Source organism: Canis lupus, chromosome 9 (assembly GCF_011100685.1).
Source record: "Canis lupus familiaris isolate Mischka breed German Shepherd chromosome 9, alternate assembly UU_Cfam_GSD_1.0, whole genome shotgun sequence".
NCBI lineage: Eukaryota > Metazoa > Chordata > Mammalia > Carnivora > Canidae > Canis > Canis lupus.
In genome coordinates, this window is record NC_049230.1 from 45981348 (window position 1) to 46556588 (window position 575241).

Below are 575241 nucleotides of genomic sequence, written 5' to 3' on the forward strand. Positions count from 1 at the left end.
CCAGGCAATGTTGCAGTCAGCCTGCAGTGGGAGGACCTGGTTTTTAATCCATGCAAGTATGGCATATGGTGGCCGTTGGTGGAGCCGAGGCACTATGGTGTCCTGTCCCTCTCGTCATGACCTGTCCTCTTTCCGGGAGGAAGCAGCCAGCTTTAGGCAGGATGACTCCTGTTCCTCACAACACAGCCGGTCTTTCTCAGGCCTGCTGATGGTTTGGACACATTCTAGGCTCTGAAGATGGTCATCAGGCTGCACTAGCTGCTTTGGCTAAGGCCTCAACCATTTTTATGGAAGCTCTTTCTTGTCTGACCTTGCTTATCAAGCACTGACTAGGAAATTACAGTCCTCAGCACAATTCTGGATTGACGAATTGAGGGTTAGAAGCGGTAATCTTTCAGCCCAGTACCCAGTCTCACACCCACTACTCTCTGCATCACCTCCGTTCACAACGTCTCAGCCCTGTGAAGAACACAGGTCACAGTGTCGCCCTGACACACCTCGACACAGCTGTACGGGTCCGGTGGTCACCAGTTTTCAGTGACCACGTGATGAAACCAGCAAACCTACAGGGGTGTTGGGGGGAGGGCTGCTCCCCAAAGGGAGGATATTTAGCAGATTTCTCTACCAAAAATCAGATCACCAGTAGAGGAACCTCAGAAATTGGCTCTACTGTTAGGCTTTTAAGAGATGAGATCCCTAAGGATGGCCAAAATAGATTCAGGCCCACAGTTCTTGGAATTCTCTTGGATCTGGTTTACCTCGAAAGGCTGTTCGTGTTGTTTTATTTCTCATCTTTCACTTCAAGATCAATGTTTATTTTGCAGATACCATGACATCAGCATTAAGCAATTAGGAAAAAATCTAATCATTTTGTCTTCATTTTAAATGGTTCTTGGAGTTCCTCCAATCTCATTGTGAAAGAGGCAAGGAAAAAAAGGGTAATCTGATTTCTGTCCATATTTTCAGTGTTTTATGCTTTCCATGAAGCCTTGCTAATCTCTGGTGTGCTGTTCCTTTCTAAACTGCATGGTCAAAATTTTCCCCCTCCCCCACTTTTTTTGCCCCCCAGAGTGGCCTGTCTTGGAAAAGTATAAATACTATTGATCGTGGTATTTAATACACTAATGAAACCCATGGTTATTGACTACATAATTAATATACTGTCTAAAAGTGAAGTTTGGCAGCCCAGTGTATAAAGGTTTATATTGACTTGTGTTTCTTTGGCAATATGCCTTCTAAGGTTATTTATAGAAAACGAAACAGGTTGTTGAGACTCTTTTTCACTTGTTAGAAGGCCACCACTCCACTAGTAAATTGATTGTTTCCTTATCTCAATTTCTACCCCACTCCCCACCCCCACCACCACCACCATAAAATGTGTTTTGTTAGCTCTTAGTCTCATAATCCACTCTTGGTAGTGTTCTGGCTTTTATAAACACTTGGAAATAATCAGCTTTTCTCAAAAAGGATAGACTTTAGATGTTTTATTTTTGTTGAAAAAACCTCAACTAAGTATATTTGTTATTAAGCTGGTAAGTATTGTTAATGTCTGTTGAAAAGGAAAGAACTAGGGTCTCTTTGGACCATTGATTATTACTTAAGTAATCCATGTTTTTGTGGAAAAATAACCTACAGATAAAAAATTATCCATAATTCCACAAACCACTTGTAGAGCTGACTTTTCTGTGCATATATATGCATATAAATGTAGTTTTAATTGAAATAGGATCATAGGGGATCCCTGGGTGGCGCAGCGGTTTAGCGCCTGCCTTTGGCCCAGGGCGCGATCCTGGAGACCCGGGATCAAATCCCACATCCGGCTCCCAGTGCATGGAGCCTGCTTCTCCCTCTGCCTATGTCTCTGCCTCTCTCTCTCTCTCTCTCTCTGTGACTATCATAAATAAAAATTTAAAAAAAAAAAAATACGGGATCCCTGGGTGGCGCAGCGGTTTGGCGCCTGCCTCTGACCCAGGGCGCGATCCTGGAGACCCGGGATCGAATCCCACGTCGGGCTCCCAGTGCATGGAGCCTGCTTCTCCCTCTGCCTGTGTCTCTGCCTCTCTCTCTCTCTCTCTCTCTCTGTGTGACTATCATAAATAAATTAAAAAAATTTTAAAAAAGGATTATACTATGCACACTTCTGTAAAATTTTCTTATGGACATTTTTCTATTTCAGTAAAAATAGATGTGCATAATTTTAATTGGTATATGGTGATACGGATGTATAGGTTTATTGAGCTAATTCACTTGCTGGTTAACTCCAGGTTTTTTTTAATTTTATTTTTGTTGGGATCCCTGGGTGGCGCAGCGGTTTGGCGCCTGCCTTTGGCCCAGGGCGCGATCCTGGAGACCCGGGATCGAATCCCACATCGGGCTCCCGGTGCATGGAGCCTGCTTCTCCCTCTGCCTATGTCTCTGCCTCTCTCTCTCTCACTGTGTGCCTATCATAAATAAATAAATAAATTAAAAAAAAAAAAAAAAAGAGCATGGCAAAACTGAAAGGCTGTAACACTGGCCAGGAAGTTGGTTCCAAGTCTTAAGTACTCAAGTTACTGGCAAATCCCAAACTCTTAGGGCAGGCCCCATGCAAGAGTCCGGAATCTGGCAATTTAAAATGTAAATCTCCTTCCATCACAGCAGTCAGATATTACTTAGAAGGAATGTCGTCCCCTTTGGTGCCATCTTCCTCTCATGGCATCTACACAGCTTCATCTGCAGTGACCCAGAATTGTTGGCCACTACCTGATGGTGCACTCGCTATTCTACGTGGATTAGATGGCCCTGATCTAAAGAAAGACTCCAATTTGCGAATGTCAAATCACTCAATTCTTTGTGAAATCTTTCCTAAGACTCCAGTCTCCAGCAATCTCTTCGTTTACTGATTTTTTTTTTTAAATCTCAAGTTATCGCTATATCCAACGTGGGGCTTGAACACAGCCCTGAGAGATCAAGAGTAGCACACTCTCTCAACTGAGCCAGCTAGGCGCCCATTCATTTACTGAATTTTAATTTGACTTGTGATATTACTACTTTGCCCCAAGCCTTGCTCCAGATAGATCACAGTTCTTGGGGACAAGGTATCTTGATTTCAAATCACGTATAAGGAGGGTAGAATGGGCAATCAAAGAAGACAAGTGTTATATACATTTTTAAGATTTTATTTCACACACACACACACACACACAAAGGCAGAGACACAGGCAGAGGGAGAAGCAGGCTCCATGCAGGGAGCCTGACGTGGGACTCCATCCCGGGTCTCCAGGATCACACCCTGGGCCAAAGGCGGCGCTAAACCACTGAGCCACTGGGGCTGCCCCACATACTCTTCTTGACAACAAAGCCACCATCACAAATATAATTAAAAGCTTTAATAATCATTAACTAATAGCTTTGGATGGAGAATCACTGGCACATACTGATTTATGAAACAAGTCCAATGTATTCTCGAGGCCATTTCTGCCACACTAGCAGAAAACTGGAGGATCTCCGCCTCTTCAGAGTTGCTGTCCCATCCCCATCCATGTGGTAGGTAGGGTAGAGCCACCTATGGCTTCGGAGACTTCCTTTCTCCCTCTCCTTCCTACATTCATCTACCTGCTTTTGCTCCAGAGGATTCTAGGACCTGCTCAAATCACCTGCCAGCCTTGGATGGCACACACGGTTAGAGGAGTTATCACTGGACTAAGGTACAAAGTCATCAGAAAAGCTAACACAGCAAGAAAAAAAGGCAGACCTTTTCACAGTGCCACAAAGGGTAAGTGTTCCTGCCCATCAAAAGCTGAGTTTATAAAAAAAAAAAAAAAAAAGCTGAGTTTATGATAACAATTAGAAAGTATGTGTAACTCTAAAATAAAGACAATGTTACATGCCAATTATATCTTAACAAAAATAAAATTAAACTTTTTTTTTTTAATTTTTATTTATGATAGTCACACAGAGATAGAAAGAGAGAGGCAGAGGGAGAAGCAGGCTCCATGCACCGGGAGCCCGATGTGGGATTCGATCCCGGGTCTCCAGGATCGCGCCCTGGGCCAAAGGCAGGCACTAAACCACTGCGCCACCCAGGGATCCCTGCCATGCTCTTAAAGCTTGTCCCCTTGCACTCCCTACCTCTTAGCTGTTGATAAATCCCTGAAATGTATAAGGAAATGTATAATTTTCAAGAAAGCAGTCTTCTTTTCTTCAGCCTTGACTATAGACCACGTGGAAAAACTTCATCCCACCCACCCTGTGAGAAATACTTATATCCAATTCAGAAGTAATCATGTAAACTTTTTATTTTTTTTAAGATTTTATTTATTCATGAGAGACACACAGAGAGAAAAAGAGAGAGGCAGAGACAGAGGCAGAGGGAAAACAGGCTCTATGCAGGGAACCTGATGTGGGACTCGATCCCAGGACTGCAGGATCATGACCCCTGTGGAGTCAGATGCTCAACCACTGAGCACCCATGTAAACTTTTAATAGTTGTGAGCCATTCTTCTAAAACTGTACCTGCTCCCTAGGGTATCACCCAGTTGGTAATTGGAAGTTTGTGCTGTCATTAAAAATGACGGCTGCCTCAGATAACATGCTTGGTGCTTGTAAAATGTAGATAACTCAGCCTATATATAACTCGTGTGGTGCAGCTTCCTTTCGGTGGTTAGGTTGCTCAGAGGCCAGTGCCTGGTCAAGCAGGGGAGCTCGCGGCAGGGAGCAGTAGCTTTGTGCTCATGAATGCCCTGCCCGGAAACGAAGTCAGAACAACCAGGACTTTTTAAAAAGAAGCCCCAATTGGACTCTCATCTCTCCTCTCACAGTTGACACTGCTGTTCATGTTGAAGTTTATTTATATCTTCAGTCAGCCATGGTGCAGAGGTCATTTCTGTTGGCCTAAAATTTTAGAGGCTTATATGTTTGCCTAGGAAAGCTGATCTCCCCAGCACTTAGGCTTGCAATTCAAAGCCTGTCTTTTGTAGAAGCTGTTCCGTCTCCATAGCACCCCTTCTCCCACCACCAAAGCCACAATTTCCTTCTCCACTGTTTATTTAAAATTTGAATAGCTTTAGAAGGTACATCCCTGTAAATGAGCTCTCCTCCCCGAAATGGGTTCTCTCCAGGCAGCAAACCTTCCACAAAGGAGCCACTAATTAAGCAGAAAACTGTTTGTCTTGCTTAGCCACATTCTATGAATCCAGCAGTCAATTTAGAAGATGGCAACATCTTTCTTTATAGCAATGATTTTAATAATATTCCTGTCTTTCTGCCTGTGGTTGGAGGGTGGGGGTGGGGGTTTTGTCCCTGTTTTTGTCTTGCTCTCCATCTTTAAGAGGCAGACCCATAGTCCACGGACATGGACATAGTCCATTTCATTCTTATGAAAATCTTTATTAAAGTTACTCTTTCAGGATCAAACCCACGCCAAGCCTTCCTGGTTGGATTGCAGTGCGGTGATTTGCAGTAGAGGCACGCACAGGCTTTCAGGGAAGATGCCTGTCAGTCAGATGGGTCTTGGGTGGGGAGAGGCCAGAGCTGCTCTGCCCTCGGCCTGAGGGAGAATCGAAGGTGTTAGCAGGCCTCCCCACCCGCACGGCTCAGCCGGTGCCGCCCGTGCCTTCTAATGGAATCTTTAGCTCCTGGAGCCACCAAGTCTCATTTTGTGTGTGATTAAATCTCGGGTGGCTAGGAAAAGCAGAGCCCTCTTAATTGGAGAGCAACATTCTTGCATAGTAGTTGTGTTCTGTTCAGGCATCATTGTCACAGCAAATTACCAGTTAGGCTAAATATTGAGCTGGTAGTTCTCAGAGCTTCAATTATTCCCCCACCTCCTCCTCCCCTCCCCATCACCTGCTATCCTGCACTTGTAACTTGATCTTCTGCCAAGTGGTAGCTTTTAAGTGAGGCTTAGAGAAGATACACTTTACAGCGGGAGCAATAAATCTGGCTTGGGGCAAGTGATAGGATGCTGAGAACATCTGAATGAGGGGCGCAATTTTTGCTTGGCGTGCGGGGGTGTGCTGGGTCATCTTATGGGCCTTCCAACTCCAGCTATAAAACTCCTAGGTCAGTCGGTATATCTAGCATGGGTGTCTCTAACATGAAAACCCTACCATTGAGTTGCCACCAGAAATGCAAAGGAAATAGAAGACACGGTCCTTTCTCTCTAAATTTTAATCCATGATGGGAAGGCCCATAAAATGGAGGCACACTTTTTTATAAACAAGCAAAATAACACTGAGCAGACTTGAGTCTACGGTGGTGGAGAGGAGAAGAGAGTCTGGTAGAGGCGAGCTGTCATTGTAAAGGTGAGGACACCGGACTGGCAGGGAGAAGAGAGGTACACTTCCAGGTAAAGGACTGGCAGTCTGCAGAGCCACGGGAGGAGGGGAAGGTGAACCTGGCACAGGTGAGATGCTAATGAAATGAGTTTGGTTCGAGTGGTAGACTTCTGTAGAGAAATAATAAACGAAACTGCTGAACATCAAAGTGCACCTTGATTTTCTTGGAGCTTAAGGCGTAAGCCCTGTGGAATGCAGGTCTCAGCGAGTGTCCTTTGTCTTTAATTGACCTTCCCGTTGCTTCTAGAGCTGGGGTTCTGGCGAGCCAGGTCCAGGGAAGGATTGCTCCAGTGCAGCCTGCTCTGCTTAGCCAACTAAAGAGCTGAGGAAATCCTGCAGGGGATGTTATTGGAGTGTTGTACACTCAATTCCTCACAAGCTTCATGCTGGGCTGCTCATTTTCTCTGGACAAAGATAGACTGGCTCCCTCTCTTGTTGATGGAATGAAAATTCTCTCTTGCATTGTGGCTCATGTGATAACTTTGGTGGCGGTGGTGTGGGGATAATGAAAAGTCTCTTAATGGCTCTAGTTAAACCCGGTAATATCACTCTATCAACCTTCAGCCGGCTGTGGGAATCTAACCCAGATTCGTATTCCTAAATGTCTAAAATCTGCCACTGGCATCTTCAAAGTGCTAACAGGGAGCTGGCCGTCACTCATCTGTTTCCTGGAGCATATGTATAAGCCAGCGCTCATTGCTTGACTTTAGAATTGTGCCTCTTCCAATTCCAGCTCCCCGGCCCAAGGTCAGTCTCCTTGGATAAACTTGGGAAGTCGAAGTTATTTCGGCTACAGCACCCGCCCTCGGCAGTCTCTTAGCCGGCATGCTGGTTTTCATGCCCCCAGTCAATGGAAGAGAGCTCATTTTATTCTGGAAAATGGGTAGATGAATTTGCTTCAGGATCTGCCCAGGTCTAATGAATCCAGTGTGTAAGCAGGGCTTGCTCTGTGTCCGAGGCGTGTGCGCAGGTGTGTGTGCACGTGCGCGTGACCTGTGAACGCGAATGCCCTCGGCTACAACTAGACAGGTTGGCAGTGGCTGCTGTTGGTTCACGTTGGCCCACTTCACTCCTGCTCGCAGCAGAGTTGGTGCATGTGGCCACCTTCCAACCCACTCGCCTTCCTGGAGACGTCCTCCTGTTCACCCCCAGATGGAGAAGTAGCCAGGTCCAATGTCAAGGCAACTTTTTGGTGCCAGTTCGGAAGCGGAGGCCACAGGCCGAGGTGGAGGAAGGGGAAATGGAGAAAAGGCCTAGGTGGGGCAGAGGTCATTTTAACCTAAATTCAATAATGGGAATGACAATTAGGAACAGCGAGGAGGGCAGTGATTGGGCAGCCGGAACTACAAGACCATGACGAAGGGCTCTCCCGGGAACGGGGCTCAGCCTCCCCTCCTGGAAGTCCAGGCAGGGGTCCCTCCACCCACCAGGGGCGGGAGGCAGGGCCTGGGGCTGCCGGATTTAGCCTGGAAGTTAAAATCGCTGGAGCAGTTTATAGAAACAGCGGAGTGAGCTGTGGCGCACAATCAGTCCGGGCTCCACAGACGACAGCATAAATGTTTCAAATGTGCTCAGGGTAATTAGTTTTGAATTACCATGTGCATATTTTAGACATTTAAATGATCATCCCAGGTTTTCGAAAACAGTGTCACGCGAATTCGCGTGGCTCCCCTCCCCCTCCCCGCGACCCCAGGCTGCCCGGGCCGGAGCGGGCGGGGGCGGGGGGGGGAGGGGGGGCTGCGCTCTAAGCCCCCCAAGCCCCCCCCCCCCCGCCCCCCAGATCGCATAACCGGGTTTGGGCCGCAGCCTGGGGTCGCGGCTCCGCCCGCTCCCCCGGGACTCTCCTCCCTCCGAGCCTACGTTGTCTGTGCCAGTTTTTCAAAAACGATTCGTTCAGCTTTTAAGTTTTCCATTGAGCATGAAAAGGCAATTCCATCTGGGTTGAGGCTTTGTGTTTTGGTTGTTGGGGTTGTGGTCGTCGTTGTTGTTTTTCCCCCCCGTCTTCATTTTATTTTACGAAGACCCGGACAGCGGGCCGACTTGAAAGATTTGTAAGAACCACATGTGCTATTTTAAGCCTGCGACCATGTCCACCAGTCCATTCAGAGCAAATTGCCTTCCAGCAACTTCGGTGTCCCCGATGTTTGGCCCAGAACGTCAAGAGCAGTTTCTAAAATGCCTAAATCAGTACAGAGTAGCAAAGGGCCAGGTTTTCACGCCACAGCCCTGGAGCCTCCCTCCTCCTACAGGCATTGTTAGAGGGGGCTCCTCCGCACGGTACAGAGGTTCCCTCGAGGCCCTTTGGGCCCTGCGAGGAGAGGTTTAAGTCCGCCCTCCTAACTTCATGGACCTGAATGTAGGGCAGCGGCTCCGGAGCGCCGCCCTGCATCCTTTGCTCCCTGTGCAACGTTGTTTCTCCAGCAGGGGGAGCTGAGAGAATAGAAACTATGAGCCAGTGCCTAGGACCTTTGAGTGGGAGCTATCTCTGCTGAGATCCTGATTGAATGAAAATTGTTCATTATGCAAACTGTCTGGTTCAACACACAGAGGCAGCCCCCAGGCAGAAACCCCAAGTAGTTGCTTTTTCTCTCCCCAGATTAAAACATATGAATTGCTTTGATGTAATCTTATAACAAAGCCTAATAGAAATTTTATTTCTTCTGAAGTTGCCTGTCATTTCTTGTTGCCCCCCTTCTTCTGTCCTATTAATACCCTTATAGTCAGAAATCTGCGGCTGAGTTTAGACTGTGTTTGAGGATGAGAGCAGTATGCTTTTCTTGGTATGGCCCAGGTTATTTAAATACGTTTACTACACCACTTGCAATATGTTTAATCTCTTGGTTTTCCCCCCCTCCCCAACACACACAGTACTATTTATCATTTTAATGGAATGCTACAGAATATCACATTATGCAATGTGTTTAAATTGATAAATTGTATTAGAAAAAATATTGGATAGGATGTTTTAATGGTAAGTGGGTTTTTGTAGAAATATTTTCTCATTAGCAGATCAGCTGCTTGCAGGGTCGAAATTGTAAGGATTTGGGAATAAGCTATATTTATGACCTATTTGACTAATTAAAATTAAAGCATAATTTTAGCATGAAGTTCCTGCAAGACTTTGCAGAGAGGGTGGAGGAAGAAACTTGCCCAAATCCAGTTACTTTTAAATGTCAGTTGCCATAACAACTTCACATGAGCCATATTTTTACTTGAAAATTCCTTTTAGGATTCAGTTGCTATAATAATTTGCCTCAGCTCTTTTTAGGAGGCATATTTTCCTATTTTCCTTTTGTGATCATTTCAAGGCTTTCATTACTGGAACAAAAATGACCATGTAAAACTCAACTCTTCCTTTTTCCATGTATCTGAGCAGAGTGGCCCCCCAAAATAGAAGTGTGGGCTACAGCGAGTTCTTCTGCAGGAAAGGCTCTCCTAGGCCACCAGGTAAAGGGGCCCAGTGCTTAGGGTTCCTTTGCTGCAGGAGTCAGTGCCCTTCTTGGTGGAAATAATTAAGTCAACAGCATTTTTTAAGTGTGACTATTTACCTTTCCTGGGTCCTGGGGATTTGCATGAGGCAAAGACCAGTCTGACCCTCTCAAGAAGGTATGGGTCCACTCGTATATTCTGAAAGCCTGTTGGCTGCTGTCAGCTTGTTCAGTGAAAACACTGGCATTTGATGACTAAGTGAAGCAATCCCTAAAGTATTTACTTAGAGGCAAAGTGGTAGCAGAGTAAAGTTCAGTGGCCTTTCTTTCACTGTTCAGCTGTTAACCTTAATTCATTAGACAATATGACCTCAGAAAAGCACCTGCATCTAAGATCTCTTCTGGCCACAGACACACTGGAGGGGACTCATTGCTGCCAGCCTTCGAGATCTCTCATGGTTGAGGGCAACCTCATGGTCCCAAGGGAAAGGTCTTACAAGTGGGCAGAACACTGGATTTCAAAAGACTTACAGTGCCATCTCCTTGAAGGAGCTTGCCACTCATCTCCCTTATCCCTGGTGGATGCTGCGATCAGGTCTGTGACTTGACCCTGCCCTAGCTTCTGTGACCACTGCTTCTCTTCCTGGGTCTTGCCTTGGATCTTCTTTTCTCTCTCATCTCCTCCCACCCCAACTTTTCGGTGGGATCCCAAATTGTCATATCTTTTCTGGGACTCTGAAGCTTGCAAGGGGACCATGCAACTCCTGCAAAGAGGATAGTAGAGAAAGAGGTGCCCTGGTTACCAGCCTGCCTTCCTCTGGGGTTCCCCGCCCCAGGCAGACTCCTGGTGTCCCCTACCTTTGCAGTGAGGGTAACATCTACCCCCGACCCCGCCTCATAGGGCAGAAGTGACAATCAAATGCAATGGTCTGTGGGAAAGTGAAAGCATAAAACATTCCATAAAGGTAAAAAAAAAAAAAAAAAAAAAAACCATTCCATAAAGGTATAATAATAATTAAGATTTTATTTATTTATTCATGAGAGACACACAGAGAGAGAGAGAGAGGCAGAGACACAGGCAGAGGGAGAAGCAGGTTCCACACAGGGATTCCGACGTGGGACTCGATCCAGGGACCCCAGGATCACGCCCTGGGCTGAAGGTGGCACTAAACTGCCGAGCCACCCAGGCTGCCTGGTACAATAATATTTATTATTATATTTTCTCTTCTGTGTGACCCAGTCTTTGGAGTTATGGAGCTCATACTCTAGAAAAGTCAGCTGGGCTGGCAATATAAGCTGCTCTTTTCAAACCTCGGTGATGCGCCTCTGCAAGATACTTTGGTGAAGTTTTGCATCTGTTTGGGGATGTTCAACATTTTGATTGTTCTGTACACGTCTGCTAAAATGTAATACTTGACATTTCTCGAGCACCAGTTGTGCTTTAAAAAAAAATGGCTGCTTTTTTTTTTTCTATGTTCAGGGAAATTGAAATAAAACATTGTTGCTTGGTTTAGATGGGAAATTGGAGTTTCTGCTTCATCCTAACCCTCCTTGGAGGACTTTCATCCTTTCCTCTATCTTCCAGCCCCCAGGCAGAGGAAGTGGACTGTTCCTTCATGCTGGAGGGCAAGCAGCAGGCAGGTGGTGGGGAGGGCTCTGTGGTCAGACAGATCTGGGTTCAAACCCCATATCTTCTCCTTACCTGACCTCAGAACTCATTCCTTGCATACAAAGCACAGTTGATAATAATGCATGCCTTTCAGGCCTGTCATGAGGATTAAAGTAATATACATAAACACCTAACGGACAATGGTTTAAATTCAAATCCTGCAGTGCTGGTTGCTACCCATGCTTGTGGAAGCACTGAAATTCCTCTGGTCTATCTGGCCCAGCTGCCAATGACCTGTGACCTCTAGGGAGATATTTTCATCCCCTCAACTGATTAGAATGAAGCAGCTTCCAAGAGCCCGGTGGTGACCTTCATCTCTAGAGTTCCTGAAGGCAAATCTGGGACAGTGGGTGTGGATGGCATTATAGGTAGGTCAGTTTTGACTCAACTGAAGGAAACGTTTTCTAATTATTAGAGCCGACCAATGGCATAATAGGTCACTTTAGAATATAATGAGCTTCCACTTCTTTTCAATTAAAAGGCTGGTAAACATTTGCAAAGCCCCTGTAGGAGAGGAGCCCTGTGCTTGGCCCTTGCAACACAGAGCTTCAGGTGAGGACAGTTGGTGAACAGGTGCATCCTGGCTACAGTGTTTGGTCCAACACTTTCCTTCTGGTTCCCTGGGATGCCTTGTGGACAAGATGCTCTGCTGTGGCCTGCCATCTTAGAAGCTGCCTCAGAGACAAGGTTTTCAGGGCTGAGTGGCACTCTGAGATGGGGAAATGGTTTTGAGAAGAGAGGCCTGAAAAAAAAGGGGAAAAAAAATGTAGCCTGGTTTGAGGAAAGGCTCAGACTCCCAGTGGCTTTGTTACAGAAGCATAATCACAGGGGCAGGCATTGGGTCCAGTAGGAGATGGACTAGTCCTAAAGAGAAGACTCTGTCCCAGGAGCAGTTGTCTAGATGGCTTTGCCTGTCATAGTGGGTCAAATGGCAGCTCCCCAAAAGATATGTCTAAAGGAACCTGTGAATGGGACCTTATTGGAAAAAGGGTCTTTGCAGATGTAATGTGTTAAGCGTCTCTAGGTGAGATGATCCTGAATGCGAGTGGACCTGAAATCCAGTGACAAGTGTCCTTAGAAGAGGAGACAAGACACTCAGAGGAGGTGATGTGAAGACAGAGACTGGAGCTATGCCTCTACAAGCCAAGGAACGCCGAGGATTGCCAAGAGCCACCAGAAACTGAGAGGCGTGGAACTGACACGACCTCTGAGCCTCCAGAAGGAAGCGAAGCTATTGACACCTTGATTTCAGACTTCTGACCTCCAGGCTGGACAGAATAAATTGCTGTTGTTTTTAACCAAGCAAGTTTGTGCTTGTGTGTTCGGCAGCCTTAGGAAACTTGTACAGCGATTGCTCTGCCATCTTGAGTTCTCTCCCGCCCTTTCAGCTGGGACTGTGAGGAGAGCCATGGGGTCACTCATTTCCATTGCATTCTGTGACCAACTGTGATCCCTCTTTGCCGGGGCTGTGCTGTTAGGCTCCTTAGCTCAGTACCACCCCTTATCTCCCCCCAAATGTCTCCTGGCATCTGCTTTCTTCCACAGTCAGGTACAATGCTGTTGTATTCTTAATGGCTGGGGTTTTATTGCTTAATGATGTCTGAGCCACAGCATGAAGGAACACGGGGCCATTAGCACAAGGCCTATGCCCCATGCAAAAAAGGCACATTGCCAACCGGAAGAACATTTTTTGAAAAATCACCTAAAAAAAAAAAAAAAAAAGGAGCACTGAGCATGCCATAAACAGCTCTCAGCTGCAGTCTGCCAGCCATAAATGTAATCTGTTCTGACCTGTACACAGCTGTTTCCCCCTCTTTTTCTTCAGCATCTTATTCTGAACTGGCAGCAGCCAAGTGCCCATTGTCATTGGCAGTGAGTTTTCATGTTGAAAGACACTTTAATGAGAAGAGTTGGCACCACATCCTGCACCTTGGTGGGTATTGTTCCCTCAGCAAAGTTTTTAGCTAACGAGTTTGGGATTTTTGATCTCCAAAGCACTAGGGAGATAGGCTGGAAAGCCTGGCAGTGACATTCTTTTGGAGATGAGCGTGAGAGCCAGTGGGTTTTCTAGGAGCCGCAGATCTGCCAGCAAGGGGTCTGGAGGCTGACCCCGCAGGAGGGGTGGGAATGCTGGGCCCCTCCAGCCCACCCACAGCAAGCCCCCACCCTGGCTCCTGCCTTCTCCCAGAGAGAATACCAGAACTGCTGGGTATGCTTCTCTGAGCTAGGATGGCCCATCCTGCTTTTCTAGAAGACACGTTTCTTCTATGTGCAGCCCAGGATTAGCATGGAAATAGAGACATCATTCTTTAGGGGACCTCTGGTGACATCTCCTTCACATATCAGTATTGGGGAATCAGTCCCTGGGCTGTGCTCTGAGGAGAGAAGATACATTTATCCTGTCTCCTGGCAGGTGGTGCCCAAGGAGCTCTCGCCTTGGACCCTGTCGCTACAGAATGTCAAACATTCTGGTCCTTGTGGATTCTCCCAGCCAGGCCCGGATGTCTGAGGAGTAGTGGCCTTTCTAATTCTCGGAACAAATATAAACCCTTCAAACCTTTTGCTCTTCTTCTTTTTCCCTTCCTTTTAATATTCTTTTCTGCCTGTGTGAAAGCACCAAGCACTCAATGCTGCTAAAAATGAAGGGAGCTGTCAAAAGTCAGAAGGGGAGGCAAAAATCAAAGTCACCCCCAGCGGCAACAGCTGAAAGGCCCGCCGTGACCCGTCCCCTCTCCTCAGCGGGACAGAGTACCTGCCGCAGTGGGGCTGCCGCCAGTCTGTGGCCCTGTGCGGTGGTGAGGGGCATGGGCACCAGGGCACTCTCCAAATGATGCAGCATTTAAACCGCTTTCATGCACGCACCTCTGCTCCGCTTCTTAATCATCAGCAGTGTTTGACTTCCAAGGAAGACTCTCTTGCCCACGGAACCCATTCCTCCCTCCTCCCGGGCACCTGCCGTGGCCTCACGCAGACAGTAGGGTGGCACATGTTGTGGCAGCGGATTGTGATCTGGGGGGCAAGGGTGGTGATCCCCAGAATGGGAGAGATGCTGGGAGAGAGGAGGTCTTTTCCCCCTGGAAGGCGACTCGTGTGATGGAGTTGTCAGCGGATGGCAGAGGGAAGGGCGCTGGAGGGAGAGGCAGGAAGCTGCAGCACGAAGTGTAAATATGATGATTGTTGTCTCTTTTGCGGGAAGTAAATAAATCAGCTCCATGTAGATCCGAGAGGTGGCTGCTGATGCTGTGTATTTACACGGCATCCCAAGCCTGGCCCCTTCCAAGCGCTTCCGACGGTGATTCATGACGCGGGCCGGCGCCCACGGAGGGCGGAGGGGGCAGAGTTATTATCCTTCCTCCGAAGCGGGGGGCCGAGAGGCTAAGAGGCGGTGTGCTGGGAGTGGAAGACTGTAGTCCCAGCAGCGCGTCGCGTGTCTCCGCCACTAGATCATGCTCCACTTAGAAGCAAGTAATTGTCAGGTAACCTATTTTTCGGGGGCTAATTTCAGCATATGAGGACTTTGTCTCCTCCGTATACTTCTTTGCCTGAAAAATGTATGAGTTTATGGAGCAGGAGAGGACAACGGTAACCATGAGCCAAAGCTTGTCTGGGGAACCGAGGGTTTGAGCCAGCGGCAGGAGGATCTGACCCGGCCCGCCCGGCCCCCAGCCCCGCCTAAATGGACTCCCTTGGGCACACGGATGAGCACTTGGAAGGGGGAAATGGGTTGTGTATGGGGAATCGTGAGGCTTATAGCCTGAGGCTTCATGAAAATGTGGATCTGAAATTATTTTCTCATTAGGGATATGTTGCCCAAGTGTCACGAGGAAGGGAGACAGAAGGAGAAGTAGCCAGATGCTTGGGTCCTGGGTTCTGCTCAGTAGCCAGGCTGAGGCAGTGGGACAGCAGCTGGGGTTTGCAAATGGGCGGGAAGGGCAGGAGTTTTTGTCACCCCAGCCAGGAGCTCACCCTTGACTGTAGGATAGGGAAGTCAGGAAGCAAGGAAAGGATGAGATTCAGGCCCAGGAGGGGCAGCGCCTGGGAATAAAGCCTCTGCAATTCTGCTGCCCTGCGCCGGGCTGTCCAGGACTCTGTCCCCAGCCCAGCAGCTCTCTGGGGCGCCTGAGAATGGGAGGTGAGAGTAGACAGTGGCTGGCGGAGCTCTGTCATGTGCGTTACCAAGGAGCAGCCGAACAGAGGAAACTGCCTGCCAGGTCCCCAAAGGCCAATTTCCTCCAGCACCAGCAAGAGTGCAGAGCCGGCACCAAGTCCCCCGCGTCAGGGTGACTGTGGCCCGGCGTCTGCAAACCAGCGCCTCTGGGCACCTGAAGGAAAACAGATCCGGGCATGCCTGCCTGGGCATCACTTCCACCCCTTGTGTGTCCAGGATGGGGAGAGGAAGCTGAAGCAAGCCCTGTCCCTGTTTACTTGGCCCAAAGCAGCAGGGCCCAGACGGATCCCAGCTATATCGGGCAGGCCCCGTGGGGATGTAATAATATGCGTTTAGCACGGGTACTTGCCACCGTGAGAGCTATCTGCCGTGCAACTGCTCCCCCCTTCCCACTCCTCCACTTTATTCTCTCCCTTCTCCTCCCCCCCCCCATCTTCTCTCTTTTTTTTCTCACTTGGCCTCTCTGCTGAATTCTGCATTGACATCAGCGCTTCCAAAAACAACAACAAAGGAAAGTAGGTCACTGAGAGTTCCAGGTCAGAGCTGCACCCTGGTGTCAGCTGAGTCAGGGGTACGGCCGTCTCACTGATGGAGGAGGGACACCCCAAACTCTGTGCTGCTGATGGAGTTGGTTTGCCCTGTACCCTCAGGTGGAAGGGTAGGTGTGTGCACCAGTACTGTGTGTTTGCACACTGGCTCAGGGATGGGGCAAGGGGGAGGGGTGTACCTGTACTAAGGGCAACATTCCTCACATTCACTCTGTCCTGGTCCAGTGTTGGGATTCAAGAGAACCGGGGTACACATACCTGGTCTTGTGAGTGGGAGGCCAGCATGCAAAGACACACATGTATTGCCACACATGTACGTGCACAGGCCTGACAGCTCTGCCTTCTCTGCCCTGCTCCTTGGGGTCTTCACACATAATATTTCCTCTGCTCTCTATGGTCATGGAACTCCCAGTTCTACTTGAAAGATTACCCAACACGCTAATTGGGACTCCTGCTATGATTAAAAAGAAATTTCAGATTAGAGCCACCACATCATAGAGCTCAGGAAGAAAACAGCTCTTTATAAACCCAGCAGGAGCAGACTTTAAGGTGTTTTTGTTTTTGTTTTTTTCTAACTTTGAAGGAAACTGCTTCTTGCTATTGTTTTACCCACCAACAAGTCAAGTGCAAATAGCCATCAGGTACGGTCTGAACCATCAAGAGAGGGGCACTTGTGAAGAGATAAAATTGCCCCTGCCCCCCTTTAATACAACTGTAAGAGAGTTATCTCTATCAGCCTAGATCCTACCTCAGCCAGCACCTCTGGTCTCCTGACTTAGGAGATGACTCCTTTCATTCTGGGTCAGCCTTTGCCCAGGATAAAGCTCTTATGAACAACTGAGGGTGAGGAGCACATTTCAATCAAACTCCCTAAAGTGATTAGCTCTGGAGGTCCCCAGAGGTGGCTGGGGGAATAGGGGGATTAAGCTGTGGTCAGGCAGGAACAGAGGGGAGGACTGGACTTCTGAATGATTTCACTTGTAGGGCTGAGCTCATCACACTGATACTTTTAGATCTCATTAGCTTGGGTGGGGGCAGGCCACACTGTACCAGGCCCCCTGGGCATCTTGCCTTTTAAAGCACCACTTCTTGTTTCAAGTGGGAAAAAGTCCTCCCAAATCCTTTCTTGACCATTAGCCCCAGCTTCCAGCCCCCAGTTAAGATTTTAAAACTTTTTTTAAAGATGTATTTATTTTGAGAGAGAGAAAGAGAGAGAGCACACCAGCAGGGGAGGGGCAGAGGGACAAGAGACTCCCTGCTCAGCAGGGAGTCCCCCACGGGGCTCAATCCCAGATCCCCAAGATCATGACCTGAGCATAAATCAGAAGCTCAGCCAACTGAGCCACCCAGACATCCCAAGATTTTAAAACTTTAAAGTTGAACCCAACCCTCCTTTTAAGGTTCCTCCTTTAGGGGACCATTTGGCTTTATGTAAATAAGTGTCTCCTTAATATTGCCTCATTAAAAGACCCAAGAAAAGAACATCGATGTTTGCTGATGGAAAAGTATGACTGTCTTTAAGGATAATTGGTTAATTATTGCAGATAATCGCAGACAATGGAGAGGCAGGTAATAAAGAGAAACGGGGCTGTTGAGGGGGGGTGCTCTGGCACAGGTCAGCAGGCCCCGGGGCCTGAGTGGGGCAAGGCTAGGGCCAGAGGGTGTATGGCAAGGACTGCACTGCCCAACTCCTCCAAAACCACCATTGGCAGAAAGGATCCCCCAAAGCAGTGAAAGTGCAGAAAGAATCTGGGGGGCCTATCTGGGGTGGCCAGTGTTTATCTGGCCAACTGGAGACCTTAAGGAGCATAGGCTGCACCAGCACCGTTAGTCTTTTTAGGACACCCCCTCCCTCTCCCAACCAAAAACAGGGACATAGTTTCAGAATAAAGGATTATATTTAGATTGCATAAATTTGGCTTAATGAAAAGCTTGCTACATTAATATTTCATTGCAAATCGGTAGAATAGCAATCCCAGGCTCCCCTGGTCTTAGAACTAGCGTTTGCAAACGGCCACTCCTGAGGGGTTAGCTTCTGACGAGGGCCACAGCTTTTTGGAATAATGAGGAAGCTGCTCCTGTCTTCTCACCGCCTCTCCCTTGTGTGAGAGAGTGGGGAAGTAGTATGGGCAAAGCCAAATGAGTTGAAAGGACAAACTGGTCAAGAAAGTCTATTTCCACCACAGCCTCTGTGGCTTTTCCTGCCCTGGTTGCCCTAACAGCCAGTGACGTCATCCCAAAGGCAGAGCGCCACCTGTGGGAGAGTGTGGGAGCTGCAGCGACGTGGAGGGTTCCCTGAAGGTTTGCTTAGGGCGCATCTGCACCCCAGGTCTGTGACCTTTCCAAGGGTCTGATGGGAAGGTCTCTCTAGAAACCCTCACATACTCAGAAGGACTTGCATCAAATTCCAAGAGGTTTATGGACACACTCCGCCCTCATCCCCCCAACCCCGGCGTGGACTCTGGTTAAGCACCCTGAATCTGGCTAAACATTTCTCATCTTTCATTTCTCAGTCCAATGATATATTGATAGTCAAACTTGTAATATTTCAATCAGAAATATCCAAGCAAAAAAAAAAAAAAAAAGAAATATCCAAGCAAAAATGTGACCATTCACATCTTTGTCTCTATCAGTAGCTTTATTTTTTCCTTATCAATGTTGTTTAAATATAAGAAAACTCTACCTAAATAGGTAAACATCATTAGCCAAAAATAAATTTAGACTGGGAAAGGCAAAATAACATGATGTTATGCAAGAAGTGACCATTGGGGAAAACTGAGTGAAGATATATGGAACATCCCCGTACTTTTTTTTTTTTTTGGGGGGGGGGGTAGAATAATTTCCGAATAAAAAGTTTTAAATTTTATTTATTTATTTATTAATGAGAGACAGAGAGAGAGGCAGTGACACAAGCACAGGAAGAAGTAGGATGTGGGACTGGATCCCAGGACTCCAGGATCACGCCCTGATCAGAAGGCTGATGCTCAACCGCTGAGTCACCCAGGAGTCCCATAAAAAGTTTTTTAAAAATGGAAAAAAATGGGATGCCTGGGTGGCTCAGCAGCTGAGCAGCTGCCTTTGGCTCAGGTCATGATCCCAGGGTCCTGGGATGGAGTTCCCAATAGGGCTCCTGGCAGGGAGCCTGCTTCTCTCTCTGCCTGTGTCTCTGCCTCTCTCTGTGTCTCTCATGAATAAATAAATAAAATCTTCTTTTAAAAAATTGAAAAGAGGGATCCCTGGGTGGCGCAGCGGTTGGGCGCCTGCCTTTGGCCCAGGGCGCGATCCTGGAGACCCGGGATCGAATCCCACGTCGGGCTCCCGGTGCATGGAGCCTGCTTCTCCCTCTGCCTGTGTCTCTGCCTCTCTCTCTTTCTCTCTCTGTGACTATCATAAATAAATAAAAATTAAAAAATAAATAAATAAAAATAAATAAAAATAAAAAATTGAAAAGAGTTGGGGTGCTTGGGTGGCTCAGTCGAGAGAACATGCCACTCTTGATTTCAGGGTTGTCAGTTCAAGTCTCCTGTTGGGTGCATAGCCTACTAAAAGAAAAAGAAAAAGAGTTCTACTAAGATAAATTGTAAAAAGTTATAATATAACCTAGGATAAATTAATGTGTGAACCAGTGGTTGTCTGTTCATTTTTAAACCAATTTGCTACTAGCCAACTTAAAATTGGATACAAAATGTTTTTTTTTTTAATTTTTATTTATTCATTCATGAGAAACACACAGAGAGAGGCAGATAATCGCAGAAGGAGGCAAGGCAGAAGGAGAAGTAGGCTCCTTGCAGGGAGCCCGATGTGGGACTCAATCCCAGGACTCCAGGATCATGCCCTGAGCCAAAGGCAGATGCTCAACTGCTGAGCCAGCCAGGTGTCTCTGGATACAAAATTTAAAAATTCATGAAAAGGGCAGCCCTGGTAGCACAGTGGTTTAGAGCCGCCTACAGCCTGGGGTGTGATCCTGGAGACCCGGGATTGAGTCCCACGTCGGGCTCCCTGCCTGGAGCCTGCTTCTCCCTCTGCCTGTGTCTCTGCCTCTCTCTGTGTGTGTGTCTCTCATGAATAAATAAATAAAATCTTTTTTAAAAAATTAAAAAAAGGGGGCAGCCCCGGTGGCGCAGCGGTTTAGCGCCGCCTGCAGCCCAGGGCGTGATCCTGGAGACCCTGGATCGAGTCCCACGTCAGGCTCCCTGCATGGAGCCTGCTTCTCCCTCTGCCTGTGTCTCTGCCTCTCTCTCTCTCTCTCTCTCTCTCTCTCTCTCTGCATCTCTATGAATAAATAAATAAAATTTAAAAAAAATTTAAAAAAATAAAAATTCATGAAAATATTCCAAATAAGTAAAGCAGACATATTTGACTGAAAATTACTATGATGATTTTAAGTTAATTTTCCAAATGAACAAAAACAATGACAAGAAAACACAAATTCCCAGAACAGGCTCAAGGTTCAAAAAAAACTCTGAATCGAGCCTGAAAATCAATGATCAAAAATGCTTGGAGCACAAAGAGTTGTCAAAAATGCAGTCACTTGAGGGAGACGGCCAGGAAGTTACCCGCTTTATGTTTATACATAGGAACCCCCATGTGGGATGATTGTCAGCTTCTAGTAGCCCTTAGCCCACTGTCTTCCTTTCTCATGGTGGGAAGAAATCTCCTCAAAGCACCTTCAGAGGGAAGGACTGTGGGGCCAGGTCTTCTTTCTCTGCTCTCTTGGAGTCCACTGCACTGTTTTTTTTTTTAAGATTTATTTATTCATGAGAGACACAGAGAGAGAGAGGCAGAGACACAGGCAGAGGGAGAAGCAGGCTCCATGCAGGGAGCTCGACGTGGGATTCGATCCCGGGTCTCCAGGATCACGCCCTGGGCCAAAGGCAGGCGCTAAACCGCTGCGCCACCCAGGAATCCCAGTCCACTGCACTTTATGTGGGGTCCTTTCAGAAACAGGGACCCAGCTGTAGCTGTCAAGAAGCTGTTGAGGGTGCCTGGCTGGCTCAGTCAGTGGAGCATGGGAATCTTGATCTCGGGGTTGTGAGTTCAAGCCTGATGCTGGGTGTCGAGATTACTTAAAAATAAAATTGAAAGGAAGAAAGAAGGAAAGAAAGAAAGAAGGGAAGGAAGGAAGGAAGGAAGGCAGGCAAGAGAACTGTTGAAACCACGCTGGCCATCATGGCAGTTTCCTGCCACTGCCCCTTGCTCCTGGAAAAGAAGGCAGAGAGCAAGGGCTCTGCAAGCCGCTTTACACCCCAGGATGGTGACCCAATGACCTAGTTTGGAAAACTTTAAGGGGTCGGGAGCAGAGAACTGCTTGGAAAAAGTTCTGACTTCCTCTCTAGGGCTTTTGCAAATCCATTCTTTGAGCCTGAAGTTCCTGGGGGTGGGAAGCAAGTGGTGGTCCCCCAGGGTGATCCCACTCTTCGCCATGGATCCTGTGGGGTGGGGTCTTCCACTCAGGAGACGGCAGCACAGGGCTGAGCTGGGGAAGAGCCTCTACCTTGGACTTGGAAGCACAGGTTTAAATAAGCAGGAGGCTCATTTCTACATCTATAAAATGGGGATTACAATCAAATCTCCTCAGAGGTGACACTTCCCAGTTAGTTATGAGGCTGTGTCTCCCAAAGGGCTTAAACAAATCAGAAATACTACCCAAGTCCCTGGACTTAGGATGGAGAGTGGACGAGGAGGAAACCTCTGCAAGAAGATAGAGCTGAGGCCCGGCTGGAGCCATGTCAGCAGCTGAAGTGGGTCCGCTACTGAGGAAGGTGGGTCTCTGAGTGCAAAGGCCCAGGGGGAGTGGGCCAGAGGAGGCAGCTGCTGACCTGGCCCTGGGAAGGCTGCTGCAGGACAAGAGAGAGGAGCTAGTAACCCAGGGCTGGGCATGCGTCGCCTGTGAGGCCAGGAAGGCCATTCTGGGGACAGGCGGGGGCAGAGACAGGAAGGTCAACCGGACAGATCTGGGATTGGGGGGCAGCTTGGAGGCATGGAGTTCACAGCAGCTGTGCCTACAGCAATTCCTAGCAGAATGACAGTCCCCACCCATCTCCCCTCCAGGGGCATGGAGCCGAGAGCAAAGTGGGGCTCACCTGGGGTGGGTGTGAGCCCCTTCCCATGAACTCAGGTCACAGCTGACAGGGACACAGGTGAGGAGGCGAGCTTGCAGCAGCTTCTGGAAAGAGGGCTGGTGTGGAAATTCAGAAAAGCCTGTATCTTAGGCTTGCAAAGTGCCAGACACTCTGTGGCACTTTAAATGCCACAGATAAAAAGTGAGAGACTCTCCAGGTGGCAGGCGAGAGGAGGGGTCAGGGACCTGGGGCTCCAGGTTTTATAAAGAATAAAAACACCTTGGAGACCCCTATGACCCTGAGTGTGGGGGGAGAATGTCAATGTGGCCTAGCTGGCCTGGAGCCTTGAGCTGAGACACATGCTGGACGGCACAGAATCTGGAGATTAAAGGCTAGCGGCCTCTTCAGAACCTCCGTGGTGCTGGGAGCAGGGCAAATCCTGTTAGGGTCAAGGCTCAGTGGGAAATGCGGAGGCTCAGGACTCAGACCACAATCTGCCCCTCATCATGCACCTGCCAGTGTCCCTGGTGGATGGTCATTAGCGTGTGGGGACAATAGGCTGGCCCTCTGCCCCTCTCCTGACCACCCCTCTTGGAATCAAATAAAAGGGCTGCTATCGGCTAGCAGGTAGGCCCCTTGTAGACGGGCACTCTTGTTCCATGGCATTCCAGGGTCCAGTGGGGCCTTGCACATGCTTGGTGATCAGATCCGTGGACAGCGTGAATGTCCCATGCTCAGTTACATGAGGGACAGTGACAGGATGTGGTGGCTGAGTGATGTAATGTGTGCCTGCAGGTGCAAAATGCCCCTTTCCCTATTGCACCCTCCTGTCTGTCTGCCAGTCTGTCTGCTTCTTTGCCGGCCTCTGACTCTTTGGTGACCTGACAGCCCCCATAGGGCTCTGCTTCCTAGCTCTTGGTGACACTGCAGGTGCGCAGTCTTTGGGGTCTCACTCGGACTTCACCTTTCCTTGCCCACTCAGTGCCCTCCTGGCCCCAGCCCTGCCGTGAGTCCCTTGTGGAGTCATCCTGCAGGCCTCTCCTCATGAAGGAAGTCTTCCTTAGAGATCGTCCCTCACCTCTCTCTCTGGCTGGAGTGGTGAGCAGCCACCTGGATGCTCCGCATCTCGATTCCAGCCAGCTGCACTCGGAGGGCATCACCGTGTAAACTATGACTGTTCCTGTACCTGGGCAGTGGAGGGCTCGTGACCAGGAACCGGCTGGTTGCCAGGGAGGCCTCCTCCCTGCTTAGGCCCCCAAGCACTTGCATTTCCTTCTTCCTTAGAGCCTGCCTCCTGGGGAAATGGTACTTACGGAGATTGAAGAGTTCCATACCTCTCTCACCTGCTCTCTCTTTCCTGAGGCCCTGAGAGGGAGCAGCAGAAGCTGTGGCTGGCAGGGGCCCCCTGAGACGCCCAGGTGAAAGAGGAGGGGTGGCGTGGAGACTTAACCAATTTGGAAAGCACTGTGACCCAAGCACATTTTGCAGCAGTATGTCAGATTCGGCCTTTCAGGCATGCCATTAGTGTGCACGCTGCCACACAGAAATCAGCGTCGCAAAAGGCACAGCCTTCCCCACCCTGCCGGTGCTTAGGAACTAACAGCTCTAATGAGAAATGAGAGCTGAAAGGAGGGAGATGGGGGGCAGGCACATCAGTGCGGGCTGGTGCTGAGTCTTGGAGGAGGCTGACCCACTTCTTTTGGAGGTAAGCGGCCTTGTGGACCAGCCCACTGAAATGTCATTTGAATTAACCACTGCTCCCTGCACGGCGGGGGTGGGGGGAGGTGGGGGTGAGTGGGGGGGTGGGCTCCTTTGTCTCCTCTCCCTTTGTCACTGTGGGAGGGAGGCCTGTCACTGGGGCACCCTTAGTAGTTACTCACTTTGCTTTTCCCTGGGGCATGCCTGGTCCCTTCACCTGGGGGACATTTCAAGCCCCCCCCCCCCAGTCCAGCGGCCCCCTTGAACAAGACAGGTAAGGGACAGTCTAAGGGAGAAGGTGTGGGTGGCCACTCCTTGCACTGAGCCTCCCTTTTTTTTCCTGCCTCTGATGGTGCGGTGAGTTCTTTAGCCAACAATAGATGTTTATATCTATTTTTTTTTAGAGCTTGTATTTATTAACAGCCTGCAAAAGGGGAGACCGCGAGATTTATTCCAAAAGCGCAGTGAGTTAAAAGGGACAATTAGGGGAGCAGAGAGAGAGATGGAGCATGGAGCTGTAAAGTATATTTTAATGCACAATCAAAGGGTTCTTGAGATATTTTCCAAGTTGACAGAAGGGATAAGAAAATTGGCCCATTACACGATGATCGTGGGGAATTGGTGACACAGGGTGGAGTAAGGCTGACATACGAAACTCCTACTTGAGGACGGTGAATCCAGAGAGCCAGACTGGGAGAAGACGAGCCAGAACATGACCATGGCCCAGGTCAGCAGGCTCAACCACACGTGTTGGCCTGGCCCCCAGCGAAATGGGACACACAGCTCAGTCAATCAAGGAGTGTGCACAGGGAAAGGCTGGCACCTCTGGGTCGGTGTGGAGTAGGGCCCCGAGGAGCTGGGTCCCAGAGACAAGTCCTGGCCAGGGACTGGGCGGGGGTGGGGGTGGGGTGGGGGGACAGCCTGGGGAGTTGGTGAGACTATGAGGGAAGATTTGCTGCCGGCTCCAGGGAGCCCTCCCAGCAAATGCATTCTCGCTGACCCTGGGCCCTGAATCTTGTCCTCCAAGAAGCTTTCCTGACCCCCTCCCCCCCCCCCAGGCTCTCTGAAACTTGCCAACAGGCCTTCTGGAACTGCATTTGCCATGGTGGCAGAGTGCTGGGTGATTAGTTAGGTGACAAGTAAACATTTGCTAAATGGGATTCTTGGCTCCCTGGTAATGAACAGCCCCTAGCAGGAGAGAAGAGGGGGAGATACTGTCTGGAGGGTTCTAGGGATTGCTGGTGGTCGGCCAAAGTGGGCACAGGTAGAGGTGGCCATGCCTGGAAGCAAAGGAGGGGCTGAGGGCTGAGCCCTGCATAGATGGTAAAGGAGGGAGCATGGGATACAAAACAGCTATGGGATACTTTCTGGGCTTGGAAGCAGCAGGTGTCTGGGAATGGGACTGTGGCCCAGGCAGATTTCCAGAGAGCACTCCAGCTTGCTGGCACGAGGGAAGAGGATCTGGCTGAGCCGAGGAGGCAAGTTAGGATGATGAAACCCACTGTTGAGGAACATTGGCAAGCATGCCACGAGTGAGGGACACGTGCTTGGAGAGATGCTGGGGGTGTCGGGTAGGGAAGAGGACCACAGAAGGGGCCAAACCTCCACTGCAGAATCAGAATCCAAGTCCCTGAGTAGGGTTCCCCCCAAACTTCCCCTTTCCAGGCTCACCTCCCACGCCTCCCCCACACAGGGTTCCCAGTCCTCAACTCACAGCTCTCTGCTGATACCCCAAGCCAGCATGGTGCTGCTGTAACCCTCCAGCCTTCTGCCTCAAATACTCCCCACACTCTGCTTTGGCTACCTCCTCATCTTGCTAGAGCCAATGGGTGTCACCTCCTTCTGGAAGTCCTCCTGGACCATCCTTACCCCAGCTGACTTTCTCATGGGCAGCACTAACATACGTATTTCCATATCTAGGCCCTGCATTCCTTATAGGAGAGTCACATTTTGCCACTTTTATGTCCCCAGAGCCTGGGCCAATGGCTGGCACCTATACGCTTTTGATCAGTACTTGTTGAATGAAGGATAAGGAGCCAACTGAGCTCTGAGGTCAAGGGAAGAGCCTCTGTGGAGAGCTGCTGAGCCGCCCAGCCCCTCCCACAGACCCTCTCCCCAAGAGAAGACAGCTGGGGGCAGGGGGTAAGGAGAGAAGAGGAGATGGCTGTTTTTCAGGGAGCAGGGAAAGTATTGAGTGAAAATGGCAGAGGGACTGGCCCCATCAGGAACAAAGGAAGGGTGGCCTCAGCCCCTGGGAGGAGGACAGGATTCCCAGGGGCAAGAACCCACATCTCCCAGCCCTGAACCACCAGGAGGGACCTATGTCTGGTGAACAGAGAGGTCTAGCCACTGGCTCAGTCAACTTGCTCTGGTGCTTTGGGCAATGGTGTCATCATACCTGCGTAGCATGTGAGCTGCTGAGTGACAAGTGATGTCATCCACAATAGAGCTGCTTTCATTGCCTCTACCCCTTAGAGGAGAAAGCTGCTAAAAATACACCTGGCTGCCTGAGCCCCTCTGCCTTGCCTCTAATACCAGTCGGCAACCAGAGACTGTGCTGCACTTGATAGATGCAGATCATTTGTAAAACATTAGCATTTCTCATACTGACATTTCACTTTCATATTACAGGATCTAAATCTTCTAAAAAATTTTAATAAAGTGCTTGGACTCTTGATTTTCCCACTGAGGACTTTGCTGTCTAAAGTTGGAAATGAGGGATCCCTAGGTGGCACAGCGGTTTGGCACCTGCCTTTGGCCCAGGGCGCGATCCTGGAGACCCGGGATCGAATCCCACGTCGGGCTACCGGTGCATGGAGCCTGCTTCTCCCTCTGCCTGTGTCTCTGCCTCTCTCTCTCTCTCTGTGTGACTATCATAAATAAATAAAAATTAAAAAAAAAAAAGTTGGTGGGATCCCTGGGTGGCGCAGCGGTTTGGCGCCTGCCTTTGGCCCAGGGCGCGATCCTGGAGACCCGGGATCGAATCCCACGTCGGGCTACCGGTGCATGGAGCCTGCTTCTCCCTCTGCCTGTGTCTCTGCCTCTCTCTCTCTCTCTGTGTGACTATCATAAATAAATAAAAATTAAAAAAAAAAAGTTGGAAATGAAATCAACAACAGAACATCTTCGGGTTCTAAGGGACAGCTGGGCCCTGGCACCAGCCCCTGGAGAGCACACTGCCCTCCGTGCACATCATTTAGCGCATTTCAAGCCTTGTACCGAGGAGGATTGTTCCATCACGCCTGAAAACACAGCCCTCCCTCTCTATCTGGAGAAGGGACTTCGTTCTCTGAAACAAGAGAGGCAGGTGTAGCCTCCAGACCCTATTTGCTGCCATCCGGGGTGCAGGGGGTCCTTGGCCTCCTGGAAACCCTCTCTGGGTCCCAGGAACTGGCAGCTCCTTTCCAGCCACTCCTGAGCCCTCGAAGATTCGACAGCTCTGCTGCTGCGGCTGAGGCTCTTGGGAACAGGCCAGGAAGGATCCAGGACCAGCCCACTCCAGGAAGAGCCACAGAGATTGGGCCGACCCAGCACAGCCAGAGTTGTGGGAAGTGAGTCATGTTCTATGAGGGTGAGGGAAGAACCATGGAGCAGAGAACGTGTTTGTGTGTGTGTGTGTGTGTGTGTTCGCATGCGCGTGCACACATGCATCCCGTGAGTCAGTGTGCCCCTGCCCCATATGGCTCCTCCTGCCAACAAACGTGCTGTGCCCGGCCAGCCTCACCCACCCCCACAAAAGCCTGGGATCTGCCACCACTTCGGGAATGCAGGGTTAGGAAATGAGAAACAGAGTTCTTGTCCAAGAGAAATTTTTTTATTATTACTTTTCTTTCTTAATTGGATTCGGTGTTTCTTGCTCCTCACACACATCCTCTCTGGTGGGAAATTCAGGTTTGTGCAAAGCTCAGAGGAGATGGTGCCTGCTGGGGCACTGGCCAGCAGCATGGCCAACCTTGACCGGGGTCACTGTCCCCTATCTGGGCTTGCCTGCTCCATTTCCTGCATGTTCCCACTCCTGACCCCTGAGTGTGGCCCACCCCTTCTGCCTCTGCCTGTCCCTGGGCATCTGCAGAAGGGCCAGGCGGGATGGGGCCTTCGTAATGCAGAAGTGCCTGAGATGGTTCTCGAAATGCCCTCTTTGTCCCCCTTCTGCTAAGGCCACCTGATGCTTTCCCTCCTGCCGCCTACACAGGATCCTTGCTGGGATGGCCATCAAAGAGCCTCAAGGAAAAATTCAGCAGTTGAGCCATGCTGGAGGCCTGGGCTCATGCCCGGAGTCTCCCAGGCCTGTCCAGACCGTTGCTGGCAAAACGCTAGGCTGATGACACTGCCCAGCCTGTTGGGCTAACACTGTGGATGCTACCTGCCCGTCGACAAAAAAGACCCTAAGCCCCTCTTTTCCCTTCTCCATCCAGTCCGTCCCCAGGGCCTGGCTCCCTGATGTCCAATGAGCTGCTTCTGGCTTCTCACCTTGACGATAACACCTACAGTGAGGGTGACAGGGTGCTCTGGGGTGGCAGCCAGACTTGTGTTGCGTATAAAAACAAGGTGATGCTCTAAACATATAAGAAGATTGGTCCCCTGAAGTGATTCTTGCTGCCTCCCCTTCTTCTCCATGGCTCTTCCCACTCACCCTTTGCCCTAGGCCCTGGCAAGCCCAGGTTACATGGGGACTATTGTTGCCAAGTTGAGATTCTAGACAAAAATCCTCTTTTCTTGCTAGAAATCACCAATACAATCCTTAGTTCAACAGATAATAGTTTTCCGCATAGTTTATAAACATGAGAAGACATACAGTTTGGTAGGAGAGTGGGGCAGGAGACCTGTGCATTTGTGTGTATATATATGTAGAGAGTGTGTATATATATATATAAGTGGACATAGTTATAAAACTGCACCTCCTGTGAGAAACTCACTGCACTTGATGCAGTTCTAAATTTCAGCCTCTGATGCTCTTTCCTTTGGTAATTGGTTCTTGGAGCCCAGCAGCTGGGCCTAGGTCAGGGTTGCCTGAGACATCAGGAATGAGAGGCGTTATCCCCAAGGAAGGGACTAAGGGTTGGATTCAGGGCAGGTTGACTATGTGGCCTCAGGCAAGAGCGAAAATGCCACCTGCCCCTGTGCTCCCAGATGGCTGGTCTACCCAGCCTCTTGGGTGAGCCTCGTCTGTTCTCTGAGTCCTGCTTCCTCCGGGAATGGCGGGGAGCCCTTCAGACCCCTCCAACGACCGGGATTCCACAGAGCCCAGCTCCTGCGGGGCACTGTCCCATTGTTGCTAATGAAGGATTCCTTTTGCGTGCTTTAACCACCTTGCTGGATGGATGCTGTCCATGGGCATTCAGCAGGGCCTGGCTGGGACAGCTGGGTTGTGATGTACTAATCCCTTCCCACTCAGAGCTGTACACTTTGGGTTTATAATCCACTGGGCAGGGCCCAGAGAGCAGCCGAAGGCTATACCAGCCTTTGCCTGAAACCCAGCAGATCCTCCGCTTGTTAAAAAAAAGAAAAGAGATTCTGTTCCTTGGTGGATACGTGGCAGTGCTGGCTGCTGGCGCCCCAGGTCCTCAGCGGAGAGTGACCACCAGCCCCAGTATCCAGGCCAGGAGGGAGGCTCCCAGGGAACTGCCCGAGGAAGCCTGCTGCACCCCGCTGGGGGCACGGATGGGGGTCCTGCGGGCACACTTGCCCCTCCTCTTGGGCCGCATGGTGGGCATGATGTCAAAGCTGAACTTGTGCTGGTAGTCGGGTGCGTAGTCCTGCAACTCGGAGGCCTGCTTCCCGGTGCCCGCCTTGGACACCTGGTTGCGGTTCCTGTGGCTGGTGCAGTTCTTGCCCGGCTTCCTGTAGCCCGGGCGGGAGCCGGGCAGATGGCCGTGTGCGTGGCCCCTGTCCCTGGCAGGGCCGCGGGCCGGGTAGTGCTCCTTCCGGGCAGCCCTGTCGGTGGTGGTGAGCGTGTGAGACTTGATCTGGTGCGGGGATGCCGGCCCCGTGCAGTTCCGGAAGTCGTCGGCCCTCAGCAGCTTCAGGTCCTGGCCCTGGCGAGCGTCGGGGGACGCACAGGGGACGGCAGAGCTGGAGCCGCGGAATCTGCGCAGCCATTCCCACAGGGAGCGCGCCCGGCAGCCGCAGTCCCACGCGTTCCCGTTGAGGCGGAGGAACTCCAGGGCCCCCAGGGGCGCCAGACAGTCGCCCTGCAGCTCAGAGAGGCTGTTGTTGAAGAGAAAGAGAGTGGTCAGCCTGCGGAGGTCGTGGAAAGCCTTAGGGTGCACCCACTGCAGCTGGTTCTCGTGCAGCAGCAGCCGGTCCAGGTTCACCAGTCCCCGGAACGTGTCCTGGCCCAAGCTCCACAGCTTGTTACCGTGGAGAAACAGGTGGCTGAGGTTGACCAGGTCCACAAAGATGTCGTCCTGGAGGTACTCGATGTGGTTGTCCTGCAGGTAGAGGTACTGCAGGCTGTGCAGTCCGCTGAAGATGCCCGCCGGCAGGGCGCTGAGCCCACACTTATAGAGGTAGAGGGCGTGCAGCTTCACAAGGCCCTGGAAGGTCTCTGGCGCCAGCGTCCGCAGCTGCCGGTTGTCGCCCAGGTCCAGCTCCTCCAGGTGCACGAAGCCCTCGAAGGTGTTGGGGTCGATGAAGGTGATGTTGTTGGAGTAGATCCACAGGGTGACCATAGCGGGGCTGAAGTGGCCCTGCTGGAGGAGGGTGATGCGATTGTTCTGCAGGAAGATGCGCTCGCTGTCCTCCGGGATGCCCTCGGGGATGGCGGCGAAGTTGTGCGCCTGGCAGCTGACGGTCATGGGGGCCGGGTAGCACACGCAGTCCCGCGGGCAGCCGCCACCCAGGGGCAGCTCCCCCGCTAGCAGCAGCAGCAACAGTTCCACACAGCACCCTGGCGGGGAGAGAGAGCACAGCCAGGTCAGGGTGGGCCGGGGTTGGGGGTGGGGGGCGGGAGGCGGGGACGGACGGACGGACCGACTGACGGACCCACGGGAAGCGGGGCTGGTGGGCGCGCCCCCAGCCTTAGGCCAGGCTCTGTCCCGGGCTGTGCCTAACTCAGTGGTCTGGGATCGGAGGCCCCTGGGGGAGGCTCCTGCTGGGGGGAAGGCAGGAGCCAGGCCCAAGGCGGGCCCCCCCGAGTGAGATCGCACTCTGGCGCCCCACCCCTGCCGAGGGTTCTAGCCCCCGCCGCCCCCGCTACTGCGAGGAGAGCTCCGGGCGCGCTCGGGGCGCCCGCGCGGTACCCTCAGCCCCGCCCCGAAAGCCTAGCCCCGCCCCCTGGCTCTCTCCCGGGAGCTGGAGTGGGGCTCACAACCCAGGGCCGGGGCAGCCAGCGTCTGGTTCCCGTCCCAGCTCTGTCACTTGCTCTCATAACAGCACACGATCACAGAGTGATTCAGACTCCGGGTCTAACAAAGTAAATATATGGAGGCCTGGAGAGTCTTTTTATTTATTCTAACAAAGCACGCATGCAAGGGACGCCTGGGTGGCTCAGTGGTTGGGCGTCAGTCTTCGGCTCAGGTCGTTATCCTGGGGTCCCCAGATGAAGTCCCGTCGGGCTTCCCGCAGGGAGCCTGCTTTTCCCTTTGCCTGTATCTCTGCCTCTCTCTCTGTCTCTCATGAATGAATAAATAAAATCTTAAAAAAAAAAAAAAAAAAGGGACGCCTGGGTGGCTCAGCGGTTAAGCGTCTGTCTGCCTTTGGCTCAGGGTGTGATCCTGGTCTCGGGATCGAGTCCTACATCGGGCTCCCTGCGAGGAGCCTGCTTCTCCCTCTGCCTGTGTCTCTGCCCCTCTCTGTGTATCTCTCATGAATAAATAAATAAAATCTTTTTTTTTTTTTTAAGAAAAACTCATGCAAGACACCGAAGTTCATCTCAAAAGATGTCTCATTATGGTGCCTCCTGTGACAGCTCACAGTGTGCCTCAGTTTCCTGGTTTCTAAATAGTACTAGTTGTCCCTTGCGGTGCTGTGAGGATGTGTGAAGGGGACACGCATGTGTGGAGGACTGGGGGAGACACCCGGGCTGCCTGGCTTTGGGGCCCCCAAGGCGCCACCAGAGTGAGGTTGCCCCCATCGGGTCCACCTTCTGGCCCCTCTCCTCTCCCCACCTCACTCCCAGGCTGTGTGCTCCCAGGCTGTGGTTGTAAACCAGGCCCTGCCTCCCGACTAGCCGACTGTCCAGAGCATTTCCTCGGTAGCTTCCCTCTAATTGGGCATTAATTAGGCATTCGTTAATGGATCCTTAAAATAATTTATTTTCGGATGTGTCCAGCCTGTGGTCGGATAATAGCCCCGTGCTCATTATCGGAGCAGCCTCATTAAGGAGGATCATCATTACCTGCCTTTTCCCAGGGTCGCAGCCGCCCCGGGCTGCCCGGCAGGCGCGCCGGCGAGTGAGGACAGGCTCCAGGCGGGTAGACTCCCACCCTGCAGGGCCAGGCAGCCATCTCCTCCGGGCCCAGGTTGGCCTCTTGCCCGTCCCTTCCAGCTTGGTCAGCCAGGCCTCTCCGGGGAGGCTGGGGCAGGAGGCAGCTCAGTGGATTCCTGCTGTCAGCTTGGCCCAAGCGCGTAGGAAGAACCAACACTCCCCACCACTCCGACCGGCCGGCTCCCAGCCTCCCAGCCTCCCCCCAACCCCAGGCCAGGCTCCCAGGCCTGCTGCCGCCCTAGCCTCCTGGCCAGTCTGGGGCAGGCCTAGCCACCACTGCCACCCCGTCATTCTTGGCAGAAACAGCATCGTAAATAAGTGACAGTTCCCAGCTGTTGGGAGTTATGGGCTCCCAGAGAGTGGCAGCTGCTTCCCGTCCCCCTGTAATCACCCGGCTTCCACCAAACGTTTCCAACATAAAAATCATCGCATATAATTTCGTTTTTGCATAATTGGGTTCAGTTGTGATTTCAGAGCAATTATGACCTCGGTGGCGGTGGCGGTGGCAATGCAGCTGTGAGGACCCTTTCTGGGAAGGGCCACACTTTATGTGGTTCCTGCAGTCTCAGTCACCACTACCACTGGACAGCCTGCAGGCTAAGCCTGAGGCTGGTGCCTCCTCAGTTTCCCTCTCTGTAACACGGGTAGGAGATGGTTGCTTTGCCAGTGTGCCCCATGTGGAGGCTGGGGTCTGACCTCCAGGCCCTCGCTGCCCACCTCAGTTTGGTAGGGGGTCCCAGCTGTGCAGGGGGAAGCAAGAGCGTGAGGGGCCAGGAGCCTGGACCCCAAGCCCCAGCTGACTGTCAGGGAGCCTGCGAGATGCCTTGAGCCTCCAAGGCCTGGGTTAGGAGGAGGGAGCAACACATGCTGGCTTCCACAGAGACTGATACCCCCTTTCCTCTCAGCTGGCACCCCTTACCCCTACCCAGGCTGCTGTCTCCCAGGAACCTTGCCCCAGGGCAGCGCGCCCACCCTGCCACTCTGGGGGAGTCCAGGGTGCCCCTCCCAGCTCACAGGCATTCACAGCCCTCACTGTGTTGAAGGGGACCAGGCCACGAGCCGTGTTTGTGGGACACAGTGCCACAGCAGACCTGTGGGGGTGGTGCTGCAAAGAAAAAGGCTTTTCCCGCCCTTCAGTCTGGCAGCAGAGAGACACTGGCCGTGGGGGCAGGGGTAAGCTGTGTCAGGCTCAGCACTAATACCACTCCATATTTGTGCAGCTTATGAAGTTTACAAGTGCTTCTGCTTGCGCTCCTCTGATCCTCGGCATTACTGTGTGGTGGTGGGGGGGGTTCTCCTGCCCCTTGGCCTGGATGGGGGCAGACAACCTTCTACCTGCTGTTGTGGCTATGTCTCTGTAAGGTCCTGGAGTTGGGCTTCTCTGAAGTGTCCCCAGAGAAGCTAGGGCCTCATGGAGAGCCATAACCCGTCCTTAGGTGCCCCAGGGAAGGTGGGGGTTCAGGGAAACTAGGTGGAGATCCTAGTTTGGGTGAAAAAAACCAAATGCCCATAAATCTAGGCTGAGCAGCCAGCATATGAACACACTTCGGCAGGTGTGTGGGGTAAAGGTGGCCCCAGGGCAGGAGCCCCCTATGCACTTTCTATGAGAAGGGTCCAGAATGGATCCCTGGGTGGCGTAGCAGTTTGGCGCCTGCCTTTGGCCCAGGGCGCGATCCTGGAGACCCAGGATCGAGTCCCACATCGGGCTCCCGGTGCATGGAGCCTGCTTCTCCCTCTGCCTGTGTCTCTGCCTCTCTCTCTGTGTGTGTGACTATCATGAATAAATAAGTTAAAAAAAAAAAAGAAAAAATTAAAAAAAAAATAAAATAAAGGGCGCAGAAGGAGGCAGGGACCCCAGCCAACCACTTGGAGCTCTCTCCATCCTTCAGTACTGCCCAGCTGCCAGGGATCCAGGCCAGGGATGCTGCCCTCGCACTACCCCTGCCTCCTTCCACTGGGCACTGGGATGGGTTTCAGCTGATTCTGCTTCTCCACCCTGGAAGCTGGTCCAATCTGCAGGGGCCTGGACCAGCCCTCCCAGCCAAATTCACCCACCTCCTGCACCCCTGCCGGAGCCAGTGGGTGCCCTGATCCTGGATCGTCACCCTGTCACCCTGTCGGGTTTCTTCCCAGGGAAGCTGGTACTCCCGTCACTGTACCTCCTCCTGTGTCCCTTCCATGAGCTGGTGGGAGCTCTGACCCACTGATTGCCTGGTTAATTTACTAACAATGAGGCTGATGCCTTTGCCATGCACTTTAGGATTGCAAATTAGCAGCCATGTAAGTCTCTGTGGAGGAGCCTTGCACCCCCTCCCATCTGCCTCCTCAACCCTCTCCTGGGTGGGGCAGGGGTTGCTCTGACTGAGGGGGCTGAAGAGAGCACAGCTGGGCCTCATCCTCACTTCCTCTGGCTCTCCTCCCCCTCTCCTCCAGGACTGCACCCGTCTGACTGCTCCGCTGTTCCCAAACCTCATGGCCTCCCACACATCTGAGCTCACCTGAGGCTCTGCAGCCTCATTCATTCCTTCCTCCATTCAATCCTTGCTCTGAGCCCTGGAGTGTCCAAAGTGCTAGGGCAGGGAGGAGCCTTGGGATGAACTGGGCAAGCCCTCAGGGGTTCATTAGCAGATAGGGGCACTCCCAATCCCAGGCAGTCTGGCCAGGTGCCGGGGCCCAGAGTAGGCACCTAAGGGTGTGTGTAGGGGGAAGCTCAGGGAAGGTCCTGCTACCTCCTCCAGAAAGCCTTCTGCTCCTCTGCTAGTATAGAGAATACACAGAAGAGTTGTATTGTTTACATGTCTTCCTTCCTGCAAATCCCCAAACCCTTCACCTGCTGGGCAGGGACTTGTGGGGGAGGGGCGAGTGACCTGAGTATGGGCAGCACCTCACCCAGTCTACTTAGCCACCCCAGATGCGCTTGTGAATGGTCCTGTGGGAGCCGGACCTGGTGGGATGGGTGGGAAGGGCATAACAGACAGAAGGCACAGCATATGCAAAGGCACTGAGGTGGGAAAACAGGCACTGTGTCCCCATCTTACCCCAGACGCCTTCTCTAAGTAGCCAGAGCTCCCAAAGAAGCTGTAACACCAGCTCTGCTAGGCTGGGGAAACCCAGGCCTGGGGAGGCCAGAGTGGTGCCCAGTGAGACTAGTACTGACAGGACCTCTGGTCCAATCCCAGGCCACATGGCCAGAGTGGCAGGGGTGGCAGCCTGCCCACCCTGGAAGCAGGAGGGAACAAACCAAGGAGGACCCTGTCCTAAACACGCAGTAGGTTCTTTATATGGAATCCTCAGACCACCACACCACTGCAGAGGAAATGAAGCACACGGAGGGAAGAGACTGGTTAAGGCCACACGACTGGTGAAGGGGGTGGTGGAACAGGCCTCATCCCCTGACTCCAAATCCAGGAGATCCCCATTGCATGGAGAAGACCAGCCTCATCTGAGGGCTGAGCAGCCCTCTCTGGCCCCAAGGTCTCAGCCTCCCTCTGACCTGAGTCTGGAACCTGCGGCACCAAAGGGGCCACCTTTCCCTACACCTGTGCATGGACATCCCTGTGGACTGGAATCCCCTAAAGGCCCCTGGGCAGGTCTATGGGGCTCTCTGAGCTTTGGAGACTTGTCAGCCATGTGGCCAATCCTGGCTCTGCAGCCCATCCTCCCTCTGAACAGGGCTGTGCTCCCCCCCACCCCTGCCCTGCCCCAGCCTTGCCAGCTGCTCTTCCCCAAGCTAATCAATGCTAACCAAATGGCTCCGTTGGTCACATAACAGCCTCAGGCCAGGCCGGCTGCGCTCACAGAGCTACTGGCGCCCCAGGCCACTTGGCACTGCCCCTCCATGCCACACCCAAGTGCAGGCCACTCCCCATAGCATCGCCCCCGCCCCGCCCCCCAGCCTAGCCCAGCCCTGGAGACAAGGACGCTAACCCAGGGAAGCTCGGCTTCCCTGCTTGTCCCCCACTGAAGATGCCTGTGACGCAGGCACCTAGATGCCTCCTCTACGTCTCCATCTGGCAAACACAGTCTGTCCAAAGGTGAGCTGCTGCTCCTCCACCGCCTCAGCCTCCTCCACATGCATCTTCTCTGTCTCAGGTGAGGGTGGCACCTTCATTCTGGCTGCTCAGGCAGGAACCTCAGAGTCCTGCCAACTCCTCTCTCTCACCTCGGACCCAATCTGCTGGGAGTCCTGTGGGCTCAGTTTCAGAAGGTACCCAGAGTCCACCCATGTCTCTTGGCCACCACCGCAACCTGGGCCCCCACCATCTCTCACTTGGCCTACTGCCATAGTCCCCAGGGGTCCCGGGGCTCCCATGCTTGCCCCTACATGTCTGCTAACACCGCAGCGTGAGGGGGAGTCAGAGCGTGGGACCCCTCTGCTCAAGCCCTCCTTGGCCCCATGGTGCTAAGATCCTCTGGTCTTTCCAAGAGCCCTGGCCACAGCCTCTCCTTCCTCTCCCTTCCCTCCCTCCCCCAGCCTCTTCTTGCTCTTCTACACGTGCTGGGTGTGTCCTGCCTCCAGCCTTTTGCTGCTCCCTCCTCCTGGAGCACTGCCTGGGATATCTGCTGGGCCCTTGCCCTCACCCCATCATTCGGGTCTCTCCCAGGGTTACCTTCTCAGTAGACTTTCCCCAGCAGCCTACTTTAAATGGGCTCCTTCCCTGTTTTACTTTTCCCCTTAACACTCATCCTCTTTTTTTTTTTTTTTTAAGATTTTATTTATTTATTCATGAGAGATATATATAGAGAGAAGCAGAGACATAGGCAGAGGAAGAAGCAGGCTCCCTGCAGGGAGCCTTATGCAGGACTCGATCATGACCTGAGCTGAAGGCAGATGCTCAACCACTGAACCATTCAGGCTTCTTAACATTCATCCTCTTCTAATATATTATTTCATTTATTTATTTATCTTGTTCCTTTTCTGTCCCCTCCTGCTGAGTGTCAGTTCTACAAGGGTAGTGATTTTCTCTGGTGTGTTCCCTGCTGTGCCCTTAGCCTCTAGAACAGTGCTGGGAACATAGTAGATGCTCAATAAACATAGTGATTCTTGTTAGTACTGAGGCCTCTGGTAAGAGCAGACTCAGTTGTGGCTCAAGCTTTCTCTCTCTCTCTCTCTCTCTCTCTCTCTCTCTCTCGGGCCCCTGGGCCATCATAGAGGTGACAGGTGGTGGGATGAGTTCTGCAAGGGAAGATACACACCAGGTCTGTTCAAGGCATGGGGCAGGTGACCAATGCAGCTTTGCCTGGGACTTGGGACTTCCAGTGCTAAAACCAGTATGTCCCAAACAAACCAGGACAAGTCAGTCACCCTACCCTATGTGAGGCTGAAACTGTGCCTCCCTTCCAAAAAAAACAAAATCTCTGGGCACGGGAAGGGGAGGGGACTAACTGCATGTTTACTGGTGTGTGTACACACAGCCATGTATGCACATGTATGCAGAAGCTACATATGTGCACGGATGTGTGCAAGCATGTGTTTGTCTCTGGAGGCCACCAAGAGGGCTGGCAGCCTGGGCCTTTTCATCCTGTAGCATCCCTGAACTCCAGCCCAGAGAGGGGGCCTGGTCTGTGGTATCCCCATCTTATCTCTGCACTCACTCAGGCTTTGCCTTTAGCTCCTGCTCTCCTGACACGCTTTACTACATGCCTACTCCAGGGTCACCCTCAGCTGGGAAGCAGGTGGCCCCTCATCGGAACAGTCCTTGGCTTTTATCTGCTCTGGCTCACCCCCTGTATGGGCCTGGCCGGGATGCCGTGCTAAGTGAGCTGCCAAGCTCTCGGGGGTCTCTCTAGAATAACCTCAGGCTGCCCATCCTTGCCTAGCTGCCTGGCTTTGGGACTGGCCCCCCTGGGAGCACATTTTAGCTGGGCAACCTTGAGCGGGTCACTAAGCCTCCAACGCCTCGACTTTTCAGTCCTGGAACTAGGAGGCAGAGCACTTGCTTAGTGGGTGTTGGAAGCACTCGGTGAGGCTGTGCCCCTGAATGGTAGACCAGGGGGAGCTGAGGAGAAAGGCATTCCCGAGGGTGATGAGTGTGTTCCTGGTGCCATTATCAAAGGAGCTGCCTCTCACCCCCTCAGGACTCTCCCCAGCCCCCCATGTACCCTGGCTTTCACCATACCAACCCTGGCGCTCCCAGGCTCCAGAGGCCTGACAGAGGGACCTGACAGATCAGACACTGAGTCGGGTCCCAGACCCAGGTTCTAGTTCCTTCCTTGCCAGGCCTTGGCTGCCCCCAGGGCACAGCAGATGGGGATGGGGTCTTGACCTATCTGCTTTGCCCTTCCTCCCAGTCTGTTCATCCCCATCTGGAGCTGCCAGCTCCCTGCAGAATGCCCCAGGTGTTTGGGCTCTACCTTCACCTCAGGAAGCCCCTCTGGGACTCATAAGATATGTCCTGTGTTACTCAAATTTGCTACTTGGTTTGGGGGCCCCCAGAATCTGGGCTGTGGCAGCCTAAGGCTGAGGGCCAAGGGCCTCTGAGAGCCAGTCCCACCCAGGAAGTTTTGAGAAGGCTCTGATCCTGCCTCCTCCCTCCAAAGCCTGGAGCCTACTTCTCTCCCCCAGAACCACAGCGAACTATAGACCCACCTGCACCCAGGCAGGTTCACTGGAACAGGAGTGGTATCTTAGGTGTGTCAGGTGGGGCAGGTGAACCTCTATGGGCCTGGGACAAGCCTCAGGGGCAAGCATCTCACTGAGGGGATGTGAGGGAGAAAGAGTAGGGGGATCTACCAAAGTCCTACCTGGCATTGGCAAACACAAAACAGGAGATGGGACCCAGCCTTTGAGAAGCAGGTGCAGAACTCTCTTCCAGGAGCCCTTGTTCCTAGTTTCTGGAACAGCCACCCTTCCTTGTTCTCAGTGAAAGGCCTTCAGAACTCACACCCGGGGTATCGATCAACCTGTTCTGAATCCGTCCCCTAACTCCTCCATTCATATGAGAACAGCTCTGTGCTTGGTGCTGCAATGGTAAGATCTAGCTCCTTAACCATTCTCACAGAGCCTACACATTCTCGCAGGGAGATGATTAAGCAAAGGGAACAGACAAGACCAAACTGACAAAGGGTGGTAAACACTGGGGACACAACGAGGGGGTAAGGACTGAGACAAATGGGAGGACTGACATTACTTTTTTAAAGATTTATTTATTTATTTTATGATAGACCTAGAGAGAGAGAGGCAGAGACACAGGAGGAGGGAGAAGCAGGATCCATGCCGGGAGCCCAACGCGGGACTCGATCCCAGGACTCCAGGATCTCACCTGGGCCAAAGGCAGGTGCCAAACCGCTGAGCGACTCAGGGATCCCCCTGACATTATTTTTGAGCCCATGAAATGCCTCCCTGAGCAGCAGCACCGGAGTTGAAACATAAAGGAAAGGAAAGGAAGGAGCCAAGGAACAGAAGGAACAGCAGGTGCAAAGGCCCTGGGACAGTACCAAACTTGGTATAGATGAGGGAAGACGGGAAGGGTAGGAGATACAATCAGAAAGGTAGGAGGCAGGCTTTGTAGGGCCTTGAAAGCCTCAGTTGAATCTGGATCTAATTCTAGGTGTGGTGAGCAGCCACTGAAGAGCCCCAAGTGGGAGTAATATGATGGGATTTGGGGGGCTGCTATTAGAGCACTGATTTGGGGTGGGGCAAGAGATGGGGCAGGGTCATGGAGTCAGAGAGCAGCGGACAGAATGAGAAATGTTTAGGATGTAGAATTGGCAGGATATATGGTTGGACCAGTATGAGGGATAGGGGGAGGGAGGGTCATGGGGTGGCTCCAGAGCACAAGGGTGCAGTGAGACAGGAGGAGCCTGGGAAAGCAGGCATAGGGGCTGACAAGAGCTCCATTTAGGACACACAAAGTCTGCAGAGCCTTGCAGAGATGTTTAACTGGTGGAAGCTGGATGTGCCACCCTGGAGGTGAGAAGCACACTTGGGAGTCATGGGCACAGGGACGGTATTTAAATCTGTGGGAATGGATGAAGTCACCTGTCAAGGGAAGGGATACAGCAGGATTGAAGCCTCTGGCAACACTATTCTAGAACATAAAGGAGAAGGAATGGCCAGTGACATCAAAGGAAAGCCATGGTGTGTGGTGTGACCGAAGCCAAGGGTGTTTCAAGAAGGAGAGTGGACTTGGCTGTGAGGAGGGAGAGTTCACGTTGAGGGCTGGTTTGTAACACGGAGGTAACTGGTGATGCCAGAAAGTTCATTTCTAGGAGAAAGGTAGGGGCAGAATGCCTATTAGAGTGGGGAGAAGAGTGGATGGGAGACAGCACTGTGTCAGGACAAGTTAGGGCGTGCTAATGTAACAAGTGGCCCCAGGTCTCATTGGCTTACAAGAGAGGCTGGCTTCTCACTGAGGCGGGACAGCGGAGGCTCTGCTCAGGGATATGGGTGGAGAACACATCCTCCACCATGGACCCTGCCTGTCTCATGGCAGAGGGGGACAAAGGCCATGGCCAACTACCAGCTTTTGTTGCATGTAGCACACAGCACTTCTGCAGGTGTTTCATTGGTCAGTCAGTCACATGGCTCAGCCTGTCCTGAACCAGACAGAGAAGAATCCTGGGAGGGGGTGGGAGGGGGTGGGGGGCGTGGTGGTAGCAGGGAACAGTGTCTGGGGGCCCCGGGGGCCAGTCATTCAGAAACTTTGCTGTGGAGGGGGCAGAGAAACAGGGCAGCCCCTGCCTGGAGGGATGTAGAGTCCTGAGAGGTTGTTGTTGTTTTTAATCATTTATTTATTTATTTTTAAGATTTTATTTATTCATTCATGAGAGTCACAGAGAGAGGCAGAGAAAGAAGCAGGCTCCCCGCAGGGAGTCAGATGCAGGACTCAATCCCAGGACCCTGGGATCATGCCCTGAACTAAAGGCAAATGCTCAACCACTGAGCCACCCAGGTGCCCGGGTTGTTTGTTTGTTTGTCTCTTTGTTTTTAAAGATTTTATTTATTTATTCATGAGAGATACAGAGAAGCAGGCCCCATGCAGGGAGCCCGAGGTAGGACTCGATCCTGGGTCTCCAAGATCACACCCTGGGCTAAAGGTGGCGCTAAACCACTAAGCCACCAGGGCTGCCCCAGGTTGTTTGTTTTTTAAAGATGGAAGAAACTAGAGCTTGTTTGTGGGCATGATTTGGGAAGAGGGAGGGGGAAAGAAACTAGAGCAGTAGGAGTGGGAGGGCCAAAGAAACGGAGATCCAGAGTGCTGAAGAAACAGCTCTCCACCTGTGACGGAGGGACTCTGCAGATGACAGAATGACTTGGAATTAGTCCCCCAGGGCTCCTTTTCTCCCTGAAGTAAGAGGGCACATTAACGGAGAGCAAAGGTAGGGAGGAAGGCGGGAGTTTGAAGAGAAAGAAGACAGCATGAAGCGGGCATTCCATTTGGTGGGAAGTCAAGCTACCCCAGTCACATGAGAGGTTTGTGGGGGACAAGGAGGTAGGTGTTTCCGTGCCCACTGCCTGGGCCTCTGCCCAAGTCCTCCTCACCTCCCTGCTGCACTGCCGGGGCCATCAGCCCCTGTGAGGAGGTCGGCTCACATCACTCCCCTGCTGACAACCATGCATCAGCTCAGCAAACATCCTCTGTGCGGGGCACCATGCCAGGAGGGCTCTGGGGACAAAAGACCCAGTTCCCGGCTTCCATAAGCTGACAGTCTTCCCCAGACACCTTCAGGATAGTATGATATGGACATCCTTCCTTGAAGATGGGCAAAGCCCGTAGCCCAGACTTTGAACTAGGAGTTAATGGCCTAATTAAGCTGGGACCAGTGGTTACAAGGATAAGGGCAGTGGCAGAGCCTGTGTGGGTGGCAGCTGTGCCGGGAACATTGGAGGTCCAAGCAGGAAATGTCTGTCTTTATTTGGGGCATTGCTCCTGTTTGTGGAGCCCTCAACCCTTTGGGAGACTCTGTGGGTTACCTTTAAATTGATCTGCTTTTTTATTTAAATTAGTCAAGGCTTGGGGGCACCTGGGTGGCTCAGTGGTTGAGTGTCTGCCTTTGGCTCAGGGCATGATCCCAGGGTCCTGGGATTGAGTCCTGCATCTGACTCCCTGCAGGAGCCTGCTTCTCCCTCTGCCTGTGTCTCTGCATCTCTCTGTGTCTCTCATGAATGAATAAATAAAATCTTAAAAAAAAAATTTTTGTCAAGGCTGGTTTGTCTGTTGCTTTCAAACAAGAATCCTCACTGATTTGAGGACCCTCCAGCTGAGCACGGCTTGCAAGCCCATCCGTGGTCTGGCTCTGCTCCTCTCATTCCTGCTCTTCGCCCTCATCTCAGCTCAGAGGCTTCCTGTCCCCCTTTCCCTGTCTTCTTACGGAAACAGTTCCCCAAGTTCCCTTGGGAGGACCATCCCTTCTCCACTGCAGGTGATTCAGGAGACAGGGCTATCAATCCAGTGGCCTGGCTCAGCTAATTAAGAGTGTCTCCTAGGAATTCCAACCTGAACGTGAAGTCCAGTGACTCACTTGAGTTGTATCACTCTGGTGGGGCCATCCTGGGGCCACTGCCTACTAGTTCTTTCCACCAAGACCCCCAGAGCCACCCTGGTTCTTGCCCTTCCCAGGCCTGGGTTATTCAGCTTCTTCTCTGGGTCCCATTTTCTTTCTGCAGCGGCCCACCTAACACCCCACTTCTTGGCTGTCAGGTTCCATATTTCATTCAGCTACCAGGTAGTGCTAAGCTCTGGAGGAGCTAGCTCGACTCCTCCCCGGGGGTGGGGAGGGTGGGGAGGGTGGGTGAGGCAGGCTCTATTAGTCTACGCCACTATCAGTGATTGGTTTAGATAGGACCATGTGATTCCATTCTGACCGATGAGACACCAAGAAAATCAACTGAAGGACTTGGAGGCGGGGCAGTGCTAATCTTTCGGAAAGGGACGTAAGGAAGGGATGGATGGATGTTCCCTTTTCTCTGAGTGTGGCTGGGCGAGGATGAAATGCCTGGTGCCTGGTGCCGATCCACTATCTTTCGGCCATGAGGGGACCTAAAGGCCTAAGGGCCAAAGCCAGCTTACCAAAGACTGTAGAGCGAAGAGACGGAGAGAACCTGGATCACAATGACCAAACTTCTCCTTCTTCTTCTTCTTCTTTTTTTTTTTTTTTTTAATATTTTCTTTATTTAGGGACGCCTGGGTGGCTCAGCGGTTGAGCATCTGCCTTCGGCTGTATGAATTCATGAGAGACACACAGAGAGGCAGAGACATAGGCAGAAGCAGGCTCCCCACATAGAGCCCGATGTGGGGAATCGATACCCCGACCCCAGCATCACGCCCTGAGCGGAAGACAGACGCTCAACCCCTGAGCCGGCATCCCATAATGGCCAAATTTCTCACAGGACATAATAATTCTTGTTATGGCCATTTCGATTTGGGTTTTCAGTGACAGCCCCAAACACAACTTCCAGTGAGTTCCACTTTTGCTTGGTCAGTCAGACTAGATTTTTCTTGCTTACAACCAAAGTCTAACTTAATGTACTTGAATGACTTGGCTCAGACAGTACCGATCCAGGAAGCCTCCCCAGACCTTTCCCTCCGGGTTAGCTCCCTCCGCCCCTCACTGCTGCCTCCTCTCAAGGCCCTCTCCACTCTTAAAGTCACCTGCCTCCAACACCTGAGGTGTGGAACTGCTGGGGTGCCCAATTGGTGTATAGAGCTCATCCATACATGTGTGGAAAGTCAATGAATGAATGAATAAATGAATGAGTTAGCTGATGTAATTCTAGACAAAAGCAAAGAAACCAGGTGCTTTAGTTAGCTGAGGCAGCCTTATTGTGGGTAGATGTAGATACACGGTGATTTTTAGCAGACCGGGGCTCCTAGGTAGCTCAGTCAGTTAAGCATCTGCCTTTGGCTCAGATCATGATCCCAGGGTCCTGGGATTGAACCCCACATCAGGCTCTCTGCTCAGTGGAGAGTCTGCTCTTCTCTCTCCCTCTTTCCCTCTCCTGCTCACATTCTCTCTCAAATATAATCTTAAAAAAAATTATTTTTTAGGAGCCAGAGGCCACCAGGTACCTCATGCTTAAGAGGATAAATGAGTTTATGAGGCATTTGAGGCCTTGTCTCAAGGTCTTTTCCTTCTGACCCCTGGGCAGAGTCTTGACTGGCCACTTAAGACCCCTGCAGGGAATGCTTCAAATGTATTTGTGATGTTATGTATCTTAATCTAAGCAGTGGACCTGGGGATGTTAGTTTTATTATTCTCTATACCTTAAACATAATATATGTTGATGCATGCATTTAATATTTAATAAAAAATAAATCATGGAGGAAAAAAAAAAGACATCTTGCAGAGTCTAGCTAATAATCTCAGGTGTCCCAGGCCAGACTTGCCTCCTCCTTCCTACTATCCTGAGCCCTGAACTTTCTTCAGGGGCCTACCTCCAACCAGCAGGAATACATTACAGCTTCTGACCCCAGGCCTGGGAGCTGTGACCCAGGGAAAAGTGGCATGGGCTTTCCATGTGGTCCCTAAGCCCTATTCTCCCCCCACCCCCTATAAGGTTTTTCTTTTTTCTTTCTTTTTTTTTTTTTTTAAGGTTTTTCTTTAAAGTCATCCTTCATAGTTTTAGGTTTTGGTTTTTTTTTTTTTTTTAAGATTTTATTTATTCATGAGAGACACAGGGAGAGAAGCAGAGACATAGGCAGAGGGAAAAGCAGGCCCCTCACTGAGGTGGGAGGCCAATGTGGGACTTGATCCCAGTACCCCAGGATCATGAACTGAGCCGATGGCAGACAATCACCAAGCCACCCAGGTGCCATTTATTTTATTTTATTTTATTTAGTTTTATTTATTTTATTTTTTATACTTTTTTAAAGATTTTATTTATTTATCCATGAGAGACACAGAGAGAGAGAGAGAGAGAGGGGGGCAAAGAGACAGGCAGAGGGAGAAGCAGACTCCATGCAGAGAGCCCAATGCAGGACTCGATTCCGGGTCTCCAGGATCATGCCCTGGCCCGAAGGCAGCACTAAACCGCTGAGCCACCCGGGATACTCTATTTTATTTTTATTATTTTTATTTTTATTTTATTTTTTATTTTTTTAAAGACTTTATTTATTTATTCATGAAAGACGGAGAGAGAGAGGCAGAGACACAGGCAGAGGGAGAGGCTCCACACAGGGAGCCTGATGTGGGACTTGATCCCCAGGACCCCAGGATCATGCCCGGGGCCGAAGGCAGGCACCGAAACCGCTGAGCCACCCAGAGATCCCCCTATTTTAGTTTTAAAATAATACCTGCCAGTTGTGGAAAACATGGGAAGTAGACAAGTAAAAGGAAAAAAAATCATCACAATCCCATTACCCTGGACAACCATTGGCAGTGCCTTGCTTTGCTTTCTTTCTGTACTTCATTTATGTAGGGATATATAAAATAAAATAAAATAAAATAAAATAAAATAAAATAAAATAAAATATTTCACTTAAAGCTGGGAACCTGGGTGGCTCAGTGGTTGAGCATCTGCCTTTGGCTCAGGTCCTGATTCCAGGGTCCTGGGATGGAGTCCCACATCAGGCTCCCCGCTGGGAGTTTGCTTCTCCCTCTGCCTGTGTCTCTCATGAATAAATAAATAAAATCTTTAAAAATTTGTTTTATTTAAAGCAATAAAACTGGGATCATGCTATATATGAGCTCTGTATCCTGCGTCTTCTGCTTAACTTAGACCATTCATCCATTCAGGAGCTCCCCAGGTGCCTACATCTGTGAGGCTCTACAATAAGGCAGCTCAGCAGCCAGAGTGACCCCACCTCTCAGGAGAGTACAGTCTGAAACAGATACTTGTCAGATGGTCACATCCATATATAATCACATCCTGAAAAGAGGAGTCCATAGAGAGAATCCACGTAGATATGAGGAATGTGGGGGCTGATCCCCTTGGCAGTGGGAGTGAGAAGGCTGGGAGAGTGTGAAGATTGAAAAGAACTCCACTGGGAGGGTGGGGGTTGGGTTTCCAGCCAGAGGGAACAGCATGTGCTGAGGGCTTGGGCCAGAGGAAACACACAGTTAAGTAACAGAAGAATGATGTGGTAACAGGCATGATTTGTAGAGACTGCAGAGTATCCTTCTGTATGGACCGATAGAATTCATTTATCTGTGGAACATTTAGATTGTTTCTCATTTTTCACTGTTAGAAATCATCATGACAAAATTGGTTATATTAGTTGCCTCCTGGGAGGACTACTAGAAACTCAGGGATTAGGGAGAGGAGAACATCACTATATACCTGTCAGGAACATTTGGTTTATCATCGTGTAAATGTACTTACTGATTCTTTCAAGAGCAAGTCAAACTAAACAATGTTGGAATGAACATCTTTGTGCATGAAGTTTTGTCTGAATTTCTCAGGCTTTCTCTAAATCAGATTCATTGAAAAAAAAAATAAATAAATCAGATTCATTGAGTTCAAGTCCCCTTGTTGCAAGACGACAAATCACCTTCCAGAAAGTTTAGTTCACAGAGCCTTATTCTATACCCAGAAGATCTCCAGTCATAGGGACTTTCAGAGACCCTACTCTTCCCCGTTGCCTTCCCAACTAAGAGCTACTCAAAAGAGACAAGAGAATATGCCTCATATGGAGAGATCTCTGAGGCTGGGAAGCAAAGGAGATGAATGTGCGTTGAATTCCTCCCATGTGTTGGACTCATCCATAACTGGGGGTATCACATACACTCACTGTTCTAAAAAATTATTTTTTAAAGGTTTTATGTATTTATTCATGAGAAACAAGAGAGAGAGGCAGAGACATAGGCAGAGGGAGAAGCAGGCTCCTCCCAGGGAGCCCAGTGTAGGACTTGATCCCAGACCCCAGGATCACACCCTGATCTGAAGACGGATGCTCAACCACTAAGCCACCCAGGCGTTCCCCCCAAAAATTACTACAAAAGTATTAATATCCCCATTTTTCAGTTGAGAAAAATAAAGCTCAATTAAATATGGGGAGTCACCCAAGATAGTAGAGCTAGGATCCAAAGACCTCTCTCTCTTTTTCAAAAAGATTTATGTACGGCAGCCCGGTGGCTCAGTGGTTTAGCGCCACCTCCAGCCCAGGGCGTGATCCTGGAGACCCGGGATCGAGTCCCATGTCGGGTTCCCTGCGTGGAACCTGCTTCTCCCTCTGCCTGTGTCTCTGCCTCTCTCTTTCTCTGTGTCTCTCATGAATAAATACATAAAATCTTAAAAAAAGAGATTTATTTGAGGGGGGGGATGGGGACGGGGGGGGGTGGAGAGAAAGAGAGGGGGAGGGACAGAGGGAGAAGAAGAGGGAGAGAAGTAGACTTCCCGCTGAGCACGGAGCCCAGCTCGGGGCTCCATCCCACTACCCTGAGATCATGACTTGAGCCAAAATCAAGAGTCGGGCTCTTAATGGACTGAGCCACCCAGGTACCCCTAGACCTCTCTTTTGAGGCCACAGCTCTCTCATGGGCCCTCCTCGAGCCTCTCCCCCCGTGGCCCCCAACAGGCAGCTCCCCTACCTCCCATGAACTGTGTCCTTGCTTCTTTGCCAATAACTTCATTCCTGTCCTTGTCTTCATTATTTCTTTTCTCTCCTGATCCCTCACACTCATGAGGCTGGGGAAATGGACAAGGTAGCTGGGGAAGGAAGTGGAAATTCTGTGTAATACCATCGTCTGTATCACAAAACTTGTCTTAAGTGCCAGCCCCAGGGATTTGCTGGAGTTGGTGTGACAGAGGTGGGGCTGAAGGTCAGATTAAATTGGACTAGTAACCCCAGGGGGATACTTGAAAGGGGTTGCTAAAGAAAGCGTTTCTGGCAGGAATGGAGCGGCAGGCAGCATGTGGGCCAGCCGGCCAGGTCAAGCCTGCTTAGCGGGGCTTGGTGGTGACAGGCTTGGGTTCACACGTCCTCCCCCGGAAACCTGAAATCTTGCCTTTCCCCCCCCAATAATGAGTTGGTATAAAAATGGATCTTGAATAAAATTGTCTGGAGTTTTCAAATTTCAAACTGCATTAGTCAAAATATATCAAATTTCCATGTACTGACTTACCACCTGCTCAAAATCTGATCCTTTTTCAGCTGGAATATATTGAAATATGAATCACCTCTCCTGAGAGGAAAAAGGGAAAAGTAGCAGAGGGAAGGCCCTTTGAAAATGTGCCGGTGGGTGAACTGCAATCCTGGGCTGCTTTGAGCTCCCCTGTCTCCCCTCAACAACGGTTGCTGGGTGGTCCCAGGCCTCAGCCACTTCCCCGTGAAGCCTGATTTCTTGCTCTAACCCTGGGCTCCGGGCAGTCTGTGCCGCCCACTGCACAACATCATCATCTCAAGTCCTCCGATCGTCGGTGAGCACCAACGATGGAGGAGCATGGGTACACCAGAGACGCCAGTCCACACTCACATTGCCCAATCCAATAGTGACATCTTTGTCACTCCTTCATCCACTCACCCTCTTCACAGCGCTGGACACAGCTGGCCCTCCCTTCTGGAAATATTTTCTTCTCTTTACTTTGGAGGCAGGGCTCTCTGCCTCTTTTTCTCCTACCTGGCTGGTTGCTCTTCTTGGTCTGCTCTGCTGGCCGTTCCTCCTCGGCCTCATCTCTGCATATCCCAGTTCCCCAAGGCTCAGCCCTGGGCCCTTCTATCTTCCACGGCCACACCTATCCCTAGCATCTCTCAGGGGTGCTCAGGTTTTAAGTACCATCTCCATGGGGCGGAAGAGCAGATATGTGTCTCATTGCCACTCCCCTGACCTAGCCTCCTGACCAGCCTCGACGTGCCCTCAAGGCGTTTCCCCGCACAGGCTTCCCCATCTTAGTAACTGACAACTCCATCCTTTTGGTTGCTCAAAGTGAAAATGTAGACATCATTCCATATCTCTCTTTTCCCCCCTGTTCTTTTTCCCTTTAATCCATCAAGTCCCCCTCGCCCCCTACCCTTTAAATGGATCCCAAATCTGTCGTCCCAAGCTGCCGTCCTCCCTCCCCTGGACTGCGGCAGTGGGCTCCCTAACTGGTCTCCCTGCTTTTATTTCAGCTCCATCACCAACCGCAGCCCACACCACAGCCACAAGGATCTTCGAAAACAGTAAGAGCGATCAGGTTACTTTCCTGCTTTTGAAATCTCCCAGTGGCTTTCCATTGCACCAAACAAAATGCAAACTCCCTACCAACCCCCAGTGTCCTCCTGAGGGGCCCCCACCACCTCTCCAGCCCCACCCCAAACCCCCCATCCCTGGCTGCACTAGCCTTCCTGCATGGTCTTTTGTTTTGCTGTTTTATGGTTAAATACACATAACATAAGATGTACGGTTTTAACCATTTTAAAGTGTACAATTCTGTGGCATTTAGTACATTCCCGATGTTATGCAAACATCACCAGTATTGAGTTCTAGAACATTTGCATCATCCCAAAGAGAAATCCCATACCCATTAGCCGTCATTCCCCATCTTCACTCCTCCCAGCCACCACCACCCCGCCCCGCCCTGGCAACCATTAATCCGATTTCTGTCTCTGTGGATTTACCCAAGCTGGATATTTCATACAAACAGAGTGATATAATGTGTCTGTCCGGGAGGTTTCGAACTGCCTGTCCCTGACTGAACACTCTGCCCCAGGCCCTTGCAGGACCACCTTGTCCTTAGCATTCAGGCCTCAGCTCCAGCATCGCTCTCTGAAGCCGATGCCTCTACCAGCCCCAGTTCCTCTGGATTATTTAAGTACCCTGCTCCATTTCCGTCTTAGCACTTGACACTCATGGAGAGTATCATGTTTAATTGTTTGTTTACATGTTTATTGTCTTTTTCCCTGTCTGCTTATTCCCTGTGATGTCCCAGGACAGGACAGGCCCAGGTACCCAGGAGGTGCTCACGCTCACCAACGACTTGCGGGCTGAATGGACAAGCACGTCACCCACGCTGTGATGGAGCATCTAGAATGCTATGGTAACATGGATGGAGAAGAAAGCAGACAGTGCTGCCCCAGTGGAGTCCCAGCAGAAAGGCAACCTCCAAGGGCATTGAGGGGGAGGAGAGGACATTCTGGTGGAAGGGAACTTCACAGTCAGGTCAAAGGCCTGGAGGCAAGAGGGAGCAGTCCTGTCTGGAGGCCTATGCTGTCTTCTCTAGTTGTGATGTGTCCTCTGATTGTTTCCCGGCCTCCTGAAGAGAGGACAGAGTATGTGGCTGGGCACTGTTTGGTTGTTTTTTTTTTTAAGAATTTTTTAAAAGATTTTTACTGGGATCCCTGGGTGGCGCAGTGGTTTAGCGCCTGCCTTTGGCCCAGGGCGCGATCCTGGAGACCGGGGATCGAATCCCACGTCAGGCTCCCGGTGCATGGAGCCTGCTTCTCCCTCTGCCTGTGTCTCTGCCTCTCTCTCTCTCTCTGTGACTATCATAAATAAATAAAAATTAAAAAAAAAAAAAAAAGATTTTTACTTATTTTTTTAACGATTTATTTATTTATTTATTTGAGAGAGAGAGAGAGAGAGAGAGAGAGAGAGAGAGCAGCCCTGATGGCCCAGCGGTTTGGCGCCGCCTTCCGCCCGGGGCGTGATCCTGGAGACCGGGGATCGAGTCCCACATCGGGCTCCCTGCATGGAGCCTGCTTCTCCCTCTCCCTCTCCCTCTGCCTATGTCTCTGCCTCTCTCTCTTTCTCTGTGTCTGTCATGAATAAATAAATAAAATCTTTTTTTTTTAATTTTATTTATTCAGAGAGAGAGAGAGAGAGAGGCAGAGTCACAGGCAGAGGGAGAAGCAGGCTCCATGCAGGGAGCCCGATGTGGGACTCGATCCCGGGTCTTCAGGATCACGCCCCGGGCTGCAGGCGGCGCTAAACCACTGCGCTACTGGGGCTGCCCAAATAAATAAAATCTTTTAAAAAAAAGAGAGAGAGAGGCAGAGACATAGGCAGAGGGAGAAGCAGGCTTCATGCAGGGAGCCTGATGTGGGACTCAACCCCAGCACCCCAGAATAATGCCCTGAGCCAAAGACAGACGCTCAACAACTGAGCCACCCAGGCATCCCCAGATTTTTACTTATACATGAGAGACATAGAGAGAGAGGCAGAGACACAGACAGAGGGAGAACAGGCTCCCCGCAGGGAGCCCAATGCGGGACTTGGATGACGACCTGAAGGCAGACGCTCAACCACTGAGCTGTGCAGGTGCCCCTGGGCACGGTTTTCATACTAGATGTAAGGTAACCAGCAGGAAGGAAAGGACAGAGTCCTTTTCATTTGTTTTTCCCACCCTGCTTTCAGCATGTGTTGCACATCCCCGCAGACACAAAGGAAAACAGACTTGCTCTGAGTTTTCTGATTTGGGGGTCACCCTGCAACCAACCACCTTTATGAGAGATAGATAGGGGTGCCTGGCTGGCCCAGTCAGGACAGTGTGCGACTCTTGATCCTGGGGCGGTGAGTTTAAGCCCCACTTTGGGTATAGAAATTACTTAAAAATAAAATTTACTGGGCACCTGGTTGGCTCAGTTGTTTAGGTGTCTGCTTTCTGCTCAGGTTGTGATCCCTGGGTCCTGGGATCGAGCCCTGAGTCAGGCTCTCTGCTTGGTGGGAAGCCTCCTACTTCTCCTTATGCTGCTCTCCCTGCTTGTGCTCTCTTGTTCTCTCTGTCAGATAAATAAATAAATTTTTAATAAAATTTACTTTTTAAAATTGGGGGGGGGAGTGAGCATGAGTGGGGGAAGGGCAGAGGGAGAAGCAGGCTCTCCGCTGAACAGGGAGCCCAATGAGGCAGGGGCTCCATCCTAAGACCCCAGGATCATGACCTGAGCCGAAGGCAGACACTTTACTGACTGAGCCACCCAGGAGCCCCTAAAAATAAATCTTTAAAAGAGAGAGAGAGAGAGAGAGAGATGGGAAAGTGGGAGAGCATGATGATGTATAGTATAGAGAATTGTCAACTGTGTTTTAAGGATGGGGGCCTCTCAGGAGGGAGGCTCTAGGATGGCCCTGCAGCCCCCACACCAGCCCTCTTCATTGGCCTTATCTTTCTGGACTAAGCCACTGGACCCTCTGGATACTGGCCTGTCTGTGAGCCCTCTGTCTTATTTCTCCTGATCAAATCAGGCCTGGCTGACCCAGGCCCTGTGGCTCTGGGAGTCCTGCTGAGCTCCCAGGAGGAGAGGCTCTTCCCCAAAGCCAGGAGGTTCAAGAGGGCAAATTCAATTGTGTGCAAGGCAGGAGCCATTAACCTGTCTGTGGACTTTGGGGCCCCCACCCTGCCTTCCCTCTGTCAGCTGGCCTGTCCAGGCTACTTCTGCTAGATTCCGGCCTCCCTCCATCCCAAGGGTCCTCTACTGCCCCTGGCCTCTTCTCAGCCTCCTCTGTCCTTTTGAGCCCCATAGTTGTTGTTTTTTTTTAAGATTTTATTTATTTATTCATGAGAGACACAGAGAGAGGCAGAGACACAGGCAGAGGGAGAAGCAGGCTCCATGCAAGGAGCCCGATGTGGGACTCAATCCCGGGACTCGATGCCCTAGGCTGAAGGCAGGTGCTCAACTGCTGAGCCACCCAGGGGTCCCAAAAAGCCCCATAGTTCTCATCACTCCTGTCTCTGGGGTCAGGGTGGATTTTGAGCTGAGAAGGAAAGCAAGTCCATGATGAGCTTGCCCTCCTCAGAGGCAAGCCAGGCCTTTGGCCTTTCTTATCCCTCAAACTCCTGGGTGCAATCTGCCCTGAAAAGTCATAAATGAAAAAAAAAAAGTCATAAATGGAGAAGAGGCCTTGGAAGCAGGCTGGGACCATCTGAGCAGAGAATTCTGAGGTCTCAAATACTAGTGTGAGGCTAAGAGCTGTGCAGTAGCTGCTACTCACATGTGGCTTCCGAACACTTGGGATGTGGCTATCTCAAAGGATTAGTACAAAAAAGGATGCTTGTTGTGTTGATTACATGTTGAAATGATAATACTTTGACTATATTGGGTTAAATCAAAACGAAAATATTTTAAACGACTTCACTTGTTGCTTTTTACTTTCTTAATGTAACTACTAAAAAAATTGTAAGTACCCATTGCTCGCATTTCTATTGGAGAGAACTGCTCTTAGAGTGAGTGATGGGCATGGGCTCCAGATAGGCACATCTCCTTGGCTCCATGGACTCCTGGCCCTTTGGGGAGGGGAACAGCAGGAAGAGGGCCAGAGCAGGGGGTGGAAACCAGTCCTGACACCCACCCAAACGGTGTCACACCTGGAGGACCAGTGTAGGGTGGGCCCCAAATGGTCTTGGAGACAGGCCCTGGGAAAGAATTCAAGAGCCCCAGAAGGTGGCTCTGAGCAGAGAGAGCACACAATGCTCTCTGGGAAAGTTGGCTCTGCAGATCCCCCCGCTGGAATGCCACAGACCTGAGAAGGGAAAGAAGAGAGGGAGAAAGAGAGAAGAGAAAGAAAAACTAAAGGAAGATAGAAGAAAGGAGAGTCCAGAAAAAGAACAAGGTGCCTGTGGGTGGTATGGCTCTGGTGCTGAGACCTGATGAGGCTGCTTGAGAGGGTCTGAGCAGCCGTGTAAGGATGCCCAGGATGGGCCCAGGAGGCTGACGGAAGGTTTCTGTATGGGAACGGGGAGGGTGGTGGGGTGCTAGGAGGCTGCCCAGGGTAACATGTTCTCACTAAAACCGGGAGCCGTGGGTGGCACCATGTGGGGACAAGCCGGGGGCTAGATGGAGAAGGAGGGGCTGTCATGGGGCTGCCGGGCAGGGCAGGCTGGGGAAACTGGTCTCCTGGTGGTCTGTTCTCCATGCCTCCCAGGGGCCCTCTGAAGGGACAGCCAGTGTGTTTCCCAAAGAGGAGGGAGGCAGGTTGGGAGCACTTCGAAGGAGGTCTGGCTGACCCTCCCAAGGGCTCAGGGCAGGGTTGGCCTGGGGCATCTTCTGGTGAAGACCCCTGGCCACTCTGTGCCCCTACCCCAGGCCTCAGTAACAGGTGCCACTGTGGTGAAATGTGTGGCTTCTGTCTCCCCACTACCCCCACCTCAGAAAGGAACAACTTGCTTGCTTTTCTGCTTCAAAGCCCACAGCACCCTTTTAGGCTCTCCACTCAAGCTCTGGCTTCCTGCTACAGAACAGGGCCAGCTCAGTTTACGCAGCCAGGGTGAGGAACAAATCGGGAGCACCTCCGGAGCTAATGAATGATCTGAGCCTTCAGCTCCGGTCAGCAGTCCCCCACCAGCCTCCCTGGCCCTCTGTGATGGCTCATTATTCCAGTATTCCCAGGAGACAGGCAGAATTTTCCCCAACATTGCCTAATTATGTTCCCGCTCTATATGATACAGTGACATGTGTCCAAGCCGCACACACAATTCCCAGTAAGACAGAGCAGAGTGTTCCCAAGGAGGGTGTAAACAGGGATGTTTTCATCTTGAAGTGTGCACTCAGAACTGTTACCTGGGAAGGTGCCAGAATGACACCCTCCCCTAGGTCAAGGGCAGGCCCCACCCTGGGTGACAGATAGAACTAGCCCTGAGGCCACAGAGGGGCGGACAGAAAAGACTTCAAAGGGAAGACGGCTGGGGGCGGGGGTGGAGGGTGGGGGGGTGGGGTGGGAGATATGTGTGTGTGTGTGTGTGTATGTGTGTGTGCGCGCATTTCCTGAGAGCCTGTAACAAGGGATGGCACATGGTTCTGATCAGGAATCTCAGGAGCAGTCCGATTTAATGCAGGGCTCTCTGGGAGTGATTCCTCCCCCATGCCAAGTGGAGCCTCTCATTGTGTTCCCAGCCTGGAAGAGGCCCTGGGGTGGGGGAGGACAGGCTGTCCTCTGGGGCCCTGTGTGGTCCTGAGTCTCAGGGACCTTCCACACCCACTAACAGAGCCATAGGACACCGAGCTGGGTATGGAAGCTCCTGGAGGACAGAGCAGGCTCCTCTGCACCCTCCTGTCCCTCCAGCCCCTGTTCCATCACTCAGGATGTGAGCTGGAGCCTCTGCAGGTCCCTGGTCTCAGCTCTGTGGCTGCCTCAGCATTGTTCTATGTGGCCTTCACAGCTTCCTATCCCAGTCTCCTCCCTGGCCATTCCAAACCTTCTCCTCTCTCCTGGAATCCATACCCTTGGCCTCTGGGCGTGACCCCTCACCTTCACAGCACCTTCACACATCCAGCCTCAGAGCTAAAGCCTTAGGCTGGCTCTGGCCTGGCCCTCTCATCCTTCCCCATTCCAAGGTTTCAATTCAAATGCCTACAGGGGTCAAGCAGGAAACGGAAAGGGGCAGAGATGGGCAGGTGGCAACCCAGAAGCCAGGCCCATCCAGGCTCTAGCCACTGCTGCCCCAAGAGAAGGGAGGCCCTGGGTTATTAGATCTTTCGATTTTGCCAGAAGCTGGAAATCAGGATTTCTGCATGCATTGATTGGCAGCAAACAAAACAAGAAAAAACAAAACAAACAAACAGAAAACACTGCGTGGGCCAACACAATCCCTGCAGGCTGATCTAAACCGTGCTTTCTGACAGCTGCCTTCCTGTGTGGTGTGCCCCCTCTCCCGGAATCTTCTGCTCCCTTTCTGCCTACAGACTTGCTCAGGTCTCTCCCACTGAATGACAAACACTGCCTAACCACAATCTCCCTGCAGCTACCGCCTCCCCGATCCCAGGCAAACTACTTGAAAGGTCTGCCTGGGTGCAGTGGGCCCCCTTCCTCTCCTGTCTCTCTCTGCAACCCACCACACCTGGGACTCCACCCCTTCTCACATACAAACTCCCAGCCCAAATCCAATAGTTTCCATCCAGGCTTGCCCCCTGCTCCCGGGCACAAAGCAGACCTTCCAATCTCCGGCCAGAACCTTTGACACGGTTCTCTCCTGGGTGCACCCTAACTCGGTCTCCTGTGGATATCCCTTCTCAGCCCCAATCATGGGCCCCCACTCCCCTTCTCACTTGACCCACAGTCCTGGGGGCCACCAGGACCCAGGCAATTTCATCTTCATTTGTCACTCTCCAATCCCTCTTTAGGCACCTTCCCTGGATCTCCCAGACTCTTCCTACTCAGCGTTCATGAAACAAACATCACCCTTCAAGCCTCGCCCCCCCCCCCGTCCTGGGCCATTTTCTTGGGGATCCCTACCTTCTCAGTTTGCAAAACACCCAGACTCTGCATTCTCCTTCTCCCTGGGGTCCAATTCACCAGGTCTTACAGCTTCTGCCTCTGGCTTTCAGCCTTGCCCTGCTCTATCTTCCCCATCTGAAGAATTTTTCTTAAACTTGGCTCTGACTCTAGCACTCTAAATGTTTGTGACCCTTCTTTCAGGAGAATGTCTAACTCTTTGCCTAGTGCCCTAGGTCCTAAACCTACATTCCCCTCCCATCATGAGCCCAGTCATGTCAATGTCAGCCTGTGGCAGTTTCTCTCCTCCCAACCCACCCCCTCCTTTTTTTTTTTTTTTTTTTTAGAGAGAGAGAGAGAAAGATGGTGGGGAGGGGCAGAAGGAGAGAGAGAATTTTTTTTTTAAGATTTTATTTATTCATTCATGAGAGACACACAAAGAGAGAGAGAGAGGCAGAGACACAGGCGGAGGGAGAAGCAGACTCCACACAGGGATCCCAGGTCCCCAGGACCATGCCCTGGACCGAAGGCAGGCGACAAACCGCTGTGCCACCCAGACATCGAAAGAGAGAGAGAGAGAGAAACAGAGGGAGAGAGAGAGAGAATCTTAAGCAGGTTCCATGCCCAGTGCGGAGCCTGATGCAGGGCTGGATCTCACGACCCTGAGATCATGACCTGAGCCAAAATCCAGAGTTAGATACTCAACAGACTGAGCCATCCAGATGCTCCTGCTACAGACTCTTGCACATGCTGTATTCTCTTCCATCTGCAGGCCTTGGGTCATGGCTGGGTCCCTCTGCCTGGGATGTCCCTCCTTCCCTCACCTGCCTGCTAATTCTCACCTGTTCTTCAAACTTGGCACAGGCCAGGAGGGATTCTCCTCACTTCGCACTTACCTAGATCACTATGTTCATTCACCAGGGCCTCATAGTTGTCAGTTTGCATGTAGCTATCTATTGCTGGGTAAAAGACCGAATATACAAACAGGCCATGACAGACCACATATATAAACAGAACTCTGACCCCCAATCTTCAGTAATTGGCCCAAGAAACCATCCCATTATCTATAGTAACCAGTCCAAGAAGGCAGCCTGCTTCTTGTAGGAAGTCAGACTTGTAGAACATTGAGAAACATAGAGAATACATCTCTAATTGGACCAAAGTCACTCCCATGACAATCAACCCAAAATGGCCAGGACTTGATGAGCTTCCCAAATTCTTGTCCCCACTTCCAACTGCGGACCAAGCAGAGAAAACCAAACGTGCTCCTCTAACCAGTCACAGAGGATGCCCCACTCCTACTTATGTGGGTCCAGTATCCCCATCACAACAGTCTCCAACCGGGGCACACCTAAAGACTTCTCTTTTCTCGACTAAAACTTTTCCACTCCTCTGCCTGACTTGAGCCTCTGCCAAAGTGCAAGTGACAGTGGCTGACTCCCTTGGAATAGCATGCTCTGAATAAATAGCCTTTACCTGTTCTCATTTGGTTGGTGTCTATTTATTTCCATATGTGTAGCAAACCATTCTGGATTTGAGGGCTTAAAACAAAACCATGGCTCTGTGGGCCAAGTGGGTTCCACAGGATGGTTCTTCTATTGTTCTCACTCGGGGTTTCTCATGTGGTTGCATGAAGTAAGATGCTGGAATACCTGAGCCTCTCTTCCTCTCCGTGTGGTCTCGAGGCTTCTCTCAATGGGATCCCTGCACACATGACCTGTCTAGCATGTAGCTCTACTTCCTACGTGGTGGCTCAATCTCCCAAAAGCACAGAAATGAGGCTGCGGTCTTGCTTCAGGCTTGGGACTGGAAACAACACAACCTCACTTCCATTACATTCCACTGGCTAAATCAAGCAGCAGGGCAGCCCAATTCCTGGTAGAGAGGGACCCTCTCAAGGACGTGATGGGGGAGTACATCTTTGGGGACTGGCTGCAGCACCACTTCCTTCCCATGGACACTGCTCTTGGTCTCTAGGCCCTCAGCATCTAACAGGGGGTCAGACTGAGTCCGTACTTAGCAAGGCTTAAGGACCCAGTGAATGGATGGAAGGATGGTGGGTCCAACAGAGGGACAGAAAGGCTCCATACTGGCTTCCCTGCCTCCAGGCCCACACCATCCTGTTTCGTTCACATAAACACTGCTCTCTGCTGCTTAACACTCCTCTATTTTTATTTTTTTATTTTTATTTTTATTTATTTATTTATTTATTTATTTTTTTTTTATTTATTTATGATAGTCACAGAGAGAGAAAGAGAGGCAGAGACACAGGCAGAGAGAAGCAGGCTCCATGCACTGGGAGCCGACGTGGGAATCGATCCCGGTCTCCAGAATCGCGCCCTGGGCCAAAGGCAGGCGCCAAACCGCTGCGCCACCCAGGGATCCCCACTCCTCTATTTTTAAACCTCTCAAGCAGTGAGTGGTGCTTAACATTTTTTGAATCAGGACCCCTTAGGGAATCTCATGAAAGCTATAGGAGACCCTCTCTCTAGAGAACGGCGCCTCTATATAATCACAACCATGCAGCACACTAATGCCAGCTGCCCTTTACTGAGCTTCTGACGGCATGCCGGTGGCTGTGTGCAGTGTGGCAAGTCCATTACCATTGCCTAGGCTTATTGCCCCCAACATGATCACAAGGTAGATGCTACCATTTAGTCCATTTTATAGATGAGAAAGCTGATGCTCAGAAAGGTTAAGGAATAACTAGAAAATGGTACTGGAACTCAGAGCAGGCAGTTTTGACTGCGAAGCCCATACACTTGCAAACCCTGCACTGCACGGTTTCAGGAGGTTCCTGGACCTCTGAAGTCTGGCTAGGAACCCCAAGTTAAGAATTCCTCTCAAGGGTAGCCCGGATGGCTCAGCGGTTTAGCGCCACCTTCAGCCCAGGGCCTGATCCTGGAGACCCGGGATCGAGTCCCACATCGGGCTCCCTGCATGGAGCCTGCTTCTCCCTCTGCCTGTGTCTCTGCCTCTCTCTCCTCTCTGTGTATTCTTATGAATAAATAAATAAAATCTTTAAAAAAAAAAAAAAAGAATTCCTCTTAGGGAGCCCCCAAAGTCTTCCTTCCTGATTTAAGTATCCTACCTGGCTTCTAAGACCCGAAGTAAGCCAAACCCACTCTGTGCTCCCTCCTGGAGGTCTCGTTACTCTGAGGCCATACCTATTCCTGCCTTCAGCCTGGCCACCTGACCCTTCTCCCTTCATGGTTCTGCCCTTGAAATGCTTTCTCTACCTTTGGTCTTCACCCAAAAGTCAAGGCTCCCTTCTTCTGGAACTTTTCCTGAAAGTCTGCCCCAGACTTATTCCCTCATCTGCTTGAGGTTCTCATCATTTCCTGAGTACTAACTTTCCAATTTAGCTCCAATCCCCTTGGGATTAGAGACCCATCCTCCTGTTTTTCTCACCTTCCTAGACAGACACTCCTGTTCACAATATCAACTGTTCACAAACTCCTCCCAGGCCTATTTCTTCTGCTCCTTTGGTTCCTGGATCCTCCAACCCCAAAACTGAATGAGACCCCAGAGTGGACCAGGCCAGAGAGGGGCTGGCCGAACTGGACATGTCTCCTTCAGGCAGGGAAGCAACTGAAATGCAGTCTCAGAGCCAAGCCAGGACCCCACCCCCACTCAGTCACTCCAGCAGGGATATCTGGTGGCATCTGTTTCTTTCTTTTGCATTCTCAGGGGACACCATGTTGCAGGAGATCCCGTGGTTGCTTTGTTTCCCCGTAACAATGAACGAAGACTAAAAAGAATGTGTACATACTGATTCATTAGACAGCTTCTGTGGGAGATCATGAGACAAAAGAAATACCAACTTCCTGAATCCCATGAGATTCTGTTCTTATGCTGCCCTCCACCCAAACAGGGCCACTGGTCAGTGGTGCTCAGCAGCCCAGCTAATAGATGGAAAGCAGACAGCAGGATGTAAGACTACCATCAGATCAAGGACTGCCGAAGTGACTGATGCCCCCTGCACACCATTTCTGCACTGCATACACACCAGCTCTGTCCTTGCAGGCTGGCCTGTGCTCCTCACGACCAGCCTGAGGGTTGAGGTTACCATCCTCCAGGCCCTGGGTCAATCACTCTGTACTCATTGCAACCACACAAGCAAACTGTTTAACAGTAAAAATCATTTTAGGGACACCTGGGTGGCTCAATGGTTGAGCATCTGCCTTTGGCTCAGGTTGTGATTCCAGGGTCCTGGGATGGAGTCCCACATTGGGCTCCCCACAGGGAGCCTGCTTCTCCCTCTGCCTATGTCTCTGCCTCTCTCTGTGTCTCTCATGAATAAGTAAATAAATAATCCTTAAAAATAAAATAAAATAAAATAAAATAAAATAAAATAAAATAAAATAAAAATGATTTTATAGGTGAGGGAAACAAACTTCCAGGAAGTAAATGACTTGCCCAGGACTGCTGTTTTAGTCAGGAGTCATTGCATATTTTGAGGATGGTTTAACAGAGACAGTTGACAAAGCAGGGCCTAGGGAATCCACAGTGAAAGCACACATAACAGGCAAGAAACCACCAGTGTCACCATCTCTTGGCCTGGAGTGGGGAAGGGACTGGAAATCAGAGCCCTGAACAGAGCAGCTGTGTGAAGAGCACCCTTTGACAAGACTGACACCAGCCTGGAGGGAAGGGGAATAAATGGCCAGCAAGCACTCTCCCTCCTCCTTCCCTCCGATCACCTGCCAGTGCCTTCCAAACCTGAAGTCAGAAGGCAGGAGCCCCAGGTGTTAGTATACAGGTCAGCCTCTGGCCACAGGGAAGGGGGCAAGCGGAATCCTCCAGTAGCTCAGACTTGCCTGCCCTTCCACTACCGTATTTCCCTGGGGTGAAAGCCGGAGAGGCCCAAAGAAGGGAGCACACAAGTCTGAGGTCCCTCACTGCCCTGGGTTTTGGCACCCCTGTCGATCCCAACTTCTCTCCTTGCTTAGTATGCAGTTCTGACCTCAAAACAGACTTTCTAGTTCTTCCAGAGATATGGTGTTTGAGGAAGTCCCCAGCAGAGGGGGGCTGTGCTTCTACAATTAACTTAAAAGCCTTTTATTAGCGTCTTGGCCTAAAAGGGCCCAAACACCCACACAGAAATGGGTCTCCCCCACACAGACTGGCTTCCAGCTTGGGGTAGAGAAAGGGTTTCAGGGGCACCTGGGTGGCTCAGTAGTTGAGCGGCTGCCTTCAGCTCAGGGCACGATCCCTGGGATGAGCCCCACATCAGGCTTCCTGTGGAGAGCCTGCTTCTCCCTCTGCCCGTGTCTCTGCCTCTCTCTCTCTCTCTCTCTCTATCATGAATAAATAAATAAAAATCTAGAAAGAAAGAAAGGAAGGAAGAAAGGAAGAAAGAGTTTCAGCAATGGTGTGGGCAGTCACTCAGCGGTTCAGAGACATGGCACATAGCCCAACCCCCTTGGGCGGGGTTAGGCTCACCTCTGCCACAGGAAGCTCAGGGGGAGCTAATGTCACATCATCTCACCGAACCCTACTCCATTTGCAGATTTATTAAATCAAGAGCCAATTCTGACACAGTTTCTTTCAAGTATTTCTACCTTGCAGGTGTGCAAAATTTATTTGAGATAAAGAAAACCATTACAGAGAGAGCACAATCTTCAAAGCCCACCTCTGAGACCAGAAAGAAATAAAAACAGTAGCCCCAACAAATGTGCAATTAAGTTTCCAAATACTTGGGAGCCAAGAGAAACACCTTCCCTGCGGAGAGCAGGTCTTTAAGGCAATTTTCTTGAACTCTATTCAGCACTCACTCAAAATGCCTTTTAAAAATAACATATGATTTTCCTCCCTTTCCAAAGGCTCCCTTGTTCTTTCTCTTCCAGGTAAGAATGAGCCAGCTCTGGAGTGAGAACTTCAGTTGCTCATTTTGATAGGGGATGATGGACTATGTTTCCAGGAAGGCAGAAAAGAAAGCCAAACAAGCATCCCGGCCCGCTGGTGCAGGAATCTTACTGGGTGTGGGAGACCCAGGGATTGAGGGCTAGACCCAGGGATTGAGGGCTGGCCCCAAGGGTCTTCACCTACCCATAGAAGGCCACAGTGCCTGAAAGCAGACCTGGCTCCACAGCCAAAGCTGGGTTCAGCAAATGCCCACCTTCCTTCCCCAGGTGGAGATCTGATCCCCTGTGAAGGGGAGGAGGTTCATTCTGCTATAAGATTTGCTCAGAATAAAAGGTTCCTTTTTTTTTTAATTTAAGATTTTATTGATTTATTTGAGAGACAGAGAGCACAAGTGGGGAGGGGGAAGGATAGAGAGAGAGGGAGGAGCAGATTCCCTGCTGAGCTGGAAGCCCAGTGCAGAACTTGATCCCAGGATCCTGGGATCATGACCTGAGCTGAAGACAGATGCTTAACAGACTGAGCCACCCAGGTGCCCAAAAGATTCCTCTTTCTACATGAGGCTGAATGAGCTACAAAGAGGTGCAAAACAAAGTCAGTGCTGCAGAGGGAGCCGGGACACACATCCCACACTTGCCACTCGGCAACAGTGTGATTTGGGGCAGGTGGCTTGGATTTCCTGAGCCTCAGTCCCTGAAGCTGTAGAGACACTCAACAGGGCTGTTGGGAGAAAGTGTGGTTTATCTAATGGGTTATATTCCCTGAGGACAGGCAAAAACCACTGCAGCTGGGGCTCAAAACATTGCCTTAGTTCTAGACAGAGAGCCAAAGGTGCCAATATGCAGAGAAATAATAGCACAGGATGTGCCTAAGAGCCCAGTTTTTGGATGGGACTCAGCTATGAATCTCAGCTCATCATTTAGTGTCCACGTGCCCCTTGACCAAAGCCCTTAGCTTCTCTGAGTCTCGGTTTCCCCATCTGTGAAATGGGAATGTTAATACATAATACCAGATCAAATGAGCTAATGCATGGAAAGTGCTTAGCTAGCCTCTGGCACAGCATAAATGCTTAATAAGTAGTTATTCTGTTATCATTACGTTCCTCTAAGATCAGACTCCATGTGCTAAAATTTAATAACATTCTTTCTCTGTATTTATTTCTGTAGTTACTTTCTATTTATGGCAAGTGATACTGAGTTTCCATTTACAGAAGTGTTATCATTTCCTTTTAAGATACATTTATTTGAGCTAAAGTGGGTCAATACACAGAAGGAAAAGAGTGAACACACAGTGCAGGTGGTGCACGGATGGGTGAGGCACTGGGAAGGTGTGAGGCAGAGACGGAAGTTTGGGAAACACCAACAACCTGTGTGTAAAGCCAGAAGCCAGGCCCGGGCCAGGCCGCTTCCTACGCCGCGGACATCCCCAGGTTGCTCAGAGGCCAGGGACCTTGGGGCCCGCCCGGCCTCACCTTCAAGGTCTGGCCTTCGGTCCACCATCCTGTCCAGGCGGAAGCGCCCAGGTTCCCTGAGAAGGACTTTCCCAAAACGAGGCTCCGTGCAGAGCCGCCAGGGCCCCTCCGTGCAGAGTGGGGTGTGGTCCCTCTGAGGAGGGAAACCAAACGCCATCCTTCTACAGCTTCTAAGGAGAGGCTGGGAGCAGCCGGGAAATAAAACACACCCTGGCTCTCGCCACCGAGGTGTTACAACTCAGTCCCAGTTGCCTGGCAACCACGCAGGTGTGTGATAGGGCGAGCGGCGCTCCCGGGGAGCCAACCAGCGCCGGCCGGGCCCGCCCAGGTGAGGGCCTCGGGGGCGGGCCTCGGGGCGGGGCCCCCCTCCCCCCCGCGGCCCCCCCGCGGTCCCCCCGCGGCCCCCCCGCCCTCCTCCTTCCCCCTCCGAGCCGGAGCCTGAGGAGCCGCCGTGGCGTCCCGGGTCGCGGTTTGGTGGCTGCCAGGCCCCGCGCTCCTGCCTCCGCTGCTGCCCGTAGCCAGGGTCGGGGTCACTGGCTTCAGAATCCAAAGGCAAGGGCGCCTGGGTGGCTCCGTGGTTGAGCGTCTGCCTAGGATCCCCGGGTGCTAGGATCAAGTCCCCCGTTGGGCTCCCTGCATGGAGCCCGCTTCTCCCTCTGCCTATGTCTCTGCCTCTCTCTCTGTCTAATAAATAAATAAAATCTTAAACAACAACAACAACAACAAAAAAGAATCAAAAGCCAAGAGCCCTGACCTGGTCCCCGGTGGCCTCCCCCAACCCTCTGCCCCGCACAAGCTCTGGCACACACCAGGCATTTTCAGAGAAAGCCAAGAATGGGGACGGTGGCACCTCCCTCTCTGGCTCGCCTTTGGCACATAGGTACACTTTCTAACCTCCCCAGAGAAAGGGCCAATGGAGCAGAAGCCTTCAGAGGAGGGACAGGCTGGACTCCCGCAACAGGCACCCCACTGGAAGCATCTACGTGGTTCTGCAGCCGGCCTCCCAGCACCAACAGCTAGAAATAGTGGCCAGGAGGGCTGGCTTGAAATTAGGCCTGCATTTGGATTCCAGCTGGGCACACACTGACTGGCTGTGTAACCTTAAGCAAGTCATAAAACCTCTCAAGTTTGCTCACCTATAATATGGTAGAAGAAAACAGACTCACATTATTAAGTAATACATACAGAACATTTAGCAATGTTGGGCAGAGCTGGGCAGATTCTCAGTCCTCAATTTCAGAAAGACAAATAGTTCCATTAGGGCCTGGAAGCCGCTGCTATCAGGAGCAAGTATTGGAGTTGCTGGGGAGACTTCTAATCTCCACTTCCGGTAACATCTGCAGGTGGCCTCTCAGAGGTGGAGCCCAGTGAAGGACAGTGGGTTACTCTGCTCCCTGCGTGGAGGCTGGGCCCACACAGGAGAAGGCAGGGCCCTGGCACTTGCTGCCTTCTGGCACCACATACAATCATCCTAAAGAAATGCTAAATGAGGGGGTAGGGGGTGTGGGCCCTCAAGGTTTCTGCCTCACTCCACCGTTTCCAGGCCCTGCTTTTTCTCTCTCCGAAGTGGTATTCTCCATGGGATCCTCATTAGCCTGCAGTAATGACTTGCCTTCCCACGGCAGGGGCTGCTCACAAGCAATTCAGCACCACTGGCCCCTTCTCCCCCTCCCCCCAACATTCACAGACCCATGCCTTCAGGAAGGGAAAGGGGGCACCAGCCATCCCACTCCCATCCTTTGCCAGGTGGGGCAGTTCTTCTCTTTGGAGAGCGCCTCCCCCACTTCTTCCTTCCATCTTCTACCCTTTCCTGCCTTCCACTTGCTGACAGGCAGGCAAGCAGGCAGGCAGGCCAAGTGAAAGCGCTCCCAGCCCTGCTGGGAAGTGTGTGCAGAAGGAAATCAGTGACTGAGGCCAACCTCATGCAACCTTCTGGGAGATTCCCAGGAAAGTCTTGTTGGACTCCAGGGGGCTTAAGCCCCAGACTCTGTCCTGCACTTCCCTACCTAGGGGTACGTCCAAATCCCTGCATTCCAAATTCCGCTGGGCTCAGATGAGTTTTCTTAAACAGATCAATCCATGGAATCCCTGGCAGGCTTTGACATTGCCGTTTACATGGGTTTTTTAAAAGCTTCTGCTTTTCAGTGAAAAGTCAACATATTAACATGTTAACAGTTGTGCTTGACTCTGCTTTGGCGTGTGGGCTTTTCCTCCCTGTCTCTCTCTCTCTCTCTCTTTTTAAAAAGATTTTATTTATTTATTCATGAGAGACACACAGAGAGAGGCAGAGGGAGAAGCAGGCTTCCTGTGGGGAGCCTGATACGGACTCGATCCCAGGATGCTGGGATCACTACCCGAGCTGAAGGCAGATGCTCAACCACCGAGCCACCCAGGAGTCCCTCCTCCCTGTCTCTTTATAGTTTTCTGTACTTTTCAAAAATTTCCCCAGATGGCATGTTTTACTTTTCTAATAAACATAAATAAACAAAAACAGAAGATTAATTACTGGGCCTGCTCAGCAACCTGTTTATTTTTATTTTTATTTTTTTAATTTTTATTTATTTATGATAGTCACAGAGAGAGAAAGAGAGAGAGGCAGAGACATAGGCAGAGGGAGAAGCAGGCTCCATGCACCGGAAGCCCGATGTGGGATTCGATCCCGGGTCTCCAGGATCGCGCCCTGGGCCAAAGGCAGGCGCCAAACCACTGCGCCACCCAGGGATCCCTCAGCAACCTGTTTAAATTCTTATTGGAAATGAAGTAGGGTTTGGGGGGGAGGGCAGGAAGGGCAAGGAGGCCCTGATGGGACCAAGTAAGTGCTCCAGATGAGCCCCATCTGACCCCCACATGGAATGGCTGTGCTCACAGTGGGCAGCAAGAGGCCAGCAGTTTCCTAGGAGTCACCCGCCCAGGGCACCAGCCAGTAAGTGCCATCTTATGAGGCCTAGAAATGAAGCTGACTCCATCCTGGTACTTCCCTTGCTCAGCTCTCTCTCCGGGGACGTTGGGGAGATGGACCACAGCTGGGGGTATCCCTCTCTCATCCCTGAAGCCGCCTCACCTCCCTTTCCTGAGCCACCCCGTACATGTCTCTGCTCCCAACCAGCCCAGCCTGCTGCCAGCCCAAGGCACTGCCCCCAGGAGCTTTCAGCCTTGACCACTCTTGTCCCAGGAAGCTCTGGACCCCATGGGAAAGGGGCAGGGTCAGCTCTTCCAAAATAATAACTGCAGGACAGGCACTGGGCTCAGCCCTACATCTGTGAAATCCTTAACTTCTTCAACACCCCAGCAAGGTGGGTATTATTATTATTTGTTTTCTAGATGGCAAACTCGAAGCTCAAAGAGAATCAGAGGCTGCCATAATACCCACAAGTAGAAAGTGACAGACCCAGAACCAAAGTCAGGTCCCGTGTGGTCACCCTCTTGTTCAGGACGGCGTCTTTCTCACCATCAATCCTCAGTGCAGGGCCTGGCACACAGCAGGTACTAGTAGACTGAATAAGGCAGGGATGGAGGGAGCCCACAGCTTCTATATCCCAACCTTCCATCTTCCAATGGACCTATCCAAAGCCTGGGCTCAGACAAAATGTCATGCTCTGCTCATCCTAACAGAAATGAAGGGAAGGGGCTAATCACAAACATGGAGACCCTTCCTTGGATGCCCTGCAGGAAGCACTCCCTTCTTCCTGAGCAGAGGTAGATCACCAGGGCTCCCCTATATCGTCAGCCTGCAGATGGGGGGCGGGGGGGGGGGGGGGCAGGCAACTTGCTGAGCTAAGGAAGACAGAGGCTCAGCAGGCAACAAAGTGAAAGCAGAGAAAGAGTAATGGCAGACAAGTCATTGTTTACCGGTGAACTGTGCCTGCCTTTACTAGGAACTTCTTGAGGGCAGTGCTGGTCTTTCTACAATTCAATCTCAAGTATCCTATAAGGCAGCAATCAGAAACTGAGCAAATGCCTCTCCAGGGCACCAAAGGGGCCATTTGGTGGGTGAGCTATGTTGACCCCCACATTCTCCTGAGGACACTTGTCCAGTAAAGGGCACCAGTGGTGGCTGATTTACAGTGATGCTAACAAAGCACCCACGGCCCCTCCCCATGCCTTGCACCTAATTCTATATTCATGACTCGTTGTGCTTTTTCATAGAAGAGGTACCCAAGTTGTATTTAGGGTCCATGAAATCTGGATCTGGCTTAGAATGCCAAAACCTGAAAACTCCTTCTGCCTGACATGGGACCCTCACCTTGCTACATGCTGGCACGTGTACGCCGGTCTTCCCTGGGAAGAAAAGCAAGGCCCAAGCCAGTGACAAGGGTCAGTGGGGGCTGTGAGGCTAAGGAAACCCCAATGACGATCAGGTCTTGATCATGACTGGGGCCATGTATACACCAAACAGAGAATAATGAACGTAAATTGCAGAGATCCCATGCTTCTATTGCTTCAGTTCGTGGGGCTGAGATTCTCACCTCTATTCTCAGAGGTGAGAGGGGTGGGTGGGGCCCTCCCTTTATTCCCATTTAGTCATATTATCATAGAGTCCAAAAGGTTCTTAATCATTTGGCAGAGGGGGTGGTTTGAGAATGACAGGCCTGGATGCTCTAAACTGTGCCCACACAAGGAGGATACTTAGCATTTTAGGGGGTTATGGATGCTTGAGGTCCATCAGTTGGCCCCTGCTATGGAGGCAGCATGATGCGACAATGAACAATGGGCGACAGCTGGGGACTGGGTTCCATCCCAGTTTCTAAGTCTCTTCACTTCCCCAAACATCCTCAGGCCTTTGCATTAAGTGTTCCCTAAATTCCTTCTAATGCTAGAATTCCAATTTCTGTGATATATACAACAAGCATTTTTCATGCATTGCTCACTTAATTCTCTCAGTTACCCTGTGGAACAAATATTGCTGGCTCCATTTTGCAGATCAAGAAATCCCTCTGTCAGGATGAGGGGTAAAAAAACTCCCCAGAGGTGCGTGGTGAGTGGTGGGGGTTGGTTGTGAAACTGCGTCTTTTGCACTGCAGAAGCCTGTGCCTTTACCAGTGGCCACAACCAACGCCTTGGTCCCCTCCCTCTCGCACCACTGTTAGCTCTGCCTTGATATATGGGGCTTTCCCTCCACCTTTGCACTTCTTGTCCTCAAGCCACCTTCCTCCTACTCTCTGTCCCCTGGGCTTGCTAGCTTCCTGGCAGATGGGATATGAGCATCCCATTCCCAAATCCAGCTGGATCAAATTCTACTGCCCCTGACCCTTCCTGGGCCACTGCTTCATTGGAGGACAATTAACAACTGTGGTTGGTTACTGGCTACTTGGGCATGGAGCAGCATCAACCAGGTCTGCATCCCCAGCTAAAAGCCCAGATTAATTGCCCTGGGCTGCTTCTGTCACACACAGGGATATATTTTCTTCTTAGAATTTACAAGTAGTTCTATCCGAGAAATAAACAGCCAGAGATAAAAATTACATTGTCACAGTGCAGGTGTGATAGATGTAGGTAGCAAGCCATTGTGGTTGCCAAGGAGGTGCTCCGCCGACAGAATCTACCAGATGAGACCTGGAGGATCTCCAGGTAAGGGGAATGAGAGAAATACTGATAGGATCTCGGCCTCACGAACTGAAGCAATAGAAGCATGAGATCGCTGCAATTTATGTGTCATTATTCCCTAAATCCTAGGGTTCCAGGGCCAGCCTCGCAGAGCCTGAGTGAGAGGGTGATTGGCACCTCTCCCAGCCACAAGCCTCAGGATTGGGGCCTGCCCACATGGTCAACCCCACTGAGGAGCATTTGGGAAGACACCCACCTAATCTTGACAGCTCTGTCCCCAAGTTGTCAACTCCCTGTCTCGTTTCCACTACCACTAGCTGAAGGGACTATACCTCCCTGTGAAGAAAGCCACCTCAGAGAAGGATGAGCAGGCTGGACCCAGGGTCTGAATACTAACAACAGCTAACATTTCCTGAGCCCTTCCTTAGTGCCTGGCCCTCAATTAAGGACTCGACAGGATTATCTCACATGACAACCTTATGAAATAGGCACTATTTTCCTCTCCACATTACAGGTGACAAACTGAGGTTCGAAGAAGTTAAGTGACTTGCCTAAGGTCCTCGGAATGTATTGAATGGTGGCCTCCAAAGAAATATGTCCCCCTGGAACCTGTGAACGCTAGCTTATATGGAAAAAGGGTCTTTGTAGATGCAATTAAATTAAGAGTCTTGAGATGAGATCATCCTGGATTACTGAGATGGGCCCTAAATTTAATGATAAAATGTCCTTCTCAGAGACAGAAGACAGAGTGAAGCCTCAGGAAGACAGAGGCAGAAATCTGAGTGATGTGGCCACAGGAAGTGCCAAGCACCACCAGAAGCACCACCTTGCTGTTCCCAGCAAGGAGTAGAGCCTTCAAGGGGAGCTTGCCAGCACCTGGATTTCAAATTTCTGGCCTCTGGAACTGTGAGGATATAAATTTCTGCTGTTTTAAGCATCTAAATTTGGAGCAATTTGTTATGGCAGTCCTAGGAAAGGAATAGAGCCCCACGGCTAACAAATGGCAAAGCCAGGATTCGGATCTGGCAGGCTGAGCCCAGACTCAGGCTCTGCTCACTGGGTGATGCCTCCAGGCCCCAAGGATCCACTGCAGTTGAGCTAGGTGACCTTGAGAAAGTTGCTAATCCTCAGTTCTATTCATCTACGAAATGAAGGGTTTGGATGACATACGTGGTGGGGTGCCTCAGGGGCTGCCACACCAACAGGACAAATGGAGTTCTGAGAGGGTATGAAAAGGAGAAAAATAAAAACTTAGCAAACCACCTGTAGCCCACAGTTTGTGTGGGTTTCTGTCCACTTACAACATGTTCCCCTCTTTCTGGACACAGCACCCTGATTTTACTCCCAGGCTTCAGTGACTGGTTTGAGGCAGAATCTAGGCCGATGACAATAGGCCCACAAATTTATCCAAAGTGTGAGGGGGAAGAGAAGCTCACTCTAAATGCAGGGGAAATGTGAACTTAGAGCTGCTGGAACCTTCTGAGTACGAGGCCAAGTCGGGGAAAGCCATGCCAAGGAGCTGAGAAGCAGAAACCAAGTCCTGGTGACACTGTGAGATCAGGTTGCACCTGAAGATGAATCTTTTTAGTTTTGCAAGCTTGTAAGATCCCTTTTCTGTTCCAAGAGTTTGGGTTTCCGTCATTTGTAACCAGAGACTGCCATACCTCAGGTTACCAGTCATGCCCACTTCCAAGTGTCCTAGCCATGAAGCAGTGTGATTTGAGGGCCAGAAAATCCACAGTGCATGGTGTGCGATGTATATGTGTGTGAGTTCACAGGCACATGCACATGTATTCTTTCCAACGTCTCGACAAGAGATCATGGAAACCACACTGCTTGATACCTCCTTTAGAAGGCAAACTGCTCCACTGGGGTCCAGAGCAAGCCTCACCAAACTTTTCCTGGAGTAATCCAGGTAACACCCTGGAGCCTTTGAGTCTAGTTCCTTCTCCTCCTCCTTCTCCTCCTCCTCCTCCTCCTCCTCCTCCTCCTCCTTCTTCTTCTTTTTTAAGTTTATTGAAGGTTTGTTTGTTTGTTTAAGTAAGTAACCTCTACATGTAACATGGGGCTTGAACTCATGACCCTGAGATAAAGAGTCACATGCTTTACCGAGTCACATGCTCTACTGAGCCAGCCAGTCTAGCTCCCTCATGCCTCTGGGGATTGGAGGCCCCCCACATCTCTTCTTCAAGGCAAGCACTCACGTGGTCCCTTCAGGAGTTCCTAATATAATCCATTTTTTAGCATCTTCACTATTTCATTTGACAGGTATTTACTCAGTACATGACAGGACACAGGTGAGAGCTAGGGATATAAGGTAAAATAGTGGACATAATGCCCATCCTCATACAGCTCCCAGTCCAGAGATGCACGTAACTAATTATAGCACTAAGTAATTGACACAGCCATTCAGCCCTTATATACCACTGAGTGGCAGCTAGTCCAAGTGACCGCTCTCCTTAGGGGCACTGTAGTGTCTCCTAACTTCTCTGTTCTCTTCTATTCTTATTCCCCTGAGTCTCTTTCCCCCTTGGCAGTCAGGGTGGACTTTTAAAAATATGAGGCCCTTGAACATATAAACGAGCCCTTCCTATGGCTCCCCATCACACAGAACATAAATATGCATGATCTGACCAAACTGCCACCTCCCTCACCCTGGTCCCTGAGCCCCTGCCCCTGGGGCCTATCTTGCTGTTGCTGGAATGCACAGAGCACACATCCCTTCAGTCTCAGGGACTTTGCACTGGTTATTTCCTCAGCTTGGCTCTTCTCTTGGCCCAGCCTCCACGGGCTCCTTCCTTCATCTCCCCAGGTCCCTGATCCGTGTCATCTCACAAAGCTTCCTTGAGTACCTTATACTACTCCTCATTTTCTGTGCCCTCACCTCCCCAGTCCTCATCAGCCCTGCCATTGCCTTCTTGTCTACAAGCCCCCCACACCACCCCTGTCCGTTGCAGGACTGTGAGCTCCATGAGAACAGGTGGTGTGAGATGATGTCAAAGGGGGAGGCAGGGACTAGCTTACACGAGGCCTGAAAGCCCTGTTAAAAATCAGGTCTCTAGGGGTGCCTGGCTGGTTCAGTCAGAAGAGCACGTGATTCTTGATCTTAGGGTTGTGAGTTCAAGCCCCGTGTTGGATATAGAGATTACTTAAAATAAAAATAGAAATAAAAATAAAAATAAAAATAAAAATAAAAATAAAAATAAGGCCTCTATTCCCAGAGCTATGAGAAGCCTGAAGGATTTTAAGCAAAGTGATATGATCAGATTGTGTTCCCTAACATCACCTGTCTGCATGCAGCATGCAGCCTAAAGACCAGAAGCAAGAGCACCATCAGGAGGCAACTATAAGAGTCTAAGCAACAGATGTGGGGCCCTGGTTTAAGATGGTAGAGGCAGGGGCAATAGATGAGGATGAATTTAAGCAGGATGCTGGTGATGGACTGGATTGGTGGAAGATGACGAGAGAGGATGACTCAGTGGGTGCTCAGCAGAGAGTGAAGCAGGTCCCTCACTATCCTAGATTTGGACATTTCTATTAATGTGGCCAAAGATTATAGGTGCTTTTTTTGGGGTTTTTTGTTGTTGATGTTTTTGGAAGGCACATCAAACTTTCTGACTCACTGTGCCTGCGGGCAAACATTATCTCATCATCATAACCCTTAAGGGGACAAGAAGCCTCTACTGTGAGCGAGCTGGATGGGGGCCGGGGCCCAAGGCATGCTGCTGGATCACAGCCTTGAGAAAGGTGCCAGGGCATCACACACTGGCTGAGGCCAGAAACTGCTGGGGGAATTTCATTTTGAGAATGAAAAGTAGTCTTGGGCAAGAGATATACTCTCTCCTTCCTCCCAGGCAGTGAATTTTTGAGACAAGAAAAAAAGAAATAGGAGGAGAAATGTCACCACACTATATTACCTAAATCTCTGCTTCTAGAGGCTTCATGACCACTACCCATGTTCTACTAGACTGCCAATGCTGGGCATGATTTCAGAGACCAGAGAAGGTATCCATTGAGGTGGAGGCTCCAGAAGCTAGGGTATGGAAGATGTAAGTGGAAGTCAGGCTACATCTGAGCAAGGGTACCTTCCTTAGGCAGAAATCAAAGGCCACTGAGAGGTGTTTCTCAGACCTCCCCTCCTCCCGCCCCTTTTAACAGCCGTGCTAGTGGTACCATTATAAATCATTAACACAGATCGCATACCAATGTGACTGTACTTAATGCCACAGAACTGAACACTTAAAAATGGCTTCAATAGTAAGTTTTGTGTTATGTATTACAGAGTAAATAATAAAAAATAAACCTTATCATCCACTGAAATAACCAAAAACCTCATACTTTAATTTCTACAAAATGCCTGTTAGCTGGTTGTCTTCCAGCCTATGGCTGTACATACACGACGACAGACAATTCACTGCCATGCTCAGGGACTTTCATCCCTGCACGGAACCTGCTTCTCCCTCTGCCTGTGTCTCTGCCTCTCTCTCTATGTGTGTGTGGGTCTCTCATGAATAAATAAATAAAATCTTTTTAAAAAAGAAAGAAAGAAAGAAAGTTCTTCGAATAGGGATGCCTGGGTGGCTCAGCAGTTGGGCATCTGCCTTCGGTTCAGGGCATGATCCCGGAGTCCTGGGATCAAGTCCCACTTCGGGCTTCCTGCATGGAGCTTGCTTCTCCCTCTGCCTGTGTCTCTACCACTTTCTGTGTCTCTCATGAATAAATGAATGGAAATTAAAAAAAAAAAAGTTCTTTGAATAAACTGGCTAACATTGAACCAGCTAATATTAAAAAAAAAAAAAAAGTCATCATGGAGCTTTTGGATCCCACTACAGATTTTTTTTTTTTTTAGATTTTATTTATTTATTTATGAGAAACATAGACATAGGCTGAGGGAGAAGCACGCTCCCCATGGGGAGCCCGATGTGGAACTCGATCCTAGGACCCCAGGATCATGACCTGAGCCATCCAGGTACCTCTGCAGGTACTCTTTTGAGTGAGAATCTTTCCAGAGCTGGGCCTTCCTATCACACCATGTTCCATCCCTGCCTCCTAAAGTCTCTCTGAGATGTGCCTCCAGGAGATGAGAGGGTATCCCCACCTCATCCAGCACTCACTTTCCTTGCATGTGTGGGCTCCTGCTTCCCTATGACTGTGCCCATGGGAGCAAGGGTTTGGGTTCAAAAAGAGCCAAACTAAGTGGGATTTGGAGATCTGACTTGAGCCAATTAGTACCTTGCTCAGTGTAACCGACCGAGTCACAGATTCAATTCAACTCAGCAAACATTTATTGAGCATCTCAGCGCCAGCTGATTCCTGTCTGTTCTATAAGTGCAATGAAGCTCAGCCTTCTCTCTGGATTAGTTATTTGTATTTCAAGGCAAAAGGGTAGGTTTTAAGTACCTGTAAGAGGTGGTAATGGATGCCTTGGGGAGAGGTGGGCATGGGCTGGGGCCAGTGGAAAAGGAGCTGAGAAATGGCTAGTAAGTCAGGGTGGCAAGACCTGGCTAGAGACAGGGGAGGTGAGTAGACTGAGAAGCCAGATAAAGCCAGATTTGTTTTTTCTAAACCGCCCCCCACTTCCTGTTTAATCAAAAAGATAATGCATGCACATAGTAAAAAATTTTTAAAAAGAACACAAAAAGGTATACAATGAAAAATAAGTCTCCTTTGCTCTCCCAGACCTCCAGTCCCTGGTATCTTTCTTCAGAGGCATCCCACTGTTAACAGTTTCTTTTGTATCTCTCCAGAAAATTTCTATCACGTACGAGTGTATCTTTCTTTTTAAAACCAAATGGTAGCGCAGCATATTACCACTGCTTTTTCACTTAGCAATACAAGTTGGCATCCATCCCATATCAGTGCATACAAGGCATCCATTCCTTGGAGCACAGAATCCCATTGTATGGGGGTGTTGTAATCTACTCAATCACTCCCCCACTGATGGACATTTAGGTTGTTTCCAGTTTCTGCTATTACAAGCAATGATAACAAGCGTGCTCCTGTATATACAGTTCTGCCTGCAGGTGCAAGGGAAGCAGTAAAATAAATTCCTGGAAGTGGAATTGCTAAACGTAGACAGCTGTTACTGGGATTGTGGCTGAGAAGTCCTGTTGGAGCTGTGTCTCCAGCAGAGGAGATGGTGTATAGTCTCAAACCACCATCCTTCTAGCCCACACAAGCCCCCAGTTCCCTTACTGACATGTGGCCAGTGCATGCAGGGAACGAGCCCGTCTGTGGGTTCAGAGAGAACCAACCTGTATAGCTGGGGACCTCGTGGAAGCTAAGAGAGAACAGATACCTCCAGTCAGGGGCTAAGAGTATGTAAATGGATCAAAGCTTAATGCTAAGGTTTTTAACACAATGCTCCATCAGCATGAGCTCTAATTGGTATTAGTATTAGTATTAGTATTAGTATTAGTATTAGTATTAGTATTGTCCAGAGAAATCCCTGTCTGGTCAGTGGCCAGGAGAGCTCCCAGGGACAGTCTTTTCAATAGTCTAGTGGATTCAACAGGCCCAAACTGAGACCTGCTCAGGATTTGGGGCTGGGTGATAGCTGAGACAGGCCGTTCCCACTCATCACTGCTTGGCATCTAGAACTCTCGGTCCTTTGCCAGTACCTAATAAACACCATACTTCATGCCTTGCCATTGTCACCCACGCATCCCCTGATGCCTGCTGACGTCTGCCACCGCACACAGTCAGCATTTCGCCTTGGCACGTGGCTCCTTTATGACTTGCTTTCTTTTTTAAGTGGTGGCTGCAGCCCGAATGATGCCACTGTGACATAACGAAACCAAGTGTGTGTTACTGAGGGCAAGCAGGAGTGGAGTCAGTACAACAGAATTTACACACCCAAAAAAGAACTGGCCTTGAGTTCAGGGACAATGAAATCTGGGTTCCAAACCACAGCTCTGACACTTACAAGCTCCGTGGCCTTGGGAAGTTGTTTAACTTCCTCGAGCCTTAATTTCCCTGCCTGTGAAATGGGCCCAGTGCTTATTCTAATAGGATTGCTCCGAAGAATAAGCAAGATAATGGATTATTTATGAAATTTTTTTTTATAGACTGGCCTTATTCCAAAGATGATTTCAAGCAGTTGAGATAATGTATGTAAAGTGTCTGGCACATAGCAGCAGCTCAATAAGGCATCAGTTCCCTTCCCCTGAGCTTCCAGCAAAGTGGTCACCTTTGGATCCAGGCCCCCATTTCAGGGTAATGCCATCATGTGAAAGAAACACTTCCAGAACTTCCTTGTGAGAAAACTGGCCAAATTCTTGAGTCCCATCTTGGTTTTAACCTAAAAAAAAAAAAAAAAAAAAAAAAATCCCAACAACAAAACAAACCCCATTCCGCAAATTGCTCATTCCCTTTATTCACAACACACAGCTTCAAATTACTTTTGGCCTTTTCCAAAAAATCAAACTGACCCTCAAAGGTCAAGGATTGACCACCACCGAGGCTATTAAGAGGAAAATGCTGTGAGATCTGAAGCAATTTTCCAAGAAGGCTCGTCCACTGTTTTGAGCTAGTGCAGCAGAACTGGAATAAGAGCAGGACGCCTGGGTGGCTCAGCAGTTGAGCATCTGCCTTTGGCTCAGGACATGATCCCAGAGTCCGGGATGGAGTCCTGGTCAGGCACCCTGCGAGGAGCCTGCTTTCTCCTTCTGCCTCTGTCTCTGCTTCTTTCTCTGTGTGTCTCTCATGAATAAATAAATATTTTTTAAAAAAGAACTGGAATAGGGATCCCTGGGTGGCGCAGCGGTTTGGCGCCTGCCTTTGGCCCAGGGCACGATCCTGGAGACCCGGGATCGAATCCCACGTCGGGCTCTCGGTGCATGGAGCCTGCTTCTCCCTCTGCCTGTGTCTCTGCCTCTCTCTCTCTCCTCTCTGTGTATTCTCATGAATAAATAAATAAAATCTTAAAAAACAAAACAAAAAAAAAAAAAATAAAAAAGAACTGGAATAAGAGCAAAGCCATCCTCACCTCCCCCCACCCCCACCCCCCACCTCCAGCTCCCTGGCTACCTTGGGACACTTGCAGTCAAAACTTCTTTGCAGGGCAGCCCCTGGCGCAGCGGTTTAGCGCCGCCTGCAGCCCAGGGTGTGATCCTGGAGACCCGGGATCGAGTCCCAGTCAGGCTCCCTGCATGGTGCCTGCTTCTCCCTCTGCCTGTGTCTCTGCCTCTCTCTCTCTAGCTGTGTCTCTATGAATAAATAAATAAAATCTTAAAAAAAAAAAAAAAACCCAAAACTTCTTTGCAGGAAAATCCAGCTCCTGCTCCCTGGTCCCACTCTGTGACTCACATGTCCCTGTCTCTGGGGTAAAAGCAGATGTTGCTGCCTCTGAGGAGTGTGTGCTGGGGTGCAGTCAGAGACACTGGGTGTGAGAATAAGGCACTGAGAGGGAAGTGTGGCAGGAGTCTGAGGGGATGAAGTGGCCTCCCCTTGATCTTTAAGGGGTACTGACGAAGGAGCCAGGGATTCTGGGCTGGAGATGGGGTGCTTCAGGGAACAGAGAACAGAAGCTCCCTTGTGCCCACACCCACTTTGTTAGGACAGACCCACAACTCTCCCAGCCAGAGACCTGCTTGACCCTTCCTGGGGCAAAAGCAGGGCAAACTGCCCATGTTCTGAATTTCCTTACCCTCGTCCCCAGAGAGTCTCAGGCCAGAAAATGCCAAAGAACCCACTGCATCCTCTCATTGTGGACCTGCTCCTCCCAAACCCACAATTTGGAAAAATCCCCCACTCCTAGCTAACCTAAAGAAGGCGGCAGGCAGTCCAGTCAGGTGAAAAGACACTAGACTCCAGAGCAGCCAGCTCCATGTGCAAATCGCTCGGATCGCACAAGTAGACTCTGCGGCCTCCCACCTCCAGGACTCAGTTTTCTTGTCTAGGAATAGGAATAATACATACTTGGGTTGGGTGGGGGGCAGGTGGTAGTCAGGAAGGGGGCTTGTAAAGATTACATGAGACTATGAAGGCCTTCCATAAATGGCAGCAAACACTGGCAAGGCCCTTGGGCACAGCCCCATGCCTGAAATGTGTGGCTCCTCTGCTCTCACAGGAAGCCTGGGACCATCCCTAAGCAGACAGGGACAAAACAAGCCACTGAGGCCCACTGAGCTCTGTGAAAGGAGGCAGGGGAGGGAAGCCTCAACAAGCAGAACTGGCTGAGTGAGGACAAGACCTTTGCCCTTCCCTAGCTCACGTCCTAGTGGCTCATCCCAGAGATGAGGGGCTTGACTCTGGCTATGGATGGAAGGACGTCTGCCATAAAGCAAGTAGAGCACCCTGGTTATGCCCAGTTCTCAGCACTGAGAAAACACCCTGTATCTGTATCATCCCTATTAGATGCATTGCTGCAAGATCTACAGTCAGTTAAAGATAAACAAGTCCTTATCCTCTTGCTAATTGGTTCAAATCGATTGACCTTATAAGTGTGTCTAATGTACAACTGGTAAAAGATGGCCTGTATGCCAAGCAACCCGTGCACTTAACTAGCTGTCGCTCAAGCAACTGAACAAGGCACATTAACCCAAATTTCTTAGAACACCTTCTCCTGATAGGCTGCAGAAACAGCGTTTCCCCCATTGGGCTAAATCATTTGCTGGGTCAACAGGCCTGCTTAAAGGCATCGGATCCTATTAGTCGGATGGTGATAATACTAGTGTAGATTCCTTGAGGAGATAGAGGGAGCACCCAGCCTGTGACAAGAGTCCCTAGGCCCTGCCCTGCCCTGGTTCAGGCCATTTGGCAGGAAAAGGGACTGGGTCCCAAGTGCTGGCACAGGAGCTGCAGGAAGGCAACTTTCCTGGCATGCTCATGATCTGGCTTACATTGCCTTTTGATCTGTTTCCTCACTCAGCCTTTTCCTAGGCAAGCTCAACTGTCTCATTTGAACCCATCTATAAGGCTGGGTCATCGCTGCTTCCCAGGTGGGAGCTGATGTTCAGCTTTTTGTGTTGCCAGTGTGTGGAACGGTCTGGAAACTGGTAAAGACAAAAGACCAGGAGATGGCCTAGAAGCCTTGGCCAGGGTGGGGGTGCATGGTAGCCCTCCCACCTGCCCTCACTCCCCAGTGCCACCCTATGGAGGGCCAGCTGCTGGCCAGGAGTGCCTCTCAGCCCCCAAGGGGCAGCCAGCCACCCCTAACTTTCTGCTCTACTAATAGACCTCAGCTGAGATCCTTCTGAGCTCCCCCTCCTTGGGGTTTGATCCTCACAGCTTTGCCTTATCAGCCTTGCTTTTCACAAGCACTTAAATTCATGAGAAAAGGGAAAAAGTGAAATCAGATAGAAATGCAAGTCTGTTTGCTGTTTTCTCCAATGAAATGGTTCTGGGTAAACAGCAGCCGCCTTTGATGAAATCCCAGCAGGCTTAAACAATAAAGCTGGCTACAAACTCAATCTGGCGGAGATATCAGATCTGAAATTGTTTCAAAAAACATGTCAACATTTTCTAATGCTCCTTAAAAAACTTCCAGGGTTGCCCACTGTGGAGTCTGAGTTGGGGAGATAGGATAAGGGCAACCCCTGGTCTGGGCCTCTGTTCGGTCCCGTGGGACTTTCCAAGGCAGGAGCTTAGGAGCCGGCTACTGGGGGCCCCTCTCATCTGTAGAGGCCTACATGGCCACTTAATTGTCACTGCCCAAGCTGTGCAGGGCACCACTCTCTCTTCTCATACAACACGGCTCCCTCCCATCCCAAACCTGGCCAGTCTGCCTCTACCCTTAATTCCTTAGCTTCTATTCTCCATACTGCAGCCAGCGGAAGCTTTTAAAAATGTAAATCAAATCATGCCATTCCTTTGCTTAAAACCTGTAATGCCTTTGCGCACTGTGCTTAGAATACAGTCCCAACTCCTCCCATAGCCTACAAAACCCTTCGGGATATACCACTGGCTACTTCCCCACTCACGACACTCCAGCCTCTCCAGCCTCCAGCCCTAACCTGGAACACCAGTCTCTTTTCTGCCTCTGGGCCTTTGCACACCCCATAAAAACGGCCAGGGATGCTTCTGCCTCAGCGTATTGTCATGGTTCCCCTCCCTAACCACCAGAGTTAGTGTAGTTCCTCTCCCTGGCCAAACGCATTTTCACATTATAGTTTACTCTCTACACTAAGTTCAGCCACTATCTGAAACTACCTTATGTGTTTACTTATTTACTGTTTCCTCCTTCAGAATGTAATCTCTCTGCAGACCCAGCCTTGTACATCTCCTTGGGTGCAGCTTATGACTGGCACGTAGTAGGTGCTCAATAATCATCTGTTGCACGAATGAACAGCAAAGACGTGGTGACCTCTCTAGGTATCCTCCAGGGCAATGCAGCGCTGGAGGCCTGCAGCACACGCCACCGAAGTATTTTGCCAGTTTCTCTATTTGAGGCTGCCCCACTGTGACCATACCCAAGGCCCCTGCAGGCTTTGGGGCCTCCAGGCTTTGGAGGCCAGGTCTGGCCTAGGAACTGGGACGCCCCCCACTTTCACTGCTCCCTTCCCTGGGGTTGCCTCTCCCCCCAACCTCCACCGCACAACAAGCGCAAACAAGTACCCTCGGTTCTGGGTGGGCAGGGGCGGGGCGGTGGGGGAGCTGGATCCGATGCCCTCCCAAGGCCTTCTTAGGAGGGCACTGGTCTGCTTGGGTCTGGGGCCCAGGGAGGACGGTGGCCCCCCACCCCCACCCGCCCAGGACGCGATCGATCCCTGCCACTCCCGCCTCATCACTGAGAGCAGCTGCCCGGGCTCGCGGAGGAGCCAGACGGCTGCGCAGGGGGCGGGGAGGCCTCCCTGGCTGCCCGGCCCGGATTAAATATTTACTATGTTTTGTTTGGCCTTTGGGGGAGGGGCGGGGAGGGCGGTCGCATCGATCCCGAGCTGCGGGCGAGGCCGGGGCCGGCGGAGGGCGAGGGCGGCGCCCCGGGCCCGGGCCCCCTGAGCGCCCCCTGGTACCCGCGACCCCTCCCCTCCCCGAGGGTCTCCCCGCGGAGCTCCCCCCGGCCGCGCTGACGCATCCGGGCTACGGCCCCGGGAGCCGCCGCCCGCCCTGGGAACCGTTCCTACCTTTCCGGCGCCGAGACCCGACGGGGGCGGCGAAGACGCCCCGCGCTCGCTGCGCCCGACGGTGGTGCCCGCGGCCCCCGCGACCCACCCCGGCCCAACGCCGTGGCCAGCGCCCGGGTCCCGCTAGGCCGCGCCACCAGGGCCGTGGCTTCCAGCCCCTCGCAGCCCCCAGCGCGCTCCGCTCTCCCATTTGACGGATGGGAAGTGGAGGCCGCGAAGGCTGGATGCGGGGCCAGACCGGTCCACCCCAGAGCCTGGAGGGGGTGGACCTCCGCGGGTCGCCCGCGCTCCGCCGGCGGCTGGCGGCCCTGGGAGCAGAGGGCACCGAAGCGAGGGGCTCTGGGAGGGCTCTGAAACTGCCTGCCGGGGGTAGCCAAATAGGACCCCAAGTCTCTTTACACGGATACACGCACACCTCCTGTCACCCACTTACTATTCCACACACGGAACAGGCCCCACTGGGGGTGAAGTGCAGCCTTCGCCCCACCAGAGCGGCCATGCCCTTCCAGCCCCTCCACTCAGATGTACAAGGTGACAAGGTGACACATGCTCACATGCACACACAAAGGCATGACCGTCCTCCAACAATCCTATTACACCTATGTACACGCACCCTAAAGAGCTGCTTACATCACACTCTACATCTGCAGGGAGATTCGCGCGCCTGTCCACACCGCTCCATCTATACATAGATATGTGTACATATGCCCACATACATGCACACATCAGTAAGGAGTGACCACCCACCATCACGTGTGTGCCCACTAATGTACATACATACATATACAAAGGACTGTCCCATCCCCATACATCCATACATGCACATGTATAAGCTGGCACACACACATTTACACACAAAGAACACCCATCTCTACCTTTGTATGTATTTGCATATACAGATACACACAGAGCGAACCATGCCCTCATCCCATCCCTGCACACACATACAAATGCACCAAGGTGTCCACCCCACTCCATCTCTATACATGTGTGATAACCCCCTACACACACACACACACACATACACACACACACACACAAGAACACATGCATGCGCCGCTGACTACAGGCGCTGGGGAAGAGCTGCAGCCTTCAGCCCTGCTCCTATTTAAAGAGAAGCATTGCTGGAAAGGAACAAAAGCAAAGCCGGCTATAAATAGCCACCTCCCTCCCAGCTTTTCCTGCCCTCCGGCCTCAGGGCCTTGCCTCTCCTCTCCCAGCTCTGGACCACAGCAGCCAAGGCAGAGCTGTCCCCCTGGAATGGCAGTGGGACCCTAGAGGCCAAGTGGCCAAGCACTGACCCCGAAAGCAGGCTAGCAGCTCTGGGCCTGGGTGGGTGCAGGGATAGCAGGGCCCCCATCTGCAGCCAGCCCTGTGTGCAGGTGCCCAGCTCAGAGGGAGGGAGGCCCACTTGGGCCAGGGCTGCTGCCTCAGCAGAACCGAAAGGCTGATAGCTTCAGGGAAAGGAAGGCAGGTCTGCCAAGCATCAGCCACACCTGCCTGGGCACTGGCCTCCCCAGGGCTAGTTCCTGCTTGCATTCATGGGCCTAGAGTTGGGGACACTGGGTGCCAGATAGGAAGCCCCAGAGGGTAGAGGAGAGCATATTGGGGCAGGAAGTGGAGGAGGGGATACAAGTCCACTTTAAGTCCCAGTTCTGTCCCCTCCTAGTCCAGCATCCTTGAGCAAGGCTCCTAACCACACCACCCAGCCTTGGGTTCAACTCCCTCTTCACATGGTGTTGCCAACACTGCATGAAAACAGGTATGCCTGGCAGGCCCTTGGGAACTGTGGAGTACCATGGGATGGGGGAGATTACAGACTGCTCTCTGTGATTGAGAAGAGCTGGATCAAGATAACACTAATAATTTTAGTTTATTCTGTATTTACCACGTGCTAGGCACTGGGCTGGCTTACTTGATCCTCTGTTAGATAGCTAGTTTATATTTCCATTGTATAGGTTGAGAAACTGAGGTTCAGTGGCCTGTTCCAAGGTCATACAGGCTGCTGAAGGGCAAAGCCAGGTTGCAAAGCTCAGCTGGGGCTGTCTGAGACCAAAACCCTCTTTCCTCTGTCCTTGTACTCTGGGGGCCTCAGTCCTCAGGAGCCAGAGGACGGCTGGACTGGGCTGCTTCCCCCAGGCTAGCTTGGGACTGGAACTGGATAGGCTGTGGAGAGGGAGGATGGTGTGGTCCTCGCTTCGGGAGGGCCCCCCCATGCTCCACCACCCACCACTCTGCTCCCCCCTCCCTAGCTCCCTAGAGGGGCCTGACTCCGCCAACCCCAGGGAAGGGTAAGGGAGGGGGTAGGGGAGAGCTCAGGCAGACCTACTTTCAAGGCTTTAATCCTTTTTGCTTAAAGGATTTTTTTTTTGCTTGGGGAAGACTTGGTCTGATCAGAGGAGAGACGCAGGGAGCTGACAAGCTGCAGAGGATGGGGGGTGGTGAGGAGAAAGAAATACATATTTATTACCCTCAATTATTAAAAAATAGATAGTACCAGATTTTAGGTCCTGGCAGACACTGCGGCGGCCTTTGCGCAGTGTCTCTCTCTCTTTCTCTCTCTCTCTCTCTTTTTCTTTTTGTTAATTCTGTTGAGATTGTAATGTGGCTAGCCCGTTAGGAAAACTACCCTGGCCAGTTTCCAGCAGGTGGAGGAAGGCTGGGGTACTGGACAGGTGAGCAGGACCTCCTATTGAAGGTACAGGGAAGGGCCCACACCTTATCTCTGAGAAGGGCAGGGGGTGGGTGGCAGGGGTGTGGGGCCCTGGCCAGCAGGGATCCTCAGATCTTTCTCTCCCTCCATGGCTCTCTCAAGGATCCTGCTCTTTTCAAGGAAGTGGCCAGAGAGAGAAATCCTTTCTGGATTCCTCCCTAGGGAAGGTGACATAGCTTGCCCTGAAGCTTCTGAGGGCTCCACCCAGGGCCGGCTCCCCAGATACACCCTTCTCCTCCCAAGACTGTTAGCCTGTTGAAAAGAGGGTAGGATGTCAGCCTAGTGCAAAGACACTGAGGCATCCCACAGTCCCAAGACCCCCTGCGGCCTGATACACCCCCAGCCTCCCCTACAAGAGGGCAAGGTAGGGCCTAGAACAAAGGAGAGGGGGGTCTACAATGTAGAAAAAAGGCAGAGGAGGCAAAGCCACTGAGGAGAGGACTATGGCGCTCATTTTGGTTCTCAAAGTCCCCTTGGCACACAGTTGTTGAGTAATGGGCATGCGTGATGAAGACAGGGCAGTGGCAGTGGCTCACTGAGGCCTTGCTCCATGCCAGGAAGGTACTACATATCCATGTTGTCAACAATTCTCAGAACCCCTTTAAAAAAAAAAGAATTCTCAGAACCCCAAGAGGCAGGTGGCATTAGCCCCATAGTTCAGACGATGAAACTGAGGCCCAGAGAATTAAAGGCACTTGCTCAAGGTCAGGCAGCTGGAAAGTGGCAGAGCAGGTCCCTGGTTCCCGCCTATCCTGTTCCACAGCCCTTGCTCTCACCTGCTGCAGATACAGAGGGAAAACCTGAGAAAACCAGAAATAAGTTGGAGAGGAACCAGGCAAAAAGCAGTGACTATTTCACAGGTCAAGAGACCAAGGCTCTGGGCTGGGGTTGGGCTTTCCTTTCTGACTGAGGAGACCTTGTTTTGAAGAGAAGGCAGAGGTAAGCTGAGTAGAGGTCAGGGCCTAGGTGATGGGTTGCTGGGTGATGGACTGGATTTCTGGGGTAGCCCCCAACCTCATCTCCTCTTTCTAAGCCAATGAAAACCACTTGGGAATGCTTTCCATTGTTCCCCAGCTTCGCCTTAGGGGACTTCTCCCTGACCTGGGGCAGAGGGAGCAGGGAGTTCAGGACAGAATCAGTCTTCTCCAGATGGGGTGGCCCCCTCTGCCCAAAGTGACCCATGTCGACCTGACCACTCAGACTCAGCCCTGGTCACAAAGAGGCAAAACTTCTCAGGGTAGTCAGGCTTGGCCTGCAGGAAGGATGACATAGAAAGTTCTCGCTATTACTGCTAACATTGAGGGCAGCATTGGCAGAGTTCCTGTTGCAGTCAAGCACCAAGAATTTTATCAGGATCGTCTTGTTTAATCTTGACAACCATACAAGTCAGGTATTCTTATCAATGGCCTCATTTTACAAATAGAAAAACTTAAGTTCAGAGAAATCAGATCATTCCCCGGACTTGAACCTGGGTCTGGCCAGATCCTGTGTGCTTAAGCTACCCACCTGGAGGGCTTGTCCACTGACCCCTGGAATGATCTCTCCTTACCAGCCTCCACTTAGCAAGGATAGCCACCAGCACTGTGTGCCCCGCTGCGTTAGAGGTACAGGAAAAGTCTGGGATGGGGTCCTGGACAAATAGGGGCATGTTACCAATGCTACCTGCCAGCAATGCAGCATGCCTGGGGCAATCTAGAGCACACATTACTCCTAATGCTGTGTGATGTTGGGCAAGCCACAGCAGTTCTCTGCACTTCGGTTTTCTCAGCTGAGCTATAAGGTCCCCTCTAGCACCAAATATAAAAAGCCTACAAAACTGTCAAAATCACACAAATCCCCTGGTCCAAACCAGACGCAAGGGGTATGCTCTTCCTCATATTCCATCCTCAGGAGTTTTGGGTGCCACCCTCACCCCAAGGGATTATAACGCCTCTGTATATCTTTCCTTTTGGTTCACCCACAGCCTGCTTCACTGGAGACCTAGGCCACACTCACGGCCCCAATGCACGCATACACTCGCATGTGTGCACACGTAAACACGGACCTGCCTCCTCTCCAAATCACCAGAATCATCAGGTCTAGCTGGCTGCTACTGGGTAGTATCAAGCCCGCCCACCTAAGGGGTGTCACTAACATACCATGATGGCCTCCACACACCTGGCTCCCTGTGTAGACCTTGACATCTCACACTTTTTTCCTTCTCCTACTCAGAAGCCCACACAGCAAATGGGTGTGTGGCACAGGTGTTAGCTAACACCTCTAACAGCAAAAATCTGGGAAGAGCCTCTGTGCACAATCTGAAAGGACAGGTAGTCATTGGATGGAACATTTTGTAGCCATTGTAGCCATTTCTATAGGTTTAGAATTACCAACTTAGAGGGGCACCTGGCTGCGATTCTTGATCTTGGGTTTGTGAGTTTGAGCTCCATGTTGGGTGTAGAGATTAAATAAAACTTAAAAAAAAATTATCCACCTAGAAATTACTTAACCTAGTGTTTGAGATATACTATAGTATACTATAGATTCAACAAGACAGGGTACATTTTTATGAACACAGGAAAGCACACAGGATACCCCAAATGCACCAATCCCAAGTGTGGGATTAGCTTTCCCACACTTCACTCTTTGGGTTGTAGGATTATTGTGATTTTCTTCTTCTGGCCAATCCAATGTTTTCTGTCATGTGTATGCATTACTAGGGAAGTTCAAAAATTTTACTCAGTGTCTGATGAGTAAACCAACCCTCCTCCTCCTGGGAACTTAGGGCTCTGAAGCAATTGGGCTCCCCTCAATCTGCTCTACTGATACACTGCCCCAGGCCAGGAACAGCCAACATGGCCTGTATACAGTCATCAGCTTGCTCTCCAACCTTTCCACTCTGCCTGTCCCTTCCAGGCCCTCCTCCACCCACAATGCCTTTGAGCAGGGACCTCCCCTCCTGCCACCTGCGCCATAGGCCCGAAAACACCTTACCCGAAAATCACCCTACCCTAGACTTCACTTCTCCTGGTGTGTGGCTTCTTTCATCAAATGGTAAATTTCCGGGATGGGGATGGATCCTCAGCCTACCACTCACTCCCCACAGTGCCTGGTCCAGAGTGAGAGTTTGATTATTTAGGAAACAACTACAAGGGAGCACAGGGGCTCAAGCCTGGTCAGAGATGATGGCCTAACTGGGGAGAAAAGGCTGATGTATAAATGAAAAAGACAGAACTAAGTTCTGTGTTTCATGCTCAGGGTAAAAGGGAAGGGCTTATGGGAACTGATCTGTGACCTTGTTTTCAGTCTGGGCCATGTTAACAGCTGAGTCAGAAGTATCTGACTTTAATGGGAAAGGGGATCCCTAGACCTACCACTCCTCCTCCTGCCATACTGTTGCTTTGGTTTGTACTTTGGCTCCTCCCCCTAGTCAAGTGGCTGATGAACTTGGGACTGACACCAAGTTCTAGTCCTCTCTCCAAAGGAACCTGACACTACTTCATGGGCTAGACCTCAGAATGCCAGCCCTGTCTATAGCCCCAGAGGCAGCCAGGTATTGTATCAAGAACACTACCACCTCAGGGCATTTGCACTTGTTATTCCCTCTGCCTGGAGAGCTCTTCCCAAGCAAAAGCAGGTCAGATAGCTGCAGAGAGCCCTCTTTCCCTTTACCTAGGCCTCTGTTCAAACGTCACCTTAACAGAAAGCCTTCCCAATCTTTCTAAAATAACACCTCTCTAGTCACCCTCTGTTCCTTAATTAACCCTCTAACAGGCTTTTCCTTTAAGCACCTATCCCTACCCGACAGAATCCAGTTAATTGTTCATGGTCTATTTCCCCCCACTAGAATGCCAGCTCCATAAGAACAGGGGACTTGGTTTTTATTCATTGCTTCATCCTTAGTGCCACGCCAGCAGTAGGCAGGCACTCGATAGTTGTTAAATGTTTGTCAAATGGAGAGACACCTCCCATCCTCCTCTTGGCTGACAGAATAAAAGGCAGCCAGCTCATCTATGGATAGACAATTCATAGGTGGCTGTGATCTACAACATAGAAAAACATGGCTGGCTCGCCTGAGGTCTTCCTTCTGGAAAATAAGGCTGGGATACAAAGAATGTAAGGCAATTAGCAGTGGAGGAGGTGAAAAGCCACCTTGAAGAGCAAGCAGCTCCGAGTGACCATAGTGGTACAAGGTGACAAGTCATGGACAGTGGGGCAGAAGCAGGGGCTGCTGGGTCGGGTGGAAGGAGAGGTGCCACAGAAACATGGCTACTTCCTAGAGCTGCTCCCTTTCCTGGAAGGCTTCTGGAGGCCCAGTCACTCATCTCTCAATAATCCCCCATTTCCAAGGAGCTACCCAGAATCCCTGCAATCAGATTTGTCCATTGAGGGCAGAAATAGCAGCTCACAAGGAGTGGCCGGCCAATTACAGGAAGATGAGAGCCACACCTACCTCCAGGGAGCCCCAGGGCCAACTGCCCTCCCACAGTTTGGAGGCACAATGTCCCCCTTGGCTGGTGCGTTCTCCTAAGTGTGGTCCTGTGAACTACTCTGGCCTCTCTCCCTCTGCTCAGAGATTCTGTTTCAACTGCAGGCTTGGGGCCTGGGCAACAACCCAGGAGCCCACCTACCCTCCCTGAAAGGAAAAGGAAGCAGTTTGAAGTAACAAGTCATTTTCATGGACTGGAGAGAAGACAAAACAGATAGTCTCCTCACCCCAGGACCACTTGAGCTTGGCTGATCTCCTCATGTTCAGGCCAGTCTCAGGCAAACATTTCAGATCTCTGAAGCCCAGAGTGCCCACAAGAGGTTTTCATTTGCCACATAATCAATAGTGCAAAGTTTGTCCCATAAAAATCTGCCAAGGACACCTTAAACTTTTCAGAGTAAGAGTGCTATTTCTTTGCCCAACACAGCTCTCGTCCTGCTAGACATCCTCTGTGGTCCAGCTGGCCCGTCTTTCTGTGCCTCCTGGCTTCCTGGGTCCACAGAGGCACAGAGCTGGGTTACGGTGAGGCAGCAGCAGCCCTGGGCCCTGGATGAGCCACGTAGCCTCTCTGAACCTCAGTGTCCTCATCTGTAACTTGGGCCAATAAGACCGGACTTTTCTGGAATATCTGTGTGGCTCAGCGGTTGAGCATCTGCCTTTGTTCAGGGTGTGATCCCGCCTGGAGTCCTGGGATGGGGTACCACATCAGGTTCCCCATGGGAAGCCTGCTTCTCCCTCTGCCTGTGTCTTTGCCTCTCTCTGTGTCTCTCATGAATAAATAAATTGAATCTTTAAAAAAAAAAAAAAAAGACTGGCCTTTTCTGCCTTTAATGAAGCACTGCATGGGAAAGCTGTAAGACTCAGAAAAAAAAAATGTATGTTCTCTTGGTTCCTAGTACTAAAGCCCCAGCCCCAGAGGCAGCCAGGTAGTGTATTGAGAATGCTCCTGCCAAAGGCTGCTGCCTCAGGGCCTTTGCACTTGTTCCCAGGGCCTGCAGAGCTCTTCCCAAGTAGAAGCAGCTCAACAGCTACAAGAGATCTCTTTGTACTTTACTTAGCCTCTGTTCTTTTCTTCTTCTTTCTTTCCTTTTTTTTAAAGCCCTAAGCTATCATGGTTTGATTTTTCTTATGCAAAACAATTCAATTAAAGAAAATGGTGGGGGAGGGGCAGAGGGAGAGAATCCTAAGCAGACTCCGTCCTGAGAATGGAGTCTGACATAGGCTCCATCTCATGACCCTGAAATCATGACCTGAGTAGAAACCAAGAGTCAGACACTCAACCAACAGCCACACAGGCGCCCCACAGAACTATTTAAAAATGAGGTTTTGGTACTACGTTTTTTGGGTTCCAAAACTAGTGATTGTGATTGTGTATGATCATTGAGTCAGCATTTCTAATTAATTCATAAAGACATGACATTATTGATTCAACACTACCCAATGTCACTACGTGCTATATCTTATTTTGTGCAGGATGCTTTTTTGATTGGGTCCTGGTAGTTAATTTGTTGTTGTTGTTGTTGTTTAAAGATTAATTTATTTATTCATGAGAGACACAGAGAGACAGAGATACAGGCAGAGGGAGAAGCAGGCTCCCCGCAGAGAGCCTGATATGGGACTCGATCCTGGAATCTGGGATCATGCGCTGAGCCAAAGTCAGACGCTCAACCACTGAGCCACCCAGGTGTCCCCTGGTAGTTAATTTGATGAGTACATAGTACTCAGAGAATCTGGGCAGGGAAACCGGAAGAGATCCTGTCATTGGCCCCCACCTCCACCCCACCCTCAGGATGAGGGGAGGGAGCTCTTTTGAACCTGGAGCTCCTCCACTGGCAGGAAATGTGTAGCAGATGCTGTGGAGGCCTGCCTATCCCTTGCTTTCACCATTTTAGCACACACCAGCCTGACTTCCAACTGGCAGAACCTGCATTTCTTTGCCTGAGGGCTTTTTCTAGCAGTGGAGCTGGCTTTGCTCACCCACAGAGCAGGCCAAAAGTGGGAGGGGGGGGAATTAATCCCTACACCAGGAACAACACTCAGCCAATGATGGATAGGAGCTGTGTATAAATACCCCTGCTCCCTCCCTAAGGGAGATAACTTAGAGGTGCATGTCCTAAACTGTACCCCCAAGTTCCCTAGGGGGGATTAAGTTCTGTTGCCCACAGTGTTCATTTGCTCAACCACGGGCCCCTTATTGGCTTCTTTCCTTCTCTGTCTCACTTCCCGACTCACCTACTGGCATTTTCTAGGATGCCTCCCAAATATACGCTTGAATCCTTATTTCAGGCTGCACTTCTGAGAAAATCTTTGGAGGATGATGGAGGGGCAGGAGAACTCATGGCAATTCACCATTGGTTTAGCCCCACTGGAAGCAAGAGGGTGGGGGAGCTCATTCTTGATGTTGGACAGGCCAACCTCCTGGGACAGAGAGCAGATCTGGAGGGATAGGGGGCAGACAGTAACCAGTCTCCTCCTGGAACCTACCTTCCAGTGTGGAGGGTAGAGGATATAAAAGTAATTGCAATAACATAGGCTGAATACAGACCGGGAAGCCACAGGATATTATGGGACATCCAGCTGGGAAGTCGGGACCACCCCTTGAAGAAAAAGAAATCTCCACAGGTGTTTTAAGCAGGGGAAGGGATGAGAGCAGGTGGCATTGTAGAATATAGCCACAGAGCAAAACCTGGATTGAGTGAAGGCAATAGCGGTGGCAGGTTGCTGCCCATAAGGTCAGGGAGAAGGCAGTCGGGCTAGGGTGGAGGCAGGGAGGGGAAAGGGCGGCACTCTGAGATGGAATAACGGGGAGGGGTGGGGTGAGAGGGTTCATGATGGATACAGTTCTTGAGGAGAGGGGGCCTGGGAGGTTGATGGTACCAGACATCATGATGGGGGGAAATGGGGAAGGAGTTTCAGACCCCTCCCCAGAGGTGAGCAAAGGGTGAGACAGCAGCACCCAGGGCGATGCCTGCGGAGGTGCCATGTTTGAGGATGGCAAGAAGTGCTGGAGCTGGCAAAGAAGGCTGCGATGGAGCAGCCTGCTCTGTGGGCAAGCAAATTAGGAGAAAGACCAGGGGAGCTGCCATCAGGGAAGCCAAGGGGAAACTACGGCCAACAGTCAAATGCCACCAGAAGGTCAGATGAGGAAGACGGGTGGTAGGGTCAGTGTCAAGCCTGAGCGGTGACAGTCGAGTGACAGAGGACACAGCCTGAAGTCTGGGTTGAGAAGTGAGGTGGGAGGTGAGGGCTAGGAGATGCCAAGTGTAGACAGCTCCCCTCAGAGAGCTAGGTGGTCACAAGGGGTCCAAAAGGAGCTGTGGGAGACTCCTCAGTCTCTACATTGGAGGGGCTGTCAGGGTGTCAGTGAGGTCAGGGTTAGAGGCCCCTCTCCTCCGCTCTGACCAGGGCCACTGACGCTATCTTTTTTATATTCTGGGCTCTGACAGTGGGTATTATTTGAAAAAAACCTGTTCTATTTCTGAAAAACATTTCAAAAGCCATCAACCTAGTCATATTACCGATGGAGAAACTGAGGTCTGGAGAGGAGGAGGGAACATACCCCAGAGTCAGCCACAGGGATGGAACCTAACACAGGCCTGGGACTCCAACTTTGGTATTTTTTCTGCAACCCCATGGCCCCTAGGAAGAAAAAACCATGGCCAAGCCAGAGCCAGGGTAACACAGAGCCACGGTTAGAGGCAGAGCCTGGTGGCCAGTGAAAACAGAGACAGACAGGAGAGTAAACACAAAAGGGTGTGCTGCAGGCAGCTCATGCCAAGGAGGTGGCCCGCAGTGCAGAACAGCGCCGCCTTCCCCCACGTAGGGCCTGCCCGGGCTGCCCAGCACTGGCCATGGAGTGACCTGGAGGGCCCTACTGCCCGCTAGGCCGGCTGGCCCACTGCTCGGCACGCTCCTTCCTTCTCCCTGCCCGCTCAGGCAAGCCCATGAATAGAACATGAAAGGCAAAATCTTCTAAAAGAAAAAGCAGCTCCCTGGTAGGAGTCGCCCCACTAAATGTCAAATACAGAACAAGGCTTTCTGCCTTGTGTGCTTCTCACTAATGGAGGCACCTTAGCCTCCATATCCCCATCATCCAATTTCCCTATAAATAAATCATTGTAAGAAAAATGCCAATTTTCCCCCTAGGGCCTCATGAATCTCTCTATATAACCATATGTAAAGGCCCCCTTCACTATGGGTTGGCACAGATGCCCAGAGAGAGATGGCAAACTCTGCTTGGGCAATTTTAGAGGCAGAAACCAACCCTCACACCACCTCAGTGGGCTGAGAGTTGGGAGCCCAGCTTTCCTCCTGACTTGGGAAGACTTCGGCGCAATTTCTTGTACACCCACCCTGACTACACTGCCATGGCCCTCTGGTATCAGCCCAGGAAGCTGCCAAGAGGCCCATCTCCAGGGTCTGCTGTGGCCTGTCCCCGAGAAGACATACAGTGTGCCCCACCCCACTGGGGAGCCACACGCCATCTCCCCAAGCTCAGTTCCCGCCATGTGGTGCAGAGCCCTGGCCAGCTCACTCCTGGAGGCCCTCCACGGACTAGCTCGTCAGCCCAATGATGGCACCAATGCCATGCTAGAGGTGCCCACGCGGGCTCCAGGACCCGTGGGTTGGGTGCATGCACCAAGATTCTCTGCCTCAACTCATCATCTTTCTTTTCCAAACCACAGGGGAAACTGGCCTCTGGAATTCAACCATGGCTGGAAAAGGGGCAAGGAGAAGTCCGCTCTGGACAGTTCTGAGCTCTGCAGTTACATTCCAGCTAACAGACTAGGGCCGGGCCCTAGGAACACCATCCCAGGAGTGAAGGAGAACTCCAGAAGTGGGGGGGGCAGCCTGTCAGCTACCATCCCCATGGGCCTATATCCTGGGGCTGTTGCTTCCCATACAAGCACCAGCCAGTCTGAGTGTGGCTGTGTTAACAAGTCCACCAGGTTAGCCAGGAAGAGCAACACATGGGGAAGGCCCAGCTCCCAAATAAATGGTGTTCCAGCCTTTCTCAAGGGCATGAAAGCAGGCAGGACGGTACTGGCCCACTATGCCATCTCTATAATGAAGACACTGCAGCAGGAAGCGGCAGGGAGTGGGTGAGGGTGTGACTGCCCAGACACAAAGAAGGGTAGGGAAAAAGAGGACAGGTGAGACCCTGGCTCAGTCCTGGGGCCCCAGATCCCAGCCAGAGACACTCCTGGAGGTACACCAGAAGGGGAGCACATGGGAACTACCAGGGAGTTCTGTAACAAGATACACAAATGATTCATCAGTGCCCAGCACCCTGCAAAACAAATGTCATGTAAATTCAAGGCAGATGGGCATGTGAGATAATGGAGCTTAGGGGTTAAGAGATCAAGGGAAAGAGCATGGTGGCAAATGGATCTGGTATTGCATTGTGACTCAACAATGTGCCAGCTGAGTGACCCAGGGCAAGGCACTTCATTGGTCTGTGCCTCAGTTTCCATATCTGTAGAGCAGGGACCAGTACAGACTGACCTCAGAGGGTGATTGTGGAGATTACATGGCATAAAGCATGGAGTACACTTAGCTTGGCCCATCAGTAATTAATTATAAGCAGTTACTGCCAGTGCATGGACAGGGACTGGCACAAGTGGATCCTTGCTACCCTCTGTCTCCAGCTAGCATGTATACCTCCTCCTGGAGGGGCCAACCAGGCATGCTCTGAGACCCAAGATGGTTCAGCTTTGCCCTAGTGATGGACACCAAGTCATTGTGCCTCCTCTCCCCAGTTCAAAGGCATCCAAGGAGGTCCCTGCTCTGGGCCCCCTCATCTAGGAGCTCATGTCTCCCTAGGTTTTGTCCCAGGCCTTGAGGAAGCTCTCACCCCAAAGTCTCTACCCCACTCCTCTTTCTGACTCACTTCTACTCAGGGTGGCCTGGCCAGCGCACCCCGAGAAAGGGCTGCTTCCGGCATTCTGCGCGGAGGTCCTGCCTTCTGCTGTCCCTGGAGGCTCTGTTCCCGTTTCGCCAGCTATTTTGCTTCCTTGGCCATCTGTTCCCTCCCTGTCATCTCCTCTCTGCTTTAACCTTAACCACTACTTTGCTGCAGATGGTACCAAACAGATCTGTTCTTGACATCCTTCACGATGCCTGCCCCCTCCTTCTCATCTCCAGCAAGTGAACTTCTCTGTCCTTTTTCAGGCTGTGATTCCAAAGTTTGGAGCTGGATTCACCCCACAAACCTCAGTCCTCAGTTTCATTTGCTGTCAACTCTGCCACACAGGTCAGAGGACAGACACCCCCCTTTCCCCTGTCTTTTCCTCTTCCTAATGAGACTTCCCCTATTCAAACTTGGCCAAGAACCTCTCCTGGCATCAAGTCCACTGTCTGCTCTAGCTATCTACTTGGTGTTCACAAATAGTGCCCTTGAACCCTCCAGAGGGCTCAGGATCAGTGGCCTGAGACAGAGATTAGAAACTCCAGGATACCTTCCTGAGGTGCAGGAGCCAGTGTGCCCATGCTGGGAGTTTGCATCCTGAACAGTTTCTCTGTAGAAAATGGGCCTAGGTGGTGCAGCGAGGACTTGGTCGTGCATTTGCATGACAGGAATTGAACCAAAACACATTTGCTATGTGATCTGAGTTCACGAGGGAAACGGTGCACAGCTCTCCTTGCTTTTCTTCTGGCTACTGGTGAGAAAATGCAGGCACGAGCTTTATTTAGCCACTCACTTTGCCTCTCTTCTTCTATTCGTATGTCTTGGGCTTCCCCTAAAATTTCTCCTTTTGGCTTCTCTTTTCTGGCATAAGGACCAGGAGCTTTGAGGAAAGAAGCATCCCAGAGGCTCCCAATGAAAGAAACCATTTCAGTGACACTGGTTCCAACAGGCTAGGCTGCATTCCCTGGGTGGGATACAGTGAGGCTAGGAAGACTCATTTCGTTTCTGCACCAGGATTTGGGATAAAAAAGCCTCACAACTCAACCCTTCCGAGCAAGGCTCTTAGATTTCCCCTTTACACACCTCCTCTGCAGCAGAAAGAAGAGTGTCTTGGCTATCCATGGAATACTCCTCCCTTCTCTTCTCTTGCTAGAGCTAAAGAGGACCATGAGGCACGTACCTCCAAGAAAGGGAGCCTACTGACACCGGGCCACCTGGATACTCTCAGGTCACCTAGGGAACCTCTGAATTCAAATCAACCAAGCACTGACAACCCCACGGTCCCTTCCTCCCTCTGCCTCCCCTTCTTCACACAAAGGAGACCCAATCCAGCCACCAGGCCAGCCCATCTGCCTATGGAAACCAAAAGAACAAAATGATTCTTACTGGATTGCAGGCCTTAATCTAGCTCTTGCTGAATTATTCAAAGATGGCATTAACTTATAAATGAGTGTGTTTGACTGATTTTGTGGTTGATATACAGATAAATTCTAATGAAAGACAGCTACAAGATTTTAAATTATTAATTAGACTGCCACTTAACAAAGCCTATTTGGCACTCTATTTCCTTGCTTAACAAGACAAAAACTTTAAGGATAGGTTCTGTATTAGCCCAGAGGCTGTTGATTTGCATTCTGTTTTTATAGCTCTAAAAATGAAAACCATAGATCCTGACCTTAAGCAGGCCACTTCTGGCAATGCAAAACCCCCAACAAGCTGTCCTTTCTTCCTGGATGGTGCTAGGTGGCTCTGGGCCTGGCTTGCCCTGTCTGCCTCTCATTTCTGACCAGAGGCTTGCTTTTTATATCCCTGGTTCTGCCAGGGTAGGCCAGGAGATAGAAAAGAGGGCAGACAGCTGCTGAAGCCTTCAACTACCAGCACTGGCAGCAGCAGGATCCACTGACAACTCAGGCTGTTCTGGTTCACAGAGGTGTGGCTGTGGCCACTAGAATCCTTTCACTAAGAGAAACAAGGTAGCACCCTCAATTCCTAAAATGTCCTGCCAGGAGAAAGCACCCAGCTTGCTATAATAAGACAACCAGAAATCAGAGCAATGACCCTTATGATCCAATGCCTATACCCGCCTTCTTCCTCTGGGGCTTCAGACTACTGAGCCTCCTAACTCTGCAAAGTACTACTCCATCATCAAGACCATGAGCCTAACCCTTTTACAGAAAAGTAAGAGGGTTTTTCTCTTCCATCCTACCCTCAGAATCTAGGGATGGTTGCTCTTTGCTTTTTTATTATTTTTTTTAAAGATTTTATTTATTTATTCATAGAGACACACGGTGGGGGGTGGGGGCAGGGAGAGGCAGAGGGAGAAGCAGGCCCCATGCAGGGAGCCCGTCGTGGGACTCCATCCTGGGTCTCCAGGATCACACCCCAGGCTGTAGGCGGCGCCAAACCGCTACACCACGGGGGCTGCCCGGCTCTTTGCTTTTTTAAATCCCTTTCCAAACAGAGATTATGAAACTCCCTCAGGTCCAGGACCCTATGCAGGGCTCTGCAGCTGATAGGCAGGGAAACTGCAACAACTGTCTGAACTTACCCTATCACATTTTTGCTTGGAGCTTTGGGGAATAATTCAAGCAACAGAAACTTCAATGGCCACCTCCCTTGGCATTAGCCTCAGGCATACCTTTGGCTTTGAGCACACACCTAGAATCCATCCACACAGAGAATCCCAGTGTCCTGTATATGTGTATCAAAGAAACAAGTCCTAGGGATCAGGACCAGGGGCTGAGAGAGAAGACTGCCCAGCAAAAGACCAAAATAATAGTCCTTTGCCCACACAATGTACCAGCATCAGGCTGCAGGGCCACTGGAGCTGAGCCTCGCCCAGCAAATGGGCTTTTTTGCTCTGTTTTCCTCAAGCCATCCAGGTGGAAACCTCTTTGATGGTAGAACTGGTCTCACCAACCAAGCCATGCAGGAAGGGAAAAATAGCCTAAGTGGTGAATACATGACTGCCAAGCGTCCAGTGACCACCTCTGAAACAGAGCAACTGAGCCTTCTCCACCTGGAGAGGCCCCCAGAATGCACTGGGCTCATCCTGGGTTGGGTCTCTGGTAGCAAGGATGGGGGAGAAAGGCTCCTGGAGGCTGCTCAAGCCACCCTGGGTACCTAAGCCAAGTAAATAAAGTACACGGGCTGCGTTGTGGTTCATTTTTAACTATAAACTGCCCAAAAAGACCAAAAAGAAAATGAGATGTCAGTTCCCCTCTATTATCTCCACCACAGACCCAGTAACCCCAACATGGTGGTCTCTTAAAACTGCCTAGGAAACCTTACTCACCAGGGCAAGTGTACACACTCCAGGTCCAAACTTCTCAGGCCTGGACCTCTACTCGGTTCTGTAAAAATTCACCCTCTGTGTGCAGAAACTGACCAGCACCGCTAGCTGCTGAAACGACTTGTGCAGAAACTGACCAGCACCGCTAGCTGCTGAAACGACTTTAAAGTCCCTTTCTGCAGGGAAAAGGAACTCGAGTGTATCAGTGAAGAGGTTTCTCTGACCGGCCGCAGAGACTTTTCCCACACACAGAAAGAGGCAGTGAGCGTTTCCCCCGCACTGCCCCAACCCACGAGGAAGACACAAGTCACACACAAGTTTGTGACTATTGACACGATGGGGCAACCGAGGCTTCCCGGTAGCAGGCCTGAGCATGCCAGGACCACCACATAGCCCTTACTGCGTCCAGTGAAGGTGTGGTTTCTTCACCCACCCGTCCCACCTGCTTGTGGGGTCTCTTCCACAACCCCCACAGCTGCTCCGCCCCGCCTATCTTGGGGCTACAGGGACTCCGCTTCCCATTCCTCCGCCATCTCCCCCTGCCCGTTTTCTCCTTCCCCATCCTACTGTGAGGTCAGAATCCTGTGCTTACGACACCTCGGTCTGTTGCCATGGAAACAGGGGCGGATTAAGGCAGGAGCGCGGAGCGCAGGGATCAGGCCCCTCAACTACCTGAGCTCCCGCCTCTGCCAGCTCCCGCCTCTGCCAGCTCCCGTAGGGCCCGGGCAGCCAGACGCTGCCGCCGCGGCTCGCCGTCCACCCGGCCCGGCCCAGAGACGACAGGGTCCCGACGAGCGCCGCAGCTCGCCCAGACCTGGGAGGGGCGGGAGGCAGACGCAGAGGCCGGGGCAGCGGGAGACCGGGCTTGCGGGCTCACGGCGTGGTCACCTGCCCTCCCTGGGCCCTGGGGACAGCTCCCCGCGCGGCAGCCACGTGGGGGCGCGGCGGGACTTCCCCAGCACCCGCGCCAACTTTGCAACGCTCTTCAGTGAGCCGGGCTGCGGCGGGGAGCGGGGGTTGAGGTTAGGTTGTCGCGGGGCCAGCTCTCTCCAAGTTGAGCCTGGCGCACCTGCCCGGCACACAGCCGGCACGGCCCCCACCTTCCCATCTCTGCTTCAGGCATAAGGAAAGTTTGAAGAGCCGGACATCAGGCGCTAGCCACCTCCCCTGGGCTGCTGCGTGCCCAGAGCCCGTCCCTGAGGACCAAGGCAGGACTGCAGGGAAGGTGCCCGCGTCCTGGCCCCGCCTGAGAAGCGAGGGCGCGCAGAGAGCGCCCCGGCCGCGCGGCGACTGACCGCTGGCCGCCCTGGAGCGCGGGCTGCACCCGGCCCCGCCAAAGCGGCAGAACTGGCAGCATGTGCCCGCGCAGGAGATGGAGCCGGCAATTGCAAAACTTTGTAATGGCAAAGCAAAGGTCCCAAAAGGCCGGCTCCCCTGCCATCATGGGTAGCTCACAGTGGTCTCGAAATGACCTCGCCGAGCCAGATCCCTAGGCCTGGCCGTTCGATCCATGGTGCAAATCCCGTGTCTCGCAACCGGCCACCGACAGGGGCCGAGCTCCAGCAGCAAACCCTCCGCAGGTGTGTCCCCGCAAAGCCCGCCAGCCCGCCCGCCCGCGGCTGCTTCCCCGGCCAGGAGCTCCGGCGCCAGGATCTCTCGGGTGGCTCCGAGGCTCGAGGCTCTGCCGCGTGCGCACTCAACTCCAACTTGCCCCTTCGGCTCCAACTCACCTTTGCGAAGCATGTTGGCCGCGGGGCCGCCACTCCGAGGTCGGCCTAGGCGCGCTCCCTCCCGGAGTCGGGATTCAAATCCTTGGGCGCCGGCTGCAGCTAATCCGAGCGCGTCGAGGCGGGGGCAAGCCGGGGATCCGCTTGTGCCCGGCAGCCTGGCCCCTCAGGGGCATGGTGAGCCCCAGCCCTGCGCCCAGGGCACCGGCGCCCACTAGCAACCGCGGAGCTGCCTGGCAGCCGGGCGCGCTCGCTCAGCCCCGGGACAATCCGCTTGCTCCGCGGAGCCGGCGGCCTGCTTCTGCAGCCCCGAGCTCTTTGCAGGCGGTTTTGAGGGGGGACGCCGCCCCCCGGCCACCCGGCCGCCGGGCAGCGGCCCCCTCCTCTCCGCCCCCTCGGGCCGCCGCTGCCGCGGCTGCTGCAAAAGGGCGCTCGCACGCACCGCCGAGCTCCGGGGAAAGCGCCCGGCGCGCGTTTGCAGGACCCAGCGATCCGCGGAGCGGGGCGCCTCCCTTCCTCCCCCAACCCCCCGGCTTCCCCCACCTTTCCTCCTCCCTCCCTCGCTGGCTCGCTAGCTCCCTCCCTCTCGCTCCGCTCCCCGCCCCCGCTCACGGAGCGCCTCCCATACAAAATTTATGAAAGTGCTCTCAGCTCGCGGTGTCGAGCGCCGTCCTATTCCCAGGGCAGCGGCGCTCAGCCGCGCGGCGCCGCCTCCCAAGGTGTTTTCGCTTCGCCCGCCCCCGGAGACGATCCTCGGCCCGCTTCGGTCCAAGTACCTGCCCCAACCCCGGGCGGCCGTCGGGCCACTCGAAAGCCCCTCCCGGGCCCCGCGGGCTTCCTGGAGCTCGCACCCGCAGCCCAACCCCCGCCCGCTCGCCCTTCGCGGCTGGAGGTCAGAGAGAGGCAGCTGGAAGCGTGAGCTCTGCCCAAGGGCTGGGACCAGAGGACTGCCGCCCAGAGACCCCGATCACAAGTCTGCACCCCTGCCCATATCCTCTCTAGCCGGCTCTGCTTCCTTCTCGGAGGCTCGACGGCTCCTCCCTGCCAAGGACAGCTCCGGCAAACCCAGCAGCCTCGCAGCCCGCGTCCCAGGATACTGCTCCTTTGGGGGTGGGGGGGAGGTGTGGCGCGCACCCAGGCTGGTCTAGTCCTTGCAGCAAGCATTCAGGAAGGCCCAGTTGCAAATCCTAGAGAAAGAGAAGGATCAATGTGGGGCTTAAGGTGGGCTATCCCCGCCTGGGGCGGAGGGGTCTCTGATCCCCTTCAGTCTACACAGACCCCAGCTGGGGCTTCCTGGAAAATGGAAGAGGCATCGACTGGAAAGTGGTCCCGCAGGGGGCTAGTTGGGCTGAAAATAGAAGGTTCAGGCAGGCGAGATCCTGGGTGGAGGGGGCACCCCCTACTGGCCTGGGATAAGAGGGGTCCTGGGAAAGGAAAAACAGTGGGCCAAGTCACTCGTTCAACACACATTTATTGAGGGTCAATTGTGTACAGCGTTACTATTCCTCAGGATTCAGCCTGCCATTCTGGAGTTTACAGTTAATACGGACCAAATGATAAAAGTCCAGATGAGACAGTGCATGGAAGAAAAGCAAGCAGGGTACAGTACAGAGCTGACACGAGGGGGTCAGGGAGCACTGCAGGTGACATTAAGAGAGCTAATTGGAGGGCAACAATGAGTTGCAATTCCCTGGAGAAAAACTTGGTATGATAGGAAGGTTCAGAAGAAGGCCAATCTCATTCCTTCACTCATACATGCATTCAATGACACTGATTCTCTGGGTTTCGGCTAACTACATAGGCATGTGACTACAGACACTTAGGGCATAGTTGGGGAAAAAGACCCACAAGCCATCTTAGAATGTGACAGGAGATACAAAGTGTCAAAGGGAACTTGGCCAGCTCTGTAAGGGGGTGAAGGACAATCATAGGAAGACTTCACCAAAGAGAAGCCATTTAGGTTGGATCTTGAGGGCCGAGTTCATCAGTCTGAGAAGGAAAAGGGGCATTCCAGGGAGGAGAGAAGGTGCAAATGCTTGAAGGAGAAAAAGTAACCTTGTTCTGAAGATCATCAAAATTGGTCCATCTCGGGATGGAACTGAAGGTGAGGCATTCTTTCTCTTAGCTGGGACCAGCTGCAGGTCTGGACTGGCCCCACACCCTGCCTGAAGGCTGCCAGGCAGACATTAAAGCTAGTCTTGATGGCACTGCAGAGGCTTTCCAAGAGTGAACTGAGGCCCAGGGAAGCTGAAAAACTTGCTCGATGTCACAAAGCAAAAGATCAGTGCCAAACTGTAGGCCTGAATCAGGGTATGCTAATCCTACTTCCAACTCCCTGAGCTACCACCCCATGAACCCCCAGCCCCACAAACTCCAGCATCTTAAAGTTGGCCGGGGCTGAGCGTGAGTGTGAGAAGCAGAGTTATTTCAGGCTTTAGGAGGGCTGGGTGCTGCTTTGGAGTCCAGCCAGAGGGTGGGGGTGACTATAGGCGGGTGTTGTGGTATAATGTGGGGGTGCACTGTGCCCGCCTTCTTGTCAGGCAGTAATTACTCAGACTGCTGAGTAACTCAGGCAGGGAGACCCCCCACAAACAGATGGAGGTGTTCTTGGCCCAAGTTGAATGGCAGCCCCCGAAGTCCTTCACTGCATAACTTGGGGGACCTGCTCACATCTGCTCTTGATGTCTAGTTCCCCTAGACATCACCTGGTTTCCCATGGGTGCCAGGGCAGTGCATTCAGCACAAGAGGCTGCAGGGCAATGCTATAAGAGGATGAAGGCCTTCAATCATCAACAGGCCCCACCTCTGCCTAGGGAAAGGCCCTAAGGGGTTGTGCCTGCTAGGGAGAAGCCACTACTCTGCTGAAGTCAGTCTCCCTCTCCCGCAAGTCACAGCCATAGTCAGAGTTATAACTGTCCATAGGCTGGGCTTTAGTGTCCCAAAGGGGGAAGGGCTGGACTAGGGGATCCCTGGAACGGGGATCTTGCACCCCAGGGGTCCACGGAACCTGCCAGAAATGAGAAGTCCAGGCTGGGCTCTTATCAAGGTAAGAGGGGTGTTCTTGGAACCCATATTGGCCACAGTCCCATCCAAAGCCATGACTGTCCTAAGAGTATGGGTCAGTGGCCTGAGGGGCAGAGCACTGACCCCTTCTGATCCTCCCCTTGGCTGCTCACTCTCAGCCAGCCCATACATTCCTCCTCTCTGGGCAGCCTCCCAGGCAGGCCTGTCCCCAGCTGCTTGTTTTTCACTTCTCTGTGCACCTTAATTAGGAGTTTCCAAGCAAGGAGGGCCTCCAGGGGAGCCCCAGGCCACAGAGCTACCTTAAAGGGCCAGCTGTGCTCACATCACCACCACAGAGAGAGGAAGATTGTGCCAGAGGGTTAGATGGGCAAACAGCCCTGGGGGACCATTGCTGTCTGGGGCAGACCTACCTTGCTAAGGGCCAGTCCTTCAGGTATGCTGCTCTTAAAAGGTCAAGGCTGTCTCGCTGGCTGTTATGCCTTCTCTTTGGGATACCAGGAGCCAGGGCCTGATCAAGAGAAAGGCTATCTAGGCCTGAGGGGGAGCCTAGGTGATTGGGATCCTTGGACTGCCCACTCCACCCCACCCCCACCCCAGGAAAGCACCCTCAGGCTTGGGGCCTTCCCTTGGTAGCAGTTTTTCACCGGGGAACCTTTGGCATCAGCACTGTTGATTCTCAAGGTAGAGGGCTCTGGAGCTTCGAAAATCTACCCCAGGACTCAGCCTGGAGCTGGGCTGAGGGGAGCCGAGTTCTGTCTCGCTGAGGCAGCGGGGTCCTCAGAGGTATGGAATGTAGGTAGGTAGGGCCCTACCTACACGGCCTCCACTGCTTACCAGGAGGGGAGACTGGGAGAGGAGCGGAAGGGATACCTGGGGACGTCCCCATTCACAAGACTTGGCCCACAGAACTCGGGCTGGGAGCCAGAAACTAGGGGAGCATGATCTGGGCGTGACGGGGCCGGGAGGCCGGAGAACGCCTCTGCCAAGGTACTGGGCTGCTAGGGGCGGGGAGAGCCCGGTCTTCCCGGCTCGGGGGGAGGAGCCGCGGTAGCCCCGCCCCACCGGCGCCTTCCTGGTCCCCGCCCAGCAAGTCCCCGCCCCTCGCTAGCGACCGGCGGTCGATCGCAATGTCTGAGCTCTCGGCGTTCCGCTAGCGCTGCCTTTTTGGTCTCCACGTGGTCAGGCCTATGATGGCGGCGCTGGCGGCGTCGGCGGCAGCGGAGCCGGGCAGCCGGAACGGCACCAGTCGAGGTGGGTGCTACGGCGCTTCGGCCTCGGGACCTCGCACCGCGAGTTAGGGCCCCCAAGTCAGGGACAGAACCACCCCCCTCTGACGGCGGCGGCGGCCTTTCTCCGCCAGACCGGGAAGGCCCCGCGGTCACTTGCTCCCGAGGCTTTCGCTGAAGCCCAGAGTGACCAGTCTTCCTTCTGCAGCCCTAGGGCGCGGTCGGGAGCAGCCCTTCCTCGGAGCTTGTAGTCCTCAAGCCTCCGTTGGCTGGCGCAGGAGGACTCACGGATGAGGCGGACCCGATGGGGAAGGAAAGAGCCGGGCGCGTTGCAGCGGCCTGTCCACAAGTGGGCCCCCAGGGAGCGCCCTCAGGAACGAGGCAGGTGGCCTCATTCACCAGGCTCTCACCGAGCACTCCCTTAACGCCAGGTCAGGGACTGCACGACAGCCCTGCCCTCAGGGTCTCCGTCTACCGGAGAATATCGATGTAAACAGACGGTCACAGACACGTGATGAAGGAGGAGGCGCCTACTTAGTCTGGGGACAAATTGAGCTACTAAGACCAGCAGCTCCCGCACCCCAACGACCACGAGGGACTTGCCCAGTCAGAGGAACTTCTGTGAGGGACCCAGGATTCTGGGCTGGTTGTTCCAAGGCATTTGAAACAACTGAACAAGAACGATGGCAGTGGTCACATTCAAATACGGTCTCGGGATGCCAGCCTGCCATGTTAATTCTCCACTGCATCATGGTCACTACTACCATCCACCCACAGGCAGAGGGTGAAGGGTCATGTCTGGGAGGGTCCCTCCCACAGTAGTAAAGGGCCCTAGCACAAGCTCTGGCACAGAGTACAGGTTCAATAAATATTTGTTCGATAAATTAGTTTCCTTATCACATTCCCAACCTATCTGGTTCCTAAAGAGATAACAGGGGTTGAGCTAAGTTGAATTGTGGGGAATAGGATGTGAATTAAGGGCTGAGCTTGGGACGCCTGGGTGGCTCAGCTGTTAGAGTCCGCCTTTGGCACAGGATGTGATCCTGGGGCCCTGGGATCGGTCCTGCACCCGGCTGCCTGTGAGGAGCCTGCTTCTCCCTCCGCCTGTCTCTGCCTCTGTGTCTTTCATGAGTAAATAAATCTTTAAAAGGAGGGGGGGGGGATCCCTGGGTGGCTCAGCGGTTTAACGCCTGCCTTTGGCCCAGGGCGCGATCCTGGAGTCCCGGGATCGAGTCCCACGTCTGGCTCCCGGCGTGGAGCCTGCTTCTCCCTCCTCCTGTGTCTCTGCCTCTCTCTCTCTCTCTCTCTCTCTATGTCTATCATAAGTAAGTAAATAAATAAATCTTGAAAAAAAAGGGGGGGCTGAATTTTGCTGATGGGCTACAGTGTTTTGTCCTTTAACCAGGGGGTTGCAGTTTGTATACCCTCATTTGCCCCCCCCCACCCCCACTAGACTGCTAGGCCCTAAAGGGCAAGAGCACTTATCTGTCCTCACCAGTTTGCCCACAGTCCTAACTAGAGTGTGTTCTTTCCATCTTTTCTGGGGTGGAACAATGAGACCAAGGAACTTGTTAACTCAGTCAAATGTTTGGTGTTTATTTCCCTTTTAAATGAGAGGGAAGAGTGTAGGAATTCACCAGTGTAGACACAGTCAGTGGGACTTGAGTAAAGAGGGCAGTCTCTTAAATTCTAGTACTTAGAACAATTTGCTTATAGATCTCATATCTAGGACCTCAGAACTTCAAGGTGTTCTTAGGGCCTGGGGTGCATTTTCCCAAGCTGCCAGGCTTTTGGGTTTTCCTCGGAGTTTTTTTTTTTTAAGATTTTATTTATTTATTCATGAGAATACACAGAGAGGAGAGAGAGACAGAGAGAGGCAGAGACACAGGCAGAGGGAGAAGCAGGCTCCATGCAGGAAGCCCGACGTGGGACTCGATCCCAGGTCCCCAGGATCACGCCCTGAGCTGTAGGCGACGCTAAACCACTGAGCCACCGGGGCTGCCCCCCCACCCTTTTTTTTTTAAGACTCATTTATTTATTCATGAGAGACACACAGAGAGAGGCAGAGACATAAGCAGACGCAGGCTCCATCTCAGAACCCTGGGATCCATGACCTGAGCCAAAGGCAGACTCTCAACCACTGAGCCACCTAGGCATCCCTACTCAGAGTTCTTGATCAAGGAGCAGTTGTTTGGGTTTTTTCCCATTTGCCCCTCAGTTCAGTCTCCTGGTATCACCTCTGTTCTCCGAAGGTAAGGGGTGAACTGTACCCTACTCATGGGCTCAAGGCTTTGATGCCCAGTAATCTTGCAACAGGGAAACGAATTATGCAGATCTCCTCCTGGCTTAATGGGTTGTCTTTCCAGTTTCAGAATGAACTCAGTGGGGAAGACAGCTGGGCCAACCCCCTTGGCATCTGAGATCTGGGCCTGAAACTTGGGTGGTGTTATATGCTTAACTGGGTCTGGTTCTGTTTTAGGCCAGGTGCTAACTCAGGCCTTGCATTGTCTTAGGTCGAACCCCTCGGGGCCGCTTAGCCAATCAGATTCCCCCCGAGATCCTGAACAACCCCCAGCTGCAGGCAGCCATTCAAGTCCTGCCTTCCAACTATAACTTTGAGATTCCCAAGACCATCTGGAGGATTCAACAGGCCCAGGCCAAGAAGGGTGAGCCCCCCCAAACTTTGAGATGGGGTAGGGTGGAAAGGTTGCCTGGCTCAGTCAGGGGCAGTATCCTCATCCCAGCATTTTCCCAGCCCTCTGCTCTCATGTCTCTACTCTCTTTCAGTGGCCTTGCAAATGCCTGAAGGCCTTCTCCTTTTTGCCTGCACCATCGTGGATATTTTGGAAAGGTGAGATTTGGGCACTGGAGAAGCAGCTAAACCAAGACCTTCCCTATGCCCCTTAGAGCTCTGCCTGTCAACATTTTTTCCTTCTGGACCTCGGCCTTACTCAGCCCCTTCCCACAACCATACACACACAAAGGGAAAAAGCCAAGACTACACTCAGCCTGCTGAGATCCCAGCCTGTCTGGCTTGGCTTATCCATATAAATCTCTCCTTCCCTAAAATATTAAGGAGGGGTGGAATGAGTCGATTCCAGTTATCTTCAAAGCTGGCCCTAGAGCAGGTAGTGGGGCCTGAGGAGGAATCCTGGGAGCTGACCTGGAGTGAGCTGAGTTGTCAGCATCAGGTCTAGCCAAGGGGAACTCTTTTCTCTGTCCTATTTGGGGGAGTATGGCAAGGAGGGGTTTGGTGGGGGAGAAGTGTCTAGGAGATAGTATTCAGTTCCCCTCCCCTCTCTGTCTAAGTTTCTTCATTACCATGAGCCATCCTTGGGAGTGGGGGGTGGGGAGTGCTCAGCCATCTGGAACCAGCATAGAAACAGGGAAGGGGGTTGGGGAAAGGGGAGGTCAGCTCGTGATGGGAACCTCCCACTTTCCTGCTGCTGCGGGGCCCCCACCCCCCGCATCCATTGCCACAGACTCCCTGCCCAGCTCCCACCCTCTTGGCCCTTGGGGATGCTCTCTGGGGCTCGGGGCAATTTGCATACATTTTAATCTATAAAAAATTAAGTGCTCTGGCTGACTCAGACGCCTGGGCTGCATTTTAAGGAGTGGAATAATCTGCTTCTGTGCACAGACTGATTTGGGGAAGGCCAGGGGGTTGCTGATTGACAGCAGTTTTGCTTGTACCACCACACCACCCGCAGAGAAGTGGGGAGACCCCAGTCACTAAGCCAGGCTCCATGCTCCAGGGGTGGGTCCCTCAAGGAGGAACTGGTCCTCCAGCTCCATTCCCATGGTGAGTTTGGGGAGTGCGGGGTCTTCCCCACCCACCCCTGTCCCCCAGTGATTCAGGCCTGGCAGCAGATCCTATGGCAATGTGTTGGCCAGAGCCCACTCTTTCTGACGCATGAGGTATGTGGGTGGTGCCATGTGCTGTGGGGGAGCTGTTCATGGGTCCCCCCCATCCTGGGCACAGAGGGCCTAACTCAGGGTGGGGAGATAGCAAGGGGGTCTGGTTGACAGGGAGGCTGTGTGTATCCATACATGCATACCCACACACACCATAGTGTCTGGGCATGGGAGTGGGTGCCTTCACATGTGCGTACATGCTTACTGCGCCGGGTGGGATGAGTCAGGACATCAGTATTTGACCTATGTATGCCAGGCTGAGGGGTGGGGGGTCCTTCTTGCAGTCTGAGCTTGGACAGAGCAGCGTGCTACAGAGACCATCCGCGTACAGCTACAGATCCAGGAGCTGCTGCCAGGACTGGAGGATGTGGCAGCTTGGCCCCTCCTACTCTTTTTTGGCAGAAGTGGCAGCTGCCAGCCCAAGTGATTGTAGGGGGTAGGGAGAAAGGAGTTGGGCCCTGAGATAGCCCCACAGGGGTAGGTCTCTCTCCCACCTCACCCCTGTGTCACTGTCTCATTCCCCACCCCCCTCTGCTGCTCCACCCCCCCACAGGTTCACAGAGGCTGAAGCAATGGTGATGGGTGATGTGACGTATGGGGCTTGCTGTGTGGATGACTTTACTGCAAGGGCCCTCGGAGCGGACTTCCTGGTGCACTATGGCCACAGCTGCCTGGGTATGATGGGCCAGGATTCTGGCAGGGGGGCAGAGAGGCAGGACTACACGCTAATCCCCCATCACAGTGCCTTCTTGTTCTGCTTGCAGGCAGGCGGTCCCTCCCAGTTTCTGGGATGGCCTTGGCCTTCCTGCTCTGCAGGTGGATCTTTCCTTTGGATTTGGTTGCCTTGGAAACAGTGTTGCTGTCCCAGATGTGGGTGTTTGAAAGGCTGTTGGTGGCAGAGCAGGCTGGGCCCCTGGCCGAGTGATAGAGAAGGAGCTTCTGACGGACCTGTGACTGCCCCCCGCCTCCTACCCACTCCTTCTATCCGTAGGCAGAAGCCATTGTCCTGGCTGCTCGGAGACCTTGGCCCAGGCAGGCCCCCTGTCCTTGTGGCCTTCCAAAATAGTCTCCTGAACTCTTGCCTCCTCTCAGTTCCCATGGATACCTCAGCCCAAGACTTCCGGGTGCTGTATGTCTTTGTGGACATCCGGATAGATACTGCCCACCTCCTGGACTCTCTCCGCCTCACCATTCCTCCAGCCAGCTCCCTTGCCCTGGTCAGCACCATTCAGTTTGTGTCGACCTTGCAGGTAAGTGGACAGATGGCAGCCAGCCTCCAGTCTGCTCCTGTGCCCCATGGTAGGTGCTCCAGGCTGGTCCTCTGGCCCTGGCTCTCCCTCCTCACTCACTTTCTTCCCTTCCCCTCATCATCCTTACAGGCAGCTGCCCAGGAGCTAAAAGCTGAGTACCGTGTGAGTGTCCCGCAGTGCAAGCCCTTGTCTCCTGGGGAGATTCTGGGCTGCACGGCCCCCCATCTGCCCAAAGAGGTGGAAGCTGTTGTGTAAGTGAAAAACGGAGGGCCAGTTGTAGAGACATAAGAAATGTACCCTAGAAGGGAGCCTGACAATCACTGTGTAGGAAAGGAAACTGAGTCTAAAGCTTTTCAACTGTTGGCTCAAGGTCACTCTGCAAAATGGGGACCAGATAGGGTTTCAGCTTTCCTGTCTCCCTCTCAGGTGCTCTGTCCACCATCTAGGAGGCTATGCCCAGGGTGGGGCACGAATCAGAGGGCCTCATGGGGTTGGGGTGGTGGTGTTGAGGGTGGGCTAGAAATGGTGGGAATATAATTGGAGAAGATGGATGGGCACGTTCAGGCTGCAGCTCCATTAATTTAGCATCCGGACAGCTAACAAGCAGGAGCAGCATGTCTCCTGCCGCCTAATTATTTTAGGTAATGGAAATGCTTAATGTTGTGTGAATGCAGCCAGCCTCAGAGCCGACAGCTCCTCCAGCTGGGACTAGGGAGGGGAGCCCCATTGCTAGCTAATGGCAGAAAAAGAGGGAGGGGCACTCCTCCCTGACTCATCGCCACCTTTGGGGCTGTAGATGCTGGCCCCACAGGCCTTGCTGCTCCCACAGAGGACAGCCCTGCCCTTAGACAGGCTCACATCAGGGCCTACCCCAGACCAGACTTGGAAGCCCTGCTCCCCAAGGGCAGAACTCTGTGCCTGCACCTGCATAATGCTGAACTCCTAGGTGCCTACCCTTGGGGGCTTCGAGGTATATATTGGAGGGAGAGATACCCTGAGTGTTGGCCAGTCATCACAATTCAGTGTGGTCTCCAAGAAAAAAGGAGCTGCCATGGCAGATTGACCTCTATGCTCTGTCTTCTCCATGGCCTGAGGAGCTTCTTTTAGGGATAGGCTTGAAAAAGCCTGGTGGTTAAGCCTAGAGTGGAGTCCCAGATACACTGCTTTTTTTTTTTTTTTTTTTTTTTTAATTTTTATTTATTTATGATAGTCACAGAGAGAGAAAGAGAGAGAGGCAGAGACATAGGCAGAGGGAGAAGCAGGCTCCATGCACCGGAAGCCCGATGTGGGATTCGATCCCGGGTCTCCAGGATCACGCCCTGGGCCAAAGGCAGGCGCCAAACCGCTGCGCCACCCAGGGATCCCCCAGATACACTGCTTAATAGTTCTGTGACTACGGGCAAGTTTCTTAACGTTACTGAACATCAATTGTATCTGTTGTAAAATGGGGATACTATAGGTGGCTTGGATGGTTGTTTGATAAGACTGAGAGAAGTCCTACATGGCAAGTGCTTAGCCCAGGCCTTGTGCACAGAAGGCACAAATCCAGTAAAAGTAGTTGTTACAACTCAGTAACAAGGCCTGAGAGCTAGTTCGGACAGAGGGAGCCAGTGTATAACCCAAAACCTCATTTACAGCATCGATGATACCTTGAACCCTACCTACTTGCCATGTCTGTGTTGAGCTAGGTGAGGGAGAACCTGTCCCGCCACCTCTAAGTTAGGATCTCTAGAGCCCTAAGCAGCCTTTTCATGGCCCTAGGCTGCCCTGCTACTCTTCCCTCAGAAGGTTGGGGTGAGGAGCGGTTCCTAAGTTCTGTATTACATAACTAGAAGGGCCTTATACTCATCCAGTCACACTCCTTATTTTTGCATTTGAGGAAACCAAGGCCTCAGGAGGCAAAATGATGACTTAGGCTAGTGGCTAGTGTACAGACACACACACACACACACAGAGCACATTCAGCGAAGAACTCAATCTGGACCTGCAAGCCACTGCCTGCCTTTTCTACTGCTCCACCCCATCCCATACTCACCATCCCCTTTCTCCACACTGCAGATATCTTGGAGATGGCCGCTTCCATCTGGAGTCTGTCATGATTGCCAACCCCAGTGTCCCTGCTTACCGGTATGGACTAAGGTGGGGTGGCCAGCTAGGGAGGGGGTGGGATTTCCCTGCCACTGAAGCCCTCAGTTGGCCGAAACTTCCTGAATCTGCTGGCCTGACCCAGGGCTACTGCTGCATGGGACCCACCCACCCCCTGCGATTCACACTGAGATCCTAGATCGCCATCCTACTTTTGCCTGCTCCATCTGTAGGACTGAACTTTCCCATGATAATCTCTGCTCTTGCCTCTGTTCCTAATTACCTGCATGGAACCTACAGTTTCAGGAGACCAAGGGGCTGGGTCAGGGAGCTGTGTGTACAAAAGGTACTGTGAATGGCTGTCACCGTAACCCTTATAGCTTCTTTTCCAGATATGACCCATACAGCAAAGTCCTGTCCAGAGAACACTATGACCACCAGCGCATGCAGGCCAACCGCCAAGAAGCCATAGCCACAGCCCGCTCAGCCAAATCCTGGGGCCTTATCCTGGGCACTTTGGGCCGCCAGGGCAGCCCCAAGATTCTGGAGGTCAGAGGGCTTGGGAAGGCCTCTGGAGGATGGAACTGACTAGAAATCCAGCTGGAAAAATCAGTACATTAAAGGATTTAGACTTGGCTTGATCGTGGTGTTCTGAGCTTGGCCTCCCTCTTCCAACAGCACCTGGAATCTCGTCTCCAAGCCTTGGGACTTACCTTTGTGAGGCTGCTGCTGTCTGAGATCTTCCCCAGCAAGCTTAGCCTACTTCCTCAAGTGGATGTGTAAGTTTTCTCACCTTACCTCCCTAGCCATGACTCCGGCTAAGGAAGCTTAGATCTGAGTCCTGCCCAGCACATAATGAAGGCTGGAGTTGTTAGGAATTGCGTCCATGAAATTTTAATGTATACAGAGATTTCATCCAGCAGGGGCTACCTTTGGCTGTGAGTCACACACAGTTTGGCTTGGGGGCTCACCAGTAGCTGCATCATCACAGTCACTCTGTGTGAGATGAGTTTGAGTGGTGTTTGGCACCTGCAGTGTATCAGAACTAAATTAAATTTGATTCTGGGGATATGATCACAGATGAGCTGCCCAGGCCCCGCCCTCAGAGAGCTAACAGAGAGCTCTCCTGGAGGAAACAAGAGAAAACAAACAGCACTATAGTGTTACTCTAAATAGTAGGTGATTGTGTTTACTTTGGAAGTAATAGTAAGCATTCATTGGGTGTGTTGGGGATACAGTCATGTATTTTAGCATGCTGCCCAGAAGGAGGGTACCCTCTCCCCGCCACCCTTGGGTTTGACTTGACTTCCCTTCCTAGGTGGGTGCAGATAGCATGTCCACGCCTTTCCATTGACTGGGGCACAGCCTTCCCCAAGCCGCTGCTGACACCCTATGAGGTAACCCTATGTTTTAAAAATACCCAAGAGAGAGTGGGCTTTGCACCTGGTTCTGTCAAGGGAGGGATCTGCAGTGGGGTGGGCAGCACTTCTTACAGCTGACTCATTTCCTAGCTGTGTGGCCTTGGGTGAGTACCCTAACCTCTCTGAGCCTCACATTTCTTTTCTGTGTTCTGAGGATAATAGGACCTCCACAGGCCATCGTGAAGACAGAATTCATTAATCCTGTGCAGAAAAAGTTGGCAAATGTTATTGCCCCGTTATGCTCCTCTAGGCAGTGGTGGCCCTGAGGGACATTTCCTGGCAGCAGCCCTACCCTATGGACTTCTATGCTGGCAGCTCCTTGGGGCCATGGACAGTGAACTACGGACGGAACCGGCCCCCCCAGGACCCCCAGGCGGCCCCAGCTGGAGAAGGTAGGCAGGGACTGGGAGCTGGAAGAGACCACAAAGCCCAGGCCTGGCCCTGGCCGCCTCCCTAGTGACGCCGGCCGAGGCCGCCGCGGTGCGGCCGCTACGGGAAATGCACAGGAGCGGGGTGGAGGGGAGGACGTAGCCGAATGGAGACCCTGACCAAAGTCTGCGACCTCCGATGCAGGAGGAGTCCACGTGCCACTCTCCAGTCGCGGCTTGCGACGGTTGCAACTGCGGAGACGAAAAGGGAGCGCCGCGGGCTCAGTGAGATCCTGCCTGGGCGCAGGTACCCGCCTCTGCTCCAGCTGCGCCCTACCCCCTCTCTTTTGTTATGGGAACACCTGCTCGCCCTGAGGCCCGCCTTCGGGGTGGTGCCATTTGGTCCCGCCCCCCGTACTTCCGACTTCCGCTCGGGGAACGGCTGCTTCCGGCCCGTGGCGCGTTGCCCGGCGAGATGGCGGCTCAGCAGCCCCTGCGGGTGTTGGCCCTGGCCGGCTTCCGGCAGAGCGAGCGGGGCTTCCGCGAGAAGACTGGAGCGCTGAGGAAGGCGCTGCGGGGCCGCGCCGAGCTCGTGTGCCTCAGCGGCCCGCACCTGGTCTCGGGTGCCGAGGGCTCCGAGGGCGCCGGGCCGGACTCCGGTGAGACGGAAATGCACCTGCGTCTTCTATCGGGATTCGTCTCCATAACTCCCCTCAGCATACTCCCACGCTGTTTCCTCGCCTCATTCCTTCCCCCTGCCGAACCCTTCAGTTCTTCCTTCCCAGACTTCCGCCTTGATCAGTCTTCCCTTCTCCCAGATTTTCTTCTCTCCCCTCGGCCACCTCTTTGCACACATGGTCATTCCCAAGCCTTCCGTCCGTCCGTCCCTTTTTCATTTCTCATCCCCTAGGTACCTGCTTGCCCTGACCCCATCCTTTCCTATCACTGTAGAGCCCTGCCTTCCGCCGGAGGAGCAGCCTCGAGGCTGGTGGTTTTCAGAACAGGAGGCAGACGTTTTCAACGCCCTGAGCCAGCCCACGGTATGCAGAGGTCTGGAGGAAGCCTTGGGAACCGTGGCACAGGCACTGAAGAGACTGGGGCCTTTTGACGGGCTCCTTGGTTTCAGCCAGGGAGCCGCGTTAGCAGCCCTTGTGTGTGCCCTTGGCCAGGCAGGCGATGCCCGCTTCCCCTTGCCAAAGTTTATCATCCTGGTATCTGGTTTCTGCCCCCGAGGCCTTGGACCCGAAGAATCCGTCCTGCAGGGCCCCTTGTCTCTGCCGTCACTCCATGTTTTTGGAGACACTGACTGCGTCATCCCCTCTCAGGAAAGTATGCAGCTGGCTAGCCGATTCACTGGAGCCATCACACTCACCCACCCTGGTGGTCACTTCATTCCAGTAGCTGCAGCCCAGCGCCAGGCCTATCTCAATTTCTTGGACCAGTTAACAGAGTGAGAAATCAACAAATGTCTCTGCCCCTAATCCCTCACCCCCACATGACCTTGGGGCAGCCTCTGTAATCAGTTCTCTTTCCCCCCCACCCTGCGAGCTCAACTGCTGTTAGTGTTTATCACCATCACCAATTAAGAGACAAGTATCAGTAATTAAGGCTCAAATTATAAGAAGCCCAGCTCTACACTCAAGAAAAAAAAAGGGATTAGGAGCCTTAGTGGACATTGGCATTTGAAACTCAAACATGAAAAAGGCCGGTGGACCCCCGGATGAGTGGAGGGTAAAATGGGAAAAGCAGGGGCTGGCAGTGTGGCAGCCACATAATAAAGTGGTGATTGTGATTTTGAGCATCCTTTTCCTCATACAGAAAAACCCATTTTGTAACAGAAGTCTGGATTCCTGCCCATCCACACAGCCTCCAGGGCAGCACCACACAGGGAAGTGTTTCCAGTTTTAAGCCCCCAGGACAAGCTCATGTCTGCACACATTTGGTAGCAGTCTCAAGCCCCAAGCTGAAGGAAAGGAGGCCTTGGTGGCTGAGTTGGAAGAATTTACCTCTGAGCAGTTTTGGGATGAGAGCACCTGGCAAGCTTCTGTCTGGCCTCCACTGAGTTAGGCTTCCTCTGTCCTGACTGTTGAGGGCTGTATGTCAAGCTCTTGGCCTTCTGTCAAGCTCTTGGCTTCTTGAGTTCTCTGCTTTCTCCTCCAGAACTGCTTTAGCCCCTCTGAACTATAAGTTTCAAGTGTGGGGTGGTGCTAGACCTTGGGTAGAGGCCCAGGACCACACAGAAGAAACCCTTTTGCAAATTGCCCAGAAACAGAGTTTCTGGAGCTGATGCTACTCTGTAGTGATCCATCTAAAGCCTAACTGCCCCTCCAGTTTCTTTCTTTCTTTTTTTTTTTTTTAATATTTATTCATGAGAAACACGGATTGAGAGAGAGGCAGAGACACAGGCAGAGGGAGAAGCAGGCTCCATGCAGGGACCCCGACTGGGACTCGATCCAGGGCCTCCAGGGTCACGCCCTGGGCTGAAGGTGGCGCTAAACCTCTGAGCCACCCGGGCTGCCCGCCCCTCCTGTTTCAGAGTGCATTTGTTCCTAGGCACTCTAGTGCACTTGTTCCTTCTCTTTTTTTTTTTTTTTTTTTTAAAGAATTATTTATTTATTTATTCATGAGAAACACAGAGAGACAGAGAGGCAGAGACACAGGCAGAGGGAGAAGCAGGCTCCATGCAAGGAGCCTGATGTGGGACTCGATCCCAGGTTTCCAGGATCACACCCTGGGCTGCAGGCGGCGCTAAACCGCTGCGCCACTGGGGCTGCCCTGTTCCTTCTCACTTTAGCTGTTGGCCCTACTCTCAGTGTCCCCACCTGTGGCCCACCCTGCTCTCTGATTTCAGCCCTGCTTCTGCAGGTTCACCACCTTGTTCCTTTTCTGGAATATCACTGGAGGCCCTGGTCCAGCCCTCCAGCATGGATGCCCTCAGAAAGTTTAGTAATGGAGTAGGATTTGGGGTTAGGGGGTACCACACAAATAATACAGCCCATCCTGAGACAGACTAATGTCCCTTAAATTACCCCAAATCCTGAATTCTTTACCACAGATAGTTTTCTAAGTTTTTCTTGAAGAAAGTTGGGGGCACCTGGGGGGCTCAGTGGTTGAGCATCTGCTTTTGGCTCGAGACGTGATCCTGAAGTTCCGAGATGGGAGTCCTGCATCGGGCTCCTGCATAGAGCCTGCTTCTCCCTCTACCTATGTCTCTGCCTCTCTCGGTGTGTCTCATGAATAAATAAAATCTTAAAAAAAAAAAAAAAAGTTGGAGTTAAACAACCCCCTTCCCCAAACAGACCCAGTTTACTGGATTTAGGTCCTTTAGAGCAGAAAGTGGGGATGGGATAGGTTCCCCCTTGCCACAGTCTGCCTCTGCTTACACTTAGGTGTTTTAAAGGGATTCCTTCTTTGGCAAGGGGAGGCGACTTGGAAATGGGCCGAATTACTCCTGCAGACCTGTTGCATCTGGCCCATAGGATTTTAGAAAATACTGGATTTACAGTATCTATAATCTTAGGAATTTCACACACAGGAAATCAGATTGCTGGCTTCTCTGGAAATGAGCAGCTGAGAATGAAATGTGGACCTGCACTTCAGAGCCTACGCACCCTCATGGCAGTCCTAGGCTGCCCCCTTTAGCAAGGTCCCAAGAGGTGAAAATGACAACTGCTACCACAGCTCTTGCTGCTTGGAATTTTGTGAGGATTAAAGGAGAGAGAACAAAATACAGTAGGGAATGAATTTTAAACCAGGGCTAAAAGGATGAGGGTAGAGCAGACAGTATTAGGTGGAGCAGAAGTGCTCAATGCTCAGAGTGGAATTCTCCCCTACTTCAAGAGTCAGAAAATGTCCACCCTAGAAGGAAAGAGATGGTCCACTGGTTTCCAACAAGTGAGATATCCTCTCTTGTCATGTCCTTCAGGAACAATGGAGAGAGGGCAGCCCAGGTGGCTCAGCGGTTTAGCACCACCTTCAGCCCAGGGCCTGCTCCTGGAGACCCAGACCGAGTCCCACATCCGGCTCCCTACATGGGGCCTGTTTTTCCCTTTGGCTGTGTCTCTGCCTCTCTCTCTGTGTCTCATGAATATCTATGTTTTGCTAAACTGTACCTGGATGTTGCCACACAACACAATAATTGAAAACCACTGCCTGGGGGATCCCTGGGTGGCGCAGTGGTTTGGCGCCTGCCTTTGGCCCAGGGCGCGATCCTGGAGACCCGGGATCGAATCCCACGTCGGGCTCCCAGTGTGGAGCCTGCTTCTCCCTCTGCCTGTGTCTCTGCCTCTCTCTCTCTGTGTGTGTGACTATCATAAATAAATAAAAAATTTAAAAAAAAGAAAAAAGAAAACCACTGCCTGGGATGCCTGGGTGGCTCAGCAGTTAAGCGTCTGCCTTTGACTCTGGGTGATCCTGGAGTCCCTGGATGGAGTCTCAGATCGGGTTCCCTCCGTGAAGCCTGCTTTTCCCTCTGCCTGTGTCTCTGCCTCTCTCTGTGTGTGTGTCTCTCATGAATAAATAAAATATTTATTAAAAAAAAAAACACTGCCTTAGTAGAAAATAAACTGGTAAATACGTGCTAAAAAAAAAAAAAAAAAAAAAAAACTCTGTCATGTTATTCTCATGCACTTCACTAGGGAGGGGGAGAAATCTCTCCAATTAAGAATCATTCATCTAGGGACGCCTGGGTGGCTCAGGGGTTGGGAGTCTGCCTTCAGCTCAGGGTGTGATCCCAGAGTCCCGGGATCAAGTCCTGCATCGGGCTTCTTGAAGGGAGCCTGCTTCTTCTCCTCCCTCTGCCTATGTCTCTGCCTCTCATGAATAAATAAAACCTTTTTAAAAAGTCATCCATCTAATATTTTCAATTTATATCTAGGGGAAATGAGGTCCAGAGGATAGGAATACCATTTATTGAGTGCTAACTATGCCAGATATTGTGAAAAGCAGAGCCTTTAGAGTTGCCCAATTTAATCTTAACAATTTCTTGAGGTAGATACCACAACTGAGGAAACAGGCACAGAGAAGTTGACTTACCCAAAGTTGGACTCAGATCCAAAAGTCATGTTCTTGAGATATTTACTAGTCATTGTTTTCTCTCCTGCAACTCAGAGGATAAGCAGAGGCCACTCACCATTCACTACTGTTGGGCTACATGTCCTGTCTGGGTCTCATCTTTCTAATCCATAACATAAGTTTGGGGATGGGGTGCACTTAATGAGATACAGGATACTTAAAAAAAAAAAAAAAAAAAAAAAAAAAAAAAAAAAAAAAAAACTCTCTACAGTCAGTTCTCTGGTTTCTACCCCTCCTCTGACCGACCACTTTCTCCAGATACGTTCAAATTGCAGACCATTTGGTTCCTTTAGAATATACCTACCATTTCTCTCTTTGACTTCTCACTCTATCTTAGATACCTAAAGCTCTTGAGTCCCTGAGCAAAGAATCGCTCCCCTCAACAGTCCCAGTCTGAGAGCTTCTGCTCAGAAAGATGTGCCCCCTTCCCCTGTTCATTTTGCCTAAGTGTCCAGAGCTGGGGTCTTCCCAAGGCCACCAGCCCCTCACAAAGATACAAATAGCCTAAATAGAATACTTAAGATTGAAATAGCATTCTGAAGTTTTCAAAGGTTTTTATGCACCTTTTGATTTGATCCTTAGAGCAAGTCTGCCAAAAAGGAATATTACCTCATTTTACACAAGGCTCAGAAACAACCTGGCTCCTTAAATAATAACCAGTAGGTGATGAAGCCAGGATAGACCTCCTGCTTCCCAGTGCACTACACATTATAATCTGCTCACAGATGTCCCCTGGATTCTAGAATCAAGTATATTTAAGTCTTGGGGTCCTTGAATGGGAGGAAGGAAGCTTGTGGACATTGATTAGCTGTAAAACCAGCACCAATTGTCTTAAAAGTTTAGCAAAGAGGGATTAGGGAGAGGTAACAAAAAGTTGGATTAATGAGTGGCATGACTGGGTTGCATTAACCATTTATTCCCAGCACAGTCCCTAGGGAAATCCATCAGTCAGCCCCTGCGAGTGTTGGCGGTGGCAGGTGACAGACGCGTGTTTTCGAAGAGGTCGTTGCTCACACTTCACTGGATCAATAGGACTTCTTCAGCCCCTCTGATATTCACTTTCCCACTGCAGCGCTAATTTGAGACACTGTCTCGACTTAGAATCCAGCACAGACTGAGGTGAGGCTGCTGATACATCAATGTTTTACCGGGTTTACTTTACAAGCACACTGGCTTCCTGTGGGTTGGGGACCCTTCTTATCTTACATGGATCAGAGGATGAGAGAGTGGGGAGAAGAGTGAGGGAAGGCTGTAACTCCACCAGGGAATGGGTTCAAGGATTAGTCTTGCTTTCTGCCTACTCAGCGAGGGGTTCCCCGGAGAATGCGGTTATGGCATATGAGAAAACTTTACTCCCTCTACTCCTTTCAGTCCCCAGGAGGCCTTCATGTCCCAGCAGTCTCCCTCCCATCGAGGAGATAAAAATAATAACACAAATCCCAGAACTACCCCTTTTCTCGCCGTTCCCTGGCTACAACCTTAGCTAAGAGAACAGGACGGTCACTGAGGCGGCGGTCAGACATGCTCCCCAGCCCGTGCTTCCTTTTCTGTCTCGGTAGACACGCAGCAGTCAGACCCGAGAGTGGCCCGCCCTCCAACACCGCACCTCCCTCCGCGCGCAGTACATCGGCTCTTGACTCGCCGCCCCCGCTTCCTCCTGCTCCTGGTCTCCCCCATCCCCGGCTGGCTGAGCGCGGCGCGGCGCGTGGGCGTGCTGCGGGGCGACCATGGCTGTAGACTGTTACCTCCGGTTCCCACAGTAACAATCGAAAGCCACGGTTGCCCTGGAGACGCGGGGGCGGGGCGCGCGCTGCTGACTGCACCGCGGCAGCTCCAGTCAGGCAGACGTCAGGACAGCGAGTTGGGGAGGGGGCTGGCGGGGGTAGCACGCGCATAGGGAGCGGGCTCGGGGGCCGTGCGATGTGCTTGTGAGCCGGCCGCCCCTCGCAGCCTCTGGTGACCAGGGACTGCACGGCCGGATGGCAGCGCCCGCGCTGGATCAGCACCGCGGACAGCGGCGGCGCGGACCGCGCGCGCGGGGCTCAGGGATCCTGGGGGACAGAGGGGTCGGGGGCGCGGTCCTGGGGCGGAGCCAGGCGTCGGTGGCCGTGACTGGAGACTGTTACTGAGGGCGGCCCGGGCAGTAAGCAGTCTAGAGCCAAGGTGCCGGCGCGCTGCCCGGGCGGGGGTGCCTCCATCGCCCGCAGCTGGGGGCGCTGCTGTTCTTCCTCCCCCGCATCTCCCGCCTTTCTCCGCCCTAGCGCTCGCGGACAGGCACGCGGCCCTTGACGTCAAAGCCCTGTGACGTCAAATATGTCCCTGCGGAGAGGCACTTCCGGCGGCGGGGAGGGGGTCCCCCCAGCTCGGTGGGGGAGGCGGGGCAGTCCGGCCGAGGCCCCGCCCCCGCCTGGTCCTGAGAGGACAGCTCCTCGCGCAGAAGCGGGAAGTCAGGGGCGCAAAGGGACCAGCCCGACGGGATGGGACGGGGAGGGGGAGCCCGGCTGGATGCGGGGTGGGGGTCCCGAGAGAGCTGCGGCTGGGCCGGCGGGCAGGTGGGTGTCTATCCTTCGCCGGCGGCCCTGCTCCGCCGGCCGGGGGTAGCGAGGCTGAGTCACTGCGCTGCGGGGAGGGGGAGGTGGGGGCGCGTCTTCTGGGGCGTCAGCACCTTAACCTCACTTTCTTGGATGGCGCAGGAACCCTAGGAAATGTCGCAGGGACCCTGGGGTCGGTCCTCTTTTCGCTGCTTCTCCGAAGTGGCTGCGTCTTCATCCGGGCGCGGGCAGGTGCAGCACGGGGTTCTGGGTACGCCTCCAGCCCGGCTCCACCAGCTGCGAGGGGATCTTCGTCCCCCACCCTGTTCCCAATCCCACCCGTAGGGGCCCCTCAACCTGCCGTCTGCCGGTCTCCTCATGGCCCTCCCATCCGTGTCCGTGCATCGGTCCATCTGTAGCCCGTCGGTCGGTCAGTCCCGCTTACCTGTCGGGCCGCAGCGCGCCCGCTCCCGCTCGCCGCCCGCAGCACCGCTGGCGCGGCTGCTTTTATAGGCGCGCGTAGTACTCGTGCGGCGGCTCATTCATGCGGCCGCCGCTCCTACACACTGACGCGCTGCCGACGTCAGCAGGGAATTTAGGAAACGGGAAGAGCGGCTATTTATAGTGGCGAGGCGGGGGGTTGGGAGGGGACAAAGGCGACGGGGAGTTGGGAGGGGGAGGAGGGCACACGGAAGCAAGAACAGGGAGGGGAGCCGGCCCCTGTACCGGTCTACAAAGGGTTAACTTTCCGGAACTGCAGGCTGGGGGCCGGCGGGAGCCTAGTGCGGGGAGGGCGGGTGGCCAGTTACACCTCTACTGACTCTGGGACACGGGGGTGCAGTCCCACTCTCCCCCGGCCTTCCGAGGGGCTCGCCCAGTAGCCCCTCACTCCCACTTCTCAGTTCCTGGACCCGACGGCTGTGACGTCACAAGATAACCTTCGGTGGCGTTACACCCCGCATGGCCACCTTCAGTGTCGTCACCCTGGGGTGGACCTGCTGAGCCCCCCAAAGCAACATCTAGAGCTCTGGCGTCAGGGACATAGGGGAAGAACAGTAGGGGCGCCCAGGGCTCTCAGAGGCTTTGTAGGGGTCTGGGTGGAGAAGAAATAGGGGGGTCTAGGTCCCAGTCAGGAGCTGGAGACCCCGGAAAAGTTGAGAAGGGTGGCTTGCCCTCTCTGGCCATGAGCAAGGGGTTCCTCTCTGGGGGTAGTTGGGGGAAAGGTGGCAGGAGAAGGGGGTGAGTGGAAGAGGAAGCCTCCACAAAGAGAGGGGAGGAGGACAGGTTGGCAGTGCCAGTTTCAGAGCCTGGCACCAAGCAGACTGCGTTCAGGACCCATTTGTGGGCACTGGCAGAGCTCCTATGAGGGTGCTAATGAGTGAGGAAGACCAAGGGCTCAGCAGCTTGATAGCGAGGGATCTCCAGAGGGTGGAGAGGCAAGACCACTTCCTGAAGGAGTTAGAGTTTCTGGAGGTATGAATTGACAGGAAGACCCTACGCCATATGGTGCAGAACTTCCCTGAACAAGAGCAGGAGAAAGACTTGAGTGTGGCTCCATCAACTGAGGAAAGTTCTAAATGGAGGAGCGTGAATGTGTTCAGAGAAAGAAGATGGATTGTGTGTGTACGTGGTGGGGGGGAGCAGGGCCACCTTAGTAGGGTGGGTGGTTGCAAGGGAGGGAGGGAAAGATCACAGGCTGAAGAAGTGTGAAGTCCACAGGAAGGCAGCGGGCAGGAGGAGGGGTTCGCAGGTCTGAGAGACCCTCCCATACTGATATATATCAGACAGACAGCCTGACAGACAGACAGTCTGATGGTAGAAATAGGGTCAATGAGTTAATTCAGGGAGTGGGGATCTGGGGAGAGTGTTGAGGAAGAACAAAGACAGTGGGCACAGGGGACACTGTACAAAGGTGAAACTGGGCTGAGGGGCTCCTTGTGGGGCTAGGATCTGGTCCTTTCAAAAGGATAAAAGATTACAGCAGAAACGAAGTCGGAGAGGTCCTGCACAACATTTGGAATCTAACCTCCTGGAGTCCGCCCACCAACTTTTTTTCTTTTGCCTCCAGCCTTCGTCCCTGTGGTTCTCTTCTCCAGGACTGCCTTCTGTCTAGGGGAAGAACTCCTATTCACCCATCAAAGCCCAGTCCTAAGAGCACTTCCTCCGAGGAGCCTTCCCGCCTTTCTCTAGCACTCCGTACACCTTTTTCCCCTTCAGCGCACAACACATCCACTCCGCGGCCAAGATGACCCACCGGAAGCTTCTTGGAATCTCCCTGCAACCCTAGTGAGGAGACCATGGGTAGATGGAGAGGGCTGGAATAAAATGAACCCAGAACACAGAGTAGAAACAGGGTGAGGACAGGGTCGGGACGCGGTGGGAGTCAGGAGAACCAGCGGGAACCGACAACCACCACCTGGCCCCCAAGGCCTGAAGACGTTAGCGGAGGAAAGAGAGAGCCTCTGGGGGGCGCCGGAGACCTTACTGTCCGTCGGGGACCGCGAGCGGCTGCGCAGGCGGCCCCTCAATGAGTGACTCAGCTACTACCTCTGGCGGGGGCGCCGGGGTGGAGGATGGCGCGAGGGGCGGCGCGCACCGCACCCACCAGCCCCGCAGCCCGCGCCGTTGCTAAGCTCGCCGAGGCCTGAGAGAGCCGGGATCTGCGCGAACCTCAGCGGTTACCATGGTAACGCTGCGCCCCAGCTTCTCGCGCGCGGCGGCTGAGGGAGGCGCAGCCAATCAGAAGCCGCAAGCGTTCTCGGGGACCCGCTCCCACCCCCCGGCGTGTGGGCCGGGGTCAGGAGGTGCGGGGAGGAGGCGCTGCGTGGGCCGCGGAGACCCGGCGCTCACCACAGGCCCGATGCAGCGCGGAGGGGGGCAGGCGGGGCCGCTTCCGGGGTAGCGGTGCGCGTGCCCACGCGCCAGAGCGGGGTCCCCTCCCTCCCAGAGGGCGTCACCTGCCAGAGCCGGGCCTTCACGTGGGAGGCAGAACCTTGCCAGGGGATCCCGGGCTGCAGTCCCTGCGGTCACGTTTCGGGTCAGGGGGTTGGAGACGAGGTAGCGCAAGCAGGTCCCTCGAAATGGCTCACGCGGGGAACCTGGGGACTGCGGGGGGGGGGTCGCTTCTGCGGGATCCCCAGGAGGCGCTGTCCAGCCTTTCCCAGTCGAATATCCGGAGTTCCCTCCAGAGACCTCCAAAGTTCAGGGCAAGCTGTTTGGGTAACAGCCCTGCCCAGGCTCATGGAAGGCCCTACGTGACAGCCTCTGGACTATCCCAGAGAGCCGGGGGGGGGGGGGGGGGGGGGGGGGGGAGGGAGCGCCAACATGCGCGCCCGCAGGTGTCAGTGCCCGGAGAGGTCTGGGTGCGAATGGGTTTATTCTGTGCACACCTGAACCCGTGTGGCTGAATGAAGGTGGGCGTGTTGGGGGTGCGGCGGGTATAAACGGACAGTCCCAGCCAGGAATGTCTAAGGAGGCGCTCCCCGAGATCTTGTCCACTTTCTTCTTAGGACTTCTGTAATCTCCCTCCCCTCGTCTACTTGCCACCAGAGTCCCCTCCTTGCGGGCAGGACTTCACACCGAGGCAATGTGAGAATCTAGAAATAGGTACATGGGAAAGTTTAGCTCAAAACCCCAGAGTTTGTGGCGCTCGAGGTTCCGGGGCATACTGGGTCCTCACGGGGGCACCTCTGGGAGAGTGAGCCTGCGAATACAGGCCTCTCCCGGGTCCGGCTCCGGCTCCGGCTCCGGCTCCACATCTGTGAGCCTCCAGCCCAACCCAGGTGCGCGGTAGGGAGGTCGCGACTGTGTCGCGTAAAGCCCCGCACGGCCGCGAGGTGGCGCCATAGCTGCAGCAGCGCGTGCCGGCCCGGGCCGCTCCAGATAAGAGTGTGCGGAAAGCGCGGCGGGGCTGAGACGCGACCAGGACGCGGGGAGGACGGACCAGCAGGACAGACCGACCGGGGCCCCGGCGGGCGGAGGGCAGCACAGCCACGTCCCCCCTGGATCCGCCGGCAGCCGGGCCCGGGGCTTCCGACATGCCCCCCAGGTGGGTCCTCAACCTCGGGACCAGAAGGGACAGGGGATCCGGACGGCCCGGTCCTTACGCGCTGGCCGCCTCGGGCGCATCCTTCGGCCTGGGCGCCCCAACGCGGCTGGCGTCCAGGACTCCGGGTGTCGCCCCTAGAGGACTCGGGACCGCCGGGCCGCTGCTCCGCGCCGAGTTCACGGCCGGGGTCAGCGGCCCGGGCCCGACTCTGCCCGCACATGGGCCGGAGAGGCGAAGGGAAGGGAAGGGGAGCTGGCGGGCGGGGCTGGCAGGGGCGCTGCCCTGGCACAGCTCGGCGCCTGGCAGCGGGGCGGGTGGGGCGCCGGCTGGGAGCTGCCACCGCCACGGGCAGGGAAGCCGGGTCGGGTTGCGGCCGCAGGTAACGGGCCGCGAGGCCCTGCGGGCCAGGAGGGGAGCAGGGTGGGCCGGCGAACGAGCGGGCAGGGGAGCGCCGAGCTCCGCTCAGGCCCCAGGGCCGCCTGGCTGCCGAAATTGGGAGCCGAGAGGAAAAGCTGGGAGTCGAGGGACTGGGGCTGGCCCGCTTCTCCCGGCCTGTCTGAAGTTGGGAAACTTTTCCCCAAGTTTGGGGCGGCGGAGTTCCCGTGGAGAAGGGGCCGAAGGGAGCTGGGGAGGGAGGCGCCGGGGCCCGCGAATGCAGAGCTGAGGCCGAGACCGGGGCCAGGACGCGGGTGGGGCGCAGGCCAGGGTCAGGGCCGCAGCCGGCTGTGCGCCGTGCCCGCCCGGGGCGCTGCCCCCTCCCTCCCCTGGGAGCTGCGTGGCTCCCCCCTCCCCCCCACCTGCTTCCTGCCTCAGCCTCCTGCCCCGATATAACGCCCTCCCCGCGCCGGGGCCGGCCTTCGTGTTCTGCCGCCACCGCAGCCTCTGCCTCCGCTCCCCGCGCCGCGGCCGCGCCCGGGCCCCAACTGAAGGCCTGACAGCCCCCGGGCAGGGCGGCGCCACGGCGGGCACCGCGCACCCCTCCACGGGATCACTTCCCCCAGCTGGGGCAACTTCTCCCGAGGCGGGAGGCGCTTTTTACTCGGCTCCCTTGTATCCCAATTGGGCAGACTTCTCAGCCCTGAATGACTTTTCCTGAAGCGGACATTTTCCTCAAATCCGGTAACTGTCTCCGAAGGGGTCACTTCCCCCAAACAGTGTTCTCCTTCGGAAGTCCCCAGACCCCAGCCTGTGTGCCCGGTGCCAGCCGGGCCTGGGCGAGCGGTCCAGCCTGGCCTCCTCTCCACCAGCCACTCGCCTATGCCTTCTGGTGCAGGCCACCGGCCCAGGCTTCCACACCAGGAGGCCGCCGACCCCTCTGCCAGCGCCTAGGCCGCCGCGCGCGATGCCCCAGCCGAGCTGAGGGGAAGGGGAAGTTGGGGGGAGAAGCGCCGGGTTGGATCCTGGCAGCGAGGGCTCGAGGGCTCGGGTGAGGCTCTGACCCGGCTGCGGTGTGTCCCTGCAGGAGAGTGTGCTGGGCAGACGATGCTGGACACGATGGAGGCGCCGGGCCACTCGAGGCAGCTGCTGCTGCAGCTCAACAACCAGCGCACCAAGGGGTTCTTGTGCGACGTGATCATCGTGGTGCAGAACGCCCTCTTCCGCGCGCACAAGAACGTGCTGGCGGCCAGCAGCGCCTACCTCAAGTCCTTGGTGGTGCATGACAACCTGCTCAACCTGGACCATGACATGGTGAGCCCGGCGGTGTTCCGCCTGGTGCTGGACTTCATCTACACCGGCCGCCTGGCTGATGGCGCAGAGGCGGCGGCGGCGGCGGCCGTGGCCCCGGGGGCTGAGCCGAGCCTGGGCGCCGTGCTGGCCGCCGCCAGCTACCTGCAGATCCCCGACCTCGTGGCGCTGTGTAAGAAGCGCCTCAAGCGCCACGGCAAGTACTGCCACCTGCGGGGCGGCGGCGGCGGCGGCGGCGGCTACGCACCCTACGGGAGGCCGGGCCGGGGCCTTCGGGCCGCCACGCCCGTCATCCAGGCTTGCTACTCGTCCCCGGCTGGGCCTCCGCCGCCGCCCTCGGGCGAGCCGTCTTCGGGCCCCGAGGCCGCTGTGAACACCCACTGCGCGGAGCTGTACGCCTCGGGCCCCGGCCCGGCCTCCGCACTCTGCGCCCCGGAGCGCCGCTGCTCCCCGCTCTGCGGCCTGGACCTGTCCAAGAAGAGCCCGCCGGGCTCCGCGCCTCCTGAGCGGCCGCCGGGCGAGCGCGACCTGCCCTCCCGCCCAGACAGCCCTCCCAGTGCCGGCCCCGCTGCCTACAAGGAGCCACAGCTCGCCCTGCCGCCGCTGCCGCCGCTGCCCTTCCAGAAGCTGGAGGAGGCCGTACCGCCGCCGGACCCGTTCCGTGGCGGCGGCGGCAGCCCGGGACCCGAGCCCCCGGGCCGCCCCGACGGGCCCAGCCTCCTCTACCGCTGGATGAAGCACGAGCCAGGCCTGGGCAGTTACGGCGACGAGCTGGGCCGGGAGCGCGGCTCCCCCAGCGAGCGCTGTGAGGAGCGCGGCGGGGACCCAGCCGCCTCGCCCGGGGTACCCCCGCTGGGCCTGGCGCCGCCGCGCTACCAGGGCAGCCTGGACGGGCCAGGCGCGGGCGGCGACGGCGACGACTACAAGAGCAGCAGCGAGGAGACAGGCAGCAGCGAGGACCCCAGCCCTCCAGGCGGCCACCTCGAGGGCTACCCGTGCCCGCACCTGGCTTACGGCGAGCCCGAGAGCTTCGGCGACAACCTGTACGTGTGCATCCCGTGCGGCAAGGGCTTCCCCAGCTCGGAGCAGCTGAATGCACACGTGGAAGCTCACGTGGAGGAGGAGGAGGCGCTGTATGGCAGGGCCGAGGCGGCCGAGGTAGCCGCGGGGGCCGCCGGCTTGGGGCCCCCTTTTGGAGGCAGTGGGGACAAGGTCGCTGGGGCTCCGGGCGGCCTGGGCGAGCTGCTGCGGCCGTACCGCTGCGCGTCGTGCGACAAGAGCTACAAGGACCCGGCCACGCTGCGGCAGCACGAGAAGACGCACTGGTTGACCCGGCCCTATCCGTGCACCATCTGCGGGAAGAAGTTCACGCAGCGCGGAACCATGACGCGCCACATGCGCAGCCACCTGGGTCTCAAGCCCTTCGCGTGCGACGCGTGCGGCATGCGCTTCACGCGCCAGTACCGCCTCACCGAGCACATGCGCATACACTCGGGCGAGAAGCCCTACGAGTGCCAGGTGTGCGGCGGCAAGTTCGCGCAGCAACGCAACCTCATCAGCCACATGAAGATGCACGCCGTGGGTGGCGCGGCAGGCGCAGCTGGGGCTCTGGCGGGGTTGGGGGGGCTACCCGGCGTCCCCGGCCCCGACGGCAAGGGCAAGCTCGACTTCCCCGAGGGCGTCTTTGCTGTGGCCCGACTCACGGCAGAACAGCTGAGCCTGAAGCAGCAGGACAAGGCAGCCGCGGCCGAGCTGCTGGCGCAGACCACGCACTTCCTGCACGACCCCAAGGTGGCGCTCGAGAGCCTCTACCCGCTGGCCAAGTTCACCGCGGAGCTGGGCCTCAGCCCGGACAAGGCGGCCGAGGTGCTGAGCCAGGGAGCGCACCTGGCCGCGGGACCCGACGGCCGGACCATCGACCGTTTTTCCCCCACCTAGAGCGCCTCCTGCCGGCCCGCCTCGTCGCCGCCGCGTGGCCCCGGCCCGCGTCCCCGGGGAACGGCGGTGGCAGCGCGAGCAGGCACCCCGCGCCCGGACAACTGTAGTAGCAGCGGCAGCATCGCCGCAGTGGCGGCGGCCCCACCTGGCCTCACTGCTTTGTGCCTTAGCCCGGGGGTGGGGGTGGGGGTGAAACCCCGGGACGGGGGTGGGATGGGGGAAGGGAGATTTATATTTTTGATATCAGCTTTGACCAAAGGAGACCCCCGCCCTTCTCCGCCTCTTCCTGTGGTTCGTCGGCCCCCTCCCCCGGCTCCGTGCTGCTCTTGGAGGGAGGGGTGTCACTGTTGGGGCGCTCCCGGCCCTACCTCCGGCCCTTGCGACCACACCCATTCTCACTGTGAATCTCCCCGCTGGGGTCGGAGCGTCGGGCAGAGTTAGGGAGCGGGGAGGGGACTGAGCCGGCCGGAGGGCCCCCCACCCCCTGCTCCCGCCCGCCCCGGGACTGATAATGTGAAGTTCCTCATTTTGCACAAGTGGCACTAGCCCCAGGGCCAACCCTTCCCTCCCTCTGGAGTCAGAGGGCTGAGACAGCCCTGGCCTACCGGTCTCCCACTCCCGCAGTGTCCTCCCCATCCCTCCTTTCCCTGGGGCCCCGGACCATATTTATTGCATGCGCCCCGGGCGGCCCCCCACCCGGAGCCCAGGCTGGGCTGGGCTGGAATGTGGTCTCTTTAGCTCCCTCCTCCCCGTTTGTATATTTCCTACCTTGTACACAGGCTCTTCCAGAGCCGCTTCCATTTTCTATACTCGAACCAAACAGCAATAAAGCAGTAACCAAGGACCCTGGACCCTGCTGCTCTCTTCCGCCCTGCATAAGGACCTGGGTGGGTGGAGGGGCCCGATGTGCACCCTCATACAGGTGCAGAGAGGCTTGGGACCTTCTTCCCTCCCCAGTCCCAGAGACAGATGGGCAAGAGGTCAGGCATGTTCATAACTAAAAATTTATTAAGGAAAACAAAACCAGTGCTGCAAATGGGACAGAAAAGAGAGCTGGGTCTCCCACCCACCTAGTCATTGGCCTTCATCCAGGGGAGAGGATCTCACAGGAGAATCCGGGACCCTGTACCCCAAAGAGCCAGTCTTCTGAGGTCCTGGGGGACTTCATACCCCCAAACCACTGGTGGCTCTCCTGCACAGTACCTCCTCCTCCTGGTATAGTCTCGGGCCTCAGGGAGGTAGGTACAGCTTTGCTCCCATCCTCTGGGAAGGCTGTACAGTCCAGACAGGGAGCTCAGAGGGATGCCCTCTCTGATCCCATCAAAATTTACTCCTGGATCCTCCTCAAAGTCTTGTCTTCCTCCGAGTTCCTTTCATCCCTGTCCCAGGTTTGGGAGAACCCATTTCCAGTAGGAAGCCCCGTGAATGAGTCTTGGGACACAGGTGCCAGCTAAAGAGGTAACCAAAACCTCAAAGGCCAAAAGGTCCCCTGTCAAATTCTTTCTTCCAGGTCAAAGCTAAAAATGGTGTACACTCCAGGATAGGCAATGCCCCTCTCAAGCACTGGCCGCCCTACCTCAGACTGGGCTGCAGGACCTGGAAGTTTCTCAGAGCACAGGGGCCTGAGAAAGAAGGCCAAGGCAGGAAAGCTTTATTAGGTTCCTGCCACAGAGGAGGAAGAGGTACCAGAGGAGAAAGAGTCAGAGTGGGAACCCCCATGGCAAGGACCTGAGGTGAAGAATGTGAGGGAGGTAAGAGGGGTCAACAGGAAAGGGAATGAGGATAAGGGGATGATTCAGGAGGGAGGGAGGGAGGGAGCTGAGAGGAGGGGGGGAACTGAGAAGAGTCTGAAGAAATTTTGTGAAATGGGAACTAGAGCAAAAGGAAGGCCAATGAGGGAGAGGAGCAGGCAAAGGCCACCCAGGAAGCATGAGCCTGAGACCAGATGTCCCTTCCCTCTAGACCCATGACCATCCAAGGGAGAATGAGTGGCAAAGTGTAATGGACCCAGAATGATAAGGACAGGAAGAAGAGCAGTGATGGATGTGTGTTTGGGCAGGGGGTACAAAAGGTGGGGCCTAGGGCTGCTGTTGGGGACATGGTGTCCAGAGAAGACACACCCTGGGCACTCTCTTCATGGCATGACCAAAGCCTCTTGGGACACATTGAGGACAGAGGTTGTGAAGATTAAAAGGACCCATCGTTTCACCTGCACCTGATGGAAATGCAATCCCCTGCTCTATCTCCAGCTGAGAGAGTGGCTGAGTCCCTGGGCTGAGGAGGCCTTCTGCAAGCCCTTGAACTAGACAGGGGGAGGGAGAAAGGCTGAAATCATGGGCGGCCTGTCTGGCTCACCCACCTGCTGTCACTGCAGCCAGCCACCTCTCTGCTAAATCTTGGCAGCCCAGGAGGGTCCCAGCAGCTTCCGCCCGACCCTCAGGAGGGGCTCTGTGAGGAGCAGCTCCCCCACAGCATGGCCACGGTGTGGGTTGGAAGAGGATGGTTTATTGTCTGGGTGGATTGGTGGCTCAGGCACGTGGGCATCTTCGGTGCTACACTGGGCGCCTGGTGGCCTCTCAGGAATGGTTCCATGGGGGGGGGTCCCCAGTGTGGCCCCCTCAGCCCACCTGGGCCCACGTGAGGAAGGCTGGGATGTCCCGCACAGGCACATTCCTCGTCAGTGCCTTCACACGCAGGTTGCGGTCATCTGTCAACAGCACCACCTCCCGCAGCAGCCGGATTGGCTCTTCTGTAGGCATGAGAGAGTAGAAGGACTTCACTGAGGGCAGGAGGTAGAGAGAGGCAGAGGCTCCCTCTCCTCTCTCCAAGGGGGAATGTGGCCCAGGAAGGGTCAGGGCCAGTTATTTCTTGGCTCTTTTACAAGTCTTTCCCTCACGCCATCAACGAGGGTACCCCTCCCCTACTGGCTTAGGGAGGACCATGCAGGGCCAGGGCTGGCCTTCTGCTTCAGACCCCAGCCTCCAACCCAGGACTTAGTGGCCTCATGCCCAGAGATCTGCCCATGCCACTGGCCTCCACAGACCCCTCTCCCAGGACACTGAACTGTGGGAGCAGATGAAGCCCTTTTCCTTCTGCTCCTTCGGACTGCATGGCTGGTCCTGGGCTCACAATGACTCCTCTCTTCTTGTGCATCCTCTCCCTCCAAGACTAGCAGGTTACTGCTTTAGCTCAAGATGGAATCTAAAGTGTATCCAGGCCCCCAGATGTGAGGAGAAGGGTTAGTTCAACGTAGCTCTGAGGAGAGGAGGGCAAGCAAGGGTCCCTGGTAGAGCCGTGCCAAGATGGCTGAGTTAGAGGCAATTTCCTCTATTACATGAAAGTAATCAATGTAAAGGTAAAGGGTGAGAACCTCTAACAATACAGAAGAGGACAAAGGAAATGAAAAGTCAAAGTCATCCTCCTGGTTCTCTCCCTTCAGGGCTAAGATCTATGCATACTCTGAGATTTTTTGATGCCCATGTGCAAGTATATATACTTGTTACATAAGCTTTTTTCCCAACAACATTACAATCATACTAGCCATATTTATTTTATTCAAATGTTTTTTTTTTAAAGATTTTATTTATTTATTCATGAGAGACAGAGAGAGAGAGAGAGAGAGGCAGAGACACAGGCAGAGGGAGAAGCAGGCTCCATGCAATGAGCCTGATGTGGGACTCAATCCTGGGACTTGATCCCGGGACTCCAGGATCATGCCTTGGGCCGAAGGCAGGTGCTAAACCACTGAGCCACCCAGGGATCCCCTATTTTATTCAAATTTGATATATTTTAAAGCCCCTTCTGTATCAGCACAAGCAGCCTTTGTTCTTTTCAGATGACCTCTTAACAAGATGTCTTCCACTACCTCTCTTTTCCAAATTCCCTAACCTTTCAATGTACTGGAGAGAATTTAAGCCAGGGCCAAGTACCCACACGAGTGACATCCCCACCCCAGGTCAGGCCGCTCAGTGGTAGGCCCACCCCTCAGCCCTTAGTCCCAGGCTGGGTATTTCCTGACGGAGGTCCGGCAGACAGTGAGGCACAGGAAATGTCCTGCGGGGCTTACTAACTGCGGGGGGGCTGGCGGGGCTGGGCAGTTGCAAGTGTCCAGGTCTGGACCTGAGCAGTTTCAGGCTTGCCAACTCCAGGCGGGGAGGCTGAGAACTGGCTGTCAGCCTGGGAGGAGTTTGGGGGAAGAGGGAGGGAGAGGCTCATGAGGCTGACACTGGTGGGAGAAGGGGACGGGCGGAAGGAGAATGGGTGGGAGGTGAGGGCTGCGGTGGGCAGACAGGGAGAGGAAAGGCCACATGAGCAGAGATGATGCTCTTAGATGGCTCTGCTGCCTGGGCCTGGCCCTTCAGGCGTGGGTGTGCTGGCTGTGCTTTCTGGGGTTCCCAGCTGGCTGCTCGAGGTAGCCCCACAGCTCCTGTCCTGGGGCTTAGACCAAGAGAGTCCCAGGCCTTAGGATAGACGACTAAGGCCCAGCATTGCTGGCAGGGGTCTGCAGGGGTTTCTGTGGATACTTTCAGACATTTTTAACAATAAACATCCTCTGTTTTGACACTGGTAACTTCACTTTGTTAGAAACCAGAGACTGTCATCTTGTCAGGCCCCATCCGCCATAATCCACATGATTTTAAAATTCAACATCGTTTACACATAAACATTTAGTGACGGTTTCTCTGTGAATCTGACAAGTTAATCTGCTAAGAATTCACACTGACAAATGGGGTTTGATTACACTAGCCATTGCTGATGTAATTCTGATAGGGGCGGTCCCCAGGATGGCAATGGGTTCCTGCAGGCTGTTTGGGGTGAAGTGGGGGTGGAGAGACTAGTAAGGCCAAAGCCAAAATGTGTCTCAGCTAAGAAAGAAACAGTTCCGAGGCTGGGTGGGGCCGTGGCAGTATTGGAACCATACTTCTCAACAAGGCCTTCTGCAAGGTTGCCTACCTCTCTCTCAGAAGGTGCCCCTCTAAGAAGCTGCCTGGGAGCAGAGCCCAAGCTCCTCTGTTGGACCCCTTTCTACCACTTCACTGCTCCAGGTCTGGCCTCAAGGGACAGAACATGCAAGCATCGTGGCAGGACTCCCCTGAAGAACAGCACTGTGGGCTCATTATGAGCCCCTGATGCAGAAAGCCAGGCAGGAGTGAGGGGCTACATGGACACAGGTGGCAGGAGCAGCAGAAGAGAAGACAACCTCCCTACCGGCTTGGAAGCCAGGGCTAGCAAACTGAGCAGGGAAGTGAGATGGGCAACAACCACCAAAAGAAAATGACAAGATGTAGTTCCCTATACATAGTTAGAAACCTAGCAGTAAGAATGCCCAAGTCCGCAGATAACACAGAGCAAGGATGTCCTAGGAAGACATGTCAGAGTCTTGGGAGCCAGGAGCAGAAAATACCCAAGCCCTGCTGACTCTGAAGGGCTGTGCAGGAAAGCGTTCTGGATTGAGGATGCGGTGCTAAAATACCTGAAGAGTCCCAGAGTGGGCCTTTGGCCCAAAGACAGGTCTACTGGTCACCAAGGAGCCCTTGAAAATTGGGCTGAGGGCTCAGTCTTCAATCTGTTGCCTGCCCCCAAAGTCACATGACACAGAGACAGGAAGAAAAGGCCCACTACTGGCTGGGGAAGTACCTCCACTACTGGCCTGCTGGAGGGTAAACATTTAGGGATGAACTGAGAGGGTGAGAGTGGCCAGGAAAAGGAAGGTGGGCCCTAGGGACCAGTGGGGACTGTCCTCTCAGAGCTGCAGAGGGCTGGGTTCAGGAGACCATGGCCAGAATAAGCTACACTGAATCATAGACATTCTTGCTGTCAGAGGACTCACTGAAGACCCAAGAAAGGAAATGGAGTCATGTTGAGTGGGAAAGCTCACTGCCTAGAGCCTGGCTTCCAGGGCTAGGTCACCCCTAGTTGGCCCAGGGTCCACCTGGGATGCGGGGAGCTGTGACAGAGAGGTAGGATTTCCAGAAGGCTGGCCTCAGGCTTGCATCCACCTTCCCAGGCCAGAATTGGTGAAGGGACCCTTCCCTAAGGCTGAGGGTATGGATGATCCTGAGGCAGAGGCAAAACTGTACCTTTGTTGGTGGGCATGAAGTCCTTAGCCTTGTCTTTGCAGTAGTGGAGGCAACAGGAGAGTATCAAGTCATCGTTGTTACCCTGGGGGAAGAAAGTGTAAGAAATGCCACTGGGCAGGAGGGGGCGCCATTCAGAGGAGGCACAGGTATACTTGTGCCATCTGGGGTCTTGGGGAGGATCACATCCCAGAGTCCCTCCCCTACATGTTCTGGCCCTGCTTGGCCAGGCCCAACTGTGCCAAGTGTGATCTAGGGGACAAAGAACTGCCCCTCTGGGGCCTTGATGGTAGCTGCCTGCCCCCAAGCTGTCTGGGCTGCCTGAGCTGTCCGAGCTCCTGGACACCCTGTTCTGAGGGTGGCTATGGGCTCCCCCTTTTCTGCTGCAGGTCTTACCAGTTGCCCAGTGATGTCCTCACTGCGAAAGGCGATGGATTCAAGTTCATTGCCACGGCTGGTCAGGGCCCGTAGACAAGTGTCCCGACTCTCAAATCGCCGCTCGAGGAATTCGATGGACTTCCGGGCCTTTTCCTGCACTACACGGGCATAGCCTCCAGCCCGGTGGTCTGTCTCCTGCCCCTTGGCCAGGCCGTCCAGCTCATTGATCACTGATAAGACAAAGTCCCACAACGTATCAGCCTCAGCAATCAACAATTCTGTCCTCACACTTTAGGCTCACTTTCCCAGCCAGTCCCCCGTCAGACTACAGGCTCCATCCTGTTCACAGGAGTCTTCCAATGATGCTAGGGAAAGGTGGGGGGGCAAGAAGTGTTCCTGACTTGTCACAGAGCTCTATCTTTATGCCTCCTCCTCTGGGCCCCACCCTCCTCCTAGAAGGAACCTACAGGGATTTTCTGGAGCTGCTGTATTCAGAGGAAGAAACCTGGCCCCTCTAATCACATTCCTCAGTTATAGGATCAAATTGAAAGGGTCTCTCAGGAGAGGCAAGGGTAGCCACTAAAGGACAAGAGGTCCTCCCCCTCATCAATCTGGATTTCCAACCACAGCAGTTCATATGGGGCAGAGTTCTCTGCTCCATCCCTTGGCATAGTGCAGGGAGGTCACCAAATGGGAAGCAATAGTCACAGCCTTACTTGCAAGGACCCTGGTATCCCTCAAACCATGCCCTTGGCACATCTACTCCTGATATTGCACGTGTGTTTGTGTGTGTGTGTGTGTGTGTGTGTGTGTGTCTGCCTGCCTATGTGTCTGGGACACGGCTTCATTTTCTGGTGAAGATTCTTTCCAAAATTCCAGCCAAAAGCCTGAGGTCAAGTGGGAAATATGTACTCCTTGGGGGCTCCGGGAGAGTTTGGGGTCTGAGGCCTCTCCTCAGTGCAATGATTCATGGCTCAGGGAGTCGGCATGAGCATGCTGTTCCATGGTGAGCCTGGCACTCACTGTCTGGGTATTCGGAGACACTTTCTGGAAAGGGCCTTGTGGGAATACACATACACACACAGACACACACACAGAGCCCAGACTTTCATCAACCTGAGACTGCTGCATGTCCACACAATGTATGGTTGAGGCTGGGAAGTAGTGGTGGACGAGTGTATGGTACAGCAAACAGAACATCAAACACGAAAAACTGGTATTCCATCCCAAAATCTCCTTTCCTGCTTCCAAACTAAACAGGCTTCAAAGGGGAAGCTTGTTTGTGCTTCTGCACCAGGCGGGGCTTCTTCATGCTAGGGTCAGGTCTAAGGAGCAGAAGCAGGTTAAAGAGACAAGAAACAAGCAGGGAAGGCTGTCGGCTTAACCCTTTGTCCTCCGGACACAGAGTGGGAATCCACTGAGGGAGCCTCACTGAACAGGAGTTCCCTTTACAGATCCTGAGAGTCGGGACACTGTCCCACTGAAGAAGGTTCAAAGAGGCGGCCCTGCCCTTCTGTGGCAGAGCTGTCATTTCCTAGCACCCACGGAGTGGGGGGGTGGGCATCTATCTATTCTATGTGTGTCCTCCCCAGGGTTTTTTTTCTCATATATTTGCTCCCTCCCCACCATCTGGCTTTCCCTGCTGAACAAGCTTCTCAAGGCCAAGGGCTTACAGCTCTGCCTTTTGCTGGATCCTCCAGGAATAAGGAGAGTGTGAGCACACAGTAGGGGCACAATCGGTGCTGAGGACCAAGAACCTGGCTAGCCTGGTATGGTGTCTGACACTCTTTCCAAGTCTTAGGGAGCTCCTGAGATGTCAGCAATCTCTCAGTTATCCATTTCCTGACTGTTAGCAAAAGTGACCACTCACTTTCTTTCCCCTAAAAATCTCCGGAGTAGGAAAGAACAGAGACATATTATCTGGATAGCTATCCCATCCCAGGATGCAGTGAGGGAAGAGAGGAAGCTAAAACAACTTGATGGTCTTGCTGCTCTACTTTTGAAGAACAGAAGGCCTTCCCTTAGGTCTAAGGCCTGGATTTAAGAGGTTCTGGCCAGGCCACATGGGGAGGGGGAAGGAAGACAGGGAGGGTGGAGGCGGGACGAGGGCTGCTTCAGTGCCAACATTCTCAGGTGGTGCTAACGTGTTTCCCACAACCCCCCAGGGTTCTATAGCCTCTGCAGGGGCGGATGTTTCCTGCCCTTTGTTTCCACCCTCCTCTGGCACTAAGACACTTGGGACTAGGAGGGGAGGCCCAATGGAACATCTTGGCATGGATGTCAGAGGTGGCTTGGCAGGCAGACTGCCAGTCTGGCAGCTTTTCCAGAGGATGAGGATCCCGAACTTGCTCCAAGTGGCTTCTGAGAAGGAGACACTGAAAAGCCAATCACCTCCCAGACCCTCTCCTTCCATAGGATAGCCATCAGCTGTATCAATTGTATTAGGAGCCCAGAGCTCAAAGCCCATCCTCAGGCTGACCCACCACAGAGCTCCAAGAACTAAGACAGTGCCTAGACAGTTCCCTGGAGACAGCCCAGCTGGGCTCTTCTGGCCTGAGGGTGGAAGAGAGCTAGCTGGGTCCTGAGATGCTGACCCTGCACCAGCACCAGTGACCAGACAGTGGTGAGGGCCCAAGTGGCAGGAATCCACAGGCATGAGCCAAGGGCTTGCTCTGGAGGGTTTCCATCAGCCTGGCCTTAGGGTGACACTAGCCAGAAGAATGCTACCTCGAACCAACAGAATGATCATGAAAAGCTACAAGACAATCAGACCAAAGGCATCTAACCACTTCAAAATCCTCCCAGCCTCCCTGCCAGACCACCCAGCAGCACTGCCGTTATCTGCCAGGGCTGAGTGTTTACCAATAACGGGAACCAGCTTTGCTGTTTTACTGCAAGCTTTATAAGGATAAAAACAAGGGCTGGGCTCATGCAGCCTCTGGTTGCTGGGACACAGGAGTCCATTTGCTCAAGCAGTTTAAGCCATGGATCAGCCATAATAATTTGAACTGCTTTGATTATTAAACAAATTTCCTTGCCCCCCGCATACCCTACTTCCCTGCAAATCCTGTCATACACACATAGCAGGGCTCTCTGCCTGCCCAGCCACCGGGCTGTGGGGCATGTGTGTAGAGGGGGCTGCAGCACACGTGCAGGGTTGTTCTGGCCTGACTCACCAATGAGGGGCACCACCAGGATGTACTTCCTGCTCTCCAGCAGCCGTGCCAGACTGGCCAGGTGGTCAATGAAGCCGTTGGTGTCTGGTACAAGGAACAAGGGTCTGATCTCGAGCTCCATCTGCCTCATCTGACTCTGGTCCTCCAGGACAGCCTACAGGGACACAGAATGGTGAGTGAGCCAGAGTGAGTAGGCAAGCGGGTGGATGAGCCAGGACCCTGACTTCACAGTGTGTCAGCATCCTGCCCCCTGAAACTCTTCCCCCTCCAGAGGGATAGCCAGCCCCTGTCAGGCCTGAGGGTCAGGCCCAAGGGCTGGACAAAGCACTGCAATAAAAATCAACTTGGACTAAGCAGCCTGAGGAATGAGGTGTGCCTAAAACCCTGCCTGGGACAGAGTGGACCCTGATGGGATTAATAATAACAGGTTTCTGAAAGTAAGACCCTGGGCTAAAAGTCAACCAGGGAGAGTCAGTCAGTTTCCTTGGACATGAAAATGGTTTCACTGATGTTATCTAGACAGCGTAGAAAGGGGTACTGCTCAGTGCAAATACGTTATACATGTATCATTTGTTATTTCAGTTTACTGTGTAGTTAGGGAAAAAAAAAGGTCACACTCAACGGCTACACAAAAACAGTGCCGCCACCAACAACGAAATCATTAATACCCGCAGCAGGAGTGTGATGGATTTGGACCCAACTCACATGCTTGCAAAGAGCAACTGAGAACTGCACCCCCCACCCCAACTCACCAGCAGAGCGTTTCTTCAACGTGAGTCTTTGTGTTCTACTTGTGCTCCTTTGCTGCACTTTTGTAGGATCTATTCTATTATTACTTGATACCTTTCATTAAATTGACTTTAAGTCAACTCACTTTTTCTGGCTTAGCCACTTCTTAAGCAATGATAACCACAGTATCAAGTTTACTAGTGCAAGTTATACTTCCATAGTAAGAAGCTGAAGGTCTCCTCTGTATCACTAAAAAAACCACCTCATGCAGCACCAGTGAGTGGCCTGTGCACCACACCTCGAAAAACACATGGCTGAGGCCTTGTCTGATGGAGGCTCACATCCTTCAGGGAAGCTCCACACACATCTGTGAAAGCCTGACTTTCTCAAGTCTGACAGAGCCCTGAGTGGCAGAAGGGCCTTTGAGATAGGCTCTGGGTATGTCTGTCACTCGAGAACATGGTTGCTGTTGTGCTGCTTCCTCTTGTGGGTCCATGGCCAAGAAGCAAAATGATTTGCTGGCATCTGCCTGGCGTGCTCCCTGTGTACATAGCAGGATGGCACCAGTACAAGCCTTGCAGGGACTGGTCCTGTCACCCCACCTCATGATCTCGCCACACACCAACGTGCAAGGGTAGAGACACAGGCTCAAGGCAGGGGAGGAGATGTGCGTGCCAACTGAGATGGGTCCCACAGTGCTGGGCCTGGCCACTAACAGTCAGTGAGGGAGGCGCTCAGGTTTCACTGGCAATGACAGTAAAATTGAAAGGGCATGCCTCTGAATGCTGGGGGTGGCTTCTCTGTGACCTACTGGGGACCTCTTCCTATGACTAAGTCGTTGCTGCCACTGCCACCACAGCTGGTGGAAGGCACAGGCCACAGGCCACTGGCAGGCATGAGAATTGCAGCTGAGAGCCCCAGTCTGCTGGTCTTCCTACTGCTCTCACCTCATCAGGGGAAAGTACCCCTACTGCTGGCCATCTTCCCAGGGGACTTGGGTCACAGTCCCTCCCCATGGGGCTGCCAACTATAGGATGACACACATTCCACTAAACTCGGCTTGGGGCATTTTCTAAAAAAATTATCTTTTCTTAAGGTATAACAGACATATAACATTGTTTAGCAGCTCGGGACTCTACTCTTCCTCCTCATAAGGAAGCAGCAGCATTCCCATTGCTCATTTCCCCAGGTCTTGCTGTGCTCTATCCAGCTTTTCCACTGCCAGGAACATATTTTTTGGTATCACAGGCACCCAGATCTTTGCCTTTCTGGGTAAGAAGGAACAGAATGGTGACACAGGCTCCGAGAGGGCAGGGGCTCACGGTCCTAAGTTAAGCACTAGGTCTCTGCCACCGCCCCACTGCGACTCTTCACATCTTAGTTTTACTGCCTCCAGAAATGATAGTCCAGCTCTGGTGTGACTCTAAAAAGGAACTGGCTGCCATTCTTTACTCTGTATGAACAGTAATAAGCTCCTTGGACCCTGTACCGGTAATTCCACCTTTAGAGAGCTGGCCTTTAAGCCAGGTGGCCGAGGGAGGGTGGGAGGGTGGGGGCTGGACAGCCTATTTGTGTGTGTGGTTTTTTTTTTTTTTTAAGATTTAATTTATTTATTCACAAGAGACACACACAGAGAGAAGCAGAGACACAGGCAGAGGGAGAAGCAGGCTCCATGCAGGGAACCCGATGTGGGACTCGATCCCTGTATCCCAGGATCTCGCCCTGAGCCAAAGGCAGATGCCCAACCGCTGAGCCACCCAGGCGTCTCTTCACTTGTGTGTTCTGAGGGCAGGGCAGAAGCAGCGCCTAGGAGCAGGGTACAGGGAATCTCTAACCGTCTGAATTCTCTGAGCTCTGGCTCAGGGCCAGAAAGGTGAACAAAGGCCACAGCCTCTTAGGGAGGTGGCAGCCCTGCTGGTTCCCCAGGGGTGGGGTGGGGTCAGGCTATATGAGGGTGGTTGGAGCTGTGCTGCCATCATCCGGTCCCAGGGACGCCCGCAGACAACTTCCCTTAACCTGGCTCTGCCTAGTGAGTCACCACACAACTGCTTCCTGTTCCCCACATACCCTGACGGAGTCTCAGGAGGTTAAATGAAGCTGTTCCCCCTTCTCCTGGGGTACCCATGGGCCTTGAAGGGGTGTCATACCTGGGTCATGACACTGGCCCAGGCCCCTTCAAAAGAATGGCAGACTGAGGAGGGACTGGGAGTCTGCAGGCTTCTTCTGTGGTGTCTGTGATTCCGGCCCTCTCTTACTGGTGGTGGTAGTGGTGGTGTGTGTGTGTGTGTGTGTGTGTGTGTGTGTGCATGCGCGCGCCTATGCGCGCACACGTGCACACTTAGCATTTGCCCTCCCAACTTTTCCAGATTTTACCCGTCAGATTCCTGGCAGCTGTGCACGGCGCCTGTGCTGGCCGTCACGTCCCATTCTGATCTCTGGGTCGCACGGTGAGAGAAGGACACAGGATGCGCAGGGAGTGAAAAAGTGATGTCGGTGGGGAGAGTGCCAAGTCCCCACTCATAGCCATGGGACGCTTGGGGAGACGGGGGAAGCAAGCTGCTGCGGAGTTCAGAGGCCGGTAGTGAGATTTATTTTTGTTTGTATGAGTAAAAAGCTGCAGAAGCCTCTGGTGGGGGTGAGGGGGGCTCAATCGGAATGCTGTGATTCAGACAGGCTGGCCCTGGACTGGAGTCAAGTGTGCTGACCCGGAAGGAGAGTTCCACAGGAACCCTCCTTCTGCAGCTAAGACTGGGCCACAGTGGTCCTTGGAGAATGAACTGAGAACTCAAGGAAAGCATGGATGCTTTGAATCAGATCACTGAGAATAAGGACCAAGTTGTCATCAAGCGTGGAAGAAAAAAGAACTCAATTCTGTTTCTGGAAGTGACCAACTTTTCTCTGAAGTATGAGAGCATCCTTGAGTAGGCTGGTGGGAAACTGGAAAAGAGATAATCCACAATAACATCTAATGAGGAAGCTAACAGGCTTGGGAGAAGGGCTCTTTCACAGGTTAAGTTCCTTCTAGATAGTGGGGATGATTTGGGGATGCTGACCCACTAAAAATTGAGACACTGAGAATTACAAATAAAAGGTAACACAATTAGCTCACATGGGAGCTGTGGAACTTGGGAGAACCCATGTCATGAAGCAGAGCCACATCAAGAGAAGGCCTTTTCAGGTCTTCCTTCTGCTTAGGGCTCCACAGGGAGTGGGGCTGCTTCCTTCTCTCCTGGGTGACAGGAATCAGTTATCCTGGGCCTCTCTGGCCAGAGCCATGTCTTCACCAGAAGTGAGAAGTTCTGTACCACAGCAAACTTCTGTGCTCACTCCATATATGAAAGTATCTAGGAAAATGCCTGATCCACACATATCAGTTACTTCACAAGTGTCACTTTCCTTTCCTCCTGCCCAGCTCCACGTGTCACCTTCTAAATATCCAGGAGGGAAAACTTCTGGGGAAACCACTCAGGGGCAGAATGGGAGATGGGGAGGGGGGACAGAGAGGACTAGTGATTTTTATGATAAGACTCATGATACTTATTGTTTCTTTTTTTTCTTTAATGACATAGAAGGGTTTTTTTTTTTTTTAATGAAACATGGAAAAATGGAAATGAAATAAAAAATAGGAAGAGTTGGTGAGATAACCACCAAAAAGTGCAGATAGGCAGTTCCTTCTTGAGCCACAGAAACCAGAGGGAGCAGATGCTGCGTTTGTGAGAGAAAGCAGGCAGGACCATCCGCCACCCTTTGGAATGTCACGTCACTGATTTAGTAGGGTGGGAGCTCATGGTAAAGTTCCTGCTTAGGATCCCTCCTCTGGTTGTTCAAAGTCAGTACCACAGAACTTACTGAACACTTGTTCTCTTTTTAAAAGTTAAGAGTAGGATGATTTGCTTGTTAGTTCTTATCATTGTGAGGAATGATTGTATTCTCAAATTAGACTGTGAGGAGCTCAAGGAGAATGGCTTCTCTAACAATATCTAGCATAGGTTTTGATATATTATAAGAGCTCAGTAAGCTCAATCACAGAATGTCACAGTTGGAAGGCATTTTAAAGGTACTCTGATTGAATTTTACCCACTAGCTCTCATTGTGAGAATGCCAAAGACCTGTGCCCTTTCCTGATGGAGAGGGAGTGGCAGGGCTGGCATGACCCCTGAGCTTGCTCTAAGCAGCACTGGTCAATGGGTGTGTTCCAGCCAAAAGCCTGACCATTCTGTAGGCAGACAGGACGTTGTGGATGCTGGAGTCTGCAGAGAAGCTAGATTGGGCTCTCGAATGGCTGGAGCAGGGTGGGCGGCTGCCCAGCTCTGCAGGCTGATGTGCTTTCCTGCCCCAGCGTGAACGTGCCCCTGGCCTGGTAGTACACTGGCTCCCACCCTGCCTCCGACAGCTAGGAGCCACGGTTGAGTGTCGGCCTTCCGCTAGCTTCCATACAGGTGTGGGGGGCTCTGTGTGTGCCCCATTGTTCCACAGCACCACCCTCCCCCAGCTGGGTGGCAGTGTGAATGGGCTGCAGCTATATTTAGAGTGAAACTCCTGGGGCCACCACAAAGGAGTGACTGCATCTTCAGGAGGGTGGGTGGGCGGGAAGGGGACAGGGGAGCCAAGCTATTTTCAGAACACATGTCATTGCTGGCTACAGAGCAAGACTGTGGCCATAATGCTGAGGGAAACAATAGCTGTGGCCAGAGGAAGAGTCTGTTATGTTTCAGGTGGGATGTTTGCAACTGCTCAGGAAACCCGACCCCGCCCGACAGCAGCACAAATCACAGCAAAGCCTCGTGGAGGCAGAGAGGAGGCGGGGGATTCACAAGGCCAGGATGAGGTGCCAAGAAGCCACGCCTCATGCCTAGAGGCGGGTTTTCAGTGACTGCTTTGCCCTAGGGGCCTAATGGGGACTGAAACACCTCTGACCAATTTCCCAGACAAAGCATGTACCCTGCGCTCTGGTCTCTGGGCAGCCCCCAAGAATGGCAACGGGAAGGAAAAGGACTCAGTCAGAAAGCATCGAGGTGGGCAGAACCAACCTAATATGAAGAGGTGTCTCTGGCAACAGGCAAAGCCTGGGCTGAGCCAGAGACTCAGCGGTCTCAAAGCCCCAGGTGGGTGGACCTGGCCCCCCAATATTCAAGGACTTGCCTAGGTGCCATGGCTCCAGCTGCACAGGCCCTGAGAGCTGCCCACACCCCTATTCTGACCTCCACTTGGCCCCACTCACCAGCCTCTGTGCAACGCCGGAAGCAGGGAGGGACAGGCTGTGGAGGGAGGCCAGGTCTCGCCTACCCCAGCCCACAGATGAGCTCGGGCCCAGGGGTCTAGGTGGGAGAAGGGAAGTGGGGGTGTGGCTGGAGCCCCAGATCCCAGTTGGACTTTATAGTCATCATGGGGGCCAGGAGGATTTTTTTCAACTCTATCTTCATATCCCCTTCCCCAAACATGTGTGGTTCCTGTTTTGCTGCATCTGTAAAAGGCGCCGGGAGCTGGGGACTTGCCTTACACCTCTCGGTTAACACCCCTGGAGACTGATGGAGTTCAGAGCAGTGTAATTTACAGCCCATCTCTCCGATCTTAATTCACCCGATGCTCCTCTCTTCCTTATTGTATTAGTGTGACCCAGGTACCTGCCAACAATAATGGCCTCTCCAGCTCGGAGCCTCTCCCTGACTCCCAGGACAATTTATACCTTTTCCTTGGGATTTTCCCCCCTTAAATTAAACAAAAAGAGGAAAAATAAGAAAAGGTTAACATGGGTTTGGAGTGCTGCAGCCCCGTGGTTCTGGGCAGAGAGCCAATGGCCTGAGGGCACACACATGTGTGTGCTCTCCCAGAAGGGCCTTCACCGGCCCTGTTTTACAGCCACCTCGGCACAGACTCCAGGGTTCACGCATATGGCCAGACAGATGTGTCTGGCTTACGTTCAAGGCTGGAAAATGAAGAATTATGGAAGTGAAGGGCCCCGGGCATTAAAAGGGAGGGGGGGTGGGAGGAAGGGGGGAATTTTTCCTCTGCTGAGAAATCCTCCTGTGGCTGTGAGGCTGGAGGAAGAAGGCTGACAGGAGGCAGGGCTGCCAGCAGTGGTACATGTGGGGCCGGTTCTTAAAGGGCCCACAGCAAACTCAAGCCCCAGCAGGCCTTTGGTGCACAGGCCTGAGCAGCCTGTTTTGAAGGAGGTGACAGGGACAACATGTGTCTCAAGCAGGGGCAGCCACAGGCACCAGACATCAAGTCTCATATAAGACCTCCTGTTTGCAAGGTACTGCATGTTGCCCGATAGGCTAAGGTGAGAATGGTGCTCTCGACAGGTCATGCCCCCATGGCATGTGCTCCCACAGCATCCTGTATTTCTCTTTGGCAACAATGTACACTCGCCTCAAATCACTGGCTTCTCCATTCACTGTACACTCTGTACATTCTGGGGTGGAACTTCTTTGGTTCACTCCTGTGTCCCCTGACCAGCAGCCTCACAGATGCTCATCATCACTTATTAAACTGAGCTGAAGACACAGTACTTGCTTCTAAGGAGTTCAGAGTACTGGGGGAGAGGGGGTTGGCGGGGGGCGGGGAACAAGTCCAGAAATAACTGTAATATGAGACATGATATAAATATCACAAATGAAGTATAAATCAGTGCCACAGGAACACTGAGCAAAGAGAGATGAATTCCTCCTGAGGGGTATCAGGGAAGGCTTCACTGGGGAGATGAAGTTTCATCTGAGGATTGAAAGAAAAATAGAGTTTCAACAGGTAACAGGAAATGTGGAGCAGAAAAAGGGTATCCTTCTGAGGGAACAGCATGAACAGAGACTGGAGCGTGGGTAAGGGTAGAGTATGTCAGGGGACAGTGAGAGGAGAGGACGGTCAGTGTTGTCCAGGGAGAAGGGCCTTAGTGTCCAGACAGATACTTTACACATAACTTTTTGAGGTAGGTGTTGTTATTACTTTCATATTACAAATGAGGAAACAGTTTCAGAGGAGTGAAATTATTTTCCCGATGTTATACAGCTAGTAAAAACTCATGGGGGATAGGAGAAGAGGCTGGAGAAAGACTGGGAACAGATGAGAAAACCTTTAATGCCATAATCAGGATTCAGACTTTATTAGCAAAGCAAAGGCCCTGATGATTTCTGAGCAGGGGAGTGGCTTTTCTGGGAAGAGAATGATAAAAGCACACAAGGTGCACTGAAAGTGCTGAGGTGGACAGGGGCTCAGTACCACACGACTCTAGGAGCTGCCATTCAGACTACCAAGTGAACAGCACCCCCTGGAGTTGTGCAATGCATGAGCCTTGACTGCTATGATCCAAGTCAGCACGTGGACCAAAATAGCAGTTGTGGCAATGGGAAGACAAGAGAGAAGGGAGTAAGTGAACACATAGGGTTTGATAAGAAATGAGACATAAGGGGTTAAAAGCCAGTGAGGAATTTTAAGAGGATTCTCTAGTTGCTACTGTCTATTAAGTCACCGAACAAATATTTGCTGAGTGCCAACTCTGCAGCTGAGACTAAGAAGTAATAAAAAAGGAAGGAGGGGACCAAGAGGAGAATGGTGGTGAGGAAGCCTAAAAGGGTGGTGTGGCCAACAGAGAGGAGAAGACGAGGGCTCACTTATGCTAAGCTATGGATGAGAGGGCCCATCACTGCAGAGATGCCAATTGTGATGGGGACTGAGACCTGATAAAGACAGGGACTTGCTGACTTCCGAAACAACAATTTCTATAACTGCTGGGTTGAGGGTCAAGACGTGGAGGTGGTGAGTACAGGTAGAACTTTTGGGAAGATTGATGGTGAGGAAGAAAAGAACCACAGGATGGGAAGAAAGACAGCTTGAGGATGAAGTTGCTTTGTAGGTCACAACAGAGAGTTCCATACAGACCCCATAAGGGCAGTCATACCATAACAATGACCTGGCAGAGGTATCACACACTTGACACCAATTGGCAAGAGGGCATAAATGTCTCAAAAACAATGGATCCCTGCTGGTATCCATTCCTCTTCCCAGGGCAGAGTTCTGATTGGTGTTCTGACAAGTATGAGACCACAGTGACCATTTATGGAGTACACACTGTGTGCTACTCATTGTGTTAAGTGCTGCACAATGCACTGGCTCCTGTAGGCTGCACAGTAATTCTAGGAGGTAGGCACTATTACCACTTTCACTTTACAGATGGAGAAAAAGGCTCTGAGAAGTTAAACAATGTGCCCAAAGTCACAAACCCAGTAAATGGTGGAGTCCAGAATGTGATCAGGTCTGCCTGACCACAATGTGCTAAGCTCTGAGCCAAAAGCAAGGGGTGGCTAAAGAGAGGATTAAAAATAAGACATTCCTAAAGAGTCCTGATGCTTCGCCATGCTTATAGTCTTTAAAGGGAGGAGCATGACTGGCTCTTCCCTGTCTGCCTTGAGGCCTAGATAAGAGGAAGTGAGTTTATAGTACAAAGGACAGATCTGGGAGAGCCATAAAGAAAAACCTGCTGCAAGTGGAGGCAGGGGACCAGAGAGCTGATGGGTGGAAGAATCTTGTATGGAGAAGTAGTTTCTCTCTGGGAGGGTCCAGAGTGTCCTGCTCAGAGGGGCTTGGCCATTACATTTGGAGCCCAGATAATCAGACTGTGGCTATGACTTTCTCTTCCCTGGTAAGAGGTGTCCTCTACAGAGTACCTATGACCTCTCTAGGAGTATCGATAAGGTTTAGGGGGAACTCTGAATCTCCTGAGATTGTGTGGATGAGTGTGTTATATGTGGGTATATATTCACAGATCATGACTGGGGAAGAAGCTTTCATCAGATTCTTTGAGAAGAACCTGCTTTTGCCTTCAGAGTCCACAAGGAGGGAGACTCCAGGCACCATATGTGCTATCAGAATTTGGTAATGGAGGAAGAAAATGGGTGGAATCAGTAAGGACACTGCCAGACAGTCTCTTTCTGAGAGGGTCCTGTTCATGCCTACTCTCAACTCACACCCTCCTCATACCCTGTACAGTCACCACCCTGATGGGAACCACCCTCTCCAGACAAGCCCCACCTGGATCTTTTCTTGGCGACGCTGTTGCTCAGCTATCTTCCTTGCCAGAGCCAGCTTCTTGGCCCGAAGTTCCCTGATGTCATCCTCACCCCCGCTGCCTTCGGCCTCTGAATCTTCCTCAAAGTCTTCAATCACCACGTCCTCCTCCTTTGGATGATGGAGTAGGTCAGGGGAGAGAGAAGATGTGAGCCCATGGCCCTTACCATACCCACCCTTCTGTCCGTCCAGCACTCCCAATTCCATGCTTACTTGGATCTTTCTTGCAAAGGGCCTTAAGGTGTGTGCTTCCCTTAACTGAAGCAGAGAGGGAATAGAGAGAAGCTGCCACCTCCCCCCCCCCGCCTCCCAACTGCTCCCTTTTGCACTCCAGGCTCTTTCCTTCTGGAGGCTCACAGGTCCTATGAGAAGTCACTCACACACAAATATACTTCCATGCTTAAACACACAGCTTTCCATTCTCCTCTGCACTCACTAAGTAAAGCTTTGAACCTATTTCCATTTTAAAATCATCAAAGGGGAAAACAACAAAGAAGGTTAAACCACTCAATTTAAGTCTAATTTCTGCTAATGATCTGATAGGCATCCATTCTGGCCATGAGCTGGGAGTTAGGCATGGAAGCTCCCCTGCTCCCCCAGATGGCTTTAGGGAGCAGATGCTGTAGTTCAGCAGACCTTGTCCTGATTTCTTGATTTCTTTTTTTCCTGATTTTTTTTTTTTTTTTTTAAACCACAGCCTGACTGTGAGGGCTGCTGAGCCCCATTACAGGAATTCACATGACATGACCTTGCTCAGCTGCCCTCCTGGGTCTGGGCAGGCTAGGAGATGGCTTGCTAGCTTCAGGAGCCTCCTGCCAGGCTGGTGGAGCCTTCCCCAGGGATGGCCCTCCCTGCTTGCAGCCTCAGCTTTAAGAAGCCCCCACTCTCCGGGTGGTCCCAGGCTCTGTTCTTCACTCTCTCACTTCTGACCTTGGTCAGCAGAGAACATGCAGCTGCCCAAGAGCATGTCCTCTGAGGGATAGGATTAGCATGGGTAATGGAGTCATTAGTAGAAGATTCCTGTGTTTCTACCTGGATGATGATAATGACAGTGATTATGACAATAACAAGTACATTTACTGAATGCTTACTATTGGCCACCTAACTGGGCTGTTTTTTCATGTATCAACTCATTTAATACTCATGATGGTCTTTTTAAAAAAATATTTTATTTATTCACAAGACACACACACAGACACAAGCAGAGGGAGAAGCAGGTTCCATACAGGGATCTGCTGGGATCATGCCCTAAGCTGAAGGCAGACGCTCAACTGCTGAGCCGCCCAGGTGTCCCTCATGATGGTCTTTGAAATAGATGCTACTATTATCCCTTATTTATTTATTTATTTATTTATTTATTTATTTATTTATTTATTTATTTATTATCTATCCATCCATCTATCTATCTATCCCTACTTTAATAAATGAACACACTGAGGTTTAGAAAGGTAAACAATCTGCTCAAGGTTAACAGCTAGTAAGTGGCAGAGGAGGGATTCAAATCCCCATGAGTCTGACTCCAAAGTGTGTAATCTTACCAAGAGTAGGCAAGAGCACAGGGCTGGGCTCTTGAATCTAGACAGTAAGGCCAAACCAGCCCTGAGTGCCTCAGCTTTGCCAGGCTTCCAGCAGGCCCACCTGGGATGTGTTCCATACAGTCTGCTCTCTCCTCTAACTGTCCATCTCAAGATGATATTCTGATGGATTTTCTTGGCTGAAAGTCATTGGTAAAGTGTGTGGGTGGGTAGGTGATGCTTTGTCTTGGGAGCAGAATCTAGAGGGGTAGGAAGACAGGTGTTTTGGTAGTATCCCTAAGGAATAGGACTCTCTTTGGCTCATGAAGAATGACATCTGAAGAAACAAAGAATCTTCCTCCCCCAACTAGCTTCAGTGACTCAGTCTTTTGGTTTAGGGGGTCTCAGGATGAGGCTAGAACTGCCACCATCCAAGAAGTCTCAGGGGTCTGGGATGCTATCTACAGTGACCATACATCTTACAACCCACAGGCTATAGTGTCACAGGATTCATTTCCAGGAGGCCCAGCATATGAGAAGGCAGAAGACTCTTTGCACACTTACTTCCTTGCTCGTGGGGTTAACCTGGACCAGAGTGAGTGGGACAGGATGGTGGGCCAGCCTATGGGGCAACACTGCCTCTGCCTGCTCTCATCAGGGATACACAGGGTTATCGTGGGGATTGGAGTGAGCTTGACTGAGGTCAAAAGGGGGTCAGTGAGGCTTGTCTGAGGTTCACTCAACTCTCACAGCAAACGAGGAAGTGTGGGGTTATGAAATTACACAGACTAGGGTAAGCAGGGTTTCCCAGGGGCCACTAACATAAAGGAACCCAGGAGGCTCGTGGGAAAAGGAAGAAGTGGGCAGCATGGCGTGGGTCACAACCTCTGTCTGGTCAATAAGCCTTAGGAGAAAGAGTGTGGCACAGCCAAACTTTGGGCCCAAAGATCTAGTCTGCTCCTTGTCAGAGTGGTGGAGACCCTCCTTGGCTTCTACACTGTGCCCTTCTCTGGGGGCCTCACCAGCCTAACTGGATTTGGTACTACAGGCTTCACTGGCCAGAGGACATCTCTCCTAGCAATCCTGGAGAGCTGGCCTTGCTTACTTTCCACTGTCTGCCTCAGCCTTGCAGTGTGGGTGAGAGAGCTGGCTGAGGTGCTGCCCACCCATGCTTCCCTGCACCGTGCCCAGAGCTGGGGTGACACAGCTGTCCTGCTCGAAGCCTGGACACCCCGATGGCTTTAGCAAGCCTGCTGTCCCCTCCCATAATGACAGCTCATTCTTTCCCATTATTCCCTGCCCAGGTTTCATCCGAGTCTGGAATCATGGGCTCAGCTTTATCCCTGGAACCACCTCTGTCCTGGAAGCTGAGCCCTGTGTCATCAGGGGTGGGGTGGGGTTCTCCAGTTATTCTAATGAAGCCAGTCCAAGACTCTGCTGCTCGGAAGACTCTGAACCAAAGGTGGCCACTCTATCACTGCTTCAGATCACAAACGCCAGCTCCCAGCTGACATCTGGCTTCCCCAGCCTGTTGCTGATTTCATCCCTGCACCCCACCCTGCTCCACCAGGCGCTCGAGACCGCTGTGGGCCAAATGACTGTGTTGGCCTACGGCTGACCTGGCCTCTGGCTGGAATCACTTCCGTCCCTTCTTGAAGCCCCACGTTCCTTCCCACCTAAGACTCCTCTGTCTTTAACACTGTGGGGTAAAAAAGGAGAGTCAACTTCCAGGCAAAAGTGGTCTGTGTGTGTGCATGCAATCCCAGACAGGCTTACCCAGACATACAGCAGTGCAGCTGGCAATACTATCAAATGTACACATGTGCCAACACTGTCACACACTCACACTTACTCAAGAACCCAGAGCCAGCAGGGAAGCTGGCAGCAGAGTTCAACTTCAACTGACACACAAACCTAGCACATACAGGCCCATGACAACAATCACCCTCAAAATATACATATCTGCACACATACACGCATAGGAGGGCAACTGTAGGTGGGGTTTAGCCAGGATGGGTACACAGGTTCGTGCGCATGCGTGTGCACACACACATATACACATGGTCTGGAGTGAAGCAAGGGCTACAGGAACAACCAAGGGCAAACAAACAAGAGGAGAATTCCTTAATCACATCAGGATGTGCAGGAGGGAGGGAGGGAGCAAGGGAGGGAGGGAGAGTAGGCCAGGGGAGGGGGTGATTTTCCACACGGGGCCAGCAATGTCAGCTCTTCCTGTACGTGTGCTGGAGGCTGGAGTTCAGGCCTGTGCTGCACTGAGCTCCACACATCTATAAACTTGATCCTCAGCCTGAACCCTAACACCACCCGCTCCCCCCCCTTTCCTAAGCCTCCCGAGCTGCACATTATTAAACTCTTTCTTTCCCTCCCTTCTCCTCCAATGCAACATTAAAAAGAAGCATCTGGAACTCGTAGCAGAGTGAGATGGAGACACTGGGGTGGGACTGGCAGGAAGGGGCACCAGCAGAGTGCACTCTTGAGAAGTTGTCTGGTCACGTCCACATCCATATTGCTCTGAGTGGTTATAAATAACCGGGTAGGAGCAGAAGAAATGGGCAGAGCAGGATTGGGGGTGGGGAGGGGAGCCCTCCCTCTGCCACAGCGGGCTCTCCCCGCACAGTACCTCATCTTCCAGTTGTTTTCCCTCTTGGCTTCCCATTTCCTTTCCCATGGTGTCTGGGACGGGTGCCACTGACACATATTTTCCACCCTTGAATGCCAGGAGAGGCTCTTCTTGTCCACAAAGGGCTTCCAGAAAATACTTCAGCACTGTGACCCTTTTGCAGTCGGCTGCAATAACCTACAGGGCAAGAGGGAGAGAAGAGAAACAGCATTTCTGAAAGGGTAGATGAAGATGACAGGAGTTGTTTGCTGGCAGAGGGGCACATGAGAAGTGTGTCAAAGTTACTGGATAAGGCTGCAGGGTGAACAAGTGGGACTTCAAGTGTGTATGAAATCGTGAAGGAGGGCTGGGGGTGGAGATGAAAGGGCCAAGATCCTCTAGAGGAATAAAGTCACTGTCTCTCTTTAGGTCATCCCCGGAGGAGCAGACAGCCCCATGACCAATGACAGGTACCCTCTGGGGCTTTTGCCTTTCTTCTGAATTCCTGATATAAAAAAGGAATAAATTAAATTTGTCTAAGTTTCATATTTAATTGACAGAAGGATGGAGTGCAGAACACAGCTTCCTGGTACCTTCACTGCCTCCCATTCTCCTCCCAGCTCCCCTCTCTCTAGGTTCCCAAGAGGAACACTTCTAGCCTGAGTGCAGAATGAAGGATGAGGGCTTTCTTGGCTGTTTCATTTCAGCTAGATCACTTTGGGCTTCCCCTGACAGGTTCCTGCCCCACCTAAGAGCTTCTCATACTCAAGAGATTGGGGTCAGGCAGGAAATTGTTGTCAGGAGAAGGGAGACAGGCAAAACAGGTAAGGGGTGTTTCACCAAAGCTCTGCTCCTTCAGGAGTTCACTCCATCCTGCTCCCATGTGGCCACATCAGCACATAAACCAGTGCTGTCAGAGAAGCTGGGGCTGATTTAGCTGAAATGAAATTCAATATCTTGAACAATCGTCAAATCTGTAAGTGTCTCAGATGAAGTTTCCATAGTCACTCTGTCTGGGGTCCTTTGCCTGCTAGACCACACAGGTGTGTCCTCACTTGCAAAACCATCTGCATTGCTGGCACCCTCTCATGATCTGCTCTTCATCTCTGGCCTCTGGGGTCCTTTTCTCCAAGGGAGAGGAGGAGCCCTGCTTGATCTGGAGCTTGGAAACTGGTGAAGACCATCACCCCTTCATCAGCACTGACTCTAGCCCCTGCTGAGTGTCCCGTGTTCCAGAACGTGAAAGAGACTTCTATGTCTATATCACATAGTAAAGTCCTAACTTGGAGACCAGCTTTGATTGTTTGCTCATTGTTTCACAGGTGCATTATGTCCCTCACCTGGACAATAACCCCACTGGTAGCAAAGGACACATTTTGTATTCTTCATGCTTTCCTATTGAGGGGTGCTAAGGACAAGCGGGGCACCCAGGAGGCTCACAGTAAGGACAGATAGGCACAGAGAAGCTTGGCTGGGTACCACAGGAGAATGAGGCAGGCATGATCCAAGTCTTCTAGGACACTGTGGAAGTGAGGAGTACTGTGCCATCTGGCTGGCCAGGGCAAATACAGCACATACTAGTGAACTGTGATTCTATCCTCTGTTGCCTCTCTGTGCCAAACCTCCTCTTCTCCCTGCCTGAGAGTGGCCGTTGCTCACCCTCACCAATGACCCTGGGAACATTATAGGCTTGAATTTCAGGCTAAGTACCTCGACCACCTCCACCTGAGAAGCTGACCTAACAGGTGCTCAGCTACCCAGAGAAGGCTTAGGAGAGGACAGCCATCTTGAATTTGGGGTGCCCAGTGCTGGACTTGGGCCAGGGCAGGTAATCATAGGTCCCACTGCGTGTATTCAAACATGTCATGAGGAAGGCTGGAAATACAGAAGCAGGGCCTAAAACACATTAAAGAAGAGAGCTGCAATGAGTAATGGCCTGGCAGGCAGCACGCACAGTGGCCTCCCTGCATCCCCAGCCTCTCACTTGCAGAGGAAACTTCTGCATTTCCACAAGACTGCCAGTTTCCTCTCTGTGGTCTAATTTTAACCACCTTGTCGTTACAGTGTGTGTCAGCCATCTGACCCCACTATGACCTCTGACCTTATGCCCCAGCTACTGCTTGCACTATGGAGAATTATGTAATGGGTCCAGGACTTTCCTTTTCAGTGTGAGGCTGTTACCACTGAATGGAGAGGAGGTGGGGGTGGAGGGGTGAGAAGAAGACAGAGAAGAAGCTTGCCATGGTCCGTGGCATCACCTGGATGGTGAGAAGTATGCTGGCACTCCTGCTGAGTATGCAGCAGAAATTTGCCCAGAAGAGGAATGTGTGTCCATGGTTGTGTGTGCCCACTGACAGGCAGTGAGAAGAGTTCCTGCTGTTTTAGCATGGGCTGGGTGGCTTGCTCAAAGGCTCAGGAAGAGTGTGATTCCTGGCCAAGAGGGAGAAAGGGCACATGTGTGGACGTGGAACTCTTGGAGATGGGGATTTCCAGGGCACAGTGGGACCCAGGGATGCAGACATCCTGAGCCTGCCTGCAGCACATCCTTAGGGGATCAGTGGGGATTGTCATTCACATGAACACAAAAGCAAAAAAGAGTGCCCCCCACCTTTGATTGTCACTGGAATGTTTAGAAGGAACCCAGTTTCCTTGGGGATTTTGTCTGCTATGGCCATTAGTCTCTTTCCTAGGGCAAGGGCACTCCTGGCTGATTCTGAAAAGGGCTTTGATCCAGTGGGGTCTCTGAGCTGCTGCTAAGAGGTCTGGAAAGAATCCCACGCATTTGCAGAGATAAGAGCCACCCAGCCTTTTGGAATTGTGAACTCTCTACCCTGCAATCCAACTTGCAGGCAAGACAGCTAAGGCTGTGCAGTCTCCTCAGTTTTCCAAGAACACTGTGCATGAGAAATGGGCTTCTAGTTATTTAGTAGATAGGGGAACTGAGGCACAAAGTCTAGGGCTTGTCCAGGGGCAGAGAGAAAACTCTGTCTCCAGCCTGCTGGCCTTTTTTTTTTTTTTTTTTTTTAAAGATTTTATTTATTTATTCATGAGAGACACAGAGAGAGAGTCAGGGACACAGGCAGAGGGAGAAGCAGGCTCTTTGCAGGGGGCCCGATGTGGGACTCGACCCCAGGTCTCCAGGATCATGCCCTGGGCTGAAGGCGGCGCTAAACCGCTCAGCCACCTGGGCTGCCCCCGCTGGCCTATCTGCTAAAGCATTCTGTTCTAAGGTGCGAGGAATGAGCTCAGCAGGGTGAGGACCACTGTTTTCTTGCTCGTGTAGTGTACAAGTGGCTTATGGAAATACTCTCCCAGACAAAGCCTCCAGCACTTGAGTCAGGGAAAAGTTTAAATATGGTTAATAAGGGACACATCATGATGGAAGAAGCCCTTCGATGCACCCACAAAGAGCCAACTCCAAGATGATCTTTGGCTGGTCAAGGAAGACTTCCTGGTAGGCCAGGGGTTAAAGCTGGGTTCCCTGCTTGGAGAGGAAGGAGTCCAGCTAAAGTCTATGACATAATCTCCACAATACTCTGTTCATGAGTACATTTTTCCATTCTATATCAATGAAAAACACAGAACGTAAGTTATTTGTACACTGTAACTCTGGGCAAACTCTAGATTTTCTAGAAGAGGAGGCCTCCTTCCTGGACCATTAACAGGCTGGGCTGGCCTGGCCTATAGCTAGAGGCAGGTATAAGGGCTGCTGGCCAGGGATTCCCTGGGGGAACTCAGGATCCAGCACCTTTCTGGAGGGAGGCGTTGTGTAGGAGAGATTACCAGGAACTCCACAAAGTTGATGGACAAAATGTCTCACACAAATCACTCCAGTCAGCTTTGAGAAGAAAACTGGGACTTTATGTCAGGGAAGAGCTAAAAGAAAGGCACCTTAAGAAAGCCCCTTTCCCTTCCCCTGAAGACTATCTGAGGCAGTAAGCCCCACTAGTGGGAACTGAAACCTCTAGTTTCAGGGCTCCAGTTATCACTGGATCAGGTCCACACGCAAAGAACCAAGCAGAAAGGAAAACTGAAAGTGAGATGTGGCAAGGCGATACAGGAGCCTGGCCTGTCCGAAGCTCAGTTCCTTAGAGATTACAATGTGAGCATGCATAGGGTAAGTGGAGTCTGGAGCTACATGGAAGGTTAGGTCTTGTGGAAAGCAGGAAAAAACCTCTAAGGGTCAAGAGAAAAGAGGGAAGGCAGACTGAGCCCCTGGTCTGGGGTACTTTAGGTGGGGTGGTTGATAAACAAGGAATGGAGTTCTCTGGAAACTCTCTATAGCCACTCAGGAGGAGACAAGCCCAGCCTGGGCAGAGGTGCCCTGGAAGGAACAGAAAAAGAGATCTAAGCTGTCTTATGGAAGATGGGGGAGGGCGAGGGAGAGAGAGAAAAGGAACTGAGCACCAGGTACCACAGACTGATGAACCCTGAGTTGCAAGACTTAATACCTTAGAGCTGCCATGGGGAAGGGAGAACACTCCTCCCTTCCCTGCACCCATGTAGCCAAGGAATAGGAGGAGGTGTCAGAGAGCTGAACCAGGTCTCTGGATGCAAGCTCTAGGGAATGAAGGGCTCATGTCATCTTGACTGGGTTCCTGTTATCTCCAAACAGGCCACTTGGAAGGCATAGGAGCACAACAGCAGCTGGTTATATTTTACAAAATTTCTTTTTTTTGAACTTTTGGTTTGGGGGAATCAGAATTTAAACCTATACAATCAGCCAGTTCTATTTTTCCTGGTCTTAAAAAGCCCTGCTTGCTACTGCTCCTCTGGTTAAAGAGAAAAAATAACATGGGTTTTCCTCTACAAACTTAAGTTTACAGGTTGTTTTTCTTGTTTCTCTAAATGGAGCCAATTATTCTCACATTTGTTGAAACCTTCAATCAAACTTTATAGCTTGTTAATTTTACAGAATGTCCTTAGAGCAAATAAGATGCAGACAGGAAAGTGAAGTCTTGCTCAGATTATTAAGAAAGCTTAAAATAGCCTACAAATCCACCACCAAGGCTGGTGAATAGAGGCTGCTTGGCTGGCTTCTGAGGTCAATTAGCAATGGGTTAATCATCATCTTTAATAAGCCAAGCCTACAAGATTAGCTACAAGAAGCTAAAGTCAGACTAAAGTGTTTTCACAAACTGGGAACCTCTAGTTATTCACAACTCACCCTCACAGGAGCCTGTAGGGTGGGAATGACAATTCTGTAGTGGCCAAGGGTGGGTCAGGATAAGAGGTCTGCCAATGAAAGTTCACACACAGGGAATCCTCTGGAGCTGGGAGAACAGAGGAAGTGGTTTATTCACATTCTTAGCGGGAGGGGCTTCAAGGCAGGGAGCAGACTCCAGAGGCAGGAGGGAAGATAGCCATAAGGATGTACAAGTACTCTGGAGACACAGAAGTAGCTTACAAGACAGACACTTGCAACCTATCTGAATCAGAAGAAATTGGTATTGAATTGTGAGAGGGGGTCATGGGTCAGAGGGGAAAGAAAGGAAGACCCTGTGCAGGTGCTGAATGATAAAGGCAGAGTGAGAACAGGCATGGGTCCTTGTGCTGGATGCATAACCTAATAACCCCTGAGAGTTATTAGAGTACCATCCAAAGGATCAATTGGCATTTCACTCTTTCCCTATCCCTGCTGCAGCAGGGCCCCATATCTATGCAAGGCAGCTAAACATAGTTCTCTCCCTTAGTCATTTTTGATCTCAATGTCCAGACCCAGCACTCCTTAGTCCTACAGTTAGTCTGTGTTAGTTGAGAGATCAGTGAATCACAAGATGAGATGCTAATGTCATAGATCATCCTAACCTACGTGGCTGTAGGCTGTTTTTTCCTAGTGGAGGCAATGGGGGTCATTATCCATCAACTGACAGTGCACAGATACCTATTCAGAGTGGTATGGCAGCCTGCTCACCTCACCCACACTTACTCTGTGTGTGTTGCATGCACTTGCATCCCTGCACTGCCCTTAAGTCTCATAGTGAATGGTGGGTGAGAACTAGAAGATAGGTAGGTGAGAAGAGTCAAATGCTTAACTGACTGAGCTGCCCAGGCACCTCTTGAGTTCAAATCTTTTAAAAAAAAATATTAACAATTTTACACTTTTATTTATTTTTATGTATTTATTTTTAAAGATTTACTTATGTTTTTGAGCTAGAAAGGGAGAGACTGAGAGGGAGAGAGAGAGAGAGAGAGAGAGAGAGAGAGAGAGCGCTCATGTGCACACAAGTGGGAGGGGAAGGAAGAGAGAGAAAGAATATCAAGCAGATTCTGCACTGAGTGCCAAGCTCAACACAGGGCTGAATCTCACAACCCTGAGACAACAACCTGAGCAGAAACCAAGAGTTGGATGCTTAACCTGACTGTGCCACCCAGGCACCCCAAGTTCATGTCTTTTTTTTTTTAAGTTTTATTTTTTTATTTTTTTAAATTTTTATTTATTTATGATAGAGAGAGAGAGAGAGAGAGAGAGAGAGGCAGAGACATAGGCAGAGGGAGAAGCAGGCTCCATGCACCGGGAGGGCGACGTGGGATTCAATCCTGGGTCTCCAAGATCGCGCCCTGGGCCAAAGGCTAAACCATTGCGCCACCCAGGGATCCCCCAAGTTCATGTCTTAACTACAACTGCTGGCTGTGTGTCCTTAGGTTACTTAGCATCTCTGAGCCTCTGTTTGCTCAAGTTGTTGTATAGTCTGGAAGTGATAATGCATGTCAAATATTTAGCAAGGTGCCTGAGCCAATGATAAATGAATGGCTATTTTCTTTTTCTTCCTTGCTACATCACTTTACTCAGAGATGTGTGGAAGCCAGATTCAGAGGTAAGGAAGGAAGCATGGGGCTGGTACCCTGGAATGCTCACTTGGCTGAAATATCATATTCAGAACCAAGGTGCTGGATCTAGGCTGCTGGGTAAGTCACCTGCTGGAGGCAAGGCCCAATCTCTCTCTTGTGCCTCTTCCTATTCTCCAAAAAGATTCCTAGACCTAACCATGGACAAATATTCTATGGGACTCTACAGGCCCCAAGGGCCTGGACTTTAGCACAAGCATGCCACTAATGCACACAACAGAAGTAAAGTCCTGTACTGAGTATCATGATTGCCTTGCCCATCTGGTCTCTTCCTTCTGGGGTTGTGTGGTGGCTCTGTCTTTGTTAATGATATCCTTCTGAAATAGGACCCAGCTGGATCGTTGGTCCAGGTTTCTCAATACAAAGGAAATGATGAGGAAATCCCCAATGTGGCATTTTCTACCCACCTGAATTTTCTGAGCTTGGAATTCTGAACAAGGCAGACAGGAGTCTGGATTCTCCTGTGCAAAGTACAGCTTGCTCTTCTTGAATGTTCCGTCATAGAAAGAAACTATTCTCTTCTAGAGCTCTGAGCTCTGGCTGAATGAGCAAGGTACATTCTTGACATTAGCCCGTTGCAGAGAGCAAACTATAGGCAGCAGTAGCTTGGGCTGCAGTCCAATCCACTTCCCCTGTAGAGTGCTCTGAGAGCAGCCACCCACATTGGCAGGAGTCAGGAGTGGATACTGGCACTGCCAACACAAGCCTTTCAGGTCTGGCTGGCTTCAGCTGGTCTGAAACCTGGAACACAGGCGCTGGGGACCTCACTTACTGAACCAGCAGGGGAGGCTACAGGCTCAGCCCCTGGGGATGGAAGTCCTCATGTCTGTCTCAGCCTGCAAATATCCACATGCAGTCTGTTTCTACATTGCCAGTTAGCTCTGGGCCAGGAGCACTATATCTTGGGCTCTAGTCACTCTGAGCTACATTCTTATTTGTTTTCTAAACAGCCAGGATCAGGAGACCACTCTTTAGGTTTGTATTTAGGCTCCTTCACCAAATTTCTTCCTAGCTTTATTTCATGTGTGTCAGGGAGAGCACCCTTTCTGAGACATCTGCAGCATTCAACACATTTAGCTGATAGTCAATTCGACAAATATTTACTAAGTACCTACTGTGTGCATTAGGCACTCTTCCAGACCCTGAGGATTCAGCAGAAAACCAAGTCTTGGCTGGCTCCAGGGGGCTTAAGGTCACATTCAGATCAGGTATATGTAAGATGCCCTGTATCAAGAAAGAAATAAATCACCCTGGCCCTATGACCCACAGCACTCAGGAGGGCAGAATCCTCATTTCTCTTCCCTTAAGGAGGAGGAAGAGGCAGCCCACAGAGAAGAAGACCTCCCTGTAGAGACCTAGCACATTGTTTCTTTATCCCATTTAGGCTGATGGGTCCTCAGGAAGTCAGGATGGAGAATTAATTTGCTTAGGCCCAGCCATGCTACAAGATGAAATCCCAACCTCCCTTAATGCTTTCCATGACCTGTCCAAGCCCTCTACTACCCACTCATCCCTCCCTGTTCTATTTTGCCACTCTTACTTCTTGCTATTATTCTGTAATCCTCAACTCCAGGCCTTGGGCAACCCTGTCTGATACTCCGCCACATGCCATTTGCTCCCTTTTGTACCTCTGAGACTTTACAAGTTATTTCCCCAACCTGCAATGACTTTGCCTTTATGCAATCAATTCATTCCCTCACTTTCCTTTAAGTCTGATTAAAAAGGGGACACCTGGGTGGCTCAGTGGTTGAGTGCCTGCCTTTGGCCCAGAGCGTGATCTTGGAGTCCAGGGATTGAGTCTCGCATCGGGCTTCCTGCCTGGAGCCTGCTTCTCCCTCTGCCTGTGTCTCTGCCTCTCTCTCTGTCTCTCGTGAATAAATAAAATCTTTAGAAAAAAAAGTTTGATTAAAAAAAAAAGTCTTTCTTCTTAAGCAGTATTATCTAACATGCCAGCCAACTGCCCACAAATTTTTCCTGAGGCTCTACTATGTGATAAGGACTATGCTTAGACATCTTGGACACATGAGACAGACAGAACAAAGCAGATGCAATCCTTGACTTCACAGAACTTCGAGCTCAGAGAGGGATTTCAAAGTAACCTACACTAACTCTCCCAAGTCCATGGGCATCCCTTCAACACCTGTGGGCCACCCTTACACTTCATTCACCTTCTCTGACGTCAGCAGCTACCCTCTGCATGTGTATTACTATTTCCATGCCACAGAGTTACCAGTCATTCAGAGCCATGCTAGAACCTCCTCTGTATCATCTCCTAGGGACCCCACCCTTTTTTGAATATTTCAGGTAGGGAAAAACTCAAGTCCCTGGGGAAGCCTTTAAAACCATCATTACAAAATAATAATAATAATAAAAAAAACCCATCATTACTTGGGCAGCCCAGGTGGCTCAGCGGTTTAGTGCCGCCTTCAGCCCAGGGTGTGATCCTGGAGACCCGGCATCGAGTCCCACGTCGGGCTTCCTGCATGGAGCCTGCTTCTCCCTCTGCCTGTGTCTCTGCCTCTCTCCTCTCTGTTTCTCATGAATAAATAAATAAAATCTTAAAAAAAAACAACATCATTACTTAATACTTAAGAAACGTGTTAGTAATTTTATTATCACCTACTTAACAGGCTCCTCTGTTTTTCCTGTTGCCTTCCAGTCTTTTTTTTTTTTTAATTTTTATTTATTTATGATAGTCACACAGAGAGAGAGAGAGAGAGAGAGAGAGAGGCAGAGACATAGGCAGAGGGAGAAGCATGCTCCATGCACCGGGAGCCCGACGTGGGATTCGATCCCGGGTCTCCAGGATCGCGCCCTGGGCCAAAGGCAGGCGCTAAACCTCTGCGCCACCCAGGGATCCCCACCCCCCTTTTTAAAGATTTTATTTATTTATTCACAAGAGACACAGGCAGAGGGAGAAGCAGGCTCCATGCAGGGAGCCTGATGCGGGACTCAGTCCTGGGTCTCCAGGATCACGCTCTGGGATGAAGGCGGCGCTAAACCGCTGAGCCACCCGGTCTGCCCTTGCCTTCCAGTCTTGGCCATGATGTCGGAGAGGTCTGTTACTATCTTGACTCTATAAGGGGGTTCCTTTCCTACTAGGGAAACCATTCCAGTTTTGGACTTTTCTAATGGGTAGAAATGTCTATCTCTTTAAAGCCCAAATCTGCCTCTGGTGCTTCTAATTCTGTTCCCTGTTCTGTTCCACATAAAATTCTGTTCTACATAAAAAAGCTCAAATTCTGCTTCTATCTAACTGGCCTAATATTATTTGAAGTCAAGTGTGTTATACCTTCCCTAGGCTAAACAGTCCCACTTCCTTTAACTGTCCTTCACTTCAAATGTCTCCTCGACATCCTGCTTATTTTCTTCCACTAATACTTTCACTAAGACTAATGTGTGTCTCTTAGAGTGAGTGCCCACATGTGGTCTGGCAGCCGAGAACAGATGGCATATCTTTTCCTTGTTCCATTCTGGATACCTCAGTTTTTGAATTGAGGCCAAAACTGTACTGGTTTTATTGTTCACCACCTTATAGTAAAGACACAATTGTAAACCCCCCCCCCAAAAGATTTATTTATATTAGAGAGAGTGTGCACAAGTGGGGGAAGGGCAGATGGAGACGAAGAGAGAGGGAGAATCTCAAGCAGACTCCTTGCTGAGCACAGAGCCCGACATGGAGCTCCATCTCACAACCCTGAGACCAAGACCTGAGTTGAGACCAAGAGTTGAACACTTAACTGACTGAGCCACCCTGGCGCCCCCACATTGTGAGGTTTTTAACCAACAAATCCCCAAATTGTTTTCACATAAATGGCTAAATAATATCCCCCCCCACCACTACCTACAAGTCCTCCACTATTCCTTTTTCTTTCTTTAAAATTTTATTATTTATTTGAGAGAGAGCAAGAGAGTGAGCACAAGCAGGGAGGAGGGTAGAGGGAGAAGTGGACTCTCCACTGAGCAGGGAGCCTGATGTGGGGCTTGATCCCAGGACCCCAGGATCATGACCTGAGCTGAAGGCAGATGCTTAACTGACTGAGCCACCCAGGTGTCCCCCTTTCTTTTTTTAAAGGTTTATTTATTTGAGAGAGAAAGAAAGAGTGTGGGGGAGGAGCAGAGGGAGAGGGAGAGAATCTCAGGGAGACTCCCCACCAAGCATAGAACCTGATGCAGGGCTTGATCTCACGACCCCGAGATCATGACCTGAGCCAAAACCAAGAGTTGGGTGCTCAACCGACTGAGCCACCCAGGTACCCCCACTATTCCCTTCTAAACAATCCTTCACTGAGGCCTCTCCATGCTATATTTAAAAAAAAATTGTTTATCTACTATTGTGCTGCATGCTACTTGCTATGTGCAGCTGACTTTTTGGATAAAGTAGGATTTCATATTTATTCCTATTTGATTTTATCTTTTTTTTTTAAAGATTTTATTTATTCATACATGAGAGACATAGAGAGAGAGAGAGAGAGAGAGAGAGAGAGAGGCAGAGACATAGGCAGAGAGTGAAGCAGGTTCCATGCAGGGAGCCTGATGTGGGACTCGATCCCGGGTCACGCCCTGAGCTGAAGGCAGGCGCTCAACCGCTGAGCCACCCAGGTGTCCCTGATTTTATCTTGTTATTTACTTCTTTCATTGTACTCAATCAAGTTCTATTTGGATCCTAAATTTGTCACCTGAGAATATATTCCCTCTCAAATTCATGACATCCACAAATTTGATCTTTTGTTTATGCTTCTCAGTATCTTTCTCCCATTAATCTGTCCTGCTTTCTCTCCTAAGTAAGATTCATGAGGATAGGCCCTGTAATTTGTAAACACACATACACACACACATGCATATATTTAAAGAAAAATCTATCTGCAGCATCTAACACACACTGGGTACGTGGACAATGTGGATGCCATGATTATGGAGGGGAGCCAGCCACACTATATAGTATGTGAATCATGCTCCTTGTGTTGTGCAATACACAGACACTGGACAGACTGAGAGATGCTACTTTTCTGCTTTGGGTGGTGCTCCCCATGGAGGTTTGGGCTCAGTAAGCAACAGGTGCTCTCTTTTGACAGGCTGCCTACAGAATTTTGGATTTGAAATAAGATACCACAACAAGCCAAGCTCTGGGCACGGTCTGCCTTGTCTTAACTGGAGGGTGTTGCCCCAGGGCAAGGCAATAACACACTTTAGCAAGAGGTAGGACTTACGTTCTTCAAAGCACAAATGTCATGCTCTGAGAAGAAAATGCAGACTCCCCATGGCATATTAAAACTATGGCACACAGAGATTAGGGCTGAGGCAGAAGGCCACATTAAGTTGTATTTTCAGCTTCTATAGCTAAAATCCTGAATCTTAACATGGGGCTCATGCTGGAGATAAGACACGCTTGGCTAACTGAAGCTAACCAACTAAAATCCATCCACAGTTTGAGATAAGGTGTAAGTAAGGTAAATGCCCAGGACACAGAAGAAATTCAAGAAATAATCAGTTCCCTTTTCTAAACCTCTAAACACTAAATTTTTTTTTTTTTTAAAACCACATGAATTGGGATCACATGGTGAGCTTGTTAAAATGCAGACTCCTAAGATTCCACTTTGGACTAAATAGATGAGTGCTTCTAGGCCTAGGGCCCTGGAATGTGCACTGTAAGTAAGTGTTCCAGGATTATGAACACTGAAGTTTGAGAATCAGTGCTTTACTTATTTATTTTTAATGATTTTATTTATTTATTCAAGAGAGACACACAAAGAGAGGCAGAGACATAGGCAGAGGGAGAAGCAGGCTCCCTGTGGGGAGCCTGATGTGGGACTTGATCCCAGGACCCCGAGATCATGACCAGAGCCAAAGGCATATGCTCAAACACTGAGCCACTCAGGTGCCCTGAGATTCAGTGCTTTAAAGGTTAGAAGACTAGGTGAAGGTGGTCACAATTTTAGTCCATTCTTCATAATGCAATTCGTCTTTAATAAGGTACAAAAATGGACATCTGGGTGGCTCAGCGATTGAGCAGCTGCCTTCAGCCCAGGGCGTGATCTCAGGGTCTAGGGATCAAGTCTCGCATTGGGTTCTCTGTGGGGAGCCTGCTTCTCCCTTTGCCCTTGTCTCTGCCTATGTCTCTGCCTCTCTCATGAAAAATAAATAAAATCTTGAAAAAGAAAAAGGTACAAAAACTCCTATGATACATTTTTCTTTTTTTTTTAAGATTTTATTTATTTATTTATTTATTTATTTTTTTAATAATGTTTTATTTATTTTTTTAATTTTTATTTATTTATGATAGGCACACAGTGAGAGAGAGAGAGGCAGAGACAGGCAGAGGGAGAAGCAGGCTCCACGCACCAGGAGCCCGACGTGGGATTCGATCCTGGGTCTCCAGGATCGCGCCCTGGGCCAAAGGCAGGCGCCAAACCGCTGCGCCACCCAGGGATCCCAAGATTTTATTTATTTATTCATTAGAGTCACACACAGAGAAAGAGAGGCAGAGACATAGGCAGAGGGAGAAGCAGGCTCCATGCAGGGAGCCTGATGTGGGATTTGATCCCGGGTCTCCAGGATCGCGCCCTGGGCCAAAAGCAGGTGCCAAACCACTGAGCCACCCAGGGATCCCTATGATACATTTTTCATGGCACTTTTAGGATCTGGCCATCCTCAGCACCCTATGAAGCAGTTACTATTGCATTCAGGTAATGATAATAGAGAAGAAGAAACTGAAACTTGAGTAAATTCAATGAGATCTGAAGCTAGATGCAAGGACTTCCTAGCCCAGTGTTCATGCCATCTCATTGAAGCTTCTTCCTGAGAGAGCTTTCTGCCACAGTGCTTTAGGCATAACAACAAAACCTGCTGTGTGCTTCACTCCCCCTTAACAGCTATGGCTAACACTTAGCGGATGGCTGCTACATGCCAGGCACTATGCCAAATACTTTACATGCACCAACTCATAATCCCTACAACCCTGTGAAGTAGATGCTGTCATTAACTCAATTTTACAGATGAGGAAATCAAGGTACAGAGAAGTAACTTGTTCAAGGTTATATAGCTGGGAAAGGCAGGAGCTGGAATGTGCTTCTGCTTTTTTTAAAAATTAAGTTTTAAATTTTAATTCCAATATAGTTAACATACAGTGTCATATTAGTTTTAAGTATACAATATAGTAATTCAACAATACTATACATTATTCAATGCTCATCATGGTTAAGTGTACTCTTTAATTCCCATCGCCTTTTCCCCCTATCCGTCCATCCATGTACCTCTGCTCTTAATCAGTGTTCCAACTGCCCACAGCTCTCAATGAATCCAAAGCATTTACCTGTGCTTCAAGGCACAGATTCTCAAAATCCCCCAAAGGGGAAAAGTCCGATTTAGTACAGAAATTCAAAGCGGGCAGTCTCCTGTTGCACACTTCGTGAAGACTGACCTCCTTTGGGCGTGGTACTCTTTCCACAGGCGGCTGACATGCCACAAGTCTGGGGGGAGCAGGGTCTAGCAGAGCACGCTTTCCTAACTCATGTGATCTTGGGCAAGTTACTAAACCTTGTTTGCAAAATGCAGATGATTCTGAAGGTCTCTTTCCATTCTTCAAGGTTTCTATGATTCTGGGCAGTCATCTTGGGAAAGCAGAGAGGAAAGACAGTTTCTGCTACTGACCTTGATGCTGGAGTTCAGCTCTGTCACAGGGGATCAGTGCCAAGAGCAGGGGTTAGCCTTTTCAGAATGGCTGAAGCTTCAGAATCTGAACTAAAGGGAGAGGCTAGAGACAATACATGATGGAAAAAGGCGGCATCGGTTCTTCTCATATGATAAGCCACTCAGGAGGACTTGGAGGGTTTTATGGAATCATTAGCACAGAGCTCCCCTCTGGCCACAGAGCAGGGGAAGAAACAGCAGACCAGTTTATAAAGCTCCAGAGCGGAAAATTTCTGTTGGTGTCCAAACTAAGTTTTGGCTTTCTGTAAAGTTTGGAAAGACTTATACTGATGTTTTAATCACCTGTTTAGTGTTCTGCAGATTTGTCAGCGGCCTCACTGAGCTTGCTCCAGCAGGCAGTGGGGAGCTGCTGGCTCACACACCGTGATCTTTCTGTGAGCCATTTCTTTCCCATGGACATCTCTGACACCCTGTAGCTCTCTCCAGGCCACTTGGAGGGTATGAGCCAAAACTGTGTGCCCTATAGGAGGCTGGGGGCAAGCTTTTTGGCTAACTTCTCACCAGATTCAAAGGCAAGAAGGGCCCATTAAAAAAAAAAAAAAACAAAAAAAACCAAGGGGCAGAGAGGTAAGGAGTGGTCTCTGGAGATCAGGGCAGGGCACATTCTACAAACAAAAACTCATGAGCATGCAAGAAGCCCATTAGGGAGGTTGAGGGTAGCAGTATGTAGAACAAGTCAGCATTTTACGGGCAGCCTGGGTGGCTCAGTGGTTTAGCGCCGCCTCCAGTACAGGGTGTGATCCTGGAGAACCGGGATCGAGTCCCATGTCGGGCTTCCTGCATGGAGTCTGCTTCTCCCTTTGCCTGTGCCTCTCCCCCTCTGTATGTCTCTCATGAATAAATGGATAAAATCTTAAAAAAAAAGTCAGCATTTTACTTCCTCTGCAGTTTTCACTGGTCACAGCTTCTCAGTGGCTGAAATACCCCATTTTACTGGGAAAGCTGTGGTAGAGATGAAGTGGTAACTGCTGGTTGCCAGGCATTATTTTATTTCATTTGGCTATCACAGTAATCCTTTGAAACAGAAAGAGGAAGAGGAAACTAAAACTCAGAGGAAACAAACATCAAGTAAGTGGCGAAGTTGGGATCTGAACTCAGATTTGTCTAATTCCAAAGTCTGTGCTCATTATACTTTGTAGCCTCTTGGGAAAGCAATGGTACTTTTGGAGAAAGAGACTCCAAGCTCTGTTCATACCCTGCTTCTCTGCTCAGCAGCAGCCCAAAGGCCCAATAAACAGTTTTGAGGAGTTTGATTCAGGTGAACACAAATCAAATGGATGCCTGGCTAAGCTATGGAAAGAACAAAGATACTGAAATTTAACATTTCTGAGTACCTGTCCTAAAAGGAGTTCTATCATTCAGATTAATTTCACTTCTCTGGACAGAGTATGAGCAAGACCTTAGCTGATCAGTTGATGTGTCTCCTTCCACCTGGCACCTAAAGGCTCCAAAAATCTCTTAATCTGAGAAATTTTTACTCTGTAAGCAATAGGGTATATTGTTCATCTGGCAACTCTTGGTCCTGGAGCAAGATATGAAGGCAGAGAAGGGAAAGAATAGTTTAGTTCTCAGTAGAAAGATCAGGCTGAGGAAGGAGATGGTGGTTTCTGATTGAGTTCTCAGGGCAGCCCGGGTGGCTTAGGGGTTTGGTGCCTGCCTTCGGGCCCAGGGCGTGATTCTTGAGTCCCCGGATCAAGTCCCACGTCAGGCTCCCTGCATGGAGCCTGCTTCTCCCTCTGCCTGTCTCTCTCTGTGTGTCTCTCATGAATAAATAAATAAAATCTAAAAAAAAAAAAAAAAAGATATATATTTGATGGAGTTCTCAGAGAGTACTTCCCTGCCACAGAATTTTGTCTTTCCTGTCTTCTCTCTGCTTTCCAGGGGAAGCTTCCTCAACTGTATGCTCTCTCTGGTTGAGAGTGAACTTCCTTTTGTCTAGCCAGACCACTCCACACATGCCATTGTTCCCTGCCCCATTATGCCTGAGTTCAGGCAGAGAAGCTGCCAACATGGCTTTTAGTAGAGGAAGAGGAGTCTCAAGGGAACTCTGCTTGCTGAGGAAAAAGAGACTCTAAAGTGGCAAATGGCACAGACTGCCCTTCCTCAGTGATCTCAGAGAAACCTAGTTACAAAAGGTACAGTTACAGAGAGGAGGAAGTGAAAGAGAGGGAGACGAAGATCAGAAAGGTTTTAAGTCCCACAGGAATAACTGAGGACGAGGAAAAGGCTGTCTTCTGATGAAGGCAAAATTAACCAGACCCATCTGATTATGACAGAGGGAAGGAGGGTGCTGGGATTATGAATGGGGGCAGAAGCTTACAGACCATTGCATGCATGAGGGGATGTAGGAGAAAAGTGTTCCAAAGCTGATGACAAAGCAGACAGGAAACTTACATGTCCTTGCCGACAGGAAAAAAATAGTGAAATTATGGGTCTCCTCTCATGTGCAGGATTTCTAATAGGCATCTGAAGTTCACCCTCTTCCCAAGGATATGCTGACAGCTGGGAATACTGCCCTTCAGGTCAGGCAGGGCAGGGGTCTAGACCTCTCCAGGGGTTCACAAAGAGATTCAGTAAGGACTCAAACCACGATCCAAAACACAAATGGGACTGCCATTTCCTGTTGGGTTTCCATGCTGTAAAAAAGTGGGAAAGAAATGCCAACTATAAAGTGCTCTGTCTTCTGTGGAAAATGGAGTATGCAATGTATCCGGCTCCAGGTTCTGACTTGTAAATCTAAGTGAGAATTAGTTGCTAGCCTTTAGAGGATTATACTGCTAAAGAGATATTCCAGCACCCAACTTTCCAGCCTTTCTGCTCATTGTCCATGGACTTCTAGGGAGCTGATGACAAAGTTGTCTTGGACCTCTGTGGGAAGGGCAGCCTTGGGCTTTGGCAGCTCCTTCAGGACCTCAGTTCACTGTCCTGTATTCTTAAGCAGCTCTGATGGAACCAGCCATCTGTGAGGGTTATTTAGCTTGGAACTGTAAGAGGGTAAGGATGTGGAAAAAATAAACTGAGCAGCCAAAGGATGGGGCCAGAGAGAGAGAAAGGCAGGTGGCATGTTTGTGAGACTGACTATGTGCCAGGACTGAGAGCAGGGTGGGAATGCAGAAAGGAATGGTGCCGGAAGGAGGCCAGTGTGGGAAGTGCTGAACGCCCACAACAGCATGATTTTATTTCCCAAGTGTTTGGTGTTCTCTGAATGGCTCACAAACCGTCACTTGAGGCCTTTCATGATAGGAGAATCCTGGGAATGTAACTGTTAAGCACACCTGAATTGCTTTTGGAAAAACTACTTGAATCCTGCCTAATTTCTCATTGGGCCTGAATCCTAGCTTGGAAGGTAAATCTAACAGGTTTTCTGCCTCCAAAGTCACCAGATAATGGTGACAGCTGGAAGGGCAGAAAATGGAGCCAGTATAGGGTTCTGAGGGAATCTTGACGAATTAGAGAAAACAGCAACCACAGGGTGTGACCTGGAAGGGATATGGAAATCTGGTGGGACTGAATTGTGACTGGTTGTTCATTTGGAGTCTCCTTAACTGCCCCTCTGCCCAGTATGAAGAAAAAAATAAACCGAGGGAAACTTTTATTTTTAAAATCTAGGCATTTTCGCTTACATTATCTCATTTAATCTTGAAGGAGAGATTATGAATGGATGGACTATCACCCCCATTTTACAGAGTAAACTCAAGCCCAGACAAGTAACTTCTATGGAGATTTTTTATGACCAAAATAGAACATAATGAAGACTATGACTTTCATCTAATTCAGGGAGATTTATTTTTCTACAGGTCATTCTGGCAAAACAACATTAGAATTGATGGTATCTCATCTGATCCATTTCTGATCACCAAGACTATGTATATGTAGTATATCCTCACAGGATTTGCAAGAGTCCAAAAAGCTGCTGTCAGAATATATTTCTGGTTCTTTACTAAATATTTCCAAGTCACTGTACTAAGAACAGGCCTGGACATAATAAGCCAGTAACTATGAATGCTGCTTGTCCTACTTTTAAAGCACACATATAGACATGCAAACAATCATAGACTATAGCTGACCCTTGAACAACACAGTTTTGAACGGCATGGGTCCACTTACATGCAGATTTTTTTCAATAAATACAAGTACAGAGCTGTAAATGTATTTTCTCTTCCTTATGATTTTAACATTTTTCCCTGCTAGCTTACTTTATTTAAAAATTACAAAATATAATACATATAACATACAAAATATGTTAATCGACTGTGTTATTGGTAAGGCTTCTGGTCAACAGTGGGCTATTAGTAGTTCAGTTTGGGGAGCCAAGATTTTTATGTATATTGCCAACTGCACGGGGGGTTGGTTAGCCCCCCGAAGGCCTGTGTTATTCAAGGGTCAACTGTACTCTGAAGTACAGTTTCAGTGCTTCATACTGGTAAGACAGCCTATACTAGGGAAGCTCCCACACAACCTGAATCTTTTTAAATTGACAACACAGAATTAAAAGCTGTCACTGAATTTTGTTATTTAGACTAAAGCCACTCTTGCTGCTGACAAAGCAGAAAAGTTCAATGAGAGCATCTTCTAGGAGGCACTGAAGATATGGTGGCACCTCGGCTTCAAGTATTAGGCCAAACTGAAGTTGCTTAGTAATGTATAGTTTAAACACATGGCACGTGGCAGAAACAAACAGTACAAAAAGCTGAATTTGAAAAACAAAATCTTCTCATTCTGATTTCCTGTTGCCAGTTTCTGGTGTGTCCTTCAGAGATATTTATGCATACATCACCATATATGACTGTGGGCTCTCCCTAAACCTTTTATAAATATATTTGTATCAATGGTGATACACTGCCATTTTTTTTAAAGTTAGGTTGTTTATTTAAGATCTTCCTTCTTTCTTTTTTTTTTTAAGATTTATTTTTATTTATTTATGATAGAGAGAGAGAGAGAGAGGGAGGCAGAGACACAGGCAGAGGGAGAAGCAGGCTCCATGCCGGGAGCCCGACGCGGGACTCGATCCTGGGACTCCAGGATCGCGCCCTGGGCCAAAGGCAGGCACGAAACTGCTGAGCCACCCAGGGATCCCCCACTGCCATTTTTTTTAACTTAACAGCATATCTTGAGATCATTAACATCATTTAAAAAAATTATTTTATTCATAAAGACACACACACACACACACACACACACACACACACACAGAGGCAGAGACACAAGGCAGAGGGAGAAGCAGGCTCCATGCAGAGAGCCTGACATGGGACTCGATCCAGGGTCTCCAGGATCACTCCCTGGGCTGCAGGCGGTGCTAAACCGCTGCGCCACCGGGGCTGCCTCAACATCATTTTATTTCCCCCAACATCATTTTTTAAAAAAGATTTTATTTATTTATTCATGAGAGACAGAGAGAGAGAGAGAGGCAGAGACATAGGCAGAAGAGAAGCAGGCTCCCTGCGAGGAGCCTGATGCAGAACTCCATCCCAGGACCCCAGGATCATGATCTGAGCCAAAGGCAGATGCTCAACTACTGAGCCACCCAGGTGCCCCTAACTTCATTTGTGAAACACATTTCATACCAAATGCTAAAGAACATCAACAATAAGGTTCTGGAATCATATCCAGAAAACTTAACTAGTTTATTGCAACAGAGTTTCTCTGTGTTGGGAGGACTGAAAAACCTAGAAAAGAAAGCAAAACAAAGCAGATTGGAGAAAAATTCTGTTTGTCAGTCAAGTTCATCAGGCCTGGGAATAGTCTCCAACAAGAGACTCCCTCAACCAGGTATGGTCTCAAATGACACAAAGGTTGGTCAAAAGAGGCTGTATTTACATATCACAAAAAAATATGAAAAGCATATATATGTACTCCCGTCTGTATGCTGCCCAGAAAGAGTACTATTTCTGAAGTACACAAATAGAAAAACATGCAAACAATCATAAAGTACAGTTGACCCTTGAACAGTATAGGTTTGAACTATACGAGTCCACATACACACAGATTCTTTTCAGTAAATACAGGACACAATACTGTAAATGTATTTTCTGTTACAATTTTCATAACAGTATTTTCTCTAGCTTACTTTACCAGAGTGATCAACTTCAGGAGGGTGTTCAACAAACTTGAGGGCCAGAAACAAACATTAACATTTTTTACTGCAAAAATGTAAATGTCTTAATTTCATCTTTATTTATTTTTTTTTTTTTATAAATTTTTATTTATTTATGATAGTCACACAGAGAGAGAGAGAGAGAGAGAGGCAGAGACACAGGCAGAGGGAGAAGCAGGCTCCATGCACCGGGAGCCCGACATGGGATTCGATCTCGGGTCTCCAGGATCGCGCCCTGGGCCAAAGGCAGGCGCCAAACCGCTGCGCCACCCAGGGATCCCTTAATTTCATCTTTAAGTGTAACCCAGATGTTATGGCAAAAGGCACCTTGTACATTCAAAGGCTCAGGCACTGCTTGCAAGTACTAGTCTCCCTGTTAGGGACAATATGCAGCTACCACTGAACACAAAGTAAGGTATTTGAAGTGTTTCTGGCTGATCTCACAGTCTGAGGTTCTACTGTATAAAGGTACCCTCTACTAAGGAAGGGTATAACTTTTTTGCTCCCTAGACTGTACTTCTAAAAACATTTTAAGGTATTCCATTGAATTCATTCAATAAATATTTACTAAGCAACTGTTATGTGTCACAGCCCTTATTCAAGGCATATGGAATAGAGCAGTGAATAAAACAATGTTCCCATTGTCATGGAGCTTAATGTTCTTGTGAGACTCAGAAACAAATAAGCAAATAAACACAGGACAAGTAGTGAGAAGTCCTATGAAAAAAATTAAGTAGGGTGGGATGCCTGGGTGGCTCAGTGGCTGAGTGTCTGCCTTTGGCTCAGGGCGTGATCCTAGAGTCCCAGGATAGAGTCCCATGTTGGGCTTCCTGCAGAGCCTGCTTCTCCTTCTCCCTCTGCCTCTCTGTGTCTCTCATGAATAAATAAATTAAAATCTTAAAAAAAAAAATTAAGTAAGAGGGACAGAAAGTAGCAGGGTGGGGAAAGGATAGCTATTTTATAGAATTTGAAGAGGGAAAGGTTCCTGAAAGAAGTGCCATTACTGCAGATGTGAAGGGGTGAGCCACAAAGCAGAGGCAGCCTTGGAAGGGCCTGCCAGCCACACAAGGTAAAGAAAGGAGAACACCCTCTTCTAGCCCAGCTGCATGAGAGGAGAAACCTCGAGAGTTTACACAACTTGCAAGCCCTCCATGCTGTTTCTGGATAGTTTCCATCACAGATGAGAGTTTTATGTTGAATTTTAAGTTGACCACAAATATTTAGCTTCCCTGGACCACAAATGCAGTATCTTCTTTGTGGTTTAGCTGGCACCAAGCACATATTTATGAATCTCTATATGTCTGCCTGCTATTTAAATTTCTTATAGAAGTGCCAAGGTCTTTAATAGTGATTTACTCTCTCCCATTCTGTATTAGTGGGTCTGAACCCTAATCGGACCTGATTCTTAGAGAAAGAACATATCTTTACGCTTGAAGTATAGGGACGCCTGGGTGGCTTAGTGGTTGAGTATCTGCCTTTGGCTCAAGTCATGATCCTGGGGTCCTGGGATCGAGTCCTGCATCGGGCTCCCCTCAAGGAGCTTGCTTCGCTCCCCTCTGCCTATGTCTCTGCCTGTCTCTCTCATGAATAAATATATAAGAACTTAAAAAAATACAATTGAAGTATAGGGTCTTCCTAGTTCAATTTCCCATTATTGCTTTCCTCTTCAGAAAATATCACTGGAGGGTCAGTTCCGAGTTCTTGTATTTGAATTACAATGTAAAAATTAAAAAACTTCTGTGCTTTTTTTCAACCACAAGAGCATAAAAAATAAATCTGAGAAAATCTACATACTTTTGCTACATAAAAAAAATAACAAATAAGCTAAAAAAGCCAGGTGTAATGAACCCCAAACTTCTAAATGTGTGTTCTTATTTACATACCAATTCCTAAGAATTATAACTAACACTAGAGTTACAGAGAATATAGGAAATAGTCCTTGCTCCCCAGCTGTGTCTTCACGAGCTGGCTTGAGCAAGAGCCTCTGCTCAACAAGAACACAAAATTCTGGGTTAGCCCTAATTCTAAGGCCAGTGTCTCTTACCCAGCTGGCAAAAGATCCATGTGGAACTTTAACCAAATAAAGGCACAAAGGCAGATGGTCTGAAACTCCTGAGTTTTAAAACAACCATTCCTACCCCATCGTGGAGATCTGACATTGGCTTCATCTTTTTTAGTACAGCCTACTGAACCTTTGAGCTGCTCATATTCAGGCTGTGATATTGGGGGATATTCCAAATTGCAGAGCTGAGACCAACACAAAAGACTTATGGGACATCTTCATGGATGGTTTCTTCCTGAGTCTTACAGACTAGTACAGCTACTTACCATGAAGTATTAAGACACACCTATAAATCCATGCAAGTATATTTTAAGAATAATGCTTACCTTAATAAAATGAATATGACTCTCATAATATTTAACTTGGAAGGCCAGAAACTCATTAAAAAAACAAAACAAAACAAAACAAAAAACTAGCACTGGCTTGTAATTAGAATGGCTTTAAGTACATGCTTCTATTTTGTCCATGCTTCCAGTTTTCCACTGAAATGCATATGTCAGACCTAGGCAACCATATACCAGAATCCATGAGGAATTTTCTGCAAGACAAACTGCAGATGGGACTGGAATGAGGGAAATCATGGGATGCCTCGGTGGCTCAGTGGTTGAGCGTCTGCCTTTGACTCAGGGCATGATCCCGGAGTGGCGGGATCGAGTCCCTCACGGGCTTCCTGCAATGGAGCCTGCTTCTCCCTCTGCCTGTGTCTCTGCCTCTCTTTCTCTCTGTCTCCCATGAGTAAATAGATAAAATCTTTTTTTTTTTTAAAAAAAAAAAAAAAAAGGAATGAGGGAAATCATAACTGATGTTCAATCCTCTGCTTGATATGTACATAGATGAAACCTTAGCAGTAGTGCCCCACTAACACCCTTATCTTGGAGCAACCAGGATGAGAGCCAAGGTGGGTCATGGTACACTTAGGACTCAACTGGATCCTACCAGGGTATCAGAAGAAACTGTGCAGTTGCTGGCTTATAATTAGTGTGGGTGGCCACATGAGGCAGAGAGAAGACAAAGCTGAGGTTGGCTTCTTTTCTAAAAGAGGCAAATAACCTAAAACAAGAAGCCTAAGTGGAGAAACCTGGTCTACCACAGAAAACAAGGGTTTAGCTCTTTGCAGTAACTATCTCTAGCTCTAGTTTCTTTTCTCCTCTAGCAGAGTTTGACATGAGAAATGTTTCTCTTTTCCTTTTATCTGCACCTGAAAATCTTTTAAAGATTTATTTATTTGAGAGAGACAGAGAGAAAGTGAGCATGAGGAGGGAGGAGGGACAGAGGAAGAGGGAGAGAATCTTGAGCAGACCCCCTGATGAGTGCTGAGCTGGACGAGAGGCTTGATCCATGACCCTGAGATCATGACCGGACCTGAAATCAAGAGTTGGATGCTCAACTGACTGACCCACCCAGGTACCCCTACACCTGAAAATCTTAACAGAGACCTATCAAAGTCCCCAGTATTAACAAATAGAGACTGCTTCAATAAGGATGAAAAAAAATCAAACACATGAAAAGGTGCTAGATTTCGGGGTGCCTGGCTGGCTCCATTAGTGGAACATACGACTCTTGATCTTGGGGTTGTGAGTTCAAGCCCCACATTGAGTGTAGAGATTACTTTAAAAAGAGGTATTACAATTGAACAAAAGGATATAAATCTAAAGAATAAGTAAATCTCTCTCTAGAAGAGTCACTGAAAATTCTGGAAACTTTTAAATTAATACTAATTAAGACTTAACAGTAATTGCACAAGGACAGATAAGCAGAAGAGAAAGTCAGAAAAAGACCCCCCCCCCCCAAAAAAAAAGACCCAAACATATACAATCACACAACTTATAAGATACCACTGCAGTTCAGTGCAGAAAATGGAACTGTATAAATAATTGGTGCTGGACCAACCAGGTATCTAGGAAAAAATTCACCTTGACTCTACCTCATGCCTTAAACAAAAACTTGAGATGGACTACAAACCTAAATGTGAAAAGTAAAATAACTTCTAGAAGAAAATACAGAATAGCTTCATGATCTTGGAGTAGCCAATATATTTTTTTTTTTGAAAGAGAGAGTATGTGCTCTCTTTTTCAAAAGGGGAGTCAGGAAGGGGAGAGGGGGAGGGAGAGAGAATCCCGAGCAGGCTCCATGCCCAGCATGGTGCTCGATGCAGGGCTTGATTTCATGACCCTGAGATCATGACCTGAGCTGAAACCAAGAGTCAGATGCTTAACTGACTGTGCCACCAAGGCGCCCCACAGAAATATTCTGTATCTTAATCTGAGTGGCAGTTAGTATGAATACAAGCATGTATAAAAATGTACTGAGCGGGATCCCTGGGTGGCGCAGTGGTTTGGCGCCTGCCTTTGGCCCAGGGCGCGATCCTGGAGACCCGGGATCGAATCCCACGTCGGGCTCCCGGTGCATGGAGCCTGCTTCTCCCCCTGCCTGTGTCTCTGCCTCTCTCTCTCTCTCTGTGTGACTATCATAAATAAATAAAAATTAAAAAACAAATCAAAGCCTTAAAAAATGTACTGAGCTTAAGAGTAGTGTACATTACTTTATTAAAGTTAAAGCTCAATAAAAAAAAGCCACACATACTAAATTGTATTTAAAATTAGACCAGGGGACGCCTGGGTGGCTTAGTGTATGAGCGTCTGCCTTTGGCTCAGGGTGTGATCCCTGAGTTCTGGGATCGAGTCTCACATTGGGGTCCCCGCAGGGAGCCTGCTTCTCTCTGTGTCTTTCATGAATTAATAAATAAAATCTTAAAAAAAATAAAATTAGATCAGGCAGTCATATGAGAAAATGACAAAAACAATAGGTAAGGCAGCAAGTAGCAGTTAAATACAACACCAAAAGAGTGATACAGAACGCTTGCTTGATGCTCTTCTATAGTACAGAATTAAAAATAGAGATGAAAATCAAGTAAAAGAATGTGGAGACAGATCCCTATCTTTATTATTTAATTTTTTAAAAAGATTATTTTAGAGAGACTGAGTGAGTGAGAGAGCACATGAATGTGAGGGGCTGAGGGAGGGGGAGAGAGAGAATCTCAAGCAGATTCAAGCTGAGTGTGGAGCCTGATGCAAGGCTCCATCCCATGACCCATGAGATCATGACCTGAGCTGAAGCCAAGAGTCAGACACTCAACCAACTAAAGCACCCAGGTGGCCCAGATCCCTAATCTTTAAAAGCTACTTCATAAGAGACCAAAATAGACAGGAGAAGAGCAATGATTTCAAAAAATAAGAAAGGGATTCATAAAGAGAGAAGAAACTTCTTTCTTGAAAGATTTAAAGCCTGAACATCCTGAAGACATGTGAAACTTTTTTTTTTTTTTAAGATTTTATTTTATCCATGAGAGACAGAGAGACAGAGAGAGAGAGAGAGAGAGAGAGAGGCAGAGACACAGGCAGAGGGAGAAGCAGGCTCCAAGCAGGGAGCCTGACATGGGACTCGATCCCAGGACTCCAAGATCACACCCTGGGCCAAAGGTGGGCACCAAACTGCTGAGCCACCCAGGGATCCCATGAAGACATGTTAAACTTAATAAAAGACGAACACTTTCATCAGAGATGGCAAAAAAGTGGGTCTTTTTGGTTGTTGTTTTTTTAAGGAATCAGAGGCTTCATTCGTGTTCAGTGGGAAAGAGTGCTGTGATCAATTAGTAATGCCTACCTTTGGCACAGAATGAAAGGACACCTATCAGACATTTGCCAGACATATCTTGGTTCAGTCTTTAATTTCTAAGTACAACCAGAAAAAAATAATCCTATAGACATTAAAAAACCCCCATACACATACAAATTCAATTGGCCTCAGACTTTTCTGCCTGAACACTAGTTAGCCATGCATATAAAAGAGCAAAAGAAAAAACATTCTCAGGGATACCTGGGTGGTTCAGTTGGTTAAGCATCTGCCTTTAGCTCGGGTCATGATCCCAGGGTCCTGGGATTGAGCCCCGTGCCAGGCTCCCTGTTTGGCTTGGAGCCTGCTTCTCCCTCTCCCTCTGCCGCTTCCCTTGCTTGTGCTCTGACTCTTGCTCTCTCTCAAATAGATAAATAAAGTCTTTAGGAAAAAATTCTCAGGTAAATTAAGACTTAGAAAGATAACATTTTTCTTGCAGAAAAAATATTACTTAAATATGTATTCCAGTAAAATAGGATATTAGTAAAAACTCAAGAACATTGTTTAAATCAAGAATATCTTCAACAAATAGCATTAAATAGCATTTAAAAAGGGGAGAGATGGGGGACACCTGAATGGCTCAGTGGTTGCGCATCTGCCTGTGGCTCAGGGTGTGATCCTGGGGTTCTGGGATCGAGTCCCACATCGGCCTCCCTGAATAGAGTGCTTCTCCCTCTGCCTGTGTCTCTGTCTCTCTCTCTCTCTGTGTCTCTCATGAATAAATAAATAAAATTTTAAAAAAGTAATAAATAAAAAAATAAAAAGGGGATATGGGAGGGGCACCTGGGTGACTCAGTTGGCAAATGTCTGCTTTTGGCTCAGGTCATGATCCCAGGGTCCTGGGATAGAGCCCTGCATCAGGTAGCCCACTCAGCAGGGAGTTTGCTTCTCACTCTGTTCCTCTCCCTCCTCAAGCTCTCTTTCTCTCAAATAAATAAATAAAATCTTAAAAAAATAAAAAAAATTTAATTCTAGTATGCTTAACATACAATTTTATTAGTTCCATATGTACAATACAGTGATTCAATAATTCTATACATTTCTCAGTGCTCATCATAAGTATATTCTTAATCTCTATCACTTATTTCACCCAGTCTTGTACCTACCTTCCTTCTGGTAACCAGTTTATTTTCTATAGTTAAGAGTCTGTTTTTCTCATTTTCTTTGCTTGTTTTTTTAAGTTCCACATATGAGTGAAATCATACAGTGTTTGTCTTTCTACGACTTATTTCACTTACCCTTTACATCCATCCATCGATGTTGCTGCAAATGGCAAAATTTCATTCTTTTTTATGGCCAAGAAATATTTCATTGTGTGTGTGTGTGCGCATGCATGCATGCATGCACATGCCCTCTTCTTTATCCATCCATCAATGGATACTTGGGCTGCTTCCATAATTTAACTATTGTAAACAATGCTGCTATAAACATAGGGGTGCACATATCTTTTTGAATTAGTGTTTTCTTATTCTTTGGGTAAATACTCAGGAGTAGAATTATTGAATCGTGTGGTAGTTCTATTTTTAAAATTTTTTTGAGGAATCTCCATATTGTTTCCTTTTTTTAAAAAAGATTTTATTTATTTATTTATTTATTTATTTATTTATTTATTTATTAAATATTTTATTTATTTATTCATGATAGACATAGAGAGAGAGAGAGAGAGAGAGGCAGAGACACAGGCAGAGGAAGAAGCAGGCTCCATGTCGGGAGCCCGACGCGGCACTCGATCCCGAGACTCCAGGATCATGCCCTGGGCCAAAGGCAGGCGCTAAACCACTGAGCCACCCAGGGATCCCCAGATTTTATTTATTTATTCATGAGAGACACACAGAAAGAGGCAGAGACACAGAGGGAAGAGGGAGAAGCAGGCTCCATGCAGGGAGCCTGATGTGGGACTCGATCCCAGGTCTCCAAGACTACACCCACCCTGGGCTGAATGTGGCCCTAAACTGCTGAGCCACGGGGGCTGCCCTCCATTGTTTTCTAGAGTAGCTGCATCAGTCTGCATTCCTGCCAACAGAGCATGAGGGTTCCTTTTTCTCCACATCCTCACCAACACTCGCTGTTTCTTGCATTTTTTATTTTAGCCAGTGAAACAGAATTTTTGGGATAATCTGGAGAATTTGAAAATGGAGTATGTCGTATTTACAAATTATTCATTTTGATATGTATAATAATGTTACAGAAGTCATGTTAGAGGGAAAAAAGCCTTACAAATCATAGATACCTACTGAAATATTTTCTTTTCTTTTCTTTTTTTTCTTTTCTCTCTCTCTCTCTCTCTCTTTCTTAGATTTTATTTATTTATTCATGAGAGAGAGAGAGAGAGGCAGAGACACAGGCAGAAGGAGAAGCAGGCTCCATGCAGGGAGCCCGATGCAGGACCCGATTCCAGGACTCCAAGATCATGCTCTGAGCCAAAGGCAGATGCTCAACCATTAAGCCACCCAGGCGTCCCCTGAAATATTTTCAATATGACGAATGGAGTTGGATTTAAAACCTCCAAGGATAAAAATCTGGCAAGGGGACATGGAGAATGATCGAAAAGAATATTGGCAAAAGGCTGACACCTACTCAAGCTACATGGTGAGCTGCATGCTCTTTACTTTTCCTGTATGTTTGAAAATTTCAATAACAAAAACCAACTAAAAACAAAACCTAAGAGTAAAAGTAGATAAATTGTTTTAAAAAACAATGGCAAAAACAAAAAGAGTAAAGATAGTTAATCTATATTAGCAATGTTAAGATTTTTTTTTTTAATTTTTATTTATTTATGATAGTTACAGAGAGAGAAAGAGAGAGAGGCAGAGACATAGGCAGAGGGAGAAGCAGGCTCCATGCACCGGGAGCCTGATGTGGGATTCGATCCCGGGTCTCCAGGATTGCGCCCTGGGCCAAAGGAAGGCGCCAAACCGCTGCACCACCCAGGGATCCCCAATGTTAAGATTCTAAAAATAGTACCAATGTTAAAGATTATTCTTTAAAGAGATGATACACAATATACACACCGTATAATATTTATTTATTTACTTTTAAAAAAGATTGTATTTATTTATTCATGAAAGACACAAAGAAGCAGAGACATAGGCAGAGGGAGAAGCAGGCTCCCTGCAGGAAGCCCGATGCGGGACTCAATCCTGGACCCTGGGATCATGCCCTGAGCTGAAGGCAGATGCATAACCGCTGAGCCACCCAGGTGTCCCTGTATAAAAATATTTAATGATAGGAGTGCCTGGGTGGCTCAGTGGTTGAGCATCTGCCTTCGGCTCAGGGAGTCATCCCGGGGTCCTGGGACTGAGTCCTGCATCGGGCTCCCCAAAGGGAGCCTGCTTCTCCCTCTGCCTGTGTCTCTGCCTCTCTCTCTGTGTCTCTCATGAATAAACAAAATATTAAATATTTAATGATAATAGGGTTGAGAGTGTCAAGTGGTTAATCTTGACACTACAGCATAGGTTTGAATTACAGATGTGTGACTTAGGTAAAGTGCTTAATCTGAGTCTCAGTTTATCTGTAAAATAGGGATATAGCAGTATTCACCCCAGGTAAGACTACTGTGAAGATTAAATACTGGCACAATGTAAGCCTAAATAAGTAGCTGATATCATCTAAAATCTCACTGACACCTATAAAAATTAGGAAATGGAGGGAGTGGTGAGACAAGGAGAATGTAGGAAGTCCTATATTTATGCATATGGAGGTATGACAGAAACTGCAAGTTGTATCCCATTATCTGTTCTCCTACTTACTCTTCCTCTGTAACAGGACTCTTGATTTTTAGCTATACATATGACTGCCTAGAATAAAAATATTTCCCAGTCTATACTGCAGCTAGGTTTAGCTATGTAATTCAGTTCTGGCCAACTGAATTAGAAGTGTTTATGAACTCTCATGATAGGTACTTAAAGGGAGAGGTATCTTTAAAATTGTTTTTATAATTGTATTCCTTCTTTTAACTCTTTCTATTTCCCACAGGCTCTGCATCACATGCCAATGACCATCTTAGACTTTATGGGCCCCTGGAAATGAAAATGATATATAGCAGAGCAACAAAATGGAAGGAGGCCTTGGTCCATGACACCATGAAGCGCCAAACCAGAAAACCTCTGGGCTTTCTTTCATTTGAGAGGAAAATCGACTTCTATCATATTTAAGTTACTGTTACTATATTTTGGAATTTTCTGTTTCTTGCAGATGAACATAATCCTGACTCAGATGAGAGACTGCTATCCTGTTTAATTCTTAATGATAAGTAGAGAAAAATAATTTAAAGTATTTTTTTTAATTAAAAAGGAGTGGAATTAAAATTCAATGAATATAGAGGGGGTGGTTGCACAACACTGTAAATGTTCTAAATGTCACTGAATTATTCACTTAAATGGCTAATTTTGTGTTATATGAATTTCATCTCAGGTTTTTTTAAAAGATTTTATTTATTTATGCATGAGAGACACTGAGAGAGAGAGAGAGAGAGAGGCAGAGAAACAGGAAGAGGGAGAAGCAGGCCCCATGCAAGGATCCTGACATGGGACTCCATCTCTGGTGCCCAGGATCCCACTCTGGGCCAAAGGCGGTGCTAAACCACTGAGCCACCATTGCTGCTCTCATCTCAATTTTTTAATGCAATGTTGTAAGTACAGTTTAGAAGAAACATACCTAAAGCAATGAGATTTAGAAATAAAGGGAGTGAAGGGGAAGATAAGAAAAAAATCTAGTAGGCGGAGATAAATACCAAAACAAAATAAAAAAACAAAGTAGGATTCAAGGCAAGAATGAACTGAAATGAAAAAACAAAACAAAACAAAAAAAAAAAACACCGTAAAACAATCAATGTGATTCATCATATCAGCAAGAGAAAAACCAAGAACCATATGATCCTCTCATTGGATGCAGAGAAAGCATTTGACAAAATACAGCATCCATTCCTGATCAAAACTCTTCAGAGTGTAGGGATAGAGGGAACATTCCTCGACATCTTAAAAGCCATCTATGAAAAGCCCACAGCAAATATCATTCTCAATGGGGAAGCACTGGGAGCCTTTCCCCTAAGATCAGGAACAAGACAGGGATGTCCACTCTCACCACTGCTGTTCAACATAGTACTGGAAGTCCTAGCCTCAGCAATCAGACAACAAAAGACATTAAAGGCATTCAAATTGGCAAAGAAGAAGTCAAACTCTCCCTCTTCGCCGATGACATGATACTCTACATAGAAAACCCAAAAGTCTCCACCCCAAGATTGCTAGAACTCATACAGCAATTCGGTAGCGTGGCAGGATACAAAATCAATGCCCAGAAGTCAGTGGCATTTCTATACACTAACAATGAGACTGAAGAAAGAGAAATTAAGGAGTCAATCCCATTTACAATTGCACCCAAGAGCATAAGATACCTAGGAATAAACCTAACCAAAGATGTAAAGGATCTATACCCTCAAAACTATAGAACACTTCTGAAAGAAATTGAGGAAGACACAAAGAGATGGAAAAATATTCCATGCTCATGGATTGGCAGAATTAATATTGTGAAAATGTCAATGTTACCCAGGGCAATATACACGTTTAATGCAATCCCTATCAAAATACCATGGACTTTCTTCAGAGAGTTAGAACAAATTATTTTAAGATTTGTGTGGAATCAGAAAAGACCTCGAATAGCCAGGGGAATTTTAAAAAAGAAAACCATATCTGGGGGCATCACAATGCCAGATTTCAGGTTGTACTACAAAGCTGTGGTCATCAAGACAGTGTGGTACTGGCACAAAAACAGACACATAGATCAGTGGAACAGAATAGAGAATCCAGAAGTGGACCCTGAACTTTATGGGCAACTAATATTCGATAAAGGAGGAAAGACTATCCATTGGAAGAAAGACAGTCTCTTCAATAAATGGTGCTGGGAAAATTGGACATCCACATGCAGAAGAATGAAACTAGACCACTCTCTTTCACCATACACAAAGATAAACTCAAAATGGATGAAAGATCTAAATGTGAGACAAGATTCCATCAAAATCCTAGAGAAGAACACAGGCAACACCCTTTTTGAACTCGGCCATAGTAACTTCTTGCAAGATACATCCACGAAGGCAAAAGAAACAAAAGCAAAAATGAACTATTGGGACTTCATCAAGATAAGAAGCTTTTGCACGGCAAAGGATACAGTCAACAAAACTCAAAGACAACCTACAGAATGGGAGAAGATATTTGCAAATGACCTATCAGATAAAGGGCTAGTTTCCAAGATCTATAAAGAACTTATTAAACTCAACACCAAAGAAACAAACAATCCAATCATGAAATGGGCAAAAGACATGAACAGAAATCTCACAGAGGAAGACATAGACATGGCCAACATGCATATGAGAAAATGCTCTGCATCACTTGCCATCAGGGAAATACAAATCAAAACCACAATGAGATACCACCTCACACCAGTGAGAATGGGGAAAATTAACAAGGCAGGAAACAACAAATGTTGGAGAGGATGCGGAGAAAAGGGAACCCTCATACACTGTTGGTGGGAATGTGAACTGGTGCAGCCACTCTGGAAAACTGTGTGGAGGTTCCTCAAACAGTTAAAAATATACTTGCCCTACGACCCAGCAATTGCACTGTTGGGGATTTACCCCAAAGATACAAATGCAATGAAACGCCGGGACACCTGCACCCCGATGTTTATAGCAGCAATGGCCACGATAGCCAAACTGTGGAAGGAGCCTCGGTGTCCAACGAAAGATGAATGGATAAAGAAGATGTGGTTTATGTATACAATGGAATATTACTCAGCTATTAGAAATGACAAATACCCACCATTTGCTTCAACGTGGATGGAACTGGAGGGTATTATGCTGAGTGAAGTCAGTCAGTCGGAGAAGGACAAACATTATATGTTCTCATTCATTTGGGGAATATAAATAATAGTGAAAGGGAATATAAGGGAAGGGAGAAGAAATGTGTGGGAAATATGAGAAAGGGAGACAGAACGTAAAGACTGCTAACTCTGGGAAACGAACTAGGGGTGGTAGAAGGGGAGGAGGGCGGGGGGTGGGAGTGAATGGGTGACGGGCACTGGGGGTTATTCTGTATGTTAGTAAATTGAACACCAATAAAAAATAAATTAAAAAAAAAAACAAAAACCGCTGAAATACGAGGAAAACTGACGAAAGCACAACTGTAGTGATAGACTAATAAGTTTCATTCTTTAATAAAAAATCAAGTAGGTAAAAATAATACAATTAGAGTAGTATAATTAATAATGATAATTCAATAGCTATATATTGAATGTTGTATGCTACAAAACTACATTCATTCTTAAAAAAAAAAAAGGGTGGGGGTCAGCCTGGGTGGCTCAGTGGTTTAGCATCGCCTTCAGCCCAGGGTGTGATCCTGGAGACCCGGGATCAAGTCCCACGTCAGGCTCCCTGCATGGAGTGCTTCTCCTTCTGCCTGTATCTCTGCCTCTCTCTTTCTCTGTGTCTTTCATGAATAGAAAAATAAAATCTTTAAAAAGATACAAAAATACATTTGTCTCAAAATCCATAAAAGTTCAAAGAAAAAAGTGTTACATATTGGGTCATAGATATTTTTAAAAATATCTTGAAGTAGCAATTAATAACAAAAGTTTAAGAAATTCAACTAAAAAAACCCCACAAAATTCTCCCAAAGAAATTCAGAATCAAAGAGAAAAAAAAATCAAAATGATAATCAAAGCTTATAGGAAATGATCGTTAGAACAGTATACATTTACATGGATTAGAATGTGGCCAAAGTACTAGTAATGGCATATTCAAAGCTCTAAAGCTTTTAAGTAAACTAATAAAAAACAGACTAACATAAAAGATTCAACAAAAGTAAAACTCTAAGACTAAAAGAAAATAAAGATAAAAATAAAAATTGTAATAGAGCTAGTTTTTGAAAGCTAAGAAATTCATACTGCTAATGAATTTAAGAAAAAGAATCCAGAGAACATAAGTCAAATTAGCAATAGAAAGTGGATATAGGGGATCCCTGGGTGTCTCAGCGGTTTAGTGCCTGCCTTCGGCCCAGGGCGTGATCCTGGAGTCCCAGGATCGAGTCCCGCTTCGGGCTCCCCGCATGGAGCCTACTTCTCCCTCTGCCTGTGTCTCTGCCTCTCTCTTTCTCTCATAAATAAATAAAATCTTAAAAAAAAAAAAAAAAAAGTGGATATAACAACAGATTCTTTTTTTGTTGTTGTTAGTAAGGAGATTAATAAATGTGATGTTAGAGAAATGGATGATTTTCTGGATTATGTAAGTTAACAAAATTGATATAAGAGGGGCATTTGGGTGGCTCATTGACCATCTGCCTTAGGCTTAGGTCGTAATCGGGGGATTGAGTCCCACATCAGATTCCTATCATCAAGTTCCCTGTGGGGAGACTGCTTCTTCCTTTGCTTATGTCTGCCTCTCTCACTGTGTCACTCATGAATAAATAAAAATAATAATAATAAAAAAAACCCGGGGTGCCTCAGCAGTTAAGCATCTGCCTTCGGCTCAGGGCATGATCCCGGGGTCTTGGGATCAAGTCTCATGTCGGGCTCCGTGAGGAGCTGAGAGGAGCTTCTCTCTCAGCCTATGTCTCTGCCTCCTCTCTCTGTGTCTCTCATGAATAAATAAAAAAATAAAATCTTAAAACAAACAAACAAACAGAACTGATAAAAGAACAGATAGAAATGTTCCATATCATGATTGTGGTGGTATATACTCTTTTTTTTTTTTTTTAAAGATTTTATTTATTTATTCATGATAGTCACAGAGAGAGAGAGAGAGAGAGAGAGAGAGAGAGGCAGAGACATAGGCAGAGAGAGAAGCAGGCTTCATGCAGGGAGCCCGATGTGGGATTCGATCCCGGGTCTCCAGGATCGCGCCCTGGGCCAAAGGCAGGCACTAAACCGCTGCGCCACCCAGGGATCCCCGTGGTATATACTCTTAGTGTATATTTTTGTCAAACCCATCCAATTGAACATTTAAAACTAGTTAATTACAAAAATAAATAAATAAATAAATAAATAAATTCTAGTTAATTACTTATTCTACATATTTGTTATATCTCAATAATTCTGCCTAAAAATTTGACACAAGAGCTAAAAAAAACATGAAAAGACTAATAAGGAACGAACAGAAAAAGGAGGAAGGTGTCCAAGTTTTTTTTTTTTTTTTAATTTTTATTTATTTATGATAGTCACAGAGAGAGAGAGAGAGAGGCAGAGACACAGGCAGAGGCAGAAGCAGGCTCCATGCACCGGGAGCCCGACGTGGGACTCGATCCCGGGTCTCCAGGATCGCGCCCTGAGCCAAAGGCAGGCGCCAAACCGCTGCGCCACCCAGGGATCCCGGTGTCCAAGTTTTTCTTTCCAAAATTACTACAGGCAGAGTTCCTTCAATTGATCCATGTATTCAGTCAATAAATACTTGCTTATTAGTGGTATGGGAAGGAAAAACTCCAGGAATTGTCCTAAGCACTGGAGATTAATACAGCAAATAAGAATAAAATTTCTACTTTCTGGCAGGAGATAATAAATAAGCAAAGCAAAAACAAAACCCTGTTGTCAGGCAATGGCAATTGTGAAGAAATAAAATAAAGTCCAATAGGGGACAGAGTGCACCTGGGGTAGAATATTCATTTCTATAGATTACAGGTAAAAAACTTTCTGATAAGGCTAACTCCTGAATTGAAATCTGAAGGATGCAGAAAGTAAACTACACAGTGAATGCAGTAGAAGTTCAAAAGCCCAGAGCATGAATTATCTGGCGTGACTGAAGAATGAGTAGGCTGGTTTGGCTAGTGAGGAGTAAGCAAAGAGAAGAGTGGTGGGGATGAGGTCAGAAAGGAAGTAGGCCCCAGTCAGTGCTTGATATTTCTTTCTGAATGAGAGACCCTCTGGAGGGACTTGGAACAGTGGTGTTAAATGATCCAACTTATATATAAAAAGATCACTCTGGTTGCTGTGTTGGGATTGGATGGAAGGGGGCAAAAGTCAGAATAAGTCTACTGTGTAAAAGACGAAGCAAGAGAAAGGAATATTTTAGACCAGGGTAGTGCTACTGGAAATGGATTATGCATGGAGTTGTGTGTGTGTGTTTTTTTTTTAAGATTTATTTATTTGAGAGAGAGAGAAAAAAAAAATATGAGGAGGGGCAGAAGGAGGGGGAAAGAGGGAAAGGAAGAGAGAATCTTAAGCAGACTTTTTGCTGAGCGTGGATCCTAATGCGGGGCTTGATCCCATGACCCTGAGATCACAACCTGAGCCGAAACCAAGAGTTGAATCCTCAACCAACTGCTCCACCCAGGTGCCTTGGATTCTTTTTTTTTTTTTTTTATAATTTTTTAAAAATTTTTATTTATTTATGATAGTCACATCAGAGAGAGAGAGAGAGAGAGAGAGAGAGAGGCAGAGACACAGGCAGAGGGAGAAGCAGGCAGGCTCCATGCACCAGGAGCCCGACGTGGGATTCGATCCTGGGTCTCCAGGATCGCGCCCTGGGCCAAAGGCAGGCGCTAAACCGCTGCGCCACCCAGGGATCTCGGTGCCTTGGATTCTATGTGTATTTTATTATTTTATTTTTTAAGATTTTATTTATTTACTCATGAGTGACAGAGACAGAAAGAGGGGGGAGACAGACACAGGCAGAGGGAGAAGCAGGATCCATGCAGGGAGCCCGTGGGACTTGATCCTGGAGACCCAGGGCTGAAGGCGGTGCTAAATCACTGAGCCACCTGGGCTGCCCTATGTGTATTTTAAAGATAGAGTGATAGGACTGCTCAGAGTCTGAAGGTAGAATCTGAGAGAGAGTCATTCTTGACTCTCAAAGTAATGTATACTTCTCAGGTCACAGAAAAAGCAAAGCTGCTTCCCATTCTTTTTATAAAGTCAGCACAACCTCATACTCAAATATCTAAAGAATAAACAGCAAAGACAAAAAGGAGAGGGAAGGCTCATTATGGAAATGTAAGTAAAATAACAGCAAATTGAATTTAGCAGACCATTAAAATACAACTACACCAAACACAACAACAAAAACCCAAACAAACAAACAAAAACTACACTGAGTCCAAACAGAGTTTATCACAATAAGAAATGGACAAGTTTAGAAAATATTATTTAACATATCACTCAAAGAAAGGAGTGATTATTTTAATAGTATTTTGATGAAAATACATCTGTTAAACTTTAGTATACTTTTTTTAGGAAGGGAATATTATAAAGTTTGCATAAAGCATTTAGATGGGAAAAGCCAAAGGATTACCACACCAAATATAAAAAAGAATATGTATAAATTCACTTTGCTAATATTAAAACATATCACAAAGCTACAGTAACTCAAAGAGTAAAGTTGCGTTTCAAGAATATACAAACATAAAACAGCCGAGAAAAAATGCAAGTATGCATCTCTATACCTACAGAATCTAGCACATATATACATATATAAAATATATTATATATAATAAATATATATAGCTAGTATATAATGAAGCTTAACTTTTAGTTAAATAAGGACAGAATAAATTATCTGATAAATGATGCTAAGACCATTTGTAAACTACTTTGAAAAGTTAAGTTAGATCTCTACCTCGTATCATTCAGCACAGTAAATTCCAAATAAAAGTTTTAATAATAATTTTTCTAAAGGTAAAATAATAAGACTGTATGATTAGTCATCTAATTGGAGGTTAGGAAGACTTCTGTATGCAAATTTCATAAAGGGAAAATGGAAAGATTTTACATAAAATTTTAAATCATTTACATGAGAAAATTCCATAGATAATGGAAGATAAGTGACAAATTGTATAAAATATTTTCAATATAAATGACTGAAAAAAAATGTTACAACCCTTGCTAGAAAGGCCTTTAAAAAAAAGTGAAAAATATTCAATAAATAATGGGCAAAGGACATGACAAGGTAATTCCCTAACAAAGATGTACAAATGTCAATGTTCAAAAGTACCTGAGGATTCCTCTATTTTTTCTTTTTTTTAAAGATTTTATTTATTTATTCATGAGACACACACAGAGAAAGACAGCAGAGACACAGGCAGAGGGAGAAGAAGGCTCCATGCAGGGAGCTGACTCCTAGGTCTCCAGGATCAGGCCCCAGGCTGAAGGCGGCGCTAAACCGTTGAGTCAACCGGGCTGCCCAGGATTCCCCCCCTTTTTTTTTTTTTTTTTTTCAGGATTCCTCTTTTAAACATTTTCAAGATGAGTTTATTAGTTATAGTGGTAATTCTCATTATGTCAAAGACCCATTTTATTTTTGATCCTATAAAGGAATAATTCAACTTCCTCATTTTATTTAATATTTACTGGAAAATATATTTACTATTCTTTTATTTTTTGAAAGGTTTTATTTATTCATTCATGAAAGACAGAGAGAGAGAGAGAGAGAGAGAGAGAGAGAGAAAGGCAGAGACATAGGCAGAGGGAGAAGCAGGCTCCATGCAGGGAGTCTGATGTGGGACTCGATCCTGGGACTCCAGGATCACTCCCTGAGCCAAAGGCAGACGCTCAACTGCTGAGCCACCCAGGCGTCCCTATATTTACTATTCTTGACTCCAAGTATTGTTCTGGTTATTTATTTATTTTTTTAATTTTTATTTATTTGTGATAGTCACAGAGAGAGAGAGAGAATGAGGCAGAGACACAGGCAGAGGGAGAAGCAGGCTCCATGCACCAGGAGCCCGACGTGGGATTCGATCCCGGGTCTCCAGGATCACGCCCTGGGCCAAAGGCAGGCGCCAAACCGCTGCGCCACCCAGGGATCCCTTGTTCTGGTTATTAAAAACAAAAATCAAAACTAAACTTAAATTCTAACAATTTGCCATCCTTAAGGATATTCAAAAGAATGTGTCATGGGTCCAGAAAGCAGAGATCCCAAACAAAACCCTAAGTGATAGAAATAACACTAATATATATGTATACGAATTTCTATGTTAGCTAGTACAGGAGTTCTGCTTGCATACTTAGCTGTTCACTAAGACAAAAATTTTTCTATCCTCTTAAATTAAAATAGACATCTAATATATACAGATATATATGGGTGGCTCAGCGGTTGAGCACCTGCCTTTGGTTCAGGGTGTGGTCCCAGAGTCTTGGGATCGAGTCCCACATCAGGCTCCCCTCAAGGAACCTGCTTCTCCCTTTGCCTATGTCTCTGCCTCTCTCTCTGTGTATCTCATGGATAAAGAAATAAATTCTTTAAAAAAAATAGATATATAGATCTTCTTAAACCAAAAATCATAACATTTTACAAATGGTGCTGCGACAACTAGATATCCACATGCTAAAGAATTTAGCTAGATCTCTACCTAACACCAAATACAAAAACTCAAAATGGATCAAAGATCTACACTTATGAGCCAAAACTATAAAACTCTTAGAATAAAATATAGGGGAAAATCTTCATGACACTTCATGACATGCAATGACTTACTGCATATGACACCAAAAGCACATGCAACAAAAGAAAAAATAGATAAAATGGCAAATTTTATGTCATGTATATTTTACCATATAAAACAACCTTATCATGGGCTTCAGTATTATTTAAAACATTTTCTGGGACACCTGGGTAGCTCAGCAGTTGAGCATCTGTCTTTGGCTCAGTGAATAATCCTGGAGTCTCGGGATCGAGTCCCACATCGGGCTCCTGCATGGAGCCTGCTTCTCCCTCTGCCTATGTCTTTGGCCTCTCTCTCTCTCTCTCTCTGTTTCTCATGATTAAATAAAATCTTAAAAAAAAACCAAACACATTTTCTAACATTAAATTAGTAAGAGGGGCATCTGGGTGGCTCAGTGGTTGAGCGTCTGCCTTTGGCTTAGGTCATGATCCCAGGGTCCTGGGATTGAGTACCACACCAGACTCCTTGCGGGAAGCCTGCTTGTCTCTCTGCTTATGTCTCTGCCTCTCTCTGTGTCTCTCATGAATGAAAAAATTAAAAAATTCTTTAAATTAGTAAGAATAAAGTTTGTATGTCTTTGAAGCAAAAACAACAAAACAACTCCGTAACATTATCATGTGGGGTTTATAATATATATAATATGTTACATACATAAGTATGTTATGGTATATACTATATAGCAGCCATAATAATAAAACATAGAGCTACTGGTAACTGAAACTTTATGGTTACAAGGTTTTTACGTGTTATGTGAAGTGGTACAATAGTAACTCAAAGTAGACTAAAAAGTTAAGGATGTCTGCAATAATCTACAGAGCCACAACTAAAAAATTGTAGACAGATATAGCTAAAAGCCAGTGAGTAAATTAAAAGAGAATTCTAAAAAAAATTCAAATAATCTAAAAGAAGTCAGGAAAGGAGGTATAAGAGGTATAAAAAGGAGGAACAAAAATCAGAAGAGACAAAACAAATCATAAAACTGTAAGTCCAAACGCAACCACAAAAATAATTACATCAAATATTAAATAAACTACCCCAAATAAAAAAAAGAGATTGTCAGTATGGATTAAAAAGTAAGATCCAACTATATGTTGTCAATAAAAGACACATTAGCTATATAAAGACACAGACTAGTTAAAAGTACATGGATGGAAAAAGATATACCATGCAAATAGTAAACATAAGAAGGCTGAAGTGGCTATATTAATATCAGAAAAAACAGAATTCAAAGCAAACTATTACCAGAGATAAAAGAAAGACATTTCACAATAATAAAATAGCCAATGCATCAGGAAGAATAAAACTATCATAGTTGTATATGTGCCTAATAACAGAGCATCAAAATATAGGAAGCAAAAATTAACAAAATTAAAAAAAAAATACTTGGGAGATGTTAACACTCCTCTCTCAGAAATTAATAGAGCACCTAGATAAAATATTAGTAAAGACATAGAGGATCCAGGGATGCATGGGTGGCTTAGTTGGGTAAGCATTGCCTTTGGCTCAGGTCATATAATCCAAGGGTCCTGGATAGAGCCCTGAGTTGGGCTGCTTGTCTGCTTCTCTCTCTGCTCCTCCCTATTGCTTATATTATCTGTCTGTCTGTCTCTCTCAAATAAATAAATAAAATCGAAAAAAAAAAAACAAAACCCAAACCTCACAACAACAACAACAACAACAAAAAGACACAGAGGATCTGAACACTATCAACCATCTTGATCTAATTGATATTTATAAATCACTACACCTAATAACTACGGAAAACATTGTTTTCATATACATACAGTATGTTCTTCAAGATAGAAATGTACTACTCCATCAACCAAGTCTCAATGGACCTAAAAGGACTGAATAATGCTCTCTAATCACAATGGAATTAGATTAGGAATCGATAAAAATGAGATACCCAGGAAACCCCTGATTATTTAAAAATAAAATAACACACTTCTAAATAACCTATACATCACTACAGATCCTACACACATGAAAATAATAGCAAAGAATTATTATGAACCGTTTTATACCAACAAGTTTGACAACTTAGATGAAATGGACAAATTGCTTGAAACCTAGAACTTATCCAAACTGATACAAGATAAAATAGAAAATATGAATAATTACATATATTAAATAAATGGAATTCATTATCAAAAAGCTTCCCAAAGGAACTCTAGGCCAAGGAGGTTTTATAAGTAAACCGTATCAAACATTTAAGGAAAAATTAACACCAATATTACATAAATTCTTTCAGAAAATGGAGAAATAGGAAGTTATACTTCTAAGTCATTTAATGAAGTCAGCATAACTCTAATGCCAAAGCTTGACAAGATTGGACAACAACAAAATTATAAATATTTCTCATGAACACAGACACAAAGATCCTTACCAAAATACTGGCAAATCCAAATAGTGAATAAGGTTTATTCAAGGAAGGCAAGGTTATTTAAACATTTAAAAATATATCAGTGACTCTTAAACTTAATAATGGGAAAACAATCAAACCAATTAAATGGGTAAAATATCTGAAAAGATACCTCACTGAACTACATATGCATATGGAAAACAAGCATATGAAAAGATGCTCAATATACTAAGCCATTAAGGAATTGTAAATTATTATTATTATCATTATTATTATTAAGATTTTATTTATTCATTCATGAGAGACACAGAGAGAAAGAGAGGCAGAGACACAGGCAGAGGGAGAAGGAGGCTCCATGCAGGGAGCCCGACATGGGACTCAATCCAGGGTCTCCAGGATCATGCCCTGGGGTGAAGGTGGCACTAAACCGCTGAGCCACCCAGGCTGCCCGGAATTGTAAATTAAAACAAACACTCGGGATGCCTGGGTGGTTCATTGGTTGAGCATCTGCCTTCGGCTCAGGTGGTGATCCCAGGGTCCTGGGAGGAGTCCCCGCATCAGGCTCTCCGCAGAGAATCTGCTTCTTTTTCTGCCTATGTCTCTGCTTCTCTCTGTGTGTCTCTCATGAATAAATAAATAATCTTAAAAAAATAAACAAAAGCTATCAGAATGGCTAAAACACAAAACACAGACAATACCAAATGCTAGTAAGGATGTGGAGCAATAGGAACTTTCATTCATTGCTGGTAGGATGCAAAATGGTATAGCTACTCTGGAGGCAGTCTGAAGTTTCTTACAAAGCTAAATACGGTTTTATCATATGATCTAGAAATTGCTAGATTTGGGTAAAATTAGGTATATACTCATATAAGTTGAAAACATTCACACAAAATCATGCACACAAAAGAGGAGCTTTATTCATAATTTGGAGTGGCTTTATTTATAATTTCCACTACCTGGTTGCAAACAAGATGTCCTTCAATAGATGAATGGATTAACAAACTGTGATACACCCATACAATGGAATATTTTTCAGGAATAAAAAGAAATGAACTATCAACAAGCCACAAAAATAACTTTAAATGCATATTGCTCAGTGAAAGAAGTCAATCTGAAGAGACTGCATACTATATGATCTCAACTATATGGCATTCTTGAAAAGGCAAAACCACAGAGATAGTAGTAAAATCAGTGGTTACCAGGGCCTAGTGATGATGAAGGGATGGATGAACAGGTGGAGCACAGGGTATTTAGGGTGGTGAAACTATTCTGTATTGATACTGTTATGGTGGATACATGTCATTATACATTTGTCAAAAACCAGAGAACTGAAAAAACACAAAGAATGAACCCTGATATAAACTATGGACTTCAGTTAACAATAGTGTATCAATATTCACTCATCAAGATGTACCACACTAATGCAATATGCTAATAACAAGAGAAACTGCTGGGGTGGTAGAAGTGACAGGAGAAAGAGTATATATGACTTAGGTCTTTTAGCTCTCTTAAAGTAAGAGCCATAAAAGAAAGACATAATAAGCTAGACTTTATCAAAGTGAAAAATTTCTGTTCACCAAGATAATATTAAGAAAAAGGCAAGCCATGGACTGAGTGAAAATATTCACAAAACCTGTATCTGACAGAATACTTGTATCCAGAATACATAAAGATATCTTAAAATTCAACAGCAACAAAACAATTCAATTAAAGAAAATGGGCAAAATAAATGAAGAGATCCTTCACAGAGATATATAAATGGCCAGTAGGGGATGAAAAAATAGGCAACTTCTATATTAGTCATCAGGAAAATGCAAATTAAAAAAAAAAGGAAAATGCAGATTAAAGCCAAAATTATATATTGTCAATCCACCAGCCTCTGCAACTACCATGAGGATGTAGAGCAACAGGAACTCTTACACATTGCTGGAGTATAATATGATGCAATCATCTTTGGAAAATGGTCTAGCAGTCACCAATTAAAAAAACAAACAAAAGGGATCCCTGGGTGGCGCAGCGGTTTGGCGCCTGCCTTTGGCCCAGGGCGCGATCCTGGAGACCCGGGATCGAATCCCACATCAGGCTCCCGGTACATGGAGCCTGCTTCTCCCTCTGCCTCTCTCTCTCTCTCTCTCTCTCTCTTTCTCTCTCTCTCTGTGACTATCATAAATAAATAAAAATGTAAAAAAAAAAAAAAACAAAAAAACAAAAAAACATACATTTACCCTACAACTCAGGAACTCCAATCCTAGGCATTTACCCAAGAGAAAACACACGTCCAGAAAAAGAATTGTGTAGACCTATTCACAGCAATTTCATTCATAATAGTCCCCAAATGGAAATAGGCTAGATATCCATCAATCTATTAGTCAGAGAATGGCTCAACTGTCTCATATTCATAAAATGGAATGTTACTCAGCAGTAGAAACAAGCTACCAATAAATGTAAAAACATGGAAGACTCTAAAAACCACCTGTACATAAACCAAGGAAGCCTTTCTAAAAAGAGTGTATGCTATGATTCCACTTAAATGAAGTTCTAAAAAACGCAAATCTAAGCTATGGTGGAAAACATTAGAATAGAGGCTGCCTCTGAGGATTTAGGTGGACATAAAGGATCATGGTAAGAAGATTATATATATATATTTTAAAGATTTTATTTATTCATTCATGAGAAACACAGAGAGAGGCAGAGACATAGGCAGTGGGAGAAGCAGGCTCCCTGCAGGGAGCCCAATATGGGACTTGATCCCAGGACCCCAGGATCACGATCTGAGCCAAAAGGCAGATGCTCAACCACTGAGCCACCCAAGGCTCTCCAAGGAGATTCTAGATTTTGATAGGTTTTGGATTATATGCATTTGTCAGAACTTAGCAAAGATACACTTAGTATTTGTCCATTTCATTTCATGTAAATTTTATGTCAAAAGAAAAATCCATAAATAAATATTGAACTCTAGCTAATGATACATAAGCACGCTAAAGGATTGAGGGACAATGTACTGATAACATAAATCAAAAAGGAACTGATGAAAAGCACCCAGTTGGCTCAGTCAGTAGAGCATGCAACTTTTTTTTTTTTAAATGAGTTGATCTTAGTGATTTTTTTTTTAATTTTTATTTATTTATGATAGTCACACAGAGAGAGAGAGAGAGAGAGAGGCAAAGACACAGGCAGAGGGAGAAGCAGGCTCCATGCACCGGGAGCCCGATGTGGGATTCGATCCCGGGTCTCCAGGATCGCGCCCCGGGCCAAACAGGCGCTAAACCACTGCGCCACCCAGGGATCCCCCTTTTTTTTTTAAGAGCATGCAACTCTTGATCTCAGGGTTGTGAGTTCAAGTTCCATGCTGGGTGGAGAGATTACTTTTAAAAAATTGAAAAAAGGGAGCCTGGGTGGCTCAGTTGGTTGGGTATCTGCCTTAAGCTTGAGTCATGGTCCTAGAGTCCTGGGATTGAACCCCACATCAGGCTCCCTGCTTGGCGGGGAGCCTGTTTCTCCCTAACCCACTTCCCTTGCTTGTGCTCTGTCAGATAAATAAAAATCTTTTGAAAAAATTGAAAAAAAAATTGATGAATGGAGAGAGATGTATGATAAAACATGATACAAGTATAAAACAAGTATAGTAAATAAAAAGAGAATGACAGAATCTAGATGCTAAGGATAAGTTTTTTCAACTTCATAGTATGTGACTAAAAACTAAAAAGACAATATACATTTGAATGCAGTGGACACAGTTGTTTGGATTAAAGAAAATCTCTTTATCCCTGTTGCCTTCCCTAAATGGTTGCCTCACTAGCTATTAAGTAAAACATGGTAAGTGTCGGAATGCTGGTTTTGCCACCTAAAAGAAGTTTGCAGCTGCCTGTGTCATAACATTGGCTCTTATATAAATCCCCAAATTCTAAAGGCCAGAAATGTTGAAAATGCAGGCAGTTTCAATACCCTGGAGGGAGGACTGAGGGAATTGAGAGAGATAAATTTGGCTCTAGTACTGGGTAGAGAGGAAGAAATGGCCAAACTAAGCTAGAAGTGGCTGGTCACTTAGAGCCTTTCCAGCTTCAGCAGTTAGTTCTGTATCTGGATGTCAGCCCCACATACTGGCTTAAAAACCTCAAGAAACTAGAAGATCTCACCAGTGGGACCAGCCAGAGCAGCTGAAACATGTCCCTGTAAACAATAAATGTTTATCTGGGCAGATAACCTGGCAGATAGCCGTGTCCTGATCTTAAGCAACTTGAAACCCCACAATAGGACACTGAACACAGAGGGGCCCTTTGCCATTGCCACACGAGTAGGGAGGCAAAGATGGAAGGTGGTCCTGGCTCCTACTACAAGAGAGGCAGCAGGAAGCCACTCTGCAAATGCCAGCTTCTTTTCTACTGAGCCATGGCCAGATTCCCTTAAACACAGAGGGTGGGGACAGAGAAGTCAAGTCAACCAACACTAAACAATGCCACCGCATAAAGCTGGCTGTTAGACCACAGCCCTGAAGGTATGAGAAGCTCTGGTATATTTGGCTGCTGCCACAAGAACCACATTGGCTGAGGGCTTCCCTAGGCCTGGGTGGGAGTCTCATCACTGACTGCGGCCACACACACAGGCTCAGTTGCCACCTTGGTCAGTGGCAAACAGCTGCTGAGAGGGGAGAGGCAGACCCAGGGGTATTGTGCTCTGCACAGCACAATCTGCCACTTTCAGACACTTCAGACAAGATTCACTAAGAGCTATATGGCTGAAATCCCATGAAGGTACCAGGTGAAAGGGAAAGAGGCAGTTGGAAGGAAGGAATCGAAGAATGTTGATGGGACAGAGATTCCTTTCACTGACAACTGTCTCTGCAAATAATTGTACTACTAGTTCTGAAAACCTTACTCCCTTACAGAGAGATTAAATCTTGCCATTGGTTACTCCTGCCATCTATATGCTTCTGCCCACACTCCTATAGGGAAGGGAGAGGATAGGGAAATGGAACTCACAGATTGCCTTTATGGAAATTCAGCCCTCATTCAGCAGACTGGGTCTGAGTTCTCTTCCAGGGAAGAGAATGGAGATAGTTTAGCAAAGGTTCTTTGCTCTGAAATAGTAGCAAAGTTAAGTCCAGCAGAACAATAAGGGTGTGGATCTGGGAAGGAACCTAAAGGAGTGTAAGAGTGTGTGTGTATGTGTTCATCTGTTTTTGGGGGGGTGGGGAGGGTGCCAATCCATTCTTTTGACTTCATTCGCACTTATAGCTGCTTTATAATCATTTCCTGAAAACACAGTAGGAAGAGAGTGGTATTTGTTCACCCCACCCTCCATCTAACACTGGCCCAGCCATCCAACTACGTGCTTTAAACTGAGAGTAGGCCAGCTTTTTGCCTTTGGCAGCACTGAAGGCCAGACATTACCAGCACTCCTGTGAACAGCTCAAGGCTCCACCCAAGTAAGACTGCACATACTGAAATCCAAGAGGAGTATCATTCCAGCATAACAATCTAGGAGAGAGAAGAGAGCTGAGGAGGCTGGGTGGGACAGCTGGGACACTTCTAAGTTCTGATACCAGAACACCCAAGTGGTTAGTACAGGCATTTTGGTAGAGTGGTAATAGAGCAATTCCAGTGTGGGAAAATCCAAATGCTGTAACAAAGAACTTATCTCTGTACAAGGAGAGGGGTGAGAATGAGAGTGGGGTATATCTATAGGGCAATAAGGTGGAGAAATCATTTTTAGAGAACTAGGTAGCCACTCAGCTAGTCTAATACTGACTATGCAGGGAGGTTCCAGCCTCTTTTCAGGAGAAGGTAATGTAGAGTGGTTATGGGCAGGCCAGGACACACAAGCTCCATTTTTGGAGTTGATTGGAGGACTCTTCTGCAGGAGAGTCATAACAGAATGTTTATACAAAACCCCACAAACTTACTGTTCCTGACTGTTCAAGGCTTAAGGCATTTTCTTCCTAGAGAGTTGTGTCTGACAGCCTTTAGGTTTTAAGACTCCCAATTTTATTTATTGAGTTTTCCTGTTTACTCCAAGAAAATCTGCAGTTCTCCCTAGGGAGTCTTTAGAGAGATGCTAGGGAGCAGGGTGGCAGGAAGACTGTTGTGAAGAGTACTAAGGACCCACCTCTTTTGTATCTTATTACTTCTTACTTGGCGGGAAAAAGAAATGGACAGGGTAAGGGGTTTCCTAGTTTGACAGCCTAACTAAGTAACTAAAGTGTCTACCATTTGAAAATGGAATTGGATGTACAACAATGCCTCAAAGCATTTTCTGGTTGTTGTTCCTGAAAGAACAAAGTGATGAACAAAGTATAAGTGCTTTAATATAATCACCATCTTCATTTACAGAAGGAATTTCTTTTAAAATACATACCCCATTTAGGGTACCATGGTCTCTGCTTACATGGAAATAGAAAAAGGCAGAAGAAATTCCATTTCTACCAGAGGCAGAGTTTGTTTTCCTGCTAAGTTTTTTGGAAAGCAATAGGTTCTCTTTGGTTCAGAGGAAGGCAGACATTTCTGAGGAAAGGAAAACAGAAAAGGAGAGATCACCTAGAGGAACCTAAACCATCCTGTATGCAGGTCTCTCTAACCATGCTTTCCACATAGTGCAATTATTCTGAGACCAATGATGATTCAGGTGCTATGAAGTCTCTGTAAATATTACTGTAGTTCAATGTCTCAGAAAGAAAAGTAGATCTGAGGATGATTCTCTAGAGCTATGCTATCCAGTATGGTAGTCAATAGTCACATGTGGCTGGACTCTTAAGTTAAAATTACCTAAAATCAAATGTAATTAAAATTTCAGTTTCAGTAGATAGAAAGACATCCCATATTCATGGATTGAAAGACTCAATATTGTTACGATGTCAATATTACTCAAAGTGATCTACAGATTTAATGCAATCCTTATCAAAATCCCAATGGCATTTTTTGCAGAAACAGGAAAAACTGATACTAAAATTCATATGGAATTTCAAGGGACCTCAAATAACCAAAACAATTTTGAAAAAGAAGGATAAAAATTAGAGGACTCACATTTCTCAATTTCAAAACTTATTATAAAACTACAGTAACCAAAACAGTGTGGTATTATTTTACAGACATACACACTAGTAGAACATAATACAGAACCCAGAAATAAACTTTTACTTATATGGCCAATTGATTTTTGACAAAGGTGCCACGACCATTCAATAGGGAGAGGAAAGCTGTCAACAAATGGTGCTGGTTAAAAAAAAAAAAAAAAATGGTGCTGGTAAAGCTGGATATTCCTATGCAAAAGAATGAAGTTGGACCCTTGCCTTAATACCATATTAAAAATGAACTCAAAATGGATCAAAGACCTAAATGTAACAGCTAAAACCAGAATATTCTTTATTTTTATTTTTTTTTTAATTTATTCATTTATGAAAGAGAGAAAGAGACAGGCAGAGGCAGAGGCAGAGACACAGGCAGAGACACAGGCAGAGGAAGAAGCAGGCTCCACGCCGGGAGCCTGATGTGGGACTGGATCTTGGCTCTCCAGGATCATGCCCTGGGCCAAAGGCAGGCACTAAACTGCTGAGCTACCCCGGGATCCCCCTAAAACCAGAATATTCTTAAAAGAAAGCATAAGGGGAAATCTTCATGATACTGGATTTAGCAATGATTTCTTGGATCTGACACCAAAAATATAGACAACAAAATAAAAAATAAAATGGACTTATCTTCTTCAGGCAAAGGAAACAAAAGTAAAAATAAACTACTGGACTACACCAAAATAAAAAGCTTCTGCACAGTGAAAAAAAAAAAACATCAGCAAAATGAAAAGGCAATGTACTGAATGGCAGAAGATATTTGTAAACTTGAATAGACATTTTCCAAAAAAGACAGAGAGCAAACAGACACATGAGAAGATGTTCAACATCACTAATCATCAGGGAAATGTAGATCAAAAACACAATGAGAGGGCAGCCCAGGTGGCTCAGCGGTTTAGCGCTGCCTTCGGCCCAGGGCCTGATCCTGGAGACCGGGGATCGAGTCCCACATCGGGCTCCTGCATGGAGCCTGCTTCTTCCTCTGCCTATGTCTCTGCCTCTCTTTCTGTTTCTCATGAATAAATAAATAAAATCTTTTAAAAAACCACCAAACACAATGAGATACCACCTTACACCACTTACCAGGCAAGTACCAAAAAGATAAGCAATAACAAGTGTTGGCGAGGATGTGGAGAAAAAGGAACCCTCATGCACCATTGGTAGGAATGTAAATTGGTGCAGCCACTGTGGAAAATAGTGTGGAGGTTCCTCAAAAAGTTAAAAATAGAAATACCATCCATATGGTCCAGTAATTCTATTGGTCATTTACCCAAAGAAAACAAAAACACTAATTTGAAAAGATATATGCACCCTTATGTTTATTTCAGCATTACTTACAACAGCCAAGATATGGAAGCAATCTAAGTGTCCATCAACAGATGAATGGATAAAGTAGATATGGTAATACTTAACAATGAAATATTACTCAGTCATTAAAAAGAATGAGATCTTGCCTTACGAGACAACATGGATGGACCAAGGGTATAATGCAAAGTGAAATAATCCAGGCAGAGAAAAAGAAATACCATATGACTTCATTTATATTTGGAATCTAAAAAAGAAAGTAAAGAAAAAATAAATTAAAAAAAGCAGAAATAGACTCATAAATATAGAGAACTGGTGGTTGCCAGAGGGAAGAGGTTGAGGGGATTGCCTAAAAGGGGTGAAAGGGAATGGAAGGTACAGGCTTCTTTCCAGTTATGGAATAAATAAGTCATGGGGATGAGAGGTACAATATGGGGAATATAGTCAATGGTATTGTAATAGTGTTGTATTGGTGACAGATGATGGCTATTAATTGTGATGGGCACAGCATATAGAGCTGTTGAATCACTATGTTGTACACCTGAAACTAATGTAACATTGTGTGTCAACTATACTTGAATAAAAAATTAAAAATTTTTGGGATCCCTGGGTGGCGCAGAGGTTTAGTGCCTGCCTTTGGCCTAGGGCGCGATCCTGGAGACCTGGGATCAAATCCCACGTCGGGCTCCTGGTGCATGGAGCCTGCTTCTCCCTCTGCCTGTGTCTCTGCCTCTCTCTCTCTCTCTCTCTCTGTGTGTGACTATCATAAATAAATAAAAATTTAAAAAATTTTTAATTTTTTTAAAAAGATTTTATTATTTATTCATGAGAGACACAGATTGAGAGAGAGAGAGGCAGAGACACAGGCAGAGGGAGAAGCAGGCTCCATGCAGGGAGCCCGATGTGGGACTTGATCCCGGGTCTCCAGGATCATTCCCTGGGCCGAAGGCGGCCCCAAACCACTAAGCCACCCAGGGATTCCCAAATTTTTTAATTTTTAAAAAATTAAAATGGACTTACTAAAATTAAAGACATTTATTTGCATATCAAAGGACACACAACTTTTGCATATGAAAAAACAACCCACTGAATGAGAGAAAAATTTTCAAACCCTGTGTCTGCTAAAGGATTAATATCCAAAATATATAAAGAACTCCTACAACTAAACAACAACAAAATAACCTGATTCAAAAATAGGCAAATGACTAGAAAAGACTTCTCCAAAGAAAATAGGCAAATGGCATAAGCATGTAAAAAGATGTTCAACATTATTAGTCATTAGGGATATGCAAACGCAAACCACAGTGAGGCTATCACTTCACACCCATTAGGATGGCTACTATGAAGAAAACTAGAAAATACTGTTTTGGAGAGGACAGAGAGAAATTGGAAGCCTTGTGCATTGCTAGTGAAAATGTAAAATGACGCAGCTGCTATTGGAAAATAGTTTGGTTGTTCCTCAAAAATTTAAACACAGAATTATCATATGATTTAACAATTCTACTCTTTCCATATACCCCCCAAAAACTGAAAGTAGGGACTCAAACAGATATTGGACATATCACTATGTGTGCCACTTATACACCATAATATTCATAGCAGGACTATTCACAGTAGCCAAAACATAAAAGCAACCCAAGTGTTCATCAACATTTGAACAAAGACACAATGTAGTGTATACATACATTCGATTACTACTCAGTCACAAAAAGGAGCTAAATTCTGACACATGGATGAGCATTGAAAACATTATGCTAAAAAGAAAAAAAAAACATTATGCTAAGTGAAATATGCAAGATACAAAAGGATGAATATTATATGATTTCACTTATATGAGGTACTTTCAATAGGCAAATTCATAGAGACAGAGTAGACTACGTGTTAGCAGAGCCTGAAGAGAGGGGAAAATGGGAATTTTTGTCTAATAGAGAGTTTCTGTTTGGAATGATGAAAAAGTTCTGGAAATGAATAGTGGTGATGACTATACAACATTGTGAATGTACTTAATGTCACTAACTTATACATTTAAAAATGGTTAAAATGATAGATTGAATGTTATGTATATTTTACCGCAATTAAAAAAAAATTAAGTCATTTCCTCAGATTGCACCAGCCACATTCCAAATGCTCAACAGCTACATGTGGCTGGTGGCTACCATACTGCACAATGCAGAGTAGAAGATTTCCATCACTGCAGAAAGTCCTATTGGACAGCACTGCTCTAGAACCACATTAAAGACTACCTGATTCTGGGAATCCTGAGTGGCTCAGAGGTTAAAGCGTCTGCCTTTGGCTCAGGGTGTGATCCTGGAGACCCAGGATCGAGTCCCACATTGGGCTCCCTGCATGGAGCCTGCTTCTCCCTCTGCCTATGTCTCTCCCTTTCTCTGTCTCTCATGAATAAATAAAATATTTTAAAAAATAAAAAAAAGACTACCTGATCCTGTTTTCAGTAGCACCATCCTATGTGCTGCCTCTAGCTGCTTTATCTAACCTAATTCCAGTACACCATCCTGCCTACTCATCTAGTAGTCTCTCTAACCACTGTAAACTTCCTTAACGTTGCAAATTTGAAAGTTCGCAGTATTATTTCACAAGTACCATTTCATTTAATATTCAAAACAATTGCTGGTGGCGGTTGTGGTAATCCTTTATCTTAGGATAAAAGATTCGTGTAAAAACGAAGGTCCATAGTTTTGTAAGTGGGGTTGGGATGCAAACTTTTGATTTTAAATTTTGTGTTTTTCTTCACCTCTCTATCACTCTGCCTCTTAGAGGGATTTGTTGTTTTAGTCACACTGACATCACCAAAAAGCACTCAGCTGCATATGATAATATCCTGGAGGCTGTACTGAGGTGGTCATCATCTCCTTAAGAGTGTCCAACCTCAAACATGTATCCCCAAAGGCTTCCTTTTCCAACCTCCCCATTTTAATCAACAGTAGCTCAAATTTTCTAGTTTTTTTTTTTTTTAATTTATTTATGATAGTCACACAGAGAGAGAGAGAGAGAGGCAGAGACACAGGCAGAGGGAGAAGCAGGCTCCATGCACTGGGAGCCCGACGTGGGACTCGATCCTGGGTCTCCAGGATCGCACCCTGGGCCAAAGGCAGGTGCCAAACCACTGCACCACCCAGGGATCCCCTAAATTTTCTAGTTATTTAACCTCAAAATTTTGTAAAAATATTCAATTTTCTCCTCCTTTAACCTAATTATATTTAAACAAATAACCAAGTCATACTGTACTGGTGCCCTCGCATCCATCCTTTCCCTTTTGTTATTACAGATGCTAGGGTGAACTAGATTGTCATCACTATAATCTTAGACATTGCACTACTAACTGGTCTCTTGTTATACTTTTCCTCCTCTCCTAAACGTTGACACCAGATTAGTCCTCTGTATATCCAGTTCTATCATGCTATTCCCCAACATTTTTATTTTTATATGAAAACATTTTTTAAGTATAAAGTATTTTAAAATACTTTAAAAAATTGATATCCCATAAATCCTCACTAACGTAAGGTTGTCCTTTTACTGTAGCATACTCATATTTGATTCAGGTTTCCTCTCTTGTATTCCCTTAGCACAATGAATGGTATTAAACATATAGTTGTTGCTCGAATATTATGTACAGAAGAAATAAATGGCAGGTAGGCAGAATAAAAACACAATAGAATAAATGAAAAATAAGATGTATCTACCATGAAAAAAGTATGGTCAAGAATATGTTCTTTCTGGGGATGGGAGAGTTTAAGAATACACTGAGCTATTTCAGGAATGATAGTTCTACATTAGAAATTAACTCATATGCCATTTTTAAAAAAGTGTTTTTATTTATTTATTTATTTATTTATTTATTTATTTATTTATTTATTTATTTATTTATTTTAGAGAGAGGGAGCATGCTCAAGCAGGGGGAGGAGCAGAGAAAGAGGGACAAGCAGACTGTGTGTGGAGTGTGGAGCCTGATGTGGGAGTTGATCTCATGATCCCAAGATTCCATGATCCCATGACCTGAGCAGAAATCAAGAGTCAATGGGCAGCCCGGGTGGCTCAGCGGTTTAGCGCCGCCTTCGGTCTGGGGCCTGATCCTGAAGTCCCAGGATTGAGTCCCGCATCGGGCTCCCTGCATGGAGCCTGCTTCTCTGCCTCTCTCTCTCTCCCCCTCTGTGTGTCTCTCATGAATAAATAAATAAAATCTTAAAAAAAAAAAAAAAGTCAAACACTCAACAGAGTCACCCAGGCCCCCTCCTCCCCATATTAATAGGTCAAAAAAGGAAGACCACATGATCAACAGATGAAGAAAAAATATTTAATAAAATTTAATCTTAATTCATTTATGATTAAAAATAACTTTAGCAGACCAGGAATAGAAGGGAATATCCTTAACTTGATAAAACATATTTATCAGAAATCTATGGCAAATAGCAGATTTAATGACATAACTTTTATTTTTTTTTAAAGATTTTATTTATTTATTTATTTATTTATTTATTTATTTATTTATTCGAGAGAGAGAGAGAGAGAGAGAGAGAGAGAGGCAGAGACACAGGCAGAGGGAGAAGCAAGCTCCATGCAGAGAGCTTGATGCAGGACTCAATCCCAGAACTCCAGGTTCACGCCTTGGGCCGAAGGCAGGCGCTTAACCGTTGAGCCATCCAGGGATCCCCTAATGACATAACTTTAGAAGCATTGCAATTAAGGTCAGAAACCAAGTAAAGATTTCTCTTATTATGGCAACTATTATCAAAACAAATAACAGTAGAGTTGGTAGACAGAAGATCAACAGAAAAAATAGTACTTATATTTATACTAATAGCCAATGGAAAAATATAACAAAAACTGTGCAACTATTTTAAAAAAAATTTTATTTATTTGAGAGAGAGTGTATGAGTGGAGGGGGAGGAGGTAGGGGAGAAAGAGAATCTCAAGCAGACTTTGTGCTCAGTGCAGAGCTGGATGTGGGGCTCAATCCCACGACCCCAAGATCACTACCTGAGCTGAAATCAAGAGTTGGATGCTTAACCAACTGAGCTACCCAGGTTCCCCAGCTATGTAAGCGTTTTTATGGAAAAGATTACAAAATATCCTCAAACGGCATAAAAGACTTGAATTAAATTAACAGTATATCATGTTCACAGATGGAAAGACTTAGTATTATAAATATGGCAATCCTCCCCAAATTAATCTTTGGGTGCAGTGCAATTTACAAACAAAATCCCTACAGAGGTTCCGTGGAATTTGAAAAGTCAATCTCATCTGGAAGAAGGACTAGGAAGAGTCAAGATATTCCTATAAAACATGAAAAAGGTGAAGACTTGTCCTCCTAGTTTTAAAGACTTATAAACCATAATGGTGGTACTGATTGGCCCACTGGATTAATGAAACAGAACTGAGAATCAAAAAATAAAATAAAAAAAAAAAGGAAAAAAAAAAAAGAACTGAGAACCATGAAACTGACCCACATGCAGGAAAACTTGATTTTCAAAAAATAAATTTCAGACAGATCAAAGATATAAATATATAAAGTACAATAAAACTTTAAGAAGAAAAAATGTAGGTATACATTCCTTGTGACCTCAGGGTAGACTTTCTCCCCCCCACCTCCCCCAGGTAGAACTGCAATCAATTCTTCTTGTTGACAGTTTAACCTAACAACAAAGTGGTTTTTAAAAAAAGATCAAATGACAAATCTCATATAGAGATAAAAGTAGGGATCCCTGGGTGGCGCAGCGGTTTGGCGCCTGCCTTTGGCCCAGGGCGCGATCCTGGAGACCCGGGATCGAATCCCACGTCGGGCTCCCGGTGCATGGAGCCTGCTTCTCCCTCTGCCTGTGTCTCTGCCTCTCTCTCTCTCTCTCTGTGACTATCATAAATAAATAAATAAAATTAAAAAAAAAAAAAAAGAGATAAAAGTAATTCTTTACCCCACCAAATTATAAGCGTTGGTCTATTATTAGGGCAATCGATTTTTCCATACAATGAAACTTAGCACATTTGCTATTAAATATATCCCAGCGGACTTATATTTTAAATTTATTTAAGTTTTTAAATTTTAGAATATTTCAAACATATACAAAAGTAGAGATTAGTACAAGTAAATCTGACTACCACCACCCAACTTTAACACATGGCTAATATCATATGCACGTCTAGGAAAATTTTATTTCTTTTTTTAAAGATTTTATTTATTTATTCATGAGACGCACACACAGAGAGACAGAGACATATGCAGAGGGAAAAGTGACGGGGGAACCTGATACAGGCCTGAGGTGAAGACAGATGCTCAACTACAGAATGTCCTATAGGAAGAATTTCTTAAATAAGATATAAAGCATAGGGCAGCCCCGGTGGCGCAGCGGTTTGGCGCCGCCTGCAGCCTGGGGTGTGATCCTGGAGACCCGGGATTGAGTCCCACATTGGGCTCCCTGCATGGAGCCTGCTTCTCCCTCTGCCTGTGTGTCTCTGCCTCTCTCTCTGTGTGTCTATGAATAAATAAATAAAATCTTTAAAAAAAAAAGATATAAAGCATAAAGGAACAAATTGATAAAATTTGTCAGAAAAAGAATTTCTATACAAAACACTATATATATGAATTTAAAAGATAAGCTATAGATTAAAGATTTGCAATAATGCACATAGCTGACAAAGGATTAATATCCAAACGTGTAAATAAATAAGGAATCAGAATAAGGTGAGAAAAATGAGCAGAGAATGTGAACATGGAATTCAAATAGGAAATTCAAATGGCTAATTAATAAATGAAAAAATTTTTGACTCCTTTAAGCAATAAGGAAAATGAAAACTAAAACAAGACAGGATTTAAAACCCATCACACTGGCAAAAAGAAAAAGTTTGGAAATGTCTAGTATTGGTGCAGAATACTAGAGAATGCAGAAAACTTGGAACTCATACTTTTATAGGTAGTGTAAACTGGTATGATTATCTTGGAAAGCAATTTGGCAACAGCTAGCAAAGGTGATGGCAAGCATACCTCATAATGCAGCAATTCTGCTCCTAGATATATTTCTTAGAGAAACTCCTATATTAGTATAAAGAAAGTACAGTATTTGTTGGTAGTGGTAAAAAACATTGTGCATCTGTAAGACAGAGATCAATAAATTGTGGTATATTCATATAATGGACTATTATACATCAATTTTAAAATTAAAGAAGGAGGGATCCCTGGGTGGCTCAGCAGTTTGGCGCCTGCCTTCGGCCCAAGGCGTAATCCTGGATATTGGGTATTGGGTATCGAGTCCCGCATCGGGCTCCCTCTGCCTGTGTCTCTGCCTCTCTCTCTGTCTCTCATGAATAAATAAAATCTTAAAAAAATAATAATAAAATTAAAGAAGGAGAACTATACATATCAACATGGATAAATCCAGAGCTGTAATACTAAGGAAAGCAAAGTAGATAACAGAGTATGTCATGTATATAAAGTCTAAATATGCAAAAATACTACTATATTGTTTATGAATATACATACATATATTAAAAAGATACACAGATATAATGAACTCAGGATAGTGGTTACTTTTAGGGAAGGAGAAGGAGAAATAGGATCCAAGACGGATACAGAGAGAGTTTCAACCATATCTATAATGTATTCTTTTACTCTTTTTATTTTTTAAATTTATTATTTTTTAAAAAAGATTTATTTATTTATTTGTTTGTTTGTTTATTTATTTATTTATTTATTTATGATAGACATAGGGAGAGAGAGAGAGAGGCAGAGACACAGGAGGAGGGAGAAGCAGGCTCCATGCCAGGAGCCCGATGTGGGACTCAATCCCGGGACTCCAGGATCGCGCCCTGGGCCAAAGGCAAGCGCTAAACTGCTGAGCCACCCAGGGATCCCCTCTCTTTTTATTTTTAAAATATTTTATTCAAAAAAAATATTTTATTCATTCATTCATTCATGAGAGAGAGAGAGAGAGCGTGCACGCAAGAGCACAGAGGGAGGAGAGAGAAAGGGACCAGCAGACTCCACTCCAGAGTTCAATCTCATGACTCTGAGATCATGACCTGAGCTGAAATCAAGAGTTGGATGCTCAACTGACTGAGCCACCTAGGTGCCCCTGTATTATTTCTGTTAAAAATGAGTGGATTGTGGGATCCCTGGGTGGCGCAGCGGTTTGGCGCTTGCCTTTGGCCCAGGGCACGATCCTGGAGTCCCGGGATTGAGTCCCACATCGGGCTCCTGGCATGGAGCCTGCTTCTCCCTCTGACTGTGTCTCTGCCTCTCTCTCTCTCTGTGACTATCATAAATAAATAAAAATTAAAAAAAAAATGAGTGGATTGTACCCACGTGTTTGCTGACTATTCTGTTTTTCTTTGTGTAAAGATTTCTTAAAAAAAAAAACAAAAAACAAAAAACAAAAAACAACACAACACAACCCCTCCCCCCAAAAAACAACTGAGCAGAGATTAGGATCAGTTACTAAGAGAGTTCTGTGTTGCACAAGGGTGGAGAGGTCAGCCTCTGCTTATGACTATTCACTATCAGTTTTTCTACTTTAAGGGTGGTAAAACTATAGCTCTTAGTAGTAGGTGCTACAACAGGTTATGTGATGGATTCTATCCACTTCCACAGTCAGTCTTTTATCAAATTTCCCCATTTTATTTCCTTCATGGTACTTAACATAAGATGAATTTACCTTATTTCTGGGTTTTCCATTTTTTATTTTTATTTAAAAAAAATTTTTTTTTATTTAGTTATGATAGTCACACAGAGAGAGAGAGAGGCAGAGACATAGGCAGAGGGAGAAGCAGGCTCCATGCACCGGGAGCCCGACGTGGGATTCGATCCCGGGTCTCCAGGATCGTGCCCTGGGCCAAAGGCAGGCGCTAAACCGCTGCGTCACCCAGGGATCCCCATTTTTTATTTTTTTAAGATTTTACTTATTTATTCATGAGAGACACAGAGAGAGAGGCAGAGACATAGGCAGAGGGAGAAGCAGGCCCCCCATAAGGAACCCGTTGTGGGACTCAATCCTGGACCCCGGGATCACACCCTGAGCTGAAGGTAAACACTCAATCACTGAGCCACCCAGACGCCCCAATTTCTGGGTTTTTATTTATTTTTTCAATATTTTATTTATTTATTTGAGAGAGAGAGAGAGAGAGAGAGAGAAAGAAAGAGAGAGAGAGGCAGAGACACAGGCAGAGGGAGAAGCAGGCTCCATGCAGGGAGTCCGACGTGGGACTCGATTCCAGGTCTCCAGGATCACGCCCTGGGCCAAAGGCAGGTGCTAAACTGCTGAGCCACCCAGGCTGCCCAATTTCTGGGTTTTTAAAATATTTATTAATTTATTTGAGAGAGCGAGTGAGCATGCAAGTGGGGGAAGGGGCAAAGGGAGAGTGGGAGAGAGAATCTCAGGGAGACAACCTGCTGAGCACAGAACCGGACACCGGCTCGATCTCACAACCCTGAGGATCATGGCCTACCTGAAACCAAGAGTCAGACACTCAACCTACTGAGCCACCCAGGCCCCCCATTTAGCTTTCTCTCTCTCTCTCTCTCTCTTTTTTTTTTTTTTAGCTTTCTCTTTACTTGATTAATGTCTGTCTTTCTTTACAGCATAAGGTCCATGAGAAAAGAGATAGTGTCTGTTTCATTCACCACAGAACTACTAGTACATGAATAGTGCCTGGCAAAGTAAGTGCTCAATAAATATCTCATGTTAATTGAATGTCAGGAGTCAAACCTACTAGAGTAAATTAAGGGGAGATTTTTAACCCTTGCAGAGATGCCCAGGCTATATACTGACTATAAGTTCAAGTACCAATCTCTATGAGGCATCCACATGGAAGAGACAAGCCACAGTAACAACTAGAACACTGAAGGAGGGGAAGTGGGAGTAAAGAGAAAATACAAAATTAGGAATTATATTGGTGGGGGGGCACCTGGGTGGCTCAGTAGGTTAAGCACCTGCCTTCGGTTCAGGTCATGATCTCAGGGTCCTGGGATTTAGCCCCATGTCCCTGCTTAGCAGGGAGCCTGCTTCTCCTTTTCCCTCTGCTGCTATCCCTGCTTGTGTTCTGTCAAATAAAAACAAAATCTTTAAAAAACTTATATTTGGAAAGAAAATTTCCATTAACAAGATATAGAAACTTCAAGCCTCTGGATTCTCTACAGACATGTAATTAATTACCCAGCACAATCATCTCCTGTAAGTTCCAACATGAGTTCAGGAATATGAACTTTCTAAAAACCTAAATAAAGCATGGTACTTAATCTCTTTTTCCAGGTTCAGGTTTAGAAGAAGAATAGAAGAAGAAAGAACAGGGAATGGAAAAAAAAGAAGACACATCAAATGTATTGTTTCTTTTTTTTTTTTAAGATTTTATTTATTTATTCATGACAGAGAGAGAGAGAGAGAGAGAGAGAGAGGCAGAGGGAGACGCAGGCTCCATGCAGGGAGCCTGACATGGGACTCGATCCCAGGTCTCCAGGATCACACCCTGGGCTGAAGGTGGTGCTAAACCGCTGGGCCACTGGGGATGCCCAAATGTATTGTTTCTAACACAGTTTCTGAATAATCCCGAGGAGGAGAGCAGCAACCCTGTAGGCGGTATCTGGAAAGCTCTTCCCATGGGGTGTGGTGAAAGCTACCATCCACCTTTAGGTAATTACAGCACTTCCTTAAGAGGCCCTGTAGAGTCGCAGGTGTTCAAATGGGCTCTGGGATTAGACTTCTTAGGCTTGAATTCTGACTCTGCCATTTACTACCTGTGTAATCTTGGGCAAGTCAATTAATGGTTCTATACCTTAGTTTCCTTAAATATAAAATGAAGGCTAATAATAGTACCTACTGAATAGGACTGTGAGGATTAAATGTTTTCATACATGTAAAGCTCTTGGAATAATACCTAAGACACAGTAAGCCTTCAAAAACTGGTAGCTTTTATTATAATCATTCATCTGGGACCTTAATGTTCAATTCTTTGAAAAAAACTGCTTGCCTTGGAGAAAAGGATGACTAAATCATTAGCTAATGAAACAGACAACATGAAACGGGGAAAGCACTAGACCTAAACTCAAAATCCCCGTTGAGGCAGAGATTGCCAGTTACCCCCCAATATCCAATTTCCTACTCTTCAGTAAAAGAACTTTGATTTTTAGCTGGGTACATTTCTGTCTGACTAGGTGTCTTTATTTCCAACTTTCTCTGCAGCTAGGGTAGCCATGTGACTGAGACGTCAGCAGAAGTTTTATGTAAAACCTCAAAAAAATCTTTTAAAAGGTGTGAGGGGGACCTTCTGTGTCCTCCTCCATTATGCTGCCTGCTGATGCTCTAGCAGCTAACCTGGGATGGGGCTACATCCTAGGATATTGGAGTAATGAGCTGGAAGAGGCCTCAGTGGCTGCCAACTAGCCCTCACACTAATGCTGGACTGCCTATTTCTGGACTGTGAGAATAAAACTTTATGTGTGTAGGACTTTGTAGTTGCGGTTCACATTCACTCAAACTTAATTATCTGGGTTCAGGCCTATTATTATATCGTTAAACTGTCTCCCTCTTCTATATTCTTCCTGTCATTACCCCTAATCTTAAATAATTAAGTCACACTTCTTAACTTTACCATAAAGCAGAGCTAACAAACTTCTAGCAATGACAGAAATTTTCTTTTTTTTTTAAATTTTTATTTATTTATGATAGTCACACACACACACACAGAGAGAGAGAGAGGCAGAGAAACAGGCAGAGGGAGAAGCAGGCTCCATGCACCGGGAGCCCGACGTGGGATTCGATCCTGGGTCTCCAGGATCACGCCCCGGGCCAAAGGCAGATGCTAAACCGCTGAGCCACCCAGGGATCCCTGACAGAAATTTTCTATACCAACTCTTGACAATATGGTAGCCATTAGTTACATGTCACTATTAACCACTTGAAATGTGGCTAGTGTGACTGAAGAATTGAGTTTTATTTATTTTCAAGTAATTTAAATGGACTCATATGGCTATTGGCTACTGTTTCTGGACAGTGCAGCCTATAGAGTAAGCTCTAAGAAGGAGGAGGAAACTGTCATTTCCTCATTCCTATTTGATCTCATTTTTAAAAAAGATTTTATTTATTTATTCATGAAAGACACACACACACACACACAGAGGCAGAGACACAGGCAGAGTGAGAACCAGGCTCCATGCACGGAGCCCGACGTGGGACTCAATCCCAGGTCTCCAGGGTCACACCCTGGGCTGAAGGCGGCGCTAAACCGCTGAGCCACCCCGGCTGCCCTGATTTCATTTCTTTACAACACCTATACAAAATGTTTTCTCTTAGCCTATTCCTGATTGCCCAGGAGAGGAGAGGATTTTCCTCTTCCTTCCTCAAAATTGCCCATTCTTGGGCAGCCCCGGTGGCCCAGTGGCTTAGCGCCACCTTCGGCCTGGGGTGTGATCCTGGAGACCCAGGATCGAGTCCCACGTCGGGCTCCCTGCATGGAGCCTGCTTCTCCCTCTGCCTGTGTGTGTCTCTGCCTCTCTGTCTATCATGAATAAATAAATAAAATCTTAAAAAAAAACAACTGCCTATTCTCCTATTCAGGATTTGAGTAATTATTGCCTTCTTTTCAAAGGAGTAAGTGGATTTCTTTCAACACACACACACAGTTCTGAGTGAGACAAACATCCTTTGGGCAAAGCTTTATTCAACACACTAGAAATGATTGGATTCAGTGAATCTACCAAAAAATGCACAGATGATTACTTCCTTGAAAAGGATGGACTGTTTTTTGGCTTTTTGGTTTAAAGATATCAGAAGTTCAATTATCCTTCTTGATAAGCCATTATATATTCAATATAAAACTAGTATGTTCTTCTAACAAGATAAAACAGGTGAGAAACATGCCAAGTCCTGCTCCTAGAAGACCAAACTAAAAGAAATGGCCTGAAACAATGTTACTGACCACGAAGTCTTGCTATAGTAAATAAAACTGTCAAAATAAGGAATCTGTCAGGATGCCTCAGTGGTTCAGTTGGTTATCCGCTTTTAGCTCAGGCCATGATGCTGGGGTCCCAGGATGGAGCCCCACGTGGGGCTCCCTGCTCAGCTGGGAGCCTGCTTCTCCCTCTCACTCTGCCGTGTGCACTCTCTCTCTCAAATAAATAAAATCTTTAAAAAAGATAAGCAATCTATCAAGTGGAGGAATTAGTATCTATGATGGCAGATGGGAGAGGTTGGTTAAAATAATATTTCAGGTAATTTAACTTCTCACGAAGGACAATGCTTCTCAACAATGCTAACTCAGTCTCATGAGGTAAAACTCAATAATTTACTGGCCTGTTCCACCTGCCTGGACAATGCAAGGCATCTTGATTTTTTAAATCATGAGAAACAGATAGAGGCAGAGACACAGGTAGAGGGAGAAGCAGGGTCCCTGTGGGGAGCCTGATGTGAGACTCAATCCTGGCACTCTGAGATCATATCCTGAGCTGAAGGCAGATGCTCAATCACTGAGCCACCCAGGAGTCCCAATGCTAGGCATTTCTAAGTAAGATCGACATATTTCAGCTCAGGACTGGGAAAATTCTCTTAGGTGTCTACTGGTTAGTCTGACAAGGCAAGACAGAGAAGAAGCTCCAGAAGAAGAGGGTCCCAGAGGAGGTGGTAATACAGACAAATGTCTTTCTAGCTTCAAAAACATACTAGAACAAATACCCTGACCCTGATGACCCCTCCAGGCTGCTACTCAGGTGCTCATGTTTTAGATGTGAGCAAAGTGTAATTCCTTCAAAAACTCCTTGATGTGAATCCAAGAAATGATGTGACAGTACTTGCTGCAGATTTCCCTTGGAGGCATACCACTACGACCTTTTTCAAATGCAAATTGCCTTACTCATTATAGCTGTCAGGTTTCTTTGGGAAGAGTTTAAAGAAAAGGCAACACTATGCTGTGATCTGAAGAGTATACCTGACCCTAAGTAAGAAGGACGGACTAAGGACACCTGGAGAATGACCCCAGTGAGAAAGCTCCATGGGACTGGATGGGACAGAACTCAGTGGGAAATGGAAATCTCTGGCTCTGCAGATTCTTGCTTGAGAATTCTTGCTTGGACCACCTTGATTTTGGCAGCCCCCCACCCCCTTTGTTGGCTTAGATATTCACTGATCTTAGTACAATATCCAAAAGTCCACCAGAACTCTAAGTCAGCTCTCCCTTATCTTTGGGGCAGGAGTGTCCTAAACCATGTCATCCAGCTATGCCCCACTGGCTTTGACTCACATAGAAAATATTTATCAGGGGATCCCTGGCTGGCTCAGCGGTTTAGTGCCTGCCTTTGGCCCAGGGCGTGATGCTGGAGACCCGGGATCGAGTCCCACATCAGGCTCCTGCATGAAGCCTGCTTCTCCCTCTGCCTGTGTCTCTGCCCCCCTCTCTCTCTCTCTCTGTGTCTGTCATGATAAATAAATAAAATCTTAAAAAAAAAGAAAAGAAAAGAAAATATTTATCAAACCCTCATGAAATCTGCAGCACCAGATTAGACACTTGGGGATGTCTATGAGAGAGCAGTTACAAGGAGCTCATAATTTAAAGTTCAGTGTGGGGGAAGCCCGGGTGGCTCAGCGGTTTAGAGCCGCCTTTGGCTCGGGGCATGATCCCGGACTCCCGGGATCGAGTCGAGTCCCACGTCGGGCTCCCTGCATGGAGCCTGCTTCTCCCTCTGCCTGTGTCTGTGCCTCTCACTCTCTCTGTCTCTCATGAATAAATAAATAAAATCTTTAAAAAAGTAAAATAAAATAAAGTTCAGTGTGTAGCCTTAAAGGCAGATGCAGGCAGAAGGGGGGGATAGATGCCCCAGAAGAACTGTGTTCACACAGTTAAATGCCTCCCTATCTTTCTAGGAGTTGTTATACCACAACATGAGAATATAGTTAATTAGTAAGAGGTGGAGGGGAAAAAGCTCTGGAATTTCAGAAATGAGAGAAAAAAATATGGAATAAAGGTAGTACTTAGGATTAATGAAAATGACAGAGTAGAAGCTTCAGACTCTCAAACATAAAGGCCAGGGAAAGGAGGCCTGGAAATTGAAACATGCCTAGATTAAGGAGCCTGTCCCCATCTACAGGAAGTTTATTCCTAACATCTAAATAGTCATGTTTTAAAAATCAACAAGTTTGCTGGTTTTCAGCTGCCACTGACCGGAACCACCAGTGGCTCTGGCTCACAATGTAGACAGACTGTGCCCAGCCGGACTAGATGAAGACATGTAGCCGGAAGTCAGCTAGCCAGCCGGACCCCTCCGAGCTTTGGGAGAAGTTTGAGCCAAATGCTACCCAGCTAAATGAATAGTAGGCAGGACAGTTTAACCCTAGCAGAACAGGGCTATACCAAGGACCCTGCATCTCAATCAGCGGATTCAGAGAGTAGGTGGTCTAAGATCCCAGGGGACTCCAAGAATGAGAACAGAAACCCCACTAGCAAGTTCACCAGGACCTTTGGTCCTCCACTGCAGTTGCATATTCACATTCACAGTCGCATATTTTAAAAATTTGATATAATTATCTCCTAGAAATTACTGTATGTAGCCTCTTGGGATCTGAAGCAATTAAGTGAAGATAAATTTCTTTCATGGAGCAAGCTGTCAAAGGATGAAGCAATTTCATTCCCCATTTGAAGTGGAAGCTTTGGGTCATGCATGGTTTATTTGAAACAATGCCATCACCTAAAGCTGCTGATCTTATCTCTAACTCCATTCTCCATTTCAAACTGCTGGTGATATGTAGCGTGGCACTGCCTGAAGTTATGACATCTGGCTCAAGGCCAGCACAGAACAAGCCAGCTCCTCTTCTAGGTTTTAAGCATAAGAGGACAAAAATCATATTAAAAGAAGATCACTATATAGGTGAAAGTGTGTTAATCCCTGAAGAGGGGAGATGTTCCCAAGGCATCAGTTGTGACTACAGAGGCACCCTAGTGAAGGGGAAGTGGTACAAGAGCAGGAAGGAATGATCCCCCAAAGGGGGAAGAGTGAAATACATGCAGAAAGCAACCAGATTTTTTTCTTCTGGAAGACACCAAACCAAACCAAAGGTGGGGCCTTATTCATGAAACAGCCCAATAGACAGAAAGCATACCAGGCTGAGAATGAACTCTGGGTTCTAATACCAGTATTTGTAAGACAGTGCTTGTGAGATTTGGGGGAAAGTTCTCATTAACTCTTTTTCTTTTGAATTGCAACTGGTACTTTATTTAAAAAATTTTCTTCATAACCATGTTTTACAACATACCAGTTAATGTACTATCTAGGTAATATTATTCAAAGTTTTTTTTTTTTTTAAAGCCACTAAAAGATTCTTAAGGTGAAATCCATGCACATCAGATCATGTTCGAGCACTGCTTTCAACAGGAACCTCGAAGAACTAGAACTGGCTTTCAAGTGTTAGTGCATTGGAATCACCAGAAGAGCTTGGTAAATGTGACTACTAGGGGTTCCACCCTCAGTTTCTGATTGATGGGTCTAGAGTAGGACCTAGAACATTACATATTCTCAGGTTAATCTCATGCTGCTGGTCTTAGCACCACAATTTGAGAACCAGTGGTTCCAGAGGAATCTGGCCAGGAGAATAATTTAGAATTGGAGTGTCTAATACAGGAACCAATAGCCACATATGGGTATTTCAATTTAATTAACATTTCTAATTAAATCTTTGAAAATCTTTAAAATTTCTACTTCTTTCCTGCACTAGTAACATCTGAAGTACTCAAGAGACACACATGTCTAGTGGTTACCATACAGGATAGTGTAGAAACAGATCATTTCCATTATCACAGAAAGTTCTATGGTGATATGCTGGTCAAGAATCTATTTGAGGGCACCTGGGTGGCTCAGTGGTTGAGTGTCTGCCTTTGGTTCAGGTTGTGATCCGGGGGTCCTAGGATTGAGTCCCACATCAGGCTCCCCATGGGGAGCCTCTGCCTATGTCTCTGTCTCTCTCTGTGTCTTTCACAAATAAGTAAATAAAATCTTTAAAAAAAAAAAAGAATCTATTTGATTTTGGGGTATCTGGCTGGCTTAGAGTGTGTGAATCTTGACCTCTGGGTCGTGGGTTCAAGCCCCACTTTGGGTGTCGAGATTACTTAAAAAAAATAATCTTAAAAAATGAATCTATTTGATTTTGCTAGTGAATGTTTAGCCTAGAGAAAAGAAAACTTAAGAATTTCTCAGATGTTGGGATGCCTGGGTGGCTCAATGGTTGAGTGTCTGCCTTCCGCTCAGGTCGTGATCCCGGGATCTGGGATCGAGTCCCGCATTGGGCTCCCCGCGAAGAGCCTGCTTCTCCCTCTGCCTATGTCTCTGCCTCTCTCTCTTTCAGTCTGTGTCTCTCATGAATAAGTAAATAAATCTTTAAAAGTAAGTTCAAAAAAAAAAAAAAAGAATTTCACATTTAAGATGTGTCAGGTATTAAAAACATAGACTCTGTAACTCTAAGAGGATCTCTCTAAAACCAGTAAGTGGAAACCATAGAAAGGTAGGCAGTGTTCAGTTTGGGAAAGAATTTTTAAATAATGGCTATTTAAAGATATAGCCACTCTGGGAAGCAGAGTCTATGAGGACACAGGAGATTTATTTCTTAATTTGGTAGAAGACTGACCATGATGTTTTCTAGACAGAAGCCCAGAGGGGAGGGGGGAAAAAAAAAAGAAAAAGAGAAGGGAAAAAAAAAAAGAAAAGAAAAGAAAAGAGAGACAGAAGCCCAGAGAGGTTAAATGAATTGTCCAAGGCCACATAACCGGCCTATAGCAGAGTCAGGATCAGAGCTCATATCTGACACTTTCTCTTATTCTACCTTGCCTTCCTTTGCCTCAAAGGGAAAAAGTTAATGTTTGGGTATCCCAAAGCCAATCAAATGAGAAAGTAGAAATTATATTTTTAAAATGTACACAATAAATAGGCACGTAACAAAGACACTCAACATCATTAGTCATTTAGGAAACACACATCAAAGCCACAAAAGGGGGGACGCCTGGATGGCTCAGCGGTTGAGCGTTGGCCTTTGGCTCAGGGCGTGATCCCACAGCCTGCTTCCCCCTCTAAGTCTCTGCCTCTCTCTCTCTGTGTCTCTCATGAATAAAGAAATAAAATCTTAAAAAAAAAAAAAAAAAAAAGCCACAAAAGGATACCACTTCACACTCATTAGGATGGCTATTATCAAAAACCCAGAAAAAGGGGCGCCTGGGTGGCTCAGTCCATTAAGTATCTGCCTATGCATTAAGTATCTGCCTACGGCTCAGGTCATGATACCAGGGTCCTGCTCAGCAGAGTCTGCTTCTCCCTCCCCCTGTTCTCATGCATGTGTGTGCTCTCTCACCCTCCCTATCAAATAAAAACAACAACAAAACCTAGAAAATAATGAGTGTTGGTGATGCAGAAACACTGGAATTTTGGGATGCTTGGGTGGCTCAGCAGTTGAACGTGTCTGCCTTTGGCTCAGGACGTGATCCCAGAATTCTGGAATCGAGTCCCGCATCGGGCTTCTACATGGAACGTGCTTCTCCCTCTGTCTGTGTCTCTGCCTCTCTCTCTGTGTCTCTCATGAATAAATAATTTTTTTTTTAAGATTTTAAATTTATTTATTCATGAGAGACACAGAGAGAGGGAAAGAGAGGCAGAGACACAGGCAGAGGGAGAAGCAAGCTCCATGCAGGGAGCCTGACGTGGGACTTGATCCCAGATTTCCAGGATCACGCCCTGGGCCAAAGGCAAGCGCCAAACTGCTGAGCCACCCAGGGATCTCCCAAAATAAAATCTTAAAAAAAAAAAAAAAAAAAAAGGAAGCACTGGAATTCTTGTGCACTGCTGGTGGGAATGTAAATGGGGCAGCCACATGGAAAGCAATTCCTCAAAAAACTAAACACAGAAGTACCATCTGATCCAGCAATAACACTTGTGTGCATACATCCAAAAGATGTAAGGATGGACTTGAACAGATATTTGTACATTACTTATGTTCATAGCATTATTCACAATCACTAAACGGTGGAAGAGACCCAATTGTCCATCCCATGGTTGAACAGGTAAACAAAATGTGGTGTGTGTGTGTGTGTATATTATATACATACAATGTATATACAATGTATACATATATACAATGGAATATTATTCAGCCTTAAAAAGGAAGGAAATTTTGACAGGATGAACCTTGAAGATGTTATGCTAAGTAAAATAAATCAGTCACAAAAAGACAAATATTTCACTTATATGAGGTTTGTAGTCAAATTCAGAGAAAGTAAAATGATGGTTGCCAGAGGATGGGAGAGGGAGGAAATGGGGAGTTAAGTGTTTAATGGGTACAGTTCCAGTTGGGGGAAAATGAAAAAGTCCTGGAGATGGATGGTTGGTGATGGTTGCAAAACAATGTGAATATATCTAATACCACAGAACTGTACATTTAAAAATGGTAATTTTTTTTTTTTACGTTTTATTTATTCATGAAAGACACAGAAAGAGAGGCAGAGACATAGGCAGAGAGAGAAGCAGGCTCCATGCAGGGAGCCTGATGTGGGACTCGATCCCAAGACCCCAGGATCATACCCTGAGCCGAAGGCAGATAGATGCTCAACCACTGAGCCACCCAGGCATCCCCCAAATGGTAAATTTTGTATTATGTATATTTTAACAATTATAATTTTAAAAAATGGAATAAGTCTGTTTTAAATAAAACTTTAATGAGGAAAATCTCCCCTCGTAGCTCCTCACCCTCTCTGAAACATTGGTATAGCCACTTTCTACTTTCTGGCATTGACACATAAAGAAGAACAGATTAAAGCTATCAGTGAGCCAAAAGCTACCCTCTGAACCTGGCACATTTTGGAGCAAAGAGCAACCTACGCAGGCCTGTAGTTACTCTTTTGACTTCATGGCCTGATTCTCAAGGCCAAAAACTATCTTCAACTCTTTGCGTGAGATTCTCAGTTCAAGGAAGAACACCAAAGCCTCTCTTTAGTCATCTGCTTATGGGTTGGGCCATCCAGAAAACACAGTTGACTCTTAGTTCTAGAAAGCTAAGTAAGACTTGTATCAAAATGTAAGCCAGTGGCAAAACATCAATTCCAACATTTAAGTTCCATGTCCACGACTTGACTTTAATGCTGTCACAGGGAGGATCCTGCTCATGTTTTTTTGTTGTTGTTGTTTTATTTCTGCTCATAATCTATAATCCTGAAAGGCAGAACTTCCTGCTCTTTAACCTGAGGGCCAGAGGGAATGTAGACTGAGTTCTAGGAAGGTGTTTTTGAAGTACCAACTATATTCATATTCTTGAATATCAAGGGGCTAGTATCAACGCATTGGACAGATGATGTTGTTTTCTACTGTGTTCATCATGATCCCCCCCAAATGAACATGGGTGTGTCCCCACCTAGTCAGGAGTAGCTAATCTCTCAGGTTTTGCTCCCCTGACTGCTAGATGCTATGGAAGTGATCAGACCAAACTCTGATATTCTTTATATGCTGTTTCCAGAGTTAGACAGAAGGCAAATCACTGTAGATCTCTGCCTATATAAAATGTAAGTCTAAAGTAATAAGATAGGTTTAAAAAAAAATCACAAATCAGTATCAGAGTAATTAGGGTACGTGGTAGTTACATCTCATACCGAGGCGGTGAAATACTCTTTCTCCCAGCTTACAAGCCCAGATCTCACTTGAATATGGAGGAGGGATTTTCTTTTTAATATCCATAACCCAGCTGTGACACTTCCTTCCACCTCTACCTGTACATCTGTTTCCTACAGAGTGCTGCTGCTGCAAGTGAGATGCATGAGGCTTCTGTAGATGCTGGGGAACAAGATGGAACAAAAATGCTTCACACCTGGCTCCCAAATTACAGGAACGCTGGACTGGGGCCAACATAAGCTGGCACAGCACCAGCTGAAATGGACATCAATTAAGGAACCTGTCATCTTTCAAGACTGCAGGGTCTTTTTTTACTCTGCGATCCACACTGCTCTACAAACCAGCCGAGGCACCAGTGGTAGAGTTTTCCAGATGGGATCATTTCCCTTAGATTCCACACTTGCAGATTTATTGCAGAACTTGTTTTTAACCCCTCTCTTTGTTGTTAAAGCCTGAACTATTAATCCACATTACAATTTTATCTTTAATTAAATTTATTTGCCCTTAGTAAAGTGAGAAATTTGTACCTACATGAGCAGAAACAGTTTTAGGCCTGCCTAAAAGATGTATTGTTTACAAAAAGGCATTCAAATAACTGAGATTAGTGAAGGGTCAGAAATTCTTCTCTGTATACATCACTCCTACTGGGGTCAAAAGCCAGAAAGCCTTGATCAGACTACATTATCCTAGAGAAATGGACAGACCTCTGGGACTAAAACAGGCCTTCTTTGACCATCACATGCAGTGTTAGTAATCCATGGTATGTGCAGAAAGAAACTACTAGTGTCTAGTTAGTGGCAAATGTTATTTAAGAAAAATACCTTAAGAGTGTCAGCAATTAAAAAGGGACAAGAGTCTGGGAATTAGCCCAGCTGATCAGGATGATCACAGAAGTGCAGCTCACCATCTTTGCCAACATGTTGGGTGTGTCACTCTTCCTGCTTGCTGTTCTCTGATTACTACGTGGCTGTCAACAATCCCAACAGATAGGAATAAAAGTGGCGCTTTCTCCACCCCAGGGTTCCAGGACATAATTTGAGGCAAGATGGAGGGTAGGAGGGGCCTTCACACTGGACTTCATTCCTCCACACATTACAACACACATAGCAACTACACCTGGATCTTTCCAAACAACTTTTATTTCTTCAAAGTCTTCCTTAACCCTATGGAACAAGAAGCTGCCACTAAGTAGGGCCCAGTATAGAGGACTTTCTTTTCTACTTCCTTACTCCAATATAAAAATATAGATATATTTGCTTAAAAAGTGACAAGATTCCACCTACTACCTTTTCTTGACTTTTGTCCAATGGGGCAGGACCTATTTTCTGCACTGTACCTAAGTGAGCTGCTGTGTGGAAAAAATTCCATACAACATGAAAGAGTCCCATGATAAATAAATATCTCATCCACATTTAATGCATGTTATGAGAGCTGAATTCCACTGCCTAAGGGGGCTGCCTGTTGCTGCCAATTTGCTTCTCATGGCAGAACCCTGTATGGCAGAGCTCTGACTAGGCTCTGCCGATGCTTGTTTGGAAAAGAGTCCAGCTGAAGATGAAAGCAGCTCTTCAAAGTGGGTGACTCCTTGGAGGCTATCACTTTAGGGCTTGGGAACGATTACTTATCAAAAACGCCTTCAGTGTGGAATATATTTTGGGCAAGAAGCTGACTTGTCCTCTCAGGTGTTCCACTGGAGTTTGCAGAGTTGGAGAGGCCTCAACAGATTTGCAGTGATGGCAGAAACTGAAGAACCCAGTTGAAGGTAAGAGCCCCAAATCCACATCGTAGGTGGGGACAGGAGAGAGAGAAGGAATTTAAAAAAGCTTCAGACATCTGTCTGCACAATTCAATCTTGGCCCACCCCTCATCTTCCTCTTTTATTTTAAATAAACAGCTTCAAAAGGGGTGGTCCTCACATTTTTCTGCCTGACTAAGGTCTCGATTTCCTTACTTTCCTCTACCAAAAGAGCCTGAAACCTCTAGCTCTCGGCATTTAATCAGTCAAAACCTAGTCTCTGAAGTAAAAGGACAAGCTAGATCAAGAGAAAGTATGTGTGCCACATATATAGCTAACAAAGGACTTGCATCCAGATTATATAAAGACCTCTCAAAACTCAATAAGAATTTAAAAATAGACAGAAGATTTGAAGACACTTTACTAAAGATATACAAATAGTAAATAAACACATGAAGAGATGCTCAACATCATTAGCTATTAGAGAAGTACAAATTAAAATTGCACTGATGTACCTATTAGAATGACTTAAAACAACAACAGTACAATGTGGAATCAAGTGCTGGCAAAGGATGTGGACAAACTGAAATTCTCATACACAGCTGATGGGAATGCAAAATGGTTATAGCTACTTTGGGAAAGTTTGGTTCTTTCTAACAAAATTAAGCATACCAAAAAAAAAAAAAATTAAGCGTACCACGTATCAAATGACCCCTACATTCATACCTAGGTATTCACTCAAGACAAATGAAAACTTTAGTTCACAAAAAAACCTATATATGAATATTTGTTGTAGTTCTATCCATAATCACCTAAACTGCAAACAACTCAAATGTTCAACTGATGAATGGATAATGGATAAGCAAATCGTGGTCTATCCTACAATGAAATACTACTGTGTGACAAACAAGAATGGATTAGTGATATAAGCAACAACATGGATGAATCTCAAATGCATTACGCTATAATGAAGCCTCAAAATGTTAACTGCTGTATGGCTAATTTACACAACATTCTGGAAAAGGCAACGTCAGCTCTATGGGAGAAAAAAGATCAGAGGTAGGACTAGGGGTGGAGAAGGGTTGGTTGCATGAGGGATTTTTTGTTTTTTCGGATGATGGAAATGCTCTGTATCTTAATGTGATGGTTATATGACTGTTTGTTAAAACTGTACAACAGAGTGAATTTTAATGTGTGTAAACAAATTTAGGTCTCTGGGGAAGGGAATGAATTAGAGAAGCACTGTTGCACTCTGCTGGCGGGGGGGGGGCGGGGGGAGGGGGTGTTGGGATACCTGGGAATGCATATGGCCAGAGTGTGACAGGGCTGACATAGAACCCATTTTTACCCCAAAATTGGAGGCAACATTAAAACAGATTCAGATTTCTCTTGCAGTAAAAGGAACTATATTCTCTGTCCCCAAACTTTTCATTGTTGCAGAGACAATGCAATCTTCTTTACCAAGATAAAAAGATACAAAGTCCTGGCGTGGTTTTCCTCTCCCCTTTTCATTTCCTGTTTCATTTGGGCAGAGATCTCCTTTCTACAAAGAGCAAAATGTATACAAGTTTAAAAATCATGAGGGAAGGGACGCCTGGGTGGCTCAGTTGGTTCAGTGGCTGCGTTCGGTTCAAGTCATGATCCCAGAGTCCTGGGATTGGAGCCCCATGTTGGGCTCCCTGCTTAGCAGGGAGCCTGCTTCTCCCTTTCCTTCTACTGCTCCCTGCCCCCGCACTTGTGCTCTCTCTAATAAATAAAATCTTTAAAAAAAAATCATGAGGGAAATCAGAGATTTAGGCTAACTAGAGACCTCTTGGTCTAAATGGGTAAATGTGCACAGAACCCAATAAAACTAAATCCTGAAACATTTTTTTAAAATAATAAACACCTGTGAAACTCTAATTAAAAGTATTCTCCAAGAAATCTGTCATGCTGTCAGTGAGTGAGGTAAAAAAACAGAAAGTATATCTGTAATAATAAAATTTATTTTACTGTCATCATTATCTAATAGTGAAATGATGAGGATGGGCACCTCTGAAGGGGCAATATTTTGAAAGAAAAATTATACCAGAGGATCCCTGGGTGGCGCAGCGGTTTAGCGCCTGCCTTTGGCCCAGGGCACGATCCTGGAGACCCGGGATCGAGTCCCACGTCGGGCTCGCGGTGCATGGAGCCTGCTTCTCCCTCTGCCTGTGTCTCTGCCTCTCTCTCTCTCTCTCTCTGTGTGACTATCATAAATTAAAAAAAAAAAAAAAGAAAAATTATACCTTTTATAGTGTGGTCGGAGTTTCATAGAGAGCAAGAAGGTCGAGTAGCTAAAGATGTGTGTTCCATTATTCCCATTCTCATTTTAGTAGCTTATCTTCACACCTCTGCTTCACAGCTTACTCCTTCTAGTACTTCTTGGGTGCCTCAAGTGAGAGGAAGGAAATGGTACTTGGAAACTAACTAAACTAGAAACTCTTAGCTCCCACCTTCGAAGAGCCCAAGTATGGAAGGACACATACACATACAAACGCAGAGAAAGAGCTTTTTAATTTAAATGGAGGAAGCTGCCATGTCTACTTCTATAAGCAAAAATATTAATCATCCACCGTCTGGTTTTAATCCACACGCTCCTGATCCTGCATCTGAATGTATTGTTATCAGGGGAAGGAGCATTTCTGCTCAATCTTATTCACCAGCCAAAAACCTGAAAATGTGAAAACCACATCGGTGAAGTGCCTTCTTGGGGACTCAGAAAACTCTGAGCTGCTCCTTTTTTATTGTTTTCTTTCTTTTAAAATGATGAACAAATGTGAATTTTAGAGGGTCTGGAAAGGAAAAAAAAAAAAAAAAGCTCAAGTTACAGGTCCCTCATATCTTGGAGTGACACTATCCTCAGGGAAATTAGCACTTTCTCTTCTCTATTTCCCAAAGGGGATCCAGCCACACAACCTGATTGATATCAGCCCATCAGAGACAAGCTCGGGCATCCAGGTGCAACGCTTATTGAGCATTTACAAATGAAATGGCAAGCCCAAACAGCAAGTCTTTGCTTCTGGTCTCTGTTCTTCTGGTTTGTGCTTTGCTGGCAGTAAAAGCAGGGACTAACACGCCATTTGAATGAGTCTAAGCATGCTTCTCCCACTATCTGTGGAGACCCTTCCCTCTCCTCTGGTTCACCCTAAAAAGGGTCTCAAAGCCAGTATGTGGGCTTGAGTGCCTTCAAAGCCATTAGTCACCACCCTTGCAGCCTCACTCCAAACTGCAAATGGGGCCACCCGTGACACAAAAACTCTGGCAAGATTAGAGCATAGCAAGAGCAGAAGAAACCACAATACGCCTGAGACTCCCAGGAGAACAATGACTAGTGCTGGTGGGGAACAGACTGACAGACAGAGCAGACAGACTCTAACCAGGCCTTGCTCTGTTTTCGATGCAACACAAATGTTTTCCATTAGAAGTTCCCTGCCCCACAAACACTCATACATGCGGCTATGAAATCCACATACTTAACTTCTGCTTTTCTGGCACTCTGACCCAACTACCTCTTCTTTTCCTCTGGAACAGAGCAAAGTTGAAAGAAAAGAGATTCTAGTACCCCCTGTACAAAGGTAAGGGAAAGAGAATCAGAATCAGATGCATGCTTACTAAGTACTATCTAACATGAGTATGACAGAAAAAGCTAAAGGGAAGGAGGGAGAAAACAAGCACGTTTCTTTTGCCAAGGGAGAAAAAAATACTATAAAGCTCTGGCTCCTATGCTTTCAGTTTAAAGTTTGGCTTTACTGTCTAGTAAAGTCTGCAGCTGATCTTCATCAGGAGATGTCCATTGCCATTAAAAGCAGAATAAGCAAAAACCTCAGAAAACTCATTAGAAGCTTGCAAAATTCCAGTACTAAGAAAGCAGAATACTGGCTGATCAGTAACCGATATTTCAAACACTCGGAACCAGCCGAGTATCACAACTGTGGGAAGAAATCAAACCAGAAAGCTTTACAGAGTCAGCAACCATCCTCCCACTGTCTACTGGGCTTGGCCCAGGCTCATTTCTAATCACAGAGGTAGGGACACATGGCTGTGTGACTAATTAATCTCTTCCCTTAAAAGGAAGGAAGAAGAAAACTACAAATAAGAATTCAAAAGAACAGGGACGTCTGGGTAACTCAGCAGTTTAGCGTCTGCCTTTGGCCCAGAGTGGGATCCTGGGGTCCGGGATCGAGTTCTGCACTGGGCTCCCTACATGGAGCCTGCTTCTCCCTCTGCCTGTCTCTGCCTCTCTCTCTCTCTCTCTCTGTGTCTCTCATGAAAAATAAATAAAATCTAAAAAAAAAAAAAAAAAAGAATTCAAAAGAATAAAAAAAAAAAGAATGAACACTGAAAAGAAGGGAAAAAGTGAATTCTTAAAGTGGCATGTAAGAAATAAAAGGAAATCCCCTATTCGGGCAGCTCTGGAGTTCCCTAATTGCACAAGAGCAAAGGACACCCCCCAATATGGATGCCTTATTAAGCAATTGCTCAACCTACACGCGTTGTGCAATTCCAACCCTCCAAAGCTTCTTGCTGCACATGTGCAAACCACGTTTTCCACTGCACTCTAGAATTAGGAACAGTTTCTCATTTTTCTCTTCTTCACTTTAGGGGGACTGTGTGCACGAGGGAAAAAAAAATCTGCTAGATAAGCATTCATTACAAATGAGCTTTTACATTATTTTATCTGGTTATTTCTGAGTTTACTTGTAGTTAAGAAACATTTGGATTTATTCTTAGGCAGCTAAAGATTCATTTTTTCCTGTCACTGACAATAATGATATCACAAAAAATTGTTCATGAAAACATTGAACCTTCAAAATCCTTTGTTCCAAATGGTGGCTATTCTGGAATATTTGGAGTACTTAAAAGTAGCAGTTCCTACTTTGCAGACAAAATTCCAATGGAAGCCTCGGTAAATCACAGTGTGTCTTATTAATCATGATCCTTTATTTTTAGAGAAATCTAGTGAAACAATCAACAAGAACAAATAATAGGTGTATACAACGATAAGGAAACCATGACAAGAAAACCCAGAGGTCATGCAGGAAAAGACAGATTTGACTTCATAAAAATTTTAGGTTTTACACTGTAAAAAAAATATAAAGATTATAATTTAAGCTACCAACCAGGAGACAATATTTGCAACATATAACTACAGTGTTTATGAACTCCCACATATCAATAATATATAACAATATAAAAATAAGCAGGGCCATAACTCTGCAAGTCAGAATGGAATATAAACAGACAGTAAATATACAAAAAGATCCTTTACTCCACTAGTAAGCAAATTCAAGTTAATGTGAGATGCATTTTTTAACCCCCCAAATTAGCAGAAATTAAAAATTTTGCTCTGGGGTACCTGGGTGGCTCAGTGTTTAAGTGTCTGCCTTTGCCTCAGGTCGTGATCCTGGGGGTCCTGGGATCGAGTCCTGCATCAGGCTCCCCACAGGGAACCTGCCTCTTCCTCTGTCTGTTTCTGCCTCTCTCTGTGTGTCTCTCATGCATAAAAATAGAACCTTAAAAAAAATTGGTCTAATACATAGTGTTTGTAAAAGTATGAAGAAACAGACATTTGTAAACTGTTAATGGGAGTGTAAACTGGTATCTTCTTGGAGGGCAAATGGCAGTATTTGTAAAAACAGTAAAATTTGTGTATCTTTCAATAAAGCAATTCTACTTGTAGGAATCTATTCTAGGGGATCCCTGGGTGGCTCAGTGGTTTAGCGCCTGCCTTTGGCCCAGGGCGTGATCCTGGAGACCTGGGATCGAGTCCCACATCAGGTTCCCTGCATGGAGCCTGCTTCTCCCTCTGCCTGTGTCTCTGCCTCTCTCTCTGTGTGTCTCTCATGAATAAATAAATAAAATCTTAAAAAAAAAAAGGAATCTATTCTAGAACAGTATTATAAAAATATAAGGATTTAGGTACAAGGAAGTTCATTTTAGTACTGTATGTAATAACAAAAATGGGACATAGCTAAACAGCACCTAAAAGATGGTGGGAATCTATACTGGTACAGCCAATAGGGAAACCACTATGGAAATTTCTCAAAAAACAAAAACAAAAACAAAACAAAATTAGGGACGCCTGGGTAGCTTAGCAGTTGAGCGTCTGCCTTTGGCTCAGGGTGTGATCCCGCGGTCCCAGGATTGAGTCCCACATCAGGCTCCCTGCATGGAGCCTGCTTCTCCCTCTGCCTCGGTTTCTGCTTCTCTCTCTGTCTCTCATTAATAAATAAATAAAATTTTTAAAAAGTTAAAAATAAAACTACCATACAATCCAGCAATTCCACTCCTGGGTGTTTATCTGAAAAAAATGAAAACACCAGTTTGAAGAGATAAAAGCATCCCAATGTTCACTGCAGCATTATTTACAACAGCTAAAACATGGAAGCAGCCTAAGTGTCCATCAACAGATAAATGGAAAAGAAGATGTGATATAAGTATACAATGGATTATTATCCAGCCATGTGTAATGAAACCTTGCCATAGCGAAATGAGTCAGAGAAAGACAAATTACTGTATGATTTGACTTATATGTGGAATCTAAAAAAAAAATCAACAACAAATGAACAACAAAACAGAAACACACTCAGAGATATAGGAAACAAACTGTTGGTTACTAGAGTGGTGAGTGGTTGGGAGGGAGTGGTTGAAACAGGTAAAGGAGATTAAGAGGTAAACTTCCAGTCATAAAATAAATAAGTCACAGGGATGGAAAGTACAGCATAGGGAATATAGGCAATAATATTGTAGGAATTTTGTATGGTGACAGATGAACTACATTAATTATGGAGATTTCACAATGTATAAAAATATAAAATCATTATGATGTACACCTGAAACTAAGAGAACACTGCATGTCAATTCTTCAGTAAAAAAAAAAGATGCATAAATTTTATCTATAAAATGGAGTACGATACAACTTGAAAAAGACTAGTGTAGATTTATACATACCAATTCAGGAATAGCTGCAAGGTATATATATTAAACAACAAAAAAAAGAGTAATGTATATACAACATGCATTTTTATTAGAAAAGCTAATATTCTGTATTATATTATAATAATATTCTGTATAATAATATAATATTCTGTATTATAATATAATATTCTGTATTATATTATAATTACATTATGTATGTCTGTAAGAATGGTTACCAGACTGTTATTTGCAATCATCTTTGGAAGGAGGGGCTGTACTCTTTTATTCTATAGTTCTATATGATTTTAATATTATTTCAGGGAGCATGGATTACTTCTATAATTGACAAAAACAGTTTACCTTCTGTTTCTCAACATGATGGAGTAGGTGGTACTGAACTAATCTTCCCACCATAAACAGGTTTAAAATATCTGAGGCAACTGTTTGTAGGCAGTGGACAACAGGCAGTGCAAGACTGTGATCCCTAAAACACCAAACTCATTGAGAAAGAGTTCAGATTGTGGTTACCAGAGGTAGGGATAGGGAGAAGGCAAACCAGAGGAAGGTCGTCAAAAGGTGCTCCCATTACAAGACAAGTACTAGGGATGTAATGTATGACACAATGACTACAGTTAACACTGCTGTATGATACATCAGAAGGAGAAATTTTTTTTTGCTTTTTATTGCATCTGTATGAGATGATGGATGAGTCAGCTAAACTCCCTGTGGCAATCATTTAAAAATATATGAAAGTAAAAAGAAATATATGAAAGTCAAACCATCATTTTGTACACCTTAAACACATACAATGATGTATGTCAATTATTTTTCAATACAACTGGGGAAAAACACTAGAAATATTTTTTATGATTAAAGTCTGTTCCCCTTTCATGAGAGGAAAAAAGGACTTTCTCTCTGAGAAAAGAGAAATTCATAAAATGAACCCATGATCACTCAGTCCTCTGCTTGGGGATAATTTTCTAACCACGACACAGAAAGCTGAATCCCAAGGAAATTATGGTGGTCCATTTGAGCTGAAGAGGCAGAGGCAGAATTTGAGGTAGCTGAAGGAGATGGAATCAGCAAGTAAGGAAGAGGACAGGAAGAAGCTGTACAAAGAGAGGACATGAAGTACATGTGAGAATCTTCACTGAATAAGGGGATAAAGGCTGGACTGTACATATGCAACTAAGACCACCAGAGGCTGATCAGAAAGCAGCTGCTGCAGGGTGGTGAGTGGAACAGAAAGCGATCCCACAGCGGTGCAGGAAAAGCACTGCTTTAGGATGGGGGAGTTGGGAGTTCCAACACTGCCAGAGTGAAGAGGTTTTAACATCTTGTTAATACTCCTTGGCAACCATCTGAGAGTCCAGTGGAGCCACACCCTAAGGAGAGCTAATCTAAATCTGCCTTCGTAAGGCCCAGCAGGTTAAGTCTGCCTTTGGCTCTGGTCAATATCCCAGGATTGAGTCCTGCCTTGGGCTCCCTGCTCAGTGGGTAGCCTGCTTCTCCCCCTCCCACTGCCCTTCTCCCTGCTTCTGTGTTCTCTCTTTCAAATAAATACATAAAATCTTTAAAAAAATATATACATTCATAGATCCTAAAACGCAGCCTAAAACAAAGTCTGCAGGGGAGACAGGGCTTGGAGGCTAACAAGTTACTGCGGCTTGGGAAACATCCTAGGTTCCTTCATAGCTGCCCTAATATTATGTAAAAACCAAGCCTACAGAAGTTCAAGATGATAAAGCAGTAATTTAACTGCCCGTTAAAAACAAACACCACAAAGGTACTCTCCAGAGGAAGGTAACAAGATCCAGAATCTCTCTAACAAATTATCCAATGTTTAGTGACTAAGCAAAAATCACCAGACACAAAGAAACAGGAAAATGCAATCTACATTCAATAGAAATCAAATGTGATGGCCCACATGTTGGGACTTGCAGGCAAAGACTTTAAAGGCAGCTATTATAAATATATCCAAAATATTAATAAGAAAGATGTTCATAAATGTGACCTTAATGAGTAAACAAATAGGGATAACAGCAGAGAAAAGGAAATTATAAAACAGAATTAAGTAAAAATTATTTTTTAAAAGATCTTATTTTATAGAGATATTATTTTAAAGATATTTATTTATTTTAGAGAGAGCAGGAGAGAGTGTGCGCAAGAAGAGGCATGGGGGGAGGGAGAGGGAGAGAATCTCAAGCAGACTGTGCTGAGCATGGAGCCCTACTTGAGGCTCAATCCCACAATATTGAGATCACAACTGGAGCTAAAACCAAGAGTCCCGGGCTCAACTAACTGAGCCACCCAGGCGCCCTCCCTGCCAAGTAGAAATTCTTAAACTGAAAAGCAAACGAGTGAAATAAAAAGTTCGTTGGTGAAACATTATATTGAAAATGGCAAAGAAAGAGCCCATGAACATCAAGACAGATTAACAGAAACTAAGTAATCTGAGGGCACCTGGGTGGCTCAGTCAGTTGAATGTCTCACTCTTGGTTTCCACTCAGGTAGTGATCTCATGGGTCATGGGATTGAGCCCTGTGATGGCTCCATGCTCAGTGGGAAGTCTGCATGGAATTCTCTCCCTTTCCTGTCCCTCCTGCAACTTGTGTGTTCTCTCTCTCTCTCTCCCTCTCTAAAATAAATAAATATTTGGGGCACTTGGATGGCTCAGAGGTTAAGTATCTGCCTTTGGTTTAGGTCGTGATCCCAGAGTCCTAGGATCGGGTCCCACATCCATCTCCCCATAGGGAGCCTGCTTTTCCCTCTGCCTGTGTCTCTCTCTTTCTGTCTCTGTGTCTCTCATGAATAAATAAAATCTTAAAAAAATATTTAAGAAAAAAATAGAAACTAAGTAATCTGAAGGCTAGAGAGATAAAACACTAAAGATAAACAGAGACTAACATATGTGTGAGACTACTTAAAAATGTCTAACATATACATAATTGTAATTCCAGAGGGTAAGTAGGGTAGGAAAAAAAATAATGTCTGGAAGATATCCCAAATTTGATGAAAAATACCAACTTACAGATCCAAAAGGGTCAGTGAACATTAAGCAGGATTAATGTAAAAAGAACTATACCTATGCACATCCCAAACTTCTGAAAAGTCAAAGATAAAAAGAAAATACTCAAAGCAGACTCACCCCAAAAGATACATTTTACAGAGAGGCATATGAATGCTGATTTCTCGAGAAAACACTGGGTACCAGGTAATAAGAGAACCACATTTTCAAGATGCCGAAAGAAAAAAAACCCTTCAATCCAGAATTCTATATCCAGTTTTTAAAAATATCCATTAAAACCAAAAATAAAAGGGGTGAGTGGGGGAGAAAGAGGCATTTTCAGATACACAAAAGCCAAAGAATTTGTGATGAACCACCTGCTATGTCCTTCGGGCTCAAGAGAAATGATTATCATCTGGAAACTTAGATCTACTGAAAAGAAGGAAAAACACAAAAAGCGTAAGTAGATAAATATTAAAGTCTATATTTCTTTTTGTTTGCAATTTACTTAAAAGACAAGTATTTAAGTTTGGTAGTTTCTTTATTTTTTTTTTTTTTTAATTTTTTTTTTATTTATTTATGATAGTCACAGAGAGAGAGAGGCAGAGGCACAGGCAGAGGGAGAAGCAGGCTCCATGCACCGGGATCCCGATGTGGGATTCGATCCTGGGTCTCCAGGATCGCGCCCTGGGCCAAAGGCAGGCGCCAAACCGCTGCGCCACCCAGGGATCCCTGGTAGTTTCTTTAAAGTAGTAATATACTTATATGACTGAGCAATTCTATTTCCAGCTATTTACCCCAGAGAAATAATAATAATAATAATGGTAAGGTTTATACTATATGAAAAGCCAAAGAGAAGACAAATGCACTAAACAAGAGGGAATGGGTAAATGGAATTATATTATTTTAAGATGATTACGTTTGTAAAGTATGAAGCAGAAAACAGGAAGCATAGGTGTGAAGTGTAAAAAGGTACAATAGTTACCTTAAAATATATTCTGAAAAGGTAAGGATGCAAATTGTTAGCCCTAGAACAACAACTAGGAAAAAAAAATTTAAGGGTATAGTTAAGAATACAAAAACAAAGATTTCTTAAAACAGAAAATCATAATGGAAAAATTTAAAAACTAATCATAAAGGAAAAATAAAAAAAACAAATTTCATCAAAATTTAAAACATCTGCGTTTCAAGATTCCGTCTTTAAAAAAATTTAAAAAGCTAGTCATCCACTGTGAAAAAATATTCACAGGACACATATCTGACAAGGATTTGTGTCCAGAATATATGAAGAATTTTTACAACTCTATGAGAAAACATCAATATCCCAAATTTTAAAAATGGGCCACAGATCTGGACAGTTCTCAAATGAGGATCTATAAATTGCTAATAAACACAAGAAAAGATACTCCTCATTAATTATGCAAATGCCAATAAAACTAAAATGAGACCATATCACACTTTACTAGAATGGCTAAAATCCTAAAGATTAGCAAATGTTGGCAAGGATGTGAAACAACTAGAATTCTCAAGCACTGCTAGTGGGAATATAACATGGTGAACTCGCATTGGAAAACAGTTTGGTAGTTTCTATAAAGTAGTAATATACTTATATGACTGAGCAATTCTATTTCCAGCTATTTACCCCAGAGAAATGAAATATATATCCACAAAAGACTTATACATTAATGTTCACAGCATTTTTATTCATAACAGCCAAATATATCCCAAAGTTGATGAAAAATACCAAATGTCCAAACCCAAAGTGAATGGATAAACAGACTGTGATATATCCATAAAATGGACTACTACTCATCAATAAAGGGAATGAACCACTGGAAAAACACAACATGCATCAGTCTCACACATATCATGCTGAGTAAATGAACAAGACATAAAAGTACACACTGTATGATTTCACTTATATAAAATTCTAAAATAGGCAATACTAATCTACAATAATAATTAGGGGCACCTAGGTGGCTTAGTCACTTAAGCATCTGCTTTTGACTCAGGTCATGATTCTGGGGCTGAGCTCTAAGTCGGACTCCCTTGTCAGCAGGGAGTCTACTTCTCCCTCTCTCTCTGCACCGCCCCCACCCCCACCCCACTCCACTGGTGCATGTGCTCTCTCTTAAATAAAATCTTTAAAAAACTGGATCAGAGGTTGCCTAGGATAGGGAGAGGGAATGGGGAGATTAACTGCAAAGGGGCACTTAGGAATATTTTGGGGGATGGTAAATTCTGTATCTTGATTGGGTGGTTATTATATATTATTATATAATATTATATATCATATATATTATATATGATCAGTACACCCAAATGTATGATTTTACTGTATGTAAATTATATACCAACAAGTTGATTTTATTTATTTATTTATTTATTTATTTATTTATTTATTTATTTATTTATTTATTTATTTTTTGATAGTCACACAGAGAGAGAGAGAGGCAGAGACACAGGCAGAGGGAGAAGCAGGCTCCATGCACCGGGAGCCCGACGTGGGATTCGATCCTGGGTCTCCAGGATCGCGCCCTGGGCCAAAGGCAGGCGCCAAACCGCTGCGCCACCCAGGGATCCCCAACAAGTTGATTAATAAAAGTAAAGGTATTAACATTAATAAAGATTACTTTTTTCAGATATCTAAAATTTTAAGTAAAAACATGATTTCTTTTTTTTTTTTTAATATTCTTTTACATATGTGAGAATTACATTAAAGAAAATAAAGGGGGATCCCTGGGTGGCGCAGCGGTTTAGCGCCTGCCTTTGGCTCAGGGCGCGATCCTGGAGACCCGGGATCGAATCCCACGTCGGGCTCCCGGTGCATGGAGCCTGCTTCTCCCTCTGCCTATGTCTCTGCCTCTCTCTCTCTCTCTCTCTCTCTGACTATCGTAAATAAAAAAATAAAAAAAATAAACTTAGAAAAGAAAAGAAAGGGTGGGACAGGAAGTAGGGAGGCAGACGTTTGTATCAATAGTTAAGTCCTCTCCTTAGGTATCATACTGTTTCCTCTTGCCCATTTCAACTTTGTCTTTTATTATGGCTCATGTTTATTTAGTCTTTTTTAAAAAAAGATTTTATTTATTTATTCATGACAGACAGAGAGAGAGAGAGGCAGAGACACAGGCAGAGGGAGAAGCAGGCTCCATGCACAGGGAGCCCAATGTGGGACTCAATCCCCGGTCCCCAGGCTCACACCCCAAGCTGAAGGCGGCGCTAAATCGCTGAGCCACCAGGGCTGCCCTGTTTATTTAGTCTTGAGCCAAAGATGATTTGTATGTATGTCCGTTGATAGACAGGCAAACATTCATCACTGACCTTCAGGTTTTTATGCATCAGTTACCCCCATCAACCAACTCCATAAGTGCCTGTTCACCTCCAAGCAATTCTGCCTGTAAAGTTTGGAGCCCAAGGCATTTTTCTGATTTTTTGGTCCTTATAAGTTGCACCATCACTACTCTTAAGATTTTTTTTGCCCTTGGACACACTTCCAGAATGATGTATATCATCCTGTGCGTAAGTTCAGTCCCTCTTAGAGCACCCTCAAGGGCTTCCCAAAAATAAGTTCGTTCTCCAAAAACTCATATTCTAAATACTCAGGTATCTTTGGACTGCGGGGCATTCCAAGATTTGAAGAACACCTAACTCAGAGAGAAAGAATCAGGTAAATTCAATCTAAGCATCCAGTCTCCTCATATGAACTTTTATTTCTTTGTTCATTCTCAAGAACGCTTATGGGAGATCATATAATCTCTCTAAATCAGGTCAAGAATTCCTAAGCTCCTGGTGAGAAATCAAGCTCCTGGTGAAAATAAAAAGACTGTCAAAGAAGAGAACTAGAGGTATACCAAAAATGTTTGTTCAACCACTCTACTACTGTATTTATATTCAAATTAAGAGTGTATGCTCTAAACTTAGATTGCTTGGATTTGATTCCTTCATTATTACCTGTCATCCTGGACAAGTTCTTTCATAAAGTCAAATTCCCACCAGGTCTTTTGTGACATTCAAATGAGATAATGTAAAGCATTAAAACAGTACCTAGTACAAGATAAACACTCATTAAAAGTCAGATATTTTGCTCAGGGCCTTCCTGGTAAAAGAGATCAAGACATGTGACTTTTCACATATGCTCAGGAAAAACATATTTATAGCATTCTGAATACAGCTTTCTGAAGAGCTCAGAAAGCTGTCTGGCAAACATGGAGGCAGAGTATATGAACTCTTAGGTAATACGCCCTACATTCTAAAGTTAAAGATAGAATGAGGAAGAAGACTATTTTACCAGATAACTTTATTATTTTTATCTGGGCTAAAATCTTTGCCTGATGACTACAACCCTGGCAGCCATCAAATTCCTAAAACCAGTTCTTCTCAAAGTGTGGAATTCAAATCATCAACATCACCGGGGAACTTGTTAGAATTAAAATCTCTTTCCCTCTCGAATAATCAGAAACCACTGGGGTTGGGCCCAGCAACTGTTTTAACAAGCCCACCAGGTGATTCTGATGAATGCTAAAGTATGAGAATTACTATCCTAGAACAAAAAGAACACCTAGCCATTGACCTATCCATAGCATGAGCATAAAGATAACAGAGGTCCATTTGGGGAATTGGGTTTATAAATCAGGCAGTAACTGATAAATGTGAAAGTATTGGAGTAAATGGAAATAGTAATCAGTAATTCTATAAATTTATAAACAATTAGTAATAAGCTAAGAGCATAAAAAAAGTGAGAGAGGGCAACAATGAGGTAGGCAGAGAGATGTACATAACACATATGGTCAACACCAAAAGGCCATTGATGAAATGAGTCATCAAAGCATTTAATACACTTCAAATGAGAAGGGGAAAAAAAATTTTATAGCATTTGCTAGATAGAAACCAGAGGGCTTCTCAAAACACTGCATAACTTTTACTAAGTTTATACCCCCATCAAGAGCTTCTTCCACTAAATAGGCAAAACAGAAAAGGAAATAGATACAGTTCACAGTTCATTTCTAAATATCTGGCTGGACATGGTTTTCCTTTAGGTATCTATGGACTGATAGGAAAATTTAAGGAGAAGAAACGGATTCAAAGGGTGAAAACAAAAGATCTTATCTAGCATGGTGACAAAGGAACATCCATGTTCCTATTACCTAAAACAAAGAATGTTGCACCCCTCCCAAGTTTCCAAAAGCTATCATCTCATTAAATACGAAACACCTCTTGTATAAAGGCAACCAAATAAAGTTCAAAAGTTATTCATAAATAGCTATCACGTCATTATGAAAAAAATGGATGAGCATTCTAATAGTAAAATGGACAAAGAACACAAGGCAGTTTATGAGAAATGTAATACCAATATATATAACCAACAAGCATAAAAGTTTTAGTAATTAAATCAACTCTACTGGTAATCAAAGAATGAAAATAAAAACAATAAAATATTGTTTTTTGCCCATCTCTAGCAAAGTTAGAAAAAACTGAACCATTCAGTATTGGTGAGGATGCTAGAAAACAAATACCCTCATATACTGCAGTTTAAATGGCTTATCTTTCTTTGGAGGACAATTTAGCATTATCTATCAAAAGTCTTAAAAATATACATACCCTCTTTGACCTACTAATTGCACTTCAAAAGTCAACAAAAGAGGTTTGTAAAGATTTCTGCCCAAGGGGTCATCATTTATAAAGCTGAAAAGTCAGTAACTTTCTAAAATGTCTAAAAGTTGAAGACTTCGCAAATATTATGGTATGTCCACCCAAGTTAATATACTGCATCGATTAAAATTCATGTTATAGGTGAACATGGAAATACATGCAGGATATATTTATTGCTAAGTGAACAGAGTACATTACAAAACAGTATATATAATCTGATTCTGTTAAAAAGCAAAAAATTTCACAAATGTCTGCCTATCTACCCAACCAGGATAGAAGGATCACAAAATCTTTACTTTCCTTATTGATAATTTTGATTATCAAGATTTTGATTTTTCCTAGTATTTCTAAAATAAATATCTATTTTATAATACAAATAAATATTTTTGTAAACAACAACAAAACTTAAAAAGCACAGACCTCTGAGTTAAATAATTCTAACTTTCTGATATCCCAACTATCCAATATCCCTGTGATCCCTGTCTACTGTGTTCACTGCCATGAATTTGGTATCTAGAATAGTGCCTAATACACAGCAGTCAATAGCTCTTAAATGGGAAAATGCCTATCTTACCTGCCGTAAATCATAAAGAATTACTGCTAGGTGGATAGAGGACAAGTGGAAACAGGTCATTAAGAGCCAACTGACAGTTGTATTCCTAAGAAATCCACTTATGACTTATTTTTTTAAGAAGTCAATTTTTAGAAAAATTTCATTTGGTTTGATGTTAGTATGTAGATAAGGAATTGATTTTTGTATACTGACTTTATACCAAGCAACTTTGTTAAATTCACTCATTGTTACTTTTTACTTTCTTTCAGATTTTCCAAGTATGTTTCACATTATTTGCCAATAAAGATAGCATTAGGTTTATTTTTTCCCCTTTTCAACCATTTTTCTAAGATTTTAATTTTTTTTTGAGAGAGAGTGCATGTGTGTTTGTGGACGTGTGCACACGAGCCAAGAGAGGGGCAGAGGGAGAGGAGCAAACAGACTCTTTGCTGAGCAGGGAGCCTGATGTAGGGTTCGATCCCGGGACTCTGGGATCATGACCTGAGCCATAGGCAAACGCCTAACCAACTGAGCCACCCAGGTGCCCCTCCAATCATGTTTTAAATACTTTCTTTTTCTTGTCTCACTGTACTGGCTAGGAACTCCAACATAAACTGAATGGAACTGGTAATTATTACCCTTGCATTGTTCTATTTTTTTACCTGCTTGGTGGTTATATAGTTCCTCATTTTGTGGCAATTTTGTTTAATGCATTTCAATATGTACATTTCATAATAAAAAATGTTAAAAAAGAAAAAGCAACAAGAGAAGTAAGCAATGAAGAGCTTAGAAAAATTCTTCAGTTTGAAAGGGTTGTATTAGTTACCTATTGCTGCTATAGCAGCAATTTAATGGCTTAAAACAATACGATTTATTACCTTACAGTTCTAAAGGTCAGAAAACCTAAAATCAAGGTGTTCACAGGGTGTTGTCAGTTTTGTCAATTGACAAGGTGTTGACAGTGTTCTTGGAGGCTCTGTGGGAGAATATGCTTCCTTCCTTGTCTTTTCTGGCATCTAGAGGCCACCACATCTCATCTTTAAGGCCAGCAGCATACTATCTCCAAATTTTTCTCTCTGGGACCTCTAGTTCTAACATCACATCTCCTTTTTCTGACTCTTAACACTCCTGCATTCTAATAAGGATCCCTGTGATTACATTAATCATACCTGGACAATTTAGGATCATCTTCCCATCCCAAGATCCTTATTTAACTACATCTGCAAAGGTACCTTCGGCTTGTAAGGTTAACATTCAACACATTCAGGAATTAAGAGGTAGCTCATCTTTAAGGGGCCATTATTCTGTCTACCACAAAGTGTGAGGACATAGGGCAGATGCAGAACACCAGTTGGAAGCTTTTTCACTGCTACAAATCAGTAGCACTTATAATCAACCTTTCAGACAGGCCAAAGGGTAAACTACCATACTAAATGGGAAGTGGCCAGGGGCGCCTGGATGGCACAGTTGGTTAAGTATCCGACTCTTGGTTTCAGCTTAGGTCATGATCTTAGGGTCCTGCAACTGAGCCCCACGTCCAGCTCTACGCTCAGTGCTGAGTACTGAGTCTGCTGGGGATTTTCTCTCCCTCTGCCCTCCCACTTGTGTTCTCTCTTAAAAAAATAAAAAAATAAATAAATCTTTAAATAAATAAATGTGAAGTGGCCAGGGAGTAGAATTTCTTCTTGATATGGTAGGCCACAGCTCCAGTGAGGAGGTCAGAAATTGCCATATCGCTTATGTGAAACACAGATCAGACGCAGGAAACTAGCTCTGGTGTAGTAGCTCCACTATATACAGAACAGCAAATGTAGAAAATAAATTCATTTATTAAAATTGCAGGCAGCCCAGGTGGCTCAGTGGTTTAGCGCTGCCTTCAGCCCAGGGCGTGATTCTGGAGACCTGGGATCGAGTCCCATGTTGGGTTCTCTGCGTGGAGCCTGCTGCTCCCTCTGTCTGTGTCTCTGCCTCTCTCTCTCTCTCTCTGTGTCTCTCATGAATAAATAAATAAAATAAAATAAATAAAAATAAAATTGCATAGCACCTGGCCTCCTCCCCACTCTCTTCAGGGTGGTAACTTGGTAATAAAAACTTATATCAACCAGCTGTAGACTTGAGAAGGAGATTCTAAATAGTATTTGTAGACAAAGAAAGAATCTCTTGAGAATCTACATAATCTATTTTGGAGTAAATATCAGACCTGAGGAAATGTTTTTTTTGTTCAAAGAAATAGAAATGGCCAAAATCAGATTGTAGAAATCCAAGTTGGGGCCTTTGAAAAGGATGTGCAACATAAAAAAGGGAGAACATAGCACACAAAGAGATAGAGAAACAAAACATATGGGGGGGGGGGGGGAGTCAAATGAAGAAGAAGATATTCTTACACAGAATTGTAAAAATCAGACATTGTGAAGTATGATGAAAGAAAAATGACAAAACAAAGACAGATAAAAGGGACTTGGATAAAGGTGGGCAAAAATATAAAGGTTCCAGGACAATACAGGGAAGTGACGTAATGAAACATATAATTCAACAGCAGACATAAAAATTGAGTTAGAAGTAGTAAAACATCAGCATTATAAAAATCTCAATCAATTCCAGAGAAGATAAACTTGAGAAGCTTTCCAAGGATGCAGAGGCAAAGCAAAAAGATTTTAAAGGAGGCAAAGCAAAAAGATTTTTAAAATGATGCCAGAGTGGGACGTCTGGGTGGCTCAGTGGTTGAGCATCTGCCTGTGGCTCAAGGCATGATCCTGGAGTCCAGGGATAGAGTCCCCACACTGGGCTTACTGCATGGAGCCTGCTTCTCTTTCTGCTTATGTCTCTGTCTCTGTCTCTCTCTCTCTGTCTCTCATGAATAAATAAATCTTTTTAAAAAATGATGACAGAGAAAGAGATGTAAAAGAGTGAAGAAAAAAACAGAACATTATCAATCAAGGACACAAGAGATGAAAACTTTCCTGGTTCAAAGATCGAACTGGATCTGTTTATTAAAAAGCTCATTATGGGGGATCCCTGGGTGGCTCAGTGGTTTAGCGCCTGCTTTTGGCCCAGGGTGTGATCCTGGAGTCCTGGGATCAAGTCCCACATCGGGCTCCCTGCATGGAGCCCGCTTCTCCCTCTGCCTGTGTCTCTGCCTCTCTCTCGCGTGCGCGCACGCTCTCTCTCTCTCTGTGTGTCTCTCATGCATAAATAAATAAAATCTTTAAAAAAATTAAAAAAAATAAAAAGCTCATAATGCACAGAGACCAACATCTAAATAAATACTCATACAATCTGAAATTCAAGATTATAAAAACTTGTTAAATCACCCATTTTGGACTAAAAGAAGAGTTTGCCTTCAAAGGAAGAAAAGTCAAACTTTTCTCCAATTCTTCCTCATCATTAGTGCAATGGGATAATACCTATAGCTTTAAGGAGAAAAAAAAGTTGACCTAAGCTAAGTTGACATTTATGTGCAAGGGCAAAATAAGAACAATTTCAAAATGCAAGTGTTCAAAATCAGTCATGAAGAAGGTCCTTGATGAATCTTTTAATGAAAAGAGCAAAGTAAGGAAAAAAATGCATGCCACGCTATCATTTTGATTTTGTAGGTATATATGTATATAAATATGTTTCAGTCAGTATAGAAGTAGTCTAAAAAGGTAAATATCAAATCCTTAACAATTGTCCATGGAGGGTGGTTTTTGACTATATATATGTTTGTGAATTGATTCTTTTACATGAGTATGTGTATTACCACTATATTTTATAAAGTCACCTTAATTTTTAAAGGACATCCATGTTATCTTTGATGAAAATATTCCTCAGTGTCGCATTTGAATAAAAGATGAATCAAAGGACATATAACAATGGGAAAGCCATAGAGTAACAGAACTGATGTTGAGCACTGAGAACACTTAATATAAAATCAATTCTAAATAATTATTGCAAATTTAGAAACAAAATACATATTTGTAAGCAGTCCTAATTTCCGTATCTTAAATATGAGTCAATAGTTTAAGCTTTTTTTCTATTCTTGATGTTGATACTTTGAGAACAGAAGCTCAAGTATGTTTTTTTATAAATTAGTCACTGGTACCACTTAAATATTTTCTAGACCACCAAACAACAAAGGCAATATTTCCCCCAAAACTATATATATGTGTGTGTATATGTGCATGCACATGTATACGTGTGTGTGTGTATACACAATACTCTATATATATGAGTATATAAAAAACATAAAGCAAGAACAAAGCATATATCATATGGTCTAATTTTATGAAAAGAAAATAATAAGTAAACACATAAAAGCATATGGAGGGAAAAGACTGGAAGGACATAAACTAAGCTATTAGCACTGGTTAATTTTAGGTGGTAGTTTGCAGGCGATTTTTATTTTTTGTGCTTTTCTGTATTTTCCATTTAAAACATTTTGGGGGATCCCTGGGTGGCGCAGCGGTTTGGCACCTGCCTTTGGCCCAGGGCGCGATCCTGGAGACCCAGGATCGAATCCCACATTGGGCTCCTGGTGCATGGAGCCTGCTTCTCCCTCTGCCTGTGTCTCTGCACCGCCCCCCCCCCCGCCCTGTGTGTGTGACTATCATAAATAAATAAAAATTAAAAAAAAAAAAACATTTTGGGGTAATTATATATACAACAAACAACATTCCAAAAACGTCATTTAACAAATAAATAAGCAGACAAACCAGCAGTTTCAAAAGCTGGACAATTTAAGCCCCACCTTTAACCTTAACAACATACTTTAAGAATGAATGGGATGTGACATGAAACTTAAAACACTCACCTTATAATATAACTTAGAATAATTTATTCCCCAATCAAGCCAAAGAGTGGCCCCAGCATTAGCTTGTTGAAAAGTTCTTCACTTAGTTCTTGGCCAGACAATATGGGGAGGAAGACAAAGAAAACTACAAAAATTAATCTACCTGGGGATGCTAAAATAAGCACTGCTTACATCTATTCATGAAATAAATGCATTAATACCATTAAATAACTAGAGCTTTAGGAAAGAGCGGTTGGGGTTTCAATGACAAAATGAATGTAACAAGTTTAGCGCAGTGCCTGGAACATGATTAGTGACTGCAAGAGCTTAACTTTATTATCATTACATTTTGATTACTTTTTTAATCATTTATGCACTACAATGCAGCAGAAAAGACAGAGAATTTTACTTGTTTTGCTTCCTTTTGGGATGGTTATATCGCTACTCCTTTTAACCACAAGTTATTATAGAAAATTTCACACATATACAAAGGTAGAATACTGTAATGAACTCAATCCACCCATTATTCAGATGTAATAATGACCAATATTTGGCCTTTTTTCCCCCATTTATACTTCTATCCACAAATTATTTTGAAGCAAATCCTAGAAATCAAATAATTTATTAGAATATGAGGGGCTTAAATTTTTTAAATTAATTTTTCTTAAGTAAACCCTATGCCCAACATGGGGCTCAAACTCACGACCTTGAGATCAAAAGTCACATGCTTGGGGCGCCTGGGTGGCTCAGCTGGTTAAGCATCCAACTCTTGATTTCGGCTTAGGTCATGATCTCACCATCATAAGATTGATCCCTGCATGAATCCCTGCATCGGGCTTCATGGTCTTTGGGGAGTCTGCTTGAGATGCTCTCTTTCTCTCTCTCTCTCCCTCTACCCCTCCCCACTCCCTCTCAGGAAGAAAGGAAGGAAGAAAGGAGGAAAGAACGGACGGATGGATGGAAAAAGCATGCATGCTACACCGACTGAGCCAGCCAGGAGCCCCAGAACAAGAGGCTTTAAAGGACTACAGAAAAGGAAAGGTTCTAATCCTATACTTCCTTACTAGCTACATGACTCTGGGTAAGTAAATTACTTAGTCTTCTGAATTTTGATCTCTGGCAACCACACAACAAATCTAAGATCACTTTCTTTACCCTGGTTGGCTCTAACTGGTTTCAATATCTGTGATATTTCTCTCAAAATGTAACCAGCTCCACTCTATTGCTTTTACCCTCATCTGTACTCTTTATTTTACTTCTGGATAATTCCAGTAGCAACCTGTTTCTTCCTTTTTTTTTTTAATTTTTTTAAAATTTATTTATGATAGTCACACAGAGAGAGAGAGAGAGAGAGAGGGGCAGAGACACAGGCAGAGGGAGAAGCAGGCTCCATACACTGGGAGCCCGACGTGGGATTCGATTCCGGGTCTCCAGGATCGCACCCTGGGCCAAAGGCAGGCGCTAAACCGCTGCGCCACCCAGGGATCCTCGCAACCTGTTTCTTACCTCTTGCTCATCCCATTGACAGGTTTTTTTACTTTCTTGTTTTTTAAGCTGAATACTAGTCCTACAAGATGTTCAATAAATCAAAAAAGATCACGGCTGAAGCAGGTTTGGGAAAGATTGCAAAGGATATTCTCATGTACACTATATTAAAAGCTCCAATAAGTCTTAAAGTGTTGGATTCTGTTTAACAGACTTTTTTTTATTTTGAGAGAGAGAGAGAGAGAAAGCACAAGTAAACAAGCACGGGGAGGGGCAGAAGGGGGGGAGAGGGGGAGCGGGAGGGGGAGAGGAAGAGAGAGAGAGAGAGAGAGAGAGAAGCAGACTACCCACTGAGCAAGGAGTCTGACGATGCAGTGCTTCATCTCACAACCCTGAGATCATGACCTGAGCTGAAATCAAGAGTCAGATGCCCAAGTGACTGAGCTACCCAGGAATCTGTGCTTAACATTACTTTACTTATATGATCAGATCATGAAACTCCTTTTCTTTCACCTGACAATTAAGAACCTGTAAAACTAGTTTCATAGAACATGCTTAGAAAATACAATGATATGTTAATGTGAAATCAGTGCTCCTTAAGCAATGCCTTCATTGGACTATTACAGCTCAACAAAGTTTCAAGAGTTCCTCCTTAATTACGTTCAAATTAACTTATGTTGCTTCTCACATCTTTATACATGCCACAAACTACTTCCTAAACTAGGATGTTTGCCTTACAAGTCTAGATCTCTCTTGTTATAGAATACAGATATGCTCAGTAAATACCTGTTGAATGGCCATTAAGGTGGGACCAAACATGTGACCAATCTGAACCAGCAATGAAATTGCACATGTTGCTGCTACCTCAAGTCCTTGAGATACCTTACATTTCTTAGTACTGAACACTAAATGCTGGACAAAATACCTATCTTTTTCAGGTTTTTATAAGGTCAAAGTTCCTAGACATCCCCTCTAACACATTCATACTAACACTCTAGGTCAGCGATGAGGATGACCCATAGAAGTTTATCATCATTTTTCACTCTTATCTTGAGCCTCAATCACCTCTTTCAAAAAACAAAAATAAAAACAAACACTCCCCTGTCCAAAACACAAAAATACTAATATCTTTTTGGCAGGCTCCCGGGAGACCTAATCCAGGGACCAGTACATGCTAGATATTCAAGAGATGTTGTTTTTCTCTGCAATGGAGAATAAAGCAGAATAAAAAGAAAAGGAAGGTACAGAATAGCCCGGGAAAACCCCTCTAACAAGGTGACATTTAGAAGGAAGTGAGAGAGCCACAAAGCTCTTTGGGGACACAACGTTTTCAGGTTAAGAGGAAAGTAAGCGCAAAGACCCTTAGACATGAGCGCTTGGCTTTTGTGAGGAATAGCAAGGATGCCAACGTGACTACAGCGTAACACATAGGAAGAAAGCAGTAGGAGCTGAGGTCAGAGTTAAGGGCAGGTAGAGGTGGTATCATATCAGGAGGGTTGCAGGATATTAATAAAACTTTGGCTTTTATTCTGAGAGAAGAAGCCATCAGAAGGTTTTTTTTTGTTTTTTTTTTAATTTTTATTTATTTATGATAGTCACACACACAGAGAGAGAGGCAGAGACATAGGCAGAGGGAGAAGCAGGCTCCATGCACCGAGAGCCCGACGTGGGATTCGATCCCGGGTCTCCAGGATCACGCCCTGGGCCAAAGGCAGGCGCTAAACCGCCGCGCCACCCAGGGATCCCCATCAGAAGGTTTTGAACAAAGAAGGGACATAATCTTATTGATTTATTTTTTATTTTAAAAAGACCATTCAATTGTTATGCTGAAAACAGACCCGGGAGTAGGAAGGAGGAACTAGAGAAACAGGTCAGAAGGCATTACAATGAGCTGATCTAGGGTGCGGTGGTAGAAAAGAGTTTGTATTTGCATTTATTTTGAAGGTAAAGAAGACATGAACTGCTGATGAATGAGATGAGGTGTGAGAAAAAGTAGCCAAGAATAACCCCCAAGAATTTTGATACAAGCTACTCAAAAGTCAAAGCTACTATTTACCAAGATGTGAAGAATAAAGAAAAACCAGGTTTAGGGGAGAGCATGGGTCTGGAGATGTTATGTTTGACATACCTATTTCAGTCCTTGAGGCAGAGACCTACCTGAGTCTTGAACTGCCACCAGCTGTGTCTGTGCCAGGGTAGCCTGTGAACTACTACTACAGGCTGAGGGCATGGACTGCTGGCTCTGTATTCTTCTGGCCACATCATATACTTATCATATGCTGCACTGTATCATATGCTGTATGACATACACTTATCATCATATATTGACACTACTGCTGGAAGAGTTGATGAGGAGATAGGTGTTAGGAAGTCTGAAGCTGGTTAGGACTCCTTCCTTGTTCTGCACCAAAAGACAGATAAGCCAATATCCAACTCCCAAAAGTACCCTCTACAGTCAAACTCACCTGGAGTACAGAACAGTACGAGGATCCCCCAGCCCAAGCCATGCTTATCCAGTTTCTCTTATAACTGACCATCTTCCACAATGTGTGACTGTGTTAGTTGTCCTCAGCCTCACATATTATAATTCCTCATTATTATCCTCTTCTGAGACTAGAAGAGCAGGATTTCACTCCAACTTTTCATTGGAAAAGCATTAAATGAGTATTCCTCTTGGGAGAGAGAGAGGTTGTCACATTCCCAATATCCCTATTAGTCATTAAACACATTCAAAGAGGAAGTTTTTTATTAAGTCAATATATTTAACTAAAAGAAATCTGTACAAAAATTCTACTATAAGGAATTATATTACTATTTACAGTAGTGAAAAAATTGAGAATAGTCCCTTGGTTCAACAAAGCAAAGGCTGGTTAAAGAAATCTTGGAATACAAAGTCATCATCAAAAATGATTCCATATGGAGTGCCTGGGTAGCTCAGCTGGCTAAGCGTCCAACTCTTGATTTTGGTTCAGGTCATGATCTCAGGGCCTGACATTGAGTCCTGTGTTGGCTCTCACCATGAAAGGGAATCTGCTTGAGATTCTATCTCCCTCTTCCTCTGCCCCTCCTGCTTGTTCTCTCAAATAAATAAATAAGCAAAATCTTAAAAAAAAATTCCATATAAAAATTTATTTTAAAAGATTAAGTAAAAAAGCAGATTATAGTCTGTATAATGACTCTTAGTTTGTATTAAAAAAGTGTATACTAGAGGTTAAATATGAGTATGATTAACAAAAATAACAGTGATGTTACCACTGGGTAAAAGGATTGTGGATAAATTTTTTTCTTTTTCTTTTTTACTTGTCTGCAATGAACATATACTCTTTTCTACTAAGAACAAGTTTAAACATTTTAAATCTTCAATATAGCAATATTTTTAATTCAATACTATCTCTCTCATATCTCCAGTTTATGGCTGGGATTTAGTTTTTACTGTCTGACATTTAAAAAAAAAACATCTACCTGGGGCACCCAGGTGGCTCAGCTGATTTATCGTCTGACTCTTGGTTTTGGCTCAGGTCACTCAGGGTTGTGGGATTGAGCCCCGAGTCAAGCTCCATGCTTAGCGAGAGTCTGCTTAAGGATTCTCTCTCCCTCTGCCTCTGCCCGTTCCCCCAGGTTGCACATGCTCTCTAAAATATATAAATAAGTCTTAAAAAACAAAACAAAAAAGTCATCTACCCATGTCTCTCTATATGCTTCACCTAGGTCAAAAGACTTCCACCTAAGAAGCCAGTTGTGGACTCTTCCCCAGGGGATGTGATGCTAACAACTCCGCAGAGAGGTCAGACACAGGGTTCCCCAGATCAGCACAGGAGATTTTGTTCCTGGGGTGTGTGGGTACGACTTCTCCAGCCTAGCAACTGCTACATGGGAATGTGAAGCAGAGCAGACTGCCCTACTCTCCACACCTGGCCAAAGACCCAACTGTTAAGCAGAGACGAAGAGTTCCACAGTCCCCACCAGGGCAACAGGCAACGAGCTTTGTTTTCTATAAACAGACCAGGAAAAAGTTCAGGTTAAAACACAGTCCTTAGAGGAAGAAAAATAGAAACCAGGCAGCGGGGAATGCTTCATATTCCTAAAAGCTTTTTTTGTAAGTTAACACATGGTGTCTGCTTCTCTCTAGTCACCTATTTATCACTCTCCTCCTTAGAGAAGGGAAAAAGCCCTGGCTGTTTTCCTAGTGCAGAGTTTTGTGGCTTGGGGGGGGGGGGGGGGAGAAGGGGGAGGAAGGAGGGTGCTTTAAGCATGATGCAAACCATTTGGAGCTGACTGAGAGCACTGCCAACACAAGCTGCACTATTTAAACAAGTGAGGAAATGATCGTATATACAACATGCCAGCGAGCACACACACACACCAAAGGAAGTCGAGAGGGCTTTTTTTCAGGACACAGAGCTGGATGTCAGCGGCTAAAAGGTCGATATTTTCCCTTAACACCCTTCTCAATGACTTAATCATGTTCCGTTTGCAGAGAAAACTTCCCAAGAATAAAAAAGTCTGGAGAATTAAGAGGAGGGGTGAATGGGGAGGGATGTTTGGCCTGGGCCTGACCTTATCCGAGGTTTTCTCCACGTAGCAGGGGTCCTGAGGGGCAGCCAGTAAGGGGACAAAACCCGAGAGAAGCCGATCCTCTTCCAGGATAAGAAGGGTGAGGTCATCGTCCGGGTCCTTGTACAGTGGCACCTCAGACTGATTCACTGCAGTCAGTATGTTACAGAAATCAGCCAGCATCGACCACACGTCCATAGCAACCCTGTGAGAAATAAGGTCAGAAAGAACAGCTCCAAAGAGGGACCAGTTAAAGTATTTTAAGCACTTGTGAGAAGGGAGGTACTGGTGGCAAATGTTGTCTATGGCTGGCAACTGGCAGAAAATCTTACCCAAAAAGGGTACAAAATTGCATCCCTGGCAGTAATCTGGTGGGCGAATGTCCATCTTATGCAAAGTTGAAATTGATTAGGGGGAGTTTTTTTTTTTTTTTTTTAATACTAACCAGAGAGGAAAAAGAATTTAGAGAATCAGTTGCCTAATGCAGGTCCTGTCACCTTTCCAGACAGTGTGCCTGAGACACTTACTCAAACATTCTAGACACCCAGTGCCTGAGGCAGCTCCCAGAATTCCCCCACTTCTGCCCAGCCAAGTATATGCCACAACACAGCAACAGAGCGCCAATCTCCCCTCCTCCCATACAGCCAGAGGGGCCAGTCACACCACGAAGAGAGTCATGTGAGGTTTTTTCTCCCTTATAATACTTTAGAAATCTCTTCCTATATATAAACAGGAAAAAAAACACACGAACAGGTGAAGGGGATGAAGAGTACGCTTATCATGATGAGCACTAAGTAATGTATAGAATTGGTGAATCACTATCCTGTATACCTGAAACTACTGTAACATTGTATGTTAATTATATTGGAATTAGGGGATCCCTGGGTGGCTCAGCGGTTTAGCGCCTGCCTTCGGCCCGGGGCGTGATCCTGGAGTCACGGGATTGAGTCCCACGTCAGGCTCCCTGCATGGAGCCTGCTTCTTCCTCTGCCTGTGTCTCTGCCTCTCTCTCTCTCTCTCTGTGTCTCTCCTGAATAAATAAATAAATAATCTTTTAAAAAAATTGGAATTAAACACCCCTTGGGGCACCTGGGTGGATCAGCAATTGAGTGTCTGCCTTTGGCTCAGGGCGCTGGTCGCGAGGTCACAGGATTGAGTCCCACATCGGGCTCCCTGCATGGAGCCTGCATGCTTCTCTCTCTGCCTATGTCTCTGCTTCTCTCTCTCTGTGTCTCTCATGAATAAATAAATAAAAATCTTTTTTTAAGTCTTTATTATTTTTTTTGGTAAAGATTTATTTAGTTATTTATTCAGAGAGAGCGAGAGAGAGGCAGAGACACAGGCAGAGGGAGAAGCAGGCTCCATGCAGGAAGCCTGATGTGGGACTCGATCCCAGATCTCCAGGATCACACCCCGGGCTGCAGGCGGCGCTAAACCGCTGCGCCACCGGGGCTGCCCAAATAAAAAAAAATCTTAAAAAAAATAAAGGAATTAAACCCCCCTCACACAACCATCCACCTAATAAAAATCTCATTCCTGGCCTGCCAAGATCATCCCAGGACAGTAAAGCTTCCCATGCATCTCGGCAGATGAAGCAGTCTCAGTGCTGTCTTGGCCATCCCACTGCCTCTCCTTTCTCTCATTTGTGGACAGTTAGATATAGGGTGACCGACCATTCTGGTTTGCCTGGGACTGTCCCAGTTTTTGTACCTATGGATGCTAAGTTGTGCCTCAAAAGGAGTGAGCTGCAAAGAAAAGTTTTACAATTAGGGTCAAGAGGTGGAGTGGCAAGAGGCAAGAAGCAAAGAGAGCTACGAATGAGCTACATCCTGGAATCTTCCCAGAGGAGTTACTGCGCATGAGCCAAATCTGCTAGGGAGGGGCCTCTCAGCCTTAAGCAATTTGTTTCTCCTGCAGACTAGGAGCCTTTGGGAGATGGCAGAGAAGAGGGCATTCAAGGGACATGCCACTGAAGGTGATGCTGGGGGAGAAAGTGGAGTGGGGGTGTGGGGACTCCCTGACTGGCTCCAGGTGGAAGGAGCCTGTACTGGTTTATTTACTGTAATCACTACACTAGGAAAAGGCAATGAAATGAAACATCTTGTTTTCAAGAGTGTCCTGGGAACCAGGCGGAACACAGCCCCATTAATCACACAACGGCACATAATCAACACACGTGTACTGCAGAAGTAACTTGCTTCACAGGCTTTGCCCAGGAAAAAGAACATGTTTGGGAAGAATCACCGGAGGGACAAGAGTTTTCTAAAGTCTTCTCTCTGCACAGACACCAACATCCAGACTCATTCACAAAGCTCCATCTTTTGGCTCAGCTGAATTTGGCTGTCAGAAATGTTTAAATATGGAAAAAAATAAACAGTTGCAACACGTTTCTGTGCAGAGATCTGCCTGAGCCCCTTTGTGATGTAATGGGAAACACGGCATTCAGGCTACCAGCTGTAGAATAAACAGAACTTTGAGGGTTAAAAGGAACTGAACTTTCCACGACCCCATCTGCAGAGAAGAAAATAATAAGAGGAATGATGCACTGCCTCACAGCTCTGATAGTTTATCCTCCGGTCCCGGCTGCAGAGACAAGCACCGGATGTGATAGGGCTGCTCAGGGCCGCCTCCGAGGTTAGTGCTGCCCATGGGAGACGCACAGGGAGGCTCTTCCAGCTCCCCACTTCCTCCCCCAGTGCCCTGCTGGCCACTTGAGCCCACTGCCTGAGTCCAATCCCACAGCGCTGGTGAGCTCTGGCCAACAGGCACTGCTCGGCTGCAGAGCAGCAATTTGGAAAATAAACAGGAAAGACGACAGTGAGAAGGAAGAAGGTGAAAAGTCTCCCAGCTGAATTCTTGGCTTAGGGGCTTTGGTTGGTGCTGTGCAGGTCAAGGACCTGACTGCTTCAGGACGTGATCAGGGGTGGGGAGGTGTGGGCAGCATCGCCCATCAGGGAGAGGCAGCAGAAAATTACCCATGGCTGCCACAGTGGGAGGCCCCACATCCCTCTCTCATCCTCCCACCCCTACCATCTTGGATCCAAGACGAAGAAATATGTGGTACCATGTGGTTCTCATTACCATGCTCCCCTGTCCCCTAAGGCTCAGATAAACCAAAATTGACTCCTCCCAGAGACTGCTGGCCACCACCAGGGACCCCTGCCCACAGCTGCCTTTTGCCCATTACCACCCACCTTGTCCCAAAACCTTAAGACTTGCTGCAAGAATGAAGTGGATGAGAGTCTCTACCCGGGTGTTGGTTTGCAAGATAGCAGCTGGTGCCAAAAGACACAGGAAGTGTCCTGAGTTCCCAACTGAGAAATATAGCGGGGCCCAAGGGCCATGCTAGACTAACCAGAACGAAGGGAATATACAAAATGCTTCAGTGAAAGGTCACTTCTGCCCTGATCCATTCAGACTGGTCTTGTGTGTGAACTCTGATTTTTCAGTGGTTCTGGTATCTCAGTGAGACTGCCCACTTCATCAGTTACCTCTTCTTCCATTGAGCACCATGGACACACACACTAACCAAGCACCCATGAACCATACATTGACTCTCCACAGAGGGAGGGATAAGGAGTGTCAGGAAACTAGTGCTAAAAGGAAGAGGTACTTAGAAAAACTAGGTGAGATGCCTGAACTCAAAGCTAAGGAGGAGGTAATTCCTGGAACCTGGGCATTATCATCTCGGCTTACCCCCAACCAGGCCTCTGGGCTGAGAGGTCAGTTCTGTGGGTGAACATAGGTTTTCTGTCTGAGTAGAAGGGGAAAAGCTTAGCTTTTTCCTGCTCTAGCTCCTTATCCCAGGTAGGAGTGCCTCCCAAGCTTCACCCCTCAGCAGCCCTTCAGTTTTAAGGGCTCAGGGTTAGCCTGGGCCAAGGAGCCCAAAGTCAAATCTTCTAGAAACTCTTGGGAAATGACTCTCCAAAAGGTTTTTCAGACAATCTCCAAAACAACCTTGGGTTCTAAATAGACCCTCCAGAGTGCTATGAACCTGGGCAAGTTCACCTTCAGCTTGCTGTGGTCCCAACTCATATTTTGGGGAAGGTCCCAGAACCCACAAAATCCCACTACAGTTAGGATGCGTTCTTTACCAAGCATACACAAAGCAGCCAGAGAATATGCAACTGCGTCCAACAAGTTCATTTATGGCTCGCAGAATGGTGGCAAGGGAACCTCTCAAACAGCTGTAATGTGATTAGTGAGCAAGGATCAGCAGTTGCTGGGTGACCCAGTGGCCCAACCCCACAGAAACACCACACACCAGGAAAGCAGACCTCTGGCTGGAGTCTGAACACCAGATCCTAGCTTGGGACAGACCAGCAGTGGCTGGTTAGAAGCATGTACTCAGGACCAAGGCTCACTCACTTCCCTACAGACATGCATTCACTTACTCCACCAGGAAAGGAAAAAAATAAGAGTTAATTTACTTTTTATTGCCTCAGAATTCCAAGGTTTAATGTAGCTGTCAGTTTGAGTGCAGTGCAGCTGCTGGCCGATACAATGCAGCCCAGGCCAGCCCAGGTGACTGGGGAAACACATTTCACAGAAATGAACCAACACACACTCTTGGCTGGTTGTTGGGGGGATATTGACTTGGGGAATCAGATTAACCCTTCAGGCTGGGGTTTTTTCTGCACACTGCACTTGAAAAGCAGCTTCAGTCCAAGGAACCAAGAAGCCCTGGTATCAGGTAATAGGTTTCTATGTTCCTGCACCTTTGGAGTTTTCTCACACAGGGTGTTATTTAAAAAAACGCTCTTAAAGGTTAAGGTGTGAGATAGGTGAGGCAAGTTATACCACAATATATCTCCTTCCTAGAACTCAGAAAGAGAGGCAGATCTGCCAGCTCTATAGGGAAAAGGTCAGGTAGGAACTTTTCTACAAGTTCCATCTGGGGCGGGGCCAAGGGAAGGAGACACTTTGGAGAGTGGAGTGCTAAAGGTCCAACCAGGTCTCAGGCCATCCTTCTGGCAAGTCTGAGGAGGACTGAGCCCTCACACACCCCTACATATTTTTACTGGGGGAACAGGCTGACTGGTGATTAATATCAAGTACAATGACCCCATGTTACAAGCCTGCAGGGGCCTGTGGAGGTGGCCATTTCCTGTGTAATACCAGCTTGTTTAAACACTAACATTCAAACTCCACAGCTGCAGAACAAACCCGGAAAGAGTTGAGTGAGAAGAAGCCCTGCATTGTGTTTCAGAGCTATGGAAGATCAGAGTTGTAGTACAGATGGGAAACAAGTTGGGTCTTCTGATTCCTGGGATATTTGAATTCTGCAAATATAGCCAAGGTGGCACAGAAACTAGGCATAAAGAAGCTGGAAAAGAGAAAGCCAAAGACTATAGACACAAAGGGGAAAGACAAAAGGCCACAGCAAGAGAAATGTTCTTAAGATATGCAGTATGCTCTTTTATTTTTTTTTTTTAAAGATTTTATTTTATTTATTCATAGAGACAGAGAGAGGGGCAGAGACACAGGCAGAGGGAGAAGCAGGCACCACACAGAGAGCCTGACGTGGGACTCGATCCCGGGTCTCCAGGATCACGCCCTGGGCTGCAGGCAGCGCTAAACCGCTGCGCCACCGGGGCTGCCCCAGTATGCTCTTTTAAAAACTTGTTTGCCTGTGGATCATTATATTCTAGCCCACAACTCCCAAGATGGGGTTCCATGGGCAACATAAGACCACTGTAGCCCTGAGGACTTCCCACTTATCTGCAGAAAACTGCAGGTGGTGAGCAGCTAAAAGAAAAGGATCTGAATGAACCTAATAGGTATGAAGAATCAAAAGAATAGTACATGGGCTTAAAATAGCTTAGGAAGCCCCTCTGTGAAGCTGAGATGTCATGCCAACTCTGTTTGCAGTGGGATGAGGACCTGGTCCAGTATCAATGCTAAGTAGCTCAACAGGCTCTGGGACGGGGTAGAGATGAGGGTGGTGGGAATCTTTGCAGCTCTGAGATTAAGGAACTGTAGTGTATTTTCCAGACACTGTCATGATATAAAGAGGAGACATGGGTGTCAGAGTTAACTGTTTTAGGAGTCAAGACATGGGCAGCAAGATACCATCCTCCAAGAATAACAGCTGTTTATTAGGTGAATATAAGAACATAAGACTCAGTAAAGGAGAATCCCTTCTGCCTTTCTAGTTTAAACAAACAAGTCAACGTGGGCCCTTGGGAAAGTGTCCAACGTGAATTAATTCTGCCCCATAGGGCAAATCGAATTCTGAAGCCCAGTCACCCTGCACTACTCCAAGAACATAAACTTCTTCATGTTCTAAGCAGTACAGCTGTAGCCTTTTGGCCAACAACAGGTCACAGTAACCTCATTCCAGGATTTCTCAAGTACCTCTACTATGCCTCCCTCAACCTCTATCTAGGTCAGTACCATATGTGATTGCAGTTTTCCCAAGCTACATTCAACACATATAGCCTCTGTTGCATCACTATGGTGTGTTAAACCCATCAGCACTGTGTGTTTGGGAAAGAGCAGCCCCCAAGGGACCTCAACATCTCCACGGCATGAGTGGAGCCCTCGGCGGGCTCCCTGGTGCGGATTCTCACGGTTCCTGCCTTTCTAAATTTTTAGCTGTAACCACTCCAACACGTCTTCTTAGTTTAGCACACACTGGACCCAAATAACCTCAGCCTAGAGCTGGAAAGTACGCTCCCTGGGGTCAGCTGCTATACCCTGTTGGGGTCAGGCTGGAGCCTTAGGCCAACACCCCTTCCTCTCACAAGTCCTGTGAGAGGAGTTGAGAGGGGACAGAGGCTCCTGTTGTGAGAGAGATCACGTGTGTCTCACACTCAGCACTTGGAGGAAGAGGAACCCCCTGGTGCCAGGCTGTAGTGCTGACGCCCCAACCCGGAGCCAGGGAGACTGGGTGGGGAGCCAGGGTAGCAAAGGGGCTTCCCACAGTCACCACCACTTCCTTCAGGGAAGTGCTGATGGACTATTACTTAGTGACCTCCTAAAATGCCCTTTTGGGAAGACGTATTAAGCGTCCTTGAAGGGGTGCCGATTAGACTTGGGATTAGTTCTTATTTTCAGAGCTGCCCTGTGAGGGTGAGTGAACTAGCTGTTTTTTAACTCAAGAATTTCTATCTCGTCTACAGGGTCAACACATGTAGGTTCCCTGAGGAAATCAGCTTACTGCATACTCCCTATATATCCCTATGTCTCCCTATGTGACAGCACTCAGAGGGCTCCCTACAAGCCTTTTCCAGCATGCTCTGTAGACTATACAAGACAAGCCATGGAAAAGTAGCAAGTCCAGGAATTTCTGGAGGGTTTTTTTTTTTTTCTTCTTCTTCTTCTTTTTTTTTTTTTTAACAGTACTCCAATCCAACAGTGTGATAAATGCATCCGAGCTACAATTAGGAAGATATATAGCATCAGAATGTGAAGGTCTGGGCAGCCTGGTGAAACGCGGGCTCTCCAGAGCCCCAGCTATGTTTCCCATTATGTAACCCTGGTCATGGGCAGACAGCCAGACTCCAAATGAAAAAGAGACTCTGGCTTGGCACTGGTTCTATTTTCCTATCCTCATTCGGGGTCAGCGCAGTGTCATACAGCTGCAGAGAAAGCTCTGGGGATTAAACCTGGGAAAGCCTCCAAGACCAGGACCTGGGTTCAAGTACCAGCTGAAAGCAATAAACCAACTGCCACAGCTGGGCTAGGTTTGGATGTTCTCAAAGTCCCCTGACTCTTTCACTTACTGAGAACTAGAGATCAAGATGAGGGAAGATTTGGCTTCAGCAGAGACTATGAAATGAGGTAGGCTGTCCCACTGCCCTAGCTTGCCAAAGGTCCCAGGATGTGAGGGGTGACTATGCTTAGGCTCGTGAAAGCCTGTTGCTCTGCAACTCTCCATCACCTAACATTCACAGCTTACTTCGTGCTCACTTGGTAAAGTGGGAAGTAGCTATCTCTCCCTCCTAATGAAAGGCCTAGTGTAGAAACCATGTTCCTCACTCCTCCCTCACACCCCACAAGTAGATGGTCCCTTCAAACAGACTGTAGTCTGTTCTAAATAGACCAAAGCACACTACACTGTCTTTTACCGCAGCCCAAGGCAATTTTCCATACCCTGCTACAATCCCCCGTACTAGAATCTCCTGGGCTATAAAGCCATCCTATTACAGGTACAAATGGGAAGTCGACCTACTTACTTGCTGACTCCAAAACACATACCTATGATGACCACTGTGTGGGAAGGCACTAATGGCCCTGAAATCCTGCCCCTATCACTCTGTGGTATTGGTGATGTCCTGTCATCATCATCCTATGTGCTTCACATCTGCTTAAGTGGCTACTACTGCCTAGGAAATGTAGATTTGACAAGAAGAAAAATATGGGCAAAAAAGGAGAGAACCAAGGAAACTAATGATGAGCTCTGGAATTCCCCTAGGAAAGCTCTGGAATGATTCTGTAACTGTACAAGAAGGTAATGAAACGAAAGACAGAATGGAGCTGGATGAAATAAGGGTCCAAGTGTGTCAGGGAGACAATCTGAGAGTGAGGGTTTCTGGAGGAGAAGCAAATTGAAATGTAAGCTATCGGGGCACCTGGATGGCTCAACTGGTTAAGCATCTTCAGGTCAGGTCTTCTGTCTTCAAGTCAGGTCATGATCCCAGGATCCTGGGATCGAGCCCCAAGTCAGGCTCCCTGCTCAGTGGGGAACCAGCTTCTCCCTCTCCCTTTGATTGCTACTCTGCCTACCTGTGTGCTCTCTGTCTCTCTCTCTGTCAAATAAATAAATAAAATCTAAAAAAAAAAAAAAAAAAAAAAGGAAATGTAAGCTATCTGATCACCTTATTTTAGGATCATTGATGGATCCGTCTTTGCAGAGAACAAATGCAGCTCAAAAACCAATGAAAACATGCATAGGAGAGATGTTAAGTAGAAGCCATTTCCTTCCTACTCTCTTGAGAGCATTCCTAAACCCTCCAAAATGAAGATCAGCACAAGAACCTTAGGAGTGTCACAAGGATTACTGTTCTGACATCTACTGAACTATTTGGAGGATGTTATTCCCAATGGCCTTAAAAGAAAAGACTCCAGAGTATGAAAATCAGTGAGCTTAAGAGGCCACTTTGAGATCCACCAAACCACCACACCTTGCCAATCTCTCAATCACAGTATCTACTCAGTAAATGTTAGGCAGCTATATGAGAAACTGGAAAGGAAGGTGGTAAATTCTCATTCCACTTTTCCAGCACTTGGCTCTGACAGCTATGAGGTGGGACTACCCTCAGTGGTGGTCAGGCCAGGTTTTGCTCTGTCCAACAGAGGCCCTAGCCCTCAAACCACCACCATGTCTTGTGGTCAGGCCCCAGGACACCAAAGATCCTCCTTTATGTTTAAACATGCATTCCAGAAACAACCAGCTGCTGATCGTGATTGCAGAGAGAGTGCAGAAGGGGACTCCATTCTCTACCATGCTGGCTGCTCTGGCCTATACCAGATTCCTCAGTGGTGCCCACAGCTATAAAGGAACTTGTTTACCTAGCCAATCAGATTCAATAGATTATTTGGTCATATGTGCTCTCCCTGGGAAGAACAGTCTGAAAAGAAAAAGTAAATTTGTTCAATGTCCCAACCCCCTCTGCCTCTCTGTAGCCTTGGAGGTGAAGCCTAGCTGGGGATGGCTGTAGCTTGGACCACGTGCCCAGCTGCACATTGAATCCTTGCCCAAAGATGGGCAGCAGCTTGCATATGCCAGCAATGGGCCATTTGCTACAGTATCCAAAGAGAAAACAGACTCAGCACCTCAAGCAAATGAGGCCCAGCACTTCCTGTGTGAGCTTTCCATTTCCTCAGCCAAACAAAAGCCAAAGGGAGTGGGAGAGGGAGGAGGGATAGAGGGAGACGGGTCACAGAAGAGAGTTAACAGGACTGATGGCCAGAATATGGACAAACAGGGGCTGGGTGGACCATATCTAAGAGACCTGTGGTTGTGAGGTGAGGTGACCCAGGGAAGGCCCAAGCTCCAGGGACAGATGGTCTGCCTCCCCACCCCAAGAGGAAGGGAGGAACACTCTGTGACCCCTGTGCAGGCTCAGAAGCAGTGGCTTCAGATACTTGGAGAGGAGACCTTCCTTGTCAGTTTCTTTCCAAATCTGCAAATTGCCTGGTCGGCATTATAGATTAACAGCCTGAAAAGTTTGAGGCTGTCCATGTTAACTCTTTAGGGAACACTGCCAGAAAACAGCTGCCCCTAAGCCAGCAGATCAGTCCATTCCTTTGTGTGGCCCCAGCTGCCTAGCTGAGGGCTCAACTGTGGCTCCTAAAGCCTCAGCCTAGGAGGGTTCACGGGGGATGCAGAAAACTGATGCCGTGAGCATCACCCACAGTTACAGAGCTAGAGCTGAGAGGGAATGGGGAGAGAGGGCTTGACAGTCCAGGGGAGCTTCTTGGCATGAGGAACAGGGAAGAAATTTGAGGAAGAAAAGGGGGAAAGAGGCAGACAGTCCACACAGAAAGGTCAATAAACTACTGGCCAGAAATCTCTCCTGCAGCCTTCCCTCTGTGGGACACCCATGAGTTGAGAGAAGCCCCTGGCCCAGAGAAGTGCTATCGGCAGCAGCCTAGGTCCCCATACTCTGCCCTCCAGTATGTGCCCCTCCCAGGGGAGAGCACCAAAGAAGAATGATGAAATGCTGGGCATCTCAAACACACATACATATACCCCACAGAGCCTAAAGGAGCTGAGGACACTGCACCTGCCAGACACCACAAAACAGCACGGGGTGGAGGGGGTAGAGGCGAGAGAAAGAGAAAGGTAAAGGGGAAAGAGACAGAGACAGAAAGAGAGAGGCAGAGGGAAGGAGAGAGATGAAAAATCAACAGAGTTGACCAGAGATGGGCGCCAAAATGCACACACATTAAGAAACTATAGTGCAAACATGAACACACACACACACACACACACACACACACACAGTGACACTAACACAAGAAAAGAATAGGATGCATATAGACCAGGAGTCAGCAAATATTCTGCAAAGGGCTAGAAAGTAAACATTTTAGGCTCTGCAAACTGTAACATCTTTATTGTGACTACTCGGCTCTACTGCTGCAGTGTGAAAGCAGCCATAGACAAAGTGTAAACAAATAAGCCCAGCTGTGCTCCAATATGACCTCATGGACCCTGAAATTTGACTTTCTTAATGATTTTCACAAGTCATGAAATATTATTCTTTTGATTTTTTAAAACCATTTAAAAATGTAAACCATTCTTAGCTCCTGGGCCATAGTTGGCTGACCCGATACAGATACACACAAACATCAGAGGCAGGCAGACAGGCAGTAACACCCCAAGATACGCAGAGGCAGGCAGGCGGGCCTAGGTGACGCAGGCAGGGAGAGACAGATGAGGCAGGCAGAGGTAGGTCAATACAGGCAGACTGACATACACAATACTTCCCTTTCCAATAGAGAGATGCAGACTGGCACAAAATGACATGGTCATGGACAAACATGGACACGGATAGTCAAGAACATACATATACACCCCTACAGGACTCAGTCCCACACATAGAGACATGGATAGGGCCAAAGCACACACGGACTGACATGGACCCAGAATCAGAGAGAGACACAGACAGACAAGGATATGGACAGAGACACAAACTGAAACAGACCCCCCATGGAGATACATGAACGTTGCAAAAAGATCCCTACACCCAAGGATAGAAAGAGACATAGACACAGATATGGACACAGCACACAGAAACACATGGATACATATACATGGACAGACACAAACAGGTACACCAAAGATCCTTAGATAAATCCCTAGACAGACACACACAGACCCTCTGACACAGAGAGACAACCAGAGCCAAAGAGGCACACCCAGAGGTAGAACCTACACATAGATATGGACATAAGAAACAGCCATGTGTGGTGAGCACTTGGGTGGCTCAAATGGCTGAGCATCCGACTCCTGGTTTTGGCTCAGGGTCCTGGGGTGGAGCACAGAGTTGGGCTCCCCACTCAGCAGGGAGTCTGCTTGTCTCCTCTCCCTTTGTCCCTCCCCCCACTCACACACACTCTCAAATCAATCAATCAATCAATCAATCAATCAATCTAGAAAGAGGCAAGCAAGCAAGCCATGCATGGTTAACATCTATGTAAATATAATATGCCACTGAATTGTATATTTAAAAATGGTTAGGATGACAAATTTTGTTACATATATATTTTACCAGAATTTAAAAAAGAAAAAAAAAAGTCACATAAACATATAAACAGATCTATGCAAACACACCCAGGCAGACACATGTACCCCTAGACCAACAAACCCCATATCTAAAATGCTCTGACAGAGAGCACACTGACTCACAGAGATGGGAAGATGGGAAATGAAGTGAGTGGAAGAGAGAGGTGTGCACATTTACCCTCCTCACACATTTCAGTGTGTGAGAGGAAGGCCCAAGCAGAGTGTAGAAGGCAGCACAAGCGGCAGCAGGACACACCCTGAAGGATGCATGGAGATTAACTGAAAGGTAGAGTAGGAGACAAGGCCTTCCCCTCACACCGACGGGTGCCCAGACAGGCAGCTGCAGAGACGATGGGCACAAGCAGCATGAAGTGAGAGCAAGGGAGCAAGAGCAAGGACAAAGGACAAAATAGAGCAAACTATGGAATGACAGAGAAGGACAGAGGAGGAGGAACAGACCAGACAGCAGGGAAAAACAGCTGAGATCATCAGAGGACATGGATGGTGTTGAAGGAAGTGAAAAAGCTAAGTTTAAATGAGGAGGGAAGAGAGGAACAAGCAGGCGGCAGGTAGGAAAAACAAAGAGGACCAAGAAGGAGGCTGAGGGAGCACAGGTGGGCTGAGGCCAGCAGCACCAACTCACTGTGAGGGCAGGTCCAGGGATGTGGGCGGAGGATTCCAGGTGTCTGGGTAGCCAAGCATCCAATCTGACCAGACTTTCACACTGGGGAGCAGTTCCTTCAGGTCCGGGACGAAGGAAGACACCTTGATGTCATCTTGGTCATCCTCGTCCTCAGGGGAGGACAGATGAGCTGCAGAGGCAAAGGGTGAGAGCTGGGCCTAGGTCTGCTGTGGCCCAGGAGTGAGGCCTGGGGCGCTGGGATGGCAGCAAGCTCTTAGGGAAGGGAGACCAAATCCACAGGAAGGCTGGACCCAGAGGCGGAGGACAGGTGCCAGCACCTAAGAGGATTCTGAAAAGCAGGACAAAGAGAGAACCAGTGCACTGGGTCTGCCCCTGCAGACAGCTCTTTCTGCTCTACCTGTGGCCTGGCCGAAGTCGCCACTCAGGCCTCTGGCCACCACCCCCCTCTTTAGCTTTCCTTCAGCATGGCACTGAGATGGCACTAGAGTTCCCGCCAAAATAACCCGAATTTGACCATGAGGAAATATCAGAGAAACCCAAACTGGGGGACATTCAACAAAATAAGTGGCGTATGCATGTATGCTTCAAAAATGTCAAGGTCATGAAAGACAGAGAAAGACTTGAGAAACCACTGAAGAAACCATTCAGGGCAAGATTGCAGGAAACTAAAGGGACACAGCACCTAAATTGCAATGCTTGATCCTGGTGTGGGTCCTAGACCAGAAAATGACTTTTTTTTTTTAGGACAACAGGTACAAACTCAGTAAAGTCTGCAGATTCAACAACAGTACTGTTATCAATGTTGGCCTCCTGATTTTGATAACTGTGCTGTCATGTAAGGGAATATCCTTGTTATTTGGAAATATTCAGTCAACTATTTGGGGGGTAAAGGGCTACCATGTCTACAACTCACAATCAAATGGTTCAGAACAAAAATAAGCATAAGTATATGCATGTGTAGGGAAAGAGAACTTAAAGCAACTACAGTAAAATGTTAACAAATGGGGAATCTGGGTGAAGGGTATGTAAGAGTTCTTTGTATGATTCTTGCAACATTCCTGTAAGTTTGAAATTGTTTCAAAACAAAAAGTTACCTCAACCCTCCCTCCACAATATGGCAGCTGCAGTCTGGAGGCATTCACAAAGTTGAAGTGGCAGGGAAACAATAGAGGGGCCTCTATACTCACCAATATTGGTCTAGGACCTAAGAGAAAGGGGCAACCTTTAGCCCTACTTTACCGGGCTCAGCAGGCAGGATTAGATTTCTAAAGGCAACCTTAATGCATACGGGGACGCGGAGCAACTCAAAGGTTACAAAACAGCCCCTGATCTGGTTCAGTGAGTTGTCCAAGGTGGCTGGTCCACAGTGGTTACAACACCTGCCAGTACCGAAGAGGGACACAGAGATAGAGGGGGGAAACCAAAATATCAATTATGAACAAAAAAGGAAATGTACTTTGCTGGTTTTCTAATGTTGCAGGAACCCGCAGTAGCTCATAGGTACAGTGAAAATCTCAACTATTAGAGAAAAGGGGGAGGGGACAGTCCCAGTCCCCCCAAGGACAGAGGGCCACAGAGGTAAATGGAATGCAAGAGGAGCTAGGGCTGGTTAGGTGGGCAGAGGAAGGTGGAGTACTGGGAAGAGGAAGAACGTCAAATAGAGGGAAGAGATGCTGAGAAGGCGAGGTGGCATTGTGAACTTGTCTGCACGGGACCCAGGCAGGGAAAAGGCCAGCAGTTGGGGGGTTCCTCATCTGCTTACCTTTGGCAGACTCCTTAAGTAAGTAGGTACAGCGCCGCACCAGGAGAGAAAACATGGCCAAGCCCAGTGCTGTGGCTTGCTCCTGGATCACAGAGCGACACTCCTCCGAGAAGCAGTCTGAAAAGAGGCAAATGAAACTCTATCAGTGCCCTCTTCTCTACCTTACTAGGTGCACGTCTTTGGTCAGGTCACTGAACTCCCTTTCCTCATCTAAGACTGGAGGTACTACTATTTCTTCTCTCAAAGTATAATCATAAGGTGAAATAAAATAATGCACATGAAGCACTTACCACAATGGCTAGTGTATGGGTAAGTACTTGATAACATTATCATAGGGATCCCCTGTGTATATTCTGCATCACTTCCCCAGGACCAGGCACTCCAAGGTGGACAGTTTGAGCCAGAACTATATGCTCTGTATCTAGTTGGCTACTAGTAATGTTAAACTATAGTAACAAGAAGTCATGTTTAACTAACTCAGTTCCTCTAATATATAGGTAGCAGGAGTACAAACATCAATTAAAATCACAAAAATACAAATTTAAGTTATCTTCTTGAATCACTAACTTTTCGTTCCATCCTTACCTCCTGTCACTCCTCCACTTACAAATAACCTATTTTCACTGAATGAGCTACTTTTACATAGGAGAATGGGCACATAATAAGCACTTAACCAGTGGTACTTTTTACCTTCACAAATTCTTTCCCCTAGGGCTAGAAAATAAATCTGGCTCCCAATACCAGCACCGTCTCCTCCTCACTTTCTCAGCCTGGCTAACTTCCTTCTGGCTGCAGGTCAGCGAAAGAAGCTATCTTAGTGGTGGCCACAGCTATTCTTTGGCAGAAGCTACAATATATACTCTCAAAACGCTGTCTCTACCTACTCCTTGTCAGTGGCCCGCTCTAATAGCCACTTGATCCAGACTTGAGAGGAATTGGTGACAGAGGGCAGCAGTCCAACTGCAGCCTCAGAGAAGGAGATACCCAATATGCACAGGAGATGGAATCAGGTGCCCGGTCACTTGCTCTGACATCAACTAATATGTTAATTCCCTCCTTCCCACAGGAGAATGAACCCTCAGAATCTCCACGGGTTAAAAGGATAATTAGCCATATGTTTGATCTCTGTGCCTGTTTGCGTGTTAACCTCACAGCTAGAGGAAAGCCCTCCTGCCTCTCTCCTCATTGACACTAGTCTTGTCAATAGGGCCTAATTGAAGTCTTTACTCCAGGAGATGCTCACAACCACAATTATTCCTAACCGCCTTGGCCGCAGTAGCAAACATGACTGGAGTATACAAAGCCAGCCCCAAACCACTTTAGAGAGCCCTAGGAGTGAGAAGGAACAGGCTGCTGCTCAGAAGGTCCCAACATATGAATAGCATCAGTGTAGCAAAGTATTCGTCTGTTGTGGCTTTCCTGCCATCCTTCCAGATGCCCACTGGTCCCAAATGTCACCCTCTAACTTTCCAACTCAATTGTGGCAAGCAGTAAGGAAGTGGTAACAATCCATGTGATTAGAATAGGTCACCACTCTCCTTCTGGTAAGGCCCTAAACCTCTGCTAGAGAGACAAGATACAAGCATCCAAGAACCAAAAGGGGAAAGGGTAGAAAGCAGGGAAGGGGAGGATGTGTATGCCATCAAAAGAAAAATGGCAACTTTTCCCCTGCACACCTTACTATGGGCAGCATCACTGTCTGTACTGCCCCAGCTCAGACCAGGCCTTGCCAAGCGCTGCCAGCAGCCTGCTTCTAATTAGCAACGAGGCCAGCCCAGAATGGGGGAGTAAGTCCAAAAAAGAAAAAGCTACAATAGGATAAGGGAGGCCACATCCTGGTAGCTGACATTAGTGACCCCTTATCAACTGGGAATCTTGGGCATAAGTTACCTGCACACAGAAGGCCCTGAGAAGGTATGAAAGGGGGTGACTTAGCTCAAGGAGATTGGCATTTTGAGAAGCCCAAAACTACAATAAGATACTCTCACTAACCTGAATATGGATAAGATGGGGCAAAGGGAGATTAGTTCCACCAAGCCCATTTCTATTTTTATGACAAATGGCAATCTTAGGTGAGGCTACTTCCCAGAGTGCAAAGCTGTGACCAGGGTTCAAAGGGGAGAATGAACTGCTTAAAAACAATGACAACTGTGGCCTCTGCAGAGTTCAGGTTGACTCTCTTTTCTTTCTTCCTCCTTTCCGTTTCTTTTTCCTTTTTCCTTTCCTTTCTTTTTTCTTAAAGGTTTATTTATCTAAGAAAGAGAGAGAGCACGCATGCGAGCATGCAGGCAGAGAGGGGCAGAGGGAGAGAGTCCCAAGCAAACTCCACGCTGAGCAAGGAGGACGATGTGGGGCTTGATCCCATGACTGTGAGATCATGACCTGAGCCAAAACCAAGAGTCTGACGCTTAACCAACTGCACTACCCAGGCGCCCCTAGGTTGGCTCCTTTTTTAAGCCTCCTGTGATAAGGTCTGGGAGCCAGGCAGGGTAGTAACAACTGGAGCCTCTTTGCTTTAAGTGCGGAAGGACTCGACTATGTCTCAGCAGCAGTTGAAAAGGTAGCTTCATGAATGTTCCATTCTTAGCCACAGTTATGTCACCTCAAACCTTTACCTCCTCCCGTCTCTCTATTCCTGGCGAGGGTCTGGAGATGTGCAAGCACTAAGCCATTCTGCCTGATCAAGCAGGTGGTGTATCACAGCTTTACGGGGGTTAGAATGCCTGGGTCTCAGTCTGCCTTCTGACCACATCATAGGGAGTACTTTCCAGGAGCCCTTCCCTTGTCCATGCTCAGCGGTACCACAAGCACATACTGAACATCTATAGTGTGCCTCACCCTGTGCTGGGTATTATGGAGAACACAGCTACAAATAAAACAGTCCCTGAAACCTTAGGACCTTTCAATTGGATGGAAAAAACTGCTATTTACCTAAGTAACCATGGTAACTCAGACCCAGTGCCTCCAGTGAGTACAACATTAAGTGTTACGGCATCTTTGGAGATATTCTTCGCCTCACTTTGGTTTCTGTAGGCTAGAAGCCATAAGATGCCACTCTTTGAAAAGTATTCACTTTCATATAAGTAAGTTGGAAAACAACATCCAAATTCCCAGAGTCCACCCACTCTGGGGCTAGAGCTAGGAAATTGGCCCTAGTCTGACAAATGCCCATATATATCCCTAGAGTTGGGCTGGGTCAGACCAACAAATGATGTGGGGTGGGGAAGGAAAAAGCATTGTTTGCCTTGGTATTTGCCTGGGTTCCTCTGGCTTTGTGTCAGGTAGCAGGAGCCTGACATGAGCTGAGGAACTCATTAACACTGTGAAACAGCCTTTCCCCTTCTTTCCAAAAGCAGGCTTGCTCAAGGGTTTAGGGGGATGGTTTTGGCTAGGCAAGTCAGATGGAAATATTTCTTACCAAGAAAGTCACCTGAGGTCTGAACTTGATTCTGCGCTTTCCCACATGCTCTCAGATGGCCAGGTGACCAGAGCTCCCACTATTCCTATGCCCAAATACCTACTCAGGCAGAAATATTCTTCTCACTCCTATCTAATGGGGAGACTTTCTCATTTTTCTGAGAACATATTCATGGAAAACATAAACCAACTGTCGTCAAAGTTGTATGAAATCAGGAAACGGAGCGGCCGGGAGAAGGCTGCCATGTGGCCGGATGTTATGTATTTCTAATTAGTGCTATACATCTTTCAACAGCAAGTGTCCTTCTGCTGGGAAACACAACACACTGCCCTTGTTATTGTAACTGTCAGAGAAGTGCTTAAACAGATAATCTCCAGGAAAAGTGATAAACACGTCCCCTCTCCCACCAGTGTATGCGAGACGGTGCTGCCAAAGCAAAGCTGTGCTTGACGGCTCCAGGATGGCAAAGCAACCTCCTGCAGGAAATGGGAATGAAGCAGGAGGAGGGAGAGGGGGCAGGGAGGGGAGAAGAGGCAGGCCCACCTGCCTGGACCCTCTTTGTCTAGCCAAGGGACAGTGGTTCAGAACCCTCACTTCTGATTAACTCCTGGGTCAGGGAGAGAATTGGAGGCAACCAGTATCAGCAGGGATGAGGTTTGGCTGGACACAGAAAAATCTGGCAGCAATGAAACGAGCAGTTTCCCTGATGCACACAGCCTGCTTCCTGGCAAGAGGATGACAAGAGTGCTAAAGGGGAGACACAGGATGGATGACACAGAAGTCTGGTACCCTGACAGTAGCGGAGGGATTCAGAAGGCACTGGGGTCCACTAGCCATTCCAGGAGAGAGAACCAACTATTTGGTCAGCTGTTTCACTAATAGCTGGAGAAAAATGCAGGCAAGACCACTTTATTCACTGACTCCCTTCCCACCAGCTCCTCCCAAAGACAGGAAATGAATGGTCAGTCACCTCCAAACTAACACCACCTGGAGGCGATTTGTTGGCTCTTATCTTTCAGACATAAGGCTGCTTTCTCATGAGTCAGTCACCAGTCAGACACAGGGTTGGCATAGTTCCTGAGCAGCCCACCAAAACCTCCTTGTCTACAGGAAGTGGGCAGTGAGAGCATCTTTCAACTGCTGCTGTTTGGACTACAGAGTTCCCTATGGCAGTTACTGACTGAAGTGGGGTGGAAGAGGCAGTCATTGTATAAGAACCAGATAAAATCTCAGAGCAAAGGCAGAGATGTCCATGCCATCAAGGCATGACTGTATTCCCTGAGAAGTAAAATGAATGCGTCAGAAAAATCAGGCACCAATACACCCAAGCAAATTATTCATACATAAAGGCAGAACACAGGCTGACAGAAGGCCGGCCATGAATGACATATCCCCAAAGAGGGTATAGCCACAACAAAACAGAGGAGCTTGTTTCAGAGGAGCCTGAAAGGTAGTGTTTCCTCTCTAAGAGCCCCTACTGTCATGCTTGCTACTCCTTTTGGATTTTCTAGGATTGTAAAACTCTAACTTCTTTTAGTGGGTAGATGTGAAGGCAAAGGAAATCTCAGCCTAACAAAGTGATCTCTCTCATTAGTTCCAAAGTTATTTATTCATCCCAATGGTGGAGGGCATAATGGAAAATAGGATCCATCCGTAAGAAGATGATAATCTAATGAGGAAGACAGGAAGAATACACAGACTTAAATAGCTACAATTCAAAGAAGATGGAAGTAAGATACTTTCTTTCACCAGAGGGAAAAAAAATCATTTTCAGCTAGGGTATAGCAGAAAAGGTTTCACAGAAGAGAGTACTCCTGAGCAAGTATGCAGAAAACAGAGATGGAACTGGTAGGATGAAGGAGAGACTGAGTGTTGCTAAGGAGGCCATGCAGGTAGGGGCACACCAGGCACACTCCCACACTCAAACAATGCACCAGTGTGCCATATGACAGGGACCACAAAGCACTGGGCCTGTGATGTCAAAGCAAGGAACACAGACCTGACTTGGCAGGTAGTGAGGAGGGCACCCGCTCAAAATTTCCAAATGAAATACAGGTGAGTATTTTATAAAGATTAATCTAGTTAAAACATTTAGGATGGATTAGGGTAGCTGGAAAAATATAATAGGAAGGGAGTCTGGTTGGGAATCCAAGACGGCATGAACTCGTTTGAGCAGAGATAGATTATATGCAGTGTACTTCATAAATTTTATAATGCCAAGTAAATGTAATACCTTTCTTACAGGAGCTAGAAGATGGAATGGACAGAAGTGTACAGATGTGAGAAATACTGCCGAAAGAAAATCAAGAGAAGGTAGAAATGATGCGTGTGGGAGGTAAGGGATTCACTGAAAGGGGCCAAAGACTCTCACCAATAATCTCAGCAGGTTCAGAGGATCCTGAGACCTCAAAAAGGATAACACCTACCAAAGGGGGTCCAGGAAAGGGGCAGAAGTTTGGGATTGCAGAACACCTGGAGTGAGGGGAGGTATGCATCCAGGAGTCCCTAGACTCCCACCCACTTGGCTCTGAGCCACTCCTGTCTTTCCAGAACAAAGACACCTTAGGGGGTCAGAAATATTTGAGGAAGACCTTGCATAAGGAGGCCTGGGAAGTCTGAACTGGCTCTCCCTGTGGAAGCCATTAGATATTCAGCACTTCATTTGTTTCCAATTCTTGCAAGAGTGCAGCTCCAGGCTGTGGGGTGAGAGGCTCCTCTCTGACGTAATCAGGAAGCAGCTGCAAAATTAAGGAATCCCTCATGACATCATAAAAAGAGTAGATGGTTTACTGGGGAAAGTATAAAAATTAATTACATATTCCCACATGAATCCCTTCCCCTAAATCTGTACACACTCCCTCCCACCCCCATGTATTCTCTCATCAACAACATCCCAAAGCCACCTTACTGAGCAGGATACAAAAGGGAAAACAAAACTCAGGAAGACAAAGTTTTTTGATGCACCCATGGTCTGCCCCATACATTTGGAACTTAACAAGTGATACCCTGTCCTGGAATTTTTATACATATACCATGTTTCCCCAAAAGAATTATAAGCCCCTTGAAGACAAGAGCTATGTCAAGACTTCACATCCTTGAAAATTAGCGCTATGAAGGGGTTCAAAACATGAATGCTGTTCACAACAGTAGGTACACTATGCCTCTCACCTGTGAATCCTAACCAAAAACAACATGATTCCACTGTGGCCTAAAAAAATAACTAAGATATACTAAGACTTCTGTTAGGCACATAGAGAAGAGAGGGTGTGTGTATGTGTGTGTATTTATGTGTGTGTATGTGAAATCTCAAAACTTTAAAAAAGATTTGCACAGGAGGTATTATTTTCCCTCTCTGACAGTTAAGGAAACAGTCAGAGAAGTTAAATGACTTGGGACACCTGGGTAGCTCAGCAGTTGAGCGTCTGCCTTTGGCTCAGGGTGTGATCCCAGGGTCTGGGATTGAGTCCACATCAGGCTCCCTGCAGGAGCCTACTTCTCCCTCTGCCTGTGTCTCTGCCTCTCTCTCTGTCTCTCATGAATAAATAAATAAAATTTAAAAAAAAAGAAGTTAAATGACTCGCCCAAGGTCACAAAGCCATTAAGTGTCAGAGATGGGATTTGAATTCAAGTCTGTCAGCTCTTGAACCCATGCTATTCCCATACTTGGTTTTCAAATGCCTGTGATTCAAGCTACAAGCTCCAACTCTTCCTCTGCCGTTTATATGAACATGAAAACCTCAGAAACTCTCCATTGTTCTGCACAAAAAGCTCTAAGGTAACAAATATGTGGAATCTAAAATTAAAAACACTATACCATTTCGGGGCACCTGTGTGTCTCAGTCGGTTAAGAATCTGCCTTTGGCTCAGGTCATGATCCCAGGATCCTGGAATTGAGCTCCATGTGGGGCTCCCTGCGCTCAGCTGGGAATCTGCTTCTCCTCCTTCTGCATCGCTCCCCCTCCACTCCTAGACTTGTGAGTGCATGCTCTCTCTCTCTCTCTCAGATAATTAAAATCTTTAAATAAACAAATTAATTAATAAAAACACTATCTCATTTAAAATACCAAAGAAAACAAAAAACCTACATATAAAATATTAGATATTTTCAATATTAAATCTAACAAAATATGTACAGAATCTCTATGCTGAAAAATTATAAAATACCAATGGAAGAAATCAAAGACCTAAATAACTGGAGAGATTTACTATGTTCATAAGTTGGATGACTCAATATTGCAGAAAGCAATTCTCCTCACACAGACCTATAGGTTTAATGCAATTACTATCAAAATTTCAGCCAAGTTTCTTGTAGACAAAGACAAGCTTATTCTAAAATTTATATGGAAAGGCAAAGGGCTTAGGATGGTTAAAACCATTCTGAAACAGAATAACAAGTGGGAAGAATCACTCTTCCCTATTTTAAGTCAAAGAAAGGAAAGCCTTTTCTTTTTTCTTAAATATTTTATTTACTTATTCATGAGAGACACAGAGAGAGAGGCAGAGGGAGAAGCAGGCTCCATGTATGGAGCCTGATGCAGGACTCGATTCTAGGATTGTGGGATCATGCCCTAAGCCAAAGGCAGCCACTGAACCGCTGAGCCACCCAGGTACCCCGAAAGCAGAGCCTTTTCAACAAATGGTGCTAGAGCAATTAGACATCCACAGGCCAAAAAGTGAATCCAGACATAAGTCTTGCACCTTATACAAAAATTAAGTGACAATGGATCAAAGACTTAGATGTAAAACAGAAGACCATAAAACTTTTAGAAAAAAAACTGAAGAAAGTCCTCAGGACCTAGGACCAAGTGAAAAATTTTTGGACTTAATGCCAAAAGCACAATCTACAAAAGGAAAATTGAGATACTGAAGCTCATAAAAATTAAACACTTTTGTTCCGTAAAACAATGTAAGAGGGTGAAAAGGCAAATTACAAATTGGGGCAATGTATTTGTAAACTACAAAGGACTGGTATCTTTATGATATAAAGAACTCTCAAAGCTCACTGGTGAGAAAAACAATCTAATTAGAAAAATGGACAAAAGACAGAGCAGACATTTCATCATAAACAGATGAAATATAAGCGCATGAAAAGATGTTCAATATTGTTAGTCATCAGGGAAATGAAAGCTAAAAGTGCAAGACAGCACTACACATCTATTAGAATGGCTAATATAAAAAACAGTAACAACACAATACCAACAAGCTAGTGAGGATGCAGAGGATCACACATCCCTAGCTGACTGGAATGTAAAAATGGCATAGCCATTCTGGAGAATAGTTTGGCAGTTTCTTCTAAAGCTAAAAATGTACTTATGATATGATACAGCAATTATCTTGGGCATTTATCGCAGAGAAATGAAAACTTATGTGCGCAAAAATCTGTACACAAATGTTCATGGCAGCTTTATTCATAACGGCCTAAAACTGGAAACAACCCAAATGTCCTTCAATGGATGAACAGTTAAACAGACTGTGGAACATCCACGGCACAGAATACTACTCCGCCATAAAAAGAAAAGTGATGTATACAATAACTTGGATAGACCTTCAAGGAATTATGTGGAGGAAAAAAAAAAGCCAATTTCAAGAGGTTACATATTATGTGACCCCATGTATAGAATACTCTTGAAATAATGTAATTATAGAGACAGAACAGAGGTTAAGATCTGGGAACAGAAGGGGCCAGGATGTTTCTAAAGAGGTAGCCTGAGGGAGCTTTGCAGTGAGGGAACAGTTCTGCTCCTGGACTGTGTAGCAGTTACATGAAGCTACCTGTGTGATAAAATTGGATAGAACTATACATACACACAAACGTGCAACTGTATAAATGTGTAACTGGCAAAATCTGAGTAGGGTCTGTGGATTGTACCAAAGTCAATTTCATCACATTGATGTTGCACTAAAGTTACACAAGATGCTAACATTAGGGAAGGAGGGATGAAGGGACAGGACCTCTTGTGTGTGTGTGTGTGTGTGTATATATATATATATATTTTTTTTTACAACTTCCTGTGAATCTTTAATTCAAAATATGAAGTTCAAAACAAGTAAACTCCAAAAAGATCTAACCTAGGATTCCAGAAATGTTTCTCTTTTACAAAGAACAGGGCTACTTAGACATTTTGGGGACATTTTCCCAATTAGCTGATTATTCAGCACAGATCCTGCAGCCCCTGTTCCCATCTTGTGCTGCCTGGACTGAGCTACTAGAGACTACTGTGGCATCTGGACTAAGCAAGAAATTGCCAGGGGCAACCAAAAGGGAAATAAGAAAAAAGAAGGGAAAGTTTACTGAAGACAGAACTTTTGTCTAAAGAATAAGGAGTAAAACAAGAGAACTTCATTATCAAGGCTGTGACTCATTGGATCAGTAAAATCCATGTCAAGCAGCACAAAGTGAAGGTGATGAGAAAGTGAAGAAAGATGACAAGAAGAACAAATTGCAGAAGCTAAGTGATCTGTTTAAACATGTTCTTGCTGCTCAAAAAATAAGGCAAGGTATAAATCTCAAATCAGTGGTATGTGTTATCTTCAAACAAGGACAGTCAGGAGGAAAAAAGTTGCTTAAAACATGTTGCTTAGCACTGTTTTCTTCATAAATGAAACTGCTTATGCATTTTCAGCATGCAATGCTTTAGACTATTAGTCAAGATGTATATTAAGAAGTTTTCCTTTAGTTGGAAATATTAGCTTCAATACCATGTGAAACTATCTCTTTGTCAACAAATCTGTAGACCAAAGTTTAAAGTTAAAAAAAAACCCCAAAAACAAAACTTCATTAAAACAAACACTTCTCTCCAAAAGACAAAAATGAAAAGAGAAGCCAAAGAGAAAATTTTCTTCCTGGGAGAAAGTATTTATAAAACACTTATCTGACAAAGGACTATCTAGAATATATAAAGAACTCTTTCAACTTAAAAAAGTGAGCAAAGAAGATATATGGATGGCAAATAAGTGCATGCTCAACATGTACTTCTGATAAAATTCTCAACATTGTCAATCATTAGGGAAATCAAAGCCACAAATACAACTCCATATCCACTAGGATGGCTGTAACCAAAAAGAGAACAAGTGTTGCTGAGGATATGGAGTACAGGGAGTTCTCACACACTTCTTTGGAAAACAATTGGGAAGTCTCTTAAAGAGTTAAAACAAGGGATCCCTGGGTGGCGCAGCGGTTTGGCGCCTGCCTTTGGCCCAGGGTGCAATCCTGGAGACCCGGGATTGAATCCCGCGTCGGGCTCCCGGTGCATGGAGCCTGCTTCTCCCTCTGCCTGTGTCTCTGCCTCTCTCTCTCTCTCTCTGTGTGACTATCATAAATAAATAAAAATTTATAAAAAAAAAAAAAAAAAAAAGTTAAAACAAAAAATAAGTTAAAAACACTTATTTACCAAATGAGCTGGTTATACCAGTCCTAGGGATTTACTTAAGAAATATGAAATCATAAGTCCACACAAAGATTTACACTTGTATGTTTGTAGCAGTTTTATTCATAAAAGCCCCAAACTGGGGAAAAAAAAAAAAAACAACTGTCCATCAATAAGAGAATAGATAAACAAATTGTGGTATATCCATACAATGGAAGACTACTCATCAACAAAAAGAAACAAACTACTGAATCGTTCAACAACATGGACAAATGTCAAAATCATTACTGTGGAGTAAAGAAGACTGACCAAAAGACAGAGACAGAGGGAAAGAAAATACTGTCAAATTATAGAAAATGCAAACTCTTCTACAGTGACAGAAAGCAGATCAGTGGTTGCCTAGGGATTAGGAGGAAAGGTTAGGAAAGAAAGGATTACAAAGGGGCACAAATAAATTTTTGTGAGTGAAGGATATGTTCACTATCTTGACTGTGGTGATGGTTTCACAAATGTATACATATGTGGAAAATTCAGCAAATTGTACACTCTACATATGTATAGTCTGATACAAATCAATTAGATCTCAATAAAACTGTTAAAAGTTTTTTTTTTTTTTTTAAGAGAGGAATGACATTAAAAGGCCATCAATCTGACTCATCATTTAAGACTTTAAGATCATAACTTAGAGGCTGATTTGACAAAGCTGGACATCTACTGAGTGCCTAATATAAATTTGACACTCAGAAAAACCTTGCAAACTAGCATGGATATTCGCAGTTTATAGACAAGGAAACAAAGCCCCAGAGAGGATAAGAACTTTCTTCATCAAGGTCACACAAGCTGACAAATGGCTGAGTAGAGAATTCAAACCCTTGATCTGGTTGATTCCAAAGCTCTCTATACCATTACAACACAACTGCTACCTTCTGAATGTGAGAAAATGATCTCTAAAAGTGCTAGTAGGCCTTCTCCAGAAGACATCTTGGCTTACCTTCCACCTTATATGGAGCTCTAGAGCCAAGAAGTATCCTGAGGACTTTATCAAAACATCTTGGCAAGACAGACAGCAAACCATCTCTGCTCTCTACAAGGAAAAATGAAAACACTCCTAAAGGAGTGCTTCGTTTTTTCCAGAAAATACCCATGCAATTTTAGAAATGGTACACCTATAGATTTCCTGGAGAAGGCAGGCAGGCAAAAAGGGAGGGAGGGAGGTGAGAGAGGAAGATAGAAGTGGAGTGGGGACAGAGAGAGAAGGAGGGAGGAAGGGCCAGCAGGCAACCAGTCAAAACATACTCTGGCCATTTCCACTTTAGTGTCTCTGGATTGATATTTTTGTCACTCAGAATTTCCTGCCTGATTCCAGGGTTATTCAAATATACATCCCCTCTTAGGCAAGAAGAGTTGCTACAAGCAGAATGGCATGCTGGCACCAGCTAAGTCCCTCAGGGATGGGGCCCAGGGGAAGAGGGCCTGCCATTCCAGCATCTCTTCTGAAGAGTTATAAGTAAATCTTGAAGGACAGAGTTTCTGCTTCTACACTGATTACCACAGGTTTTGTGAGGCTTGCCTCTCTCACAATGTTTGGGGGAAGCAAAGGAGAAGTAAAAAAAAAAAAAAAAAAGAGTAGCAGCTTCTTAATTACATCAAGCAGGTAACTGTCTCTAGGGAATTCTCTCAAGAGACCTGGGGTGTCTTGTGTCAGAAATTATTTAGGATTGTAGAGGAGAGGAGAAGTGAAGGAGGCTTCCTAAAAGTCATACCCAAAAGGAAACCTTTGCTGCAACAATGAGAAGGAATTAATATAGCCACAACCCTTCTGATGGAGTAGACAGGTTTGGCAGCTGATTTAGACAAACAGCTTGAAACCTGTCATTGTTAGTATGAAGCTTCAGCAGCACTTTGGGTGTCCTAAAGTAAAAGTTAATGAGAGATAATGCCTGCAGACAACCTGATTCGAAGAAAGCTTCTCTGATAGGGCAGGCAGAAGGGCAGAGAAGTGCTCAGCTTCCATTTTAACAGATTAACGCAATTTGTTTTCATTTTATGGCTTCCTGAAGCATTTTTAAGAGTATGATAGAGGGACTCCTGGATGGCTCAGTGGTTGAGCGTCTGCCTTTGGCTCAGGTCGTGATCCCAGAGTCCCAGGATCAAGTCCATCAGGCTTCCTGCATTGGGCCTGCTTCTCCCTCTGTCTATGTCTCTGCCTCTCTCTCTGTGTCTCAAATGAATGAAAAAAAAAGTATGATAGAGTTTACAAACAATGCTAAAATAAGACAATTCTGAGAAAGGTAGGACACAGAGGTACCTAGGATAGGAAGGATCTCTTAGACTCCTTCTGAGAAGCTTCTAGAATGCAAAGATTAGAGCCATCAAATAAATCTTGAGGAGCCAGTATTAAAAAATGAGGTCAATATTAGACATAATTCTTGGGTAGATTTCTTGTGAATATCCAAATCTGCACATTCATCCTGCTCTGGTCTAGCAACTCACTCTAAAAAGTTCCTCAAAGCTTTATAATCTAAGATCAATGCCCAAACTAGATTGAGCAAGCAATGACTTCATCCAACTCCATCCACTGCAAATGGTGTAGTTTTAAAGTAGAATGGAGGTCAACAGAATAATAGCCAAATAAAGCAGTTAAGCCAAGGAAAGGTAGCATTTGATGAAGGTGACCAGAAATCCAATGAGGCATTAGCTAGTCCTCTGACTCAGAAGCTCTAGAAAGGATGTCCCCTTTAGTAAATAGCCCTTCCAAATTTGTAATCAGTTGGCTGATTGGTTAATTTGTCAACAATATAAACTGAAACCTATAAACATTATTTTAAACTAAATTTAATTGTTTTTTTTTTACATTTATTCTTTTATGCCTCACCCCACAAAAGACTTTTGACAACTTAGAGCAAAATCATCTACTATTAAATAACATTAAAGTAGAAGTAGAAAATTAGGATGGAAGAAAAAGGAAAATGCAAACATGCCTATCATGTGCCATGAGTGAACTTAAAATTTACCTCTGATTTTCCTGGCCGCCAAAGCAAAAATGGAAACACCAACAATTGTACAGTTGCCATTATTGGAAAAGGAGAAATAGATCAGTTACTTAGAAAAAACAAATTTTTTCTCAGCACTGAGTTCTAAAATCATTCTTTTTTTTTTAAGATTTTATTTATTTATTCATGAGAGAGAGAGAGAGAGAGAGAGAGAGGCAGAGGGAGAAGCAGGCTCCCTACAAGGAGCCCAATGTGGGACTCGATCCCAGACCCTGGGATCATGCCCTGGACCAAAAGCAGACGCTCAACTGCTGAGCCACCCAGGTGTCCCTAAAATCATTCTTTTAACATGGATTCTATGCAAGGGATACTGTATGAAAAACATGAAGAATAATTTTGAAAGGTCTTTATAGCACATGGCTTTATACTACATACTGTTAAAAAATACCCAAGAAAAATTGGGGATCCCTGGGTGGCGCAGCGGTTTGGCGCCTGCCTTTGGCCCAGGGCGCGATCCTGGAGACCTGGGATCGAATCCCACGTCGGGCTCCCGGTGCATGGAGCCTGCTTCTCCCTCTGCCTATGTCTCTGCCTCTCTCTCTCTCTGTGACTATCATAAATAAATAAAATAAAAAAAAAAATACCCAAGAAAAATTATCCTGAAGTTATTTACGTAAGTATCACTATCTAACAATGTTTTACCAAAAGCACAGATACAGGAATATTTTATATACTGATAGTATATAGTACTTAAAGAAAATCCTTAAAATTCAGTTAAAATAATAACTAAGTTAGGAGATGATGATTCTTATTTCAAAACAATCCATATAGGGTTTCTTTAAGTGGATAGACCCCTGATGTCCAATGCATTTGTTTGCCCAACATTTAGTCTGACAGAAAGACTGTGAGAGTCACAGAAACCCAAGTATAAGTGGTATATGCAACTGATGACTAAAGACTGAATGAAGTATTCTAATATCTAAAGAAAAACCCTAGATGAATGAGAAAGTGACATGTGCTATCACATGCTATAAAAGATTCTTGTTTTAAAGGACCAAATGAGGGGATCCCTGGGTGGCTCAGCAGTTTAGCACCTGCCTTTGGTCTAGGGCATGATCCTGGAGTCCCGGGATTGAGTCCCAGATCAGGCTCCCTGCATGGAGCCTGCTTCTCCCTCTGTGTCTCTACTTCTCTCTCTCTCTCTCTCTCTCTCTCTCTCTATCTCTCATGAATAAATAAAATCTTTAAAAAAAAAAAAAAAAAAAGGACCAAATGACCAAATGAGGGCACCTGAATGACTCAGCAGTTGACTATCTGCCTTTGGCTCATGTTGTGATCCTGGGACCCTGGGATCGAGTCCCGCATAGGACTACCTGCAGGAAGCCTGCTTCTTGCTTTGCCTGTGTCTCTGCCTCTCTCTCTGTGTCTCTCATGAATACATAAATAAATGATATAATTTATAAAATAAATATATATAATTATATAGATACAAATATAGATGCATAGATATTAAAGGGGAATTGTCTAATTTGTAAAATTCAATTTCTGCATTTTGGAGATATTTCCAAAACAAAAAGTTTAAGGGCATGCTATGAAGCAGAGATTTATTTATTTTTTATTTTTTTAATTTTTAAAAAATATTTTATTTATTTATTTATGAGAGACATGGAGAGAGAGAAAGAGAGGCAGAGACACAGGCAGAGAGAGAGGCAGGCTCCATGCCGGGAACCTGATGTGGGACTCGATCCTGGGACTCCAGGATCGCGCCCTGGGCCAAAGGCAGGTGCTAAACCGCTGAGCCACCCAGGGATCCCTGAAGCAGAGGTTTATTTATTTATTTATTTTTTTATTTATTTATGATAGTCACAGAGAGAGAGAGAGAGAGGCAGAGACACAGGCAGAGGGAGAAGCAGGCTCCATGCACCGGGAGCCCAACGCGGGATTTGATCCCGGGTCTCCAGGATCGCGCCCTGGGCCAAAGGCAGGCGCCAAACCACTGTGCCACCCAGGGATCCCCTGAAGCAGAGATTTAAAAGCTAAATTTAATATTTGAACATTGGTACAGAGAACAAAGCTCTATAATTCTGGGATTAGCACTCCCTACACAACAGTTTTTAAGCACCAATTCAACTTCATTTTCTTGGTGAGATATCCTACATTTGGAGGACAGAATTGATCTGCTTCTACCTAGTTCAAAAGACCTAACAGATTTATTTATAGAACACTGCCTTACTTCTTTAAAAGGACTACTAAACATCAGAGGAGAAATAATTGAAATAAAGAACAGAAAAACAAAAGATTGACTAAACTAAGAGTTGTTTCTTTGAAAAGATAAACAAAATGGAACAAACCTTAGCTAGTCTAACCAAAGAAAAAGATAAATGACCCAAATCAACAAAATCATACATGAAAAAGAGACAATACAGTGATACCACAGAAATTCAAAGGATTATGAGAGGCTATTTGCCAACAAACTGGACAACCTAGAAGAAATGGAAAAATTCTTAGAAACCTACAACTTACCAAGATCAAATCAGAAAGAGATAGAAAATCTGAATAGATCAATTACTAGCAAGGAGACTCAATCAGCAATCAAAATCTCCCAGAGCAAAGAAAAGCCCAGGACCACATCACTTCACTAGTAAATTTTACCAAATATTTATGGAAGAATTAACACCAATCCTTCTTCAAACTGTTCCAAAAAACCAAAGAGGAGGGAACACTTCCAAATCCATTTTATGAGGCCAGCGTTATCCTGATACCAAAACCAGAAAAGAATACTACTAGAAAAGAAAACTACAGGCCAATATCCCTGATGAATACAAATGCAAAAAATCTCAGTGAAATACTAGGAAATAAAATTTGGCAGCATACTAAAAGGATAATTCATCATGATCAAGTCAGATTTATCCTGGGGAAGCAGGGATGGTTCAACATATGCAAATCAATGTGATACATCACATTAACAAAAAAAAAGAAAAGAATCATATAAATATTTCAAGAGATGCAGAAAAAGCAATAAAGAGATTCAATTACCAGCCATGATACAAATTTTTAATAAATTAGGCATAGAATTCTGGCACATATCTCAACATAATAAAGACCATATAATGACAACCCTGGCTAACATCATACTCAATGCTGAAAGAATGAAAGCTCTTCTTCTAAGATCAAGAACAAGACAAGGGTGCCCATTCTCACCTTCCTATTCAGCATAGTACTGGAAATCCTAGCTAGATCAATTAGGCAAGAAAAGGAAATAAAAAGTATCAGAATTAGAAAGGAAGTAAAAATATCTCTATTTGTAGAAACAGGATTTTATTATAGAAAAATCCTAGACTCAACCAAGAAACAGATCTAATCAATGAATTCAGTAAAATTGCAGGATACAAATTAACATACAAAAATCAGTAGCATTTCTATAGCACAAACAATAAAATTTCTGAAAAATAAAAAATAAATTGATCCCATTTATAATAGCATGAACACAATAAAATACTTAGGAATAAATTTAACTAAAGAGGTGAAAGACCTCTATGCTGAAAACCTAAGAAAATGATAATAGGGATAGGACATAAAAAATGGAGGGCAGCCCCGGTGGCGCAGCGGTTTAGCGCCGCCTACAGCCCAGGACGTGATCCTGGAGACCCTGGATCGAGTCCCACATCAGGCTCTCTGTATGATGCCTGCTTCTCCCTCTGCCTGTGTCTCTGCCTCTCTCTCTCTGTCTCTATGAATAAATAAATAAAATCTTAAAAAAAAAAAAAGGGAAAGGTACCTCATGTTCATGGATTGGAAGAATATTGGTAAAATGTCAACTATAGATTCGATGCAATGCTTATCAAGATTCCATTTTTTAGAGAAGTAGAAAAAAAAAACCTCCTAAAATTTATATGGAACTGCAAAAGACCCCAAATTGGCAAAGAAATCCAGAGAAAAAAGAACAAAGCAGGAATGATCACATTTCCTGATTTTAAGTATACAATAAAGCTACACTCATCAAAACAGTGTGGTATTGGCATAAAAACAGATGAATAGATCAATGGAACAGGATTGAGAACCCAGAAATAAGCCCAAGCATATATGGTCAAGTAATATTTGACAAGAAAGCCAAAAATACCCAAAAGAAAAAAGATAGTCTCTTCAATAAATGGTGCTAATTGGATATTCACATATAAAGGAATGAAACTGGATCTGTATCTTAACACCACTCACAAAATTAACTCAAAATGGATTAAAGAGGGGCACCTGGGTGGCTCAGTGGTTGAGCATCTGCCTTTGGCTCAGGTTGTGATCCCAGAGTTCTGGGATCAAGTCCCGCATCAGGCTCCCCACAGGGAGCCTGCTTCTCCCTTTGCCTATGGCTCTGCCTCTCTCTGTATGTCTCTCATGAATAAATAAAATCTTTATTAAAAAAATGCACTAAAGACCCCCCAAAATGGATTAAAGACTTAAATGTAAGACCTGAAACCATGAAACTCCTGGAAGAAAACACAGGAACAAAACTCCTTGATGTTCCTGTAATAACAGTATATGTAATAAGGAATTAATATCCAAAACAGAAAAAATTCATTAAAAAATAAATTACATTAAAAAAAAATAGGGGTGTTTGGGTGGCTCAGTCAGGTAAGTGTCAGCCTTCAGCTCAGGTCATGATCCCAGGGTCCCAGGATTGAGCCCTACTGTGGGCTCCTTGCTCCAAGGGGAGCCGGCTTCTCCCTCTCCCTCTGCCTGCCACTCTGCCTACTTGTGTGCATGCTTGCACGTGTGCTCACATTCTTTGTCAAATAAATAAATAAACAAATAAATAAATAAAATCTTTTAAAAAATTTTAAAAACTCATACCACCCAATAGCTAGCTAAATAAATAAATAAATAAATAAATAAATAAATAAATAAATAAATAAAACGACTAAAAAATGGGCAAAGGACCTAAATGGACATTTCTCCAAAGAAGATATACATGAAAAGATGTTCTACATCACTAGTCATTAGTGATGCATAGAGAAATGCAAATTAGAACTACAATGAGATATTACCTTATGCCTGTCAGAATGGCCAACATCAAAAAGACCAGATATAAGAAACATGGATATGGACATGGAGAAAAAGGAACCCTTATGCACTCTTGGTGGTATTGTATATTGATGCAAACACTATGGAAACAGTACAGAGGATCCTCAAAAAATTAAAAGTAGAACTATCATATGATCCAGCAATTCTACTTCTGGGAAAGCTGCATACCCATAGGTAATGAAAACACTAACTCAAAATGATACTTGCATGTTTATAGCAGCATTATTTACAATAGTTAAGACATGGAAACAACCTAAACGTCCATCAATAGATGAATGGATAAAGAAGTTGTAGTGTGTCTGTGTGTGTAAAATGGAATATTATTCAGCATAAGAAAATGGAAATAGGAAATCCTGCCATTTGTGACACGAATGGACCTAGAAAGGCATTATGATAAGTGAAATAAATCAGAGAAACCAAATACTGTACAGTTTTACTTATATGTGAAATCTAACAAAACAAAACAAAACAAAACAAAAAAACAAAAAAAAAAAACAAAACCAAAAAAGAAACAACAAAAACAGCACTCATAGAAAAAAGATGAGACTTGTGGTTACCAGAGGTGAGGGATTGGGAAGCAGGAAGGATGAAGCAGGAGATCAAAAGGTAAAAATTTCCAGTTGTAAGATAAATAAGTGATAGGAATGTTATGTACAACCCAATGACTATAACTAACACTGCTGTATGATTTATAGGATAAGTTGTTAAGAAATCCTGGGCAGCCCAGGTGGCTCAGCGGTTTAGCAACGCCTTCAGCCCAGGGCGTGATCCTGGAGACCTGGGATCAAGTCCCACATCGGGCTCCCTGCATGGAGCCTGCTTCTCCCTCTGCCTTGTGTCTCTGCCTCTCTCTGTGTGTCTCTCATGAATAAATAAATAAAATCTTAAAAAAAAAAAAGAAAAGAAGTCCTAAGAGTTCTCATCACAAGGATATATTTTATTTTTCTTTTATTCTTTTTTTTTCTTACTGCATGTTTATGAGAAGACAGATGTTCACGGAACCTATTGTAGCAATCATTTCACACCTGTAAATCAGACCATCATGCACTACACTTTAAACTTATGCAGTGATATATATCAATTATTTCTCAATAAAACTGGAAAAAAATTAAAGAGCAGGGGCACACCAAAAGATAGTGAATGACAATAGCCAAGAAGAAATAAAATGATAAACTTGCCTTTTTAGCCCCAAATGGCCATTCTTCCACCCTTACTCTCCAAAGCCCACCTCTCTCCTCCCCATTATCTAAGTCCTTTCTTCCAATTCTTTCTCCCTCCTAGCCTCCTCCATCTTTTCTCGACATTTTTTTGTCACCACTCCTCCTCCCTCTCCTGCAACTCCTTGCTCAGCCCTGCTGTGTTCACAGCCCTGTGCTGCCTGGGGACAAGGTGACAGACAGCATCCTTCACTGGTTCTGTCCCAAATATCATTCTGCCTTCTCAATCCCACAGGTCCTCAAAAATCAGGAACTAAAAAAGAGATTCCATGAATAGAGAAATTCTGGAATTAAGAATCAAACTATGCAAACAAGAGTTTCCGTCAGAGTCCAGCTGAGCTTTTGAAGACCACCAATCAGCAGAAGGAGAGGACAGAGCAGTTTATCTTCAACCACTTGACACTTGGTGTTTTGAAGAAGGTCAGGGCTAATTTGGAGGTATGGAAACCACTACACCAGTCAGAGCTGTGAAGCCCAACCCAAAACCATTTCCATCTGTCCTCTGAGTGTGCAGGTGATCCCTGACCTACCTTGACCTTTCAAGAGAAGATTTCCAGGTCACCTGTAGGACAGACTCTTAATAAGCATCTTTCTAGTCTTTCCCTGTCATCCCTCCCATCACCAGCCCCTCCTCCTCTGCCATTTCTGTTCCCTCTCACATTGTCATCATCTTCCCTCTTCACTCCACTTACCCCTTCTTTAGGCCAAGTCAGGAATCGAGAGAAATGCAATTCAGTTGGTTCTCAAGGTCAGAGGACATGCAGAGTCTACCTCTGAATTAGCTTCCAATAAAAGGGTCCCAGGGCCAGTTATGCATTCCAGTGTTTCTTAAATAACTTTCTGAAAAAATAAACGCAAGATGGGAACTCTCCTCCTTCTTCCCCCACCCAAAAAAACCTGTACTGTGCTGCCTAATAGGCCTCCTCTTCTATCTGTAACACACACCAGGCACATGGCTCAGAGCTGTCCTAGCACAGGATTCACAATTCATCAAGCTTCTCTCACTAGGCTGGAAATCCCACTATGGCAGGATCTGCAGTACAGACTCCAGTAATTTCCAAGCACTTCTCACAGGGCCTAGTCATCAGAGATAATCTGCTCTGGGTAGTACTTCACTAAGTCCTGGATCATTTCCTTATTCACACAGTCAGCCTTTACTAAGTGGCTACTATATGCAAGGCTCAGTGTTAGGGATTTTGCTTTCAAAAATGATTCAGACACAAACTAGACCCCCAAGGAGCTGAAATCTAGTAGGATTCACACATGTAGTTAATTAACTATAAGTCAAAAAAGAAAGTGAAAAATATCTTAAGATGTAAAGATAATGTATGAAATGATATGAATGAGGAAATTCACTGCTACATAGGTTTGGACAGGAAACAACCTACATGTCCATGAATAGAGAATTTCTTAAATAAGTTATAGGATATACATACAATGGAAGAGATAGTCATTGAAAAGGGTGAGAGAACTCTATTTGTAAAGAGGCATTACACAAAAATAATATAATAATTAATTTGCCAGGAAGGGGAGAAAGTTGAAGAGCAAGAAATCTGCAGAAGGAAGCAGAGGAGAAGATAACAGTTTTGCTGGTTCCAGTCCATTCTATAGGCCTGGCTATATCCTTGTCCTCAAGTTCCTTGTGATACATTTCTTTTCTTGTTTAAGCTATTTCAAGATGGTTCTTGTTTTCTTTTTCTTTCTTTTTTTTTTTTTTTTAAGATTTTATTTATTTATTCTTGAGACACACACACACAAACAGAGAGGCACAGATACAGGCAGAGGGAGAAAGCAGGCTCCATGCAGGGAGCCTGACATGGGACTTGATCCCGGGTCTCCAGGATCACACCCTAGGCTGAAGGCAGCACTAAACCACTGAGCCACCTGGGCTACCCGGTTCTTGTTATTTTCAAACACTCCTAACGTATAGGGTAAAAAAAGGAAAAAAAAAAAAAAGTGGGTTTGGCATTTGTCAAAGGTCATCAAACTGAACACTTAAAATCTATGCATTATTGTTCTATGTGAATTATACTTCAACTTAAAAATATGGGACTCCCTGGGTGGCTCAGTGGTTGGGCACCTGCCTTTGACTCAGGTCGCGATCCCGGGATCCAGGATCAAGTCCCGCATCTGGCTCCCTGTGAGGAGCCTGCTTCCCCCTCTGCCTATGTCTCTGCCTCTCTCTCTCAGTCTGTGTGTCTCTCATGAATAAATAAATCAATCTTAAAAAAAAAAAAAAAAAAAAGAAAGAAAGAAACAGTGAGGCCGAGATAGCCTGAGTATATGGAGGACACTGGTACCAATAACAGAAATATCATAACATAGGAGGAACCATTCTGATGGGGGAGGAGGTGATTTAGTGCACTGACCAGCACTAAAGTACTCATTCTCCCAACTACCAGGAGTGTTGGCAGTAGATCTCAGCTGATCCCTTTCCCCAACTTGCTCTCAGCTGAAGAAAAGCCCTTCCCCAATGTCATTCCCCCTGCTCAGGAATAATACCTATCCATTTGCTGATTGATGGAGGGGGTATAAAAGGGTATAAAGATCCAGCCCCTTTAGTCCAATTGGGACTACTCTGAAGAGCTCCTTATAGGACTAGCAAAAGCCTTTGTTATAGCTGTAGTGTAGTTCAACTTCTCCCTGTGGTCTATCCTATTTCTTCCATGCACCCTCAGGTACTGACCCTGAGGGCATTCCCCAACCAGCTTCCTGGGCATGCAAATCTACATCTCAAGAGTTTTGTTCCTGGGAAATCTGGCTTGCAACACATGAAAAATAGGATGCATATATTTTTAATAAGCTTGAGATTCCAGGTGACAATGTCTAGAAGAGTAGAAATGTGGGCTAAAGCTCAGGAAAAAGATCTAGGCAGGAAAGAGATTTGGGAGCAATCCACTGAGAGGTGACAAGTAAAACCATGAGATTTTACAATACACCAATAGGGAAAAGATTGAAGACAGGAAGGCCAAGATGATATCTTTAGTCAGTCCTGATACTTAGGATGAGAAAGGGAAGACCCAAGAAACAGGTGAAGAAGGGGAGAACAGAGAGGATACAGAGTTATGAACAATAAAAGCTATTTCTGGAAAGTCTGCAGTCAACAAAGGCAAATCCTACCCAAAAAGCTAAGAAGAATGAGACACAGAATGGATTCTTAACAAACTCTTGTTAACTGAAATGAATGGGACATACAGCCTGCAAGATGCTCAGCTTTTTGTTGGATTGTCTTTGGCAGCTTCTGTCCAATATAGGCACAGAATCTATCCATATGCCCTGGAGCAGACCCACTGTTAGGCTGGCAAGCAAAGTAAAGTTGAAATGGTACATAAACCTTAGCTACATAAACCTTAGTGAACCAATGCAGAGTTGAGCTGCTTGAGCAATGTGGAAGAAACTCCCTTCTGAAAGGCTTTTTCAAGAACATTCCCAGGGATCATCTGAATAAACAGCCAGGATCCTTGAGAAGGATCATGTCTTTATGGACCAAATTCAAACTTCAGTCAAACCCACAGATGTTTAAATATATAGAACTGATTCTAACTTTTTTTTTTTTTTTGGCATTGGCCTATAAGTATAAAAAGAGTGATGCCATCATTTATAGACATTAGCAACATCATCACTGCTTTGAATACAAATAAGCAAACTCATCTTAGCCATGCTATTTTAAAGTAAATAACAACCACACAAACAGGTGTTATTTGACCTTCAGTCCTTGGCTGGAGTAATAAACAGAAAGATTTACCTTCTATGAACAGAAGGAATTTACCTTCTGCTTCTGTGCACAACAAAGCTATGCGATATTCATCCCTGACTCACTAACTTTCTCTGTTTTCATCTGGGTGGCTGGGGGGATCTCCACATCTACATCTCTTGCCCCAACTCCTCCCGCCCAACTTGCAGTCAAAGGCCATGGCACAAAGCATCGTGGACTCCCCAAGAGCCAGTGTGGATATTTTTCCTGCAGAGATCTACAAACCTGTGAGAGTCCCAAAAGTCAGCACCAATTTCAAATCTGATCGGCATCTCTGAAAGTCACAGTTACCATACAGCTGAATAAAATATTTTTTCATAAATTTAACGCCAGCATGTCTGTGTTTGGAAACTTTGGAAATACATGTTGTATGGTTTACTGCACTGGAAAAGGTGCCAACAGACTTTCAAAGGAAGGGAAGTGTATAACTGTTTCCTTTCAAATGCATTTTCCAATGGGATCCATTCAGGGAAAAGGCTGGAACTAACTAAAACATTATTAAAAACTGTTATGGAAAGAGACAGGGAGATGGAAAAAGATAGACTCAAAAAAGTGAAATACATAAGCAAGAGTGAGACAGACATACAAGGAAAAAGAAAGGGGATCTGGGCAGAAAGACAGGTTGGACAGGGAAATGGGGTGAGATGGAGTTTTGTCTGGCAGTTGCTGCTCGTGGTCTCATATTGTTGCAGATCAATCGATCAGGGCTGCAGTGCTGCTGGCCCAGTGGCACAAGACAAACCACAGAATTGGCTTTCAGTTCGGCACTTGCGAACTGCTGACCTTCAGTTTTCAAACCAAAAATATTCTTTGGGAAACAGTAATACCAGGTTCAGCCCAACCAGCCAAGCAAAAACAAGGACTACTAACCTGAAGTAACATCCTATTTAGTTACATCAGGCACCAACCCTTCAGAGGAATCAACCTGGAAGTCTGCAAACCTGCAACCACACCCCACCAAAACTAACTCCAGGTTCTGACTCAACCAACTAGGCAAGGATAACCAGAAATGCTAAAACAAGTGGCATGGTGTTTCAAAGTTGGCTTTACTAGGCCCTACTAAAGCAGGACAGCCAGTCTTCACTCACAGAGCCAGAGATACAGCAATTCTTTCTGAGGTCACATGTGCATGACTCCAGTGGAATCTGCATGCAATGCTTAGGGCAGGGTTTGGCATAACTTACAAAGCCATTACATTTCTAGACAAAGTATTAACAGTTTGTAGCGAATGAGTATTTTGTTTGTTTTTTGCTAAAGTCATCTAAGCTAGGGTGATGCTAAAATTTATCTCCCAAAGTGGGATATTTCTGAGAACAAAAGGATGTGCTATTAATAATTCATAAACAGGGTCTATCTCTGGGCAAACCAGGACTTACCGTCACCCTAGCCTAAGCCTAAGCCATAAGAAAAAAAGCCATAGCTTTTTTTCTCCCTGGGTCAGTATTATAAAATTTTAGCTCACAAGAATCTTTTTTAAAAAGCCAGGACTGAGCAGCCCGCGTGGCTTAGCAGTTTAGCACCGCCTTCAGCCCAGGGCGTGATCCTGGAGACCCGGGATTGAATCCCATGTCAGGTTCCCTGCTTGGAACCTGCTTCTCCCTCTGCCTGTGTCTCTGCCTCTTTCTCTCTCTCTCTTTCTCTGTGTCTCTCGTAAATAAATAAATAAAATATTAAAAAAAAAAAAAAAAAAAAAAGCCAGGACTGCTCCTGATTAGTGCCAAAGCACTTTCTCTTTGAGATCCTCCAATGGAGAGGTAAACAAATCAATTAAGTTAACTGCAAAAACTAACAAGAAAGATTGAGCTGACAATCTAGGATTCTAGAGAAGCTAAAAATTCCAGGCAGCAGCTTCAGGGGAAAAGGGAAATGTGCCACAGATGGAGCTGTTGAGGCTGATCCACCAGACCTCTCAGTGCTGGGTCCTGGTGCCTCAGCCAGCTTCAAACAGCCGAATGGAGGGCGGGCAGACCCTGGTGCAAGTTTGCTGAGTTCCAGGCCATCATTCTTGAGGGTGTAATAACCATGGGCTGTAGCACACATGTTGAGGGATGAGGGAAAAAAATAAACAGAGAGACAAAAGAATGAGGATGCACTGCCAATTTCAATTGTGCAGCTTTTATTTTTAAATGCTTATCAAGCTGAGAGAGAGCAGAGTTCTTGGAAAACAAGGTTTCCTTTTTTCCAATGCCAGCGTAAAACACCCTCAAGGACGGGCACTGCACAGACTGTAACAACAAGGAACGCAGCTCTGCATCTCCCAGCAGCCAGTCCGCCTGGGTCTCACGCCGCTCTGATTTCGGCTCAGCTGAGAACTCAAAATAACAGGCCCACTGCCTCTGGTAAAAACTGCTCTTTTTAAATTTTTTATTAATCTCTAAACTGGCTGTGTTAGAGTTATAGCCCATTACCTACCAACTCTCTTCACTAATAAAATAAATTTGTAAAAGGCCTAATTACTACTTTTACTGAACTATACTGCCTGGGGATCAAGTACAGGAAGCCAAGGGCTCAACTAGTTAGTTGTCAGTGAGGGGAAGATGGGGAGGGGATCAGGAGAAGACCTGGAGTTACCAGCAGGAGAGAACCGGAGGTCTACAGACAAGCCTCAGAGCCCATGCCCGAAACGAAACAAAAGGGCACTAACCCTGTTCTGTTTCTAAACAGCACCAGGAAGATCCATGCCATCATGGATTTGGGGAGGCCTGTCACGAGTTACATAGGCCTATGCTGCCCACACCCCAGCTGAGTACAAAAAGAGAACTGCAGTCCAACACAGATGGACCCTGGCTGGACTATCAAAAGAAAGCCTGGAGAGTCTGACCAGTAAGGAAACAAACAACCATTCTTCCCACCTATCCCACTCCACCCTTCCACCCCAATCCAGACCCCAAGGGGGAAAAAACAAACAAACAAACAAAAAACAACAACAGGCAATTAATTGCACAATGCTGTATCATGAAGGCGAGGCGGACTACAACAACTTCTGGGCTGTGCCCTGCACCTCATCCCAGAACACTGATTACAAGCTGGAGACGTTATTCACGTGCCGAGCCAGGCAGCCCCTCATCTAGGCTGGTGCTGAGAAGTCTGACTAGAAGCCAGCAGTCAACTCTGACATACTCATTTTTAACAAGAGGTGTGTATTAAACAGACTAGTCCAACTTCAGACAAAGAGTAAGGACAAAACGTGACCTTCATTCTTAATTGTTCACAAAGAACTCTTCTAGGCAAATCCCATACATCTCTTGGACTTTAACAAACAGTATTTCTCCTTGAGAGAACACTAAAAAAAAAAAAAAAAAAAAAAAATCAACCACTGCCAAAGAACCTCTTTTTAAAATAATACTGATAAGAAAACCTGCTATGGCAGGTGGGTTAAACCTGTAGCAAAAACCCTTTGGGAAATGAACAGAATGGAACATGGTATTTCACTGAGGCAGAGAGGTCTGCAGTTACTCTCTGCCTGCCACATGTCTCACCCTAAAGAACTGAGGAATGCTCTCAACAGGAAAAACATAGCAGCAAATGCTGTGATACCAAAGCCACAACTCCATGGGCCCCTGGAGCCTCTCAAACTAAGTTGCCAGCTAGGGAGCTAACACTAGCTTTGGATAAAATGCAGCTCTGGTAGAGTAATTAATTTTTTTCTTAACTGGGATTACATTAATTTTCAAGGACTAATGGAGTCCAGCTGTAATGGGAAGAGCGGCTGCCGATGCACAAAGGCACTTGTGCGTACAACATTATAAACACACACATACACACACACACACACACACACAGACCTATAAAAAGGATCCACTATAACAGGATATTTTTAGTTTCTACAATGCTGCACTAAAAATATAGCCCCGGCTGATACATCATGGCAGAACTATTCTCTCTCTGTCCCTTCAGGAACAGTTTAAAACATTTATTTTTGTTTCCTTTTGTGATGGTCAGAGTAGAGAGAAAATAGCAGCTCATTGATAAGAGGAAACGAGAGAGACATGAAAAATTGAAAACTACCTAAAAACTCATGGAGAGGTTTATTTTATTAGTTCTTAATAAATATCTTGCAGATTTCCTCAGGAAATACACCAGATCACATGTAAAATAGTTTGATACTGATGTCAACTGCATCAACATATGAAGTCTATTAGGGTGAAGCCGCAGCAGGGTGATCAGCGTGCTGAAAAACTCCACAGTACTTGGGGGGGGGGGTATCTCACGGCCTTCCAAATTCTTCGAGAGGTAAAAAAGTCAGCCAAGACGCAGAGAGAGAGAAAGAGAAAAAAAAAAAAGATCCCACATCCTGCTTTCAGCTGCCAGCAATGTGAAGTGCCCAGAGATTAATTCTACGTCTGGCCTGGAAATGTGACTTTAAAGCATGAGGGAGGGGAGTTGTGGGGGGTGGGGGTGAGGAGGAAAGAGGAAAGAGAAGGGTAGGCTAACTGAGGCTGGCAGTAGGCCACCAACCCCCTCCCAAGCCATGTTTCAATGTAGACAGAAGTAAACCCCAATAGACAGCAGCGCCTCAGCCTGCCAGGCCCTTACACCAGCTGCAGCGCATCTCGCTCTCTGCACTCAGGCCCAAGTGCAGATGTTCCCTACAGCATCACTTCCGTTAGACTTTCTTTTAAAGAAATAGCACACATATGTGGAGGTATTTCCACCACTTTCTAACAGGACTCTCTTTGCCTTTAAGGGCCTCAAAGTGAGGGCAAAAACTCTGACAGCAGGTACGACAGTAGCTGAATAAGCTGCTCTAGTCTCCCTTGCAAAGGAGCACCAGTAGCTAAAGAGCATTAGTTAATTAGTAGCAATTTCTTTATAAATTTGGCTTCCTAATGTCTTCAGAGGAAGAACCTCCATAGTATGGGGCTAGAAAAAAGGGGGAAAAGTATATCACAGATTCTAATTTGGGTTTCTCAAAGCAGTCTCCTATATAGTATTACCATCTCAGAGTTCTCTGATGGCTTTATTATCATGGAGCCTGCATAAGGCAGTTTAAAAAAATATAAATATAATTTTTTATATAAATTTCTTAAACTCATTATATATAAACTCACATATAAATATAATTTAAATGTAATTTCTTCTATGCCTAAACTCCTTTTACACAACCCCAAACCTTGACAAGTTAGCCAATCAATGGATCATTATTGATTAAGTGCCTAATTTTGAAATCTGCCTTCAACACTGTTAGGGCTTTGATAAAATACTATATAGTCTTTCATCCTCATAGAGTACATACTCTAGTTGAGAAATCTATGCATTTTATAAAGATAAAATAATTGCATTTTCTAGAATAGCTGAATATTCTCTACTTGACCTATCAGGTTGTTGGTTCCTCTGGAATGAAAGAAGAGGGTTAGGAGGATCAGCAATGTCAAAGGAAACAAAAGTTGGTAAACCTTCAAAACCAAGCTGCTTAGTTTGAAATTCAAAGTTCAAAAGAGAAAATCATCTCCCCTTAAGGGAAGGTGAGAAATACTAGCAAATCAGTGGCAAACATACCATAGCATTTTAAAATTTTTTACTTAAATTCTAGTTAGTTAACATACAATGTAATATTGGTTTCAGTAGTAGAAATCAGTGGTTCATCATTTACATCCAAAACCCAGTGCTCATCAAAACAAGTGCCCTCCTTAATACCCATCACCTATCTACCCGCCGACGTCCCACCATTACCCTCCATCAACTCTGTTTGTTCTTGCTCATTAAGGTTTTCAGGGTTTGTTCCCCTCTATCTCTTTTCTCCCCTTCCATATGTTCATGTTTTGTTTCTGAAATTCCACATATGAATTAAATCATATCATGTTTGTCTTTCTCTGACTTATTTTGCTTAGCATAATACACTTTAGCTCCATTCACATTACAAATGGCAAGATTTCATTCTTTTTGACAGCTCAGTAATATTCCATTGTATGTACATGTGTGTGTATATAAGAAGGTTTCATTCATTTACTACTTCTTAAATGTCTTCTTTGCACAAGGTACTAGATGTAGAAACAGACTGAGAAGTGGTTAAATAATCTGCATAATACAGCAAATAACACAATCACAATTAGAACCTAGTTTTATCTAACTTCATTTTTTGTCATTACAATTTCGAAAACAATTTCTTACAAAAATATTGTGATTACAGAAAACAAAAAAGCAAGAGAAAACAAAATTTTAAACACTCATTAATTCCACCACCCTAGAGAATCATAATTAAGTTTTGACGTACACCCATCAGTCTTTTTAAATAAATGTATGTACAGTATGTGTAATGTTACAAAAATGTGATTAATTACAAAGTTCATAACCACAACAGCACATGACTTTCAGAGAAGAGAGATTATATTTTTGGTAGATGGCCGCATCCCCAAGATCAATCACCCAGAAAGAGGAATGTCATGACCTGACTCCATACAAGGCAACGTACAACTGTTCCACCCTTATACCTTCCTCTGAATTCCTTAAACCAAAGAAATGTCAAAAATATATCATTATCCTCTACCCTTCTCTTGCACATCCCTAACCCTAGGACAGTCAGGTACACTGACTAACTCAGCAGAAATGCTGCTCTCAAAGCCAAGACTCACCAATGAAAAGGGCCATCAGAAATATAGGAAACAGCTGTATTGAAAATGTCTCTGGCTGAGTACAATCCCATGTGCTGGTGGGTCAAAGGCCCCTATTGGCACAGCCATACTCCCTTAGTACTCAGCTCCAATGATGGTTTATTCCAGGAGTTTTTACTCCAAAAGAAAGATGTACTTGCTTCCTCAGTAGTAATAGTCTATTAATGCACAGATGATTCATTAGTTAGTGAAAAGAAGGAGAGCCACAAAAGGCAGCCAGCCATATTCTTTCCTCCCTAAAATGGCAGGACAAAATGACTACTCACTGACATACCATGCTAACTTTCCAAGCTTCAACTATTCCCAGCTGGCAAGTTTTCACCTAAAGTGAGGTGAGGTGAAATAAAAGGTCTGACAATGTAGTTCATGATGACTCTAACCTTACCTCACTCAAAGTAATATATATATATATATACCAGGTTGATCTGCTGGTTAGGAACTTTTATATCTGATACAAAAGATCTACTCTCACAGGAGAGCTTGGGTGGCTCAGTCAGTTAAGCCTCTGACTCTTGATCTTAGGGTCATGGGTTTGAGCCCCATGTTGGGCATGGAGCCTAGTCTAAAAAAAAAAAAAAAAAAAAAAAAAAAAAAATCTACTCCCACAATGTTGCTGTCACATAATTCAGCAGTAGGGTTCCTCATAGTGCTAGAATTTCCTCCAGTTGGTGGAAATGAAAATACATTTGCAGAGCTAGTTAAAAACTTCTCCAGTGGAAAGACCTTATAAAGACTGAGCAACAGAATAAATTACAAATGAAAAATAATGACATTAAAAAAATTTTTTTAAAGATTTTTATTTATTTATTTGAGAGAGACAGAGACAGTGAGAGAGAACGTGAACCGGGGAGGCGAGGGGAGGACAGAAAGAGAAGCACATTCTTTGCTGAGCAGGGAGCCTGATGTGGGGCTCAATTCCAGGACTCTTAGATCATGACCTCAGCTGAAGGCAGATGCTTAACCAACTGAGCCACCCAGGTGCCCCAAGAACAACATTTTTAACTAAATAAAAATTCAAAACTTTTGTACAATGAAAAAAAACCACAGACATACTTAAAAATCAAACACAAATAAGAAAATTATCAGTGAACATAGTAAGGACTTGTTATATTTACCATCTGTAAAGCTCAAATAAATTGATACAAAAGATACCAAGTTGGAATGGAAAAATGAGCAGAGAATAAGACTACAGCAGAACTATAAACAGTTTAAAAAGTAGGAAGAAAATGTCCATTCTCACCAATAATCAAAGAATGCATTTGTTTATTTATTTGAGAGAGAGAGAGAGAGAGAGAGAGAGAGAGGGAGAGAATGCACAGTGGGGATGAGGAAATGCAGAAGGAGAGGGAGAAAGAGAATCTTCTTAAGCAGGCTCCATGCCCACCATAGAGCCCAACATGGCTCAATCTCACACTCCTGAGATAATAACCTGAGCTCAAATCAAGAGCTGGACACTTAACCAACTGAGCCACCCAGGCACCCCTAAAGACATGCAATTTAAACAAGCTGGAAAACATTTTAGCAGTTTCTTACAAAACTAAACATAGTCTTATCATATGATCTAGTAATCTCATTCCCTGTTATTCACCCAATGAGTCAAAAACTATGTCCACATAAAAACCTGCACACAGATGTTTATAGCAGCTTTATTCATAATTGCCAAAACTTAGAAGCAACCAAGAGGTTGCTTCAGTAGGTTATACCATACATAAACTGTGGTATATTCAGGCAATGGAATATAATTCAGTGCTAAAAAGGAATGAGCTATCAAACCATGAAAAGATGTGGAGGAATCTTAAATGTCTATCAGTAAATGAAAGAATCTAATCTGAAAAGGCTACCTATTCTATGATTCCAACTATATGACATTCTGGAAAAGGCAAAACTATAGAGATAGTACAAAAATCAATGGTTACCAGAAGTTAGGGAGAGGGAGGGATGAAGAGGCAGATCACAGAGGAGTTTAAGGGCAGTGAAATTTTTCTGTATGATACTATAATGGTGGATATGTGTCATTATATATTTGTTGAAACCCATAAAATGTACAAGACCAAAAGTGACCCTTAATGTAAACTATACGCTGTAGGTGATAATTATCTGTCAATATAGGTTCATCAATTGTAACAAATGACTACTCTGGTTCCCGATGTTGATAGTGGGAGAGACTGAGCATGTTTGGGGGCAGGCGATATATGAGTACTCTCTATTCTTTCCAATCAATTTTGCTATTAACCTAAAACTTCTCTGAAAAAAAAAAAACAAAAAAAAAAACATGGGCAGCTCCGGTGGTTCAGCAGTTTAGCGCTGCCTTCAGTCCGGAGCCTGATCCTGGAGACGGGATCAAGTCCCATGTCGGCTCCCTGCATGGAGCCTGCTTCTCCCTCTGGCTGTGTCTCTGCCCCTCTCTCTCTTTTTCTGTGTCTCTCATGAATAAATACATAAAAATATTTAAAAAATAAAAATAAAAAATAAAAAAACAAAGTCTATTAAAAAAAAAAGATGGGTTTTCTTCTATCATTTATTCAATAAATAGATGAATGCCTACATTGTGCCAAAAACTATAAAACACTAAAAACACTTGAAGCCAACAAGAGGTGGTAGCTGGGCATTCTCAAACACTGCTGTTAAAGAGTGTAAGCTGGTACAACTTCTTAAGAAAGTAATCCAGCATAACATACCAAAAGCATTAGAAGGCTTCAAACCCTTTAACCCAAAAACTGAGCTTCTTTAAAAAAAATTTTTTTTAAAGATTTTATTTATTTATTCAAGAGAGATACAGAGAGAGGGAGAGATATAGGCAGAGGGAGAAGCAGGCTCCCTGCAGGGTCCCAGGACCTTGGGATCATGACACGCGTCGAAGGCAGATGTTCAACCACTGAGCCATCCAGGTGTCCCAAAAAACTGAGCTTCTAAAAATACATTCTAATAAAAACAATGAAATGCAGACAAAGGTTTTATGTACAAATGTGTTAATTATAGCATTATTCCCAATAATGGGGAAGTGGGGAAAATGTCTGAAAACAGGGTAAGGATTAAGTGAATGCTAACATATTCATATGAGAAATTACTTAGCCATTAAACATGATTATAAAGAGTTTTATAACTGAATACCGCTAAGTGAAAACAGTAGAATCAAACATTTTATATCTAGTCTTCTTTCAACTGTGTTAAAAAAGAACTTGAATATTCATACATTCCTATAGGAATGAATGTCATTTCTGGGGAGCTGGTTTACAGGTGGTTTCTAGCCTTTTTCCTACTTGTTTTGGTACTCTCAACACAACCCAAAATGTTAAATCTTCTAAAAATATTATTTAGGGCTGCCCTGGTGGCTCAGCGGTTTAGCACTGCCTTCAGCCCAGGGCACAATCTTGGAGACCTGGGATCGAGTCCCGTGTCAGGTTTCCTGCATGGAGCCTGCTTCTCCTTCTGCCTATGTCTTTGCCTCTCTCTCTCTGTGTCTCTCATGAATAAATAAATAAAATCTTTAAAAAATAATAAAATAAAAACATTAGTTTACATAAAAAGGACAGAATTGCTCCAGTAAAGTGAGTAAAGATACGATAAGTGAATAAGTGAATAAAGGAGAAATAAAAGAGTAGTACGCACAGGAAGAAAACAGAGAATAAATGATGGAAGATTTAGAGGATGAAAAAGGACAGAACTTATACTGTTCTCCAAGAAATTTTGCTTTCCAGGGCCCCAAAAACATTGACTTCAGGATTAGCAGTAAATATAAAAACACATTTAATGTATTTTAATTCAATGTCAGGATACAAAATATGTATTTGGAAATTATATTTTCTGAAATGTCACCATAACAAAACACAAAGATAGACAGTGAGATTACAAGTGATGACCCCTGATAATAGATGTCCCTGGCCTTCCCATTCAATCTGCATTGCGTAGACTGATTTGTTGAACATTTTTATTGAGAACTTACAGCACACTAGGCACTGTTCTAGAAGCTCATAATCCATCAGTGAATAAAACAAGTCAAGGATCCCTAACAACAGGGAGTTTACATTCTTGCAGAACAAGAGTTGGAGAAATTGAGTAATAAACATATGCACAAAAAGTTACCTAGTATTTAGAATGCAAGTTATAAAAAAAAAATTGAGGGGATCCCTGGGTGGCGCAGCGGTTTGGCGCCTGCCTTTGGCCCAGGGCGCGATCCTGGAGACCTGGGATCTAATCCCACATCAGGCTCCTGGTGCATGGAGCCTGCTTCTCCCTCTGCCTATGTCTCTGCCTCTCTCTCTTTCTCTCCGTGACTATCATAAATAAATAAAAAATTTAAAAAAAATTGAGCAGGATAGAGGTGATCAAGGAGTTCAGGGTGGGAGTGCAACAGTGTTAACAGAATAAGGGTAGTCCTCATGGCAGTATCATTTCAATAGACTTATCAGAGGTGAGGTTATTTGCCATGCAGATAAGCTGGAAGCAGAGTATTCCAAATAAAGAAAATTGCTAATGCAAAGTTTCAAAGGTGGGAGAATCCCTGGTTTATCAGAAGACCTGCAAGAAGGCTAGTGTGGCTGAAGCAGAGTAAGCAAGCCAGGGGAAGAACAGTAGTAGCAAATGAGGTCAGAGAGAGGTGATGTAGGAGGGCGGGAAGGAGGGGGAGTTCTCTTGTAAAGACCATGGCTTTTACTCTGACTGAAATGAGAAGCCAGTGGAGGACATGATCTGATGTTTTCAAAAGAATGACTGCAGGTATAGAGAGCTGTGTGTGTGTGTGTGTGTGTGTGTGTGTGTGTTTAGAGTAGGAAGACAGGGGAATCAAGAGAGACCACTTTGGAGTTTCAAGTCTTTCTGGGTTGTCTTTCTCTTTGTGTTTAAAAAGTTTACAGGGTATGCAGGCCATGTTTGCAAAGAGGATTTTCTCTTCTAATGTGGAATCCAGAACAATGTGTCAACGGCCTGCAATTGTGTCCTTAGCAGGCATCTCAAAATAATGATTACCAAACATTTCTTTCTGCTCATTGCCCTGACATGAGTTCTGGGCATCACCCTTTCTCAGGGGAGAGGTGAAAAGAGGTTATGCAGAACAAGCAGTGATAACAGAATGACGTCACAGGTGTGCCTCAAAGAAGCCCCCAGTGAGTTCAGCTCATAACCACTCTACAGTGATTTACTCTACCCTGCCAACGCCAGCTGGAGAAGGGATGAAGCAAGCTGACACAGCCAAGCCTTGGGCAGGCATTATAAGATCTTTCTCCCTCCAGTCTCTTGCCAGCCCCTCCCCTCTTCAACTGCTGATCCTTGCTTCAGAAGCCAAAGTGTGAACAGCACGTGTCTGGATTTCAGAAACCTGCCCAGCAGTTGGAAATTCCCTACAGTGTGTCAACTGCTGCATCTGCTGTTGGCACTTGGGGCAAGGGATCACACGGGCATTTTCTGAAATAAGCTTCAAGATGGGAGTCCAGTGTCTGAAGAGGGGCCTAAAGAAGCTAGAAAACTGCAATTACAGCAAATAAATTTCTAAATATGTGACAATCTGAGACACACAATTAAACCAAACAGCTCTAAGAACAGCAGAAGTCAAGAATGAAAGCACAGAGCACCCTGACTAATGGAAAGGATTTTATGGGCCAACAGGGCTTACCAGATATGTAATGTAATGTGGCTGAAACTAGAGAACACTCTTTCCAGATCTCCAGCTCAGACCCTCTTGGTAATACATGATTTCTGTCATTTCAGCTGCAAGCCTCCCTCTCCCCTCCCTTTCTTTACCTTTCTTCCCTACCCAATTAGCCTTCTAAGTAGGCTATACCTTCAACACTCTTGGAAAAAAATTAAAAATGTGAGCCTAGTAACACCATCAGTTGTAAAACTAGACTGTAAGAGCTAGAAAAACAGCTACTCTTTGAAAAGCAGCCTACACGCCCCTGGTACCCTGGATACGGGTGCCCCAGCCACAATGCTCAAGCAGGGCTCAAGAAACGCTCATGCCTGGCAGTATCTTCTTTTTTAAAGATTTTATTTATTCATGAGAGTCACACACAGAGAGAAGGAGAGACACAGGCAGAGGGAGAAGCAGGCTCCATGCAGAGAGCCCTATGTGGGACTCGATCCTAGATCCCAGGATCATACCCTAAGCCGAAGGCAGATGCTCAACCACTGAGCCACCCAGGCGTCCCACATGAGTTAGGAAATTAAAAAAGAATCTTCTGGTCAGAAGTAGAGTAAAGATGGGAAACTAGAGATGGAAATGGAATATAGCCAGGCTTTACCCTAAGAACATCTGCTACCTGCTGAACTCAAGCTTTGGATTCCAAGGCTTCATGGGCATAGCTAACCCTAAGAGAGTCCCCAAGATCTCTGCCCTTAAGCTGGATCCCACAGAGCTACATCCAAGTAGGAGAGTGAGTCAGAAAGAACCCTCAATTCCTTGAAAAGACAGCTGAAAAACTGACTATGTCAAACCTGGGCTGACTAGAAGAGAAAAAAATACTGCACTGAAAATATGGACCATACGAAAGCCCTCATAGGAGTACACAGCACGAATTCACATTACCTGCATGGTCTCTAAACCCTCAAGCAGATATTTTAATTTAGAGTGATTATTTTAGATTGTCCATCACCAGGTTGTGGGCAAAAGGAAGCCCAAGTCCTTTGCCCATTTTTATCCCAGATTTCTAAGAATTCTCACTAACAAAATTCCAAAGAAAATAAGATTACAGAAAAAGAAATTTTTTAATTGCACAGGAAACAAGGCACAGCAGAGATAAGAGATTAGCAGAAACTCACCTAAAAGGATCCCTTTTTTATAGTCTCTAAAATAACCATGTTTAATATATAAAATAATATATATATAATATATAAAAGACATGCTCACAAATATGTTCAGGGAATAGGAAACTACAAAAAACCCCAGCAGATTTGAAAAAAAAAAAATATCTGGAAATAAAAACATATAATTGAAGTAAAAAACTTATTGGAGCTTATTTAGTACATTAGATATAGTTAAGGAAAGATTCAGTGAACTGCAAGTTATTTGGAATGCAGCGTGCACACACACAAGTCATAGAATGAAAAAGAGGTTTAAGAAATATTAAAGACAGAGGAAGGTCTAACCTTTGACTAAGCAGAGTCATTGAAGGAGAAGAGAAAACATGGTGAGATATAATATTTTTAAAAAGAAGCTAACAATTTTCCAAAACTGCTGAAATTAACTCATAGATACATGAAGCCCAACAAATCCCCAGCAGGAAAAAAAAGTAAATCCAAGTTTAGACAAATCATTAAACTATACAACATCAAAGAGTTTAAAATTAAATAAAAAAAAATTTTTAAGATCTGGAGAACACCCAGAGAGAATAGATTACTTTTGAAGAGTAACAATTTGACTGATGGTTGGCTTTCTTTTTTTTAAGGTTTTATTTATTTACTCATGAGAGACACAGAGAGGCAGAGACACAGGCAGAGGGAGAAGCAGTCTCCATGCAGGGATCCCAATGCAGGACTTGATGTGGGACTCGATCTCGGTACTCCAGGACCATGCTCTGAGCTGAAGGCAGATGCCCAACAGCTGAGCCACCACCCAGGCGTCCCTGTGGTTGGCTTTTAATCAGCAACAGTGAAACCTCAGAGACAATGAATTATCTTAAATGGGGACTGAACGAAAGTAACTGTTAACCTAGAATTCTATTACCAGTGAACATAGATCTTTTAGGAATAAGGAAATTAAAGCCTTTTCAGACAAATAAAAACTGAAAAAATCTGTCATCTAAAGAACTTCACTGGGAGTGTCTGGGTGGCTCATCTGACTCAGGTAGTGATCTCAGGGTCATGGAATCGAGCCCTGTCTCAAGGCTCCATATCAGTATGGACTTTGCTTCTCCCTTTCCCTCTGCCCCCCTCTTCAACCCCCCACCTTGTGCACTCATGTGGGTGCTGGCTCTCTCCCTTAAATAAACAAACAAACTTCGCTAAATACATTCCAAAGAATATACTTCCGGTAGAAAGAAAATGATCCCAGGTGGAGGGTCTGACATATAAAAAGGAATGAAAAGAAAGTAGTAAATATATGGGTAGGTCTAAAGAAACATTTACCAACAAAATAAACAACAACAATTTGTCCTATAGAGTTTAAAAGGAAAAAAAGAACGAAAATTCATGACAATAGCAGTATATAAACTGGGGAAACAATGAGAAGAGAATGAATAGAATTTAAGTATCCCATGGTCCCTGTATTATATAGGAGGAGTGAAAATGTTGAATAACTTGACTTTTGGCAAGGTAAGTGCACATGCTTTAATTCCCAGGGTAACCACTAATAAAAGCAAAGGAAACTAGTAGGGAAAGGGGGAGAAAGAATGGAAAAAGAAATCCAAAAGAAAGAAAAAAGGAAATGGAACAGGTAATGGGAAAGCACTGGGAAAAAATATCTACAAAACATGTATCTGATAAGGGGCTTATATCCAGAGAACTCAAAACTTCAAAATAAAGGCAAACAACTTGACTTTTCAAATGGGCAAAAGATTTAAACAGACACTCACCAAAGAAGATATATAAATGGCAAATAAGCACATGAAAAGTCACTCATCATCCTCAGTCATCAGGGAAACACAGAATGTATTAAAATCAAAACAAAATGGTACCACATATCTACCAAAATAGCTAAAGAAAAAAAAAACAAAAACAAAACAAAAAAACCCTGACAATACCAAATGTCAGCAAGGATGCAAAGAAACTGAACTCTTAGGCCCTGCTGCAAGGAATGTAAAATGATTCAACTACTTTAGAAAACAGCTTAGCAGTTTCTTATAAAGTTACACATATACTTAACATTTGACCCAGGACAACTACTCCTGGGTATTTACCCAAGAGATTAAAATACATTCTCACAAAAAGACTTTCACACAAGTGAAAAAGACTTCTCATACAAGTCTTTGTGGCAGCCTTATTCATAAGAGCCCTCAAAGAGAAACAACCAAAATGTTCATCAACAGGTAACTAGATAAACAAAACTGCAATCTATCCTTACAGTAGAATACTATTTCGTAATACAAAGGAATGAAATATCAATTCACATAAGCAACATGAATCTCAGACACTTTAGTCTGGGCAAAAGAAACCAGAAACGAAAGAGTGCATACTATATGATTCCATTTATACGAAACTCTAGAAAAGACATATCCCATTATAGTGACAGAAGGTGGATCAGTGGTTTACCTGGGACTAGGAATAGGAAAGGAGATCAAGTAAAATGCACACAAAGAAAACTATTTGGGATGATGGAACGCTCTGTATCTTGATTGTGATGATTAGTTACCCGGGTATATAAATTGGTCAAACTCACTGAAATGCACTCTTAAAATGGGTTCTTTTTATTGTGTATAAACTTTACTGTGATAAAACTGATATTTAAAAAATAGGATAGGGGCAGCCCAGGTGGCCCAGCAGTTTAGTGCTGCCTTCAGCCCAGGGTGTGATCCTGGGGACCCGGGACTGCGTCCCAGCATCGGGCTCCCTGCATGGAGCCTGCTTCTCCCTCTGCCTGTGTCTCTGCCTCTCTCTCCCTCTGTGTCTCTCATGAATGGATAAATAAAATCTTTAAAAAAATAAAAATAAAAAGTAGGATAGTATGTATAAATCAAAATACACCAATTATTACAGTAACTGTCAATGGATTGAGTACTCATAACAGCCCCAAAGAGAAAACAATTCAAATGTCCTTAAAATAAGAATGTGTAAACTGTGAAACATGAATAAAATGGAGTTATTATAGCAATGAAAATGAATAAACTACAATCACACACATAAGCATGGACAGAACTCACAAACATTACATGGAACAAAATAAGCCAGAGAGAAAAGAATGTAAATAATATGATTAAGCATGATTCCATTTATATGCAAACAAAACCAAACTACATTTTAAGAGTACATACTTAAAACAACACTATAAAGAAGAGTAAGGGAATGAACTCCACAGGTCAGGATGAGAATTACCCGTGAGAATGAGGGAGAACTACCAAAGGCAGGAGACACAACAGGGAGCTTCTGAGGCACTAACAACATTCTCCTTTTAACTCAGGTGGGCTTCCATGTGTATTCACATTATTACCCTTTCAAATGTTCTACATTCTCATCCTCTTTTCTGCATGAATGGTATATCTACTTTCCCAAGCCCAAAATAAGAATCACAGTCTCCTCTAAAAATGGCATGTAAAAAGGCTTTTTTTTAAAAGCAAGAAAGATATTTGAAAAGATCATGAAAATAAGAAATGATGTTCCGAAAAAGTCCTTTAAAAAAGAGCGAGAGCAAGAACGCCACTACATTTCCCAAAGCAAGACAAAGGATGAACATTTCTTTTCCCAACTGGTTGTGAACAATGCTTTCCATTTTAAGAGGGAGGTTCCCTTTTACCCATGAGAATAGTAAATATGGAACCCCAACAAGTCTGATATCCCCAAACCATATCCTTCTGCCAGCTTATTACCTGTGGCCCCACAGGAGATTCAAGCCGCCTGGAAGAATTATGACTCCCCCCAACTCCCTCATCTCTACCTCTCTTCCTCTTCAGTCTCAAATCAGACTCAAGGATCACTTTTTGCATCCAAAAACAGCAGCTGCTCAGATTTTGGGGTGAAGGTGGGGGAAGAAGATGCTTGCATTAACTGTCTCAATTAAGTCCAGAGAAGTTTTTGTGTCTTCTGATACTTAAGATGTGGGTGTAATTTGCTAGCTGTGCAACTTTGCTTAATTAAACCTTTCCGGGGCACCTGGGTGGCTCAGTGGTTGAGTGTGTGCCTTTGGCTCAGGTCATGACCCTGAGGTGCTGGGATCAAGTTCCGCATTAGGCTCCCTGCGGGGAGCCTACTTCTCCCTCTGCCTATGTCTCTGCCTTTCAATCTGCGTCTCTCATGAATAAATAAAACCTTTAAAAAATAATTAAACCTTTCTGATACATTCCTTATCTATCTATCAAATAGCACAGAAAATATCTGTCCCACCTGACTCTGACAGCTGAAGGAAAAAATCAAATGAAAATACATATACAGCCACTATAAAAGGTCATCAGGTATTATCAGTGTTGTTTTGCTGTTATCATCTGTCACTACCTCTGAAAGCTACAATTCTTCCTCAGACCATTTAGTTGGTTAGGATACAAAGTACAACTTATGCCCTTTCACCCCATCCCCAGAACACACCCATTTCCACTGGGTATTCAGCATACAGTACCCATTTGGCCTAAGCCCCCTGTAAGCTACATGTAAAATTTTTCTCCTCAGGAAAAGCTTAAAGAGAACTCTGGAAAGGCAGTTATAAGAGCCCTGCTGCCAACATTCTTCCCAATATTGTCTTCTTTTCAGAAAAAGTCCTTCCTGGAGCAAAAGAAAATCAAATTGGGAAGCTATAAAATGGCAAGAGAGGAGATATCCGGCCCATATTAACTCCTGGGCAATGACGGGATACTGCACTTCAGAACTCCAAACCAAAGACCAAGGACACCAAACCACACTGTCACCTTGAGACAAACACAGAAACGATTTCTTCAACTGATATGGTAAGGGTTTAATTTTATTAATATGATATTCATTTCTTTCACTTTTCAGAACTCTCTTCCCCCAGCCTAAAGTAACAGATACATTCTGAAAACAAGGATCCTGGAAATCAGAGTCAGGAAAGATAGGCAGGTCCCCTGACATACTCGCTTCTTTAATTTTTTTCTTCTTTTCCAGGGAATTCTAAGGAAAGAAGTCTGTAGTAAGCAACCTGCTGAGAGTTATATCTCCCCAAGAGGGATAGAGGGCATAGCTGAAGGATGTGTCCTCTTCTGGCCTGCCTTCTCTGACCTTTGAATAAACTTCTCAAAAAATTTGTTGGCCAAGCTTGCTCTTTCTTTGCTAATTTACTCTAAACTGAGCAGTTCTGAAAATAAAGGTCAGGAAGTGCTGATTACCTGGAAAAATCTACCCATAGATCCTTTAGGAGAAAAAGCCCAAGGGCTTCTACTACTAGAGATAATAGAAGGAGGAATAGAGGACAGTTTATACAGCTAAACTCAGGCCTAACCCTTTATGAAAGGTGGATTTCCTGTACAACTGTTCTGACAAGCAGAGGATTAGGCACTTCATACATTCTGCTTTGGTAAGAGACCCAGAAGCAAATTTTCATAGAGAAACATTGCTGTACTCAAGGTCTGTAAGGTACTTGTAGCTGGAAAACAAAGGAACTCTGGTTGTGAATCAAACTTCTCACCTAGAGTCAACCATCATAAACAACAACAGCATGAAGGTGTGAGGTCTCCACCTCAAGCAACTCAACACCTGGGTTAACCACTGTCAGTTCCATGTAGACAGCTGTGATTCTTTACCTTCTGGAGACACACATGTGGCCTCCCTCTACCTCCTGCAATTCAGGATTACTAACGAACCATAAGAGAAAGCATAAATGGTAACAGAAGGAATGCCAGTCCAGGCCTACCTCAATCTCAGCCCCAAAATGCTTCCTAAAAGCAGGGAGCACCAATGGCACACACCAGAAGTATCTCTTGGGTGTTCTCTTGCTTCCACCAGGGCTTTTCTACAAGGCTGAAATGGAGGCCTAGTCTATGAACTGATAGAGGAGGAAAAGGAGTAGGAAAAAGAGGGGGCCAGGGCACAGAAAAGGGAAGTTATTCCTGTGGTGGCCAATGAATAACATCCAACGATTTATAGGAAGTATAATCCAATAATACAGTAAAATAAAACAGTGTGTGCCTGAGATGGTTTTGATTCTAGGAATTATAAAACATATTTTTTAAAAAGAGAGAGAGGAAGAGGGAGAGAGAAAAAGGGGAGGGGGGGGTGGGGTGGCGGGGTGGCCAGATTGGAGCAAATTGGGCACAGATGGGGGATGCAATGGGTTTCAGTGATGCCCTACCACAAACGTTGCTTCAATTATTCCTCTTTAAGAAACTAGAGTTTATTTCCTTAAATTACAGAATTTTTGAAAAATTAAAATTCTTGGAGTATCTGTGGTTTAGACCAACAGTTCACCCTCCAGCATCATGTCAGCCAATCAGATGGCCACTGAAGTGTTAAATACTGAGGCACGTGGAGAAGGCCCCATTTCTCCCTTCAGGCTCTGGAATGTTGTAGAGAGATTACCAATTGTGACATCACTCTGGGAACCACCTATCTCACCACCATCCATCACTCTCCAAAGGACAATTTTGGATACGGGCCAGGTAAGGAACACACTGTTCAGTGAGAGCTGGCTTGTCCAGAACTGTGGCCTTCTTCATCCATGCATTCAATACAGACTTACTGAGTGCCTAGTAAATACTGGGCACTTTGCTAAGAGCCCCCAAACATCTCTCAATTATCTGTCTCCAACCACTTCAGTGCAGGATTCCAAACTCTAGAGTTCCACTAAAGTAGAATTTTTGCAAAGGGCCCATATGGGAGGAGGAGATAGAGGTTTCCCCCACCAATGGCCCTCAAAACCCATGAATTTTGAGATCACTGCTGAGACCTGAAAGTTTAGTTGGTTAAATGATGTAGCAGAACTCAATTTATTTTCCCCTGTGTTCTGGGGGGGCAAATCTGACCTCATATCTTCTGCCTCCCTGAGCTCCAGGTAGAACTATAACCTGGGAAAGGGGAAAAGATGCCTTTTACCTGTCACTAGCTAAGTATTTTTCCTCCATTTTTACTTGTGCAGTGTCCAATGCTTTTAAATAGTTCTATGTCTCTCTTGACCACGAGGAAAGCACATTTAGAAAGTAATCACATTATAGTGTTAGTAGCATTTCTACCCCTGAACTATTGATATTTTGAAAAAAGGACAATTATACAAAGGCTGGCACTGAACACACACAAAAATGAATCAAAGGCATCAACAAATAACATACTTTTTTAGTAAGGATGTCCCTGTTGCTCTTCAAATCATACTCCTTAGGTACCACATCTACAAGGAAGGCCCAGGCACAGACTGAAAGGATCCCGACTGTCTTGGGGACCACAGATCACCTCTGCTTCAAGCTGGAATATTCCTTCTCCGCAGAGTCCAGGAACTGACATATGCAAACACCCACCCAGTAGGACATGTCCAAGAAAGAATGGAAAGAAAAATGATGGTCCAGATGTTCTGTAACTCGCAGTGACTGCCAAATCACCAAGACCCCAAGCACCTGGGAGGGCCAGGCAACATCAGGCCCTTGCTTCCTGGTTTCAGACAGCCAGGGTTCTGTGGCTGGGTGGCGACTCTGACAGCAAGCAGACTGGCCTGGAGAGAAGCCTTCAGAAGGGCACCAGCTGACAGGACTTGGGGGCTGAACACTGAGGGCTGATTTATCACTTCCTTACTCATAAAAATGTGATTCAAACTGCTGCTGATTAGTGAAGGATTTAAATCTTTACCCTCTCCCCAACCCCCTTCCCTCTCCACCCCCGGCACAGATGCTGCTACTCAGCCACAACACCCCCTTCTTGCCACTGTCCGTGCAAGCACAGCACAGGGGCCCAGAGAAGATGACTCATGTGCTGGGAAATGGAAAAGTGCATCTTCCCACCAACCAGCCCCGCTGAGTGCTCTGCTCACCCCTCTCCCCATGGCAGCCCACACAGTGGGGTCTGGACAGCCGCCTCAACTGCACACCGGGTACTTGGCAGCACATCCGAAGAGCTCTCTGTCCTACTAGAGTGTTATATCCTATGGCCCAGGCTGTTTTTCCCTAAAACATTCTTGGAGCTTCTGACCATCTCAGCTCGTGCTTCCCTGGGCTCCAGGTGCCTCATGTAGGTGACCATCAGGACAGGGCCAGAAATGAGTAGTCTCAAGCACAGGCTTTGACATATCGTTCTAAGCTAGCAGGTCCTCATTATGACCAACCATGGATAGAAAAGAGTCCTAAAAAAAAAACCTTGGCCTCAAACGGTAGAACCACCTTTTTTCTTCTTTCTCTGTTCTCACCATCTCACCTTCCTTTTACCCATATTTTCTTAACCTTTACTTAACAGCAGCTATAAGAAAAGGATTCACTGGTGGCCTATCAAAAGGCCAAGGTATTCCTTTTCATGGAGCAGAAGCTGCTGACAACAGATGCTTCACAGGCAAGAGCTGCAGGTCCTTTACACTCACACCTCCTGAGACTACAGGTCACTTGAGGATGGAATGATATTGTGGCAGGGGCTACAGTTCTGTGACAGGCAACTCACTTTTTAATTGTTTCCTGCTGTTACAGGGAGGCAGGCAAATAAATAGGAGGGCACCACAGGAGGCCCCATCTTCTGACCAGTGAGCTTCCCACTTAGGAGAACCAGCAGAGTAATGATGAACGAATCAATCTCCCTCCCCTTTGGACTTCATAGCTCACCATGACAGCACTTCACAAACTTTATTTCCTCCTTCCTGGAAACCACTACTGCCCCTCAAGATTGCATGCTTCCTCACAGGTATTCTCAGGAATAATTAGCCAAGCTCAAAAAGGCACCTAAGTCTCTGCATCTAGACTTCTGCTGGGAATTCTAAACGCTGTAGCAGGCAGCACAAGAGGAGAGTATCCTCTAAGATTCACATATGATTGAAAACCCAGGCAGACTAGCAGAGGACTTACAGAAAGAGTCCCAGGAGGAGCTAAATTTCAAGGGAAAGTGTGGCACATACACTCATCAGAGGAGAAATCCTCCACCTTCAACACCAGTAAACTGAGGCATAACCCCCAAGTACAAATGGGAAGGGAAATAAATCAACTTCAGAGTGAGAAAAGATGCAACAAGAGAACTAGCGACAGAAAGGCCAGGTCTGTTTTACAATAGAATCTGCAGAGGATAATTTCCACTTCTTGGCATTTCAGATAACAACCTTCCAGTCCTGAGACCAAACACTCTCTGTCAATGCTCTGAAACAATTCTTTGGCAGTGTGGGCCAAATAAACACACAAAACAATGTCACCCTCATGCTACATATTTCTGTCAAGTCAAACCACATCATCCTTACCTAAGGGGGGTGGAGGGGAGGGAAGTGATCCTGGTAACATCCTTCAACAGTGACCTGGTCATCAGAACATTTAAAAATCCTGACAGTCAGCCCCTCCCTCCACCCCCCCCCCCCCATGTCAAAAAAACCCAGTGTTCAGAAAAGCATGTCAAATGGACACCAGTATAATAGCCAAATTCTAGGCCTGGTGATTTTTGTGCTTCCAGTCTGAGTCACCAAAGCTCATCAATTCACTGTTCATACTCCCTGGCAGGCTCCCACAAGGGATAGCCCATAGGGAACTAGACTTTTCCATACTGAACAAACAGGGTACATGAGTCCAGAAACAGCTATTCCCAATCCCTGCCAAGCGTATGGTCTCTGCAATGAAACATTTCAGCAATGCTTCTCCCCTGGGAGAGGCTCTGGGTCTGTAGCCTCCAAGAGGCCTTGCTGCTGGCTTTAGCATGGCCAGATGTGCAACAGCATCTCTGGGTTGCATATTAAGCTCTATACCCATGATTCCTTCCTTTCATCCCACCCAAGCACTAGAGAGTCATACAGATTTCAGAGAGTAAATTAAAAATCTGAGAAGCAATGATAGGGGTGTGTGTGTGTGTGTACACACACGCATGTGTATAAGGGGGAATGTAGTGGTATAGTAGCATTGGAAAGCAGCCAGATTCAGCTTTATCTGTGTAGATAAAGACGCCAGCCATTCCTTACCTTTCAGCTGAGAGTTGTGTACAGCAAACATGTTGATGGTCATAAGCTGCAGCATGCGGGTACTTCCAATAGGAGGTGGGCTGTGCTGCAGCAGCACCTGGAATTCCTTGAGGACTTTCTCAGCCACCGCAGGGAATGTCTCCATCCTGCAAATACAGCCAGCTCATTCAGGGAGGCACATGCCCAAGAGCGGTTGGTGAGCATACGTGCAAATTCTCACCCCACCTCACCCTGCTATTAATGCCTAGGGGATTTTCTTTCACAAACCTTCCTGGTATCCTAAGGTTGTGACCATATTTAAAAGAAAGAATTGATCAGGGATCAGAGATGGAAACAACTCAACCTGTGGATATATCACTATGAACTATTAGGCTTTGGTATGCTATTTCCTAACCCCTGGTAATCAATCACTGGATTCAAGCTGAAATCAAAGTTTCTCTCTGAAACATTCAGTTTTTGTGAATAGTGAACAAACTTCCTTAAAGCTCTACAACATACATATTCCCCAGACTCCCTGATATGAAAACTGTATTCTATAAAAAGAGGTTCATGAATCTAGAGAGTCTTCACTCAAGGCTTCTCTTCAGGAAACCAGACATAGTTCTGCTGCTATCTTTTAGGTACTATTGCACTAATTGTTCCACCTAGGGATCCCAGACTTCCCCTCAAAGAAACCTTAGACCAAGGGCCCCCATGATCTGTTTCAGTCTTTCCTGTGTTGCTGTCCTCCCTCTCACAAGTCTCTGCTCATCAGGGTCTGTATGTTTTCAGGCCAGTGGAAATCTAATGCCCTGGCCAACTGCCACTCCCAATACAGGAAGAGTCTGTAATGTAGGGAGGTAGAAATCCCGCCAGTGACCTAGGGCTCCTAAAGAGAGGTCATTCAAACCACCGCTTGCCAAATGTGGCCACTGGATCCCAAACAGTGGTGCATGCCTGGAGCTCCTCTGGCAACATGAATAAACCACAGCTCAAGTCCTCAGAAAATAAAAAGCAAATTCAAACTTGGTGCTAGAGAGAGAAACCAGGCACATGGGCCTTAGAGCCATGCTGAACAATTCATGGTCAGCAAAATATCTTTTATCCATCCTCTACCCCCATCCCCCAAACAAACAAACTCCTTGTGGTACACTGGGGGGTGGCATAAGGAACAGCTCCAGGCTGGATTAATAAATAGCTTCTGGAAAGCCACAGGAAAGGGAATCCTTCTCAAAAGATACAAAATGGTTTCAAGTCCTAAACCTTGGTTTTCACCTGAACCTTGGCCCTTCCCCCACTGAGTAGTACCCTCCCCAGGTTAGAAAAAAACTCCAGAGCTTTCTGGCATCTTAGCAATATTCCTTCCCTGCCCTTGGATGGCAACTCCTATTACTGACCTTTGGGTACCCAGGAGTCATGCCACAGTTATGGGTCATTTACAGTTTATACTCCAGTTCCCTTCTCTGCTGAGCTCCTCATTTTCATTGGCACAAAACATGCCATGCCATGTATTTTTTTTCCCCAACGTGCCATTTCAAGTGTCCCTCCACAAAAAAACAAGGAAAAAAAAAAGAGCCTTGTTTTTACTTCCAAAAGTTTCAGAACCATTAAAACTTGGTAGGTTTGGAATGGCAGAGAGTGATATGTTTGGGGCTGGAATGGATCCATTTTTCCCCATGGGCTATAACAAAGGTTTCATTTTAAATCTTGACACTGTGCAGCACTCTTTCTGGTCAGAGGTGGGGAGGGGGGCTAGCACTTCTCATTCCGAGAATAGCAGTGTTCACTCTGCTTGAAAAGCAGTCACAATGGGCAAGTTTCAGAGCCATGTGTCTCAGCGTTGAAAGGCAGTGGAGAGCCAGCACAGAACGACATGATGGAAGTGTCACATGGGACAGTCCTGCTTCGAAGCTGTGTCTGAGGAAGCCTCTTCCCTGGGATGGAAATTGACTCCAATAACTCCCCAGGTCAGACTGAAGTCTCGAATGAGCATCAGGTCAAATAGCCACATCTTTTTTTCTTTTTTTTTTAACTTAAAAAAAAAATAAAAGCTCCTCCCTTTGCCTTTCAACTAGTTCAACATGATTAAAACAAAAGAAAAATCAAATATATAAGGATAAATGTTGAATTAACTTCAATTCTGAGAAGATGAATCCACTCAGACTAAAGCAGCTTTGTTGGGCAATAACTGAGGGATACACAGATAAAAGATCCTTCCTCAGAGCTCAGTAATGGGGTTTCTGCTTCCCAGTTTTAGTGACAAAATCAGCATTCGGCCTCAAACTACCTGTAAGTAGTTTTACGTCTTTCTCTTTGCTCCACTCAATATTACAGAAGTAAAAATTATACTAAAATGGAAATAAATACAATGTAAAATTTATGTTTAAAGTTTTATAAAATTATAAAAGAAGTAACAGCAGTAGTAGCAGAGGAGGAAAGTATAAAAAGATGGTAATTTATAACCAAAAAAAAATTGAAACAGCCTCAAATGCCCAATAATCACAGATCATTAAGATGGCACATCCATAAAATTGAATATTATTTTTTAATTTTTCATTTAAACTCAAGTTAATTAACATATAGTGTATTATTAGCTTCAGAGGCAGAATTTAGTGATTCATCAGTTACATTGGAGCATATAACACCCAGTGCTCAAATTCTGTTTTTAAAAGTTGTATTAGATTTTTAATCACGTGGGGGAAAGTTCAATATATATTAAATGAAAACAAGGTAGTTTAATATCATTTGTTATGCATATTTGTAAAAATAAATTTATGATATGTATAGATAAAAAAGATAAAAATATACATCAAGTGTTAAGTGTGAAGAAGTTATCTCTGGAGAGTGAGAAGATGGGTAATTTTTTATTTCTTCTTTTGCTGGGTTTTCTTAATATTTTACAATGAGTACTGTAGATTCTGGAAGTAAGCAGATTTTCCCTACAATGAATATGTCTGGCTTTTGTATTTAAAACTTTTATAATTTTAAAAATAAATCAAGACATAAACATTGCATTTTTCACAATTCAAAGACCAAAATAAATATATCAGTCTTTGAATTCTAAGAGAACTTGAAGCTGTGCAAATAGCGTGACTAAGCAAGCAAGTAAAAACTAAAGTGGTAACTTTAACCAAGGCAATAATGGGAAGCAAAATGACTGTATTCGTCACAAATCAAGTCTCCAGGCTGCCGGTTTCCCAGTCTCTTCAGTGGAGTTCAAGCACAGGTCTGATCTGCCTCTCACCAGGAAAGCAAGCATCTGTGGGAGCTATACGGAACTCCCGACTGAATTCTCTGCCTGAGCCTGAGAGGATTCTGTCCCTATCCTTAAAAATTGCAGAAGATACAATCATTTTCAGGATAAGCCTTTTGCAGACTTAAGTGACTGCTTTCTGAAGTGATCTCTAGAGACACCTTGTCTCATTTGAATGGCAGTTTCAAGAAACCAGTCTTTCGGACAACACCAGGACCTAAACTAGGAGTGGGAGTGACTCAGACAGTGACTAACGGGACAGGACCCAACCTCTCAGATGCTGAGGAACACAGCTGGGCTAGATGACATTCTCTGCAGAAAAGAATCAGGCTTCCTAAATTTTTTCAACTTCTTCATTTTTAAAAACTGAACAAGATAGGAGAAATCCAGTAGCTAAACAAAAACAAACACAACTAAATCATGTGACAGGATACAGAGGAGAAAAAAATCATAGTGCTACAGGACATAAGGACCGGAATGGACCTTGGACATCATCTATTTAAACTGCTGATATGGAAACTGAAGCCCAAAGAGGCTTTTACTTGTTCCCTCTCGAGGTCTTATAATTAGTCAGAGGTGAAAAACAAACTCTTTCCGGCACCCAATTCCATCTTTTGCTCTGAACCTCTTTTTCACTGGACACTGAGGGAGACTTGTGTTGCATGCAGTAGGCATTCAAGTGGGTACAGACGCAATTTGGAACACCTGGCACAGAGGAGGCACAAGCCCAGAGAGCAATGCAACCCGGGGCTTTTCCCAAAAGGCAGGCGGGACAGTGGATGTGTCTTCAGCTGCTCCCCATTACAATCTCCTCACTCTTAATTCGTTTTCAACGCCTCCCACATTTCACATCTTCTCGGTAATTAGGCAACAGTCCATGTTGTTGTGTGTGGCTTGGGCTGTTTTTCTAGTCTTACAGACTACTATTACTTTTTTTTTCCCCCAATAGAAGTTACTGCTGTTTCTGCCTTCCAGAATAAATATGGGGGCTCAATTCTTTTCCCTCCAGGAGAGCACAAGAAGAATACTTACCAAGGGGCTAGAGTGCCTAGAATTTACATATATTTTCCTCATGTGAACACAACTGTAACTCATTTTTTATGAAGGTGAAACTAGACTGGCCTATGCCTTATCTTTTTGCCAATAGAATATGCTATATGCAGGAATGGAAGATGTCCTGGACCACAGCAAACCACTTCTGACAAATGAGATTATCTATTCCTTTTTAAAGCCTTCCAGAGAAGAAAATTCCCAAACATGTTCCCTCTGTGAAATTTTCTTACACCTATCCCAAAATCTCTTTAGCTATAATATAAGCCTATTTTCTCTTGCTGTCATTCTATAGAAATAAAAACTATCTGGTTGACTCTTTTAAACACAGGGTACCACACATGGTACCTCTAAAGAGACCTTTTTTTAACCTTAATTTCTTGTTCTTGTGTGTCTAAGATTTTATTTTTAAGCAATCTCTATACCCAGGATGGGGCTTGAACCTACAACCCTGAGATCAAGAGTTGCACGCCCCCCCCCCCCCAACTGAGTCAGCCAGGTGCCCCTTATCTTAATTTTAAGATTAATTTTTCCTCTCAGAAATAATTTTCTAGCTTTTTAGTCATTATTGTGGTTCTTTCCCAAAGTTCCTCCAAAATCTATGTATCTATGTGAATTTTTAAAGGGAACAAAAGTAAGATTCTACCTAATACTTAAACTTGACAAAAATATATTGTAAATATTTCCACATTCTAGACCAAGTTTATAACTTCTTTAGCCCCCCAAATCTCTAAAAGAACAGTAGTTCCCAATGCAGAGCAATTTTGCCTCCCAGGGAACATTTGGCATTGTCTGATGACATTTGTAATTGTCATGACTGGTAAGGAGAGGAAGGGATACTACAGGCATGTAGTGTGTGGAAGCCTGGGATGCTGTTAAACATCCTACAAAGCACAGGACAGCCTCCAACAACAAAGAATGATTAAGGCTCAAAAATACCAATGATATAACGGTAGAAAAATACTGACTCAGAATACCACAGTACGTGAAAATGGACAGAACACAGGAAAAGGAAAAAAGGAGAGAAATACAGAGTAGAAAGGCAGGAAGGTAGTAAGAAAGATTTTTTTTTTGAGAGAAAAAATGAGAAAATTATGATAAAAATCTGAGAAAAAAGATGATAAAAAAAGGAGCCATAGTTCCTATTTTAAGCGCAGCATAATAGTTGTTTCTTGCTGTGATGTGATTATATGAAATGACATTGATATTACCTTGCCCATCTTGTAACTTCAGCTTTACATGACCCACTAGTGATTGGCCTGGGTCTACTATAACCTACTAGAACACTAGATCCTTCTTTCTAGTCTTTCATAGTCTATCCATTTCTTGTAATGATTTACTCATTCATACAGCAAATATTTTACTGAGTACCTACTGTGTGCCAGGCACTAGGGATACAATAGTGTATCTATTTTTAGTTTATCTATTTTAGTTTATCCATTTTTACTCAAAATAGGAACTATTTTGAGTAAAAACTCCAGGGCAGAGCTTACAGGGAGGGTGGGGAGAAGGGAGAAGCTACTGACACACCTGATTTCCTTTCCCCAAGTTAGTTACTTTACACTTAGTTCTCCTAATAGAGATGCATCAGTTGGCACTACTTCAAGTTTCCCAAGCGATTTCAAAATCAAGACTACCCCTGTGCTAGCCATCACTGTCACTCTTGCCCAGGCTGATGACAAATGAGTATGTACTAAGCATGCTTTCTGGTTCATCATCCATGGAACAGGGATTCCTGAAGGACAAAGCCTTTTAGCTTCTCCCACTAAGGAAACCTTCTAGAGCATTACAGATAGAAGGCTATGACAGAAGGTGAGGGAAACACTAACAACAATCTATAATCCAAAAGATATCACCTTCAAGTGTAGCTCATGATAAAACCTCCAACTGAGAAAATATGAAAACACAGTAGAAGCCCTATCAGAGAGTACTGCCACTTATTCATCTCCTAGACTACAGAAGCATTAGCATACACCTCTATTGTGGTGTGCAAGCATTCATCAGGCTATAAGATCAATCACTAGTTTTATACAGTGAGGAAAAACTCTGATCCACCAAAACATGATCTTGTTTGATACATCAAAACATCATCTTTCTAGGGATTTAATGGGAAGTAACAGGGTTTTGCACATACCACCTTCCCTGAGATTTCTATGTAAATCCATGGCGGATGGGGAACCAAAGAAACCTCTTAGCATTAAGAGATCAGCAATACGGTGCAGGAACCTGAGCAGAGGAGAAAGGAGTATAGTTCAGAAGAAAGAGAAAATGTTACTCTTCACTTTAAGGGACAATTAGTGGATACCATTCTCCCCAAGGAGGACTCCTGGCAGCTGTAACCAGGGACTGAGTATGACTTCCTTAAGGAGCTCACTAGGGGCTGAGCTGGAAGGCAGAGGAAAGAGAAACCAAAGCGATTAGAAGGGGGGGGGGGGGGTGTTTAAAAAGGGGCTTTAGTAGAGAAAGAAGAGACAGACAGATGCGGAATAGTATTTCCCAAACTTCACGAGCAGAGTGAGTGAAGAGAAGGTGGAGGCCTCTAAGAATTCACACCCTGTGCCCTCAGTTACAAACACAGTCTAGTTGCTAACAATATTAAATTCCAAAATGACTTGTAATGTAGGAAAATAAAATAAACATCCTGCACACTTACCCAATCCGGGTAAACAGCTTCCCATGGGCATGGAGAAAACTGAGGATGAACCTTTTGTTCAGCTGCATGGGAAAAAGAGAGAGGAGAAAACAATTAAACTTTCCCCAGTTTCCTGTTACTGAACAGAGTCCCTAGTGACACAATAACCTGGCCAGGGTCTAAGGGGTGGGCACTAGAGATGGGAACCAAATGAACATGCCCAAAGTCTCACACAGACCCAGGGCACATGCCCAACAGCAGCTGATCAGCTGAGCCAACATGACGGCAGGCTCGGTGAGTGGACAGCACCCTCTGCTGGCAGTGGTGTCTGTGTACAGGGAATGAAGTGATGGCAGCTCTCTGATCCAGGAGTCAGTCATTCTGGCCCCACAATGATGGAAATGAAACAGAGATAAAGATAGGGAAAATACTTTAATTTTGTAAGTCCCTAATCTTATTTATAAGCTATTTTTCTACCTACCCAAGAAAGCAGGACTATTGTAACCACCAATAAAGTAACTCAGCACTAGCTAACTCATCAAATTGTACTTCTCCAGCTTTTAGGACAAAAATTCAAGCTCTACAGCAGCCCCGATGGCTCAGCGGTTTAGCGCTGCCTTCAGCCGAGGGCGTGATCCTGGAGACCTGGGATCAAGTCCCACGTCGGGCTCCCTACATGGAGCCTGCTTCTCCCTCTGCCTGTGTTTCTGCCTCTCTCTCTTTTTCTGTGTCTCTCATGAATAAATAAATAAATCTTTTTAAAAAATTATTAAAAAAAAATTCAAGCTCTAGGTCTAGAGCTGAAAATTCAAAAGTCTACAGGGACCAGGTACAAAATAGGCTACCAGAGACAGTAGTGCTCACTGCTTGTTCCACTCTAGTTCTGCTCTTCGGAAGCCTAGAGACCATCATCTCTTCTCCCCTTCCTCTTTTAAAGAAAAGCCAAAAGCTAGGTTTTATGCGAAACCGTCTCTCTGCCTTTTAAATGTTGGCTACAAATGGAAAAAATTTAGACATTAGGCAAGCCAAAAACACGCATTTCCCAGCCACATCTAGCTCATGAGCTACCAAATTTAAAATCTTCAGTTCAAGGTTCCAGAAAATGCTTCTATCAAAACCAAGGGGAAAGATTCCTCTGATCAAACCAAAGGGGGGGCGGGGGGAGGAATTCAACTAAAAAAAAAGTGGAGGTAATCTAAAGACCAAACCTTGTTGTCACCTTCTCCAGTTTCCTAGAACCAAAATGCTCAGGGCCCTCTAGCCAAATAGAAAGAGGAGTCAAGTATCTTGATCTCAGGGGAGTGCTCAGAGCAAGGAATAGGCCAGAAACCCTGGATACTTTGCCCAACAGGACAAACTCTTCTGGTTTACACTCTTGCAAAAGAGAACACCAATTAAATCATGGCAGCTCTATGTATTTCATATGGAAACTAGGTGTGGGTAAAGAAATGTATTCATACCTCACCATAACTTCAACAGCAAACTCTATACAAGCTTTAGTCTCTTTTCTTGCTTAAATTATATTTAATCAGCAATAATAGATCGAGCATTGATTCACATAGCAAAAAAGCTTAAGGTACTTCATTGATGGTAACCTGTCTCTACAGTGAGGTGACTCTTGACCAGGGACACTGGGTTCCATGAAAAGAAGGAAAATTGCTGGAAAACAAAGGAACCGCTGTGAAATAAACTGCCAATGACCATATCACTGTTAGTGGCAAAACCTGGGCTAGAATGCAAGTTTCTAGCTCCACTAGTAAAGGAAGGTGGCGAAAAACATGGACTTTATCAAACCCCTGCCATTTACCTGCTGTAGAATATCAGGCAACTGATCTAACCTCCCTAAGTTTTTCTTTCTACACAACAGAAAGAAATAACAGCACCTATATGTTAATGGATTGGTGTATGACATAAGGCAAGTAAAAACATGCCTGACATGCTATAAACACTCAGCTCTTAGCTGAACATTCTCTCTCCCAATGAATGACAAAGCAAGTGGTAAAATGTTAACAACTGAAGAATCTGGGTAAAGGATATGCAGAATTCCTTGGATTATTACAACTTTTCTATAGATATAAAATTTTTCCAAGATAAAAATGTAAAATAAAATAAAAAGGTAAAAATGTATTATCTTCTCTCTCTATTCCTATTTTTGCTCAATTATCCCTTTCTCACAGCTGAGAATAACCAGGAGGAATGCTGGTTATACTTACACATATAGGGTACTCTGGTAGGCACAGAACGATACTAACTCCCCTCATCCAAGCTAATTACCATTCTCTAAGGCCCAAGGCAGCTCAGAAATTTAAACAGTTTAAACCAGCAAATGAAGAATTAGAACTGGAACCGAGGTATTCCAATTTCAAAAAAAGTTTTTCTTCCCCTGTACTACAAGTATCTCAGGAAGAGAACTGATGAGACCATACATAAAGGAAGGGATAATGAGGGAGTAAGAGTAACTAAAAAGCACTTCAGTTTTACTTTTAAGTTTTCCCATGAGGTAGGAAACTCATACTGTACAACCCACAATATCTCTTTGGTTAAAATTAAGAGCACTGAGAAGCTTTCTTAATACTGTGGTTCTATCAGGGAGCTTGGTTGGCTCAGCAGGGTGGGCTTCCACTCTTGATTTTGGCTCAGGCCAGGATCTCAAGATCGTGGAATCAAGCCCTGCATCAGGCTCTATGCTCAGCATGGAGTCTGCTGGAGATTCTTTCTCTCCCTCTCCCTCTGTGCCTCCTCCCAGCTCAACCTCTAAATAAACAGTCTTAAAAAAAAAATACTGTAGTTCTATCCATATTTCCCAAATACCCTTCACTTAGGGCAATAAATGAAGTCCACTTAACTACCTCAGTTTATATTTGTCATTATTATATTTCAACTGTATTTAGCAGAATGTGGATTTCAATGCATTGTTTTTCAACTAGTGAAAGTGAAGGAAATCTTAGGGAACTTTTTCAAACTGTACACACATTCTCCCTGACCTTGGTTAGTAAGAACCACTGTTTTATTTTTAGTCTGAAAGTATCTGTCACTCTAAACATAGTTTCTCTTTAAAGTCATCAACAATACTTCAAGTCAGAAAAAAGTTAAAAATGCAGATACACAATAGAGAGAGGTAAGGCCTATTCTATTGAAGAAAGAGATTTATTCTACATTGATCAAATGGGCCTAAGCAACACTGCATGTAAGAATATGAAGTCAGCTAGTACTCCAGGAAAATTTTTGGAAAACAACTGATACCAAGTCCATAGTAGGAAAGTTTTAGTCTAAGCTTCCTCCCTCTCTAACACATCACCCGGTAACGGCTTCCATTTTGGCAACTTTTGGTTCTTAACAATACAATGGTCTCACTAGGGTACAGAAAGAAATGTTACTCTTTGAATGGTGAGACTATCTGCCTCCAGATCTTCCTCACATATTTACATACTGTTCACCAAAAACTAAAAATGCTTCTTGGGTATACCCTGACAGCCAATATGAGAGTTATTAAGGCTCTTGACTCTTCAGTTCAAGTCCAAAATCAATTCACAATGGACTTTTATAAACCACATTGAGTCTTTTATAAACCATCTAAAGCAATGACCCAAAAAGACACTAATGGCAATAGCTAGATGGGTAGGTCTCTGGATCCTCACAATAAAGTCTATCCTGCCATTAACTATGGAATTATGAGTGAAATGGTGTGGGTTGTTACTCAACTATAAAATTAGAATCTCCACCGCCGGGATCCCTGGGTGGCGCAGTGGTTTGGCGCCTGCCTTTGGCCCAGGGCGCGATCCTGGAGACCCTGGATCGAATCCCACATCGGGCTCCCGGTGCATGGAGCCTGCTTCTCCCTCTGCCTGTGTCTCTGCCTCTCTCTCTCTCTGATGACTATCATAAAATAAATAAAATTAAAAAAAAAATCTCCACCGCCATCTAACTCAAGAGCTTAAAAAGAATAAAACAAAATAATACAAAGTAAAGCATTCTGAGGAGTAAATATTTTATGTAAGCCCTGGTTAACTGTCAGCCAGAACTGCCTAAGTACTTTGTGAACTATGGAGCAAAGAAGAAGCTGCTTAGAGGCAGCAATACAACACAGGAAGTAAGAATTCCAAAATATGCCCAATTTCAATTCCTAAACAGCTGCTCCTCCTTCTGAATACCTGTGTGGAAAATTGAATTTCTGAGAAGTGAATCATTTTAAAGATAGTAAGAGTACTCAGTACTAAAAGAAATGCCAGTGTGCATTTTTACAGTGTTGTGGGGAGCATAAATTATCATTCTCTTAATTTATCCATGTGGAGCACCTCTACAGATATGCCAAATATTAAAAAAACAAACAACAACAAAAAAACCCATAACTTTGTTATGTTTTAAAAAGGGGGATCTATTCTCTTAGATAGGAGCCGACATAGGTGGAAACCCAAATTTCAATGGTACCAGGACTTTCAGAGCATGCAACCAAAGCCCATCTACCATCTCCATAAAGCACTGAGATCATAGGGTACAGGAAAATGTGAGCACAGAGGTGATGCTGTACACTTTCATCCCTGTGCTCCTCCTATCCCAGGCATGATCAAGAACAAACCAACAAGACGGGATCAGCAGTGCCAAGGAACTTGTCCAAAAACAAAAGATAAATAATATGCCAACTTGCCAACTTCCCATTTATGCTCCAAATCCTAAGACAAGGCCCACTGGCTATGAAGGTATCAGGAGACATTATGTTTCCCTTATTGTTACTATCCCTCAATCAGGAAAGTCTTTGAAGGTAAGATCTAAGGAGAAGACAAAGTGAGGAAAGGGGGCCTGGCACATAAATGTGGAAGTCTATCAGTAAGTCAGTAATGCAATACTCATTTAGTAAAGGTAAAAATTATTCATGGGGTGTCTGGGTGGCTCATTTAAACATCTGCTTTTGGCTCGGGTTGTGATCTTGGGGTCCTGAAACCCACGCTGAACTCCCTGTTCAGTGGGGAGTCAGCTTCTCCTTCTCCCCCTGCCCCTCCTGGCTGCTTGTGCATGAGCGCTCCCTGTCTCAAATAAATAAATTTAATTAATTATTCAGTAGGACTTTCAGTATTCCTCCTTCCAGGATACACATAAAGAAAGAAGTATAGGCAAGCCAGGTAGCGCGACTTAAATGTCTCATAGGAAGACAGAGCAAATTCAAAATCAATCCTTCCATTTCTTACCTGGACCAAACCAAGGCTGAGGTAGAGTAGGGACACTGATTACTTGTCACCTTTAGTTTCTCCACCCCTGAACTATTCTGGGCAAAATGACAGCTCAATTAGTTCTAATTCAGCACAAATTCCACGTAGAGATGTCCTACTTAGACAGCTGGATCTGAGCCATGTGAATTCAAGTGTAAAATATGTCTCTTAAAACCACCTCTTCCATACCCCTTGAAATAATGGCTCTCATTCTCACACTGCAGCTTAGTGCTGCCTCAACAAAGTCTTACTTACGTTAAAGCAATTTACTTGCTATTACTTTATTATCTCTCTTTAAAGCAGGGAGACTGGAGGGAAATTAGGCTAAATGTCAAATCAGCAGTCAGCTCCAGAAAACCCAGCCAACAAGCAGAGAGACAGCAGAACTTAGAGTGCCCAGCTGGCTCTCAGGAGGGAAATTGGCACTAGATATAAGGAAAAGAAGGAACCCCACTCTTTCTCTTCAATGAGGTGATGAAACGGTTTGGTGGCACCAGTCTTACAGCAGACACAGACATGCAGACCTTTGTGAAGACCCTAATGGGAAAGACCATCACCCTCGAGGTCGGGCCCAGTGACACCATTGAAAATATCAAAAATCCAAGCGAAAACCCAAAACAAGGAGGGCATCTTGCCCAACTAGCATCTCATTTTTTTGCGGGCAAACAGCTGGACGATGGCCACACTCTCAGACCACAATATCTAGAAAGTGCCCCCTGCACTTGGTGCTTCGTCTGTGAGGTTGTATCATTGAGCCATCCTCCACTAGCTGGCCCAGATATAGAACTGCTACAAAACGATCTACCATGAATGCTATGCTCACCTGCCACAAGAAGTATGGCCACACCAACAATCTACGCCCCAAGAAGGTCAAATAAGGCCCTTCCACCAGCTCTTCCTTTGCCCCCAGGGAGGACTTCTGCTGAGCCCCAAAGCCCTAGGGCCTCGATAAAGTTTCCCTTTCAAAAAAAAAAAAAAAAAAAAGGAAAGAAGGAACGCTGAGTTTGTGACTAATCTGCACTTCAGCATCCGTAAAGTTCTATTGAAACACAGCCACACTCGCTTGTTTGTTTTTTTTTTTAATTTTTATTTATTTAGGATAGTCACAGAGAGAGAGAGAGAGAGAGAGGCAGAGACACAGGCAGAGGGAGAAGCAGGCTCCATGCACCGGGAGCCCGACGTGGGATTCGATCCAGGGTCTCCAGGATCGCGCCCTGGGCCAAAGGCAGGCGCTAAACCGCTGCGCCACCCAGGGATCCCGCACACTCGCTTGTTTACATCTTGCCTGTGGCTACTCCTACAATGGCAAGGTGAATAATTTCAGTAGAGGATATAGCCCCCAAATAGTAAAATATATACTATCTGGCCCTTTACAGAAAAAGTCTGCTGATCCCTTGCCTAGATTTATATAACTCTAGGGTCTCAAAATATTTTTCTATCTGCACAATACTTGAGGGCTACCACACACATGTATTGGAAACAGCAATGATTCTCATGGGCTGACAAGTGAAGAAGGGTAGTGAGGAGGAGGGAATCACCAGTCTACAGTCAGTGTTCCTTCCAATTCTAAAAAGCCCACAAATGTATGATTCTAACTAAATCTAACCTTTCCTGCCAGCTTTTGAATAAGCACCATTCTATTCTATGATAGCAAAAAACTCACCAAATGCCAAAAGAGTGTTCTCAAAGCTTTTGAACTCAAATGCCCCAAAGGCAACAAAGAAACATAAATGGGGCCCTCCAGTTTTCTACCTTCGATGCCACTATGGGGCTAAGTAGCCAAGTGGAAAGAGAACATATCTAAAGCCAATAAAGTTTTTACTTAGGCCAGAGGGCCCCTGGACACTTTCCAAAACATCCATAATCGAGGGAAAGTGCCAGATTAAGGTTTATGAATCCCTGTGCTATGGTCTGACAATCCATAACAACCAGCTCAAAAGTGCCACCAGCCTGTTATCTAAAGGTATACAGAGAAAGAGAGAAAGTTCAGCCAAAGGGCAGCACTGTTGCTCTGACTGGGCTACTTTCTGAATGACTCTTCTTTCTGATTCATCTCTCTCAGTGCCTGGGAACTCTCATGCCCATCCACCCGAAAAGTAGGTGAGCTGGGACACCCTGTGCCTGCACTGCACAAAGTGAGAGACAAGAGGAAATGGCTGAAGCTCCCACTGAGTGATCAGGTGGGCACCCAGAAAAATAGTTCTCCAAAGGCACATACACAAGCTCAGCCCATCTTACAAATGAATGGGTTGACAGAGTGTGAGGGTGCTAAAGTCATTTATTCATCCAACAAAAACTAACTGGCACCTTCTATGTACATGACACTACACAAACCAAGAACAGAGGCAGAGATGATCCCCGCTCTGTGGGTGACATTAATAAAGTACCATAATTAGGGACATACAGGATGCTCTGTATTTCCATAGCAGGGGCATCAGAGATAGCAGAGGAAGAGATCTTTGAGTTGAAACCTGAATGCTGAGCAAATAGTTGGCTTGGGAGCAGGTAGGGAGTCTTGCCTATGTGTCATAAGTAAATGGAACAGCATATGTGGTGGTCCCAAGGGTGGTATGTGGTAGACTGGCATGAGCAGGTAAGTGATTCTGTAAGAGGGAGGCTGGAGAAACAGGTTGAGCCAAGATGTACAAGTTGTACTCCTTAGTAAAGAGTCTGATCTTAAACTACTGAAAAGTACTGAACAGGGAAGTGACATGAGCAAATCTCCATTTTTGGAAAAACATGCTGGCTACTATTTAGAAATTCTGGTGGGGTAGGGACACCTGGATGGCTCAGCAGTTGAGCGTCTGCCTTCAGCTCAGGGCGTGATCCCGGGCATCTGGGGATCGAGTCCCGCATTAGGCTCCCCACAGGGAACCTGCTTCTCCCTCTGTCTATGTCTCTCATAAATAAATAAATAAAATCTTAAAAAAAAAATTTGGCAGGGCTGGGGGGAACTGGCCAGGGGTCAAATGTGTAGAGTCTAGGAGACCAGTTAAGAAGCTACTCTAGGGATCCCCAGGTGGCTCAGTGGTTTAGCGCCTGCCTTTGGCCCAGGGTGTGATCCTGGAGACCTGGGATCGAGTCCCACATCAGGCTCCCAGCATGGAGCCTGCTTCTCCCTCCTCCTGTGTCTCTGTCTGTCTCTCTCTATGTCTATCATAAATAAATAAATAAATAAATAAATAAATAAATAAATAAATAAATAAATAATAAATAAATAAATCTTAAAAAAAAAAGAAGCTACTCTAAGGGGCGCCTGTATGGCTCAGTTGGTTAGAGGTCTGACCTCAGCTCAGGATATGATCTTGGGTTCCTGGGATCAAGCCCGATATTTCTGTTCCCTGCTCAGCAGGGAGTCTGCTTCTCCCTCTCCCTCTGCCACTACCCTCCACTCATGCTTGCTCTCTCAAATAATTTTTTTTAAAAAAGCTACTGTAATCACCCAATGGCAATGAAGACAGAAAAGAGAGAGAAGATAAAGGAAATGGTTATTCCATACTCAGACAGATTCCTGTCCCTAACTCCCAGAGGTTCTAGTTCTAAATAACTCCACCTACAGAGACCAGCAGTGGCATCAAACCAAGTATGAGTCTTTAGAAAAAGTCCCAAACCAAATGAAACACTGATTTCATTTTTTAAAAATTTTTATTTATTTATGATAGTCACACACACACACACAGAGAGAGGCAGAGACACAGGCAGAGGGAGAAGCAGGCTCCATGCACCGGGAGCCAGATGTAGGATTCGATCCTGGGTCTCCAGGATCGCACCCTGGGCCAAAGGCAGGTGCCAAACCGCTGCACCACCCAGGGATCCCCACTGATTTCATTTTTAGAGATAATTCGGATATTCTTATTTCCTTTCAATGATTTTAAATGGCCTAGCATGGTGGCTGGTACTTAAGTACATGATTCAATAAGTGACTGAAGAACATATAAAACACAGATTTGATGGTGATTCTATCCAGGTGCTACACTAAACTCTCCAGAAAAACAGTGCAGTACTAATATTAATGCTGCAGGGAAGTAACATACTCATGACTATTTATGAGAATTTAAATCTAGTTCTTTTTGGAGGATAATTTGACAAAACCCAGACAAAGGTATTCAAAGAAAAACAGAGTTCTATCAGGAATTAAGGATTCTGATCCTGAGTAATAGCAATTCCATCTCCTACATTCCAGCCCAAGAGACTGGACAAAAAGAGACCACAGTTAAATTCAAAATAAAAGAAAAGGCCAGGGCGCTGAGCTGGCTCAGTTGGGGAGGTTCAAGGCCCATGTTGGGTGGGTACAGAAATTACTTAAAAATAAAACCTTAGGGCAGCCCCGGTGGCCCAGAGGTTTAGCGCTGCCTTCAGCCCGGGGTGTGATCCTAGAGACCCAGGATCGAGTCCCATGTCAGGCTCCCTGCATGGGGCCTGCTTCTTCCTCTGCCTGTGTCTGTCTCTGTGTCTGTCATGAATAAATAAATAAAATCTTAAAAAAAAAAAAAAAAGCACAAATAAGGCTCAGCCAATGAGAACGAAGAATTGGAGAACCTATGCAGTATCCTACTCTTCTACCAGTTTATAATCCACAGAGCAAGGGGAGTGTGATCTAACACCTTACTGGACTATACCTTTCAGAAGCTTGGAGGCAACCCCCAACTGAGGACAAGCTGAATTTACAGAACTGGCTCTGTGCTCTAGGAGTTAAAAGTACCCCAGGCTACTACACATAATTCAGATAATAAGAATTCAAGTTTTTCTAGCTGAACAAGTGTGACGCACCCAAGCACCTTAATAATAATAGTCCAAACTTATACAGCACCTGCTATGCATAAGGCACTATTCTAAGCATCTTGTCTATTAACTCATTTAACCTTACAACAATCTCATGAGTTCAGTAACACTATAATTTCTATATTACAGATAAGGAAATAGAGCAACAGACAGGTTAAGTGACTTGCCCAAGGTTAACCCAGGCAGTCTGGCTCCAGAGTCTGAGCTCTTAATCTTTCACCATTAAAGAAGGCAATCTTTTTGGCAGACCCAAGACAGCCACCAAAGATGTTTATAAAGGCCAAAAGCTAAAGTAACCCCAAGCAAAAACCCACCAATGGCTCCAGCTATCATTCACTAAGAGACCACTAGCTCAAACCAACTAAGAAGTCTTACAAATTAAGGGAAGTAGATACTTCCAGCCCACATCATATCTTGCAAGTCAGTGGAAGCACTTTAATAGATACAGCCTAGGGGTGCCTGAGTAGCTCAGTCAGTTTAGCATCTGCCTTTGGCTCAGGTCATGATCCCAGAATCCTGGATCAAGTTCTACATCAGGCTCCCTGCTCAGCCAGGGAGTCTGCTTTTCCCTCTCCCTTAGCCCCTCCCTCCTGCTCAAGCTCTCTCATGCACACACACTCTCTTTCTCTCTCTCAAATAAATAAGATCTTAAAACAAAAACAAAAACAAAAACCCAAATGCACCCTAGCATAATGCCAGCCAAAAAAGAGAAAAGTGAGAAAACTGAATTAAAAAAGTTTGCTTTCCATACCAGTGAAACAGCAGTAATAGAACTATTAAAATAAAAACCCTAATATTTTTCTAGATGGTCCACAAACTACCTGGTTAGTAGAGAAATAGTTCTTCAAGAGTCAAAGAATGTGTACATTCACACACCATCAAGGGACTGTGCATAATCCAGAAAAAATATCTGAAAACATACCCTCCTGCCTACCCACCTACCACAATACAGGAAAACCCCTGAATCTCTCAGGAAAGGGAGGAGCAAGAACTAATCTAAGAACTCAAAGGAGAACAAAGCTTCAGGTTAAGAAAGATGTGGTCACAAAGAAGGTTTCACAAACCACTCTGCTGTGGGTACCAAAAAGCAAATAATCAGCATACACAGAGCTCTGGCAACCTCATGCAAGCTTCAGATTTAAGCAGGGCACCAAATAAGGGAAGGATTCTGGTGCATCAACTCCTAGGAAAAGTGTTTCAAGTTAAAAATGGTTATTCAGGTTTGGATGCAAACTTCTGTATCTGTTCTTTATCAACAGAGACACCTCTACCTCACTTTCAGCGAGCAGCAAAAAGAGAAGAAAACTGTTAGACCAAAACTAGGTTACACACAGACAACATGACCTGGTACAGCCTGGCATTTTACCTGAACCCCAGAGACAAAACTATAAACATGGCAGCATGGAACTTCTGAGGTTCTGCATCCCAGCTGGCTCCAAGTGTCTCCAGAAGCAAGTGGGCTAAGATGCACACTCTATCCCTAGTCCCCCACAGCCAGATTGTTCAGCATTAAGGCCAAAAACCACAGCACTTTTGGTGAGAAACTCAGTCTCTCCATGACCGAAGGCAAGGCCTGCTTCTATCTAGCTTATGTCAGTTGTGTCTTTTCTGTGCTTGTTTCCAGACCCAAAATACCTTGTTCTAATGACAGGGCAAACATCTTTAAATCTCTTACCTTTGGCCCAAGTCTCCTTTCCTTCTCTCACCAATGAAAAAAATCAATCTTAGCATAGCAGAACATATTAACCAGGGAAAACATGAGCATCAACTTCTTCCTAACTTACAATGCTCTGTCCCCATCACTATTCAAATGGCTTTGATATGTACACTTTTCCGTATGTATTTTACTTTGTATTAAGAGTTTTTCTGGGGGGACGCCTGGGTGGCTCAATGGTTGAGCATCTGCCTTTGGCTCAGGGCATGATCCTGGAGATCCAGATTCAAGTCCCGCATTGGGCTCCCTGCATGGAGCCTCTTCTCCCTCTGCCTGTGTCTCTGCCTCTCTCTCTCTCTCTCTCTCTCTCTTTGTGTCTCTCATGAATAAATAAAATCTCTGGGATCCCTGGGTGGCGCAGTGGTTTAGCGCCTGCCTTTGGCCCAGGGCGCGATCCTGGAGACCTGGGATCGAATCCCACGTCAGGCTCCCGGTGCATGGAGCCTGCTTCTCCCTCTGCCTGTGTCTCTGCCTCTCTCTCTCTCTCTCTGTGACTATCATAAATAAATAAAAATTAAAAAAATTTAAAAAAAAAAAAAAAAAAAAAAAAAAAAATAAAATAAAATCTCTAAAAAAAAATTTTTTTTGGGGATCCCTGGGTGGCGCAGCAGTTTGGCGCCTGCCTTTGGCCCAGGGCACGATCCTGGAGACCCGGGATCGAATCCCACATCAGGCTCCCGATGCATGGAGCCAGCTTCTCCCTCTGCCTGTGTCTCTGCCTCTCTCTCTCTCTGTGTGACTATCATAAATAAATTTAAAAAAAAAAAAAAATCTCAAAAAAATTTTTTTTAATTACCACAATCTTTTCTGCTATTCCACAAAAATCCTTTTTCCATGGCCAGTACCCCTAACCCCCACACCAAGATTCTAACTCTGAAGTCATAGAAATGAAGGTGACTATGCTAAAAGTTTGGGGCTCCACCTATGTGCAAAAAGCTACACTGATGTCAAATACCAGATCTATTGATAGTGCAGACCAGAGTCCTATTTTACAGATGCAGAAATAAAGAAATTAAGAAATGTGTTCACAGAAATAAAAAACAATTTAAGAATGTATTCCAGAAGATAGAAGTCCTAGTCTCCATTAGCCACAGGGACAGTTTATTGAAAACACTAAGGGCATCTATTAGTGCCTTATTCAACCTTTTGATATGTGTCACTTCGAAGTATTTTAAAAAGCCATACTGTTTTACAGACCTGTCCAGAAGTTTAAAGGAAAATCTGCCAAAAAAAATTCCTCAGAGAGAATGTCAACTGACTTACACATAGTTTGCTTTACAAATTAGGACCTAGTATCTCAGAGATTTGTAGCACAAGTCAGCTCAGAATCTCATTAGACAGAGTAAAGTTTTAGGATCCTTACCAAGAAACACTCCAGAAAAGCATAAATCCACAGAGGGTATTATCCCAGCTCCTCCTTCCCATGTGCTTCTGTACCTGCAGCCCTACTGTGCGTGTGCAGGGCAAGAATAGGACTTATTGCCAATGGTTACAACACAAAACATAACTTCTTCCTAAGCCAAAATGGCCTTGGCTCAGAAAGCTTCCCAGAATGATGGAAGGCATGACTTTAGGATGACTCAACTTTTGCTAATGCATAAAATAAAGCAGAGAACTATTTGAAAGATCCACTTCTAAGCTTGAGCCAAATCAAAAGCCTAAAGTATCTACTTTGTGATGAATCTTCAGCTACAGCTGACTGATTAAATAGCATCAATTTGGATGTCTATAACATGGCCTAAGATACTCTAATTACAGACTCTTGGCTAGGAATCCCAGGAGCAACCACTTGTAGTTTCTAACCATACCATATTTTTACCTATTTGTTCCTTCTGCCAGAAAAGCTGGCTACTCCTATATACCTAAAGAACATCTTTCATCCTTCAAAAGTAAGGACAGATCATCTTTCTAGGTAGCTTTCCCTGTTCATGAGTTAATGTCTTTCTCCTCTGTATTATCCCCTGTACAGTGTACATATTTCTATTATCGCCTTTTTAACACTTTTTTCAAGTATTTATTTACTATCTATTTTTCCTACTAGACTGTATTTTGAGGGAAAGATCAGTATCACTTACCTTCTGCATGCACTGCCTAGGATAACGATTAACATATAAAGGGGACAGGGAAAACCTTGATCCCCTCAGAAGAGGACTAGCTTACCTGAGAAAGAGGTTTTACACAACTGAATAAGCAAGAGAAAAAGTCCATATAGAACTGTTATTTAAGGCAATGTACAAAGGTATATACCATACTGCAGCATAAAATAAATTGAAACTGAGAAAGAGGAACAAAAGAGAAAAAGATCAGAAGTCACTATTAGTAAGGACAAGACACAAAATGCATGCCAGAAAGTCCTTTACATTTATTAAAGGAAGTTACAAGTTTGATGCTAACATCTGGGACAATTAAGACATAATTATTCTTAAAAACAAATTCATAAATGTGCATGAAGTTGAATTTAAAAAATGCACACAGCATGACTATCTCTTGATACTAAAAGCAGAAATTTCTTCCATGGGTTTCTAGAAAGAAGATGCCATGTGACACAAATAGCAATGATTCCGTACACCTCTTTACTATTACCTACCTTAATGTAAGCTGATGACCTTACACCAAAGTATAATTTGGTCAAAGCAATACTATTAGGGACCAATATATTACATCCAAGTACACAGTTCTCTGATGGTTCTAGGCATGAATGGCATGGAGAGAACAATAGCAGGAAATGCCTAGTGATTTCCATAACAGATATTCAATTAAGTTCTAGATCAGTGGACAAATGGAAGACAATCTGAATAATTAGTGAAACTCTCAAAAATAAAAATGTGTGGTAAATACATTTTCTAGAGACTCAAGTATCAAAGAGTCTCCACAGTATTTTAAGTTCCTTTAAGTTCCTGTATAATGTCTATACAGTAATACTTGGAAAATATAAAATTGAGCAATACTTCAATATTAAATATTTATGAGTAAAGCGAAAGGCTTCCAAGAGAGGGAAAATCCTGGAGTTTCCCCCTGAAGCCCAACAAATAGTCTGCCGACTGGGAAAAGATCGTCAGCCAAGAAAACAACCTTTTCATATTCTCTATCTTAGCCCAACCATTACATACAAGACAGTGAAAACACAGTAGACAGATGAAATTCTGGAACCTTTAAGAGTAGAGAGGGATTACAGAATGATACAACTGCAGATACACCTCCCCAAGAGTATGGTCAGAAACAAAAAACGATATAGGCAATTAGTGAGAAAGGCAACAGGGGAAAAACGAAAAGTTCAGTACAATCTCTTGTCCTACACAACAGGCAGTATGTTACTATATAAAATGAGCTGCTCCCACAGTAACACCAAATCACTGCTCTATTCCTTCCTAAAGCAGCTGCAGAGTGACAAGGATCCTATGTAAGGGTCTCATTCTTATTTGGAAGGCTCTTCACAAACTGGGAACTGGATCCTAAGGGGGACGATTTATATACACCCTCACATACATTCCAGTTGGCTAGAACTCAGCAGCTGATTGCTCCCTTGTCTAACTTGGTAAGGAGCCAAAGGAGGACTTTTCTCAGTCAACTCTCCCAGGCTGGAAAATTCTCCAACCCCAGAGTTCTGGCTTAAATCTGGATATCAGGTTATTCACAAGATGCCAAAACTATGTCCTTACATTGGCTTTGAACAAGTCTCTCAAATATACCATATAGATTTCCCACAGATCTCAAAATCATCTGGACATTAAGGCCAAAGATGGCCACTCTTCCTCTCACATAGAAAGAAACAGGCTTTAAAAAAAAGAAAAGGAAAGAAGGAAACAGGCTTTACAAAGCATGTGCAACATCAAACAAAACTTTCGTAAATTATACATCAATCTGAACAATTCTTTAAGGGCATATATGCAACATATTCATTAAATGGCCTCCTTAGGGCAGCCCGGGTGGCTCAGCAGTTTGGCGCCGCCTTCAGCCCAGGTTGTGATCCTGGAGACCCAGGATTGAGTCCCACGTCGGGCTCTGTGCATGGAGCCTGCTTCTCCCTCTCCCTGTGTCTCTGCCTCTCTCTCTCTCTCTCTCTCTCTCTCTCTCATGAATAAATAAATAAAATCTTTAAAAAAAAAAAAAAAAGGCCTCCTTAAAACCTTTTTATTCTACCCTACTGAGAACTCTCCCTATTCCACTAGTTACGCTCTCTCTCACTATGGTCAATCCTATGCCTCAAAGAGCCAAATCCCGAACCTGTCTCTCTAAGAGGAAATGAGAGAGGAAACCTTAACAAGGGTGTTTTTGATCTCATCAAGCTCCGATATCAGTGATTCTCAACCAGAATGGTAGCACTCCTTCCAGGGAGTGCTTAGAAATGTGTGGGTGTCACTAATGGTATCTAGTGGGCAGGGCCAGGAATGCTAAACATCCTGCAGCCACAGTCTCAGAAAGTGAGGAACTGCCCTCCCCACAAAAGGCAAAAACACCCTTAGTAACAATCAATGTCCTAAATGAAGGAACTGCCTTCACCCTTCCCATTCTAGAGCAGTGGTCAGCAAACTTTTTCTGTAAAGGGTCAGACAGTAAATAGTTTAGACCTTGTGGGCCACATTTATCTCTGGCACATATTCTTCTTTTTTTTTTTTTTTTTTCAGACCACTGGACTTTATTAAGAGGAATCACTGCTAATTACTTAGAAGCTATTGCCTAAGCCAAAATCCATGAGGTCCACATGAACGTACAGTTAAATACGAAACAAATGGCATGGTCAAAACCATGAAATATCCTGATGCCCGGGTGATGAAGGCTGGGGTGAAGTATGCACATTTATTTCAAACTGTGTTTGTGGGCCACACAGTGGTCCTTTGCATGCAGGAAGTCAAAGAGCTCCTCTGTGCAATCCTCCTCTGTCTGTGACCTGGAGGATACAGGCTAGTCACAGAGCTCTAGCCGCTCCCGAGCCTTTACACATTTCTCCAACTGCTGGTATTGCTCTCTCACTGTTGTTGGGGGATCCACTAATTCCTCCTCCTCCTCCTCTTCCTCCTCCTTGGGATCTCCGGACCAGGTCAGCATCTTTTGCTCGTCCTCCAGCCCCATGTCCCGCTACGGTTCTGAATTCAACACCAGCAGCAACAGCAGCACCTATTCCACTTCCCATATTCTTCTTTTTAAACAAGGTCTTATATAAGTATGTTATAAACCACTCCTAGCTTGCAGGCCACTGGCAATCTTTTGTCTATCCCTGTTCTAAACCCCTGTCTATCCCTCATTACAGTCTGTTCACACTGAGAGATGCCAATTAAAATAAAATGTGATGAAGTGTGTTATAAACAACTTTAACAGTGCACTACAATTTTAATGAATGTACTAAGAGCTTCAGAATTTAGACTTATAACCTAAAAACTGGGGCATTATTTACTTCTAGGTAATTAAATAATTCTCTCCTGTCCTCTCCTCCTCCTCTATGCATTTTGGTTGAAAGTCTTCTCCTGAATATTCTTTTTCAAACATGTTTCTCAAAGAGTATTGGTACTGCCTTTCCCCCTCTTCTCAGGATGTGTTACTTCCTATTCACTATGTATGCCGCACAAAAAGTCTCTATAAAATTACTACTGTTAACATTTTCTAAAATGTCTAAACCAAACCAAAGTCTGGAAATTCTGACTGGTATCTGGGTCCTGACTTTCCGGATGGTAACTAAAGGTCACGTGGGGTGGAAAGTGGCCTGTGGGTAACACAGAATACACACATGCACGCGAACAGGATATGTTGGTAATCCGGTTTCCTGAGACCTGGTGAGTTGTGAGAGTTCTCACCAACACTGTTGGGGAAGATGAAAAACCTTAAACTCGGAAATACTGGATTTTAACAAAGTGTCCATTCTTAGAATTAGATTTCTGGCTAGAGCAGAATGGGCAGGTATACTTCTTTCCCCTCACATTTTACTTATCTAAAAACACAAACAAAACAAACACAAAAAATAAATGAAGTTAGTATCTGACAAGGTTTCTTCACAATGTGGAAGCTGGTGTTTGCAGCATGGCTTATGTCACGTCTCAAGCCCAGAAAGATGAAGAGTGTGGTTTTGGTGTTTAACCAGCCTCAACTGCACCCTGGCACTCTGTTTCTTCCCCCAGAGAACTTTGCTCTGCTGAAACCAACCTCACATCTTGAAACGAAACGGCTAGGATAAAAATAAAGCCCTGAAGTGGTTTGGTGACCGAGGTCATATGGGGCGTTAAGGGTTTGTAGGTAGGGCCAAAGTACTTTGAGAAACTTCCACTCACTGCCAACCACAAAGAGACAAAGACATCAGCCCAAAAGTCCAGCAATGATCCAGGCAAGCAACCCTGGTCCTTGCCTGTTAGGGGCTGTTTTCACAGAACACATGATCAATATCTAAAAACCCAGTCCTGGTTCTACCTTTGACACAATCTCACCAAGTTCTATTTCTTACAGCCCAAGAAAAGGAGAGCCAACCTTTAGCCTCTTTCTATAGAAAAAGGCTTTATATACTCCTGTCATCATATGTTCCCAAATCTCAGTTCACAGAATACTTTCAAACAGCTTCCGGGTAGAGGAGAATGACATAAGGCACTACTACTTAACAAAAGTAAAGGGATATATAAAGGACATGATATTCATTTAATTCCCATAGCAACTCTGCAAAACTGTATGGTACCCACTCTACAGATATGATATCTTTATACTTATGAGGCCAAAAAATTAAGCTAACTTTCTCTGCTTTAGTAATTATGGGGCAATGAAGTAACCAAGTTACCACAGAAAAAACATTTACCTATTAGCACAGAGACTCAATTCTTCTCTCACTATAGATTAAACCAATCCTTATGTCATTCAGAGAAAATAAGGCCAAAAGTTTTTCTGAACTGTACCTAATGGCACTGCTTCTGGAAGCACCAGCCTAAAGGTTCACAATGCCACAATGGGACCTAAAACTCACTCCAATACAAGGTGAGTCATCTTGTTTAAGAAAGCAGGCCTTCGGGACACCTGGGTGGCTCACCGGTTGAGCATATGCCTCCGACTCAGGGTATGATCCCGGGATCCAGAATCGAGTCCCACATCAGGCTCCCTGCCGGGAGACTGCTTCTCCCTCTCCCTGTGTCTCTGCCTCTCTCTGTCTCTCATGAATAAATAAAATCTTTAAAAAAAAATTGGCCTGCTTCTCCCTCTGCATATGTCTTTGCCTCTCTATGTCTCTTATGAATAAACAAATAAATCCTAAAAAAAAAAAAAGAAAGCAGGCCTTTTAAAACTGTGTTCCAAACTACAGTGTTCATGGGCCAGTGGAGGTGAGGAGAAGATGGAGGTATTAGAGGTGTACCACCCACACATCACAGCTTTCTTTTCAGCACAGTGGTGGCAGTGGCAGCAGCAGCAAACAGCAGCAGCTCAGGTGCACAAACTATGCAAGGGGCACTGAAAAAAACAAGACAAATGGTCTGAAGAAAATGCCACCTGCAAAACACACTTTAAAAATAAAAAAGCCTTCAAACAAATATAACAAGTTGAGCATGTGAAAGCTCTATGCTACAGGCCACCTGATCTGGGTTTCTCACAGTGAAACTGCTCCTTTGTTGGCCAATGTTTACTTTGCTGGTCTCTTGATTAAATGCAAGAAAAAATATACTCATATACTACCCAGCCTCAAAGAGCCATGCATTCAGTAAAAAAGAAAATCATTATTCTCAACTTATAATAGCACCCTCTAAGGAAAAAAAACCCACTGTGGAAACATGGACACAGGAGATTCAGGCAGGGGCAGTATGCAAAGTTTCAGGCAGAAACCAGGATTTCCAAGCCTAGGGAAACAAGATTCTCACTCTGCCCGAGATTTCAGGTAACAACTAAGAGGCCTGGGGTTAGGGAAAACTACAAGAGACAAGAAATCAATTGGTTTGGTGGATGACATTCAGACTTTACTAGAACATAACCTGAAGCTTTCCAGTTCACACACTTGGGCAGAGTAACTTCTCACTTTTCACCAAGCTTGGCTGCAACAGGATGCTGAGGAAAGAAGCTGTCCCAGAGCTGTGTGTATAGGCCTCCATTCCCAGAGGTACAAATTTCATCATGAAACAAAAGTGATACCTACAGATTCCTTAGGCTCACTACTACACTGCAGACAAAGAAGGAACCAGCCTGGCAGCAGGGCCTACTGCTAACTAGTTTCTGGATCAACACCAATGATAATACCATGTAAAGCCAAGCAAAACATTTATGCCCCCACCCACCACCACCACAAAAAAAAAAAAAAAAAAAAAAAAAAAAAAAAAACCCAGAAAAAGGAAAAAACAGAACAACACTTATGGTCCAATGATTAAGACATTTCCAAGCCGTGACAAAAATCAGCCCTGATTGGGAGGGCTTGCCAATACTAAACAATTTCTGAGAAACAACTTAAAAGCCTAGATTGCAATAACCCATTTTGGTGGCACTTTGAAAGCACCAATCACAAAATTAAATGCCTACACAGACAAGGTAGGTGACAAAAGTGAGCAGTATGTGAGTACAGGAGGGGGATGAGGGAGGTGGAAGGGTAGGGGCAAACTAGAGAACATAAGTTGATGAAAAAGGGGTAGCTTGGCTCTAGGGTTACTTGGCTCTAGCAAATTGTTGCCAGATCTTGATTTTTTTTTTTTTGTAAATTAGCTGACAATTGAAATTTTAAGACAAAACAAACAAAAATCCACTAAAGTCCCACTTGAACCATCTAATTAGTCTTAGTATCACTAAAAGTGAGATAATCAGACGCCTCCTAATGCAGTGCAAAATGAGGCACACAGCATCACCTATGAAGTACTCCAGCCGAAAAAAGGCTGAACCTGAATCTAACCAAGTTTCTAAAGCTAACTCTCATTTACAGGAATATGGGGGACAGAAAATGGCTAAATGATACTGCAAGGATACAGAGATAAATTCAGAATGTGGGAATTCTATAGGACAACTAACTAGCTTCTTTAACAAGCTTATGACATGAAGAACATTTTTAAAAGGGAAGGCAGAATTGTTTTTGCTTAAAAGAAACTTAGGAAATAAAACAATCAACCATAACATGTAGGTCTTGATTTGAACAAACCAACTCTAAGACATTTGTTAAATAATGTGGGAAATAAAAGTTATGGATCAGATACCAAATGATGCCATAGATGGACACAGCAATGGCACTGTGATATATGAGAAACAATCCATTATTTTTTAAAAGGTGTATACAGAGGTGAAATATGTAGGCTGCAATGATGCATTATCTAGGCTTTGCTTTAAAATACTCCAACCAAGGATGTCTGGGTGGTTCAGTTCATTAAATTTCCAACTTTGGTTTCAGCTCAGGTCATGATCTCATGGGTCAGGGGAGTATGCTTGAGGATTCTCCCTTTAAAAAAATAAAAATAGGGATGCCTGGGTGGCTCAGAGGTTGAGCGCCCACCTTTGGCCCAGGGCATGATCCTGGAGTCTCAGGATCAAGTCCCCCATCAGGCTCCCTGTGGGGAGCCTGCTTCTCCCTCTGCCTATGTCTCTGCCTCTCTGTCTCTCATGAATACATAAATAAAATCTTTAAAATAAAATAAAATAAAATTTTAAAAAATAAATAAAATACTTCAACTGGGAAGCTTGAGAGGCTGTCGGTTAAGTGTCTGACTCTCGATCTCAGCTTAGGTCTTTTTTTTTTTCTTTTTTTTTTTCAGCTTAGGTCTTGATCTTAGGGTCATCAGCTCAAGTCCCACATTGGGCTCCACACTGGGCATGAAGCCTACTTAAAAATAAATAAATAAATAATAAAATGAAATACTTAAACCAAGGGGGGTGGCGCATGAGGGAAAGCTGAAACCAATGTGGAAAAAATCTTGGTAACTATTAAATATGAGTGACAAGTATATGGGGGTTCCTTTTATTATTATTTTCTCTTGTGTGTGTTTGAAATTTGTCATTATTAAATAAAACTCTTCATGTCAAACAAAACAGGTCTGCATTTAAACAGTTGGCTCCCGGGCAGCCTGGGTGGCGGTTTTGCGCTGCCTTCGGCCCAGGGTGTGATCCTGGAGACCCAGGATCGAGTCCCACATCAGACTCCCTGCATGGAGCCTGCTTCTCCCTCTGTCTGTGTCTCTGCCTCTCTGCCTCTCTGCCTCTCTGTCTCTCTCTGTGTCTCTCATGAATAAATAAATAAATTTTTAAATAAATAAACAAACAAACAGGTGGCTCCCAATCTGTGAATTATCAAGCCTCATAGTTCACTTTGGTTAGAAACAGTAAAAGAGGCAAAAATAAATTTAACAGCTTAAAAGACTATAACAAAATTATAAGTATGTAAATAACAACTACCACTACCAATATATGAGAAGTTATAATATGCCACTCATTTTTCTTCACATGTATTATTTCATTTAGTCTATCAGTATCACCATCTTATCTTCAGAGAAAGAAACTGAAGTGCATGCCCAAAGCCTCACTGCTGATAACTGATAAAACTAAGACTTGAACTTAGAATTTCTCAAAGCCCAAACTGTTAAACTCTGCACTATCCTCCCTCTTACATATCAGATGCTGGACAAAATTAGTAAAATCTATCAAGCTGCCAGCCTCAAAGAGAGATACTATAGACCTGTAGGCAAGCATCATGGAAAGATCTCCCAAATCCAACAGTAATATAAGGAGGGGGGAAGCAAAGATGAGTAACAGTGTGTATGATATGTCACTAATAGTGTAAAAGAGAGAACCATATATATAGGTGTATATTATACACACACAATGTTTTTACCTATTCAAAAATATTTCTTTAAATAATTTAAAAATGCAATCACTCTTCAGCTAGATCTTTCAATCTCCATTCCTACCAATTTAAGAAGTCAACCCCAACACTGCTGCCTAGAAACTTTTCCAACGAGAACCCAGCTTTTCAAAGTCACAAAGTTTCTATGCCCAGGAGGCCTTAATTTAATCCCTCATACCCCAATTTATCTTTAGTTCAAGCTGCTTCCCATTAAATGGACCCTTTCAGATTAATCTTTCAAAATAATAATCAGTCCTATCAGATGTCTAATCTTTCTTGAAGTTGTGCTTCCTTATTCACGTGGCTTGATAAGTTTCTTTTTACAGAGGAGAGGGAGGACATTATCATGTCACTCTAATTGTGCTACTTCGATAAACAAGATACAGGTACCCGTGTTGAATTCAGAAATTAGAGTACCACTTTTCCAATCAAGTTCTGAGTTCACAATTAGGCATGGATCTCTTCTGATTTCTCAGGTTAATGGGCATTAGACATTTCCAATCTAAGAGCTGTGCCCTATATAAACATGCAGGAAAAGCATACCCTAAGATGTCAATAGTAGTTATTGCTAGATGGTAAGAACACATTGTTTATCTGCATTTTCATATTTTTTACACTAAGGATATGCTGGCTTTGTAAATTTTTTTAAAGATTAATTAATTTATTTTTAGGGAGAAGGTGGGGAGGGAGAGGGATGGAGGGTACAGGGGTGGAAGGTGGGCAGAGGGAAAGGGAGAGAGAATCCCAAGCAGACCCTGTGCTGAGAACAGAGCCCCAAGTGGGGCTTGTTCTCAGGACCCTGAGATCACGACCTAAGCTAAAACCAAGAGTCGGAAGCTTAACTGACTAGCCACCTAGGTACCCTGGCTTTGCAAATTTTTAAAAGCAATAAAAATATCAAAATGAAAAGAAAAAAGAGGTTTGCCCTACTTAATTGAAGCCACTGGCAATTTCCTCCAACAATCAAGAAACAAAGAAACACCAGCATCTTCTGCATATTTGAGTCTGGAATGCCTAAAGCACTTAGAGAGTAGCCCTCAAATTTTAATCGACAAATTGTGAGGCAAAAAAAATCAGTTAATTCCATCCTACCTAATTTAATGAATGAAGCAGTACTGTTTTTGCTGGATTAACACTGCAGACATGAGAAGTAAACAATGAAAAATTCCAGAATCCAGAAGTACATCATTTGGGCCCAGCCCATTGACCGCTATCTTATATATACCATAGCACCAAACTAGAAAGTGATTCCCCCAGAAGGCTCAGTCTCTCTCCCACTCCAACTTTCTCACATGATCCTCCAAATTACCATAGATTTAGATATGCTGCAACCCCTCTGCTGTGTCACACCTCCTCTGTCTTGGCCCATGCTGTCCCTTCAACTTGGAACACTCTTTTCTCAGTTGGCCTAGTTAACTTCCAGGAAGCCTTCCAAAGTCCCTCTTCTTTTCCTCACTACAACTCCTACTTCCACCAGGACTGAACCAGGTGTTCTTCTCTGTGCTTCCAGGGTACCCAACGCACGCCTCCCTCACAATACCACAACATAATATGGTCATCATTATTTGTGAATTTCATATTTGTGAATTCAGCTACTTGCTAAAACTCATTAGTAATACCAACATCAATACCCATAGTGCCTTCACAGTCATTTGTCAACATATCCCAAGTGGCAAAAAATTCAAGTTGCCTGATACACATGTTCCCAGCTAAGGTTCAACAAAATGACTCTCTGCCTTCTTGTCCAAGTTTTCATCCTTTCAGCAAGTGCCCTTCTCATGGTCTATTTAATGCCATGTTTTTCATATTTGTGTGCTTTTTATTGGTGACTTTATTGTTTAAAATAGCCTCGAAGCATAGTGCTGAAATACTGTCTAGTGTTCCTAAGTCCAAGAAGGCTCTGATGTGCCTTACAGAGAAAATGTGTGTCTGTTCAGGCACAAGTGATAGTGGGTCTTGTCCATGAGCTCAGTATTAATGAATCACAATATATATTAAATAAAGTGATTTTGTAAAAAGTGATATGTAAACCTACATAAAACAAGCCACTTGGGTGGCTCAGTCAGTTGAGAGTCCAACTCTTAATTTTGGCTCAGGTCATGATTTCACGGTCATGAGATTGAGCCCCGCACTGGGCTCCACAATGGGCATGGAACTGGCTTAGGATTCTTTCTCTGTCTCTGCCCCTGCCTCAACTGCCCCACCCCTCTGAAAAACAAACAAACAAACAAACAAAAACAAACAAGGTATGTATTGATCACTTTATGAAATTCTTATAACCAGAGGCTCATAGAAACCTAATCCTGTATTTCCCTTAGAAGGTAAATGTTTAGTATTCACTAATTCAGTGTCTGTGGTAATTTTATAGCACATAACTACCGCACATTACAATAGCCAACTGTACACTGAAACATTCTGTTTATGTGGCCATTACTTTCACCAGAGTTTGGCAAACTAGGTCCAGAGGCTAAAGGCAGGCTGCCACCCGTCTTTGTAAATAAAGTTTTACTCAAATACAACCATGTTCATTATTTATGTACTATCTATAGCTATTTCGGCACCTCAACAGCTGAGGGGAGTAGTTGTAACAGAGACCATATGTCCTACAAAGCCTCAAATATCAACTATCTGGCCTTTTTCAGAAAAATCTTGCTGACCCATGCACTAGACTCTAAGCTCTGTGAAGTAATAATACTGTCATATTCATCTTTACAACCCTAGCACAAAGCTGGCACAACAGGACAGGTAAACTAAACTTTATTTTGATTAAGCACTGAACCCAGCAATAGCCCTCTACTCCAAAAACTCAAGAGTAATTGCAGTAAATTCTGGATGTAAACAAGTCCTGAGAAAAAATACTATGCTAAGGAATAAAATAAATATTGGCATGTGCAGAGGGAAGAGGAGCAAAATAGGAAAAAGACCAAGGCAAACAATACCATTTGGTGGGTGAAATAAGAAAGATTCAGATAAAGAAAGGCCAAATAATAGGTATTAGGAGCTACTAAGGTACAGTCCAGTCTGAACCTCAAAACACACTTACAATGATGAAAGAGCTTAAAAGGTTTGTCAAGAGTCTGGCCAAATATACAGTGACATTTCATTACCTAAAGCCATTTTCTACACATAGCACCAAACATGTTATAGGTATAGCAACCACAGTCAGTTGAGGAAAATGCTGGGAATGGTAAATCAAATCGTGTTAAAACACGAGAACTCACTAAAGTTTGAGAGACAAAAATCTATCAATGGTTCCCATTCTTTGCTCATTCTTCCCCAGTAGACAGATTCAAGTTACATTCTATTCAAGATATGAACAGAGCAGTTCCATCAGAAACCGTGGCCTCTCAGTGTGAAATCTTTTTTTTTTTTTTTTTTTTAATTTGAGAGAGAGTGAGCTCACAAGTGAGATAGGGCACCCTGGGGGTGGGGGCTGGAGGGAGAGAGTGGAGACTCCCTGCGGAGCAGAGAGCCTGACCAGGGGGATGCCATCTCAGGACCCTGAAATTATCACCTGAGCTGAAGGCAGCCACTTAACCGACTAAGCCACCCAGGTGCCCCATGAAAACTGTTTCTGATGCTATAATCCCTTAATTAACTATCTGCAAAAAGTCATTTGTTAAGCAGCAATTCTTTTCTGATTTCCAAAGACAGCCGAGGCATAGCAGAAGGCACATCCACTAAATAAAGAATGCTTGTGATCCTAGTGACATTGAATTTGAGTAGCCTAGCTGGCAGGGATAGAGTTTAAATATAAGTCTCAATTAGTTTAAAAGGATGCCACTTACAGTTGAGGTTGGCAGTCCCTCCCCAGGTAGTACGTTCAGTCCAAACCACATCTCAAGGCTGAAAACCAACAACCCACAAGCTAACCTCCTGTAGCCATTCAGAGAGAGATCCAAAGCTTGTGCTTGGCAGAGAGAAAACAAACTAGTTGGGACTCTCCTATCATTACAACAATTACCTGAAGCCAAACTTTCTGTTCCTTATTCATGGATATAAATTTTAGTAGTTTGTGGTAGAGACTCTCTAGGAATTGTCAAAGGAGCAATTCCTAGTAAGGTTAATCACCCAAAAAAAGACCACTAAAATGAAGAGGCATACACAGCAAATAATCAAACAGATAAGATAAACAAATAACATATACCTTTATAATGAAGTATTATTCAGTAATACTAAAAACACACCAAGAAAAGATATTCTTAGCCAAGTGGAAATACAGACAGTTCTGCTAATCTTTGCTTTGAAAATATGTATTTGTACTATTGCCATAAATATACTGAGGAACAATTTGAGCATAACACAAATTTTGCATCTCCTTATGTGTGATTTTGTTCATGAGAAACACTGAGTGAACACAGAAAGCTGCACTTTGCTGAACTGAGCTACAAAGGAATAGAAAACACACACTCGGGATCCCTGGGTGGCGCAGCGGTTTGGCGCCTGCCTTTGGCCCAGGGCGCGATCCTGGAGACCCGGGATCGAATCCCACATCAGGCTCCTGGTGCATGGAGCCTGCTTCTCCCTCTGCCTATGTCTCTGCCTCTCTCTCTCCCTCTCTCTGTGACTATCATAAAAAAAAAAAAAAAAAAAGAAAAGAAAACACACACTCTCTCCAAATATCTACTAGCTACTGCAGTTCACCAGGTGAACTCATTCGAAACCACACTTATCCATATCTGGTGTTACACCTACCCATCCAATGTCAAAAAACCCTCCTTTCGCCACTTCACAGTAGCAACTCAAGCTGCAATCCTTCTAAAGTCCACTTCTATAGACAAAGTTCATTTCTTCTTCAAAACCGTATTTATGCATTTCTTAACCAATGGACATGTATAAAACTGCACAGTTTTACTAGGTTCATATCTTTTTTTAAAAAAAATATGTCACTGAGGATATTTTTGAGTGTTGTGCCCCTAACCACATCTTGCTTACAAGCTCTGTGGCTTTTTTTCTGTGCAATTTTACATAGCACAGTGATTTTTAGGACTGTATGTGTTACATTATAACATTAGAACAGAACTGACTGCATGTCCAATTGATAATTTAAAAAAGCAAATTAGGGCAGCCCCGGTGGCACAGGGGTTTAGCGCCGCCTGCAGCCCAGGGTGTGATCCTGGAGACCCGGGATCGAGTCCCACATTGGGCTCCTTGCATGGAGCCTGCTTCTCCCTCTGCCTGTGTCTCTGCCTCTCTCTCTCTCTCTGTGTTTCTCATGAATAAATAAATAAATAAATCTTAAAAAATAAAAATAAAAATAAAAAAGCAAACTAGGCACCTGGGTGGCTCAGTTGGTTAAGTGTATGCCTTTGAATTTGGTATGATCTTAGGGTCCTGGGATCAAGCCCCGAGTTGGGCTCCCTGCTCAGTGGAGAGTCTACTTCTGCCTCTCCTTCTCTCCTTCTGCCCCTCCCCACTGCTCTTGCTCATGCTCTCTCTTTCTCTATTTCAAATAAATAAATAAGAAATCTTTTTAAAAAATACATAAATAAAAATTAAAAAGCAAGCTATAGGGGCCACTGGGTGGATGATGATTAGGCTAAAAACAAAGTTTCACAAAATAGTTTTAAAAAGAAATGACCACTTTACTCTGTATATATCTCTAATTGTTTGAAATTTCTACCAAAAATACATCTATATTATTATTTGTATGATTAAAAATAAAATAATTAATACAAGTTAATAGATCTAATGACAGCCCATATGCTGAAAATGCCTTCTCTGAGATGCTTAAAGTAAGAATAAAAACACAAACTTATAAACACATTACTTAAAAATCAATGATATACCTAGTGGAAGAGAGAGATCTATAGAATATTAGTCATAACCTTAACCCTTATGAAGGATACTGCCCAACCTTGAGGTCAGGTCAAAGAAAGCTATTAAATGCTTTCTCAGGGAAGCGCGGGTGGCTCAGCAGTTTAGCGCTCCCTTCAGTCCAGGGTGTGATCCTGGAAACCCGGGATCAAGTCCCACGTCAGGCTCCCTGCACGGAGCCTGCTTCTCCCTCGCCTGGGTCTCTCTGCCTCTGTGTGTGTGTGTGTGTGTGTCTCATGAATAAATAAATAAAATCTTTAAAATAAATTAAAATAAATAAATAAATGCTTTCTCAAATTGTTACTTTCACTTTATTTATTTTTAAAAATTTATTTAAAAGATTTATTTGAGAGACAAACAGATGCAAGAAGACAGGGAAGGGCAGAGGGAAGGAATCAAGCAGATTCTCTGCTGACCATGAAGCCCGGTACAGGCCCTGAGATCATGACCTGAGCCAGAACCAAGAGTCAACATTCAACTGACTGAGACACCCAGGTACCCCTGCTGCTTTCACTCTAAAGGCAGACAGTGGAGCTAACCCAATAGAACAATTTTTCTGTAATTCAAATAGGCTTCCTATTTGGGACTGTAATATCCAAACTAGAAGAGGGCAGCAGTGAGAGAGTCTACCATAGTGGCAACTCCTCTGAAGCACCCATGCAAACCATGGCACATGGCATATTGGATGTTTCATTTATAAATAATGACTACTTGCTTGTAAATCATGCAGAAAACAGTTAAATACTAAGAAAAAAATGGAAAATTTATTTAAGATTTTATGTATTTATTTTAGAAAGAAAGTGAGAGAATAGGGGGCAGAGCAGAGGAGAGAGACAAGCAGACTCCATGGTGAACATAGAGCCCAACTCAAGGCTCGGTCCCACAACCCTGAGATCATGACCTGAGCTGAAACCAGGAGTCAGGTATCAACCAACTGAGCCACCCTGGAACCCCAGAGAAATGGAAATTTTAAATTAAATCCCAAAAAAGAAGTCCTCCTATCCCACCACCTTTGATTCATTCTTAGCAGACCACTACATCTCCAATTTCAAAAAGAAAACATCAAAAACGTCCTCCCTCATCTTCCTCCTACAACACCCACAAACTTACCAGACTCCCTATTACCTGTTCCTTCTTTCCCTCAAGCATAAGAAAGAGGGATCTCTCACCCACATTCAAGCTAATCCTGCACTTGTGCTCCAAATTCTACTCCCTTCCAATCCTCTGCAAGGACCTCTCCCTGCCATCTATCTCCTCTCTTAGTTGAAGATCTAAGAGATTGTTGTTTTTTTTCTCAAGTGACTAAATCAACTGTAATGACTTCAATTCCATCTGTAAGAGGATGCCTTCAAATATCTTCATCTCTAACTACAATGCTCTCCCCAGCTTCAGATGTTAGCCTTTAAACCTCTCTTCAGGGACGGGGATCGAGTCCCACATTGGGCTCCCCACAGGGAGCCTGCTTCTCCCTCTGCCTGTGTCTGTATCTCTCTCTGTGTCTCTCATGAATAAATAAATAAAATATTAAAAAAAAAAAACTCTCTTCAATGTCCTATAGAAATTCCAACATGTCCAAAACTAAATTCATTTTTCTCCTAAAACCGATTCAATTCTACCTCTATTCTCTATCTCAAGAATAGACCAGCATTCACCCAGTTTCCAACCCAGAAACACCTCAGTAGATGTTACTTCTGACTTCCTCTTGTCCTTGAGCCCCCTCACGTCCAATCAAGTTCTTTGGATTCTACCTCATATTTGTTCATTTCTCTCCATCTCCAAAGCTGTTCCCCAGTTTAGGTCCTTTTCACATCACACTTGGATTATTGTAGCATCTCTTATACTCTTATTTCTAGTTTTATCCTTCTCTACATTTTTCACAAAGCAGCCAAAGTTGTATTTCTAAAATGTGTATCTGACAAGTTACTTCCTTACTTAAAGCATTCAACAGTTCCCTACTACCTTCAGGATAAAGGTCAAATTGTTTACTGCATGACCCTTCAAGATGTGGTCCCCTCTGACCTCACCACCTACTCCACTGTGATTTTTACTTTCAAGGGACAATGAACCAGCCATTTGCAGTTTTCCTACTATGCTCTCTCCTCCTAGCTTCATATAATCCCAACAGAATCCTAAAGCATCATATTGGTGACTCCAAACCCAAAGCAGCAAAAAATTCTCATACTTTATCTCAGTAAATCTTCCTTTAGAAAAACCAGTTTTACCAAATTCTACAGTGCCACATAGTGGTAAGAGAGGGAAGCACATAATAAAGATGAAGTGTCTTCAGAAAGCGTGAAGCGATTTACCTTTCCTTTAATGGGAAATGGCACTTCCCTTTAATGGAGTGCCTCACTGCAACTCCACGCAGTTGCATGTACTAGGGCACCTATGATTACTTAGCTAGTCTTGCTCATTATATCACCCTCAGGAACTTACATCACTTGGGCTCAGGCTGCCCAGCCCATTCTCCTGCTCAGAATCCTTCCCAGATTCAGTGCCCTGGGAGGACCGGGGATGTGATGGATGGATCCAGATCTCTAAGCGAGTGGTGTCATCTCCCACATGCCGGAAAGTAGACTTCTTTCCTTTCCGCCACTGGTCAGGGCTCAGTTCCAATTCCTCATGTTGCTTTTTTTCCATCTGTTCTGCCTGTACAATATACAAACACATAAGCTCAGACTCTCCTGGGATTCAGCTAATAAAAACAGGCAGTCACCTCATGTGAGTTTATTGCCCAGGGGCTATAAAAAGTAAAGACTTTGCTATAGTCCCTAAGTAGCAAAGTATTATCTTCTTTGACTCATAGAAGTTATTAATTCCATAATCTAGATGTACATCCAAGGGCCCTGGAGAACCCTCCTAAAGATGAGTTTGGTTCTACATAGGGGCTGACTGGCTCCATCAACATAGCCCAATGGGACTCCTTGAGGACATTATATGTCATTCCCCTGAGGACACAGAAGCACTGAGAAACACATTCTTTTACAAAGAAATGAATCTGCCTGCATCCCCACTCACCTTTCGTTTGGTCTCCTCAAACAAGCTCATGAGACTCTCCTTGGCAGTCAGGATAGGGTTGCTGGCAGCTAAACTGCGCATATAGTAATAGACAGCATCAAGCTTCCTCCTCTGCAGAAAGAGGCCAGAGACATCAAGTCAACCAATTCTTTTCCTGACTCTAGCCTGAGTCAACTGACATAGAAAACCTTAGTATCTCTCCCAGGCTGTGAGGAATTCCAATAAGAATATCAGAATGCGGGCAGCCCGGGTGGCTCAGCGGTTTGGTGTTGCCTTGGGCCCAGGGCCTGATCCTGGAGACCCGGGATCGAGTCCCACGTCAGGCTCCTTGCATGGAGCCTGCTTCTCCCTCTGCCTGTGTCTCTGCCTCTCTCTCTCTCTCTCCTCTCTGTGTATTCTCATGAATAAATAAAAATCTTAAAAAAAAAAAAAAAGAATATCAGAATGCTATCCACAGTAGAAGCCATGGCAATTACATAAGAGATCTTTCCTGGAGCAGTACTCTATCTTACATGGAGAAGTACTCTAAAAGCCAAGTACTCACAAGAGGGAGAAGAGAATAAAGAGCCTCATAAAATATAAAATCCAACTACATTTTGGTTTTAGAGAAAGAAATGTTCAACTCACTAGGTATTGTTCAAAAAATTATATATAACAATGACAACATCATTAAGCATAACGAGAAAAGTGACCATCACTTCACAGATTTTTTACCTCTAAACCTAAGAACACTGCCCCATAGGCATTATTATTCCCATTTTAGAGATGAGGAAATAAGAGCGCAGAAAGACTATTATCTAACAACATAACATGTCCTACAAGGTCTCCAAGCCAAATCCTGGATATACCATTATATAAACCTAGGTCTGTCTGGTTCCTGAGTTTAGGTTTTCACTATTTCATACTGACTCTGCTGAGAAAGGGAAATATGAATTACTATCCAATGAATTCAGCAAATAAATATTTCAAGTCTGTTTTACAACCGACTAACAAGGAAAAGAAGTAAAAGAAAGGGAGAAAGTCAAAAGGCGAAAGAGAAACACTAAGCAAAGGGGGAAAGATGTCAAAAACCTTTCTCCCAAATTCATATACATTTCCCCCCTTTTCTTCTGTTTTAAAATGCATCTAGAATACTAACTTCTCTCTCTCCCCAGTAACTCATTCTTTAAAACTTACATCTTAAAAAAAAAAAAAAAAAAAAAGGAAAAAAATCTCACACCTTCTATTCAGCTAACATGGTTAAAGCTACTCATTCTAAGGTCAACTGCCTAAGTTTGAACCTGGTCCTGCCACTTACTAGGTAGATATTTATTAGAAGATATTTATAAACATATGGCTTCTAAAATGAATAAAAATTCATATAATACATACAGTTTAACAGAATATCTGACATACTGTTAAATGTGGGCTATTTTTTGGTTTGTTTCTTGTTTTTTGAGATTTTTTTAAGTAATCTCTACTACACCCAATGTGAGGCGTAAACTTACAATCCCAAGATCAACATGCTCAATGAACTGAGCCAGACAGGCACCCCTAATGGGGGCTATTTTTAATATTCCTTCAATCTATACTAATCTCGGGCTATACTACTCACTTGATTTTAGACTGTATTTTGTTGATTCTACAATGATTTTTTTCAAATCTTAACATTTTTGAAATCAAACAGAACTTACAATCAATATCTACCATTATGTCCCACTTATAAGAATCACATATTCTTTCTTAGTGGTCCAGAAAATAATGGTACATCTAATCAATTGCATCACATTTTATGACATCTAATTTGTATCACTGTCTACACACCTCACTTGTCTTTTTAATGTATTTTTCAGAGCAGAAACCATATCACGTATTCATGACTCATAGCACCTAGCAAAGTACTGTACACAAGGCATGCTCTCACCGAGTTTTTAGATTCATTGAATGACTGGAGACAGAAAATAGAGAAAGTGATGTTAATAGACAACTAGGATAAAAGGGAGACAGAAAAAGAGGGACAGAGGAAAAGAGCTTGAAAGGAGTACTAATTTAGGTCAGAGGTCTATGAAAGAAAAATACGCTGATTTAATCAGAATGGCAAAAAGCCACTGAGGGAATTCAGTGAAGTTGTAAGACATTATGATCAATGCTCAAAAATCAGTTATATTTCTACACATTAGTAATAAACAATCCTTAAAAGAAATTAAGAAAATAATTCCATTTACAATAGCATCAAAAAGAATAACATACTTAGGAATAAGTTTAACCAAGGAAGTGTAAAACTTAAACACTGAAAATTATAAACATGTCTGAAAGAAATTAAAGAAGACCTAAATAAATTAAAAACACCTGTGTAAATACTCTGTAAGGCAACTACACAGTCAATGTAATTCTTATGAAAATCCCAATGACTTTTTGCAGAAATGAAAATGCTTATCCTAAAATCCATATGGAATTATAAGAAACCCCGAACAGCCAAAATAATCTTGAAAAAGAACAAAGGTGGAAAACTCATGTATCCTGATTTCAAAATTTACCACAAATCTACAGTAATTAAAACAATGTGGTGCTGGCATAAGGGTAGACATATGGATCTATGGAAGAGAACTGAGAATTCAGAAATAAATCCAGACACCAACTGATTTTCAACAAGGATTCCCAAGACTAGTCAATGGGGAAAGAACACAAAAGAATGAAGTTGGACCCCTATTTCACGTCATATACAAAAATTAATGAAAAATGGATCAAAGATCTAAATATCAGAGCTATAACAATAAAAACTCTTGGAAGAGGGGCACCTGGGTGATTCAGTCAGTTAAATGTCCAATTCTTGGCTTTAGTTCAGGTCATGATCTCATGGGTTGTGAGATAGAGCCCTGCATCAGGCTCTGTGCTCAGCCAGGAGTTGCTTGAAGATTCTTTCCCACTGCCCTTCCCTCAAAACTCATTCACACTCTCTCTCTAAAATAAATAAATCTTAAACAAAAAAACTCTTAACATGATGAGATGAGCATTGGGTGTTATACATTGGCAAACCGAATTTAAATAAATAAAAAAAAAAAAAGCCTCTTAGAAGAAAACACAGGGACAAGTCTTTTTTTTGGGGGGGGGAGGGGACAAGTCTTCTTAACTCGAATTTGGCAATAGTTTCATAGCTATGACACCAAACACAAGCAACAAAAGAAAAAACAGTTAAATTGGACTTTATCAAAATTTAAAGCTTTAGTGCATCAAAAGACACCATCAAGAAAGTGAAAAGACAATGCACAGAAGAAAATATTTGCAAATCACATATCTGAAAAGGGTAGGAATAAAGAATTCTTACATCTCAACAACATAAAAGACAACCCAATTTTAAATATGCAAAGGATCTGAATACACATTTCTCCAGAGATGATATTCAGATGGGCAACAAGCACACGAAAGTATCACTACTTATTAAGGAATGCAGGCCACATCACCATGCCATACCACTTCAGACCAGCTAGGTTGAGTACTGTTTAAAAAAACAAAACACACACACATAAAATAAATAAATAAATAAATAAATAAATAAATAAATAAATAAATAAATAAATAAATAAATAAATAAATAAATAAAATAAAATAAAATAAAATAAAATAAAATAAAATAAATAAAATAAAATAAAATAAAATAAAATAAAATAAAATAACAAAACAAAACAAGGGGTGCTTAAGTGGCTCAGTCAATTAAGCGTCTGCCTTCACTCAGGTCATGATCACAGGGGTCCTGGATCGAGCCCCCGTCATCAGGCTCCCTCCTTCAAGGGGAGTCTGCTTCTCACTCTGCCTCAATCCCTGGCTTGTGCTTAACACCCCGCCCCCCCCCGCAATCAATCAATCAATCAATCAATCAATTAAATCTTTAAAAAAGAAAACAGAAAATAATGCACAAGGACAAGGATGTGGAGATACCGAAATCCTTGTGTGCTGTTGTTGGGAATACAAAATGATGCAGTTGCCAGTAGGGTGGCTCCTCAAAGAACTGAAAATAGAATCTAGCAATATGATCCTGCAATTCCACCTCTGGGTATATTATCAAAAGAATTGAAAGCAGGGTCTTTTTATTTTTCTTTTTTAATATTACTTGTTTATTCATGAGAGACACACAGAGAGAAGCAAAGACATAGGGAGAAGGAGAAGCAGGCTCCCTGTGGGGAGCTGATGTGGGACTCAATCCCAGGACCCTGGGAATCACAACCTGAGCCAAAGGCAGATGCCCAACCACTGAGCCATCCAATCTCTGAAAGCAGAGTCTTAAGGAGATTTTTGTACACTCACATTCATGGCAGTATTATTCACAATGGTCAAAAGGTAGAAGTGTGCACTAACAGATAAAATGACAAAATACGGTATATATATACAACTAAGTGCTCTTCAGTCTTAAGGAAGAAATTCTGACACAAGCTGCAACATGGATGGACCTTAAAGATATAATGCTAAGTGAAATAAGCCACAAAAAGACAAATACTATATGATTCCACTTACACTGAGTACCTAAAGTAGACAAATTCAGAGACAGAACCTAAAAGGGTAGTTGTCAGTAGTTGGGAGGGACGGGAAAATGGAGAGTTGCCTAAGTAATGGGTTTAAAGTTTTAGTTTTATTATATGTTCTCATTCATTTGGGGAATATAAATAATAGTGAAAGGGAATAATATAAGGGAAGGGAGAAGAAATGTGTGGGAAATATCAGAAAGGGAGACAGAACGTAAAGACTGCTAACTCTGGGAAACGAACTAGGGGTGGTAGAAGGGGAGGAGGGCGGGGGGTGGGAGTGAATGGGTGACGGGCACTGGGGGTTATTCTGTATGTTAGTAAATTGAACACCAATAAAAAATTAAAAAAAAAAAGTTTTAGTTTTGCAAGACGAAGAGAGTTCTGGAGATCTGTTGCACAACAATGTAAATGTAAAATGGGTAAGATGATAAATTTCATTTTATGTATATTTTACAATTAATTTTTTTTCAATTTAAGAAAAAAAATGAAAAAAAAAGAAAAAATGGGCAAAGGATTTTTTTTTAATTAATTAATTAATTTATTTATGATAGTCACAGAGAGAGAGAGAGAGAGAGGCAGAGACATAGGCAGAGGGAGAAGCAGGGTCCATGCACCGGGAGCCCGATGTGGGATTCGATCCCGGGTCTCCAGGATCACGCCCTGGGCCAAAGGCAGGCGCCAAACTGCTGCACCACCCAGGGATCCCCTGGGCAAAGGACTTAAATAAACATTTCTCCAAATAGCCCAAAAAGGTAGCTCAGTATGATTAGTTTTTAGGGAAATGCAAATCAAAACTACAATAAGATACTACTTTAAAATCAACAGGTTTGGGACAGCCCCAGTGGCTCAGCGGTTTAGCGTCACCTTCAGCCTGGGGTGTGATCCTGGAGACCCGGGATCGAGTCCCACATTGGGTTCCCTGCATGGAGCCTACTTCTCTCTCTCTCTCGCTCTCTCTGCCATGAATAAATAAATAAAATCTTTAAAAACAAACAAACAAACAAATAAATAAATAAATAAAACCAACAGATTTGGGACGCCTGGGTGGCTCAGCGGTTGGGCGCCTGCCTTTGGCTCAGGTAGTGATCCCCGGATCCGGGATTGAGTCCCACATCAGGCTCCCTGCGAGAAGCCTGCTTCTCCCTCTGCCTGTGTCTCTGCCTCTCCTCTCAATCTGTGTCTCTCATGAATAAATAAATAAATCTTAAAAAAAAAAAATAAAATAAAATCAACAGGTTTGTAGATAACAACAAAAAAATTCTAAAGTTTATATGGAAAGGCAAAAGATCCAGAAGAGCCTACACAAAACTGACAAAGAAAAACATGGTCAAAAGACCAAATTACCCAACTTCAAGACTTATTATAAAGCTACTGCAACCAAGATAATGTGGTACTGGCCAAAGAACAGACAAACAGATCAATGGAAAGCCCAGAACCACACAAATACAGCGAGCTGATCTTTGGAAAAGGAGGAAAGGCAATTCAATGGAGAAAAGATGATCTTTTCAACAAGCGGTGCTGAAAGAACTGGATACTCACATGCAAAACAATAAATCTATGCACAGACCTTACACCTTTCATAATATGTAACTCAAAATGGATCATAGACCTAAACATAAAATGTAAAACTATACAACTCCTAGAAGATAACACAGGGGAAATCTAGGTAACTGTGGGCTTGGTGGGGAGTTCTTAGATATTACACCAAAAGCAAAATCCACAAAAGAAAGCGCTGGAAAGCTGGATTTCATTAAAATTAAAAACTTTTGGGCAGTCTGGTTGACTCAGTGGTTTAGCGCCACCTTCAGCCCAGGGCATGATCCTGGAGACCGGGGATCGAGTGCCACATCGGGCTTCCTGCATGGAGCAGGCTTCTCCCTCCCTCTGCCTGTGTCTCTGCCTCTCTCTCTCTCTCTTTCTCTCTCTCTCTCTGTCCTTCATGAATAAATAAATAAAATCTTTTAAAAAAAATTAAACTTTTGTTCTGTGCTAAGAAAATGAAAAGATACAGAAAAATATTCACAAAACACGTATCTAATAAAGGACTGGTATTAAAAATACACTCTTAAAACTCAATTAAAAAAAAAAACAAAAAACCAACCTGGGGCACCTGGATGCCTCAGCCAGTTAAGCATCTGCCTTCAGCTCAGGCCATGATCCCAGGGTCCTGGGATGGAGGCCCACATCAGGCTCCTTGTTTAGCAAGGAGCCTGCTTCTCCCTCTCCCTCTGCCTGCTACTTCCCCTGCTTGTGCTCTTTCTATGTCAAATAAATAAATAAAATCTTAAAAGCAAAACAAAAACAGGCATGCCTGGGAGGTTCAGTGGTTGAGCGTCTGCCTTTGGCTCAGGCCGTGATCCCTGGGTTCTGGGATCCAGTCCTTCATCAGGCTCCCCACAGGGAACCTGCTTCTCCCTCAGCCTATGTCTCTGCCTCTCTGTCTCTAATGAATAAATAAATAAAATCTTTAAAAATATATAAATAAATAACCAAACAAAACAATTTAAAGATAGGCAAACGATCAAAACAGACACCTCACCAAAGAAGATACAAAGATGGCAAATAAGCACATGAAAAGATGTTCCATATCATATGTTAAAAATGAGTTAAAATGAGATAACACTACATCATTATAGAATGACCAAAATCCAGAACACTGAGGACACTAAATGCTGATGAGGATACAGGCAACAGGAACTCTCATCCACTGCCTGTGGGAATGCAAAATGGTACAGCCACTTTGGAAGACAGTTTGGCAGTTTCTTCCAAAACTACATACACTCTTATCATACAATCCAGCAATCACACTTAGTATTTATCCAAATCAGATGAAAACTTATGTCCACACAAAAACCACACACAAACATTTACAGCATTTTTATTTAGAGGAACAGAGAAATTATGGTACATCCACACAATGGAATATTACTCAACAATAAAAAGAGCTATCAAATCACAAAAATAACCCTAAATGCAATTACTAAGTGAAACAAGCTAATCTGAAAAGGCTGCATACTGTATAGTTCCAACTATATGACATTCAGGAAAAGGCAAAACTACCGAGACAGTAAAAATTAAGAATGCTAGAGGTTGAGAGGAGTGAGGAGGGATGAATAGGTGAAGGATAGAGCATGGGGAATTTTTAGGATGGTGAAACTACCCTGCATGATACTGTAATGATGGATGCATGTCATTAGAACTGTTCAAATCCACAGAATGAACAAATCAATAAAAGTGAACCCTAATGTAAACTAGCAACTTTAGCTAGTGATAACATATCAATACTGGCTCATCAATTAAAACGAATGTATTACATTAATGCAAGATGTTAATGACAGGAAAAACTGAGAGGGGAGTTGAGGGAGTACACGGGAACTCTTTGTACTTTCTGCTTAATTTTTCTGCAAACCTGGGGATCCCTGGGTGTGGCTCACCAGTTTAGCACCTGCCTTCGGCCCAGGGCATGATCCTGGAGTCCTGGGATTGAGTCCCACATCAGGCTCCCTGCATGGAGCCTGCTTCTCCCTCTTCTGAGTCTCTGCCTCTCTCTCTGTGTGTCTCTCATGAATAAATAAATAAAATCTTTAAAAAAACAATAATAATAATAATTTTTCTGCAATCCTAAAACTGACACACAAAAAAAAAAAGAAAAAAAGGAAAGAGAAACATTAAAGAAAAAAAATGTTTCCAAGTGGGGGGAGAAAACCCACCATGAGATATCACTTTACACTCACTAGGTTGGTCATAATCAAAGAAATGAAAATGTTGGTGGAAAAAAAAAAAAGAAAATGTTGGTGAAAACGTGGAGAAATTAGAACCCTTGTACATTGCTGGTGGGAATGTAAAACGGTGCAGCCTCTATGAAAAAGTTAAACAGAGGGGGTGCCTAGGTAGCTCTGTCAGTTAGGCATTTGACTCTTGATTTTGGCTCAGGTCATGATCTCAGGGTCATGAGACTGAGCCCTGCATCATGCTCCATGCTCAGCAGAGAGTCTGCTTCTCTCCCTCTCTCTCTGCTGCTCCCCTCACTCACACATTCACACTCTCTCTCTCTTAAAAAAAAAAAAAAAATAGGCGTAGCCATGGCAGCCAACGCTACCACTAACCCATCGCAGCTGCTGCCTCTAGAGCTCGTGGACAAATGTATAGGATCAAGAATTCACATTGTGATGAAGAGTGATAAAGAAATTGTTGGCACACTTTTGGGATTTGATGACTTTGTCAATATGGTACTGGAGGATGTCACTGAATTTGAAATCACACCAGAAGGAAGAAGGATCACTAAATTAGATCAAATTTTGCTAAATGGAAATAATATAACAAGGCTAGTTCCTGGAGGAGAAGGTCCTGAAGTATGAATGGATTTCCTTACTCTCTTTTGTCCTATAATGACAACAAAATCGATTTTTTTTTAAGCCTTTTAATGTTTGGATTCTGTAAAGCTAAGTTTCCCGTTAAAGGGAAATGTTTTGAAGATGCATTGTAAATGCCCATTTTTGTAAGTTAATCATTATTATTTTGGAAAAAGAAGAACAGTTCTTCTCTGAAGACAAAAATGTTTTTGGTTAACTGTCAAAAAATAAATAAATAAATAAAATAAACAAACCTTAAAAAAAAAAAAAGGCTAAACACGGAATTACCATACAACCCAGAAATTCCACTCATAGGTATAGACTCAGAAGAACTGAAGACAGATATTCAAATACCTGTATCTCACAAAAGCACTATTCACAACAGCTAAAAGGTGAAAACAATGAAAATGTCCAACTACTGATGAATAAAATATGGTATATCCATACAATGGAATATTATTTGGCCATAAAAATGAAGTACTGAGACATTCTACAACATAAACAAACCTCAAAAACTTTATGCTAAATGAAAGAAGTCAGATGTAAAAGGTCACATACTGGATGATTCCATTTATATGAAACAATCAACAGGTATATCCTGAGAAAAAAGCAGACTAACAGTTGCCAGAGGCTGGGAAGTAGATGAAATGGAGAGTAATGGGTATGGAGTTTCCTTTTGGGGTAATGAAAATGTCTTGAATTAGAGCTGATGGCTGCACAATACTGTTAATGTACTAAAGAGAATAAAAAGTGAATGAAGACATTCAATAGATATAGATGGAAGTGTCTCTATCAACCACACTACTTAATCAACAATTTCAATCCATCATGAAGTGTTAGGAATTTCTTTGAACCTTTTATTGAACATAGGGGAATAAAAAATAAAAATTTTAATTCAAATATTGTTTACAAAAAAAAATAAAAATAAAATAAAAATAAAAATAAAAATAAAACAAATATTGTTTACTTGGGCAATGAAATTTACAGCATTATGAAAACTCTACCAGCTAAATGAGTATGTTAGCTGCTTTATATTTAAATCTTTTTTTTTTTTTTTTAAGATTTTATTTATTTATTCATGACAGACACAGAGAGGGAGAGGGAGAGACATAGGCAGAGGGAGAAGCAGGCTCCATGCAGGGAGCCCGATGCAAGACTCAATCCCAGGACTCCAGGATCACACCCTGGGCCAAAGGCAGGCACTCAACCACTGAGCCACCCAGGCATCCCTATATTTAAATCTTTGATACCTCCCGTTGACCTTCCCCCCTTTCAATTCAATTTCCTTATTAGGGGCTGTTATTAGCTCCCAAGGCTCTCTGATAGAGGCATATTTAGAGGAGTCTGGTAAGACCTAGGAAGATACAATTTAGCACTAAATGCTTCTGCTAAAACTTAATAGGAATAGGGGATAATCTGAGGAAAGGAAGGAAGGATCTCACTACTTAGGGCTTTAAGGAAAAGTGAAAGTTCCCTGGAAATGAGTAACTTCATTCAACAGGACAGGGAAGGAAAGCAAGACAAGATTCAGTGCAGAAGCCTTGGTCAAAAACAGAGTGGTGTTTGGCTATAGCATGAACATACCCTGAGGAACTTAAGTGCAATGAAAGGGGATGAAGTACAGATTCAATTGGAATAAGGAATCACTGACAACTAACCTCTGAAAGTAACAAGAGGAATGTGAGGATGGAAGACAGGAAAGGATATTTTTTAGGTTTAGTGTTCAGATGAACTTTAGCCCCAGGAGCAGAGATGCTATCAAAAGCCATTCTTTCTAAGATACTGCCTGCAAAACACTCCCCATCCATAGGATTGCTTACCGTGTACACTGCCAGCAGAGCCAGCTGGTTATAGGGACGCCCATTCTTGGGAGCAATATGCTGTGCCTTTAGATACCAACTGGAATAGAAAAACAGTAAAAAAATGCTAGCTTCATATCAACACTTTCCCAATTCATCACCTGATAACCCTAACTGCTTAAGACATAAGCTGGAGTGTTAGATGTAGTTGGAGTGGTAAAGCCTGATTACAAAGACCCACAGGGACAGCTGTAGGGCTTCCATATGGGAGGCAGCTTGGGTGGCCCATTGTCCTAACACGGCTTAGCTTAATGCCACAAGGAAAGAGAAGCAATGAACAAGAGGCAAAAGTACCTGCGTGCTTTCCCGTAGTTTGCTGTGTCGTTGGCTTGTTCCCGATACCTAGCGATATCTCCTTGGCAAATCATACATCGCTGGGCACTGATCAAAGCATATTTTACCTTCAGGAAAAAATGATCAGTTAGCAGTATACCCAAGAAGCTCTAACTTCAACCCCAAAGGACAAAGATAGGATCAAAGTGACCAAACAGCATTAATAAATCAGGCACTAGTAGTCCTCAACAAAGTAAAAAGTTTTTAGTCTAAGCTAGGCTAGCAAAAAACATGTGATACAAAATTTAATGAGAAGAAATGACAGAAAAGAGAAGAGGTCATTCTTATTTCATGTCCCAGGTAAACAGAAGAAAACATTCTGAAACCAACAGTCAGGAAACCTAACTATACGAAAGAGTTGTGTGATCTTCCATAGGTCTTTGGGATTGTTTTGGGGACTCAAATTTCTTTATCTGAATACAAAAATACATATTCCATAGGGTAAGTGGAGAGAATAAGTGTTAAATACTTCGCAAATTATAAAGTGATATACAAATACTATGACAACTGTTTATTCTGTTATGTTCCTGTCATCACTATAGTCTCTCTCTCCTCAAATTCTTAATATCACTGCACTGTTACTGCATTACATTCACTTTGCAAAACAATAACAAATCCCTAAAACAATAGCATAGTTACCCTTTACCAAACACCTACAAGAGGGGATCCCTAGGTGGCTCAGCGGTTTAGCGCCTGCCTTTGGCCCAGGGCGTGATCCTGGAGTCCCGGCCCGCGTCGGGCTCCTGGCATGGAGCCTGCTTCTCCCTCTTCCTGTGTCTCCGCCCCCCCATCTCTCTATCATAAACAAACAAACAAACAAATAAATAAATAAATCTATGTATCTATCTATCTACCTATCTATCTATCTTTAAAAAAAAACAACAAAACACCTACAACAGTGCCCTGGACTGGGTAGTTCTCACTCCCTCTCTGTATGTGTTTTCTCACTAATGGGATTTGCATCTGTCCCTCAGTGAGAACACAACAGAGTACACCCTTAACAATCACAAGACACATGTCCAACCAAAAAACCTAAGGAACATCACTTCATAACATACAATTCCACTCTACTTCACACATAAGAAATTAACACATCACTGAATAAAGAACAAAGCCTTCAAGGAGAAGTAGATGTTGCCCTTAGGAAGGCTCATCCACTAGCTAAATAACTAGTTACTGTACATCAACCTCTTAATACATAATAAATGTGTGCCTCAGCAAAGTTATATACCACTATATGCCATATACCTTCAGAGTCCTGACCATTCCACACTTTCTATGAACACCAAGAGCCCTTTGTATTTAACTAATGAAGTACAAAGAAAACAGATTATGTTTCCATACCACAGCATTCTGCTATCTCAATGCAGGGAAGAAAAAAACAAATTTCACCAAAGGCAGCCTGCTATCCTCTGGATAAAGTCCCAGATGATCTAGCTTCTGTTCACCTCTTCAGCACCATTCTCCCCCACACTCTGTCCCTCAGTCAGACTAGACTTTTCTCAGTCCCCCCAACACACCATGCCTCTTGCTTGCTTCAGGACCTGCACATACACTATTTCCTCTCCACAGAATGTTGTAGCATCTTCACATACACCTCCACCTGGCTATAACATCTCAGGTCTTCAGCCCCAGCTTAACTGTGACTTCCTCAGTCTTCCATGATCCTCTCAATTCCTTTATATTATACCACCACCACAATATCCTTTCCAGAAATCACTATATCTGCAATTACTAATACACCATCTATACTCACCCCTAATCAAACTCTAAACTCCATAAGTTGGGATCATGGCTTTCTTGTTCCACAATGAATTATATGTGCCTAGAAAGACACATGGCGGGAAGCCTGGGTGGCCCAGTGGTTGAGCATTTGCCTTCGGCCCAGGGCATGATCCTGGAGTCCCAGGATCAAGTCCCGGATCGGGTTCCCTGCATGGAGCCTGCTATTCTCTCTGCCTATGTCTCTGCCTCTCTCTGTATGTATCTCTCATAAATAAAATCTAGAAGAAAGAAAGAAAGAAAGAAAGAAAGAAAGAAAGAAAGAAAGAAAGAAAGAAAGAAAGAAAGAAAGAAAGAAAGAAAGAAAGAAAGGAAGGAAGGAAGGAAGGAAGGAAGGAAGGAAGGAAGGAAGGAAGGAAGGAAGGAAGGAAGGAAGGGAAAGGAAAGGAAAGAAGGAAAGGAAAGAAAGGAAAGAAAGGAAAGAAAGAAAGAAGGAAAGAAAGAAAGACAGACAGACATGTGGCATGTAGGAGAGTCTCAATAAATACTTGTTGATTAGTAACAGAGTTTGTGTACAGCAATCATCAGGAGTAGAAAGACAAGAGGAAGTCTCTGCTCCATAAATCATGTGCACTTTTCTAATGAGTCTTTAACCTCTTCCTTTCCCCTGACCCTTTCCTCTCAATATAGAAGTCTCTACCAGCTTAAAAACAAACTTCTCAGGGGATCCCTGGGTGGCTCAGCAGTTTAGCACCTGCCTTTGGCCCAGGGCATGATCCTGGAGTCCCAGGATCGAGTCCCACATCAGGCTCCCTGCATGGAGCCTGCCTCTCCTTCTGGCTGTGTCTCTGCCTCCCTCTCTCTCTCTCATTAATAAATAAATAAAATCTTAAACAAACTTCTCTTGACACTATGTTCTCTTTTATTTATTTATTTATTTTTAAAGATTTTATTTATTTATTCATGAGAGACACAGAGAGAGAGAGAGAGACAAAGACACAGGCAGAGGGAGAAGCAGGCTCCATGCAGGGAGCCCAATGTGTGACTCGATCCCGGGTCTCCAGGATCACATCCTGGGCTGATGGTGGTGCCAAACCGCTAAGCCACCAGGGCTGCCCTATGTTCTCTTTTAATTACTATCTTCCCTCCTTGCATTCACAACCAAAATTCTTACAAGAATGGTCCAATATATTACTCCCTTCTTGTATCTACTGTCTCACTTCTTATTCTCTGCAATTTGTCTTGCATCCTCTCCAATTGAAATAAATTGGGTAAATTCATCCAATCCAATGGACACTTTTAGTAATCTTAACATTCAATGACTCTATAACACTTAGCAATTCTACCCACTAACATCTTGAAATCTGATCCCCCTCGCCCCACTCTGGCTGACTGGCCAGTATCCCAGTATCCCAACTTCTGCTTCAACTATCACTTATAGATTGATGACTTCTGAATCCGTATCACCAACTTAGCTCTTTCCCAAGCTTTGAACAGACCAGAACATTCATCTGCTTATTTTCAAGTTCCTCCATTTATGTAAGCCAAAACTGAACTAATCTCTTCCTTCCCTGCCACTCTCCTAGACCACAAGCTGGGAGATGATATAGACTCCTTATGCCTCCTATCTCATCATTCGCACCAAATCAGCCAGCAAGTCAACTCTACTTCCCTTATATATTTCCAATTTGTCTCCTCTTTTCCACTTCCACTATCTCTACCTTAGTTCAGGCCTACAACCTGATTCTCCAACCTCTATTCTTGCCCAAACTCCTCTACTATTTGCCAGAATGACTGGTTCTAAGAAGAAATCAATCCATGGCTCTGCACTACTTTCAGAATAAATTCCAAAGTCTTCAGTATAGATACCAAAGTTTCTGATCTATCCCTTTCTACTTCAGTTTTACCTCCTGTAACAGCCCAATGCCACATTACAAAAACCAGAATACTGAACTTCTTACACTTTCCAACAAGCCCTGATTCTCTCCTGCTGTGCCCTATACTGCCCCTTCAACTCCTAGTTGTGTTTCAAGACTTGATAGTCTCTCAGAAGTTCCCCTTGACACCACCAGTCTGAATCAGAGCTACTTCACTCTATGCCCCTTCCACACTGTATATGTAACATTACCATAGTACTTACTACATGATTATTACTGGTTTACTTGGTCTGTTCCTCCACTGGACTGTATCTTTCTTTTTTTTTTTTAAAGATTTTATTTATTCATAGAGACACAGAGAGAGAGGGGCAGAGGCACAGGCAGAGGGAGAAGCAGACTCCACGCAGGGAGCCTGACGTGGGACTTGATCCAGGGTCCCCAGGATCACACCCCAGGCTGCAGGCGGCGCTAAACCGCTGCACCACCGGGGCTGCCCTGGACTGTATCTTTCATTCTGTACCTCAACATCCAGCACAGTGCCTAGCACAAAACACTAGACAAATGCTTACTAAACGGATGATTAAATTTAAGATAAAGAAGCTGGCTTACTGTCTTGCGTAATGGCTTGCTGCGAATGGCAAGACCATCCATGTAGTCCTCCAGTTTGAACTTGTAAGTAACCTGCAGCTTCTGAAGCAAACTATCAAAGAAGTCACTACCCTATAAAGACAAAAAATAAGAAACAGCTGAATCAGGCTGTTGTGATCCAATCTACCTACCAGAAACTAGGACAAATAACCTGTTCACAGTTCTGCTAATGTTTATTCATCCCATGTAAAGAGAGTATACACAGTATTTAGTGGTCACCAACTAAACACATATTCATAGCATAAGCCCCTTTTTGAAAGCCCAAATGATTTTCAATTGTTTTAAAAATATGAACACACATACACACCACAGACACACTTTCTCTCCCTACAGCCACCAACCCCCCACCACCAAATAAGACATTCAGAAAATTTCCAAGCTCAGAACTAACTCCAATTGCCAATAAGTTATGGTCCCAAGGAAAGCAACAAGGTAGGGTAGGCCTAAACCCAAGAAAAGAACATAAAGTTTTTGTCAATGTTCTGCTATAAATCATCGTATTTCAGGTGATAAAAACCCATCACAACTATAGATACAGAATGCTAAAGCCTTTATCCTGAGAACAAAAAGATGATGGTTTACCTCATCCAAGAGCTCCAAAAGTCTGTTCCGAATCTGCTCTGGGTTCTCAACATTCGGATCCTTGAGAAGCTGCCTGAACTTCTCAATCACCTGATAGAAAGCATTCTTCCACAGGATCTGATCCACATTCTGATTATCAGAGAACTCAATATCTAATAGGATACAGCGCTCATATAGCTGCAGCAGTTCAGCTCTGGAATAAAATACATGCAACTTCTAGCTCCACATGTATCACAAGAAAGGCTAGATCCAAGATCCAAGCTTCTTGCAAATTAAACACCTTCCTTCACAGGAAATCCAAAATGCCACCAGGTATAGTACTCATTTGACTTTTCATTCTACACAGCAGAATGTCATTCTACAGACAGTTATGTCTAGTAGTTTTTCCCCATATGCCTCCACCTAAATTTAACAGCTGAAAGATCTTTGCCACAAGCTATATGTTGTTCACTTCTTGGCATTCTGGAAAGTCTTTCCATTTCCAGATTCCATGTACTCCTAAAGATTTTTTTTCTTAAAGAAAAAGTGGGAAGCATCATTTCTAAGACTAGAAACAAAATTTTGTTATTTTTCCAACTGTCCCTTCCTTTAAAAATCAATGTGAAAGGGATTTAACACCCAGTGACTGGCCAAAAAAGTTTCTACATTCCTCAGTCACTAGAGCCTATATACCTCCAGCTTATCCCCATTTCCCTCTAGCCAGGATGGAACACACCATACCTGAGCTGAGCCATCTTCTCCAGGCCCTCAGGACTGATGCGGTCCCTGGAGAGAAGGTTGCTGAGCTGCAGTTCCTGGTTGTCAGCCACCCGGAGAAGCCTATGTAGCTCCTGCTGCTGCATGTTCCTCATGTGCTGTTCCATCTCTTCAGGACTCATAGTGTTGGCAGGGAGAGGGCTACAAATATACTGTCCTGATGCAGTTGGGTAGCCTGGGTAGTAAGGCCCAGGGTACACACCATTCGTGGGGCCCACGGGGTACTGCAGAGCACTATAGCTTGTATAGGGATACTGAGAGGCAGGGCCTGGTGTCCGGGGATAATAATAGGGGTTGTCAGAGTTTTGAAACTTATAGTAGGATGCTTGGGCCTGGCGGGAGTCACCCCAAGTAGGGCTGACTTCATCATCAGTGTCTAAGAAATGCAGCTGGGGCATCTGGCTCTTAAGAGCAGGTTTCTGATCAGGATTGTTTGGGTCCCATAATCTCCGAGTGGTGCCTCCTCGGCCCCAACTCCGAGATCCCTTACTACCAGATCCAAACAAAAGCCGAGGTCCCAAAGGTGCAGATTCCGGAGAACCAGTTGAATTGACAGATAGGGTGGTATGGGCAGGCAATATCAGAATGCCACGTCCACGACCTCGAAGTTCTTGTTTCAGGTGTTTGGACTCCTGCTTCTCAGAGCCTTTGCCCCCACTGCTCAAGCTTTTGTCAGGCTTTATCCTATCCACATCCTCCCTGGATGATATCACCATGGGAGAATCTTTGTTCATGGTTTCTGCATCAAAAGTGACACGAAGGGTGCCTCGATTTTCTTTTCCGTTGCTTTTCTGCTCTCCCTCCCCACGGCCAGACCAGCTTCTTTCTAAATGTTTTTTCCTTTCCGAGCTCCTCCTGGGCTCATCAGGCTCATCAATTCTGTCCTCATCTAAAGAGTCAGTTGAGGACATAGATACTTGCTTCTTCAGTCGTGGCCTCTCCTTGGTCCTGTCCTGTCGGCGGCGACGACATCCGTTATCAGTCAGGCCAGCCCCTTCAGCACTGTTGTTGCTGCCAGCTGAGCTAGTGCTACAGGTGCGGTAGCGGTTCCTCCGCTTGTCTGAGCGGGAGTAGCGCTTTGCAGAACCCGGCTTCCCCTGTGCCAGGTCATCATTTCCTTTCCTTATCCCCTCCCCCTTCTCAATCCTCTTTCCTTTTTCTCCTTTTGCAGCCCTTACTCTGTCACCATTTAGGCTCTTTTCTGCCTCATTTTTGTCTAGTTTATTCATGACCTCCTCTTTCACATTTCCCCTATAGTCATCTTCTTCTACTCTCAGTTGTTCCACCTGGTTGAGGATTTCTTCCTCACCCACCCTGCTGGTCGATTCTTTGGTAAGAGTCTGCAAACGCCTTCCAGGCTGATAGATCTGCATATCAGGTTTCTTTGTTCTCTTGATAATTCTTAGACTTCGATCCTCTTGTCCAGAAGTCCTAGGAAAGGACTCCTGAGCCCCAATATTTTCTGGGTCTACAGGACCATTTTGATGTTGGTTATCCAATTCCTTGCATATGTCTTTAATGAGCTGTGTATCATTTCCAACAGCAGAGGAATCTCTGTGATTAACAATTTCATCCTTAAATTCGTCACTCCCAGAAGGTTCCTTGATTTTAGGTTTGTTCCTCAGTCGAGAAAGACCAGGCTTATAGATTTCCAGATCTGGGCGCCGGTTATCTTTGCGTTGCCTGGGCTCCTTCATGTTTTCTATTATGTTGAGGAGGAACAGGTAGGAGAAAATAAAAGGGAGGGGAGGGAGGAAAGGAAAAAAACAACAACCTGTCATTTTGGTTAAGTAAGAGAAAAGCCCAGCAAAAATAACACGTGGAAATGCTAATATTGATGGACAAGGAAGGAAATTTCTGAAGAAGCAGAAATTCTACTAGGTTTACAGTATGTGTTTAGCAACTGGCAAAGCTAAGAAACTTCAATATGTTAGAGCTATCTACACTTGGGTTAGGGAAACTGGAAAACAACAACAACAACACGCTCTCTTGCGTTACCCAAGTCCTATCCAGATGTCCAAGACCCCAAACTACCTTATCATTGCCAGAATAAGCGATCCCTAATCATTCGAGCATCAGACTACGCATGTTCCTCATGGAACCCTTAGATCCATTTTATTAGTCTTATCTTCTAGTGCTTCTAATATTTTTCCAGGGTGGTTAAGCCCTTTTTAACACAGTAGTAGTTGGGGGTAAGGGAGAAAAAGAGAGAGATGCACAATAACCCACAGTTCTGGACACCTTTGGGGAAAAAGTTTGCAATTCCAGTCCCTGAACAATCCTCTTGTTTTAGGATATCAACTGCCCAAACACATACCTCTTGTTGAAGCAAACAGGAAGCAGTTCCTTTCACATTTTTCAACTCCACTCATGCTCACCAACTCTCTAACAGCAACCAGCAGTCATTCCAAGGAAATACTGCTCAGACTATTATCATTAGAATACTGGGACTAACTGCTACTATGATGTGGAATATGAGAAAGAAAAAGTTCCAAAAGGATCTTTCTCTGGAGGATGATGGAGGTATTGTGACATGCTCTCAAAATACCAAGGACTGCAGCTCTTAAGAATAAGAGTCTTTCGAAACTACTCTCCAGGCTCCATAAATTTACCCAAGGGCAGATAAGCAAGTACCTACTTTTTGTATGTTACCTTCATCTGTTAAGGGTAGAGACTACTACAAATAGACACTAAATTTGCCAAGGGGAAAACTAACAGGAATTAGTGAGATTAGAAAGTACTCAAAACAGGGCAGCCCTGGTGGCTCAGCAGTTTAGCGCCACCTAAACCAGGGTGTGATCCTGGAGACTAGGGACTGAGTCCCATGTTGGGCTCCCTGCGTGGAGCTTGCTTCTCCCTCTGCCTGTGCCTCTCTCTCTCTCTCTGTCTTTCATGACTAAATAAATCTTTTTAAAAAGAAAGTACTCAAAACAGAATGCTTTATAAAATCCTAGTGCTGAGGCAGCCCGGGTGGCTCAGCGGTTTAGCACCATCTTCAGCCCAGAGCATGATCCTGGAGACCCTGGATTGAGCCCGCATCGGGCTCCCTGCATGGAGCCTGCTTCTCCCTCTGCCTGTGTCTCTGCCACTCTCTCTCTCTCTCTCTGTGTCTCTCATGAATAAATAAATAAAATTTAAAAAAGAATCCTAGTGTTTGTTCTATAAACACCAATTCAAACAAGCTCATAACAGGAATAAGTAATATTCTTCAGCACTGAAACTCATAGGCCTAACAAAACAGAAAGAAGCAAAAGCAAAAAAAAAAAAAAAAAAAAAAGCCCCTGAAGTGTAAGATAGTGCTTCAGTATTTTCAAAAGCTTAAAAGACTACCTCACCAAGCACGAATAAAGGTAAAGCAGCTTACCTCCAGAATAACTCACTCTCAACAGCCTTTGTAACTTAGGTGAAAGTTGGGGTGAGAAAAGCTACTACTACTTTTCAGAGAAGAGGGAAAAAGCCTGAATAATCCCATTCAGATGACAAAAAAAAAAAAAAAAAAATCACAGACTTTGGCCACAAGCCTGCACAAGCACAACTAGCATTCTACACAACTACACCTAACAAAGGAAAGATGAGATACTAGAATCTTCCTTGGAGCTTTCCGGGTGTGGATGGAGACTTTAATTTGCAAGATAACCATTCTCTCTGATAAAAACTGCTCCTACACACGCCAAGGGCAAACCAGAGTAGAGTCAACTCTCTACCGGAGGTCCTGGATCTCTCCGGTGGCGCAGCCTTCAGAACCCTGCCTTGAGGGAAAAAGTTCAGCAAGGCAGTCCCAAGCTGTTCAATCTTTCTCTTCGATTTTTCTCAGTTCCTTCTCTCTAACTCTAAAGGGATGACAGGACCGGCATGCGGAGGATTCCTCTGGGAACGACACACCTTGGGGCCCCTCCCAGACCCCAGCGCCCACTCCTCGCCCCGTCCCCTGAGGACTAGGAATCCACAAACTGGCCTGAAAAGGCTGGGGCAATAGAACAGTCACCTTCGCGGTGAGAAAGGGGGCGGAGGCAGGAATTCGGGTAGGGCTCTCCGGGAGCGGGCCGGGGCGGGCCGAATCCGATTCCAACAGGGGCCTCAGGCTGGAGGGACGGCCAGGGGACCGCCCTCGGCCCCCGCCCCCACTGCTGGGGGAAGGGGCGGGGGCTTCGGAGCTCCGCGGACTAAGCAGGGAGGAGGCAGAGGAGGGAAAGGGAGGCGGGGCGGGCAGGCCCAGCCCAGGAGCTGGGCGGTGCGACTCACCTCTGCTCCCGGCCTGCGGAGCCAGAGCGGCCAGGATCCCTCGCAGCTCCGACGCGGAGATCCGGACACGCTCCAACCCCTCCGCCATCTTCGCGGCTGCTGCTACAGCTGCAGCCACTCCGCCACCGCCCCGCGCAGCCAGGAAACCACGACCGACGGGCGGCGCGCGCGCCTGCCCACCTCCCACCCGTGTCCCCGCCCCCTCCCGCCTTCCTCCCCCAACGACGGTGGCCGCACAGGGAGGAAAAGCTCAGAACTCAAGTTCAGCGGCTCCAGAGGGGTGGGGAGGCGGGCCTCTGCGCGTGCGCAGAGGTGTGGTCGGGAAGGTGAGCTGAGGCTGGAATTGGGAGCGCGGCGCCTGTGAGGTGAGGAGAGAGGCCAGGCCACGCCAGGCCGGGCGACGCGGGCGTTCGCGGCGGTGGCTGCTGTTGCTGCTGTGGTGGCCATCGAGGACACTGGTGCTGGTCTGGGCTCGGGCTGACGGAGACACCCCACAATTGGCCGCCTCCGGTCATCTTAGGCCAGGGTCTGCCGCGACAGACCCGGACTAGTGCCCCAGTCTTTTACTTGAGGACCTTAAAGGTCTTTTAAGAGCAGTTATTATCTGCCTCGTCCCCCACCCCCCTCCTTTTTTTAAGTTGAGGAAACAGTCCTAGAGAACCATAGGAAATTGCCCACGGTGACACGGTAGAGAAGTACCAGAGTAATGGCGGACTACATCCCCAAGACTCCTGACTTTTTTTTTTCTTCCCCCACCCCCGACCTTTCTTTTTAAAAAATACAGTATAGTTGGCTCTTGCTGAGGGAAGATTGTGTGTAAGTAAATCAAGAGGTACTGTAAGTCGATTTGGGAAGTTCTGTATCATTGTGGATTCTGGGGAAAATGACTTGACCGGTATTTTAACTTCTTGTTCCTGAGCCACTGTTCCGAACTGTGGTGAAACTCCCTCCCCAAGCTAACCGACACAGTCTACTGGACCTCTACACCATCAAAAGAATAGTTACCAGTAATTTTCCTTAGACTAGGCCGGAAGACCTAGTCTTAGACTCTGACGGAACTCACTTAGTCCCTATTAGGTGGCACACATTTCGCCACCTTAGAGGGCTAAGCGCTTGTGGAGAAAGTCAATAGATATGCGAAAAGATACAGTGTTTCTAAAGGTGGTTGGTTAATTTGAGTTCGTCAGAGCAAATGGCAATCTTTAAAACAAACCAAAATAGGAAGAAATATTAATAACTAATTCATTTTAACATTGAAGTTATAGAGGACCTTGCGTCAGATTTTTTCAAAAGATGGAAAAATAACCTGAACAAAATTCTTAAGAAAACCATTGTTGCCAAATTGATGCAACAGTCCCTGTACTGTATATGAGATATGCCAAGAGTTTAACTCAAGAGAATTTACCAGAACTCAGAGAGGAAAATATAAAACTATGAGAGACAAGAATAGAACACATGGAGAATAGATCCAGAAAACTAATTATGAGTTCCAGAAGGTGATAACAAGTGACTGAGAAGGAGTGGGAATCAAAGAAATAATAGAAGAAAATTTACTAAGTTAATGGGGAAATTTAAATTTAAGACAAATTTAGCCCTCAGACGCAAAGGTTCATGAAATACCAAGGTAAAAATAAATGAACAGGGCAGCCCCGCTGGCTCAGCGGTTTAGCGCCGCCTTCAGCCCAGGGTGTGATCCTGGAGACCCGGGATTGAGTCTCATGTCGGGCTTCCTGCATGGAGCCTGCTTCTCTCTCTGCCTCGCTCAGTGTCACTCATGAATAAATAAAATATTAAAAAAAAAATTTTTTTTAAATGAACAATCATATTTAGACTTGTATTACAATGAAATCTTCTGAGATTATTAAAATGTGTTTGACATGATACAGTCAAGATGTGTAATTTTAAAAACCAGTTGCAGAACAAAATATAGAGTATGGTTTCATCTGAGCAGCATATAACTATTTATTGCATATATAAGTTTCTGTAAAAATAAATACAAAGAAGGAGTGCAAGAAAACACCAAACTTTTTAAAGTGATTATCTTTGTAGAAGAGAGTAGATTTTAAAGGTTAGAGAGTGAAAAATCCTTATATTTCTATCATGTTTTAAATTCCTACAGTAGAAATTTGGTCACTTATGAGTAATCAAAAAACAGGTTAATGGGGAAGGAAGGAATTCAATTTCTAAAAACAAAAATTGTACAGGTCATGTTTGCTGAGCACAGAGTAGTAAAACTAGAATTAAATAACCACAGATTCAGCAAAATCTAACTACTTGGAAATTTTTTTAAATTTTAAATAACTCAGCTCAAAAAAAGTAAAGCTTGGATTGTGGATGCTTTAAAAATTAAGATTAATAAAAAATTAAAATTAGGGCATCCATTTACAGCAGTAAATCTCTTCAAAAACCTCTTCTATGGTGAGGATTCAGTTATTTCTAATTTAAAAAGCCAGTAAGTGGTAAGAGGCTTAATATTCCTGAATGAAATGTGTATCTGAGTAGTGACAACCTGCTGAACTTCAGATTTTTTCTGATTATAGATATCAAGTGCATTTTGAGGGTAAAGGATAAAATAAGTGAGCTCTATCATGACTCGCTATTCTAAACTTGCATGACCTTTACTATGTTTCCTCTTTGAATATTCTTGAAATTTTAGTTGGCTAACCATGGCTTATTAGACTGGCCAATCTTTTGCTCGTCTGTATCTTTGTAAACAAGTGATATGCCCTTAAAATTGTGTCCAAGCTGGTATATGCAACAGTGTGGAAGTTCCTTATCTGATTTAATAAAATGCTTGAAACACAAAAAAATAAATAAATAAATAAATAAATAAATAAAATAAAAAATTAAAATTAAAAAATTTTAAATTAATTAAAATCATTAAAGCGGTGCTCTGAAAAAAATTAATAGCCTGAGTGCTTTTATTTTTTTTAATGTAAGATTTTTTTTATTTTATTTATTTATTAATGAAAGACACAGAGAGAGAGAGGCAGAGACACAGGCAGAGGGAGAAGCAGGCTCCATGCAGGGAGCCTGACGTGGGACTTGATCCTAGGTCTCCAGGATAGGCCCTGGGCTAAAGGCAGCGCTAAACCGCTGAGCCACCAGGCTGCCTGAGTGCTTTTATTATTGAAGAATGTGATCTAGTAATTGCACTTCTGGGTATTTACCCCCAAAATACAAAAACACTAATTCAAAAGGGATATATGCACCTTTATGTTTATTGCACCAGTATACACAATAGCCAAATTATGGAAGCAGCCCAAGTGTCCATCAACAGATGAATAAATAGAGAAGATGTGGTACGTGTATATAATAGAATATTATTCAACCATAAAAAAAGAATGAAATTTTGCCATTTGCAACAACACGGATGGAGCTAGAGAGTATAAAGCTAAAAGAAGTAAATCAGTCTGTCAGAGAACACAACCCGATTTCATTCATATGTGGAATTTAAGAAATGAAGGGAAAAGAGACCGAGAAAAAGACTCTTGAGAACTGATGATTACCAGAGGGGAGATTGGTGGGAGAATGGGTGAAATAGGTAAAGGGGATTAAAGAGTACACTTACCCTGATGAGTATTGAGTAATGTGTAGAATTGTTGAATCCCTATATTATATAACTGAAACTAATATAGCACTGTATGTTAACTATACCAGAATTAAAATGTTTCATTTAATGAAAATTTTTAAAAACTTCAAAGTTTTAAAAGGATGAAAATGATAATGGAACACCTGGGTGGCTCAGTCAATTAAGCATCCAACTCTTGGTTTCAGCTTGGGTCATGATGTCTCAGTCAAATTGAGACTCATCAGACTCCAGGATCAGTGCAGAGTTTGCTTCAGATTCCTTTTACCTCTCCCTTTGCCCCTTCCCTGATCACATGCTCTCTCTAAAATGAATGAATAAAATCTTTTTTAAAAAATGAAAATAATTACTAAACAAGAGAGAAAACAGTAATAAAGATCAGAAATTAATAAAAGAATAGCACTTGGTAAATAAAGAGCACATTCTTCAGAAATAAAATAGACAGGGACACCTGGGTGGCTCAGCGGTTTGACACCTGCCTTCGGCCCAGGGTATGATCCCGGACTCCTGGGATTGAGTCCCGCATCAGGCTCCCTGCATGGAGGCTGCTTCTCCCTCTGCTTGTGTCTCTGCCTCTCTCTCTGTGTCTCTCATGAATAAATAAAAATAAAATATTTTTAAAAAAATAAATAAAATAGACCTTAAAAATAGACACATTTCTGGCAAGGGAAAAAAAAAGACATCCTCTTGGATGTCTCATAATTCAAACTTAGCTCATCAAATCTCTGATTTTCCCTTAAAATACTTGTTTCTTCACTAGTCTTATATCTCAATAAATTATGCCATCATCTAAGTCAAAACACCGAAGTTATCCTTAACACCTCCACCTCTGTCACTCCCACATTTAATCCAATATCAGGATAGGTCTCTTCTATCTGTATTGGATAGCTATGGTATTCATTACCTCAACATTCTCATTTTTTCTCTTGAAAACTGCCGCACTTCTCACTCAGAAGTACATTTTCTTTCCTTTTTTTCTTCTCACTTCTTTCATTTGCTTTTTTCCCCTCAGGTGCAGAGATTTGAGGCAGTCATACTATTTGGTTCATCAACAAGTCTTCTCTCATTTTCTGTCATCAACAAGTCCTTTCTCATTTTCTTTTTCTCCTTCATTCTAGTTATTCGTGTTCCTTCCCTCACTTCTTAGGTAGCCACTCTAATGTGTTTAAAGACAAAGACATACATATATGTCTTTGGATATACATGTGTCTTTAAATAATATATAGTATCATTTTATGTATGTTTTTAAATGTACATGATTGATATTGTGTTATGGAAATCATTGTTTCTTTTTCACGTTTCTGTAAATACTTCTGACTATTGCATAGTATTGTCAAATGACTTTACACCCTTGGCCACTGGTCCTGGGCTAAGATGTGCCAATCAGGATCCTTATCCAGAATTTTTGAACTGAAACTAAGGGGGGAAAAAAATCCCTTTCCAGTGTGGAAGCCATCAAATATAAAACACAGAAGCTGTCAGCAGTCAAATGTTCCTGCCACGTGGAACCAGCTGGTCTCCAATGAAAAAGAATGAAGCCAACATGCAGAAAACAGCAGAGGTGAGAAATAATGAGAAAGTCCTGGAAAAATCTCAAGTCCTGGAAAAATCTCTACTAGATTTCCTGTTGTTCCTGAATTCCATATTCCTGCCCATGGTTCAGCTCTTCTTGAATTCCACGAACCAGTAAATCTCATTACTTCCATCTTGTGCCTAAGCCAGTTTGTGTTGGGATCCTGTGACTTGCAACTGAGAGGCCTAATTATAATTTCCAAAATGTATCTCTTGTGCATGTGTTTGTGTATGACTTTTCTCTTAATTGTGGTAAAGTCCATGTAACATGAAATATACCATTGTAACCATTTTAAGTGTACAGTTCAGTGGTGTTAGGTGCATTGACATTGTTGTACAGCCAATCTCCAGAACTCTTTTTATCTTGGAAAACTGAAACTATACAACTTCCCATTCCTCCCCTCCCTCCACTCCCACCCCAACTTTTGATAACTACCATTTTAGTTTCTATGATTCTGACTACTCTAGGTACCTCACACAAGTATAATCATACAGTATGTTTCTTTGTGACTGGCTTATTTCACTTAGCATGGTATCCCCAAGATTCATCCATGTAGCCTGTCAATTTCCTTCCTTTTTAAGCTTGAATGATATCCCATTGTGTGTGTGTGTATATATATATTTACACACACACACACACATTTTATTTACCCATTCATCTGTTGATACCTGGGTTTTGCCCACCTTTTAGCTATGTACAATTATGTCTTTGAAACATTCTTTGAATTCTTTTGGGTATTTAACCAGAAGTGGAATTGCTGGATCATATGGTAATTCTGTTTAATTCTTTGAGGAACTGACATAATGTTCATACCAGCTGCACCATTTTATATTTCCACAAACAGTGCACAAAAACTCAAATGTCTCCATATCCTGGTAGACCCTTGTTTGTTTAATAGTAGTCATCCTAATAGGTGTAGGGTGTTATCCCATTGTGGTTTTCATTTGAATTTCCCTAGTGATTAGTGATGTTGAGCATCTTTTCATGTGCTTGTGTCCATCTGTATATCTTTAGAGAAATGCCCATTCAAGTCCTTTGCTCATTTTTAAATCAGATTTGTTTTTCCAAAATGTATCTTGATTATTTTTTCTATCCTCATTTCCACCATCTAAGCACCTGTGGATTTTCATGTAGAGAATACTTTGTAAATGGACTCTCTGATTTCCATTATCTCTTTCCTTTTCATTCAACACAATGAAGCCAGAGCGATTTTCTGAAAATACAAATTCTAACATGTCATTTACCTACTCAAAATTGTCCAATGACATTCCATTGCTCTTCAGAAAAAAATTCATGAGTCATTGGTCCCTGCCAATTTCACTTTTTTTTTTTTTTTTTTTTCAATTTCACTCTCTTATCACACTCCCCTTTGATCACTATTTTCAGATACATTGGCCTTTTAGTTTCTGGAATATGCTATGTTCCTTTCCTCCTTAAAGTCTTCACACATATTCCTTCCAAATGAAACACTTTTCCATCTACTCTGCCCATTCACCTTATGGGCCACAACTTAAATTTGACTTCTCTAGAGGACCTTCCCTAACCTCCTTCCTTAATCTAAATGCTCTCCCATTATAGTATCCTATCATAACACATTTCCTTGATATCACCTATCAATATTTGTAAATATGTACTTATTTTTGGATTATTTATTATACATCTCTCTACTAGATTATAAGCTTTCAGAGCAGGCACAAGTCTATTTTTCTAACACCATATCCCCAGATCAAACAATATCTGATACATAGAGGTACTTGTTCAATGTTTAAATAGTACCAAAGATAGGAAGAATGCTTAGAAATATTAATATATTCAACTTTATACTAATACATTTGAAATTTCAAATTAGAGGATTTCTCCAAAAAATTAGATCTAAATTATCAAAATTAATTCAGGCGGAAGTGGCAAATCCTGATAAACCAAGTAGTTGTGAAGTCACTGAAAAAATTACCAGAGGTATTCTTATAAGGAAAAACAAATTATCTTTATTTGCAGATGGTGTTATTGGAGGGTGAACTATAAAATGATTAGATCTAACAAGGTAATCTAGTTAAGTATCCTATTACATGATAATTATACAAAAATTACTTTATATATATATCATAGGTAAGCAATTTAAAAATCTAATTAGGGGATCCCTGGGTGGCTTAGAGGTTTGGTTCCTGCCTTCAGTCCAGGGTGTGATCCTGGAATCCCAGGATCAAGTCCCACATCAGGCTCCCTGCCTGGAGCCTGCTTCTCCCTCTGCCTGTATCTCTCCCACTCTCTCTCTCTCTCTCATTAATAAATAAATAAAATATTTTTTAAAATCTCATTAAAAAATACCTTCTCTCAAAAGCAACAAAAATTATTGTACTTAGGCATAAATTTAATCAGTCTACACAGGACTTACATAATGAAAATCTTACTGAGAAACCTAAACCAAAAAGATTTTACTAAGTTGAAAGACACCCATGTTCATAGATGGGAAGGCTCAGTATTTTAAAATATCAATTATGCCCCCAGTTCATATATCTTAAACTGGCAACCTTGATAAAGGATTTTGAAAATTCATTTGAAAGAACTGATGTGTGAGAAAAACCAATATGTTTTAGAGTATTCGTGACAACGTATTAAAACAGTGAACTGGAGAAAGGGATTGGCAGTCTAATTAGTGGAACAAAATACAAAGTCCAGAAAGGTTCCAAGCGTTAATAGAAACTTAATGTTTCTAAAAGATTTTATTTTATTTTTTTTAAGATTTTATTTATTTATTCAGGAGAGCAGAGAGGCAGAGACACAGACAGAGGGAGAAGCAGGCTCCATGCAGGGAGCCTGACGTGGGACTCGATCCTGGGTCTCCAGGATCACGCTCTGGGCTGAAGGCAGCGCTAAACCACTGGGCCACTGGGGCTGCCCAGAAATTTAATTTTTGATAAACATCACATTTCAGAAAAAAAATAGATGACTTGGTCAGTGTTATGTTAAAGATTCACAAAAGAATGTGGCCAATTATACAGGAAAAAGTTTAATCACTAGTAAAACATATCCAAACTACTACACACATTTCATTAAATTGACAGATCAAGTGATACAACAGGGTGAAGGGGAAAAGGCCATTCCTTAGAAACAGCTGTTGGAAGTGTAAATCAGTGTAATCTACAACTTCTCTGGAAGTTAGTTTGGTGGGCAGCCCAGGTGGCTCAGCAGTTTATTTTATTTTTTATTTTATTTTAAAGATTTTATTTATTTATTCATAGAGATGCGGAGAGAGTAGCAGAGACACAGGCAAAGGGAGAAGCAGGCTCCATGCAGAGAGCCCAACGAGGGACTCTATCCAGGGTCTCCAGGATCACACCCTGGGCTGCTGGCGGCGCTAAACCACTGCGCCACCGGGGCTGCCCTGGCTCAGCAGTATAGTGCCGCCTCCAGTCCAGGGCATGGTATGCATGGAAGTTAGTTTGGGAGTGGGTATCAAATGTCTTAGAAATGTGCATACCGTTAGATGGAAAATGCCATTTGGCAGAATCTACCCACAAAAATCTTGCAACTTATCTGTTTATTATATTATTATAGAGAAAAAGTTATAGACAAAAGAAACTAAATGATCAAGTTATGTAAAACTTTTTTTAAAAAAACTATGGCAGCCCGGGTGGCTCAGCGGTTTAGCACCACCTTCAGTCCAGGGCGTGATCCTGGAGACCTGGGTTCGAGTCCCACATCAGGCTCCCTGCATGGAACCTGCTTCTCCCTCTGCCTGTGTCTGTGCCTCTCTCTCTCTCTCTCTGTCTTTCATGAATAAATAAAATCTTTAAAAACCACACCCTTAAAACTATGGTATCTTTAAAAAGAAGCAGCCATTTAAAGTGTCCTGTATCTATTGATAAGCAAAGATTCATATTCATAATATTGTCTGAGAAAAAGCAAATTACCAAACCTATCAAAAAAGTTTTGTGTGTAGATGTATCTGGACCCGAGAAGATAAATCCTAAAACTTAGATAGCAATTGTCTTTGGGGAGAAAAGAGATAAATTTTTTTAATTAAACATGCACTGCTTTGCTTGTTCATAAGGAATAAAGAGAAATTTCATGTTTAAATGCTACATTAAAAATAGTGAAAAATAAAAAACAAAACAAAGTAGTGAAAAATAAGGATGCCTCAATGGCTCAGTGTTTTGAGTATCTGCTTTTGGCTTGGGGCATGATCTCGGGGTCCAGGGATTGAGATCTGCATCAGGCTCCCCATAGAGAGCCTGCTTCTCCCTCTTGCCTATGTCTCTGCCTCTTTGTGTCTTTCATGAATAATTAAATAAAATCTTTAAAAAATAGTGAAAAGTGGAAACAAGTTATTAAAAATTATAAAATTTTGAAGAAATTGAGACTAAAATAGGAGTAAACAAAATGTTATCTATGATTTTAACTGTCATATAATGTATGTATATAAAAAAAACAGGAGACAGAAAATGAACATTATTAAGGTAGGATTGTAAGCAATTTTTCCCCTTGTTAAATAATTTAAATAAAAATATATAGCAGATTTTGAACCATTCAAACTTCACAACAATGATGAAAAAGTAGAGACCACTGACAGTGCCAAGAGATGGATGGTATGGGTGAGGGGTAAGCTTTAAGCCTTCCATAATCACCAATTACTTCCTATAAAGCTTCACCAGGAAAAAAACACATTTACTAAGAAATTCAGCTTCAAGACAAGTTCCCTTCTATACAGATTCTGGAGCCCCAGAATTAGAGACCATTCCATTAATAACACAGACCCCAGGTGTATTTTCCTGTTGTGCATTTCCCTTTTTCCCCCTTTGAGATTTTTTTTTAGAGCAATTTAAGGTTCACAGCAAGACCGATGGGTAGTTAAGACTTCTCACATATCCCATACCCCCACAAAAGCAGTGCTTCCCCCATTATCAACATCCCCTATCAGAGTGGGATTGTTATAATTGAACCTGTATTACTCATCATTACAACTCAGTCTATGGTACATTATGGTTCACTCTTGGTGTTGTACATTCTATGGGTCCGTTTGCCATTTTCAAAATCTTTTCATTAAACATATTGTCCCAGGCTTTGCTTTCATCCCTTTTTTATTCCTGGGTTCCAGAACCATGTGTGCTCAGTACTGCATCTCCTTTGCTGATGTTGAAAAAGCTCATGTCAACATTCAAGATTTTATTCACCTCACACCAGTGCTAACAAGCTTCATTTTGAATCAAGTAACAGGGCGCAATCTTTTCTTCAAATGTGAACTCTTCCAGAAAACTGGATCTTTTAAGGTAACAATTCCTTTTGATACTGTATCATGTATCTTTTCAAACCAGTTCACATATATATACGTTTATTTGGTCCTCCTGACCACCCAGGGAAGTAGGTAGAATTATTTTTATAGCTGAAGAAACAGCTTTGATCAAGCCCTGGTTACTTAGCATCGTGGTATTTACAAGCCACTTTTCCATAATCTCAGAATTTCTTATATTGGGGTAATGATAGAAAGATTTAAAAAAAAAAAAGATAGATTTCTGGGGGTGCCTGACTGGCTCAGTTGGAAAAGCATGTGACTCTTGATTTTGGGGTGAGTTTGAGCCCACTTTGTGTATAGAGATTAAATAGGTTTTTAAAACTTAAAAATACATAGATTTCTGTGTCCATTCACTGCAGTAATTTCTGTTGAGTTTTAAGATCCTTTCAGGTAAAAATCTGAAAGTTGCATTTGGCACTGTGCCTGACAGGTATTAGTACCAGTTAAGTGGTATTCTAGGACTACCTTTTCCCCATCCATTAATGAGCATTTTTATGATAAACACTCTATTCTCTTTTGCCCTTTTCTTCTGCCATGGCTTTTCATTCATCCTACATCAAATACTTATAATCACTAGCTATACTAGGCACACACACACACACACACACACACACACACACAACATACACAGGTTTTGTACTATTTTCCACACTTGCAGGGGAAGACAGGCTAGTCAACAAGCAGATTAATGACAAGTAACTTGAGAGATACAGATAAAATGCCATGGCATGAAAGGCCTAGTTTTGCATGGGAGATCAAGGAAGTTGAACTAGGTGATGTTTGATCCAAATTTTACAAGGTGAGTACTTTTAGCGATATCCAAGAGTGAAGTAAAAGAATTATAGGTAGGGGTACCAGCATGCTGAGAAGTACAAGGGTGTGAGCTAACCTGTAGGAGGGAAACTGGAAGCAATTTAGGATAGCTACAAAAGTGACAGAAGCAGTAAATGTTTTAAAAAGACTGCAACTTGGGATCCCTGGGTGGCGCAGCGGTTTGGCGCCTGCCTTTGGCCCAGGGCGCGATCCTGTAGACCCGGGATCGAGTCCCACGTCGGGCTCCGGTTGCATGGAGCCTGCTTCTCCCTCTGCCTGTGTCTCTGCCTCTCTCTCTCTCTCTGTGACTATCATAAATAAATAAAAATTAAAAAAAAAAAAAGACTGCAACTTAAAAGGAATTTGTACTTACAAAACAGGCAATTAAAAAGCTAACTTTTTAAAAGGCACTTTCATAATCTAGTGGAAATATTTGAGAATGATCCTTGGGGAAGGATCAGTTGAGGTTTGGGAACATACAAGTTGAGAAATGAGGCTTCACCAAGTTAGTGGCAAAGGCGCACATGAGATATTTCAGAGGTACAATCAACCGGATTTCATGAGGAAATAATGTGCAGTGCTAGGAAGAGAAAAATCTAGGAAAGCTCCTTGGTGTTTTGAAAAGAAATTTTTAAATAAAATACATGGTCTCACCATCCCTCTTCCAGATTCGTGGTGCCATTAATGCAATCAAAGGCTTGACTCCTGCCACCTCAGAAGATAAGCCCAAAGCTGTGGTTACTCACAGCAGTGGAAATCATGGCCAGGCTCTTGCCTACGCTGCCAAATTAGAAGGTACTTGACTAATTTCTCAAGATACTGGGTAGGATCAGCAGAGAAGGAAGAGTGGAAAGGTATTCTTTCAGTGAGATTGGTAATAACTGTGGGAAGGTCATTTCCAGGTTCCTATCTCATAATAAGCAAATTGAACAGTTTCTATCCTAAATTCTCCTGATCTGTACTAACTATACGTTTCTCCCACCCAGGCATTCCTGCTTATATTGTGGTGCCCCAAACAGCTCCCAACTGTAAAAAATTGGCAATACAAGCCTATGGAGCCTCCATAGTGTACAGTGAACAGAATGATGAGGTAAGGGAGAGCAGCGTTCAGTGTCACCATAACAACTTTCACCATCAAATAAAACTTCTCTTCCTAACCTATTAGCTATTTCTTTTTTTTTTTTAATTTATTTATTTATGATAGTCACACACACACACACAGAGAGAGGCAGAGACACAGGCAGAGGGAGAAGCAGGCTCCATGCACCGGGAGCCCGACATGGGATTCGATCCCGGGTCTCCAGGATCGCGCCCTGGGCCAAAGGCAGGCGCTAAACCGCTGTGCCACCCAGGGATCCCTTAGCTATTTCTTATATACCGTTTCCTCTTCATCTCTCCATCTTAGCATGCCCAACTTTTTATCTACCTATACTAAGACGAGATCATTAATCTCATAGTTTAAAATATCACCTATACTCTGGGGCACCCCCGTGGCTCAGTCAGTTGGGTGACCAACTCTTGGTTTTGGCTCAGACTCAGTATATAACCTATACTCTAATTCCAGCCCTGACCTTTGCCCTTAACCCTTGGGCCTTTCCCTTTAAGACTTGGATTGGGTATGTCCAATGATTATCTGATACGCCCACTTGGAATGTCTTAATAGGCATCTCAAACTCAGCACATCTAAACCAAACTCCTGATCTTCCTCCCAATGCTGCTCTTCTTCCAGTCCTTTCCTTCTCAGTAAATGGCAACTTTTATTCTTCTAGTTGCTCAAAATAACTAACAGCCTCTACCATCAATGCCGATTCAAACAGAGCATCAATTTTCACTTAGACACAGTAGCCTAACTGGTCTCTTTCTACCTTTGCCCCACTTGTCTATTTTCTGAGAAACAAGAACTATCCATTTAATAAGTCAGAACTTGTCTCATCAGCTGAAAATCCTCCAATGGTTTCCTATCTTTTATACAGTGGTAACCAAAGTTCTTGCAATCATCCAAGGCCTGGATGAAACGGTCATTCCAGTTTGACATCATCTTCCACTACTACTGTCCCATCAAACATCCCACACCAACCCCATTAACTTAGCCTTTTCTTGGAAAAGCCAAGCACTCCTACTTTGTGGTCTTTGCACTTGCTATTATTCTCCCCCTGGAATATTCTGGAGATCCACAGCACTTGTTCAAACCTATTAAAATGTCACATTAGCAAAGGACCTTCATCATGAGCACCCTCTAAAAAACAGATTCACTTCTCTCCATAGCATTTAGACATACCATGTATGTAGTTATATGCCACCCCTCCCCTGCATATGAGAACTTAATTCCAGGGCTCCTGGGTGTCTCAGCTGATTAAGATCTGTCTTTGGCTCAAGTCATGATCTCTCAAGTCCTGGGATGAGGTCCCCTTATCAGATTCCCTGCTCAGTGAGGAGTCTGCTTCTCCCTCTTCCTCCTGCTCACTCACATCCTCTCTCTCAAATAAATAAATAAATAAAATCTTAAAAAAGAAAAATAGGGCAGCCCGGGTGGCTCAGCAGTTTAATGCCGCCTTCAGCCCAGGGCCTGATCCTGGAGTCCTGGGATCGAGTCCCACGTCAGGCTCCCTGCATGGAGCCTGCTTCTCCCTCTGCCTGTGTCTCTGCCTCTCTCATGAATAAATAAATAAAATAACTCCACTGAGCACAGGGACTATTTTCTTCATTGTTACATACCCAGTGCCCAAGAAAGTCTGAAAAAAAAAAAAAAAAGATGGCTAATGAAGTATTAATGAAATCTACCTTGTTGGGAACTCTAGTAAATACAAATTAAATACATTAAAAATTTTTGAATACATTAATTTAACTTATTCTTTCAGTCCAGAGAAAATCTTACAAGAAGAATTATGGAAGAAACAGAAGGCATCATGGTACATCCCAACCAAGAGCCTGCAGTGATAGCTGGGCAAGGGACAATTGCTATGGAAGTACTAAACCAGGTAAGAGCTGTTTATTTTTTTTAGCTACCAGTAAAACTGTTGATATTTGGCTGTAGAGTCAATTATTTTATGTATGTATAAAACTGGTTATTAATAGACTTCTATTTTATATTCTTTTCACTAAAGGTACCCTTGGTAGATGCACTGGTGGTACCTGTAGGAGGAGGAGGAATGGTTGCTGGAATAGCAATTACAGTTAAGGTAAGAAAATAGCTTCTGGAGGACTTGCTGCTTCAGGCATAGAGAATTTTATTTTATATTGTAGTACACTGAGGATATTTGGCTCAACAACCCCCCCAAATTGCTATTCCTTCCCATCAATCCTTGGCACTTGAAATAGAAGGCTCTTCTGTGCCCTGTTGTTAATCTGTTGCAACTTTACAAGGCAAAAAGCAATTACAGTCCTTTCTCTGAATTACACCTCAACAACTCACTATCCAAGTCAGAAGCTACTCCTTTCCCTAGTTACCAGTAGAACCAGATGTGACCTAAGCAACATCTAATGGGTAGTATTAGGCATACAATTTAAAATGCTGAAGGTCTAATTTTTATTACATTGATCAAAGGAAAGGCTCTTGAACAGAACTGAATTACCTGTATTGCCTATTTTACTATAGGTATGCAGGCAAAATGCTGTGGCTAGTTGTAAGGTGTCTAATATTCCTCTTCCCAGGCTCTCAGACCTAGTGTGAAGGTATATGCTGCTGAACCCTTGAATGCAGATGACTGCTACCAGTCCAAGCTGAAAGGGGAACTGACTCCCAATCCCTATCCTCCAGAAACCATAGCAGATGGTGTCAAATCCAGCATTGGCTTAAACACGTGGCCTATTATAAGGGACCTTGTTGATGATGTCTTCACAGTCACAGAGGAAGAAATTAAGGTGAGGCTCTGATAGGAAAATATGAAAGAATGAAGCAACTTCTTAGGCCAAAGAGTCTTCTCCTGTTATAAGTAGCAACTTATTCCCTGGGGACTTGGCTAGGTGACTTCATGATGTGTGGGAGGGTGCCCCAGATTTATTAAAACAACCCTCAACAGTAGAAGCAGTTAGGATGGGGAAAAAAGCCCTGCCCTTCATTGGCAAGCATATACATATGGCCAAAATGAAAAGTCAGACTGGGTATATAACCTTACTTGGCCTTTAACTGTAAAGGCCAATCAGCTAGGCTCTTTCCCCTTCTCCCATTTCACTAATTCTTACTCCCTTCCATACCAACAGTATGCAACCCAGCTGGTGTGGGAGAGGATGAAACTGCTTATTGAACCTACAGCTGGTGTTGGAGTAGCCGCTGTGCTGTCTCAGCATTTTCAAACAGTTTCCCCAGAAGTAAAGAACATTTGTATTGTGCTCAGTGGTGGAAATGTAGACTTAACCTCCTTAACTTGGGTGAAGGAGGCTGAAAGGCCAACTCCTTATCAATCTGTTTCTGTTTAGTTTATGCAAGAGATTGGATTCAGTGTCTCTAGATGCTTGGAAAATTTGGTTCCTGGTTAAACTTCCTATCTTCCTCTCTTAAACAGCTTTCAAATTCCTAATGGAGAATGGATGTTTCAGTAAATAGTTTTTTCTTTTTTAACTAGCAAGAGAAAAACATCCATAGTTTACTGAGACACTTTGTCAAGGCCAAGAAAAGCCTTTGCAAAAAAGGCAGCAGATCTCTGGGCTAAAGTAGAAAACACAAACTTTGCCCAATTACAACCTATCGGCTCCCATCCCTAGAGTGTTCACTAGTAGCAATGAGACAGAATCTCAATGAATCTATTACTCCATGTCCACTTCAGGCACTGCTAAAGAAATCTCACTTTTCATCCATGGTACTGGGTCTGGTACATATGGATCATAAGTCCATTTGGGGAAAACTCGTTTATAGAGGTTCATCAGTACTGTGTCCTGAGATTTTAGCTTCCCATCAAAACTGCACTTCATGTGGCCATGAGTACCTAGAAAGAAAACAGCAAGTTGATCAAATTAAAATAGAAAATTTAAAAAAATAAATAAATAAATAAATAAATAAATAAAATAGAAAATTTTAAATCAGTAGTCTTCTAACCCAACAGTCATTTAGTAGCACTGGGAAAACCTGGATAAGGTGCCAAATCCCATGTTTTCTTACCCAAAGGTTCCTTGATGTGTCCCCTGCGGCCCCACTTTGTTCTCAGTTCCACGGGTTTAAACCACAACACATCCTCTTAGAATGAAACACACAGAAGACCAAGATGAAATATATACCCACAAAACATAAACTCAACCCTCACCCCGGAAAGGCAATCTGATCCCATCCTTCACACCTACCTCTGCTGAAGAACATGTAACGCACTACTGCCATCTTAGTAAAAATTTTGAAAGGATGACCACTCAAAACAATTCTCTTGATGACCATTCTGTCTGGATCCACTGACAATAAATAGCCTGTGGCAATGAGGCTGTGCATGCCTAAGGAGCAAAAGCAGAGCAGCAGGAGTCTATAAGCCAAAGCCTTCATTTATTGCTCTAGTCCATTGAAAGACCTAAACAAGATCTTAGAGAAACTTAAAGTAGGGATATATTATGCTGTCCTCCTGGGTCCATGGCAAAGATCATTATATGAAATCCCTGCTAATCCTGTCACCAGAAGCTACCCTAAATATAGCAGTCTGAGCATCTACCAATTAGCTGTGGTTTGTAAGAAAGATAAAACTCCGTTGGTCATCCTTGCCTTAGGCCATTATGGCTGAGACGGATATTCCAAAAACTATCATTACCTTCTTCATACAATATGGCTCTTAAATCTAAATACAAAAAATAGTTTTAAACCTATAGAGGACTTGCAGGCCTGTTTCCCTCTGTGAACTTAACTTACCATTGCTATTCTGTTTGAAAAGCAGCACAGATGCAGGAGGAAACGTGATTGGGCCATATATTGTCACCACCAAGGCCACATCAGCAGTCAGGAATCTCTGAAATTTATGTTTATCCGCTGCCATAATAGGGGTTAAAAAAAATAAACCAAAAACATTTTGAGAAACCATAGGTAATCCAGAAGCCTGTGAAAAGCTACATCACTGCAACTCTTAAACCTAAGGTAACTTAGGTTTCTTTACCTGGCCAGTTCAAAATAATTCCTACCTCAATACAACTTAAAGATACAACTCCGTTCCTCAGAGTGATTTTTCAACTGGAGGCAGAATTGTGGAGCTTGGACTGTATTTGGGGTTTGAAAAGGTTCTCCAGGTGACTGATTCTTATCACCCCTTCATTTGAGAAACAATGCTCTAGAGAATATCTCCACTAAATCAACAGTTCTTAATCTTGGACAAGGATTGGCAAACATTTTCTATAAAGGACCAGATAGTAAATATTTTAGGCCTATGGTCACACAATTTCTGTTTCAACTACTATTCAACTGTGCCACTATTGTAGAAAAATACCCATACATAATACTAAGAAAAAGGGGTTAAAAAAAAAAAAAACCACAACTGTGTTCCAACAAAATTTTATTTAACAGAAACAAGAGGTGGGACAGATTTGGCCTACGGGCCATTCATACTTTGCTGATCTTTGATCTTGAGGCTTCTGCTTTTACCTTCAATGAAATTCTAACCCCTTCTTAATACTGAAGTTATAGGAAAATAAAATATTTTAAAGGAAAGAGAGGTTAATCTCTTCATTTAGAGAGCAAGGCTAGTAAGAACAAAAATTATCCAGAGCACCCATTAATACTGCCTTTCTCATCTTCCTCCATCCATTAATGAGAGCTAAATATGTGTAGATGTTCAGAAGCCTCCGCCTCCAAGTTAATGCAAAATATCCTTCCACTCCTAATGTGTAGGAGTATAATCATTTTACCATGAAAGTGCCCCTGGTCACCACTTTTAAACATCTAGTCTCAACATCTCAGACGCCACATACCTTTTACCCAACTGTGGGCTACCCTTTACCCACACTGCCACTGGCCAAGAAATGCTAAATAGTCTACACTTTGACACACCATTTTATAGAGCCACTGACTCCCATTCCAAACCATTTTGGAACAAATACTCATGGCAGAGAAGCCTCAGCACCACAGAAAGATTGCATCACTGGGATGCTTCAGACAGGTTCAGACATTGTGAATAAAAACATCATTGGCTCCTAGACCAGAGTACCAAAAATATCCCTCACCCAGAAACCTAGAGTTCTAGAATTTGAAATTGTGTATTCTGCACATCCCCACTACAATAATAGTCACCCAGAAGACATTAAGATGCACAAGAACCCAGAACTTCCCCACTGCTTTACCTGCAGTGTGCTGAGAGAATAAAGGTGAGGCTCGGAAGCGCCTGAACCCACAGTGGAAGATTAAATCCTCTTTGGCTTTCACAGGTTCAATGTTGCCAGGGTGCCGGCTCACCACCATATTTAGTACTGACATCTGGTGACCACATAAGAAAAACATCTTCATATCTGTAACAGAGTAGCCTTAATCGAAAGATGGTGAACCAAACTAGCAGTTCAGATTCACTTTAACACTTACTTATGGAGAAGTATAGTGGACAAAGTGAGAATTACCTTTACCAACAACTGGTATTCAAGTCAAACACAGGCTGGTTTTTAGAGCCTTTTGTGTATCTTTCTATATGAACTAACATTGCAAAAGCTGAACATCTGCCACAAAATCAGTGCCTTTAAGTCACTCCCTCACCACATGCCTCAAAACTATCTCATTCAAGATGTTTCCCTCCTCAACTTTTACGCACAATGACCAAAGGCCAGAGCTCTCACATCCACCCCAACACACTTGACTGCTGGCCACCAAGAGAAAGATCTAGGCTGAGGCATAACCCCTACCCCCCTTTAAGGCTCCCAACCTTTGGTTAAAATCTGATCTGACAGGCATACTTAGAGAAGTCTCAGAACACAGAGATTGCATCACTGAGATGCTTCAGACAGGGTGACAAGTTGGGTAACACCATCATGGACTTTTCTATCATATTCTCTGATTTCCTAATCCTAAGGCAGATTCTTCACATCCCAGTGAACAAAATGTCACATAAAATTTTAGACTGTCATACAATATAAAACTACTTGGAAAGTTTCATAACTCCCTATTTCCCAAGACACTAACTCACCTTCTGTTCATGAGGTAGTAAAGAAAATGCAATCAAGGGTGCTCCTCGCTTAAAGTACTCAACCACTGAGAGAGGAACTTCAGAGACGTGAAGTGTGACATACCAGCCAACCTGCCAGAAGAAAACAGGAAATAATCATGCAGTTACCCTTAAGGTCTCAATAATGAAGCATCTCTCCAAATATGTTAGAAGTCTCTTAGACTACCTTTAAAATTGCCTTTCATAGATGCCTCAACTACCCAGATTAAACTTGTTCAGTAACCATCTGATACCTCTTTGTTCTCAACGTCACTCTTACCAGTGGCTCCTTTCCTTTAGTTCAGCTATGGGCAGCACAAAACTAAATAAGGTACTCATGTCAAGAGAAGGAATAAAGGACAGGGGCACCTTGGCAAACAAAAGCACCTTATAGGGATGAACAAAAGAAGGCAGATACCTCAGCTCCTTCAACTTCTTTTTCCTCAATTTCTTTAAAAATGCGTTTCCTAGTATTAGTAAAGTTCTGAAATTGAAATATCCGAGCATAATCTCGAGGAAGGTTTTCCTTAGGATCCCACGGAGATGTCCGGAAGCTCTTGAGACCTCTGTATTTCTGAAATCTAGATACGAGAGATTTTAAAGAATAGTCAAATTTATATGGTGCTACTTATTCACTCAAGTCACTTCTAAAATAGCTAAGGTTCTAGCTTAAAAAGAAAAAAGAAACAACTCTACCACTATCTCTCAAGATAATCTAATAGCCTAAAACCACACTTCAAACAGCTTCTACAGGGGCACCTGGGTGGCACAGTTGGTTAAGCGTCTGACTCTTGGTTTTGACTCAGGTCATAATCTCAGGGTCCTGGAACTGAGCCTCACACCTAGCCCCATGTTGCACTGGGAGTTTGGCATGGAGTCTACTTGGGATTCTCTCGCTCTCAAATAAATAAAATCTTAAAAAACAAAATGAAACAAAACAAAAAACCAGCTTCTAACAAATACTTCAGAGCCAAGCCCCAATCCCTCACTGACAAGACAAAAGTCCTTACAGTGGCTCCTTCAGGGAGTGGCTCTTTAATCTGGTAATCAAGGTCCTTGATAAAAGTCTTACCTCTCCCTAATATCCACCATAAACTCTCTGGCTTCAGTCAGACTCACTTCCAGAGCAGACAGACATGGTGATTTGCTCTTCATACTTTTATTCTTGCCCAAACTCCCCCAAATCTCCAAATGTTTTATACTTTTAGTATTAGCTCCTATAGGAAGCCTTTGCTGATTCATCTTAGTATCTCTTTCATTAAAGTATGGTAACATTATTAGTCTGTAACCATACAGCCTAGCACTTGATTATGTATTACTGTTTCCTGTATGCATGTCTTACCTTCCCAAACAAAATATTAGCGCTTCGGGAGTAGGGACAATGTGTTTGTCTCCTTGCATCATATGGACATAGTTCTGAACTACAGAAATTTTAAATAAAAACATACTGATTTTAGACTTGTTGACTAACCTAATTCTTGCAGCCACATCACGGGGGGTATCTATTTCATCTGGAAACATCTCTTGCAGTCTTTCTTGTTTATATTTCTCCAACATTTTTTCCTCAGCCTCATCATCCACATTCTCATCATATAGATCATCATGGACAGACTCTCCCATAGTCATAGTTTCATATTCCTCCTCCTCTTCCTTTTCACTGCCCTCATCCTGTAGAATAAAGAGTACAGTTTCACACCTGTCTCTACCCTACAGGCCACTGAACTAGAAATACAATAATTTCACTGGACATCCAGTCCAAACCAATATCAATTCTAATAGAGATGAAGTTTTAAAAGTCTCATTTCTGGCTGCTACAAGTCATTCCTAGGAAATTGATCACATACACCCCCTCAAGGTCAGGATTGCACTTTGCCTTGCATTTGGGGCTGTACATGGAAGTGGACCAAGGGTCCATTTCTTTACCTGAGATTCCTCTTCAATAAAATCCTCACGTTGCATATCATCATATTCATCTTCCCCATCACTTTCACCATCCTCATCCAAAATCCATTCAGCTTGGTAACTGGATGTCCCTTTGGGAACCTTCTTTACCACCTTGGAACTTTCCTTCAAGAAGTCTATAAAAGCCCAAACAAATTAAGCTAAATTATACTCTTTCTTTCCCTTATTATTCTGGGTATTCTCACCGAGGCAAGATACTAAATACTGCTACCAACACCAGAAGTTCTGATACTATGAGTAGAACAGACTACTTCCAAATTTAATTCAGCTGCCTCAGGACTAGCGCTACTTAAGAGACGTAGCAATACTACACAGCTAAATAAACTTTGCAGCAAATCAAAGTTGTTTGCCTGTTTATTAAAAAAACAGTAACACAAGTAATTTTGAAAAATGGAGCAAAGCTGCGTCCAATGTTTGTTTGCTTGGTGCAAACATAGCCCTTAAAGCTAAGAAAACTAAAAAAAAAAAAAAAAAAAAAAAAAAAAAAAAAATAAAGCTAAGAAAACTGATGTCCAAATACATCCTCATCTCACTCTACCCTAAATATGAGCAGCTAGAGAAAATCCACAGTTCCAAGCCAGACGAATTACAAACAAGTTTGCCAATACCAACCATTTGCTTCACTAAGCTCCTCCTCTGTGGGCCAGGTCTGCTCCCCCTCCATTGGATCTAGGTTAACCTCTGTTTGCAAAGATTCTTGTTTATCAGGGTCTGCCTTCATTACGACCTTAAGGTCTTCCTCCATATCAGCTACAGCATCCATAGCACAAATCTGAAAAATAAAATAGTTGACGCCAAGCATTACCCAAAAATCTACCAAATCTAACAATGTAACCAGAAAGATCCAAAAAGTAAAAGAATGAAGTAGAAACAGCTGAAATTTGTCAAATGTTTCAAACATTTCAGTTTTCTAGCATTTTAAGTCTAACCTCTGGTTTTGAGGGCTTTCATAATCTGGTCTCACTCCTACCCATTTGTTACATACCTTACTTCCATCAAGCTGATTTCTTCAAAGAAACCCTCTGATCTCTCACTGTGCCTAGGTTCACGTGGTCTCTATCTTCTTCAATACGGTTTCATCTCTCGTCAACTCACAAGTCACATTCATCCCTCTTAAGACCTGGCTCAAGCCCGCTCTTCTATGTAGCTCACTACTTTCTTAACTTCCACAGCAGGTCTATACCCTAACCACACCTTTTCAATTTTTTTTCACAGCTGTTTGTCGTTTTTTCTGATCTAAATAAGTTGTCTAAGGAAAGAGACAGCATCTTGTGTGTCTTCTATAAACTCAGAACCAACTGCTGTGCAAGGCACCTCCAAGTGCTGGATAAATACGTGATATGTCAACATTGTTCATAGCTGACAACTGCCTTACTTCAAACTAGCAGTTACCTCCAGAGACTTGTCCAAATGCAGACTTCTCTGATTATTAGTTCACACCCTACACCAGCTTACACATGCATCTACAACATACAATCTTTAAGAACATCAGTCTTGGGGAGACTGGGTCGCTCAGTGGTTGAGTGTCTGCCTTTAGCTCAGGTTATGATCTCAGGGTCCTGGGATCAAAACCCACATCGGGCTCCCCGCAGAGAGCCTGCTTCTCCCTCTGCCTCTTGCTCTGTGTCTCTCATGAATAAATAAATAAATCTTTTTAAAAAGGAGGCGGGCGGGGGGATGCCTGGTGGCTTAGTGATTGAGTGTATGCCTTCAGCACAGGGCGTGATCCTGGAGTTCCAGGATCATGTCCTGCGTCAGGCTCCCTGTATGGAGCCTGCTTCTCCTCCTGCCTGTGTCTCTGCCTGTCTTTCTGTCTCTCTCATGAATAAATACATAAATTAAAATAAATAAATAAATAAATAAATAATAAATAAATAAATAAATAATAAATAATAAAAGAAGAACATCAGTCTTACCTCCATTGTCACACCCGGGTCCTCCTTTTGGGATTTGATCATTCTAAAATTTAAAGGGAAAGGGTCCATAGGGGCATCTATCTGTTTCATCTGGAAATCACCCTGTCCAATGATATGCAGCAAGCTATTTACATTTAGAGTCTGTCCACGAACATAGCCTGAGATTTTTAAGGTGCCCACCAAGTTATTTTCTTCACTCGGCACAAAGTCAGCAGCGTGAGCAAACAGGTAGGCCCGTCGATCTCGAAAGGCAAGATGCCGTTGCTTTTGGTTGGCCAATTGCCTGAGCAGCATCTCTGCCTCCTGCTGAGTGTCTAACAGAAGAAGTTTGTCACTAGGAAAACGCTTCTCTACTGTTTTACTTAGCTTCTTTCTGGCATCTATTTGTTTCCTTGGTGGGAGGCCAGAAATGCCCTGGACAGCTAGCGCTGTGAAGAAGAGAAAAAGGGTTTTATCTGTTGCTTTACCACATGTAAATCCCCCCTGTAGTTCACAAACAAGCTAACAGTTCAGTTGTGAGCTCAGAGATCACCGAAAAACCCAACATTCAACTACTCTAAAAAATTTTATAACGAAAAAAAAATTCATATTCTTCTTCCTCTAGAGAAAGAGCAGCCCAGAAATAAAAAGGCACCTTGATAGATAATTTCTAAGTGATGGACCAAATTTAAGCCATACATGTACTATCAGCCAAATACAACCCACCAGTTATATCCCTGTATCATGTTGGACACGGTGCCTGGCAAATTATAGGTGCATAATAAAATGCTAATTAACTTCCCTCCTTTGCCTTTAATACTCCCAACTCACTTACTATAGGTGGGAAGGCCCTGAGCAAAGAGGCAGGAAAGGCAGTAATCCCCAATGCTGTCCCAGCCTTCTAGTGGATCAAGGAGGAAAAGGATGGTATCCGCCACTTTGGCCATGTCTAACACAGTGTGCAGATCCCCTATAGATATAAAACGATGTTATTAGAAAGTGGTGTTTGGCACCATCACGTTATACTAAAAGAACATTACCAAACTCAAAACATAACAATAGAAAGTACTGTTGTATGCTCTAACCTGGCCTTGCAGATGTGAAAAACCACCGATGTTTCAAGCGAGGGCATAACAACATAAAGCTATGGGTGCTTCCGCATTCATTCAAGTGTACTGTTCCGGTGTCTGTATCCTGAAGCAACCGAAAGGCCTCTGGCAGGGAAATCTTGTCGTGGAGGGGCACCACCAGTACCTGATGAGGAGGACCATCCTTGCTGCCCAACTGTCTCTTCTCTGCCAGAACCTAATAGAAGGAATCCATGTTTCAGTATTGCCTTTCCCACAGTATGGATGCCCCTTCCTCACCCCTCACTCCCCACTCCCAGCCCACTGCATTTTTCTTGTAAAAGGAGGCATGTATGCCTGGAGAGTGAGCAGGAACTCGGACCAAAGCAAAGAATGCCCTCGCATGAGTCTAGATCTGCACGCCTGACATGTGCTCCACAGTTATTCTCCATTCCCAGCCCCTTCCCGGGGTCACATTTTTTAGTTCGACGCATTATCCGCCTAGAACAATTAGAAGCCACACCATTCCCCAACCCCTGCTCCTCTCACCGCCTCTTTCTTCTGCTTTCGGAGCTGGCTAGCGCGATGCCTCTGGTCTACTTTGCTGAGCTCTTTTCTCACCTTCTTGCTTAAGATTTTCAGACCTAGAAAAAGATCAGTAAGGAATCTTGTCCTTTTGGACAAGAAAGTGGACCCACTCCGCCCAACTTAAGAGTGTCCGCGGGGTCCAGGCCAGAGATAGGAGCTCAGTCTGGACATAAAGGAAAGCAGCTGATATCGACTAAACTGTCCTTCTTCCTCCAACCCTATCTCCTCACCCTTGCCGTCCCGCTGCGCGGATCCCCGACCCCGATGCCGTCCGCCTTTATGAGCTTTATTCTGCTGCTTGAGCGGGCCAGAACGGTGGGCCGCCATGTCCCCGCTCACGTGCACGCAATCAGCACTAGTTCCGGGCGGGACCCAGCGCTTCCGGCCCCCTCTTTGGACGGCCCTCTCGGTGGCGGGCGGAGCTCCCGTTTCCTCTCGCGATAGGTCTCCCGACCAGCCTTAGAGAGCTGGACGTCCGCGTCTCCGCAACGCAGCGGAGAAAACTTTTCTCACGCGGCGGTTGGCCGCTGGGGGTCTTGAAAAACCGGATGTAGTTAAGAGGTTTGGGCTCTAGGTGCCGGATGGCTTTTTTGCCACCTATATCTTCATCCTGGGATCTACCAAGTTGTATCACTAAGGAAGCTGCTTAAGTTTCTGCATTCGTGCGAGAGGGCTAAGCCCCTCCTCTCAGCTAGATTTGTGCACGTCCTTCCTGTTTGCAGCAGCAGGTGTGTTCCGCTTTGAGCAACCCTTTCTTCTGTTGGGTGCTCAAGTCTACGGGGCAAATGGTGTGGAAGGCACTTCTCTCACCTTTATGGGCTCCATACCAGTTACGGCTGGTCCCAGTTACTCCAACTCGCGCCCCTACCACCCATGTAGCTTCAGGAAGGACAAGACCGGAGAGGGAGAGCTGACCTTGACCTCTTCAGGCTCGGGGCGGCTGTGCTTCCACCCCTCTTCCCAAAGCTTTGCAGCAGAGGGATCTAGAGGAACGATGGAGTTCTGGCCTTTCAGCCAGGAGACTAACGCTGTTTTCCTGGTAGCCAGACTCCAGGGGCGAGGGACCCTGGCCATTCCCGTCGGGAAAACGAGCGGGCAGGAATCAAGGAGCGTCTGGCTGGTTGGAAGCCAGTTCCGATGTGAGCAACTTTCCCTCAGTCGTGGGGTCCGGGGCGCGCCACCACCCCGCTCAGTGTTGTGCAGAGCTGGCTGCTGGCGCTCACAATGCTGGTTCGCACCCTCGGGGCAGGAGTCGGCGCGTTGCCATGACAGCGGCCCGCGAGGCGCGCGCCCGGGGGCCCACCACCCCCAGGCGCGCGCTACTCCCCCTTCCCGACCTCCCCTCCCCCTCATTGTGGAGCGCAACCCCCCCCCCGCCCCCGGCTGTGGGAAGGGGCCGGGCCAGCCGCCTGACGTCTGTGCGGGGCTCGGAAGAAGGCTGCGGAGCCCAGCACCGGGCAGTGGCTGCGGCGGCGGGCGGGGAGCTCGGCGCTCGGGGGCTCCGCCTTGCGCGTGGGGCGCTGAGCAGAGAGGCGCGGAGGCGGCGAGGGTGCGCGGGGGGCTTAGGGGGTAGCTCGGCGTCGTCTCCCCGCCACCCGCCGCACCATGGGCAGCGCGGAGGACGCAGTCAAAGAGAAACTGTTGTGGAACGTGAAAAAGGAGGTAAAGTCCGGGGAAGGACCCCCGGGGGCTCGCGCCTTGCCCCCGAGCCCCGGGTTGCGGAGCGGCGCGAGCGGGCCCGCCCTCCCCTCCCCTCCCCCTCCCCCCCGGACGCCGCCGCTCTCGGGCCTGGGCCGGGCGGAGACCGGGTCCTGGACTCTCTCGGATCTAGAGACAGCACCCCTCGGTCCGAGGGACCAGGCCGGCGCTCCGGCGCTGGTTTGCTCCAGGATCCCGCAGTTCCCGGCCTGTGACGGCAACAGTCCTGGGAGACCAGGGTCGGGGGAGGGGTGGCGGCGATTTCTGGAGAGGTGGTGCTACCCGTTCATTGCCCCCGCGGCCTGGGGAGGGCCCCGCACGGGCCTCCACCTGCGCTAAACGGTTTGGGGGCTTAGCTCCGGTTTGCGCTACGCCGGTTTCAGGGATTCCCCTGGGAACTGAGTCGCGACTGCGGGAGGGTTTGTCGCACACCGCACTGCTGCCACTCCACGCCCACCTCCCTACCGAGAGACCACGATGAAGGCGCGGTTGAAAATGGTTTTTAAGACTTACTTTCTCCTATTTGAGGAGCGCACCCCCCACCCCAAAAGTCAGGAATAGAGGAGTCCTTCCCTGTACTGATGTCCTTTATCTTGACCCTGCTCTAAAGCCCATTTCAGTTTCATTGTGTGTTTGGGGTGGGGGGGGACCCATAGGAATGACTCACCGTGTATGAGAGCTGGAGAGCTCAAGCCTGCAGCATGGATTAGAATGGATTAGGCCTCTAGAATGTGAACTCCTTGCACCTACCTTTGTGGCTGTCTTCTACCAGTTGTTCAAACTCCACAAGGGCAGGAAACCCGTCTGTTTTGTCCACTGTTGTGTCTAGGACTTGGCACACAGTAGGCACTCAGTGAGTTTTTGATAAATATCTTGGAGACTGCAAGATGGTGGGGATACATAACCTTGGAATACTCTGAACCTAGCTCTGTGTTACTTGAATAAGTTATTTAATCTCCTTGAATCTTAATTTCTTCATCTCTGAAAGGATGTGTACTTCATATATGAAAGTTTACCATATTGGTTCCTTTACCCCTTCCTAGAGTTTTAGGATTGGAGAAGACTCTGGGTTCTCATAAACTTCTGTAAGGCTCTAGATGGTTCTGCTGCATTAACTATGGCCTGACTACATGTATTTGTTCCCTTCTTTTTGGCAAAGAAGTGGTTGAAGCCATCACCTTTCCAGCTGTGTGTGTGAGAAGCTCTCTTGTAAGGTGGCCAAGAAAGTATTTTAGGCCAGGAGTATTATCAAATCAGCATTTAAACCCCCCAGCCCTGTGCTCACGTCGGCAGCACATATACTAAACCCCTCAGCCCTGATCTCCCCCAAGGAAAAGGGAAATCCCAAGTCTTAGTTTATCCTCAGGAAACAGTCTAGTGACAGAGACTCATGTGAGCAGTATAAATAAAAAGTAGCCATACCTAAACTATGGACAGATGTGCTAGGATTGTTGGTGTGATCCAAATTTAGGGTTGATCGGGGATGTAGGAAAGATTTTTTTTTTTTTGTATATTGTTTTATTGGAGTTCGATTTGCCAACATATAGTATAACACCCAGTGCTCAGTGCTCATCCCATCACGTGTAAGAAAGATTTCTGAGAAGACTAAGTATAATTCTTTTTTCAATACTTAGAAGGCTATTTATACTACTCTTAGAATTATTCCTTTTTTTATTTTATTTTTTATTTTATTTTATTTTTTTAATTTTTATTTATTTATGATAGTCACACAGAGAGAGAGAGAGAGGCAGAGACACAGGCAGAGGGAGAAGCAGGCTCCATGCACCGGGAGCCCGACGTGGGATTCGATCCCGGGTCTCCAGGATCGCGCCCTGGGTGGCCAAACTGCTGCGCCACCCAGGGATCCCGAATTATTCCTTTTTTAAAAATATTTTATTTATTTATTCATGAGAGACACACACAGAGAGAAGCACAGACACAGGCAGAGGGAGAAACAGGCTCCACGCAGGGAGCCCGACATGGGACTCGATCCCAGGTCTCAGGACCACACCCGGGGCCGAAGGTGGCGCTAAATCGCTGAGCCACCCGGGCTGCCCCTATACTACTCTTAGAATTATTCCTAAACAAATCTGAGAAATGTCCAAAATATGCCACAGCTATGTATATTGCCTGACAAAGTTTAACCTTCTCTCAGTTCTTAGTTCCCTTCTCCCTTCAGCACTTAAAGAGAACCATATCCTTTCCTCTTCTATGAGTAGAAACAATGGGGCTAATTATAGGCAAGAGCAGTCTTTCAACACAAAACCTCTGGTATAATTCTAGAGTCATCTGTAGGTCCTTCTAACCCCAGAATCTGCCCTACCAGCCTGTTTCATATGCCTGCAGGTCTTTGAGCTGTGACTTTATGCTTTGTTTAATACAAATCCCTTAGAATGTAATCTAAGATGCTTTTAACGGTTTAGAATACAGGATCAATCTGATTTCCCTCTACCTAACTGCTAACCACGAGCAGCTTCCAATAGAGAGAAGCCACTAGGCCCTTCTTCCCTCCTCCCCAGGCTTTAGAAGCTTTACCATTCTCCAAACTGTACAGGCCTAGATAAGGGCCTTGGGAACAAGGGCAGCATTAGAACACTGAATGCCGGGCAGCCCCTGTGGCACAGCAGTTTAGAGCTGCCTGCAGCCTGGGGTGTGATCCTGGGGACCGCGGATCAAGTCCCACGTCAGGCTCCCTGCATGGAGCCTGCTTCTCCCTCTGCCTGTGTCTCTGCCTCTCTCTCTCTCTCTCTCTCTCTCTCTATGAATAAATAAATAAAATCTTTAAAAAAAAAAAAAAAAAGAACACAATGCCATGACCAAAGAATGGCAGACATCTCTGCCCAGAGCTTACTTTTTTTGTAAGATTTTATACTGGGATTGAGGTAATCCATTTCTCTAATCTTCCCTTCTCTTCCCATCCTTATTTACTCTCTACTCTGCAAGTGTCTGAACCCAGACTAGGAAAGCAGGACCAAGCTATTTATTTGCTCACAAGCCTTTGGTTAGAAAAAGAAATAAGATGCTGCCCTTTTGTCCACAGGTGAAGCAAATCATGGAGGAGGCTGTCACCAGGAAGTTTGTGCATGAGGATAGCAGCCACATCATTGCTCTGTGTGGTGAGTGACTGGGGGCAGTGAGAAGTAGGTTTAATACGGAGGACAGGGAAAGATGAGTCCTTAAGTTTAGTAGTTTTCAAATATGGCTGCAAATTAGAATCCAACTCTGAAGCATTTGAGATCTCCCTGGGCCTGGTCCCCAACCTACTGAATCAGGATCTCCAGGGCCCGAGGATATCTATATACATCTAATTCCCTTGATCTTTTGTATGCATCAGAGTCACCCGAAGAGCTTATTAAAACACAGATTCCTAACACAACCCTGGAATTTCTGACTCAGGTAGGTTTGGGGCAGGCCTGAGAATTTGCATTTCTGACAGGTGGTTCTGAAGCTGCTGGTCCAGGACCACACCCTGAGAACCAATGACCTAGGTAATTCTGGTTTGGGAATCACTGCTCTGGTTTATTTCTACTTTAACTTTGGGGGAAGGGTTTGTATTTTCGGGTGCTTTCTGTGCCACATCTACTTTCTAATTAATCCCACCTGGCATCCCAGCTTCCCAAGCACTGGCTTGGGTGCAAAACAACAGGAGCTATGACAGGAGGGAAAGCCAAAAGCCCTCCCACCTTACAAGAGGAAAAGTCTGTAATAAAGCATCCCTTCCACTTCACTGTGAAGACTTCTGACTTTGCAGGGACAAGCCTATCTCTATATACAATAGAGTTCTCTTAAATTTCCAAAAATTTGATCTTCCTTTCAGCTCCCTTTCTAAAGAGACAGTTTGCCATCTCTCAAACTGTTGTTTTCCTTGGCCTCTGAGATTGGTGTTTGGGATTTGTGAAAGGGAAATTGTGTATTTCCGAGAGGAACAAATGAAAGGAGCACTGTTTGACAGTAGCGTGGTGAGGCAAATAGAGCTGCCTGTCATCAGTCCAACAACAAATGCTGAGGGTGTGCTGGGAGCCAGATACTGTTCTTCAGGTAGGGAAATAGCAATAACGAGATGGACAGTCTCTGCCCACAAGGGCTTACATTTTGTGGGGAGAGAGAAAACCAAATGCACACATAAACATATGCTATAATAAAGATATGAATAAAGTTAAACAGAGATGGGACACCTGCTGGCTCGTTTGGTTAAGCGACCAACTCTTGGTTTCGGCTCAAGTCATGATCCCAGGATCCTGAGATTGAGCCCTGAGTGGGGCTCCCTGCTCAGTGGAGAGTCTGCTTGTCTCCCTTTCCCTCCCCACCTCCCCCCATTGGCATTCTCTCTCTCTCTCTCTCTTTCTCTCAGATAAATAAATAAATCTTTAAAGAATAAATAAAGCAGAGAAATAAGGAAAAGCGACTGGGGAGAAATGGTATGTGAGCAGAGCCTAAGTGACAGACTGAGGATTCACATGAATCCTGGTGTTCTGCTTAATTAAGTCATCTTGGACAAGTTTCTTAACTACTGTCACCCATAGTTTGCTCCCCTTAAAACAGGATGGTGATTCCCACCCCAAGAAATGTTTGTGAGGATTGAGATGATGCATGTGAACATTACTAGCACTGTTAGAGCTCAGGAAATATCTGTCTTTCCTTCTCCTTTGGATGTTGAGGCTGAAACTAGGTTAGCCGGATTTGAGTTCCCACCATTTTCCTTTTGGGTAAGTTTCCCTGTTCTTTGAGATGATGTTATGATTCCCAGGTTTACAAGCAGCAATCTAATCTCACCTTTCCTCAGGCAGGACCTATGTAAGGGGAGAAGCATGATAGTCTTGCAATAAGTGACTTCCAAGAATATTAGAACTCTACTCCTTTCTACCTGTGTTGTGTGCCCCTGATATCAACCACTGTCTGCCATTGTCACCAGACTCTGCTGGTGGCCCAGTCATGCATGGCTTAATTCCTTATCCAGACCACATACAACAAATACAGAAAACAGAATAAAATAGTGCAAACAGCTTGTGCATGGGCGCCACACGTGGGTGGCCGAGAGTGGGGGGAAGAGAGTCAGGGAGAAAAGTTGTGGGTATTTCACATTCAGGCCAATTAAGATGAGAAGAAACTGTCATTTCTCCTCTGATCAGTCTAGGGGCCCCCAGGAAGCAGTGGAGCTTTCTCTTTTGTCTCCTGCCTAGAAGCCCAGGGCTCTTTCTAGCAGGCAGAGATCCTACCCTCAAAAGGAGTGATGTTTCTGCTTTCAGCCACTTTTAGTTTCTGAAACAGAACAAGGGTCTATAAAATAGACCCCAGTCTCCAGGGTTCTTCTGCTCCAGGGTTCTGTTGGAGGTTTCTTTGGTCTGCTAGTGCAAACTTAAATGTCCACAATCAGACGAGAAGAGTGTCTGGGTGTGAGACTACAGGCAGTGGTGGTAGGACCTGAGGTGAACTGAGTATTGCTTGCCACCAGTCAGCTCCTGCAGGAATGCAAGCCCCAGCTTGCCTTGGCCTTTGTTTTATTTTAAGAGAAGCTAGAAGTCTGGGTTTGTTTTTTGTTTGTTTGTTTTTAATCATGAGAGACACAGAGAGAGACAGAGACATAGGCAGAGGGAGACACGGGCTTCCCCAGGGAGACCAGTGTAGGACTTGATCCCAGGACCCTGGGATCACGACCTGAGCTGAAGGCAGACTCGCAACCACTGAGCCACCCAGGTGCCCCAAAGTCTGGGTTTTTATATGAAATTCCCCAATTTTTAAAGGTTGATAACTAATTTCCATTATATATATATATATATATATTTTTTTTTTTTTAATAAGTAGGCACCAGGCCTAACATGGAGCCCAATGCAGGGTTTGAATTCATGATCCTGAGATTAAGAGTTGGACACTTAACTGACTGAGCCACCCAGGCGCCCCACAAATCCCATATTTTAAAAATGTGTGGGCCAAACAAAAGGCATCTCCAAGGCTCTGCTTGTTTGCGGCCCCTGCCTTGCTGTCACTGAGGAGAATGTTAGCATGAGGGGTTGCCAACAGTATAAAGCTAAGTCAAGCCCATGGAAAAAGGAATCCTTGGGCTTTATCAAAATTGTTATTCTGTAGTGAGGTAAATCCCAACTTGAGCTCAAAAGAAGGTATATTTAAAGTAATGATTATCAAACTTTTTTTCCTGTCTACAAGCCATTTACATGCATCGTACAGTAGGATCATTATCAGGGATTCTTGGGAGGAGGCAGAGGAAAGAATAGGTATGTATTGATGGAAAACTCCACCCCTCTGGCTTTTTGAAGATTCTGATATGCTAGTCATCTTCACTTCTGGGCAAATGCTGGTCAGAAATGCATCTCTAGTCTGAAGTAGATCCAGTCTTATCCTGGGTCCTGCTATTGGCCCAGCCACATGCAGCATTCAGCTTTATTCTGGGAAGAATTGGAGCGCAGAGAAGATACTGAGAGATCTGAGCACAACAATGGTGTGAAAGTTAACCACAGAGTGGCCACCTTCCCTGGAACCTTGGAGAGCACTGGGGCCATGGACCCCTCTGCACTTTTCTGGCCCCTCTGTGCAGGGCCTGGGTGAGATGATCTACTCTCAGCTTCCTTAAGGTAGAGATATTTGAACTGGCAACAGAATCTTCTGGAGAGACTTAGAAACAGAACAAAGAATCCCTGGGTTGAACCCTGACCCTGGGCAAACCCAGGAAAACTGTGCCAGACCCCTTTTCCTATTACCCACGAGAGGAGTGAGATTCCCAGGACTGGGTGAGAAATGTGTTGTTTCTTGTGTGTGTATTGTGGTTCCTAAACCTGTTTGTCCAAAAGCTGGTCAGGCCCCTGTAAGTAGAAACTTTGTGAGGAAGCTTTGCTGGCAAGCCCTGGCTGGCAGAGAGGGGTTCTCTGCGTGCTATTCTCCAACCACCCAGCATGACTGTCAGAGGATTAGGCCTGTGTGACTACCCCTTCCCACAGGTGGAGACTGGGTTTTGGGGTGTGGGCCCAAACCTACCACTGTAGGAAAGGGTTCTTTGATATCGCCATGTTATTATCTTAAAAAGGTTTATCAAGTTTGCATTTCATTTCATAATACAGTCTTTGAAACATTTGTTATAAAGACATACTGTTGAATCAGATTAATGCACCTTGTTTTCTCTGTGGCTTCTTAAATCCCCTGGTGTAGGCTGATAACTCCTGCTACTGCCTCCTCTCCAGGGCAAGGTGCTTTCAGCTTTTTTAAAAGTTTTATTTATCTAATAATCTCTACCCCACATGGGGCTCAAATTCATGACCCCAAGATCAAGAGTCACATACTCCACTGACTGAGCCAGCCAGGCACCCCTCATGGTGCTTTTAACTTTTGCTTTTGGGCAACTCAGCATTAGGGCTGAACACCAAACTGTCCCAGATTTCATCTTTGAACTCTTCATTCATAATAATAATTATACATGCTTAAATAAGACACATTAACTCTCTTCCCATCATGGATCTGAGGTAATTCAAGCACCAACCTGAAAAAGTTTGGATCATCAGCACTGGAAAAGCCATATTTCTGGACCTGCCCTTCCTCAGGCTCATGTCTAGGTGTGGCCACCTCCACCGTATTTCTGCATGCTCTGTCCTGCTTGGGCACTGAGTTTGGATTTTAACCTTTGCTGGGTAGAACAGGTTTACAGAGCTGGCCTGGCACAGCAGGTTCTCAGACTCTTAATGTCTCTTCTACATGGAAGGTATTGGGGGTAGGACCCAGGCCCAGGTCAGCCCTGCCCCTCAGTCACCAAGGTCTTGGCTCACCCTGCATAGATCTTTGGATCCTCAATTGGAAGATTGTTGCTTCTGACTGAAGATGAGCTGTAATGGGAGATGGGTGGAGTCTATGGAGCTGGGAACAGCATCAGGGCCTTATTAACAACCCACTTCCTGCTCCCCGTTGCTAAGCAGCTTTCATTAACCTGGAAGGTCTGCTGCGGTGAACTCCTCTGGGGAATGGTGTGGAGATGCTAATGAGCTGGGAGAAAAGCAGGTGCTGTGGAAGGATTGCCTCTCACCTGAGACACTGCAGCAAGAGCTTTTCAGCACATGTTGAGATTCAGACTCCAGGCAGTTTTTAGTCTAGGTAAGGGATTTCTTCTGTCTTCTTCCCACCTATACTGAATGAAATCCCTAGGTAAGGGATTTCTCAGGAAATCTGACTTCTGCCTTCCATCTGCAAATAATCAAGCAGGAAGGAAGGCCCTCTGTGGAAGTGGGTCCTCTCATCCTGTCTTGGGATGAGGCTGAGGGCATATGGTGGTGGTCTGTAGGCGAGACACTTAAGTTCGTGACTTTGGCCAGTTATTCAGCAGCTGAATAACTGCTACCCCAGAAGGCTGATGTGAGGACTAACAGAGTGACACAGTAAAGCACACAGCATGGAACCAGGTACACAGTAGGTCCTGAATAAATATTGCCATTATCATTATCAGCACCACCAGCACCTTTTACTTTTTCTTATAGGTGATCCTACAAGGTGGGGCATGGGTAAAATAGGTGAAGGGGATTAAGAGTATGCCTATCGTGGTGAGCACTGAGTAGTGTATAGAACTGTTGAATCATTATGTTGTACACCTGAAACTAATACACCACATGTTAATTACATTGGAATTTAAAAAGTGATCCTAAAGCCTTCCCCATCAAGCCTTCTAGAACCTTCCCCAGGATTTCATCTGAGAATCCATGTTTCTGAGAGTTTGGAGCATCTAGACAACTAGAGAAATTTGAACTCCAGGAACTCAATCAGGGAACTTAAAAAGAAATTTTATTAATTTTGTAGGTGCAATCAAGATATTATATACATCTTTATAAAAGAGTCATCTTTTACAGATACCTACTGAAATAGTTACAGATAAAAATATATGATAACTAAAATTTTCTTCAAAATAATCCGGGGGATAAGTGAAAAAGTGGTTGGAGGTGGTATAGCTGAAATAAGATGAGTCATAACTTGACCATTGTTTGGGTTAGGTGATTGGTATGTGGTGTTCATTCTATCATCCTCTTTACTTTTGTATATATTTGGAATTTTCTGTTATGAATTTTTAAAATTTTTATTTTAATTTTTAAAAATATTTTTTATTTATTCATTTATGAGAGACACAGAGAGAGGCAGAGACATAGGCAGAGGGAGAAGTAGGCTCCATGCCGGAAGCTCGATGTGGGACTCGATCCCAGGACTCTCAGATCATGCCCTGAGCCAAAGGCAGACGCTCAACCACTGAGCCACCCAGGTGTCCCCATAATGATTTTTTTTTTTAAAGAGGAAGAGAGGATGGGAGGAGAAAGAGATATAGTGAATATAGACAACTCTCCTGAAAAATTTTATACAAAAGGGAGCAGTTAAATTGTTCAATACCTGAACGGGGATATAGGGCCAAGGGAGATGGTGGTGGTGGTGGTATGTGTGTGTGTGTGTGTGTGTGTGTGTGTGTTTTTTTTAATTGGAGAAGTTATAGAATGTTTATCTACAAATGGGAAGAACCCAGTAAGAAACATTAAAGATATAGGGAAGAGAAGTGATGTTTGCTGGAATGATGCCCTTGAGAGGCGAAGTGGCTGAAATCCAATGTGTAGGTAGACAGGGTGCCTTAGGGAGGAGTACAGCCAGACCATCTGTAAGGACAGAAGAGAAGGCAGGGGATGGGCCTGAGGTGCTGGGAAGAAAGGCACCAATGTTTTTTGGTTTTTTTTTTGAATGATTAAAGATGTCTTTATAAATAAAGTTTGTTCATGGGCAGCCCCGGTGGCTTAGCGGTTTAGCGCCACCTTCAGCCCAGGGCATGATCCTGGAGACCTGGGATCAAGTCCCACATTAGATTCCCTGCATGGAGCCTGCTCCTCCCTCTGCCTGTGTCTCTGCCTTGCTCTCTCTCCTCTCTCTGTGTATTCTCTTGAATAAAGAAATAAAGTCTTAAAAAAGAAATAAAGTTTATTCATGATTACATTCTAAATACACAGAATAAAAAAATGATGTCCGCTCATTCGTAAGACACCAACCAGAATTTTCTTATACTGTCTCAAAATTTAACAATCAATTTCCCAAAAAGGCACCAATGTTAATGATCACCCTCAGTGTATTTGAGAAATTATAAAGGAAGATTTTGCATCTTCACAGCCTGTTGCTTATAATCACTCAAAACCTATTGAGACAGGATCTGTTCCTTTCCCTAACTGCACCAAAGCTCAGAGAGATTTACTGGTTTGCACAAAGTCAAATAGCTAATAGGAAAAGGACCCGAGTTTGAATCGATACCTGTTTTACTCCAAAGCCCTACTACCCAGGGATGAGTCTACCCATGTAGCCTGTCTAGGAGAGGAGCCTTGAAGTGTGGGGCATTGAGGAGCAGTTGGCCCTTGTGGAGACATAGCTCAGGTCACCAAACAATGGACTTAGGGTGTTCAGAGATACTCTGGAAGACAGTGGATCCCTTGCTGAGCCAAGCAAGGCCAGCACTGGCCTGGTTCCCTGGAAAGTGCTGTCTATGCAGATTCTGCTCTGCATCTCCCATCACGGCAAAGTAGATATATGTGGTAGGAATTTCATTTCCCTCACCTGCTGGGTTCTGGACTATCAAGGCAGTGCTTTCTTCTCACACTGAGAGTCTGGATGGGAGAGTTGCTTTCTCAGGATATTGAACAAGGCTGACTGCCTCTAAAAGCTGATGCAGTCAGCATCACTAGTGCCTGCTGAGAGAAAATATACTCTAGTTACCATAGAAATGCTCATTCCGGGTGGAAACAACTGTTATAAATCCCTGGGTAGAAATAGCCAGCCAGGGAAGTGGGGAGGAGAGAAGTGGATGAGCCTGCCCTCTCGTCTTGACTTTTCCCACTTTGTCCACTGCAGAAAAAACATTGATTTCTCCCATTGGCCATTGAAGGAAGTTCCAACTTAAGAGGCTGGCCATCTCACCCATTCCTTTATCTCCAGAGAGGCTGCTCCTCTCCTGGCAGTCTTGATTCTACCATCCAAGCCATTCAGCTTTAAAAAAAATTTTTTTTAAGATTTTTATTTATTAATAAGAGACACAGAGAGAGAAGCAGAGACATAGGCAGAGGGAGAAGCAGACTCCATATAGGGAGGCCAATGTGGGACTCGATCCCAGAACTCAGGGACCATGCCCAGGCAGACGCTCAACTGCTGAGCCACCCAGGCATCCCCAAGCCATTCAGCTTTTAAAAATTCTGCTCTAGGGGCACCTGGCTGGCTCAGTTGGTGGAGCATGCACCTCTTGATCTCAGGGTCATGAGTTTGAGCCCTACATTGGGCATAGAGACTACTTTTAAAATATTTTTTAATAATAAAAACAAAAGAAAATAAAAATTTTGCTTTAAGGGATATGGCTCAGCGGTTAAGCGCCTGCCTTCGGCCCAGGGCATGATTCTGGAGTCCCAGGATCAAGTCCCACATCAGGCTCCCTGCATGGATCCTGCTTCTCCCTCTGCCTGTGTCTCTGCCTTTCTCTCTCTGTGTCTCCATGAATAAATAAATAAAATATTTTTTAAAAAATTTGCTTTAAGTAGTATCCTCAGAAACTCCAAACCAGCCACCTGTGGCTGACTGCTCCACCCAGCACTTTCCTCACTTGATTGGGTTCTCTATGGCAACTACAACCGAACTCCCTCGTTGCACAGATGGCAGCCAGCAGAGGTGGGAGAGCAGGAGTTACTCTCCACACCTCTTCCCATTACCATCCCTTCTTGGCTTAGAGCCTTGAGCTTAGCCTTCATGTCAGGCTGTGCTAATTCTGGATGGAGTGTCCTTATATCTCAATCAATGGCCTAGTTCTCTTTAGGCCGTTCAGTGGATTCCCCTATTACCAGGCCCCTGGGCTGAACACATAGCTATGTATATGAGAGCCAGGGTTGTTGCTGGGGCTCCCTGGGCTGATTGAGGACCCTTTTCAACCACTGCTGCATGTCTTGGGCAGCCACAGTTTTAGTCCATTGTAATGGGCTCTTGGGATACCTCAGCTTGTCCCAGCTCACTGAATTGTTTCTCTGGTCCTTCCGCAGCTCAGGTCACCTGTGGCTAAGCTGAGCAGAACCCAGCTGCCCCTGTGGGGGTGGGGAACCAAGCCAGTTGGGAGAGATTGCCAAGGGAGCTAAAGGACTTGGTGCCCATGGCCAGACCCAGCCCTTCTGGGTTTTGTGAGTTTTGATTCACCTCCAGGCTAGAGAAAGTCTCTAGCATCATCTCATAATAGAATCGTGGTATCTGGGTTGGATGGTCAGCTGTTTAGTTATTATAATTATTATTCTGGATTGGTAATATATTACCTGGTTCAAAAATCAAAACTGGAAAAAAAAATCAAAACTGTACAAAAGTATACAGTGTAAAGTTTACTCCTTTACCTGGCTCCATTCACCCACTTTCCCTCCACTTACCCATTTCTACATAGGTAACTACTTCCACTTTTTTTTTTTTCCAGATTTAATTTATTTATTTATGACAGACACAGAGAGAGAGAAGCAGAGACACAGGCAGAGGAAGAAGCAGGCTCCATGCAGGGAGCCCAATGTGGGACTCGATCCCTGGACCCCAGGATCATGCCCTGAGCCGAAGGCAGACGCTCAACCGCTGAGCCACCCAGGCATCCCACTACTACCACTTTTGTTTCTTATGCATCCTTACAGAATTTTTTATCCTAGTAAAATAAATTATATTCTTTGTTTCCCCACAAACAACACCCTTTTTGTAATGAAAAGGTATGCAATCATACTGCTTTGCATCTTGCTTTAGGAGATTTTTCATTGTTAGTTTCTAGAAAGCATCTTCAGTCTTTTTCAGAGTTGTATAATCTGTTGTATGAATATATCGAATTTGCTTAACCTGTCCCCATTGATGGAGATGAGGATAGTTTCCAGTCTTTTGCTGTTGTAACTAAGTAATCCTGCAGTTGTATCTGTAGACTACATTCTCAGAAGAGGGGTTACTGGGTCAGATGTTATTTGCCCTGTTGATAGATAATGCCACACTGCCTCCATAGGGGGGTGCCGGTTGGGACATCAGAGACTGGTGAAGGAAGGTTCTAGGACTAGTCTGGGCCTATAATTCTCAGCTTTTCCCTGGGAAGATGGTGCCGGACCTTTTGGGAGAGGAGACATCCACAGCAAGGTTCTTGTAGTTCCTTGAGCTCTCTTGTCAGTGGGATGGGATGACAGAGTAGGGAGCCCAGTACCCTGGGCTCATCTGACACCATAGTTCCAAAGTTCTACTGGAAGACCAAGGTGAGGAGTGAGGGGGTTGTTTATGGAATCATGTCTGTTTCTCTGTTTCAATTTATTCACCCAGATCTTTTCATTGCAACCAATGACCAAAAAGAGTATTGGTTTTTATTATTATTACATATTTGTCCCATATGAAATGAGCTAGATGGTGTCAGGGATGTGCTTAAGCCATGACAGGCATCTCCTGCCATGGCCTACCACCCTGGGGAGGGTGGGACAGAAAGCAGAATAAAGTGCTGGGATTCTCACCCTGGGACAGAAAGCAGAATAAAGTGCTGGAATTCTCCTTGGTGTTCTGGGCCTTCAGTCAGGAAAGGAGAGGCATGGGTCTCTGGATGGTTTCTCCTGGGAAAAGGGTGCTTGACGGTCTGTGAGAGGCCCTCCCTGGGGAGTGTGGGCAGCAGGAGAGTTGGACCTCATTGCTGATGGCTCTGCAGCCAAGTTCTGAGTGGTGTTCACTGTACATTGTGGGGCAGGGAGAGTCTTTATACTTGCACCTCTGAGTTTCGACCAATGGACAGTTCAACCCAAAAGTCTTAAACAGGGAGTCTAAAACTTTCAGAGGTCAAGTACCCCTTTTAGAGGCTAAAAATCAGGGATGCCTGGTAGCTCAGGGTTTGAGCATCTGCCTTCAGCTCAGGTCATGATCCAGGGATCGTGAGATCGAGTCCCGCATCAGGTTCACCATGGGGAGCCTGCTTCTCCCTCTGCCTATGTGTCTGTCTCTCTCTGTATCTGTCATGAATAAATAAATAAATCCTTTTTTTAAAAAAAGGCTAAAAATCATGGATACCTTATCCAGAAAAACACTCACCTGAGCATGCTGGAGCACACCAATAATTTTATATGCAATATTTGGGGGTCTTTGGAAGGCACAAAAGCTCATCCACAAACCCTCTCAGGATAGTAGTTCTCAATTATTTTTATTTTTTTTTTTAGTTCTCAATTATTATTAGTGTCATTGTTATTATGTTATTTTGTCTACATGCTGCACACAATATTTTTCATTGCATGTACTGACTTTCTGGGGGGTAGGGGTGAGGGGGGACCAACAGCCCTATGGGAATGGGGAAGGTCAAGTGTAGTTTGAGCAGCCACTGCCCAGGGAGCCCATGGAACTGGGTTAAGAATACCTTGGCATAGAGGGTCGTTTACTTTGCTCCATAGGTAGAGAGTTGAAAGGGATTTCTCCTTCCACAGACATTGCCTAGCACCTTGCCTGCATTTCATAGAAGGAACTTAGCAGTTCTGGGGTGAGCAGGAGGATACTCTGCATGATCTTGGGCTTCTCTCAATATTCTCTACTTGCAGTAATTGCTGAGGAATGCCTCTGGTCACCCCAGAGCACCCTAATGCCTGTGCTCAGAGGCTGCCTAAGAGTGTAGGTGAGGTCAGGTGGGATGGGAGTGCTGCTACCCGCCTTTCCCTGGCTCCCCAGCCTGGCTGCATTTGCAATCTCCTGGGGAAGGTGGGAAGGCTAATGGCTCATTATGCCTGCAATTAGTCACATCATGGAGGCACATGATTCCCTACAGGACGGCTGCCACCTGCTGCCACTCTGGCCATGTTCAGTGCTGCTTCTCTCCCACTCTGAATGGGGAGTGCAGTCCCAGGACCTAGAGACTGGAACTCACTCACCTGTACACCACAGGGCCACACAGGACCTCCATGGACCAAGGGGACAGCCATGGGGTGGAGTATGTCGACACTTAAGCAGAGATTCCCCCACATGCCCCATATACACATAATATGTGTAGACTTATCTGTCTGCATACACATGTCCACATACATGTATGAACATGCTGTGAGGAAAGGCTGTGCCTTATAAAATAAAGTTCCCTGAGGCCTAAGCAGGGAAATGCCCAGCAGGAAACTTCTAGGAGGAGGATCCTGCCTTGTTTCCCCACTCTTGGGAGGCTCTTGCTGGGTCTAGCCTCCAGGTCTGTCCCTGGGACTCTTTCCAGCTTCTTGACTTCAGTATAAAAGAGGACCAGAAAAAACTCTTACAGGATAGCAATGACTGCCTGTCAGTTACTAAAAATGGCAACAAAAACCAGGTGAAAGCCGGAGATCAGTGGCCATTTCCTAAGGCCAGGCTTCATATTCTAACAGCACTAGTCATAGTCAACTCAATGGGGCCTCTCAGTTGCCCTATTCTGAAAGAACGGCATCTCCACCCACCTCTGGGGAGCCTGTGATCCTCTCCCCTCTTCCTGCCAGGGAGAGGTCTTACAAAAACCCAGCCCTTGCAGGTTAACTGTGGAACAGGATCTTGGCAAAAAGGGCTGAGGACTCAGGAACCAACAAGGACCGAGTGCCCCCTGTGTGCCAGACTCATGAAAAGACTTTAACTCAGTTCATCTCGTGTAATGGGTCATGCCAGTCCTAAGAAGTAGCCCCATTTCATAGATGAAAACAGGCTCAGAGTGTTATCACCCATGTTTCCTAGGGATAGGGAGTGGCCATGCTAAGCATCAGACCATGTTCTGACTCCCGCCTCTAGCATAACAGTTGTCAATCCATATGGAAGGGCACCTGTGACATGAGGGGAGCACTCCTCCCACCTGTGGGCCCCCTAACACACCTGGAAGAAGTAAAAGGGGCTGGGTCCTGGGTCATGGTCCTGGCTCTGCCACTACGGGACTGTGATTAAATCCCTTCCCCTTTCTGGGCCTTTCCCTCCTCATGATGGCTAAGCACCACCACCCCCGCTGCCATACCTACTAATATTTTCAGAATCTATACATGCCCAGGGCAACCCCCTATCTTCCCCCCCACCCAAGTCCTTCTTCCTTCCTGCAGGATCCAGGCGAAGAAGATAAAGCATAGCCCCTAAAAACATGAAAGTGAAGGGAAATTCTCCTGGCACGGGAAGTAGAAATCTGTCACTCTTGGATGCAGGGCTCATCAATAATTCAGGAGCCACTGTTGGATCTGATCTCTGCAGTGGCATTATCAATATTTCAGCTCCTTCCCAGAGCCCTGTTCCTTAGCAACCACATCATCCGTGCATTCCAGGAGGGCTGTTGGGCTGTGTGCTCCCTGTGTCCCCTGTCTTATAGGTGCTGTCCATGCTTGCCCTTGTGGGCAGGGGAGGAGCCACTGAAACTGGCAACTTTGGTTGCCAGCTCACAGCTCCAGGACAATGCTACACACAGGAAGCCTGTACACACCAGATGAGGGACAGGGAGGGGTTCAGCATGGTACCTCAGCCCCTGCATGTCCACCCTGGGCAGGGACAGAGAGACAGAGACAGGAATTTTGGAAAGCGGACAGGGTATATCTCCCTGACCTGCCTTAGACTGAAACCCCTCCCCCTCATCCCAGCATGGGTCAGGGCCTGCCCTTACCCTCTGTTCCCCATAGATAAAAGGAAGAGGAGTGTTTCTCCCTTTCCCCCTCTTGCCCAGGCTCAGGTGATGGTTCCCTTTGTGGCTCAGGTGCAGTAGAGGCTTGCCTCCTACATCAGCTGAGACGCCGTGCTGCCGGCTTCCTGCGCAGTGACAAGATGGCAGCCCTGTTCACCAAGGTGGGGAAGACGTGCCCAGTGGCTGGGGAGATTTGCCACAAGGTACAAGAACTACAGCAACAAGTAGAGGGCAGGTGAGCCGCAAACCCTCCCATTACTCCCTTCTGCTCTTTGCACTTGTCATTTACTCCTTCCCAGGTTAGCTTCCTGGGCTCATTTCTTACAGGGCCCCTTGGGGTGAGAGAGCAGCCTGAGGGTGGGGGCTGGCTCCTTTTGGACACAAGCCCCTACTTCAACCCTCATCTTAGTCCTCTGGGTTCTTGTGACACCAGACACTGCTCCTAATGCCACCAGGCCTGGGGCTTACACCCAGGCCCTCACACTTCTGAAGCTTACCCTCTCTTTGCAGGAAGCCTTTGGCGGGCAACCAGGATGCCCTACGGAGACAGGGCTCTGCCAGCGGGAAGGCCCCGGCTCTCAGTCTGCAGGCCTTAAAGCACATATGGGTGCGCACAGCGCTCATCGAGAAAGTGTTGGACAGGGTCATGCAGTACCTCGTGGAGAACTGCAGGTGACTGCCCCATCCTTAGGGCCCACCTCCTGAGCACTCCTTCCGCCATCCCTCAGCAGGCATCATCATCCATAAATCTGTAGGCATGCCTCATCTTCCCCTCTAGCACCCAGAAAGCATAGACTACACCACGCAGCCCATAAAGCTCAGTCCATGTGGACTTATCTCTACTTAGTGACTCACACAAAAGGGTGTTTGTGGGGATGTCCCTACTTGGTGAGCTTGACTGCCCTAGAATGAGCCCCTATCTGTCTCTCCCTCTGACAGCAAGTACTACGAGAAGGAGGCGTTACTGGCAGATCCTGTGTTTGGCCCCATCTTGGCCTCACTTCTAGGTGAGCCTGACAGCAGAGAGGACTGGGCCAGTGGGGGGCTGTGGGGCAGGTGTTGAGGGGGCACCATCCAAGCTAACTGTCCCTGTTTTCCCAGTGGGACCTTGTGCCTTGGAGTACACCAAGCTCAAGACAGCTGATCACTACTGGACTGACCCCTCTGCTGATGAGCTGGTCCAGAGGCATCGTATCCGGGGCCCTCCTAATCGCCAAGACTCCCCAGCAAAGCGCCCAGCCTTAGGAGTAGGTATCACTCTCCCCACTCCTTGTACTTACCCAGGCTATGCCCATGGGCCTGTGAGGAAGGGCAGCTTGGCCTCCACGTTCCTTGCAGGTACAAGCCAGACCTTAGAGATGCACTGAGGTAGTGGCCACCCTCAGGAGAGCCTTTTATCCCTGCTGGCACTTACATAAATGCCAGGAGCACACCACTGGTCCATGGCTAGAGAGCAGAGGGTGGCCAAGAGCAGACCCAGAACAGAATGGATCCCTGGGTCAGCTGGGGAGGGTGTGCATGGAAGCCCAAGGTTGTCTGAGGCTGATTTCCCAGGACTAGGTGCTGAGCTGTGCCTTTCTGCACAGATTCGGAAGCGGCATTCAAGTGGCAGTTCATCAGAGGACAGGCTAGCTGCCTGCGCCCGTGAGTATGTGGAGTCCCTGCACCAGAATTCAAGGATACGGCTACTCTATGGCAAGAACAACGTGCTGGTGCAGCCAGTAAGAAAACTTAATGTTCACCCCTCCTCTCCCTCTTTTGAAAGGCCTGGGACTAGAATCTTCCAGTCACATTTATCCCTTTCCTCAGGAGGCTTGACTAGAGAGAAGGGGAGATGAGCCCTATTCCTCACTTTACAGTTTCATATACCTCATGCCTAGCCTTGAGAACCCCTTAGTTAGCATCTGCCCTGCTAATTGAGAACCTGGCTGTCCAAAGATGGGAATGGGAGCCAGGAAACAGGATGAAGACCTGGCTCGGGTATGGCTGGATGTACCTCCAGAATGTGCCTAGCACCTAGGAGGCCGACAGGACAGAGCCAGTAGCACCAGGCCAGCCAGCGGGAGGAGGTGCCCACATCTGTGTGTGATTCGTGTTCTCCCGTCCTTCCTCCTGGCCTCCATTCCAGAATCCTGTGACTATGCTACCTCAGCCCCCCCAGCTCCTGCCTGGAGCTTATTTCTCAGAGGCTTCCCCTGGGAACCTCAGCACCTCATCACCTCTGCCTTCTGCTGTTATCTCCTTCCCTTAGAAGGAGGACATGGAGGCTGTCCCTGGCTACCTCTCCCTGCACCAGTCTGCAGAAAGCCTAACTCTGAAGTGGACTCCCAACCAGCTCATGAACGGGACTCTGGGGGACTCCGAGCTGGAGAAAAGGTGGGGGCTCTGGGACTCTAGGCAGGGGGATGGACAGACTCCACTTGCTCTAGAAGGCAGGCATCTTATTCTGGTGCCAACAACTGCAGGAATAGGCTGCCTGGGGAGATTCCCAAGCTCTCTAAGATCAAGCCAGGCCTGGGCATGAAGAGGTTTGCCTGAGCCAAGCTCTAGGCAGCTAAGACTGCCAGGCTCTGTGCCATGACAACACAGCCCAGATGGACATAGCTGGCTGAGGTCACTTCTCGGCTATTGGTCCTCCTTGTCTTCAGGGTAGTTTCATGCGTTTTGGTGGTGGGAAATGAAGAAAGTGAGATGACGGGTCTTGCAACAGTGACACTGATCTGGTTCCTTTCCAGCGTTTATTGGGACTATGCCCTGGTTGTGCCCTTCAGTCAGATCGTCTGCATCCACTGCCACCAGCAAAGTGAGCCTCCCTTGTCCTAGGCACAGGATTGAGGAGAGACTGCCTTCTCCCAGCCACACACTGTGCTCAGCTCATTGGATGTCTTGTCGTCCTCTGGTCATCCCCATGCCCCATTGTTTTCCTACCCAGTTGGGAGGCCTGGCTGTCAGGCTCTGGTGGTGGTGACCAAAAGGTCTCAAGGAGGCCTGCCCTCACCTGCCCGTGTACACCCCACAGAGAGCGGCGGCACACTTGTGCTGGTGAGCCAAGATGGCATCCAGAGGCCCCCACTGCACTTCCCACAGGGAGGACACCTGCTGTCCTTTCTGTCCTGCCTGGAGAATGGGCTTCTGCCCCAAGGACAGCTAGAGCCCCCACTCTGGACCCAGCAAGGGAAGGTACCTCAGGGCTTGGGGCACTCTGTGTGAAGGGGTATCTGAGAGGGGTTCTCTGCTCAACCTTCCTTCCTTTCCCCACGTGGAGAGGCTGCCTTGGGTGGGACCCTGGATCAGATGCTACCCTGCACAGGCCAACCACTCACCCTTCCCTCCATAGGGGAAAGTGTTCCCTAAGCTACGGAAACGTAGCAGCATGCGGACTGTGGATGTGGAGGACATGGGCACCAGGCAGGCCACAGACTACGTGTTCCGAATCATTTACCCTGGCCACAGGCATGAACACAGTGAGTCTCTTAAGCTCCATCCATGGAGGAAGAGAGAGGGACACTCAGGGAGGTGGGGGAGTAGTGTTACATAGGAGGGGTGCCAAGCAGGGTCTGCTCACTGACCAGGCCAGGTTGAGAGGAGCAGTTCATTACTTAGCCTCTCACCAGACCTTCCCCTGAGAAGCTGCCATCTCTCTGAGAAGCTGCCTCTCTTCTACCTAGCTGTCTTCCCCCACCTTGTCACCCCAAGATTTTTGGCTCAGCCAATGTTGTACAATATTCTCTTAGCCTTTCCAGCCCTGGCCCAAGTAAAAAAAAAAAATGTGGTGAGACTAGCAATAGAAGGTGGAGAACTCTCCATTCCTCCTTGGCCCATGGCCTGACCTCCACAAGGCAGCCTCAATGCAGGATCGGTGCTTCCTTTTGGATGGTGTAAGTTGTTTCCTAACTCCCCTAGAGCCCAAGCCCTCCTCAAACCAGATACTGATCAGAGGAGCTTTAGCTGGAGTAGGGATGCATCTGAAGAAGGTGAAACTTGGAGCTGTCCGGGGGACCTTGAGGACTTGGGGGGTGGGTGTTGCTAATGATGGCTTGGCACTCATGGGTCCTGCCCCACCTGGACACATACCTTTGGGCCCACTGGGCCTGTCTGTAGGTATCAACCACCGCCAGAGTTCCCTTTCTCGTCTGGGTGCTGCTGCTCCCTAGAGGCTTCTGTGGGCCAGACTCACCATAAAGTCAGGGAACTTACTAGCATAGAGCATTTATTGCCACATGGACCACATGTTCCCTAAATTCCCTAATTTGTACCAATAAGTTGTCAGCAAGTTGTTTTTGTGTTAGCAGATGGAAGACCCAGATAGCAAACACACAGCCACAGTGCAGGTACCCCCAGCAGGCCTGACAGTCATGAGACATGGGGATACCCCTCCCAGAGGTGCCTAACTAGGAGCCTTGCCTTATGTCAGAACAAGTTTGCAAACCTAGCATTCAATCTTGGGCTGCTGTTCAGCTGAGATGACTCAGTGTCCATGTCCCTTCTTTAAGCTTTGGCATCTCCCAATTCTGGTCACTTTGCTTCAAGGACTGCACCTCCAGAGGGGCAATCCAGGGCCCCAGGAGCTGACATTCAGCGGAGTGACTCTAGGGCAGCTCTGAGCAAACCTTGGAGAAGTTGTTTGTATTTACAATCTGAAGAGGGGGATTTGGGGTCATCTGCAGATCTGGCTCAGCCTGGCCATGATGTGAGCTGAAGAATGATCAGGATCCATCAGCCAACAGTCGTGCCCTGCTTGGGCCAGGGCTGGGGAGCTCCTGAGCTGCCTGCCTGTCCTCATGGGTCCCTGTTTCTCACTCCCCTTGCTCCCCTGTCAGTTCTCCGTCTTCTGTTCTTCCTAGAGAGGGCCTCCTCCAGTGGAGCTCTGGAGCTGCTGTCTTCCCTCACTCCATTCCCACACTCTCCCCAGTAAATCATCCAGAGCGTTCTCAGCCCCCCAGCCCTTTCTCAGTGCCCAGCAGGTTCAAGGCGACCTAGACTCTGGTTCCTCCCTGTGAGGAGGGCGGCTGGTGCCTCCTGCCAGGACCAGGTCCTCATGCCTCTGCCTCTCTTGCTGTTCTCTTTGAGCAGTCACTATTAACTACCACCACCTAGCGGCCAGCCGCGCGGCCTCGGTGGACGATGATGAGGAAGAGGAGGATAAACTGCACGCGATGCTCTCAATGATCTGCTCGCGGAACCTCACAGCTCCCAATCCGATGAAAGGTTTTTATCCTTGTCCCACCCCACCCGCCCCCTGGCCCACCTGCCACCCACCACAGGGGCTCGGACGGCAGTGTTGGCATTATGGGACTGGGGTGGCCCCCCATCAGGAGGCAGGTCAGGGAGGGTGGAAAGAGGTGCTGGCAAGAAGAGAGGACTGTGCAGAGAGCAGGTAGCTAGCTCTGGGCTCCCCACTGAGTCTGTAAGGGAGAGGGCTTCATGCCTGAGAGGGAGGATGCTCTGGTAGGAAGATCTGACTATCTAGTCTCTTGGGAACCTGAATGTTTTTCCAAGCGCTATTCCCACTCCTGGGGGTCATGCTGGCAAACCTGAGACAGTGTCTCTTTCTTTCTCCCCTGCTGGTTGGGAAGACTGACCTTCCGGCCCTGGACCTCTGACTTCTGACTTAACAGAAACAGGATAGAGGTACAGGCCCCTCCTGGGCAGGGGTGGGGGCTGGACAGCTCAGGCAAATGAGTCCTGTGGCTCAGGTGAGGTGTTGGAGCCACCTTGGAAAGAGACCCAAGCCTGGGTTTACCCATCAGGACTGAGGGTTCCAGCAGGTACTGCCTGGTGCTTCAGCATGAAATCTAGAAATAAATGTGCAGAGATATAAGACAGGTGTTTCCCACCCTCACAGACCTCAAGGTCCATAATTATAGACACAGCACAGTGCCCGTAGGTCATCGGCATTGGTTCCTCTGTCCACCACCCATCCTTCTTAGCACAGAGCTAGGTTGGTAGAGAAGGAGAACCCAACTTTTTTTATAGAGTGTGATGGGCCAGGGGACCTGAGATGTCTAGGCTGGATGCTCAAGTGAAAATTGGTAATGAAGGGGCTGGGGCCAGCTCTCTTGGAGTATAGGGGAACCTCCCCATCCCCACTGATTCCCATTCTGCAGAATTAATTTCTTATCCCCTTTTTCTGCCCTACAGAGGGTATCTAAGAATGTGTGACATATTCCTTATGCTTCCACAAACTTCTGCCAAACAGCCCAGTTCCTTAGCCCAGCCACCAAATCAGCAACGAGTACCCCCACCCCCAGGAAACTAAGTCTGTGGCCTAGCACACCCTCAGCACTGCCCTAGCAGCTGCCCCTTACCCCCTACATGCCTGTCCTTAAGCCTCTCCTCCCTTGTAGCCCTCCTGGCAGGAGCGCAGGGGAGCTTCACTTCTGATGCTATGTGCACACAACCTGCCGTCTGACTCCTTGAAAACCTGGCCTCGGCTGATGCTTATTTACAGGTTAAGGGACTTGGAACACTGTAGGAAGGCTGAGTCAGAAAGGACAGGGATCCCTTTCTTACCCTGTGAACTGATACCAGGTTGGAGGCTGGGGGCGGGGGTCCTAGCAGAGCCCCTGTTTTGGCAGACTTGGCACTAGGAAGCCCAATGCCAACTAGTCTTAGGGCTGAGGACTCCAGGGTCAGAGAACCCTCTGGAATCCAGAGGCCTCAGGGCTTGTCTGAGCTTCTTCTTGGGGAAGTTGGGAACCAGACCAACCCAATACGCATCCCCTGGGCCCCTAGTACTTGGGGAAAAGAGAGGAGGCATCAGAGGAGAATTGGCAGGTGGTTGGGGATTTGACATGGGAGCCCCCACCTCTACCCCAATCCATAATGACAACACTGTTAAGTCCGTTCTACTAGCCGTTGCTTTTCAGGCCTGCCACATGCTTGACTTGTGCATGTGAATCAAGTGGCAGGTGTCCAGATTCTCCTCTCCGTACCCCCACCTCTCCTCCTTTTCCTGCTACCTTCCCACAGAGCAGAGATGCTGTTCACTCTAATTCTGCTCCAGGCCAGGTACCTTTCATTCGGAGTCTTAGGGGCTGTGGGGTTCAACTACCCTGATTGATTTTTGCTTTAGACTTTCCTCATGCTCAGAGGAGAGAGTCAGAGTCAAAGCTGGCCCAGCAGATTCCCACCCTGCCACCTCCCCCATGTCCAGCCTGCTGCCCCTCACCCAGTCACTCCAGAGCTCCAGCTGTCTGCACTGGGTTAATTCAGAGATACGATCTTCAATGTTGACTGATTCAGCTCCTTCCTGGAGAATTAAGGTGAAGAGCATTGACCCAGGCAGGAGTCTTGCCTTGGTTGGGCCCTACTTTCTGGGCATGAGCTTGTTTCCCTGTGTGCCCACCGTTCATCCTCTGCACCTGTTATCCCCCTCACTCCCCACCCCTGCCTGCCCGCCTGCTGCCTGCTGCCTGCCTGGCTGGGCCTGTTTTCACCCCCCTCCCATGACTAGACTTTCTCCTGCCTGTTGCAGGGGCATGAGCTGGGCTCCTGCCCCATCCTACCTGCATTTGTCCCCTCCCTCTTCTTCCCAGTTTTGGGCATGGCTTGCAACTCCTCACTCCCAGAGCCGCAGCCCCTCCACACCAAGTATGTTCCCTTAATTTGCCTCCTGGCGGAGCTGAAGGGCCAGATATCTATTAAAATCTCAGCTGTGGGCCTGGGAGGAGAGCCTCAGACCAAGACAAAGCATCTCCCTAAGGGGATTGGAGGGGGCTCAGCTCAGCCCTCTCCACCAAGGCACATCCAGAGCTGGAGTCTGGTTCCAACAAAAGCCAGGCTTGGGTCTGCTCCAGACTCCTAGCAGGCCAGGGCCCAGGCTATGACTTGTAGGAAAAAATGCTGCTTGAAAAAAAGTTTCTTCTTGAAACATACAGCTCTCTTTCCTTCTTCTTTCCTCTTCTGTACTCTCCCCCTCCCTCCAGGCATCATCTCCTGGTCCTTACACTTTCTGCCCTCACTTTGCTTCATCTTTGTGACTCACTGGACCTGCCAGAGTCCTTTCTGGACAGTGTTCTACCCACTTGGGCCCTAGGAACTCTCAATGGTCTAGAGTTCTGATTCAGACCACCTGGGCTGGCTGAGAAGGCTCCATCTGCTGGTGGTGTAGATGTGTCCAAGGAGCCATCTTCTGAGGCTTCACTGGGCACATTCTTCTAGGTAGTGGAATTAGGTACCCAACTACCACCCCCACAATGGCCTAGCAGTGCTGGGACTTTTGTCCTTCCTGCCAGCACACCTGTGTGTTTGGAGGGGGCCACCATGCTAACACAGTCAGGCGGTGTAAGGATGGAGAACTCAGGAAGAACCCATGTGAGTTGTCTTGGGTGGGGAAGCCTGCTCCTCCTTAGCCACAGGGTCTAGAACCCTCTGAGGGGTGAGGTCTGGGGACTGAGACAAGTGGCTCCGGGATCTTCAGGAGCTTTTAGCAGTGGAGACTCCTGATGTGGAAAGGTTCAGAATATTGCAGCATTCCAGGCACGTTCCTGCCCATCTCAGAGTTTGTCCAAGAGGACCAAGCTGAATTCTTGAAGGCCAAGCCAGCTGGTGGCATTTCAGAGAGCTTAGGCTTTCGTTGTTCCTTCTCTTTTTTCTCCTCCCTCTAGAAAAGCAAGTGTTTATTCCATTGCTGATGGCAGGATAAAGAGAACAGACACAAGTATCCACAACTCAGTCCAAGTATTTTATCACACACAGACTAGATGGAGGGTGGGAGATGTCAGGCACCCTCTCTCTCTCCACCATTTCCATCTCTGGGCTCTGGACGAGGCAGGCACCACCTTGGTGGTTTTCTACCAATGGGTGACTTCATGCTGCAGCTCTGGGCACAGAGGTGGGCATGCTACAGGGTGTTTGAAGGGAGGAGGCCTGCCAGGCCCTGACCATAGCCCCCTTCCTGTCCTCAGATGCTGGTGACATGATCGAAATGCAGGGCTTTGGGCCCAGCCTGCCAGCCTGGCACCTGGAGTCCCTGTGCAGCCAGGGCTCCTCCTGCCTCTCCTGCTCCACCAGCAGCTCCCCATATGCAACCCCCAGCCACTGCAGCTGTGTCCCCGACCGGTGAGTGGGCAGGGCCTAGAATACCAGCTCCCTGTGGCTGTACCTGCCTGTGTGCATTCTGCCCTTAGGGGCCATGTCCCTTGTCTGACAGGGTGGCCTCAAGTTGGACAGACCTGGGTTCGATTTCCCTTCTGCTACCTATGTGACTTTGGCAAGTTACTGAGTCTCTGTGAGCCTCTACGTTTCTGAGCCTCAGTTTCCTCATCTGTAAAATGGGAATATTACCTGCTTCCTAAGGTACTTGTGAGGACTAAATAAGGTGTATGACTTAGCACCCAGAGCTTGCCTGGCACATAGTAGGTACTCAGTACCTGGAAGCTCCCCTTCCCAGTGTGGACATAGATCCTGCCATTAGGCTGTACATCTGAGGATGCACACCAGATATCTGGGCATCGCCGTATGCCAGGAATGGTGTACAAATGGCATGTGTGTGAGGGTCCTAGGCCAGCACTTGATGCTTTTGCAGGCTCTTCACTTTAACCTGTTACTTCATTTTTTGCCTATTACTCCTAGTGACCCTGAGATGGTTCTCTCTGTTTTCATATGAGGAAACCAAGATTCACTAACATGAAGTGAAGTTAGTTGCCCAAAGTCCCTTGGGTGGTTGGGGGCCAGGCTGGGTCCCCAGCAGTTCTACCAAGGATGGCTGACAGGGACAGGGAGCCCACAGGTGTTCTGCTGGGCTATGGATCCTACTCCTCCTACCACCCAAGCACCTTACTGGCCCCTAAGCCAGAATGTCCTCTCTCAACCTCCTCTCACCAGAGGGGCCACAGCCCCTTTCCTCTGAGCCAGGTTATTTCCACAGGTTGCCCCTCAGGCTGCTGTGTGAGAGCATGAAGAGGCAGATTGTTTCCCGGGCCTTCTATGGCTGTGAGTATTGGGTGAGGTGGGGCTGTGAGGGGTGGGAGATCGGGGAGGTACCACTGTCATATGTCTTCTCCCCCGGCGCCCCCACAGGGCTGGCCTACTGCCGCCACCTGTCCACGGTGCGGACCCATCTGTCAGCTCTGGTGCGTCACAACATCATCCCGCCGGCCCGGCCCCCAGGGGCTTCAGGAGGCCTCACTAAAGATGTGTGGAGCAAATATCAGAAGGATGAGAAGGTATACACTCTGGAGTGCCAGGGCCAGAGGGTAGATCAAAGGACTAGGGGGGAGCAGCAGCGAGTACAGAGCAGCCTGCCCTGGGAGCAGCTATCATAGACCAGATGGGCATTCAAGTACAATGTAGTAGAGGTCAGGACTGATGGCCTTGGAGTGGCCCAGGTCACGGTAGACTCTTAGCTGGTTCTGTGGGTTTCCATGGGAAGGGGGCTGGACTGGTTCTAGTCTGCTTCCACATTATCTGAAACCTTGGGCAAATCTCTGCATCTCTCTGGGCTCTGTTGCCTATCCTGGAAGGAAAGGAGGTTGAACTGGATCTCATCCAGCTATAATCTGGAGCAGGGAGGACATGACCATCCCAAGGCAGGGTTTGCCTGGGCTTCAGTAGAGTGACTGTGCCCAGCCCCAGCACTCCATGGGAGGGATGGAGATGGGGTCACCCAGCTGGACTGCAGTGACCATGGGGGCTACGCAGACTTTACTTCCTGGATCCCTCAGAACTACAAGGAACTGGAGCTGCTACGGCAAGTTTACTATGGAGGCGTGGAGCATGAGATCCGTAAGGATGTCTGGCCCTTTCTGCTCGGCCACTACAAGTTTGGCATGAGCAAGAAAGAGATGGAGCAGGTAAGGAGACCCCACTCCCATAAGGTAGGGAGATGGAGAGTGGGCCCAGAGACCCCAGCGAGGGCCCTCTGAAGCCTTGGCCCCTTCCCAGCTAGAAAGAAACATGGCAGAGGAAGGTGTTAGAAGAGCAGCCCCACTGTCTTCACCCCTAGGCCCAACCCTTTTCTCCAGCTGTCCCAAGAGGACACTCTCATTTCCATGGTCATGGTGTGCTCTGAGACAGGTGGACTCAACAGTGGCAGCAAGGTATAAACGAGTGCTGGCAGAGTGGAAGGCCTGCGAGGCTGTGGTGAGGCAGCGGGAGCGGGAGGCTCAGCCAACCACCCTCACCAAGTTCTCCTCGGGCAGCAGTATCGACAGTCATGTGCAGCGCCTCATCCACCGAGATTCCACCATCAGCAATGACGTGAGCCTGACGGGACCTGGGGGAGCCAGGGGCAGGGGCCACCAGCGTTTTATGGGAGTAAGACAGAGTCCTGAGCACCAGCCTGAACTCTAGGAGTCACTGACACCGGAGCCCTGGGCAAATGGCTTAATGTGTCTGTGTCTTGTTTTCTTCTGCTAGAAAACCAGGTGACTTGTCCCCCTGCTGCCCGCTTCTCTGAGTGTCACAGGAATAAAATGACATAGTGCTCCGTGTTCTGTTTTCATGGACAAGCAGGGAAGGAAGAGTGTTTCAGGATTTAGGGAAGCCTTCCTTCCTTGTAGAGAGTTCTCTCAAGGCTAGAAATAGGCAGCCCAGGGTTAGAGTCCCAGGTCCCGCAGCCAGTAAGATGAGGGGTCATGGTGTCCCCTCAGCTCCACTGTCCTCTGACTGGGGGGTTTCACCAAGTGTGATTGGTCAGAGACCAGAATGACACAGAAGGGTCCTGTTGGTATGTCCTGGCCAGATCTGCCCTCCTACCCTGGCATCTTCATCCCACTATAGAATGGACTGTGCAGAGCTCATTTAGAGGCCACGCACTGCCTCCAGCAGCACCCCTGACTTTAGATGAAGAGCAAGTCCCAGACCATGGGTGTTTCGGTTTTAAGAATATTCTTTTTATTATCTTATGTTTTTTCCTTTCTTTCTTTTTTTTTTTAGCTAAAGACTTTATTTATTCATGAGAGACACAGAGTGAGAGAGGCAGAGACATAGGCAGAGAGAGAAGCAGGCTCCATGCAGGGAGCCCAATGTGGGACTCCATCCCAGGACCCCAGGATCACGCCCTGGGCTGAAGGCAGGCGTTCAACTGCTGAGCCACCTAGGTGTCCCTGTTTTTTTCTTTAAAACTATCTCTCTAGATAATGTATATATATTTTTTTTTTTTAAGATTTTATGTATTCATGAGAGACAGAGAGAGAGAGAGAGGCAGAGACACAGGCAGAGGGAAAAGCAGGCTCCATGCAGGGAGCCTGACATGGGACTCGATCCCGGGTCTCCAGGATCACGCCCTGGGCTGAAGGCAACGCTAAACCACTGAGCCACCTGGGCTGCCCCAGATAATGTATATTCTTGTTAATTTACTAAAGCCTTACACTAACAGAGAACTGAAGCTGGAGCAAGACTTAAAAGAGATGATAATCACCAAGGGAATTCCTTGCGCTCCTTTCTATGTGCTCTGTTCTTCCATCCCTTTTCTCTCTGTCTTTGGGTTTTGTGCGGTCTCAAGTCCACACGGTGCCCCAGCTGCTTAGCCCATGAACTGCTGTAGCTCTCCTTGCGGGCATTAATATGAGACTCTGTGTTGCTGTAGGATCATGGCCTCCCCTGACTCTGACTCCACGCTCCGTGCTTCTTCCCAAAGTGAAAACTCCTTTCAGCATCCCTTTCTGTGCATAGTCCAAGCAGAAAAACAAAACCTTCTGTGTATGTCTCTCTTATCTTCCCTAGGACATGTATACAGTTTCAAATCAGTAGAACAGGTTACCTTTCACTTGCTACCCCTCCTGAGCTTGTGTGAAGCCCATGTAACTGATTAGGCACCTACTAGAGAAGTTTCCTAGCTTGTTCTGCTAAACATCCAGTACTGAACATAAGGAAGAACTTGTTTTCCTAACACTCTCAGGCTGCTGCCCACTTTGGCCACACCAAAGCTAGTGGCAGCCTTCATTAGTACACAGCTCCCCTAACCTGAGGCGGCCTTGTGACTTCGGGGCTTTTAGTATTACACGCTGCTCACGTTGGCTGTCGAGTGTCTGAGCCTCCAGTTCCCCTTCCCTGCAGCCGCCACAGAAAGTCATAAAGTCCTGGATTGGTTCCCGCTTTTTCTCTGGCCCTAGAGAGGGGCCGAGGCAGGGGACCAGATAGGGCTAAAGATGGTGTTTTTATGTTTGCTTGGAGCCTGATTGCTCTCCAGCCAGTCGCAGGGGTCAGAAGGAGAGGCTGGGAAAATTGGGTGGGGGCGCGGTGTGGAGGCCGTGACATCGTCTGTTCGGACCCCCAGAAGGAGACAGCAAGCTGAGGGAAGGTGCTGGAGTAGGAGTGTGAGCCCCACCATCTCTTCACCCCCACCAGGTATTTATCTCTGTGGATGACCTGGAGCCCCCACCGCCCCCGGGCACTGAAGATTGCAGAGCTGAGCCTGAGCAGGAGCTGGGAGCAGGGCCCTTGGGCTCCACCGTGGTGGGACAACAGCAGTCCGTGGAGTTTGACTCTCCAGACTCAGGACTGCCATCCTCTCGCAATTACTCTGTGGCCTCAGGCATCCAGTCGAGCATAGATGAGGGGCAGAGCATGGGCTTCGAGGAGGAGGATGGCGGTGGGGAGGAAGGCTCCAATGGGCCAGTCCCAGCAGCCGGTGCTTTCTCCGAGTCCCAAGATCCCAGCCAGCAGAAGGCCCCGCAGGCTAGGGAGCTGGAGGCAGGGGAGGAGCTTGCGGCCGTGTGCGCTGCTGCCTACACTGTAGGTGGACATCCCCTGGGCACTGTTCTCAGCCAGCCCCAAAGGCCCTCCTGACACCCTGAGGCTTGGGGGTAGGGGTTGGTGGGTGGCAGATGGGGGTGCCCTGACTGTCCTGTGGGGGCCCTGGGCCCATCCCTTGGCATCCCCAGAGGGTTCTGTTCTCAGAGTCCCTTGGTTCCTGCATTTGCTGCATTCCTGTATATAGGCATCCCTTCCAGCCCCCACTGACGACTCAGGGCTACCCACTCTTCCAGATAGAATTACTGGATACTATGGCCTTAAATCTGCACCGCATAGACAAGGATGTACAGCGCTGTGACCGCAATTACTGGTACTTCACGACCCCCAACCTCGAGAGGCTCCGAGACATCATGTGCAGGTGCCACTGTGGGGCAGGGTTCAGGATGGGAGGCAGGGCCTCTGCTGTGTGAGAGGTTAGGTTGGGCAGGGGCCCTGCTCCTCTGCCTCGCACTGCATCACACTCAGCTCTCTGTCTGGAACACTTTCCCTGCCATGCCCCCCACCCACCTCACCCCACCCCTCCCCTCTTCTTTCTTCAAGGTCTTTCAGATCTCAGCTTCAGCCATACTTCTCCAGGAAGCCTAGCTGATTGCCCTCACCTCAGCCTGTTCATTGTGTCTTTCCTTGAGCTCCCGAGTGCCTTGAGGATGGAGGCCATGGGTGTTTACCACTGTGCTAGTACTTTAGGACCATAGAAGGGCTGACTTCTGGGTAGCAAGCTGCTCTAGGAACCATCTCCCAAGGGGTCCCCGCAGGGAGCACAGGATGGCACACCCATAGTGACTGTGTACCCGGCATTTCAGCTACGTGTGGGAGCACCTGGACATAGGCTATGTGCAGGGCATGTGCGACCTGCTGGCACCTCTCCTGGTCATCCTTGACAACGGTGAGGGACCGGAGCCGGAGGTGGGGGTAGACAGTATTCCCAGAGTGCCATTGGGATTGGGCTGATATAAGCTGGAGAAAGGGAAGGAAGACCAATAGGTCTGGAAGGGTGGGGATGTAAGCCAGCCCTGTCCTCTGGGCCACAGGACACCCCCTGTAAAGTGAGGCACTGGGGTCACCTGCCTTGCCAGCCTCACACCCATCTCCTCTCAGATCAGCTGGCCTATAGCTGTTTCAGCCACCTCATGAAGAGGATGAGCCAGAACTTCCCCAATGGGGGCGCCATGGATACCCACTTTGCCAACATGCGCTCCCTCATTCAGGTGAGGTCAGCAGCTGCCTGTGGACTCATGACCAGGCACCACTGGGCTCATCTATCATCCACAGGGAGGCCAGGAAGCATTCCAAAAATGTCCTTTCCACATAAGCTTAGTATCTTTCACTTAAAGAACTATTGTTTTCAATGTTACAAGCCCAGGGGGCATGTCAGTATGTGAATACTGTGCTCATGAAACTTCTGGTGAGTGGTGTGATTGACAGTGAATCAAACACCCAGAAAATTGTACAATTCCAAAAAGAGTACCTCCCAGAGAAATGGGTGGAGCAGCAGAGCTTAGCCTTCACCCAAAGAGACCAGAGGGTCTCGGGAGCCAGGCCCACAGCCCCCTGCAGTGGACGAGCTGGGTGGAGCACACAGGGGTGGCTGCAGTGGCAGCAACAACTCAGCTCCACTCCCTTTTTTTACTTCTGCAAGATCCTGGACTCCGAGCTGTTCGAACTGATGCATCAGAATGGAGACTACACCCACTTTTACTTCTGTTACCGCTGGTTCTTGCTGGATTTTAAGAGAGGTAAGAGGTGTGGGATGCATGGTGGGGCTAGCTAGGGTCAGGGCAGTGGGAGATCCCTCTCCCCAGAGTAAGTGGTTACTAACCATAACTGCACTTAGGAACCCCCTGGGGAGCCTTTTAGACACACAAGTGCCTTGGCTCCACCTAACACCAGACTTAAGAAGTGTGGCTGCCTAGGCATCCACAATTTGACGAGCTCCTGTGATTCCAAAGTGCTACTAACAATCACCCTAAGCCAATGGTTTTGGGGCTGTTTTCAAACCAAATCTCAAGCAGCAAGGCCTATAAAAGAAGAGCCGCTCCAGCTGACAAGAGTGCAGGTGTGCTGGAGTCATAGAGGAGAAAGGCAGGGTCTGGACCTGGGGTACAAAACCCTACTGGTGGACTAGGCTCTGTGTAATGGGGAGAATCCCAGGACTTTGGGCCCTGGAGCTGTCTCCACATTTGGCTCCATCCAGAGGCCCCTGGGGAGCCAGGCTCAGCCTTAGCTCCTTACTATCCTCAGAGCTGGTATATGAGGATGTGTTTGCTGTGTGGGAGGTGATCTGGGCAGCCCGGCACATCTCATCAGAGCACTTTGTCCTGTTCATCGCACTGGCCCTGGTGGAGGCCTACCGTGAGATTATCCGGGACAACAATATGGACTTCACCGATATCATCAAGTTCTTCAATGGTAGGAGCTGCTCCAGCCATCCTGACTGCCCCCAGTAGGGGCATGGGGGCCTCCACTCCTGGCCTGGGCAGGGTGGGAGGGGCTCTCAGAAATCCCCAGTCCCTTCCCAGGAAGCAGGTGGAAACAGCAGGCTGGGCAGCCACAGGGCTCCTCCCAGACTAGTGCCCCTGCTCCAGCATCCCCACAGTTATGTGTGTTTCCCCCAGAACGGGCTGAGCATCATGATGCCCAGGAGATCCTGCAGATCGCCCGTGACCTCGTCCACAAGGTGCAGATGCTCATAGAGAACAAGTGAGGGCTGCGGCCAGGAAGCAGCAGCCAACGAGAGCCTGGGCTCCGGGCCCCCAGGCCCGACAGGGAGAGGTGTGGGGCAGCTGAGACTGCCAGACCCCCAGCTGGCCCCGCCTGCCCACCTGTGTTCCTACTAACAAAGTGCTTGTGAGCCTGGGATTCGACTCCAGGCGGTGCTGGCCCTGTAAGGGCAAGTCAGGGGGCCTGGATGCCTTGGTCCAGGCAGGGCAGGGGTGGGAGGTCAGCCTCAGGGAGTGGCTGCCTTGGGGGACACCTACTCTATTCCCCTCTCAAACACCTGAGACTAGCCCCCCCGTCACCTGCATCCTCAGCCTGGACTGCTCCTCATGGCCTCTCCTAGGTCGGCCTGGGCCCTATAGAGTAACGGGGCTGTAGCTGCCTGGCCCCACCTGGCATGGGTCATGTAGGTGAACCAACAACTCTGCACTGTATCTCTTCTTCAATTCCCTTTGCAGGCAGAGTGCACATACCCACCCCAGCCCCAGTGGGGGCAGCCAGAACAGCTACCAATTCAGGCATGTGTCCCTGGTGCAGGAGACTGTGAGGCAGTCAGATGTGGGCCCCAGGTGGGAGCAGCCCACCTCAGCAGCACTGCCACTGCCTTTGGCCACCTGACCAAAGGTGACCCCGTGCATTGCCCATCTGTACAGAACGCCCACATGGCATCTGTACGGTTTCACTCTCACAACCTGGCTCTTGCTTTATACATTAGTTGCTTCCCTGACAACTGTGTAAGTGACACTTAAGCCAGCCAGATGATCTGCAATGCAGTGGGAGCACTCACTGTCAAGAGGAATCCCAGGGTGATTCTTTAGGGAGGAAATCCTCCCATAGCGTCCTCTTAGGGATAGGCTCTGGAGCTTTGGAGCAGCCCATTGCCTGTCTCAGGCATCTGCTGAGTCCCTGGATCTGGAGGAAGAGGAGGATGACTGGGTCTTCCCTGTGTGTCCCTGGTGAGAAGCAAGGCTAGCTCTGCCTGCCACGTGCTTCTCAAGGTGTGGAGAAGCCTAGAGACCCAGAAATCCTTTTGGAGGAGCATCACTCATAGGGATGCTAGGAAGGGCCTACCTCCTAGGCACGCTGCTTGCTCTGTCATCCCCACTTCCCCTCTACCACTCAACACAAGAGGCTAAGGCTTTGCCCTGGGGCCAGGAGGCCACTCTGCCACAGGGGCAAGGTCCTGTCCAGTAGTCACCTAGATCTGGAGACTTCTGGCATTTGAGAAACAAGGAAAGGGCCCAGCAGCCCTGCTGCATCCAGCACAGTCTCCCCAGCCCACCCCTGTCCTGGGCACTGCACAACCTTCCTAGGGGCCAGCTGCCCCACTGCCTAACCCCCCTTGTTTGTGAGTCCTTGGCTGCCACCAAGCATGGTGGCCATTGTGTGCCTGCCTTAGTGACTCAGTGGTTTCGTGAGAGGCAAAGTATGTATGTTTTTTGTTTGTTTGTTTGGCTCAGAAACTATACTCATCAGTGTTAACAGACCAATAAACACAGCATTTGGCAACATTTGAGGCTTTGGGGGCTGCTTGTGGGCTGGCAGTGGACAGTGACTTTGTGTATTGGGAAATTCTATAAGCTCCACAATTGAACTGTAAAGAGGGCCAGCCCCACAAGACAAGGATGGTGAAGAGAGAGAACCAAAGTTTCCAGGAGAGAGGGACCTCAGCTGTGGGCTGGTCAGGGGCAGATGCGACAGCCAGACCCCAAGTACTCAGTGGGGGAACCCCACCGCAGAGCCAGTGGTCCTATCTCACACTAACCAATGACCTGTCCAGCCTCAGGATAAGTATAGGTCCCTGTCCCACTCCTTCCTCAGCCTGCCTGCCCTCTTGGCCAGCTACAATGAGGAGTTGATGCTTGAATGGGAATCTGCAGGAGCCTCCTGGCCTCTCCAGCCAGTGGGGGAGAACCCTGCCCCTCTGGCCCTGGCTCTTGCTCACTGAGCACGCTGAGCTGCCTGCTTCAGGCTGGGGCACGAGAGTGATGAGAGTGTCAGGAGGGATCAAACCTGCTGAGGCATGGAAAGGGCCCAACTATAATAGTAGGTTCCCAGCTGCCTTCCCCCACCCCAGAGGATTACTGCTATCATCAGTGGCTCTGGGTGGAGGGCTCCAGCCACAGCCACCAGCATGTAGTCTGGTCTAGATGACACAGGGTTTCTGGGCATTAGGGCCTGTTACCAACTGACAGCTGCCAAGGCAACAGAACTAGTTGATATGGGGAAATCGGGCCAGGGAACCTTATAAGCCCCTCAAGGCAACCTCCCCACAACCCCCCATCCTGTTGCCCAGAGCAATCAATTTCCAGTGCTAGGACTCACTTTAAAGAAATTCACCAAAGGCCCCTGATAAACTAGCCTGGGAATGGCCTGGTTCCTTACTCCCCTGCTCCTTCTCCACCCAGAAGTGTTGGCGCACTCTGTCCCCCTAGCTGGGCTTCTAGGACCAGAGGGAATCCTACAACCAAAGTGATGGGTGTGCTAAGGGCAATGCCACAGGCAGATTAAGAAGTAGGAACACCTCCTCAGGGAACCCTCCAACCCTAGAAGTCCCTCTCACATAGAGCTGCTAAATGGAAGCTCCTGGATTCCTACTCAGGACTTTTTGTATTCTGTTGCTCTGATCACAGGCCCATCTCTTGCAGGCTCCAGCTGAGCCGGGGGAATTTCTACCTGCCCTTTAGAGTGATAGCCCTCAGACGATACTGGGTCATCACTACCAGGGACAGAGTCTTCACCTTCTACCCAGTGCTAGACACCATGACACTAAATATGCACTCAGAAAATACCAGTCCTAGGCCTTCCCTCAAGTTAAGGGACTCAGCGCTTCCTGGAGCTACCAGCAGAGGGAGCCAGCATCTCAAAAGTGAAAGCAGAGGTGGGGGAACTGGGTCCAGCCTTTCTCGAGGCTGGTGCTTCTTCAGAAAGGGGACCCTGAGACATTTGTGGCCACCACTTCCTTCCCCAAGGATAACCCATCCCAGGAAGAGATGCGGAGTCTGTTCCTCTGGCTGGGCCTGGGAGTGGGGAAGGTGTGGTCAGGGCATTGGACGAGGCAGCCAGCCTGCTCTATGGCTCAGCCTTTCCTCACCTCCCCACTCCCTCCAGAGACAGCCTGCCAAAGGGCTGTTTTCCCCTGAACTGGGAGAGATGTCGTTATAAGGACAAGAGTCTTCGAGGCCCATCTTAGAACATGGTTCTTTGAGTCCTGACCTCCAACTACTTCCTTTTTTTCCCCTTTCCCTTATGGACTCCCTAGATGACCTGCCCTGACTCACCACCTCAGAAGCACATCTCCTCTCAGGAAGCCTCTTACTCTTCTGTGCATAGATCCCCTCCACTTTCCTACTGGAATTTCCTCAGGTTAAGGAGCTCCAGGTCTACAGCAGGCCCAGGCCAGCTAGCTGTGTGACCCTAACAAGTCACTTGGCCACCTCAAACCTGTTTTCTCACCTGCCACAACAGGGCTAGTTCTTGGCTTATTTACTCCACCGTGCTGTTAGGAGATGAAACAAGATAGTGTTTGTAAAAATGGTTTGGGGAAGTGGAAAGTATTACAAAAGTCTAAGATGAGAACTGCAGTTCTCAGAGCTTGCTTGGGACTGAACATTGGCATTAGAGCCAGAAGGTCCCAAATCTTCTCTAAAATTGACCAGCACTGAGCTGCTTGAGGACCTGTGCCCCTCAAATGTCAACAGGGTCAGGCCCCCGAGGCTTCTTGCTGGAGGTCCTTCCCAAGAGGTCTGGGGGCCTCCTGTTGCAACACAGTGACCCAGATGCCATAGCCTGGCAGCTCCATCTCTGGTTTCAGTGCAGGTTTATTCAGTTTTATATTTTATTCCAGGCAAGTGCTTATTACATGGATAGTATTCATGTCTCAATACCTAAAGTCTTGGAGCATGAACAGCCACTAGAATACAGTTCAATAGTAAAAATACAATATGTACAAAATTAGGGTTTTTTGTAGGGTTTTTGTTTTTTTCCCACACAGCAGATGTATCCAAACACATAAAAATCTCTACAGTCTGGGGTCGCTACAGTTTATATTTCAGGAAACGGAGACACAGTGACCAGAGTCCTCACTGTAAACAAGGGCCACCTCTTTGGGGGATGGGGATGGGACCCTGGGATGGGGGAGAAGCTGTTCCTGGAGAGCCAGGGCTTTAGTAACCCTTAATTCCCCTCCAGGCACTCCCTGCCCTTCTTTGGCCCCCCAAGGAACCAACCTCCCCCTCTCCCCGAGGTAAAGGCTCCCAGCCAGTGAGCCACTCCTAACGTCAAAAAGTAAAACACGCATGAGAGGTAAGGTGTGTGTGTATGTGTGTTTGTGTGCGCGTGCACGTATGCACACACGCGCGCGCAGCCCCCAGGCTGGAAGGGCTAGGGAGGGGAGGGGCAGGCGGTCCCACAGGGTGAGGACAGATGTGGTCCTGACAGCTCTCAGAAGGGAGATGCCCAAGGAAGGGCTGAGCGGTGGCTGCCCTCTAGGGCACACAGCATCACAGCGTTCACAAACAACAACAAAAACAACAGCAACAACACCCATCGTCACCAATCTGGACATAGTCATTCGGCACTAGATTCGAAGGCCCCCACTGCTAGGGGTGGGGAGGGGCAGGGGCGGTGAGCGGGCGGATGAGGTATCTGTGCAGGCCCGAGAGGCCACTGGTTGACACACTTTCAACTCTGAAATGGCCTCAGAATGCAGGGAGGTGAGCAGAGCCTGAAAGGAAGGGCAGGTCCCCTGATGCTTCTCTGTTCCTGGGCACCAGGCCCAGCTGGCTCCCTCTGCTCTTGCAGTCCCAATCACTCAGGGAAGACTGTAAACTGGTTTCCCCAAGAACCAGGGTGGCAGGTGGTGGCTGCAGGAGTAGGAGGGCAGCAGGCTTGTGGGGTGGAAGTGCTATGCTGAGGTGGGTGTGAGGCTCCCTCTTGGAGGCCTCTGGGGTGACCATAGGCCTTCCCTTTCCCCACCCCAGGCAAGACCAATGAGAACAGTCCCCTGGGAGGTTTCCAGGACTAGGAAGGAACTGAAAGGGAGTTAAGTGTCCTGTCCCCTGCCCCCAGCCTATCAAAGCAAACTTCACAACTAGAGACACTGGCTTTCTCTCCCCACAAAAGTGTGTGTGTGTCCAGGTGGCGAGCTGAGTGTGCATGTGTGTACAACTGAGCATGTGTCTGACACAAGGCCACTTGTAATAAATACCCACATAAGAGAGAAGCCAAAGCAGTCAGCAGAGGCAGAGGTGGGGAAACCGGCACGCCCTGCACACAGGCCCCCTCACTCCTCCCCAGCCCAAGCTCAGTGCGGCCCTAAGTCCAACTAAGGGCCTTCCTCAGAGGGAGGTGGTGGCCCACTCAGAGTAGCTCACTGCAGAAGCAGGTGTTCAGGGGGAAAGACAGAGATGACACCAAGGACAGATAAGTTGGGGCAGAAGTAGCAGCCCTCCCTGCCCTGCAGGTTGCCAGGGCATCAGGAAAAGGGCTCCGGGATTTGCCCCAGCCCCTAGATTTTAACTTCCTGATGGCCTCAGCAGTGTGGCTTCAGGCTCCCAGGACCCAGACCAGATGCCAGTTCACTTCTCTGAGCTTACAGGGGAGTGCACAGCACTGAGCAGAGGCCAGGGACCTGGGGCAGAGAATGGACAGCACCCCTCCCCTTTGCCTTTGGGAAACCAAGAGCCAGATCCAGGGATGGGGACAGGTCCAGACCCAGGCCAGGGGTGTGGAAGGGCAGCATGGGGGCAGGACAGCCAAGCCCACCCCTCCCAGCAGAGTGGCCACTTCCTAGGATCTGTCACCTTTAGAGCAGAGCCTCCTGAGCACCCAGCTTTCTGGGCCAAGTTGCTTCGGTTCTGCCCCCTAACCACCACCCCCACCGCCCCCCCCAGGCCTGGGCAGAGAAGGCCACGGCTCAGGATAGAGGGCCCGGGCACTCAGCCGCCTCATCAGCTAGAGCAATATAGCAGCAGCAGCACAGGAAGGCAGGCGGGGTAGGGAAGTGGGGAGAACACAACACCCACACGCACGGGAGGCAGGGGACAAGGTGGGGAGGTGGGAACATCACTGGAGCTGGCACCAGGCCAGACGAGGGGCACATTCACCAAAGCATCTCATCACTTAAGTCCTAGTGCAGTGGGGTCACACCCTGCCCCGCGCCCAGCTCCCTGGGGTGGCCCTCCCTCCCCTGGCTCAGAGTCTCTGCACCCCCTTCCCCTAGGAGGCCTGGGGGTGGGTGTGGGTGGGGCGGGCCTTGGCCTGGCTGGAATGTGTGGAGCTGGTGGGTGGGAGAGTGGGGGGTGGGTCCCCCTCCCTGCCCCCACTGGGGGCCTCTGAGTGGCCTCATCCTCAAGCCAGCTTGAGCGTGCTGACCGGGAAGGAGGGCATGGTGACCATGGTCACAGGGTTGAGCACTGTCTGGCCCACCAGCTGGGGGTGGTGCACCACCTGAGCCCCCACAGCTGGCTTTGCCATGACAGTCGCTGGGGGCCCCAGCCCAGCTGTGCCATTCACTTGCTGGTGTGAGAGGGTGTGGGCGATGTGGCTCACTGCCACAGGCTGGCTCACCGCCACGGGCTGTGGATACAGGGGCAGCTGGGAGCCAAGGTGGGCCACATGGTTGAGGGTGGCAGGGTGCACTGTGATGTGGCCAATGGGAGGTGTGGCAGGTGCCAGCTGCACAGCAGGGCTGGGGGCTGAGGGGGCAATGTGGGCGATGTGCTTGCCGCCCGGCCCCTGTAGAACGTGGTTCACAGTCTGGATGACTGAGGCATGGGTGGTGGCCGTGTGGGCGATGACCGTGGAGCCTCCTCCAGCTGCAGCCACCAGATGGGCTGGAGCAGGCACCAGCGTCTGGGCGGGGGCCGGTGGGGGAGGAGGGGCTGGCAGAGGTGTCTTCTGCTGTGGTGGTGGCTGCTGCCCAGGCAGGTGGACAGGAGACAGAGCCACAGGCTGGGAGTGGGAGTGTGGATGGGGAGGCAGAGGTGCGGGGGCGGTGCTGGGCGGTGGCTTCGGCAGCTCCGGGTGGGGGCGATGGCTCAGTTTAGGTGGGCCCAGGCCGGCCTGGTCCTCCTCCATATCCTCATCTATGTTGTCCTCACCCTCTGTGGGGAGACATGGGGACAGGGATGGGTCAGAAGAACTTGGGAAACAAGAGGCTGGAGTAGTAGTAAATGCCCCTGGGGCCTGGGGACATGGGGCTGGGGGACAAGGGCCCGGCCAGGGAGGGGCATGTAGGGCTCACCAGAGGCTGTAGAGGTGGAGGCCTGGTCGTCCTCCGGCTGGCCAGTCTGTCGGAGCACACGGTCAATCTCCAGCACGTCCATCCACTGGCTCAGCTCGTGCTTGAGCTCTGCCAGCCGCTGCTGTGTGGCAATCTTCTCGCGTGCCAGCCGCTCCATCTCATGCTCATATTCCTTCTCCTTCCTCTTCAGAGACTGGAGAATAAGGCAAGGGCCCGAAGGATACCCTGAGCAGGAGCTAGAGGGCCCACAGTACTGCAAACCTGCAAACCTCTCCCCACAAGTGTCCCCACCCCCATCCAGGCTGCAGGTCACTCCACCCCCAGGCACCACTGACTGCACAGATGCAGGCTGGCCTCTCCCCCGCTCCCACCCGCATCCACTTTGTGCGGGAGAGCTTCCTGGCCTCTGGCCCCATCCACCCTCCTGGCAGCCTCTTCCGGCCATTCTGTGGAGGACAGGAGGGGTAACAGTCACAGCTAGGGTGCTGGTCACGCCCCCGCCACCACTCATACCACGCTGTCCGGCACCATGCCACAGGCTACCCTCCTTGGAACTCATTCCCCAAAGAACTCCAAAGGATATTGCCCTTCTTTCCACAGCATCATTCATTAGTCTCAACTTCAATGTCCCCAAGGATGGCCCTCAGACCCTGTGCTCTGTGGCACCCCCCACCCCTGTGTATCTCCTCCAGACCTGCCTCCATCTCATTCATCCTGGGCAGCTGCTGGCTCTCCCCACTCCGCTCGGGCCGGGACTGCTCCTGCCGCCCCACCTACATGAGCTGCCTCTCAGAAGTGCCCAAGGCCGTCCAGATTCCCCAGGCTGCTGAATGATCCCCGGAGCCCTGGAATGTGTCCCTCCTTCCACACCTCTAGCTGGTTGCACTGATCAGTGAGAAATGGCTCAACAGCGTCTCTGATCTGAGCACCACTGGACATTTTCCTCTGAGCACCACTGGACATTTTCCTCCTTCACCACAAGTTCCAGATGGTTCCCGCCCCATAACACTGGGAACCACCCCCCCCCCCCCCCCCCCCCGCAACTCGGAACACCAGCAGGCAGCTCCCCTGGCCGTAGAGCCATCGCTGCCTCAATTGCTCCTGAGCTGCTAGCTTCCAAAGTTTGCCGGTCACGGCAGGTACAGGACCCAGTGACCCTTCATACACCAAATTATCCAGCTCGTCTTAAGTTTTCCTCCCTGAACCCTGTCTCATACACAGATCCTCCCTTCTCACCCCTCTACATCTCACCTGCTTGTACTCCCAGACCACACCTGAGCCCCCACACCTTCCCCATCCCACACCCTCACCAGTGAGTCCTCTTGCCCTGGAGCCCTTCCTGATATGGCTCCATATACTTCAGCATTTAATAAGACTGGCAGGATTTAATCAGACACTGGCTCATGTGACCCCCCCTAAAAACTTCATGTTCTGTTTTTCCACCTCAATCTGTCCCTGTCAAACATTGTAAAAGCAAGATATTCTATAATTAGCTTTTTTCCCCCTGACCCTACCAGTGGCCAGAAGTATGCTTATCCCAGCCCCAGGGGAAGGATCTGTGAGGATGTTGATTCCCACTTCTATCCTGTCTCTCTCCTTTATCACAGCAGAATCAGTCACCCGTTAGACTCGAGTTTCCACTGATTCGATTTACTACGAGCAGTTTTACACCAACCTTCCTGACTGTTCACTTGCCCTTCCAGGGTATGGCAGCGTCTTCCAACTTCACCCAGTAAACTTGGTCTGATTTCCCTACACTCCTCCTGTAGCCTCACACTCCTCATATTTCTGACCTCACCAGAAAGAAATGCCTTAAACTATTAGTGCCCACAACATGTAACCCAGATATGACCATACTCTGTTCTGGCCTGAAACTTGGTACTTTACAATTCTGCCAGCAGTCCCAGGCCACACACAGCCTCCTCTATGTCCTGGCTTTGAGATTTAACTTGGTTCTCTACATAGTTCTGCCAGAAAGATCCCTCCCTTACATACACACATCTCACCAGGCTTCTCACCTGGCTCTACCCTGAGAGGCCAGTGTTGGACATGACATCAGATGAGGCCATATCAATGATGGGGCCTGTGGTGAGTCAGCTAGCTACCACTTCAGCCTGGCTGCAGGGGGCTGGAAGTGGCAGTCCTAGCAGGAGAGTAGATTTCTGGCGCTGAGGGAAACTCAGAGGCCAAGACCTCTTCTTCTTCACTAGCCTAGTTCTCCAGAGACCTAGAAGCCCCTGCAAAGTTTCCCCAGGGTCTAGCTCTTGTCCACATTGCTTCATTTTAAAACATTTCATAAGACTGGCTGGATGCATAGTTAGGTACCTGCCTACTCCTCTTTCTGGTTTTGTTCACTTCACCATGGGTTTCTTCAAATCCTTTAGCATCTTCAAGCCATTCTGAGCGGGCTGGGGGCTATAGCCTTCCTACCTCAGCACACACCCAAAGCCTTTGCTCTACACACCTAATGTGGTCTCTCTACTATTCCCTTTTGACTCCCATCTAGTGCTCTGCGGCCCTCATCTCTACATGGCAACCCTCATGACCACCTTTACTTTCCAAAACTGCATCCCCCTCCTTCCTTCTGGAGAGGAGCCGGCCTGTGCTAGGCCTTCTACCATCTGCTGTGCCTAGGTCACCCTGAAACCTTCAGGTCTCAGCTCGAATGCCCCTTCCTCAACAATAACTTCCCTTGCTCCCCAGAAGAAATTCTGTGATCCCTGTCCCTATTACATCCTCATGGCACAGGCCTTAGTTTAAAATCTGCCATCAAGGGCAGCCCGAGTGGCCCAGCAGTTTAGCGCCGCCTTCAGCCCAGGGTGTGATCCCAGAGACCTGGAATTAAGTCCCACGTCGGGCTCCCTGCATGGAGCCTGCTTCTCCCTCTGCCTGTGTCTCTGCCTCTCTCTCTGTGTGTGTTTCTCATGAATAAATAAATAAAATCTTAAAAAAAAATCTGCCACGACTGAACCAGTAAAGATACAGACCATACTTTGTTCTTTGTTCCCTGCTTTATCCTCAAAATCAGACACAGAACTGTCCAAAGTACCTAAATGAATAAACGAATGAGGTTGAGGATTTACAAAACCTTGTAAGTTTTCTGTTTCTGCTTCCACTGTCAGGACCTGTAGAAATAGATCTCTATGAACAGCCCTGGGTACACCTCACTGCCTACTCAGCCCAGGCCCATGTCTGCTGGTTCTACTGAGTCTCTGCTTAAAATTTATTTTCAAATCCAGAGATCATGCAAGCAAGGCTCTTCCCCCTAAATATGCGTCTAGAAAGTACAATGTGCTTCCTACATCTCAATAATTGCCATTAAATTGGTATTTATAGAAGGCCAATCCTCCTAACATCCCTATGGTAAAGATATTATTTTTTCCTATGTAGCAAAATGGCAGCACAGAAAAAGCTGATATTCACAGAAAACGTCACCGCATTTGGACAAGAATTTGCTCGTAGGCCATAGGATTGTGAACCACTGAAGAACCAGTAACATTCCCAAGCCCAAGTTCTGCAAAAACAAGCCAGAAGTAGGCCTCCTGGGGACCCTCCAAACCCCACCCCTCCGGCCCCTCCTCCTCCAGGCCCGGCCGGCCGCAAGCGAGGCCCCGCCCCTCCCGGAGCACGCGCGCACCCACGCGGACCCGGCTCTGCAGCGTCACGGCCCGCCGGCCGCACCCCGCCGCTCGGCGCGCGGAAGCTCCGCCCCCAGCCCGGCCCCGCCAATCCGCGAGCCCGGCCCCGCCCCGCCCGGGTGCCGGGAAGCAGGCTGGAGCCGCGCCAGCCACTCCCCCTCCGCAGGGCGGGCGGAAGGGCGGGCGCGCGCTCGCGGGAGGCGGGGAGGGAGCCGCCGGCTGGGAGCGGACTCCGGTTACCTCAGGGCTGTGACCCCGCAGTCCCTGGCCGGGGGAGGGGCGAGGCCCCGCCTCGGGCTCCCAACGCGGTCGGACCCCTCGGCCGCCCCCTCCGCCGGGGACCAGGCGCGCGGCAGGAGCGCGCCGACCGGGAGACCCCGAGCCTCCCCCGCCCCCACCCCGCGCGGGCAGGGAGCGCGAAGCCCCTCCCACTGCCCAACGGCTCGGCTCCAACTCGCGTCTCCGCGGCAGCCAAGCGTGGCCGCCCGCCCCACCCCCACAGCCTCCTTCCCGGCACGCGGAAACCTCGGCCGGTTTCCAGGGAAACCGAAACACAGGGCCGTCATGGCAACAGTCTTATCTGGCGGGCGCCCCCCACCCCGTACTGCAGAGGGAAGCCAGTGCCCAAGGCGGGGGGTGGGAGGAGGCACAAGGCCAGGAGGGCCCCTTGAAGAGGCTCTTAAAAATCCAAGCAGGCGGAGAGCTTGGTTTTCAAGGGTTCGGTGACCCCAGGGTTATTTGGTCGCCCAGACCGCCACACTCCCCGGTCTCCAGGTGTCAGCCCCAAACGAGTCGCGGCGCTTCGACGCGCTCGCTGGATCGCAGTCCCTCGGGCTGGAGTGGGGGGCCTCGCCGGCGCGCCGCCTTCCGCCAGGAGCCACGCCCAGGGGACTCCCCACCCCCCCGCGAGCGACACTCCCGGGCCGAGTCCGGCTGCCGCCCAGGCACCGCGGGCGGGGTGGAGGCGCCGGGCCGCTCCCCGCCCTCCTCAGCCGCGGGGGCACCAGCGGCGTCAGGCAGGAGCGCGGGACCGGCCGCCCGGCCGCCGGGTTTGAACACCGAGCTGCGCGGGCGGCGCAGATGGCAGGGCTCGCGGGGCGGCCGGAAGGGGGCTGGGGGAGAGGGGAACGCCGCGGCCGCCCTCCCCCGCGCACGCGCACGCGCCCCCCGCCCCCTCGCGGGCGGGGAGCCCCGCTGACGTCAGCCGAGCCATGTGCTCCGCGCCCGCGTGGAGGCGGGCGGGGGAGCCGGAGGGGGAGGGGGGAGTGAGGGCGGGGCGGGCCGCGGCGAGGGGAAGAGGGCGGGCGGGAGCGGGGAGGAAGCCGGCGCCGCGGCCGCCGCCCGCCCTGCTCTCGGCGGAGCCTCCCTCCCCCATACCTGGATGTACCGCAGCGCCGTCCGCAGCACGCTCAGGTTCGACGTCTTCTTGTCGTCCACGTTGGGGATGTTGCGCTTCAGGGTCTCAAAGCATTCCTTCAGATGGGCCCTCCTGGGGAGAGGGGGAACGCTGGTTGGCCCGCGACTGGGGGGCGGGGAGAAGAGGCCCCAGGGGGGCTTGGGGGACCAAGGGGGGGGCCAGAGGCACGCGCGCACGCACACACACCTGTTCTTCTCCAGTTTGTTGTGGACTTCTCTGGTTCCGATCCTGAAACCCAGACAGGAAGGAAGTTGAGGGAGGAGGGCCCAATTAGGTGGTCTTCTGCCCCCTGCTCCCCACATTCTGTACAAAGCAGCAGTGGGAGATGTTCAGCCTGTGTAGAGGCACATACAGCCCCTGGACGGCACGCGTATGCTCATAAATCACAATCCCTTTAACCCTCCATCTTGCCCTTGTCCACCTGTGAGGAATCGGAGGGCCTCCTGGAGCTCACAGAAATAGCCAGTTGACCCCAGCCCTCACCAAGAGGTCCTCATTCCAATACTCTCGCCAAAGGCCTGGAAATGCCAATGGGCCCATCCCTGAGCAGGTCAGAGAACACAGAAGCCTGACAACAGAGGGCAACAGCCATTACCCACTCCTGGGTGGGGATGGGCACAGGCACAGACCTGTCCAAATACGGATAAGATGCATCTCAGGTGGGGAGGGAGGACATGGCTTTGAAGAACTAGCTTAGGAGGGGCTACTTTCTTTTCCACATGGAGCCCAGAATGTGGGCAGTTCTCCATCCCATCAGCCCGGATTCAGCCACACCTCACTCACCCCCCGGGCCTCTTCTTCTGTTCGCTGGATTTGACTTCTTCGGCTGGTGCCAACTTCAGGGTCCCAAGAGTGGATGGCGGTGGCTGCTGGGGAGCCAGCTGGGTCTGGACTCCAGGGTGAGGTGCTATGGTCAGGATGGGTGTGGGGAGGGGCTGCAAAGGCTTGGGGCTGCCAGTGGGCGGAAGGGTGGTCTTGGAGTCTGGCAGCAGGGGGGCAGGGTTGGGCACCTGTGGCCTGGTGGGCAGGGGAGCAGAGTCCTTAATGCTGAGTCCAGGGGTGCTAACCAGGGCTGGCTGGCGAGGCGCCAGGGGCAAAGGCTGGGCGGCAGGAGGCAGGGGTGGGGGCAGAGGTTGAGGAGAGTTGGTCACGACTGGAATAGGAATGACAGTCAATGGGGTGGGGGTGGCAAGTGGCGGTGGGGGTGCTGGTGGGGGTGCTGGGGGAGACAGAGGTAGGGGTGGCGCTTCAATGCGGGGTTCCTCCACAGGCAGGGCATGGGCCAGCCTGGCCAGGCTGCTGGCCTTCTTCTGCTCTTGCTCCCTCTCCCGCTCCAGGCGAAGCCGCTCCTGCTCCTCTACGCAGAGAGAACACAAGGGATTTCTCAGTGGGCCAGCAGTCCTGGGCCCCAACTTCTGAAGTCTTCCACCATAACACATCTTCTGACTCTGTCCCAATCAGTGCTCAGTGACATGCCTGCTCAGCCTGAGAGACACCCAGCCAGGCACTTGGGCTAAGGGTTGGGAGCACAGCAGTGAAGAGTTTAAACACACCTGGTCTCTGCCTTTGGGGAGCTAGGCCTAGGGGGTGAGGGGAAGGACAAGTAACATAGGATAAGGATCCAGGCTGGAGAGGAGAGGGGCTGTAGAAAAACAGAGCAGGAGGTTGGGGGCCTGGCAGCCTGAAGGTAGAGGGGTTAGACTGGGGCAGGGAGGTTCAGGAACAAGGCTGAGGGTACTGTGGTGACAGATAAGCTGGGCAGAGGCCAGTCAGCAAAAGGCCTCACAGGCCATCATGGAAGAATGGACTAGGGGTGGGACGGGGCGGCAGGCGAGGCGGGGGGGCTGTGCTGGACAGATCATGGCTTCTAGGGAAGGCCTTCAATAGTATTTACAAGTACCTTCCAGAGAGCAGGCAGCATCTTCATTTCAAGATGAAATAAATTAGCTCAGAGAGGCAATGATTTGTTGAGGATCACAGAGCAAGTCACAGGTAAAACTGAAACTAGACCCAGCCAGGAATTCTGACACCTGGCGGAGCCTATACCAGCTGTGTCAGCACGTGCTCACTAGGTGTCTGTCCACACACACACACAAACACACGCGCGCGCGCACCGCTGGGTCCCCACAAGAGTGCACGCCACAGGCAGGGCAGGGACATCACCTTCAGTTCACACATGAGGAAATGAGGCCCAAGACTCCCAAGGTCTGGTTTCCTTAGGGACCCCACAAAACACATTCGGTCCTTCTCTGACCTTTGTGGTCCTATAACTTGTTACACCCAAATGCCCCCGTGTCCCCACCAGCAGCAGCACAACCAGAAAGGTACGAGGCAGGCAGAAAGAAAAGAAAGGCAGCCTTGCACCTGTCAGTTCAGCATCTCTCCTGAAAGCCCTGCTGCAAAGCAAGGCCTGCTCAGGACCTCCCTGAGCACACGGAAAGGGGGAGGGCCCTTCCTGAGCCAGAAGCATCTCTCCACCTCCACCCTGCCCTGCACTCTCCAGGTCCCACAGTTCTGGTTCCCTGGCTCCAGCTGGGAAACCCCAGGCCTGGGAGCAGGCTGGTCAACCAGCCCTCCTGCCTGTCAGGGATTGGCCACACCGCTGCTAACTGATCTGACGCTGCTAGCTGCTAACTGAACGGACAGGTAGTTGGCAGACACGCCTCAAACATACCACCCCACAAGGGGTGGGGCTGGAGGACCAGGTAGGCTCAGAGCCCCCTACGGAGGAGGGCATCAACCCCCAGCGCCCCACGTGTCTCTGGGGCTCAGCCCTTAGGACCACCAACCACTGGAGTGTGAGCCAGGACTGCTCCAAGCCCTTCCCTCCCACAGGGGAGAAGAGGCAAAGGAGGAAGTAGAGAAATGTGAGAGAGGAAGCACTCAGCGGTTTCCCAGCAGCCCTGGCCTCTTCCGTAGCTCCCCAGCCCTTCAGGAAGGGGAGCTGCCAGGCCTGCTCCAAGGAAAGGCCTTCTCTCCTGGGCCTTTCTGTGGCCCCCGCACTGGCTTAGGTTACAGGCCCAGAGAAAAACCAGCTCTCTGCCCTCCAGCTTCCCAGAGAGCACACTAGCCAAGAAGTCTGCGGAGTTCCTCCCGCCAGCTTCCCAGTCCATCCCCCACATTGCTCCCTATCCCACCCCTCTACCCCCCTCCCACCCCATCCCCAAGCAGCTCAGGGCCCGACACACAGCCCACCTTCATGCTTCTGAGCTAGGACCCAAACTTTCACTGGCTTTGGGACCAGTGTTCCACTATCCCATTAGCAGTGGGACTGAGAAGGCCCCAAGCCCCAAGGACAGGTGTCCTGGGAACCCAAACTGAGAGAAAACCTCATAGTCCCCATATGTTAAAGCAACTGTACAGCTCACCTAGGAGATGGAAACCTCCTTCTCACCTACCCTCTCTCTTCCAGAGTCAGGCAGGTACACCTCACAGGTGCCAGGAAGGAGCCAGGTGAATGGCCAAACTCTATCACGCCTGGATCGGCATGAAAAATCTTGACTGATGGTGAAGAGGGGGTGTCCCAGGCCAGATCCAGCCCACCAAAGCTTTCTGTCTCCTCCCCACCCAGCAGTGACCCTCTTCCAGTGCCCTGGGTAGGGGGAAACAAAGTGGGGGGGGGGGGGGCACGAACTGGCAGTCACTCAGGGGATGCCCTCAGGAACAACAGATTGAGGCTCTGTAAAATTTGCTCTGCTGCACCCATGGGTGCACTCCCTCTCCCACTCCCAAACACATACATACATGCTCTGACACCTTCCTTGGGCTTCCCAGAGGCTGGCCCCGGAGAATTTAGCATGACCCGTCGGGTGATTCAGGAGCCACAGGAGTCTACACTGGGTAGCCCCCAGTGTTCAGGAGGAACTCCCCCCTTCTTCATGCTAACAGGAGACCTGGTGCGTAAGGCAAGCCCCAGGATGTGACTAGGTCGGGTAGAAGAGGATCCTGTTTGGGCCATCTTCTGACTGCTGGAAATGAGCGGGCCTCCTCCTGACCACCTCTGCCCTCTCACATGCACATGTGCACACACATCCCCAGGTTCATCACATGAGCAGTCCGGCTCCCTCTGGTTGGGAAACCCACCCTGGACACTGAAAGGGCAGTGTGGACAAGAGGATCCCCATTCAGAGCTGCTCCTTAGGTACATACCCAGGCAAGCAGTTCTGGTCAGCAGGTCCACACACTACCCCTTCTCTCCCATTGTCCCCACCCCAAGTCAGAGGATAGAACTTCGAGGAGGGGGAGAAAAATGAATCTGTACCTGAGCTTTTGGGGTGAATCTGGCTTTGCATCATCCATCCCCTAAGACCCTCCTGCTCCACCATGAAGGAGCTGTGACTGGTCAGTTAAACTGGACCTCTACTCAGCTCCCTGCCCCGGCTTCTCACCACCGCATGGGAGGGGCAGGGCTCTGCTACTTCTTAGGAGAGAACCATTCCCAGGCTCCTTCACAGTGTCGCACACACCGACCCTGTCCTTCTAACTGCCAGCTCTGGATTTAATATTCTGGAAAGGGTGGGAGAGATGACAGCGGGGAGGAAGGGACAGGAGGGGGTGTCTTCTCCCCTTCCTCATAAGGCCAAGCAGCCTGAGGGCACAGTGAAGGTGAAGTGAGTGCTCCCTTGGGGCAACAGCAGGGTCAACCCTATTCACCTCTAGCACAGTGCCTGATACACAGCAAGGACACAATAGATGCTCCTGAATTGCACTGTGTTGACGGTAGCAGGAAGGGACTCAAGTCTCTCCAATTCTGGTTGCACACACCCCATCCCCCGCCCTGTCGCTGCAAGCAGGACATTCTCCGTCACCGCCAGCACTGTCCAGGGCCTGACCCTGCTCAGGACCCCGAAGCCAAGGGGGAGGGGCACGCGGGCTGATGTCCCGGCCCAGCAATTCCACAAAACCCAAGCACCTCAAGCTTACATATCTCGAGTGACTCCTGACCTTGAGAGGCCGGTCGACAGACTAGGCCGGGCGGACCCGCCGCTCCCCCGCCCCTGGCCCGCCGCCGCTCCCCTCACCCCACCCCCTCCGCCGCCGAGGCCGCGGCAAAAGCTGCAGGGCGCGCGCGCACACAACACACACTACTACCTCCTGCATGACTCATCACTGAAGCAACAATAGGCAGAGAGAAAGGAAAGGAGGGCGAAGCACCCTCTCCAACACAACCAACCCGGCAAAAGGGCTGGGGAGGGGAGGCTGCAGGGGACATGAGTCCCCAGATACTGCACACACACCGACCCAGGGCCGAGGCCCTCGCAGTGGTCCGGGAAACCGAGGTCTTTCACTCCAGCCCCTATTCCTGCAGCACCCTGAAGCCGGGGACCACCGACAGGGCGGGTGGGAAGGGGAGCATCTGAAATCGTTTCCTGTCGAGGGAACGCCGAAGTTTGCCCCTTCTCAGCCTGGCTCATCCCACAATGTGGGTAGGCGTACTGCCGGGAGGTCCCGGTGAGAACGTCCCCCCCCAACGTCAGGGGGAATATGTGAGCTCTAAATGCCCCGCCGCCCTGCTATTCCGAGGGTTTCCCTCGCCCCAGGATCAAACACTGGAGGTCGGAGCGAGAACGGACAGGTGAACGCGGCGGCTCCTCCTCCAGCGCACAGGCTCTCCCAGGAGGAGCCCGGCGGCCGCAGCCAGGGCCCAACCCCGCGCCAGGCCACTCGCCAGCCCCGCCCCGGCCCCGCCCCCGGCCGAGCCGCTCCGTCCCCAGCGGGAGTGTCCCCCGTGCACGTGGTCGGAGGCGGGGCCCGTCCACGTCACCACCCGGTGTAACCAACGGGCTTGGAACGCAGGCACACGCAACATTCCAGCCGAGAGCGGGTTTGGAACGCGCAGACACGCCACATTCCACACCGGCTAAAGTGGGGCGCCGCGAGGGGGGCCCGGGGGCTGCCCCCAGCGACCTGCAGGCCGCTTCGCAGACACCCAATCAGCCAAGCTCTCCCCCAGAGCCCTGAAGCGTGACCCAGCCCAGCTCTGGGAGGCGGGGTCAGGCGGGGCTGGCCAGGATCATAAGACACGCGATGTCATTTCATTCTGCAAAGGCCGCCTCCGCCCCAAGCGGCGCGTAGCCCGGCCGGGAGCGCCCCCCGCACCCTCCCCACGGGGCCAGGGAAGCCGGGGAGCTGCTCGGCGTAGAGTAATTCCCACCCCCACTCCGTTACACACACGCCCACTCGTGTGCACTGTACACTCGCCCGTGGACACGTCCGTTCACGGCTCTCCTCGAGGCTCGCATCACACATCCCCGTGCACACACGCACGCACAGGCGGGTCTGCCACCCCCACGCAGCACCATCCCGCACCCCACCCCCACCGGCTCACACGTCGTTGCTGCGGAGGGCGCCGCTGGCCCCCGCGGACGGAGCCCCCGCGAAGGGCACACTCGGTGGCAGGCAGCTCCCACAGGAGCCGGTCCCTCACGGCATATTAACGAGCCCATTAATTACTGTTCCTGCCCCCAGCACCCCTCCCCGGGCGGCAGCTCCTGCGCGGACAGTGCGCTGCCTGGCGTCGGGGCCGCCGGGCTAGGGGTGCTGCCCGCGGTGTCGCACGGGCTCCGAGGCTAGGGTCGCGCGTCTCCCCGTCCCCGGTGCCCCAGGGGCCCAGCCCGGCCGCTCACCACGTGCTCTCTGTTGTTGCTGCGCTTGCCATTCCAGGAAGCGGGCCGCCTCCAGGAGCGTCTCTATGCTCATCGCGCCGAGAGCCGCCGGGGGCGCGCCGGGGCCGAGACTGCGGCCCGCGAGCCGGGCACAGGTCAGGCTGGCGGGCAGGCAGGAGGGCGGGATCACCTCCGGGGGGCGACAGGGCTGGGCGGCGCAGCGCACTCCGCAGGGAAGAACGGGAGAGCGCGGAGAGAAAAAATTAATGTTTTCCAAAATATTTGCAAAATAGAATTTGCAAATTAAAAAAATTTTGATGCAAAAAAACAAAAGGCGGCACTGCCTCCCTCCTTCCCCTCCTTCTCTTATTCCCCTCTGATGCCTCCCGCCCCGCGGCCCCCGGGAGTCCCGCCGACAAGAAAAGGCTTTGCAACAAGATGGCGAGGAGGCACCGACACACACAACAAGGGAAGGAGCCGCGCTGCCCCCGGCCGCCGCCCCCGCTACTACACCGGGGCCGCAGCCAAAGCCCGGACCGGAGCCCCCGCCCGCAGGGCCGCGGCGTCTCAGGAAGGGAGGGGCGGGGTCCCGAGCGGGACGGCCCCGCCCACCACAGACGGCGCGCGCACACGTGGCCCGGGTGGGGGCGGGAGGACACCCAGCCCTGCCCGCGCCCCGCATTTCCGCTTTCTCGTCTCGCCCCGCCCCGATGGCCAGCCACGAGTTGAGCAAGGGCTGCGTGTTGCGGTCATTCACAACGAGATGTGTCCTGCTAGAGGAAAAGAAGGATGGAAAATTTAAGACTTAAGTTAGCTCAGATAAGGATATTGTAGGTCAGGGAAACCTTGGGATGGTAGAGACTAGCCTGACCCCTGGGTCTCCGCTCCTTACCCACACGTGACCTAATTCCTGCAACCGCCCGGCTGTCGCAATTCCCCCGGGATCCGCCCGTGGGCGGAGCTGACGGCGGGAGGCTGCCAGAGACCAGCGGACGGAGCGGAGTGGTGATCCGGATCCACGTCTTGTCTCCGTTCCTCCCCCCGCAGTGCGTTCGCATCCTATTAGGCGACGTCACCGGGCCGCGGGCCAATGGGCGGGCAGGACAACACGGCATGGAGCAGCTCCACATGGACACCCCGCGCCGCCAGCCTTCTGTTTAAAGGGCCAGTGTCTAACACGGTCACATTCGTGGGTGCGGATGGGTCCACTGAGAAGGGAGGGTGGGAGGCCGAGGGAAATTCTGCAGTCGTGCCCTAGCCTACCCTTTACTTATCGCCACCCTCCTTTCAAACCCAAGCTTCTCCTTTCTTCCCCTAAACTCTTGTCTTTTGTCCACGCATGTCTAATGTGGATGGCCCACAGGCCCCCGCCTTGCTCTGGGGCCGAGGCGGGGGTAGTTACGGCCAGGCATACGCAGCCCAGACCAAGGGGGCGGGGCCCGTATCGGGAACAACAACGTGGAGGGCGGAAGCCTGGCCCTACCAGCGGCGGGGCAACCGAGGCCTCGGGCGGGGCGGGGCGGGGCGGGGCGCGGGCTCCGGCGCCCGGCCTGGCCTCCCCCGCGCTCGCTGATAGGGCGGGACCCCGGGCTGGCGCTCGCTGCCGTCGCTTCTTCCGCTAGTGTTTGGGGGCGCCTCCGAGTGCACCCAGAAAGTTACACCCTGTCAGCTTACCCAAATCCTCTCATTTTGCAGATAAGGAAACTGAGGCCCAGAGACCAGAGAGGACGTGTCTAAAGTCACTCAGTATTCCACTTGCTGCATTCCCCAGAGGGAGGAGTATTTATCTGATCCGCTGGACGACTCTTTTGAAGGCAGTTCTGGAGCAGGGCAACCAATTCGGAAAAAAATCATGGAGGAGCATCAAACTGCCTGCATGAGGCAGAGTTTGCCTACTTACCATGTTGTAGTCGGTTTCTCAAAATCTTCACCTAAAATCCTGCTGTTCTGCTTGTTAGGTGCAGGCCACACAAGCCCCACTGGTGCAGTTGGCGGGGACACAGAGGCCCCCTGAAGGCACTCTGGTAGTACTGGATGCCAGCAGTCCTAGGGCCCCTGGGTCCTAGCCTCAGATTCTGCTACCAGTTCAGAGTGCGACCCGGCCAGTTGGGTTCAGGGTCCTGCAACTTGGGCTTCACCATCATACAAAGCTACAAAGCAAGACTTTTTGAGGACGGCTGAGTGGCAGACCATCCTGCCGGTACATCTCATCACAGCCCATTCCATCCCCACTGTGCCCTTAGAGAGGTATGTTCCTATTTTGGAGTTTAGCTAGAAGCACAGAAAGCCGGTACAAACGCAGCCTGCTGGCTTTGCTCCTTTCCTTTGAGGGCATAATGCATACTAAGGAAAGAGAATCTGCACAGATCTTGGAAATCAGGAACCTAGTGAACAGAAGGAAGGGGGTGGTTTGCCAGCGGCAGTCTACAGAGGGCTCTGATCTTTGCACAGTTAATGCCCCAGAGTCTGTAGCTGAGCAGAGAGGCAGTTGCTCACGTCCAGGTGCCACTAGCTTGGCTTATGATGGAGCTGTAAAGGAAGGTGTGGGAACAACATAGCCCAGGTGCCCTTTCCCTGGGACAGAGAGATCTGTGCTGGTTATTTTAGATATCTGCCGCCTGCTACTAGTGTGGCTGGGCCTGGCCCTCTGCACAACCAAAGAACAGGACAGTTTAAAGGCAATACCAGATGTGTGTGTTGGGGTGGGGTGCTAAACAGGGTATGTAATATACATAATAGCCACCTGAAATCATGTTGTTGACCATATTTTCATTGTTTGGGATCAGCACTGTGTACTCTGTCATGGCCCAAGATTCTCAGAGAACTCCATCCAGCTGTACCTTCTGCCTTCCTCAAGTGCTCATAGCACTCACATAGCCCTGAAGTCTTGTAGAGGCTGAAGTCCAATTTTTGACTCTTCTTGTCAGATGCCAGCTCTATTCCATTAAAAAGGCACTCCTCTGAAAGGGAGCATTCCAAAGACACTTTTTATTTCGGGAGTGGGTAAGCAAGAGATAAAAGTGGGGTGAACAGAGTCAAATGGCAGCCTCTCCCTTGCCCCCAATACCCCATCTGCTCCAGAGCTTAGTGGAGATGCTTGCTATTTAAAACAAACAGCCTTACTGGCTTCACATGATCATCTGTTTATTTGGGTCATGTGGGGACAGCAGCCAGGGGATGTTAGGCAAAAGTAAGGGTTTAGAAAATAAGCTTTTTTTTCTGAGCCTGTTGTTGCCTACAGGAGCCTAAAAATGGCTGAACAGAATTTCTTACCAGTCAGGGTTTCCCCAACTGGGGAATGGGCAGTTGGGAGACTTAACAGTGGGGGTGTAAGCGGAGAGAGCAATGAATAGAGAGCCATTTAACATTTTAGCCCCAGCTTCTTGTTCCAAAGGGATGGAACTAGGGTAGAAGCTGGCAACTGTATTCATTCAAAGGAAAGCGAAAAGAAGTCTTCTGATGTTTCAGCAGAAAGGTGAGCACTTTGTGGGAATGATCCAAAGCCCGGCCATCTCCAAAAAGTTATACCTGAAGTTCTATTTTATGCTTCTAGGTGCTTAGGACCTTTGGAGCGGGAAGACACCTGGGCCACTCATCATTGTGTACTTGCTCATTAAAGGATTTCTATTTCACTCTTCCTCCTCAAGTCTTGTGCATCCAACTGCCCAGTTCAAATCCCTCCATTTTTTAATATGCAAAGCTAGAGATATTCCCTTAATGAGACTGTCTTCTACTCCACCAACAATGCATGACATCTATAAATATGCAACTCCAAGAGCTATGAAAATCAGTTTCCTGACCCCTAAGATGCATACATAACGAAATGGCAAAAAGGGAGTAAAGCCAAAGTCAGAAGATATCCTACCTGTCAAGACCAACTTCTCAAATTCTACAAGTGTTTTTTTTTTTTTAAGATTTATTTATTTATTCATGATAGACAGAAAGAGAGAGAGAGAGAGAGGCAGAGACACAGGCAGAGAAAGAAGCAGGCTCCATGCTGGGAGCCCGATGAGACTCAATCCCGGGACTCCAGGATCGCGCCCTGGGCCAAAGGCAGGCGCCAAACTGCTGAGCCACCCAGGGATCCCCTCTACAAGTGGTTTTAAGGAGCTTTTCATTTATCATAATTAAGACAGGACCAAAGAGAGAAAGTCAGCCAGGATAAAGAAAAGACAGAAGACTAGTAGTACACCCAGGGTCACAGCACAATTCATTTAACAAATATTTATTGTATGCCTAACATGTGCCAGGCACTGAGCTAGGTATCCCTGTAGCCAAAGCCAGGTGACCTTTGGTAAGCCAGGATGGGGTAAAAGGTCACAAAGCAAAACTCAACTCTACAGTAATACCTGGTAAAGGCTAGCTTTCCTCTCTACCACCGCCATGCTGGACACAGCGTAAGACCTCATATGACCACACAAAGACCCTACAAGCATGCTGATGTACTCATTTAGGTTAGGTTCGCAGATAATCATACTTTTCGAAGGATAAGAAGAAATTAAGTAGACTGAACCTGGTTCCTGACAAGCCCAGTATGAATGGTGAGTGGGATTTTGAACTGATTTGATGAAAGTGTATCCCGTATAGTATTCAATCAGTCATCTGTGAAGTGGGCTCCTAAGAGCCAGAAGTTTCCAGAGTCCTCACCTACCTTCCTCCACTCCCACCTACAAAATAGGTACAATCAAGTCATGTGCTTTCCCCTCTTCCTAGCCTCATATGATCTCAGAGCTGGAAGAGTCGAGATTATATAGTCTAACCTCCCAAGAGAAGGTGTCTTACCCAAGGTTACAAAGCTGCTTAGTGTCAGCTGGGATGAAAATAGGCCTGGTTCTCCCTTGACTGCTTTGGATAGCCAAGCCTGGGGAAGTGGGTCCAGAGTCCTTGAAAACCTCACAGAAATGGGTGATGATAGGGAGATAACTTCTCCCCTTCTGGCTAAAGACAGGAATAATCATTAACTTTGTTGTGGTGCCCAATAAACAAGCTTAGCAGATGCGTGAGAAGGCAAGAAAAGAGAATCAGACTTAGGATCCAGAGGCTCAGACCTCAGCAACTTAGGCTGTGGAGGAATTAAGAGCTTATAACTGGGCCTGGGTGGATAGCCACTCCTCACTGGTGCCTATGTCTGGCCTGAAAAGGTAACTGGGAGAAAGGGACAGATTTTTATCCAGGCAACCGCCCTGGGTGTGGACACTGAGTAATAAGGAAAGAAATGCAGTTCAGAAGCAAAAAGGGAGGAGCCATGCACTTTGAGCTTTTCTGAGAAACCAAAGAGGCTAGCCAAACACTGCAGCTAGAGATGGGGGCTATAGGGGGCTTGGTAGGAATAAGTTGATAAAAGTGGAAGGGCATGAGGGAAAGGATAAGAATTTTAGCTATTCCTCTAATTAAAAAAAAAAAAAAAAAAAAAAAGACCTGGCTTTATGAGGGAAAATGAATTCAGGTCAGTGGGAATGAGACTGTGCAAGGTTGTGAGGAGAGCAAGGTGTAGTCTTGTAAGTCAAGAGCCAACTGGGTCAAGTGGTGGTGGTGGTGGGGTGCCCATGACAGAGGAGGAGCCCAGGGCAGAGGGGCTGGACTATAATACCCCATGGAAAGGACTGACATCGACTGTCCCAGCAATCCAAGTTCACACCCAAAGGTAGGCTGCACAGTCAAGTCGTTACAACCCAAGAGATCAGCTACCTGTGCTCGTAACTGACACCCTCTCAGAACAGTATGTAAGGCTCTGAGCGGTGGCCCATCACTGGCTGGACTGCCAAGATCCAGAGCTCAGCTCCACACCCACAATTGGACTTCTTTCTAAAGCCCCAGGGCCCACTGGAGAAGTCTCTACTGACAGTGCTGGGGACACTGGATCCAGGATACTCCAGGAGCCACATACCAGCCTGTATCTCTCCTCCCACTTCCAGGCTGGGGGCTGATATAGTTCATGACCCACCACCAACCCACCCCCAGCCCATGGGAGTACCTCTCCCAATACAGAATACAGACACTCAGATGGCAGTTCTAGAGGTTACCAATCATCTCTCTTAAGAGTTACTCTGTGATGACTGGGAACCATTCGTTAAACACAGGTTCTTCAATATCACATCATATATACCAACATAAATTCAAATGTTACACGAAAAAAATATTGCCAAAAAGAGCCATAATAAAATGCAAGGAAACATTTTTTCCACTCTAACCAAGGGTGGTGAAGGAGATTTCTACCCATGAAGACAAAGAAAGAAAATATAAAGGCAGATAGGGTGCCTACATGGCTCAGTCAGTTTAGTGTCCAACTCAGGTCATGATTTCAGGGTCTTGAGATCGAGCCCCAAATCAGGCTCCATGATGGGCAGGAAGCCTGCTTGGGATTCTCTCTCCTTCTTCTGCCCACCCACCCCTCCCTGGTGCACACGCACACTCTCAAAAAAAAAAAAAAAAAAATGAATACAAAGGCAGAACATGACAGATTTGATTACATAAACCCTCTACAAGCTCTAACTGTAAAAACAAAACAAAATCACCATAAATAAAAGGAAAAGGCAAATGACAAAATGGAGGGAAATATTAGCAAATGGACTCTTGCAGTTCAAAAACAAAAAGAACACTTGTATAGAAAAATGAACACAGAACATAATTCAAATATTATAAAATATATGAAATAACATGCAACATAAATATGTATAAATATATGAAAATGCCTGACCTTGCCAATACCATAATTAAATTAAGACAATGGAAATATTCTTCTCTATCAATTGATAAAGGACTTTTAACAAGATTTTATTTCCAAGTAATCTGTACACCCAACATGGGGCTCCAACCTACAACCCTGAGATCAAGGGTTGCAAGCTCTACCGGCTGGCCAGGCACCCCACCCCAATAATGGATTTTTTTTTTTTTAATTAGACTTGGGGTATCCATGTGGCTCAGTCGGTTGAGCATCCGACTCTTGATTTTTGGCTCAGGTCATGATCTAAGGTCTTGAAATCAGGCTCCACCTCCGTCCTCGCTCTGCACAGTTTGCTAGAGATTCTCTCCCTCTCCTTCTGCCTTCCCTCCCCCCACCCCATTTGCACATGCTCTCACTAAAATAGCTTAAAAACAACAACACTAAAAATTAGCCTTGTAGTGGCTAACAAAGGAGCAGAAAAACTGGCACTTACGGAAATGTAAACTAGCACAACCTTTTTAGTGACCATATTGGCAATATACACAAATAACGTTTTTTGTTGTTGTTGTTGTTGTTGTTGTTTTAAGATTTAAAAAATTTGTTTCAGAGAGAGAAAACAGGGTGAGAGAGAGAGCACAATGGACCAAAGGAGAAGAGACTCCCTGCTGAGCAGGGAGCCAGATGTGGGGCTTGATCCCAGGGCCCTGAGTCAAAGGCAGACATCCAACCAACTGAATCACCCAGGTGCCCCTCACAAAGAACCTTTAAAACAGTCATATCCTCTGCTTCAGTAATTCTTACATGTTTATCCTAAGCAATAAGAAAATACATCAAGATTTTCTTTTTAAGTAAACTCTATCCCTCCCATGAGGCTTGAACTCACAGCCCTGAGATTAAGAGTCACATGCTCTACTGACTGAGCCAGCCAGGCACCCCACACATAAAGATTTTTATACAAAGAGATTCACTAAAGCATTATTTACAATAGTGAAAACCAGAAAACTAAAATTTCCAGCAAGGAACAATTGGTTTAGTGAAATAACACTCACAATATGGCATAAAGAAAACAGTTGTTAGTAAACCAAAATATTAGTGGTGGCTGTCTCCGAACAGTGTGATTACTGGTAATTTTTATTTTTACAAGTTTTCTGACACAGAGATTAGTCTTATACTCAGAAGGTTATCACAATATATTGCTACATGAAAAAGATTACAAAAAATCATATACAATATGATCCTACATTTGCTATTTAAAAAAATATGTATGCATATAAAAAATATTAACAAAACGTAAAATAACTCCATTTGAATAGTGGAATTATAAATTTTTATTATTTTCTAAATTCTTATAATGAGAATCCATTACCTTTGTAACTATGAAACAATTAAAGGGAGAAAAAAGTTTCTCTTGTGCTTTCTCAGGAAGGGCCTCATATCTCTTGATCTCAACCAATGTGACCTGTTGCTATGGATCTACTTTCCATCCCAGTCCTTGTTCTGAAAGTGCTCCTGTTTCACTCCCAACATGGGTCTCTTCATCTCTCTCCCCACCACTAAACCTATCTAAACCTCTTTCTCCTACTCAGCTCTGAAGTTCCCTAAAAATGGTTTAGGCGACCCTTCCGGTCCTGGTGAGAGATGAGGAAGAGCACTAAAGTAGTGGCAGTCTGGAAGGAAAGACTGGGCTGAATTTAGGAGATATTTGTAAGGTGAAAGACTTTAGTCACTGGAGGTGAAGGGGAGAGAGGAACAGATTTCTAATCTGGACAGCTCGAGATGGATGGTGACCAAGAATATGGGAGAAAAACAGGTTTAGAAAGTAAGTTGAAGGGGATCCCTGGGTGGCGCAGCGGTTTGGCGCCTGCCTTTGGCCCAGGATGCGATCCTGGAGACCCGGGATCGAATCCCACGTCGGGCTCCCGGTGCATGGAGCCTGCTTCTCCCTCTGCCTGTGTCTCTGCCTCATTCTCTCTTTCTCTCTGTGACTATCACAAATAAATAAAAATTTTAAAAAAAAAATTAGAAAGTAAGTTGAGTTTCACACTACAATGGTCCTGGGGGAGATGTCCAGTAGGTGGTGGTTAGGTATGTACATGTTGAAAGTTAGGAAAGGTCTAGATTTGGGAATGATGACTCTATGAGTAAACAGCAGTTGAAATCATGGGAGTGGATGCAGTCAGCCAGAAGTGCTAGGAGCAAGGAGCAAACAAGGATCCTGGATGGAATCTTTGGGATTCTCTCTTAAGAGGTGAGAAGGACTCTATAAAAACAGACAGGTAGGCAGCAAGCCACTTGAGTAGCTGAGGTAAATGAGAGTTAGGGGAAGTAGAGGCAGTAAATATTTAGACAGTCCTATCACCTGGTGGTGGAAGAGGTCAGAAACTGATGGTCTAGGTTTTAAAGGAATACTGAATTAGCTGTCAGGATTTACAATTAAGTAAATTTCTCATAAATCTGGATTTCTGGTCTCTTGCAAAAATTCAGAAGATCCAATAAACACTGTTTTTGCATGGCCAATAGGAACAACCAAGAGGGATCAAATAAAAGCTACTTCCTTTTAGTCAGCCAGGAGCTCTATCCCTGCTTGCCTAGCCCTTGCTTTATAGAGTATGAGGAAATACTTCCCTTTGTGAATGAATCAAGTCCTTATTAGTACTTATCTAGAGTTCAGAGAAATAATAGGCTAGAGTTTGGTTCATAAAGCCCCACACGTGCCCCTGAATGCAGGAATCCTGGGACAAACACACCTGAATCCTGTACCAGAGCAGATTGGGAACCCCCCTTTCCTAGCAAGTGACATCAAATCTCTTGAATCACAGAATTTATGGGAGCAGGCCCATGCTTCCTCAGTTGTCCCAGGAAGGGTCTGGCTCCACAGTGTTCTCTGCAGAGCCTTCTCTTTTTGGACAGCAGTATCACAAGTGGCCATTTCCCTAGAGGCTGATTGGCTGCTGAAGCCAGCCAAGTCCCCTAGCTGGGAATTTCCTGGCTCTAGTTTCTAGACTCTGGGCCACACTCTCTGAATGGGTCCACCAGATGGCAGGCAGCCTTTTCTTTCCTCTAGACTTACACAAGGTTCATTCACCTACCTGGGGAAGATGACTTGCTGTTTTTCTGACAATTGCTACTTTCTCAGCAAGATCAAAAAGCACATCAATTCTGTAAGTGAAATATTTGGAGCTGCCTATTAAAATATAAAAAAGTAAAACCCTTCCTCATTATACAATTATGTATTGTCAAAGAGTCATTACCTAATTATCAGTTATTTTACATTGATTCTGATCCAACATGTGCTTGCAATAGCATTTTATTATGTGGTTTCACTAACTACTTAATTATCTGCACTGCTGCCAAATACAAAATTCTATGAAGACTTGGTAGCATAAATTAAGAACTAATTATAAGCAATTTCAATTATCAAATCTTACTCATTGATCAGAGGCTTGAAAATAATACTATCTTAAAGTGCTACATGAAGTGAAGCTGGTTGAGATGCTTTGTCTCTCTTCCCTATGCCATATAATAGAGGTTTTCTTCCCTACAGGTATGTCAAGTGAGTCTAAAAGTCCATTTTCATTTAAAATGTAGCATCTGTAACAAATCTTGAGATTCAGTACAAGATCTCCGTCTCAGATTTCTGGACCTGAGTTCAAACCTGATCTCTGTGACTTAGCTCTATGAATGACCTTAGGGCAAGTCACCTAAGCTCTCCGAATTTCCATTTTTTAAAGCTATCACAGAGGGACACACAACACCACTGTGCTGGGTTACTAAATGAGACAACTGATATAGAAGACAGCTAATCAATTTGGTTCCTTATTTGTCACTCCAGCACAGGAAAGCGTAGGTTTTATTCTTGGTCAAAAAGTGGTACTCTACACCTGCAGTGATACACTTGAGGTCTTGGCCTTTTGACATGAATATTGGTAGAAGATGTTCTGACCAGATATGGCAAACTCAAAGAAAAATACAAAGAGATGAGCAAGTTGAGAAAACCACTCTGCTTACGCACCCCTCCAGGTGTTTTAGTACTTCTCTCACTTAATTGCTGCTACTACTCTGCAAGGCAAGAATCCTCCGTCTGTCAAATGAGGAAGCCAAGGCTTAGTGAAACTGACTTACTCTGCAAGTGCAACTGGAACACACAGCCAGGTCCGATGACTACAAAGTCTCTTTTCTGCTTTTCATTCCCCTAGGGTGGTTGGAGAAGCATCTGGGATTAAATTTCCTTTGCCCTCTTAGGCCCATCACACACAAGCCAATTCTACCAAGTCCAGCTGCAGTTTCTGGTCCACTCCTCCTTATCTCAGTTTCCTGGCTTACCATGAGCACCTGAGACCCACCACTTCTCTAGGAAAAGCCTAGAGTCCCTAACGTTTTTGCCTGGACGAGAGGCAGATAGGCCACACCTCAAAGGGCACTCAGATGTGCAAGGCCTTCACTCAGTCACAACACAGTCCCCTGCAGTAAAGCACAGCCTCCGAAAGGCAGCATTAGCTGTTCCAAAAGGCAGCATTAGCTGTTCCAAAAGGGAGCATTAGCTGTTTCAACCAGTAATTAAAAAAATAAACTGCTGTTTTAGTCATTTGGGTAAGTCACAGCAGAGGATCTAAATGTCTTCACAGAACAGAGAGGGAACTCTCTGGTATGTGTGCGAGGCTCTGCTGCTAATGGGTAAGCCCCCCATGGGGCTTTTAAGACCACGCTAGCACTAGCACCAAGACTTTGTACCTGGGAGTATTTAGAAAGGTTCAATACAACCAACACTTTGCTCCAGGAGGCAAAAGCCAATTCGCTCACAGTAGTAAAACTCTTCTGTGTCTTACTGGGGGTTAGTGCGCATTCAGCAAACCAAACCTCCTGGGCGCCAACTTCTCTAAACGAGATGTGGTCACGTCCCTTTTCTGAGGGCACCTCCTGGATGGCTGTAAACCTGCTGCACCTTTGAGACTTCCTTCTCCAAGGGGGCTTCTTAGTTTTCCAGACAGGACCTTTTTCCTCCTAATGTGCAATCTGTTGGGTGGCCACCCATCACCTCTGATTCTGTACCATAACAATAAGGGTAGATGGAACTTTTCCTTGAAAGCTCACAGGCCCCAGATTTATATATATGTTCTACAGAGAAACATCCTTTGTGGGAAACAAGGTCTAGCTAACCTATATAATGTACACAACAGAGAGCCAAGTGTGCCAACTTCTGATGGAAACAACACATATGCTAGTCAGCCAGCCAGATAAAACCAAAACAAGAATTAAAAGACAAAAGAACAGCGAAAGGTTTTTTAAAACTCTCTATATTAACTCTTCCTGGAACCAAGACTTCTGAGAAATTAGTGTTTAAGATAACTAATTACTCCCTCCAATACCCCCATTAGCTAGATACCAATAAAAAGTTAATCCAAAGAACTGACTCAACCTGGACATATTCTAGAGTAGCAGGATACACGAAAATAAAAGAAAATACTGTCAACTGGGACCATAAAGAAACATAAAAAGTTGAAATATTATAATCAGAAAAAAAAGATCATGAGGTGTTTTTTCCCCTCATTCTTTTATTTTTCAGATTTTTATTTACATGAAAATGTACTTGTTTGCATAAAAATTATTATCTAGGTATCAAATGGATATTTCAAGAAAATACCAAGGACACATTTTATGCATTCCTGCAGTAGTTAAGATGCTCGATCAAAGGCCAAAGATGCCCCCATGTGGCCAGAGAGGAAAATGCTGAGGTTTAGGTAAGATGAAGGGCTACTTACTCCCTTCTAAGAGGCCTCGGACTTTCCACAGGCTTTTGCATCTTTCCCACATCTTGCAGTTTTATTACTTGTCAGGGCTTAGAAGTTGGTGTACTTACATCGTTTCCATCAAGAGAAGAGAGGTTTCATATTTCAAAAAAATACATACTAAAATTTTAAGTAATCAACATGAACCCTTTAGATGAGCTGAAACTCCACCACGGCGACACCAACCTTTCTAGGACATGCAGCAGAGCTCTGGCATGTGAAGAGCAGGGCAAGGATGTGGGGTGAAGGAACCACACTGCTGGAAGCAAAGCAGATTCCAAAGAACAAAAGCAGCTCTGATTCCCCCTGGAAAACAAGTTCAGCTTCTGTCTCTACTTTAGTTACCAAGAGATCAGAAGCCAATGCCAGGGATCTGAATAGAATTTAAGATAATACCACAAGGGCTTAGGTCCATAAAATCCATCAACATGAACTTGACCTCGAGAGGCACTTAAGGCAAGCATCACTCAATCATATGATACACTGGTCAATAACCTATTTCTTTAAAGAAAAAAATTCCTCTTGCCATTCATACCAAAAGTGTATGCTATCACACATCACACAATTATAAAATATATGCGTAATTAAAATTAAAAGTTTAATGTCTTTTAAAAAAATGTTTTCAGTGTCCTCTCTTTAGAAAATAAAACTATTCTTCTCCGAGAAGAAAATGAAGACCTCCAAGGGCAAACAAAGAAGGCACCCACAGCTCTAGCAGGAAGCTTCCCTCATCAGGGTGGTAAGAGCATGAGCTCAACCACCTATAAAACCTCCCCCAGGACACTCCTTAAATCCAGAGCACCAAAGCACATAGAGATGCAAGACACATCTTCCATGCCTCCCATCACACAGCACTTTGTGGGCAGCCCTCAGCACCAGACTTAAATGAATGTAATACTGTGTCTGAAATGCATTTTGAACAGGTAAGGAGTGTATGTAAATATCCTATTGTTCTAACAGACAAATACAAGATGATAAATGAAGAGAAGTGTAATATAAAATTAAATACACAGTATGAGTACAACCCAAGTTAAGCTCACATCCTTACACACTCCATCTACAGAAAGAGACTAGAAGGAAACATTAAAATCCCAATAATGGTCATAATTGGGAAAACTGTGATGAGGAGTGATTCTGTTGCTGTTTTCTACCCTCATTTTCCAAATCTTTAATGAGCATATGCTACTCTGTGTGACCCTGTGTATTGGTTTCCTCATCCTGTCAGAGATTCTTCTCTCCAGAGGGGTGAGGGAGGGCGGTGTTCACAGCTTTCAGAAATACTCCAGGAGGTTTCTGGATTCTCTACAGGTCCTCAGACCAGGTGAATAACGCTAGCTAACATGTTCTCTTCTGCAGCTCTGTCTCCGCCAACAGAAGGAAGTACAATATAGTCCTATTTTCAGTTCTCTCATCTCTGCTAAGGGACACATCTTGGTGCTGCTGTAATATGCCAAGTTCAGTTGCCTGCCCTAACCAACAGCCACCTTTCAAAAGTATAGCTTAACTGCTCAGCCCCAGTCTTCTCTGCAGTTAGGAAAGGGCTCTGGTACCGTACTCAAGAGACTTCAGCCTAGATAGAGCCTTAGATGACTAGTGTAAAATCAAGGTGTGAAAGTTACGCACAGCAGAGGGTAACTGAGACTCCAGGAAGAAGAGACTCCTTTTCCAGAGCCATTCCTACCGAGCCCTGCAGCATTCCACTGAGAAACAGGCTTGAAGAGCATGATCACCCTGGCTTCAGAATCCTCTAGTGCAAACAACCTAAGCACCAAAGGGATTCCAAGGAAGCCCACAAAAAGTGGTATTTGATCAGCTACAAATTCTCTGTCAATAGAGGAGACGTTCTTAAGCAACCTACTGCTCATATCTATCTCGTTCCATTTCTTAGTTCTATCATTAGTCACTTACCCCTTCAAAGCTACGAAAATATTCCCCCGAATCCCAGGATTCAAACAGAACTGACAGATTTCAATTGTGAATATGCTTATATTAAAAATAAAACAAAGCTCCACTTCAAACGTCAAAAAAAAAAATCATACATCAGGAAAACTGCTACAAAACAGTACTTTCAAACAGGTTGGAAGAAGGGGTATGGCTTCATTCTGTTGTGTCTCGGTCACGTATGGGAGTTTTGCTTACCTAATTCCATTTCTGAAATAAGCAGCATCAAAACAGACGTGAGTCAGGAATGTGACGTTTCCAGGGCCCTCCCAGTTCAGTCCTTCTTCCTGGCATTACTAAGCTTTCTCCCTGACTCTCTCACCACCTATCATTAGGCCAGTTCCTTCCTCAGGACTGATGCAGAGGTATACCCTGGGCACAGGGCCTATCTGTCTGGTGTACTGCCTCCATTTAGAGAATGAGAAAGCCACCCGTCCTCAAGAAACGACTATAAATGACAGAACAGGATGCTCGGTAGTTCAGACCAAGACCAGACTCCAAAAACAATCTTTTGGCCTTAGCCTAAAGCTAAGGTGATCAGCTTAAGTCAGGTTTAAATCCCTCCTGACAGCTTTCTGTTGATGCTGGTAACAATTTTTCCTCATGAACTACCATATGCCCAATAACTTTAAAAAGGGGGGTGGAGAGATTTTAAAATAGATTTATTTATTTTTTAAAGATAACTGCACATAATATCAATGGGCCTATGGTGGAATGCATCTTGTCACCCCGAAGCAAGCTGCTTTACAAAAACCTTTCCAACTGTGCAAGAAGTTAACTAGCAACAAGCCTGAAAATTTGGTTACGTATATAGGTACAAAGCTGGTTCATTAAATCCCTGTTCTGGCCCTCAACCCAATGCATTTCAACTAAAGCATCATCCACCTCCTTCTTTACGTTTATCAAACACTTGAATAGGTAATGTCCAGCCACTCCTTGGAGATGGCTCCGCTTTTCAGACACTGGACTGCTGAATTGCTCAGGAGCCTCTCGGTCCTGGGCTCCATTGCTAGAGCCTTTACAACTCTCCAAAACCTCTATCCCTCCCTTTTCCTCACTCCTTTCATCCTCCACAGGTTCTGGGTTTTCTTCTTGGGAAAGCAGATCCTGGCTTGAGCAATGGCCCTCAACAGTGGTAGCCTCGCCTTCCTGTACAGCAGGCCTGCATGAGATACTCTCCTGGGTGCCCTGGGCCAAATCTTGGCTACTGCCAGACTCTTTGGGGGTGGACTTTTTCTCCTCCAAGGCTTGAATGACATCCTCAGGAGCTCGAGGAACTTCTCTCAGTTGTCTCACTCGTTCTCTTTTCTTTCTCCTTAAATGAATCCAGGAGTTTTCTATTGCTGTCAGAAAAAGGCTAACTTCTTCCTTTCCACAGGGAACTCGCTTATGCTGTACCTATTTGGAGGAAAAATACGGTTTTAAAGGAAATTACTTTTCTCCTCTCAGAACTCCTTTAAACAAACAAAGAAATAAAAGAGAAAAAAGATATTGTAAGTACTTCTTCAATGGGCTTAACCAAGTACCTTCAGATCGGTGAGGATTTTTTCAATCCATGCTGTTACAACTACTATTCCTTCTACTGTCTCAGAACCCAGAGATGATGCTTTGAGGGACAATTCTTTCATCACAGACTCCAACACTACAAATGTAATAGGTTTTCTTGACTTCTCTAGTTTTCTTCGCTTACTGGGTGGTGACTGAAAAAAAGAGAAGGCATGGGGAAAGAAGGGAAAGTTATCCAAATAATCAAATCTCATGCATTATAATGAACTCAGCTAGGGAACATTTCCATGACTTTTACTACCAAATGCAGACTATTAAAAATACAAAGGCCTTCGCATGTTTATTTTCAATGCTTAAGACAACTCTGCCAAATAGATTTACTATCTCTTCCATTTTATAGAAGGGAAAACTAAGATACAAAGATACATAACCAATAACCAGCTCAGGGTCACACGCTAGTAACTGGCAAAGTTAGTAGTGAACCCCAAACCCAGGTTCTTCGCCATACCATGCCATGTTCAGGCCTCCAGTATATAACACCCTTTGATTACTAAAAGTCCTTAACCTATGTGTTGTGCCCAACACATGCCTGTATAATTATCTATTTCATGGCAGCTAAAGGACCCTGGGGGCACCATGTTCTCTTCCATAAGAACTGCATGATTTAAAACCATCTGTATGTAGTCTAAGTCTATACTTGCTGAGGCCTGAAGGAAAGCAGCTCGTTAGCCACAGCTTGTGAGATTACATGCGAAGAATGACCAGGGTCATTAAGATCACATGGGCAGAGAAGGAGGCCTGCCGGATCTTGGCTAATGTTAGGAGCAAGCCAATGGCTAAGGTGAGCACTGCCTCTCTGCTTGAAAAGGAGATACCAGCAGTGATGAGAAGAGTGGATTGATTGATTGATTGATTGATTTATTATGATAGTCACACACAGAGAGAGAGAGAGAGAGAGGCAGAGACATAGGCAGAGGGAGAAGCAGGCTCCATGCACTGGGAGCCTGATGTGGGATTCGATCCCGGGTCTCCAGGATCGCGCCCTGGGCCAAAGACAGGCGCTAAACCGCTGCGCCACCCAGGGATCCCAGAAGAGTGGATTTAAAAGCTAGTTCTAGGGCAGCCCAGGTGGCTCAGCGGTCTAGCGCCGCCTTCAGCCCAGGGTGTGATCCTAGAGACCAGGGATTGAGTCCCACATCAGGCTCCCTGCATGGAGCCTGCTTCTTCCTCTGCCTGTGTCTCTGCCTCTCTGTGTGTGTCTCTCATGAATAAATAAATAAAATCTTAAAAAAAAAAAAGCTAGTTCTACATACTTCAAGACTGTCATCTTTCTATGTCAAGCTTAGGAAGTGAGTTATACTTTACCCACTAGAGGGACTCAAGTTCCATTTTTAAAACTAAATGATATTGCTGGATTTAAAATTTATTTCTTTAAAATAAAAATTTCCTAATTTTTTAAATGACTCTTAGCTAAGCCCAGGTATATTATGAACACTTTAAGAGACAGACCTGTTTGTGTTGGCAAAATGTATCAAAACGTTAAAAAATTAAGAGAATTCTAAAGGTCAGGGTCAAAATGAGCAGGTAAGGATTTTAAAGAGAAAGGCTCATAAAGAGTTAGCTTTGAAGACCTTTTCCTGCAAAAAGCAGTCCCTGAGTTGTGCTTTTTGCTAACTGCAACTCTACCTGGAAGCAGGGACAGAGCACATGCATATACACACAAAGGTGAGGCCTTGGAAGGACTAACCAGCAACTCCACATCTCATAAATACACATAACAACAAAATAGCTAGTTTTTCCTATGCTAGATCATTTTTCTAAGAAATAATCTATATTTTCCCTTTATACCAGATATTAACTAAAAAAATTAAAAATAAAAAAAGGAAATTAAGACTAGAAAACAAGCTTAGAAGAAAAGGACCAGGGGTGCCTGGGTGGCTCAGTGGGTGAAGTGTTTGCCTTGGACTCAGGTCATCATGTCTGGGTACTGGGATCGGGCTCCCTGTTCAGTGGTTAGTCTGCTTCTTCCCCTCTCTCTTCCTCTCCCCCTGCTTGTACCCTCTCTGTAAAATAAATAAAATCTTAAAAAAAAAAAAAGGAAAGGAAAGAACTAAAAACAAAGGGTACATATATGAGTAAGAACCTGCTCTTGAAAAAGGAATCACAGACTTCAAGCTCTGGGTCTGAACTCGTTCAATTAATGTTTCAGACAAGATGAGACAAACTCATATTGAAATTAACACAGAATTATTGTTATTTCTCAGTCAGCATAAGAAAGATAATTTCTACAGTCTACTGAGAACCTCACATTTTTCTCTAAGGAACTTAAAATATGATTATTATACTTCAGAGGAGGAAACATGGTGGTGTGCGGGAGGGGGAGGGGGACAAGAACCAGATTCCCCATCCTACTTTCCAATACCCAAGGCTGTTACCATGGACAGGTCACTGTAACAGGATCATCCCTGACAGCCCACCCAGCACCCCAAAGATCACCAAGAATGTGGCTAAAAGGACAGTGGCTGGCTATCTCTTCTGATAGAGATGGTAATCCTTTGTGCTTACAAATTCCAATGAGCAAAGTGAAGACGTTTTGTTTCTTTTTTTTTTTTCTTTTAAGCTTTTGATGCTGTTGTTTCTTAATTTGTCATGCTACAGACGGCCTACAATACTCTTTCTCCAAAAGAAAGAACTCATCATTTGTAGAACTTAAAGGAGAGAAATACATCCTTACTGAACCTAATAAGAGCTCTATCATGGATCCACTTTCCAAGTTCTGAAGGAGTTGGAAATAACAAAATAGACAATTTATTACCCTGTTACCCCTAGATGAAAATGAAAACTTCTGTATCTCACATACAGCTCCTTTACCTGGCATTGTGGCCACAGTTTTTCATGTATAGTGGCCAACTGATAAATCCGGTACTTCTGAATATTTGTGAATTGCTTTAAAGATTTTATTTATTTGAGAGAGAGGGAGAATCTCAAGTAGATTCCCCACTAAGCACAGAGTCAGTTAGTTGGGCTCTATCCCGTGATCCTGAGATCACGACTTGTGCCAAAATCAAGAGTTGGACATTCGGGGCACGGTGGCTCAGCAGTTGAACATTGCCTTCGGCTCAGGTCGTGATCCCAAGGTCCTAGGATCAAGTCCCGCAGCCCACTTCTCCCTCTGCCTGTCTCTGCCTCTCTCTGTGTGTGTTTCTCTCATGAATAAATAAATAAAATCTTAAAAAAAAAAAAAAAAGGTGTTGGTCACTCAACTGACTGAGGCACGCAGCGTCCCTTTAGTAAATTGCTTTAATACACACATATGTAATTCCAGGACTGTTTTAGTTTTACTCTATTATAGAAAGTAGGCACTCAAGAGACAGATAATTCATACTCAAGAAATTTTCAGTTTTTTCCTTTTTTTTAAATTTATTTATGATAGTCACACAGAGAGAGAGAGAGAGGCAGAGACATAGGCCGAGGGAGAAGCAGGCTCCATGCACCGGGAGCCCGACGTGGGATTCGAATCCGGGTCTCCATGATCGGAAATTTTCAGTTTTTAAACATGTTTTAAAAGATGTATCCATTTATTTGAGAGAGAGCAAAAGAGAGAGAAAATGTGTGCGCAAGACCAGGGGGCGGGGCAGAGTGAAAGGGAGGAGACAGAGAGAAAAGAAGACTCCTGGGGCTCAATCCGACAACCCTGAGATCATGACCTGAGCTGAAATCAAGGGTCAGATGCTTAACTAACTGAGCCACCCAGGGGCCCCTAGAAATTCTTCAAGGTTTTTTTTTTGTGTGGTTTTTTTTTTTAATTTTATTTATTTACTCATGAGAGACACACACAGAGAGAGGCATTGACACAGGCAGAGGGAGAAGCAGGCTCCATGCAGGGAGCCTGATGTGGGACTTGATCCTGGGTCTCCAAGATCATGCCATGGGCCGAAGGCAGGTGCCCAACCGCTAAGCCATCCAGGCATCCCATTCAAGTTTTTAAATAATTAAAGTTTAACATAATCTTGGCTTACAGAAATCATTCCTTTCCCCCACATGTTTGTACTGAAATTTCTTGGTAGGCAGGGCTAGAGTAAAATACAGGAGCAGGCCTTGAGAAATAGTTAAATTCAACCCTACAGGTCTCTAGTAGTACGTAATTTTATACTGTGTCACTACACAAGTAAATAGAAGCTATTTCCTTCCAAATAAGATGAACTTACTTTGCAAATATGCTTATGATCCTAAACCACAAATATTTTATTTATTTTTAACTTTTTTTTAAAAGATTTTATTTATTTATTCATGAGAGACACAGAGAGAGAGAGAGACACAGACACAGGCAGAGGGAGAGGCAGGCTCCACGCAGGGAGCCCAACATGAGACTCGATCCCAGGTCTCCAGGATCACACCCTGGGCTGAAGGTGGCGCTAAACCGCTGAGCCACCCGGACTGCCCTATTTTACTTATTATTTTACCACAGATATTTTATTTTTTTAAGATTTTATTTATTTATTCATTCATGAAAGACACACAGAGAGAGGCAGAGACACAGGCAGAGGGAGAAGAAGGCTCCACGCCGGGAGCCCGACGTGGGACTCGATCCCAGGTCTCCAGGATCTAGCCCCGGGCCAAAGGCAGGTGCTAAACTGCTGAGCCACCCAGGGATCCCTACCACAAATATTTTAATTTTTTTTTTAATTTATTTATGATAGTCACAGAGAGAGAGAGAGGCAGAGACACAGGCAGAGGGAGAAGCAGGCTCCATGCACCGGGAGCCCGACATGGGATTCGATCCCGGGTCTCCAGGATCGCGCCCTGGGCCAAAGGCAGGCGCCAAACCGCTGCGCCACCCAGGGATCCCCCTACCACAAATATTTTAAATGAAGAGTGCTACACTGTCTAACGTACTTTAAGCAGGCAAGGTATCATACATAATTCAACATTTTATTTTTATTTATTTTTTATTTTATTTATTTATTCATGAGAGACACAGAGACAGAGAGGCAGAGACACATGCATACTGACATGGGACTCGATCCAGGTCTTCAGATCATGCCCTGGGCTGAAGGTGGCGCTAAACCGCTGAGCCACCTAAGCTGCCCATAATTCAACATTTTAAAGTATAAAACAAAATCACTTCTTATAATGGCTAATTCAGTTTAATATGAAGAACCAGAGGTGAACTTACAACTGACTTTGAATTAGAAGATGTACTATTGGGGGATCCCTGGGTGGCTCAGTGGTTTGGCACCTGCCTTGGCCTAGGGCGCCTGCCTTTGGCCCGGGATCGAGTCCTACATCGGGCTCCCTGCATGGAGCCTGCTTCTCCCTCTGCCTGTGTCTCTGCCTCTCTCTCTTTCTATGTCTATCATGAATAAATAAATAGATAAATCTTAAAAAAAAAAAAAAAAAAGATGTACTATTGTATTCTCCAGCTGAAAGCACAATATGAAAGAAGTCTTGTGAGGAACTGCAGACCCCTTTAGGGATATTGGCTTTGTATCTTTTGAATGACAAGGATTTACTGAATAACAATCAATGGGGATGGGTCTCAAGTGTTATTTTGTTGCATCCTTAAAAATGCACTAGATTGAAACCATAAATTAAACAAAAACAGTCTTAAAATTTTAAAATATACTTTACCTAGCAGGACTGTCTATACAACTCTTAAATCCTCACTCTCACTTTCATTTCTAGATCTCAATGGTACAATCAGTCAAGAGCCTTTCAAATGAGGTACATACTTGACATAAATCCACGTAGCATCTGCTATGCTGCCTGTTGTTAATTATAACTAAGGCAAAAATCCCAGAGAAGCCACAAACTACATGAAATCAGTTAAGTTCTCCCTTGTATCTGCAGGAAAAGAAGAGAGCCATTCACTAGGCAACTGCTAAGCATGTAGTCATAGCCTCCTTATTTTGACAGAGCAATCTCCAGAATGGTCTTGAGGGCAAAGGAGTGCTCTTGCTCTTGGCCACTGCAGTGGAGTCCTTGCTGTTCTGCCACACTCTGAACGGCTGCTGCCCCCGGTCCTCCAGGAACAAGCCAAATGCCTAGGAGCTGTGATTCTGCACAGGCTCTCACTATTTGGAGAAAGAGAGCCAAGGGGCCAACAGTGACCCCTGACAAGAATAAAGACAGGAGGTGTGCTAGGAAGGACAGTCAGACTAGCTTTCCCGCTATGCCTTATTTGAACGTGTATCAGCTCTGCTGCCATGAAGTGGATTGAATATTTTGTTGTCTAAAGGTGTAACTTCCTTATTAACAAGCAGTTCAGTGGACATTTCCATTGCTATCTTAATCTGACAGGTTACTGTTTAAAATGTCCGAAATCGGGGTGCCTGGCTGGCTGAGCCAGTAGAACATATGACTCTTTATCATTATTTTAAAAGATTTTATTTATTTGAAAGAGAGAGCTGGAGAGAGAGTGAGCAGGGGGAAGGAGCAGAGGGAGAGGAGAAGCAAGCTCCACACCAAGCAGGGAGTCTGATATGGGGCTCAATCCCAGGACCCCAGTCGGGATTACGACCTAAGCTGAAGGCAGATGCTTAATCAACTGAGCCACCCAGGCATCCTGTGGTTCTCTTTTTAAATGATTTTATTTTTAAGTAATCTCTACACTCAATGCAGGGCTCAAACTCACAACCATGAGATCAAGAGTCACATGCTCTACCAACTGAGCCAGCCAAGCACCCCAAAGAACATGTGGCTCTTGATCTCAGGGGTTGTGAGCTTGAGACCCACACTGGATGTAGAGATTACTTCAATATAATAATAATAAAATAAAATGTCCTGAAATTATCCCGGGGTATATGTAAAAATAGTAAAAAGTAAAAAAGCAAGGGGGAGAAAAGTCTATGTGGAACGCTATCTAAGAAGGGTTGTTTCATATTTTTTAAAGATTTTGGTGGGGGGGGGGGGCACCTGGATGGGTCACTTGGTTAAACATCCAACCTCTTGATTTCAGCTCAGGTCATGACCTCAGGGTTGTGGGATAGAGCCCCATGTCAGGCTCCACACCCAGCAGGGCGGAGACTGCTTTAAGATTCTCTCCAGGATGCCTGGGTGGCTCAGCCTGAGTGACTCAGTGGTTGGAAGTCTGCCTTCGGCTTGGGGCATGATCCTGGGGTTCCAGGGTCGAGTTCCGCATTAGGCTCCCTGCAAGGAGCCTGCCTCTCCCTCTCCCTGTGTGTCTCTGCCTCTCTCTCTCTGTGTCTCTCATGAATGAATGAATGAATAAATAAAAGATTCTCTCTCCCTCTGCCCTTCCCCACTAAATAAATACATAAAAAGATTTTTTTTACGTAATCGCCACACCCATCATAGGGCTCAAACTCATGACCCCAAGATCAAGAGTCACATGCTCTTCCAACTGAGCCATCTAGTCATGGTGGTTTGAACCCTACATGTATATATCCTATGTTAAAATGCCTGTGCATACACACTAAGAATAAATTATAATGAACCATGTAGCAGTGAGGGATTAGGATGTTTCAAAGAGACAAGAGAACCTAGATTACTGACTATACCTCTTTTGAGATTTGACTTTGAAACCATGTATCTTTCACAACTACAAAATTAAATAGCTCACAAAAAGAAATCCCTAAGAAATGAAACAAATGAACCTAACTGTGTATGGATTTAGCAGCCTAAACCCACAAAGAAACATTCCAAATGACTTTAAAATTCATCACAAGACAGCCCTCAAGGACCTAAGAAATGTAAAAATGACAAAATAGTTATTTTCACATATCATTCTGTTGATGGTAACATTAATTTTGAGACTGCTGTGGTGAGTCATGGGTCAACACAAATTAATAATTATGTAAGCATGGTTGAGGACTAGCCTGACTTTGTAGAGCCCCCTGTTTCCTCATCTAGAAAGTAAGGATACTACTATTTCACTTGATTGTTGCCAGGTTTAAGTAAAATGACACAATGTGTGTGATGCATTCAAGTAACAAGAATGACCATCTCCAGTGTTTCAAATCTATTGGGCCTATTAATGTCCTGTTCACAATGTTACACACCTTAGTACAAATCTTACACCATTCTTTTTAACATTTAAAGAAAACTTACTGAGCACCAGTCAGACACTGACCACTCCTCCATCAAGTCAGCTCTGACTTGCTCAGCCAGAACTGCTTTCATACTGGGAACTCCTTTACTCCCAACCATTCATTTCAGCACTTACTCAGATATAATTCTGTAGCAATGCTTTGTGTGTGTTTCCCTCCCATAAAACTTGCCATTGTAAAGACAAAATGGTGTCTTCTTTCTTTGGTATTATCACAATGAAGATCACACTTCATAAGATAACTAGGAAGAGAGTCCTTCTGGAAGGACTGGCCAGAGCCTGGCTCTGGTTGCATCTGTTTTATAGACTGGTATAGTACTGGTTTTCAAACCATTTAACAGCAGAATCCGTTCAAGAAATAAAATCAATATATAATATCAATGCAAGCAGATCATCTCTGGTTAAAATGAGAACAAGGCCTGAAGTACTAACCTGATTATCTGCCCCCAGTTGTCATCCCCCTGTGGCACCCTACACCGAATCTCTATCTAGAACCAGTGTGAAAGCTATGCAGTAGTAACCACATCACTGCCAGGAGACCCCAGCTCTGCTAACAAGGTTACCTGATTAATTTGACCCCTTCCCTCCATCTGCTTTTCAAAAGCCCTCTAAGGGCAGCCCGGGTGGCTCAGAGGTTTAGTGCCACCTTCGGCCCGGGGTATGATCCTGGAGACCCGGGATCGAGTCCCACGTCAGGCTCCCTGCATGGAGCCTGCTTCTCCCTCTGCCTGTGTCTCTGCCTCTCTCTCTCACTCTTTCTGTCTCTCATGAATAAATAAATAAAATCTTAAAAAAAAAAAAAAAAAAAAAAAGGCCCTCTAAGTTTACTCCCTAGACAGAAAGTCTCCAGACTTAAAAGGAATGTCTTGAACACAGGAGATAATTTTTTTAAAACCAGACTTCTAGGGTAATGCTCGTACCAAGAGTGCACAACTTACTGGGACCACACTATTTTTCCTTCTTATTTAAACAAGTGTTAAATTTCTGAAAGCAAAGCAAAGCTAACACCCTGGGCAATTAGAGGAGAAGCTGGGACAAAGAGGCATTCTAAGCGGCTTGTTAAATCTGTAAAGAACAGTCTTCACAATATGCTTCCTTATATTCATCATCAGTCAGGAATGATTGTACAAAAATTCTATCAACACTAGGACTCATCTTTTTGTTGCTAAAATAAATCCAGACAAGAGCAATGGACTTAGTATAGGCACCTGAATCAAAATTTTTTTAGCATTCAGCACTAGCAGAAACAGAGTCAGTGGGCCTGAGATAAGTGAAAACAGAAGTTGCCATAGTAACTTGCACATTTACCCTAAAAAAGCTGGAGTGGGGGTGGGGTGGGGAAGTAGGTCAATATTTCTACCTAGCTAGCTCTAGTCCTTGGCTTCCCCGCATTGCAAGCAGCATGCTTCTACCTCCCCATCCCTAACAGCAGCAGCAAGAGGGGAGAAAGTCAGGTGAGCATTTCAAAACGCAAGGGGTGGGGAAGAGGTCCAGGTGAAGGGAAGGAGAATCAAGAGGATAGCCCACTGAAAACCTCACTAGTGCCCTGGGACTACCCTTGGGAAAGCAGCTGCTGATCAAAGGAACCAGTGCTAAGAAACTGTTGCTGGGCTACTGCAAATCAGAAATTGCCATTTTCCCTGTAGCAGTTTAAGTGCACATAATGGAACACTTGGGAAGGCATTATTAACAGCTTTGGATTGAGGGTATCGGTGAGGAGGGAGGTACTCTCTCTGGCAAGGGAGAAACCTACAGCAATCTCCAAGAGGCATTCTTTGATGGCTGAAACTATGAACAGGGCTCAAGGATGGCCTAATGACAGGGAGGGAGAAGGCTCCTTCTCAAAATAAGCTGATTTTGCTAACACACCGCCCTTTGTTATTTTGATCTGAAACAGCTACTAATCCAAAGGGCAAAGGTTGACTCTGGGCTCTGAGATGGCAAGGAAAGTGCCAGAGCCCATTATAAGCTCTTCCACCTGCCAACAAATGTGGGAAGCAGGTTAAACAGAAAGCATGTGCCAATAGGCACAGTTCCACTTTCCTGCCAATGTTAGCATCTGCAGAGGGATAACCCAGTATCTACACAGGGATAACCCAGGACAGTACTAATGGTTTTAACAATTTGGGGTGAAAGCCCCAATTTTTTAGAAAATGACAGAAAGGGTAATCCTACGGGGAGGTTAAAAAAAAAAAAAAAAAAAAAGAAAGAAAAAAGAAAAAAACAGGGATCCCTGGGTGGCTCAGCGGTTTGGCGCCTGCCTTTGGCCCAGGGCGCTATCCTGGAGACCTGGGATCGAGTCCCGCGTCGGGCTCCTGGCATGGAGCCTGCTTCTCCCTCCTCCTGTGTCTCTGCCTCTCTCTCTCTCTCTCTAGGTCTATCATAAGTAAATAAATAAATAAATATATATATATATAAAAAGCAAAAAAACAAAAAACCAGCACCATCTTTTTAAACAGTGAACATTTCAGACACTAACCTCTAGTTTCCCCATTGCATTGTACAGAGGTGGATATGGGCTTCCACCGGGTAGATCATTCAAACTTGACTGGGAGACTTATTTCCACCTAGCAGCACACCCAGCGGAATACGAGAAGGACAGGCTCAGTTTTAAAGCTGAGCTCATGTATTCTAGAGCCATCTGCAAATTGTCCCTTTGTAGTTCTGCACATGTCTCTAATCCTCTGCCCTATGAGAGAAGGGGAAGAGGCTCATAGACACAGCAACATTTAAGATGACTTGAAAGAGGGATCCCTGGGTGGCGCAGCGGTTTGGCGCCGGCCTTTGGCCCAGGGCGCCATTCTGGAGACCCGGGATCGAATCCCACATCGGGTTCCCGGTGCATGGAGCCTGCTTCTCCCTCTGCCTATGTCTCTGCCTCTCTCTCTCTGTGTGTGTGTGTGTGACTATCATAAATAAATAAAAATTAAAAAAAAAAAAAAAAAAGATGACTTGAAAGACCAAGTGCAACTAAGACTTTGGGAGAGGAGCTCCCAAAACAAGCATATTATATGGCCAGGGGATGAGGAGTACCTGAAGGACCAGATACTAGGCCTCCACAAATACCATGGGAATAGGGAGTACAGTTCCGAGCACTGTGTGCATAACCTAAAGATGGTAAGCCCCAGGTAACAAGGTCAATCACTTTTGTGAAGGAACTGTGAGAACAAACAGATGCTGTTCCATTGCCACCTCTTAGTACAGCCCAGAAAAATTATTCAGTCTAACCAGTTCAGAAGTATTTTTCCTTTACATACAATAGCACAGAATACAAAGAGAAGTTTGTGGAACAAATTATTTTTTAAAACATCCTATTTCAGGGGGGCTCAGTGGTTGAATGTTTGCTTTCCACTCAGGGCATGATCCCAAAGTTCTGGGATTGAGTCCCACATCAGGCTCCCTGTGGGGTAGCCTGCTTCTCCCTCTGCCTGTGTCTCTGCCTCTTTCTCTGTGTGTCTCTCATGAATTAAAAAAAAAAAAAAAAAATCTTAAAAAAAAATCTTTAAAATACATACATACATACATACATCCTATCCCAGAAAATGTTCGAGCTTAAGCATATGCAATGTGGAGAGACTAAGAAAAAGACCTATCACCCAGCTTCAAAACTGACCAATATTCTAGTGGTAATTTTAAAGCTAAGAGAGAACTTTCACTGGAATTATCCTTAAATGTTATATATCAAAAGCCTGCAACCCAAAAATAGCACTTTCTATATTCACCAGTAACTCCAGGAGACAGCTAGTCTATGAAAGTATCAATAGTAAAGGAAAATAAAGGCTTCAATTTCAGTTCTTAAGGAATATCCAACAGAATAATTATACCTGCAAGGTGTTTCTACAGGTTATATTACCTGAATTTTTAATTCATTTATATTTGCTGAATAAAAATCATTGTGTTGCACAACCCCACAAAGAAAGGCTCCAAGGCCACCACAGTCAGCCTTCTAGGACTGTGTCTGGTTTCACAACCACTTCCCATTCTGACCTAAGCATTGAGGCAAACTTCAGGAAAACCAAAGTAGTAAAGATTTTTCATTTCTAACCTAGTAAAACCCACTATGCGCTGGCATTTGAAGAAACTAAATCAAAGTCTCTACTTACTGGTACTGTAACATCATCATAAAAACTCCAAGCTAAAGCCCATCTCATTGTCCGACCTTGACAGAATTCAGTGTAGGTGACTTTAGGAACCTGAAACCAACAAACACGTCATCTCATCAAACTAAAGTCGTTCTATCAATATGCTTTGGGTTGCTGCCTCAAGTTAATTATGTCCTGGTTTTTCTTTTTATCAGTTAACAAACACTACTGTCCTGAAACAGTTATGCATGGCTATCTAATAATCAATGAATAAATTACCTCTCAACAAAGTTGTGGGTTTTCTCCTCTCATAAAACAATAGAGAGAATTTAGAGTTCTGGCTTGAAGGTCCAAATATTCAAAACACCCCAATTAACACAGCTCTTCAAAAAACCACTGGTAAGTGATTAAAATGGTTTTGGTTTTTTTCTTTCCTTTTTTTATGGAAAGAGAGCCAATAATGCCTGGCAATCTCCCTTCTGTCAGATTTTGGGGGGAGGAGGGGGGAGGGGCCTACTTTGTGGCTGTTGGAATTTTAACAAAGAAAAGGTGTGATAGGGAAAACAGGATGAGTACAATATCAGAGAGAAACCAGAAATCAGAAACTTGGTTTCTGCCACTGACCACACATCTGACCCCCTTCTCTGAAAAATCACCTGGCTCATGCTGACTTATGCCCAAATCCCATAAACTGGGAGAGGAGGCAGGGGGCAGTATTAATTTGCCACCTGCTTTTCAAAAGAGAAGCAGGGGCTGAACTCATGTGAACTGCACCATAAAGGGAAACACAGCTGACTGAATATCATTCTAGTTGTAGGCGATCTTTGGTAACTAGATCTGCGACCCAGAATAAGCCCCTTAACTTATATAGCCTTCAGTTTCTGCAATTAAAAAGGAGTCAAATGTGGGGTCAGTGGTAGGTAAAACCAGGTTTTTTTAATTTCTGGTATATCTCTAACATTTATTCATTTGTTTCCCCCCATCTTTTCTCTATTATAATTGTCAAAGAAGGCCTTTTAAAAATAATTTATACAAAGCTTCTTTTACAAAATTAAAAAATAAACAAAAATAAAACAAAAAAAAATACATTTAGAGTTTTAAAGTATAAAGGAAAATTCCATACTCTATCATTAAAAGTAGATATACCAGAATAGTAATGACAAAGCCTTACCCCTTGTATGCGAAGTTCTTCCTTTAGAGGAGCCAGGCTGCATTTTTTCCCCAGCATACAGCTATACCACCTAGGGGGAAAAAAACATCAGAGAAGTAAAACACTGTTTATGTGGTTACATTTTTTTAATTAAGCATTTCTCATGTGAACAAAATGAAAGCAATAGTAAACAATTTTGAGTTAAGTCACAAGTGACAATAACAAAAATTGTACATAACGTATTTAGACAAAGAGCAAACCTAGCAAAGGAAAACAAGGGCCCCTGGGTAGCTCGGTCAGTTAAGAAATTGCCTTCAGCTCAGGTCATGATCCCTGACCTGACCATGAGCGCTGGGCTCCCCTGCCTAGTGGAGAGTCTAGTTCTCCCTCTCCCTCTGACCCTAATCCTCATACTCCTGCATACATGCATCCTTTCTCTCAAATAAAATCTTAAAATATAATGTTCTATGTTCAATTGAACTTCAATTAAAAAAGTATAAACAGCCCCCTATACCATCTTAACAGAGATTGTAAAATCTGGAATGGATCTATACTTTGAGATGGCCTCATATGCAAATGATTTCAGGATATGTATTAGTGTTTCAAAAAAACATGAAATCAATCTCTTCTATAGTAAACATATATCTAGAAGAGGGAATGGGGAGAAGATGGAGTAAACTGCTTTAAAGGTAAATAGAATTTAGCCTATGAAAGATTAACTATCATGCTTTCTATCATAAGCAACTAGAAAACTTGACGAAATATGTGTAATAATTGTTTTTTAGACATTGGACAACTGCAGTGAAGAGCTATAATCTCAGAGAGAGAAACAAACAAAGTTAGCCCTGTAACTGACAGAACTTGCTGCCTAAAGAAAATTTCCAAGCAGCAATACAGGGAAAGGAAACTCAAACAGAGCCCCATGATCCTGAACTGGTGAGAGATTACATTTCAAAGGCCCAGGCAGTAAAGATTTGAAGAGCAAAACACAAGAGAGGAAGGACATGCACAGAGAGAGAATTCTGAGCATCTGCAGAAGAGTTACTTGGAATATTTTGCAGAATAAGGATTTGCACATGTGAGATGGAACTCCATGCAGCTAAAATTCCCAGAGGAGTGCCTGGGTGGCTCAGTCAATTAAGCATCGACTTGGGTCATGATCTCAGGGTCCTGGGACCAACCCATGCATTGGGCTCCTTGCTCAGTGGGGAGTCTGCTTGAGGATTCTCTCTCCCTCTCCCCTCTGCATTCCCTCTCAAATAAATCTTAAAAAAAAAAAAAAAAAAAAAGAATTCCCAGAAAGTAATAAGCTTACTGATTCCTGGAGTCCAGACAGCTAGATTAGTTTGCAGTTCTACTGGCCAGAGCAGAAAGCACCTTGTTAATAAAAGGGGCATCTATCTAGTGGAGTCCTAGAAAGACACTGCTTTGTAATAGGTCTAGAGGCTACTCTATATTTACCCTAATGAAGCTTAAAAGCAAAACTCAAAAGGATCCAAGTGACTTAAGTAAGCATCAGAATCTAACATTCTTTAAAGGAACATGATGAAATGCAGCACTCCAAAAATAAGATTTTCAATGTCTAACATCTAATAAAAAATGACCAGATATTAAAAGCAGCAGCAAAATTACTTGCAAGCAAGATAAAAAAGAAAAAATATATATCATGAAAAACAAATCAGGAGGGGTGCCTGGGTGGCTCAGTTGGTTAAGCATCTGCCTTTAGCTCAGGTCATGATCCCAGCATCCTAGGATGGAGCCCTGTATTGGGCTCCCTACTCAGCATCTCCCTCTCTTCTTTGCTGTTCCCCCTGCTTGTGCTCTCTGGCTCGCTCACTCTCTCCCCCTCTCTCTGTCAAATAAAATAAATACGTCTTTAAAAAACAAAAACAAACAAAAAAAATCAAGAAACAAGAGGTGATGAAATTTGCAGATGATAACATTAGAACAGCTCTTAGAAATACGTTCTATGACTAAACATGGACATGGGGAGGAGGGAAGATATAAAAACCAACCAAATGGAACTTCTAGACATGAAAATTATGATATCTAGGGCAGCCCTGGTGGCACAGCAGTTTAGCACCGCCTGCAGCCCAGGGTTTGATCCTGGGGACCCTGGATGGAGTCCACGTCAGGCTCCCTGCATGGAGCCTGCTTCTCCCTCTGCCTGTGCCTCTGCCCCTCTCTCTCTCTCTGTGTGTGTCTCTATGAATAAATAAATAAAATCTTTAAAAAAAAAAAAAGAAAATTATGATATCTAAAATGAAAGCTTCACTGGATGGGACTAACAACATATTAGACTCTGCAAAAGAAAGACACAGCAATAGAAACTATCCAAAATAAAGCACAGGAGGGAAAAAAGACTTAAAACAAAACAAAACAAAACAAAACATAGAGCACGTGTGACCTGTAGGACAATATCAAGCAGCAGACATTAAGTGGTGTTTCAGAAAAGGGGTATAATCATAATTAACTAGACTACAAAACAGTAACAAGTGAATCATATTTTCTCAAACATTTAAATCTTATATAAAATGTTAAAAGTATGATGACATTCCCAACACTGGGAATGATGTCCACTCTCCACTTCTAATCAAAGTCATACTGGAGATTATAGTCAATCCGATCAAGTGATAAAATGCAGACAGACTAAAAAGAAAGAAAATTGTTTTTCTTAACAGAAGACATGACCATCCATGTAGAAAATTATTTGAAATCTAGGGAAAAGTCACTAGAATAAATGAATTCAGCAAGGTCACAGGATAAAAGCTCAATATAAAATCAACTATATTTCCTTAAAGTAGTAATACATAACTAGAAATTAAAATTTAAAAATTTAATTTACAGTAACATCAAAATACATGAAATATTTAGGAATAAAATGAACAATATGTGCAAGAAAACCATCAAACACTACTAAAAGAATCCTAAGATCTAAAGAAATGAAAAGCTATACCATGTTGGGATGGAAGATTTAACATTGTTAAGCTATCAAATCAATTCTCTCCAATTTGATCTATAAAAATCAATAAAATTCCAGTAGGCTTTTTCATAGAAATTGATAAACTGATCCTAAAATTTATATAGAAATGAAAGATTTCGAATAGCTAACCACTGAGCCACTCAGGTGCCCCGGAATTTGAGACTTACTAATAATAATTGCGGACTTTATTGATATCAATTATTAATGACCTTATGCACATAAAATGATATATTTATTATGAGTAAATAAGTAAAATCTTAAAAAAAATGAAGAGATGGAGCTAGCATCAGAACCACACATGACAAGAATGCTGGAGTTATCAGACTAGGAATTTTTTTTTATTATTGATGAGAGACACAGAGAAAGAGGCAGAGACATGGGCAGAGGGAGAAGTAGGATCCCTGCGGGGAACCTGATGCAGGACTCAATCCCAGGACCCCAGGGATCACGACCTGAGCCAAAGGCAGACGTTCAACCACTGAGCCACCCAGGGGCCCCTTAGACCAGGAATTTAAAACCTCTATGATCAAGGTGCTAAGGGCTCAGGGCACCTAGGTGGCTCAGCTGGATGGAGTTCCAAGCCAGGCTCCCTGCTCCAAGAGAAGATTGCTTCTCCCTCTGCCTCTCTCTCTCATGAATAAATAAAATCTTAAAAAAAAAAAACAAAGAAAGAAAGATGCTAAGGGCTCTAATGGATACAGTAAACAGCATACAAGAACAGATGGGCAACGTAAGCAGAGATAGAAATTCTAAAAAAGAACCAAAAAGAAATGCTAGAGATCAAAAACACTGTAATGCCTTTGATGGGCTCATCAGTAGACTGGACAAAGCTGACGAAAGAATCTTGGAGTCTGAGGACATCTCAACAAAAACTGCCAAAAGTGAAAAGCAAAGAGAAAAAAAGCACTGGAAAACAACAAAAAACCAGAATACAATATCCAACAACTGTGTGACAACTACAAAAGGTGTAAAATATGTGTGACTGGAATTCCAGAAGGAAGACAGAAGACACAGAAAAAATAATGACTAAGAATTTCCCCAAATTAATGTCAGACACCAAACCACAGACTCAGGAAGCTAAGCAATCACTGAACAGGCAAAATGCCAAAAAGATTACACCTAAGGCATATGACTTTCAACATACAGAAAATCAAAGATAAAAAATACTGAAAGAGACCAGAGGGGAAAAGCTATATTCTTTATAGAGGAACAAAGGAAAGAATTACATCAAACTTTTCTTAAGAAACCAGCAAGCAAGAGTAGCAGAGTGAAATGTTTAAAATGTTGAGAGGGGGGAAAAAAATCCACCAACCTCGAATTCTGTACCCGGCAAAACTGTCCTTCAAAAGTGAAGGTGAAACAAGACTTCCCAGACATAGAGATATTGAGGGAATTTGCTGCGAATTTCTCTAGAATTTCTAGAGAACTTCTCTTAACATTTACAAGACCTTACAAAGAAGGAAAATGATATAGGTCAGAAACTCATCTATATTTAAAAAATGAAGAACACGGGATCCCTGGGTGGCTCAATGGTTTGGTGCCTGCCTTCTGCCCAGGGCGTGATCCTGGAGTCCCGGGATTGAGTACCACAACGAGCTCCCTGCATGGAGCTTGCTTCTCCCTCTGCCTGTGTCTCTGCCTGTGTGTGTGTGTGTGTGTGTGGGGGGGGGGGTCCTCTCATGAATAAATAAATAAAATCTTAAATAAATAAAAAATAATAAATAAATAAAATAAAATAAATAAATAAATAATGAAGAACAAGGGAGAAGAAATAAGTGAAGGTTAAAAATGCAAAAAAATCAAAACTTTTGAAATTCTTAATTGATCTAACAGGTTAACAGTTTGTTAAAAATAACAATATACAGCAATGTATTTGATTATGTATGCTTATGAATATGTATGTATAAATGATAGCAAAGACACAAGAAACATGAGAGGAGAATTTTAATATTTATACCAGTTTTATTAAGATATAACATATACAGTAAAATTATCCAATTTTAAGTATATAATTTAATGAGTTTGACAAATGTGTACATTAACCCCACCACAATCAAGGTATAGTACTTTGACATCACGCGAAAAAGTTCCCTAGTCTTTCCTCCCCTACTGGTCTCTAGTGACCACCAATCATGCTCTTAATAGTTCTGCCCTGTTCCAGATGTTCATATAAATGCAATCACAGAATGTTTTTTTATCTGTCTTTGTAAATACACTGGCAATTTCATACGGTTGCAACTTAATACATTAAATAATATAAATAAAAATATCAGTTTATAGAAATATGAGAAATACTATTATATGGCTATAGAAACAGTATGCACTAACCAATACTCTGTCTTCATTGTTTGTGGATTCAATAACAGGTGACTGTCTCTATTTTTGTTTAGTCAGTCATTTTTCCCTTTGAAAAGACAAAAAAATAATTTTAAACTACTTTAAACAAACCTTGGTAATTTTACTTAGAGCGTATAGTCCATTCCATTTGGTGGTTTTAAAATGTTTGGGACAAGAGCAAAATGCTCCCTTAAGAAGACAGTATATAAACAGAGAAATCACTAACTAGGAATTAAAAGCCTTTGGTACGTTAAGAACAAGATGGAAAAAAAAATAAAGAAATTAAGAGCAAATAGTGCTCACACAGTAACAGCATAAAAAGGGTAACAACCTTTCCTTTAAGATCAGCAGTGCTGGGCAGCCCCGGTGGCTTAGCGGTTTAGTGACGCCTTCAGCCCAGGGCGTGAATCTAGAGACCCAGGATCGAGTCCCATGTGGGGCTCCCTGCATGGAGCCTGCTTCTCCCTCTGCCTGCGTCTCTGCCTCTCTCTCTCTAGCTGTGTCTCTATGAATAAATAAATAAAATCTTAAAAAGATCAGCAGATTAGGTCAGAGTCACCAGAAACTAAGAAATAGCCTGAACAGAGACAAAAGAAAGATATTATACATTTCCTCGGGAGATGAAGGAAAGCAAGGAAAGCATATATATATATATATATATATGTATATACACACACACACATATATAAAGCATTCATTCATTCATTCATTTAAGAGAGAAAGAGATAGAGCACTAGCAGGGGAGAGAGAGAGAAGCAGGCTCCCTGCTGAACAGGGACCCCTCCCCCACACCCCAAACGGAAGGGGAAGCAGAGTCCTGGGATTGTAACCTGAGCCAAAGGCAGATGCTTAACCTACTGAGCCATGCGGGCTCTCCATAAGTCTTGAAACAGTTAAATATGTCATTGGTAGTTAATAGAGGCTTGGGAGAGTTTACATTTCTTTTAACCCTTGCTGTAAGCTGAATACTGTATTGTGAATCTTTTCAAATTTAATCTTATCAATAACTTTTCTGCAACATATATATTTCTTAAAGGAAAAGCAGAAAGAAGTAACAGGGTGTATTAAAATTCTGAATTCACTTCAGAAAATGCCTCCCCATTAAATCCTAGATACTCTTAACAGGTATCCTGTGGCAACTAATCAAAATGCAAGCAGAAAAAAATGAACAAAAGGAAGATCTAGTTACCCAGGAGACTTTGAACCCATTATACTATTTTAATGATGAAAGTAGCACTCTACTCATTACCGCATTTAGCAAGTCCTCTGAGACAGTAGCTTTCAAGAAAAATTATTTTTTTTAAAGACTTTTATTTATTTTGGGCAGCCCAGGTGGCTCAGCGGTTTAGCGCCGCCTTCATCTCAGGATATGATCCTGGAGACCCAGGATCAAGTCCCACGTCAGGCTTCCTGCATGGAGCCTGTTTCTCCCTCTGCCTGTGTCTCTGCCTCTCTCTCTGTGTGTCTCTCATGAATAAATAAAATATTTTAAAAATATTTTTTAAAAAAAGACTTTTATTTATTTATGAAGACAGAGAGAAGCAGAGACACAGGCAGAGGAAGAAGCAGGCTCCATGCAAGGAGGCCGATGTGGGACTCAATCCCGGGACTCCAGGATCACACCCTGAGCCAAAGGCAGACACTCAATCGCTGAGCCACCCAGGCGTCCCACAAAAATTATTTTGAAATAATTTCAAGAATACAGAAGATTAGTACAAATGATTCCAATATACTTTTTTTTTTAAAGATTTTATTTATTTATTCATGAGAAACACACACAGAGAGAGAGAGAGAGAGAGGGGCAGAGACACAGGCAGAGAGAGAAGCAGGCTCCATGCCGAGAGCCTGATGTAGGCCTCGATCCCGGGTCTCCAGGATCACGCCCTGGGCTGAAGGTGGCGCTAAACCGCTGAGCCACCGGGCTGCCCTCCAATATACTCTTCATCCAGATTCATCAATGAACATTTTTCCTCCATTTCCTTGCTCTTTTTTAAAACCATTTGAGAGTTAGCTCCAGACACCATCATGCCCCTTTCACCCTAAATATTTTGGCATTTATATATGTGTGTGTATGTGTGTGTGTGTGTGTGTGTGTAATTTTTTTTGAAGATTTTATTTATTTACTCATAAGAAACACAGAGAGAGAGAAGAGAGGCAGAGACACAGGAGAAACAGGCTCCATGCAGGGAGCCTGACGTGGGACTCGATCCTGGGTCTCCAGGATCATGCCCTAGACTGAAGGCGGCGCTAAACCGCTGAGCCACCCAGGCTGCCCTGGCATTTCTATTTTTAAAATGAGGACATTCTCCTTCATAACCACAGAATGGTTATCAAATTGAGAAAATGTAACACACAGTACTATTTATTATCAGGAATACAGTTCATTTCAAATTTCACCAATTATTCCTATAATGTCCTTCACGGCAATTTTCTCCCCTGATGCATGATCTAATCTAAGATCCTACATTTCATTTACGTGTCAAGTCTCTTTAGTCTCCCTCAATCTGGAACAGTTCCTCATTCAGCCTTTTCTTTTTTTCTTCTTTTCATGACCTTTATATTTCTGAAGAAATACTTTACAAAACCTCTCAAGTTGGTGTGTCTGAAGTTTCCTCAGTTAGATTCCAGTTATACATGCTGGACGTAAAGAGTACAGAGAGCTATTGTGTCCTTCTGGGTGCAGCACATCAGAGGTGATCACCTGTTCGAGGTGGGATTCCCCCAGGCTTCTGTACTATAATGTTACCATATTTCTTTGTGATTATAAGTCATCTGTGGGGAGATATTCTGAAACTATTAACACCCCACCCCTCTTCAAATTTTCTATTGCTGACCTTCAGTGAATCAATTATTACAATAATGATGACAAAATGGTGATTTTTCTAAGTTTTTTTTCCTTCTACATGTATTAGTTGGCATTACACTTTAACAAAGAATTTTTCCTCTATCCCCTCTGCTTATTTTTGCTCATTTTATTTAATGGGTTAAAATTCATTATTGGCATTATTTATTATGAAATCATATTATCCCAGATTTGATTTCAGCTGGCTCCTATATCCTTTTATGTCATTTTTGAGCACTTGCTTATTTTTGTTATTATAAGACATTACAGGCTCTATTTAAACTTGAGCTTACCCAGCACTGAAATCACCCATTTCTCCAAGGGGCCTGGTTCATTTTAGCACGGATTGGTTACTTTACAACACCAAACCTGGGGCACCTGGGTGGTTCAGTTGGTTAAGTCTCCGCCTTCCACACAGGGCATGATCCCAGGGTTCTGGGATTGAGCCCAGCATCAGGCTCCCTGCTCCATGGGGAGCTTGCTTCTCTCTCTCCCTCTGCCTGTTGCTCCCCCTGCTTGTGTTCTCTCTATATCAAGTAAGGAAAATCTTTTTAAATAAAATAAACCATAATTGAAGGAATGGGGTAATACCGTAATACAGGAAATGGGTAACAGGAGAACTTTGGCATGTAGGGGCAATGAGCATAGTCTAAAAACTTCTCTAGTTGTAGAACCTAACATTTTGCTGCCTGTAACGAATTACCAGAATAAACGCCCCTAGGCATGCAACAGAGCAGCCCTAATGTCCACCAAATCTCAAAACTTACCATTTAAACTACCATAAATTACAAATCTACATGGCTAAAAATAAACTTTTATTCTATATTTTTCTTAAAAAGTGGTTTAAATTATTCACACATTTTGTACATGTGTAAAAAACATGGTAATGAGATTCTCTAAGGCAGTAGGACCAAGGCTTTTCACCTTTTGGTATTCCTTCTTATTTTAAAGTTTTTTTTTTTTTTAAGATTTTATTTTTTTGAAAGAGAGCACGTACACACAAGCATGGGGATGGGCAAAGAAAGAAGCAGTCTTCCTGCTGAGCGTGGAGACAGATGCAGGGCTCAATCCTAGGGCGTGGAGACTATGACCTTAGCCAAAGTTAGATGCTTACCAGACTGAGCCACTCAGGCACCCCTTGGTATTCTTTTTTGTAATTGTCTAATGTACTAAAAATACATGCTTTTAACAATTCTCTTCTTTGATCACTTTTTAAAAAATATGTTATTTATTTATTTATAGAGACACACACAGAGAGAGAGGCAGAGACACAGGCAGAGGGAGAAGCAGGCTCCATGCAGGCAGCCTGATGTGGGACTCGATCCCGGGTCTCCAAGATCACACCCCAGGCTGCAGGTGACGCTAAACCACTGAGCCACTGGGGCTGCCCTCTTCTTTGATTACTTAATGTAGAACCAAGAACTACCTACTATAAGGTGGATATGCCATAAAAGTTGATACAACAAGCTCATCATGGCATGAGCCACTGGATTCAACCTTTTCTCCCTAAGACCTTGGAGGAGTCACCAATCAATGAGGCTCTGTCACATCAAACTTGAAAGGGAATTAAACTATGATACCTAAATTAAAGTGATGAAAAGCACATAATCTAATTCACCAGAAAAAATAATAAAGCAGCTTTTCATCCTTCAGGTGGCTTATTCTTCATCTTCCTACTTTAGTAGGAAGAAAAAAATCAAAATACCAGCATCTGGCTCTTGTGGAGCTCACAATTAAGAAATACTCTAAGGTTTATTTATTTATTTAAAGATTTTATTTATTTATTCATGAGAGACATACATAGAGAGAAGCAGAGACACAGGCAGAGGGAGAAGCAAGCTCCATGCAGGAAGCCCGACGTGGGACTTGTTCCCGGGGCTCCAGGATCACACCCTGAGCCAAAGGCAAATGCTCAACTGCTGAGCTACCCAGGCATCCCAAGAAATACTCCTAGGTTTAAACTGAGAAAGTGCTCTCCTACCTGAAAAACAAGCTAGTATACTATCTGTCCCCCAAGACATCTCTACCTACTGTATATGCGTAGTGAGTTAGTACATTGGAGCAGGGGTGCATTTCTTTCTCATGACACCAAAAAAACACTTTCATTGATTTGCAACCCTATGATGGGTCCCATTCAAAGATGAAACCAGCAGTCAAAGATAGTGAGCCATCCACAATAATAGTCTCATTAGACTTATCTGTGGCAGTTCAGTAACAAATAAGAAGTGGTATGTTCTTTATAACAGTAAAAAAAAAGAATAAATATAAAGCCCAATAATAAGGATTACTTAATTATGGATGGTTGTCAAGCTATTTAAAACTACAACTATCCATATACACAGAAATAAAGAAACAAAGGAATGAAAAAAAGTTAAAAACAAAAGCAGGAGACAAAATTGGTATTCATGATTACAACTGTGGGAACGAAAAAAGGGGGGAACTGGTAGGAAATGCACCCAAAATGAGCTAACAGTTGTATCAAAGTGCTGAGATCAATATCAATGTTTTTTCCATTTTCTAATTTTCTGTAAGTGTGATTATTTTAAGAGAGAAAATTATAGGGGCGCCTGGGTGACTAAGTCAGTTGAGTGTCTTAACTTTTTTTTTTTTTTAAGATTTTATTTATTTATTCATGAGAGACCCAGAGAGAGAGAAGCAGAGACAGAGGCAGAGGGAGAAGCAGACTCCATGCAGGGAGCCCGACATGGGACTCAATCCCGGGTCTCCAGGATCACGCCCTGGGCTGCAGGCGGTGCTAAACCGCTCGCTGCACCACGGGGGATGCCCTGCCCAAGTGTCTTAACTCTTGGTTTCGGCTCAGGTTATTTCTTAGGGTTGTGAGACCAAATCCACCTCAGACTCCACGATCAGCATGGAGTCTGCTTGAGAGATTCTCTCTCTCCTTCTGTCCCTCCCCCAACTGGAGGGAAATAAAATAAAAAGAAATAAAATTTTTAAAAAGAGATAAAAATTATAAATAATAATATAAATGTTTAGTTTATGCAACAGTTTATACAATAGTATATATACAATATTTAGATAGCACTTCAGTTTCTATGTACATTCATATGTAATTTCTCTTCATTCTCTGAACAACTGTAGGAGGTATTATCCTAACCTCGTAAACAAACAAACAAAAAAAATGAATTGGCTTATCCTTTTATAAAGGCAAGTCAAAGTTCATAATAAAATAGTCTTTCAGCTGAAGAACTGACAAAAAGCTCAATTATAAAATCTACAATTATTCCCTGCAACTATTACTTAAGTATCCCATAACCATACTGCACCTACTTAAAAAAAAAAAAAAAAAAAAAACAGAAGGGGAAGGGTGCCTGAGTGGCTCAGTTGGTTGGTTAAGTGACAGCCTTTGGCTCAAGTTATGATCCTGGGATCAAGCCCCTTGTCAGACTCCCTGCTCAGCGAGGAGTCTGCTTCTCCCTCTCCCTCAGCATTTGCCCCCCACCCCCTTCCTTGCTCTCACTCTCACATGAATAAAATCTTTAAAAATTTTTAAAAATTAATTAAGAGGGGAGCTCTTTATTAAAATAACATAATACTTATACCTTTCAACACAGTGGACCACAGCATGTAAATCTACCAAATTCCTAGAATAGTTAAGACGATCCTATTTGATAGTCATCATATCGAGTATGTCTTCATTTAATTCTATGACCACCCTATGAGGTGTGATGTTAAATATTATTATCCCATTTTACCAATAAGAAAACAAAATTTAAGTCAAAGAATAACATTCAAAAGGCACAGATTATATTCAATTTATTGCCCATCACCAAATATGTGGATTATATACAAATCCAAGAAGTATCTACCATCTGATAGGGGGTAGGGATTAGAAAAGAAAAAGCAATAAGAGGAAAAATGGTAAAATCTGTATTAAGTTAGAACTTTGCCAGATACAGGGGGATCCCTGGGTGGCTCAGCGGTTTAATGCCTGCCTTTGGTCCAGGGCGTGACCCTGGAGACCTGGGATCAAGTCCCACATCAGGCTCCCTGCATGGAGCCTGCTTCTTCCCTCTGCCTGTGCCTCTCTCTCTGCATGTGTCTCTCATGAATAAACAAATAAAATCTTAAAAAAAAAAAAAAACAAAAACAAAAAACTTTGCCACATACAGAGGTCTTGTTCTTGGAAAATCATAAAATAACTGCCATAAAGGGTATCAGCTACAGACCTAATAACCTGTGACAAGAGTGGAATTCAGACTGAGAGGAATTTGACCAAGTCTGATTTAGAAGCTTTGATGAGTGAGTTTCTGAAAAAGAAAATGCTATGAAGTAAGCTCAAGTCACAGGCACAAAACGTGGAAGGTAAGGATGACAAGCACTTGTAAATATTCATCAACTCTAGAAAGGCTGTCTACTTAAAAGTCTAGGGGCATGCTGGGGCTGCAGACACTACACAGGGCAGTGGAAAGAGTACTAGACCACAATCAGGAGATCTGGATCCCAAGCTTCTAATCTGTAACACTAGAATACTGGATAACTTTACTTCCTAAGAGCCTCCTCCCAGCTGCCAAATTCTTTAAGATACAAAACAACAATGCAGGTGCACTGACATAGGTGAGGTATGAACTATAACAGGGAGATGAGCCACTTGAGTGCCATCACTGAGATCAGTCCAACAAATTTAACTGATTTGACCCCATATTACAGATTTTGCTTAGTTCCTACACTTTCTCAGGAATAAGAAGAAAAAAATTCTAGCGGGATAAGGAGTAGGTGGTAGGGTTAAAATACCTGTTTTTAGTCTCTCATTCAGAGCCTCAAAATAGAGGCACATCTCATTTTATTGTGCCTTCTTTTATCGCACCTCACAGATAATTGGTGTCTTTCTCAAATTGAAGTTTGTCAAAGTTCATAATAAAATAGTCAAGCAACTCTACTGACACCATTTTTCTAATAGCAATTGCTCACTTTGTGTCTCTATGTCACATTTTGGGAATTCTCCCAGTATTTTATTTTATTTTAAAGATTTTGCTTATTTATTCACGAGAATATATATATATATATATATATATATATATATATATATATATAGAGAGAGAGAGAGAGAGAGAGAGAGAGAGAGAGAGAGAGAGAGGGGGGCAGAGACACAGGCAGAGGGAGAAGCAGGCTTCATGCAGGGAGCCCAACATGGGACTTGATCCCAGGTCTCCAGGATCATGCCCTGGACTGAAGGTGGCGCTAAACTGCTGAGCTACCTGGGCTGCCCTCTCCCAGTATTTTAAACTTTTTCATTATTATACTATTTAAGACAATCTGTGATAGTACTATTATAATTACTTTGGAGTGTCACAAATCACACCCATGTAAGACAGTGAACTTGATCAATGAATGCTATGTGTTCTGACTGCTCTACCAACCAGTTGTTCTTCCTTTCCTCCTCATTCCCTGAGACACCACGATATTGAAATTAGGCCAATTAATAACTAACTCTACAACTGCCTCTAAGTGTTCAAGTGAAAAGAGGGTCTACATCATGATCAAGTGAAAAGAGGGTCTACATCACCTGACATTCAAAGCAAGAGATGATTAAGCTTAGTGAGAAAGGCATGTCAAAAGCCATGATAGGCCAAAGGCTAGGGCTCTTGAGACTGTTAGCCAAGTTGCAAATGCAAAGAAAAAGTTCTTGGAGGAAATTAAAAGTGCTACTCTAGTGAACATATGAATGATGAAAGCAAAACAGTTTTACTGCTGATACAGAGAAACTTTTAGTGGTCCAGAGAGAAGATTACACCAGACATAATATTCTCTCTTTTTTTTTTTTAAGATTCTATTTATTTATTCATAGAGACAGAGAAAGAGACAGAGAGAGAGGCAGAGACACAGGCAGAGGGAGAAGCAGGCATCATACAGAGAGCCTGATGTGGGACTCGATCCAGGTTCTCCAGGATCACGCCCTGGGCTTCAGACTGCGCTAAACCACTGCACCACCGGGGCTGCCCCCAGACATAATATTCTCTTAAGCCAAAAGCTACTCCAGAGCTGGGCCCTATTTCTCTTCAATACTATAAAGGTCAAGGAAGGTAAGGAAGCTGCAGAAGAAAAACTAGAAGCTAGTAGAGGTTCATCCATGAGGTTTTACAAAAAGAAGGCATCTTCATAACATAAAAATGCAAGGGGAAGCAGCAAGTGCTGATGCAGAAAGTTGAAGCAAGTTAACCTATCTAGCTAAGATCATTAATGAAGGTAACTTAAAACAACAGATTTTCCACGTAGATGAAATAGTTTTATATTGAAACAATGTGTTATCTAGGGTTTTCATAGCTAGAGAGCTTCAAAGGACAGGTGGATTCTCATTAGGGACCAACACAGCCGATGATTTAAGTTGAAGCTAACGCTCACCGAACATTCAGAAAATCCTAGGGACCTTAAAAATTATGCTAAATTTATTGTTTGAGCTCTATAAATGGAACAAAGCCTGGATGACAGCACAATGTTTGCAAAATAGTTTATTGAATATTTTAAGCCCACTATTGAGGCCTACTGCTCAAAAAAAAAAAAAAAAAAGATTCCTTTCAAAATATTGCTGCTCAATGACAATACACTTCATCACGCAATAGCCCTGATGGATACACACAATGAGATAAATGTTTCCATGCCTGCTAACACAACATCCACTCTACAGTTCGTGGATCAAGGAGTAATTTTGATTTTCAAACCTTATATTTAAGAAATACCTTTCATAAGGCGCTAGCTGCCATAGATAATGATTCCTCTCATGGATTTGGAAAGGATTCACCATTCTAGATGCCACTAAGAACATTTGGGATTCATGGGAAGAGGTCAAAAGAACATTAACTAAAGTTTGGAATCCTGCATGAATGTCTTTTGGGGATTTAAGACTTTAGTGGAGGAAGTAACCATAGATGTGATGGAAATAGCAAGAAAACCAGATTTAGAACTTCAAGACGTGACTCAATTGCTGCAATCTCATGATTAAACTTGAAAGGATGAGGAGATGCTTCTTGTGGATGAGCAAAGAAAATGGTTTCTTTTTTTTTTTTTTAATTTTTATTTATTTATGATATTCACAGAGAGAGAAAGAGAGAGAGGCAGAGACATAGGCAGAGGGAGAAGCAGGCTCCATGCACCAGGAGCCCGATGTGGGATTCGATCCCGGGTCTCCAGGATCGCGCCCTGGGCCAAAGGCAGGCGCCAAACCGCTGCGCCACCCAGGGATCCCAGAAAATGGTTTCTTGACCTACAGTCTGTTCCTGGTGAAGATGCAATGAAGACTGTTGAAATAACAACAAAGGATTTAGGACAAATTGATGCAGCAATCTTCACTGTTGTCTTATTTAAGGAAACTGCCACAGCTCTTCCCGAGTGGCCTGAGGTAACCTCCGGAAATGGTTCACTACTCACTGGGCCCAGAAAACCTACAAAATCATGCAAGTCAAGAGGTTCAAATCTTCGTATTCACTTTAAGAACATGCGTGAAACTGCCCAGGCCATCAAGGGTATGCATATCCGAAAAGCCACCAAGTATCTGAAAGATGTCACTTTGTAGAAGCAGTGTGTGCCATTCCGTCGCTACAATGGTGGAGTTGGTAGGTGTGTGCAGGCCAAACAGGGGCTGTACACAGGGTTGGTGGCCCGGGAAGAGTGCTGAATTTTTACTCCACATGCTTAAAAATGCAGAGAGTGATGCTGAACTTAAGGGTTTAGATGTAGATTCTCTGGTCATTGAGCATATCCAGGTGAACAAAGCCCCCAAGATGCAACATAGAACCTACAAGGCTCATGGCTGGATTAACCCATACATGAGCTCTCCCTGCCACATTGGGAGATGTGATGATTCTTACTGAAAAAGAGCAGATTGTTCCTAAACTAGAAGAGGAGGTTGCACAGAAGAAGAAGATATCCCAGAAGAAACTGAAGAAACAAAAACTTATGGCCCGGGAGTAAATTCTGCATAGAATAAATGCAAATAAAAAAAAAAGAAACTGCCACAGCCACTCCAACCTTCAGTCACCACCAGTGAGCAGCCATCATCACTAAGACAAGATCCCACCACCAGCAGAGAGCTTATAACTCATTGAAAGCTCAGATGACAGCATTTTTGTAGCAACAAAGTATTTTTTTAAAAGATTTTATTTATTTATTCATAGACACAGAGAGAGAGAGAGAGAAGAGAGAGAGAGAGAGGCAGAGACACAGGCAGAGGGAGAAGCAGGCTCCACGCAGGGAGCCCGATGTGGGACTCGATCCCGGGTCTCCAGGATCACACCCCAGGCTGCAGGCGGCGCCAAACCGCTGCGCCACCGCCAAACTGCTGCGCCACCGGGGCTGCCCGCAACAAAGTATTTTTATTTACCTTTCTTAAAGATTTATTTATTTATTCATGAGACACAGAGAGAGAGAGGCAGAGACATAGGCAGAGGGAGAAGCAGACTTGCTCTGGGGAGCCCGATGAGGAACTCGATCTCAGGACCCCGGGAGCACTATCTGAGCCAAAGGCAGACACACTCAACCACTGAGCCACCCAGGCACCTCATAATAAAGTATTTTTAAATTAAGGTATGTACATTTTTTAAAAAGATTACTTATTTATTAATGAGAGACACAGAAAGAGAAAGAGAGGCAGAGACACAGGCAGAGGGAGAAGCAGGCTCCATGCAGGGAGCCTGACATGGGACTCGATCCCGGGTCTCCAGGATCAGGTCCCAGGTTGAAGGCGGTGCTAAACCGCTGAGCCACCCGGGCCGCCTTGTACATTTTTTAAAAAAGATATAATGCTATCTGTTCGTGCATATACCATATGCACTGGGAAACCAAACAATCTGATCTGTTTTTCTTGTTTTTAAAGATTTTATTTATTCATTTGAGACAGAAGGATAGAGACAGAGAGAGACAGACAGATAGACAGAGAGCACATGAGCAGGGGGAGAGGAAGGAGCAGGAGAAGCAGACTCCTCACTGAGCAGGGAGCCTGATATTGAGCTCGATTCCAGGACCCAGAGATCACGACCTGAGCCAAAGGCAGACAACCAATGAGTTGCCCAGGTGCCCCAATTCATTTGATTTGTTTCATACTGCAATATTCACATCATTGCTGTGGTCTAGAACCAAACCATTACCTCCAAAGGCACATTTGTATACAGTTTTCACAGCACCTAAAATTTGAAGAGTTGCATAACGCCTGGGTGGCTCAGCAGTTTCAGCATCTGCCTTTGGCTCAAGGCATGATCCCGCGATCCTGGGATCGAGTCCCACATCAGGCTCCCTGAATGGAGCCTGCTTCTCCCTCTGCCTACGTTTCTGTCTCTCTCTCTCTCTCTGTCTCTCATGAATAAATAAATAAAATCTTAAAAAAAAATAAAATAAAATTTGAGGAGTTGCATAGTGATATTAACAATGTCAACTATAAAAATATGCAGGAGAACATGAACTGGTACTTTGTACAAATGAAAGTCAACATAGAACAATGTGAAGTTGTAAATAATATGAGAAATACTGCTTTATTATCTTTTTAATAAAAATTAATTCATTTCTTTTCCCCTTTTGAGTATCCCTCTCAATCTGCCTGAGTCCTACTACAGCAGACAAGACTGCTGAACCCTATTTTTAAATGTATCATGGACAACGCTTTCCATCTATAATACCGAGGTTAAAATGGTCAACTCTCCAGGGATATGATGGGCTCTAGCAATTTATTCTTCCTAGCAAACACATACCTTTCATTCAATTTGGAGGCTGCCACTGAGCCAGATATAGGCAGACCTGGAACATATCGATCAATTTCTCTCCCCTAGAATGGTGTTCCTTCAAAATATATTTTTGTAGTTCGGGGTGTGCCTGGGTGGCTTAGTCAGTTAAGCATCTGACTCTTGATTTTGGCTCAGGTCATAATCTCAGAATTATGGTATCAAGCTCCGCATCAAGGATTCTCGCTGGTAATGGAGCCTGCTTAAGAATGTCTCTCGCAAAAAAAAAAAAAAAAGAATCTCTCTCTCTGGGGTGCCTGGGGGAGCGCTATTGGTTAAGCATCTGCCTTTGGCTCAGGTCATGATCCCAGAGCCCTAGGATCGAGTCCCAAGTCGAAGCAGGGAGCCTGCTTCTCCTTCTGCCTGCCATTCCCCCTGCTTGTGCTCATTCTCTCCCTCTGTCAATAATAAATATTTTTTAAAAAGATTCTCTCCCCCTCTCCCTCTGTCCTATACCCCTTCCCTAAAAAAATAAAACATACTTTTGTAGTTCAAATGAGATTTCAGAAATAACAGAAATTTACTGATTGAAAAAATTTACTAATTTACCAATTGAAAAAAAAAAAAAAAAACCTGAAAACAACCTTCCCCATTTTCCTGGTTGGCTCCAGTTCCCTCAAAAGCCAACAGTACGGGATCCCTGGGTGGCTCAGCGGTTTAGCGCCTACCTTCGATCAAGTCCCACATCGGGCTCCTTGCACGGAGCCTGCTTCTCCCTCTGCTTCTCTAGGTGTTTCTCATGAATAAATAGATAAAATCTTAAAAAAAAAAAAAAAAAAGGCCAACAGTAGATTCTAAAGTAGCCACATGGCCCTGGTACCTCTTCACAATTTCAGTGCTTTGCTATCTCCTTTAAGCTTACTTTACTTATTCAAACTCTTCTCAATGCTCAGTAAGTCACTTTCCTCTTCATACCCTAATATGTATTTCAAGAAATCAATTTAAAGCAGAAATGACTTAACCTTTGGCTTCAACGATGTGTAAAGCTTCTGAGGCGGACCACGCAATTATCTAGTTGCTTTGCACAAATGTATAAACTTACATTTAACAAATTAGGATATTCACTGCTTTGGAATTGGCCTTTAAGTAAAATAGGCAGCTTAAACACATATAAATCCAAAAGAAAAAGAAAAAGTCTACTTTATCTGGTAATTTCATTGGATTTATACACAAAAGAAATGGAAGTCTTACAAGGTATTTGCACACCCATGGTCACAGCAACATTAATTCACAATAGCCAAAAGGAACCCAAATGTCCATCAACAGATAAACGAATATACAAAATGTGATATATACAATGAAATATTAACATTATTCAGCCTTAAAAAGGAAAGATATTATGACACATGCTATAATATGGATGAACACTGAGGACACTATTCTAGTCCCAAAAGGACAAATACTGTAAGTCCCTAGAATAGTCCAATTCATAGAGACAAAAAAGACTGGTATTTGCCAGACACTAGGCTAAAGGGAGGAATGAGGGATTGCTGTTTAACATGTAGAGAGTTTTAGTTTTACAAGAAAACAATTCTGGAGACTAGCTGTATAACAATATAAATGTACTTAACACTACTGAACTATACACTTTAAAACATATAGTTTCATGTTACAAAAAACTTTTTTTGAAGATTCCATTTATTCACAAGAGACACAGAGAGAGGCGGAGACACAGGCAGAGGGAGAAGTAGGCTCTCTGCAGGGAGCCCAATATGGGACTCGATCCCAGGACCCCCAGATCACAACCTGAGCCGAAGGCAGACACTCAACTGCTGAGCCACCTAGGTGCCCCTAAAACTATAAATTTCATATTATGTATATTTTATGACAATTCAAAAAAAATCTTCTCTATGTCCCAAAGCTAAATCCTAGGGTTAAAAGCCCTTTTACTTTTGAACTCCCACATTATCCATCATTTCAACACCATTTGGCAGGGTGAGAAGTCAAGCGAGACAAATAACATTTTTCCAGTACCTTATGCTGCTTAATGACAGGTGTGTTGTCCAAAATAATTAGCTTTTAAAAAGGAATAGCCTTGACTCTCCTCTGGAACTGGTTAGTGATCTCAGTTTCCCTTCATTAAGTTCTTGACAGCTCAATGTCCTCACATCTGTCATTGTTTGGGAGACTGATTCCAAGAACATAAACTGCTTCAAGGACTAGGCAACAAATTTATTCTGGCTAATGGGACAGATCTGAACCCATCTGCTTTCTAATCAAAAGCCATATTTGAATCAGTTTTGTTCCACCACAGTACCATACCAAAGGGAGCAATGTAATCATACGGTATTTTCCTCCTTTCTATTCATGTTGTACAAGAAACACAAATCAATTAAAAGCATAAGAGCATCCTCAAAACAGGGTCTCTGCAACCTGTGGAATCTGCAACCTTTTCCATTTTTATCTGTTTATTCTTCGGACTACTGCGATGACATTTCCTCTAAGTGACATGGTCTCTTTTAGAATTACACAGGGAGAAAACAGTCACACGTTGTTATAACTAACTTACCTTAATCTTTTTTTAAGTTGTAAACTGTCATGGATGATCCTTTTAACAAACTCTAATTCACCTCCTTCTGCCATGATTTCTGTAATACCTCCTGTATTTACAGAACTAGGTGGAGGTCGCCGAGGATTTCGAGAGTTTACTCCCTGCATGACAACAACAACAATGATATCTGGTGAAAATTTTTTATGCTGTAAGACTAACTCTTTAACCATAATCTAATTTTAAATGAGAATGCTCAGGTGTAATTTAGCTTCCAAATATCATGCTAGATCTAGGATTTAAAAATCATACAGCTGTTGCAATATTACATTTTAAAGCAACTGCATTTATCCTAATATTCTTTCCCAGGATCTTTTTTACTTTCTTTTCTTTTCTTTTCTTTTCTTCTTTTCTTTTCTTTCTTTCCTTTCCTTTCTTTTTCTTTCTTTCTTTTTTTTTAATTTTTATTTATTCATGATAGTCACACAGGGAGAAAGAGAGAGAGAGAGAGGCAGAGACATAGGCAGAGGGAGAAGCAGGCTCCACGCACTGGGAGCCCGACGTGGGATTTGATCCCAGGTCTCCAGGATCGCGCCCTGGGCCAAAGGCAGGCGCCAAACCACTGCACCACCCAGGGATCCCTCTTTCTTTCTTTTTTAAGATTTTATTTATTTAAGAGACAGAGTGAGCAAGAAAAGAGAACACACAAGCAGAGGCAGAGGAAGAGGGAGAGGGAGAAGCAGACTACCTGCTGAGCAGGGAGACCAATGTATGGCTCTATCCCAGACGCTTATGTAACTGAGCCACCCAGGTGCCCCATCTTCCACCTTTGTGATTTAACATAAAAAACTTTACCTTTTTTTATGTAGCCTGTCACTTTTCTTTATGTTTTGTCTTGGTATCATATAGAAAATATTGTATCCAAAGATTATATAAATATTTATTTTCTTCTAGCACTCCTATGGTTTCACTTTTTAAGTTTAAATATTTAATCCCCTTCTACCCCAAATCATATTAAAAATATTAAATACATCAAATATCTAAATATAAAAGCTAAAATTAAAAACCCTTGGAAGAAAACATAGGAGTAAATCTTCAAGATTGGATTGGGCAATAGTTGCTTAGAGAAATTGGACTCCTTGAAATTAAGTTTGTAGGCTGCAAAGAACACAAAGAACGTGAAAAGATGAGGTGCCTGGGTGCTTCAGTGGGTTAAGCAGCTGCTTTCAGCTCAGGTTGTGATCCCAGGGTCCTAGGATAGAGCCCTGTGTCAGGCTCCCTGCTCAGCAGGGAGCCTGCTTCTCTCTTTTCTCCCTCACCCCCTTCCCCTACTTGTGCTCTCACTCTCTCAAATAAATAATATCTTAAGGAAAAAAAGGTGCAAGGACAATCCACAGGAGAAAATGTTTGCAAATATTAAATCTAATAAGGGACTTGTGTCTAGAATATATAAAAAATTCTTACAATAATAATAAAAAGAAAAATAATCCAATTTTTAAATGGGTAAAGGATCTCAATAGTCATTTCTCAAAAGAAGTAGACAAACTGCCAAGAAGCACATGAAAAGCCATTCAACATAATTAGCCATCAGGGAAATAAACATCAAAACCAAGACGAGATACCACTTCACACCCACTAGAATGGCTATAATCAAGAAGACATATAATAACCAGCACTGACAAGCATGTGGAGAAACTGGAAATTGGAATCCTCACACACGGATGCTCACATCAGCATTTTTTCTAACAGCCAAAAAGTAGAGACAACCCAAATGTCCATCAATGAATGAATGGAAAAGTAAGATGTGGTATTTCCATATAATGGAATATTCTTTGGCAATAAAAAGAAATTAAGTACTGATATATACTGTAATATGGATGAACCTTGAAAATATACTATGTTTAGTGAAAGAAGCCAGTCACAAAACAGCACATATTGTATGATTCCACTCACAGGAAATGTCCAAAACACGCAAACCCATCAAGACAGAAATTAGACTTTTGGTGACTTGGGACTATAGGAACTGTGAGAACTGAGAGTAACTGCCAATGGGGATGGGATGGGTAGGGGAGTGATGAATATGTTCTGAAAACGGACTGTGGTGATAGTTACACAAATCTGTGAATATACTAACAATAATTAAATTCTACCCATTACGTGGGTGAATTATATGGCATGTGAATTATATCTCAATAAACCTGGTATAAAAAGAAATTTAGTTCTGATGCTAGTAATATTCTATTTCTTCATCTGGATGCTAGTTCCACAGGAGTGTTCACTTTGGAAAATCCAGTTTACACTTACAGCATGGGGTATATGTCTTCATAGATACATAAAATATACTGCTACTGGATTTCTCATATATGGTAAGCCAATAAAACTTCTTTTATTAAATCAATCTGAATTGAGTCCTCAGGTGCTTGATACCAGAAGCATCCTAATTCAGTTTCCAAAATAAAAGTTGTTCCTTGCCCCTATCTTTGCAAACATCAGCAACTTAGATAAATAGTTAATCTTAAACCAAAAGATGCTTTACCTTGGCTTCCAACTGATTGGCAAAAAAGGGAGGGTTGCACATGCAAAAATCATAGATTATCTCAGATTCTTCTTTAAGGGCATCCATCAAGAGTGTCTTCTGTGGTACTTTTACCACTAGGAGAAAAAAACAGGAACTGTTAACTACTCTTAATGTTCTGATAGTTTTCAAATATGACCACAGATTCTATGACACTAGTTCCTTCAATAGATAAGAGTTTAATTTCCCTCTCCTTGAATATAGGCTGTACTCAGTGACTCATTTTTATTGAACAGAATGAATATGAAGTGAAAGGATGTCACTTCTGAGGCTAGGTCATCAAAGAAAAATGGCTTCTTCCTTGTCCTATTTCTTGAATTAACTGAACTAAGAGAAGCCAGCTAACACACTGTAAAGTGGCTCAAGTGGCCTAGAGGAGAGATCCACGTGAATGAATCAAATTTCCCACCAACAGCCATGTTATGTGAATCATCTTGGAAGCAAACCTCTATCCCCAGTCAATCCTTCAGATAACTGCAGATTCATCAGCCTGAACCAGAACCACCCAATCTAGGCCATGCCCAAATTTCCTGCCCACACAAATTATGAGATAAATATTTATTGTTTAAAGTTACTAGATTTTGACAGGCACTAAGGAGAGCACTTGATGAGATGAACACTGGATGTTATACTATATGTTAGCAAATTAATTTAAAATTTTTTAAAAGTTGCTAGATTTTGGAGTAATTTATAACACAGAAATGGACAACTGAAAAACACATAATGATATGCTTAACACCAGTGAGAAAAGCCTAGTTTCATAAAAAGACCTAAATTCTCTTTAATGAAAAAAAGAAAAAATGAACTACTCTTCAAATATACCATAAGGACAAAATTAATTAAAAGTAACTGGTTACTAATGGGGCTTGACTATCTGTGGCACAATTTCATGTACTGAAATAAAAAAGATGGTATATAGCAGGGTTTTACTTTTAAAATCCTGGTGACTAGGTTATTTTATATACAATTATTTTCCATAATTCATTCATAGTAGTTATGTTCTATAAAGCCACCATGAATGAACACTGAGTTGGAACCAATGGCTCCTAAGAGAAATATAGGGTTAGGTAACTGTGAGCCTCTGATCAAACATTCTCAACAACTGAACAATATTATAATTATATATGTGTTTCTGTTTAAAGACACTTTAATATACATTGTTGATTCGTTAACACTAAAATGGCGGCCCATAGCACAAAACTCATCTGAATGAAGCTTTTCTTTTTTTTTTTTTATTTATGATAGTCACAGAGAGAGAGAGAGAGAGAGAGAGAGAGAGAGAGAGAGAGAGAGGCAGACACAGGCAGAGGGAGAAGCAGGCTCCATGCACCGGGAGCCCGACGTGGGATTCGATCCCGGGTCTCCAGGATCACGCCCTGGGCCAAAGGCAGGTGCCAAACCGCTGCGCCACCCAGGGATCCCTGAATGAAGCTTTTCTAACTCATGTATTTGCTCTGTAACATTCATCATAGTCTTCTTATACTTAAGGAACACCTACTAGATAGCACTTAACCACTATGTTTAGGGGCCATTTTAAATAGCAAAATCACCAAGAAAATGCACAAAAGTGCAAAGAACGTGACATTAAATGGACTATGAAAATGACACTGTCTACAGGACAGAGTTGAAACAAGACAGGGCATCACCTTGTTCAATTTCAGCTGGGAACCTGCATGTTGGATAACTCAATTTTTTTGCCACTCTACGCATGTCTGTGAATGACCATAAAAGTACCTCAAGTACTGATTTTGAGGTTAAACTCCAAAAGGCAAATTCACAAATACAGAATCCAAAAATTATAAGGATTAACAGTATTTACCATATTTCCTTTAGAGTTAACTCTGATAACAAAGCTGCAAACCTCATTACAATGTACCATTTTTTTTTTTTTCTGTTCTACTTATTTCCAAGATTTTATTTAAATTCAAGTTAGTTGGGATCCCTGGGTGGCGCAGCGGTTTGGCGCCTGCCTTTGGCCCAGGGCGCGATCCCGGAGACCCGGGATCGAATCCCACATCGGGTTCCCGGTGCATGGAGCCTGCTTCTCCCTCTGCCTGTGTCTCTGCCTCTCTCTCTGTCTCTCTGTGACTATCATAAATAATAAATTAAATAAATAAATAAATAAATAAATAAATAAATAAATAAATAAATAAATAAATTCAAGTTAGTTAATATATAGCGTATTAGTTTCAGGAGTATAATTTAGTGATTCATCACTTACATATAACACGCAGTGCTCATCACATCCAGTGCCCTCCTTAACCCCCATCACCCATTTAGCCCATCTCCCTGCCCACCTCCCCACCAGCAACCCTGTTTGTTCTCTATAGTTAAGAGTCTCTTATGTTTTGCCTCCTCATTTTTATCTTATTTTATTTTTCCTTCCACAATGTCCCATATTTTTTTAAATTACCAAAGTCTGTATATTAAAGCAAAAAATGAGATGTGTTAAATTATAAAGAAAGGTTAATAAACAGTGCTTGAAAGGACATTTATTCTGTAGAGCTAACCTTTTATAAGATCAGATAAATTATTCTGTTCCACATTTTTCTTCGCATAGTTGAAGCACATGTCATCTACTTCTGTTGCAAGGAAATACCAGCCATTTAAGGTTGTTCCAAGTAAAGGATAGATGCACGATGCACCAGTACCTAGTAAAACAAAAATTCAAAACACATTGCACACAGAGGAGAGAGAAGTGAGAATAACAAGCCAAGACACCATTCTTCCTTTCTTAGAATTCGTCTTATAACCTTAACAGTTTAAATCCTAAGCTGATACCTGATTACATACAATAGCTGCTGGGCTCTCTAGTCATTTCAGAGAAGTCAGTTTTACCTCAAAACTGGATTCAAATTTCTTAGAGGACAGAAATTCTGCTGCTCTCTTCTTTTGTATGTTGTATGTAAAATGAAGTGTGCATATCTGAGTGGGGATCAAGGACTACAAGACTGATAAACTAAAAACTGTCAAAACAAGTTAATTTACTTCATAAAATTTTTCATTTTAAATCTCACAAAACACTCAATTTTATGAAATGAAATCAAAGCTTGGAATAGATCAGTGTACATCCCATATCCCAAAAGCAAAAAAAAAAAAAATAAAAAATACATAGGATATAAAATTTTTATGATTATTTAAATGACCAACTCCCCACATATCTGTAAGTTGTTACTTGAAGGAAATCAGTAGTTTTTAAAAAACTAACAAAACAAAACACACAAAAAACAACCAAAAAGATAATTCATTTCTTAGATGCGATGACAGAGAAAAACATCTGATCCTGATCCAAAACATCAATCATTGGCTTGCCCCACCATAGTTTCAAGGAAGACATTTCAAGGCAAATGTTTCAGGCAAAGATCACTCTTTGACAACTAGGGTTTGGTCTAAACTTCTATGTAGATCCCTCAACCATGGACTAGACTATATACTAACCACAAATACTGCTTTATAACCACTGACTAATCTTGGCCAGAAAGATCCAAAAGCACACATTCAAGAGAAGAGGAGCCAGTGATTCTCCTGAAGGCCTATGGAAGTCAGCACCTACCAGCCTTGCTTTCCCCTGACCACATCTTGGTGCCAATCTAGTCTTCTAAGGATTTGGCAGGAAGAGATGGGGGCTAAAGATATCCCTCACCCAGAGGAAAGCTAGGGTCAGTGTACTGCTTTTTCTTTAAGCATTAATTAAGTAAAAGATAGGACAATAACTAACAGCCCTTTGACAGTCCCCTAGATAGCTATTCTTCCTATCATGTTTACCCAATAGCATCCTGGCCCTGAGGCGACTGGTCAAACACCTCCCTGGGGATGTATGAGATAGTGACAGAAGGGGTAAAGGGAACTCAAGCTTCTCTCAGAGGCCACAATTATTTAGTCCCTGCTAACCATTCTGGTAAACCAGAGTCATTCAGAGTAAGAACATTTAAGAAGCTCTACGAAAAAATGTCTGGACCAAATACCAGGCCCAGATAACCACCTCTTCATACTTCAATTCATTTAAAAGCAAAGACCAAAAAAAAAAAAAAAATACACTTTCTTTCAATTGCCCAAAGATCAGGCACCTCCAAAGTAATAAATATGTAGGTAGGGGAACCCGGGTGGCGGTTTAGCGCTGCCTTTAACCCAGAGTGTGATCCTGGAGACCCGGGATCGAGTCCCACATCAGGCTCCCTGCATGGAGCCTGCTTCTCCCTCTGCCTGTGTCTCTGCCTCTCTTTCTCTTTCTGTGTCTCTCATTAATAAATAAATAATCTTTTTAAAAAATGTACATACCTTAATTTAAAAATACTTTATTATGAGGTGCCTGGGTGGCTCAGTGGTTGAGTGTGTCTGCCTTTGGCTCAGATAGTGCTCCCGGGGTCCTGAGATCGAGTTCCTCATCGGGCTCCCCAGAGCAAGTCTGCTTCTCCCTCTGCCTATGTCTCTGCCTCTCTCTCTCTGTGTCTCATGAATAAATAAATAAAATCTTTAAAAAAAAGAATAGGTAAAGGATTTGTCCTCTGCCAAAAAAATCAAATTTCTTCATTCTTAAGACCAAAAAGACTTGAATTGTAACATCCTAATCCCCTCAGAAAGCTGAGTGACATTTAAAAATGGACAATAATTCTTGTAATGATAAATAAAAGTGGAAAGTGTATAATCATAGAATTAGAGCAAACTGATGGAGTCTAGGGGAAGAATTTATATAAAACCCTAATTAGAATGAATGTGATTTCAGCAAGAGTGCTCCTTATGAAGAGCTAACATCCATTAACCTCCTATATCCCCCAAGTGTTATTTTAGATGGTTTGGGGCATAATTAAAATAAACTAGTACCAAGTAGGCTCTACGCTTCTTAAGCTTTCTATAACCCATCAGCCAATCTTCTGCCATGAACATAAAAGGGCAGAGCTTTTATTAAACCCCTCATTTTTCAATAGTACTTAGCTCCTGTGGGGTGTCCAGAATTTTGAATGTTGAAATAATGATGGTATTTATCCAGGAACATTCAACAAATTATTTACTGGATACCTACTATGTACCAAAAATTTTGGTGGGCCTTGGGATGTTATGGTAAGCAAAAAAGTAACAGGCTCTGCACTCTGTAATCTAGTGGTTGAGAAAGACATTAATCAGACAAGTGAATGCGTGGTTAAAAATAAATCGAATACCATGAAAGAAGAAACATGGTTTTCTAAAGTTCATAATCAAGGAACTTGCCTCCTGCTGGAAGGTCAGAGACGGCTTTCTTGAGAAAATAAGGCTTGAGTTGACAACTATACAATAAATGAGATTAACAAGGTAATAGTGGGGAAGTTACAGACAGAGGGAACAATATAAATAAAAGCTAAAGTCATGGTGCCTTACTTAGAAGAACTAAAGACAGGATGCCTGGCTGGCTCAGCGGCTGAGCGTCTGCTTTCGCCTCATGATTCCGGAGTCCTCGGATAGAGTCCCATATTGGGCTTCTTACATGGAGCTTGCTTCTCCCTCTATGTCTCTGCCTCTCTCTGTCTCTCTATCTCTCTATGTCTCTCATGAATAAGTAAATAAAATCTTAAAAAAAAAAGAAGAAGAAGAACTAAAGACTACAAGTATAGAAAACAAGGAAGAGAAACACATTGGATGAGGCTTAGAAAGGCCCAAAGAAGAGGGAAGGGAACAGACAATGGACATGCTAACAGACTAAGTCAGAGAGTATTGGTTATTTATCAGAGCAATACAAAGGTCATTAAAGTGGTAACATGTGACATGTGAGCAGGTATGGATTTATACATACTTCCTGAAAAATGAAAATGTGGAGGCAACAGAGTGGGTGAGAAGAGTAAAAAAGTAATTCTGGGGGCAGCCCAGGTGGCTCAGTGGTTTAGCGCTGCCTTCAGCCCAGGGTGTGATCCTGGAGACCTGGGATCGAGTCCCACGTCAGACTCCCTGCATGGAGCCTGACTCCCTGCTTCTCCCTCTGCCTGTGTCTCTGCCTCTCTCTGTGTCTCTCATGAATAAACAAATAAAATCTTAAAAAACAACAACAACAAAAAAGAAATGATGATAGACATTCTTGGTGAGAAAGGGGAGATATATCAAGGACTATCAAGGATGGCGGGTGGAATGTGTGGATTTGCTGAAATAAAGAATGAAGAAAGAGGACCAAGATCAGAAAGAAAAGAATAGGAGTCTGGTCTAGGACATGGCAAGTCCACAACATTCTTGAGATATCCATATTTTGGACATATGGGACTATAGCTCAAGATCTGAGTTGGCAGAATATATGAATTTGTGAATTGTTCGCATGGAGGTGGAAAACAGTCACAGAGGTGGATGAAATTGCCTAGAGTTAGAATTCTGAATAAGAAAAGGGCTAAAGACTGAGTGAACTTTAAGGACTCTCAACATCTTATGGCCAGGTATAGGAAAGTAACAGGGGAGAAGAATGACTAGAAAGGAGAGGAAAACAGGAGGAAGCCATGGAGGAGCATGCATAAAGGGGGAGCCAATAAACGACCTGAAAAGGTCATGTATGAGGACGACTAAAAATGTTTGCTAAAAATGCATGCAAATGTCAAAATTAAACATTTACTATTATCTAGAAAGTATCTTTCTCTACCATGATTAGAAATAGAGCCATATAGCTTTCTTTTTCCCCACAAAGGATTAGTACCGGCCAAAGGATTAAAAATGTTCTTAACCCTATCACCTTAAAACAGTGGCTATGCTAAACATACCCTGGCTTCATTTCCTTATGTATTTCCTCTAATTTCCCAAATGAATAAACTAAACAGTGTTTTCTACTGCAACAGTTTACAACCAAAAGAATATCTTAATGACTTTTTTCCTCTCTTTAATTCTGGATTAAATGCCCTTTATTAATAATCATCCAAGAGATTCCTGAAAGTATCAGCTCACATGATCTTAAACGGCCATCATAAATAAACGGCCATCATAAAATATCCCAATATGGGGACTGCTGTACTAACACCAAATAATCCAGAGTAAAAATAACGTCCAAAAGATGCAGACATCAATACGGTAATCTGAAAAGCTAAGAAAACAAAAGTCTCACTTGAATTCTGCACTGTTATACCCCTGCTCCGTTTGGTGCTGAAAATCCCTTCTTGGGAGAAATAAATGGCAGAAAAGCCCAAGTATAGCAAACAAGAACAGTAGTGTCTGTAGCCAGCGTCTTTTACACACAAATATCCAGAAGAGAAGCTTACAAAGAAATTGACCTTGTAAAATTTATGAAATTTATGTTTAGCTAAAGAAGAATTGAAAAAAAAAAAGAAAAAGAAAAATTGAAAATCATATATACCTATGTCAATTCCTCTTCGGAGAGTACTTTTGTCAGAGCCCTGATGACCAATGAGATCTTCTACCCAATGAATGTAGTTGAGTCTCAAGGGAACTGTAGGAATCAGTCTTTCCAATGGAATATCAATAGAAAGTCCAAAATCTTCCTTTAGAAGAGTACAAGTCAGAGCTCTGACTGCTTCCGGGTCTTTAAAATTCAGACTGAGGGGCGGAGAAAAAGAAATAAAATATTAGTAAGATTCAATATGCTACACAAGCTCTATGGGGGCCAGACAACACCGAATCCCCATTTGAATTTTCTTGGAGACCACAGATAAATAGCTATGTAGAGCATTCAGTGCAGTGACAAACACGTGGGTGTTCAACAGAGTCATAGAATATGAAAAGCAGTATAAACTGCCACCAAAAACACTGCATTTTCACACAAGGAACATGGAGGACATGAGTGCCTCTGTTCCAATTCCTGTTTGATGGTCTCCTTAGTTATGACTTTGGACAAGTTATTTAACCTCCATGAGACTGTTTCCCCAGCTGTAAAATGGGGATAATAATACCTATATTATATTGTTGCTGTGAGATAATCTGAGAAAAATTAGCATAATGCCCAGTAAGTATCATACAAATGCTGGCTGTTTTGACTCTTATCATTTTTTTTTAATTTCTTTTTTTTTTATTTATTTATGATAGTCACACACAGAGAGAGAGAGGCAGAGACATAGGCAGAGGGAGAAGCAGGCTCCATGCACCTGGGAGCCCGACGTGGGATTCGATCCCGGGTCTCCAGGATCACACCCTGGGCCGAAGGCAGGCGCTAAACCGCTGCACCACCCAGGGATCCCCAACTCTTATCATTAACATCATTGGACATTAACACTTTAAAAAAAATTGTGTATACACACATACATATACACACACAACACACACATATATATTAAGATTTTATTTGACAGAGAGAGGGAGAGAGAAAGAGAGAGCACAGGTAGGGGAAGGGGCAGAGGGAAAGGGGAAAAACAAACTCCTGACTGAGCAAGGAGCCCAATGTGGGGCTCCATCCCAGAACTCCAGGATCATGACCTGAACTGAAAGTAGATGCTTAACTGACTGAGCCACCCAGGCGCCTAGACATTAGCACTTTTTGAAAATCATATTTAAAGATGGAAAGAAAGCAGTATAAAATGCTTAATAATGAAAACAGGATAAGATACTTAAATATAATAAATATAATAATTTTAAACTATTTTTAGTTTAAAAAACTATTTTTAGCAGCTTTACTGAGGTATAATTTACATAACACTCGTTAAGTATACAATTCAGGAACCCCTGGGTGGCTTAGCAGTTGAGTATCTGCCTTCAGCTCAGGGCATGATCCTGGGATACAGGATCCAGTCCCGCATGGGGCTCCCTGCATGAAGTTTGCTTCTCCCTCTGCCTATGTCTCTGCTTCCCTCTCTGTCTCTAATAAATAAATAAAATAATTTTTAAAAAAGTATACAATTAACAGTTCTTATTATATTAAGAGTTGAGCAACTATCACCATGATCCAATTTTAGAACACTTCCATCACCCCAAAAAAGACATCTCATGCCCGTATGCAAGCCATTCCTTATTTCTACTCTCAGTTCTAGGCAACCACTCATGTACTTTCTGTCTCCACAGATTTACTTCTTGTGGACATTTCATCTAAATGAAATCATAAAATATGTGGTCTTCATGTCTAGATTCTTCCACTTACCACAACATTTAGGAGATTCACCAACAGTGTGGCATGTATCAGTACTCCATTCCTTTATGTGGCCAAGTAATACTCCATTGTAGGAATAACTGCATTAATGGTTTGTCCTGTCCATTTACCACTTAAGAGACATTTGGGTTGTTTCTACTTTTTGGCTCCCATGAACAAAGTGCTTTAAATATTCACATCAAGTCTTTGTTTATGATCCATATATGATATCTATGTTTAACTTTTTAAGAAACTTGTGCCAATATAATTGCTTTAATGTTAAAATGGTGATAAGTGAAAACCTTAAAACAAAACCAAAGATCTTATTTATAAATGGGGCAATGTAAGAGCAAAAAGCGGGATCCCTGGGTGGCGCAGCGGTTTGGCGCCTGCCTTTGGCCCAGGGCGCGATCCTGGAGACCCGGGATCGAATCCCACATCGGGCTCCCGGTGCATGGAGCCTGCTTCTCCCTCTGCCTGTGTCTCTGCCTCTCTCTCTCTCTGTGTGACTATCATAAATAAATAAAAATTAAAAAAAAAAAAAATAAGAGCAAAAAGCCAGTAGTTGGGGCCAAATTAAAAAAAGGAGCTTTGAAACTTTGAAATTCTGGCCTAAAGTTGTATGTTCCCATTTTAGCCATCAACTGACCCATCATTTTGAAAAACTCAATGCTCAGACAGACAGAAGAGAGTAATTTATCCACCTGGATACCATGGAAACTTCAGGTAGATACCATGGACCAAAACTCCACAGTCACCCACAGCAAAAATATTCTAGAGTATGGGAGTTCAGAAATCTTGAATCTGCAAGCAACTAGCCACGAACTGAAGGTCACTTCAATTCTTAGGTCTCAGTTTCTCCATCTATAAAACTAAGGGATTGTACATAAAAATCCAAGGGTTCTTCCAGATAAAAATTTAAGGATTTATGATGCATACTATGAATTAGTACAATGATATTCACTTAAATATTTGTAGAGCAAATTAGAGAGACATGGAACAATTAATACAATTACTGAAGACATAGAATAACTAAACAGTAAAGATTACCATTATCCTCCAGTCTAATACCTAACAAATTCTTTATCCTTCTGCTTTAGGATATTAAGCATATAACACTATTGAACACGTATTAAGGAATATACAATCAATGGGTATAGATGACATGATCTTTTTTTTTTTTTTTTTAAAGAGGATGGGGCAGAGGAGAAAGAGAATATTAAACAAGCTTCACTCCCAGCTTCGAGTCAACAAGGGCTTGACCTGACAACCCTGAGAGACATGATGTACTCTTTTAAAAAAACTGTTTAGAAAAAAAAAAAAGAAGCTGTTTAGAAAAACACAACTTGAATAGTAAAAGAATTTGTGAAGAGTGATGATGAACAGGATTAGATTTCAGAATTTAGATGTTTGTTATCTATACATAAACTACACTATGAATAAGGTTTCTTATGCTATGTAAGAATGCTTCAGGGTTGGGATGCCTAGGTGGCTCAGGGGTTGAGCATCTGTCTTTGGTTCAGGGCATGAACCTGGGATCCTGGGATCGAGTCCTGTAAATGGCTCCCTGCAGGAGGCCTGCTTCTCCCTCTACCTATGCCTCTGTCCCTCTGTTGTCTCTCTCATGAATAAATAAAATCTTAAAAAAAAAAAGTTAAAAAGAAAAAGTGAAACCACACACACACAAACACAGAGGAATACTATTCAGCCATAAATATGAATGGAATCTTATCATTGCACCACCACTGGTGGACCCTGAAGGCATTATGCTAAGTACAATAGATCTGAGAAGGGCAAATGCTGTATGATCTCATTTAAATGCAGAATCTGGGGATCTCTGGGTGGCGCAGCGGTTTGGCACCTGCCTTTGGCCCAGGGTGCGATCCTGGAGACCCGGGATCGAATCCCACGTCGGGCTCCCTGGTGCATGGAGCCTGCTTCTCCCTCTGCCTATGTCTCTGCCTCTCTCTCTCTCTCTCTGTGACTATCATAAATAAATAAAAATTAAAAAAAAAAAAGTAGTCTTAAAAAAAAGGGGGGGGGGGCAGCCCCAGTGGCACAGCGGTTTGGCGCCACCTGCAGCCAGGTTGTGATCCTGGAGACTGGGGATCGAGTCCCACATCAGGCTTCTTGCATGGAGCCTGCTTCTCCCTGTGTCTCTGCCTCTCTCTCTCTCTCTCTCTCTCTGTGTCTCTCATGAATAAATAAATAAAATATTTTAAATAAATGAATGAATGAATGAATGAATGAATGAATGCAGAATCTAAAAAAAACAAAAAACATCTCATGGGGCACCTGGCTGGTTCAACCAGTAGAGAATGCAACTCTTGATCCTGGGGTTCTGAGTCCAAGTCCCACATTGGGGGTAGAGTTTACTTAAAAAACAAAAACAAACAAACCAAAAAACTCATAGACAGCATGGTTGCCAGAGGCAGGAGGTGTGTGAAGTGGTGAAGGGGGTCAAAAGGTATACATTTCCAGTTATACAATAATTAAGTTATGGAGAAGTAACGTACAGCATGGTGGCTATAGCAAGTAATACTACACTGCAAATTTCAAAGTTGCTAAGAGAAACTTAAAAATTCTTATCACAAGAAAAAAATTTTGTAACTATATGATGAGAGATATTAGACTTTGTGATCATTTTTAATATATACAAATATTGACTCATCAGGTTATATATGTAATTGTAATTATATTTCAATTTTTAGAAATGAAAGTTTAGGGCAGCCCAGGTGGCTCAGCAGTTTAGCGCTGCCTTCGGCCCAGGGCGTGATCCTGGAGACCCGGGATCGAGTCCCACATGAGGCTCCCTCCATGGAACCTGCTTCTCCCTCTACCTGTGTCTCTGCCTCTCTCTGTCTCTCATGAATAAATAAAATCTTAAAAAAAAAAAGAAAAGAAAGTTTAATAATATCTATAGCAAAACAGAAAGAAGATGGCTATAGTGGAATCTCAAGAGATATAATCAGAACCTAGAAGCCCTGAAAGAAAGAAAGAAAGAAAGAAAGAAAGAAAGAAAGAAAGAAAGAAAGAAGAAATAAGAGAAAAGAGAAAAGAAAAGAAAAAAACGAAAGAAAAAAGAAAAAGAAGAGGAGAGGGGAGGGGAGGGGGAAGGGGAAGGGGAAGGAGAAGGAAGAGAAGAGAAGAGAAAAGAGAAGGCAGCCAGTCTGGGTGGCTCAGCGGTTTAGTACCACTTCAGTCCAGGGCGTGATTCTGGAGTCCCAGGATTGAGTCCCACGTCAGGCTCCCTGCGTGGAGCCTGAGTCTCCCTCTGCCTGTGTCTCTGCCCCTCTCTCTGTGTGTGTCTCTCATGAATAAATAAAATCTTAAAAAAAAAAAAAAGACCCTAGAAGTCCTAAGCATACCCAGAGTTCCAGATCTTGGGTTTCCAAATACCACTCCCACTAAAAGGAATCAGAGTTCTTTAGCTGAATTGCTATTCCAGGTTTGAAGTAGGAGAAAGTATAAAATGAGCCTGGAACACTACATTGTATCAGAAAACAGGATATGTGGATTCCTGGGTGGCGCAGTGGTTTGGCGCCTGCCTTTGGCCCAGGGTGCGATCCTGGAGACCCGGGATTGAATCCCACGTCGGGCTCCCGGTGCAAGGAGCCTGCTTCTCCCTCTGCCTATGTCTCTGCCTCTCTCTCTCTCTCTCTGTGACTATCATAAATAAATAAAAATTAAAAAAAAAAAAAAAGGGATCCCTGGGTGGCGCAGCGGTTTGGCGCCTGCCTTTGGCCCAGGGCGCGATCCTGGAGACCCAGGATCGAATCCCACATCAGGCTCCCGGTGCATGGAGCCTGCTTCTCCCTCTGCCTGTGTCTCTGCCTCTCTCTCTCTCTCTCTGTGACTATCATAAATAAATAAAAATTAAAAAAAAAATAAAAAAATAAAAAATAAAAAAAAATAAAAAAAGAAAAGAAAACAGGATATGCTCAAAGATGAGGAAAATCAAAGGGACATGAGCCAGTTAACTGGCTCCCACTGACCAAATGTAGCACAATTTGAATGAAGAATGCTAACAAGGGATTATAGCCCATAGAATAAAATTAAAAAAATACATGAGTCCATACTTACATAAACAAATGAGGAAGAAAGGACAACTCTTATTTACAGTAGAATAACTATCAAATGTAGAAGAAATGAAGGAGCTAGAAAATTATTTTTTAAAGATTTTATTATTTGTTTATTCATGAGATCCAGAGAGAGAGAGAGAGAGAGAGAGGCAGAGGGAGAAGCAGGCTCCCCGCAGGGAGCCCAACATAGGGCTGGATCCCAGGACCCCAGGATCACCCCCTGAGCCAAAGGCAGACCCTCAACCACTGAGCCACTCAGATGTCCCAAGGAGCTAGAAAATTACATTTGGCAATACTAATAACCATTTGAATTAAGAATCATCAGTGGATGCTAAAAACAGCAGATGAATGTTCAATGAGAAACAGAATACTTACATGGTCTCAAAGTACTTCCCCACAAATTATCAATTACAAAGAAGAAAATAGTAACTCTATAATGAAGAAATTCGACAAATACCACCTTAAACAAGTAATCAAAGTTAACACCACTAATCATGGGACAAACTGACATCATATGCTTCAGTGATACATCAAGAAGGACAAAACAGGATAAAGAAAACAAGAACACATGCAAAATGAAATGGAATTCAAGAATGAGATAGTGGTGATAATGGCAAAATACTGTCCACATAATAAAAACTAACTACACAATTTAAAAAGGTGAATTTTATAATATATGAACCCTATCAAAATAAATGAAATGAACATGATGTTAAAAATAGAGAAAAAGGGATCCCTGGGTGGCGCAGCGGTTTGGCGCCTGCCTTTGGCCCAGGGCGCGATCCTGGAGACCCGGGATCGAATCCCACATCGGGCTCCCGGTGCATGGAGCCTGCTTCTCCCTCTGCCTATGTCTCTGCCTCTCTCTCTCTCTCTCTCTCTCTGTGTGACTATCATAAATAAATAAAAAATTAAAAAAAAAAATAGAGAAAAAATAGGGATGCCTGGGTGGCTCAGCGGTTGAGCAGCTGCCTTTGGCTCAGGTCGTGATCCTGGGGTCCTGGGATGGAGTCCCGCATCAGGCTTCCCATGGGGAGCCTGCTTCTTCCTCTGCCTATGTCTCTGCCTCTCTCTCTTTCTCATAAATAAATAAAAACCTCAAAAAAAAAAAATAGAGGAAAAAATAATTGGAGCACCTGGATGGCTCAGTCAGTCATGTATCCAAACTCTTGGTTTTAGCTTAGGTCATGATCTCAGGGTCATGCAATCCAGTCCCATTTCTGACTCCATCTCCAAGTCGGGGGATAAGCCCTGCCTCTGGCTCCAGACTCAGTGGGGAGTCCCTCTCCCACCACTTCTCCCCCGCCCCACTGACCATGCTCTCTCTCTCCCTCTCTCCCTTTCAAATAAATAAACCTTTTTTAAAAAGTTAAAGACAGGGATCCCTGGGTGGCGCAGCAGTTTAGCACCTGCCTTTGGCCTAGGGCGCGATCCTGGAGACCCAGGATCGAATCCCACGTTGGGCTCCCTGCATGGAGCCTGCTTCTCCCTCTGCCTGTGTCTCTGCCTCTCTCTCTCTCTGTGACTATCATGAATAAATAAAATCTTAAAAAAAAAGTGTATAAAAAAAAACCTATGTGGGCAATAAACAACTCAGGCTGACAGGCTGTACTGTAAAGTGGAATTATTTTAAGAAGGTGGGGTACTTGGCTCCCCTATACTGTTAAAGATGAAGTATAAAAATGTTTCACTCCTGAGTTGCCTGGCTGGCTTAGCTGGTAGGGTATGTGACTCTTGATCTCAGGGTTCTAAGTGTGAGCCCCACACTAGGTATAGAGATTACTTAAAAAACAAAATCTTTAAAAAAATGTTTCACTCTCTTTGAGCACTACTTTGTTCAACTGAGTTATATGGAGTTGTGACAATGGGCATTTATTCCTTTATTCATTCAACATTTATCACGTATCAACTATGTGCTAGACATTGTGTAAAATGCTAGAGATATTGCATATGCAAATACAGACATGCTCTCTCCCTTCCTGACAATGACAGTCTGGTAGAATCACTCAAATACGTGTAAAATTGTCACTGTGATGAATGCTGTAAGATAGGTACAAGGTGCTGTGAAACCTACATAATTAGTGGGAACTACCTTAGAAAAGTCAGAAAAGGTAACCGTGCTAGTAACTGAGAGAAGAATAAAAATTAACAAAGAATTGGAGGAAAGGAACATTGCATTAACATGAGTTAAGAAGCTGGATAAAGGTGGCAGTGGCAAAGATAGCAGAAAGTAAAAAGAATTAAGAGATATTCAGGAAGGAAAATTTACAAGATGTGGTAATGGACTTGTATGTGAAGTGAGAAAGCATGTATTCATAGAAGTTCCCTAGAGATCTGGCTTATTCAACAGGATAGACCACTAATGACATTCACTAAAATTGGGTACTCTGACAAGAGAATCATTTTCTAGGGTAAATATCACAAATCTGAGCTGAATTGGAGACATTCAAGCAGAGATACTAAGGAAGCAGCAATCTCTAGGTATAGAGGCCAGAAAATTCATCTAGGGAAACAAAGGTATGAGTTATTTGCAAACGGACAAATGAGGCCCTGGAGTGATGAGAAAGTTTAGGGGGAAAATACAATATTAGAAGAAAAGAGAGCTCTGCACTAAGCCTTGAAGACTCCTTTAATGGTAGTATATACAATCACTACAAGGAAGCAATGCAAGGAGACACAAAGGGTAGAAGAAAAGTGTAGTGCCAAGGAAGCCAAGGGAAGAGGGTATCCATGAAGAACAGTGTCATTGTAAAGTAACCTGCTTCTCAAAAGTAAAATAAAAACCAAAACTGCATTTAGTGACACAAGACCACTGGAGACCTTTTCAATTAGAAACCACCCTGCAATGAGCTGAAGATTAAGTATGGTGTGGGAAAAATGAAGATGGCAAAAACATTCTTCAAGAAGCTGAGTGGTGCAAGGGAAGAAGTGAGATGGGGCAGTGGAAATGGTAGGGTTGATGGAGAGATTTTATTAGTAATTTTTTAACTGAAGAATTTAAAAGTCAATGGAGGGCAGCCCAGGTGGTACAGCTGTTTAGCGCCACCTTCAGCCCAGGGCCTGATCCTGGAGACCCTGGAGTCCCTCTGTGTCTCTCATGAATAATAAAATCTTAAAAAAACAAAAAAAAAAAACAAAAAACAACAGTCAATGGAAAGTCACAAAGATCACATATTATAATTCCACTTATACGAAATGTCCAAAACATGCAAATATGTAGAGAAAGTAAGCAGATTAGTGGTTGCCAAAGGCTACAAAGAGAAGGGAAGGAGTTGGAAGTGACTGCTGAATAGTTTTCTTTTGGAGGTGACAAAAAATGTTGTGGAATTAGTGGTGATGTTTGCACAATCCTGTGACATATTAAGAACTGAAATGTACATTTTAAAATAATGATTTTAGGAGCACCTGGGTGGCACAGTTGGTCGAGCATCCGACTCTTGGTTTCAGCTTGTGTCGTGGTTGTGAAACCAAGCCCCATGTCAGGCTCTGTGCCAAGTACAGAGAGGTTTCTCTCTTCCTCTACCCCTCCCCACTATGTGTGCGCACTTTCTCTCTCTCAAATAAATAGGTAAATCTTTAAAATAAAATGATTTTATAATATGTGAATTATATCTCAAATTTCTAAAAGTCAAAGAGAAAAAGCCAGTTGATAGAGATTAAATAATTAGAAGGGAAACTTAACTAAGGTTCCTAAGATGAGGGGAGAGTATGGGATCCACATGCCAGATCTGATTAGAACATAGTAATAATAGTAATAGTGCAAATTATGAATAATAATTGAACAAAACCCAAAGCAGACCCATGGTCTTTCGTTGTGTTTTCCACCAACTCATACTTCTCCACAACTGATTTTTGTTTAGAGAGGGACAGAAAGAGGAGAGAGGTGGCCAGAGGGGGGAGAGAGAGAGAATCTTTTCTTTTTTTTTTTTTTTAAGATTTTATTTATTTATTCATAGAGACACACACAGAGAGAGAGGCAGAGACACAGGCAGAGGGAGAAGCAGGCTCCATGCAGGGAACCCGATATGGGACTCGATCCCGGGTCTCCAGGATCACACCCCGGGCTGCAGGCGGTGCTAAACCGCTGTGCCACTGGGGCTGCCCACAGAGAGAGAATCTTAAGCAGGTTTCATGTCTAGTGCAGACCCTGACACAGGGCTCAATCTTACAACCTGAGCAAAAATCAAGAGTCAGACACTTAAATGACTGAACCACCCTGGCATTCCCCCTTAATTTTTTTTTTAACTTAAATATCCCAAGGGTCAAATAAGCAATTAGATCACAGTATCATACAGAAACAAAGATCCTGGGGGCACCTGGGTGGCTCAATCAGTTAAGTGTCTCTTGGGCTCAAGTCATGATCTCAGGGTCCTAGGATTGAGTCCTGCATCGGGACTGTTTCTCCCTCTCCATTGCCCCCCCTGTTGTTCTCCCCACTTGTGCTCTCTGGTTCTCTCTCTCTCTTTCTCTCTCTGTCAAATAAATAAGTAAAATCTTTTTTTTTTTTTTAAGACTTTTATTTATCTATTCATGAGACAAGAGAGAGGAAGATACACAGGCAAAGAGAAGCAGGCTCCCCACAGGGAGCCCGATGCAGAACTCGATCCAGAACTCTGAGATCACAACCTAATCCGAAGGCAGATGCTCAACCGTTGAGCCACCCAGGTGCCCCAAATATGTAAAATCTTAAAAAGTAAAAAAGTCTTTGAATAAAAGCATATGTGTACATTTTGATCACATTCTTACACACACACACACACACACAAACCACCAAAAATCCAAAACCAGACAAAAACAATCCCATGTGTGTAAATGCATTAAAAAAGTATTGAAGGGTAAGAGCCACTTCTGGATATGCAAATGGGCGAGTGGGTGAGCAGGGCAGACACCTCCATTCTCCTCATATTTTTATCTGAATACCTGCTATATAATATCAACCTTCATAACAGAGGTTTATAACTATATGGAAAATGCTTAAAATGTCAAGGGGATTAAAAAAGTCCTATTATTTATCCATATCAAAATTACAATCACAAAATATACTATATATGCATAAGGAAAAAGACTTAGGAATACAAAGCAATTTGATCTTCTGAAGGTGGAAGAACGGTGCCTTTTTTTCTTTTACGTATGCAACATTACTATCATAAATGTAGTTAGGAAGGATATATTTCTATAATTTTCCCATTAAGGGTTTAATGATGTCTGTATAATTTCAAAAAACAGGAACCCCCTTTCCAAAAAAGGATAACAGGCCCATGGTTTCAGGATACTTTTCCATGAAAGAAGGATGATTCTCCTACAGTGACGACAATCACCAAAAGACAGTACTGCAGCTTAAGCATTAATTACATAGCTTTGTGAAACATCTGGAGCAAGAGAAACAGCACTTTAATTAATGTTTTCTTAGGACCTTCAAACAGAGTTGTTTATATAAACAATTCTTGTTATTAAAAAATACGTATACATTAACATTGACGGACTACAGCATACAATTTATTAATAAGAAACTATATCCTTTTTTTTAAACTAAGTAGGTTCCATGTCCAGTGTGGAGCCCAATAAGGGGCTTGAATTCATGACCCTGAAATCATGCCCTGAGCTGAGATCAAGAGTCAGATGCTTACCCTACTGAACCACCCAGGCACCCCAATAAGGAACTACATTCTAATCACCAAAATGTAGGAGACATCAAGCAGAGGCTAATCTAATTAAAAAAACTGAAAATAATCTATGAAGAGCTGATTCTTAGACTTTGTTAACAAAGCAGGTATTCATTATCTTACTTCGAAGAAAACACAGACACTAATCTGAGGGTTGGAAATCCTTTTGTAGGACAAAGTCTAGTCATCCAGCTCTACTAGTTAAATATCTAGGTCACAGTAGCACTCTGGGACATTAAAAAATCCTGAACACAGGCAAGATCTTTTTTCATTCTCATTTCTGAGATCACGGGAACTAAAATTAGCTCTCACGTGGAAATTAGCAATTTATTCCATCAAATCTTTGTTGTTTAACACAACAAGCTTCACAAAATAGCCTATTGTCAACAGGATCATGTCCAATTTCCCCAGAATGACTCCTGCTCTGCTCCTGATGAATACTTATCATCATATTATAGATGGAGTTTGGAAGGATACATTCTGTAACCTAGGGTTAAAATAACAACCATTCTAACACAGAGACTGAACCTCATGTAACAAAAATAAAGGCTAAAGTGGCCCAACCTAATTTTCTGACACTGGTTTTTATTAATTAGATCTTCACTGATGAGTTAAAAATGTACAATCTTAATGTATGACAAAACTCTTCAATGCTGGGTCTTTGGTTTAAAAATAAATCCATTAAGTGTCATACTCTATCCAAACTCAACTGACAGGGCTCAAATAAATTGCAAGTATCTCCATGGGGCTGGTTACTGTGAAAAAAGTACAAATTAAAACCTAGTTGCCATGGTATGATTACAACAAAGCAGTGATGGCTGCAGAGAAAAAAAACAGGGAGGGAGATCACACAGGCAATCCTAGTCACTTTATCTAATACACCAGACACAATAGTCAGAGTACCTATTTATTTGCTAAGTGTCTATGTCACTTTACATGCATTATCCCTAACCTTTATGACAAATATCCAAAGTATGTCCTTTTATCCCTCTTTTTCAGATGAGAAAATTCAGTCTCAGTAAAGTTAAGAAAATAATCTAAAACCTCTAGAGCCTACTATGTGGCACCCTCAAGACTGACTGGTCCTAGGATGACTGACTCAGAAATGAGTCTCCTCTGTCCACACCATTCCTTGCTTAAGAATTGAGCAAATAAATGACACTTTGATCCATCTCAGGTCTACCATTTTATCTGATATTCCGTTTCCATCATTAGCTGGTTTATATTTTGGCATTCTTTTTCATACATCTCATGGAATTAAATAAAAAGCCATTATAGGGCAGCCCAGTTGGCTCAGTGGTTTAGCACTGCCTTCAGCCCATATCAGGCTCCCTGCATGGAGCCTGCTTCTCCCTCTGTCTGTGCCTCTCTCTCTCTGTGTCTCTCATAAATAAATAAAGTCTTTTTAAAAAAAGCCATTATAAAAATAAACATTCTATCAATGCAATCATCAACAACTCTTAACTAAATAAACTGGAAGGGACATAATACCTAGGAGCAGCTAGATTCCTTCTAAATATGCTTCCCTGCTAACTATTAATAATCTTATATTGCAAAAAAATAATAATAATAATCTTATATTGCTTCCATCCTTTTTCTTTTTTTTAAAGATTTTATTTGTTTATTCATAGACACATACAGAGGCAGAGACACAGGGAGAGGGAGAAGCAGGCTCCATGCAGGGAGCCGATGTGGGACTTGATCCCGGGTCTCCAGGATCACACCTCAGGCTGCAGGTGGCGCCAAACTGGTGCGCCACCATGGCTGCTGCCCTATTGCTTCCATCCTTAAAGAAATAAGAGGAGGCTCTATGGCCTGGGGGGCTCAGTCAGTTAAGTGTCTGCCTTCAGCTAAGGTCATGATCCCAGGGACCTGGATCAAGCCCCACATCGGGCTCCCTGCTTAGCAGAGAATCTGCCTCTCCCTCTTTCCCCACTTGTGCTCGCTCTCACTCACTCTCTCTCAAATAAATAAAATATTTAAAAAAATTATTTTAAAAAAAAGAAAAAAGAAGAGAAGGCTCTCCTCAAGCTTGCCTCATCCTCTTCCTATCTCTTCATAAACAAGTTTGTTTTATCCTGCAAAAATTTATTTTTTTTAAATTTATTTTATTTTATTTTATTTATTTATGATAGGCACACAGTGAGAGAGAGAGAGAGAGAGGCAGAGACACAGGCAGAGGGAGAAGCAGGCTCCATGCACCGGTAGCCCGACGTGGGATTTGATCCCGGGTCTCCAGGATTGCGCCCTGGGCCAAAGGCAGGCTCTAAACCGCTGCGCCACCCAGGGATCCCTCCTGCAAAAAATTTAAAATTACTTTTGCCTAGGAGCGCCTGGGTGGCTCAGTTGGTTAAGCATCTGACTTCCGCTCAGGTCATGATCCCAGGGTCTTGGACGGACCCCAGCATCAGGCTCCATGCTCAATGGGGAGTCTGCTTGTCCCTCTGCACCTCCTCCTGCTCTTGCTCTCCCGCGTTCTCTCTCATAAATAAAATCTTTGAGGCACCTGGGTGGCTCGGTTGGTTAGATGTCTGTCTTTGGCTCAGGTCAGGATCCCACCCTGGGATGGAGCCCCATGCCAGGCTCCCTGCTCAGCATGTCCCTCCCCTTCAGTCATGCACATGTGCTTGTGCTCTCAAACAATATTTCTTTCTTTCTTTCATTTTTTAAAAGATTTTACTTATTTATGAGAGACACAGAGAGGGAGACAGAAACCCAGAGGGAGAAGCAGGCTCCTCACAGGGAGCCTGATGCAGAACTCGATCCCCAGACCTGAGATCATGCCCTGAGCTGAAGGCAGACACTTAATGGCTGAGCCACCCAGGTGTCCCTTTTTTTCTGTTTTAAAGAGATTTTATTTATTTATTTGAGAGAGAGAAAGAGATCATGAGCGGGGGAAAGGCAGAGCAAACAGACTCCCCACTGAGCAGGGAGCCCGATGTAGGACTGGAACCCAGGATCCTGGGATCATGACCTGAGCCGAAGGCAGATGCTTAGCCAAATAAGCCACCCAGGCACCCAATAAATAAAATCATAAAAAAAAAAAATCTTACTTTTACTTATTACAAAAGCAACATCAATGTGTTTGACCGTCACAACTCATAACCTTCTGGTTCCTTTCTATGCAGAGCAATCAGCAGACACTTCGGTTTTAGCTTGAAACAAAATTATGTTTTATAATCTACAAGTACACTCATTCTAGAGGTCCGAAGATATTCCATGGAACTGCACTGTAAGTACCTACATACTAGATATTTAGATTATTTCCAATTTTTCTTGTTATAAACAGCTGGAGGATAAATATCCTCAAACACACATTATTTAAGTATGCTATTTAGAACTTTGCAGGCTGCAGTTTTACCACCATTTTCTGTATGTCATTCAACTCCCATTTTTGCCATGGATGGGTATTTTATTTATTTATAAGATTTCATTTATTTGAGACAGAGAGCGAGCGAGCAAGTAGGAGGAGGAATGGGGCAGTCCAGGTGGCTCAGCGTCTTAGCGCTGCCTTCAGCCCAGGGAGTGATCCTAGAGACCCGGGATCGAGTCCCACATCGGGCTCCCTGCATGGAGCCTGTTTCTCCCTCTGCCTATGTCTCTCCCTCTCTGTATCTCTCATGAATAAATAAATAAAATCTTTAAAAAAAAACTGTACACATGTAACTATAGAACAAAGATTTAAGAACAATGGTAGGGATGACCTAAACAAAGAGAAATACTAACTCAATCCTTCTAAGGTTTTCTACAAAGTAAGGTGCTGAAAATAATTCCTTAGAGTATGCAAAGAAAATATTAGATCTCTTATTTAAATATATGTTTAATTTCTACTTTCAATTATGTTTTCTAATGTCTTTAATACAGTAACACAGTCAGTTGTACAAGCATTCACATATGGAACTTTCCTCAACTTTTAACTGACTAGACAAAAAAGCTTGGAAACCATAGTTCTAGGGCATTACATCTTAACCTTTGTGTACTGGGAGAGGAAGGGAGACAGACTCAGAATCTGATGAAAACTAAGGATTATCTCCCAGAAAAATGAGTATAAATATACTTATTTTAAAACTTTTATATGATTTCTAGGCCATCTTGCCCCTGAAGTTAAATCCTGCCTTAGGACCTCTATTTCTAAAGCTATAAGGAGACTGCTAGTAGGAAGAGGTCATCAAAATGCTTCAAGCCCTTGGGATGCCTAGGTGGCTCAGCAGTTTAGCGCCTGCCTTTGGCCCAGGGCATGATCCTGAAGACCCAGGATCGAGTCCCCACATCGGGCTCCCTGCATGGAGCCTGCTTCTCCCTCTGCCTGTGTCTCTGCCTCTCTCTCTCTCTCTCTCTCTCTCTCTTTGTGTCTCTCATGAATAAGTAAATAAAATATTTAAAAAAATAAAATGCTTCAAGCCCTATGATACTATTATTCCTTACCTGCCCTTTTCTCCACAATCCTGCTCCTCCTCCTCCTCATAGTTGAATCACCACATCTTTCCTCAGGAAGGCTTGGAATGTCCAGCCTATAACTCCCCACAGAGTTTAAGAATGTAGTTAAAGATGTCCTTCTTAAAGGTGTAACACATAAATCAGTTATTCTCATATCACTGTCATATTTGCCATTTCCCAAAGCACTCACATTATTTTAATTTTTAAAAATCAACTTTTTAACTAAATTTAACTTTTTTTTAAAAAAAAGTTTATGAGAGAGTGAGAGCAAGCGCATGAGCAGGGAGAAGAGCACATGAAGAGGGACAAGCTGACTCCTTGCTGAGCATGGAGCCCTATACGGGGCTCAATATTACAACACCAAGATCGTGACTTGAGCCAAAATCAAGAATCACTTATCCAACTGAGCCACACAGTCGCCCCTTAATTAAACTTAAGTTTAAATTTATTGACATCCTAAGTAATAGTATCTTTGAACTCAGTTTTGATGTCTGGTTATTATTTTCCTACCTACATCAAAGTAAAAACATGCTTAAAATAAGGACTCTAATTTAAACTTAAAGATAGATAGATAGATGATAGATAAAAAGGACTCTAGATCCTCATCAGCACCATGTTTTAGAGCCCAATCCCAATGTTTCTGCACTTACTCTGGGATTTTTATTGGTTAAGCAAAAATTTGGACATCAAGTTTTCTTAAAGCCAGAAAGAAACTTAAAAGCATTTGGTTCAATCCTCTTAATTTATAGCTTAAAAAGATGAAACAGGAGTGCCTGGGTGGCTCTGTCAGTTAAGCATCCGAGTCTTGATTTTGGCTCAGGTCATAATCTCAGAGTTGTGAGATGAAGCCCTGTGTAGGGCTCCGCACTAGGCAAGGAACCTGCTTAAGATTCTCTCTCCCCTTCCCCCATCTGAAAAAAAAAAAAAAAAAAGAAAAAAGATGAAACCCAGATGGTTTAAGTGATTTGTCCAAGATCTGATGAGAAATTTCAGGAAACGTCTACGATTAGCATTCAGGTATACTATCAGTCCAGTATGCTTTCCACTACCCTGTGTCCATTCAGATTCTCCTATGAGAATAATACAGTATTAAGAATTCTTTATCTATTACCTACCTCACTCTTCCACTCAGATTTATCTGAACATGCTGCTTAAAATCTGGATATTTGGATGCCAGATATGCAAAGTCAGGAGGTTTGTCCTTGTATCTATTTCTTGCATGCATTGATTTACTCAGAGCCATCTTTAAAAAGAAAAAAAGGAAAAAAGCATATTTAGTCAAAAAATACATTAATGGGAAAAAGCTGTGGTTGCCAAGTCAATAGTTAGAGCCAACATTTTTTGCCACTCAACTGAGAAAGCAGAAGTTATATTTTTTAAATGTACACAACAAATAAGCACAAGATGTTTAACATCACCCTAAGTCATTAGGGAAATGGAAATCAAAACCACGGTATCACTTCATATCCAGTAGGATGGCTATAATCAAAAGATAAGTATTGGTGAGGATATTAGGAAATCGGAGCCATCATGCATTGCAGGTAGGAATGTATACAATGGCTACGGAAAGTTTGGCAGTTCTTTAAAAGTTAAACATAGGGGAACCCTGGGTGGCGCAGCGGTTTAGCGCCTGCCTTTGGCCCAGGGCGCAATCCTGGAGACCGGGGATCGAATCCTACATCGGGCTCCCGGTGCATGGAGCCTGCTTCTCCCTCTGCCTATGTCTCTGCCTCTCTGCCTCTCTCTCTCTCTCTCTGCCTCTCTCTCTCTCTCTCTGCCTCTCTCTCTCTCTGTGTGACTATCATAAATAAATAAAAATTAAAAAAAAAAAGTTAAACATAGAATTACCATATGATCTAGCAATTCCATTCCTAGGTATATGCCCAAGAGAACTGAAAGCAGGGATTCAAACAGGTATTTGCACATCAATGTTTACAGCATTATTCACAACAACCAAAAACTAGAAAACAACTGCAAGTGCCCATAAATGGATAAGCAAAATGTGGTACACACAATGGAATGTCCTTCAGAAAAAAAAAAAAAAAAAAAAGCAATGTCCTTCAACCATAAGAAAGAATAAAATTCTGATATACCCTGCAATTATGGATAAATCTTAAAAATATTATGCTAAGGGAAATAAACCACATTCAAAAGGACAAATATCGTATTACCCCACTCCTATGAGGTACCAAGAATAGGTGAATTCATACAGAGAGCAGAATAGAGATTACCAGGGTTTTCAGAGGAGATAGGAATGTTGAGTTATTTATTTATTTTTTTTTATGATAGGCACACAGTGAGAGAGAGAGAGGCAGAGACACAGGCAGAGGGAGAAGCAGGCTCCATGCACCGGGAGCCCGATGTGGGATTCGATCCCGGGTCTGCAGGATCGCGCTCTGGGCCAAAGGCAGGCGCCAAACCGCTGCGCCACCCAGGGATCCCTGTTGAGTTATTATTTAATGGGTTTCTGTTTAGGATAGTGAAAAACTTCTGGAAATGGACAGTAGGGATGTTACACAACAGCGTGAATGTACTTAATGCCACTGAACAGCACACTTAAAAATGCTTAAAATGGTAAATTTTATGTTATGTATATTTTATCACAGTTTGAAAAACATACATGACTTTTTTTAAAAAACCATGAAAATGGGATACTGTTCTTTTTTTATTATTATTATTTATTCATGAGACACACAGAGAGAGGCAGTGGGAGAAGCAGGATCCCTGCAGGGAGCCTGATGTGGCACTCGATCCCAGGACCCTGGGATCACAACCTGAGCCAAAGGCAGCACGCAACCACTGAGTCACCCACGTGCCCCAGAAACTATTCTTTTTGAAAGCATCAAAGGGTCAAAAGGCAGTAAAATCTACAGCCAAGAACTAATAGAGGTTAGTTTCTACAGGGGTCTTATACAGACTGAGTATTTGGTAGCACACCATAAAGTCACTAATGTTTCAAAATATACCTTCTAGGGATGTCTGGGTGACTCAGTGGTTGAGCGCCTGCCTTCAGCCCAGGGTGTGATCCCAGGGTCCCGGGATCGAGTCCCACATCACGCTTCCTGCATGGAGCCTGCTTCTCCCTCTGCCTGTGTCTCTGCCTCTCTCTCTGTCTCTCTCATGAATAAATAAACAAAATCTATCTATCTATATCTTTTATTTTATAAATTTCAGTCTTGTCATCCCTAGGTAGCTAAAACCAAATGAAAACAATCTGGTCTTCCAGATTACAAAAAGGAAAAAAAGTAAACACGTTTATGGCAAGACATAAAACTGGAAGAAAAGCCATTGATTGTAGTGGTTTAGTAAGTTATGCAGTTTGTAATTTAAAAAAAACATCTTAATGCATATCGCTGAGTGGTGGTTTGTATTTTCTTTCTTATATCATTCTCTATTTTCTGCTGTTTTTTTTTAAATAAGGCACATTCATCTAAACAGTGTTATGTAAGCCAGAATCCTAGGCACCACCTGATAGTTCTATACCTTTCATATCCCAACAAATCAACAATCATGTGGATTTTACCTGCTAAATACCTCTCAAATCCACTTATTTTTCCCTATCTCCACCAATATCTGGATTGCTAGAATAGCCTGGATTGCTACAATAGCCTTTTTATTGGTCACCCTGAATTCACTCTTACTCTCTCAATTTCCTTTTCCCACCTTGCAATGATTATCTCCTAAATACAAATCTCATTATGTCTATGCCCACTTGCTCAAAACCATAGTTAAGATTAAAAACAAAAATCAGGGATGCCTGGGTGGCTCGTGGGTAAGCATCTGCCTTTTGCTCAGGGCATGATCCTGGGATCCGGGATCGAGTCTCACATCGGGCTTCCTGCAAGGGGCCTGCTTCTCCCTCTATGTCTCTGCTTCTCTCTCTGTCTCTCATGAATAAATAAATAAAATCTTAAAAAAAAAAATCATCACTTGATCATACAAAGGCCCAGGCATGATGTGTCCTTACCTATTTTTTCACCATCACTTTGAGTCACACCTCCTGTTGCTCTTCTGTCTCTCCACACTGACAAACCAGTCTTTAGTTTATTCCCTTTGTCTATGATTTCTTTCCTCCTCTTCATCTCATGAATTCCTACTCATCCTTACAGTTCAAGCATCTCTTCTTTAGGAAAGTTTTTCCTTCCCTAATCCCCTTAATTAAGTCACATCCCCTATTATAAAGTCTCCTAGCAATGAGCACCCTTCCTTTGTAGGCTTTATTGACATAGTAATAGATCTGCTAACACTCTATGTCAGAAAGTTTTTCTGACAGCTTTCTACAATGAAAAAGGTTTTGGGCAGCCCCAGTGGCGCAGCGGTTTAGCGCCGTCTGCAACCCAGGGTGTGATCCTGGAGACCCGGGATCGAGTCTTCCTGCATGGAGCCTGCTTCTCCCTCTGCCTGTGTCTCTGCCTCTCTCTCTCTCTCTCTGAATAAATAAATAAATAAATCTTTTTAAAAAAGAAAAAGGTTTTAAATTTTTTAATTCAAGTATAATTAATATACAGTGTTATATTAATTTCAGGTGTATGATATAACAGTTCAACAATTCTATATATTCCTCAGTGCTCATCAAGGTAAGTGTATTCTTAATCCCCTTTATTTCACCCATCCCCACCCACCCACTGCCCCTCTAGCAACCGCCAGTTTGTTGTCCACATTTAAGAGTCTGGGTTTTTTTTTTTTTTTGCTTGTCTCCCTTTCTGTTTGTTTTGTTTTTTAAATTCCACATGAGTAAAATCATATGGTATACGTCTTTCTTTGCTTACTTATTTCACTTTGCATTATACCCTCTAGGTCCACCATGTTGTTGCAAATGGCAAGATTTCATACTTTTTGATAGCTGAGTAATATTCCATTACACACACACACACACACACACACACAGACACCCCTTTTTAAAAATATTCAATATAGGGGATCCCTGGGTGGCTCAGCGGTTTGGTGCCTGCCTTTGGCCCAGGGCGTGATCCTGGAGTCCGGGATCGAATCCCACATCAGGGTCCCTACATGGAGCCTGCTTCTCCCTCTGCCTGTGTCTCTGCCTCTCTCTCTCTCTCTCTCCATGTCTCTCATGAATAAATAAATAAAATCTTTAAAACAAGATATTTATAAAAAAATTCAATAGTTAACATACAATGTACTATTAGTTTCAGGGGTAGAATTTAGTGATTCATCAGTTGCATATAACACCCAGTGCTCATTATATCCAGTGCCATCCTTAATGCCTATCACCCAATTACCCCATCCCCCCAACCCATTTCCCCATTAGCAACCTTGTTTGTTCCCTATAGTTGAGTCTCTTACTTGCCTACCTCTCTGTTTTTATCTTATTTTATTTTTCCTTTCCTTCTCCTATCTTTATCTGTCTTGTTTCTTAAATTCCATGAGTGAGGGATCCCTGGGTGGCTCGGCGGTTTAGCTCCTGCCTTTGGCCCAGGGCACAATCTTGGGGTCCCAGGATCAAGTCCCACATCGGGCTCCCGGCTTGGAGCCTGCTTCTCCCTCCTCCTGTGTCTCTGCCTCTCTCTCTCTCTCATAAATAAATAAATCTTAAAAAAAAAAAAAAATCCATGAGTGAAATCATATGGTATTTGTCTTTCTCTATATCTTGTTCATCAATTCTTCTATTGATAGACATTTGGGTGGCTTCCTTATCTTAGCTATTGTATACAATGCTGCCTTAAACATAGGAATGCATATATCTTTCTGAATTAGTGTTTTCATTTTCTTTAGGTAAATACCTAGTGATGGAATTACTGTAGCAGATGGTAATTCTTTTTTCAGTGTGGGGCTTGAACTCACAACCCTAAGATCAAGACCTGAGCTGAGATCAAGAATTGGGGACTTGACCAACTAAGCTACCCAGGCACCCAAAATGGTAATTCTATTTTAAATTTTTTGAGGAAGCTCTGTAGTGTTTTCCACAGTGGCTGCACCAAAATGCATTCCCAACAGTGCAGGAGCATTTCTTTTCTTCCACATCCCTGCCAACACACTTGTTATCTCCTTGTGGCTTTCATTTTAATTTCTCTGATGGTCAGTGACGTTGAGCACCTTTTCATGTGTTTGTTGGCCATCTGTATGTCTTCTCAGGTCCCCTACCCATTTTCTAATTGGATTATTTGGGGGTTTTGGTGCTGAGTATTTATATTCTTTATATATTTCGGATATTGACCCCTTACTGGATATGTCACTTGCAAATTATCATCTTCTACATTGAAAATTTAACAACCATTTTCAAAGAAGAATTGTCTTCATCCTGGACCTTTCCAAATCATATATCCAACTGTTTACTGAACTTGCCACTTGAATGGCTCAAAACTACTTCATGCACAATGTCCAAAACTAAGTCATCTCTACCCACTCCAAACTGGTCCTTTTTTATCATCCTTATTTCACCAAATAACACCATACCTTTCTTGTGGTGCTCAGGCCAGAAATCATTAGCACCTTCTCCACCCCATCTTCTCCATTCCAAACACACCATGTCCTGAATATTCTCTACCTTCTGATTATTTCTTGACCCTACCCATTTCTGTCACAACTCCACAACTCTACCCCAGATCATTATTTCTCTTGGATTACCATAATAGCCTGTAACTGATCTCTCTATAACCATTCTTGCCTCGGCCATCCACTTTTCACCTAACAGACAAGCCTTCCCTCTCTCCCCCCATGCAAAAACTGGGGTCCTTGATAAACTCCTTCAGTGGCTTCCTAAAACTATTAGGCTGATAAAGTCCAAAATTATCAACAAGGCATACGTAATCTAGGCCTTGCATATCCCTCCAACCTCATTTGTTGCCACTATTCTCCAGACATACTTTTGTTTTCATTTTCTCTGCTGCATAATAATCTGTCCCACCATCTGTTACTCTTATTGCCTAAAAGGTTCCCTTCACCCTCCCACCATCCATTCTCCTTGTGAAGGCCTGTTAGTCCTTCAAATCACACTCTAAGCATCATTTTCTCAGGTAGGCTTTCTCTGACATCACATATCCAATCAGATGCCCACTCTGTATGCTTTCAAAGGATTCTATGCTTTCCCTCCAAGCTCTTTTGTTTACATTTGTCTGTCCTGTCCACCACCCCACCTCCCAGGCAGCAACCATATCCATCTTATTCTTCACTGTATACTCTAGCAACTGGCATACAATAAATATTTGTTGAGTGAATGAATAATTCAGAATTTAGGGGAATTAATAGTCACCTGGAAGTTTTTCAGCATACTAACTTACCACCTTTTGCCCCTAACTCAGAAACTCACTATATACAAGTTGTAATTTCCTAACATTAACGTATCCTTACAGACAACCAAGAAAGAGGGCAGCATAAAAGAACAAGAATCAGCCCCCATGAAAAATTTGAAAAAGGGGTGCCTGGCTGGCCCAGTCAGTGGAGCATGCAACTCTTGATCCTGGGGTTAAGTTCAAGTCCCACAATGGGTGTAGAGATTACTTTTAAAAATCTTTTAAAAAGAGACAGAAGTTGAAATGGAAAATGTTTTCCTTTCTTGTGATTCTGGAAAACAATAACAAAATAAAGTATTCTAACAGTAATTTCTACAGACACTTGGTATGTTAGGGGCTCTGCAGCACATTAATATTCTAAAGACTGCATAGATGACATCAGTGTACACACATGATACTTTGAACATATGTGGAACAAATTATAGATATGGCAGATTCAATTTATATCCTACATTAATCAACCTTTCCGGTCAGAACAGATAAAGACAGTCAGTAAAGCCACTTTTTTTTGCTAACCAACCTCTGAATGCAGGTAATGGGATCTTAGCTAAATCTATCCTATTCCTTAGAATTTAACTGAGTGTCAACTCTTACCTGGCATTAACACTCACTCCATCTCTCTGGCCTAATCTACTTTTCTCTTCCTGGCTCATTCTTATCTAGCCACATTGGTTTCCCCCAATTTGATTTTTTAAATCAAATCTGGCACACTCTTGCCTCGAGGATTTTATACTTTGTATGGACTGCTTTTCCCTCATATAGATACATACAAAGTACCCTCACCTTGTTCAGACCTTTGATAAAACCTCACCTTCTCACTGCCTTTAAAAAAAAAGTTTTTTTGGGATCCCTGGGTGGCGCAGCGGTTTGGCGCCTGCCTTTGGCCCAGGGCGCGATCCTGCAGACCCGGGATCGAATCCCACGTCAGGCTCCCGGTGCATGGAGCCTGCTTCTCCCTCTGCCTGTGTCTCTGCCTCTCTCTCTCTCCCTCTGTGACTATCATAAATAAATAAAAATTAAAAAAATAAAATAAAATAAAAGTTTTTTTAAAGTAAGCTCTATGACCAATGGGGGGCTTGAACTCATGACCTCAAGATCTAGAGCAGCATGCGCTACCAGGCATGGCTAATTCCTTTTCTTAATGCAGTGAGTGAACAATTAAAAGTGAACACACTCCTCTCCCTAAGAGTTTATGTCCTCTACACAGAACTTACTCATCTGACATTCCATATACAGCATTTACTTACTTTTAAAAATCTGCCCTGCCAGTAAGCTTCATGAGGGAAAATATTCTATCTTGTTCACTGTGATATCCCAGCGCCTAAATTAGGGCCTGGGAGAGCAAGTATTTGTTAAGTACTTGACTGAAAACATGATGAAACTCTTCACCATCCCAAGCCACTGAAACACAGCACATCATTCTTTGTAATTTGTCCTCAGCTTGACACTCAAAAAGGATCAGCCCTAGTTAGGGCTGGAGCTTTTTCTTCTGGGTTCCCAGAGTCAGTCCAGAAAGCAAAAGCAGTACACTCTTGACTTCGACTTTCTTCGATCTTTGCCATCCATGCTATTGTTTCCTTGTTTTCTCCTGACCCTTATCAACTACCACTTATCTTAACACAAGAGTCTAAATTCCGCTTCGAATTCTAATTTCCGCTTCTAACTTACTTCTTTTGCATAGATCTCTCCCAGTTCAACCCCAATCTCCGTTTTCTCTCCTCGCATTCCTTCATAAGGCCGACTTTTCCCTCTAGTTCCACCACTGCCATTTCTCCACCTCCTCCCACACGCTCATCTTACCCACTCAGTCTTCTGCCTCAGTTTCGTATCTCTAAAACTCCTCAGCCGGGATCCCTGGGTGGCGCAGCGGTTTGGCGCCTGCCTTTGGCCCAGGGCGCGATCCTGGAGACTCCGGATCGAATCCCACATCAGGCTCCCGGTGCATGGAGCCTGCTTCTCCCTCTGCCTATGTCTCTGCCTCTCTCTCTCTCTCTGTGTGACTATCATAAATAAATAAAAAAAAAAAATTAAAAAAATTAAAACTCCTCAGCCCCTGGGGTCTTTCCTACTTCAACCCTAGTCTCCATCCTAGGTGCCATCTCCTCCCATCCACCGCACCGCTCTTACCCTTCTCCACTGCGTGCGCGCACACACACAGACCCACTCATCTAACCCATTCACTCACCCATGTGGTCTGTTTCCCTAGGCCTCAAGTCAGCACCTCACCAGCCCAGAACTCGAGAATAAGGAACGTGGCCCATACATCGGTTAAATGACCTCTCAGCCCGCCCGAGAGACATTAAATAACTCACATCTAAAGTCAAAGTTTCTTCCAGGTGCTGGTCTGGAGTAGGCCCCTATAGTTCCAGAGTTAAACCACCAGCAGAACGAAGGGCCTAGAAACGCAGATGTTACGCTCCTAGCGCGCCGCCATGTTGGGCAACCACCCAGGCTCGTGATTGGACGAACCACTCTCGCGCGACCCGTAGCAGAGTCTGGAGAAAGAAAAACCATCGCGAAACCTGGAGTTAGCTCCTGACACAAGGAAGGGGCGTGGCAACAAGCCAAATCCTAACGTGAGAGCACGTGTGTTATAATCTGGGGACTTGTTTTTTTTTTTTTTTTTTTTTTTTTTTTTTTTTTTAATTTTTTTTTTTTTAATTTTTATTTATTTATGATAGTCACACAGAGAGAGAGAGAGAGAGGCAGAGACACAGGCAGAGGGAGAAGCAGGCTCCATGCACCGAGAGCCCGATGTGGGATTCGATCCCGGGTCTCCAGGATCGCGCCCTGGGCCAAAGGCAGGCGCCAAACCGCTGCGCCACCCAGGGATCCCGGGACTTGTTTTTTTAATGTAAGAGTTTTAAAAATGAAAATGTAGCTTTCTGGGCCCCACTTCAGACTTACTAAATCACACTCTGGGGTTCGGCGGGAATATGAGGATGGTGGAAGGCGGAGGCGGGGAGCTTTAGGAATTGATGGCGGGCAGTTAGCCCCTTATTGTGCAACAGGTCCCTTGTTTCTTGTATTGTCTCTTTTAATCATCGCAAATAAACTGTGATGTGAGAAGGAGTAGTCTCATTTACAGAGGGAAGGACTGAGGACGGCCCGGGTGGCTCAGAGGTTTAGCGCCGCCTTTGGCTCAGGGTGTGATCCTGGAGACCTAGGATTGAGTCCCACGTTGTGCTCCCTGCATGGGGCCTGCTTCTTTCTGCCTCTCATGAATAAATAAATAAAATCTTAAAAAAAAAACGAAAAACAAAAAAACTTACACCCGGGATCTTGTTCTTTGTGTTTCCTCACCAGTCTCTTGAGCTGGAAGATCTGTTGTTGTTGTTTTTTTTTTTTTTAAATTTTTTTTTCAATTTTTATTTATTTATGATAGTCACAGAGAGAGAGAGAGAGAGAGAGAGAGAGGCAGAGACATAGGCCGAGGGAGAAGCAGGCTCCATGCACCGGGAGCCCGATGTGGGATTCGATCCCGGGTCTCCAGGATCGCGCCCTGGGCCAAAGGCAGGCGCCAAACCGCTGCGCCACCCAGGGATCCCTGGAAGATCTGTTAAATGCGTTTTGGTTTTCTTTTCAAATAAGTTATACTAATTTTTACTCTCTGGTAAATGTAGTGGGCATTAGTCTCATTTCACAATTGATACTGAAAGGTAAATCACTTTGAAAAGGCATACGGCTAAGACTAGGAATAAAGTCAGCCTCTGGACCCTCACCTAGTAATTCTTTCCATTAAAGCTTGCCTGGGTCCTAGTAATGTAAAAGCTTCTGGCAAAATATTGCTATAAAACTGAGAAATAGAGGGTAATAAATGGAGACTTAAGCTGTATGCAGAACAAAGTGTACCAGTAGTCACCCAAGGAAAGGCGAAGAGGTGTTCTCATTATCTATTGTGTAATAAGCCACCCTAAAATGTATAGCTTAAAACAACAGCTGTTTTATTTGCTCACTGTTCTGCAATTTGGTTTGAAATTAGCCTAACCATTCTTGTTCTGTTCTTGCTGTTGGTAGCATCAGCTGGTGGCTGGTTCAGCTTGAGTGGCTGGACCCCTTCTCTCCCTGTAGTCTCAAATTCTCTCCAGCTCCCTGTAACCTTTCCATATCATTTCTCCAGCAGAGAAGCCAGACTTCTTATATGTTCACTCATGGCTCCCCAAAGGGCAAAATGTAAGCTACTAGGCCTTCTTAAGGTTTAGGTCCAGAACTGGTCCTTTCATTATTCACTTAATTCTATTTGTTAAAGGAAGCCAAAGGGTCAGCCCAGATTCAAGATGAGGGGACTATGCCAGGACACACCACAGTACTGCAAGCCATGGTTCACTGGATCTACCAATGAACAGAAAGTTTTTTGTCTTTAATTGGTAGTGACTTTTTACAGTATTTAGTGCTTGCCAGAAAGGTAAAAGAGAAAATGACATTGGAGGTATGACTATAAGGTTGTAAGTAGATTATATTTTAGATGCTGGTGAATTTCTCTTATCAGCTCTAAACAGAGATCTAATTCCCCTATGTCAAACCAGACAGATCTTAGCTCTACAGCCAGGGAATTTTAGGCTTTTTTTTTTTTTTTTAATTTTAGGCTTTAATCATGCCCCCAAATACATACTAAACCTGTGATGTTGGACAATTTACTTAAACTATTCAAGCCTGGGAAACAGGATAGTAATCTCAAAAGGTTGTTGTGAGAACTCAGATGATACATATATAACAACATAGTTTCTGGCACATAGTAAGCTATCATTATTATTACTATCATTATTCCTTATCATTTCTTTGGTCGGTTTCCATTTTTAAAAATGATTTTATAATGATGAAACATGTTCATTATAGAAAATTTGTAAAAATTTTAAACAAGAAACTACAAGAAAGAAAGCAAAAATTGTCTACAATCTCACTACCTAGAGCCAATTACCAAAATTTGATAACCTTACTTCCAGAGCTCTATATGAAAAAAAATAATGTGTGTGTGTAAGGATATATAACCAAACTTTTTTTTTTTTTTTTTAAGATTTTACTAATTTGGGCAGCCCTGGTGGCGCAGCAGTTTAGCACCGCCTGCAGCCGGGTGTGATCCTGGAGACAAGGGATCGAGTCCCACGTCAGGCTTCTTGTATGGAGCCTGCTTCTCCCTCCGCCTGTGTCTCTGCCCCTCTCTCCCTCTGTCTCTATGAATAAATAAAATCTTAAAAAAAAAAAAAAGATTTTACTAATTTGACAGAGCACAAGCAGGGGGAGTAGCAGGCAAAGGGAGAGGGAGAAGCAGACTCCCCACTGAGCAGAGAGTCCCACATGGGTTTTGATCCCAGGATCCCAGGATCACAACCTGAGCCGAAGGTGGATGCTTAACCAACTGAGCCACCCAGGCACCCCTAAACGTTTTTTTATAGAAATAGCTTTATAGGGATTCCTGGGTGGCTCAGCGGTTTGGTGCCTGCCTTTGGCCCAGGGCGCGATCCTGGAGTCCCAGGATCGAGTCCCATGTCGAGCTCCCGCCATGGAGCCTGCTTCTCCCTCCTCCTGTGTCTCTGCCTCTCTCTCTCTCTCTCTCTCTCTATGTCTGTCATGAATAAATAAACCTTTAAAAAAAAAGAAATAGCATTATATGGTTTTTTTTCTTGGAAATCTTGGAGATTGGGACGCCTGGGTGGCTCAGCGGTTGAGTGTCTGCCTTTGAATCAGGACGTGATCCTGGAGTCCTGGGATGGAGTCCCGCATCCGGCTCCCTGCATGGAGCCTGCTTCTCCCTCTGCCTGTGTCTCTGCCTCTCTCTCACTCTCTGTCTCTCATAAATAAATAAATAAAATCTTTAAAAAAAAAAAAAAGAAATCTTGGAGGTTGTCCTACATCAATTAATATATTTCTGTATCATCCTCTGTGATAAGTGCATAGCATTCCATTGTAGGGAATTTTTAAAACTAATTTCCCTATAGGTGGACATAGATTTGCCTGCTCCTAAAATTATGGTACAATTATAAATGCATCTCATTTTTTAAAATTTGTGTTACAGTAAATGAATATTGTCTAGTCTCCACAAAATAGATTAATAACATTCAACATCTGCCTCTGAAGGCTTACCCTCCAATCCCCAAGAATTTAATCTTATAAGAGAAGTCTGTCCAACTTCAGTAGCCCATCAAAGACAGTATAGGAGTTCAATTAGCCTACTACATCCCTTGCTTTTTGCTGCCTTTTTGATGTAGGAAACGGATTCTGCACATTGATAATGCTGCTGATTCTGAAATGTTACATAGTTGCATCTCCTGGGCTGAAATGAACCCTTGAAGGGCATTATCCTGAACTCTCACTTTACTGAAGTTAATTGTTTCAAAGAACTTGTTACTACCCTGCCACTTTCCTTTGGCCAGCACCAACCAGACAATGTCCACAGGTCTCTCTAACTTCATGTTTTAGAGAGCCATGGTTATCAATTCCTTCTATCCCAGAAGGCCATAATCTCCTTATGTAAATGTAAGGAACTCCTTCTTAGGGACCAAGTTAATATATCAAAGATCTAATGGCCGCCTTAATTAAGTCTTACAGTCCTGAGATTGAGACCCACATGGGGTTCTGTGCTTAGTGCTCAGCATGGAAGTCTCCTAAAGTTTCTCTCTCCTTTCTCTGTCCCTCCCCACCATGTGTACTCTCTCTCTTTAAATAAATAAATCTTTAAAAAATAATAATAGGGGTGCCTGGGTGGCTTAGTTGGTTAAGCGTCTGCCTTTGGCCCAGGTCATGATGCCAGAGTCCTGGGATCAAGTCCCACATCAGGCTCCCTGCTCAGTAGGGTGTCTGCTTCTCCCTCTCCATCTGCCTCTTCTGCCTCCCCCTGCTTGTGCTCTCTCTGTTCGTGCTCTCTGTCTCAAATAAAAAAATAAAATCTTTAATAATAATAATGCTGAATTCTTTCAAGACTTGAAAAGTAAATTTCAAAAATTCATAGCTAGTGGAAGAAATGGATCTAAATGTACATCTGACTACTCTCCTTCCTGTTCCAAGTCCCATAAAACAGAATATATTAATTTAAAAAACAATAAATTCCAAATAGGACTGAAAACCCCAAAATAGTGCCATTGACAAACCAGAAAATTTGAGGATACTCTGGAAAAAAACAGGACACAAATAAGAAGAGCAACTGAAATGCCAAGATATTTTTATAGGGAACTGCAGATGATTTTGAAATATATCTGGAAAACAAAATGTGCAAGAATAGCTAATTTTTCCAGTTGGAAAAAAATTATGCCACACATTAAATAAAACCCATATGGATAATAAACAAAACAATTATAAAAACAAAATCAACTATAAAAGTGTTAGAAGAATGTAGAAGATTTTTTTAATTAAAAAAATGGAGATTGTCTCCTAAAGACACAAAACTCAAAAACCATAAAGGAAATGATCACTAGATTTGATTATATAAAAATTTTAAAATTCAGTGTGATAAAAGATATCACAAATAATTGACAACAAACAGGGAGAAAATATTTACAATACATATAACAAAAAGTTAATATCCAAGATATTAACCCAATGTTAAAATGAACAATAGATATGAAAAAGAAATTCACAAAAGAGCGTATATAGTGGGATCCCTGGGTGGCGCAGTGGTTTGGCGCCTGCCTTTGGCCCAGGGCGCGATCCTGGAGACCTGGGATCGAATCCCACGTCGGGCTCCCGGTGCATGGGGCCTGCTTCTCCCTCTGCCTATGTCTCTGCCTCTCTTTCTCTCTCTGTGACTATCATTAATAAATAAAAATTTAAAAAAAAGAGCATATATAGTAAACCAATGAATATATATGAAAAAATGCTAAACACACAAGTAATCATAGAAAGGCATAGTTAAATAACTATACCATTTTTAATACATCATTAATAAAAATTAAATATATTGATAATTTTCAATTATGGTAAAGGTTAGTGTGTTAGTTAGCTTTTGCTGTGTAACAAGCCATCCTAAAACTTAGTGGCTTAAAACAGCATCATTAATTATTATTCACAGTTATGTATATCAGCTGGGTAGTTATTCTGGTCCACTGATCTCTGCAGTTTGCCAGGGGTTAAGCTGGGGCTTGGATGCTCTAGAATGACCTTATTCACATGCCTGGTGTCTGGCAAGCTGGTTGGTCTAGGGTCAGGGTCAGCAAACTACTGCCCCTGGGCCAATCTGGCCACACCTCTTTATTTACATATTATTTATGGCTATTTTCACAATACAGCAGCAGAATTGAGTACTTGCAAGAGAGGCCACATGGTTCATAAAGCTGAAAATATTTACCATGCAGCCCTTTACATAAAGTCTGCCAAAACCTGGTCTAGGAAACTCAAGCGGGGAGTGTTGCCTCCTCTTCACAGTTTCTCACCCTCCAGTAGTATAGACAGATGGCAGCAACATTCCAAGAGAGTAAGAAAGTAAGCAACAATAACAATAACCTAGGCCAACCTAAATGTAAGGCGTGGGAAATAGAATTCACCTCTGGATAGAAGGAACAGCAAAGAACCTATGATCAATTGCAATTTATCATAGCTGGTATAAATTGCCTTTTCAAAGTTCATTTGGCAATGTACATATTATTTTTTAAAGTATTTACTTATTTATTCATGGGAGACACAGACTGAGAGAGAGAGGCAGAGACATAGGCAGAGGGAGAAGCAGGCTCCCTGTCAGGGAGCCTGATGTGGGACTCAATCCCAGATCCCGGGATCACAAGCTGAGCCTAAGGGAGGTGCCCAACCGCTGAGCCACCCAGGTGTCCCAGGCAATGTACATATTAAAATCCAAAATGTGCAATCCAAGAATATCTGTGAAAGGAAGAAACTGATGCCAGTAATTTTTTCTGGAGTAAAGAACTAATGACTGGGAGATAGGAATAGGAGGAGACTTGCTTTTCAATAGGATTGATTTTGTACCTTTTGAATTTTGTACTAAGAGTATACTGAAAAAGTAAATAAATGTGTATATATTCTTCTAACCCACAATTCCATTTTTTAAAGTTATGTCCCAAAGAAATACATATTTACAGTGAGGTTGAAGTAGGGATGTTCATTGGTTACATTATTATGGAATGCTGTGTAACTATTATAAATAAATAAATCGATATCCACTGACATGAAAAATCTCCAACACATAAAATAAGGACAAAGGAAATTGTGAAACAGTAAGTTTATTCTGATACCATTTATAGAAAGCAAAAACAAAACATATTTCAGTATGAAAATATGAAAGTAACCATAGGAGAAGATCTAAAAGGAAAAAACTAAACTCATAGTAGTAGTTAAGTTGCAGAAACTAAACGAAAATATTACAGGTGGAGCATGAGAGTTTTAATTTTTTTCTGCGTCACTTAAGTATTTTACAATAATAAGATATATTTGTAAAACTTAAAAGTAGATCTAAAATAATAAAAATTAAAAGGAGACAAAATCAGGTTTGTCAAAAACAAAACAAAACAAAACACAGCTTTGGGGTGCCTGGGTGGCTCAGTCAGTTAAGCATTTGCCTTACCTCAGGTCATGATCCCAGAGTCCTGGGACAGAGGCCCATATCAGGCTCCCTGCTCAGTGGGAGCCTGCTTCTCCCTCTCCCTGTGCCCCTCCCCACTCATATTCTCTCTCTCTCTCTCAGATAAATAAAATAAAATCTTTAAAAAAACTCCACAGCTTGAAACTCATGTAAGAAACAACAGCTTGGAGGGGAAGCAATGTTGGATGAGATAAAAGAGACTTAGAAGATATATCCAGAAGCTCCGACTCTGTTCAGTAGGAGTTCCAGAAGGTAAGAACACAGAAAATAAAAGAATAATGGAAGAAAAAACAGAATAATGGAAGAAAATTTCCTAAAGCTGAGAATGATGTAAGTCTTCAAATTGAAAGAGTTCACTGTATATCAAACTGAATGAATTCTAAAAGGCCCATGCAAAGTCAAGCTGTTAGTGTGAATTCTAGTCCAATATGACTGGTGTCCTTATAAGGAGAAGAGATTAGGTCACAGACAATGCAGACAGAAGAACCATATGAGGAAACAGCAAAAAGGCAGCCATCTGTGAGCCAAGAAGAGAGGCCCCAGAGAAAACAAAATCTCCCAGCACCTTGGTCTTGGATTTTTAGCCTCCAGAATTGTAAGAAAATAAATCACTGTTGGAGCCACCTAAGAATGCAGCTACTTGGTTGCATTTATTATTAAGTATTTTATTCTTTTTGTTGCTATTGTAAATGCAATTGTTTTCTTTTCTTTTGTTCATTGTTAATATATAAAATGCAACTGATTTTTGTGTGTTGATTTTGCATTCCTGAATATTTGCCAATTTTTAAAATTCATTCTAAGAATCTTTCGGTGGATCTTTAGGGTTTCTACATATAAGATCATGTTAATGGTCAATATAGTCCATTTTACTTCTTTCTTTCCAATTTGGACATCTTTTATTTCTTAATCTTGCTTAATTGTTCTGGCTAGAACTTCCAGACTATGTTGAACAGAAGTGGCAAAAGCAGACATTTTTGTCTTGTTCATCATAAAGGTAAGCATTTGGTCTTTTACCATGGAGTATGACATTAGCTGTGGGCTTTTCATATACAGCCTTTCTTATGTTGAGATAGTTGCCTTCTATTTCTAGTTTGTTGAGTGTTTTTGTCAAAAAAGAGTGCCAAGGGGCACCTGGGTGGCTTGGTTGGTTAAGTGTCTGCCTTTGGGTTAGGTCATGATCTCAGGGCCCTGGGATAGAACTCCACATCAGGCTCCCTGCTCAGTGGGGAATCTGCTTCTCCCTCTCCCTCTGCTTCTTCCCTTGGCTTGCATTCTCTCTCTCTCACACACTCTTTCTCAAATAAATAAAATCTTAAAAAAAAGAAAGGTGCCAAACTTTACTAAGTGCTTTTCTTGTATCAGTTGAAATGATGTTTTTTTTCTCTTTATTCTTTTGATGTGGTGTATTAATTGGTTGATGTTCATATGGTAAACCATTCTTACATTCCAAGAATAGAACCACTTAGTAATGGTGTATAATCCTTTTTATATGCTATTGAATTCAGTTTGCTAGTATTTTGTTAAGGATCAGTTGGTTTTGCATCAGTATTCATGAGACATTGATCTGTAGTTTCCTTTTTTCGTAGTATCTTTGTCTGGTTTTGCTGTCAAGTTATTGCTGGCCTCATAGAATGAGTTTGGAAGTGCTTCCTCTTCTTTGATGCTTTTTTTTTTAAAGACTTTATTTATTTATTCATGAGAGACACAGAGAGAGAGAAAAAGAGAGAGAGAGAGAGAGAGAGAGAGGCAGAGACACAGGCAGAGGGAGAAGCAGGCCCCACGCAAGGAGCCCGATGTGGGACTCAATCACGGATCCTGGGATCACCCCAAGCCGAAGGCAGACACTCAACTGCTAAGCGTCCATTCTTTGATGCTTTGGAAGAGTTTGAGAAGGATTGGTGTTGATTCTTCTTTGTTATTTTTAATTTTTTTTTATTTTTAAAAAAGATTTTATTTTCAAGTAATCTCTGTACCCAATATGGGGCTTAAATAGTCAACCCCGAGATCAAGAGTCACATGTTCCTCCAACTGAGCCAGCCAGGCACCCTAGCATTAATTATTCTTTCTTTATTTATTTTTTATGGTGAAAAAAATTTATATTTAGATTTATAGCTGGCTGGGCTCAGTTTAGATGATCCTAATCTGATCAAGGTGTTGACCTTGGCCACATCAATGTCATAGAGCTTCTTCACAGCCTGTTTGATCTGGTGCTTATTGGCCTTGACATCCACAATGAACACAAGTGTGTTGTTGTCTTCTATTTTCTTCATGGCTGACTCAGTAGTCGGGGGAACTTGATGATGGCATAGTGATCAAGCTTGTTTCTACTGGGGGCGCTCTTTCGAGGATATTTGGGCTGCCTTCCAAGGCGCAGGGTCGTGGGTGGTAGGAATGTAGGTGACATGCGGATCTTCTTTTTTTGTGTGTGTGTGACTGTGCACGCCTTTCAGCACTGCTTTCTTATCTTTCAAAGCCTTTGCTTTGGCTTCGGCTTTGAGAGGGGCAGAGGCTTCCTTCTTCATCTTCGGCACCATCTTTGTGAAAGGGTTTTTCTTTTATTTTTTTTTAAGATTTTATTTATTTGTTTGTTTATTTATTTATTTGAGAGAGAGAGAGAGAGAGCACAAGCAAGGGCAGCTGTAGAGGGAGAGGGAGAAGCAGGATCCCTATTGAGCAGGGAGCCTGATGTGAGGCTCCATCCCAGGACCCTGGGATCATGACCTGAGCCAAAGGCCGACTCACAACCACTGAGCCACCAGGCATCCCAAAAGCATGTCTCTTTATTAAGGTACCCATCCCAATTTTCCCTCTGTAGTTATTTGTATTCTTCTCTTATTGGTCCCCAATCAACAATCTTGCATTACAGCAATAGGTTTCAACAAAGTGTACATCAGAATTCAGGGAAAAACCCACATGCTTTGATCCCATTTTGAGAAATTCTGCCTCTGTAGGCCTGAGGTGGGGCTCTGACAGCAATATTTGGCATGTGGATACTGAAAATTCTCCACAGGTATTCCTTGAACCTCTGGTGGAGAACCACTGTTTTTAGCTAAACTTCATGAATGTCATGTATATGTGGCTATTATCCTACTGAGTCTTGGCTCCTTGAGTACAAGGCCTATTTCTCATTTGTCATTGCTCTCGTTTGTCCCCAAGTACATGGCCCAGTAAAGGTTTGGTAGGTACACCTGCATTGAATCAAACCTGGCACTAAATGGCAACATTTTCCCTATTTCCATACCCTTACTACCACACCACCCACTACTGGCCATAGTCACCAGCCTGCCACCCTCCCTACAGCCTGAGTACTTCAGTGGGCACAGGAAAACAGGAGAAATGCCGCCCCCATGGGTATCCATTGCTACAAGCCTGGTGCAGGAACTCCAGGAAGCCTGATCCCAGAAAGCAGGCAAGACTGGAATTTGCATAACGTATAGCTGGGCTACTCCTCTGGATCTTGGTTTCCTCATCTGTAAAATGAGAATAACTCCATTAGCCATTCCTACTTTTCAAGGAGAGTGTGAGGCTCAGAAAAGAAAAGAGCAATGAGTGTGCTTTCACATTGTCCACCAATTTACACAGGTGGGGGTTAGCACGGGTGGGGGGGTTACACAAGTAGCTGTTAGCACTTCTGTTCCAGGGATCCCACCGCAGCCCTCCACTTCTGTTTCTAGAGCCCCAGGGGAGAGATATGTGTCTCAAGAACGGCAGTTCTATCACACAACCATCTTACGGATCCAACTATCATCCGCTGAAGGCCTATCACGTGCCAGCCTGCGGGGACACAGTGTGGAAAACCAGTTCTGCCTTCAAGGACCCCAGAGGTCTACTGGAGCCTAAGGGAGGGGCACGGTTTGGATCCTCTGTCCGCTGTTTCCTTTTTTTTTTTTAATTTTTTTTTATTTATTTATGATAGTCACAGAGAGAGAGAGAGAGAGAGAGAGAGAGGCAGAGACACAGGCAGAGGGAGAGACACAGGCAGAGGGAGAAGCAGGCTCCATGCACTGGGAGCCCGACGTGGGATTCGATCCCGGGTCTCCAGGATCGCGCCCTGGGCCAAAGGCAGGCGCCAAACCGCTGCGCCACCCAGGGATCCCTGTCCGCTGTTTCAAATGAAGAAAAAGCAACTTCGCAAACAATCTCAGACTAACGGAGGAGACCAGGGAGCCGACCGAGCCCTGTCAACAGAGGGTTAGCGCCAAGCCCACGGCGCGCCCTCGAAGCGAAGGGGCAGGGCGCGGGCAGGGCGCGGGCAGGGCGCGGGCGGGGCCCACTTCGCGGCGGCGCTGTCCCGGGGTTTCCGACGCCCGCAGCACTCGTGGTTCGTCCAGGCCCCGGCCTCCACCGGCCCCGCGCCCTGCCGCCCACCGGGTCTCAGCTCTCTGGGGCCCCCGCGCGCCACGGCCCTCGAGTCCGCCGCCTCCCGCCTTCCCCCGGGCGGCGCAGGCCTTCCCCGCGGGCCGCGCTGCGCTGCGCTGGGCGAGAGCGGCCGGTGGGCCCCGCGCCGGGAGCGTCGGCCCCGCGCAGGCGGCGGGAGCAGGAGGGGGCGGGTCGCTGCGGGGCGGTCGCGGCAGCTCGAGGCGAGCGAGTGCGCCGGCAGCCACGGAGGAGGCGCTCGGTGCCTACCAGCTAGTATGGCCTTTGCCTGAAATCCGCTCCTGCTGCGCTGCTCCGTTCTGCTTCAGGCAGCTGCTCGTTCTGGGAGCAGAACTCTGCCCGCAGACAGCGGAGTGGAGTGTTTGCTCCGGACCCGGCACTGCGCCTGCGGCTTTAAAACATGATTATCTCTTCTAATTTTTAGCACCGGATGAGATAGGGACTGTTGTTTGCCCCATTTCAGCGATGAGGAAACGAAAACTTAGATTAAAAATCCTGCTCAAGGGGGGATCCCTGGGTGACACAGCCGTTGGGCGTCTGCCTTCAGCTCAGGTTCGTGACCGCGGGGTCCCGGGATCTAGTCCCGCATCGGGCTTCCTGCAGGGAAGCCTGTGTCTCTGCCTCTCTCTCTGTATCTCTCACGAATCAATCAATCAATCAATCAATCTTAGAAAAGAAAAGATTTCTGCTCCAGATCTGGCAGCAAGTAAGTGAAGGAACCGGAACTCTGACCTCGGGTGTCTGGCTCTCCGGTGCTCATTTAGATCATGATGTCCTGTCCTACCCCAGGACCCCCGCGGGTCCTGCGTGCCAGGGGTTCTGGGCCAAGTGGATTTTATCCCTGGGACAACTGGAGGGAAAACATGCACATTGGGTAGTGGTTCTTATAAAATAAATACTTTCGACTCAAACACACCTGTTTTATTGTTTAAGGCAGCTTGAAATTGGGTGTTCTGCTACAACTGAATGTATTCTTATTGAGACAAAATTTACATAGGATAAAATTCACCATTTGATCATTTTAAAGAGTACAATTTGGTGGTTTTTCATATGTTCACAATGTTGTGCAACGACCAGCAAAACATTTCATCCCAAAAGAAACTCCATTCCCTTTAAGCAATCCCTCCTCATCTCTCCCTGCTTCCAGCCCCAGGCAACCACTAATCTAATTTCTGTTTCTATAGATTTACCTATTCTGAACATTTCAGGTAAATGGAATTATATAATATGTGACCTTTTGTGACTGACTTCTTTCACTTAGGGTAATGTTTTCAAGGTTCATCCATGTGGTAGTATATGCATCAGTACTTTATTCTTTTTTTATCGTTAAATCATATTCCATATGGATATGCCACATTTTACATATCCATTCATTAGTTCATGGACGTTTATCTTTTTTTCTTTTGGTTATTGCAAATAATGTTGAACTAATCTTGTACAAGTTTGTTTGTTTGTTAAGATTTTATTTATTCATGAGAGACACACAGAGAGAGGCAGAGACACAGGCAGAAGGAGAAGCAGGCTCCGTGCAGGAAGCTCCACGCAGGACTCAATCCCAGGACTTCCGGATCATGCCTTGAGCCAAAGGCAGACGCTCAACCGCTGAGCCACCCAGGCATCCCTATCCTGTACAAGTTTTTGTTTGAACACCTGTTTTCAATTCTCGTGAGCATATTCCTAGAAATGGAAATGCTGGGTCATGTGGTAACTCTCTGTTTAATTTTTTAAAGTTAATGGCTGCATCATTTTACATTCAATCATCAGTGTATGAATGTTCCAGCTTTTATTATGAGAATAATGAGTATACCTAGTTTTAAAAAAAATAGTGCTACAAGGCTTATGGCAAAATACAACAGTATTTACCCAATCCCCTGTCTCATTCCCAAAAGGCAAACACTTAAAATTCTCTTGTTTTTTCCCCTTGTTTTTCTCCATGCTTTAAAATAATATGCATATGCTATAGTTTCATAGTTTATCAATCATAAAGCATTGTGCTGACTCACAGTACTCTATTTTCTTTCTTCTATAATTTTTTGGTTTCCCTGAAATTACCAGTATCCATATTTTCATTTGCTTAGTTTTTTATATGAATTTTTTTAAATTAAGATTTTATTTATTTATTCATGAGAGACACAGAGAGAGAGAGAGAGGCAGAGACACAGGCAGAGGGAGAAGCAGGCTCCATGCAGGGAGCCCAACGTGGGACCCGATCCTGGGTCTCCAGGATCACACCCTGGGCTGAAAGCGGCGCTAAACCGTTGAGCCACCCGGGCTGCCCTACAGTTTCTCTTTACTGTAAATGATGCTGTGATGCATGTCTTGCACACACACACACACACACACACACACACACACACACACACAGATGTTTCAGTTAAAGTGATCTCCTTATCCCTGCTGCCCTGAGGGACAGTGAAGGCAGGGGAAGGGTCCTGGAAGAATAAGATCCAACTTGGCCCTCATGGAGGAGTTGTTGGAGAGTATTTGAACCTGCCTGTTGATGCCCTTGGCCCAACCTCCCTAACAGCAGTGCTTAGAGCAGCAGCTCTCAAACTCGATGTGCACATGGATCATCTGAGGAATGTGTGGAATAAGCAGGTTCCTAAACTGCATCTCAGAGAGTCTGATCCTGTCTGAAGAAGGTTCTGAGAATCTGCGTTTTTAATAAGCACCCCAGCTGATTCCCATGGAGATGGCTGCTGGGCCAGGTGGGAGCTACCCCAGGTCATCAGCAGAGATAACTAAGGTTAGAGATGCTGCTAGAAAATGGGAGAACACCACCAAGTCTTGGCAAGGATGTAGTGCAGCAAGAACTCTCATAAGTGGATCGTAAATTGGTCCAGCCACTCTGAAAAATGATTTGACTCAATAATTCCACTCCAGGATATGTACCCCAGAGAAACTTACACTTGGGTTTCAGGAAACACAAATGTCCAGGATGTTCTTAGCAGCATTGTTGAAAACAGCAAAAAACTGGAAAGAATCCAAATGCCCTTGGATAAAAAAGTGGATAAATTAGTTGTAGTGTATTCACACAATGGAATACTATATATAGTACAAATGAATGAACTATTTACACATCAACATAGAAGAACTTTAGAAACAATAAGAGTGAAAAATGTGATTCATAGAATACATACATTCTTGTTAATTTAAGTGTAAAACTGGTGGCACCTGGGTGGCTCAGTGGTTGAGTGTCTGCCTTTGGCTCAAGGCATGATCCTATGGTCCTGGAATCAAGTCCTGCATTGGGCTCCCCGCATGGAGCCTGCTTCTCCCTCTGCCTGTGTCTCTGCCTCTCTCTCTCTGTGTGTCTCTCATGAATAAATAAGTGAAATCTTTTAAAAAATAATAAATAAATAATAAATATAAATAAATAAATACACATAAAACTGAACATTATACTGCTTGGAGATTTATGTGTGAAAAAGTCAAAAGAAAAGCAAAATATTGTGGGACAAATTCAGAATAGTGGTCCCCTTGGGTCAGGAAGGGGATGAGACATTTGAGCATGGGCAGTGTTCTAGTTCTTAAATGGGTGGTGGGCTCACAGGCATTGTTTTATTATTACGCATATACATAAAAAATTTTTTTAAAGATTTTATTGGGACGCCTGGTGGCTCAGCAGTTGAGTATCTGCGCTGGCTTAGGGTGTGATCCTGGGGGTCCCCAGATGGAGTCCTGCATTGGGCTCCCCATAGGGAGCCCACTTCTCTCTCTGCCTGTGTCTCTGCCTCTCTCTTCGTGTCTCTCATGAATAAATAGAGGCAGAGACACAGGCAGAGAGAAAAGTGGGCTCCATGTAGGGAGCCCAATGAGGGACTCGATCCTGGGACCCCCAGGATCATGCCCTGAGCCAAAGGCAGGCGCTCAACTGCTGAGCCACCCAGGTGTCCCTACATAACAAATTCTTTTGGCTATATCAAATATTTCAAAATAGAAAAAATAGAACAATTGAAATCCCCTGGCCACTACTGTGGTCTCTCAAAGTCATTTATCTTTTGCACCCATTCCATCTCTTCTCCAACAGGCATCATGGACCAGGAAGTAAGATGTCAAGCCTGAAGAGGCCAACAGAAGCTTATAAAAATCCAGCCCCACTCACCCTTCAGAGACTAGAGCAAGCACCTATTCTGCCCCTTCCTGGTCTGTGTATCGATGACTGTACCTGTCACTAAGTAATGGCCTCGTTCCCAGCCAAACTGATTGCATGGTTAGCTAACATGGCAGTTTTCTATGACAAGGATCCTGTGCTAGGGGCATTGTTTTCTGAACAAACAAGCCATCTTAGCACTTGCTTTTTTTATCTTAATGTGTCCCTAGCACCCACTCTTTCCATTCACCAGGCTAATATCTGGCTGGGTCATCAGGCTTTCTTTTGCATCTCTGGTGATAACGCTTCTGTAGCTTCCTTCCTCACTCCCTCTGAGCTCAGCAGCAGGCCTGAGGCTCTCCTGTCTTGAAGGCTCTCCCCCTGCCATATTTCCTAATTTAAAGATGACTCAACCTTTGGAAGTGGGACAGTGCTCCTGAGGTGAGGTTTTGCCTTGACTGATGCAGTTGAATAGATTAGGATTCTGAATAGGTGAGTTCCAATCCCCCATAACCCCCTGTCTGACTGTGTGACATGGGGTGGGCCCTCATTCCCAAAGAGCCTATGGTTTCCCTAAGAAATGGAGAATATTGTCTTTTGGGCTGTTGATAATGTGCAAGGATGATTAAGAGGTAGAAAGGAACTTAAATTTCATCCAGTTTAACCCCTCCTTTTTAAAAAAATTTATTTAAGTGATCCCTGGGTAGCTCAGCGGTTTAGTGCCTGCCTTTGGCCCAGGGCATGATCCTGGGATCAAGTCCCACATCGGGCTCCCTGGATGGAGCCTGCTTCTCCCTCTGCCTATGTCTCTGCCTCTCTCTCTTTCTCTCTCTGCATCTCATTAATAAATAAATAAAATCTTAAAAAAAAATAAAAAAAAATTTATTTAAGTAATCTCTACACTCCACGTGGGGCTTGAACTCACAACCCTGAGAACAAGAGTCACATGCTCCTCTTACTGAGCCAGCCAGGTGCCCTTAACCCATTTATCTTGAAGATGGACAAACTAAGGCTAGGATGGGGAGGATACCTGAATGAGCCAAGAATGATTTAATGGCAGATATTAGAGTAGAACCCAGGCCTCCTGTCTTTCCATTATCTTGCCTTGCTGTTGCTTGCTGAGGCATGGAGGTGAAAGGAGGACATACAGCCACTTAGACCTGCCTCCAGCTCCATCCAAGGCTAAGACACTCAATTCTTAGAAGATGTGGCTTTTGAAATTGCTGATGGGTCTGATGCTATCTGGGGGTGGAAGGAACCTGCCTCACCTATCAGCTGGTCCATTGCATAATCTGGCAAGCCAAGGCCTGAGACTCTTCTTCCTACATTAGTCCCAGCTGTAGAGAGGAAAGGTCAGGGTGCAGAGAATAATAGAAAGGTTGGAGAAAAAAAAAAAAAAGAAAAGAAAGGTTGGGCACTACTCCTACCTCTCCCTCGGGCCCTACCCCCTCTCTCTGAAAGGGCAAGAGAGGCCTGAGGAGGGGAAACGGGTGGGGAAACAAGCTCTCTGTAAGAGTTGGAGAGAGGCAGAGCTAGTTCTCCTGCTCACTATCCAAGGGGTCTTCTCTTTGCAGGAGGGAATTTGTGGACAAGGTAGAAACAAGGAGGAAAAATCTTTTGGCTTGGTCCGTTTTTTTTTTTTTTTTAAGATTTTATTTATTTATTCATGAGAGACATGGAGAGAGACAGGCAGAGACATAGGCAGAGGAAGAAGCAAGCTCCCGGTAAGGAGCCTGATAGGGGCTTGATCTCAGGACCCTGGGATCACGACCTGAGCCGAAGGCAGATGCTCAACCACTGAGCCACCCAGGTGCCCCTGTCTTGGTCCTTCTTTCAGTTCATGAGTTGAGAGCTTATGTATGACATGGAGAAATGGGAGAAGGTGAGGCAGAGAGCCGAGCTGCATCTGTGAGGCTGCCATTGGAGAGTCTGATGGAGGCAGTGGAGACTGACTCTGTGCAAAGATGTCTGGGCTCCCAGTTTGGTGCCCTGAACTGGGAGGCTGCAAATGGAGAGGCCAGGACTACACATGACCTCTCACAACTGTGACCCACATGCAGACTGTCAGACTTTAGCCCCAATCTGAAACATAGCCACTATTCAAGAATTCCATCAAAGGCCCCTGAGCAATCCAATTAGACTTTTAAAAAAAATTTATCTAATGGTCATATATGAGACCACATGACTGTAATACAAAAGGGGAGTTTTTTTTTTCATACAACATTGCAATATATATATATATATATATATATATATATATATATATATATATATCAAATCAGGGTCAGATCTCACGATCAGGTATTTAACATTTTCCATGCTGTTTATGTCTACAATGGACAGAATTCCCATAATTGAAGCTATGCCTTTCTGTCGCTACACTCTAGCCCTCAAACTCAGGTATAAGAAAGAAAGCTGGCGTGGGGGGAGACGTTCCTCATTCCCATGAGTTATATACTGTTTGGGGAGAGCTTTTCACTGGGGGCCTCATCAAGCAGTGGTCCCCACAGGTCAACTGTTTCCATTCCCAATTTGGTGACACCTGACTCTGTCTCTGGATGCAGTGAGCTGCCACATCCTCCCAGAGGAATCACAGACTCACAGCCCTTTGCTCTTTCTTTCTTTCTTTCTTTCTTTCTTTCTTTCTTTCTTTCTTTCTTTCTTTCTCTTTCTTTCTTTTCTTTCGTTCTTTCTTTCCTTCTATCAGCCTCGGGGAAATATTTTTTAAGATTTTATTTATTTATTTATTTATTTGAGACAGAGAGCGTGAAAGAGAGAGCAGGAGCCCTGAGAGCAGCAGGCAGAGGGAAAGGGACTCCTCACCAAGCAGGGAGCCCTATGTGGGGCTTGATCCCAGAACCCTTGGATCATGACCCAAGTCAAAGGCAGATGCTTGACCGACTGAGCCACCCAAATGCCCCCAGCCTTGGAGAAATATTAATGTAGAATTATTAAAATAGTTTATTATTTTTTACAGTGTTATTTATGTTGAGAGAGAGAGCAAGCACAGCGGCACAGAGCCCGACATGGAGCTCCATCGCATGACCCTATGATCATGACCTGAGTCAAAATCAAGGTTTGGATACTTAACCAACTGAGCCACCCAGGTGCCCTCAAAATATTTTAAACACAGACCTCTGGTATAATAACATATGGATTTTTTAAAAAGCATATTAAATACCAACATCTAGTGAAGAGTACAATAATTTCATACTTTTAAAGTAGTGATAAACGTAAACAATATTTCAATATATTGCAGCAACCATAATACGATATGAAAATCATTATGTCTGCTGATGCCAAATGCAAGAGTACAACAGCGGCCTTCATGTTGTTAGTACAACAGTGGTCTGTTGCCTACATATGTAATTGAAGGAAATACTATGTTTCAGATACATATTGGTTAAAATAAAGATATAATTTTTTCCCATCCAAGTTCAACGGCCCCAGGCCATAAGAAACCATTGTCAGGGGATCCCTGGGTGGCGCAGCGGTTTGGCGCCTGCCTTTGGCCCAGGGCGCAATCCTGGAGACCCGGGATCGAATCCCACGTCAGGCTCCCGGTGCATGGAGCCTGCTTCTCCCTCTGCCTGTGTCTCTGCCTCTCTCTCTCTCTCTGTGACTATCCTAAATAAATAAATAAAATATTAAAAAAAAAAAAAAAAGAAACCATTGTCAGAAGAAATTCATCTCTTCTCAATCCCTATTTCTTCAATAGAAGCCACAAACTATCCCTGAGACTAGTAGAACAAAACCTAGTATCTGGGAGCTTGAGTGGTTCAATCAGTTGAGCATTCAGCTCTTTATTTCAGCTGGGGTCATGATCTCAGGTTTGTGGGGTTGAGCCCTGTGTTGGGTTCTGCTCTGAGCGCAGAGTCTGTTTCTCTCTCTCCCTCTACTACTTCCTGGTTCAGGCTCGCTCTCTCTTAAATAGATACATACATACATACATACATTTTTTTTCTAAAAGTCCTACTATGTCCTTGAGTGAAGAGGAAGAGTCTGTCTATAGGTTAATATCTCAGTAAAACTTTTCCATTTTACCTTCATTAGGGTTTATTTGCTCCTAGTTTGCACACAATCCTAATATATCTGATAATCTCTTTTCTTAACTCACAGAAAAATAGAAGCAGTACATTAGAAAAAGGGATTTGGAGCTGCTAAGAGAACATATTTGTAATACCTAAAGAGACTGCACACAGCCTGAAATGTAGGGAGATATTTTTTAAGGAGACAAGAATTCAAAAATCATAGAAAATTGGAAAGATTTAGTTAGTATAGAAATAAGTAACTATATGTACTTTAATTTCCTTGATTGCTTCTCTGAGATTGCAATAACATCTCTATTCAATATTCATCTCTATTGAATACTCATCTCTATGACCCTCTATTCTGAAGAGAAAACTCAATTACGCATGCTTGTTAACCTATACTTAGGAAGAAGGATGTAAGGAAAAAGGATGTAAAATATTTAGTACGATTTCTAGCAAGATAATTAAAATAGGCTCCCCTGGGAGTAAAGGGCATGGGGGGATTATGGGACCATCGGAGGAGAACCCATATCAATTCAATGGCAACATTAATAGCAAATTACAGAGTGTGGAGAACAGAGCCCAGGTGACTCCCATTCATCCCAGGTGATTAGTGGGTTCTAAACTTCAGAATTCTGAAATCTTTCCCCTTCAAAGCTAAATGTCCTCAACTTCCCTTGGACCGGGGCCTGCCAAGAAGGGGCAACAGGAGAGTTATTAAGGGCTGACACTGGAAGAGACTTCTGAAGTTGGCTGCTTCAACATCTGCCTTTTACAAACAAGGAAACTAAGGCCCAGAGATGATATTAGTGTAAAATTAGCATAATTTCTTCCTTAAATATTTTAGTAGAATTCAAATAATAGAACCATCTGGGCCTGGAGTGACTTGGAATATTTTTAAGTATTGATTTGATTTCTGATTTCAATCATAAGTGTAGAATGATGCAGATATTCCATTATCTCTTATGTCCATTTTGTATGTTTTATTTTTTCTCATATTTGCCCATTTCAAAAAAATGCAGAAACTACTGGAATAAAGTTGTCCATAATATCATTTAAAAATATTTGTAGATTCTATAATTATATGTGAGCTTTTTATTCCCAATAATGGTTATTTTATTTTTTTTTGAAAGACTTATTTATTTGAGAGAGGGAGTATGAACAGGTGAACAATCTGAGGGAGAGAAAGAATCCCAAGCAGACTCCATACTGAATGCAAAGCCCAATGTGGGGCTGGATGCCAGGACCCTGAGATCATGACCTGAGCCAAAATCAAGAGTCAGTCGCTTAACTGACTGAGCTACCCAGGTGCCCCCCAATAATGGCTATTTAAACATTTTCTCTTCTCGTTCTTGATCAGTTGTGCCAGGGGTTTAGCCATTAGTCCTTTCAAAATACAAACATTTGTCTTTATTAATATTCTCTGTTGTATGTTTGCCTTCTACTTCATTAAGTTTTTTTTTTTAAAGCTTTTATTTATTTATTCACGAGAGACACAGAGAGAGAGGCAGAGACATAGGCAGAGGGAGAAGCAGGCTCCATGCAGGGAGCCCGATGTGGGACTCAATCTGGGACCCCAGAATTACGTTCTTAGCCAAAGGTATGGGTATGTTGTATTTATATCAGCATTTAGTTGAAACTATTTCTCATTTCCACTGAGAGTTCCTCTCCTATAGATTATTTAGAAGTGTATTTTTTTTAAAGATTTTATTTATTCATGAGAGAAACAGAGAGGCAGAGACACAGGCAGAGGGAGAAGCAGGCTCCATGCAGGGAGCAGGACATGGGACTCGATTCCAAGTCTCCAGGATCAGGCCTTGGGCTGAAGGTGGCTCTAAACTGCTGAGCCACCCAGGCTGCTTTATTTAGAAGTGTATTAAAAAACTTTTATGCATACAGAGATTTCCTTGTTAATCATTCTGTTATTAATTTTTTAAAAGATTTTATTTATTTATTCATAGACACAGAGAGAGAGGCAGAGACACAGGCAGAGGGAGAAGCAAGCTCCATGCAGGGAGCCCGACGTGGGACATGATTCCGGGTCTCCAGGATCACACCCCAGGCTGCAGGCGGCGCCAAACCCCTGCGCCACCGGGGCTGCCCTGTTATTAATTTTTTAAACAGGCTCTGCGCCCAGTGGGGGGCCCAATGCAGGGCTTGAACTCAAGCCCTGAATGGAATCTTTAAAAAAAAAAAAAATTGTCTTTTTAAAATTTTTTAATTATGGTCAAATACGTGTAACACAAAATTTACCATCTTAACCATTGTTTACCTTTATTTTTTATTTGCATATAGATTTTTAAAGATTTTATTTATTTATTCATGAGAGACAGAGAGAGAGGCTGAGACACACAGGTAGAGGGAGAAGCAGGCTCCATGCAGACGCTCAGCCACTAAGCCACCCAGGCGTCCCTATTTACATATATTTTTAATTCGAATATAATTAACATAGAGTGTTATGTTCGTTTCGGGCGTACAATATGATGGTTCAACAACCCTATACATTTCTCAGTGTTCAAAAGGTAAGCACACTCTTAATCGCTTTTATCTATTTCCCCCATCCCCCCACCTAGCTCCCCTTTGGCAGTTAGTCCTTTGTATTTAAGAGTCGATTTTTTTTTGGTCTCTTTTTTCTTTGTTTATTTATTTGTTTGGTTTCTTAAATTCCACATATGAGGGACGCCTGGGTGGCTCAGTGGTTGGGCACCTGCCTTCCGCCCAAGTTGTGATCCTGGGATCTGGGATCCAGTCCCACATCGGGCTCCCTGCATGGAGCCTGCTTCTCCCTCTGCCTGTGTCTCTGCTCTCTCTCTCTCTCTCTCTGTGTCTCTCATGAATAAATAAATCCTTTTTAAAAATTCCACATATGAGTATACTCATATGGTATTTCTTTCTCTGATTTATTTCACTTAGCATTATATCACCTAGGTCCATATATGTTGCAAATGACTTGATTTCACTCTTCTTTACGCCTTAGTAATATTCTGTTGTGTGTATTTACACACATCCTCTTTATCTGTTCATCTACCAATGGATACTTGGTTTGCTTCCATATCTTGCCTATTGTACATAATAGTGCAATAAACATAGAGATGTGTATATCTTTTTGAATTAGTATTTTCATTTTCTTTGGGTAAATACCTGATAGTGGAATTACTAGATCAGATAGTAATTCTATTTTTTTAAAGATATTTAAAGATTTTAGAGATTATTTATTTATTCATGAGAGACACAGAGGGAGGGAGAGAAGGAGAGAGAGAGAGAGAGAGAGAGTGGCAGAGACACAGGCAGAGGCAGAAGCAGGCTCCACGTGGGGAGCCCAATGCGGGACTCGATCTTGGACCCTGGGATCACGCCCTGAGCAGAAGGCAAACGCTCAACCACTGAGCCACCAGGTGTCCCAGTAATTCTATTTTTATTTTATTTTATTTTTATTTATTTATGATAGTCAGAGAGAGAGAGAGAGAGAGAGAGAGAGGCAGAGACACAGGCAGAGGGAGAAGCAGGCTCCATGCACCGGGAGCCCAACGTGGGATTCGATCCCGGGTCTCCAGGATCGCGCCCTGGGCCAAAGGCAGGCGCCAAAACGCTGCGCCACCCAGGGATCCTATTTTTAATTTTTTGAGGAAACTCTCTAATGTTTTCCAGTGGCTATACCAATTTGCATTGCTACCAATAGTGCAAAAGGGTTCATTTTTCTCTACATCCTAGCCAGCACTTATTATTTCTTGTGTTTTGTGTTTTGGTCATTCTGACAGGTATGAGGTGATATACCTTATTATAGTTTTTTTTTAAGTTTTTTTAAAAAGATTTTATTCATCCATTCATGAAAGACACAGAGAGAGAGAGAGAGGCAGAGACACAGGCAGAGGGAGAAAACAGGCTCCATTCAGGGAGCCCGACGTGGGACTCGATTCTGGATCTCCAGGATCACGCCACAGGCGGAAGGCAGGCCCTAAACCGCTGAGCCACTCGGGCTGCCCTTAAGTTTTTTGTTTTTGTTTTTGTTTTGTTTTGTTTTTTTGATTTGTTTAAATAGTCTCTACACTTGAACTCATGAGACCGAGATCAGAGTCGTGTGCTCTTCGGCCTGAGCCAGCCAGGGGCCCTTCATTGTGATTTTGATTTGCAGTTTCCTGATGATCAGTGATGCTGAGCATCTTTTCATGTGTCTGTTGGCTACCTATATGTCTTCTTTGGATAAATGTCTGTTCATGTCTCTGCTTATTTTTTAAAGATTTTATTTATTTATTCATGAAAGACACAGAGGAGAGAGAGAGAGGCAGAGACACAGGCAGAGGGAGAAGCAGGTTCCATACAAGGAGCCTGATGTGGGACTTGATCCCCGGACTCCAGGATCACACCCTGGGCCAAAGGCAAGCACTAAACCACCAAGCCACCCAAGGATTCCCATGTCTTCTGCTTATTTAAAAAATTGGATTGTGGCGATCCCTGGGTGCCTCAGCAGTTTAGTGCCTGCCTTCAGCCCAGGGCGTGATCCTGAAGTCCCAGGATCCAGTCCCACATAGTGCTCCCTGTATGGAGCCTGCTTCTCTCTCTGCCTGTGTCTGTCTTTCTCTGTCTCTCTGTGTGTCTCTCATGAATAAAAAAAATTAAAAATATTAAAAAAGATAAAAAATAAAATAAAAATTGGATTGTTAAAATAAACAAATAAATAAATAAATAAATAAAAATTGGATTGTTTTTTGGCTTTGATTTGTATAAATTCTTGATGTGTTTTGGATATTAACTCTTTATTGGACATATCATTTGCAAATATCTTCTCCCAATCAGTAAGTTGCCTTTTTGTTTTGTTGATTTCCTTTCCTGTACAAAAGCTTTTTATCTTGGTGTAGTTGCAATAGTTTAATTTTGCTTTTGTTTCCCTTACCTTAGGAGACTATCTGAAAAAATGTTTCTATGTCTGATATCAAAAAAATTACTGCCTATGTTTTCTTCTCAGAATTTTATGGTTTCAGGTCTCACATTTAAGCCTTTAATCCATTTTTAGTTTATTTTAGTGTATGATGCAAGACGGTAGTCCAGTTTAATTCTTTTGCATGTAGCTGTCCAGTTTTCCCAACACCATTTGTTGAAGAGACTGCCTTTGTCCCATTATATATTCTTGCCTCCTTTGTTGTGAATTGGCCACAAATGTGTGGGGTTATTTCTGGACTCTTCTGTTCCATTGATTTTTGTGTCTATTTTGTGCCAGTACCATACTGTTTTGATTACTACAGCTTTGTAGTATAACTTGAAATCTGGAATTGTGAAACCTCCAGCTTTGTTCTTTTTCAAGATTACTTTGGCTTTTGGGGATCTTCTGTGGTTCCATACAAATTTTAGGATTATTATTTGTTCTAGTTTTGTGAAAAATGTTGGTATTTTAATAGGGATTGCATTAAGTCCGTAGATTGTTTTGGGTAGTACAGATGTTTTAATCATATTGGTTCTTCCAATTCACGAGGATGAACATCTTCCCATTTGTTTATGTCATCTTCAATTTCTTTCATCAATATTTTATCTTAATCTTTTAACAGAACAAGACTTTTGATTTTTTTCTTACTCAAAAGAGCTTCTTTTTTTTTTTTTTTTTTTAAGTAGGCTCCATGCCCACTGTGTGGCCCAATGCTGTGCTATAACTCCCAATCCTGACATCAAGACTTGAGATGAGATCAAGAGTTGGTCACTCAATCGACTGAGCCATCCAGGCACCCCTAAAAGCTTCATTTTTAAATTTAACTTTCTGACTCCGTACTTATGCCTTCAATACTTTCAAAATGACTTTCTGCTCCTCAATAAAGAAAGCACACTTGATCCTGTCACAAGCACACTTAGCACACATAGAATCATCACAGGCTCTACTGATGTGTTTTTCATTTTAGACAACCTCTTAAGAACTGTAGGTATCACAGATCCTTTAAGTCGGCCTGGGCACACACCACAGTGGCTTTTGGTGCTTTCCCAACTGTCGGTATAAAGGTAAATGATTCTATTACCAGGTGTTCAGGGCAGCCTAGTATTGTTAGAGGCTATATTGTAGGACAGACTACAGCAGTATGTCAAACACTAGACCATTCAAATACCTATACACACCATCCCTGGAAGAATCACCTTAACCATTTTTAGGTTTACAACTCAATGACGTTAAGTATATTCATATTATTGTGCAACCAATCTCCAGAACTCTTTTTATCTTGTAAACTAAAACTCTTTACCCATTAATGCCCCTTCTTCCATCCCTCAGCCCCTGACAACCACTATTCTATCTCTATAAATTTGACTCTTCTAGGTACCTCATATAAGACGAATTATACAATATTTGTATTTTTTTGACTGATTTATGTCACTTAACATAATGTCCTCCAGGTTCATTCATATTGTAGAATATATCAGAATTTTCTCCCTTTTAAAGCTCAGTAATATTCCATTATGTGTGTGCGTGTACAGACATTTTGCTTATCCATTCATCTGTTGTGAATAATGCTGCTATGAACATGGGTGTACAAATATCCCTTTGAGACCCTGCTTTTAATTCTTTTAAATCCAGTAGAATTGCTGGATCACATGGTAATTCTATTCTTGAATTTTTGAGAAACTACCATACTTCTTTCCACTATTTTATATTCCTACCAACAGTGCACAAGAGTTCCAATTTCTCCATATCCTTGCCAACACTTATTTTCTGTGTTTTAGGTTTTTTAATAATAGCAATTCTAATGGAAGTAAGGTGCTGTTTCGTGTGGTTTTGATTTGCATTTCCTTAATGATTACAATGTTTGCATATATTTTGTTTGCTTTTTTTGCCATTTGTATAGTTTATTTGGACAACTGTTGTTCAATCCTTTTCTTGTTTTTCATTTGGATTGTTTTGTTATTGTTGAGTTTAAATTTATTACATTCTTTTACTTCCATCCCTCTTGTATCCTTATATTTAAGGTGTGCTTATTTTAAGAAGCATATGGTTTTAAAAAATCTAGTTTGAGGGGCAGCTCAGTCACTTAGGTGTCCAACTCTTGGTTTCGGCTCAGGTTGTAATCTCATGGGTCATGGGGTCGAGCCCTGTGTTGAGCTCCACTCAACAGGGAGTCTGCTTGAAAGATTCTTTCCCTCACTCTTTCTCTCACATTCTCTCTGTCTCAAGCAAATGAATAAATTTATTTATTTATTTATTTATTTTTGAATAAATTTTTATTTTTATTTTATTTATTTTTTTTTTAATTTTTTATTTATTTATGATAGTTACAGAGAGAGAGAGAGAGGCAGAGACACAGGCAGAGGGAGAAGCAGGCTCCATGCACCGGGAGCCCGATGTGGGATTCGATCCTGGGTCCCCAGGATCACGCCCTGGGCCAAAGGCAGGCGCCAAACCGCTGCGCCACCAGGGATCCCTGAATAAATTTTTAAAATAAAAATAAGTAATCTAGGTTGAAGGATACCTGGCTGGCTCAGTCAGAAGAGTGACTCTTGATCTCATGGTGGTGAGTTCAAAGCTCCACACTGGGTGTAGAGATCATTTAAAAATAAATAAATAAAACTTGTAAAAAATATCTAGTATGAGAATCTTTCTTTTAATTGGAGTATTTAGCCAATTATAATTACTAATTATTATCTATTACTGCATTACAAATTACCCCAAAACTTAATGGCTTAGACCACAACAAACATTTGGCAGAAGCTCAGCAGGGTGGAGGCGCCTGGATGGTTCAGTTGGTTAAGCATCTCTGCTTTCATCGCAGGTCATGATCCCACAGTCCTGGGATCAAGCCCCATGTCAGGCTCTCTGCTCAGGAAAGGAGTCTGATTCTCCCCTCCCTTCCCCCATTTCTCTCTCTCTCTCTGTCTCTCTTGCTCACTCTCTCTCTCAAATAAATAAAGAAAAATCTTAAAAAAAAAACAAAAAACAAAAAACACCTTAGCAGGGTGGTCTGGCTCATGACTTCTCATGAGGTTTCAGTCAAGGTATCAGTGAAGGCTACAATCATCTAAAGACTTGACTGGGGGGGGGGGCGGGTACCTGGGTGGCTCAGTGGTTGAGCATCTGCTTTTGGCTCAGGTCATGATCCTGGGGTCCTGGGATCGAGTCCCAAATCAGGCTCTCTGCGGGGAGCCTGCTTCTCCCTCTGCCTATGTCTCTGCCCCTCTCACTGTGTCTCTCATGAATAAGTAAATAAAATCTTAAAATAAAAAGAATTGACTGGGACTGAAGGATCCACTTCTATGATATTTCACTCACAGGGCTGTTGGCAAGAGGTCAGTTCCTTGCCACATACACCTATCCACAGGACTGTTTGAGTGTCCTCACAACATGGCAGCTGGCTTGTCCCAGAGTGAATAATCCAAGAGAGAAAGCAAGGAAATGTCTGTGTAGTCTTTCATGCTCTACTCTCAAAAGTCACATACCATCACTTCCTTTATATATATTAATTAGAAGCAAGTCACTAAGTCACTCAAGGCATGGGAAATTAGGCTCCACCATTTCATAGCAGAAGTAGTCCAAGAGTGGATATATCTGAGAATCACTGCCATCTCCTGGCAGAGAGAAAATAATAATTTTTGTATTATTTACATTTCTCATACATGCAAAATACATTTACTCTTCTATGATTCCCCCAAAGTCTCCACCTGTTTCAGCATCAATTCCAAGTTCATAATATCATCATTTAAATTAGATCTGGGTGCAGATAAGGCTCCTTGGGTCTGGTTTCTCAAGTACAGTACCCTTGATTGAAGTAAAGCGATAGGTCTTCCATACATTCAACATACAGTGCCATAGGATAAGTGCTCTAGACCCTCCCATTCAAAAAGGGGGAAAATAGGAGGCACACAGGAGTCAATGTTCCACAGCAATTCTGAAATTCAGCTGGGCACAAGCTGGTAGCTCCTTGATTAGCACTCAAGGTCTCAGAATAATCCTGCATGACTCCTGGTTCTACTGAAGTCTCAATGCTGCCATCTAAGTCATTCTTCATCTGTGAAAGGTAGGTTGTGTTTTCAACTGGTTAGTTTTGTTCACCTTTCTTACTGCTAGTAGATCCAGGGTGGTAGGAGGTGTGTATAGGCCTCTTTTCATGCAGTCTCAGTCCCAACTGGCAGTGGTCCTATCAATGCAATATAATTATTTAAAATTTTTTGTGAGTCTATTATTGACCTTATTATTATTGGAATTTCAATCCCTTAAAAAAAAGCTATGCCCACAAGTCTTCTAGATAATCCCTATCCTGACTTGGGATTTTACTGAGACTGAAGGAGGAACGGTTATTTTATGAAATTGCTGCTGAGACTTCACACACACACACAGCTGATCCTCTCTCTGCACACTTCTAACATGCATAATCTCAGTTACCATGGTTTAATTGAATGATACCAGTGCCCCAACAACATAGTTCCAATTTTAGTAACCACAGTATATTACCTGTAATTAATGATATAAAGTGCAAACCTTCATTGTTAGCAATTTAGTCCACAAATCACCATGTGAATAAAGTGCACATCATAATCAGTGATGAATCATGTCACTTCTTTCAAAATCTGTTGGTGATTGGTCCTTGTATATCTGTTATTCAATTCCCTCACAGACAGCAGAGTGTGTATTGGTATTTCCTCCTTGTCTCCAAGTGATAAACCCACATGAGATTTTACAAAAATGGAAAAGCAAGAGAGAATTGGCCAACAAAAATAAAAGTGAAGCAAAGAAAAGAAAAATGAAAAATGTTAGAAGTGAAACTGGATGTGATTAGAAGATTTGAAGACAGTGACAACAAAGATAGGAAAAGACCCAGACCCATATGAAGCTGTCTTATGAATCATACTGAAAAAGGTTTGATGAAAAAGAAAGAAAGAAAGAAAGAAAGAAAGAAAGAAAGAAAGAAAGAAAGAAAGAAAGAAAGAAAGAAGTGAAGGTCACTCTAACAGGTTTTCATATAAATCACACAAGAAACAGAAAGCCACTTGTGGATAAAATGGAGCATTTACTTGCACTTCCAACTGAAGAACATGATAATTTTTGTTTTTTTAAGCAGTTTGACTAGAGTTTGGGGCAGAGGGATGCCTGGGTGGCTCAGTGGTTGAGCGTCTGCCTTCAGCTCAGGCCGTGATCACAGGGTCTGGGATCGAGCCCACATCAGTCTCCCAACAGGGAGCCTACTTCTCCCTCTACCTATGTCTCTGCCTCTCTCTCTGTGTCTCTCATGAATAAATAAGATTTTAAAAATCTTTAAGAATAATTTGGGCCAGGGCAGCCCAGGTGGCTCAGAGGTTTAGTGCCGTCTTCAGCCCAGGCCATGATCCTGGAGACCCGGGATCGAGTTCCACGTCGGGCTCTCTGTGTGGAGCCTGCTTCTCCCTCTGCCTGTGTCTCTGCCTTTCTCTCTGTCTCTGTGTCTCTCATGAATAAATAAATAAAATATTTTTTTAAAAATAAAAAATAATAATTTGGGCCAGAGCATTGAAGTTAATAGCCACATTGGAAGAAAATGATCATTTCAAGGAGACTGAAAAAAAAAATCTTTCACTGCTATATAGCTGGTTCTGCCATTTCAGAAATCAGCATGAATTGATTAATATTAAACCAAACTGGTGCGACTACTAGTACAGATAAGGGCACTGCTGTGACATTTGCATCCTGATTCTAAGGCAGGTAGTTATGCAAAAACATGAAAGTGCCCTAGAGGAAATTATGGTGGTAAAAGTGCTTAATGTTAAAGGAACTCTAAGAGGTATTTCGTGACATTGAAAGCTCAAAGGATAAAATACTAAAAAAGTAGACTCAAACTTAGAAAGGAATATGGCGTTCACCAAGCTGTAGAAAAGATGCTTGCTCTGTAAGTTATATGATGAGGAAAAGAAGAAGGCAAGCATTGTTGATAAGTTTTTTTTACAAAGAAATAAAACAAGGATGCCTGGGTGGCTCAGTGGTTGAGTATCTGCCTTTGCCTCAGGTAATGATCCCGGGGCCCTGCCTCTCTCTCTCTCTCTCTCTGTATATCATGAATAAATAAATAAAGTATTTTTTTAAGATTTATTTATTTATTAATTCATAGAAACAAAGAGAGAGAGAGAGAGAGGCAGAGCCATTGGCAGAGGGAGAGGGAGAAGCAGGCTCCAGGCAGGGAGCCCGACGTGGGACTCGATCCCGGGTCTCCAGGATCACGCCGTGGGCTGAAGGCTGAAGGCGGCGCTAAACCGTTGAGCCACCCAGGCTGCCCTGGGGGGCGCGTCATTTAATCTTTTTTTTTTTTTTTTTTTAAGATTTATTTATTTATTCATGAGAGAGGCAGAGACCCAGGCAGAGACCCAGGCAGAAGCTCCTTGTGCGGATCCTGTCGTGGGACTCAATCCTGGAACTCTGGGATCAATCGCTGAGCCACCCAGGCATCCCCATTTAATCTTTTTGATCTTCAGGCTTTTTTAATCTGTCAAGTGTGGATAACTTTCTTGGGCCATTTCAAAGGCCCCTCCTGAGGGGATCCCTGGGTGGTTCAGCGCGCCTGTCCCTGGCCCAGGGTGCGATCCTGGAGTCCCGGGACCGAGTCCCGCATCAGGCTCCTGCCATGGAGCCTGCTTCTCTGCCTCTCTCTATGTCCATCATAAATAGATCTTTAAAAAAAAAAAAAAAAATGTGAACTGAGGCAGAATGCCAGTTAAAAAGAAAAAAAAAAAAAAAGGCTTCTATTGAGAATTCAATGAAATGACCCATCTTAAAGTCTTACTCAAACATGAATAGTGGATAATAGCTCTTTATTTGATATGTCATTTGCAAATATCTTCTCCTATTCTGTAGGTTGTCTTTTAGTTTTGTTGACTGTTTCTTTTGCTGTGCAGAAGTTTTTTATCTTGATGAAGTCCCAATAGTTCATTTTTGCTTTTGTTTCCCTTGCCTTTGTAGATGTATCTTGCAAGAAGTTGCTGTGGCCAAGTTCAAAAAGTGTTGCCTGTGTTCTCCTCTAGGATTTTGATGGATCCTTGTCTCACATTTAGATCTTTTAACCATTTTGAGTTTATTTTTGTGTATGATGTAAGAGAATAGTCTAGTTTCATTCTTCTGCACTTGGCTGTCCAATTTTCCCAACACCATTTATTGAAGAGACTGTCCTTTTTCCAGTGGATATTCTTTCCTGCTTTGTCAAATATTAGTTGACCATAGAGCTGAGGGCCCATTTCTGGGCTCTCTCTTCTGTTCCATTGATCTATATATCATGCTGAGTGAAGTAAATCAGTCAGAAGGACAATCATTATATGGTTTCATTCATACGAGGGAATATAAAAAATAGTGAAAGGGATTATAGGCGAAAGGAGAGAAAATAAGCGGGAAAAATCAGAGAGGGAGACAAAACATGAGAGACTCCTAACTCTAGGAAATGAACAAGGAGTAGTGGAAGGGGAGGTGGGTAGGGGGATGGGGTGACTGGGTGACAGGCACTGAGGGGGGCACTTGATGGGATGAGCACTGGGTGTTATACTATATGTTGGCAAATTGAACTCCAATAAAAAAATATACATATAAAAAATGTGAATAGTGGTGATGGTGATGATAAGCACCTCCAGCCTCAGGACTGATACTTACCCCAGTGACTAATCTAAAGTGAGCTCTTAAGTGATTATTCATTAGAAAAGTGTTTCTCCAAATAGATCATATTAATATAAGATGTCGATAATAAGGGAAACCGGTAGAGGGGTGTATATGGAACTCTGTACTATCTTTGCAATTTGTTTGTAAAGCTAAAACTACTCAAAAAATATTTTAAAAGCCCAATCATAAAATAAAATAAAGCTTAACAAAAGACAGTGGTTCTCAAACTTTAGCAGGCATCAGCATCCCCTGGAGGGCTTGTTAAAATGTACCTTGGTAGGCCTACTCCCAGAGTAGTGATTCACTAGGTCTGGGGTGTGGCCAGAGAGGTTGCATTTCTAATAAACAGTGCTGACTCTGCTGATCTGATGATCATACTTTGAGAATCACTGACTTCAACTATATGGGCTTTCCTGTATTTCCCATGAACAGAGGTTCCCATTCATCATAACGTGTCATTTCTTGGCTCATTCAGTCCATGACATCGCCTAACATTGACTTACCAGGCAAGAAGAAGGAGACAGCTCATGACCAAGCTCTAGGCCATGGATCAAGCCATACTTCAACTAATACATATGCATACATACTTAAATATATATAAGTTTCATTATAAAGAAAAATGTACTGAGAAATCTGGGTGGCTCAGTCAGTTGAGTGTCTGACTTTGGCTCAGGTCGTGACCTCTGGGTCCTGGAGATGAACTGGGCATTGGGCTGCCCACTCAGTGGGTAATCTGCTTCCCCTCTCCCCTCTGCTCGTCCTCTCCCCCTGCCTCAGATAAATAAATAAAATCTTAAAAAAAAAGAAAAGAAAAGAAAAGAAAGGGCAGGTCAGTGGCTCAATCAGCTAAGCGTCTGCTTTCAGCTCAGGTCATGATCCCAGGGTCATGGAATGGAGCCCCAACATCAGGCTCCCTGCTTGGAGGAGAGTCTGATTCTCCCTTTGCCTGTCCCCTGCTCATTCTCTCTCTCTCTCTCTCTCTTAAATAAATAAATAAATAAATAAAATCTTGGGGGGTCTGGGAATCAAGTCCTGCATCGGGCTCCCCACAGGGAGCCTGCTTCTCCCTCTGCCTATGTCTCTGCCTCTCTCTCTTTCTGTCTCTCCTGAATAAACAAATAAAATCTTTATTTTTTAAAAAATATTTTATTTATTTATTTGGTAGAGAAATAGTGAGAGAGAGCATGAGCCAGATGCAAGAAGAGGGAGAAGCAGAGCCCTTGCTGAGTGAGGAGCCTGAAGTGGGGACTCGATCCCAGGACTCAGAGATCATGACCTGAGCTGAAGGCAGATGCTTAACTGACTGAGCCACCCAGGAGCTCCTGTTCCCCTCTTCTTAATGTTCTAGTTTTTCTAATTCTTCATTATTGTAAAGGGAGGTTCAAACTACAGCTACAGGAAAAGTATAATTTTAGTTTCTTATAACTGAACTAAATTTCCTTCTTAAACCTCAAGTCTCTGGAAACACAAAAGCCTAATTAGGTCACTTCCAGGTAAACTCAGTTGTACTCAGAATCTTTCTGCTCTTCCCAGCTCTTTACCTCTCTGTTGCTGAGAGACTTTTGGAAATGTCACCAAGAAGTAAATAGGGGCAGGAGGGAGGGGGAACAATCTCTTCTTGATCTTCATCTGCTTTGTCCTGTGGTGGCCTCCTATTTCAAAGAGGCAGGCAAGCCACCCCTGTCCTGGGGGCAGAAAGGCCACAGTGGTGGTAATGTGGGCGGGGGGAGTGGGAAGGATCCCTCCTTGGTGCTGACAATCTACTGACATCCTCACTTGTCCACGTGGCATCCTCCTAACCCATCCAGCAAACCCTGCCCCACTCCTGCCCATGGGGAGCAGAATCTGGGAGCATCTATTCCTGGTTTCAAGCCTAGTCAGGCCAAGCTATCATTTTTATTCCATAGAATCTGTGACGTAATGCTGGGAGATTTGCCCAGAAGGCTTGTTGCCTGCCAAATCCTTGCCCAGGAATGAAGGTCTTTTCAATCCCCAATGAAAATGGATTTCCTGAACTTCAGATGGGGTGGGGTGCCCAGCTCCTGCTGTTCTGCTTCCACTTCGAACCTTCCACCTGTCTTCCTCTTTAATAAGGTCTTGTCTTCTCTGGGGTGGAGGTGGGGTTTGGACATGTTTTGACAGGTCTCTTCCTACATCTCTCGGTCTCACACTTAAGCACATGGCTGGTGAGTTTAAAGGATGAAATTTTATTGAATTTCTTCTGGGGCTCTATACTAGCAAATTCTTTAAGTGGCTTCAAGCCTTGCAACCTAAAAGGAAGAATGATGGTCTTGGGTTAAAAAGAATTGGAGGTAACAGAAAGAAAACACCAGTTATTGTCTCAGATTATTATCCTGCCTCATAAATAGTGCTGCAAAAATACTTAGGTATATGTCACCAGTGACCTTTGACAGACAGGGTGGGGCAGACAATTGTGTATGAACCGAGGCCTCATGTCTTTGAGGAAGATACGGGAGGTTCTGGAGGCTGAGGGTAGAGAGAGTGATATAAGCAAGGGGTCCACCTTTTGAACAACAGCAGCACTGTCCAAGGAACCATGAGTAATCGCCTGCCCCTCCTTCCTTTGAGCAAAGACAGGGAGAAGGCTCTGACACACGGATGCCCTTTTCAATGCACAGGAACAGCAATGATAGTCCAAAGCAATTGGTTTACTCAGATAGCCCCCAAACTCCAAAACTATTGTCTATCTATCTATCAGCATACATTTTTTATATGTGTGTGATTTAGTTACTTTCTTTAAATATTTTCCCAGAAGTGGAAGTACTGAGTCAAAGGATAAAGCTTGTATAATTTTAATGTTAAAGAAGAGATGTACAATCATGCTGTGTGACTTTATTTTTATTTTTTAAAAGCTGTTTATATATTTGAGAGGGAGAGATTGCATGCAGAGGGAGAGGCAGAAGTAGGCTCCCCACCAAGCAGAGCTCAACATAGGGCTCGATTCCAGGACCCTGAGACCATTCATTAGCCAAACCAAAGGCAGACACTTAACCAATGGAGCCACCCAGATGCCCCTTAGTACATGGTCTTAATACAAAAAGTGCCAAAGCTGTTAACTCAGGGGTGATCAAGCATCAGATACTGATAGTAAAGAGTAAATTTGTACAGTCCTTCTGCAGGGCAATTTGTCAATATGTCGATATATACACCACACTTTGACCTAGCCCCTCCACTTTTGGGAATTTATCTGGAGGAAGGATGTATGTGCTAAGATGTTCAAATAAGCATTTTCATAATAGTTAAAAATAGACATTATTTAAATATCTAGTAATAAAGGATTGTTGCACAAAAATAGCATATCCATATGATCAAACAACACGTCATCATTAAAAATTAATTTAAAGAGGATCCCTGGGTGGTTCAGCAGTTCAGCGCCTGCCTTTGGCCCGGGGCGTGATCCTAGAGCCCCGGGATCGAGTCCCACGTCAGGTTCCCGGCATGGAGACTGCTTCTCCTTCTGCCTTTGTCTCTGCCCCTCTCTCTCTTTCTTTCTATGTCTATCATAAATGAATAAATAAAATCTTTAAAAAAATTTAAGGCTGAATATTGACTGAGAGGAAAAATATTCATGGTATAATGCTCAGTGAAAAGAACAGATTAGAAAAAGAACATATATAGTATTATCTTTTTAAAAATTATAGTTACATATGCATGAAAGTAAGGACCAGAAGGAAACATGCCCACATATTAGTAGTGGTCATCAGTAGGTGGTGGGGTCTTTTCTTATTTACTCTTTGCCATATTTTTTACCTTACATTACTTTTTACATTAGGGGGGGAAATGCTGAAGGGAAGCATATGTGATTAGATTACTTGGAATATATTATTTTACACATTCTAATCTGCTACTTACATAAAGTTCTACCTGCACTGAAATAGATTTCTTAGACTCCATGCTTCTTTTCACTTTACACAGCTCAAGCCCGGTTTTTCTTTTTTTTTTTTTTTAAGATTTATTTAATTGCTTTAGGGAGTGGTGAGGGAGGAGGGGCAGAGGAGAGAGAGAGAGAATCTCCAGCAGATGCTCCCCCTGAGTGGGGAGCCCCAATGCAGGGGCCCTGTCCCACGACCCTGAGATCATGACCTGAGCTGAAACCAATAGTCAGACACGTAATCAATTGCACTGCCCAGGCACCCCAGCCCTGCTCTTTTTTTTTTTTTTTTTAAGATTTTATTTATTTATGAGAGAGGCAGAGACACAGGCGGAGGGAAAAGCAGACTTCCCACAGGGAGCCCCGACTGCGGGACTCGATTCCTGGTCGGGGATCAGGCCCTGAGCCGGAGGCAGACGCCCAACCGCTGAGCCACCCAGGCGTCCCCCTGCTCTTCTTTTGAAGTAACTCCTGTCCCCTACCTTTTGTTGCCTCTGCCTCCTCCCACACAAGAGCCCCTTTTCTGTTCCCACCAGCCATCCTTAGTATGAATTCTTTCCAAAAGTGGGCCTTGCTCCCTTGTGACACCTCTCTGAAGTGGCTCAGCCTGGATAATCTCCAAGGATGTTTGCCCTTTCCTGACCTTCACTGCAACCAGACTTGAAGGTCACAAGCACCCTCCAGCATGGGGCCTGGCATGGACAAGTGTACCGGCCAAAGTGGCACTTTTTGGGGAGGAGGGGAAATAAACAAAGTCCACTGCCAAGTAGTCACCTGGGCTGGGCCAGTAAGGGGCTCTGATAAGCCACTAGGAAAGTTTAGTCTTCAACCCTTGGACTCCAGCCATGGGAGGACTCAGCAAAACTCAAGATCCATCTCATGCAACTGGCTTTGGGCCTCAGTTGTGCCAGCTCCTGCCCTAAAACCTAGACACTGGGAGTGAGGGTGGAACAAGTAGGAGGGAAGCCTCCTGCAAATACAGGAGGGGATCAAACTTCCCAGACGCAGCCCAAAGGCATTCACTTTCCCTTCTGCTTTACTTCTTCAGCAAAATATTAGGGCTGACACCGTCTTGGTGACTTTGGATCATGAGCTCATATAGGACCTCAGAGCTCGAAAGACCATCAGACATCATCTCCAAGCTTCTCCCTTTAAAGCACAGAGAAGCCAGGTGACCTGCCCAAGGATACTTAGTTTATGTTTCAGCAAGTACAGAGTCCAGGCTCCCTGACTCCTAGCTCAGAGCTTTTGCTTTAATATAACTCCATTTGACTTCTTCACAAATAAAGTATTTCTAAAGCAAACTGTTTAATGCCTTGTGTCATTTTACTCTGAAATCCACACCGACCCAGTATATGACTGTGAGCCGTCAAAACTAGAAAATAAATGGATCTAACCTATTTTACAAAGGAGAAACTGAGGCCCAGAGAGATTACCCAGGGTCACTTGGCTGTCCCGGTTTAGAGCCAGATCTCTGGTCTCATTCACAGCTATTTCCATTACTAACTGCCCAGATTCTCAGCCAAAGAGGACTGAGCACGATGGAAAGCAGTTCTATGTCTCTGGATACACAGAATCACCAGGAACTCCTTCAGCAGATAATTATTCTCTGCCCCTCTTTCATCTTTCTTTTAACTGGGTGTTCTTGTACTCAATTCCTGGAAAGATGAGTGACCTAGTATCTGTGGATATTGGTGTTAAGGAATAGATATCTCACCTAGGAACAAGTGAATAAGAGAAAATGAGAGGTAGAGCTAGGACATGTGTGTGTGTGTGTGTGTGTGTGTGTGTGTGTGTGTGTGTTAGGGAGAAAGTTTAGGCCAAGTTTGAAGGTGTTATAGTGACCGCATTTTCCAAATAAACTATTGAGACTGTGGTCTAATCCTTAATTTAGTTAAAGGGAAGAATATTTGAAACATGGATTGTTTTTGTTGTAAATAGTTTGAAATTCTGAAGATATTTTGAATGATTTGTTTGTCTGCATCATCCAGGCCAGACAATTGCCAAATCTTAGAGCAGAAAGTAACAACAAATCAATACTCTGTCCCCAGCTTCTAGGTTGGTAAATTTCTCAACAGTCTGATATAAATGGCTGTCCTTTCTCTTCTTGATATCTCCAGAAAGATGATATCACATTTCTTTACATGTCCTCTGAGTGATTACATAGTAAGCAAAAACAGGAGATGGAGTATGCTAGTTGTCCTGGTCTACAACCTGTGCCCTTCCCTGGGACTGGGGTCTGGGATAAGCTTCAACCAACCACATAGATTGCAAGTGGGAGTGGTGGGTCTCCAAAGGAAAATTAAGAGACCATTATTAGAAGAAGGGAATATGGATAAGAGGTGGAACAAAAATACCTCTGCCCATAACAGAGACAACAATGAGTTCCTAGAGATGATGTACTAGAATTTCTGTGCAGGATTTGGATTCTCGGCATCTACTCCAGTGGTCCTTTCTGTGCTACAGAGGCTGAAAATACAAAGCTACACTTCCCAGATTGCATGCAGCTAGGATTTTGGGTGTGTATTAGGTCCTGACACTTAGACCCATTTCTGTGAGATTTGAAAAGTTGAAGTGAGGTGGGACTGTGTCATATTCTTGAAGCTTTTCTCTGTTTGCTTCTTCTCAGGAAAGCTATGAGATGCCAAAGTCCCATCTCCAGGTGCACGGTTGTTGAGAGGAAATTGTGGAGGTAGCAGCAGCGAATTTCACATTCCAGTGTTCAAGTTGGGGTGATAGCAAAAGCCCCCAGCCCCCGTCCTCTGATACCTGATTTATAGCTTGAGTAGTAAGTCCTAGAACTCAGTCTGTGATGGTGACAGAAGGGATGACTCTCCTGGAAGTGTTCTGGGAGTCATTCATGCAAGCAAGCCTTGAACATACTTCTCTGCCTTTTCAGGGGTTTGGTTATTACCTCATCTCTGTGCTGAATCCATTCCGTGTTGAAACATTACAAGTAATTTATTTCCTCACCTGATTTCTGGCTGGTACACCTGTGTGGTTTGATTTTAATATGACCTCTTCCCTCTTTGAGAATCTGATGTAAAAGAATAATGACACGGAAAGATGTTCATGAGATACCACGAGATAGAAAGCAGCTATGAAGTTGCAAATAGTATGATTCTCTTCTCCCCTTTCTCAATGTGATATGAGTCTATAATTCAGACGTCTGCCTCAGGAGATTGCCAATAATCTCAGGCTTAGAGGCATGCTTTCCTCATTATTCAGATAGAATGACTCCATATATTCCACACACGGTGGTGCCCACCTTCAAAAAAGCTCTTAAGACTATTCAAGAAGCTTGTTCTCCTGGACACTGCAAAATTCTCAATTTTCACCACCATTTTTGTTCCTTGCTGGATACCTTCATTTTACCAAAACCACTGCACACCAAAAACTCTGTGTGCAGCAGATTTCCTAAAGATTTGAGGTACAACACTGGTCCTGGCCCAGAACTGAGCCTTGGATATCAGTGCCCTACAGAGCCATCTGCCATTTTCTCTCCTGAAGGCATTTA

The 575241-nt window shown here is 45.3% G+C and overlaps 9 protein-coding genes, 3 long non-coding RNA genes, 4 other non-coding genes and 2 pseudogenes across 51 annotated transcripts; 7 read left to right on the plus strand and 11 right to left on the minus strand.

The window, feature by feature from the left end:
• Positions 1–27682: 27682 nt before the first annotated feature.
• RTN4RL1 (reticulon 4 receptor like 1) lies at positions 27683–99805 on the minus strand. Of its 3 annotated transcripts, none has more exons than XM_038548497.1 (2): positions 99378–99805; positions 27683–30779 (listed from the first exon to the last, which is right to left on the minus strand). In XM_038548497.1, the coding sequence occupies exons 1-2, from the start codon at positions 99388–99390 to the stop codon at positions 29455–29457; spliced, it is 1338 nt and encodes a 445-aa protein (XP_038404425.1). In that variant the 5' UTR covers positions 99391–99805; the 3' UTR covers positions 27683–29454. The 3 variants fall into 3 exon arrangements, with proteins under 3 accessions (XP_038404425.1, XP_038404426.1, XP_038404424.1); XM_038548498.1 differs by lacking the exon at positions 99378–99805 and adding an exon at positions 56343–56456; XM_038548496.1 differs by lacking the exon at positions 99378–99805 and adding an exon at positions 32229–32514.
• On the minus strand, positions 74225–98430 carry LOC111097460. 2 transcript variants are annotated; one of them, XR_005364772.1, is made up of 4 exons: positions 98090–98430; positions 97651–97823; positions 90680–90883; positions 87823–88058 (listed from the first exon to the last, which is right to left on the minus strand). It is a non-coding gene; the product is annotated as an uncharacterized LOC111097460 (long non-coding RNA). The 2 variants fall into 2 exon arrangements; XR_005364771.1 differs by lacking the exons at positions 87823–88058; positions 90680–90883 and adding an exon at positions 74225–76501 and having other exon boundaries at positions 98090–98238.
• Positions 99806–103492: 3687 nt separating the features above from the next.
• On the plus strand, positions 103493–114455 carry DPH1 (diphthamide biosynthesis 1). Of its 3 annotated transcripts, none has more exons than XM_038548493.1 (13): positions 103493–103649; positions 106138–106290; positions 106412–106475; positions 108093–108214; positions 108632–108789; positions 108919–109040; positions 110848–110916; positions 111255–111423; positions 111553–111653; positions 112193–112271; positions 112546–112687; positions 112869–112970; positions 113615–114455. In XM_038548493.1, the coding sequence occupies exons 1-13, from the start codon at positions 103586–103588 to the stop codon at positions 114115–114117; spliced, it is 1848 nt and encodes a 615-aa protein (XP_038404421.1). In that variant the 5' UTR covers positions 103493–103585; the 3' UTR covers positions 114118–114455. The 3 variants fall into 3 exon arrangements, with proteins under 3 accessions (XP_038404421.1, XP_038404422.1, XP_038404423.1); XM_038548494.1 differs by having other exon boundaries at positions 111267–111423; XM_038548495.1 differs by lacking the exons at positions 103493–103649; positions 106138–106290; positions 106412–106475; ... (7 more) ...; positions 112546–112687; positions 112869–112970 and adding an exon at positions 113019–113322.
• Positions 114456–119457: 5002 nt separating this feature from the next.
• On the minus strand, positions 119458–119517 carry MIR132 (microRNA mir-132). Its single transcript, NR_049382.1, has one exon. It is a non-coding gene; the product is annotated as a microRNA mir-132 (primary transcript).
• Positions 119518–119839: 322 nt separating this feature from the next.
• MIR212 (microRNA mir-212) lies at positions 119840–119901 on the minus strand. The gene has a single exon (NR_049381.1). It is a non-coding gene; the product is annotated as a microRNA mir-212 (primary transcript).
• Positions 119902–122788: 2887 nt separating this feature from the next.
• On the plus strand, positions 122789–128784 carry HIC1 (HIC ZBTB transcriptional repressor 1). Of its 3 annotated transcripts, none has more exons than XM_038548516.1 (2): positions 122789–122953; positions 125778–128784. In XM_038548516.1, the coding sequence occupies exon 2, from the start codon at positions 125798–125800 to the stop codon at positions 127937–127939; it is 2142 nt and encodes a 713-aa protein (XP_038404444.1). In that variant the 5' UTR covers positions 122789–122953; positions 125778–125797; the 3' UTR covers positions 127940–128784. The 3 variants fall into 3 exon arrangements, with proteins under 3 accessions (XP_038404444.1, XP_038404445.1, XP_038404443.1); XM_038548517.1 differs by lacking the exon at positions 122789–122953 and adding an exon at positions 123901–124315; XM_038548515.1 differs by lacking the exon at positions 122789–122953 and adding an exon at positions 125187–125434.
• Positions 128785–128925: 141 nt separating this feature from the next.
• On the minus strand, positions 128926–372344 carry SMG6 (SMG6 nonsense mediated mRNA decay factor). 8 transcript variants are annotated; one of them, XM_038548499.1, is made up of 19 exons: positions 372144–372231; positions 367866–369603; positions 367146–367338; positions 366525–366635; positions 362278–362384; positions 361945–362023; positions 351274–351384; positions 350692–350904; positions 319992–320053; positions 313057–313202; positions 265979–266095; positions 264217–264385; positions 251342–251543; positions 151515–151691; positions 147324–147470; positions 137571–137724; positions 134413–134624; positions 134020–134101; positions 128926–130688 (listed from the first exon to the last, which is right to left on the minus strand). In XM_038548499.1, exons 1-19 carry the CDS (start codon positions 372229–372231, stop codon positions 130558–130560), a joined length of 4239 nt encoding a protein of 1412 aa, XP_038404427.1. In that variant the 3' UTR covers positions 128926–130557. The 8 variants fall into 8 exon arrangements, 6 of the variants coding, with proteins under 6 accessions (XP_038404427.1, XP_038404428.1, XP_038404429.1 ...); XM_038548500.1 differs by lacking the exon at positions 372144–372231 and adding an exon at positions 370219–370364 and having other exon boundaries at positions 130558–130688; XR_005364773.1 differs by lacking the exons at positions 128926–130688; positions 134020–134101; positions 134413–134624; positions 137571–137724 and adding exons at positions 148898–149133; positions 159458–159566 and having other exon boundaries at positions 147335–147470; positions 372144–372344.
• Positions 286361–308234, plus strand: LOC119873336. Its single transcript, XR_005364782.1, has 3 exons — positions 286361–286487; positions 307740–307933; positions 308109–308234. It is a non-coding gene; the product is annotated as an uncharacterized LOC119873336 (long non-coding RNA).
• LOC102157025 lies at positions 336275–338763 on the minus strand (annotated as a pseudogene).
• LOC610939 lies at positions 359854–360302 on the plus strand (annotated as a pseudogene).
• An 8-nt stretch (positions 372345–372352) lies between the features above and the next one.
• Positions 372353–392953, plus strand: SRR (serine racemase). Of its 8 annotated transcripts, none has more exons than XM_038548519.1 (9): positions 372355–372508; positions 376745–377293; positions 382401–382572; positions 384077–384203; positions 384395–384498; positions 386267–386386; positions 386513–386587; positions 387060–387269; positions 387609–392953. In XM_038548519.1, the coding sequence occupies exons 2-9, from the start codon at positions 377265–377267 to the stop codon at positions 387822–387824; spliced, it is 1053 nt and encodes a 350-aa protein (XP_038404447.1). In that variant the 5' UTR covers positions 372355–372508; positions 376745–377264; the 3' UTR covers positions 387825–392953. The 8 variants fall into 8 exon arrangements, with proteins under 8 accessions (XP_038404449.1, XP_038404447.1, XP_038404448.1 ...); XM_038548520.1 differs by having other exon boundaries at positions 372357–372508; positions 377177–377293; XM_038548521.1 differs by lacking the exon at positions 376745–377293 and having other exon boundaries at positions 372353–372508.
• Positions 386616–397421, minus strand: TSR1 (TSR1 ribosome maturation factor). Of its 2 annotated transcripts, XM_038548511.1 has the most exons (15): positions 397238–397416; positions 396969–397063; positions 396438–396657; positions 396188–396322; positions 395374–395801; positions 394070–394229; positions 393419–393573; positions 392967–393163; positions 391914–392076; positions 391478–391588; positions 390648–390780; positions 389230–389346; positions 388683–388823; positions 388504–388578; positions 386616–388330 (listed from the first exon to the last, which is right to left on the minus strand). In XM_038548511.1, the coding sequence occupies exons 1-15, from the start codon at positions 397332–397334 to the stop codon at positions 388152–388154; spliced, it is 2406 nt and encodes an 801-aa protein (XP_038404439.1). In that variant the 5' UTR covers positions 397335–397416; the 3' UTR covers positions 386616–388151. The 2 variants fall into 2 exon arrangements, 1 of the variants encoding a protein (XP_038404439.1); XR_005364775.1 differs by lacking the exons at positions 386616–388330; positions 388504–388578; positions 388683–388823 and adding an exon at positions 389496–389703 and having other exon boundaries at positions 397238–397421.
• Positions 390411–390505, minus strand: LOC119873502. Its single transcript, XR_005365094.1, has one exon. It is a non-coding gene; the product is annotated as a small nucleolar RNA SNORD91 family (small nucleolar RNA).
• On the minus strand, positions 391246–391335 carry LOC119873503. The gene has a single exon (XR_005365095.1). It is a non-coding gene; the product is annotated as a small nucleolar RNA SNORD91 family (small nucleolar RNA).
• Positions 397422–397664: 243 nt separating the features above from the next.
• On the plus strand, positions 397665–433244 carry SGSM2 (small G protein signaling modulator 2). 6 transcript variants are annotated; one of them, XM_038548506.1, is made up of 25 exons: positions 398514–398669; positions 401746–401821; positions 402142–402193; positions 415387–415549; positions 415825–415986; positions 416254–416321; positions 416416–416561; positions 416901–417035; positions 417566–417690; positions 418050–418117; positions 418334–418494; positions 418652–418778; positions 420388–420522; positions 424224–424377; positions 425186–425250; positions 425338–425483; positions 425982–426110; positions 426334–426516; positions 428608–428994; positions 429249–429373; positions 429819–429901; positions 430114–430223; positions 430655–430751; positions 431257–431424; positions 431631–431948. In XM_038548506.1, exons 2-25 carry the CDS (start codon positions 401789–401791, stop codon positions 431717–431719), a joined length of 3111 nt encoding a protein of 1036 aa, XP_038404434.1. In that variant the 5' UTR covers positions 398514–398669; positions 401746–401788; the 3' UTR covers positions 431720–431948. The 6 variants fall into 6 exon arrangements, with proteins under 6 accessions (XP_038404435.1, XP_038404438.1, XP_038404433.1 ...); XM_038548507.1 differs by lacking the exons at positions 398514–398669; positions 402142–402193 and adding an exon at positions 397665–397735; XM_038548505.1 differs by lacking the exon at positions 402142–402193 and having other exon boundaries at positions 398512–398669; positions 431631–433244.
• Positions 433245–435536: 2292 nt separating this feature from the next.
• On the minus strand, positions 435537–451172 carry MNT (MAX network transcriptional repressor). 3 transcript variants are annotated; one of them, XM_038548512.1, is made up of 6 exons: positions 450661–451172; positions 444818–445391; positions 444221–444262; positions 443995–444106; positions 438980–439172; positions 435537–438839 (listed from the first exon to the last, which is right to left on the minus strand). In XM_038548512.1, the coding sequence occupies exons 1-6, from the start codon at positions 450731–450733 to the stop codon at positions 438085–438087; spliced, it is 1749 nt and encodes a 582-aa protein (XP_038404440.1). In that variant the 5' UTR covers positions 450734–451172; the 3' UTR covers positions 435537–438084. The 3 variants fall into 3 exon arrangements, with proteins under 3 accessions (XP_038404440.1, XP_038404442.1, XP_038404441.1); XM_038548514.1 differs by lacking the exon at positions 450661–451172 and adding an exon at positions 448296–448933; XM_038548513.1 differs by lacking the exon at positions 450661–451172 and having other exon boundaries at positions 444818–445846.
• LOC106559318 lies at positions 444202–454279 on the plus strand. 6 transcript variants are annotated; one of them, XR_005364777.1, is made up of 6 exons: positions 444202–444933; positions 445305–447630; positions 447923–448175; positions 451687–451832; positions 452335–452886; positions 454193–454279. It is a non-coding gene; the product is annotated as an uncharacterized LOC106559318 (long non-coding RNA). The 6 variants fall into 6 exon arrangements; XR_005364778.1 differs by having other exon boundaries at positions 453426–454271; XR_005364780.1 differs by having other exon boundaries at positions 444202–444584; positions 444760–444933; positions 452335–454271.
• A 4032-nt stretch (positions 454280–458311) lies between these two features.
• On the minus strand, positions 458312–535697 carry METTL16 (methyltransferase like 16). 2 transcript variants are annotated; one of them, XM_038548527.1, is made up of 10 exons: positions 535550–535697; positions 527100–527227; positions 510084–510283; positions 505300–505440; positions 502751–502866; positions 500236–500378; positions 479858–479927; positions 478708–478797; positions 466557–466730; positions 458312–466428 (listed from the first exon to the last, which is right to left on the minus strand). In XM_038548527.1, exons 2-10 carry the CDS (start codon positions 527225–527227, stop codon positions 465805–465807), a joined length of 1686 nt encoding a protein of 561 aa, XP_038404455.1. In that variant the 5' UTR covers positions 535550–535697; the 3' UTR covers positions 458312–465804. The 2 variants fall into 2 exon arrangements, with proteins under 2 accessions (XP_038404455.1, XP_038404456.1); XM_038548528.1 differs by lacking the exon at positions 535550–535697 and adding an exon at positions 534485–534804.
• Positions 535698–575241: the final 39544 nt, after the last annotated feature.

Bases quoted from the DNA above. Each gene is read 5' to 3' on its own strand.
- RTN4RL1 (XM_038548496.1), bottom strand. From the start codon at position 32,337: ATGGCTGCCTGGCCCTGCAGGGTGGGAGTCTACCCGCCTGGAGCCTGT. The intron at 30,780-32,228 runs GTAATGATGATC...TCTCCCCGCCAG, and splicing joins GCGACCCTGGGAAAAGGCAG to GGTGCTGTGTGGAACTGTTG.
- DPH1 (XM_038548493.1), top strand. From the start codon at position 103,586: ATGATGGCGGCGCTGGCGGCGTCGGCGGCAGCGGAGCCGGGCAGCCGG. The intron at 106,291-106,411 runs GTGAGCCCCCCC...ACTCTCTTTCAG, and splicing joins ACAGGCCCAGGCCAAGAAGG to TGGCCTTGCAAATGCCTGAA. The intron at 106,476-108,092 runs GTGAGATTTGGG...ACCCCCCCACAG, and splicing joins ATCGTGGATATTTTGGAAAG to GTTCACAGAGGCTGAAGCAA.
- HIC1 (XM_038548515.1), top strand. From the start codon at position 125,398: ATGACTTTTCCTGAAGCGGACATTTTCCTCAAATCCG. The intron at 125,435-125,777 runs GTAACTGTCTCC...GTGTCCCTGCAG, and splicing joins GGACATTTTCCTCAAATCCG to GAGAGTGTGCTGGGCAGACG.
- SMG6 (XM_038548499.1), bottom strand. From the start codon at position 372,231: ATGGCGGAGGGGTTGGAGCGTGTCCGGATCTCCGCGTCGGAGCTGCGA. The intron at 362,385-366,524 runs GTAAGCCAGCTT...TTTTTCCTGAAG, and splicing joins GCAAGCCATTACGCAAGACA to GTAAAATATGCTTTGATCAG. The intron at 266,096-313,056 runs GTAAGGAATGGC...GCCTCTTTTCAG, and splicing joins ACACAACTCTCAGCTGAAAG to ACTGCTTCTCGGAGGAGTGT.
- SRR (XM_038548519.1), top strand. From the start codon at position 377,265: ATGAAGCCAACATGCAGAAAACAGCAGAG. The intron at 384,204-384,394 runs GTACTTGACTAA...TCTCCCACCCAG, and splicing joins CTACGCTGCCAAATTAGAAG to GCATTCCTGCTTATATTGTG. The intron at 387,270-387,608 runs GTGAGGCTCTGA...CCATACCAACAG, and splicing joins TCACAGAGGAAGAAATTAAG to TATGCAACCCAGCTGGTGTG.
- TSR1 (XM_038548511.1), bottom strand. From the start codon at position 397,334: ATGGCGGCCCACCGTTCTGGCCCGCTCAAGCAGCAGAATAAAGCTCAT. The intron at 396,323-396,437 runs GTTAGAGCATAC...TTATATCTATAG, and splicing joins TTTCACATCTGCAAGGCCAG to GGGATCTGCACACTGTGTTA. The intron at 394,230-395,373 runs GTAAGACTGATG...TTTATTTTTCAG, and splicing joins ACCCGGGTGTGACAATGGAG to ATTTGTGCTATGGATGCTGT.
- SGSM2 (XM_038548505.1), top strand. From the start codon at position 398,613: ATGGGCAGCGCGGAGGACGCAGTCAAAGAGAAACTGTTGTGGAACGTG. The intron at 418,118-418,333 runs GTGAGCCTCCCT...TACACCCCACAG, and splicing joins CATCCACTGCCACCAGCAAA to AGAGCGGCGGCACACTTGTG. The intron at 429,902-430,113 runs GTGAGGGACCGG...ATCTCCTCTCAG, and splicing joins CCTGGTCATCCTTGACAACG to ATCAGCTGGCCTATAGCTGT.
- MNT (XM_038548513.1), bottom strand. From the start codon at position 445,473: ATGTGTTATGGTGGAAGACTTCAGAAGTTGGGGCCCAGGACTGCTGGC. The intron at 444,263-444,817 runs GTGAGTGAGGTG...TCTGGGTTTCAG, and splicing joins CAGAAGAAGAGGCCCGGGGG to GATCGGAACCAGAGAAGTCC. The intron at 444,107-444,220 runs GTGTGTGTGCGT...CCCTCTCCCCAG, and splicing joins AACAAACTGGAGAAGAACAG to GAGGGCCCATCTGAAGGAAT.
- METTL16 (XM_038548527.1), bottom strand. From the start codon at position 527,227: ATGGCTCTGAGTAAATCAATGCATGCAAGAAATAGATACAAGGACAAA. The intron at 479,928-500,235 runs GTAAGTTAGTTA...TTTTCCCCCTAG, and splicing joins CAACTTAAAAAAAGATTAAG to GTGGTATAGCTGTATGCTGG. The intron at 478,798-479,857 runs GTAAGGCTTTGT...TGTTGGTTTCAG, and splicing joins AAGAACTTCGCATACAAGGG to GTTCCTAAAGTCACCTACAC.